At 39.2% G+C, this 576,716-nt stretch overlaps 3 protein-coding genes and 2 pseudogenes across 5 annotated transcripts; 2 read left to right on the top strand and 3 right to left on the bottom strand.

The window, feature by feature from the left end:
• Window positions 1-32,690: 32,690 nt before the first annotated feature.
• Window positions 32,691-34,404, bottom strand: LOC133053569 (heat shock transcription factor, Y-linked-like). The gene is made up of 2 exons (XM_061138122.1): window positions 33,892-34,404; window positions 32,691-33,425 (listed from the first exon to the last, which is right to left on the bottom strand). Exons 1-2 carry the CDS (start codon window positions 34,402-34,404, stop codon window positions 32,691-32,693), a joined length of 1,248 nt encoding a protein of 415 aa, XP_060994105.1.
• A 307,996-nt stretch (window positions 34,405-342,400) lies between these two features.
• Window positions 342,401-344,035, bottom strand: LOC133053581 (chromodomain Y-like protein). 2 transcript variants are annotated; one of them, XM_061138131.1, is made up of 2 exons: window positions 343,347-344,035; window positions 342,401-343,280 (listed from the first exon to the last, which is right to left on the bottom strand). In XM_061138131.1, the coding sequence occupies exons 1-2, from the start codon at window positions 344,033-344,035 to the stop codon at window positions 342,401-342,403; spliced, it is 1,569 nt and encodes a 522-aa protein (XP_060994114.1). The 2 variants fall into 2 exon arrangements, with proteins under 2 accessions (XP_060994114.1, XP_060994113.1); XM_061138130.1 differs by having other exon boundaries at window positions 342,401-344,035.
• A 13,086-nt stretch (window positions 344,036-357,121) lies between these two features.
• LOC133053536 (chromodomain Y-like protein) lies at window positions 357,122-357,947 on the bottom strand (annotated as a pseudogene).
• A 138,538-nt stretch (window positions 357,948-496,485) lies between these two features.
• On the top strand, window positions 496,486-497,687 carry LOC133053535 (chromodomain Y-like protein; annotated as a pseudogene).
• Window positions 497,688-510,396: 12,709 nt separating this feature from the next.
• Window positions 510,397-512,031, top strand: LOC133053586 (chromodomain Y-like protein). 2 transcript variants are annotated; one of them, XM_061138139.1, is made up of 2 exons: window positions 510,397-511,085; window positions 511,152-512,031. In XM_061138139.1, the coding sequence occupies exons 1-2, from the start codon at window positions 510,397-510,399 to the stop codon at window positions 512,029-512,031; spliced, it is 1,569 nt and encodes a 522-aa protein (XP_060994122.1). The 2 variants fall into 2 exon arrangements, with proteins under 2 accessions (XP_060994122.1, XP_060994121.1); XM_061138138.1 differs by having other exon boundaries at window positions 510,397-512,031.
• Window positions 512,032-576,716: the final 64,685 nt, after the last annotated feature.

Here is a 576,716-nt window from a genome sequence, read left to right as displayed (position 1 = left end):
CTCAGCAATTTGTTCTGCATGTTAATGCTTCCTGTGCCCTTTGAGACTTTTGAAAACCTAATCTCTAGAATACCTTGTTGATATAATAAACGGTGCAATAGTTGACTTATTCCTGGAGTCCTGAGGGAAAATCAGTGCCACTAGCTCATGGCCATATTTACTCCAAATACCAGGGCAACACAGGATCTGAGGCTCATTAGAGTTACTAGGAATTCCAGGAGATGAGATGCAGAAAAAGAAAAAGGAAACAAAATAAACAACAGCAACAGAAACACTGAAAACCTAGAAAATTAAAAAACATCTTAAACCTAGATTTATGGTCTTCTCTGGACTCTATGCAATCTACCTACATATTTCTACTGCTTTAGGTGTTGGATGGCAATAAAGAATGGATCTTCTGTTGTTGTATGGTTTAAGAAAATGGATCTCACTGAACTGTGTGAGATAGTTCAGATTTCTAGATGCTTACCTTTTTCTTCAACTTGTCTTTTGTTGATTCATCCCAGTCCACAATATTATAAACATTCTTCATTCACAAGCAAAACTTTTGAATTTCAAAATGACATTCTGGAGCAAAGAGCTTGTACAGTTCGCTTTGCCTTGAAAAAGATGCAAGAAAATTACATGGGTTATGCTTTTCTTCAGGTGTACACATCTAACTTAATGGAGTAGTGTTCATCGGAAGGACTGATGCTGAAGCTGAAACTCCAATACTTTGACCACCTGATGCAAAGAGCTGACTCATTTGAAAAAAAACCCTGACACTGGGAAAGATTGAGAGCAGGAGGAGAACAGGACGACAGATGATGAGATGATTTGATGGCTTCACCGACTCAATGGACATGAGTTTGGGTAAACTCTGGGAGTTCATGATGGACAGAGAGGCTTGGCGTTCTGTGGTTCATGGGGTCACAAATAGTCAGACACGACTGAGTGGCTGAACTGAACGGAACTGAACGAGGAGATGCCGCAATGGATTTTTTAAATAGGGCAAATGTTGACTTTCCAGGGGGAAAAAAAAATCTTCGAATTGTATGAACTTGAATCAGGTTGTAAGGAAAATTGTATGCAAGCAATAAACAATAACAAGCCATAGTGACTATACTAATGGTAGACAAAAACATTATATAAAAATAACATGAAACAAATGAAATCAAATATCATTATATGTAGTAATTATATATTTCATTGTAGTTTTATATTAATGATAAAAGGACATATTCAGTTATACACATATAAGAATTATAGAGATATGCTCACCTCACCAAAGAGGTACAGGTACCTGAATCAAATACTAAAAATGTTTGAATTTTTTCTCAGCCTTTGGCTAACATAAGACCACTGACAGTAGGGATAAACTAACTGAAAATGTAATCCATTTGCATTTATCACAGATGAATAGAAAATTCCATCCAAAGAAAAAAAAATCCACATCCCTCTCAATTGCACATGTAATAATCTCCAGAATATTTTCAATAACAGGGTTTAAATGGTCATAAAGCAAAACTAAATAATTCATATCATACCAAATATGTTATCTGATATCTAAGAAATATAAATTGAAATCAAAAATGGGAGGAAAATACAGCAACTATAATGTGTGGAAAATAAAAAAACAAATTACTAAGGGACCAATGAGTCAAGGAATAAGTCACAGGGGAGGGAAAATAATAAAATGAAAAAAAAAATGAAAAAAAAAAAAATAAAATGAAAAAAAAAAAAAAGCACAATACACCCATATCATCATTCACAGCAAAAGCAGAACCCATATATAAAATTTGCATAAAAAGAAAGCTCTGTAACCCTGAGAAGAGGCTAAAGTCTTCTTCAGAAACTGATATGACAAAAGAAAGAAAGAATGAAAAGCCATACTCACAGTAAGGAGAAACAGAAAAACAATGAAGCTTCATATGACAATAAAATAGTGCAATGAGTGAAAGACTAGAGAAAAATCAACAATAAAGGAAATTAATAAAAATGGAACATACTATGTAAACTGAAGAAGCAAAATGAGGGAAGATTTAGTTACTGAAATGAGAATGAATAAGATGCCATTGCTATAAAATCATACTAAATAAAATGGACTGTTAGCTACTTTGGACAAGTATTTATGCCAACAGAAGTCTTAAGCCATGTAAAACAGCCAAATTTCTAGAAGATCATAGTGATTAAAACAAGTTTAAAAACTGGAAAATCTAAATACAATAATAAAAAGAGGTTAAATTCACAGTCATATTGCTTATAAATAAACATATAGAACCAGATTTTTTTTTTAATGCTGTGTTATACCAATTCTTTTCCTGAGAATGTCAAATGCTATGTATGAAAGAAAAGGTGTGCTAAATATATTAGCATTCAGTTAAAGTGATATTTCATGTATTCCATCACTACATTCCTGTCTGACCCTCTGCACCCCCACAGACTGTTGCCCACCAGGATTGTCTGTCCATGATATTCTAAAGGCCAGGTAACAGGAGTGTGTTGCCCTGTTTTCCTCTAGGAGATGGTCCCAATCTATAGAATGAACCTGTTGACCTTATGACTTCTGCATGAGAAGGCAGGTTGTTTACCATTAATGCCACCTGGGAAAGCAGTACACACACACATACATCAGTTCAATTCAGTTCATTTGCTCAGTCGTGTCTGACTCTTTGCAACCCCATGAATCACAGCACTCCAAGCCTCCGTGTCCATACCAACTCCTAGAGTCTACCGAAACCCATGCCCATCAAGTCCGTGATGCCATCCAGCCATCTCATCCTCTGTCGCCCCCTTCTCCTCCTGCCCCCAATCCCTCCCAGCATCAGGGTCTTTTCCAATGAATTAACTCTTCGCATGAGGTGGCCAAAGTATTTTGCATGTGTGTGTGAACACATAAAGAGATATATATTCAAATACATGTGTATATTGATTTATATATCTGACTGGCCTGGTGGCTCAGACAGTAAAGCATCTGCCTACAATGTGGGAGACCTGGGTTCAATCCCTGGGTTGGGAAGATCCTCTGGAGAAGGAAATGGCAACCCACTCCAGTACTCTTTCCTGGAAAATCCCATGGACAGAGGGTTATGGTAGGCTCCTACAGTCCATGGGATCATAAAGAGTCAGTCACAACTGAGCAACTTCACTCATTCACTTATGTATCTAAATATATGCATAGATATGTTTATGTCTATAAGTATACTTTTGCTGTCAATAGATATCAGTATATATTTGACTGTAGGAATATACTCAGAGGTACATAATTTTGCTGTATCTGATGACCTGCTATGATGCCCTTTCACTTTCATTCACCTTGGAATATCTTCTAATTCCCTTGTGGCTTACCCTTTGAACCATTTGTTCCTTAAGAATGTCTGATTTAATTTTTCCACACATTGACAAATTTATAAAAATTTAACTTATAATTGACTTTTAGCTCCTCTTCTTGGTGGTCAGAGAACATATTTGGTTATGTCATATAACACACACACTCACACACACACACACAAACACTCATACACAATGTGTGTGTGTGTCTTGAAATATGACACCTTTCTCCTTTCTCCTGTTTACCTGTCATATATCTTGTAGAGTTTCTGGATGTGTTCTTGAAAATTACATTTCCCTTCCACTCTCTTCTCTCTTTGGGACTTGAGGTAAACCTCAACACCAGAGGAGACTGTCAACTGAAGAATAAAAAAAAAAAAATCTGATAAAAATGAGAAGACAGCCCCCCACACCTCAGAAGAGCAGAACATCACTGTTAATATAGAAATGCTATCTGGCTGGTAGAAGGCTTTCAAATGAAATGTGCACTTAAACATATGGAGGCTGAAATTACACTCTCTCCACTAATTTCAGGAAGAAAACCAGAGTCATGATCATGCACCTTACCCCTTGCTTCAACATGCTTCATATTGTAATCTCAAACTAATGAAGCCACTGGTAATGTAGAAGCCTCCACCATCAGTCCAAATAACTGCTCTGTAATGGTTCAAAATATGAAAAGGAGTACATCAAGGCTGTATATTGTCACTCTGCTTATTTAACTTATACGCACAGTACATCATGAGAAATGCTGGAGTGGAAGAAGCACACAGTGGAATCAAGATTGCCAGGAAAAATATCAATAACCTCAGATATGCAGATGATACCATCCTTATGCCAGAAAGTGAAGAGGAACTGAAAAGCCTCCTGAGGAAAGTGAAAGAGGAGAGTGAAAAAATTAGCTTAAAACTCAACATTCAGAAAACTAAGATTATGGCATATGGCCCCATCACCTCATGGGAAATAGATGGGTGACAGTGGAAACAGTGTCAGACTTTATTTGTTTGGGCTCCAAAATCAGTGCAGATGGTGACTACAGTCATCAAATTAAAAGACACTTGCTTCTTGGAGGAAAAGCTATGAGAAACCTAGACATTTTATTAAAAAGAAGAGACATCAACTTACTAACAAAGGTCCTTTCAATTGTAAACCCCTATGGTTTATGCAGTGGTCATGTATCAGTTCAGTTCAGTTCAGTAGCTCAGTCATGTTTGACTCTTTGTGACCCCATGAAGTGCAGCATGCCAGGCCTCCCTATCCATCACCAACTCCCAAAGTCCACCCAAACCCATGTCCATTGAGTCGGTGATGCCATCCAGCCATCTCATCCTCTGTCGTCCCCTTCTCCTCCTGCCCTCAACCTTACCAAGTATCAGGGTCTTTTCAAATGAGTCAGCTCTTTGTGTCAGGTGGCCAAAGTATTGGAGTTTCAGCTTCAACATCAGTCCTTCTGGTGAACACCCAGGACTTATCTCCTTTAGGATGGACTGGTTGGATCTCCTTGCAGACCAAAGGACTCTCAAGAGTGTTCCCCAACACCACAGTTCAAAAGCATCAATTCTCTGGTTCTTAGTTTTCTTTATAGTCCACTCTCATATCCATACATGACCAGTGGAAAACCCATAGCCTTGACTAGACGGAACTTTGTTGGCAAAGTAACGTCTCTGCTTCCATATGTTGTCTAGGTTGCTCATAATTTTCCTTTCAAGGAGTAAGCATCTTTTAATTTCATGGTTGCAGTCACCATCTGCAGTGATTTTGGAGCCCAGAAAAATAAAGTCAGCTACTGTTTCCACTGTTTCCCCATCTATTTGCCATGAAGTGATGGGACTGGATGCCATGACCTTCATTTTCTGAATGTTGAGCTTTAACCCAACTTTGTCACTCTCCTCTTTCACTTTCATCAAGAGGCTCTTTACTTTCTGCCATAGGGGTGATGCCATCTGCATATCTGAGGTTATTGTTATTTCTCCTGACGAACTTGATTCCAGCTTGTCCTTCCTCCAGCCCCACATTTGTCATGATGTACTCTGTATATAAGTTAAAAACAAAAACAAAAACACACAGCTCTGATGGCGTGGAAGCATGGCTGAGAGGATCTACCCCACGTGTAAGGTCAGGAGTGGTGGCTGAGAGGAGCTACTCCATGTTCAAGATAAGAAGCAGTGGCTGTAATTTGCTGGAACAGCCATGAAGAGATACCCCATGTCCAATGTAAGAGAAACCCAAGTAAGCCAGTAGGCACTGAAAGAGGGCATCAGAGGGCAGACAGACTAAAACCACAATCACAGTAATATATAGATATGAGAATTAGAACATAAAGAATGCTGAGAGCTAAAGAATTGATGTCTTTGAATTATGATGCTGGAGAAGACTCTTAGAGGTCCCTTGGACTGCAAGGTGATCAAGCCAATCAATCCTTAAGGACCCCAACCCTGAATATTCTTTTGCAGCACTAATGCTGTAGATGAAACTCCAGTATTTTGGAGCCTGATGCAAAGAGCCAACTCTTTGGATAACATTGTGATGCTGGGAACGATTGAGGATGAGAGAAGAAGGTGGTGACAAAAGATGAGATCATTAGATTGCATCACCAGTTCATTTGACATGAGTTTGAGCAAACTCTGGCAGACAGTGAAAGAGAGGGAGTCCTGTCATGCTTCAGTCCAGGGAGTAACACAGAGTTGGACAACAACAATAATCAAAGTCTCTAGAGCTACTTCTTAAATTCACTCTAAGATACATTTATTAAAAGAAATAACAAAAACAACAAAACATTATGGTGGCATACTAGAAGCTGGGATAATGGATTTTTTAAAAAATATGTCAGCTATAGGTCTGTCAAAGAGATGAAGCTTAGATTTGCATAGATGTTCAGAATCAGTGTGAAAGGAAAATTTTATGTAGGAATTCCTGGCTGCTCATGGGAGGGTTTGGGGTCCTGTCAGCCCAATGCCAACCTCCTCCTGTTGCCAACAGATCATTGATGAAGTCCTGTGGGGCAATCCCTTGCAGTAATGTTCCTGGGAGGAAGGACCTGCCATGAGAAGTAGCTGACAGAAACATAGGTTGTGAGGGGATTAGGAAGTGTACCCTGGAGCACAATAGTTTAGAGTGAAGATAATCTCCTTTCCTAAATGGGGAAGCTAACCCTCATATAGGCTAGTTGTGGAGCATGGATTCAGGTATGCAGGTAGAAGGTGACAGGCTGAGACTAGAGGCTTCGGGATGTACTGTGTCCAAGTCTCACTGATAGAGCTGTGGTTACAGGATGAGAATTCTAGATGACTCCAATGGAGGCAGGGAGAACTAAGAACTTTACGAGATTCATCTTTCCCTGGGTCCTGCCACTCCTAGGCCTCCTGTTGTTTGAGATTGCCTTGGCCCTTCACTTCTGCCCATCGTCTTGGGAAGGCCTACCTGTTGGAAGGAGTTTCTTTCTGTTGTCCCATTGCACTTTGGGACTGAATTTTTGGGTCTTTGAATTTCAACATCCACCATTTGACCTTTCACAACCACCACACAGACAAAGCTGGAAACAGTTTAAGGCTTCCTGAGGATAACAGTGAAGAGTTGGGGAGAGGAAATGGACAGGGATTCCAAACTGGCAGGACAAGGTGCCTACTGATGTCATCTCCCCCATGGATTAGCACAGACATCTTCAGCGATTGAATTACCTGTGGTCACTCTCTGTGTCTGTGTCCCTGTGCCTTGCACCTCTCTATTTCCATGTGTGGTCATATATCACCAGTTGTATGTTTTTCTCTCTGTGTGTTCAGTCCACTGTAGATGCAGAGATGAAGCCAACAGGATATGAGACATGGAGCAACAAGAAGAGGAGGCACAAGGCATTTACAGACTTGGAAACACTGGTCAATGTATCTCTGAAGTGCTCACATTCAGGACAGGAATGAGGAAAGGATGGGCAGTGATAACTCGTGACAGTTGGTCCACAAATCTGGAATGACATGACGAGACAAACAAGCTCACAATTTCTGTTGTGTTCGTGAGTGTTCATCCTGGGAAGCAGCTATGAAGGTTTGAGGAGTCACCCAGAGTAAACCACATAGTGTGGGACTTTGAAACTACTCTTGGAGGACCACAAAGTGCCTATTCTCACTGCAACACATTCTTTCAGAGGTGGAAGATCCATCCATTTAGAACACAAAAGCACCATCATTTGGGGAATCCATATTTTCTGGGTCAATGTTGTGGCCCTCATATGGTGCTTGTGGAATTTGTTTTATCTGGGCTATTACAAAAGGAGTTTACAGGTCTGGCAGTTTGTGTACAAAAGGTATTTATTGGATTATGGGTATTGGTTACAGTCCTGCAAATCTGTCCCTGATATAATGGGTCATGTCTTTGCTGTTCTAATTAGCATGTGCTGATACTTGGGCTTTCATTGCAGTGCTTCTAATCAGACTTGTCTTTAGCTCCAGGTACTCCTCAGAGTAAAGGGTTGTTTTTCACACGGAACTTCTCCAAAATGCCGGATGAATTTGGGGTTGAGAATGGGAAATCCAAATGCTTATGTGAGCTGTAGCTCAGAGTGTCCCATTTATTGACCAAAAACTGCACCCTCAGATTCATCTTCAATTTGGGTTTATCTATTGTTCTTCTTGATGCTGTCTTTCCACAAAGTCCAGTGAGTCTCCTTTGTAAAAAGCTGTGCCCCAATATCTATACTTTGTTTCTGTTTTCATCATTCGACTTCTCTTGTAAATTAGTTTATATATCTTTCTCCTCCAGAAATCTTTCTGATGTTACCGACCATTCTGCAATATTATGGTGAATAGTCATTTTATCAATGTATTTATCTAACTAGGAGGATAATAAATTTACAAATTTGTGATGGTTTTTGCCATACATCAAGAAGAATCAGCCCTAGATATACATGTGTCACCCCATCCTGAAACCCACCTCACACTTATTTCTCCACTCTCTCCATGTTGTCCCCAGACTTGACTTTGGTTGTCCTGCTTCATGTATCAATCTCACACCTCTCATTTATTTTACACATGTATATGTATCTCTCATTTATTTTACATATGTAAATCTATATGCTTCAGTGCTTTTTTCTCAACACATACCACTGTCACCTTCTCCCACTGAGACCAGAAGTGTGTTTTTTATGTCTGTCTCTTATTTGCTGCCCTGCATGTAGGATCATCAGTGCCATGTTTCTAAATTCCATATATATGTGTTAATATTCAGTATTTTTCCTTTGCTTTCTCTTTTTGACTTTTCTCTGTGTTAGAATCTCGAAGCTCACCCACCTCATTGGAGCTGACTCAAATGTGTTCCTTTTTATAGCTGAGTATACAACGTCCTTTTCCATTCGTCTACCGATAGACATTTAGGTTAAGTCCATGTAACAGCTATTGTAAATTGTATTACAGTAAAAATTTTTATATGTACTTTTCAATATGTGCTTAAAGGAAGTTGAGAAGATCACAGACTTTTCCAGGAACTGACTTGAAAAATTAAAATTCTTTAGTGTTTTGCAGAGGATAGATTTCTGTGTTTGTCTGTGTCTATTTTCAAAGGAACCCCCTGATTTTGAGAAAATTATGACAGAACATCAACCTTTCCATTAAATAGAGAAGATAAGAAACTGCTTCACATGAAGAACAATTATCAGCATAATTCTCATGAACAGAAAATTAACGAAGAGTGGTCTGCATGTGAGAAGTATAGAGGGGTGACACCAGTAAGCCTGAAATAATACAAAAAGGTAAATAGACAGCAAGAATTCTGTGTGTTTGTGTATTGTTTGGGCAGAAACTCAGGATCCATCTTTCAGCTCCCTATATGCTTCTCAGTTTACTGGGTGCCAATTACCATCCATGTAGTGTAATAGAAGTGGTTAGATCCTCCTTTAGGATTGTGTCAGAGGACACAGTTCATTTTGTGGGGTGAGTGTTGGAGAGGAAGTAGAAACAAGACTAGTGTTCAGTATTTGTTGACCTACCAATTTACAAGAGAATACAGTAGTTCACCAAAAGGCCTGTTGAACAAGGGCCATAAAGTGAAATAATGGATCTCAGTTTTGTTGGATGGTGGTACTCCAAGTGCCCTCTCTGTTGTAAATCGGCATCATCAGACAGTTTAACTGTGTAGAACAAGGAAAAATCAATAGCATTCAATTAAGTATGAATCAGATAGCCTCATTTTGTAAAAGAGTGCATGGTCTTTCTCTGAGACAATCAGTTACCCAGCGCTAGGGTTCCATGAGTCATCAGAGAAAAACGTGCTACAAGGTATATGGACAGACTATGGCCTAGGGAGAGAGAGAAGGGTGGGTATCCTTAACTTCATTAGTTTCTGTCAAAATGAACAGGTGTAAATATGAATTGCCAGAGAATAGGTAAGCAAACCGAAACAGATCCCATTATATATGTTTGTACTCATGTGAACTTCCTTCATTTTTCCATGAACTCAGTTTAGGTACAAGATGTGCAATAGCAGAAGTGAGTGGAATGGCAATGTAAAACAGACAAGGGCCAGGCTACCCAGATATGTGCTCTGTGTCCCATGATGGCTCAATGGCTAATATCCCAATTTCCAGAAAAGCTTACACTCTTTTCTCAAGACCCTCTAGTAGATCAAGGTCCAGAAATGTCAATATTTTCCTCCTGAACACTCTGTAGACAGTGACTCTTCCTTGTTGAGTGGCTCAGCACAGACTGCTTTCAGTCACAATGACACTGGTATTTCTTCTTGCCATCTATCAATACTCTGTGATCCAGTGACCAATGGGAACACCTGGAGCATATAGAGCTCACTCAGGAACTGCTCAGCACTTAGAGTAGCCCTTGTGATTCTCTTTCCCAGAATCGCATCCACCTCTGGACCTGACAAAGTATAGACTGCCACAAATGGAGTATGGGGAGTTCATTTGTCCCACTGCATTCTCTTTTTGAAGATACAATGACCCCAACATGTGCATGCATGCCTGGGGTGATGTTTCTGTCCTACATGGAGTTCTCATTCTATGTCTTTTGGGAGAAGCTGGCAGGATCTCTTTCCAGGATGAACAGGTAAAAAAATCAAAGTTCAAGGGTTTGTGGTTGTCCTCTTCAAGGTACATTGGATTAGATCTCCTTCTCAGTGCCAGTTTCTGAACTTGAATGCATTCACTCTAGCTTTGTTCTGTCTACAGAGATGGTCTAAAACTCTAGCAGACAAGACATGGTCTTCCTTGGGTACTGTCTTAACAATCATCTAAGAAACACTGAAAAATGTCTTCTCAGTTTCTTAATCTGTAAGGCCAAACTCACTTATTAAGAAAATAGTAAAAATAAAAATAAAATTTACCATGCACATATCAGTGTATAAGTGTTTGTCAGAAGACTGAAAGTGTTTCCCCTGAAGAATAATTACTTTAAAAGAGGCTGCAACATAATCATCAATGACCTCCTGTGTTTACTGGGCCCATGTTATGTACCTATGTAATGTATATATTATAACTGTTTTACATTTTTATATATTTGATTCTATTCAATAGCTTCCTTCATATGTCTATTTTTTTATTTGCCACACAATACGCTTTACTCACCTTTTGTGGATGAATGCTAACCTATGTGCTATTTTAAACCTCCTTTATCTATTTGTTTTCAAAATATTAGTTACTCATTCACAATAATTTTAGCTTTCCAAAATCTTTAACCAGTTATATCTATATGTGAATTATACTCCCATGATGGCTGTAGGTATTTGAAACTTTGATTTTTAATAAGGCATCCATTTCAAAAGTATCCCAATCATATCAAGTGTAACACTTGGTAAATAAGCCATTTTACCATACCCTTAAGACCTATTTTAAAAAGTACTGGCTGACCTAGATAAGGAACAGATTGAGTGACTCTGCTCTTTTCTCCCCTCACTTCTAATTCCTGCTTTTATTTTTAATTCAGTAACATAATGGGAGTCACCATATCCTGAGGTACCCCACCTCAGGACATAGTAAAGGCAGCATTCCAGGTCCATGCTATTTCTTTTCTCTCAAATTTGTTTATGGTCCTAGATGTGCTTTGGCACTCTCCAGGACCTGAGAGTATGAAAGCATGATTTTCCAGAGTTCCATGTTGTTTGTTAGAAAGTTACGTCCTGAAATCATAATTAGGATTACAAGGTCTGGCCCACCATCCTGGTGGGAAAATGTCTGTGGAAATTCAGGACAAGGAGTACCAGTCCAGATAAATGCCTCAGAATTCAAGCAAATGGTACCACTGTGGATGGGCTGAGACTGATCCAAAAGAAATGAAAGTCAGGAATACTGCATGGTTGCCCTTGCAATTAACCAGGAGTATGTGCTTTAACTGCAATTGGCATAGAGGTTAGCTAGGTCAGGTGGGAAACAGTGTCTAGGAAGTAAGCATGGCTGATAGAGGTCTGGTGTCACTGCTATGGGTGGCACTAGAATAATAACTATTCATTGTTTTCCAGAGTAGCAGGATCAAAGCCCTGTTGTCTAATGAGATGAATGGACAGCTAATTAAAAAGGCCTGAAATGACTATAAGTATGTGTGTGTGATGTCCCTCCACAATGCAAGGTCAAGAAGATTTATGGAGGGTGGGTCTATAGCCTCACTGCCTAAGGAAAGGTTATAGGCTACAAATATAAGGAAAGTATATATTTATGGTAAGGAAAGCAGAGACATCTCCCAGTAACCACATAGTCAATGTATACTGCCAGGATTATTGTGTTTCTTTTCTTTTCTTTTTTTTTTTATCCAGACCATAATCCCTAACTTGCCCACACCCAGTACTGGTCTCCCTGCATATGTCCCACAATGTCTAGTGTTAGAAATGCCTGCCAGAAAAAGTTCAATATAAGATTGCCTTGCTGATATAATGGAAATGGTACCTTTTTGTTCAGTCGCTTAGTCACACCCAAGTTTTGCGACCCCATGGATGCAGCATGCCAGGTTTCCCTATCCATTACTTACTCCTGTAGCCTACTCAAACTCTTGTCCATCACGTTTGTGAGGCCATCCAACAATGGCATCTTCATTTCATGTCACAGTATCTTTAGGAGAGGCCTAATCTGATATTTTGGGCAAACTCCAGGACATAGTGAAGGACAGGGAAGTGTAGAATGCTGCAAGTCCATGAGGTTGCAAAGAGTCATGACAAAGATTTGACTTGGTGACTGGACCACAACAACCACCTCATTTTTAAAGCATTTCCAAATTTCAGGAGGATATTTTTCTCCCTTCCTCAGACCCTTGTAGGAGAACCTACAGGTAGTGATGCCAGCATATATTTCCCCTTCTTATTTCAATTTGTGGAGTCAGTTCAGGCCAATATATTTAGAATGAGACGTACCAGTATCAATTATGAGTAGCAACAGCATCATTATAAGCAATGCAAACTTACTGGAGATTTGCAGCATTCTACCTGGTGTCAGGCATCACTTCTGCTTAAGGGTCGTACTACAGGCTCAACCCAGATGGCTAAACTTTTAGCTGTTCACCTAGTCCTTAAGGAAGGCGCAGAAATGGGTATTCCAATAATCTATCCATTGACATATTATTAGACTGTAAATTATGGTCCCCCTCGTAGAATGATTTCACCTGCCTGCTTCAACCTTCTCCTGGGCCTTTCAGCTCTGCTGCCATAATCGTTGACATTTACACTAGGTTCCTCTTCAAGACATGGAAACCCTTTCTTTAGTTTATTCTGGTTTTCTTGGGAGCAGTAGGTATTAATGATCTGGTCAGTGAAACTACTTTAACTCTCAGAAAATTCAGCAAGAGACTCTTCAACGAAATAGAATTTATTTCTTTCAATACAAAATACCTTGCTTATTGAACATCAAAATGACGTTTTTAAAGAGAATCTCTTTAAAGAGCTTCCATGTGTGGAGTTCTCAAAATGGATGGGAAACAAGCTCCAGGACCTCACTTGGTTGAATTCTCACACACAGAGTCTTCATCCTCAAATATAAATTATTTTTCTCTGCCAAAGTTCCATGTTGGATCTCTTTGGCAATTCTTAAGCTTTTACACTCAAAGACAATCCTCTTTCTTTTTTCTCCTATGACCTTTTCTGCCAAGTCTGCTATAATTTTAGAATCAATACACTATCTGCTTCCACCTGCTGACATGATCAAGGCATGACAGTCCAGTATGATTTCCTTAATATCTGTTGACCAGGCAACCAAGAGAGTACATGCCAAAATCTCCCCAAGTTAGTGAAAGATCATTTTTAGGAAATCCTGAAAAACAGTGAGTCTTTATAAATGGAGATACATCCACACTGGCTGTTCTCCTGAATATAATAGTTAGTCCAGTTCTGTCCAGTTCAATCACTCAGTCATGTCTGACTCTTTGTGACCCCAAGAACCACAGCACCCCAGGTCTCCCTGTCCATCACCAACTCCTGGAGTCCACCCTAACCCATGTCCATTGAGTCAGTGATGCCATCCAAACATCTCATCCTCTGTCGTACATTTCTCCTCCTGCCCTCAATCTTTCCCAACATCAAGGTCTTTTCAAATGTGTCAGCTCTTCCCATCAGGTGCCAAAGTATTGGAGTTTCAACATCAGTCCTTCCAATGTATACCCAGGACTGATCTCCTTTAGGATGGGCTGGCTGGCACTCTTTGCAGTCCAAGCGACTCTCAAGAATCTTCTCCAACGCCACAGTTGAGAAGTATCATTTTTTCAGAGCTCAGCTTTCTTTATAGTCCAAACCTGACATCCATACATGACCACTGAAAAATCCATAGCCTTGACGAGATGGGCCTTTGTTGGCAAAGTAATATATCTGCTTTTTAATATGCTGTCTAGGTTGGTCATAACTTTCCTTACAAGGAGTAAGTGTCTTTTAAGTTCAGGGCTGCAATCACCATCTGCAGTGATTTTGGAGCCCAGAAAAATAAAGTCAATCACTGTTCTCTGTGTTTCCCAGTCTATTTGCCATGAAGTGATGGTACCGGATGCCATGAAATCAGTTTTCTGAATGTTGAGTTTTACGTCAACTTTTTCACTCTCCTCTTTCACTTTCACTCACAAGAGACTTTTCAGTTCTTCACCACTTTCTGCCGTATGGGTAGTGTCATCTGCATATCTGAGGTTATTGACATTTCTCACAACAATCTTGATTCCAGCCTCTGCTTCATCAAGCCCAACGTTTCTCAAATTGTACATATGAGAATATGTACAAAATACAGGTGACTATATATACAGCCTTGACGTACTCCTTTTCCTATTTGGAACCAGTATGTTGTTCCATGTACTCTTCTAACTGTTGCTTCCTGACCTTCATACGGGTTTCTCAAGAGGCAGGTAAAGTGGTATGATAATCTCATACCTTCAGAATTTTCCATATTTATTGCGATTCACACAGTCAAAGGCTTTGGCATAGTCAGTAAAGCATAAACAGATGATTTTTCTGGAAATCTTTGCTTTTTTGATGATCCAGCATTTGTTAGCAATTTGATCTCTAGTTCCTCTGCCTTTTCTAAAACCAGATTGAACATCTGGATGTTCAAGGTTCATGTATTGCAGAAGCCTGGCTTCGAATATTATGAGCATTATTTACTAGCGTGTGAGAAGAGTGCAACTGTGTGGTAGTTTGAACATTCCTTGCCATTGCCTTTCTTTGGGATTGGAATGAAAATTGACCTTTTTCAGTTCTGTGGCCACTGCTGAGATTTCCAAATTTGCTGACATATTGACTGCAGCACTTTTACAAAATCGTCAGTAGCTGAAGTGGAATCCCATCACCTTCACTAGCTTTGTCCATAGTGATGCTTCCTAAGGTCAAGTTGACTTCACATTCCAGGACCTATGGCTCTAGGTGAGTGTGAGTGATCACACCATCGTGATTATCTGGGTGGTGAAGATCTCTTTTGTACATTTCTGTGTATTCTTGCCACTTCTACTTAATATCTTCTGTTTCTGTTAGGTCCACAAAATTTCTCTTCTTTGTTTAGCCCATCTTTGCAAGAAATGTTCCTTTGGTATCTCTAACTGTTTGCATTGATTGCTGAGGAAGGCTTCCTTATCTCTCCTTGCTGTTCTTTGGAATGCTGCATTCAAATGGGTTTATCTTTCCTTTTCTCCTTTGCTTTTCATGTCTCTTCTTTACACAGCTGTTTGTAAGGCCTCTTCAGACAGTCACTTTGCTTTTTCTGCATGTTTTCCCATGGGGGTGATCTTGATCCCTGTCTCCTGTACAGTGTCATGAACCTCTGTCCATAGTTCATCAGGCACTCTGTCTATCAAATCTAGTCCCATAAATCTATTTCTCACTCCCACTGTATAGTCACAAGGGGTTGGATTTATGACCTTCCTGAAAGGTTTTGCCATTTTCTCGAATTTTAATCTGAATTTGGCCATACGGAGTGCATGATCTGAGCCACAGTTAGTTCCCAGTCTTGTTTTTGCTGACTGTATAGAGCTTCTCCATCTTTGGCTACAAAGAATAAAATCTGATTTCTGTGTTGACCATCTGGAGATGTCCATGCTTAGAGTCTTCTGTTGTGTTTTTGGATGAGGGTGTTTGCTATGACCAGTGTGTTCTCTTGCCAAACTCTTTTAGCCTTTGCCCTGCTTCATTCAGTACTGCAAGGCCATATTTCTCTGTTACTCCATGTTTCTTGGCTTCTTACTTTTGCTTTCCAGTCCCCTAAAATGAAAAGGACATCCTTTTTATGTGTTAGTTCTAAAAGGTCTTGTAGGTCTTCATAAAACTGTTCAGCTTCATCTTCTTCATCATTACTGGTTGGGGCAAAGATTTGGATTAGCATGATATTGAATGGATGACTTGGAAACGAACAGAGATCTTTCTCTGTTTTTGACATTGCTTCCAAGTACTGCATTTCTGATTCTTTCATTCACTGTGTGGCTACTCCATTTCTTCTAAGGGATTCCTGCCCACAATAGTAGATATAATGGTCTTCTGATTTAAATTCACCCATTCCTGTCCATTTTATTTTACTGATTCTCAGAATGTCCATGTTCACTCATGCCATCTCCTGTTTGACCATCTGTTTGCCTTGCTTCATTGATCTAACATTCCAGGTCCCTATGCCATATTGCTCTTTATGGCATCAGACCTTACTTCTATCACCAGTCTCATCCACAGCTGGCTATTGTTTTGCTTTAACTCCATCCCTTCAATCTTTCTGGAGTTAGTTCTCCACTGATCTCCAGTAGCATATTGGGCACCTACAGACCTGGGGAGTTCATTTTTCAATGTCCTCTCTTTTGGCCTTTTCATACTATTCATGGGGCTCTCAAGTCAAGAATATTGAAGTGGCTTGCCATTCCCTTCTCCAGTGGGCCACATTCTTTCTGACCTCTCCACCATGACCTGTACTCTTGGGTGGTCCCACACAGCATGGCTTAGTTTCACTGAGTTACACAAGGCTGTGGCCCATGTCATCAGATTGACTAGTTGTCTGTGATTGTGGTTTCAGTCTGCCCTCTGATGCCCTCTCTCGGTGCCTACCTTCTTACTTGGGTTTCTCTTAACTTGGACATAGGGCATCTCTTCATTACTTTTCCAGCAAAGTGAAACCCCTGCTCTTTACCTTGTATGTGGGGTCACTCCTCAAGGCCATGCTCCTGACATAGCTCCTCTCAGCCACCACTCCTGACATTGAGGGTGGGGTAACTCCTCTTGGCAGCTCCTACGCTGCTCAGCCACTGGAGTTAGTAGTGTTGTCTAATAAAACCAAATTCATGGAAACATAGAGGCTTGTGGAGGAGGAAAATGCACCAATAAGCACATTAAAACTATGAATGCTTTTGGAGCAAATCACTGAAAAAAAATAAAAAAAAGGAAGCTGTCAGAAAGACCCTGTACAATCATTGGTGGAATAAATATGTGCACAGTCATGTAGCAAGGGAGTAGAAGCAATCAGGTTGAGACTTGAACCTCAAGAAAAGGACACAGAAGAGAAGAAGAACATCACGTGTTCAGAAATCCTTTGGGGTGAACAGATTCAGACTGTATAATGGCACCCTATCCATTGGATCCCACACCAGGAAAATGAGTCCACTCAGATGGGATGAAAGCCAGTGTAGATTCCAACTCCACTAGTGAAGAGCATGTCTAGCTTTGTTTACTTCTGAAACAAAGCAGTGGAGTTAGACTGAATCTACTCTAAACTCTGGCCATATGGAAATCTGGTTGCAATGATTCCTACAGAAAATATGATTGCTGTGTATTCCATGTTTAAAAATGTAGACACAGATGTGGACACAGATGCTTGCATATGGTATTCTTTCCACTTTACATTTGAAAACTTTGTAAATGATTTTCCCATATGTAATATAGAATTCTCAATATTTAACATTTGAAATTCTAGACGTACATTTCCCTACAAGAAATATGGATCTCTCTATATTCCACCATGAAAATCTGAGTACATTTTTATCTCTTGAAATATCATTTCCATTGTATTCATGTATTAAAATCTCAATGACTATTGTCTGACACGAAATATGGAATACTTTTCCATAAGGTAATCTGAAGATAGTTATTTACCCATTAAGTATGAAATCTCTGTATTTTTTACTCATGAAAATTTGATTGCTGATTTAATTACATGAAGTATAGAATTTTTTTTTGAAGTGTAGAATTTTCTAAGTGCCATATATTGAATTCTGGGTCTATATATTCTGGTAGGAAAATTAGAATTCTACATTTCACATATGAATGTATGACCTTAAATTTAATTTATGAACTATGCAATACACATATGTCATATATAAAATCCTGGCACAGATTTTCCTATACAACTTTTGTAATTATCTGTAATTCACAAATGAAAATTCCAGTTCTGATACTACTACAGAAATACAGAATTCTCTAGATTTCACATGGGAACATCTGGGCCCTGATTTCCTGAAATGAAATATGGAACTGTCTATACTTGCAAATGAAACTCATTTTTTTCTTCTGCAACATGATATTCCCTTTATAAACTTTGGATACAGATTTTACTCAATATGCTATGATAGCTTCAATAGGCATTCATTACACTGTGACAAAAAAGATTTTGAAATGAAGTATGGTATAGTGTTTATTTCACATTTGGAATCAGGGGATAGATTTTGTCTTACAGAAAATATGAACCCTCAATATTCCAAATATGAGTTTGGGCACAACAGGGAATTTTCTTTGTTTCATTCTTAACATTATGAACATAGGAATATCTGATGCCAGATATTCCTGTATGAAAGATGGATGTATTGATTTTATATAGGAAAATATATGTGCAGATTTTAGGTCATCAAATACTCTTTAATCCACATGTGAAAGTATGGACAGAGATCTTATGGCATGAAATATGACACTTTTATGTTTTATTTTTGAAAATCTGGATTCAGATATTCTATCATGAGACATAAATATTTATTTCTTTCATGTTTCAAAATATGGTTATATATTTTCTAACAGGAGCATGGAGATTTTTATAACTCCATATAATTCCATTTTTATAACTGTCACTTGAAAATCTTTGTCCATTTTCCATCATGAAATATGGAATCCTCTATATGTAACATTTGAGAAAACTTACATCAATTTTCCTACAAGAACGAATGGACTTTTCTATTTCATACAACATTATGTCCTGATGTGGAGTTAAATTCTCCATATTTCACACAAGAAAATTTGAATGGATGTTTTCAACATGAAATATAGAATCCTGTATGTTTCATATTTGGGGATAGATTTTCTTAAGTGAAATAGAAAATCTTGATATTTCACATATAAAAAATTGTGGATAGATTTTCTCATATAAAGGCTTCCTGCATAGCTCAGTTGGTAAAGTATCTGCCTGCAATTGTGGAGATCTGGGTTCAATCTTGGTTAGGGAAGAATTGGCTTTTCCCTTGGTTTCCCCCTTGGAGAAAGAAATGGCAACCCACTCCAGTATTCTTGCCTAGAGAATCCCATGGAGAGAAGAGCCTGGAAGGCCAGAGTTCATAGGATCATGAGAGTTGCACACGATTTAGCACTATCTTTCTTTCTTTTTCACACATGAAATATACACTTCCTATGACTCAGAACTTATATTCTGGATATAAATAAAATTGGATCCAAATTAAACTTAAAAGCATTTTTATAACATTTTTAATGAAGTATCATTGTTTTACAGAATTACAATTTTTCTGTCAAGCCTCAACATGAAACATCCATAGATATACATCTATGTCCTCCTTTTTGAATCTCCCTCCCATCTGCTACCCCATCCAATCCCTCTAGATTGATACAGAGGCCCTGTTTGACTTTCCTGAGCTATACAGCAAATTTCCATTGGCTATCTATTTTACATATGGTAACACAAGTTTCCACTGTACCCATGTTTCCATACATCTCACCCTCTCCTCCCTTCTGCCCTGGTTCATAAGACTATTTTCTACGTCTGCTCCTCCAATTTTTCCCTGTAAATATATTTTTTTAATTCATTCATTCATTTATTTTACCTTAGAGCATTGTATTGGTTTTGCCATACATTGACTTGAATCTGCCATGGGTATATATGTGTGTTTCCCATCCTGAACACCCCTAGCACCTCCCTCCGCATCCCATCCCTCTGGGTCATCCCAGTGTACCAGCCCCGAGCATCCTGTATTGTGCATCGAACCTGTACTGACGATTCGTTTCACATATGATAATTTACATGTTTCAATGCCATTCTCTCATATAATCCCGCCCTCGACCTTTCCCACAGAGTCCAAAAGACTGTTCAATACATCCTTGTCTCTCTTGCTGCCTCACATACAGGGATATCGTTACCATCTTTCTAAATTCCATATATATGTGTTTTGTATACTGTATTGGTGTTTTTCTTTCTGGCTTACTTCACTATGTATAATAGGCTCCAGTTTCATCTGCCTCATTAGAACTGACTCAAATGTATTATTTTTAATGACTGAGTAATATTCCACGGTGTATATGCACCACAGCTTTCTTATCCATTCATCTGCTGATAGACATCTAGGTAGTTTTCATGTGCTGACTATTATAAACAGTGCTGCAATGAACAATGGGGTACACGTGTCTCTTTCAACTCTGATTTCCTCAGTGTGTATGCCCAGCAGTGGGATTGCTGGGTCATATGGCAGTTCTATTTCCAGTTTTTTAAGGAATCTCCACACTGTTCTCCATAGTGGCTGTATTAGTTTGCATACCCACCAACAGTGTAAGAGGGTTCCCTTTTCCCCACACCCTCTCCAGCATTTTTGCTTGTAGACTTTTGGATAGCAGCCATTCTGACTGGCGTGTAATGGTACGTCATTGTGGTTTCGATTTGTATTTCTCTGATAATGAGTGAGGTTGAGCATCTTTTCATGTGTTTGTTAGCCATCTGTATGTCTTCTTTGGACAAATGTCTGTTTAGTTCCTTGGCTCACTTTTTGATTGGGTCTTTTATGTTTCTAAAATTGAGCTGGAGGAGTTGCTTGTATATTTTTAAGATTAATTCTTTGTTGATTCATTTGCTATTATTTTCTCCCATTCTGAAGTCTGTCTTTCACCTTGCTTATAGTTTCCTTTGCTGTGCAAAAGCTTTTAGCTTTAATTAGGTCCCATTTGTTTATTTTTGCTTTCATTTCCAATATTCTGGGAGGTGGGTCATAGAGGATCCTGCTGTGGTTTATGACGGAGAGTGCTTTGCCTATGATTTCCTCTAGGAGGTTTATAGTTTCTGGTCTTACATTTAGCTGTTTAATCCATTTTGAGTTTATTTTTGTGCATGGTGTTAGGAAGTGTTCTAGTTTCATTCTTTTACAACTGGTTGGCCATTTTCCCCAGCACCACTTGTTAAAGATGTTGTCTTTTCTCCATCGTATATTCTTTCCTCCTTTGTCAAAGATAAGGTGTCCATAGGTGTGTGGATTCATCTCTGGGCTTTCTATTCTGTTCCATTGATCTATAGTTCTGTCTTTGTGCCAGTACCACACTGTTTTGATGACTGTGGCTTTGTAGTAGAGACTGAAGTCAGGCAGGTTGATTCCTCCAGTTCCATTCTTCTTTCTCAAGATTGCTTTGGCTATTCGAGGTTTTTTGTATTTCCATACGAATTGTGAACTTATTTGTTCTAGTTCTGTGAAAAATACCGTCGGTAGCGTGATAGGGAGTGCAAGGAATCTATTGATTGCTCTGGATCGTATACTCATTTTCACTATATTGATTGTTCCAATCCATGAACACGGTATATGTATCCATCAATTTGTGTCCTCTTTGATTTCTTTCATGACTGTTTTATAGTTTTCTATATACAGGTCTTTTGTTTCTTTAGGTAGATTTATTCCTAAGTATTTTATTCTTTTTGTTGCGATGGTGAACGGAATTGTTTCCTTAATGTCTCTTTCTGTTTTCTCATTGTTAATGTATAGAAATGCAAGGGATTTCTGTGAGTTAATTTTATATCCTGCAACTTTACTATATTCATTGAGTAGCTCTAGTAATTTTATGGTGGAGTCTTTAGAGTTTTCTATTTAGAGGATCATGTCAGCTGCAAACTGAGACTTTTCAGTTCTTTTCCAATCTGGATTCCTTTTATTTCTTTTTCTACTCTGATTGCTCTGAGCAAAACTTCCAAAACTTCATAGAATAGTAGTTGTAGAGTGGACACCCTTGTCTTGTTCCTAACTTTAGGGGAAATGCTTTCACATTTTCACCATTGAGGATAGTATTTGCTGAGAGCTTTTCATATACACCTTTTATTTTTATTTTATTTATTTATTTATTTCTGCTAATAAAGCAAGACATTTTATTGGGAAAGGGCACCTGGGTGGAGAGCAGGAGGGTGAGGGAACCCAGGAGAACTGCTCTGCTGCGTGGCTCTCAGTCTTCGTTTTATGATGATGGGATTAGTTTCTGGGTGGTCTTTGGCCAATCACTTTAATTCAGAGTCTTTCCTGGTGACGCACGCATCACTCAGCCAAGATGATGCTAGCGAGAGGGATTCTGGGAAGTGGACCGACATGCAGTGTCTCCTTTTGACCTTTCCCAAAATCTTCCGGTTGGTGGTGGCTTATTAGTTCCATATTCCTTATCAGGATCTCCTGTCATAAAACAACTCATTGAAATGGTTACTACGGTTTCTGGCCAGGGTGAGCTGTTTCAATCAGTGTGCTTCCCCTAACTCCTCCCTGAGAGACTTCATACTCAAGATACTTCTAGGGAATTGGGGCAGGGATCTCTTTCTTCTGTAACTTCTTACTGCTGTGCATGGAGATAGGCCTGCCTAGCAGAGCAGAAGTCTCTTTCTCCCTGATCTAAGTTGGGGTGTTTCACATCTGAAACCACCTTTCACTCTTGTAATAACAGCAATTTAGTTTGAAACTGTTGGTGCCTCTCAGAGAGGAAATAGACACGGGCCAAACAGTAGACCTAACAGGATGGTCATCACTGGTCCCCAGAAACAGGGGACATTTGTGGTGAGGGCTGCAAGGTTTGTGACTTTTTCTTTTCTTTCTTTTTTTGATTGGCTGGTGGTGAAGCAACAGAGCTGTCCTCAAGGAATCTTGTGTTTAGTCTGAAGTTACCATCCTCCACCTGGGTGGGGGCCCCAGTTCTATAGAAGAACTCAAAAGACATTATTATGCATATTTCTTTGAGTAGGAACTTGGACCCTGTCTCAAGGCTGTACCGCCATTTGGTTGTTTCTCCAGTGTTTCTGTATTCACCCCCTTCCCTGATTAGCAATCATTTGAACCCACCCTTTGGAACTCAGGGAAGGTCAAGGAGGCGGAATGAAGCCTGTATCCTACAGATAAGAAATGGAGAACACACAGCAGATCTGTACCACAGAGTTGCCACCCCACAGAGTCCTGCTCAGTTTTAGTTTAGGGAACAGGGAAACTATGACTGTGATAACTTCCTGTCAAAATGGGGCATAGGACTGTCTCAGCCTGGAAAAGAGACTGAATTGGAAGTATTCCTGAGTTCCAAGTCCTAGATCTGAGACTTGTATGATTAAAATCTCAATCCCTTGTTCTCCATTTTGTTGTAACAGAGCCAATTAGTAGTAGCTGGAGGAGGGATAACTGGAATTTTAATAGACAAAATAAACCTTTCTTTTTAGAAGAATAGGCCTGAAACCCAGTCTGGACTTGGCATTTCAGGAAGACTTTTAGCCAGGTGGCAAGTTGCCTAGTTTTTTATAAAAAGTAAGGTTGCAGTTACTAGCTTCTGGCAGACATTGTTTTGAGAATGGTGGCATCTTAGCCTGACACGACTCAGAAAATTCAAGTGTTTAGCAATATAACATCTAATCTAAAATTTCACCCATAGTAACACCTGGTTATTTCCCAGGATGTCTGAACCATAGCTGAGTACTCTATTTTACATTAAATTGTAAAATTTTCCTTAATAGCCAAAGCAGATGTCACTATTAATGACATCAGTGTTTCTCCAGGTATGAGAAGATGCAAGAATTGGGACTCATAAAATCTCCTGAAAAGATCTAACTGTCTGAAGGCCTGTTCTGCCAGTTTTTCTCAGAGCACCAAGTGCCTCATTCCCGATTTTCACCCTGAAGACCTTTCAGGGACGTTGAAAGTCAGCAGTTGCAGTGGCAATGATTTAATCTCTGTAGATGCAGATGGTAAGTGTCAATCTTCAGTTGGCAGAGCCCCTTTTGCTCATAAACTTGACCATGATTTTGAGGGGGAAATTTCATGACCATTTTATCTCATGATGCTGAGAATGTCCATTCTCAGGTTTGGCAAAGATTTTGTTGAAGGCCACTCAATGTGCTGTTACTGGACGAGGCCATAAAACAGTATCCAAAATTCTCTGGATCACCTGTCTTACTAGCCTCTTGGTCCAGGAAAACATTCCCTCTTGTTGCTTCTTTCTATTTCCCCTTTAATTCTGTCTTACACATTTTTATCTTGTTTCTTTGCCTGTAACACACTTTACTGTTTTCACTTTTGTTTAGCTTACTATGTTAATGATCTTTTCTTCCCAGGATGCAGCATTGTAGTACTCACTTCCAGTCTATGCTGTGAGTGGATACGTTTGGGCCAGTAACTAGTGTGTCCTTGAAGAGGGAGGGACTGGCAACTATATTCTTGTGACCACAGGTGATGCTTCTGTCTTTTATATGGAACCAAGTCAGTGCAGTCTTTTGCAGGTATGTATGGGTTTAGTCTTACTTTAGCCAGTCCATCTGTGAATGATTTGACTTGTGTTTCTGTCTTGCTTTTTCTGTGGTGTAAGGCATCAGCTTTGCATAGGATAGGGTTTTGGGTAGAACTGGTTTTTAGTTTCAGATGGAGGCCTTTATAGAGACTCTCACCAATTCATATTCACTGGAGCCAGGATTTCTCTGGTGGTCTATGGTTCTTGATACAGTGTTGAAAGCCTAGATGATCAGGCCCAACTTCTGGTCAGAGATTCAAGAACACATAGCAAAAGATTAGACAGAGGAATAAAAAAAGAAGACAGACAAATAGTAAGAAATCAAAATCAAACTACAAGTAAAATAACACAAACAATAATGACGATTGGGAAAAACACAGAATCAACAGTAGGACCAGCCAAATAACTTGGACGACATAAAAGGACACCAGAGCAGAGTGCCCCCTGAAGAATGAAAGGAAAAAAATCTGAAAAAAATGACAAGGGCTGTCCCACAGTACAAGAGAAAGTCACAGTTAGTATAGAAATATATACCTATTAAAACAAAAATGGCAAGAAACAATATCAACAAAAGGCACAGAAATCGGGAACACAAAGTACACAATCAATATATATGTATACACACACACACACACACACACACACACACATATATATATATGATGTAAACAATCTTAAAACACCAAATAAGCAAAAATTTTAAGAAAACTTACATGTGGCAAGAGTGGGAAATTCAATTCTGTCACCACCTGCTCTGTGTGACTGAGCCCTAAGGTCCCGCTTCCTTGTCAGTTTTGGATTTGTTGAAAGGCATTCCTTTCTACACACTTTGTTGTCCCAGATCCATCATTCTATCTCCACATAGTCAAAAGCAGTTCCCTCCCAGGTTGGCTTTCTAAGCCCATGTGTCATCTTTCAGGTTGTATGCACACTAGTTGGCCTGCATTGTAGTTTAGGGCATGCAGGACCACACCACACATTCTCTGACTCTCACTCTAGACAAACTATATTTCCTCACCATATTCACCTTGCTTCCTTTCAGTCAAAAGTAATTTAAGTTTAGTGAGGTTACTTGCCTGAATCCTCAAACTATTCCCTGCTTTTCCATCTCCCCCCTCAAGACACAAGCTTGGTTCTATTCCTCTCATCCTCCATCTCCTATCTTCCCTCCATTCTTCCCAGTTATGCCTAGTTCCCATATAGTCCTTGCTGTTGAGCAAGGTCTTCTGTTGATATTCATTGATGCTCTGGAGGAACTGTTACCTTTGTAGAAGGATTCTTTGTGATACTTCCAGGGAAAGAGTTGCACTCAATGTCCTCTTGTTTTCTGCCAAATCAGAACTTCTGATTTTCTTTCTAGGCAAGCTCTGTAATTCCTTTATGCATGCCAGTGAAATGACAAACTTTAGTTGACATGAATTAATCTGTTTGATGGGAGGTTGCATACATACACACATAATTGGTATATCATTGACTTTGAACATGCAGATAAGCACATTTATTTTTCCTGAAATTTATGCTAATGAGGAATTGTCATTAGCTTGAGGAAACATAGTTCTTTTCCACATAAGAGATGATACAGGAATTGGGCTCAAAAAGTCAGTTCCTGAAAATATCTAGCTATTTGTCAAACTGTCCTGAGATTTTCCCAGAGCACAGATTCCTTATTTCTGCTCTGGAAACTTAACTGCTTTGAGTATCAAAGGTCAGAGGCTGGCATGGGCATGATTTAATTCATATGTAAGAAAATGGAAAGTGTCCAGGAATGTAGCAGTTTGTAGATGATAGCTTGAAAAAGAGAGACAGAGAAAAACAATAGAAACAACAACAACAACAACAAAAAAAAGGCAGGTGTAGTTAGTCATTTAGTTTTAATAGGTAAAACTTAATTGGGGTTTGGATCATAGAAGAAACAAGGGGATTCCATGAAGTCATCAATACCTGCTTTATTGTCTCTGTTAGTGGCTTAGACTGCATGTGTAAATGAGTCATATCTGACTCTTTTGACCCCATGGACTGTAGCCTATCATTTGCTTCTCCAAGGGATCTTCCAGACACAGGGATCGAAACTGCGTCTGCAGATGACTTACCATCCGAGCCACCAGGGAAGCCATTAATCTGTGTCAGTCACAAAAAAATGTGGAAAATTCTTAAAGAGATAAGAATACCAGACAACTGTACCTGTTTCCTCGGAAATGTGCATGCAGGTGAAGACACGACAGTTGGAATTGGAGAAGGAAAAATGAACTAGTACAAAATAGGGAAGGAAATACATCAAGGCTCTATGTTGTCACCCAGCTTATTTGACTTCTATGCAGAAGACATCATGGAAGGTAACTTGCTGAAAGAATCTGAAGTTGGAAACAAAATTACTGTGAGCAGTATGAATAGCCTTAATTATAAAAGGACAACAACAACAACAACAACAAAAAATAAGAGGACAACACACAAATGGCTGAAAAACATTAGAAACTAAAGAGTCTGCTGGTGAAGATTAAAGGGGAGAGTGGAAAAGCTGGATTAAAACTCAATATAAAAACAAACAAATACAAAAAATAAGATCATAGAATTTGGTCCAGTCATTTTGAGATATATCGATGGGGTATAATTGAATCAGTGACAGGTTTCACTTTGTTCACCTCTGATATCACTGTGGGAAGTGACTGCAGCCATGAAACTTAAAGGCACTTTCCCCTTGGATGAAACTATGACCAATCTAGACACCACATAAAGAAGCTGAGAGATTACTGAAAAAGATCCAAACAGTCAAAGTTGATTTTCAGGAGTAACCTATGGAGAAGGGAGCAGGACCACAAGAACTGAGGGCCAAAACATTGATGTTTTGCAACAGTCATGCTGGAGAAGACATATAAGAGTTCTGTGGTGAGCATGGAGTTCAAACTAGTAAAGCAAGAAGGAAATAATCTCTGACTCTTCTCAGAAGGACTGATGCTGAACATGAAGAGCCAATAATATTGGCCCCCTGAGGCCAAGAGCAAAATCACTGGAAAGAAATTTATGCTGGGAATTATTGGGGGCAGGAGAAGAAGGGAACAACAGAGGGCAAGATGGCTACAAAGCATCACTCACTGAAAGGTCATGAGTTTGAAGGGGAGGAGAGCCCAGGTTTCTTGCTGTGCATGGAGTCACAAAGAGTCAGACAAGACTGAGTGACTGAACAACATCAAAAGATTGATATTGGCAGTGCTTGGGAGATGGTTTGGAGAGCATGGTAACTCTGTCAGGGTACCTGTGATGATAAGTGAGATTCAGGACAATTAGAAAGAAAACAGCTCTTGTCAGTTTCCTTCTTTTCCTCCCTCAAGTTGTACTTCTCACAATGTCTTTAGAGAGCTTTCCAGAGAAGGAGAACTCCTGCGGAGTCATGTGGTATCCTGAGATGGAAACCTTACCCACCTGCCACTTGAATCTACAATCTTGGTCTTAGCAGAAGCAGTCATTGTCTCTAGATATCTGCTACAGCTGGCCATCTTCTGATGTGGTAACAGGCATAGTATGTGATCTTTAGGATGAGGTGAGAGTTACACAAACTTATAGCTTCTAAATCAAACTCTGTAATCTTTTGAACTGTGGTGTTGGAGAAGACTCTTGAGAGTCCCTTGGACTGCAAGGGGATCCAACCAGTCCATCCTGAAGGAGACCAGTCCTGGGTGTTCACTGGAAGGACTGATGCTGAAGCTGAAATCCCAATACTTTGGTCACCTAATGTGAAGAGTTGACACTTTGGAAAAGACCCTGAGGCTAGGAGGGATCGGGGGCAGGAGGAGAAGGGGACGACAGAGGACGAGATGGCTGGATGGCATCACTGACTCTATGGACATGAGTTTGTGTAAACTCCGGGAGTTGATGATGAACAAGTAGGCCTGGCATGCTGTGATTCATGGGGTCGCAATGAGTAGGACACGACTGAGCGACTGAACTGAACTGAATCCTGTGAGAAGCGTCTTTGACTTGTTTATCCTGGTCACCTTTAGGAATGCTTTCAAGGTGCTACATTACTGAGGATGGATGTAGGTAGGAGACCGGAGCCATTTTGATTTTGCCACTTGCCTTCTCTGTGAATAGACCATTCCTCTTCTCTTTATGTCACACTTTTTGTCTTCAGATGAAGGTTGAGGATTGTGGACGTATGTGAATGCATGTGAAAGCCCCATAAAACTGAAAACAGGGAGTAAAAAGTTTTCCTCTTTGAATCAGATCTCAAGATTTTTGGTTTTATGGATCTGCATTATCAGAGCATATCAAATATGCATACAATTATTTTATGATGATTGCCACACAGAGTTGAAGCCAGAGGTCCTGTATAGTCATCATATTAGAAGTGTGGTGGGGCTTGGACATTTAAGGTATTATGTAAGAAGCATGTGGGCCATCTTATAAATTCCTTCTATTTTAACTGTTTTTCTGATACACTTGGGAAGGGGGAAGGCAGCTTCTACCCTGTGGGAACAGAATTCCAGATTTCATCCTTAGTTTCTTTGATTCCCAAGAATAGTCTTCATTACTGGTGAGTGTGCATCCTCATATAGGAAGGTAGTATCCTATTACAAGAAGGCCTGTTTCAAACTCCAGGCATCTACTTAGGCTTCTCTGGTACTCCCATATTAGCCTGTGGGTGTTTTGTTATTGCCAGACATAATAGACATCTAAGGTCCCACTCAACTTCTGCTAGGCTGATTGGGAGAGTACCATAGTTTTTAACTATGTTTGGGTGCGGTAGCTTGGTGATTATTGAAATGCTTTCAACCTTTGCAACTCACCCATTTGTCTTGCCCTTTGAAATGTTAAAGCAGGGTTTTAAATAGTCACTTTAATTTGTGCCTCTTTCTGTTTTGGAATTAGCCATTTCATCATCCAAAATCTCTAACATAAATTTCCAAAAGAGAACCCAGACATATACTCACAAACACATTCTTAATCTGATGCACACACACACACACACACACACACACACACACATGAACAGTCACAATCTTATATGCTCAAAACACACTTAGGAAATGAAAAGAAAACTCAGCTCAGTGAAGGACACCTATGAACTGCACAGAGTTTCCTCATTACTTTTTTCTAGGCTTAATGTTGGAAGTTAATTTGTAGATTAATGATTTCACTCTAGTGACATATTAAATCAGAGTGTTTTAAGTAATTAGAGTCCAACTAATAAAAATAAATGAAAAAAAAAGAAAAAATAAGTAAAAATAAAAACGAATAATCTATATTCCCCATTAAAAAAATAAAAGATATACCTTTGTTCTGCATCCCATGTCATCTTAGAATATTTTGCATGTAACAACATTCTGTGATTTGCTAAAATGAAAATAATGGTGTAGGGTAACAAAATTGAAGTCATATTGACCTCTTTAGGCCCTGCAGTTGCACATTGGCTTGTATTATATATATATATATATATAAAACATGTTTTGATGCTGTTCTCTCAAAACATCCCAACCTCACCTTCTCCCACAGAGTCCAAAAGTCTGTTGTGTACATCTGTGTCTCTTTTTCTGTTTTGCATATAGGGTTTTCATTACCATCTTTCTAAATTCCATATATATGTGTTAGTATGCTGTAATGTTCTTTATCTTTCTGGCTTACTTCATTTTGTATAATGGGCTCCAGTTTCATCCATCTCATGAGAACTGATTCAAATGAATTCTTTTCAATGGCTGAGTAATATTCCATGGTGTATATGTACCACAGCTTCCTTATCCTTTCGTCTGCTGATGGGCATCTAAGTTGCTTCCATGTCCTGGCTATTATAAACAGTGCTGCTATGAACATTGGGGTGCACGTGTCTCTTTGAGATCTGGTTTCCTCGGTGTGATATTTTAAGCATCCAATTTCATCCTCTGAACTTCTCCCATCAATTTCTCTACTCCTTGCCCAAATCTTCTATATTTACATTACTTAAATTTTTGTTTTCACTTTTACTATTTTAGGCACCAATTATAAAATAAACACATAAAGGAAATAAAATTGAAATAATGTACAATATTTCCCTAAAGTATTGAGCAGTTTTCTCTATATGCTTTTGAGAATTAAAGGCACTGATATGTTCAAGCCATATGGGAATTGTTCACCAAGGTAATATATCATGTAACCAGGCTTCCCTTGGTAGGACAACTGAAGTACAGGTTAATAATATGCTTTCAGGAGGGAACCAAAACAGTAGCTTTTCAACATGTCCTTATCCATGCTTATCCAAGTTATCACAGAGGACTAAGTGGATTAATCCTGTTCTTTCTGAGAAGGACCTGCCACTCTAAACAGAACATGAAAATAAGGTAGAAGGGACTGAGAAGGAATAGAATATATTTCAAGTATATGGCCTTGAAATAGAAGATGGAATCACCTTTAAGGTGACATTGCTCAAAGCATCACATTTGACTATACAGTAAAACATCTGAAATCTAAACCAAGGCCATTGGATTCTGGGCTTGAAATGATAATGGAGGACACGAATTTCCATAACTCTTCAAAGTGCTATAAAACGATTACCTCTAAAGCATGGTATTCTCACCTACATTTAATGAACATTTTCAGTAAAAGAAAAAGAGTGTGTTTGGTGAACCACTCCCTTACCTACACAAATATTCCACAGATTTCACTGTTAGCTGTAAGAATGAGAACGGTGAACTTAACTTGGTGTTGTCCTATGTGAGTTACCATAACAAAACAGGGACATGGTTTAACGTTGCCACAACTATCTAAAGGAAGGTCCTCAATTCTGAGATTGCCAAGATTTCTAGGTAGTGTTCATGAGAGTCTGGATAGTCCAACAAACAGAAGCTCTGCTCAGAGCATTTTGTTGTAAATCATATTAATGATCAACCATTGATTTTGATCCCTGCTTACTCCATGACTTTTTTAGTTGATTAAAATGAATGATTCCTTTATAAATTTTAGGGAACTGGGGCCTGAAATAACATGCTTAGAATGGGTTCTTATAGACTGTAAACTTCATGAGAACAGCAATCATTTTATAATTTGAATTCCTACATTTGACATTCATGTAAATATAATAAATATTTATCAACTTGGAAAAATTTCTCAGTAAGTAGGAAAGGTCAATTATGATAACAGTGCAGGTTATAGGATGTTGTTGAGTAATGTGTATAGCATTTGGTTGGGTATTATATTTCTCTATTGATAATTCAGCAAGTACTTAAAATGTGTCATTTGCAGGCTCTAAGTTTTAGTTGATGTGAAAGACACATAAAGTAAAGAAGGTAGACCCAAAACGTATGGAAGATCTGATATCTGTGCTCAGCTTGGAGGTCACAGAGAAGTTCCTTCTAACCCCAAGAGGGAGTTGAGGCAAACTTGTGAGAAGGGGCTTAGCATGACAAAGTAGTTTGTGTGATTGTAGCTCCAGAAGCACAGTATAAGAGAAAGATAATGAAATTACTAAGGAAAATATATATCATGTCTTCAAAGAAATTGTTAACCAGGCTGATATGCTACAGTCACCACCAGGAATTTATTCTGTATCTGTGGGAACAGATAAGCAACATGTAAACATGCACTAGGAAATATAGGGTGGAATCTTGGTGTCAGGAAATAAATGCATGCCTTAAGACAGTAGAGCAAAAATGACCCTGTAAAATACCACTTGTAAAATACATATCTTGTGCTGTCTATGGGCTAGTCACTGATTACATCATGCTATCTTTGGTATCACAGTAATGGTTAATGGTGATCATGGTTTTGGACATGCTACAATATCTATATTTTCAAGTACAAAAGGAATTTCTGTAATGAAAACAATCTGCTGTCTAACCTCTTAAGACTTTATCAATAACTTATAGATTACAATGTAAATGTAAATGCACTAAGGTACATACAATGTATTTGCATGTGTTTTTATTTTGTTTGTATCTCTTCCTGCTCCCATGCTATCCTATTTAAGACACCCATTCATTTCAGCAGGGATGATTTCAGAAATCACTTTATATCCATTACCTCTTTTCCCTTTGCTCTCATTTTCTTGCTTACAAACATTAGATCAGGTATCATTTACCCAGGACAGTTAACAAAAGTTTTCCAGAACAGAGGAGTTTATAATACAGTGCAGTGAAATAGCCAGACATCGATCTAAAGCCTCATTTCCACTTCGTTGTTTGAAAATGAAGTTATGAAATGAAAATGAAGCAAATGAAACTATGACGATGAACAAGTAATTTTATTGCTCAGTTACAAGAATTATAGGTATTTGTTGACATCTTTCAAAGTAAATTTTAATCTTCATTAGGCTCCATAATCTGACACTTATTTGATAGGTCAGTTTTAATTAGCATGGTTTTCATATAATGATGACTCTTGATAAGTTGACTTGAAAGAGAGGAGGCAGATGTATAAGTGGTCGTTGGCATTGAGGACCATGAGTTGCCTCTCTGTTGCTGTTTAGGATAAGGACTGTCATGGGCTGACATATCACTATAGGTAACTGGAAATTTAGAAGGCTCCACCATCAGTCCAGAATAACTGCTCTGTGATGGAGAAACGATGGGGTTCTGAGAAGTAGGCGTAGTTGTAGTAGCAATGTCCTCAAGGTGGCCATTTACTTGAGTGTAGCTGCTATACGAGTGCCAATTAAAAATGCTCACCTGATTTAAAACAGCAGGTTGGTCTACCACAATCTGTTCTGTTTGTCTAACTGATATTGATGATGGGGAAGGTAAGTCACACGGAGGTAGGGCACTTGTATTAGCGACTCTCTGGCTGGTATAAGGCTTCTGTATGAAAGGCACACTTAAGCTTGTGGAGGCTGAAAATGCACTCTCTCCACTAGTTTCAGGAAGAAAATCAGAGTTATGATCATCTGTGTTGACCCTGGCTTTAACATGCTTCGTCTTGTAATCTCGAACTAATGAAGATATTGGAGACACATTGTTAATCCCAACTCTTCTTTTCATTCTTACTAACAGTTGGGGATAGCCTCTTTTGAAATTTGGATTATAGTAGATATGTAGCTAAAATCAAAGGATAAAATTATTTAATTTCTTTATAAGCCAAGGTAAAACTGACAAATACATTTAAACCATAACAATGTATACCTTTAATGATACCAATTAAATAGCATCAAATGAAACACAGCCATTAGTAGTTTTAACAGCTAACATGTTAGAAACAATTATGTCCCTCAACTAAAAATGATTGGTACATATACAGTAAATACAGTACATACACACACATGCATCTATGTATATGTATATACATATACATAAATAAGTAGCTTCAGGACTTGTATATGATTTCAAGTTGCTAGGAAAGCTTGTTAAATATCAAATATTTTAGCCGCCAGATGTTCTCAACTTCAAAAAATTAAACTTTTTCAACAATTTTCTATCTCAATTTTTAATTCTGTTTTATGAACATGCTTTCTAATTCACATGGTTTAATCTTACATATTGCCAACGAGTGAATATTTTGGAATACCTTGCTCAAAAGAGAGATGTTGTTTTCTTCTTCCAGAAAGTCAGGTAGTGAAGCAGATCTTTGAAAAGCTGGTCGCTTCTTACTAAATCCATATAGGTTAAGCTGCCGAACTAAGCTTTTCATACTATTGGTTTCAAGTACTCTGAAAGGTGCCTTTCTCTCCAAGACTTCTTTCTTGAAGAGTTCTTCATTGATCACTATACAAGTGCCACTCTCATCCCACCAAATAGATTCAAACTGATCACTTTCAACTATTGCCCACAATTTTTGAGGAAATCCAGGTGGAAGAGGTGCATTCACCTCATCTGTTTCAGAGACAGAAAATGTGTAACGTGGCCTTTTTATCACAACTTCCTCATACAAAGCCTGAAAAGCATATTCTTCAACCATAGATCTCAAAACCTTGTCCCCAGTAAGTGTACAATCATACAAAGAAGATCTAATGGAGGTTTCTGAACCAGTTGATTCATCTTTTGGAGGAACATCTTGAATTTCTGAAGAAATATGTGCCATCTTAGATCAATCTTTCTTCAGATACTTTTCTCATTTGTCTGACTTTACACAGTGCAACTTCAAATTCTGCTTGGCTGGCCTACAGAGATAAACTCTCTAGATCATCACAGTGGTTCTGAAAGTCAAAAGCTGTGACATCACAAAATCACTGGTCTCCTAGCAATTGAAGCGTAGCTGTGACATCACAAAGTCACTGGTATCCTAGCAATTGTTGGGTAGCATTCCACCAGTGTTTACTACAGCATCATGTTAAAATACAGGATGCTTACAGAAATAGTAACCAAACCATGAAGCCTGCAAAATTTCATTCCTCAAGAATTTTTACACAGAAAAATCACATCAAGAAATATACCTGGTTTCTGAAATAAAAGTGATTTATCACACTTCTATACACATACTTAATATTCAGTACTGTTACCCAACCAAACTTGGGTCTACTGGCTTCTGTGTAATGAAGTCAATCAACTGACTGTGGGTTTCAGTGAAACCATGTGTTTATTGTAGGACCAAGCAGGGTATCCTAGCAGATGGTGCTTCAAAGACTCCCACTCCCCAAATAGTTTCAAGAGAAGTATTTTAATGACATATTGAGGTTGGGCCATGGGGTGTGTAATCGGTTTTGGGGCATTCTACTAATGGTCTGCTACTGAGGACATCGGGAGTCAACATAATCAACTGTCTGGTTCCAACTACTCTGTGGTATATGCACTTAAATTTCAGTCTGGTGGGGGCTTTAGCATCTCTAAAACTTCACAGGATATTGCTGAGAATGTTATCTATGGCCATTGAGGAGGAACAAAAGATCATTGATTTTGCTAAATCTTTATAATTCTATATTGCTTGATTATTTTCCTTTGTTTCTGGCTTTTCTAGTTTCTTGATTAAAATGAATCTTGGAACATGAGGAGGTCTACAATCTCCTACCTCTCTCTCTATTTTCATAGTTTTCAATCTTAAGAAGGGACTGCTTAGAAAAAGAAAGGAAATTAAGTGTTGGGCTTAGAGCTCAATTATAAATATGACTGAAAATCTCAGTTGCAGGTTAAATTTTTTTTTTTTCAGGTTGCCCATGTCTTGGAGTGTTTGAGTCAACAAAAAATTTGGCTATTTCCTGTGGAGATGGAGCATGGAGTTGGAAATAATTCTGATATCTAACAGAAATTATTAGATAACAAATTATCTAATAATTAAAAATGTTAGATAACAAATTATCAATATTTTCTGTTATGCAAACGTATCTATTTTATATAGATACTTGTATATCTATATGCATATGTATATATAAGCATATATATTGTCATTAAACCTGGACAGACGTTTGAAAATTGGTCAATATTGATTAAAAGAAATGAGGGGCGTGATATAAAAGATTCCTCATATTTGAGATGTATCCAAGAAAACATATTTTGAAGTATTTCCACTTACATATATATATATATATATATGTATATATACTGAATTCTCCACAATTCAGTCTGTAAAATTTTCTTTCATCACTTTGAACTTCTGGTACCAAATATTTCAAGAGAAATCATTGATGATCAAAATTTCTCTTCCTTCATGCCACAGTGGTTCAGCTTCCTGCCCCCTCCACATCATATCTTTTCTTTCTTGTCCTCCTTTGTATTTTTCTATTTGCCCATTAGAGAAAATCTAACTATATATATTCAATAACCAAGTACATTTTTGAATCATTTTACTTTTAGGTTTTAATTTTTTTTCCATGCTGTTATACCTAAATGCAATTAAAACCATTGAACTTTTTTAACACACACACACACACACATATGTATATATGTCAAAATGTAATTTTAGGCAACTTTATTTAGGTGGCCAAACACTGTGCTTGCCCCCAAGCAAATTTAACTTAATGAACTGTTTGGGAAGCCCAGTATTACTTAATGATTTTCTAGCTGAATATTTCTTATCCTGTTTCTGAAAGTCTCTCCCTTAATCTAGCTCATCTTCCACTATTCTTTCTGTATTAAGAGATGGGGTTCATACTTCTGAGGACACCTTGAGCCCATAAAATTGCAATTATCTTTTACTTAAAGATACTGTTTTAAGAAAGCTATTGTTATCCTCACAATGGATACAGCTTTAAACATCCAGGTCTAGTAACATAGGGACATGTCTCAGCCACATGCACAGTGGTCAACTAGCTGAATTTGGGATAACAGCTACCCACTTCATGGGTAAAACAGATGCACAGGGCACTGTGCAGAGATCATAATCAGACTCTTCTTGCTAGCTGATCATTGAAATTATATGGTATATACATCAAAATCACTTCTCCACAATTCAGTCTGTAAAATTTTCTTTCATCACTTTGAACTTCTGGTACCAAATATTTCAAGAGAAATCATTGATGATCAAAATTTCTCTCCTTCATGCCACAGTGGTTCAGCTTCCTGCCCCCTCCACATCATATCTTTTCTTTCTTGTCCTCCTTTGTATTTTTCTATTTGCCCATTAGAGAAAATCTAACTAGATAACATGAACAGACTCAATATATTATGTTAATGGAGAAATATATTATAGGCTGTGTATTTTGTCAGCATTTTACCCAGTTGTCACAGAAGCATGGCACAAATGCTCCAGCAGGAAACTTAAAACCAGCAGTATTATATATAATAAATAACTATCACCTTAGAGTACGCTTAGAAAATAAGTTCTTATCCAAAACACTGAGGGAAGACAAAGGTACAAGAATACAATAATTATCAGTGTTGACAGGAAAACATAGGGTTAATAGTAGATTTGAATTCTCAGTATTACACAAAGTAAGATCATGGCATCTGGTCCCACTGCTTCATGGGAAATAGAAGTGGAAAAGGCAGAAGCAGTGACCAATGTCCTCTTTTGTGGCTCTAAATTCACTGCAGATGGTGATGGCAGCTATAAAATGAGAAGACAGTTACTTCCTGGAAGAAAACCTCTCACAAATTTAGAAAGCATGTTAAAAAGTGGAGACATGACTTGACCAATGGAGGCACATAGAGTCACATCCATGGTCTTGCCAGTAAACAGGTACAGATGTGAGAACACCAAACTGCTCTTCTGCGAATGACTTGTGAGTGTCCATTGGATTGCAAGATCAAGCCAGTCAAACATAAAGGAAATCAACTCTGAAGATGCATTAAAATCACAGGCGCCAAAGCTGAGTCTCCAAAGCTTTGACCAACTGACCAAAGAACTGACTCACTAGAAAAGACCCTGATTCTAAGAAGCAATGAAATCAGGAGGAGACATGTGTTAGAGAGGAGGAAAAGGTTGTCTACCTTCACCCAATCCATGGACATGATCTCAGGCATAACCTGGAAGATGGTGAGGGACAGAGACACCTTGTGCACTGCAGTCCAAGGGGTCACAAAGAGTCAGACATTGCTTTTTGGCTGAATAACTACAAGATTTTAATAAAATGGATCTTCCAGTGTCGTGGTGGAGTCTCATAATGTTAGAGGAATAGGAGACACAGTCCACTTTCTCCTACACAAATCCATCAAAGGATGTACCACACATGGAACACCTTCCAGAAACCAATTTGTGAAAGATGTTGATGGGCCCTAGAAACTGAGAAAGGAAGACAGTCTCTTAAAAACGAGGTAGGACAAAATAAGAGACATAAGGGAGGAAGTTTTTAGGGGTGGAGACCTGTCTCGGAGAGGGTGTCATAAAGGAGGAGAAATTTTCACAATATAGGAAACCCTCTCTCATAGGTGTCAGTGGGAGAAGAAACAGAACCAGGGGAAAAAAGAAAACACACACACACACACACACACACACACACACACACACACACACACAGATTATGCCAATAAATGCAATTACTAGCCAAGAAGTGGCTCAGATGCTCCACTGTCATCCATGGGGCCTGGGAGGGAGGCCTGGGATGTATCAAACACACTATGATTAGAACCAAGCTTTAGTGCCCTGAGGACAGCTAAGGTGACATAGAAACTTAAACCATGGGAACACTAGAGACAGAAATTTTAGAAAAATCCTTTCCTTCGAGAAGGTTCTAAGGCCACATAGTGAACCATGTCACAATCACAGAACAGAAGACTGTGCACTAGAAAATACAAAAGGAGACCAATCCAGCTTCCATTTAAGACTCTTCTCCCCATGGAGGGAGAGAGGAATTCATATGACTGCCAGAGGCAGAAGGAAATAGGCTACTGGTATCTTGGCCCCAGAGACATCCCCTACCATGCTCTGAGCTGGTTGACAGTTGCTAATGATGAATTCCTGGGTTCATGGACAGTTCACATAGGCCAAGATCATAATAGCCTGGGTTCAGCTACACTGAGGAGACCTGTGGCACACCTGAGACTGTGCCCTCTGGCACAGGAAGTGAATTGAATGGCTGAGACCAGAGAGTGGCATAAGAGGCATGGCCCAACTGGGACTGTGCCTTGCCCACTACACAGTCACCTGAGAGTTTGGACTTGGGAGGAGCACAAAGCACAGAGCCAACCATTGTCAGTTCTCTTGCTGAGCACCTAAGTGCCTGATTGGCTTAGACCTGGGAAATGCAAGAAACACAGGGCCCACTTGGGACAGTGCCCTCATGTAGCAACTGGGAGGCAGAGCAGGGTGGACCCAGAAAGTACATGTCACATTTGTCAGTGGCAAGGCCAACGTGGTTCATTCACCTTGAACAACCCCACATATACCAGTGGTATTTGTTTTCAGTGTCCCACCTCTCACCACCAAAACACTGAGAAAGTAGCGTGAATGAGTGTACCGCACCCTTGTTTCATGTTGAAAGTCAGATATGGAGAGGCTTTCAAATAAAAGAAGGAAATATAAACAAAGAGGTGTAAAACAACACAGAAGTGACAGGTTCAATGGAATAAGTCTGCAATTAATGCCGAGACTGTTCAATTGAGGGACAGCAGCAGCCTCTGACAACAAGAACAATCTTCAACAAGAGACTTATCTGACACTGTACTGACACCACAAAACATGAAACAACTTCTTTGAATATCTGAGCTCGATTTCTATAAGATTTATTTAACTTTTAACAAGTTTCATCCTTTATTATATCCTAAACTCTTATTTCTATTAGCTATAATTACTTTTCCAAACAAGGAAACAAATAAACCTATTTTTTAAAACACTTCTTTTATTTTAAACACTTCTTTTATATATATGAGAATGAATTTGGCCTCCATTTTCTTTATTTACACTATTTATATGAGGCTAAACTTTATTCTCGGTTCTTAACTTTTGCTTTCCAAAAATTGTAATCAGTGTTGTAAATTTAGGAACAAAATCTTTAGGATATGATTTCACTTACATATTTGTTTCCTGAATTGATTTCTCTCTCCTCGTTTAACTCTTCTTTTTTTCCGCCTAGGCACCTCTCTCTCCTTCCTCCCTTTTCTCTGCTGTATGGAACTCTGTGAATCCTTTTGATTCTTTCTGGATGAGAAGAGTTGTGTCACCATTAACCTGGGGTTTTATCTTCTGTATTGTGTGGATGTGGATTTTTGATGCTACTCTAACCTGGTGAGAGAGGGCTTTGATTCCAGAACTGTAGATCAACATTGAACTCCTTACCTCAAGGAACATTAAAGGAGAAACACACATCCCAGAGTTTCCATGTCTACATGGAAAGCAATCTCCACACTCGAGGAAGCAAGTCCAGTACAAGAGAACCCACAGCTATTCTCCAACAAAACAGGAAAACAGCAGTGAATATTATAAAGGGGGGGGGGTGCACAAAGCCATACAAAACTCACAAACACCCCAAAGGACATTGCTGGACAATTCATTTCATTCTAGAGAGAGGAGATACAGATCTGCCTGCCAGTGCACAGACACAAAGTCCCCAAAGCATTAACCTTGACAAGTCACTGGTCTAATCCCATCCACAAAATGCAGGTTCCACCACACAGTGGAGACATAACCCTCTAGCCTGCAGAAAAGGGACCCAAACCATAGCAATCTAAACCAATGAAAAGGGAGAGAAATTTGCAACTGGTGAAGGTATATGAAGACAAACAAACACACTAAAACAAACAAAGGAAGCAGAGACAGGAAGTTTTCCAGAAAAATAATTCAGAATACTGAGAGTAAAGGCAAAAATCTTGAAAGCTAAATAGAGTTACCAGTAAATACACTGGAGGCCCAAACTGAGGAGAGATAACATGCTTGACATGGATCTAAAAGAAATAAAGAAGAGTCAAGCAGTAATAATCAATGCAATTACTGAGATTAACAACACGCTGGAAGGAACCAACAGTAGAATAACTGAGACAGAGAAATAACTAATTAGGTGGAGGTAGAAAGGAGGAAATAGATGAAACAGTGGGGTGTGCAAACAAACAAACAAACAAAGTAAAATAGGAAAAGCTCTGATTGGAGCAAAGATAATTGTCCCACTGTGAGAAACATAGGTGTCTAGATGGAGAACAGCAAAACAAAAAGGGGTTCGGTACATGGAAAATTATTGAGGAAGCAAAAGTTGAAATCACTCTTAAATGAGTCAAGACACAAAAATTGGGACCAGACATGGAAAAATTGACCAGTTAAAAACTGGCAAAGGAGAGTGACAAAGGTCCATATTGTCACTCTGCTTATGTGAATCAACTGCAGAGTATGCTATTAAAATACCAGGTGACTGAATCACAAGCTGCAGCAAGGTTGTTTGGAGAAACATCAACAACCTCAGATATGTAGATGGTAGCACTGAAAATAATATAGAGTGAAGAGGAAATAAAGAGCCTTTAGATGAGGGTGAATGAGAAGGGTGAAAAACCGTACTGAAAACTTGACATTCATAAGATAAGGGAATCTGGTCCCATCACTACTCGGCAAATAGAATGGGTAAACATGTGCAAACAGTGACAGGCTGAATTTTCTTTGGCTCCACAACTACTAAGAATGGTGACTGCAGTCATCAAGTTAAATGTCACTTGCTTCTTGATGTAAAAGCAATGACAAAGCTAGACATTGCATTAAAAAAAAGACATGCCACCTTACAAAATTCTCAGTAATTAAGAATAGTCAATTATGATACAAGTGGAGGCTATGGGATGTGGTTGAGTAATGTATATAGCTTTTGATTGCTAATTTATTTAGCATCTGTTTATTGCTAATTCAGTAAGTATTTAAAGCGCATCATTTGGCAGGCACTATGTCTTAGCCGATGTGCAAGATACATAAGGAAACTTCTATGAAACACATAGAAGAATTGGGTATCTGTGGTTAACTTGGTAGGAAGGCAGACAGGTTCTTTCCAATCCCAAGCAAGTGTTTAGGAAAAGTTGTGAAATGTGGCTTATTAATGACTGAAAATATTTTGCCTGATTGTAGCTCTAGAAGTTCAGTGAAACAGGTAGATAATGAAGTTACCAAGAGAAACAGATGTCATGTCTTCCAAGAACTGATCACCATGCTGAGATGCTGCATTCAAGTCAAGGTTTTAAGTCTGTCTTTGCAGGAACAGGAAAGCAACATCAAAATATACATTAGGAAATATAGGGTGGTGTCTTGGTGGGAGGAAATAAAGGCATGACATAAGGAGAGCAGAGCAAGAATGACCCTCTATAATGCCTCTCTTCCTTGTGTAAAATTTTCCTTTCAATGTAATGTTGAAAATCTGTTCAATTGAAAGCTTTGTCACTGTGCTGAAATCTTTGACTATGTCATGTTATCATTGGTATCCCAGTCATGGTATAATATTGATCATGATTACTCTGTAGATTACATCCATATTTTTAAATAGTAAATATATTTTTATATTTTTTTAATGAAGACAACTTTTGTCTAACCTCTTAGCTTTCTTTCCAATAACTGACATAATACAATAAAACTGAGAAAGTGCTGAAGTATATACTCTTCATTTTGCTTTTTCTAAATTTGATTTGTATTGGTTCCTTCTCCCTTACTACCCTAACATAGATACCCAGTCAGTTCAGCCTGTATGATTTCAGAAATCATTTAAGTTTCATTGTGCCTTTTAAATTCATTCACATTGTCTATTTTGTGAAACAATTCATTGGGTGTAGAGCCTGGTGGGCTGCTGTCTGTGGGGTCGCACAGAGTTGGACACGACTGAAGTGACTTGGCAGCAACTTACGTAGGATGCATGTTGACTGTTTCCTTGAACAGAAGAGTTTATACTAAAGCAGAGTAAAATATTCAGGAACTGAAATATTCATTTTACTCTTTTATTTATTTATTTATTTTTCCAGTGGGTTTTGTCATACATTGACATGAATCAGCAATAGATTTACGTGTATTCCCCATCCCGATCCCCCCTCCCACTTCCCTCTCCACCCGATTCCTCTGGGTCTTCCCAGTGCACCAGGCCTGAGCACTTGTCTCATGCATCCCACCTGGGCTGGTGACCTGTTTCACCATAGATAATATACATGCTGTTCTTTCGCAACATCCCACCCTCACCTTCTCCCACAGAGTTCAAAAGTCTGTTCTGTACTTCTGTGTCTCTTTTTCTGTTTTGCATATAGGGTTGTCGTTACCATCTTTCTAAATTCCATATATATGTGTTAGTATGCTGTAATGTTCTTGATCTTGCTGGCTTACTTCACTCTGTATACTTAATTATTTCAAAATAGATATTGGCGCTATGAAGATAAACATGGAACTTTACTCTTCAAATAAGAGAATTGTAGGAATTTGTTGATATCTTCCCAACATTAATTTTAATTTTCAGCATCCTGCATCATCTGACACCTATTTGGTAGATCAGTTGTATTAGGATGATTTTCAAATAATAAAGATGGCTGGTGTGTTGAACTAGAGAGACAGCAATGTATCAGGGATATTTGGCACTGGAAAACATGAATTGCCTGCCTGTTGTAGTTTAGGAAAACGATCTTCATGTGCTGACATATTATTGTATAAACCTGGAAAGGTAGAAGGCTCCACCCTCAGTCCAAAATAACTATTCTGTAATGGAGATACGATGTGGTTCAGAGAAGTAAAAGTAGACATAGCTGCAAAATTTTCCTTGGAACCATTGATTTAGTGCAGCTGCTATGTGAAAGCCCTTGACAAATGCTCAACTTAGATTATTGGATGGGGTGGGAGATGGGAGGGTGTTCCAAAAGGGAGGGAATATATGTATATCTATGACTGATTAATTTTGAGTTGTGACAGAATACAGCAAAATTCTGTAAAGCAATTACCCTTTGATTAAAAAAACAACAACAGCAACAGGAGGCTGATGTATCACAATATGCTGCTCTGGTCTAATTGATATTGATGATGGAGAAGAGAAATGATTTCAATTTGGGCCACTTGTGTCAGCAACTATGTCGTTGGTAGAATGCTTTTGTAAGAATGGAACACTTAAACTTGTGCAAGCTGAAAATACATTATCTTTTCTAGTTCCATCTCTTTTCAGGATGGAAGTCAGAGTTGTAATTATCCACATTACCCCATACTTTAACATGCTTCTTCTTATAATCTCGGAATAATGAAGATACTGTAGAGACACTTTTATTCCCAACTCTTCTTTTTATTCTTACTAAACTTGGGGATTACCTCGTTCAAAATGTGGTATGATGGAATTGCAACTAGTACAAAAGGATATATATATATATATATATATATATATATATATATATATAAATATATATATGTATATATATATATATATATATTTGTTAACTTTTTCAATGCAGGTAAATCAGAAAAACAGAGAAAAATTGATTTTTTTAATCACAAAAAAGTTAATAAAAGTTAAATAATCCCCCTCCATTAGTAGTTTTAAAAACTTACAAAATAGTAGAAATTTTGCTCCTCAAGTAAAATATGTTGTAAATCTACAGTAAATATCATTTAAATGGCTTCAGGGTTTTTATCTTTTTCCAAGTTTTTTTTTTTTTTTTTTCTTTCAAAATATAATTTAAGTCATCTTTATTAAACTGGCCAAGCAACTGGCACTCCCAAGGGAGGACATCACCAGCTGGTCAACACTGAAATCAGATTGATAATTTCTTTGAAGGCCAAGACAGAGAAGGTATATAGAGTCAGCAAAAACAAGACCAGGAGATGACTGTGTCTCAGATCATGAACTCCTTCCTGCAAAATTCAGATTAAAATTGAAGAAAGTGGGGAAAAACAATAGACCATTTAAGGATGACATAAATCAAATCCCTTATGACTATATAGTGGAAGTGATAAATAGATTTAAGGGACTAGATCTGACAGATAGAATGCCTGAAGGACTATAGACTGAGGTTCATTACATTGTACAGGAGATAGGAATCAAGACTATCCCCAAGAAAAAGAAATGCCAAAAAGCAAAATGGCTGTCTGAATAGGTCTTAGAGATAGCTGTGAAAAGAACAGAAGCAAAAAACAAAGGAGAAAAGGAAAGATATAACCATTTAAATGCAGAGTTCCAAAGACTATCAAGGAGAGATAAGAAAGACTTCCTCAGCAATCAATGCAAAGAAATAGAGGGAAAAAATACAATGGGAAAGACTAGAGATCTCTTCAGGATAATTGCAGATAATGAGGGAACATTTCATGCAAAGATAGGCTCAATAAAGGACAAAAATGGTAGGAACCAAACAGAAGCAGAAGACATTAAGAAGAGGTGGCAAGAATACACAGAAAGATCTTCACGACACAAATAATCACGATGATGTGATCACTCACCTAGAGCCAGACATCCTGGAATGTGAAGTCAAGTGGGCCTTAGGAAGCATCACTCAAAGCAAAGTGAAAGATTGTTGCTGAATGATCAGACACGGGATTCTTGGCCTCTGGAGGAGACAAATTCAATCCGGGGCCAGAGATGAGGCTGGATCGCTCAGAGCTTTTGTGTAATAAAGTTTTATTAAAGTATAAAGGAGATAGAGAAAGCTTCTGACATAGGCATCAGAAGGGGGCAAAAGAGTACCCCCTTTGCTAGTATTAGCAATGGAGTTATATATGCTCCAATGAATTCAAAGAATGTCTGGAGGTTGTAAAGACCTCACCAGACCTACTCCCGTAATTTACATTTTAAGATAACAGAGTTGGCCAGAAGTTTTAATCCAAAGATTGTCCTCAGGCAGGATACATCCTTGTAAAGACCAGACCTACTCCTGTAATTTATGTTTTAAGATAACAGAATTAGCCAGAGGGTTTAATCCAAAGACTGTCCTCAGGCAGGATACATTATTGTTATATGCCACACACAATCTGTTAATTAAAAGAAAGGAATGTCATAAAGCTTAGAATGGCACCAGATAATTCATCCCTGGCCAGAAAACAATTGACTTGAATCTTGTAGAAGGGCAGATTACCAACAAATAGTTTCATTTACATAGATTAGGGGAACGATACCTGAGTAAGTAGGTTGGGCCATTTGGCGGAACCAACTTGAAGATAGAGTCATAGCTTAAGACAACATTTCCATAACCAAAAGAAATGTATTGGTTAACTCAAGGTTTGAGAGTAGTTAGCTTCAGGTGAAACCAGGCATCATGGCAACACAGCATTTTAAGAGAAACCTCCTTTTAAATTTCCATAGAGAAGAAAACATATCACTGGTTTGTTTCCTCCTGCCACTTAAGAGAGATAAAAATGTCTGGCACTTGCAGCCTCTTTCGTCCATTTCGAGACCCCCGGCCTTCCTGCCTGTTACCCTCTCAAAAGCTAGTGGAGATCATGAAATTTCAGTTAAGCTACTTCAAATCCTGGAAGATGATGCTGTGAAAGTGCTGATGTGTCAGTAAATATGTCAGTAAACCTGCAAAACTCAGCAGTGGCCACAGGGCTGGAAAATGTCAGTTTTCATTCCATTCCCAAAGAAAGGCAATGCAAAAGAATGCTAAAACTACCGTACAATTGCACTCATCTCACACATTAATAAAGTGATGCTAGAAAGTTGTTGTTCTTGTGTGTGTGTGTGTGTGTGTGTGTGTGTGTGTGTTTTAACTAAGACATGACTTGGCCAATAGAGGTCCATAGAGTCACATCTATGGTCTTTCCAAACACATGTAGAGATGTGGGAACTCCAAAGAATTGAAGATTTTGAATTGCTTTGCTGTGGAGGACTTCTGAGAGACCCCTGGATGGCAGGAATATCAAACAAGTGAATGCTAAAGTAATGCTAAAATAAATCAACTTTGAAGAATCATTGGAAGGACGGTTGCTGAAAATAAAGCTCAGAAGCTATGTCCATCTGAGGAAAAAAGCTGACTCATTAGAAAATACCCTGATCTTTAAGCAAATGTTGAAAGCAGGAGGATCAATAGGTGAGAGGGGATGAGACATTTGGATAGCATCAGCAATTCAAAAGATGGGGCCTCGGGAGACTATTTGAGATGGTGAGGGACAGAGACGTCTGATGTGCTACAGTCCAAGGGTGCACAAAGAGTCAAACATGGCTTAGTGTCTGAAGAACAACATTTCAGTTAATAAAATGGGTTTTGTAGGTTGACAGTTGGTCCGAAAATATCAGAGGAAAAGAAAGGAAAGATCACTCTCACCCCAACAAATTCATCTAAGGATTAACTACACGTGGAAGAACTCACATTAAACAAATTGTGAACACGGTTGACTGACCTAAGATTTCCAGAAAGTCAAATATGTCTGCAATAGGAGGTAGGGCAAAACAAAAACAAAAACACATAAACAGAGATAAACTATTTAGGGGCTGAGGCAGGTCTTGGAGAGGAAGTTGTAAATGAAGAGAAGCTTGCAGACAATAGTAAACCCTCTCAAATCAGTGACAGTGGAGAACTCTGGGATCGCATAGAGCAACATAACCAAGGGAAAGAAAAACAAAAACAGATGTCCCTAACTGTAATTACCAGCAGAGAAAAAGCACAGATACTCCTGTCCACCATCACTGAAGTGGACATGCGAGGGATGCCTGGGCTCTGTCCACTGCCCTATGGTAAATACCCAGTTTTAATGTTCTGAGGACGATCTGACAGAGCTAAAGTGAATTAGCAACCTAAATCATAAGAACACTGGAGACAAAACTGCCAAAAAGGACCTTTCTTGAGAGAAGTCTTTATGGCCACAAGGTGAAAACTGACACATTCACAGAACAAAAGACTTCACATTACAAAATATCAAAGGTGTGCAAGCTAGTTGCCATTTATGGCCCTCTCCTCCACAGAGGCAGAGAGAAATGTTTGCATCAGACAGAGGCAGAAGGCAAGAGGCTGATGTAAGACCAGCATCTCCCACCAAGCTCTGAGCAGGCTGCCAGTTGCTAATCATATCTTCCTGGGTGCATGCACAGTTCACATAGGCCAGGGGGCATCAAAGCATGAGTTCAGCACCCCTGCAGAGCCACAGGGAATTCTTGCAAATTGCCCCACTGGCAAAGCTGGCAATGAAGGAAATTTTCATGGTTCAAAATAGACTGGAGTTAAAAATCCCCTCCAGGTCTTCCCCACCATTCTATGCAAAACAAAGAACTCTCTCACCTGAAGAAAAAAAAGGGACTTTAAGCCTGATTACACCCAGCTCCCAGCTGGTCCAGCCTCTGGCTAATCTTTAATTCCTTGCCCCAGCCATTTAAGAGATAACTACTCTGAACAACCTTGGTGAGGAAAAAGGCCCCTTAAGACAGTAGCTTTCCCTATATATGGCTATATATATATATATACTTACTCTTTTCTTGGGTTAGTGCAGCAGCTCAGTAATCCAACTGCTGCCCTCTCCTGCCTCATTAACGGTGACCTATTCCCATACAGAGCTGGTCTCATTCTTTTTCTGAACCTTGCTTTCTCTAACTCCCTTACCCTACAAACAAACTGAATGGCTGGGACCTGAGAGGTACATAAATGCATGGCCTACCCTGGACAACACCTTGCCTGCCTGCCAGTTTCCTGAGCAGTTTGGGCCTGGAAAGGAAACAAACCACATAGCCATTTGTGTTCAGTGCCCTTGCAGAGCACTTGAGAGCCTGAGTGGCTTAGAACTGGGAAGTTCATGAAATACAGGTTCCAATCTGGACAGTGTCCTGGCGGATCACCCGGGAGCCTCAGCAGGGTGGACCGAGAAAGTACATGTCACCAGTGGCAAGCCCACTGTGGTCCATTCACCTTAAGCACCCCCATCCACATATCCCACCAGTATTTGTTTTCAGTGTCCTCCCCCTCACCACTGCACCACTGAGCAAGAGAGGTGAAATAAGCCCCTGCTGTCCCCTCATGTTATGGTGTAAGCTAGTCATGTGTAAACTTGTCACTGCAGAGAACTGTAAACTGAAGAAGTAAAAATAAGCAAAGTAGGGTAACATAGCCCAGAAGTGACAGGCGCAACAAATTGAAATTCTGAAGTCAATGCAGAAACTGTGTAATTCAGGGACACCAATAGCCTTTGAAAACAAGCAGAAGCAGGAAAAGGAGACTAACTGACTCTGATCTGACACAACTAAGCTCACAGCAGCTCTAGATTCCTTGCTAGATTATTCTTTACTGTTTTCATTTGTTTTAAATAAACATTTTTCCTCTTATTATTCCCATTATTTTCATTGCTATATACTACATTTTAAGTCTGAAAATTTTTGGCTTCTATCTTTTTGCTAGTGTTTATAGTAGTCTAAATTCTATTCTAGGTTATTGTTTTTGCTTTTTGAAACTTTTTTTTTTATTAATCAATGTTTATACTTTGAGGAATGGTATCATTAGAATCTATTTTCATTTATGGATTTAATTCCTGAGTTGATTGTGCTCTCATCTTTTTACTCTCCCTTTTCTCCTCCTAGAAACCTCTATCTTCCTCCTCACTTTGTTCTGCTCTGTAAAAGTCTGTGAATCCCTTCGACTGTTTTCGGCTATGCAGAATTGCTTCACCACCAAAATTTGGTTTTATCTTCTGTTCTGTGGATGCAGAATTCTTTATGCTACTGTAACTCAGGATCCAAACCCAGAGGCCACGAAGTCAATTCCAGATCTTGAGATCATTGTTGAACTCCTGACACCAAGGAACATAAGAAGAGAAGAACATTCAAAAGTTTCCATGCCTACATGGAAATCGAGCCCCAATCTGAAGCCAGCAATTTCAGTGCAAGACAATCCACACCTATTCTCTAGCAAAGCAGAAACACAAAAATTAATATTATAAAATGCACTTCCTGAAGCCATACCAAACCCACAGACACCACAAAGAATATTACAGGCCAATTCATTGCACTTCATAGAGACATGACCCGGCTCCACCTGACACACCACAGGCACAAGATCCAATAAGGATTAAGCCTTGACTACTTAATGGTCCAACCCCACACACAAAGATCTGGTTCCACAGCAGAGTGGAGCCATAACCCTCCAGCCTGCAGAAAGGTGACCCAAATCACAGCAAACTAAACAAAATGAAAACGGAGAGAAATGTGCAGCTGGTGAACGTTGATGATAAAAACCCATGAAAACAAAGTAAAGAAGAGTAAATAGGAAGTTTCCCTAAACAATTATCCAGAATAATGAGGGTAAAGATGACCAAAATCTTGAAATCCAAGCGGAGTTGCCAGTAATTACACTGGAGGCCCAAACAGGGAAGAAATAAGCATGTTTATCATGGATCTAGAAGAAATAAAGAAGAGTCAAGCCATAATAATCAATGCAATAGCTGAGATTAACAACACCCTGGAAGGAATCCACCGTAGAATAACTGAGAGAGAGAAAGAACTAATTAGGTGGAGGTAGAAAGGAGGAAGGAGAAGGCAATGGCACCCCGCTCTAGTACTCTTGCCTGGAAAATCCCATGGATGGAGGAGCCTGGTAGGCTGCAGTCCATGTGGTCGCTAAGAGTCGGACACGACTGAGCGACTTCACTTTCACTTTTCATTTTCACAGATTGGAGAAGGAAATGGCAACCCACTCCAGTGTTCTTGCCTGGAGAATCCAAGGGATGGGGGAGCCTGGTGGGCTGCCGTCTATGGGATCATACAGAGTCAGACATGACTGAAGTGACTTAGCAGCAGCAGCAGAAAGGAAGAAGCAAACAAAATATAGTGGGGTGTGGTTAAAAAAAAAAAGAAAAAAGAAAAACAAGAAAAGCTGTGAAAGTTCTCGGACAATATCAAATGCCCTATCATGAGAATACTAGTTGTCCAAATGGAGAAGACCGAAGAAGAAGAAGAGGAAGAAGAAGGGGAAGGGGAAGGAGAAGGGGAAGGAGAAGCGGAAGGAGAAGGAGGGGAAGGGGAAGGGGAAGAAGAAAGATATCAGCTGATCTTCCAATAGAAACTCTTCAGGCCAGTAGAGGATGGTAGCAAATTCTTAAAATGATGAGTGAGCTAAACCTAATGCCAATAAGGATCTCATTCAGATATGAAGGAGAAATCATATGGTTTAAGCAAAAACTGCAAGCATTCATTAACATGAAACTGCTAAACTCGTAATGATGCTGTTAAACTGGGGCACTGAGTTCATATGTCATAAGATTTATAAAACTAGTCAGTGGCCATGAGATAGGAAAAGGTCAGTTTTCATTGCAACACCAAAGGAGGGTAAGATCAAGGAATGTTCAAACTAGTGTGCATTTTTACTCCTTTCACATTCTAGCTAGGTAAAACTCACAATTATTCAGCAGTACACAAACCAAGATGTGAAAGCTAGACTTGGAAACAATAGACGAACCAGAGAACAATTAGGAAACAATGGAATTTCAGAAAATCATTTACTTCTGCTTCAGTGACTCCACTAAAGACTTTGGCTGTGTGGATCACAGTAAACTGGGGACAGTTTATTATGTGTCCACAGACCTTCTTACCTACCACCTGAGAAAAGTATATGCATGTCAAGATACAAGAGATGGAACAAGACATGGAACAACTGACCAGTTTAAACCTGGGATTGGCGAGTGACAAGACTGCACATTATCACTCTGCTTATGTGAAATATATGTAAACTATACTATTCCAAATGCCAGGTTGGATGAATAATAAGCTGGAATGAAGATTTCTGGGATAAATGTCAACAACCTTAGATATGCAGATGGGGACACTGCAAAAATAGAAAGTGAATAGGAACTAAATAGTGGCCTTATGAGAATGAATGAGGCGAGTAGAAACCTTGCTGAGAACTCAACATTCAAAAGCCCAAGAGCAGGGTGTCTGGTCCCATTATGTCTTGGCAAATAGAAGGGGAAAACTTGGAACCAGTGACAGACTTAATATTCTTCAACTCCAAAATCACTGTGAATGTTGACTGCAAGTATGAAATTAACAGACACTTGCTTCTTGGAGGAAAAGCTATGACAAACCTACACCTTGTATTAAAAAGAAGAGACATGAGTCTATTAACAAAGGCCCCCTCCAACACAAACGCCTATGGTTTATCCAGTAGTCATGTATAGATGTGAAAATTGGAATGTCAAGAAGGCCGAGAGCTGAAGAATTTATACCTTCAAACTGTGATGGTGGGGACAACTCTTAGGGGTCGCTTGGACTGTTTGGAGATCAAGCAAATCAATCCTCAAGGAAACCAACCTTAAATATACTGTTGAAGCATGAAAGCTGAAGCTGAAACTTGAGGATTTTTCCAACCAGACGCCAAGAGCCAACTTTAGAAACACCATGATGCTGGGAAAGGTTGAGGACAGGAGGAAAAGGAGGTGACAGAGGATGAGACGGTTGGATGATATCACCAATTCAATGGACATGTGTTTGAGCAAACTGTGGGAAACAGTGAAAGAGAGGAAGGCCTAGTGTGGTGCAGTACAGGGAGCCACAAAAGAGTTGGACATGACTGAATGAACAAGAGCAATCAAAATGTCCACAACTACTTCTTAAAATCACTCTAAAATCTATTCAATAAAAGAAATAGCAACAACAAGAACAACAAAACCCAACACATTAAGGTGATATACCAGAAGATGGGATGATGGATTTTTTTTTTTTTTTAAATTGGCAACTATAAACTGTCAAAGAGAGAAATCTTACAAATGAATAGACTTTCACCATATACTGTAAGGAAGATTTTATGCAAGCAATAAGCAATAGAGTGCCATAGTTACTATACTAATAGTAGACAAAACAGACTTTAAATAAACAATGATATGAAACACATGACATTAAATATATTCAGTTCAGTCACACAGTCATATCTTATTCCTTGCCACCCCATAGACTTGAAAGGTTGTTGCTGAACCTCAAAAAGAGGCTAGAATACTTGGCCTCTGGAGCAATAGAATCAAATCCGGGGCCAGAGGAGAGGGATGACCACTCAGAGCTTTTATGTAATAAAGTTTTATTAAGCTATAAAGGAGATAGAGAAAGCTTCTGACATAAACATCAGAAGGAGGTAGAAAGAGTACCCCCTTGCAAGTGACAACAGTGGAGTTATATACTCTTCAATGAATCAAAAGAATGTCTGGGCATTGTAAAGACCTCACCAGACCTACTCCCATAATCTACATTTTAAGATAACAGGATTAGCCAGAAGGTTTAATCCAGAGACTCTCTTCAGGCAAGATACAATAGTGTTATACAATCCTAAGGAAAGTAGAGGAAAGAAAAAAAAAAGGGCGGGGGGGGGGGGGAGAAAAGTTCATCCTCTACCTCCTTGAGAATTCCATATCTCTCTCTCCTTGGGGACACCTAAACTACTTATCAGCCTCCCTAGGAAATGAGTCTCTCATTCCCCTCTTTTCTTATAGAAGAATTATGTTGCCAAGGGAAAGTGGCATCATTTTCATTCAATGATTACTTCCTGCTGTTTAGGGGCATGACCCCTACATTGTTGAGGCCAAATATTCTCCTAAACCTCATATTGAGGGTCTCTGATTAAAGGGGCCCCAAGTGATAGTTGGAGGAGTCTGTGGCACTTGTAGGGCCTTGGACAACCATTTGTAAATTAAAAGCTTTTAGACGCTTAGAAAACCCCATTATACAGTTACAGGCATAAGGCAAAATAGTCATTAAACCAAGTCAAAATCAAAATGAAAAGTCACATTATGCCCATAGCTACTTCAGTCCATCTGAAGTTTGTTAGATGTCATCAGTTTAACAGGCATTACAGGCAATTGTTGTTGAAGGTGTTTGCAAACTTGGAGAACATCTTTTCCTTGAAATGGAGATGTCCACCATGGGAAGCCTTCCACTTATGGAGAGGGGAGTGCTTCACAGACCCAGCAGTTAGACTGATTGTTGAATTCAGTGTAGGATTGAGCCCAGGACAGGAAGGCATTGTCTTGAGGATCAAAGTGCAGACTCAGGATTTTTGGAGTCAGCAGAAGTAGGCTGACATAGATGATCAGACCCACTGCAAAGTACAAAGTGAGAGCACAGAAAGGAAACACATAAAATGAAGTCATTTCATTCTGGTCAGGGTGCTGACTCTTAACTCGAGTGTGATGTACCCATGAATCAATTTCTGGAACTTTGGCAGCTGTGAGAGAAGAAAGAATAACCTGGTAAGGGTCTTCCCAGAGGGGCTCAAGGGATGACCCCCAAATCCCAATGTTTTTATGAGAACCTTGGTTCCTGGCTCAAATAGAGGCTTACATGTGTCAGGAGTCATCTCCTGGAGTTCTGTTAATGCCTGTTGAAGAGCTGAGAGCTGAGTTACATAACTAGTTAATCCCAGGGCTTCAGGGTCTATAACAATGTCTTTTCATAAGAAAGACCTCCCATAAAAACATTCAAAGGGTGACAGTCCCTCCTTTTTGGGGGTAGTTCGAGCACTCATGAAAGATCTGGGTACGACTTTAATCCAGTTGTCCAGCGTCTCTTCAGTTAATTTGTACAGATGTCTTTTGATAAAATCATTAGCTCTTTCAACCTTTCCTGAGAGTGAGGTCTCTAGGAACAGTGCAAGGGATATTCTATTCCAAGAGCTTTAGACACCCCCTTAGTTGCAGCAGCTGTAAAGGCGGAGCCATTGTTACTCTGAAGGCTCCGGTGGCAGCCCAAACCTGGGGATAATTTCATGGATTAAAATCTCTATTACCTCCGTAGCCTGTTCACTATGATAGGAAAAAGCTTTAATCCATCCAGTAAAAGTATCCATTCAAATTTTATGTAAGAATACCCAAAAGCTTTTGGCATATGAATAAAACAAACTTCCCAGTCCTCTCCAGGATACTTTCCATTTCCTTGTAATCCAGATTTTGCTAGCTATTCAGTCTTTGGGTTATGTTTCTAACAAACTTCACATCTTTTGATAATATTCTTTAAAGTTTTCATTACCTTTTTACCTTCAAACAAATGAGAAGCCATCTGGTAAGTACTCTGTGCATCTAATTGTAAACTCTGGTGTAAAGCCTTAAGAAATTTCCATTGTGCATTTTCAGGAATTATTAATCGTCCATCCTCAGACTGTAACCACCCTTTATCAATAATCTTTGCTCCTCTTTTCTCATATATTTCTAATGCTTCCTCAGTATATTGTTTGTTTGTTTTTTCTGTTCCACAGGACCTGTCCAGATGAAAGACATCTGTACTGAAGGGTTTTCATGCATTGCTGCTTTTCTGCTTTGACAGTCAGCCAACTGATTACCTTCGGCTACATTACTCCCATCTCTGCTTTGCCCTTTGCAATGTATCCTGCTAGTTCCTTAGGAAAACATATAGCAGTTAAAAGCCTCTCGATCTCTCTGAAATGTTTAATAGGTTCTCCTATTGCTGTTTCAAACTGTCTTTATTTCCATATTGCAGCATGAGCTGTAAATTGAAATAAGCATACTTAGAATCAACGTATTTATCTGCTGCCCTTTGCTTAACTCAGTAGCTCGGGTCAGAGCCACAAGCTTTTCTAAGTGAGCATTGCTTCTGTGGGGCAGAGATTTTGCTTCTAAAACCTGTTCAGCAGTTACCACATCATAGCCTGCTTTACACTTTCCATCCCAAACAAAAGAACTGCCATCTCTAAATACTTCCATGTCAGGATTATCTAGTGGGGTATCCTTTAGATCTTCCTGAGATGCATAGTTTAAAGTTAGGAATTGGGAACAGCCGTGATCAGCTGTTTCATTTTCCTTTTCAGCAAGAAAAGTGGCAGGATTTAACTTTCCACAAACTTTAAGCTTAGTTACTGGTTCTTCTAACAATAATGACTGATATTTAAGAAGCTGCTGCCCGTCATCAAATACTAGCCTTAGAATTTAAGATTCCACTCATATCATGAGAAGTCAGTAGAGTAAGGTTTCATCCATTGACTACTTTTAAAGCTTCAGGTGCTAATAAAGTCATTGCCCCAATTACTCTTAGGTAGTGGGGCCACCTATGATAAATTCTATATAATTCTCTGCTTAGATAAACAATAGCTTGCTGCTGAGGCCCTTGCAGTTGTGTCAAAACCCCCAAGGTCATACCTTTTCTTTCAGCGACAAACAAATTAAATTCTGAGCATGTGGGCAAGCTCAGAGCAGGAGCTTGCAGGAGAGCAGTCTGAAGATCCTTAAAAGCCTCTTGAGTATCTGGATATTAAAGCAGTGTGTCTCTTCGGGCCTGCTGAGTTTCAGCTGTAAGTTTATTTAAAGGCCAGGCAAGATCCCCATAACCTGAAATCTAAATGCGACAGTAGCCTGTGATTCCCAAAATCCTCTCAATTGTCTTAAAGTTGTAGGAAGGGGATGATTTAGTGTAGGTTTAATTCTCTTGGGCCCTTGCTCCTAGGCCTTTTGATATGATTAGGCCCAGATATCTAACAGATTGTTGACAAACCTGAGCCTGTTCTTTTGATGTCCTGGAACCGAAGCCTGCCAGAAAGTTTAAGAAATCTTCTAAAGCTCAGGAATAGGGTTATTCCATCTCAGCACAGAGCAAAACACTATCTGCATATTTTAACACCCCTGCTTCGGAGCTATTAAAGTTTTGTAGATCCCTTGACAAACTTTGTCCAAATAAGTGAGGACTGTCATGAAATCCCTGGGGCAAAACTGTACAGGTTAACTGAGAAGCTGGCTGCATTAGGCCCTCAAAGGCAAATAGAAATTGACTTTCCTCCATGAAAGCCACTGAATAGAAGCATCTTTTAAATCAATTACAGAGATATTTGGCTCGTTCAGGAATTTCAGACATTAGAGTGTAAGGATTAGGCAATGCGGGGTGTAAAGGAACTATAGCCTCATTTATTTCTTGTAAATCTTGAACTAGTCTGCATTTTACATTTTATTTCTTTATACTCAAATTAGGAGTATTGCAGGGACTGTTACAGGAAATTAATAGTCCCTGCTCCTTTAAATTTTTGGTGATGGGTTTTAACCCTTCCTTAACCTCAGGTTTCAGTGGATACTGCTTCTTATGTGGAAATAAGTGTGGGTCCTTGAGCTTGACAACTACAGGAATAATATGTTGTGCTCAACCCACAGATTTTCCATCAGCCCATACTCTAGGATTTACTTTTTGTTCAATTAAAGGGAGAGAAAGAGAAGGCTCCATGTTCATGAAAACAGTGGCATGGACCTTGCTCAGTACATCCCTCCCCAAAAGAGGTGAGGGAGATTCTGGCATGATCAGAAACTTGAGTGAAAATTGCACAGGATCCCAGTCACAACTTAGAGGAACACTGAAGTAACGCTATTTGGCTCAGCCAGACATTTCCATTATGGAAGGGGATCAGAAAGAAAGTGGATCAGGTGTTTCAGTAAGCACTGATTAAGTTCCCCCAATATCTGAAAGGAAATTGACAGGTTGGCCCATCACAATTATTAATACCTGGGGTTCCTCAGGTGTAATTAGGATGGGAGCTTGTGTGGGGACCCCCAGGCCCTTCCAGTCCTGATTATCTTGAGAGTCTGACCCCTGAAACCTACACCTCTGGGGGCAGTCTCTCTGCCAGTGTGGTCCCTTGCAAACTGGACATGGACCTGGGGGCGGCTTGAAGCCTGAAGAGGTGCCCTTCCTTTCCACAGAAAAAGCAAGCCCATCCTTTTTCACCTGGGTCCCTCAGGGCATTTTTCTCAGGCTGTCGAACAATGGTTTTCATAGCCATTGCGAGGGCTTCCACCTGTTCCTTTATCATTTCCTGCCTTCTTTCTTTTCCTCATATTCCCTACCATAATAGACTGTCTGAGCCAATTGTAACAGATTATCTAAAGGCTGATTTGGTCCATGTGCCTATTTTAATAGCTTACAGCGGATATCTGGAGCCAACTGCATGAGAAATCTATTCATTAATATCACTTTTCCTTCTTCACTTTCAGGATCAATCTCTACAAATCTGTGAAGGGCTTCTCTCAGTCTATTTGGAATTTACCAGGAGCTTCCTTATCCTCCTGCTCTATGTTTGCCAATTTGCCATATATTAAAGGCTTAGTACGTGCTTGTCTGAGTCCTTTAGGAATACATCCGAGGAGAAGAGCTAAGATGGTGGAGGAATAGGATAGGGAGACCACTTTCTCCCTTACAAATTCATCGAAAGAACATTTGAACGCTGAGCAAACTTCACAAAAGAACTTCTGACTGCTAGCAGAAGACATCAGGTGCTCAGAAGAGCAGCCTATTGTCTTTGAAAGGAGGTAGGATGAGATATAAAAGATAAAAAGAGAGGCAAAAGAGCTTGGAAAGGAGACCCATCCCGGGAAGTGAGTCATCATAGAGGAAGTTTCCAAACACCAGGAAACCCCCTCATTGGCGGGTCTGGGGGAAGTTTTTGAATCTCAACCAAACTGGGAGGAAAAATAAATAAAACACACAGATTACATGCCTAAAAGCAACTCCCAGCAGAAAAGTACTCCAGACACCCGGCACCCACCACCCACAATTGGGGACGGAACAGAGAGGATCAGGCGGCATTGCTTAGGGAAAGGACCGGGCCTGAATGCCCTGAGGGCAATTGGAGGGAGTTAACATGAGACAGCAACTTAAACTGTGAGATAGCAAGAGAGATAGAGAAAATTAACCCAAACGGCCCAAACACACAGCTGGCCATTCACAGAACAAAGGGACTGAGCAATTCCAGAGAAGAGCTAACCGGAGGACTGGTCCATCCCCCGCTGGAGGCAGGAGGCAGGGGGGAGGGGAAGGGGCAAACGGGGCCCCAGAGATGGCACCCCCTACCAAACAGGCTCCCAGTTTCTAACCAAACACTTCCTGAGATTCTGGATGGTTGACATCTGCTGTGAGGGTCGTTGTTAGAGGCCAGCTCCCGAGAACAGACACAAGGCTCACACACCTGACTGGCACCCATGGAAACTGAGACTGGGACCGCAGAGGGGAGAAGGCACACCACACCCGGGGAGAGTGCACTCGTCATGCTCCTGGCTGTCTGAGCTGCTCGGGCCTGGGAAGGAACAAAACACAGGCCCAACTGAGTCTGTGCTTTTGTGGAATACCTGAAAACTGGAATCGCACACAATGGAGGGCCCACTCCATATAGAGCAGCCAGGAGCCTGAGCAGTGTAGACGAGGAAAGCACACACACTTGAGCCGGGGCAAACCCAATGTGGCCAGAACACTGTGAGTGCTCCGCACACAGGCCGGTGACAATTGTCTGCAGTGCCCCTCCATCGCTGCAGCACAGATGACCAAACAAACCTAAACAAGAGACCACCTCTGCCCGCTTCTGTCAGGGTGGAAATTAGACACTGAAGAGACCAGCAAAGAGAAGCCAAATAAACAAAGGGAACCGCTTCAGAAGTGACCGGTGCAACGGATTAAAATCCCTGTAGGTAACACCGACTACACAGGAAGGGGCCTATGGATATCAAGAAGTGTAAGCTGGAATGAGGAGCTATCTGAAACTGAACTGAACCCACACTGACCACAACAGCTCCAGGGACATTCCTAGATGTAATTTTATTTTTTTTTAATTATTTTTTCTCTTTTTTTTCCCTTATTTACTTTTAAAGTCGTCTATTACTCCTTAATTTTCATTATCATTTCACTATAGCTTTGAGAAAAAAAAAAAAAAAAAAGAGGCCCTATTTTTGAACCAAACTTCACATATATTTCTAATTTTTTGTGTTTTTGTTTTTAATATTATAGTTTAAGGGTCTAACTTCTACTCTAGATTTTTAATCTTTGTTTTTCAGTATTTGATATCAATTTTGGACATTTAAGAATTCAGTATTCAGTACCCATTTTTACTCAGGAGTGTGTTGATTACACTCTCCCACCTTTGACTTTCTGTTTTCTCCCTCAGATCACCTCTATTTCCTCCCTCCCTCTTCTCTTCCCAGTCCAATTCTGTGAATCTCTGTGGGTGTCTGGGCTACAGAGAACACTTTGGGAACAGAGAACTGCATAGATCTGTCTCTCTCCTCGAGTCCCCCCTTTTCTCCTCCTGCTCATATCTATCTCCATGCTCCTTCTCCTCTTCTTCATGTAACGTGGTGAACCTCTCTGGGTGTCCCTCACGGTGGAGAATCTTTTCACCATTAACCTAGAAGTTTTATTATCAGTCCTATATAGTTGGAGAAGTCTTGAGACTACTGGAAGAATAAGACTGAAATCCAGAGGCTGGAGACTTAAGCCCAAAACCTGAGAACACCAGAAAACTCCTGACTACAGGGAACATTAAGTAATAAGAGACAATCCAAAGGCCTCCATACCTACACTGAAATCAACCACCACTCAAGAGCCAATAAGTTCCAGAGCAAGTCATACCACACAAATTCTGCAGCAATGCAGGAACGTAGCCCTGAGCGTCAACATACAGGCTGCCCAAAGTCAAACCTCACACATAGACCCATCTCAAAACTCACTACTGGACACTCCATTGCACTCCAGAGAGAATAAATCCAGTTCCACACAGCAGAACACCAATGCAAGCTTCCCTAACTATGAAACCTTGACAAGCCAATTGTCCAACCCCACCCACTGGGAGAAACCTCAATAAAAAGGAACCACAGGCCACCAGAATACAGAAAGCCTACTCCAGACACAGCAATCTAAACAATATGAAAAGGCAGAGGAATATCCAGAAGGTAATGGAACATGAAAAATGCCCACCAAGTCAAACAAAAGAGGAGAAGATAGGGATTCTACCTGAAATACAATATAGAATAATGATAATAAAAATGATCCACCATCTTGAAAACAAAATGGAGTTACAGATAAATAGCCTGGAGACAAGGATTGAGAAGATGCAAGAAATGTTTAATAAAGACCTAGAAGAAATTAAAAAGAGTCAATTAAAAATGAATAATGCAATAAATGAGATCAAAAATACTCTGGAGGGTACCAAGTGTAGAATAATGGAGACAGAAGATAGGATAAGTGAGGTAGAAGATAAAATGGTGGAAATAAATGAAGCAGAGAGGAAAAACAGTAAAAAGAATCAAAGGAAATGAGGACACCCTCAGGGACCTCTGGGACAATGTGAAATGCCCCAACGTTTGAATCACAGGAGTCCCAGAAGAAGAAGGCAAAAACAAAGACCATGAGGAAATACTTGAGGAGATAATAGCTGAAAACTTCCCTAAAAATGGGGAAGGAAATAGTTACACAGGTCCAAGAAACCCAGAGTCCCAAACAGGATAAACCTAAGGTGAAACAACCCATGACACATATTAATCAAATTAACAAAGATCAAACACAAAGAACAAATATTAAAGGCAGCAAGGGAGAAACAACAAATAAAACACAGAGGGATTCCCATGAGAATAACAGCTCATCTATCAATAGAAACCCTCCAGGCCAGAAGGGAATGGCAGGACATACTGAAAGTAATGAAAGAGAATAACCTACAACCTAGATTACTGTACCCAGCAAGGATCTCATTTGGATATGAAGGATAATACAAAAGCTTTACAGGCAAGCAAAAGCTGAGAGAATTCAGCACCACCAGCCAGCTCTTCAACAAATGCTAAAGGGTCTTGTCTGGACAGGAAACACAGAAAGGTTGTATAAACATGAACCCAAAACAACAAAGTAAATGGCAACAGGACCACACCTATCAATAATTACCTTAAATGTAAATGGGTTGAATATCCCAACCAAAAGACAATGACTGGCTGAATGGATAGAAAAACAAGAACCCTATATATGCTGTCTACAAGAGACCCAGCTCAACACAAGGGACACATACAGACTAAAAGTGAAGGGCTGGGGGAAAAAAAAATCATGCAAACGGAGACCAAAAGAAAGCAGGACTTGCAATACTCATATCAGATAAAATAGACTTTCAAATAAAGGCTGTGAAAAAAGACAAAGAAGAACACTACACAATGACCAAAGCATCAATCCAAGAAGAATATATAACAATTATAAATATATATGCACCCAACATAAGAGTACCACAATATATAAGGCAAAAGCTTACAAGTATGAAAGAGGAAATTAATAGTAACACAATAATAGTGGAGACTTGAATACCATACTCACAACTATGGATAGATCAACTAAATAGAAAATTAACAAGGAAACACAAACTTTAAATGACACAATGGGCCAGCTAGACCTAATTGATATCTATAGGACATTTCACCCCAAAACATTCAATTTCACCTTTTCCTCAACTGCACACGGAACCTTCTCCAGAATAGATCACATCCTGGGCCGTAAATCCAGCTTTGGTAAATTCAAAATAATTTGAAATCATTCCAGTCACCTTTTCTGACTATAGTGCAGTAAGATTATATCTCAATTACAGGGGAAAAAAAAAGAATTAAAAATTCAAACATATAGAGGTTAAATAACACACTTCTGAATAGCCATTAAATCATAGAAGAAATTAAAAAAGAAATCAAAATATGCCTAGAAACAAATGAAAATGAAAACACAACAACCCAAAACCCATGGGACACTGTAAAAGCAGCACTAAGGGGAAGGTTCATAGCATTACAGGCTTACCTCAAGAAACAAGAAAAAGTCAAATAAATAACCTAACTCTACACCTAAAGCACTAGAGAAGGAAGTAATGAAGAACCCCAGAGTTAATAGAAGGAAACAGATCTTTAAAATTAGGGCAGAAATAAGTGCAAAAGAAACTAAACAGACTATAGCAAAATTCAAGAAAGCAAAAAGCTTTTTTTTTTTTTTTTTTTGTTAATAAACAAAATTGACAAACCGTTAGCAAGACTCATCAAGAAACAAAGGGAGAAGAACCAAATTAACAAAATTAGAAATGAAAATGGAGAAATCATAACAGACAACATTGAAATACAAAGGATCATAAGAGACTACTACCAGCAGCTCTTTGCCAATAAAATGGACAACTTGGAAGAAATGGACAAATTCTTAGAAAAGTATAACTCTCCAAAACGGAACCAGAAAGAAATAGAAGATCTTAACAGACCCATCAAAAGCAAGGAAATCAAAATTGTAATCAGAAATCTTCCAGTAAACAAAAGCCCAGGACCAGATGGCTTCACAGCTGAATTCTACCAAACATTTAGAGAAGAGTTAACACCTATCTTACTCAAACTCTTTCAGAAAATTGCAGAAGGTAAAGCTCCAAACTCATTCCATGAGGCCACCATCACCGTAATTCCAAAACCAGACAAGGATGCCAGGAAAAAAAAAAAAAAAAAAAAAAAGAAAGGAAGAAAGAAAACAAAACTACAGGCCAATATCACTGATGAACATAGATGCAAAAATCCTTAACAAAACTCTAGCAAACAGAATCCAACAACATATTTAAAAAAATCATACATCATGACCAAGTGGGCTTTATCCCAGAAATGCAAGGATTCTTTGCTATTCACAAATCAATCAATGTAATACACCACATTAACAAATTGAAAGATGAAATCCATATGGCTATCTCAATAGCGACAGGAAAAGCCTTTGACGAAATTCAACATCCATTTATGATTAAACTCTGCATAAAGCAGGAACAGAAGGAACATACCTCAACATAATGCAAGCTATAAATGACAAACTCAAAGCAAGCATTACCCTCAATAGAGAAAAGTTGAAAGCATTTCTCCTGAAAGCAGGAACAAGACAAGGGTGCCCACTCTCACCACTACTATTCAACATAGTTTTGGAAGATTTGGCCACAGAAATCAGAGAAGAAAAAGAAGTAACAGAAATCCAGATAGGAAAAGAAGAAGTGAAACTCTCACTGTTTGCGGATGACCTGATCCTCTACATAGAAAACCCTAAAGACTCTGCCAGAAAATTACTAGAGCTAAACAATGAATATAGTAAAGTTGCAGGATATAAAATTAACACACAAAAATCCCTTGCATTCCTATACACTAACAATAAGAAAACAGAAATAGAAATTAAGAAAACAATACCATTCACCATTGCAACAAAAATAATAAAATAGTTAGGAGTATATCTCCCTAAAGAAACAAAAGACCTATACATAGAAAACTATAAAACACTGATGAAAGAAATCAAAAAGGAGACAAACAGATGGAGAAATATACCGTGTTCATAGATTGGAAGAATCAATACTGTCAAAATGACTATAATACCCAAAGCAATCTATAGATTCAATGCAATCCCTATCAAACTACCAATAGTGTTTTTCACAGAACTAGAACCACTAATTTCACAATTTGTATGGAAATACAAAAAAAAAAAAAAAAAAAAAACCTCAAATAGCCAAAGTAATCTTGAGAAAGAAGAATGGAACTGGAGGAATCAACCTGCCTGACTTCAGACTGTACTAAAAAGCCACAGTCATCAAGATAGTATGGTACTCCACAAAGACAGAAATATATATCAATGGAACAGAATAGAAAGCCCAGACATAAATCTATGAACTTATGGACACCTTATCTTCTACAAATGAGGCAAGAATATACAATGGAAAAAAGACAGCATCTTTAACAAGTGGTGCTGGGAAAACTGGTTAACCATTTGTAATAGAATTAAACTAGAACACTTTCTAACATCATACACAAAAATAAACTCAAAATGGATTAAAGATCTAAATATAAGACCAGAAACTATAAAACTCCTAGAGCAGAACATAGGCAAAACACTCTCTGACATAAATCACAGCAGGATCCTCTATGACCCACCTCCCAGAATGTTGGAAATAAAAGCAAAAATAAACAAATGGGACCTAACTAAAGCTAAAAGCATTTGCACAACAAAGGAAACTATAAGTAAGGTGAAAGACAGCCCTCAGAATGGGAGAAAATAAGAGCAAACGAAGCAACAGACAAAGGATTAATCTCAAAAATATACAAACAACACCTGTAGCTCAATTCCAGAAAAATAAATGACCCAATCAAAAAATGGGTCAAAGAAATAAACAGACATTTCTCCAAAGAAGACATACAGATGGCTAGCAAACACATGAAAAGATGCTCAACCTCACTCATTATCAGAGAAATACAAATCAAAACCACAATGAGGTACCATTACACACCAGTCAGGATGGCTGCTATCCAAAAGTCTACAAGCAATAAATGCTGGAGAGGGTGTGGAGAAAAGGGAGCCCTCTTACACTGTTGGATGGAATGCAAACTAGTGCAGCTGCTATGGAGAACAGTGTGGAGATTCCTTCAAAAACTGGAAATAGAACTGCCATATGACCCAGCAATCCCACTTTTGGGCACACCCAACTCAGAAACCAGATCTGAAAGAGACACGTGCACCGCAATGTTCATCGCAGCACTGTATATAATAGCCAGGACATGGAAGCAACCTCGATGTCCATCAGCAGATGAATGGATAACGAAGCTGTGGTGCACATACACCATGGAATATTACTCAGCCATTAAAAATAATTCATTTGAATCAGTTCTTATGAGATGGATAAAACTGGAGCCCATTATACAAACTGAAGTAAGCCAGAAAGATAAAGAACATTACAGCATAGCAACACATATATATGGAATTTAGAAAGATGGTAATGATAACCCTATATGCAAAACAGAAAAAGAGACACAGATGTACAGAACAGACTTTTGGACTCTGTGAGAGAAGGCAAGGTTGGGATGTTTCGAGAGAACAGCATCGAAACATGTGTATTATCAAGGGTGAAACAGATCACCTGCCCAGCTTGGACGCATGAGACAAGTGCCTTGGGCTGGTGCACTGGGAAGTCCCAGAGAGATCGGGTGGAGAGGGAGGTGAGAGAGGGAATCGGGATGGGGAAACATGTAAATCCATGGCTGATTCATGTCACTGTATGGCAAAAAACACTACAATTTACAAATATTGTAAAGTAATTAGCCTCCAACTAATAAAAATAAATGGAAAAAAAAGAATACATGTGACAAAATTGTTCTGATTGGATCTTCCTTTAGCTGTGTTGTATTCCCAGTCTGTTTCTGTAGCTGGTAGCGCCTGATTCCCAGTGGGGAGGGTGGTTATCTCGTTCATCCCCTTCCCTAGTGATTCGTTACGATGACATTCATCTCCATAAGGAACCGCTTTTCCCAGAGCTCAAGATTTTGAGTCAGGTGTCAGTGTTTGTCCCAAGATATACATCACATCCTTCCAAGTAATGTCATAAAGCAGAGTGACACCTTTAAAAGCTCTAATATATTTTTCTGTTTCCTCTAAATAGTCTCTCAAATGCTCCTTGATTCACAGTATTTCTTGATAAGAAAAATGTTTATTAACTCTCATAGGCTGATTATTTCTCCCAGTGGGTGCTCCATGAAGAGGGATCAACTTCTGTGACTGTTCCACAGTTTCCCTGTTTATTCTGTGCTTATGACTTCAGGGATAGATTGGAGAAACCTGCTTTTATTTATCTCTTTGTCTCCTGTCCTCCATCTCATCTAGTAAAGTAGGAGGGCAGGAAGGAGCTGAAGGTGTCACACCCAAATCTATACCCTTAGGACACAAGTCTGGCATATTTCTCAGAGAGAAAAAGAGCAACACATATGCTACCTCTCCCCATTTCCCTTGTTTTCTACATAACCAGTCTAATTGTAAAACAGTATTTTATTTAAGAGACCCTCCAAATGGCCATCGTTCACCATCCTCCAGTGGGTACCACGGCCATGCAGTATCACGTAGGAAGACCAGGTGTGTCTGGTCTTCCTGTGTCTGTGTCTTCTTAAGCGCTGGGGATCAAATCTATCCCAGTTTTTCAGGATACAGTTCAAAGGAGAGAGGCTGGAATTGTTAGCTCCCATCTGTAAGAGAGAAAAAAAAAATTAAAAAAAAAAGAGTGAGAGAGACCAGTGCCTACTTTCTACTGGAAGCATGCCTCCCTGCTCTGGATGGGGGTGTGGACAGACTTTCCACCAAAGCTTTTCTTTCCTGGTCAGACTTAGTCTGTCCCTTAGCCATGCAGGTGACATACTCATCCCTCCCAGTTCGACCACCGAGAGGGGGTGGAAATGCAGCAGGGGTAGACCTGATGGCATCCCTGACTGACATCCCCTCCTCACCATTAAAATCTTCATTGCCTCTGCTGCCACCTGGGGTGTGATTAGAGTAACCTTCCGGAATGCTTCCCAGGCTAAGATCGCTAGGGGAAACATCCATCACCTAAGTGCCTGTGAATGAACCTGAGTTTATTCCTTACCACAATAAAACTGATACAAACATAGAATAGAAATGTTCCTTCCCAGTGTCACCACACCAGCATAAGAGCCTCCTCTGGTCCACTAAGAGCCAGCATTACCAAAGGGGGGGGGGGGGGAATGTGGTTCCAAATGGAGAAACCTTTAACCTCAGAGATGCTCTTGTAGCTAAAGTTCTGTCTAACTTCTGAACTGTCTATTCTTAACGAGGCAAGGTGCTTCTGGACTACCAATCCAAGTTTGGGGTTAAGTAACAGTACACAGTAACAGCATAGATCACAAATCCCTTGAAAGTCTATAAGACAACAGATTAAGTTACTACTTCTAATTTCCAAGGAATTATGAAATGGTCAATGAGACTGAAAAGTTTAACCGAGAAAGGAGGGTTCAGCCCACATACTTTCCCCGTTTCTGGTCTGTCAACTAAGGAGATGTTGGGTGCCTCTTGGAATTGGCAGGTCGGTATAAACCCCTGACAGATTTCTGCCATAAGCTGTATGAGGTCCCAACAGAACCACAGAGCAGGGCTCCAGACTTGCTTCACGCAGGGCATTTCATTCATTCCTGCAAGCACACCATGGAGTTAGTAAAGTACAGCAGAGAACGTGTTCGCTGAGAGAACAAAGAACTAGAGCTCCAAGTTTCATTACCTTGTCCTAAAGAATCCCAGATGAGCCTCCAAGATGAAAGGTTGTTTCTGAACCTCAAGAAAACGCCAGAATTCTTGGCCTCTGGAGGAGAAGAATTCATTCTGGGGCCAGAGATGAGGCTTGATCACTCAGAGTGTTTGTGTAATAAAGTTTTATTAAAGCATAAGGAAGATAGAGAAAGCTTTTGACATTGACATAAGAAGGGGGTAGAAAGATACCCCATTGCTAGTGTTAGCAGTGGAGTTATAAACTCGCCAATGAATCAAAAGGATGTCTGGAGGTTGTAAAGCCCTAAGCAGACCTACTCCCACAATTTTCATTTTAAGATAACAGGATTATCCAGAAGGCTTAATCCAGAGACTGTCCTCAGGCAGGATACATTACTGTTAAATAATCTTAAGGAATGTATAGGAAAGAACAAAGTTTGTCCTTTCTTTCTCCTTGAGAATTCCAGACCCTTCTCTCCTTGGGGACCCCTAGACTTCTTCTCAACCTTCCTAGCAGATGTTTCTCTCAGACTGCAGCATTCCAGACCCCCTGTCCAAAACCAACTCCCGGTGATTTCTCAGACTCCTGTCCATTAAGTTGGTGATGCCATCCAAACACACATCCTCTGTTGTCCCCTTCTCCTCTTGCCTTCAATCTTTCCCAACAACAAAGTCTTCCCAAATTAGTCAGTTCTTCACATCAGGTGACCAAATATTGGAGTTGCAGCTTCAGCACCAGTCATTCCAATCATTATATTAATTATGTAGTTTTTCACCTTATCTCTGTATTAATGATATATGGGTATATCACACACACACTCACACACACACACACACACACACACACACACACACACACGATCACATCATGAAAGAGTTAAAGTTACCTAATACTGGAAATGTTTCTCTGCCTTTAGGCTAACATGAAGTTTAAAGACTGCAAAACATAAGCCAGAATTATAGCCCAAGAATTAATATCCAGCAATAAATATTCCAATAAATCAAGAATAATATAAGACAACTAAGGGAAAAGAAAACCTATATGCCATACAAACCAGTGGACCAAACACAGATGTGCAGAACATTCCACCCAAAAAGAACAGAAGAATATACGTCTGTCTCAACTTCACATGGAATAATCTCCAGATTATTCCTGAGAATTGAGATTATATTAAGCCATGGAATAACCACCAATAATGTAAATCGTACCAAATATGGTCTCTGTCATCCAAACCATGTAAATTGAAATAAAAATGGGAGGAAAATTTGAAAAATGTAATGTGTGAAAAACTAAATAACACATTCTGAAGGGCCTGATGAGGAAAAGAATAACTCACAGGGGAAATGAGAACATACTCTGACGTGAATCAAAATGAAATATATATATATATGAATATATATATGATTATATATTCATATATATATGAATATATATTCCATATATATTGATATATATGAATATTTAATATATATATTCATTCAATATATTTGAATAGAATGAAATATATATGAGAAAGAGGACATCAATAAATGTTAGTATGGGTATAAGATAATATAAATTGTAAAAAAAATACATAGAAAATTGAACAAAAAACTCAATTAGTAAAAAGAATATTAGGTAAACTAAACAAACACAAAGAGAAGATTTAGTTACTGAATTAAGAATGAATATGATGCCATTGCTATTAAAGATACTAAATAAAGAGGAATTTTAGGTATTTAGGACAGGAATTTTTGTCAACAAAAGTCTCAAGCTATATGAAGCAGTCAAATTGCTAAAATAACAGAGTGACTAAAACAATTTTAAAAACTGGAAAAAAATCAATTGATTCATAAAAAAGGAAGTTGAATGGTTATCCCATTGTATGTAAATAACCCCATAGAACCAGATTTTTTTAAAATGCTGTAGTATTTTCAATTTCTTGCTGAACATGCCATTGGTAATATATGAAAGGAACATGTGTACTATATGTGTGTTAAATCACTACACTCCTGTCTGACACTCTGCATCACACAGACTCTCATCCATCATGGATTCTCAATTCATGGTATTCTCAAGATGAAGGAATAGGAGTGGGTTGCCATGTTTTGTTCCAGGAGATCTTCCCAACCCATGGAGTGAACCTGCTGTCTTATGACTTCTGCCTTAGAAGGCAGGTTCCTTAGTATTAGTGCTACCTGGGCAACTATTAGTTTACACACACAAACACACACACACCTACAAATATACATGCACATGTATATGTCAAAACTTTAGGCATATAATTTTGCTGTTTACAGGTAGCAGTATCTATTTTGCAGGAGGGATATAACTGCAGGTATATACTTTTGCAGGATCTGATGATTTGCTAAAAGTACTTTCACTTACATAAGCCTCAGAGAATTATCTTACTTCCCTTGTGACTTACACTTTGAAACATTGGTTCTTCATAAATGTCTTGTTTAATTTTCCACACATTGACAAATTTGCAAACATGTATCTCATTTTTAACTGTTAACTCCACTTCTTGGTGTTCAGAGAACATACTTGGTTATGATTTAAAATCCTGAGACTTGTTTTATGCCTTAAAGTAAAACCTATTTCTGAGAATATTCCAGAGAATGTTCAGATACATATGGACATATATGTTTGTGTGTGTGTATATAGACATGTATAGACACGTATATGAGTAGAGATAAATATATACACAGTATATGTGTATATGCCTATTTGAGCATTTCAGTGTAGGTACATAAATGCAAATATAAATATACAAATGTATGTGCGTGTATATGTATATACATGAATTGAAAATGCAACACCCCCTCCTGTTTACCATTCCTTGACCTTGAAGTGTTTCCAGTCGTGTTCTTCAAATTTATGTTTTGTTTTCAGTCTCATGTCTCTTTGGAACTTGTACTAAACCTGTATTAGGCATTTTCACAATCATTTAGGTCCTCTTTATGTCCTGTTGAGGTAGAAGCCCACAGTCACCTTCTGTTAGAGTATAAGAATCTCTCTACAGATAGTAGCATTTTCTGAGGTTGTAGAGAATAGAGCACACTGTGAAGCAAGAAATTTGCCAGCCATATCAGTAAACCAAGGATGCTGAAATCCTCAAGTCATAAGCCATTTCATCCATCCCTAAATGTGAAACTTGAGGGGACTCTTGACGAAATCAAGTTGCAATCAAGTCCTTAGTTATTGCAGCTGCCACCAGTGTTGCCCAAAGAACTGACTTGAGAGAGAACAGATACTCCACCTAGTTAAGGTGCTTATCAAAGGAATTATTTCAAGGAGCCCAGATTCTTGCATCTTCCCATAGATAGAAAATAGCTCAATCCATTCACTTGAGGTGTCCAGTTCTTCTTTCATTAACCATAATATTCAGACACTCTCCATACCTGATTGTTGTACCAAAATTCTGTGAAACCTGGCTCCTCCTATCCTTCTTCAGAGCAGTCTTTTTACAATACTTGAGAAGTTTCTCCTCGTGATTAAATCTTTCTTAGGATGAAAGTCCTAATGAAGAATTCTCCACTTTTAGGCTATGCATTTTTTCCCAGTCAGTAGCACACATTATATCATTACAAAATAAGGGATTCTTGGGCTGCATCTCAGTTTTAAACTATGTTTACTAATTCCTGCTTAGTATAGTTCTGAAAGTCAAAGTTCTGCTATTGCTTATTAAAACTTGAGGGAATTAATGTTTTCATAAATTGGTGACATCGGTTAATGAAAACATATAATCATAAATGTTTAGTTTACTTTTAGGAATCCCTTCTTTATTTTTAGAAGCAAAAACAAATTAGTGAAGTGAAGGGACACTTAAGTGTAGTGTCTGAAATTTTTCTGGCTAACTTAGCTCTTCATTTTAAGTTTTTTTTTTTTTTTTTTTTTTTTTTCTTGTTTTGTCTATACATACTAAAGCAGTCCTGAGCACACATTTTACTTGAGATGCACTGTGATGCTTTACTTGTCATTTGCACAAGTTGTCCAAGGACTGATTTTCTTTCTTCACTTGAAACAAAATGATTAAAATTTGGAGTATAATTGACTTACAATGTTATGTTAGTTTCTGCTGTCCAGCAAGGTCAATCGTTTATTAGTATATATAGCTGAGCCTCCCTTTTGAGCAGTCCTCCCATCTCCCTCTTGGACCTCCTCTCCTACCCCACAACCCAATCCACTAGAGCCCTCTATAGTTCTAGCTATCTACTACATTCTTCAGTTTTTACATATGTCAGTGCAATTTGTTCAATTTATCCCATTCTCTCCTTCCCACTCTGTGTCCACAAGTCTGTTTTCTATGACTGCATGTCTTCCTACCCTCCAAATGGGTTCTTCAGTACGTGTTTTCTAGATTCCAATTATATGCACTAGTATGCAATATTGGTCTTTCTGTTTTTTTAATTACTTCAGCGTGTAATAGGCTCTAGATTCAGCTGAAACTCTATAGATAACCCAATTTTGTTTATCTTTAAGGGTGAGTCAGTTTCCATCATATATAAAAACCATAGCTTCTTTATCCATTCTCTGCTCAATGGGCACTGAGATCATTTCCCTTTATTAGCTACTCTAAATGGTGTTACAATGGATACTGGTGTACATATGTCTTTTTCATTTAAGGTTTCTTTTGAGTATATGCCAAACAGTGGGGTTGTTGGATTGTATGGTAGTTTTATTCCTGGTTATCTAAAGAACTTCTATACTGTTCAGCATCATGGCAGTATTCATTAACATTCCTAACACAGTTCAGAAAGGCAGAAGGATTCCCTTTTCTCCATGCCATCTCCTTCATATAATATAATACTATGTATATATATATATATATAGATAGATAGATATCAAATTATATATATATGTACCAAATAATATATATATGTACCAAATTATATATATACCAAATAATACTATATATATATATATATATATATATATATATATATACCAAATAATTATATATATGTATTTATTTAAATTGTTATATGTATATATACACAAACACATAAATATTTACTTATTTATTTGTTTGCCACAAACCTCAGTCACTGCATGTGGAATCTAATTCAATGACCAGGGATCAAACCTGGGACCCCTGCTTTGGGATCATGGTGTCATAGCCATTGGACAAGCAGGGAAGCCCCGTTATAGATTTGTTATGATGCTGGCCATTTGGAATGGAGCGAGGTGATACTTCATTGCAATTTTGATTTGTGTGTTTTTGTTAAGTTGAGGTAGTTTGCTATCTGCAGTTTTTGGAGAGTTTCAATCTCAAATGCTTGTCAAATTATGTCAAAGTATTTTCAGGATCTATTGAAGTGATCATATGGTTTTAATCCTTCAGTGTACATTGATATGCAGCTAATGAAGAATGTTTGCATCTCTTGGATAAAGCCCACTTAATAATGGTGTTCAATCCTTTTCAAGTACTGGTGGATTTTTTTTACTCATATTTTGTTAAGGATGTCTGCCTCTGTCCATCTATATGATATTGGTCTCTAACTTTCCTTTTCTATGTTATCTTGGTGTTGGTATCAGTGTGACGGTGACCTTGTAGGATGAGTTTGTGGGTTCTCCTTCTACTCTAGAATTTTGGAAGAGATTCAGATGTGCATGTGTTAGCAGTTCTCTGACTGGTTCATAAAATTTCCCTGTGACACCATCTGCCTTTAATTTTATTAACTGGAAAATTTTCATCACAGTTTCAATATATGTGCTTGTAATTGCTATGTTCATATTTTCCGTTTCTTCTTAGATGACCTTCTGTGCATTTGTCTGTGGATTTCAGATTCTAAATTTTGTTGACTTATAGTTGTTTCCTGTAGTCTCTTATGATTCTTTGTTATTTCCATGGTGTCAGTTATATTGTCTTCTTTTTCATGTCATATTTGATTGATTTAAGTGTTTGCCTTTTTATTTTGTTTTTCTTGATAACTCTAGACCATGATTTAAGTATTTTGTTTATCCTCTCCATGAGACTCCTATCCGTGAAACTGATTTTGCCTATTTTTTAATCATTTTTTTTCTTTAATTTCCGCTCTGATTTTTATCACTTTCCCCCTCTTCTATTACCTTTGGGGAATTTAGTCTGCTTTTTCTTCTTTCTCTAAACGTGTTACATTCAAGCTTAGGTTGATTACTTGGTTTTATCAGTAGTCATGTATGGATGTGAGAGTTGGACTGTGAGGAAAGCTGAGCATGGGAGAATTTATGCTTTTGAACTGTAGTGTTGGAGAAGACTCTTGGACTGAAGGAAGACCCAATGAGTCCATCCTAAAGCCGATCAGCCCTGGGTTTTCACTGGAAGGAGTGATGTTGAAACCGAAACTCTAATAATTTGGCCACCTCTCGTGAAGAGTTAACTCGTTGGAAAAGATCCTAATGCTGGGACCGTTTGAGGGCAGGTGGAGGAGGGGATGACAGAGGATGAGACGACTTGACGGGATCACCGACTCAATGGACATGGGTTTTGGTAGACTCCAGGAGTTGGTGTTGGTCAGGGAGGCCTGGTGTGCTGCAGTTCATGAGGTTACAAAGAGTTGGACAGGACTGAATGACTGAACTAAACTGATTACTTGAGATATGTAGTAGTTATCTTCACTTTTCCACTGCTTTAGCATGCTCCATAAGTTTCAGACTATCATGTTCTTAATATTATTTGCTTCTAAAATTTTTCTTTTCTTTGCTCTCTCATTTCATCAGTGGTCTCTTGGCCGTGTAGAGATGTATTTGTCAGCCTACATGGGTTCATGTTCTTTACAGTCCTCACCCCCAAAGACTGGTATGCAAATCATAGCAATGTGTTTATAAAAAATAATAATCATCAATACAATTTCCATTGTCTTAAATTTACCAAGGCTTGACTTGAGATCTAGTTTGTGATTTATCCTGTAGATATTTCATTTTCACTTTAGAAAAATGTATATTCTACTGTGTTTGCATGAAATGTCCTATAAGTTTCAATAACTTTAGAAGGCCTGTTGTGTGATTGAACACTTGTGTTTCTTTTTAAATTTCATTTTAAAATTGGAGGATAATTGCTTTCCAATACTCTGTTAGCTTCAGCACTACCACAGTCTGTATTAGCCTATAGTATACCAATGTCAGTTTTTGTGTTAATTATTCATTGCTGCTTGTTTATTTTTCTAGGCCCTTCAAAACTGTTTCTCATCTTTTCTCCACTCTATTTCCAGAACGTTTGATAATATTTATTATCATTACTTCCAAGTCTTTTTCAGGGAGCTTGCCCATATTTTCCTTAATTATGTTTTGAGTTTTTACTATATTCCTTTGCCCACAACATATTTATCTGTCTTCACATTTCCCTACTTATTGCGTTAATGGTCATTTCTTCCCAGACAGCTGGGTTATCGTTACTGCTCCTAGTCTCCACTCCAAGTCAATAATTATGTTGGTCGAGTGGCTAGTGTGGTCTTTGGAGTGGGAGAGACTGGCAACTATGTTCTTGAGTCTGCAGCTGAGTTTTTCCTCTCTAATGGTGGGGCCATGTCTGTTCTGTCACTTGCAGGTGTCTGTGGGATTAGTCTGACATTTGGCAATCTATCTGATGAAGATTTGGTTTGTGTTTATATATTGCTTGTTGTATGTTGTGAGGCATCAGTCCTGGGCTGTGCAGGCAGATGGGTGGAGTGTATCTTAGATTAAGAAGGAGGCCTTCGTGGAGACTGTCACCGTTAATATTCACTGTAGACAGGAATTCTCTGGTGTCCCACGATCCTGGTCTCAGTGCTGGCACCCAAGAAGATCAGACCCAACTTATACTCAGAGAACCATGATTCCCATAGTAAGAGGTTGAGGAGATTAAAAACAGTAACATAGATTAGTGGCAAATAAATAAATAAATAAATTAGCACAAGCAATAAACACAACAGAGAAGACAACTGATTCATAAAGAGAACCAATCAAATAAATCTCAAGGCAAAAAAACAGCACAAGAACAGAGTGTCAATTGAAGAATAAAGAAAGCAAATCTGGCAAGAAGATCAGATACAGCCCCTACAGAATAACAGAAAATCACAGTTAATGTGGAAATGCGTATCTATTTAAAAAATGAAGAGATGCAATATCAAAAAAAGGTACAGAAAATAAGAAACCAAAGTGAAAGTAGAAATAGATACATAAAAATTTTAAAAAATGGTTGAAATAATCTTAAAAGACCAAATCAATGTGTAGGATCAAAGAAGTCTACAAATGAAAAAAACTAGTACTCCAAAAACACAACCATTCAAAGCATCAAAAGAGTCATACATTTTTCCTAGTGTCTCATCTATGAGTGTCCTAGTCCCCAGCACGAGCTAAACAACCACAGCTCTTTGGGAAGCTCTACAAAGATGGAGAGAACTGGACTCTGGATCTGTCTAGGACAGCTCAGACTCAAAACTGCTAAAATTCCTATGTGTTCTTACAGCTGCCTGACCCTGGGCATTTTCTTTCGTTTGACTTCTTATCGTCTTTTGATGTATTCCATCGATACAGGGTCTGTGTTATTAATCGTGTGTATTTAACGGCAGCATGCTCAACTTGTTTGATAGATTTCCAATCCTCTCCCTAATGGCTCTGTCCCTGGGCTCTGTCTCAGATGTAATTTTCATGTTTCCTCTACATGTGGTCACCAAAGAAGTCTGCCTTGAGACACATACGCAGCACTGGGGCCTGCCTTGGTGAGCACAGGAGGTTGTACAGCTGCTTGGAGTGCTGTAACCCTGGTGGTGACAATTATGAATAGGAGCCAGCAACCAAGGGCAGAAGAGATTTAGCCTTAATGGGATCATTTTCTAGCCTGTGGTTGTAGGAGCATGAGTGGTACTTCTGGCTGGTGTTTCTCTATTGCCTTGTAGTTGGTGTTAACAGGTGGGAAGAGGAGGGGATACAATGGTATCTTTACCTCCTGAGTGTGACACAGCTGTAAGGTCCTGCCTCTTTGGCAGTTTGGGAATTCTCAAAAGGCATTCCCTGCTACACAACTACTCATACATGCTCCGTCAGGCCGTTTCCACATAGTCAACAGCAGTCCTCTCCCAGGATGGCTCTCTAAACCCCGTGTTCCAGCTTCCAGACCCCATGCACACTGGTTGAGCTGCACTGCAGTTTGGGCCATATAGGGCTACAGCACACATTGTCTGGGTGACTCTCATTCTATAAAAATTATGTTTCATCAGCTCTTCGCTTCCTTTCAGTCCAAAGTAATTTACCCTTTAGTGAAAGGGCTTTCCTCATTCTGGAAATCTCTTCCCTGCTTCTCCATCTCCCACCCCAAGTCTCTGGTTTTATCTTGCTTCCTCATATCCTCCTTCTGCCATCTTAATTCCTTTCCACCTAGGTATGTCTGAACTCCACATGGGACACTCTTGTAACCAGGGTCTTCTGCTAGTATTTATCTGATGCTTTGGGAGAACTATTGTCAGTGTAGAAGTATTATTTGTGATCCATTAATTGAGAGAGTTGCATTTCACATCTGTCTACATTTCTTCCTTCTTGGAACTTCTCAGTTTTTCCTGGCAAGCTCTATAATTTGTTTATCCTTGACAGCAAAGCATAAATCATTAGTTGATGTGAATTAATCTGTTTGAGTGAAGGTTGCATACACACACATGTAACTGGTGCTACTTTGACTTCCAAAATTCAGTCAAGCACATTTTGTTGTTGTTATTTTTCTTCCCCACTTGGAAATTTCTGTTAATGAGGAATTGTCTTCAGCGTGAAGGAATTCAGAACTTTCACATAAAATATAATAGCATAATTGGGCTCAAAGATCAGCACTTTAATATACCTAGCTATTTTTTGGACATTCCCGACATTTCCCCAGAGTACAGATGCCTGATTTTTTAACTCGAAGGTTAACTCCATTCAATGTGTGTCAAAGGTCAGAGACTGCCATGGGCATAATTTAATTCTTGTAGAAGTAAGACAGCAAGTTCATAGGAAATTACCAGTTAGTACTTGACTACTTGAAAGAGAGAGAAAAGAACAACAGCAACAATGACCAAAAAATAAAAAGAAAATGCATGAATGTATAGTTAGTGATTTAATCATAAGAGGTACACATTAATTGATTTTTTGGATCATAGACAAAGCAAGGGGATGCCATAAAATTATCCATATCTGCTTAATTGTCTCTGCTAATGACTTGATCACTGTGAGTCACACACAAACCAAAAAATGAAAGAAAGAAAGAAAATGTAAAAATTCTTAAAGAGATAAGAATACCAGAACTCCTGGGAAATGTGTATGCTAGTCAAGATGCAACAGTTAGTATTGGACATGGGACAATGAACTGGTTCAAACTTGGAAAAGAAATATGTCAAAGCTATATATATTTTACCCTGCTTATTTAACTTCTGTGCAGAGAAGATCATGAAAAATAAAATCCTAGATCAAAGTCAAGCTAGAAACAAAATTTATGCGGGTGATATGAATAACCTTAATTATCCAAATGACAAAAGAATAATTGGAACTAAGGAGCCTCTTGATGAATATATTATCTGTTTCAAGTATAGACAGATGAAACAAGATAGTCTTACATAAAGGATGAAATTCTCAGTTTCACATATGAAAATCTAGGTGCAGATTTCAGGATGTGAAATATAAAATTTTCTATTATTCACACACACAAATCTGGGGAAAGGTATTTCAACTTGAAATATGCAATTCTCTGTACATCACACAGGAAGGTATGGGCAAAGAATTTCTGGCATAAAATGTGGAAATTTTCTTGTGAAAGTTATAAAAATCTGGATGCAAATTCTTTTATAGGAAATATGAAAATGTCTACTTAACATATGGTCACAGGTTTCTAACATGAAATATGGATTATTTTCATATTTCTCATTTGAAAATCTTTGTGTTGTCTTTCCTTCATGAAATACTGGATACTGTTAATTAAACATTTGAAAAACTTGCATTATTTCCCTAGGGGAAATATAGAATTTACTCACAGGTTTTTATGCTTGAGCATGAAAATTCTCTTTATTTCTATCAAGAAAGTTTGAATGAAGGTCTTCTGATATGAAGTATGGAATTCTGTGTATTTCACATTTCAAAATCCAGCAAGAGAAGTTCTCATATGAAATATGAAATCTCAGTTATTCACATATGAAAACTTTTTCCAGATTTGTCCTCATAAAATAGAGAATTTTCAATGATTCAGAAATTAAGATCTGAGCTAAACAGTCAAACGTCAAACAGCTCTATTTTGTGTATTTCCCTAATAATATATAGAGTTATCTGTATTTTTTGATGAAAGTCTGGGTGAAGATGTCCCTACAAAAAATAGGAAATTAATGTAAAATCAAAACCCTTATGATCACACAGTGGAAGTGATAAATAGATTCAGGTGATTATATCTGATAGACAGAGTGCCTGAAGACCGATGGGTGGAGGTTTGTGCCATTGTACAGGAAGCAGTGATCAGGACAATCCCCAAGAAAAAGAAATGCAAAAAGGCAAAATGACAAGGCATTGGCTGAGAAGATTTGAGAAGCTAAATGAAAAGGAAAACTATACATATTTGAATGCAGTCCCAAAGAATAGCAAGGAAAGATAAAACCTTCCTCAGTTATCAATACCAAGAAATAGAGAAAATAAATAGAATAGGAAAGATTACAGATCACTTCAAGAAAATCAGAGATACCGGGGGAAATTTTCATGCAAAGAGGGGCACAATAAAGGACAGAAATGGTACCAATGTAACAGAACTAGAAGAAACTAAGAAGGGGTGCAAGAATATGCAGATGAACTATGCAAAAAAGACCTTCATGATCCAGTTAAGCACGATGGTGTGATCACTCACCTAGAGCCAGATGTCCTGGATTGCAAAGTCAATGTGGGCTTAGGAAGAATAACTACAAACAAAGCTCGTGGAGGTAGTGGAATTCAGTTGACCTATTTCAAGTTCTAAAAGATGATGCTGTGAATGTGCTGCCCTCCATACGCCAGCAAATTTGGAATACTCAGCCGTGGCCAGAGGACTGGAAAATGTCAGTTTTCATTCCAACCCCAAAGAAAGGCAATGCAAAGAATGTTCAAACTACCACTTAATTATACACATCTCACACACTTGTAAAGTACTACTCAAAATTCCCCAAGTCAGGCTTCAGCAGAATGTGAACCATGAGCTTCCAGATGTTCAAGCTGGATTTACAAAGGGCAGAGGAACCCGAGATCAAATTGCCAACACTTGTTGGGTCATCAAAAAAGCAAGAGAACACCAGAAAAGTTATCTACTCCTATTTGACTACATCAATGACTTTGTGTAGATCACATCAAAACTTTGAAAGTTCTTCAAAAGATGGGACTACTAGACCATGTTACTGCCTCCCAATAAATCTGTATGCAGGTCAGGAAACAACAGTTAGCCAGGACATGGAACAACAGACTGGTCCCGAGTTGTGAAAGGAGAACATCAAGGCTATATATTGTCACCCTCTTTATTTAACTTATATGTAGTGTTTATTACACAAAATGCCAGGTTGTATGAAACAGGGTTTTGAGTTAAGGTTACTGGAAGAAATATCAATAACCTCAGATACACAGATGACAAGATCCATATGGGAGAACTTGAGAAAAAAATAAAAAACCTAAAGAGTGTCTTGAGGAAAGAGAAAGAGGAGAGTGGAAAGGGTGACTTAAAACTCAACACTCAAAATGAGAATCATGGCATCCAGCCCCATCATCTCCTGCAAAAATGTGGGGAAACAATGGAAACAGTGAGAAATGTTATGTTGGGGGTTCCAAAATCACCACAGATGGTGACTCTGGTCATGAAATTGAAATATGCTTTCTCCTTAGAAGAAAAGTTATGACCAGGCTAGACAACATATTATAAAGCAGAAAAAGGTCGGTCTAGTCAAAGCTATGTATAGAGTCAAGTACAGAGATGAAAACTGGATTATAAAGACGAACTCCAGAGAATTGATGCTATTGAAATGTGGTGTTGGAGAAAACTCTTGAGAATCCCTTGGACTGCGTGGAGATCAAAGGGGTCAATTCTAAAGGAAATCAGTCCTAAAAATTGGTTGGAAGTGATGATGCTGAAACTGGAACTTAAATACTTTGGCCACCTGATATGAAGAACTGTCTCATTGGAAAGGACCCTGATGCTGAGAAAGATTGAGGGTTGGAGGAGAGGGCGAATACGGAAGATGAAATATTTGGATTGCGTTGCTGACTCAATGGGCATGGGTTTGAGCAGGCTCCATGAGTTGGTGATGGACAGGGAAGCCTGGCATTCTGTAATCCAAGGGTCCAGCAAGAGTCGGATAGGACTGAGTGACTTAATGGAACTCACTGTACTTCCTTGGGTTCTCAGCAAAAGGAAAGTGCTAAAGAACTCTCTTACACATCAACTGGTAATTCCCACAGATTCTTAATGTTCCCTAAGAGTTTTCACTGTTTCCTCAGATTCAGCTGAGATGAATGTTCTTTCTATTATATGGGTAAAGATTCACTAGGAAATAATGGAAGGGACATAATTTACAAAAAGTGATAGAAGATAATCAACACATCAGAAAGGCAGCATGACCTTGTCAAAAAGTTGCAGTACTCTCCTTGAATCCTTCCCACGGATTTTCTTCTAAGTCCAGGAACATTGCCTTTGCTGGCCGAGGGAGGTGTGGACCAGCCCTGACCCCTTCGCCTCTGGGCAAGGCAGAAGGCAGGAGAGACACCCCCTCCAGGGGCCCCCACCCCGCCCTGGCCAGGACAAGGACAGGCCTGGCCAGATCCTGTGACTCTGGAGAAACCACATGGAGCCTGGGGTTTGCAGCGAGAAACCCGGTCGAGTAATGACAGGGTTGGCGTGGGGGTGACCGGCCGAAGGAGCTACTCCACCGTGGGCCAGTCTGCAGCGAGGACCCCCGGGCCCTCCTCTTCCCACGGACAGCGGACGTCAGCAGCCAGGCACCCAGGCCTCGTGCGTCAGCCGCACCCCCTCCTTTGCCCGCTGCGTGCCCACCTCCCCCAGACTCTCACTCAGCCTCACCACCTGCCCCCAGGGGTCAGCCCAGAGCAGGGTCCCCCAGGAACCCTCTGGAACCGCTCTTCTGGGGTACACCCCGGCACTGTCACCTACACCCCTCTTTGGACCAGGGTGGGCCCTCCATCCCAGCCTGAACCTCCTCTAGGCCCCAGGACCCCGAGGTGTGGACCTTGGGCAGCAGGGAACCCCAGGGGAGGTCAAGAGAAACCAAGGTCATGGTGTCCTGCAGCCCCTAGCCCCCTGGGACCCACCCAGCACACACAGGGACCGGCGCGGGCTCAGCCGGGGCTGAGTCTCAGGCTGCGGTGTCCAGCCACCTCGCTGGGCTCTGGGGCAGCTGCTGGGAGGCCCGAGGCAGCGGCAAGCCTGCAGCGGTTCCGGGAGGGCGCTGGAGCGCCGGCAGGTTCACATCGCGCTCAGAAGCCAGACCCCGCCACCCCGTGACGGCCTGTCGGCCGAGCCCCCCGGGGCGGACGCTGGGGCAGGCCCGGCCCCGGGAGCGGGGCGCACACTGCGCTCGGCCGCGCGGGCGCGGGCGGGCGGGCAGCTTTAATTACCGCTGGCTGGGGCCATTGAGCCGCGCTAATCCGGGGCCGCGTCTGCGGGCTGCTGGGGCGGGCGCCCCCTCCCCCCCAGCCCGGCACGGGGTCCCCGGGTTCTCACGTCCCGCCGGCCCCAACTAAAGCGAGCTCGGCGGGGCTGCCGCTGCGCTACTGAGCTCCGTGGCCGCTGGGCTGCGCGCCAGGGGGGCGCGGGGGCGGGGTGGGGGCGGGGCTGGCTTGGGTGGGGCGACTTGGGACCATTCTCGGGGAGAGGCCCGGGACTCCCTGAATGTGCCGATTCATATCAATGTATGACAAAACCCACTGGAAAAAAAAATAATAATAATAATAAAAATAAAAAAAAAATAAAATAAAATAAATCCTTAGGATAAAACCTGACCAGTCCTGAGGACTGGTCGTTGAAAAGGGCAGTGACCAAGGCATTGCTGCTTATTGCTTTAACAATGACACAAAGCAAGCATGACATGGTAATCCTGCCTCCATAAACCTTCCCTAACCAAGTAAATAGGCTGCAGTGGCCATTGGAGAGCTTAGAGGATCACAAGGTTAGGATCATAGGTGGTTGGAGCCACCTGGGACTTTCCCACAGAGAGTTTTCAGGTGGGATGAAGTCACCTTTTCCATAATAAAACTTCTTGTCTATGGCCTCCGCTCTTATTGCCAGCCCTACGGATTTGTGAGAACCAGAAAGATCATGATTCTAGCTTTCAAAGTATACATCTGATTAAAAAAAGAATAAAATCCAGTCCAAACTGAAGGGCCTATGGAGAATCACATGGTTCTCAACCCTAAGAAGGGCCATTAAAACAGCAAAACCACAGCTCCTGGCAAGTTCATTATTCACACCTGCAGCCCTTGAAGAGATAGTTCCCAGTATTGTAAACAGTGTAGATTTTAAGTCCTCTCCCAACTTGAGAAATTGTGCCAACAAGACCTCTGAACCTCCTGTCTTAACCAAGCCTAAAAGGCAGACCCTGTACACATCAGGACCAAGGTATGCTCACCTGGGAATATTTGGAGGTAAAATACCAGGGATAGGACACAATAGAGAAGGTGTACACTCAAAGTGAAGTCATAAAAAAAAAGCCTTTTGTGAAAGTTTCAGAGGGAAAATGTTCCTCCCCCAGATGGCCCAGTTGATAGGTTTCAAGTCACTAATAACATTCAGCATAGCCACGAGTCAGTGTGGATTTCTTCTATGTAACTTCAGATGCTTCTGTTCAGGCCTGTCTGCAGCCTCTGACTCCCATTCCTAAATTGTGTTCATTCGGTCAGCAGGCAGTTTGAAATATAGGCAATGGGTAAACACCAATGGAAGAGGATGAAGACTGCAAGAACAAAGAATCTGTCCAGGGCAAAGGACAGAACAAGCTACAGCTTGGTGATAAGATGGAGGAAGTTGGAGAGGAGAATGAAGGGCAGATTTCAGAGCTAGCACCTGGCCTTTTGGGATGGTGACAGCTGCTCCAGACCTGGCTGCAGGCCTTGGGGAGATATTTCCAAATGTAATAAAAGAATGTGGTCTCTGTCCGCAATGAGCTGATACAATCTTAAAGCCTCAGCCTATAATACTATGCCAAGTACAGGGACTTCACTTAGAAATTCAGGAGAGTTTAATTTAGGGGACAGTGTGTGAGACTTGCAGGAAATATGCTCTATCAGACATTTTCTAACACTTAGCATAATTAATCGGGCTCAAACCAGGACTCACTTATATGCATGTAGACTGTTCTCTTAGGCATATTCCATTTATGAGATCATATAACTTCCTATCTGGGATTTCACTGTCTTGCTGAGTACTTCTCGACTTATGACAAGGGAAGATAACACTAACTTGGAAGTCATATCTTTGTTTTAGGACTCTTCTATCAATTTTCCAACTCTACCAATTGTGCTAGGTAACTTCCTGCCAATTTATAAAGTTGCCATATGGCTAACCTTATAGTGTCTCCTCCTGCCATACCAGAGGTACTACAGTAAGTGTAAAAGCAGATAACATTCAAAAGCACAATTATAGCTCATGATTCTTTGCTAATTTTCTTTCCAGTTGATATAGTCATAGGTGTGAGTGGGGTATTAAGATCCCCCACTATACTTTTGTTATTGTTAATTTCCCCTTTCCTACTTGCTTGCATTGGCCTTACATTTTGAAATACTCCTAAATGATACAATGGATTAGTTGCACCTAATTTTATACATAGACATTACACTCATTAGTAATGGAATCACCCAAGTGTGCACAGAACATCCTCCAGAGAAGATCGAATCCTAGCCCATAAACCTGGCCTTCATAAGTAGAAAAAGAAGAAGAAGAAAGAAAGAATTTCAATTTTGTTTTCCAATCACAATGAAATAAGATTAGGTGTCAACTGAAGAAGAAAAAAAGTTAAAATCCAAACATATTTCACTAAAATGGGCAATGTTGAAGAAATTGAAAAATTCTTAGGAAAGAATAACCATTCATAACTGAACGACAGAGAAATAGAAATTCTTCAAAGACACATCAGAATCATGGAAATTAAACCTGTAATCAAGAATCTTTCAACAATCAAAAGACCATGACCAGATGGTTTCACAGGTGAATCCTGTAATTTCTTTATTTTCTTCTCTTTTTTTTTTTTTTTTTTTCAGAATTTACCAAAAAAATGTTTTATGGAAAAACTAACACCTAACCAACTCAAACTTTTCCAGAAAATTGCAGAGGATGGTAAGCTCCCAGACTCATTTTATGAGGTCACCATCACCCTAATACCAAAACCAGACAAAGATGCAGCAACAAAAGAAAACTATAGGCCAATATCACTAAACAGATTGGGAAGCATAGATGCAGAAATTTCCTGCACCTTCAAGGAAATAAGCAGAACCCAAAAACAAATTGAAAAGGTGATACATCATTACCTTATAAGCACGTGGGCTTCATCCCAAGGATGCAAGGAATCTTCAATATTTGCAAATCAACCAATCAATATGATACACTATAATAAACTGAAAGATTAAAAACCATATGATTATCCCAATAGATGCAGAGAAATTTTGACAAAATTCAACATCTACTTATGATAAGTCTCCAGAAAGCAAGTGTAAAAGGAACATATCTCAACACAATAAAAGCCGCGTATGAGAAACCCAGCAAACAGAATCTTCAATGGTGAAAAATTGAAAGCATTTCCTCTAAAATCAGGAACAGGACAAGGTTTCCCACTCTTACCACAACTATTCAACATTGCTTTGGAAGTCCTAGCCACAATAGTCAGAGAAGAAAATAAATAAATAAATAAATAAAAAGAAATCCAAGTTGGTAAAAATAAAAGAGAGGAAACTCTCACTGTTTGCAGATGACATGGTCCTATACATAGAAAGCCCTAAAGACACCACGAGGATATTACTAGAGCTAATTGAAGAATATGATAATGTTACAGGTATAAATTATTACACAGAAGCCCCTTACGTTGCTCTATGTGAACAGTGAGAAAATAGAAAGAGAAATTAAGGAAACAATCCTGTTCACCATTGCAGTGAAACAAATAGCATACTTAGGTGCAAATATACATATATAGAGAAAAAAAGATGTATATGTGTATATAGAAACCTATAAAACAGTGATGAATGAAATGAAAGATGAGACAAACAGATGGAGAATTATACCAGGTTGATGGACTTAAAGGAGCAATATACATGAGTATATAAAACAAAGCAATCTATACATTTAATGCAACCCTAACTAGTTACCGATGGTATTCTTCAGAGAACTAGAGCAAATAGTTTCACAGCGTGTATAGAAACACAGGAAACCTCTCATAGTAAAAGCAGTCTTGAGAAAGAAGAATGGAGATGGAGGGATCAACCAGCCTGACTTCAGACTATACTACAGAAAAACAGTCATCAAGACAGTAGCACAAAGACAGAAATCTAGATCAATGGAACAAAATAGAAAGTCTAGAGATAAGTCCAAACACCTATGGACATCTTAATTTTGACGAAGGAGGCAAGAATATACGATGGAGAAAACGCTATCTCTTTAACAAGTGGTGCTGGGAAGAAAATGATCAACCAGCTGTAAAAGAATGAAACTACAACCCTTGCTAACACCATATGAAAAACTAAACTCCAAATAGATTAAAGATCTAAATATAAGACTAGAAACTATAAAATCTTTAGAGGATAATGTAGGCAGAACAAACACTCTGACAAAAATCATAGCAAGATGCTCTATGACCCACCACCCAGGGAAATGGAAAGAAAACAAAAATAAACATTTGGGATCAAATGAAACTTAAAAGCTATTGTACAATGAAGAAAACTATAAGCAATGTAAAAAAAGCACCCTTTGAAATATAACAGCAAGAGAAAATATGTTATGGAGAAATAACAGCAAGCAAAGCCACTGACAATAATTAATCCCTAGACTATAAAAGCAGATCATGTAGCTCAATGCCCGAAAATAAACGACTGAATAAAGAAATGAGCCAAAAACCTCAACAGCCATTTATCCAGAGATGACACACAGATGGCTAACGAAGACATGAAAAGGTGCTCAACCTCACGCATTATCAGAGAAATGCAAATCAAACCCACAATGAGGTGCCTACTTGTGCTGGTCAGAATGGTGCCATCAAACAGTCAAGACAATAAATGCTGAAGAGGGTGTGGAGAAAGTGGAAGACTCCTACACTGCAAGTGGGAATCCAAACTAGCATCACCACTATGGAGAAGAGTATGGAGATATTTTAAAGAACTGGAACTAGAACTGCCATATGACCCAGTAGTCCCCTAGTTAGGCACTCACACTGAGGAAAGCAGAATTGAAAGAGACACAAGCATTTCAATGTTCATTGCAGCACAGTTTCAATGGGACAGGAAGGCAACCTAGATGTGTATTGGCAGGCGATTGGATAAGGAAGTCAAGATACACATACACAGTGGGATATTACTCAGCTATTAAAAAGAACATATTTAAGTCAGTTCTAATGAGGTGTATGAAACTGGAGCCTATTATACAGAGTGATGTAAGGCAACAAAGAAACACTGATGAAGTTTATTAATGTGTATATATATATATATATATATATATATATATATATATATGACATTTAGATAGATGGTATGATAACCCTAAAGGCAAGAAAGCAAAAGAGGCACAGATATAAAGAACAGAATTAGGGACTATGTGGAAGAAGTTGAGGGTTGAAAATATGAGAGAAGAATATTGAAACCTGTATATTACCATGTAAAGTAGTTGACCAATGCAATTTTGTTGAGTGAAGCAGGGCACTCTGAACAGGTGCTCTGGAACAACCCAGGAAGAAGGGGTGGGGAGGGAGGTTGAAGGGGGATTTAGAATGCTCTTACACATGTGCAGCCATGACTGATTCATGTCAAAGTATGGCAACATCCACCACAATATTGTAATGCAGTTAGCCTCCAATTAAAGTAAATTAATTAATTAAAAATGCAAAAGCACCAAGAAACCAAGCTTCTGAGGCATGTTGGAAATAAAGAGAGACCAAGCAAAATGGGCCATTAGATGGCTGATTGATATAGTAGTGTGGAAGGAGCTCTGATGAGAAATCAGCAATCCTTGTACATTTGTCATAGACATCAATGTCTGTTTTTCTCCCACTGAGTTCTCATCAAGTCTCTTCCCCTCATCATATACACTGCTTACAGGTGGTGAATGAGCTTCCTCTGATATTTAAACCACACATTTCAACTTCTTCCTTACTCGACTGACAGGGTTACTTATGACCTCATTTGCCATCCCCTCTTTTTTTACTATAGCAATCAGTAGTTTAGATCATTGCTTCTGACACCGTCACATATGCCGTGGTGGAGACCATCCTTCCATCTTCCTGATACTATCTCCATCTTCCCTTGAGCATCCTGATACCTCTATCACTTCTTTTTATGAGTTTCTCATGGGGACAATTGTGACCACCCCCATGACCTCTTATCAATATTATTAAAGTATGATATAGACAAATATCAAAAAATGCAGGGAAGAGTTCACTAATACCTGAGAACTCCTTCAGAAATGGGATTCTCAGCCTTCCTGATGCATTCTTGGTAAAGGTTTTGTAGGTTTGTGGGAAAGGATATGATGGAGATTCACATTACCACTGTACAGCCTCTTTCATGTGTGATGTAAAAATTGGCATGAAAGCATTGAAAGGACAGGAAAAACAGCCATATACACCTGGGGGAATGGTTCTTGGGGTTCTCTAGTTCTATGACAGATCTGTTCAAGTGATAAAGTAGCCTGCTCCTAAATAAGGAAGAGATTTATGTGAGTCTCAAAGTTATCATTTCCTCAGTTCCAGAGTTTTCTATGGTGCATCTTACTGCTCCAGACAAGGAAACATTTAAGAAGGAGGTTATTAATCACAAACAAAAATAAGATCTAAATGGACGAGACTCTCTGGAGTGAAGACAATATGGAAATCCTTATTTCAGGTAACAGGAAAGAAGTTGCAAATTGTGGATGGAGAGAGGGAAGCTCAACACTTTCCACATAGGAGGCAGTCATCTTTAAAAGAGGAATAGAGAAATTAAAAAAAAAAAAAGTGTAGGCCTTCAGGGTGAACAACAAGAAGTAATATCATAAAAGAAAGAACATTTTTCAATCTGACCCTAAGTTAGTACAATCTGACACTCCATGGAGTGTAGACCACCAGGCATCTTTCTCCATGGTATTTCCTGGGCAAGAAAATTGGAGTGGGTTTCAATTTTTTATTCCATTATATTAGATGTTTAGAGCTGAAGAAAGCATTGCCCATGCATTTTCTTGCATCTCTTTCAAGACAAAGCAACCTATAAAAGCTTCCTGCTCCAGAGAGTCTTTCTGAGATTCCAAAATTGCACTTGTGAAAGAGGCAGGTTTATAATATAGTGGATGGGGAAAATTCAAGTCATAGAGAGACAAATTAAGGGGGAAAAGGTCAACTTCTAGAAATCTGATTTATCTCAAAATTCAGTGAGGTCACTTTTCTTTTTTTAATAAACCACCTAAAAACATTCATTCTTTATTGACAACAGAAATAGTTTATATAGATGGAGGAGAGTACAGAGAAGTGGAATATAAATCTGTTTCTCACCCACAAGATTCTATGTTGTTGGTTTTTTTTTTTTTTTTTTTTTTTCTTCTTTCTGGACCTCATCTGCCACAAGTTCCTAGTAACTCTAATGATGCTTCAGATCTTCTGTTGCCTTAATGTTAGCAGTAAACAAATCCACAAGCTAGCGGTACTGATTTTCTATGAGATCTCCAGAAATAAGTCAGAATACCCTATATACAACTTATTTGTACCAGATTGAAGAGAAAAGATATTAACCAGTCCTAAATGGACACAGAACCCACTGACATGCAGAACCAGTTGAAGATTAGAAACTTTGAACCAATGATCCCTGCTGGACATGGTTTGCAACAAGATTAATGAGTATTAAGCACAGTGTTAATCTTTGTACCTAACGTTAATGTATGAAGTTATTTTGGTGCTGATTTGAAGAGACCCTTAGTGTGTATCTAGATTCGTCAGTGCACATGGTTAGTGTCAAATTAGAATAATGTATAGCTGAAGAAAATTAAATATGTTTTGAATCATGCTGTTAGAACTATGTGGAACTCTGGCTGCTGATGCTGTATTTCAACCATAGTTCCAACATATTTGGTCCTACCATCTATTCCACCCTTCATCCTATGTCTATAAGAAATGCTCAGGGAGGTGAAAATGCCACTCATTTATTTCCCTGAAGATAGAGTTACTGGATGTGCTGGAACAGCAATAGGACAAACATCAGTCTCTTCCACTCATACTACTAATCCCAGGCAAGTTGAAAAAAAAAAAAAAAAAAATCCAGGACACTAGGGCAAATGTGGTCCTCAAAAGTCCATTTATTAATATCTTTACTCCACAGAAGAGATATCAGAACTTATCACTCTTTCACGCAAAAATATCCGATGATTTCCCTTACCTATAAAATTGATGTTTTGATCTCTTCTGTCATACCTGCCCACTGCACATGTCCAGACATAATCTGTCATTCAGGAACACTTAAACTTCATGTTTTATTCTGTTCCTATTCTGGGTCTTGTCAGTGTTCCTTTTACCTGAAGTTTCTTTCCTAATGTCTCCTACTGAATCCTAGTCCTTATTGAAGACCTAGATCAGATTTTGATCTTCAAAAACTCCCAGAAACATTGAAAAGCTTCAACAAATATATGAATATCTGTAGTCTGTCCAAAGTCTAGGCATTAGCGTGCATTAATTATAGTCAATGCCATCATTTTTTGCTCTATATTCTACTTAGACTAAGGTTTAAACAGTGTAAATTGCATTTTAGCATATCTATTTGTATGGCTTATGAACTCCTGACATAGTTAAACACTTTCTGATGAAGAGCCACAGATAGGGCGACAAGCATAACAGATAACTTTAATATTGCTCATCATATGTCCTGGGTGTTCATTGGAAGATCTGATGCTGAAGCTGAAACTCCAGTACTTTGGCCACCTCATGCGAAGAGTTGAGTCGTTGGAAAACCCTGACACTCGGAGTGATTGGGGGCAGGATGAGAAGGGGATGACAGAGGATGAGACGGCTGGATGGCATCACCAACTCGACGGGCGTGAGTTTGAGTAAACTCCGGGAGTTTGTGACGGACAGCGAGGCCTGGCGTGCTGCAATTCATGGGGTCACAAAGAGTCGGACATGAGTGTGCCACTGAACTGAACTGAAATGAACTGAAGACATTAATCAAAGAGATTTACAGCTAGATTTTTATAGCTCTAGAATAAGATAAAAAAAAAAAATTCTCTGTCAAACCTGAGTATGATTATAACAATTGTACTACAGATTGCTGCTGCTGCTGCTAAGTCACTTCAGTCGTGCCCCACTTTGTGTGACCACAAAGATGGTAGCCTACCAGGCGCCTCCATCTCTTGGATTCTCCAAGAAACAACACTGGAGTGGGTTGACACTTCCTTTTCCAGTACATGAAACTGAAAAGTGAAAATGAAGTCGCTCAGTCCTGTTGACTCTCTGGGAACGCATGGACAGCAGCCTATCTGGCGCCTCTGTCCATAGGATTTTCCAAGCGCGAGTACTGGAGTGGGTTGCCATTGCCTTCCCCTACTGCTGATGAGAGCAATACAATGGAAATATGGAAAATGATGCTATGGATAATTGTGGCTTGCAAAGAATGTCAGGTTGATTGGTGTAGTCCCTTGTCCAATCTGTGGGAAATGTGAGCCTAACAGTAGCTTGAGAATGTACTACAATTTCATCAATTGGATAGTACCTGAGGAAACATCATACTAATAACTTTCTGGACTTGAACAAGCAACTTCCCTTATATGTCTATGTCTTCTATATACTTAAGATATTTATCAGATTTGCAGCTGCCAAACTCTAAACTTTAACATTTTATCCTTCAGATTACGTTGCATAGAGCAGATAAAATGTATACTGCTTGAGGTGGAACTATGGAATGAATGTGAGTCTGCAAAGCTCTGTTTTCTAATTTTTATTTTTCCCATAATCTTTATCATCAAGTTGTTTCATTGGAACTCCTAAGTCTTTTCATATTTAGACATTTTCAGTACCAACCACTTGGTTATTTTGCTCCTTAGCAAACTTCCTGCCCATATGTGGTGGTCCAAAGATCAGAGGTAGCCTCTATTTCAGGCATACGATAAGTATGAAGACCAAGGGTAAAAGAGAGATGAAGTGTGCCAAGCTGGGAAGACTGTATCCAGACTATTCCTCTTTTACAGTGCACCACCCAGGTCCTTTTCAACTTCTACAAGCGCTGGCCACTGATCTGTTTAAAAAGGTCCCTAGTCTGAAAAGAATTTCCTTTGGTCACATGAGTCTCTCCTAGTGTGAGAGGTGAAGATCCAATTTCCATGAGTAAAATTTTGACAGTGAGTGACTCGGAAGTAAGTGACTTAATTCAATGTGAGATAAACTTTGAAAAGTTTATCTTCAAAGTGGTGCAGTTAGCTCTACACTTGAGATTAGGTTCTGTCTTTCACTGATATATCTTGCTTTCCTCATTCCATTTCACCTTGAAATCCTCACCAATAAGTCCCTTGAAGAGCAATCATGGACCCTGATTTAAGGGATCCTGATGAAAACATTCCCACTACAGAACAGCAACTACCATTCAGCGAGAAAAGGAAAGTGAAAAATATTTTTACTCTAACCACAATTTCTCTAAAGGAGAACTGTCCCTGTCTGATGCTAGTTACTATTCCTGATGCAGACTTCTGAGGTTTTCCTTTTTTTGTTGTTGTTGTTTTTTGGTTTTTGTTTTTTTTATGTTCTTAGCCTAAATAGTCATTTAAAAATATGCTTTTCAAAGAAGCTGATGATATTTTTTTAGCTGATCTTGGGGTGGATATACAAAGTTGGTGGGTTTAACTTCCAAAAATATACTTATTTTTCAAGGGAAGTTTCTACTCAAGTCTAGAATTTATTAAGGTTTATGTGTTTAATATTGTGTTTCTTATTTGTTCCATTATTCAGGTTGTATTTTTCAAATACAGACCTCTAATTCTGAAGACATGTGAGTAAAGTCACAAGCAAAACTGGATACAAGATATGAATACTTATTCCAACTGGAGAACACATCATATCAAAGAACATCAAACAGGTCAATCTAGAATAGTAATCACAAAATGATGTGTAAATCAATGGAAAAAAAAAGCTTCATTAGGAATTAAAGTAAGATCTCATATATATTAACAGAAAAGAAAAATAAAGGGAAGAAGAAGAATGACATATGCACACACAGTGAGACAGAGATGACCAGAACAGAGTGAAACACTAGTGTGACTGAAAAAAGGGGAGTTAAAGGAACAAGTTGAAGATTGTGATTAGGGTAGAACTGAGGATGCTCATAGTCAGTTCTCAAGAGCCTGCTTTTTATCACACAACTTAGCTGGCAAGTGATCATTTTATCTGGCTGCAGCAAGACGAAGACTGTCTGAGGAAAATACGTGGAGGCTGGAGAATGGTTAGGATAGCACTGAATCATGTGCAGTAGAAAAATGACACAAATGCTGGGCCAGGTGGGTGACAATAAAGCCAGCAAACTGTGGCTGAATCTCAACATGATAAGGAGTAGAAGTAACATAACTTAGAATCTAGATAGAATGAGGTGGGATAGAAAATGAAGTAGTCAAAAATAGCTACTCCTGTCAATAACAGAAGGAGAACATTTGTTGTTATACAGCCAACAAGTCAGTTCTGGCTCTGCGCAACCCCATGGACTTTAGTATGCAAGAATTCTCTTCACAATCTGCCAGAATTTGTTCAGATTTCCATCCATAGAATTGGTGATGTAGTCTAACCACCCCATCATCTGCTACCCATTTCTCCTTTACCTTCATTCGTTCCCAGCATCAGCACATTTTCTAATGGGTCAGCTCTTTGTATCATGTGGCCAAAGGAGGAAAAACAAACAAAACAGAAAGGCACCTAAGTATTCAAAGAGAGGTGTTGAATCTGTTTAGGATACGGATGCAGAAAAAGCTTTTGAGAAAATTTAACACCCACTTATGTTGAAACCTGTAGTGGAAGTGGGAACAGTGGGGATCTTCTTTAACCAATAAAGACCATGCATGGATAAACCCACCAGAAGCAGGGTTCTCAATGGTAAAAATCTGAAACTATGACCCCAAATTCGTGAATAAGTGAAAGATGCCCCTCCTCTCACCACTGTTACTCAAAATAGTCTTGGGACACCTAACTGCTGCAATTGGAGAAGAAGAAGGAAAAAAAATAGTTGCAAATAAATGGGAAAATAAGAGGTAAAACTGTCACTGTTTGCAGATGATATGATACTATGCACAGAGAATCCTAATATGCAACCATAAAATTATGAGAGCTACTCAATGACTTTCAGAGAAGTGTCTAGCTGTAAAGGTAACACACAGAAATCACTTGCATCCCTATACACTGATATCAAAAAGAGAAATTAAGATAGCAATCCCATTCACCACTGCAACAAGAGGAATAAAATTCCTGGGGATAATCATGGGTAAAGATTTGTGTGCTGAATTGAATAAGGCATGAAGGAAACAAATCAAAGGTGACAAAATAAATGGAGAGATACACCTTTCTCTTTGACTTGGAGATTCAATACTGTGAAAATGTTTATGATACAAAAAGCAGTTTACAGATTCAAAGCAATTTCTTTGACATTACCAATGTCAGTTTTCACAGAACTAGACGTTTTTTTTTTTAACAACTTGTTGGGAAACATAAAAGACCTTGAATAGCTATGCTATCATGAGAAAGAATAAATAGGCCTGGAGGAATCAGGTTTCCTGATTTCAGTCTGTAATACAAAACTGTAGTAATGCACACAGCATGAAACTGGCAAAAAAAAAAAAAAAAAAAACAAAGAAACAAAAAATGGGGATACAGGCCAATGGAACAGTTAGAAGACCCTGAAAAAAATATGTTGTCCAAATGGTTACCTAATCTATGACAAAGGATGCAATAATATACAATGGAGGGAAGATATTAACCTTTGTAGGTGCTGCTGGAAAATCTTGAGAGATAAAGATAAAAGAGTGAAATTAAGACACTCCCTTTTATTGTTTAGTGGCCAAGTCATACCTGATTGCTTGTGATGTCATAGAGTGCATCAGACAAGCCTCACTATGCACCACCATCTCCCAGAGTTTGCCCAAGTTCATATCCATTGCATTGGCAATGATGCCATCAAACACACTCATTCTTGTCACACCCTTCTCCTTCTGCCTTCAATATTTCCCATCATCAGGGTCTTTTCCAATGAGTTGGTTTTTTTTCATTAGACGGATAAATTAGAGCTTCAGCTTCAGTAGCAGTTCTTCCAATGATTATTTTGGGCTGATTTCCTTGAAGATTGACTAGGTTGATCCCCAAGTTGTCCAAGGACCTCTCAAGAGTCTTCTCCAGCACCACAATTCAAAAGCATCAATTCTTCTGCATTCTGCCACCTTTATGGTCCTGCTCAATCAACCATATTTGAATACCACAAAGACCATAGACTTAACTATACGAACTTTTGTTGGTGAAGTGGTGTCTCTGCTTTTTGACACATGACTAGATTTCACATAGATTTTCTGCCAAGAAATATTTGTTTTCTAATTTGTTGGCCAAAGACACCATCTGGAGTTATTTTAGAGCCCAAGAAGGGAAAATCTGTCACTGCTTTCCATTTTTCCCTTCTATCTGCCATGGGGTGATGTTGGGGGCAGGAGGAGAAGGGGACGACAGAAGATGCCATGGCTGGATGGCATCACCGACTCAATGGGCATGAGTTTGAGTGAACTCCTGGAGTTTGTGATGGAGAGGGAGACCTGGTGCTGCAATTCGTGGGGTCACAAAGAGTCGGACATGACTGAGCGACTGAACTGAACTGACTGAACTGATGGGACCTGATGTTGTGATCTGAGTTTTTATCATATTGAGTTTTCTACCTGCTATTGCACTCTTCTCCTTCACCCACATCAAGAGGCAATTTAATTCCTCTTCTTTTCCTACCATTAGAGCAGTTGTCACACATGTATATGAGGTTGTTTATATTTCAGCCAACAGTCTTGATTCCAGCATATAACTCACCCAGCATGGCATACCTCAGGATGTGCAGTGCTTAGAAGTTAAGCAAACAAAATATCAATAAACAGCCTCACCATACTCCTGTCTCAATCCTGAAAGAGTCATTTGTTCTATACATGGTTGTAACTGTTGCTTCTTGACCTGCATACAGGTTTCTCAGAAGACGGGAAAGATAGTCCTGCATTCCCATCTCTTTATGTGTTTCCCACAATATATTATGATCCACAGAATCAACAACTTAAGAGCTCAGTTCAGTTCAGATGCTCAGTCATGTCCAACTCTTCACAACCCCATGAACCACAGCACGCCAGGCCTCCCCGTCCATAACCAACTCCCGGAGTCTGCCCAAACCCATATCCACTGAGTTGGTGATGCCATCCAACCATCTAACCCTCTGTGATCCCTTTCTCCTCCTGCTCTAAATCTTTCTCATCATCAGGGTCTTTTCCAAAGAGCCAGCTCATCTCATCAGGTGACCAAAGTGTTGAAGTATCAGCTTCAACACCAGTTCTTCCAAGGCACCCAGAACTGATCTCCTTTAGGATGGACTAGTTGGAAATCCTTGCAGTCCAAGTGACTCTCAAGAGTCTTCTCCATCACCACTGTTCAAAAGCATCAATTCTTCTGGGCTCACTTTTCTTTATAGTCTAACTCTCACATTCATACATGACCACTGGAAAAACCATAGCCTTGACTAGACAGACCTTTCTTGATAAAATAATGTCTCTGCTTTTTAATATGCTGTTTAGAATGGTCATAACCTTCCTTCCAAGGAGGAAGCATCTTTTAATTTCATGGCTGCAGGCAATATCTGCAGTGATTTTGGAACCCAGAAAAATAAATCCAGCCACTGTTTCCATTGTGTCTCCATCTATTTGCCATGAAGTGATGGGGCTGGATTCCATGTTTTTAGTTTTCTGAATGTTGAGCTTTAAGCCAAATTTTTCACTCTCCTCTTTCACTTTCATCAAAAGACTCTTTAGTTCTTCTTCACTTTTGCCATAAGTGTTGTGTCATCTGCATATCTGAGGTTATTGACATTTCTCCCAGCAATCTTTTTTCCAGCTTGTGCTCCTTCAACCCAGTGTTTCTCATGAGGTATTCTGCATATAAATTAAATAAGTAGTGTGACAATATCCAGCCTTGACATACTCATTTTCCTATTTGAAACCAGTCTGTTGTTTGTCCTGTTCTAACTGTTGCTTCTTAACCTGCATACCAGTTTCTCAAGAGGCAGGTTTTGGCATAGTCAGTAAAGCAGAAATAGATGCTTTTCTGGAACACTCTTGCTTTTTTGATGATCAAGAAGATATTGTCAATTTGATCTCTGATTCCTCCACCTTTTCTAAAACCATCTTGAAAGATAGTCCTGGAAGTTCATCATTCATGTATTCCTGAAGCCTGGTTTGGAGAATATTAAGCATTACTTTACCAGCCTGTGAGATGAGTGCATTTGTGTGATAATTTGAGCATTATTTGGCATTGCCTTTCTTTGAGATTGGAATGAAAACTGACCTTTTCCAGTCCTGTGGCCAACACCGAGTCTCCAAATTTGCTGACAGTGGTCAATGGAATTTCCTATTTCCATGACTCTAAGAGCCTACATACGGTGACAATTTCAATTCTTGTTCCTCTGATGTGTCTGAACCCAGCTTGAACATCTGGAGTTCCTAAGTTAATGTAATGATGAAGAGAAGCTTAAAGGATTTTTAACATACCTTTACTAGCTTGGAGGATGAGTGAGGTTTTGCAGTTGTTTTAACATTCTTTAGTACTGCCTTTCTTGGGAACTAGGATAAGGATTGCCTTTTTCCAGTCCTATGATCACTGCTAGGTTTTCCACACTCCAAAATGGCTGGTTCTGTGTGAATGATCACAGTCACCTGGTTATCTGGGTCATTAAGATCTGTTGTTGTTGTTGTTGTTCCTACACTCCTTTGCATTCTTTCCATTTCATGTTGATCTCCTCTGCTTTCCTTTGTTTCTTTGTTTGTTTGTTTTTTAGGTCTTTCATGTTTCTGTCCTTTACTGAGCCTATTTTTTGGATGAAATGTATCTATATTTCAAAAATTTTTAAGATACCTAGTTTTCCCCCTTCTCCTGTTTTCTTCTATATATTTGTATTCTGCACTGCAGGATTGCTTTACATCTTTCCTTTCTCTTTTCTGGAATCCTGAACTTAACTGGAGTACCTTTGCCTTTTTCACTTGCTTTCTGGTGCTCTTCTTTACTCTGCTATTTGTACATCCTCCTCCATGATTTTCTTTTTCTTGACATTGCTTCTTCCACTGCTTGCTGCTCAGTATTTTGGACCTCCTTCCCTGGCTTTTGAGGCACTCTGTTTGCTAGAGATAAACTCTGGAATTTCTTTCCAACCTGCACTGCATATTCATAGGGTATTTGATTTTATTAGTCCCTGGCTGGCCTAGTGGTTATGCACCTGACCTTCTGAATTGTGCAATATGTTGCTGTTGGTCTGATCCACAGTGAGCTCCAGATCCCCCACCCGACCCCCCGATGTTATACACTTTTCCCTCTTCATTATATAGACAGGACGATTCCATTAGGAACCATTGGTGATGTCCATGTGTAAAGCCATGTCTTGTGTGGTTGACAAAGGATCTTTGGGATGACCAGTGCATTCTCTTGGCAGAATTTGATTATTTTTTTTTTTTTGTCCTGTTTCATCTTGTATTCCAAGGCCAAACTTGCCTGCTATTCCTCATATCTCTTGACTTTCTCCTTTTGCATTCCAATCCCTTATGGTGATAAGGACATCTTTCACTTGCTGTTAGCTCTAGGAAATCTCCTTGGTCCTCACAGGACTGATCAGTCTGAACTTCTTCAGTATCAGGATTCAGGGCAGAGACTAGCATTACTGTGATGATGAATAGTTTGCCTGGAAGATGAACAAAGTCCATTCTGTAATTTTTAAATTTGCACCCAATGTAGTGCATAGTGAAGTGATTCTAAAATTATAGCAGACTGGGGAAGTAGAGTCAAAGGAAAAAATAGAACATTGTCTTAGATTATGAAAGCTTGATTTTTGCCTAAAGAAGATACAATGTGGAATTTGGGGAGAATATAAGAATTTCTATGTAAGGAAGGAGATTCAGTGTGTGGGGGTTCAGCAAGATGAGGATGAAGAGCTTCTTTTCCATCCATTTTGGTAAATTCATGGCTGGAAGCACTTTTAGGAGTGTCTCTTTAAGAAGGCTGTTGGTTGTTATGACATTCAATAAGCAAGGTCCTTTCCATTGTAAACACCAAAAATATTTTGTTGAAGTGTCCGCTGATGAGTTTTCTGAGAGTTGAAGTGGTTTCACTGACCAGATGCAGTGATATATGTTGATTCCAAAGAAACAAGAATAAATTAATTAAGGTAAGCAATTACCTGTCCTGAATAGGAATCTTGTGTGAATATTCATGATTGTGGCAGCAGAGTCTGAATCCATAGCAGAAGGGAGCAGAGGGCAGGTGAAATCAATCTGCAAGGGGTGGCCGTTAGCAGCAGCATAGGAATCTGTGAATGTGTAGATAATTTCAAGACCCCATTTTGTTGTGGCCTCCAAAAGGGCTAGGTGAACAGATGCAAGTTGAGCCAATTGACTTGAGCCTGGGATACTATCCTTAAGAAGACAGATGCCTGAGAATGGTAGGTAGAATGGCACAAACCTCCAGTGACATTGCATTGTTTATAATGATGGTGTTTCTACTCATAAGCTACACTGATATTTTTAATTCTAAAGCTGTTGGCCCCTGATGGCTCCACAAAACACAAAAAAAGGTGTGTAGTGAGGATACTGGCATCATTGCCTGAAAGCTGTCATGCAAGCTCCTGGTCATGGGTGAAAGCCCATCCTGTTGAAATTTGGAAAGGCTTTGAAAATTAGATGGGTTTTGTGGTTCAGTCACCAAGTCATGTCCTTGGTGTGACTCTGCGACCCCATGGATTGCAGCATGATAGATGTCCCTCTCCTGAACTATCTCTTGGAGTTTGCCCAAAACATCAGTTTAGGCCTCTTCTAAAGTTACCATTTCCATTTTATCAAGAAGGTATTCTAGTTGGGCTGAGCTTTTCCTGACAGACATTTCCAACACCCCACATTAGAGGAACTCTGTACAGAATGTAGTACTGGGTTTCTGCTAGTTAGGAACTCAATGTCTGGAAAAAAGGAGAAATGAGCAGAAGGCCTCTGTTGCCTTTCCCTGTTCATGGAGCCATTGAATTTCTATTGCAGCACTATTTCACATGTCCAGGTTAAGGATAGTCTTGGCACTACACTTTGACTCTGGGTTTACCAGTAGAGATCTCTGTTTTCTTTACCATGGAAGTAGCATCTCCTCACACTTTTAGCCTATAGCCTTTGCTTAGGCAGTGAGGATAGCCTTGGGACACAGCCTACCCACATTAAGATTACTTGGCATTGGTGTTTGGGCTAAGGGTCAATTTATAATCACTAACTGTCAGTTAAAGTCTTTATAATTATCTGTCCGTTCATCTTCTTAGATCAATTATATGGCCTTGATTATGCTACTCTGTGGGAAACGCTGAATTGTTATTGAAGAGTGTCACCCATAGCAGTGACATCAGAACTCCAGTTGCAGTGATCCCCTCCTAGACACTGCTACCCACATGGTTAGCTAGCTAGTAAGAAAATTGCACTTAAAGACATAACCCTGTTATAATTACAAAGGCAATTAACAATAACTCCTAAAGTAAGTGGAGTGAAAAATGTTTTTATCATCATAGTCAAATGGAATACAAAAGTAGGAAGTTAAGAGATACCTGGAGTAACATGTAAGTCTGGTCTTGGAGTACAAAATGAAGCAAGACAAAGAATAATAGAATTCTGTCAACAGTGAGCAGTGGTAATAGCATACATCGTTTTACAACAAGAGATAACTTTACACGTGGACATCTTCAAAGGGACCATACTGAAGAAAGTTTAATTATATAATTGGTAGCAATCAAGAGGGAGTTGTAGTATACAGTCAGAGGAAAGGAAAAAAAAAAAAAAAAACTAGATCTGGGGTTGACTGTGACTTAGATCATTAGTCTCTCATGGCAAAATTCAACCTTAAACCAAAGAAAGGCATGGTGTCAACACCTAGGAAAGCCAGGTATCACTTAAATAAAATCCCTTTTGAATATGAAGTTCAGATGAGTTTTGTTCAGTTGCTCAGTCATGTCCAACTATTTGCGACACATGAACTGCAGAATGCCAGGCCTCCCTGTCCATCACCAGCTCCCACAATCCTCCCAAACCTATGTCCATCGAGTCGATGATATGGTCCAACCATCTTATCCTCTGTTGTCCACTTCTCTTCCTGCCATCATTATTTTCCAGAAGCAGGTTCTTTTCCAATGAATCAGCTCTTCACATCAGGTGGCCAAAGTATTGCAGCCTCAGCTTCAACATCAGTCCTTCCTATTAACATGCAAAACTGATGTCCTTTAGGATGGACTGGTTGGATCTCCTTGCAGTCCAAGGGAATCTCAAGAGTTTTCAACACCACAGTCCTAAAGCATCAATTCATCGGCGTTCAGCTTTCTTTGTAGTCCAACTGTCACATCCACACATGACCACTGGAAAAACCATAGCCTGGACTAAATGGACCTCTGTAGGCAGAGTAATTTATCTGCTTTTAAATATGCTGTCTAAGTTAGTCATAACTGTCCTTCCATTGAGTCAGCGTCTTTTAATTTCACAGCTGCAACCACCACCTGCAGTGATTTTGCATCCCAGAAAAATAAATCCAGCCACTGTTTCCACGGTTTCCAAATCTATCTGCCATGAAGTGATGAGACTGGATACCATGATTTTAGTTTTCTGAATGTTGAGCTATAATGCAGTGGAGGTAGCAAAGAGTTTCAAGGCTTTATGTACAGAGTACATAAAGAGTCATGTGAGGAGTTCAAAATATTCTACAGAAAGCAGTGGAAGAAGCCATACCAAAAAGAAAAAACAAACAACCAAAGCGAAAAAAAAAAAAAATCAAAGACACAAAGGAAACATGTTTGTTTGAAGTGATTTTACAAATATTTATGAAAGAAGAGAAGGAAAATGTAAGCCAAAAAGGGAAAGGTACCCTCAACTAAGTGCAGATTTCCAGAGAATAGCAAGGTGAGACAAGAAAGATTTCTTCAAAACAATGCAAAGAAATATAAGAAAAGAAGAGGAGGGGAAAAACTAGTGCTCTAGTGAAAAACAACAACTGGAAATATCGATACAACATTTCATCCAAAGATGGGCTCAATAAAGGACAGACATATGAAAGACCTAAAAGAAGCAGAAGACATCATGAAAAGATGGAAAGAATGCAAAGGGTGGTAGGGGAAAAAAAAAAAAAAAAGAAAAGAAAAACACAATGACCCAGACAACTAGGATGGAGTTATCATTCCCACAGAGCCAGTTGTTCTGAACTGTAAAGTCACATGGGCCTTAGGAAGCACTTCTATCAGCAAAGCTAATACAGGTGCTGGAATTCCATCTGAACTCTTGAAAATTCCAAAAATGATAAATTCAAAGTGTTGCACTTAATATGTCAGCAAATATGGAAAACCTAACAGTGGCCACAAGACTAGACAAGGCCAATCCTTATCCCAGTTTCCAATTCCAATTCCAAGGCACTACTAAAAATTGTTCAAATCACTGCACAATGAGACACATCTCCCATGCTAGTGAAGTTTTGCTCAAAATCTTTTAAGCTTCACTTCATCATTACATGAACTGAGAACTTCTGGATGTTCAAGCTGGGTTTAGACACATCAGAGGAACCAGACTTCAAACTGTCACCATTTGCTGCATAATGGAATTAGCAAAAGGTTTCCAGGAAAACCTCTACTTCTTCTTCATTGACCACTCTAAAGTCTCTGACCCTATGGATAATAACAAATTGTGGAAAACACTTAAAGGGATAGGAATACAGGCCATCTTACCCGTCTCCTGAGAAAACTGTATGCAGGTTGAGAACCAACAATTAGAAAAATTATTGACTGTTTCTGGATTGAGGAAAGAGTATGGCAAGACTGTTTACTGTCACCTTGTTTATTTAACTTCTACACATAGCACATGATTAGAAATGAAAGTTTGGATGAGTTACAAGCTCATAGGGTGATGTACTAAAGAAACCCTTGATAAGAAAAAACGAAGAAGAGTGCAAAAGCAGGCAGCAAGTTCAATATTATGAAAACTCATATCACAATACCCAGTCCCCAAATGTCATGGCAAATAAAAGGAGTGTAAGGGAAAGCAGTGACAGATTTCCTCTTCTTGGGCTCTAAAGTCCCTGCAGATGGTGACTTCAGCCATGAAATTAAAAGCACACGTTTCTTGGCAGGAAAGCTGTGGCAAACCTGGATAGTGTGTGAAAAAATAGACATCACTCTGTCAGTAAAAGTCCATATAACCAAGACTGCAGAGTCAATCCTCTTCCTGTTATTCACATACAGTTGTGATAGGTGGGCCATCGATGCCTTTGAACTGTGGTGTTGGAGGACACTTTTAGAGTCACATGGATAGCAAGATCAAACCAGTAAATTTCTTGAAATCAACTTGGAATACTCTTTGGAAGGACTCTTGCTGAAGCTGATGAAAAGGGCCAACTCATTGAAAAGACCCCGATCATGGGAAATACCGAAGACAGAAGGAGAAGGTTGCCACAAGGATGAATTTGTTGGATTGCATCACCAGTGCAATGGATATGAACTTGGGCAACCTCTGGGAGATGGTGCAGCATAGGGAGGCTTGCCTGCTGCAGTCGATTGCATCACAAAGAGTCAGAGACAACTTGGACATTGAACAACAGCAAGGAAGTGTCCTAATTTTATTTTTTTATCTTTAGTTGTCCAGATTTTCCAGCATCATATATAAAAGGGCTTATCTTTTCTCCATTGTATATTGTTGCCTCCTTTGTCATAGACTAGGTGTCCTTTTGGGCAAGAGATTTTGTCAGTTTTTCCATCAGTTCCATTGGCCCATATTCCTGCTTGTGGGCCAGTTTCATGCTGTGTGGATTACTAGTGCTTTATTTTATAGACTGAAGCCAGAAAATATGATTCCTCTGGATTTTTTTTTTTCTTTCTAAGATTTCATGACAATTTAAAGTATTTTATGCTTCCATATAAGTTGTATTTTTTTAGTCTACCTTGAAAAATATCATTGATAATTTGACAGGAATTGCATTGAAAGTGTAAACAGCTTTTTTCATTAAGCCATTTCCATAATATTGATTTTTTTTTCCAGTCAAGGAGAATGGTAATGTCTACATTTGTTTGTGTCACCTTTAATTTATTTCTTTCATATCTTATTCTTTTCTGCACACATTTCTTCTCCATGTCTGGGTAGGTTTGTTCTCAATAATTTTATTTTTCTTGTTGCAGTAGTAAATGGAGATGTTTCCTTCATTTCTATTTTAGATTTTTGTTGTTGTTGTTGTTCTCAGTGTGTAGAAATGAAGAGAATTCTGTCTTAACTTTGTATCTCTGCCAACTTCCCTAAACCCATTGCTTAGGTTGAGTGGTTTTCTGGTGGTATCCTTGGCTTACCTGGGCATACTATCATATCATCTGCAAACAGTGACATTTTTACCACTTCTTTTCCTGTTTGTTTCCAATTTTGATTTTCTTATTCTTTTCTGAATGCTGTAGTAGAAGTCCTAACTCCATGTTGGATAAAAATGTTGAGAGTGGGCAATTTTGTCTTGTTCAGGACCTAGTGGTCATGATTTCAGTTCTTCAACATTGAGCTTCATGTTTGCAGTGGATTTATCCATATGTGGCCTTTATTAGGTTGAAAAGTTTCCCTCTGATCACAATTCCTGTACAGGTTTTATCATAGAGTGTTGACTTTTGTGAAAATGTTTTCTGCATCTATAGCCTAAACAGTTCTCCTTGGAGAACTTAGTTGATTTTTAGTGTTCATTCTTCCCTCGGCCCCATGGGTGCCAAGAGCTGACACACTCAAAAATGCTCCGATGCTGGAAATGATTGAAGGTAAAAGGAGAAGTCGGTAGCAGATGATGTGATGATTATATAACATCATCAACTGATGGACATGAATCTGAACAAATTCTGGGAGATCATGAAGGCAAGTTTGGCAGGCTACCATTCATGGGTTGCCATAGAGTGGAGAATGACTTACTAACTGAAGAAGAACAATAAATTTTTGCCTTCCATGTTTGACACTTGTATTTATTCTTGGCTACTTCACTTTCTGTCCCACCTCATCATTTCCATATCTCAGTTATGCTGTTTTACCACTTATTATGCTGAAATTCATCCACATTTTGGTGTCTTTATTGTAACCCACCTGTCCCACCGTTTAAGTGATTTCTCAATGGCACATGACTCAGAGGTCTATTAATCATTTTCTAGCATCCAGTTCTCTTCTCTAGACACTCTACCTTGCTACAGCCAGAGAAGGCTGTCCCTCACCACCTAAGGTGTGTGATAGAGAGCACAATTTTGAGAATAGCATTTGAGGACTGTGAATTCTATATCATTCTCAATCTTCATACTGTTCTTTTAACTCTACCTTCTTCAGTCACACTGAAGTTTCAGCCTGTGCTCTGTTCTTCTCAGTCTCAGCTGTGTGTACATATGCCATTCCCCTGTTTCCCTTGATTGTTATTTTTTGGTAGTGCCTATGAGATCTTATTTTAATTTGCTTATAAAGCTTTTTCTGATTTTGCAGATTGTTCTTAGACTACTATTTTCAACTGATCTGTCTGGTGTGTTTTGATGCATTGTGTTCTCCGATTGGAATAAATAATCACAACCCATGTCTATTTTTGCTTGTCATTTTAATCACCTCTATTTAAGAGTAGAAGTCTCTATTTGAAAAAAAGAAATCACCTAAATACTTGAATCAGTAGAAAAAATAATTAATCTTATTAATCTTAAAAAAAAAAAAAGTCGGAACATGAAGAGACATTATTAGATCCTATCACTCCAAAAAAGAATAATATTTTTTTACAAATTAAAACCACCAACTTTGGGTGTCTATCCAAAGGTCAGCTAACAGATATAATAAATTTCTAAGAAAAGTATATTTTCAATGACTTATGTGGCAAAAGAATATAAAGAATAAAAAACTATGTCTCAGAGGTCTCTATCAGGAACAGTAAATGGCAGCAGGTAGTGACACGTCTTCTTTACAGAAGCTGAGGCTAGAGTTTGACCATCTTTCACTAGCCTTTTCTTGGGGAAGGGTTGTTGCTATTCTGTGTGGGAATGTTTTCATCAGGATCCCTTAAAGTAGGGTCGATGGTTGCTATTCATGGGACTCAATGTGAGGATTTGCAGGAGACATGCAATGAGGGAAACAAGATATATAACAGAGGGAAAACAAAATCTAATCTCAAGCAGAAACTAGATTGTACCACAGTTTATCTCAGTTTGTATTAAGTCATTTGCTTCCATGTCACTCACTGTCAAAATTTTATGAACGGTAATGGGATCTTCACCTCTAGCATGAGGAGGCTGTCGTGTGACCAAAGAGGGGCCTGGTGGGCTGCCGTCTAAGGAGTTGCTCAGAGTCGGACACGACTGAAGGGACTTATCACACATGCATTGGAGAAGGAAATGCCAACCTACTCCAGTATTCTTGCCTGGAGAATCCCAGGGACAGAGGATCCTGGTGGGCTGCCATCTGTGGGGTCGCCCAGAATCAGAAACGACGGACGCAACTTAGCAGCAGCAGCAGCAGTTCCTACTTACTCTATGCCTGAATCAGAGGTTACCTCTGACCTTTGGACCACTAGAATTTTCCATGAAGCAACTCATACCCACATATTATCTACCAGATTAGGGAAGTGTTAGTTGCTCAATGGTGTCCAAGTCTTTGCCATCACATGAAATGTGGCTCACCTGGATACTCTGTCCATGGAATCTTCCAGGCAAAAATGCAGGAGCAGGTAGTCATTTCCTTCTTCAGGTCCTCTTCTGGATCCAGGGATTGAACCCATGTCTTGCACATCGCAGGCAGTTATTTTACCATCTGAGCCGTACACTTCAATGTCAATGAGGATATCACGTACTACACTGACTAACCACCTTGCTCAAATGTCAAAGCCCTGTGGCCAATCACCCTATTGAGGGGCTCCTTAATGGCTGACACAACTAATCCAGGCAGTAAGGTCAATCTTCTCTAAAATGCATGTCCTATTGCAAAGGGAAGTGCACAGAATTAGATACACAGGTGCAGAAAGGCTTCTAAGGAGCAAAACAGCCAAGAGCTTGGTCAGGAATATATCTCAATATGAAAGAACTAGAGGCTGCAGGGAGATGTCTTAATTATGAAGCTTGCAAGAATTAGAATAATTAGAAGACAGAGATTTGCAGGCCCACATTCATTCTATAATTCAACTGGTACAGCTTAAATTTTAACTGTTGTATTCATTGTCATCTGAGGGATAAAATATTAAAGTTTAGAGTTTGGCAGCTGCTAATCTAACCGAATGCTCTACTTATGTAGATCAAGAAATAGACGTATAAGGGAAGTTGCTTGTGCAAGTCCACTAGGAGGTTTCCTCAGATTATATCCACCTGAGAAAATTGTAACAAACTCTCAAGCTACTAGTAGGCTTGCATTTCCCTAAGTCTGGACATATGACTACATTAAGCAGCCTGATACTATGGATAAGACACTATTATCATTGTCATCATTATCTGTTCTTCCTTTGCATTCTGCTCAGTAGTAGTAGAAGTAGCATAACCGCTACTGATCAAACCCGTATGTGGAACGAGTTTCTTATATTATACCAAGATCCTAATATTCTGGAGATAGATCTTTGTGATGAATATATTAATGATAAGTCATATATAGTTTCTGGTCGGATTTGTGACCCTATCTGTGGTTAGTCATCATAAAGAGTCAATCTATGTTTAATATGTCTGGAATTTCACAGCACTATTAATAAATATGCTGAAGTGCTTCATATTATTTTAAGCCTTAATCTATACAGAAAAGATGTTGGAACATGAGTGTAATAAAAATGTGTAATACATATGAATTCATAGACACAGACTATAGATGCTGGTACATTTGTTTTAGCATCTAGACATTTCTGGAAGCTTCTGAAGAGGAAAATATATCTGAGTTAGGCATTTAAAAAATGATCAGGGTTTGGCAGGAGATATTGGGAAATAAGGGAAGGACAATTCAGGAAAAATGAAGAACACTGTCAAGGCACAGAATAGGGAAAGTATAAGACATGTAGTTTAAGGATACCTGAATGACAGTTTATGTGTGGACATGTGCAGTTGGTTGGGAGGACAGATTTAAAACATCATATCATTTAGTTCCATCTAGTCAAGGGTATGGTTTTTCCAGTGGTCATGTGTGGGTGTGAGAGTTGGACTGTGAAGAAGCTGAGCACCGAAAAATTGATGCTTTTGAACTGTGGTGTTGGAGAAGACACTTGAGAGTCCCTTGGACTGCAAGGAGATCCAAACAGTCCATCCTAAAAGAGATCAGGCCGGGGTGTTCATTGGAAGGACTGAGGCTGAAGCTGAAACTCCAATACTTTGGCCAACTCATGGGAAGAACTGACTCATAGGAAAAGACCCTGATGCTGGGAGGGATTTGAGGCAGGAGGAGAAAGGGATGGCAGAGGATGAGATGGCTGGATGGCATCACCGACTCGATGGATATGAGTTTGAGTAATTCCACAAGTTGGTGATGGACAGGGAGGCCTGGCGTGCTGCGATTCATGGGATCGCAAAGAGTCGGACATGACTGAGCGACTGAACGGAACTGAACTGAACATACAAGTAGGGAAAGTAATCAGAAACATTAAGTGGAGGTATGATGGTTTCTGATGTCTCCTCTGTGGAAGAACATTACTAATAAAGAAACCTTAAGGACCCTATCTGCTTTAGAGTCTTGTAATGCCTTATTTGCAAGTTGTCTGGAATTAGCAGTACAAGAGGAAGAAACTGAGGCTTAACCTATTTCCTACTGCTGGAGATAACAGTAGCTCTACCTTCAGGGCAGCAAACAATTGGTATTTACTTCGCCACCCGTCCCCCCAGAATATTTCTTGTAGTGATAGGATAAATAATGGAGTAGGTGATAGGACCTAGTGAGGAAGCCTTCCTTGAAATACAGCATCAGCAGGCAAAGTTTCTCACATATTAGCAGCATGACATAGTATGCTTTTATTTTCTAGAAATTTACATCACTGTAACCTGCCTCTATCAGCCCCTGCATGACTTGCTCATATTTAGTTTTAAGCCAGCTCTAAAACTCTCTTCCTTCACCTATATCAGGCATTCAGTTCAGTTGTTCAGTTTTCTCCTACACGTTAAGGCCCTGTGGACTGCCATATACCAGGCCTCCCTGTACATCACCGATACACAGAGTTTACTCAAACTAATGTCCATTGAGTCAGTGATGCCACCCAACCATCTAATCCTCTGTTGCCCACTTCTCCTCCTGCCTTCAGTCTTTGCCAGCATCAGGGTATATTCAAATGAGTCATTTCTTCGCATTAGGAGACCAAAATATTGGAGTTTCAGCATTAGCATCAGTCTTTCCAATGAATATTCAGGTCTGATCTCCTTTAGGATGGATTGTTTGGATCTCCTTGCAGTCCAAGGGACTCTCAAAAGTCTTCTCCAACACCACAATAGAAAAGCAACAATTTTTTGGTGCCCAGCTTTCTTTATAGCCCAACTCATGCATCCACACTGTCTACTAGAAAAACCATAGCTTTGTATGCATGGACCTTTTTTGGCAACACAATGTCTCTGATTTTGAATAGGCTGTCTATGTTGGTCATGAGTTTTCCTCCAAGGAACAAGGGTCTTTTAATTTCTTGGCTGTAGTCACCATCTGCAGTGAATTTAGAACCTAAGGAAAAATAAAATCTCTTACAGTTTCCAGGTTTTCCTTTTTTTGTCCTGAAATGATGGGAGAAAATGCCATGAGTGCTGAGTTTTAAGCCAAAAGTTTCACTCTCCTCTTTCACTATCATCAAGAGGCTCTTTAGTTCTTCTTCACAGTCTGACTTAAGGGTGGTGTCATCTGCATATCTGAAGTCATTGATATTTCTCCCAGCAATCTCGATTCCAGCTTGTGCTTAATCCAGACCAGAGTTTCTCATGATGCACTCTGCATGAGTCAAATTAGTCAGGTACAATATACAAAATTTGACATACACCTTTCCCTATTTGGAACAAGTCTGCTGCTCCATGTCCAGGAGAAAGTCATTTCTTAGGCAGGTTGACAAGAATTCCAGGGGTCCTCAAGGAGAGAGGGATCCGGGATTCTCAAGGAGAAAGGAAGAACAGACATTTTTTTCCCCTCTACATTCCTTAAGATTGTATAACTATAATGTATCTTGCTTGAGGGTAGTTTCTGGGGAAACAAACAGACAAACAAACAAAAACCTTCTGGCTAATTTTGTTATCTTAAAATGTAAATTATGGGAGTAGGTATAGTGAGGTCTTTACAACCTACAGACATTCTTTTGGTTCATTGTAATACTAAATGGAGAGTGTATAACTTCATTGCTAACACTAGCAAGAGAGACTCTTTCTGCCCGCTTCTGATGTTTATGTCAGAAGCCTTCTCTATCCCTGCTAGATGACTCTCATCTTTGGCCCAAGATTGAATTCTTCTCCTCTGGAGGACTTGAATTTCGGCATCTTTTCATGGTTCAACAACAACGTTTCAGCCAGTTCTGTTTTGTCCTGACATGCATACAGATTTCTCAGGAGTCAGGACAGGTGGTGTGGTATTCCCATCTCTTGAAGAATTTCCCACAGTTTGTTGTGATCCACATAGTCAGAAGCTTTGACATAGTCAATAAAGCAGAAGTGTGTGTTTTATGTCTGGAATGCTCTTGCCTTGTAGATGATCCAGTGGATGTTGACAACTTGATCTCTGGTTCCTCTGCCTTTTCTAAATCCAGCTTGAGCATCTGGAAGTTCACAGTTCATGTACTATTGAAGGCTAGTCTGGAGAATTTTGAACATGACTTTGTTAGGATGTGAGATGAGGGCAATTGCGTGGTAGTTTGAACAGTCTTTGGCTTTGCCTTTACTGGGGAATGGAATAAAAACTGACATTTTCCAGTCCTGTGCCCCCTGATCTGTTTTCCAAATTTGCTGACATACTGAGTGTAACACTCTGACAGCATCATGTTTCTTTAGGACTTGAAAAACCTCAACTGGAATTTCAACACATCCACTAGCTTTGTTCTTAGTGAATCTCCCTAAGGACCCTTGACTTCAGCAGCCATATTCCTTCATATTTCTAGCAGCAAACTAGAGTATGTATATATTTTCTTCAACTGTGCATTGCTGTAATTTGACTCCAACCAACCACTGCATGGTTATTTCATGGACATTGATGCTTCTAGATACACACCCAGCCTCTCTTCCAATTAGCACCAACCTGCACTTCGTACTTTAGGAGTAGGTATAACGATGACCAGTGTGGTTAGCTCTTATTGATCTTGCTGCAGACCATGTTCAGGAGGGTTAGGTAGTAAGAATTCCTACTCAGAAATTTGTTCTGCATGCCAGTGCTTTCTGTGCCCATTTGGGACTTTCCAATAAATAATCTCTAGAATGCCTTGTTGATATCATAAACACTAGAATACTTGACTTATTCCTGGAGTCCTGAGGGAAACTCAGTGCCACTAGCTCATAGGCATGTTTACTCCAAACACTAAGGCAACACAGCATCTGGGGCCTCGTTAGAGTTACTAGATATTTCCAGGAGATGAGATGTAGAAAAAGAAAAAGGAAACAAAACAACAACAGAAATGCTGAAAACCTAGAAAATTAAGAGTCTTACACAGAGATTTATGGTCTTCTCTGCACTCTATGCAATCTGCCTACCTATTTCTCCTGTTTAGGTATTGGATGGCGATAAAGAATGGGTCTTCTGTTGTTGTATGGTTTAAAAAAAAAAAAATGGACTCACTGAACTGTGTGAGGTAGATATTTACATTTTTCTTTAACTTGTCTCTTCTTGAATCATTCCAGTCCACAATATTATAAACCTTCCTCATTCACAAGCACAACTTTTAAATTTCAAAATGACATTCTGGAGCAAAGAGCTTGTACAGTTTGCTTTGCCTTGAAAAAGATGCAAGAAAATACATGGATTATGTTTTTCTTCAGATGTACACATCTAACTGAATGGAGTATCAAATGGCAAACCACTCCAGTTTCCTTGCCTGAAAAATCCCATGGACAGAGAAGTCAGGCCCTCTATACTCCTTGGGGTTGCTTAAAGTCTGACAAGACTTTGAACACATAAACACATCTAACTTCTGTTCAGATTTAAAAATCTTCTCTTTCTTTTCTGATAAGATTGCCTGTGGTTGAAACTAAGGTCTAATCCTTTTTCTAAACTATCTCCATGCCTCCATTTAGAATATTGTATGCCTCTTCCCCTTCAGACAAAAAAATAAAAAAGCTTTTCCTTTGAGGAAAGTGTTGTCATCCTTTTCTCCATTCATGTTTTGAAACTTATTTCCAGTTACCTGAAATAAGGATTTCTATCTTGTCTTGGCTTTAGAGGGTCTGGTCCACTAGGATATTTCCTTTACTATTTGGGAATAATGACCTTTAACTTAACATTTCCCTTGTCTAGAGCAATAAGGAGTGCAGTGGAAAGATCTGCAACTGAGAGGAAATTATACCCCCGAGACACACATGTATCTCTTCCTTATCCACACACACATACACACACATATATATATATATATATTATATAAATATATCTATATTTAAAAATAAAATATATATATATTTAAAATAAAAATATAATATTTTATAATTCTATTTTTAATAACATTAATTATATATTAATATAATATATTATATATAATATATAAATAATATAAATAATATAATATAAATAAAATAAATATAAATAATATAATATAAATAAATATAAATATATATAATATGATATATATAATTATTATATATAATAATAAAAAGAATTATATATTTTTATAATTTTTATATTTATAAAAATAAAAATATATTTAAATATAAAAATATATATTTTATATAAATATATATATATTTATAATATAATATATATATTATGTATGCATGTATGTATCTGTCTATCTATTATCTATCTATCTATCTATCAATCATCTATATATCCACATATATATCTTCCTTAGAAGTTTGCTGTTTTATGATAGGATCAGCTCTGGCATAGAACTAGAGAACCCCAAGAATTTTTCTCTTGCATGTTCGTGGCACGTCTACCTATCTTTGAAGTGAGGCCATGCCTGATAAAATGTCACAAGTGAAAGAGATTATGTATTCCATTGGATTCCTCGATTCTTTCCATAGCAAGCCTGTTAATCATCTTCACATTTATTTCTATGAAGGTACTAGTCCTTCCCCAAGAATGTATCAGGAAGAATGAGTATCCCTTTTCTGAAGGAGTTCTAGGGAATTAGTGAAATTTTTCCTGAATTTTTTCCTGGATCCTACCACATTTCCTGAAATTTTTCCAGGATCCTACCACATTTGCTTATTTCATACTTTAATACATTGATAGAAGTCCTGATGGTGACAAAGGTCTTCATGAGAACTGCATAAGATGTACTAATGGAGGCACCTGAATGCTCATGGGAAGATGGAGATGATGTTAGGAAGATGAAAGGGTAGCCTGTACAGTGACATACCTGAAGGTGTCAGAAGCAGTGTGCTAGAATTCTGATCACTATAGTAATACAAAATGGGGTGTCCATAGAAAATATATGTAATCCTATCATGAGACTAAGGAAGAAGCTGAAATGTGTGGTTTTGCTATGAGATTAAGCTGGATCATCACCTGGAGGCTGTTGTGTATGCAATGAAGGGAGATGCTTAATTAGAGCTACCTGGAAGGGAAATGGACTTATTGGTATCATGACAAAAGGAATCATATACAGGCTTTTTTGGTTTCTCATCAAAGCTTGCCCCACACTATTATGTCAGTCATCCATTTCATGGCCTACTTTCCCACGGCCTTTTGTACTTCCCATACTCCTGAAAACTTGGTTTATCTGTGCCTTTGATTTGTATCTTCGCTTACATTTACTGAAGCGTCTCTGGTATTGCAAAGATGTGACTTCTAAGTTAGTGCTATCTTCCTTTTGTATAAGTAGAGAAATATTCTAAGAGTAAGAAAGTAAAACCGCAGATATTTAACCACATATGATCTCATAATTGAAATATGTCTAAGAGTACAGTCTATACATTGCTGAGTCCTGACTCCAGCTCTATTAAGTATGCTAAGTGTTGTAACAAGCTTGAAGGAGCCAATCTCCTGCAAGTCACACAACCCCTCCACGATAATATCTCCTGTATTACAGTGGCACTGCATTTGTTGGTTTTTTTTTTTGTTTGTTTGTTTGTTTCTATTATTTTTCTATTTGCATTTGGTCTCATCTAGTATATCAAGGCATTAAGATTGTAAAAGTTCATTGAGGTCAGAGACCACATTAGCTTATTATATTTTGAACTATGGCCAACCCCTATAGCAAGGTCTGGAGCACTTCCCATGATCCCAGATTTCCAGATTCTATCCCTGAAATATGTCCATCATTCTCCTCACCATCTCCCTCCATCTTACCACCAACCTGTAGCATGCTCTGTCCATTTCCCTGGAAAGATTCTTTGTTCCTACACTCTTCATCACCTTCCACCAAAGCCTGTCCATTGTCCATAGATTTAACTCTCTGCTGATTGAATGGATACATTTGAGAAATGCAGTTTAGGGGCTGCAGGCAGCCTTCATTGAAGCTTCTTAAGTGCCATAGAAGGAATCTGCACTGCTTTATCTCTAAACTGAATTTAAATTGATTTAAATTTAAACTGATTTAAATCCTGTCAACTGGGTTATCTGCAAGATGAGCATTCTCTCTCTGAAACTGCACAAAAGCGTTTTAGATGACTTTGCTTTTGTTGTACATTTCCTCAACAGTATCCTCTACCTGGAAGCAACTGATAGTCCAATAGTCCAAATATTCTCAGTTGAACCTGTGTTGAGCCTTTTGTGCTGCAGTTCAGAATTTGTCTGTTAGGCTTGGCTAAGAACAAAGCTTGAACGGTCTTCATGGCAAAATTTGTGGAGTTGCAAGAGGACTTAAAGTCTACTCTCTATCAATAATTGGGATGTGTCCCTGGTATGTCTGAAAATGTTAACAATGAGATAGCTTGGAGCTGTGATTTTTGTTGGTCATAATGGTCTTTCTTGGAGTTGAGGAACGTGTGCATCTGTTTGGGTCAGAGCCCTTCAGTTTGATAAGGGTTGCATTCCCCCCACCCCTTCCCCGGTTATATAGTTTGGAGGTTAAAATGGTGGTCTCTTGGGCTTCAGAGCAATCCAGAGGACTGGTGATAGGAGTGGTGGCCATAGACTACAAATTCTTCCATTCTTCTTGAGAAGGTGTCACAAATACACCTGGAAAACTTTTTTGGCCCAAGTGGCTCCAACAGTTTGGAGGACTTGTGATGTTGTCCCTAGGTGGCCACATGGCTATTTTAGCCTAGTGTGTTGCTTAGGAATGGTTTATTGAGGCATGGTTGCCCTGACATCCCAACTTTGTAGCATCACTAAAGCAACAGGCAGCAATGCTTTGGTCACTACCCTTTTCCTCCTATGTATTTCAAAAGAGATCTGTGGGAAGGATCAATGGAGAATGCTGTATGTTTTTGATAAGGTCATGCTGCCTTCCTGGTGAGCTTCTTTTCTTCTACCACTTTCTGCAAACTATCCTCCTTATATTTCCTAGGTCAATTTTACCCATGAAATCATGGGTAAATATGTTTTTATGAGGCTGAATTGCTAAAGAAAGACTGAAAACTCTTAGCAAACTTTAGGAATCTGTGAGGGTTGTCAGTTGACAGGAAAGAGAGTTCTGTATCAGTTTCCTTTCCTTGATAACCTAGGTAAGAAAAGGAGGCCTCTTTTGAAACTGAAAGCCTCTTCAACAGAAAGTGCATATATTTATTTGCTAGGTTTGCCATAACAATATGCCCCATGCCAGGTGACTTCAATAAATGTACTCTCAAACTTCTGGGAATCAGGTATGTAATCAAAGGGTCTGCAGCTTTATGTTCTTCTGAGACCTCTTTTGGATTATGACTGGTCATCACCTGGCTTCACATAGTAATGTCTTCACATAGTAATGTCTCCGTGTTGTCTCTTTTGATCTCCTTAAAAAGAACCCATTCTATTGACCAAACTTCCTGTTGTGAGGCTCAATTTCCAAATAGTGTCCGAAACAGATTGTACCTTATTCACACTTTGACTACATACAAAATTCAGAGGGTTAGGGCTTCCACATATACATTTTAATAGGATGAACTGTATTTTCTTCTTTCCACTTGGTACTGCTATATATTCATCTGTCTTTCAGAGTTCACCCCACTAATCAGGTCTTCCCCATCCAGCAAGTACTGGTTAAGAAAAACAGTGAGTCATTCTGAAGTAATACAGATGTAAAAAAATTCAAAATTTTGCAAAGACATAAAGAAAGTAAATCATTTACATAATTTGGTAAATAGTAAAGCATTATGTGAAGCACATGATGAACTATGAAAAGGTTGCAAAGAAAAAAGTTATATTTCATATACACACTATATATATATACATATATATATATATACACACACACACATATAGTATATATATATATACTAGCAAATTAGCTCATAACAAATTTTCAAAATAATAAGTGGTCCTCAAATAGACCTAATGACAACACTTGTAACAACAATTTTGTCTTAAATTGAATTGCTAATAAGTATAGCTATTTGTTGGAGAAGGCAATAGCACCCCACTCCAGTACTTGCTTGGAAAATCCCATGGATGGAGGAGCCTGGTAGGCTGTGGCCCATGGGGTCGTGAAGAGTCGAACACGACCGAAGCGACTTAGCAGCAGCAGCAGCAGCAGCAGCAGCAACATAGCTATTTGTTTATGCTAAATTGATTTTTAAAGAAAATGATAAACTTCTCATATTTGTATGAGAGAATGTAGTTTTTGAATGAGGCATTCTCTCATACACAGAATTGAGAGATCAGATACTACTTTAACGAATACCCATGTATCCAAGATGTTCAGGCCAAGCAACTTGAAAACAGTAGATTTTAAAGCTGAGAGATTTGTATTGCAGGGCCATGCAAGGATGTGTGTGGCTTATGCCTTTTAATATCCCAAACTCCCCCAAAGCTTTCAGTAGAATCATATATGAGTCAGACCCTCTGGTCCTGAGGTAGGGCCATGGTCAGGTCACTGTCTTCCTGTAAACAACTATGGAAATAAATATGATTCCATATTCTGAACAGAAAGGTCTGAATTTGATTTTCACTCTTCAAGGTCCTGGTTGGGAGGGGGCTTTCCTGTACAGGCTGCTTATCCTATCTGGGAGCCTTCTAGTGCCCAACATGCAGTCTTAGTCCTCCAATCAGTGCCCTGTCCTAGCAGGAGAAGCAGCTCTCAGTTCTCAATTCCCTGGTGTTACCATTATCCCTATACCATGCCCAGCCATCTTCAAAGAGGAGCCAGGTGTCCAACACACAGCTGGCTCTCAACCTCCTCAGTCCACCCAAATGGGGGGCTGGGTCCCATAGACTATGACCCATGTAGGTCGCTACAACAATTAATTCAAGGATGGTGGGCAGTTTTATATTTCTCTGAACCTTGGGCCAGGCCGGTGAGTGGAGTGAGTGATTCTAGTAAGGGCTCTTGACCTCTTTAGCCTCCCTCATGTTCTGAAGCTCACTAACCAGCCCAAGGCCAGAGAGAGAGCCTGGAGTGCCCTGGACAAAATTTGCAATATTATTTTAGCTACACTCTGCTGAGAGTCTGACTTTTGATGTAGCTGCTTTGTGATGGCTTTTGACATACGTCAACATTAATGAGCCATAGGAACACGTGTCCCTCCCATCCTCAAGCCCCTCCCACATCTTCCTCTATCTTTTTTCTTCTAGAACATCTGGAATACTCAAGGGCACTCGCTTTTGATACCCTGGTTCATGCATATGAAATCCTGAATGATGACTTTTTACAAGAGTTATGGACTTCTGTAAATTTAACATGTGAAAATATGGGTGCAGATTTTTGTATGTGAAATATGAAATGTTTTATGTTCAATAATCTCCCTGTACATTTTTCTTCATGATATATGGAATCTTGGTTATTTTCCATAGGGATATCTGTGCACACTTTTCCTACATGAATGTGCAAGTCTGTGTATTTTACATATGAAAATTTGGCATACATTTTCCTGCTTGAAGTATAAAATTTATGCAGTTCTTATTTAATAATCTCAAAGGAAGAGGGGAGGAGAGGTTGAGATATATGGAGAGAGTAACATGGAAATTTATATTACTATATGTACATGAGATAGCCAATGGGAACTTTCTGTATGCCTCAGGGAACTCAAACAGGGGCTCTCTATCAATCTAGATGGGTGGGATGGGGAAGGAGATGCAGGGAGCTTCAAGAGAAATATGACATATGTATACCTACAGCTGACTCAGGTTGAAGTTTGAGGGAGCACAACAAAATTCTGTAAAGCAATTATCCTTCAATTATAAATGGATAAATTCATAAAAATATTTTCTAACATGAAATATATCTGTTGTTCTTATATGGAAATCTGGGGGCAAATTATTATCCATGAAACATCAAGTCTGTACATTTTGCAGACAAATTTCAAGGTACAGATTATCCTACAGGAAATTTGGTGTTTTTTATATTTCACATACAAAATTCTGGGCACAGATTTCCTTGAGTTAACTATGGAATACTCTATATTTCACACAGGAAAACATGGGTGTCATCATTTCCACATTAAATATGTAATTTTTGATATTTCACACTTGAAACTAGAGGCACAGATTTTCCTGCATGCAATATGGATCACATTGTATGAAATTCTGAGAAAATATCTTCTATATTCACAGCAGAGTTATTTACACTACATCTATGAATATATGTGTGCACATTTTCCTACATGATAGATCAAATGCTTTGTGCTTGACATTTGAAAATATGGATTCATCATCCTATATTAATTATTAAATAACTGATATTTCACATATTAAAATATAAGTGCAGGTTTTATAGGAATACTCTCTCCAATGTGAAATAACATTTTATTATGCTTCACGTGTGCAGATTACCAAAATAAAATATGGAATGATATATATTTTACAGATAATAATTTGAGAGCATATTTTTCTGCCATACTAATGTATGAAACTTTCTATATTTCACATACAAAGATCTTAATGAAGATTTTCTACATAAAATATGTAATTTTCCATGTTTCACATATAGTAATCTGGGAACAGATATTCCTACACAGAACATGAGCTGTGTAAATTTCATATGTGAAAGTACATGAGCCAGTTTTCCAACTTGAAATATTACATACTCTATATGTCACACTTGAAATCTGTCTACTCATTTTCTACATGAAATATGAAATACTTTATACAGTACACTTGAAAATCTCTGCTCAAGTTTTCCTATGTGAAGTAATGAACATCATGTATATCACATATGAAGAATTGGGTGCTAACTTTCCCACATGACATCTGGATATTTTGTATATTTCAGATACCAAAATCTGTGTGCCAGTTTTACTACCTAAAACATGGAATTCTGTATATTTCAAATATCAATATGGGTGATCATCTTACTCAATTAAAGATCAAATGAACATGGCTAGGGCAGGACCCAAGATTTGGAAGAGGCCAAGGTCCTTTGGACAAGGGCACTGTCTTGCAGGCAGAAGCACAGAGAGAGTCTGCTGCCCTAGAGAATTTTTCTACACATGAGTAGGTGATAGGGGAAGGTGCTGGGCTAGTGTTGCCTAGGATCATCCCATCAGCCGACACACACCCTCCCCGAGTGTGGCACTCATTGGCACCATATGAGAGAAATAACTGGCTAAGGTAGAGTCTCGGCATGAGATTCCATGTATCCTGGGAGACGGTGTGTGAGCATCGTATCAGTCCGGGCACTTCCAGACCTCATAACAGTGCAGAAAAGTGAGGAAAGCATAGGAGATGGGTATATGTGTGTGTGCCTCTGCCAAAATTTGCCTGTGAGGGAGAGAATCGGGAGGAAGCAAGGGTGGTGGACACTTTGCACACCAGGACACAGGGACAGTTAGAGACAAGAATGTCCCTGGGAGTATTTCAGAGTCTGCTGCTTTTCAGGTTCCAGGGACTAGGGAGTAGCTGTCCTATCTATTAGTCCTCTACATGTGCCAGAAGTTCTGCCATGAATTTCTTCCATTCTCTGAAGCCTTGATCTTCACGGTGGAGGGCAGAGGGGCAAAGGTGTGTGTCTACAACTGACAGAACATTCTGACACTGGAGAAGAATCTCTGAATTTTGTCATGGTGGTCCTGAAGGAAATCGACACTATGAGACTCAGGGTCCCTTGATTTTAAGTGGGCATCTTGGATGTCTCCTGGGCCAACCTTCAACTGGGGTCCATGGACTGTGGGTTCTGTATCCTGGCAGGGATGCGTGAGCTGTAGGCCAAGCTATCACAGTATAGAGACAGCAGCAGAAAGACAGCCTTGGCGTTTAACATATCAGTGAGGTCTGGGCTATAATCAAGCCCTGTTGAAGCATTTGGCAGGGAAATGCTGCTTTCTGCACAAGGGAGGCATGAGCTGTGAGCCCTAGGTAGGCAGGATTATCAGAGTGTCGTCTATGGTGGGACTCCATGTGTATGGGTTAGTAAACTATAAAGCCGATGGGAAGGTAATCTCCCTTCCCTTCTTGACCTCATCATATTCAGTGCCTTCTTTCAGCAGAGACTCTTTGGATCCATGCATATCTTCTCAGGATACTGTATCAAACACAGGCCTGTCACACTCTCTTTGGCCATCTGGCTACCCAGTGTCTATCTGGCCTTTTCTTGATGTAGGAGATAAACCTCAGGGGAAATGGAAACATTTACAAATAGAAAACTTCCCTTAGGATGAGCAAGAGAACATGGGTCAGAAGGTCATGGGCCCAGTATGGGAGTGGGGATGGGTTGCTGAGCCTGTGAAGAGGGCACAAAGCTCACAAGGAATGATCTTGAGAGGTGCAGGCCCAGAAAGCGGTGCTTCAAGTCAACAGAGTCCAAGGCCCCTTGCTATTTCTGTTTGGCTCCTGGAAAGAAAGCACAGGGAATGGAATCATGACAATATGTTTGGCACTATGAACCTGTCCAAGGTGACAGTACAATACAGAACGCAGGTACATATCACTCAGCTATCCTCAGTAAGTACTCCCAACCCTTCCCATGTCTTTCCAGGACAGTCCCCATCATGAGCAAACCCCAAGTTTTTCCAACTTTCCATGATAATTGTAAAAGTAGAAGACACGGACTTCATCAACAGGGTGACAGGAAATAACGCATTAAAAAAAAAGAAAAGAAAAGAAAAAAGAAAGAAAGAAAAGAGAGGTGCTTAACAAAGCCTATTATCCTGGACGAATATGCCTCTAGTTCTGCATATGTACAAATTTTTTTTTCAGGGTTTCATGTGTATGTGTATATGTTCATGTGGCAGCACAAATGTGTGTGTGAGCTCTAGGATCTGACCTGGATGGGAATGGAAGAATGGATGTGGAAAATTTGAAAAAGCCTGTGTAATCCACATACACCATGGGGTAGCAGAAGCACTAACACTAGGATAACAAGCCCAAGGAAGTTACCAAAGGAACAAGGTGTAAGTAAAAGCATGCTGCTCCAACCTGGATCCATGGGCAGAAAGAAGAGGCAGGGAGGAAGCACCTGGGTGTATGCTTGCTTCATGGAAGACTTAAAGGAGCTGGGAATCAGAATGAGCATTATCATCAGGCACATTAGGGAAGGTATGCACAGTCCCTTGGACACCCAGCAATAAAGAACTTTCTGTCCTTCTCAAGTGCAGGAGCATTCTTTCCCCTACATGACCAGCGCATGAACACACATTGCCTCTTCTGTAAGGTTTGGCAGAGACTGATGACACTGTAGTAGCATAAGCAGCTGCTACCTGAAGAGACTGCCAGTTTGAAACATCATTCTTTAAACTCTTCACAGAATGCTTGGATCTGGAAATGATGTCTTCAGTTGATTCCCTCGCTGCTCCTGAACCCACAGGGTTGGGGTTACAGGGCAGGCTGGGATGTGTTCTCACATGGAGGCTGGAAGAAAACAGAAACACTTTGAAAGGTCCTCTGTACAGTCAATGGCAGTCTTCAATTCTTCTGGCATCAGTGAGTTACAGCCTTTATTGGGATGCTGTCCCTTCATTTATCTCTGTTTAGTGATGCTTCATCTTTGAGAGAAATCCATTTCTTAGAGAGAATTCCATTTCTAAAAAGATTTCTCTGTGTGTCACATACTGGCATGTGGGCAAATTTTTTCTACATGAAACATAGAACTCAATAATTCACATATGAACATATGCATGCAAATTTTCTCTATGAAATGTGAAATTCTCTATAGTTCACCTGTGAAAATGACAGCACAAACTTTCCAAAACAGAATTGGAATTCTCTGTATTTCATATAAAAATTTATGTGCAGGTTTTCCCACATGAGATTGTGAATTTTATGTTTTACACACGTGAAAAACTAGGTGTTACCTTTTCTCCATGAACTGTGTAATTCTGCGTATTTCCCTTATAAGCATCTGCCCATTGATCTTAGCAACAAAAGATGGAATTTTTATTTTTTTTCACATATGTAAATTGGGGCACTGATTTTCCTCTATTAAATACAGAATATCTGATTATTCTGTGCTGATTATAGCCATGAAAAGAAAAGACTCTCACCCCTGGGAAGAAAAGATATGACCAACCTAGACATAATGTGCTGAGAAACAGAGATATCACTTTGTCAAAAGAAGCCCATATAGGCAAAACTATTTTATTGTTTTCCACTGAATATGTATGGATGTCCATCTTGGGTGACCCTACATGGCATGGCTTAGTTTCATTGAATTAGAGAAAGCTATGGTCCATGGGATTCGATTGCTTACTTTTCTGCCATTGCAGTTTCAGTCTGTCTGCCCTCTGATGTTCTTTCTCAGCACCTACCATCTTACTGGGGTTTATCTTACCTTGGATGTGGGTTATCCCTTCTCACCCACTGGCCACTCCAGCATTGTGCAGCTGCTGCTCACTGCTCCAGTGAATTTACTAAACTCAGCAGTGGCCACAAAACTTGACAAGATCAGTTTTCATTAAAATCCCAATGAAAGGTAATGCCAAAGAATGCCTGAAGTACCACACAGGTGCACTCATCTCACATGCTAGTAAATTAATGCTCAAAATTCTCCATGCCAGGATTCAGCAATACCTGAACCATGAAATTCCAGATATTCAAGCTGGTTTTAGAAAAAAACATAGGGATGAGGGGTCAAATTTCCAGCATCCATTGGATTATTGAAAAACCAGGAGAGTTCCAGGAAAAACAAAACAAAAAACTACTTCTGCTTTATTGACAAAGTCAAAGAATTTGACTGTGTGGATCACAATAAACTGTGGAATATTCTTAGATGTGAATACTAGATCACCTGACCCACCTCTTGAGAAATCTGTATGCAGGTCAGGAAGAAACAGTTAGAACAGGACATGGAACAACATACTGGTTCCAAATAGGCAAAGGAGAACATCAAGGCTGTAAATTGTCTTCCTCCTTATTTATCTAATATGCAGAGTATATCATGAGCCATGCCATCCTAGGTGAGACAAAGCTGGAATCAAGACTGCTCAGAGAATTATCAGTAACCTCAGATATACAGATAACACCACCCTTATGGCAGAAAGTGCAGAACTAAAGAGCCTCTTGATAAAAGTGAAAGAAGGGAGTGAAAATACTAGCTTAAAACTCAACATTCAGAAAACTAAGATCATCACTTCATGACAGATAGATGGGGAAACTAGAAACAGTGGCAGACTTTATATTTTTGGGCTATAAAATCACTGCATATGGTGACTGCAGCCATGAAATTAAAAGACACATACTCCTTGGAAGGAAAGTTATGACCAACCTAGACAGCATGTTAAAAAGCAGAGACATTGCTTTGCCAGAAAAACGTCTGTCTAGTAAAGCACATGGTTTTTACAGTCATCAGGTATGGATATAAGAGTTGGACTATAAGAAAGCTTAGTGCTGAAGAACTGATGCTTTCAAACTGTGGTGTTGGAGAAGACCCTTGGAATGCAAATGGATCCAACAAGTCCATCCTAAAGGAGATCAATCCTGAGAGTTCATTGGAAGGACTAATGTTGAAGCTGAAACTCCAGTCCTTTGGCCACCTGATGCGAAGAGCTGACTCATTTGAAACTACCCTGATGCTGGAAAAGATTGAGGGCAGGGGGAGAAGGGTATAACAGAGGATGAGATGGTTGGATGGCATCACAGATTCAATGGACATGTCTTTGTAACCTCTGGGAATTGGTGATGGACAGGGAGCCCTGGCATGCTGCGTTCCATGGGTTCCCAAAAAGGCGAACACGACTCAGCGATTGAACTGAATTGATTTATGGATGTGCGAGTCTGACTATAAACAAGGTTGAGTGCCAAAGAACTGAGGGTTTGGAACTGTTTTGCTGAAAGTGAGTCTTGAGAGTCTCTTGGACAGCCAGGAGATCAACCCAGTCAATCCTAAAGTAACTACACCTAAATATTCATTGGAAGGACTGATGCTGAAGCTCCTATACATTGGCTACCCGGTGTAAAGGACTCATGGGAAAAGACTGAGGCTCTACCTTGTCATAGAATATTGTTGTCTCTGATATGGGAAAGACTGAGTGCAGGAGAAGAAGTGGGCAATGGAAGTTGAGATGGTTGGACATGCTGGAATCACAAGACTCAACAATCATGAGTCTGAGCAAAGTGTTGGAGACACTTTGGGTGGGGAAGGGTAGGGAAACCTGGAGTGCTGCAGTCCAAGGTATTGCAATGAGCTGGACTTGGCTGAGTAACTGAAAAACAGTAACTTTTTATCACATATGTCAATCAGGAGGAGATATTCCAACTTGAAATACAGAATTCTCTATACCCCCAAAGGAAAATTAGACGCTACTTTTTGAAATATGGACATCTCTCTATTTCATTTATGAATTTCTGGATGCCAGTTTTACTTCTTAAACTATGAGAGTTTGAATAATTCACTGTTTCAGCTGTTTACATGTAATAAGGAATATTGTATATTTCAAATATGAAAATTTGAAATGTAATAAGGAATATTGTATATTTCAAACATGAAAATTTGAAGTATGCGAAGTATTCCATGTGTGAGAATGGGCACACAGTCGAATTTTCTCTTTCTTGTTTTAAAGTCTGACACCAGATAGTCCTTCAGCTAAGATGAACTTCTCAATTTCACATATGAAATTCTAGGTGTAGATTTTAGAACATGAAATATGAAATTTTCTGTAATTCACTTATGAAAACCTGGTGACAGATTTTCCAACTTGAGATATGGAATTCATGGTATATCACATATGAAAAGGTTTTATTGCCTGAAATATGCAATTCTTTATAATACAGTTATGAAACTCTGAATGCAGATTTGTATGCAGGGAATATAAATATCTCTATTTCACATATCAAAACACACTCACCGGTTTTCAAGGTGAGTAGTGGATTTTTTTTTTTTTTTTTTCCTCATTGGAACATCTGTGTGCTGACATTCCTTCAAAGAATATAGAATACTGTGTATTTAACATTTGAAGAACAGGCATCAATTTCCCTACAATAAACATGGAATTTTCTATTTTATATATGAAAATGGCTTCAGCTGTGAAATTCTCTATATGTCAGCAAAGAGAATTTGAAGGAAGATCTGACATAACATGTAAAATCCTCTATATTTTGCATTTGAAACTCTGAAGACAATTTTCTTATATTGAATTTGAAATCTCAGTTAGTCACATAGGAAAATTTGTGTCAGATTTCATACATAAAGTAAGTAATTTTCCATGATTCAGAAATTAAGATCTGGGCCAAATGGGACAATATACATTCACCTATGTTTCATGTATGAAAATTTGGTCCCAGAGTTCCCTATTGAAATGTAGTATTCTCTATATTGTATTTATGAAAGTCTGGGTGAAGATTTCACTACATGTTATATGACAAACTCTATATTTACATTTGAAACTCTGCATGCCAATATTTTTACATGAAAAAGGTAAATCATTAGCAACTTTTCAATTTATAGGTTCTGATGTTCCCACGTGATATAAGAAGATCTGTTTATTTCACATATGAAATTCTGGATGTCATTTTTACCTGTGTGAAATCTGAAGTTCAGTAAAACTGCGTGCAGAAAATTTGTGTGCAGGTTTTGATACATGATACTGTGAAATTCTGCAAATATGTCATTAGAAAATCTGGGTATCCATTTTCCTTCATTAAATATGAAATTTTCAGTATTTCCTTGATCTAAATCAGAGCACAGTTTTAGTTACATAAAATAGTTAATTATTTTTATTTCCCACTTGAAAACCTGGGTTCAGACTTCCCAGTGTGATTGATGGAATTTTTCGAATTCATTCTTGAAAATGTGGGTATAGATAACCTTACATGAATTTTGGTATTCTCTTTATTTCAGGTATAAAAATCAAGGCAAATAGTTTCTTGCATGAAATATGATATTCTCAAATGAATATTAAGGTTAGACAGGAAACAAAATTCTGAGAAAAAAATATCCTTCAGTTAAAAATAAATAAATTAGAAAAAGGAAATTGCTGAAAAAAATATGGTATTCCATTTATTTCATATTTCACCATCTAGGTGTAGATGTTTCTAACTGAAAAATGGAACTCTCTGTATTGCTCATATTTAAATCTGTAAGCAGAGTCTACCACAAGCAATAGTGAATTCTCTATATTTGACATAAGAAAACCTGCTAAGGAATTATTCACAATGGAAAATTGGGATTTTATTATTTCACATATGAAAACCAGGGTACAGATTGACTTATAATATATGAACTGTATGTATTTCAGATTAAAAATTTCAGTGCAACAGCTTTACATGAAAAGTGCCTCCAGTCAAACATGTGGTTTTTCCAGCAGTCATGCATGGATATGAGAGTTGAGCTATAAACAAAGCTGAGTGCTGAAGAATTGATACTTTTGAACTGTGGTGTTGGAGAAGACACTTGAGAGACCCTTGGACTGCAAGGAGATCCAACCAGTCCATCGTAAATGACATCAGTCCTGAATATTCATTGGAAGGACTGATGCTGAAACTCCAATACTTTGGCCACCTCATGTGAAGAATCGACACACTGGAAAAGATCCTGATGCTGTGAAAGGTTGAAGGCAGGAGGAGAAAGTGATGACAGAGAATGAGTTGGTTGTATAGCATCCCTGACTCTATAAACATGAGTTTGAGTAAGCTCTGGGAGTGGTGAATGGATAGGGAGGCCTAGTGTGCTGGAGTCCAGGGTCTCAAAGAGTCAGACGTGACTGAGTGAATGAACTGAACTGAACTCATGTTTCAAATTGGAAATCTTACCTCCAGTTCCTCCCTGTCCATCACGAACTCCCGGAGTCCACCCAAACCTATGTCTACTGTGTCAGTGACGCCATCCAACCATCTCATCCTCTGTTGTCCCCTTCTCCTGCTGTCCTCAATCCCTCCCAGCATCAGGGTCTTTACAAATGAGTCAGTTCTCCGCATCAGGTGGCCAAACTATTGGGGTTTCAGCTTCAACATCAGTCCCTACAATGAACACCCAGGACTGATCTCCTTTAGGATGAATTGGTCGGATCTCCTTGCAGCCCAAGGGACTCTCAAGAGTCTTCTCCAACACCACAGTTCAAAAGCTTACATTCTTTGACACTCAGCTTTCTTTACAGTCCAACTGTTACTTCCATACATGACCACTGGAGAAACCATAGCTTTGACGAGACGGACCTTTGTTGGAAAAGTAATGTATCTGCTTTTTAATATACAGTCTAGGTTGGTCATAACTTTCCTTCCAAGGAGCGAGTGTCTTTTAATTTCATGGTGGCAATCACCATTCACAGTGATTTTGGAGCCCAGAAAAATAAAGTTAGCCACTGTTTCCACTGTTTCCCCATCTACTTGCGTTGAGGTGATGGGACCGGAGGCCATGCTCTTAGTTTTCTGAATGTTGAGCATTACCTCAGGTATTATTAAATGAATTAGCAAAATCCTGTATTCCATATATGAAAATTGGACACTGATTTTGAGCCATCATGCATGCAATTTGCTACATGTCAGCTACGAAGAGCTGGGTGTAGACTGTCCTACATGAAACATGGAATTCTCTATATTTCCCTTATCGAGATAGAAGCACAGGGTGTTCTTACTGAAATATGGAATTCTTTAGATTTTACACTTGAAAATACAAGTCCTAGTATTTCTACCTTAAACATTTATTGAGATGGAATTCTCTACATTTCTCATTTGAAAGTCTAGCCACAGATTTTTTTTTGCATTAAATATGGAATTCAGTGCCTAATGGAATGAAACATTCATTCTGTATATTACACTTATGAATATATGTGTGCACATTTTTCTTCATGATATATGGAATTCTCTGTGTTTAACCTCTCAAAATATGGACATTCATTTTTCCTACATGCATATTAAATTCTCTACACTCTTCATATTAAGGTAATAGCAAGTGTTTTCTAGGCATAGGTTTTTGAATGTCAAATATTGAATATTGTATGTTTCATGTGTGAAATTCAAAGTACAAATTGTCATAGTCAAATATGGAATGATGTTTACTTTACAGATGATAATATACACATATCTTTTTCTGCTTGCTATATGAAATTCTGGATATGTAATATTCAAAATCTGTATTAAGATTTAATGACAGAAATATGTAACTTTCTGTCATTCACATGGTGAAATTTGTGAACAGATTTTTCCCGTGTGAATCATGAAAAGTCTACATTTCTCACATAGAAACGTGTGATCAGATTTTCACACATAAAATATGAAATTTTTCAAGTTTCATATATGGAAAAATGGGCCTAGATATTCCTCATAAATGTATGGAGTTTTTTCTGTGTTTCATATATAGATATACTGTTGTGTATTTTACCATATGAAATATGAATTCTCTACATTTCACATTTGAAATTTGGACATCCATTTTCAACATGAAAGAAGAAATACTCCATATATCACATATGAAAATCTCTCTTTAAGTTTTAACACATGAAACTGAGTATTATGTATATCACATATGAAAAGTTGTCTCCACCAAGATTTAGAACTTCTATATTTCAGACGACAAAATCTATGCAGCAATGTGACTAACAAAAGCCTGAAAATCTGTATATTTTACATATGAAATTAAGGGTGATGATGTTAAGAAATTAAATGTAGAATTCTCTACATTTTTCATATGAAAATAATATTGATGAGTTTATCCCATGATATATTGAATGTTCTGTATTTCACTTAACAAAATCTGTATGCTGATTTTTTACATGAAATGTGGAGTTCTTTATTTGCTGTATGTGAAAATCTGGCTGTGATTTTTTTTTACATTAAATACAGAATTCTCTGTTTTTTACATTGTAAAATGATGGCATTGGTTTGGTTTTCTTAAGATGCAGAGAACTTGGTTGAGTCTTGTAAGACTGAGTGTTTCTAAGAATCTGTCCATTTCTCCCAGATTATTTATTTTATTGCCATTTAGTTGTTCACAATAGTCTCTTTTACTCCCTTGTATTCCTGAATTTTCTGTTGTAACCTCTCCTTTTTCATTTCTAAGTTTGTTTATTGTTCTCTCCTTTTACCTCGATGAGTCTGACTAAAGGTTTCTCAATTGTGTTAGTCTTCTCAAAGAACCGGCTTTTAGTTGTTTTTTTTTTTTTTTTAATATTTACTATTATTTCTTTCATTACTTTTTGATTAATTTCTGCTAAGATCTTTATGGTTTGCTTTCTCTTATACTAATATCAGAAGTGTTGTTGTTGTTGTTTTTCTTCTTATTATTTTTTCCAGCTGTTTTAGGTGTATAATTAGCTGTCTATTCAATGTTTTTATTTTTTCTTGAGGTAGGACTGTAGTGCTGTAAACTTTCCTCTTAGAACTGCCTTTGCAGCATCTCGTAGATTTTGGGTTGTCATGTTTTCATTGCTGTTTGTTTCCAGAAATTTTTGGGTTTCCTTTTTGAATTCTTCAGTAACCTGATGGTTATTTAGAAATGAGTTGGTTCATCTCCACATGCTTGTGCTTCTCACAATTTTCTTTCTTGTAGTTGACATCCAGTCTCATAGGTTTGTGGTTGGAGAAGATGTTTGATGTGGTCTATCCCAGAGAATGTTCCATTGCAAATGAGCAGAAGATGTATTCTTCTGCATTTGAATAGAATGTCATGAATATATCAATGAGATCCATCGAATCTAACATATCATTGAAGACTTCTGCTTCCTAATTAATTTTCTGTTTTAATGATCCCCCCATTGGTGTGAATGGAGTGTTAAAATCTCCTACTGCTATTGTGTTACTGTCAATTTCTCCTTTTACATCTGTTAGTGTCTGTGATATGTGTAGGGGTGCTCCTGTATAGAGTGTATAGATATGTACAATTGTTATGTCTTCCTCTTGGATTGATCCAGGAAGAAATGGAAATTATGAACAATCCAATTACAAGCAATAAAATCAAAGCTGTGACCAAAAATCTTGAAAAACAAAAACCCAGGAAACAGAAAGCTTCACAGGAGAATTCTATCAAACATTTAGAGAACAGCTAATGTCTACCATTTGAAACTTCTTTCAAAAATTTCAAGGAAGTAACACTTCCAGACTCATTACACAGGCTGCCATCACCCTCACACCAAAACCAGAAAAAGACAAGGCCACAAAAGGAAGAAGAAAAAACAAAAGTAAGAAAGAAAACTACAGCCCAATAACACTGAAGAACATAGATGGAAAAGTTTTTAACAAAGCTTTATCAAACAGAATTCAGCAGCACAACAAAAATCTCATGCACCATGATCAAGTTGGGTTTATTCCAGGGATGCAAGAATTTGTCAATATATGCATATCAAACAATGTGATACACCATTTAAAAATTGAAAGATAAAAACCATATGAGAATCTCAATAGAAGAGGGAATATGCTTTGCCAAAATTCAGCATCCATTTATGATTAAAATTCTTCATAAATGGGAATATAAGGAATCCAACTAAACAATGAAAAGGCCATATATCATAAGCCTACAGCAAACATTCTCAATGGTGAAAAACTGAAAGCTTTCCTCCTAAGATCAGGAACAAGACAAGGATTTTCACTCTCACCCCTATGACTCAGCGCATCTCTGAAAGTTCTACCTACAATAATCAAAGAAGTTAAAGTAATTAAAGCAATCCAGATAAGAAAAGAAGAAGCAAATGTCTCACTGTGTGCAGATGATCTGATACTGTACATAGAAAACCCTGAAGATAGTATCAGAAAATGACTAGAGGTAATCAGTAAACTTAGCAAAATTGTAGGACAGAAAATGAATAGAGAGAGATCTCTCTCATTTCTATATTCTAACAATGGCAAATCAGAAAGAAAAATTGGGGAATTGATCCCATTCACCTTTACATAAAAAGAATTAAATATCCAGGAATAAACTTACCTAAGGAGACTAAAGAAGTGAACACAGAAAATTATAACACTTTAAGGAAAGAAATGAAAGATGACAGAAACAGACGTAAATTCCATGTTCCTGAGTAGGAAGAAGCAATATTATGAAAATGATTAGCTATAGAAATGGCTATATATAGAAAGTGCAATCTATAGATTCAATGCGATCCCATTAAATTTTCAATGGCATTTTCACAGAACTAGAACAACAACAAAATATCACAATTCGTATTGAAATCAAAAAGACCCCCGAATAACCAAAGCAGTCTTGAGAAACTACAATGAAGTCAGGTGAAGCAACCTTCCTTACTTCAGCTTAAACTACAAAGCTACAATCTGCAAAAGAGAATGGTACTGGTACAAAACAGAAATATAGATCAATGGAACAACATATAAAGCACAGAAATATACCCATACACCTATGCAACATTATTTTTGACAAAGGTGAAATTAATACACATTGGGGCAAAGACAGCCTCTTCAATAAATGGAGTGGTGAGAAGAGGACAACTACTTATAAAACAATGACATTAGAATACCTCCTAACACCATAAACAACATAAACTGAAAATGGATTAAAACCTCAAATATAAGACCAGAAACTATAAAACTCTTACAGGAAAACATGGGCTGAACACTTGATGACATAAATCAAGGCAAGAACATATATGACCCACCTCCAAGAGTAAGGTAAATTAAAAACAAAAGTAAACAAGTGGGACCTGATCAAATTTACAAGCTTTTGCACAGCAAAGGAAACTATAAGTATGGTGAAAAGAAACCCTGTTATAGAGAATATAACAGCAAATGAAACAACTGACAAAGGATTAATTTCCAAAATTTACAAGCAGCTCATAAAACTCAGTACCAGAAAAACAAAGAACCCCATCAAAAAGTGGGATAAAGACCTAGACAATTCACCAAGAATATATACAGATGGCTAAAAAACACATGAAAAGCTCTTCAACAATGGTCATTACTAGAAAAATGCAAATGAAAATTAACAATGAGATAGCACCTTACACTTCCAATTTTGCTGTGAATGTAAATTGATACAACTCCCATGGAAGATAGTATGGGGATTCCTTAGAAACTGGTAGTAAACAAGCATATGACACAGCAGCCCCACTCCTAGACATCTACCATGAAGAAATGACAACTGAAGTAGACACATATATATCATTGGTCCCTGCAGCACTATTTACAAGAGCTAGAACATGGTTACAACCTGGATGTCTATCGACAGATAAATGGATAGGGAAGTTGTGCTGTATATACACAAAGGAATATTACTCAGCCATAAATAGGAACATATTTGAATCAGACCTAATGAGGTGAATGAAGCGTGAAACTATTACACAAACTGAAATGAGTCAAAAATAGAAAGATAAATACTGTATTCAAATGCATATATATGGAAACTTGAAAAATGGTACTGAAGCACTTACTTACAGGGCAACAGTAGAGAAAAAGACAGACAATATACTAAAAGAAAGGATGGAAGGGGAGAGAGGGTGAGATATATGAAAAGAGTAACATGGAAACTTGCCTTACTATTTGTAAAATAGTTAGCCAGTGAGAATTTACAGTATGGATCAGAAAACTCAAACAGGGCCTCTGCATCAACTTTGAGGATGGGATTGGGATGGTAAACGATGGGAGGTTCAAAAGGGAGTGAATATACAATAAACCTATGGCCAATTCATGTTGAAGTTTGACAGAAAACAGAAACATTCTGTAGAGCAATTATATCTATTTCAAAAATGAAAATCGGGACACCACAGTTTTTTAATGAAATATGGGATTCTTTGAATATATATATATATATGTAAACGTAGTGTACACATGGGTACTGCATTGCCTGTGTTTGTGTGTGAGTTTCTCAAGTGCAGAGATGAAGACGATAGAACATGAGATGTGTTGCAACCAGAAGAGGAGGCAGGACACATCTATAGACTGGGGTAGACCGGTCTATATATCTCCACTCTACCCCTATCCAGGAAAAGAATGGAGACGATGGAAAATGACAGCTCAGGACATTGAGTCTACAATTCTGGAATTGCATCAAGAGACGTAAATAAGCTTACATGTTCTGTTGTGTTGTTGTGTTTATTTGTACCAGGAAGCAGAGGTGAGGGCTTGAAGCATCACCCAGTGTAAATCAAGTGGTGTGGGGCTTTTACCAACTGCCTTTGGAACCTTCCATCTGTGGCTGGACCACAGATGGACCTTCCATCTATGAGCTGACCTATGGAAATGGGAAGGACGGGAATCACAATTGTGGCATGACTGGTTCTTTGACCTAAAACAGATCATTAACCACCCCCATATGTCTGACATGACCAAGATGAAGACTTGCTTAGCTCCATGATTCTTTGGGAGTTCAGTAAGGTAGACTGAGGATATGTGGACCAGGAAGTTGTGCAGGCAAGGAGGGAATCATATTACCCAGGTGCATCCTGTGTGAGCCTTTGGAGAGAATAAGAAGAAGCTGTGGATGCCTGCCTGGCATGCATGCTGAGGACCCTAGAAGCTTGCACCTTAACCTTTTCCATCCTAGTTCTGACAGATGCAGGAACTAGGCCATCCACAGTCCCGTTGTAAACTGGCATTTCCCTTTGGGGACAACCCTGCTTCTGGAACAGAGTGATTGTTAAGTAGTATCACCTTGGCATCACAACGAGGCTCCCAGTGCAGTGTGGGTAGGTGGTAGAGAGAATGAATGCTCCTTCTGTATGATCCTTCCACCCCAGTCTTCCTCCAGGGAACATGACATGAATTTCCTTTCCATTCCAGCAGTTTTACTATTATGAAAAGGGAGCTTCAGCATCAGGATGGACACCAGGGGCCTTCAATTTCTCAACTAATTGCTGGACCAGAACTGCCCAGGTTCAAACAAGATTGTTGAGGTGGTGTCTCTCTCGGCATCCTCAAAACTGGCAATCAATGCTGGAGTTCCTGGCTGCTTGTGGGAGGTTTTGGGTCTCCTCTGAGTCCCAATGTCAACATCCTAGTGTTGCCAGGAGATCATTGGAGAAGTCCTGTGGGTAAATCCCCTGCAGTACTGCCCCTGGGAGGAAGGACCTGCCATGAGATGTCGCTGACATAAACACAGTTTGTGAGGGGATCAGGAAGTGTGTCCTGAAGCACAATCATTGTTAGTCAGGATAAATTCCTTTCCTAAACGGGGAAGATCACCCTCACGTAAGCTGGTTGCAGAGCATGGATTCAGGTCACTCAGGTAGAAGGTGGTTAGCTGAGACTGGAGGCTTGGGGCTTAATGTGTCCAAGTCTCCCTGATAGAGCTATGGTTACAGGATGAGAATCCTCACTGATTCTAAAGGAAGCAGGGCAAACTAAGAACTTTGAGGGATTCGTCTTTCCCTGAGTCCTGCCACACCCAGGCATCCTGTTATTTAAGATTGCCTGGGCCCTTCACTTCTGCCAGTCATCTTGGGAAGGCCTACCTGTTGGAATGAGTTTTTCTCTGTTGTCCCATTACCCTTTGAGGCTGAATTTTTGGGCGTTTGAATTTGACATTCACCACACAGGCAATGACAGAAGCAACTCAAGGCTCCCTGGGGATAATGGTGCAGAGTTGCAGTGGGGGGCGGAAATGGACAGGTATCCCAAACTGTCAGGACAAGGTACAGGCATCTTCAGCTACTGAATTATTATCTGTGTTCACTCTCTGTGTTTGTGTCCCTGTGTCTTGAACCTCTGTAGGTACATGTGTGGTTGTGTGTCACTTGTGATTGTGTTTCTGTATGTGTGTGTGTGTGTGTGTTTCCAGTCCACTGCAGATGTAGAGATGAAGGCAACAGGATATGAGACATGAGGCAACAAGAAGAGGCATCTACAAGGCATCTACAGACTGGGAGAGACCACTCAATGTATCTCTGAAGTGCTCGAATTCAGGACAGAAATGAGGAAGGGATGGGCTGTGATAATTCAGAACAGTTGCCTCACAAATTTGGATTTACATCAAGAGACATAAAAGCTCACAATTTCTGCTCTGTTCATGAGTGTTTATCCCAGGAAGCAGTTATGAAAGGTTTTACGAGTCACGCAGAGTAAACCAAGTGGTGTGGGACATTGAAACCTCTCTTGGAGGACCTCACAGGACCTATTCTCAGCTGAAACACATATTCTTTCAGACGTGGAAGATCCATCCATCTAGAACACACAAAGTTCCATCATCCTGGGAATCCACGTTTTCTGGGTCAATGTCGTGGCCCTCATGTGCTGCTTGTGGAATTTGTTCCATCTGGGACATTACAAAATGAGTTTACAGGTCTGGCAGTTTGAGTACAAAATGTATTTATTGGATTATGGGTATTGGCCAGAGTCCTGCAAATCTATTCCTTATATAATGAGTGATGTCTTTGCTGTTCTAATTAGCATGTATTGATACTTGGGCTTTCTTTGCAGTGCTTCTAATCAGAATTGGCTTTAGCTCCAGGGACTCCTCAGAAAAAAGGGTTGATTTCTTCACATTACTTCTCCAAAATGCTGGGTGAATTTGGGGTTGAGGATGGGAATTCCAAGCGCTTATGTGAGCTGTGGCTCAGAGAGTATTTTTTCCAGAAATAAGCTAATTTTTAGGAGGCTGAGTTAAATGTTAGGACCTTTCTGTTAGGAACAACACCTCCTCATGTTAGTGCATTGATATGTGCTGCCTTGGGACTTGTTGGGACTTCATACATTCTTCACTGATGGACGGTGACTGGTTACTAGTAGAAAACTGAAGTCGGACAATGATGGGCTACACGTCAGGCCAGTGTTTTCTTCCAGCCCTTTCACTTCTAGCATCTAGAGGCTCTATGACCTAAGACAGTTTGTGAACCACCCCCAGGTATCAGCCATGATGAGTGACCAAGATGAAGTCGTTTAGCTACATGACCAAATTCAAGGTTAATCTGGGGACACTGATATTGTGAAGGGGAGGTGACTGTGAAGAGGAGGGGAAATTATTTATCCCTGAAAATATGAAAAATGAGTTCTCTGATGAAGAGATTTCCTTCCCCACCTTACCTCTGCTTTGTGCTTGAACATGGTGGAGCTCAGGCATCCCATTGATTGTTGCAAGATCACTTTGTTCTTTGGGAAGAACAGCTATTTGCAATGATGAAATGATTGTTAAGGAGTGTCTCATTTGCATCACTGGTAAGAGTCAGCTCCCTGAATGTGAAGGGGCAGGGACAGAAAGGGGTACGTTGAATTTGGAATGTGATTTACATCCTTCTCCCATACTCTTTTTCTTGAAAGAGACTGAGCAACTCATTCCAATCCAATTCACTGATACCAGGGATTTCAACATAAGGCATGCACCTGTAGGCACCACAATAGCAGCATTAACTTCTTAACTGTTTCTATGACCACAACTTTGGAGGATCTAGCAGGATTGCTGAGTTGTGGAGCTATTGAGTCTCTGCAAACTGGACGATTGATTTGGGGATTCTTGGCAGGTGCAGTGAGGACTATTCTGACCTTGCTCATTTCCCAGGCAGATCATCATTAGGGATCTGGGTCCCAATCCTTTGCAGTACTTCACGAGGAAGGAAACTTCACTAAAGAAGAAAAAAATGTAACTTGGAGGAAAACAGTGAGGAGACTTGGGACTGGGCACAGACACGAGTTTTTCCAGGGAGCTGGGTCATTTGTTTCAATTTTTGAGAAATTAAGACTTTGTGGAATACAGGTCTACCTGTGAACACCAGGGCATGAGGGCATCAGGATGAGCAAGCAAGTACGGAAAACTAATGAAAAGTAGGTCCTTAGTAGGGAAGCTTGAGGTAGATGAAGCTTTGCACAGCCTAATGTGTCCAACGCCACTCAGATTTATATCTTTCTCCATTGCACTGAGTCTCTGAACTGTTGTTCAATGACCAACAACCCCATCCTCTTGTTTATTTTCAATTAGGGTTCTACTATTCTACTATTTTTCTTCTTGAAGTTGCCTTTCCACAATGTCCAGTGAATCTCTTTTATACAAAGCTGTGTCCCAATATCCATGTTTTGTTTCTGCATTCATCATTATACTTATCTTGTAAACTATTTTATATATCATCCTTCTCCAGCGATCATTGTGATACTACAAGACATTCTGAAATATTATCGTGACTAGTCATTTTGTCAAAGTATTTATTTTACTTGAAGGATAATTACTTTACAGATGTGTGATGGTTTTGGCCATACATCAAGAAGACTCAGCCCTAGATATACATGTGTCACCCCTATCTTAAAACCCACCTCACTCCTATTTCTCCATTCTCTCCCTCTGGGTCATCCCCAAAACATGACTTAGCTTGTCCTGTTCATGTATCAATCTCACCCCTTTCATTTATTTTGCGTATGTTAATGTGAATGTTTCAGTGCTATTTTCTCATCATATGCCACTGTTGCCTTCTCCTACTGAGTCCAAAAGTCTGTTCTTTATGCCTGTCTTATTTGCTGCCCTGCATGTAGGATCATCATTACCATCTTTCTAAAGTTCGTATATGCTAATATTCAGTATTTTTCTTTTGCTGTCTCTCTCTGACTTAGTATTAGAATCTCAAATGGAGAAGGCAATTGCAACTCAATCCAGTACTCTGGCCTGGAAAATCCCATGGGTGGAGGAGCCTGAAAGGCTGCAGCCCATGGGGTCGCAACGATTCGGACACGACTGAGTGACTTCACTTTCACTTTTCACTTTCATGCATTGAAGAAATGGCAACCCACTGGAGTGGCAACCCACTCCAGTCTTCTTGCCTAGAGAATCCCAGGGATGGTGGAGTCTGGTGGGTTACTGTCTATGGGGTACTACAGAGTCAAACACGACTGAAGTGACTTAGCAGCAGCAGCAGAATCTCAAAGCTCATCCAATCTCATTGGAACTGACTCAAAGGCTATGGTTTTTCCAGTGGTCATGTATGGATGTGAGAGTTGCACTGTGAAGAAAGCTGAGCACTGAAAAATTGATGCTTTTGAACGGTGGTGTTGGGGTAGACTCTTGAGAGTCCCTTGGATTGCAAGTGGATCCAGCCAGTCCATCCTAAAGAAGATCAGTCCTCAGTGTTCATTGGAAGGACTGATTATGAAGCTGAAACTCCAATTCTTTGGCCACCTCATGCAAAGAGTTGACTGATTGGAAAAGACCCTGATGCTGGGAGGGAATGGGGGTGGGAGTAGAAGGGGACGACAGAGGATGCAATGGCTGTATGGCATCACCTACTCAATGGACGTGAGTTTGAGTGAACTCCCGATGTTGGTGATGGACAGGGAGGCGTGGTGTGCTGCGATTCACGGGGTTGCAAAGAGTCAGACACGACTGAGCGACTGAACTGAATACACCATTGCATATGTATATTCCACAACGTCCTTATGCATTCATCTACCAATAGACATCTAGGTTAAGTGCATGTCACAGCTCTTGTAAATAGTATTACAGTGAAGATTAGCATACATACTTTTCAGTATATGCTTAAAAGGTATTTAAAAGATCACAGCAACTGACGTGAAAATTAAAAGTCTTTAGTGTTGTGCAGAGAGGATGGATCTTTGTGCCTGTCTGTGTCTATTTTCAAAGGAACCCCCCGATTTTGAGACAATTATGAAGGAGCATCATCTTTTACATAAAATAGACAAGTTAAGAAGCTGTTTCATATGAAGAACAGCGATCAGCATTTTTCTCATGCACAGGAAATTAACGAAGAGTGGTGTGCAGGTGGGAAGTATAGAGGGGAGACACCAGTAAATCTGGCATAATACGGAAAGATAAACAGTAAGAATTCTATGTGTCTGTGCATTGTTTGTGCAGGAATTCAGGAAAAAACTTTCAGCTCCCTCTATGCTTCTCAATCTACCGGGTGCCAATTACAGTCCATGTAGTGTAATAGAGGGCGTTAGATCCTCCTTTTGGATTGGGTCAGAGTATACAGTTCCTTTTGTGGGGTGTATCTTCAGGAGGAAGTAGAAATAAAACAAGTGTTCATTAATTGTTGACTTACCACTTTTACATGGGAAATGCCGTTGTCCACCGAAAGGGTTTGTTGAACAAGGGTCATACGTTGAAATAATGCATCTCAGTTCTGTTAGACGGTGGTATTCCAAGTGTCCTCTCTGGTGTATATCAATATCATCAGACTGTTTAACAGTATAAAACAATGAAAATTCATTAGCATTCAATGAAGTATGAATCAGATAGCCGTGTTTTGTATAAGAGTGCATGGTCTTTTGCTGAGACAATCAATTTCCCAGAGCTATGGTGACAGAATTCATCCCAGGAAACTTGGTACAATGCATATGGAGGAATTACGGCCTAGGGAGAGACAGATGGGTGGGAATCCTTAAGTACATTAGTTTCTGGCAAAATGAAGAGGTGTAAAGATGAATTGCCAGAGAACAGGTAAGTAAACAGAAAGATATTTCATCATATATGTTTGTGCTCATGTGAGCCTCCTTCATTTCCCATGAACTCAGTTGAGGTACAAGATGTGTTGTAGCAGAAGTGAGTAGAATGGGGATGTAAAACAGACAAGGGCCAGCCTACTCAGACAAGTTATCTGTGTCCCATGATGGCTCAATGGCTTAAAGCCCTTTTTCCAGAAAGCCTTACACTCTTATACTCTTTTCCTAAGATGATCTAGTAGGTCAAGGTGCAGAAATATCGATATTTTTCTCCTGAGCCCTCTGTTGATGGTGATTCTTCCTTGCTGAATAGCTCAGCACAGACTGTTTTCAATCACAGTGACACTGATGTTTCTTCTGGGGATCTGTCAATATTCTGTCAGGAGCATATGAAACTCACCCATCTATTGCTGAGCACTTAGGGTGGCCCTTGCCAAGCAGATGACTGTTTTCCAGAAACAATGTCCAACTCCTTCTGGACATGGCAAAGTATAGAATACCACAAATGCAGTATGGGGAGTTCATTTGTCCCACTGTATTCTCTTTTTTGCAGATACAAAGACTCCACCTGAGGGAATGCACATTGCCTGAGGGTCATGATTCTTTCCTGCGTGGAGTTCTCACTCCATGTCTTTTGGGAGAAGTCAGCAGAATCTCTTTCCAGGAAAAGGGGTAAATATAAAAATCAAGGGTGTATAGCTGTCCTCTTCAAGGTGCATTGAATTAGATCCCCTGCTTAGTGCCAGCTTTTGCATTTGAATGTGTTCACCCTAGATTTGCCCCATCTAAGGAGAGTGTCTAAAACTCTAGAAGTCAAGGTGTGGTCTTCTCCGAGTGCTGTTACAACAATCAGCTCAGAAATACTGATAAATGTCTTCTCAGTTTCTTAATGTAAAGGTCAAACTCACTTATGAAGAAAATAGTAAGAATAAAAGTAAATGGGAACATGCATATATCAGTGTATATGGGTTTATCAGAAGACATAATCCCACCCCCCACCCCCTTGGAAGAAAAATTAATTTAAAGTAGGTGGCACCATACAGCAAAGTGAAATCAACTCTACATGTACATATATCCCTTCTTTTGGGGGGATTTCCTTCCCACTTAGGTGACCACAGAGCACAGTTCCTTGAGCTATATAGTAGATTTTCATTAATAATACATAGCATCCATATGTATACACGTCAATCCCAATCTCCCAATTCAATCCACCCTCCATCCCTTTTTTTTTGTTGTTGTTGTTTGTTTGTTTGTTTTTTTTTAAATGCATCTTCTTAAAAAATTATATACCTAAGTATTGGGTTAAATATTGTTCCACCAAAACTCACATCCACTCAGAACCTCAGAACTGGTCACTTTAGAAATAGAATCTTGGCATATGTGGTTAGATATAATTAGTTAAATTAAGATGAAGTCTTAGAGGATTAGGGTGGACCTTACTGGAAGGCCTTACAGGATAGTGTACTTAAAGGAAGAAGAGAGACATAGAAACCCACCCAGGGGAGAAGTCCATATAAACATGGAAGCAGAAATAATAGGTATGCACATACAAACCAGAGATGGCTAGGAGCCTCTAGAAGCTAAGAAGCAAGACTTCCCCCCTAGAGCCTTCAGAAGAAGTGAGCCTTTCTGACACTTTGAGTTAGTTGCTAGAAAGATGCCTACTATGTAACAATTGGTAATACTAGCTTTAGGAAACTAATACAGTGAGATATACAAAAGAGTATACATAAGTAAATTGGCAGTTCAAAATCAGTAACAATAGCAGAAACATCCATTTATCCATAGTTTGACCTAAGAAAGAAGGTTACAAGTAATTTTGAAACCCCCTAGAGCACTCTTCCTCAAGCATATCAGTGACCCTTGTCTTTACAATCTGTATTTTGTATTAAGCATTTTTTTACCCTTTCTTTGTAATTTCTTCATACAGGCATATGAATAAATCCCCCAAAAACAACAACAACAAAAATAAAGTAGGTGGCAACAGAACCATCAATGATACTCTGCATTTAGTGAATCCATGTTATGTACCTATGTACTGTATATATTCTATTATTTATTTTTTAATATATTTGATTCTATTCAATAGCTTCTTTAATATTCCCTTATTTGGCACACAACATCTACTCACCAGATATGGATGAATGCTAACTAATGTGCTCTTTTAAACCTCTTTGATTTATTCACTTTCAAAATATTGGTTATTCATTCTCAATAATTTAGCTTTTGAAAATCTTTAACCAGTTACATCTATACATTGAATTACACTCCCATGATGGCTGTAGGTACTTGAAATTCTGATTTTGATTAAGACATCCAGTTCAAAAATATCCCACTCATATCAGTTAATTAACTTGGTAAAGAAGCTATTTCACCCCACCTGTAAAGTACCTGGTTGACCTAGATAAGGAACACTTTGAATGAATATTCACTTTTCTCTCCTCACTTTTAACTCCTGCTTCTATTTTTGTTTTTAATTCAGTAACGGAATAGGAATCATGATAATATAAGGTCCCCCACCTCAGGACACAGAAAAGGCAGAACCCCTGGTCCATGTTACTTCTTTTCTGTCAACTCTACTTGTGGTCCTTCATGTGCTGTGGTACTCTCCAGGACCTGAGATGAAGAAAGCTTAATTTTCCAGAGTTCCAGGTTGTTCGTTATCAAGGTATGTCCTGAAATCATAGTAAAGATTCCAAGGGTTGGCCCTCTGTCTATGGTTGGAAAAATGTCTGTGGAATCTTAGGGCAGGGAGAAGAGGCCAATGTAAATGCTTCAAATTCGACCCAACGGTACCACTGTGGATGAGCTAAGACTGATCCAAAACAAGTGTCAGTCAGGAATACTGCATGACTGCACTTGCAATTAACCCAGGGGGATATCCCTAAATGCAAATGGCTTAGTAGTTAGCTAACCCAGGTGGGTAATGCTGTCTAGGAAGTGAGCACTGCTGATGTAGGTCTGATGTTATTGCTATAGGTGGCACTAGGATAATAAGTATTCATTTTTTTCCCCCTAGAATATCATGATCAAGGCCATGTTGTCTAATGAGATAACTGGAAAACTAATTGAAAAGGCCTAAATTGACTATAACTCTGTGTGTGTGTGTGTGTGTGTGTGTGTGTGTGTGTGTGTGTGTGATGTCCTTCCACACATCTAGGCCAGGGAGATTTTTGGAGGGTGGGTTGAGTCCCAAGGCTATCCTCAATGCCTAAAGAAAAGCTGTAGGCTAAAAATATAAGGAAAATATATTCTCATTGTAAGGAAAGCAGAGACTTCTAATGGAAACCACCAAGTCAATGGGTAGTGACAAGACTGTTCTGTTTGTTTCTCTTTTTTATCCAGACATTAAGTCTCTAACCTGTGTGTGAGGCTGCCAGGGTTAACGCCATGACAGGCAGCCTAGTTTAGGAGTAGGCCTGGTTTTCCAGGGTAACATGATTATCAAGCCACCTGGAGCCAGCCAATCAACATGTGCCTAGTAAGAAAAAGGGAACATATCAGGGGAAAGCTGAAAAGCCCATGAATGCCCAAGTTTGAAAAAAAGCCCGTGAAGGTTTGGGCCAATAAGATTGCTTTGCAAACAGGTAACCAATCCGCTTAAGCTGGCTACCAACTGCTCATGCACACCCTATAAATTTGGGTAACAGCTTGGGCTCAGCGCTCTCTGACCCTGCACCACTGCGTTGGTTGCAGCAGGAGCCCTGGCTCAAGTCAGTAATAAACTTCCCTTTTTTTTGCGAGTTGCATTGTCTTGGAAGCCACCTTTCTTCCCGTTTGGGGATTTGGACATCGGACAAAACATTTGGGGGCTCGTCCGGGATACTTGACCTGGAGAAGAGAACACTTACAGGACAGAGAGGAAAGATAAATAATAGAACCGGTGCTCAGGCAGGACAGGAAAGTCCAGTGTAAATCCGAGGCCATGCTGAGAAGCAGGAAGGTATCTGGCATGGAAAAAGCTTTCTATAAAAGGGGGAACAGATTGAACGTTCCATCCAGCACAAGACCGAGGCCAGTGAGTGCACTGAAAAGCAGCCGGCTCTGTGGAAAGGAGAGTTCCTCTCCTGATTCCAAGTCTGGTGAACAGTGGACGCCATTCGGTAAGGTAAACCTTGTACCGGGAGGCAAGAGGACTCAGGGGGCCCAAAAACCCAGTGCTGTGTTGTCGGCTGACATTTGTCTATCCGTGTGTTTGTCTATGACTCTCCGTGTTTGTGTGTGTGCCGGCATTGTCTCTGGTCTCTTTCTCTTCTGGTGCATCGTTCTCTTCTCTCTCTTCTGACTTACTCTCCTTTCGTCTTCTTCTCTGATCTGCCCTCAACTCCTTTTATTTTCAGGTGTTTCAGTGAACAGGCAAATGGTTGTGGGGGCAATTGATGAGTGCCGGCCAGGGCTACACTCTGGAGGACTCTGAAGGCCCTACAATAAGTGAGCCTCAGTAACGGGAGCCTGATCGGGTGAAACTCTCCTTTAACATCCCTAACTGAGGACGTGGCCTAAAATTCTTCGTATGGGCATGGGTCAGGCACTTAAAGGCCATTAGGGCGCCTGCCACTTGAAGGCACCCATGAGAGGATAAGGGGGTCTGGAATGGGCTAGAAACCCGTTTCTTGCTGCCCCCAGCAAGGAAACTTCCGTGCAATGACGCAGGCACATAAACAGTTCCAAAAGCATACCATAAGCCCAACCTCTTGGCCACCATCACTGCCGGTAGGAATTTTTGGTGGTAGTTCTCAGTGACTTCTTCTCTCTCTCTCTTCCCTACCATTTATTCTTTGATCATGGGTCAGGGGGAATCTACCCCACTTTCTCTCATGAGTGACCATTTTTTGGATGTCAGGGCCAGGGCCCATAACTTGTCTTTGCTAGTCAAGAAAAGTAAATTAATAACCTTTTGTTCTGCAGAGTGGGCCGCCTTCCAGGTTGGATGGCCTCCGGAAGGCACCTTTCAACCGTACATCATACAGGCTGTGAAGGAGAAGACTACGGCTCCTGATCCCTGGGGCCATCCGGGTCAGATCCCCTATGTCATGGTCTGGCAGGATCTAGTGGAAAATCTGCCTAAGTGGTTAAAACCTTTCATTCACAAACCTCCTAGTTCTTCCAATTCGCAGGTCCTGGTGGTGGAGACCCCGCCCAGAAGAAACAAAAAAAAAAAAAGAGGACCCAAAACCAGTCCTTCAGAAATCATCTTATCCAAACCTGATAGATCTAAAAACGGAGATAAGGCCTCCACCATATGTGCCCCCCTTGCAATTCCCTCCGAGGAGAGAAGCTCCCACGGGTGAACCGAGAGGTTTAAGAGGGCCAAAGGGAGCCGACCATGGGGGGGGGGCAGCATTAGGGACCCGGGGGAGAACTAGGAGTGACAGGGGTGGACAAGACCCTGGGGACCCGGAGTTACCTTCATCCACTATTCAGGCGCTCCCCGTCTGAGTAGGACCAGCTAACCCAGACAGAGAGCAAACCTATCAGTACTGGCCCTTTTCCACGAGTGACCTGTATAATTGGAAAACCCAGAACCCTCCTTTCTCAGAGAAACCCCAAGGCCTCATTGACCTCTTAGATTCCATTTTGTTCACCCACAACCCCACCTGGGACGATTGTCAGCAGCTGTTGCAGGTGCTCTTCACCACAGAAGAATGGGAGCGAATTTTGGCAGAGGCACAGAAATGGGTCCGGGGGGGGCGACAGGAGACCAACCGCCCAGCCTCATCTCGTGGACGAGGGGTTTCCTCTGTTGTGGCCTAACTGAGATTTTGAGCGAGCGGAAGGTAGGGAGCATCTCCGAGTGTACCGCCAGACTCTAATGGCTGGCCTGCGGGCTGCAGCTAGAAAGCCAACAAATTTGTCAAAGGTAAATCTAGTAAAGCAGGAGCCCGCTGAGAGCCCGGCAGCCTTCCTAGAGAGGCTGATGGAAGCTTTCAGGCAATATACACCTATGGACCCCCAGGCTGAGGAGTCACACGCTGCAGTTCAGTTAGCATTTGTAAATCAGGCAGCCCCAGATATTAGGAGGAAATTACAAAAGATAGAGGGATTGGGAGAACAGACAATACAAGATTTACTGAAAGCAGCTGAAAAGGTATTTAATAGTCGAGAGACCCCAGAAGAAAAGAAAGAGCGAATTCAATGGGAGGAAAGGGAATTAGCTGAGAAGATCAGGAAGGAAGATAGAGAACACAGGGTGAGGGAAAACCAGAAGAACCAGAGGGAGCTAGTCCAGATTCTTTTTGCGGGGATGAAGGCCAGAACAGAATTGAGGGAACCTCAAGACCCCCAGATTGGAGGGAAAGAGAGACCAAAAAGGCAGGCCCTAAAGAAAGATAAGTGCACTTACTGCAAAGAAAAGGGGCACTGGAAAAACGAGTGCCCTAAGAGGGACCCGAAGAGAGGAACAACCCAGAGAGAGAGAATCTCTCCTGGAACTCAAGTTCTATATGCGGGGGAAGACAGTGACTAGGGGAATCAAGACTCGGCACCCCTCCCCGAGTCCTGGGTGGAGGGGAAACCCGTTGGCTTCATGGTAGATACTGGCGCCCAACACTCTGTTTGAAATAAAAAACTGGGGCCAATGTCTAAAAAAACCAGCTTGGTGCAGGGAGCCATGGGGACATAAAGATATTGTTGGACCACAGAATGGAAAGTAAATCTGGGGACCTACCAGGTGTCCCATTCGTTTTTGGTGATACCAGAATGCCCAGCCCCTCTACTTAGAAGAGACTTGTTGACTAAAGTTAATGCTCAGATCCATTTTGACCCTGGGGGAATGCCAGTCATGTATGGATTTGGACAGCCGTTACATGTCTTATCCCTAGCCTTAAGAGATGAATACAGACTTTTTGCACCTAAGCCCTCAGAGATCATAGCACCAGATGTACAACCGTGGGTCCATAAATACCCATTGGCCTGGGCAGAAACAGCAGGAATGGGACTGGCCAAAGAGAGACATCCAGTCGTCATCGAGCTAAAGGCTGAGGCAATTCCTGTGAGGCTGAGACAGTATCCTATGAGCCAGGAAGCTCGGTGGTGGATCACTCCCCACATTTGATGGCTCATGGAGGCTGGAATTCTCAAGCGGTGCCAATCCCCTTGGAACACCCTCTTATTGCTGGTGAAGAAGCCAGGGGGGACAGATTACAGACCTGTCCAAGACCTGCGAGAAGTCAACAAACAGGTGAGTGACATACACCCTACTGTCCCTAACCCATATACCCTCCTGAGCAGTTTACTGCATGACTACACTTGGTAGACTGTGTTAGACTCGAAAGATGCTTTTTTCAGCCTACCCCTGGTGGCCCAGAGCCAGGAGATATTTGCCTTTGAGTGGACTGAGGGGGAAGGCCAACCGGTAGTACAATTAAATTGAACCCGCCTCCCACAGGGGTTCAAAAACTCTCCTACCTTGTTTAATGAGGCTTTGAGTGAGGACCTCTATGAATATCGGACTCGCCACCCAGAGGTTATCCTGCTGCAATATGTAGATGAGCTTATGTTGGCTGGAACCACAGAGGAGACATGCAGCCGTGCCACTGGGGACCTCTTACAGACTCTAGGCACTTTGGGGTATTGCGCTAGCGCAAAGAAGGCGCAAATAGCCCGACAAGAGGTCACCTATTTGGGGTATAAGATCAGGCAGGGGCAAAGGCTGTTAGCCCAGGCCATAAAAGAAACAATATTGCAGATACCAGAGCCCAAGACCCCCCGCCAGGTGAGAGAGTTTCTGGGGACTGTTGGATATTGCAGACTGTAGATCATGGGGTTTGCTGAGAAGGCACGGCCCTTGTATGAAGGAAGTAAAGAGACCCCAAATTGGACTTGGACTGAGCCAATGAAACAGGCTTTCCAGACCCTCAGACAAGCCCTACTAGAAGCCCCAGGCCTTGACCTGCCTAACCCAAGTAAGCCATTCCAGCTGTTTGTAGATTAAAAAGCAAGGAATAAAAAAGGGGGTCTTGACACAACAATGGGGACCATGGAAGCGGCCGGTGGCATACCTTTCAAAGGGATTAGACCCGGTGGCCACTGGGTGGCCCCCTTGCCTTCGCATCATTGCAGCCATTGCCCTCCTCGTCTGCGATGCTGACAAGTTGACATATGGACAGCAACTCTTGGTTTACATCCCCCACACCATCAAAGGGGTTTTAAAGCAGCCGCCAGGTAAGTGGATCGCCAATGCCCACTTGGCACATTACCAGGCCTTTCTGCTTGATGTCCCATGGGTGCGTTTTCAGACCCCTTGCTTCCTGAATCCAGCCACGCTCCTACCTAACCCAGAGAAAGACCGCCCTCTCCATGATTGCAGTGAGATACTGGCTGAGGCCTTGGTGGCACGAAAAGACTTAGCTGATGTAACCCTAAACAACAGTGAGCTAATATGGTTCACCGATGGAGCAGCTATGTAAAAGACGGGCAAAGGAAGGCGGGACAGACGATATGGGCTGAGACACTTCCCCCAAACACTTCTGCACAAAAAGCAGAATTTATTGCCCTAATACAGGCTCTGGAGCAAGCCAAAGGGAAGAGAGTCACCATTTTTACTGACAGCCAATATGCCTTCAGCACTGCCCATATTCAAGGTCCAATATACCAAGAAAGGGGATTTTGGACAGCTGAGGAAAAGGAGGTCAAAAATTTGCCTGAGATTCGCAGGCTTCTGGAAGCTGTCCAACTGCCCCAGGCAGTAGCAATAGTACATGTCCCCGGTCACCAGAAAGGAGAAACCCTAAAGCGCGGGGCAATTGTGCCGCTGATGCGGCCACTCAAGAAGCGGCTAGCTGGGACTACACCGCCCCCATATTAGCCATGGGACTTCCACCTCCTGGTATGGGGACTTTGCCACCAGTTCCAGAATATTCCCTCCCTGATCTCGCCTGGATCAACGAGGATACCACCCTCCAGAAGGATGACAAAGATGGATGGTACCGAGATCAAAACAACAACCTGATATTGGCTGCCATCGTGGGTCATTACCTATGTGAACACCTGCACAGAACTATACACTTAGGAGAGAAAACGGCCTTAACACTTCTCCAGACGGCCTGCCTGAGGTTCCCTCAACAAAATGCAACTGTACGAGAGATAATCCAGGCTTGCAAAGCATGCCAGCTGATGAAGACAGTGAAAACGCACACTGGAACGAGGTACCGAGGGGAAGAGCCCGGGCAACACTGGGAGATAGATTTCACTGAGGTAAGGCCAGGGAAGTATGGGTATCGCTATCTGTTGGTTCTGGTAGATACCTTCTCGGGGTGGGTAGAAGCCTTCCCCACTAAGGGAGAGACAGCAATAGTGATTGCTAAAAAGATCTTAGAGGAGATAGTGCCTAGGTATGGGCTGCCAGTGACTATGGGCTCTGATAACGGACCTGCCTTTGTGAGCCAGATTGTACAAGGGCTGGCCCAAGCTCTGGGGACAAAATGGAAGTTACATTGTGACTATAATCCCCAGAGCTCAGGACAGGTTGAAAGAATGAATCGGACCCTAAAAGAAACTTTGACAAAGTTGACAATAGAGAGTGGCGGGGACTGGGTGACCCCTTCGCACTCTTTCGGGCACGTAACACCCCTTATAAGCTGAATCTTACCCCTTTTGAGATTCTGTATGTAAGACCCCCTCCTGTGTGTCCTATTTTCGAGGGAAAATGCCTGCCACCCCCTACTTTGGGACAGTTCCAGCAAACTCTGATGACATTAGGTAAGGTGCATAACCATGTCTGGAAATTGATTGGAGAGATACACGAGGGTCAAAGTAAGGGGCCATCCCCGCACATAATATTGGCCCAGGTGATTGGGTTTGGGTAAAACGGCACCAATCTGAAGTATTAAAACCTAGATGAAAAGGCCCTTATGTTGTTCTCCTTACTGCTCCTACCGCTGTCAAGGTCGACAGGATTGAACCCTGGGTTCACTACAATCACGTGCTGCAAGCCACCCCAGAAGAACAGGAAAAAGCGTGAGCAGAATGGAAGGCGAGTCCTCACCCGTCAAATCCTTTGAAACTGAAACTCGTCCGACGGGAGGCCTCCTAATTCTCCTGCTGATGGCAGCTCTCATCGACCCAGGAACGACAAGTCACAACCCCCATCATCCGGTTAACATGACTTGGGTGGTATACAACCCTGACACCTGAGAACTACTTAATTCGAGTTCCAATGTAGCCCCCAAAGGGATATGGTGTCCTGAATAGACCTTTGACTTATGCGTCCTGGCAGCCAACATTAATGGCCTCCACAGTCCCAGTCAACTGAGTGACTTCATTGGGAGCCCTCAGTTTGGAACCCTCGGCCTTTTTGACTGGGCCTTCCAGGGAGACCACACCATGCACAAAACCAACACCCATATATGTCTGTCCAGGGGGAGGAAGGGATCAAAACCAAATTGCAAAATGTGGGGGAGTTGATTCTTCTTATTGTGCCACTTGGGGATGTGAAACTACAAGAAAGGTCCATTGGCTCACCAATCCCGTCAAAGACCTCATTCAAGTAAAATTACCCCAAGACTTCCCACCATGTAAGATGTTGTCTTCTAAACCTGGACAATGTTTTCCATTACAGATTAAGTTCACTGATGAGGGAAAAAAGTTTACCAGGTGGGACGTAGGCAGAGCCTGGGACCTACGTCTTTATCAGACTGGATTCAATAATGGATTCTGGTTTGAGCTCAAATTACAGCTGGGACCACTCTATTTGGCCCCCAAGGTAGCTTTGGGACCAAACCAGGTGACAGCCCCAAACGTTCTTCCCAGAGGAAAACCCCAAAACCTCCCTCCCAGAACCAAAGTTGGGATACTGGATCTACTCCACACCCATAGCTCCCCCCATAGTTGACATGCAGACCCCCTTATAAAAATGATCTCCTCAGCTTACCTTACCCTTAATTCCTCTTGTTCAGACTTAACAAATGGTTGCTGGCTCTGCTATAATATTAGGCCTCCTTATTATGAGGCAGTTGCTTTTTCTTCAAGATTCAATATGACAGCCGATGTCTCAGCCTGTAGATGGCAGCAAAAACCTGGTATGGGCCTCCTGACAGTAAGCTCCATTACGGGTATAGGCACCTGCATAGGAGCTATCCCTGAGACTTATCAACACCTATGTAATCACACAGCCTCTATGACTAACCTCACTAATTCCACTCACCAGTGGATCATCCCACCAGAAAATGGGTGGTGGGCTTGCTCCACCGGACTAACTCCGTGTGCCCATCAGGCAGCACTAAAAACCTCCCAAGATTTCTGTGTCCTAGTCCATTTAATCCCCTGGCTGAACTATTACTCAGAAGAAGGCCTGCAGCCAAAGTTAGAGACACCAGGTCAGTATAGGGTAAAAAGAGAACACGTCACTGCCCTAACTTTAACTGTCCTGTTGGGATTGGGGGCTATAAGAACTGGAAGTGGAATTGCAGCCTTAACGCTCCAAGATAAACAGTATAACCAGCTAAGGGCTGCAATAGATGAAGATATTGAACAGCTCGAAAAATCCATTTACCACCTCCAAGAATCCTTAAGTTCTCTGGCTGAGGTAGTGTTACAAAATAGAAGGGGTGTAGATCTGCTGTTCTTACAAGGGAGACTATGTGCAGCCCTAGGAGAAGAATGCTGTTTTTATATTGACCATTCAGGAGTAGTACAGAAATCTCTTCAAAAAGTTAGAGAAGGCCTAAACAGGCGAAAACAAGAGAGAGAAAATGAACAATCATGGTTTGAGTCTTGGTTTCAAGGCTCCCCCTGGCTGACCACCTTAGTTTCCACCCTCCTGGGTCCACTTATAGTACTGTTATTGACACTAACGTTTGGCCCTTGTATTTTAAGCCGGCTAATGTCTTTTATTAAAGAACGTCTAAATACCATTCAGATTATGGTATTAAGGCAACAATATCAGATGGTAGCCCAGGATGAAGAGAAATATTCCTCTACAGCAACAACAAGACAGGGGGGAATGTGAGGCTTCCAGGGCTAATGCCATGACAGGCAGCCTAGCTTAGGAGTAGGCCTGGTTTTCCAGGGTAACATGATTATCAAGCCACCTGGAGCCAGCCAATCAACATGTGCCTAGTAAGAAAAACGGAACATATCAGGGGAAAGCTGAAAAGCCCGCGAACGCCCAAGTCTGATAAAACAGCCCATGAAGGTTTGGGCCAATAAGATTGCTTTGCAAACATGTAACCAATTCACTTAAGCCAGCTACCAACTGCTCATGCACACCCTATAAATTTGGGTAACAGCTTGGGCTCAGCGCTCTCTGATCTGCACCACTGCGTTGGTTGCGGCAGGAGCCCTGGCTCAAGTCAGTAATAATCTTCCCTTCTTTTGCAAGTTGCATTGTCTTGAAAGCTGTCTCTCTTCCCTCTCGGGGATTTGGACATCGGGCAAAACACTGCGCACACCCAGGACTGTTCTCCATGCACTGTTCCCGCAATGTCTAGTGTTGGAGGTGCCTGCCAGAAAAAGTTCAGTACAAAAATGTCTTGTTGATAAAATGGAAATGGTAGCTTTCTGTTCACTCAGTCATTCCCGACTTTTGTGACCCAGTGAACTGCAGTCCTTCACCTACTCTCAGAGCCTACCCAACTCATGTCCATCGTGTCAGTAATGTCATCCAGGCATCTCATCCTCATCTCCTGTCATGGTAGCTTTAGGAGAGGCCTAATATGAAATTTTGGACAAACTCTAGGAGATCGTGAAGGATATGGAAGTGTAGTGTGCTGCAGTCCACAGGGTTTCAAAGAGTGATGACAAGGACATGACTTAGTGACTGGACCACAACAACCACCTGATGTTATAAGCCTTTCTGAATTTCAGCAGGATGTGTTTTTTCCATGCTCAGACCCTTGTACAATAACCTATAGGCTTTATGCCAGTACCTCTATCTCCCCTCTTCTTTCAATTTGTCGAGTCATTTGGGACAACAGATTTGTAATGACAAGTACCAGTATCTACTCTATGTAGGAGAACTATGATTATAAGCAATGAAAACTTACCTTAGATTTTCAGTGTTCTACCTGGCCTCAAGCATCTCTTCTGCTTAAGGAGCATACTCCAGGCTCAACCCAGTTGGCTGAAGTTTTAGCTCTTCATGCAATATTTAATGATGTCAAAGAAAGGGATATTCCAATTATCTGTCCATTGACAGATTCCTAGGTTGGAACTTACGGTCCCCCTTGTAGAATAATGTAACCTGTCTCCTGCACCCTTCTGCTGGGCCTTCTAGCTCTGCTTGCCATAATCATTGGCATTCACACTAGGTTCCTCTTCAAGACAAGAAATCTCTTTCCTTATTTTTTCTTGCTTTCTTGGAAGCAGTAGATATCAATGGCTCTCATCAGAGAAAGTGCTTTAACTCTCAGAAATTCATAGGAGACTCTTCAACAAAATATCCTGTGGTTCTTTAAACACAAAGCACCCAGCTTATTGAGTTACATGAAGAAGAGGAGAGGGAGGAGGGAGATAGAGATGAGCAGGAGGAGAAAAATGGGGACTCGAGAGAGAAAGATCTACACAGTTGTCTGTTCCCAGAGTGTTCTCCGTAGCTCAGACACCCACAAAGATTTACAGAATTGGATTGGGAAGAGACGGGGGAGGGAGGAAATAGAGGTGATCTGAGGTAGAGAATGGAGAGTCAAAAGTGGGAGAGAGTAATCAACACACTCCTGAGTAAAAATGGGTTGAGAATATTGGATTCTTAAATGTCAAAAATTGATATCAAATACTGATAAACAAAGATCAAAAATCTAGAGTAGAGGTTAGACTCTTAAAAATACAATATTAAAAACAAAAAAAACCACACAAAAATTTAAAAATATATATGAAGTTCAGTTTAACAATAAGGCTTTTCCTTTTTTTCATGGTTATAGTGAAATAAAAATGAAAATTAAGGAGTAATAGAGGAGTAATAGAGGACTTTAAAAGAAAATAAGAGAAAAGCAATAAAACAAGAAAAAAATTCCTAATTAAAAAGAAATAGTAAAAATATATGAAAATTAAAGTTAAGGAGTAATGGAGGAGTAATAGGGAATTTTAAAACAAAATAAAGGAGAAAAATTAGAAAAGTAAAGAAGAAAAAAAAATTTTTAATTAAGAAAAATAAAGTAAAAATATATCTAGGAATTTCTCTGGAGCAGTTGTGGTCAGTGTGGGTTCAGTTCAGTTTCAGATAGCTCCTCGTTCCAGCTTACACTTCTGGATATCTATAGGTCCCTTCTGGTGTAGTTGGTCTTACCTACAGGGATTTTAATCTGTTGCACTGGTCACTTCTGAAGTGGTTCCCTTTGTTTATTTTGGTTTCTGTTTGGCAGTCTCTTGATTGTCTAATTTCCGCCCTGATCCAGGCAGGTGGAGTCGATCTCTTGTTTAGGTTCACTGGTTCAGTTTTGCTGCGGGAGGGAGGAGCGCTGTAAACAAATGTCACTGGCCTGTGTGGGAGGACCCACAGTGTTCTGGCCACATTGGATTTGCCCCTGCTCATGGGTGTGTGCTTTCCCCGTCTACACTGCTCAGGCTCCCGGATGCTCTATATGGAGTGGGCCCTGTGTTGCATTGCGGTTCCAGTTTATGGGGTATTCTGTAAAAACACGGACTCGGTTGGGCTTGCATTTTGTGCCTTCCCCGGCCCAAGCAGCTCAGGCAGTCATGAGCTTGATGGGCACACTCTCCCTGGGTGTGGTGTGCCTTATCCCCTCCGTGGTCTCAGCCTGTTTCTGCCCATGCCAGTCGGGTGCATGCACCTTGTGTCTGGTCTCTGGAACTGGCCTCTGGCCACAACCCTCCCGGCGGATGTCAACCATCCAGAATCTCAGGAAGTCTTTGCTTAGAAACTGGAGGCCTGTTTGCAGTTTGGTAACGGGTGCCATCTCTGGGGCTGAGTTTGCCCCTTTCTCCTCCCCCCTGCCTCCTGCCTCTGGTGGGGGATGGGCTGGTCTGCTGCTGGCTAGCTCTTCTCTGGAATTGCTTAGTCCCTTTGTTCTGCAAATGGCCTGCAGTGTGTTCGGGTCGGTTAATTCTCTCTCTCTCTCTCTCTTGCTACCCCACGGTTTAAGCTGTTGTCTCATGTTAGCTCCCTCCAATTGCCCTCAGGTCATTTGGGCCTGGTCCTTACCGGAAGTAATGCTGCCCGCTCCTCTCTGTTCCGCCCCCACTTGCTTGTGGTGGATGTGGGTGTCTGGGGTACTTTTCTGCTGGGAGTTGCTTTTAGCCATGTAATCTGTGGGTTTTATTCATTTTTCCTCCCAGTTACGTTGCCTTCCGAGATTCAAAAACTTCCCCCAGACCCACCAGTGAGAGGGTTTCCTGGTGTTTGGAAACTTCCTCTATTACAACTCCCTTCCTGGAATGGGTCTCCGTCCCTTGCTCTTTTGTCTCTCTTTTTATCTTTTATATTTTCTTCTACCTCCTTTTGAAGATGATGGGCTGATTTTCTGGGTGCCTGATGTCTTCTGCTAGTGGCCAGAAGTTGTTTTGTGAAGTTTGCTCAGCGTTCAATTGTTCTTTCGATGAATTTGTAGGAGAGAAAGTGGTCTCCCCATCCTATTCCTCCGCCATCTTAACACATGTAAATCCATGGCTGATTCATGTCAATGTATGGCAAAAACTACTACAATATTGTAAAGTAATTAGCCTCCAACTAATAAAAATAAATGAAAAAAAAAAAAAATGAAATAGCTCAACTGGAATTCCATCCCTCCACTAGCTTTGTTTGTAGAGATTATTCCTAAGGCCCACTTCACTTCACTTTCCAGGATATTTGGCACTAGATGAGTTTGAGTGATCACTCCATCCGGATTATCTTGGTCGTGAAGATATTTTTGTATAGTTCTTCTACGTACTCTTGCCACCTCTTCTTAATAGCTTCTGCTTCTTTTAGGTCCATACGATTTCTATCCTTTCCTGAGCCCATCTTTGCATTAAATGTTCCCTTGTTATCTCTAATTTTCTCGAGGAGATCTCTAGTCATTACCATTCTATTGTTTTCTTCTATTTCTTTGCATTGGTCACTGAGGAGGGCTTTTTTTTTTTTTTTTTTCTTCTCTCCTTGTATTCTTTGGAACTCTGCATTCAAATGGGTATATATTTCCTTTTCTACATTGCTTTTCACTTCTCTTCTTTTCACACCTATTTATAAGGCCTCCTCAGACAGGCACTTTGCTTTCTTGCAATTCTTTTTCTTGGGGTGGTCTTGATTCTTGTCTCCTGTACAATGTCACAAACCTCTGACCATAATTCATCAGGCACCCTGTCTATCAGATCTATTTTTAAATACAAATCTATCCTAAATCTATTTCTCCCTCCCACTGTAGAGTCATAAGGGATTGACATAGGTCATACCTGAACGGTCTAGTGGTTTCCACCTCTTCCTTCTACTAAAGTGTGAATTTGGCAATAAGAAGTTCATGATCTGAGCCACAGTCAGCTCCTGGTCTTTTTTTGCTGATTGTATAGAACTTCTCCATCTTTGGCTGTAAAGAATATAATCAATCTGATTTCCGTGTTGTCCATCTGGAGATGTCCATGTGTAGAGTCTTCTCTTGCATTGTTGAAAGAGAGTGTTTGCTATGACCACTGCATTCTCTTGGCAGAACTATATTAGCCTTTCCCCATCTTCATTCTGTACTCCAAGGCCAAATTTACCTATTACTCCAGGTGTTTTTTTGACTTCCTGCTTTTGTATTCCAGTGCCCTATAATGAAAAGGACATCTTTTGGAGGTGTTAGTTTCAGAAGGTCTTGTAGGCTTTCAAAGAATCACTCAGCTTCCACTTCTTCAGCATTGCTGGCCAGGGCATAGACTTGGATTACCATGATATTGATTGATTTGTCTTGGAAACGAACAGAGATCTGTCCTGATGCATATTTTCATACATGTAAAAATCTGCACCCAAATTCTCATACATGACATTGGGAAAATTCAATACTGCACATATATGCAATATATGTGTGCAGATATTCATTCATATGAAACATGGAATTTTCTAAATGTAACATAAGAGATTCTGGGTGCATATTTTTCAGTGTTAAATATGAATTTTATTGATGTTATATATGGAAACCTGGGTTCAAATTTTTATAATATATTTATATGAAATGAGATTTTCTCTATCATCCAGAGAAATTTAGGTGAAGATTTTCATGTCTAAGAAATATGGAATTTTCTATTTATGATATTTGAGGACATGGGTTTTTACATATTTCACATATAGAATTTTCTCTGTTCTGTATATTAAGGGCAGAATGCAGATTTTCACGTATATTAATTATGGAAATTTATCTATGTCCCATAAGAGAATCAGTGTGCAGCTTTTCATGATTAAAAACATTGAGTTTTCTCTATATAAGAATCTGGGTGCACTGTTTCATGTATACGAAACATGGAATTTTCTTTATATCCCATATGAGAATCTGCATCCATATTTTAAGATTTATGGTATAGAGAGTTTTCTTTGTGTAATATATGATATGCAATCTCCTCTATGTCACATTTGAAAATCTGGGGACAGATTTTTAAAAACACAATTCATACTGTTTATTCCCTCCTGGATACAAGAATCAGGTTGTGGGCTCTTATATGGATGAAATATAGAAATATCTCTATCTTACATATGAAAATCTATTTTCATACATTTGAAACAGGCAAGTTTCTCTGGGTCGGATATGAGACTGTGAGTGCAGATTCCCAATATATACTATAATAAAATTTTTCTATGTCACAAACAAACTTGAACAAAGATTTTTCAGATGTACAAAATATGAACTTTTCTCGTCATTCAGGTGAATCTTGGCATGTGTGTGTGTGTGTGTGTGTGTATGTTTATATATAATTTTCTCTATGTCACATATGCAAATCTGAAGGCAGATTTAGAAATATTTGAAAGATGCCATTCTTGTTATACTATATATGAGAATCTGGATGGAGATTATCTTATATCCAGAGAAAATAAAAGAAAATAAACAATTTTCTTTCTCTAAGTCATATATAATAATCTGACTACAGGTCTTCATATACGTAAAATATGGACTTTTCTCTATGTCATATATGAAAAACTGGACACAGATTATAATATATATATATATGTATATGATCTAGAACTTCAAGTGTGTCATTATTGATATCTGGTTGCATATATTTAATGTATATGAAAAATTAATTGTCCCTATGTCACATATGAGAATCTTGCTGCAGGTATTAAATATATTAACTATGGTATTTTCCTGGTAATTGAAATAGGGATTTTGTACAGATGTAAAAGTTGGACCATAAAGAGGGCTGAGAAATGAAGAACTGATGCTTTCAGATGTGATGCTAGAGAAGACTCAGGAGTCCCTTAGACTGCTAAGAGATTGAGCCAGTCTATTCTAAAGGAAATCGACCCTGAATATTCACTGGAAAGACAGATGTATATGCTGGATGGTTGAATGGCATCACTGAGTCAATTAACATAAGTTTGAGCAAACTGTGGGAGGTAGTGAAGGACTGGGAAGCCTGGGGAGCTGAAGACCACAGGGACACTAAGAGTCAAATGTGATTTACTGACTGAACCACAACAAGTAAATCTTGATGAAGATTTTCATATATGTGAACTATGAACATTTCTATATGTAACATATGTTACATATAAAAACCTGGGCTCACATTTTCATGTACATAAAATCAGGAATTTTCTTAGCTTGTATATAGAAATCTCAGTGCTGATACTAGTGTATATGAGATACAGTATTTTCTCCTACCAGGTATGGACATTTGAACACAGATTCTGATATAAATGCAATATACAATTTATTCTATGTCATAGATGAAGATTTGGAATTAAATCTTTATATATATGAAATATGGATGTTTCTCAGTGTGTCATGTGAAAATCTGAGTGCAGATTTTCATATATATGAAATCTGCAATTTTTTATATATCTTATGTGAGACTCTAGGTGCAGATTTACCAATATATAGTGTATATGGACTATTTTCTGTATCACATACCAATCTGGCCAAAGATTTTCAGGTATATAATGTAATTTTTTCTCAAATTCAGGTAAGTAAATCTGTATATATATATATATATATATATATATATATATGTTTGTGTGTGTGTGTGTGTGTGTGTGTGGAATAGGGAATTTTTCTATGTCACATAATTTTTTCTATGTCACATGTGAAAACTGTTTCAGATTGACATATATATAAAATGAAATTTTCTCTATTTCGCAAGGTATATCTGGTCAAAGATATTTCTATATATAAATGTGTTGTTCTCCCCATTACATATATGTCAATCTATATCTGGATTTAAACACATATGAAATATGTAATTTTCTCTAAATGAAATATAAGTATTTGTGTGCATATGAACATTAGAGAAAATACTGAATTTTCTCTATATCATACATAATAACCTGTATGATGACCTTAATATATATGAAATACAAAATTTTATTAATTCTGATATGAGAATCTGGATGTTAATTTTCATATGTATTAAATATAGATATTCCCTCTGTCAATATGAGAACCTAGGGCCATATCTTCATACATGTGAAATAGGGAACCTTCCCTATGTCTGCTGAGGGTCTTTGTGTTTACTTTCATGACATATGCAATTTTCTCTGTCATATATGAAATTCTGGCAGCATATATTTATACTATAATATTCATGTATATATGCTTGTTTCAAATTTCACATGCATAATTTTTGTATAGATATCACATGTTAGAAAGTTCAGTCATTCAGTTTTGTTCAACTCTTTGCAACACGGTGGAGTGCAGCACGCCAGGCTTTCCCATCCATCACCAACTCTCAGGGGTTGCTCAAACTCAACTCCTTGTAAGTTGACGATGATATCCAATATTCTGGTCCTCCATCATAACCTTCTCTCCCAGTCTCCAACCTTCCCCAGCATCAGGATATTTTCTAAGGAGTCAGTTTCTCTCATCAGGTGGCCAAAGGATTGGAGCTTCAGCTTCAGCATCAGTCCTTGCAGTGAACGTTCAGATCTGATTTCCATTAGGATAGACTGGTTGGATCCCCCGGCAGTCCAAGGGACTCTCAAGAATCTTCTCCTACACCATTGTTCAAAAGCATCAACTCTTTGGGGAACAGCCTTCATTATAGTCCAGTTTTCACATCCATACATAACTTCTGGAAAAACAATAGCTGTGACTAGATGGACATCTGTCATAAAGTAATGTCACTGCTCTTTAATATCCTGTCTCAGTTCAGTTCAGTTCAGTTGAATCCCTCAGTTATGTCCGACTCTTTGCAACCCCATGGACTGTAGCACACCAGGCCTCCCTGTCCATCACCAACTCCCACAGTTTACTAAAACTCATGTCCATTGAGTCAGTGATGCCATCCAACCATCTCATCCTCTATTGCCCCCTTTACCTCCTGCCTTCAATCCCTTCAGTCTAAGGGACTCTCAAGAGTCTTCTCCAACAACACAGTTCAAAAGCATCCCTTCTTCAGCACTCAGCTTTCTTTATAGTCCAACTCTCACATCCATACGTGATTACTAGAAAATACACATCCCTGACGAGATGGACCTTTGTTGACAAAGTAATGTCTCTGCTTTTAAATACTCTGTGAGGTTGGTCATTAACGTTCCTTCCAAGGAGTAAGTGTCTTTTGATTTCATGGCTGCAGTCACCATCTGCCGGGATTTTGCAGCCCCCCAAATATGAAGTCCGCCACTGTTTTCACTGTTTCTCCATCTATTTGCCATGAAGTGATGGGAACGGCTGCCATGATCTTTGTTTTCTGAATGTTGAGCTTTAAGCCAGTTTTTTTTTTTTTTTCACTCTCCTCTTGTACTTTCATCAAGAGGCTCTAGTTCTTCACTTTCTGCCATAAGGGTGGTGTCATCTGAGGTTGTTGATATTTCTCCAGGCAGTCTTGATTCCAGATTATGCTTCATCCAGCTCAGTGTTTCTCATGCATATAAGTTAAATAAGCAAGGTGACAATATACAGACTTGACATCTACGTTGGTCAGAACTTTTCTTTCAAGGAGCGAGCGTTTTTTTAACTTCACTAGTGCAATCACAATCTGCCCTGATTTTGGAGCCCTCCAAAATAAGAGTATGCCACTGTTTCCATTGTTTCACCATCTAGTTCCCATGAAATGATGGAACTGGATGCCATGATCTCAGTTTTCTGAATGTTCAGCTTTAAGCCAGGGTTTTCACTCTCTTTCAGCTTCATCAAGAGGCTATTTAGTTCCTTTTGGCTTTTTGCCATAAGGGCATTGTTATTGCATATCTGACGTTACTGGTATCTTTTCCAACCATCTTGATTTCAGCTTGAGCTTCATCCAGCCTGGCGGGTCAGGATGCATTGTATATAAGTTAAATCTACAGAGGGACAATATACATCCTGGTTGTTCTCCCTTCCCAAATCTGACACAGTCCATTTTCCCATGTCCGGTTCTAACCATTGTTGCTTCTTGACCTGCATACAGATTTCTCAGGAGGCAGGTAAGACGGTCTGGTATTCCCACCTCTTTAAGAATTTTCCACTGTTTTTTGTGATATTGCTTATATGAAATGTGAAATTCTATATCATATATGGGATCTGACTGAGGATTTTTGTATATAAAAATGTAAAAGATTTTCTGTGTTATATATGAGGCTCTGGGTGCAGGTTTTCACGTACATTAAATATGGAATTTTCATTTTATCACATGAAAGCATCTGGGTTAGTGTCATATATATGAAACATGGAATTTTATATATTAACATGAGATCAAGGTTCAGATTTTCATTTATAATGCAGCATTAATAACACAGCACTTTCTATTCATTATATGTGAGAATCTGATCTTTATATCATATACAGCCATTGGAGTACAGAATTTAGGAAATAAGAAAAGTGAAACTTTCTCTATGTGATATATAAAAATCTCAGCAGAGTGTTACATATAACATGGAATTTTCCCATGTCATATATTAAATTCTGGATGCAAATTTTCATATGTATGAAATATGGAATCTTCACTATATCATATATGATTGTCTGGATTCAGATATACAAAATCTGGATTTTTCTTTTTCTCACATATCAAAATCACTGCCCAAATTTTTGAATGTCTTAAATAAGAAATTTGTTCTATGATGGGTATTAGGACATGTTGTAGATTTTTAAATATATTAACATATATTACATATAAATATGTATTTATAAACATATGTTAAAGTATAACATTAAGTTACAGTATATTTCTATAATGTAAACATATATTTTCAAATATAAATATATAAAATGTATATAACAGGTAAAATATATAAATATATGTTTAAATATATGAAATATATGGTATTTTATAGATGTCAAATATGAAAGTCTGGGTACAAATCTGTATATATATATGAACGAAGGATTTCTTTTGTCACACATGTAAAACTTAAATCAGATTTTAATATAAATGTGTGAAACATGTAACTTTCTCTGTGTCCCAGATGATAATCTGGGCTCAAATTTTCATATATATGAAATATGTAAATTTCTCTCTGCATATATGAAAATCTAAGTGTACATTTTAATATATATGAGATATGACTTTTTCTCTCTCACATACGGATATCTGAATGCAGATTTTGACATGTGTGAAATATTGAATTTTCTATTTGACTTGTATGTGTTTCTGGGTTCAGATTTTCTGTATGAAATACAGAGCTTTCTTTATTTCCCTGGGTCACCTGTGAGAATCTAGATGCAGATTACCATAAATGTGAAATATAAGTTTTTCTATATCATACGCAGCAATCAGAGTGCAGATTTCCATATATATTAAATATAAAATTGTGAGTATGCCACATGATAATATAGGCACAATTTTTCTTTTGTAGTAAAGATGGACTTTTATCTGTGTCACTTATGAGAATCTTTTTCAGGTATATACATGTAAGATATAGAGTGTTCTCCTCTCACCTCTGAGAATTTGGACCAAAATATTCTTTTGTATATAATATGGAATATTCTCCATGTCATATCATGATAGCTTACAGTGAATGTTGTCTGATTTGTGATCTCTGAGAAGAAGATTTAGCTTTGGGAACAGTGACCAGGCTTGATTACTCAAGAGCTTTTGTGTAGCAGAGGTTTATTAAAGAATAAAAAGGGACAGGCAAAGCCATCAGAAGGGGATCAGAGAGTGCACCCCTTGCTAGTCTTAGCGAGAGCTATATATACTTTTTCAGTTTGTTATTGCACCATATCAGAAGACTGTCTCAAGGTTGTAAAAGTCTTACCAGACTCAGTCCCACAATTTACACTTTAAAATAATGAGATTCGAACTAACAATAGAAAGATCTTACCAGACCCATTCCCGTAATATACATTTAAAGATGACAGGAATAGTCAGAAGGTTTTCAAGAAGGAGAAACATGTCCTCAAGAAGGATACATTGTTGTTACATAATCATTGGTTCAGACTTTAAGGAGAAACATTTCCTTGAGCAAGATCAGACGTTCCCTGTGCAACCATCAACTCTCACTTAAAGAAAAGCAAGTTTGTTCTTTTCACTTTGTTGAGAACTCTAAACCCCTCTCTCCTCCTGGAGGGACCCAGATTCCTTTCTCTTCCTGAAGGCTCTGGACCCCTTCCTCTTTGAGAGCACAGACTCCTTATCAACCTACCTATAAATTGACTCTCTCAATAGGATAGCTTTTGTGTAAATTTTCAGAAATATGAATTTTAGATTTGTCATATATGAGATTTTAAGTATCTATATGCAGATATTCATTCATAGGAAATATGGAAATTTGCCTATGTCACGTATAAGGATCTGGATGTAGAGTCTCAGGTGTATTAAATAAGAAATGTTCTCCTTATCATATATTGAAATCTAGGTACAGATCATCATATATGTGAAATAAGGAAATTTCTGTATTTCATACTCAAAAATCTGTGCACAATTTCCTATATTGAAGTATGGAATTTTGTCTATGTCATATTTGAAATTCTGGGCACACATATTACATATGAAATACATATCTTTGTTTATGCCATAATATTAAAACTACAGAGGTATTCATATCAAATGTGAAACTTTTCATGTATCTCAAACTAATGTCAAAGCAATGAATGGGTTTTATATGAGATGTGAAATTTTACTATATATTAAATATAAAATTTTCTCTAAATCACATATGCAAAATTAATGCAGATTCATATATCACACACACACACACACACACACACACACATAAAACATGAATTGCTAAGATGATAGAGTTGAAGGATATATGTTCATCTTTCTCTATTAGAACTCCAAAATTTCAACTCGCTGCTGAACGACCATCAACAGGAGAATGTTGGATCCCGCCATATAAAGATACCCCAGGTCCACGAGGAAAGGAAAAACCTCATCAAGGTGGTGGTATGAGGGGTAAAAATCACATTTAGAGTCAAACCATACCCACCAGAGATGTTCAGAGAGCTCAAACAAAACCTTGTGTGCACCAGGACCTAGAAAACCCACAGAGACTGAACCAGAACTGCCTTTGAGTGTCTGTCTCTTGCAAAGGCACAGGTGGCAGTGGCCTGCCATGGAGACCAGAGCTCTGGTTGTAGAACACATGGGGTCATGCAGTGTGTGGCATAAGCCCTCTTTCAGGAGGTCACTGTTAGCCCAACTACTGAGGCACAGAGCAGACGATCCACAAACTGTAGAGCAATTATACCAAGGAAACTCTCACACCATTAAGAAAGCTCAAGGACCAAAAACAGATTTCCCAACCTGGGGATCCAGGAAAGGGATGGAACACCACCAGGGAATTTGACTTTGGAGGCCAGTGGAATTTAAAAGATTATGGAACTTTTCTGTAATCACCAGGATTATAGAACTTCCACAGGACAGGGGAAACAAACTCTTGGAGAGCACAAACAAAAGCTTATGTCCCCCAGAAACCACGAGAAAGGAGCAGACAACCCACAAAAAACTGACCCAAACTTGTCTGTGAGTGTCCAGAAGTCTCTGGCAGAGGTGTGAGTTGACAGTGGCCTGCTGCAGGGTCAGGGAAACTGAATACAACAATGTATTCAATGATACATATATTCAAGGCTTTCTGAAGGAGGTCACTATTATAGTAGTGATTTCTACCATAGTTCAACCTCAGGCCAAACAACAGGAAGAGAGCACAGCCCTGCCCATCAACAGAAAATTGGACTAAAGATTTACTGAGGTTGGCCACACCCATTGGAACAAGACTGTTTCCCCCAAGTCAGTATTTCCCATAAGGAAGCTTCCAGGAGCCTATCCCTACCCATCAGAAGGCAGACAGAATGAAAACCACAATACAGAAAACTAACCAAATGGATCACTTGGACCACAGCCTTGTTTACATCAATGAAAGTATGAGCCATGCCATACACGGATATCTTAGATGGACGGGTCACAATAGAGAGATTTGACAAAGTGTTCACTGCAGTAAAGGATGGCAAACCACTTCAGTATTCTTGCCTTGAGAACCCCATGAACAGTATGAAAAGGCAAAAAGATATGACACTGAAAGATGAGTGCCCCAGGGCAGTAGGTGCCCAATATACTGCTGGGTAACAGTGGGGAAGTAACTCCATAAAGAATGAAATTAGTTTGGTCGCTCAGTCGTGTCTGACTCTTTGAGACCCCATGAACTGCAGCACGCCATGCCTCCCTGTCCATCACCAACTCCTGGAGTTTACCCAAACTCACGTCCATTGAGTTGATGATGCCACCTAACCATCTCATCCTCTGTTGCCCCCTTCTACTCCTGCCTTCAATCTTCCCCAACATCTCGGTCTTTTCAAATGAGTCATCTCTTTGCATCAGGTGAACAAATTATTGGAGTTTAACCCTCAACATCAGTCCTCATCCATGGATCAAGGTAAATTGTAAGTGGTCAAACAAGAGATGTCAAGAGTGAACACTGACATTTTAGGAATCAGTGAACTAAAATGGGCTGGAATGGGCAAATTTAATTCAGATGATCATTAAATCTACTACTGTGGGCAAGAATCCCTTAGAAGAAATGGAGTATCCCTCTTAGTCAACGAAAGGAGTCCAAAATGCAGTACTTGGGTGTAATCTCAAAAATGACAGGATGATCTATCATTACCAAGGCAAACAATTTAATATCACAACAATACAAGTCTATGTCCCAATCCCTAATGCTGAAGAAGCAGAAGATGAATTGTTCTATGATGACTTACAAATCCTTCTTCAACTAACAATGAAAACTGTCCATTTTATCATAGGGGACTAGAATGCAAAAGCGGAAGGCAAGAAATACCTGGAGTAGCTGACAACTTTGGCCTTGGAGTACAAAATGAAGCAGAGCAAATGCTAACAGAGTTTTACCATGAGAAAACACTTGTCATAGCAAATCCCACCTTCCAACAACACAAGAGACGACTTTACACATGGTTGTCAGCAGATGACCAATACTGAAATTAGATTAATCACTTCTTTGTAGCCGGAAGAATACACCCTTAAAACACGCTGTTGCTTCTTAGTGAACTTGAATTTTATTTGGGACATCACACCCTCCTTTTTAGCTCTCTAGAAATTAGAATCTTAGAGTACCCTTTTCAGTCCCTCAAAGTCAGGCCCACATGACATAACCCCCCCCCCCCCAAAAGAAAAGTGTGCAAGGTACTCCTCTAGCTTTGTTTGTTCCCCTCGAATCTTGTTCTTTTACAAAGAATTCTATCATGTGCAGTTTGGGTTTCTTCTCTTTCTTTGAGATGTAACTAAAGTTTTTGCTCCTTCCCATCCTACCCAGGCCAACAAGACATTGTAATACTCTCATTTGAGCACTGAAGAATTGATGCTTTCCAGCTGATGTGCTGGAAAAGGCTCTTGAGAGTTCTTTGGACTGCAAACCAATTGCACCAGTCAATTCTCAAATAAATCAGTCCTGCGTATTCATTGAAATGACTGATTCTGAAGTTGAAGCTCCATTATTTTGGCCACCTAATGCAAAGAACTGACTCACTGGAAAAAGTCCCTGGTGTTTGGCAAGGTTGAAGGCAGTAGAAGAAGGGGACGGCAGAGGATGAGACGGTTGGATGGCAACATGAACGCAATGAGCATGAGTTGAGCAAGCTTCAGGAATTGATGATAGCAAGGAGGAATGACGTGTGGAGTCCATGGAGGTGCCAAGTGTCAGACACAACTGAGCAACTGAACAGGGTTGAAATTAAAACATGAATCTTCTCAGTGTCTCATATTTAATCATGGTCCAACACTCACATCCATACATGATTACTGGAAAAACCGTAGCCTTGAATAGAAAGACCTTCATTGGCAAACAAATGTCTCTGCTTTTTAATATGCTTCCTCAGTTCAGTTCAGTCACTCAGTCATGTCCGACTCTTTGCCATCCCATGAACTGCAGCACTACAGGCCTCCTTATCCATCACCAACTCCTGGAGTCCACCCAAACCCATGTCCATCGAGTCAGTGACGCCATCCAACCGTCTCATCCTCTGCCATCCCCTTTTCCACCTGCCCTCATCCCTGCCAGCATTGGGGACTTTTTAATGAGTCAGCTCATCACATCAGGTGACCAAAGCATCAGGGTTTCAACTTCAAATAAAGTCAATGAACACTCAGGACTGATCTCCTTTAGGATGGACTGGTTGGATCTCCTTGCAGTCCAAGGGACTCTCGAGTATCTTCTCCAACACCACAGTTCAAAAGCTTCAGTTATTCGGCACTCAACTTTCTTTATAGTCCAACTCTCACATTCATACATGACCACAGGAAAAACGAAACCCTTGACTAGGTGAACCTTTGTGGTCAAAGCAATGTCTCTGCTTTTTAATATGCTGTCTAGATTGGTGATTAAGTCCTTCCCAGGAGTAACTGTCTTTTAATTGCATGGCTGCAATCACCATCCGCAGTGATTTTTGGAGCCCTTGAAAATAAAATCTGCCACTGTTTCCTCTTTCCCCTTATCTATTTGATATAAAATAATGGGATTGGATGTCATGATCTTAGTTTTTGAATGTTGAGATTTAAGCAAGCTTTTCCATGCTCCTTTTTCAATTTCATCAAGAAGCTTTTTAGTTTCTCTTCACAATCTCTTCACTATGGTGATTCCAACTTGTGTTTCATCAAGTCTGACTTTCACATGATGTGCTCTGCATATGTATTAAATAAACAGGGTACCTACATACAGCCTTTACATACTCCTTTCCCTATATTGAATAGGTTATTAATACCTTTTCTTACTATGGTGAATGGGATCTTTTCCTTAATTTCTGTATCTAATTTTTCATTATTTGTGCATAGGAATGAAGGAACATTCTGTACATCAATTTCTTATCCCCAACTTTACTCATTGATTATATTCATTAATTATTGATGGTAATTTTCTGCTGGTAAATACAGGATTTTCTATGTATGGTGTCAAGTCATTTGCAAAGAGTAAAAATTTTACTTCTTTTCCAATCTGGAATCATCTTATTTACTTTTCTTCTTTGGTTGCTGAGGCTAGGATTTGCAAAACTCTGTTGAATAATAGCAGCAAGAGTGGCCCCCCATGTCTTATTCCTGATATTAGAGGAAATGTTTTCAGTTTCTCACCATAGAGAATAATGCTTGCCATATGTCACATATGGCCTTCATTATGTTGAGGTATGTTCCATCTCTGGCTACTTTCTGGAGAAAGTAACATAAATGGTTTTGTTAAAAACTTTCTCTGCATCTATTGAGATAATGATACGGTTTTTATCTTTCAGTTTGTTAGCATGATGTTATCACATAGTTTGATTTGCATTTATTTAAGAATTCTTTCACCCTCGGTTTAAAGCCCACCTGACCATGATATAAGATCCATTTCCTGTGTTGTTAGATTCTGTTTGCTAGAATTGTGTTGAGGATTTTTGCATCTATGTTAATCAGTGATATTGGCCTTTAGATTTATTTCTCATGGCACCTTTGGTTTTAGTATCAGTGTGATTGTGGTCTCATAAAATGAGTTTAGGGGTTTTCCTTCCTCAGCAATTTTCTGGAAGAGTTTGAGTAAGATAGGTGCTAGCTGTCCTCTAAGTTTTTGGTAACATTCACTTGTCAAGGCATCTAGACCTGGGATTTTGTTTGTTGGGAAATTTTTATAATTTCCCCCCAGTAGTTGGTATGTAATCTTTTAGCATGGTGGTGATAAAGATGCTTGACATGATTTCAATTTCTCTCAAACTTACCAAGGTTTGATATGTAAATCAAGCTACAACCTATTCTGTAGAATGTCCTATGTGCACTTGAGAAAAAAGTGAGATCTACAATTTTTGATGGAATGCCTTGTAGATATCAGTTAAGCCCAACTGGTGCAGTGAATCATTTAAAGCTTGTATTTCCTTATTAACTTTCTGTCTGGACAGGTCCATTGATGTGAGAGGGGGTAATAAAACTCACACTATTATTGTGTCATTGTCAATTTCTCCTTTAATTGTTGTTAGCCTTATGTATTGAGGTGTTCATATTTTGGGTACATATATATTTATCATTGTTAAATCCACTTCTAAGATTGATCCCTTGGTCACTAGGTAGTGTCCTTCCACGTCCCTGTGGCAGTCTTTATTTTAAACTCTAACATAACTGGTATAGGTATTGCTGCTCTTGCCTTCTTTGGATTTTGGTTTGAATGAAATACCTTTCTCTAGACCCTAATTTTCTGTCTGCATGTGTCCCTAGGTCTGAGGCAAGTCTCTTTTAGACAGCATATATAGTAGTCTTGCTTTTGTATCCATTCAACCAATCTGGGTGTTTTGGTTGGAGCATTGAATACATGTATATTTACATGTAATATGTATATGTATGTATAGTTACATGTAATATGAATACATGTAACTATTGATATGTATAATTCTATTTTTTACCTTATTGTCTTGTTTTCGTTTTGCTTGTTTCCAGACTTTCTCTTTTGGTTGTGTGTCCTATCTAGAGGAGTTCCTTTAGTTTTTGTTGCAAAGCTTGCTTTGTCATGCTGAATTCACTTAAATTTTACTTATGTGTAAAATTTTTGATTTCTGCAGTAAATCTCTTTGAGATCCTTGCTGAATAGAGTAATCTTAGTTGCATTTTTGAAAATTCTCATTTCATCAATTTCAGTATATTCTGCAATTCCCTTTGGGGTGGCAGTTTCTGTTGAAAGTTCATCTGTTAACCTTAGTACTGTAATCTACTCAGATATTTTCACATACTCTTCTTCTTTTGTTCTTCTGGGATCTCTATAATTTTAAAGTTGGTATAATGTTGGTATATTTAATGTTGTCGCAAAGGTCTTTGAGATTGTTCTGATTTATTTTTTCTTTATTCTGCTTTGCCTCAGTATTTCCACCATTCTATCTTCCAGCTCACTTATTTGTTTTTCTGCCTAAGTATGTTATTGGTCCATTTAGGGTTTTTTTTTTTTTCTTTTAAATCTCAGTTATTGTGTTTTTCTTTGATTATTGTCTATTCTTTAATTCTTATAGGTCCTTGTTAAATATTTCTTGTATTTTCTAAATCCATGTCTCCAGTCTGTTGATATGTGCCTCTGTTTTATTTCCATGACTTTGGGTCATCTTTACTAACATTACTCTGAAATATTTTTCAGGTAGACTTTTTATTTCCTCTTCATTTGATTCACATTGTTTGTTTCACATTTCACATTTCATTTGTTCCACATTCATTTGTTTCACATTTCACTTTAACCATGTTCCTTCATCTGCTCTAGGTATCTCAGAATTTCCCCAGTTTAATTTACAGTGTTTGGCTCTCCTATCTACAGGTTGAAGTGTCATAGTTACTCTTAATTGTGGAGTCTTCTCCCCCAAATGTGGGGTTGGACTTGTAAAAGTGTCCTGGCTGGTGGATTGCTGCCTGTATTCTAGTGTACAGAGCTAAATTTGCCTCTGAATGGCAGTGCCATGTCCATTATTGTGTTTAGGGGTGTCTATGAGCTTGGCATAACTTTGGACATCACTTCTAGTCAGCAGGGTTGTATTCCTGTTTTCCCAAAGGTTTGGCTTTTGAGTGAGGCTTGGCCTTCATTTTGACATGGGAGCCTTTGGGAGAGCTCTCACTGATTAACGTTTGTTGGGGTTTTAAATTCTCTAGTGGCCCAAAGTTCTGGCCTCAGATTTCCCACTTCAGGGGTTCACACCCAGCTCCTTACTGTGGCACCAAGTTTTCACAGACTGTGTAGCATAGAAGACAATACTCCAAGATGAGTGGCAAAAGCAATAATGAATAGCTAAGAATACACAAAGGCTGACATACAAATAAAAAAAAAAAAAAAAAAAAGAAAAGAAAACCATGGATAAAACAGGAGTTTTTTTTTTTTTTTAATAAAACAATTAATAAAGAAACTGCTAATTGGAAATGAATACCAAAAATTAGACTAGCAAAAATACAAAATCAAAAACATGGGGGAAATGCAGAATAACTATTTCTGTAAAAATAGGGAAAATAATATGAATTTATTTAAAAATATTTTAGAAATGCAAAAAACTGGTTATGAAAATAAATTTTAAAGGAATAATAAGAAAAGAACAACATGAGAGTGAAAAAGAAAGAAAATTAAAAGAAAGAAAAGATAAGGCAGGTTTAAGAAGTCAAGAAACTAGTCCCTAAGATGGGTCAGATGGTTAAGAATCCACCTGCTAATGCCAGACTCAAGAGATGCAGATTTGATATCTGGGTTGGAAAGACCTTCTGGAGAAAGAAATGGCTATCTTCTTCAGTGCTTCTTAAGTCTTGCCTAAATTCCTTAGACCGAAGAACCTGGTGGGCTACAGTCAGTGGAGTTACAATGAGTCAGACACAGCTGAGCACAAACGCATGCACGCAAATGAAAATGAATACTAAAGACAGAGGATGAGATGGCTGGATGGCATCACCAATTCAATGAACATGCGTCTGAGCAAGCTCCAGGAGTTGGTGATGGAAAACAGAGAAGTGTGGTAAGCTGAAGCCTGTGGGGTCACAAAGAGGCACGACTGGGCACGACTGAGTGACTGAACTGACCTGAAACACTACAAACTACTGTTTCAGCTGAACTGAAACATCAAAACTGCAAAATAAAGAAAACATGGCGAAATGCAATATGACTAACTGTTTAAAAAAAGTTAATTAATTTAAAGTAAGGTGTTTTTAAAATGGAAAAAGTTTGTTATAAAAATAATAAAGAATAGCATGACAGAAGTGGATGGTAGAGGAATAGGTTCACATGGAGTGTGTCTCTCTTCACAGATACTTCAGGAATACATCTCAGGCACGGAAGATCTCACAGAAAACCAGCTGAGAGGGGGCAAGAGTTCCCGGCCGCTGGAAAGTATATACAGATCCACACGAATGTCAGTAGGATGAAGGAAGGAGGGGAAAAAAGCAAAGTGAACAGAACTGAAACAAAGGGGTGGGGGAACAAAGGCAGGGCCCATAAACCCATATCAGTGTAACTGTTTGGGAAAAAAAGGGGTAGTGGTTGGGGAGGTGGGAGAGTGAGACAACTGATCAGTTACAGTCTGAAGAGAGTGAGAAACACACAGACAATTCCTGCCACAGCTATACATATCCTGCACAGGGACGATAGTCCCCCAGAAAGCACAGCAGTTGCAAGCTGGAGCATAGGGACTGGAGAGTAATTCCAGGGCAAGGTCCAGTGCTGACAGCAGGGAGATGGCCCAAGAGGTTGCGAGGGAGGATGTTGTGGTGGGAAATGATGCGGAGGAACCCCAGGTAGTCATGGAGACAAGACAATACTGACAAGTCAGGCATAGGGAGAGGAGCCATCACCTTAGTTTCCCTCTCGCCAAGTGCCAGCACCTGGCAGCTGAACAATAGAGAAGGACCCCAGTCAGGGGAGACTTTTAAGTGTCTGATGCACTGAGCAACAGAGAAGGATCCTAGGCAAAGTGACCACTTAAGTACGTGAATGGGTTGAGCAATCAAGAAGGTCCAGCCAAAGAAACCCTGTCATTGCCAGATACCAGAGTCTAGAAAAAGCCCTAAAAGCACAATAGACACTGTAGGCACCCCTGTGTACACTTCATTGCCATGGTCTCTGTGATCCAAACAACCAGATCCCGTGCGTGCTTGATCCTTACTGGGGAGGAACAGCCAGAAAACATTTAGAAATACTTCCCTAGCCACTGGCTCCCTTGAGTACCTGGTGCTGTTGGCACCTGTGTAATCCAAGCAACTGTGACACATCCACACTTGGTCCTCACTGGGTCAGACCTAAGTCTTCCAGGACAACCTTGGGAGCAACCCCCTGTGGACAACTCACATGCAGATGTGGAGAAAAAAGTCACAGTTGAAACACAGGAGCAGAGCATCTAAGGGAAAGGACCCCAAACCTTCCCACCAGCTGTACATGTTGCAGATTAAATCCACACAATCAACTAGGCAAACTCTGTGTCTATGGAATGAATCAAAAAACAATGAGAAATCCCACAAAGGAAAATAAAATATCTCTGGAAACTGTGAACACTGGAGAAAAGAATACACAGATAAGAGCAGATTAGAGTTTGAGATGCCCCCACAGTTGGTCCAGAGACCACCCCAGTGTTGAAGGGAATTCTAGGAAGACCAGGTGTGCTGTGATTCCCAGTAAGGGGGAGGACACTGACAGCAGAGACTCAAGAAAAACACTATTCTTAAATTTTGAATTGTTCAGTAGTTCCTTCTTGACAATTTTTTCTTTTTTTTCCTCTTTGTTCATTTTCCCCATGTTGCTGTATTTGTTGATTTTATTAGTACTATTGGATCTAAAGCTTTTGAAAAATTCTTAATCACACTTTTAATTTCCTTTATATACACCCACCTGTACATTGCCCTTTAGTGGTTATGTGGGTTTTTTTAATTTAAATATATATATATTTATATTTATTCTTTGGTTTGCTGTTCTTATTGTGATTTCCCTGCTGTAGTTATTCTTTAACACATATAGATCTTTTTTTTTTCTACCTCTGTTTAACATTGTCTTTCTATTCTTTTTTCTCTACCTTTTTCTCATCATGTCTGTTAGTTTCGTTTTTGGCGCTTTATTCCCTGGCTGTCATCTTGCTTTGGGATTTTTATTTTTCTTCAGTTTTTAGTTAGCTCTGTTTTTGACTGGAATTCATACTATTGTAAGTTTCCTTTGTTCACTGGGTAAATCTATTGTACATTCTTTTTTTCAATCTTTTGGTTTGGTTTATCTGTGTATATGTGTTTTTCTGTGTGTATTCTTTTATTTTTGCTATTATTTGCCTGATTTTGTATTTACCATTTTCTGGGACTCATCATTTGTTTCTTGTTTTGATCTTTGTGCTTTTCATGTTTTCTTAAATCCCATTTAGTACCATAATAGACCATGGGTGAAACCTCCATTCCCCAGCTAGATATTGGGCCCTGAGCCTTTGGAGTGGGAGCCTTGACTCCAAGACGCTAAACTGCCAGAAAATTTCAAATCCTATGAATATTAATTAGTGATAATTCCCACAAAGGCCTCCACCTGTATACAAGGCCTGGCATGACCCAAATGTCAGCAGCACCCATTAGAGGCTGCCTCAGCCAAACAACAAACAAGACAAAAATACACACTCAATCATCAGCAGAAATGACTACCAGTTCAAACAGTACTGACCATCAGAGGGGGAAAAGCTCACTTCCTATCACCAGAACACAAGCACAAGTCACAGCCAGCATGAAGTCTACAGAGGCCATTGGATAAACCTTTCACACTGAAACCAAGGAAAAAACGAATTTGACCTTCAAGTATGAGAAAAAAGAAACATAATAATTTAAAAGGAATGAAATGCCACAGAAATATTGCACAATGAAGGAATATGCTAGAATCGCAGAAGACCAAATAACCAAAGAGGAAATAGGCAAACTAACTGAGAAACAATTCAGAGTAATGATAGTAAAGATAATGCAAAACCTCAAAAATGGAAAGGAGAAAATACAAGAATCAATTAACACATTTAACAAGTACCTAGGTGAAATAAAGACAAAAGAGAGATGAACAACATGACTACTGAAATTAAAAATACTCTAGAAGGAATAAACAGCAGAAAATTTGAGGCAGAATGGACAAGTGAGCTGGAAGATAGAATAGTGGCGATAAGTGCAGACCTCTGACACAGTATTAAACACACCAGCATTTGAATTATAAGGGTCTCAAAGAAGAAAAGAACAAAAAAGTGTCTGAGAAATTTTGAAGAGATTTTAGTCAAAATTTCCACAGTATAGGAAAGGAAACAGTCAAACAGGTTCAAGAAGAACAGAGAATCTTATATAGGATAAACACAAGTAGAAACATGTCCAGAGGCCTACTAATCAGACTAAAACAGATTAAGCACAAAGAAATAATACTAAAACCAGCAAGGGAAAACCAGCAAGTAACATACAAGGGAAAACCCATGTGATTAACAGCTGATCTTTCAGCAGAAACTCTGCAGGCCTGAAGGGAATGGCAGGATATATTTAAAGTACTGAAAGGGAAAAATCTACCACCAAGATTATTCTACTCAGCAAGGATCTCATTCAAAATTGATGGAAAATTAAAAACTTTTACAAGCAAAGTTAAGATATTTAGTGCCACTAAACCAGCTTTGCAACACACGTTAAAGGGACTTATATAGACAAGAAACACAAGAGAATGAAAAGACCTATAATGACAAACCCCTGAAAATTAAGGAATATTTATATTAATAATTACTTTAAATGTAAATGGATTAAATGACCCAACCAAATGACCCAAAACCAAGACCCATATTATGCTGTCTGCAGGGATACCCACTTCAGAGCTAAAGACACATATAGACTGAAAGTGTGGATGGAAAATGATATTCCATGCAAAGGAAAATCAAAAGAATTCCAGAGTGGCAATACTCACAGAAGAAAAATCAGACCTTAAAATAAAGATATTAGAAGAGATCAGGAAAGATGTTATATAATTATCAAGGGATCAATTCAGGACTGAGACATAATAATTGTAAATAGTTATGTACCCAACATAGGAACACCTTGATACATCAGAAAAACACTAACAGACCTAAAAGGAGAAATTCACAGAAACACAATAATAGTAGGAGAAACTAACACCCCAGTGACACCAATTGACTGGTCATCAAAACAAAAAATTAATAATGAAGCATAGACCTTAAATGTCACATTAGATAAGATTGGCCTAACTGATATCTTCAGGACACTTCATCAAAATGCAGAAAAAAAATTTTTTTTTCTCAAGTGTACATGCAATTTTCTCCAGAGTAGACCACATCTTGGATCACAAATCAAACCTCAGTAAATTTAAGAAAACTGAAATCATATCAAACACATTCTCTGACCATACCATGAGACTAGATTTAATTTCAGGAAAATATATACAAACAAACACATGGAAATTAAACAAAACATCCCTAAATAATAGGGATGCTACTGAAGAAGTAAAAAGGGCAATCAGAGGATTCCTAGAAACAAATGAAAATGAAAACACAATGTCCCCAGAATATGTGATGCAGCAGAAACAGCTGGAAGAGAGTTTATAACAATACAACCCTGCCTCAAGAAACAAGAAAAACATCAAATAGGCAACACAACTCTACACCTAAAGAAACTGGAAAAAGAAAAAGAACAACAAACAAAATTAGCAGAATAAAGTAATCAGAAAGAGCCAAACAGAAATAAATGAAGAAGAAATGAAGGAAAGGATAGTAAAGATTAATAAAGCTTCAAGCTGGTTATTTGAGAAGATAAACAATATTAACAAACAACTAGTCAGATTCATCAAGGAAAAAAAGAGAGTGAGAAGAATCAAATTAAAAAACAAACAAACAACAACAAAACAAACCTAGGCTTGAAAATGTAGAAGTAACAAAAGACAAAACAGAAATACAAGGGATCATAAGAGACTATTATGGGCAACTATACAGCAAAAAAAAAAAAAAAGGACAAATGAGGAAATGAACACATTCTTAGAAAAGTTAAATTCTCTGACTGAATTGGGAATAAATAAAATACAATCACATCAACTACAAGCACCAAAATAGAAACTATTATCAAAAATCTCCCCCCAAAACAAAAAGCCCAGGGCCAGATGGCTTCACAGGTGAATTATATCAAACAGAAAGAGAAGAGCTAATACCAATCCTACTGAAACTCTTTCCAAAAAATTGCACAAAGGGAACACTTTCAAAGTCATTCTACAAGACTATCATGACTGTGATACCAAAATTAGACAAACACAACTCAAAAAATAAAAATTACAGGTTCATCACTGATGAACATTGACGAAAAATTCCTCAACAAAATTCTAGCAAATGGAATTCAACAACACGTAAACAGTTCATACAGCATGATCAAGTCAAATTGGTCTGAGTTATGCAATAATTCTTCAATTTATGCAAATTAACCAATGTAAGACACCACATTAATAAATTGAAGATAAAAACCATTTGATCATATGAGAATCTCAATAGATGCAGAAAAAGCCTTTGGCCAAGTTCAGTACGTGTTTATGGTACTCTTCAAAAGAAAATGGGCATAGAAGGAACCTTATCTCAACATCATAAAGGCCATGAATCATAAACCCATAGCAAACGTTATTCTCAAAGGGGAAAAACTGAAAGCATTCTTTTTTTTTTTTTTTTGCATTCATTCTTAAGAACAGGAATAAGAAAAGGATTTCCACTTTCATGACTATTATTCAACACAGTAGTGGAAGTCCTAGCTATGGCAATCAGAGAAGAAAAAGAAATTAAAGGAATCCAGATTTGGAAAGAAGAAATAAATTCTCACTGTTTGTAGATGACATGATACTATACATAGAAAACTCTAAAGGTACTATCAGAAAATTACTAGAACTAATTAATGAATACAGTAAAGTTGCATGATAAAAAAACCAGTGCACAGAATCACTTGCATTCCTATATACTAACAATGAAAGGCAAGCTAAGGAATCCACCCCATTTACCACTGCAGCAGAAAGAAAACATTTTGCAATAAACTTACCTAAGTAGACAAACAAAAAGAGCTGTATATTGAAAACAATAAGACATTGCTGAAGGAAATAGAAAAATGATATATAAAATGGATGTTTATACAGATGGAGTGGTATTCCATGTTCCTCAGTTGGAAGGATCAATATGGGGGAAATGACTATACTACAAAATGCAATCTACAGATTCATTGAAATTCCTATTGTATTACCAGTGGTATTTTTCACATAATTAGAAGGGGAAAAAAATCTTACATTTCATATGGAAACACAAAAGACCCAGAAAAGCCAAAATCATCTTGAGAAAGAAGAATGGGGCTGGAGGAATCAACCTTCCTGACTTCAGATTATACTACAAAGCTACAGATCTTTAGATAGTATAGTACTTAGACAAAAAGAAACATAGAAACATAGACCAATGGAACAAAATAGAAACCTAGAGACAAACCCACACACCTATTGGTACCTTATTTTTGACAAAGGAGGCAAACATGTACAAAGAGGTAAAGACAGCATCTTCAATAAGTGCTGCTGGGGGAAATGGGTAGCTACTTCTAAGAAGAATGAAATTAGAACACTTTCTAATGCCACACACAAAAATGAATTTAAAGTGGATTGAAGGTGTAAATATAAGGCCAGAAACTATAAAACTCTTAGAGGAAAATATAGACAGAACCCTTGATGATATAAGTCACAGCAAGATCCTCCATGACCCACCTGCTAAAGTGAAGGAAATAAAAACAAAAATAAATAAGGACATAATTTAACTTAAAAAGGTTTTGCACAGCAAAGGAAACTATAAGCAATGTGAAAAGAAAACCCTTAGAGTGGGAAAAATTGTAGTAATGGAAACAACTGACAAAGGATTAATTTCCAAAATATACAAGCAGCTCATACAACTGAATACTAGATAAACAAACAAACCAATCAAAAAGTGGGCAGAAGACCTAAACAGATATTTCTCGAAAACAAAAACAAAAACATGCAGATGGCTAATAAAACATGATAAGATGCTAAGATCACTAATTATTGTAGTTTTCCAAATCAAAACTAAAATGACATATCACCTCACATCAGTCTGAATGGCCATCAACTGTAAATCTACAAAAAAAAAAAAAAAAAAAAATGCTGGTGTGGAGAAAAGGGAACCCTCTTGTCCTATTGGTGGAAATGTAAATTGATATTACCATTATGGAAAAGAGTATGGATATTCCTTTGAAAAGTAGGAATAAAACCTCCATACGACTCAGCAATCCCACTGCAAGGCATATACCCTGAGAAAACTAAAATTGAAAAAGACGTCTGTACCGCAATGTTCTTTGCAGCACTATTTGCAATAGTTAGGACATGGAAGCACCCTAGCTGTCCATCGACAGATGAATGGATAAAGAAGCTATGGGTACATATATACAATGTAATATTGCTCAGTCATAAAAAGGAGCACATTTATTTGAATCTGTTCTAATGATCTGGATGAACCTGGAGCCTGTTATACAGAGTGCAGTAAGTCAGAAAGAAAAAAATACATACTGATGTGTGTGTGTGTGTGTGTGTGTGTGTGTGTGTGTGTGTGTGTGTGTGTGTGTATATATATATATATATATATATATATATATATATATGGAATCTAGAAAGACAGTACTGATGAATTTATATGCCGGGCAGCAATGGAGACACAGACATTGAGAACAAATTTATGGACTCTGAGGGTGGGGTAAAGGAGAGTGTGGAAGGTATGGAGAGAGTAACATGAAAGCTAATATTACCATATGTAAAATATATAGCCAAGGGGAATTTGCTGTGTGACTCAGGGAATAGAAACCAGGGCTCTGTTACAAGCTGGAGGGATGGGATGGGGAGGGAGTTGGGAGTGAGGTTCAAGAGGGAGGGGACACCGATGGCTAATTCATGTTGATGTTTGGCAGAAAAAAATACAATATTGTAACACAATTATCTTTCAATTAAGAAATAAATGCATTTAATTATTAAAATGAACATTCACATATTAATAATCCAAATGAGAGGAGAACAATGCTATAACAGTGAATGATGGAAAACCATCAGTTATAAACTTAAGCTTGAATTAAAATCTGAAGGATGAGTAAAAATCAAGCAACAAAATACAAGAAATTAGTTTCTACTCTTGAAATAGCATATTTTGAGGAAAAAGAGTATGTTGTAACCAAAGTAATCAAGTCAAAGAACGTAAAGATAACTAGAGTGAGAGAAGAAATGTGCATGTGGAGAAGAGATAGCTACTCAAATAACCCTGTGAGAAATGCACAGCACCCACCTCTTCTTTTAACAGTGATCCTGGATTATTGGGTTTTCACTTATTCTAAAAAGTGACTGAGAGAAATACTCAAGGACTGAGGTGATGATTCAAGACAGTAGACTGGGAAGTTTAAGGATCTCATCCTATATTCTGACACCAATTAAACAACAGTATATTGTTTACCATACATTTGGTGGAGCTCTAGAAATCAGTTAGGATCTACAACAACCAAACAAGTGCACAGTCAGCAAAATTCACAGCCAGAATAATTTTAAAAATTCACAGCAATTTAAATATTTGCTCTTGTTCCAGCCCCTGCTAGTCTCAAGACCCTGTCATTATAAATACATACTCCACTCCTCATTCTTCCTACAGGATGGGAGAGAAAAATGCATGTTGGGGGCCACTTTATACCTGAGGGTTGCCAAAAGATTGGTTTCTTTCCTGATTGACTCAAAAAGCTCAGAAAGGTTTGAAAACATAGTTTGGATATATATTGGAGTCCACTGAACAATGACAGGGGCACAATATGTGAAAACTTCAGGAAGAATAGAGACCTGCAAATGCCTGGTTACAAGAGATTATTGGAAGTGGAAAATGGAAAATCTAAGAAAATTAAGGGAAAAACAACTATGTATGAGAAAAATAAGACATGTAAAGCCACATGGGTAGTGTGAACAAAAAGATAAAGAACATTACAGCATACTAACACATATATATAGAATTTAGAAAGGTGATAACGATAACCCTATATGCAAAACAGAAAAAGAGACACAGAAATACAGAACAGACTTTTGAACTTTGTGGGAGAATGTGAGGGTGGGATATTTCAAAAGAACAGCATGTATACTATCTATGGTGAAACAGATCACCAGCCCAGGTGGGATGCATGAGACAAGTGCTCCAGCCTGGTGCACTGGGAAGACCCAGAGGAATCGGGTGGAGAGGGAGGTGGGAGGGGGGATCGGGATTGGGAATACATGTAAATCCATGGCTGATTCATATCAATGTATGACAAAACCCACTGGAAAAAAAAAATTAAAAAAAAAAGAACAAAATAAGTCTCCAGAAACCTAATCATACTGAAATAAACTTTCAGACTGATTTTGCAAACACTTGCATTTTTCAACATAATTGGGTTTGGTATATAACAACAGGTTCAAGTGTACTGTATGCTGAGTTAATAAACATGTACTGGAGTTGATTTCCACCAAAGTGTTACATAACACGTTCATCATGTGACATTGCTTTTTGTGGTGAGAACAGCTGTGATCTACTGTTTTAGAAAGTTTCAAATACACTATATTAATTACAGGAACCATGCTGCATTGCATCTTAATCCTGCCATAAGTAATTCCTGCTTTCACTAGAAGTTTCCCCCACTCCCTCAACCTGGCAACTGCACCTTTACTACCTGTTACTATGAAATCACCTTTTCTAGTTTCCACATTTAAGTAATTATGTGATTTTCTTTCTCTGCCTGACTTAGTATCACTCTCATGGCTCATTTTTGTTGCCTGACCAAACTGACAGAATGTCTTTCCCCATCATGGCTGAATAGCCCTGGATAGGTTGATAGACAGATAGATGGTACACGTATAGATATAGAGAGATAGACAGACACACAGACAGATAGATAGACAGATACAATGGATGGACAGACAGGCACATAGATGGGATAGGAAGACAGACAGATAAACTGATAGATAACAAGGGTGAATGAATACAGACATGACATATCATTCATCCCATAAGCAGGCATAAAGTTGTTTCTGTATCTCTCTGTCTCTTTTCTGGCAGCTCCATGCAACAAGCAAGATCCTAGTTCCCAAAGCAGAGAGAGAACCTGTGCACCATGCATTGGAAATGCAGAGTCCTAGTCCCTGGACTACCAGGTAAGCCCCTGTTTTCATATCTCTATTATTAGTGATGCTGTCTTGTATTTTCTGTTGTATATCCACACAAGCTATTTCTAGATTTTATGTTAGTGTTATTTATATTTTTCTGAGGAACCTCCATATTGTTCTGCATAGTAACTGTACCAATTTACAGTCCCACCAAGCATGTAGGCAGATTCTCTGCTATACATCCTCTCTAGCACTTGATATCTTGCCTTTTTATTGGAGGATAATTGTTTTACAGTATTCTGTTGGTTCTGCATATGGTAGCCATCCTAAAATTTATGAGATAATAATTATCTTTATTGAGCATTTCTAGTTTGCATTTCTATAATGACTACCAATGTTATCTTGTCATGTTCCTGTTGGCCATTTTCTATCCTCTAGGTAAAATTTCTATTTAGTTTTTCCACCCAACGTTTAATCACAAAATTTAATTTTTTGGTATTGGGTTGTATGAGTTCTTCACATATCTTGTATGCTAACGCCTATTAGACATATGACTGATAAATATCAGCATCTTCTCCCATTTCATAGATGACCATTTCATTTGTTGTTTATTTCTCTTTCTCTTACTTTAATTTAGTTATAGTTGATTTACATTGTTGATTGGTTTCTACATCAATCAGCCATAAATATACATTCTCTCCATCCTCTTGAGCCTCTCTCCCATGTCCTCATCTCACTCTCTAGGTCATCACAAGCACTGAGCTGAGTTCTCTGTGCTGTAGAGCAGTTTCCAACTAGCTATCTATTTTGCATGTAATGGTGTATACATGTCAACCCAACTCCCTCAATTCTTCCCACACTTTCCTTCCCCTGTTGGGTTCACAAGTCAGTTCTTTACATATGCATCTCTATTCCTGCCCTGCAGGAACATATGCAAATATGTTCATCCATATCATTTTTCTAGATTCCCTATACATATGTATACATATGGATATGTATGTGTGTGTAGTATTTGTATGTGATGTGTGTGTTAATATATAATGTTTCATTTCTCTTTCTGAGTTTTGTCACCCTGAAAAACAGGCTCTAGGTTCATCCACCTCAATCCAACTGTCTCACATTAAATCCTTTTAATGGCTGAATAATATTGCATTGTATATTTGTACCATATATTATTTCTTCATCCTCTGTCTAATAACATCTAGGCTGCTTCCATGTACTAGCTATTGTAAACAGTGCTGCAATGAACACGTGTCTTTTTGAGTTATTGTTTTCTTAGGGTATATGTCTAGAAGTGGGGTTGCTGGGTCATATGGTTGTTCTATCTTTAGATTTTTAAAGAATCGCCAAACTGTTTTACATAGTGGCTGCATCAATTTGCATTCCCACCAACAGTGTAAGAGGATTTACTTTACTCCATACCTTCTCCACGTTTATTGCTTATAGGCTTTCAAAAATTTTAACTGATTTACTGGTTTCTTCTATACCATATGAGTCAGCCATAAGTATAAATATATCCCCACCAGTCCATGCTGGTGTCAGGAAGATTCTGCCTTACATTCACCTAACACAAAAATCTGGATTCCTGATTCTTCAGAGAGAAGGGAGCAAAAGATTTCTGATTACAGATTCAATTTCCATGCTTGTGATGGGTCTGTTAAAATTTTTTATTTCTTCCTGATTCAGTTTTGTTAAGTTATATTTCTCTATGAATTGTCCATTTCTTTCAAGTTGTCCACTTTATTGGCATATAGTTGCTGATAGTAATCTTTTATGATCCTTTGTATTTCTGTGTTGTCTGTTGTGATTTCTTCATTTTCATTTCTAATTTTATTGATTTGATTCTTCTATCTTTTCTTTCTTTCTGAACCTAGTTCATTATTTTATTTATCTTCTCAAAGAACCAGCTTCTACCTTTCTTGATATTTGCTATGGTCTCCTTTGTTTACTTTTCATTTATTTTTGCCCTAATTTTTATGATTTCTTTCCTTCTGCTCACCCTGAGCTTCATGGTTTTCTTTTCCTAGTTGCTTTAGGTGTAGAGTTAAGTTATTTATTTGATTTTTCTCCTGTTTCTTGCTGTAAACTTGTATTGGTACAAACCTTCCCCATAGTACTGCTTCTACTGAATCCCATAGGTTTTGGGATGTTGTGTTTTCATTTTCATTCATTTCTATGCATACTTTGACTTCTTTTTGAAAAATTTCTTCTGTGATTTTCAGATTCTGTGATTATTCAGAAGGGTGCTTTTAAGCCTCGACATATTTGTGTTTTTAATAGTTTTTTTTTTTTCCTGTAGTTGACATCTTATCTTACCACATTGTGATCAGAAAAGATGATTGGAATGATTAAAAAATTGTTATTGTACTAAGGCTAGATTTATGGCCCAGGATGTGATCTATCCTGGAGAGTGTTCCATGTGCACTTGAGAAAAAGATGAAATTAATTGTTTTGTGGTGAAATGTCCTCTAGATATCAATTAGGTCTAGTTAGTCCATTGTATCATTTAAAGTTTGTGCTTCCTTGTTAATTTTCTGTTAAGTTGATCTATCCATAGGTGTGAGTGGGGTATTAAAGTACCCCATTATTTTTGTATTACTGTTAATTTCCCCTTTCATACTCGTAGCATTTACCTTACATATTGCAGTGCTCCTACGTTAAATGCATATATATTTATAATTGTTATATCTTCTTCTTGGATTGATCATTTGGTTATTATGTAGTGTTGGCTTTTGTCTCTTTTCATAGCCTTTATTTCAACGTGTATTTTTTCTGATACGAGTTTTGCTACTCCTGCTTTCTTTTGGTCTTCATTTGCATGAAATATCTTTTTACAGCCCTTCACTTTCAGTCTTTATAGGGGTCTTGTCCTTGTATCTATTCAGCCAGTCTTGTCTTTTGTTTCAGACAAACTTATATTTAAGGGAATTATTGATACATAGGATCCCATTGCCATTTACTTTGTTGTTTTGGGTTCAAGTTTATACACATTTTCTGTGTTTCCTCCCTAGAGAAGACTCTTTAGCATCTGTTGAAGTGTTGGTTTGATGGTGCTGAATTCTCTCAGCCTTTGCTTGTTTGTTAAGATGTTAATTTCTACTTCATATTTGAATGAGATTCTTGCTGGGTATAGTAATCTAGGTGGTAGGTATTTCCTCTTTCACTGCTTAAGTACATCCTGGCATTCCCTTCTGGCCTGAAGAGTTTCCATTGAAAAAGCAGCAGTTATCCTTATGGGAATCCCCTTGGGTGTTATTTGTTGTTTATCCCTTGCTGCTTTTAATAATTGTTTTTGTGTTTGATCCTTGTTGATTTGATTAATACGTGTCTTGGGGTGTTTTGCCTTGGTTTTATCCTGTTTGGTAGGTACTCCCTGGATTTCTTGGACTTGGGTGGTTATTTCTTTCCCCATTTTAGGGAAGTTCTCAACTATTATCTCCTCAAGTGTTTTCTCAGAGCCTTACTTTTTGTCTTCTGGGACTCTTGTATTTCCAATGTTGGGGCGTTTGACATTGTCCCAGAGGTCTCTGAGGTTGTGGTCATTACTTTTAATTATCTTTTTCTTTTTTCATCTCTGATTCATATATTTCCACTATTCTCTCTTCCACCTCAGTTATGCTATCTTCTGCCTCAGGTACTCATTTTACTGTTGTTTCACTCCAGAGTGCTTCTGTTCTCAGATATTGCATTTTCATTATTGATTGAGTCTTTTTATTTCTTCTAGGTCCTTGCTAAACATATCTTGCATCTTCTCAATCCTTGTCACCAGCTATTTATCTATAACTCCATTTTGTTTTCAAGATTTTGGATCATTTTTACTATAATTATTATGAATTCTTTTTCAGGTAGATTTCCCATCTCCTCCTCTATTGTTTGGTTTGGTGGGCACTTGTCATGTTCCTTTATCTGCTGAATATTTCTCTGCCTTTTCATCTTGTTTAGATTGCTGTGTTGAGGGTGACCTTTCTTTTTTCTAGCAGTTTGCGGTTCCTCTTTATTGTGGAGGTTTCTCCCTGTGGGTGGGGTTGGACAAGTGACTTATCAAGGTTGGTTAGGGAAGCTGGTGTCAGTGTTCTCTTTGGTGGAACTGGATCTCTTCTCTCTGGAGTGCAATGAAGTGTCTTGCAGTGAGTTCTGAGTTCTCCATGGGTTTGGTTTGACCTTTGGCTGCCTGTACTTTAATGCTCAAGTTATGTCCCTGCATTGTTTGAGAATTAGCTTGCTCTGAAACTTGTTGACTCTTGGGTGGAGTTTGGTTTCAGTGTAGGTATGGAGGCTCTTGGATGAGCTCTTGTTGATTAATGTACCCTGCAACCAGGAGTTTACTGGCATTCTCAAGTTTTAGATTTAAGACTCCTGCCTCTGGTTTTCTGTCTTATTCTTACAGTAGCCTCAAGACTTCTCCATCCATACAGCACCAATGATAATACATCTATGTTAATGGTGAAAAGATCCTCCACAATGAACGACACCCAGAGAGGGTCACAGAGTTACACAGAGAAGAGAAGAGGGAGGAAGGAAATAGAGGTGACCAGGAGAAGTGGGGGAAATCAAAAGGGGAAAGAGAAATCTAGCCAGTAATCAATGCCTGATGTGCTCTCCTCAGTCTGGAACACTCAGAGAGGTTCACAGAGTTACATAGTGAAGAGAAGTGGGAGGATGGAATATCGAGGTGACCAGGAGGAGAGGAGGAGAAGTCAAAGGATAGAGACAGATCTAGCCAATAATCAGGTTCCTAAGCGTTCTGAATATCCCATAACGCCCAAAGAGATTCACAGATTTGGATAGAGAACAGAAAGGGGAGGGAGAAGATCGAGGTGACCTGAGAGAGAAAAAAGAGAGTCAAAAGGGGAAGAGGGCAATCAAGTCAGTAATCACACTCCCAAGTAAAAATGGGTACTGAAGATTGTATTCTTAAAGGTTCAAAATTGATAACAAATACCAAAAAGCAAAGAGTAAAAATCTAGAGTAGAGATTAGACTCTCAGAAATACAATATTAAAGAAAAAAAAAAAAAAAACACGCAAAAAATCACAAAAATATTAAAATATATACATAAAATTTGCTTTATAAATAGGGTCTTTTGGGGTACAAGATAATAGTAGGTTATAAAAGTGAAAATTAAAGTAGTAATAAAGAACTTAAATTTTTTTTAAAAAATTAAAATTTAAAAATGATAATTGGAAAGTGTATCTAGGAATTTCTCTGGAGTTGTTGAGGGCAGTATGGGGTCAGTTCAGTTCGATGGTTCCTTGTTCCAGCTTATACTTCCTCTTAAGGTCTATAGGCCCATTCCAATGTAGTCCGTGATAACTACAGGGTTTTAATCTGTTGTGCCTGTCACTTCCAAAGTGGCCCCCTCTTGTTTGTTTACTTTGGCTTCCTCTGATTGCAAGTCTCTTCAATATCATTTTTTTCCCCCCTGACACAAAGAGCCAAAGGTGGTCACTTATTTTGGCTCTCTTGTTCAGTTGTGCTGTGGGGAGAGAGGAACACTGGAAACAAACATCACTGGCATGTGTGGGGAATGCTTATAGTGTTTGGACCACACTGGGATTGCCCCAGCTCACAGCACTTATGCTTTCTCAGTCTACGATGCTCAGGAACCCAGTAGCTCTGCAGGGTAACTGTCTAAAGAGGGCCCTGGGCTACATGCACTTCCCAAGTCTAAGCTGCTCAGGTTCAGGTTCTCAGATACTCCATAAAGTCAAAGATTCAGTTGGGCCTGCATTTTTGTGCCCTTCCCTGAGCAGCTGAGGTGACCAGGTTCATGGCAAGCACACTCTCCCAGGGGCCCATTGTGTCTTATCACCACCCTGGCCCCAGCCGCTCAGTTTCCTGGGTCTGCAGTGAGAGCATCATTCCAAGTGTTCTGTGTGTCTCCTCTGGGGAAGTAATCTCTGACTGTGACCCTCCTGGCAGATGTCAACCACTCAGGATCCCAGGAAGACTTGGTTAGCAACTGGAGGTCTGCTCACAGTTTGGTGGTGGATGCCGTCTCTGGAGCTGAGATTGCCACTTGCCTTCTGTCTCTGGCTCATCCCCCTCCCTCTCTGTCTCCAGTGGGGGGAGGGGCCAGTCCGCAGCCAACTAGCTCTCCTCTGGTATTTGCTCCACCCTTTGTTCTGTGAGCAGGCCAGGGTGTGCCTCAGAACTTTTCGTGGAACTGTTCTCTCTCTCTCTCTCTCTCTCTCTCTCTCTCTCTCTCTCTCTCTCTCTCTCTCTCTCTCTCTCTCTCTCTCTCTCTCTCTCTCTCTTTTTCCCTCTCTCTGGCTATCCCATAGTTTGGGTTGCTATTTCATGTCCCTCCCTCAGATTGTCCTCTGGGCATTCAGGCATGTTTCTTACACTAAGCATGTGGCACAAACCTCTCTGTTCAGCCGCTACTGGCTGCTGGTGGACATGAGTGTTTGGGCAACATCTCTGCTGAGAGTTGTGGTTAGGCATGTAGTCTGTGGAATTTCCCCTCCCCCCCCCTCCTAATCACTACGTGTGAAGAAAGACGAGCACCAAAGAATTGATGCTTTTAAACTGTGGTGTTGGAAAAGACTCTTGAGAGGCCCTTGGGCTGCAAGGAGATCCAAACAGTCCATCCTAACGGAGATCAGTCCTGGGTGTTCATTGGAAGGACTGTTGCTGAAGCTGAGACTCCAATACTTTGGCTACCTCATGTGGAGAGTTGACTCATTGGAAAAGACCCTGATGAGAAGGGGACGACAGAGGATGAGATGGTTGGATGGCATCACCGACTGGATGGACAGAAGTTTGAATAGACTCCGGGAGTTGGTGATGGACAGAGACGGCTTCTGTGCTGTGGTTCACGGTGGTCACAAAGAATCAGACATGACTGAGTGACTGAACCGAACTGAATTATGGTGCCCTCTGTGATTGTACAACTCCCATACAGACCCGCCCCCCCCCCCCACCCCCCCAGTGCAAGGACTTCCTGGAGTTTGGAAACTTCTTCACGACTCCTTCCCTGAGATGGTTCTCTGTCCCTAACCCTTTTACCTCCCTTTTTATCTTTTATATTTTATTCCACCTTCTTTTGAATAGAATGGGCTTCCTTTCTGGATGCCTGTTGTACTCCGCCAGCACATTAAAGTTGTTCTCTGTAATCTGCTCAGCATTCAGATGATCTTTCAATGAATTTGTGGGAGAGAAAGTGGTCTCCCTGTCCCATTCTTAAGCCATCTTGAACCACATCCTGGGATATTTAAAGGCATAAGCCAAACATCTCCTTGCATGGCCCCATGATAAGAACCTCTCTGCTTTAAACTCCAATGCTTGGTCTCAGTATACTGGATCCTTGGGTATCTGTTAACACGTGCTCCTTATCTCTCAATTCTGTGGAGGGGAGAATGCCTCATTCTAAAGACACATTCTCTCATGAGTATGAAAGCTTATCCTTCTTCATAAGGCAAATGAACAAACACTGATGGTTCCCCCAATTACCAGGTGAATTGAGGACAAGAATGACTGTGACAAATGTCATCAAGTCTATTTGAGTACTACTTATAATCCTGAAAATTTTGGTATGCACTGATTTTCTTGTGTCTAATCTCCTTTTCTTATAAAGTCCCAGCCCTATTAACCCAGCTACTTATTTAGACGCCCTATTTTCAAATGTGGCCAGAAAGAAATTATCCATTACTCACATCTGACTAAATAAAAAGGACAGAGAGTTAGGGCTTCAACATACATATTTTGAGAGGATATAATTCATTCCATAATATTGATTTTCCTCTTTTCACCTAGTACCACTGTATATTCAACTCTCTCCCCGAGTTCACACCACTAACCAGGTCTACCCACCCCAGAAAACCCCTTGTTAGGAAAAAAATGGGTTGTGAGGGAGTAGTACATATGAAAACAAAATTCAAAATTTCTTACCAGTCTAGAACTTTTCTCTACAAAGACATAAAGGAAGGAAAATATTTCTATTATTGAATAAGTATCAAACAATAATTGGAAGCACGAGAAGCAAACTACTAAAAGACTGCAAAAACTATATATATATATATATATATATATATATATATATATATATATATATGTATGTATGTATGTATATATATAGGGCCTCTAAATAAGTAGCTGGGTTAATAGGACTGGGGCTTTATAAGGAAAGGAGATCAAACACAGACAACCCAGAGATGTTACTATCTGAAGACGAAGCCAGAAGATGACTGGTAAAAATCCAAAGGAGGCCTCAGAAGAAAACAAATCTGCTAATGACACACTTGATCCCCAGAAGTTTGAGAAAATATTTATTGAAGCTACCTGGTGTGGGGCACATTGTTATCAAAACCCTAGCCAACTAATACACCCACTTCCTCTTGAGGAAAGGCTTTTAATTTCAAAATTAAAAGAGGCCTCCTTTCTCTTATCAAGGTTTGCTAGGTTAGAAAACTGGTAAATTGCTCTCTTAACCACCAACTGAAAATATTCACAGATTCTTAATGTTCCCTAAGGATTTTCACTGTTTCTTTAGAGATTCAGTGGGCTAGAGCTTATTCTTAAAAAAAAAAGAAAAAGGAATTATTTTAATTGGGGCTAATTACTTTAAATATTGTAGTGGTTTTTCTCATATATTGATATGAATCAGCTGTGGGTTTACATGTTTCCCATCCTGAACCACCGTCCCGCACCCCTCCCCATCCCATCCCTCCGTGTCATCCCAGTGCACCAGTGCTGAGCACCCTGTCTCACGCATCAAACCTGGACTGGTGATGTGTTTCACAGATGTTAATATACATGTTTCAATGCTATTCTCTCAGATAAACTCACCTTCGCCTTCTTATACAGAATCCAAAAGACTGTTCCATACAGCTGTGTCTTTTTTGCTATCTCACATATAGGGTTATCATTACCATCTTTCTAAATTCCATTTATATGCAGTAGTATACTGTATTGGTGCTTTTATTTCTGGCTTATTTCACTCTTTACAATAGGCTCCAGTTTCATCCACCTCATTAGAACTGATTAAAATGTATTGTTGTTAATGGCTGCATAATATTCCATTGTGTGCGTGTACCACAACTTTCTCCTCCATTCATCTGCGGATGGACATCTAGGTTGCTTCCATGTCGTGGCTATTATAAACAGTGATGTGATGAACATTGGGATACACATATCTTTTTCAATTCTGGTTTCTGCAGTGTTTATGGGCAGCAGTGGGATTGCTAGGTCATATGGCAACTCTATTTCCAGTTTTTAAAGGAATCTCCACACTATTCTCCACAGTGGCTGTACTAATTTGCATTCCCACCGACAGTGTAAGAGGGTTCCCTTTTCTCCACACCCTCTCCAGCATTTTTGCTTGTAGACTTTTAGATAGCAGCCATTCTGACCAGTGTGAGATGGTACCTCATGGCAGTTTTGATTTGCATTTCTCTGATAATGAGTGATGTTGAGCATCTTTTCATGAGTTTGTTAGACATCTGTATGTCTTCTTTGGAGAAATGTCTGTTTAGTTCTTTGGCCCATTTTCTGACTGGGTCATTTATTTTTCTGGAATTGAGTTGCAGGAGTTTCTTGTATATTTTTGAGATTAATTCTCTCTCGGTTTCCTCATTTGCTATTATTTTCTCTCATTTTGAATGCTATCTTTTCACTTTCTTATTTCTTTCATTGTGTAAAAGCTTGTAAGTTGAATTAGGTCCCATTTGGACATTTTTGATTTTATTCCCAGTACTCTGGGAAGTGGGTCAGAGAGGATCCTGCTGTGATTTATGTCAGAGAAAGTTTTGCCTATGTTTTCCTCTAGGAGTTTTATAGTTTCTGGTCTTATGAGATATTTAATCCATTTTGAGTTTATTTTTGTATTTGGTGTTAGAAAGTGTTCTAGTTTCATTCTTTTACAAGTGGTTGACCAGTTTTACCAGCATCACTTCTTAAAGAGATTGTCTGTTCTCTATTGTATATTCTTGCCTCCTTTGTTAAAGATAAAGTGTCCTTATCTTTGCCTGTGGATTTATCTCTTGGCTGTCTATTTTGTTCCTCTGATCTATATTTCAGTATTTGTGCCAATGCCCTACTTTCTTGATGACTGTAGCTAAGTAGTAGAGCCTGAAGTCAGGCTGGTTGATTCCTCCTGTTCCATTCTTCTTTCTCAAGATTGTTTTGCTTATTTGAGGTTTTTTGTGTTTTCATACAAATTGTGAAATTATTTCTTCTAGTTCTGTGAAAAATACTGTTGGTAGCTTGATAGGGATTGCATTGACTCTATAGACTGCTTTGGGTCGTATACTCATTTTTACTGTATTGATTCTTTCAATCCATGAACATGTTATATTTCTCAATCTTTTTGTGTCCTGTTTGATTTCTTTCATTAGCTTTTTATAGTTTTATATATATATAAGTTTTCTGTTTCTTTAGGTGGATATATTCTCAAGTATTTTATTCTTTTTGTTTTAATGTTGAATGGAATTGTTTCCTAATTTCTCTTTCTGTTCTCTCATTGTTAGTATATAGGAATGCAAGGGATCTCTGTGTGTTAATTTTATATCCTGCAAATTTACTATATTCGTTGATAAGCTCTAGTAACTTTCTGGTTGAGTCTTTAGGGTTTTCTATGTAGAGAATCATCTCATCTGCAAACAGTGAGAGTTTTACTTCTTCTCCAACTTGGATTCCTTTTATTGCTTTTTCTTCTCTGATTGCTGTGCCCAAAACTTCTAAAACTATGTTGAAGAGTAGTGGTGAGAGTGGACACCCTTGTCGTGTTCCTGGCCTTAGGGGAAATGCTTTCAGTTTTTCACCTTTGAGGATAATGTTTGCTGTAGAGTTGTCATATATAGCTTTTATTATGTCGAGTTATGTTCATTCTTTCTGGAGGTTTGTTTTTTTAATCATAAATGGATGCTGAATTTTGTCAAAGGCTTTCTCTGTATCTATTGATATAATCATAGGGTTTATCTTTCAGTTTGTTAATTTGTTAATAAATCACAAATAAATGTTGATTTATTTATGGATATTAAAGAATCCTTGCATTACCAGGATGAAGTCAACTTGTTCATGATGCATGATCTTCTAAATATGTTGTTTGATTCTGTTTGCTATAATTTTTAAGGATTTTTGCATATATGTTCATCAGTGATACTGGCCTGTAGTTTCCTTGTTTTGTGGCATCTTTTTCTCATTTTGGTGTTAGGGTGACAGTAGCTTCAAAGAATGAGTTTGGAAGTTAATCTTCCTATGCAATTTTCTAAAAGAGTTTGAGAAGGATAGGTATTAGGTCTTCTGTAAATTTTTGGTGGAATTCAGCTGTGAAGCCATCTGGTCTTGGGTTTTTTTTTTTTTTTTTTTTTTTTTGCTGGAAGAGTTCAGATTACAGTTTCAATTTCCATGCTTGTGATGGGTATGATAAGTTTTCTATTTCTTCCTGGTTCAGTTTTGGAAAGTTATACTTTTCTAATAATTGGTCCATTTCCTCCAAGTTGTCCATTTTATTGGCATATAGTTACTGATAGTAATCTCTTATGATCATTTTTATTTCTGTTTTGTCTGTTGTGATTTCTCCATTTTCATTTTTAATTATGTTGATTTATTCTTCTCCTTTTGTTTCTTCATGTGTCTGGATATTGGTTGGTCAATTTTATTTATCTCCCCAAAAAAACAGCTTTTAGTTTAGTTTAACTTTTTAGTTTTTTTTTTTTTTTTTTTGCTATGGTTTCTTTTGTTCCTTTTGAATTTATTTCTGCCCTAATGTTAAATATTTGTTTTTCCTTCAACTAATCTTGGGATTCATTTCTTTCTTTTCTAGTTGCTTTAGGTTTAGAGTTAATTTATTTAACTTTTTTTCTGTTACTTGATGTAAGCCTGTACTGCTACAAAACTTCTTCTTAGGACTGCCTTTACAGTCATCCATAGGATTTTGGTTTTTCTCCTTTAAATTCATTCATTTCTATGCATATTATGATTTCTTTTTTTATTTCTTCTATGATTTGTTGTTTATTTAGAAGCATGTTGTTTAGCTTCCATTCAGTTCAGTGGTACAGTAATGTCTGACTCTTTGCAACCGCATGAACTGCAGCACGCCAGGCCTCCCTGTCTAACACCAATTTCCAGAGCCTACCCAAAGTCATGTCCATTGACTTGGTGATGCCATACAAACACCTCATCCTCTGTCGTCCCCTTTTCCTCCTGCCCTCAATCTTTCCCAGCATCAGGGTCTTTTTAAATGAACCAGCCTGCCAAATGAGTCAGCTTTCAAATGAGTCAGGTTATCAAAGTACTGGAGTTTCAGTTTCAACATCAGTCCTAACAATGAACACCCAGGACTGATCTCCTTTAGGATGGACTGGCTTGATCTCCTTGTAGTACAAGCAACTCTGAAGAGTCTTTTCCAACACCACAGTTCAAAAGCATCAATTTTCGGTGCTCAGCTTTCTTTATTGTCAAACTCGCTCATCCATAACTGAGTACTGGAAAAAACATAGCCTTGCCTAGATGGACCTTTGTTGACAAAGTAATGTACCTGCTTTTTACTGTTCTGTCTAGGTTGGTCATAACTTTCCTTCCAAGGAGTAAGCATCTTTTAATTTCATGCTTGCAATCACCATCTGGGTGATTTTGGAGCCCCCCAAAAATAAAGTCACATTGTTTCCACTGTTTCCCCTCATATTTGTCATGAAGTGATGGGATCAGATGCAATGATCTTAGTTTTCTGAATGTTGAATTTTAAGTTAACATTTACTCTCCTCTTGCACTTTCATCAAAAGGCTCTTTATTTCTTCTTCACTTTCTACCATGAGGACAGTATCATCTGCATATCTGAGGTTATTGATATTTCTCCCAGCAATCTTGATTGCAGCTTGTGCTTCCTTCAGCTCAGAATTTTTCATAATAATAAATAATTAACAACAATAAATAATTGAATAACAATTAGTTAATAATATTAACTAGCAATAATTAAAATAAATTATTAACTTATTTAGTTAATTTAATTTAGTTAAACAGTTTAAGTCATTAAACTAACAGATGTTAAATAAGTTAAATAAGCAGGGTGACAACATACAGCATTGACATACTTTTTTCCTATTTTTAAAAGTCTGTTGTTTCATTACCAGTTCTAACTGTTGCTTCCTGACCTGCATACAGGTTTCTCAAGAGGGAGGTCAGATGATCTGGTATTCCCATCTCTCAGAATCTTCCACAGATTTTTGTGATCAACACATTCAAAAGCTTTGACATAGCCAATAAAGCAGAAATAAATGTTTTTCTGGAACTCCCCAGTGGGAACATTTCGTGCAAAACTGGGTTCAATAAAAGACAGAAACGGTAAGAACCTAAAAGAAGAAGGGGATATTAAGAGGTGGCAAGAATACACAGAAGAACTGTATGAAAAAGATGACCCAGGTAATCACGATGGTGTGATCACTCACCTAGAGCCAGGCATCCTGGAATGTGAAGTCAAGTGGGCCTTAGAAAACATCACTATGAACAAAGCTGGTAGAGGTGATGGAATTCCAGTTGATTTATTTCAAATCCTGAAAGATGATGCTATGAGAGTGCTGCGCTCAATATGCCAGCAAATTTGGAAAACTCAGCAGTGGCCAAAGAACTGGAAAATGTCAGTTTTCATTCCAATCCCAAAGAAAGGCAATCCCAAAGAATGCTGAACTTACTGCACAATTGCAGTCATCTCATGCTAGTCAAGTACTGCTCAAAATTCTCCAAGCCAGATTTCATTAATACTGGTTTTAGAAAAGGCAGAGGAACCATAGATCAGATTGCCAGCATCTGCCAGCTCATTGAAAAAGCAAGACAGTTCCAGAAAAACATCTATTTCTGCTTTATTGACTTTGCCAAACCTTTTGACTGTGTGTATCACAATCAACTGTGGAAAATTCTGAAAGAGATGGGAATACCAGACCACCTGACCTGCCTCTTGAGAAGCTTATATGCAGTTCAGGAAGAAACAGTAAGAACTGGACATGGAACAACTGACTGGTTCCAAATGGGAAAAGGAGTATGTCAAGGATGTATATTGTTCACCCTGCTTATTAAACTTATATGCGGAGTACATCATGAGAAACACTGGGCTGGAAGAAGCACAAGCCGGAATCAAGTTTGCCGGGAAAAAATCAATAACCTCAGATATGCAGATGATACCACCCTTATGGCAGAAAGCATAGAGGAACTAAAAAGTCTCTTCATGAAAATGCAAGAGTGAAAATGTTGGCTTACAGCTCAACAATCAGAAAACTAAGATCTTGACACCTGGTCCCATCACTTCATGGGAAATAGATGGGGAAACAGTGGAAAGAATGTCAGGCTATTTTTGATGGCTCAAACATCACTGCAGATGGTGATTGCAGCCATGAAATTAAAAGATGCTTACTCCTTGGAAGGAAAGTTATGACCAAACCAGATAGCATATTAAGAAGCAGAGACATTACTTTACCAACAAAGGTCCGTCTAGTCAAGGCTATGGTTTTTCCAGTGGTCATGTATGGATGTGAGAGTTGGACTGTGAAGACAGCTGAGTACCGAAAAATTGATTCTTTTGAACTGTGGTGTTGGAGAAGATTCTTGAGAGAGAATCTGCAAGGAGATCCAACCAGTCCATCATAAAGGAGCTCACTCCTGAGTGTTCATTGGAAGGACTGATGGTGAAGCTGAAACCCAATATTTTGGCCACCTCATGTGAAGAGCTGACTCATTGTAAAAGACCCTGTTGTTGGGAGTGATTGCAGTCAAGAGGAGAAGGGGACCTCAGAGGATGAGATGGCTAGATGGCATCACCAACTCAGTTGACATGAGTTTCCATACATTTTGGCAGTTGATGATGGACAGGAAGGTCTGGGGTGCTACAATTCATGGGGTCACAAAGAGTCAGACAGAGCAGAGCAACTGAACTGAACTGATGCGGATTTGATTAAGAGAAGACTCTTTTAACCAGTTTTTGCCATCATAGGCTGTCATGGTTATCCCTGCTCCACTCTGTGGAATATCCATAATGGTTTTGAAGGCCTTGAAGTCACTTCCTGCACACCCTGCAGTCCCTGAGGGAATGTACTAATACACAACCCATCTTCAATTGATTCTAAATACACAGTGATAGCACAAAGTTTGTCAGAGTACAGAATTAACATAATGTGCTTTTATTTATGTCTAAATCAGTGAAATGAAATATTCACTGCAAGGTTCAAACTTGAACCTTGAAAAGTATAAAATATCATTTTATTTGAACATACAATATCTTGATAAATTTGAAAATTACATTTTAAAATGAAATTCATTCTTAATTGTCAGTTATTTTGAGACTATGGATAAATGAAAATGAAATTGTGCAGCTAATACTGCAAAGCACATTTTGAAAATGTGTTTTTCTTAAAAGTTCCCTTACAGTTTTACAATCTTAATTAGATATAAAATGATCAATAGATTTTATATCATGTTTAATTTCTGTTTTTTTTTCCTTTAAGAATGTAATCAGAAAATTGTTCTATTGAATAATTATTAAAAATTGTCTCTCTGTATTGTGTGGAACACACTGTTTACACAATTGTTGGGGGATATTTTATTTCCTAAAATCTTTCATAATTCAGATATAGTGTCTAGGTTTTTTATAATTCAGCTCTACTGTCTAGGCGTTTTGTTTTGCTTTGCTTTGGCTGACAATTTTCTCATCTATTTCTAGTATCTTCAGAGTTTCTGTTAGGAATGTGTATCTGTTGTTATTTAGTTGTTCAGTTGTATCCAACTCTTTGCCACTCCATGGATTGTAAGCCCACCAGTCTCTTCTGTCCACAGGGATTCCCCTGGCAAGAATACTGGGTTGCCATGCTCTCCTGCAGGGGATCTTCCTGACCCAGAGATGGAATTCGAGTCTGCTACAGTTCCTGCATTGCAGGTGGATTCTTTACCGCTGAGCCAAAATATATTTGTATAGACGAAACCCAGATTAATTATGAAGATTCATAATCAGTGAAAAGTAAAGATGCAGAAGCCCAAACAAGCATTTGTCTTTTACCACTTACTAATAAGTAAAATCCTTCATTTCAATTTGCCTTCATTTATTTATTTTTTAATTTTTCACTGAAGGATAACTGCTTTTTAGAATTTTGTGGTTTTCTGTTGAACTTCAACATGACACTCTGTCTTACCTCATAGTTCCTCTTCAATATCATCTCATTCTGTGTAAACAACATCTTTTAACATTTCTTACAGACCAGATCTCTGCTGAGAATATCTTCCCTAATTTTTGGTTCATAGGAGAATAAACAACTTCTTTACTTTTAAGGATAATATCCTGAACATAGAAGTTATGTTCAGTGTGGAGGAGCCAAGATGCTGGAGGAATAGGACAGGGAGACCACTTTCTCCCCCACAAATTCATTGAAAGAACAATTGAACGCTGAACAAACTTCACAAAACAACTTCTGATCGCTAGCGGAGGACATCAGGCGCCCAGAAAAGCAGCCCATTGTCTTCAAAAGGAGGTAGGACAAAATATAAAAGAGAAAAAGAGAGATAAAAGAGCTAGGGATGGAGACCCATTCTGGGAAGGGAGTCTTAATAGAGGAAGTTTCCAAACACCAGGGAACCCTCAGCACTGGTGGGTCTGGAGGAAGTTTTTGAACCTCGGAGGGCAACCTAACTGGGAGGAAAAATAAAGAAAACCCACAGATTACATGCCTAAAAGCAACTCCCAGCAGAAAAGTACCCCAGACGCCCGCATCCACCACCAGCAAGTGGGGGTGGAACAGAGAGGAGCAGGCGGCATTGCTTTCGGTAAGGACTGGGCCTGAATGCCCTGAGGGCAATTGGAGGGAGCTTTGTGAGATAGCAGCTTAAACTGTGGGATGGCAAGAGAGAGAGAGAGAAAATTAACTCACCCGAACACACTGCCAGCCGTTCTCAGAACAAAGGAAGTGAGCAACTGCAGAGAAGAGCTAGCTGGTGGCAGACCCGACCCATCCCTGCCAGAGGTAGGAGGCAGGGGGGAGGGGAAAGAGGCAAACTCGGCCCCAGAGACAGCACCCCCTACCACACTGCAAACAGGCCTCCAGTTTCCAACCAAAGACTTTCTGAGATTCTGGGTGGTCAACATCCGCTGGGAGGGTCATGATAAACACAAGGTGCACGCACCCAACTGGCGCAGGCGTACTGAGGCTGGGACCGCAGAGGGGAGAAGGTGCACTGCACTTGGGGAGAGTGCATCCATCAAGCTCCTGGCCGCCTGAGCTGCTTGGGCCAGGGAAGGCACAAAATGCAGCCACAACCGAGTCCGCGCTTTTGTGGAATACCCAGAAACTGTAAGTGCACGCACGCAGGGCACGCTCCATACAGAGCAGCCAGGAGCCTGAGCAGTGTAGATGGGGAAAGCACACACACCCATGAGCGGGGTAAACCCAGTGTGGCCGGAACACTGTGTGTGCTACCCACACACAGTGATATCTCTCTGCAGCGCCTCTCCCTCCCCGCAGCAGGACTGAACTAGCAAATCTGAACAAGGGACCACCTCAACCCGCCTGTGTCACGGTGGAAATTAAACACTGAAGAGACCAGCAAATAGAAGCCAAATAAACAAAGGGATCCGCTTCAGAAGGGAACGGTGCAACAAATTAAAATCCCTGTAGATAACACCGACTACACAAGAAGGGGCCTATAGATATCAAGAAGTGTAAGCTACAATGAGGAGCTATTTGAAACTGAACTGATCCCACACTGACCTCAACAGCTGCAGAGAAATTCAGAGATCTATATTCACCTTTTTCTTTTTTTAATTAATTTTTGTTTCTTTTCTTTTTTATTTTTTCTTTTATTTTCTTTTAAAATTCCCAATTATTCCCCCATTACTCCTTAACTTTCATTTTCATATATTTTTACGATGTATTTAATTAGGAAAAAATTTTTTTCTTGTTTTTCTTTTCTTGTTTTTTCTCTTATTTTCTTTTAAAGTCCTGTATTACTCCTCTATTACTCCTTAATTTTCATTTTCATTTCACTATAAACTTGCAAGAAAAAAGAGAGAAGCCCTATTTTTAAATCAAACTTCATATATATTTCTAAAATATTTTGTTTTGATTTTGTTTTTAATATTGTATTTTTAGGAGTCTAACCTCTACTCTCGATTTTTAATATTTGTTTTTCAGTATGTGATATAAGTTTTGGACATTTAAGAATCCAATATTCAGTACCCATTTTTATTCAGGAGTGTGTTGATTACTGTCTCCCACTTTGACTCTCTATTTTCTACCTCAGAACACCTCTATTTCCTCCCTTCCCCTTCTCTTCCCAATCCAATTCTGTGAATCTTTGTGGGTGTCTGGGCTACGGAGAACACTTTGGGAACAGAGAACTGCGTAGATCTGTCTCTCTCCTTATGAGTCCCCCTTTTTCTCCACCTGCTCATCTCTATCTCCCTCCACCCTCTTCTCTTTTTCATGTAACACTGTGAAGAGTATCCCATAAGGATAACAGCTGATCTATCAATAGAAACCCTTCAGGCCAGAACAGAATGGCAGGACATACTTAAAGTAATGAAAGAGAATAACCTACAACCTAGATTACTGTACCCAACAAGGATCTCATTCAGATATGTAGGAGAATTCAATTCTCTCTCATGGTGGAGAATCTTTTCACCATTAACCTAGAAATTTTATTATCAGTGCTGTATAGTTGGAGAAGTCTTAAGACTACTGGAAGAATAAAACTGAAATCCAGAGGCAGGAGAGTTAAGCCCCAAACCTGAGAACACCAGAGAACTCCTGACTACATGGAACATTAAGTAATAAGAGACCATCCAAAAGCCTCCATACCTACACTGAAACCAACCACCACCCAAGGGCCAATAAGTTCCAGAGAAAGACATACCATGCAAATTCTCCAGCAACACAGGAACATAGCCCTGCATGTCAACATAAAGGCTGCCCAAAGTCACACCCAACATAGACCCAACTCAAAACTCATTACTGGACACTCCTTTGCACTCCAGAGAGAAGAAATCCAGTTCCATGAACCAGAACACTGACACAAGCTTCCCTAACCAGGAAACCTTGGCAAACCAATCATCCAACCCCACCCACTGGGTGAAACCTCCACAATAAAAAGGAACCACAGACCACTAGAATACAGAAAGCCCACTCCAGGCACAGCAATCTAAACAATATGAAAAGGCAGAGAAATATCCAATAGGTAAAAGAACATGAAAAAGGCCCACCAAGTCAAACAAAAGAGGAGGAGATAGGGAATCTACCTGAAAAAGAATTTAGAACAGTGATAATAAAAATGATCCAAAATCTTGAAAACAAAATGGAGTTACAGACAAATAGCCTGGAGACAAAGATTGAGAAGATGCAAGAAATGTTCAATAAGGACCTAGAAGAAATAAAAAAAGAGTCAATGAAAAATAAATAATGCAATAAATGAGATTAAAAACACTCTGGAGGGAACCAACAGTAGAATAAAGGACACAGAAGATAGGATAAGTGAGGTAGAAGATAAAATAGTGGAAATAAAAGAAGCAGAGAGAAGGAAAAGAAAAAAGAATTAAAAGAAATGAGGACAACCTCAGGGACCTCTGGCACAATGTGAAACACCCCAACATTCGAATCATAGGAGTCCCAGAAGAAGAAGACAAAAAGAAAGACCATGAGAAGACACTCGAGGACATAATAGCTGAAAACTTCCCCCAAATGGGGAACGAAATAGCCACCGAAGTCCAAGAAACCCAGAGAGTCCCAAACAGGATAAACCCAAGGTGAAACAACCCATGACACATATTAATCAAATTAACAAAGATCAAACACAAAGAACAAATATTAAAGACAGCAAGGGAGTAACAACAAATAACACACAGAGGGATTCCCATGAGGATAACAGCTGATCTATCAATAGAAACCCTCCAGGCCAGAAGGGAATGGCAGGACATACTTAAAGTAATGAAAGAGAATAACCTACAACCTAGATTACTGTACCCAGCAAAGATCTCATTCAGATACGAAGGAGAATTCAAAAGCTTTCCAGACAAGCAAAAGCTGAGAGAATTCAGCACCACCAAACCAGCTCTTCAACAAATGCTAAAAGATCTTCTCTAGACAGGAAACACAGAAAGGTTGTATAAACATGAACCCAAAACAACAAAGTAAATGGCAACGGGACCACACCTATCAATAATTACCTTAAATGTAAATGGGTTGAATGCCCCAACCAAAAGACAAAGACTGGCTGAATGGATACACAAACTGACCCCTATATATGCTGTCTACAAGAGACCCACCTCAAAACAAGGGACACATACAGACTAAAAGTGAAGGGCTGGAAAAAATTATTACATGCAAATGGAGACCAAAAGAAAGCAGGAGTCACAATACTCATATGAGATAAAATAGACTTTCAAATAAAGGCTGTGAAAAGAGACAAAGAAGGACACTACACAATGATCAAAGGATCAATCCAAGAAGAAGATATAACAATTATAAGTATATATGCACCCAACATAGGAGCACCACAATATGTAAGGCAAACGCTAATGAGTATGAAAGGGGAAATTAATCATAACACAATAATAGTGGGAGACTTTAATACCCCACTCACAACTATGGATAGATCAACTAAACAGGAAATTAACAAGGAAACACAAAATTTAAATGACACAATGGACCAGCTAGACCTAATGGATATCTATAGGACATTTCACCCCAAAACAATCAACTTCACCTTTTTCTCAAGTGCACACAGAACCATCTCCAGAATAGATCACATCCTGGGCCATAAATCTAGTCTTGGTAAATAAAAAAAAAAAAATTGAAATCATTCCATTCATCTTTTCTGACAACAGTGCAGTAAGATTAGATCTCAACTATAGGAAAAAAAATTATTAAAAATTCAAACATATGGAGGCTAAATAACATGCTCCTGAATAACCAACAAATCATAGAAGAAATCAGAAAAGAAATCAAAATATGCATAGAAATGAATGAAAATGAAAACACAACAACCCAAAACCCATGGGACACTGTAAAAGCAGTGCTAAGGGGAAGGTTCATATCATTACAGGCTTACCTCAAGAAACAAGAAAAAAGTCAAATAAATAACCTAACTCTACACCTAAAGTAACTAGAAAAGGAAGAAATGAAGAACCCCAGGGTTAGTAGAAGGAAAGAAATCTTAAAAATTAGGGCAGAAATAAATGCAAAAGAAACTAAAGAGACCATAGCAAAAATCAACCAAGCTAAAAGCTGGTTTTTTGAAAAAATAAACAAAATTGACAAACCATTAGCAAGACTCATTAAGAAACAAAGGGAGAAGAACCAAATTAACAAAATTAGAAATGAAAATGGAGAGATCACAACAAACACTGAAATACAAAGGATCATAAGAGACTACTACCAGCCAAAAAGATGGACAACTTGGAAGAAATGGACAAGTTCTTAGAAAAGTATAACTTTCCAAAACTGAGCCAGAAAGAAATAGAAGATCTTAACAGTCCCATCACAAGCATGGAAATCGAAACTGTAGTCAGAAATCTTCCAGGAAACAAAAGCCCAGGACCAGATGGCTTCACAGCTGAATTCTACCAAAATTTTAGAGAAGAGCTAAAACCGATCTTACTCAAACTCTTCCAGAAAATTGCAGAAGAAGGTAAAGCTCCAAACTCATTCTATGTGGCCACCATAACCGTAATTCCAAAACCAGACAAAGATGCCACAAAAAAAGAAAACTACAGGCCAATATCACTGATGAACATAGATGCAAAAATCCTTAACAAACTTCTAGCAAACAGAATCCAACAACATATTTTAAAAAATCATAAACCATGACCAAGTGGCTTTATCCCAGGATTGAAAGAATTCTTTAATATCCACAAATTAATAAATGTAATACACCACATTAACAAATTGAAAGATAAAAATCATATGATTATCTCAATAGAAGCAGAGAAAAACCTTTGACAAAATTTAACACCCATTTATGATTAAAACTCTCCAGAAAGCAGGAATAGAAGGAACACACCTCAACATAGTAAAAGCTATATATGACAAACCCTCAGCAAGCGTTACCCTCGATGGTGAAAAATTGAAAGCATTTCCCCTGAAATCAGGAACAAGACAAGGGTGCCCACTCTCACCACTACTATTCAGCATAGTTTTGGAAGTTTTTGGCTCCAGCAATCAGAGCAGAAAAAGAAGTAAAACGAATCCAGATAAGAAAAGAAGAAATGAAACTCTTGCTGTTTGCAGATGACATGATCCTCTACATAGAAAACCCTAAAGACTCTACCATAAAACTACTAGCGCTAATCAACGAATATAGTAAACTTACAGGATATAAAATTTACACACAGAAATCCCTTGCATTCCTATACACTAACAATGAGAAAACAGAAAGAGAAATTAAGGAAACAATACCATGCACCACTGCAACAAAAAGAATAAAATACTTAGGAGTATATCTACCTAAAGAAACAAAAGACCTATACATAGAAAATTATAAAACCCTGATGAAAGAAATCAAAGAGGACACAAACTGATGGAGAAATATACCGTGTTCATGGGTTGGAAGAATCGATATTGTCGAAATGGCCATACTACCCAAAGCAAGTTATAGATTAAATGCAATCCTTATCAAGCAACCAACGGTATTTTTCACAGAACTAGAACAAATAATTTCACAGTTTGTATACAAATTCAAAAAAAAAAACCTCGAATAGCCAAAGTAATCTTGAGAAAGAAGAATGGAACTGAAGGAATCAACCTGCCTGACTTCAGACTATACTACAAAGCCAGTCATCAAGACAGTATGGTACTGGCACAAAGACAGAAATGTAGCTCAATGGAACAGAATAGAAAGCCCAGAGATAAATCCATGAACCTATGGACACCTTATCTTCAACAAAGGAGGCAAGGATATACAATGGAAAAAAGACAACCTCTTTAACAAGTGGTGCTGGGAAAACTGGTCAACCACTTGTAAAAGAATGAAACTAGAACACTTTCTAACACCATACACAGAAATAAACTCAAAATGGATTAAAGATCTAATGTAAGACCAGAAACTATAAAACTCCTAGAGGAGAACATAGGTAAAACACTCTCCTACATAAATCACAGCAGGATCCCCTATGACCCACCTCACAGAATATTGGAAATAAAAACAAAACTAAACAAATGGGACCTAATGAAACTTAAAAGCTTTTGCACTACAAAGGAAACTATAAGCAAAGTGAAAAGAGAGCCCTTAGATTGGGAGAAAATAATAGCAAATGAAGCAACAAAGGATTAATCTCAAAAGTATACAAGCAACTTCTGCAACTCAATTCCAGGAAAATAAATGACCCAATCAAAAAATGGGCCAAAGAACTAAACAGACCTTTCTCCAAAGAAGATATACAGATGGCTAACAAACACATGAAAAGATGCTCAACATCACTCATTATCAGAGAAATGCAAATCAAAACCACAATGAGGTACCGTTACACGCCAGTCAGGATGGCTGCTATCCAAAAGTCTATAAGCGATAAATGCTGGAGCGGGTGTGGAGAAAAGGGAACCCTCTTACACTGTTGGTGGGAATGCAAACTAGTACAGCCGCTATGGAAAACAGTGTGGAGATTTCTTGAAAAACTGGAAATAGAACTGCCATATGACCCAGTAATCCCACTTCTGGGCATACACACCAAGGAAACCAAATCTGAAAGAGACACATGCACCCCAATGATCATCACAGCACTGTTTCTAATAGCCAGGACATGGACGCAACCTAGATGCCCATCCACAGATGAATGAATAAGGAAGCTGTGGTACATATACACGTGGAATATTACTCAGCCATTATAAAGAATTCATTTGAATCAGTTCTAATGAGATGGATGAAACTGGAGCCCATTATACAGAGTGAAGTAAGCCAGAAAGATAAAGACCATTACAGTATACTAACACATATATATGGAATTTAGAAAGATATTAATGATAACCCTATATGCAAAACAGAAAAAGAGACACAGATGTACAGAACAGACTTTTCAACTCTGTGGGAGAAGGCGAGGGTGGATGTTTCGAGAGATAAGTATTGAAACATGTATAATATCTATGGTGAAACAGATCACCAACCCAGGTTGGATGCATGAGACAAGTGCTCGGGCCTGTTCACTGGGAAAACCCAGAATGATCGGATAGAGAGGGAGGTGGGTAGGGGGATAGGGGTGGGGAATACATGTAAATCCATGGCTGATTCATGTCAATGTATGACAAAAACCACTACAATATTGTAAAGTAATTAGGCTCCAACTAATAAAAAAAAAAAAGAAGTTATGTTCAGTTTTGTTTTAAAAGGCACTTGTTAATTTATTGACATGTTGCTCATGTACCATGAATTTACCAGTTTACATGTATAATTCATTGATTGTAATTTATTCCCAGGTTGCATAACCATAACCACTGCCACATTCTAGAATATTTTCATGACTCCAATGGGACATTGGACATTTTCCATTTCCCCCTTCATCTGGGCCTTGGCATAGACTTCTCTGTTTTTTGTCTTCAGAGAATTACCTGATCTTGGACATGAATGAAATAATGCAACAGGCAATCTTTTGTTTCTTGCTTCTTTTAATTAACATAGTCATTTCAGTGCTATATCATGTTATAACATGTAGCAGAAATCCATTCATTTGATGGCTTATTAATATTGCTTTGCCTGTTTTATTTATTTGATCACCAGTTGATAGACATTTGAGTCATTTTATTTTCTCTTTTATAATTAATTTCTTTTTAAATTTTATTTTTAAATTTAATAATTAAAAAAAATTAATGGCTATTAAATAAAATGGAAATATAATTTTAATGTAATGACTTTACAGAATTTTGTTTTCTGTCAAACCTCAATATGAATCAGTCATAGGTATACATCTATCCCTTCCCTGTTGATCCTTCCTTGCATCTCCCTGTTTATACCTCCCCTCAATGTTGATACAGAGCCCCTGTTTGTGTTTCCTGAGATATACACCACATTTCTGTTTGCTATCTATTTTATATATGGTAATATATAAAATTGGGTCAATTTTCATGTTACTCCCTCCATACATCTTACCCTCCTTCTGTCTCCCCATTCCCATTATTCTGTTCTCTATGTCCTTTGCTTATTTACAGCTCTGCAAGTAAATTCTTCGGTATCATTTTTCTAGATTCCGTATATATGCATTCGTATATAAAGTATTTAACTTTTGCTTTCTGACATACTTCACTCTGTAATAGACTCTAAATTCACCCACCTCATTACAACTGACTCAAATTTGTCCCTTTTTATGAATGAGTAATATTCCATTGAAAACTAATCTTTTCCAGTCCCATGGTCAGTTTTCATTCCAGTCGCAAAGAAGGGCAATGCCAAAGAATGTTCAAACCATTGCACAACCACATTCATCTCACACATTACCAAAGTAATGTTCAAAATAAGCGAGGTGGTAAAATACAGCCTTGACATACTCCTTTCCCTATTTACAACCAATCTGTTGTTCCATGTTCAGTTCTAACCGTTGCTTCTTGACCTTCATACAGATTTTTCAGGAGGCAGGTCATGTGGTCTGTTATTCCCAAGTCTTGAAAAAATTTTTCACAGTTTGTTGCATTTCACACAAAGCCTTTCACATAGTCAATACAGCAGAAATAGATGTTTTTCTTTAACTCTCTTGCTTTTTTGATGCTCCAGGAGATGTTGGTAATTTCATTTCTGGTTCCTACGCTTTACTAAACCCAGCTTGTACGTGAGGAGTTTCCAGTTTATGTACTGTGGAAGTCTGACTTGGAGAATTTTGAGACTCTCTTTGCTAGCTTGTGATATGAGTACAATTGTGCAGTATTTTGAACATTCTTTGGCATTGCCTTTATTTGGGATTGGAATGAAAATTTAGCAGTCCTGTGGCCTCTGTTGTTTTCCAAGTTTGCTGGCATAGTGAATATAGCAATTTCACAACATATTCTCTTAGAATTTGAAATAGCTCAACTGGAATTCCATCATGTCCACTAGCTTTGTTCACAGTGATGCTTCCTAATGCCCACTTGACTTTGCACTCCAGGATGCCTGACACTAGGTGAGTGATCACACCATCGTGGTTATCTGGGCCATGAAGATCGGTTTTGTATAGTTCTGTGTATTGTTGCCACCACTTCTTAATGTTTGCTTCCCTTGGGTACATACCTTTTCTATCATTTATTGTGCCCATCTGTACGTGAAATGTTGTTTTGATATCTCTAATTTTCTTGAAGAGCTCTCTAGTCTTTCCCATTGTAATAGTTTCCTCTGTTTCTTTGCACTGATCACTGAGGAACTCTTTCTTATCTCTCTTTGCTCTTCTTTGGAACCCTGGATTCAAATGTTTATATCTTTCCTTTTCTCCTTTGCCTTTTGCTTCTCTTTTATTCCCAACTATTTGTAAGTCCTCCCAACACAACCATTTTACATTTTTGCATTTATTTTTCTTGGAGATGGCTTGATCACTCTCACCTGCTCAATGTGATGAATCTATGTCCATAGTTCATCAGGCACTTTACCAGATCTCTTCCCTTGAATCTGTATAACCATAAGGGATTTGATTTAGTTCATCCCTGAAAGATATTGTGGTTTTCCCTACATTCATCAACTTAAGTGTGAATTTCACAATAAGGTGTTCAGTGCACAGGTATTTACAATTGTTATATCTTCCTTTTGGATTGATCAGTTGATCATTATGTCGTGTCTCCCTTATCTCCTGTGGTATTCTTATCTTCGGCTCCCCAGAAGAGACACACCTGAGATGCAGCTGCACAACCAGAAAACAAGCAGCTGGGACCAGGGAAGTGATAAGACACACTTCACCTGGGAAGTGTGAGCTTTCCAAGCACCTGGTTGCCTGAGCGACTCAGACCTGGGAAGGGCACAAAACGCAGGCTCAACTGAGTCTGTGCCTTTGTGGAGTACCTGAGAACCTGAACCTGAGCAACATAGTTCTGGGAAGTGGACACAAGCCAGGGTCCGTCTCAGACAGTTTCCTGGAAGAGCAGAGCAACCTGGAGCCTGAGCAGAGTAGACCGGGAAAGCACACACACCATGAGCAGGGGCAAACCCAGTGTGGCTGAGACACTGTGAGCACTCCCCACACCCGCCAGTGATATCTTTTTGCAGTGTTCCTCCCTCCCTGCAGCACAATTGAACAAATGAACCTAAATAAATGACCGCCTTTGCCTCCTTGTGTTGAGGTGGAAGTTAAATACTGAAGAGACTTGCAAACAGAGGAAGCCAAAACCAAGAAATAAACAAAGAAGAGGGAGTGACTCTGGAAGGGTTGCGTGCAACAGAGTAAAATCCTGTAGTTAACACTGACTACATTGGAAGGGACCTATAGAACTTAAGAAGTATAAGGTGGAACAAGAACTCTCTGAAACTGAACTGACCACATATTACCCTCAACAGCTCCAGAGAAAATCCTAGATATATTATACTATTATTATTTTTAAATGTAATTTTAATTTTTAAAAATTTTAAGTTCTTTATTAATACTTCTTGCTTTTAAAACCTACTATTACCTTGAAAAAAGACCCTATTTTTAAAGCAAATTTCATATTTTTTAAAATATAACTTTTTGGATTTGTTTTTAATATTGTATTTTTGAGAGTCTAAACTCTACTGTAAATTTTTAATCTTTTCTTTTTGATATTTGTTATCAATTTTGAACCTAAAAGAATCCAATCTTCAGTACCCATTTTTACTTAGGAGTGTGATTACGAGCTTGATTGTTCTCTCACCTTTTGACTCTCATTCTTCTCCCTCCGGTCACCTGTGACTCCTCCCTCCGCCTTCTCTTCTCTACTTAAATCTGTGAATCTCTTTGGATGTTCTGGGCTGTGGAGACAATTTAGGGAACTGATCAGAGGCTAGAGTGGTCTCTTTCCTTTTGACTCCCAGTCCTCTCCTCCTGGTCACCTCTGTCTCCTTCCTCCCTTTTCTCTTCTCTATGAAACTCCATGAACCTCTCTGAGTATTCCAGACTGTGGACAGTAAATAGGGAACTGGTTACTGGCTAGAGGGCTTGCTCCCATTTTGATTCCCCCTCTTCTCTTCCTGGTCACCTCCATCTCACTCCTCTCTCTTCTCTTCTTCATGTAACTCTGTGAACCTCTCTGGGTGTCACTCACTTTGGAGAATCTTTTCACCATTAACCTAGATGTTTTGTCATTGGTGCTGTATGGATGGAGAAATCTTCAGACTACTGCAAGAATAAGATTGAAAGCCAAAGGTAGGAGGCCTAAATCCAAAACTTGAGATCACCAGAAATCTCCTGACTACAAGGACCATTAATTGACAAAAGCTCATCCAAAAGCCTCCATATCTACAATGACACCATGCTACACCGAAGAGCCAAAAAGTTTCAGGGCAAGACATACCAAGTTAATTCTCCAACAAAGCAGGAACATAAACCTGAGCACAAAAATACAGGCAGCCAAAGTAACACCAAACCCCTAAACATCTCAAAACACACTACTGGACACTTTATTGCAGTTCAGAGAGAAGACATCCAGGTTCACCCACCAGAACACCTATGAAAGCTTCCCGAACCAGGAAACCTTGAGAAGCCACTCGTCTAACACCACCCAAAGGGAGGAACCCCCACAATAAAGAGGAAAAACAAACTTCCAGCATACAGAAAGGCCAGCTCAAACACAGCAAACTAAACAAGATGAAAAGGCAGAGAAATATTCAGCAGGTAAAGGAACATAATAAAAGCCAACCAAACCAAACAAAAAAAGAGGAGATAGGGAGTCTAACTGAAAAAAGAATTCAGAATAATGATAATAAAAATGATCCAAAATCTTGAAAACAAAATGGAGTTACAGATAGTCTGGAGACAAGAGTTGAGAAGAGGCAAGAAATGTTTAACAAGGACCTAGAAGAAATATAAAAGAGGCAATCAATAATGAAGAATGCAATAGCTGAAATCAAAAGCACTCGGGAGGGAAGCAACAATAGAATAACTAAGACACAAGGTAGGATAAGTGAGATGGAAGATAAAATGGTGGAAATTAACGAAGCTGAGAGGAAAAAAGAAAAAAAAAAAAAAAAGAGAAACGAGGACAACTCAGAGACCTTTGGGACAATGTTTAATGCCCAACATTCAAATCATAGAAGTCCCAGAAGAAGAAGACAAAAAGAAAGACCATGAGAAAATACTTGAGGAGATAATAGTTGAAAACTTCCCTAAAATGGGAAAGGAAATAACCACCCAAGTCCAAGAAGTGCAGAAAGTCCCAAACAGGATAAACCCAAGGTGAAACACCCCAAGACACATATTTATCAAATTAACGAAGATCAAACACAAAGAACAAATATTAAAACCAGCAAGGGTAAAATAACAATTAACCCACAAGGGGATCCCCATAAGCATAACAGCTGATATTTCAGTAGAAACTCTTCAGACCAGAAGAGAAGGGCAGGACATCCTTAAAACAATGAAAGAGAAAAACCTACGCCCAAATTCCTGCACTCAGCAAGGATCTCATTCAAATATTTAGGAGAAATCAAAAGCTTTACAGACAAGAAAAAGCTGAGAGAATTCAGAACCAGCAAAGCAGCTCTTCAACAAATGCTAGAGATTCTGCTCTAGACAGGAAATGGTTTATAAACTTGAAAGCAAAACAACAAAGTAAATGACATTGGGATCATACTTATCAATAATCATCTTAAATGTAAATGAGTTGATTGCCCCACCCAAAATACAAAGAGTGGCCGATGTATACAAAAATCAAGACCCCATATATATATATGCTGTCTACAAGAGACCCACCTCAAGCTTAGGGACATATACAAACTGAAAGTGAAGGGTTGGAGAAAGATATTTCACACAAATGGAGACCAAAGAAAGAAGGAATAGCAACACTCATATCAGATAAAATAGACTTTGAAATAAAGGCCATGGAAAGAGGCAGAAGACAAAACTACATAATGATCAAAGGATCAATCCAAGAGGATATAACAATTATAAATATATATCCACCCAACATGGGAACACCGAAATATTTAAGGCAAATGCTAACAAGTATGAATGGGGAAATTAACAGTAACACAAAAAATAGTGGGAGAGTTGTGTGGACCAGAACTTGATGGTCCAGAGTTGACAATAAGAAAGTAAAAGCGAGAGTGAAAGAGGCTGGTATTCCTTGGTTTATGCAGAAAATCAATAAAGTTCCTGATACAGAGCTTGAACTGCTTCATGTAGGCACCAGGTGCCTTCTCGAGGGGATGAAGACACATTGTGCCTTCTTGAGAGGGGCTTAGAAGCCTGGGTAAGATGGTGAGCTCAGCAGGCTTCTGGGCTTCAAAGAATTAGCCTGAGAGAGAGAGAGAGAGAGAAGGAAGAAAGACATGGGGACACAAGCTCTGATGGAGCAAAGTGTTTATTCAAAATAGTGTGGGTACATATGTCTTACAAGGTAGCTATTTTCAGCAAAGATACAAATCAAAAGTCAGACTTAAAAATTATCAAGGAGACATAAGACAATCCATATCAAAGAGAGAGGGTTGTAAATAATCACTTTTACCGTATGGTTCATAAAAAGGAAGAGAGTCTTAAATAGCTACTTCTCACCGTATGGCGAAACTAATTAAGGAAATGCATGCATTTCTCAGTCTAGGGAGCAGCATGCCACTCCTCTGAATTCCTGAATATTCAGGAATTAATAAGGAACAAAAGACTCATGACAGATCCAGAATAGCACACAGGAAGCCTCCTGTTAAATGCTTCCTGACAGAATTTAATACCCCATTTTCACCTATGTACAGATCAACTAAATAGAAAACTAGCAAGAAAACACAAACTTTAAATGATACAATGAACCAGCTAGATCTAATTAATATTGATAGGACATTTCACCTTAAAACAACGAATTTCACCTTTTTCTCAAAGTCACACGAAAACTTCTCCAGGATAGATTACAACATAGGCCATAAATCTAGCCTTGGTAAATTCCAAAAATTTAAGATCATCTCAGCATCTTTTCTGATCACAATGCGGTAAAATTAGAAGCCAACTGCAGGAATAAAAAGATCTGAAAAATACAAACATATGGAGTCTAAACTACATACATCTGAATAACCAACAAATCACAGAAGAAATTTTAAAAAGAAATCAAAATACGCACAGAAATGAATGAAAAGGAAAGTACAACAACCCACAAGATTCATCGAAAGCAGTGTTAAAAGGAAGGTTCATAGCAATATAAGCCTACCTCAAGAAAGAAGAGATAAATCAGATAAATAACCTAACTGTACAGCTAAAGCAACTAGAAAAGGAAGAAATAAGGAACCTCAGAGTTAGTAGAAGGAAAGAAATCACATAAATTAGGGCAGATATAAATGCAAAAGAAACGAGATCATAGTAAAACTCAACAAAGCTAAAAGCTGGTTCTTCGAGAAGATAAACAAAATAGAGAAACCATTAGCCAGACTGATTAAGAAACAAAAGAAGAATCAAATCAATAAAATTAGAAATGAAAATGGAGAAATCACAACAAACAACACAGAAATGCAAAGAATCATAAGAGATTACTCTCAGCAACTATATGCCAATAAAATGGACAACCTAGAAGAAATGGAAAAATCCTTAGAGGAGCATAACTTTCCGAATCTGAACCCAGAAGAAACAGAAAATGTTAACAGAACCATCGCAACCACAGAAATAAAAACCGTAATCAGAAATCTTCCAACAAACAAAAGCCTGGGACCACATGGCTTCACAGCTGAATTCTACCAAAAATTTAGTGAAGAGCTAACACTTATCTAACTCAAACTCTTACAGAAAATTGCAGAGGAAGGTAAATTTCCAAAGTCATTCTATGAGGCTACCATCACCCTAATACCAAAGCCAAACAAAGATGCCACAGAAAAATAAAACTACAGGGCAAATCACAGATGAACATAAATGCAAAAATCCTTAACAAAATTCTAGCAAACAGAACTCAACAACATATTAAAAAGATCATGCATCATGACCAAGTGGGCTTTATCCTAGGAATTCAAGGATTCTTCAATATTTGCCAATAAATGTGATATGCTGCATAAACAAATTGAAAGATAAAAACCATGTGATTATCTCAATAGATGCAGAAAAAGCCTGTGACAAAATTCAACATCTATTTATGATAAAAATTGTCCAGAAAGGAGGCGTAGAAGGAACATACCTCAACATAATAAAAGGCATGTATGATAAACCCACAGCAAACATTACCCTCAATGGTGAAAAATTTAAAGCATTTCCTCTAAGAACAAGACAAGGATGCCCACTCTCACCACTACTATTCAACATAGTTTTGGAAGTTTTGGCCACAGCAATCAGAGCAGAAAAAGAAATAAAAGGAATCCAGATTGGAAAATAAGTAAAACTCTCACTGTTGGCACACGACATGATCCTTTATGTAGAAAACCTTAAAGAATCCATCAGATAATTATTAGAACTAATGAATGAATGCAGTAAAATTGCCATATATAAGATTAACACACCAAAATCCCTTGCAACTGTATTCACGAACAATGAGAAAACAGAAAGAGAAATTAAGGAAATAATTCCATTCACTATTGCAATGAAAAGTATAAAATATTTAGAAATAAATCTACCTAAAGAAACAAAAGACCTATATGTAGAAAACTAAAAAACACTGATAAAAAAAAAAAAAAAAAGATGGCACAAATCGATTGGGAAATATATCAGGTTTATGGATTTGAAGAATAAATATACTGAAAATGAGTATATTATTCAAAATAATCTACAGATTCCATGCAATCTCTATCAAGCTACCAATTGTATTTTTCAGAGAATTAGAATAAATAATTTCAAAATTTGTATGGAATTACAAAAAGCCTTGAATAGTCAAAACAAGCTTGAGGAAGAAGAATGGAACTGGGGAAATTAACCTGCTTGACTTCAGGCTATAGTACATAGCAACGGTCATCAAGACAGTTTGGTACTGGCACAAAGACAGAAATATACATCAATAGAACAGAATAGAAAAACCAGAGATAAATTGACACACCTATGGACACCTTATTTTTGACAAAGGATGCAAGAATAAACAATGAAGGAAAGACAATCTCTTTAACAAGTGGTGCTGGGAAAACTGGTCATCTACGTGTAAAAGAATGAAACTAGAACACTTTCAAACACCATACACGAAAATAAACTCAAAATGGATTAAAGATCAAAATGTAAGACCAGAGACCATGAAATTCCTCAAGGAAAACATAGGCAAAATATCTCTGACATAATTCATAGCAGGATCCTTATGACAGAACCCCTAGAGTAATGTAAATAAAAGCAAGACTAAATAAATGGAACCCAACTAAACTTAAAATCATTTGTACAATGAAGCACATTATAAAACAAGGTGAAAAGACAGCCTTCAGAATGAGAGCAACAAATGCAAATGAAGCAACCAACAAAGAATTAATCTCTAAAATATACTAGCAGCTCCTGCAGCTCAATTCCAGAAAAATAAGTGGCCCAATTCAAAAATAGGTCAAAGAACTAAACAGACATTTCTCCAAAGAAGTCCTACAAGTGAATAACCAACATATGCAAAGACGCTCAACATCACTCATTATCATTGACATGCAAATCAAAACCACAATGAGGTACCATTTCACACCGGTCAGAATGGCTGCTATCAAAAAGTTGACACATAACAAATGCTGGAGAGGGTGCAGAGAAAAAGGAAACCTCTTAAACTGTTCGTGGGAATGCAAACTAGTACAACCTCTTTAGAGAATTGTGTGAAGATTCCTTAAAAAGCTGAAAATAGAACAGCCATCTGACCCAGCAATCCCACTGCTGGGCATACACACGAAGAAAACCAGATTTGAAAGAGACCCGTGTATACCAATGTTCATCACAACACTGTTTACAATAACCAGGACATGGAAGCAACCTAGATGTCCATTGGCAGGTGAATGGATTAGAAAGCTATGGTACATTTAAATCTTTAATCCATTTTGAGTTTATTTTTGTGTATGGTTTTAGAAAGTGTTCTAGAATGCATTTGAATCAGTTCTAATGAGTTGGATGAAACTTGAGCCTATTATATAGAGTGAACTGAGTCAGAAAGAAAAACACCAATAGAATATATTAACACATATATTTGGAAATATGAAAGATGGCAATGATGACTCTATATGTGAAACAGCAAAAGAGACATCAATGTAAAAACAGATGTTTGGAGTCTATGGGAGAAGGCGATGGTGGCATGATTTGAGAGAATAGTATTGAAACATGTATATTATCATACGTGGAATTTATCACCAGTCCAGATCTGACACATGAGGCTGGTACACTGGGATTACCCTGAGAGATGATGGGGAAGAAGGTGGGAGTGAGACTCTGGATGGGGCACACATGTACACCCACAGCTGATTCATAGGAATGTATGGCAAAAAATACCATAATATCGTAACTAGCCTGCAATTAAAATCCTAAAAAAAGAATACAATCAATCTGAAAAAAAAAAATTGGTAAAAGATAAAGGCTTGTTTGGGCTTCTGTAGCTTTATGTTTCACTGATTATGAATCTTTATTATTATAGTGAGTTTCATGTACACAAGATATAGTTTGGTTTGGAAGTAAAGAATTCAATTGCAATGCAGGATCCATTCAGTTCAATTCATTTCAGCCGCTCAGTCGTGGCTGACTCCTTGTGACCACATGAATCACAGCTCGCCAGGCCTCCCTGTCCATCACCAACTCCTGGAGTTTACCCAGACTTATGTCCATCGAGTCACTGATGCCATCCAGCCATCTCATCCTCTGTCATCCCATTCTCCTGCTACCCCCACCCTCCCGGAATCAGGGTCTTTTCCAATGAGTCAACACTTTGCACGAGTCTCACACCCATACATGACCACTGGAAAAACCATAGCCTTGACTAGATGGACCTTTGTTGGCAAAGTAATGTCTCGGCTTTTTAATATGCTATCTAGGTTGGTCATAACTTTCCTCCCAAGGAATGAGCGTCTTTTAATTTCAAGGCTGCAATCACCATCTGCAGTGACTTTGGAGCTCCCCAAAGTAAAGTCTGACACTGTTTACAGTGTTTACCCATCTATTTCCCATAAAGTGATGGGACTAGATGCCATGATCTTAGTTTTCTGAATGTTGAGCTTTAAGGCAACCTTTTCACTTTCCTCTTTCACTTTCATCAAGAGGCTTTTTGGTTCCTCTTCATTTTCCGCCATAAGGGTGGTGTCATCTGCATATCTGAGGTTATTGATATACCTCCCAGCAATCTTGATTCCAGTTTGTGCTTCTTCCAGCCCAACATTTACCATGATATACTCTGCATACGAGTTAAGTAAATAGGGTGACAACATACACCCTTGACATACTTCTTTTCCTGTTTGGAGTCACTCTGTTGTTCCAGGTGCAGTTCTAGCTGTTGCTTCCAGACCTGCATACAGGTTTCTCAAGAGACAAGTCAGGAGGTCTGGTATTTCCATCTCTTTCAGAATTTTCCATAGTTTATTGTGATAACAAGATGCAAAATCCATCTCTGTCTCAGAAAGATCCCCTCAGGAGACCATGGCAACCCACTCCATTATTCTTGCCTGAAAAATCCCAAAGACAGAGGAGACTGGTGTGCTTACACCCAATGGGGTGGCAAAGAGTTGGATAGGACTGAGCAACTAAACAACAGGCACACATTCCTAACAGAAACTCTGAAGATCCTACAAATAGATGTGAAAAGCCTCAACCTAAACAAAGCAAAACAAAATGCCTAGACAGTAGAGCTGAATTATAAAAAGCTAAATACTAGAGCTGAATAATACATGATTTTAGGCAATACAAATGTCCCTTACAGTATTGTAAACATTGTGTTCCACATAAGAGAGAGGACTAATATAATAACTTACTAGATATGTTCATAAATTAAAGGAAATAAAATCGTCCAGAAGTCAACATAGTATAAAATGTTTTCTGTATTTTATATCTAATTAAGATGAAAACTGGAAAAGAATTTTAAAACAAAGCAGCTACAAAAGATATAGTTTTAGGCTCCCAATTAATGTAATTTTATTTTTATTTTTCCATAGTTCCAAAAATCATTTACAAATAAGAATGAATTTCACTTTAAAACATATTTTTCAAGTTTATCAGGATATTTTATGTTCAAATATAAGAAGATTTTGTATTTTTCAAGCTAAAAATATTTGTACCTTGCAGTGAATTCTTTGTTTCACTGATTTAGTCATAAATAAAAGCACATTGTATGTCTTTACCTTGATAACCTTGTGGTATCACTGTGTATTCAGAATCAACTGTGTGAACATGGGATATGTATTAGTGGGTTCCCCCAGGGACTGTAGGTTGTGCAAAAAGTGTTTTCAAGGCCTTCCAAGCAATTAAAGAAACTCTATGGAATGGAGCAGTGATATCCATGGCAGCCTGTGTTGGTGACAACTGTTTAAGAGGTTCTTCTCTTAATTAAATTCTTCATGGAAGACAATCTTTAAGGATAAGTAGTAAAACTGTGGCCCTATGAAATTATATGTATAGGTTGACTCCTATATACACATCAGTTCAGTTCAGTCACTCAGTCTTGTCCGACTCCTTGTGATCATATGATTCGCATCATGCCAGGCCTCCCTGTCCATCACCAACTCCCGGTGTTTACTGAAACTCATGTGCATCGAGTCGGTGACGTCATCCAGCCATCTCATCCTCTGTCATCCCCTTCTCCTTCTGCCTCCAATCCCTCCCAGCATCAGGGTCTTTTCCAATGAGTCAACTCTTCACTTGAGGTGGCCAAAGTATTGGAGTTTCAGCTTCTTCATCAGTTCTTCCAGTGAACATCCAGGACTGACCTCCTTTATGGATGGTCTGGTTGAATCTCCTTGCAGTCCAAGGGACTCTCAACAGTCTTCTCCAACACCACAGTTCAAAAGCATCAATTCTTCAGCGCTTTCTTCACAGTCCAATTTCCACATCCATACACAACCCCTGGAAAAATCATATACACATAGGTACATGCCTATATATATCTATATATATAGCAAAAATTTGTACCTTGTGAATAATAAATTATTAAAACCTGACCTAAATGACAAGAAATTTTTAGAAATTAAACCAACAACATTTGGATTTACAGGGAAAATATATTCGATTTCTGACATTATTTTAGAATACTGGAGTATGGAGATGGTAATAAAAACAGAACCAGCTTTAACTTGGTTTTATTTTTGTAAAAACCTCTTCGTGGGCAATGCCCCAGTATTTCCTGCACTGGATGTGGGCCACTTCTTCTGCCCCTCATGTGATAGGCATACTGCTCTATTCTAAATTCCTTAGCTAAAAAGTGCTTAATCAATATTGCTTTTGTGACCTCCCAAAACCGTCATTCTTTCCCTTCCTTTCTTTCTCCCTCGTTCTTTCCTTTTTTTTTCTTATTATACAATTGCTTAAGTTTGCTTTACATTTATACTTATTATAAAATACTGGTTCTATTCCCCATTTTGAACAATACATCCTTGAGTTCATGGTACAGTTAATATTTTGTACCTCCCACTCCCCAACCTCTGTATTGCCCCACCCCCTTCTCCCTCCCCAGTAGTAACCAGTAGGTGGTTCTCCAAATCTGTGAGCCTCTCTCTTTCTCATGTTCTCTACTTTGTGGTATTTTAAGATTCTATATGTGACATCATACAGTATTTTTTCTTTCTTGTTATACTTAGTATTTTACCTTCCATGTTACTGCAAACGGCAATATTGCATTCTTTTTATGGCTGAGTATCATCCTATAGATCTTCCTTGGTGACTCAGTGGCAAAGAATCTGCCTGTGAAGCAAGAGATGTGGGTTTAATACCTATATAAGGAAGATACCTTGGAAAAGGAAATGGTAACGCACTGAATTATTCTTGCCTGGAAAATTCCATGGACAGAGGAGCTTGGAGGGATAGAGTCTATAGGGTTGCAAAGAGTGGGATATTACTTAGTGACTGAACAATTACAAGTGTCCCATTGTAGATACAATGCCATCTTTATCCATTCATCTACTTTCTGATGGACTTTTAGGTTGATTCCATGTCTTGGAGAATGGTGTGCTTCAAGGACATTGCGGCATGTGTGCCTTTTTAAATAACATTGTATTGAGTATATATATATATATATAGAGAGAGAGACTGTTGTTCCATGTATATATATGTATGTTCCATGTGTATATATATATGTATATATATATATATATATATATATATATATATATATATATATATACATATATACATACCAGAAACACACTGATGGTTCATATGTATTTCTTTGTTTGGTTTTCTGAGAAATTTCCATACTGAAAACCACCATTATTTTACAGTATAACAAGGGCTCCCTTTTAGTAAGCAAGTTTGAGTATTTGATGCTGTTGGTGGCTAACATCATATCTTGAAGTGTAATAAACACTACTATGAGGTAGGAGCCCTAGGGTCAACTATTTTTTAAGCCTTCTAACTAATGGCACTGCCACCACACACATGACACAGCTCCACAGCTATGTTCCCACCTCCGCACTCACACACAGAAACACCAAGTCCTCTTCCTCTTCTCCCATGGGAAGGGTATCTTTGGGGCTCGGTTTGGAACCATTTCTTCTCCCTGTTTTCTTTCATCCATACTTGAGTGCTTTAAAAAAAAACATACCTTTATCTAGATGTACCTTTGTTGCCAAAGAAATGTCTCTGCTTTTTAATATGCTGTCTAAGTTGGTTATAGTTTTTCTTCCAAGGAGCAATGGCTTTTAATTTCATGGCTGCATTCATCATTTGCAGTGATATTGGAGCCGATGAAAATTAAGTCTGTCACTGTTTCCGCTATTTCCCCATCTATCTGCCCTGAGGTTGTGGGACCAGATTCCTTGAATTTAGTTTTCAAATATTGAGGTTTAAGCCAGCTTTTTCACTCTCTTAGGTTCTTTATTTCCTTATCATTTTTTCCAATACTGGCGGTGTCAACTGAATTTCTCAGGTTATTGATATTTCTACCAAAAATCTTGATTCCAGTTTGTACTTCATCCAGCCTGGCATTTCATATGATGTGCTCTGCCTATAAGATAAATAAGCAGGGTGAAAATATACATCCTTGACGTACTCCTTTCCCAATTTGGAAACAGACTGTTGTTCCATGTCTGGTTCTAACAGCTGCTTCTTGATCTGCATACAGATTTCTCAGAAGGCAGGTAAGGTGGCCTGGTCTTCCCATCTCTTGAAGAACTTTCCACAGCTTGCATTGATTCTGGTGTGCTTCAGTCCATGGAGTCAAGAAGAATTGGACATGACTGAGCAACTGAACTGAACTGAACTGAAAACAGTCAAGGCATTGGCATAATCAATAAAGCAGAAGTAGATGTTTTCCTGGAATTCCCTTGCTTTTTCTATGATCCAACAGACGTTGACAATTTGATCTCTGGTTTCTCTGCCTTTTCTAAATCCAGCTTGAACATCTGGAGTTTCTCTGTTCACATATTGTTAAATCCTCACTTGGAAAACTTTGAACATTACTTCACTAGCGTGTGAGGTGAGTGAAGTTATGCAGTAGTTTGTACATTCTTTGGTATTGCCTTTCTTTGGGAGTGGAGGGAATACTAAAGACAGGATTGGAAAAGTTTTAAATGGAAAGTTTAAAGTGGAAAGTTAAAATGAAGTTGCTCAGTCATGATCAACTCTTTGGTACCCCATGGACTCTAGCCTACTATGCTTCTCTGTCCATGGGATTTTCCAGGTGAGAGTACTGGAGTGGGTTGCCTTTCCTTCTCCAAGGGATATTCCTGGCCTAGGGATTGAACCCATGTCTCCCTCATTGCAGACAGACACTTTACCATCTGAACCACAAGGGAAGTCAATGGAATATTAGTCATAAAAAGGGAAATATTTGAGTCATTTCTAATGAGATGAATGAATCTAGCGCCTATATAGCAGAGTGAAGTACATCAGAAAGCATAACATACAAATTGTATTGCAATGCATATATACAGAATCTGGAAATATGGTACAGAAGAATTTATTTGCAGGAATATTAATGAGAAGGACATAGAGAACAGAAAAATGGACTTGTGGCAAGGGAAGGGGAGGGTGAGTTGTATGGAGAGAGTAGCATGGAAACTTACATTACCATATGTAAAATAGATATCCAGCAGAAACTTATTGTATGTCTCAGGAAACTCAAACAGGGGCTCTTTATCAACCTAAGGGATCAGGGACATGTGAGGATTATGTAAGAGGGAGGGGATGTATGTATACCTGTATCTGATTCTTATTGAGGTTTGACAGAAAACAACAAAGTTTTGTAAAGCCAGTACATTAAATTTTTATTTACAGTTTATTTAATAGCCATACATTAAAAAATTTAAAATTATTAAATAAAAAGTAAATAAAGTGAACATGATATTAAAACAAGAAAAAAGTTGAAATGATTCAAATGTCAATCAACTGGTGATAGAAAAAATAAAACGTGCAGTGTAATATTATTCATCAAATGAATGTAGTTCTGATACATGCTATAACATGCTATAGCTCTGGAATGATTATGTTAATTAAAATAAATCAGGCCCCAAATGCTGCATATTGCATTACTCTGTTCATATGAATGAATATGCCCCAGATTAGGTAATTATCTTAAGACAGAAAATAGAGATGTGGATGCCAAGTCCCAGATGAAGGGGGAAATGAAAAATGTATGCCAACTGGACAGTGTTTCCCATTGTAGTCATGAAAATATTATAGAATGAAGAAGTGGTTGTGGTTATGCAACCTATGAATCCAAACAATGAATTATACACATTAGCTAGTAAATTCATGGTACATGAACAACATGACAATAAATAAAAAGCTTTTTTTGAAGATAACTACTAACTTATCTTCTATGTCCAGGAAAATAATCTTTCAAACACAAAGCAGAAGGAGATATTCTCAAACAAACAAAAATTTGGGGAACTCATTCTCAGCAGATATCTGGTCTGTAAGAAATGTAAGAAGTAGTTATTTACACAGACTAAGATGATGATAAAGATAAACTATGAGCTAAGAAAGAGTGTCATAAAAATTAAAAGAAACCAAAATAAAATGAAAGTTTCCCTCTTATTAATTGGTGTATGTTTGTTTGGACTTCTCCATCTTTATTTTTCACTGATTATCAATCTTAATAATTAAAGTCGGTTTACTCTGCAAATATATATTTGGCTAAATGGTAAAGAACCAGCCAGCAATGCTAGAGCTATAGCAGACACAAGTTCCATCCCTGGGTCAGGAAGATCCCCTGGAGGAGCGCGTGACAACCCACTCCAGTATTCTTTCCAGGAAAACTCCCATGGACAGAGGAGCCTGGTAGGCTTATAATCCATGGAGAAGTAAAGAGTTGGGCAAGACTTAGCAACTAAACATCAACATAGAAACATTCCTACAAAGATTCTTAAGATACTAGAAATAGATGAGAAAATTCTGAGCCTAAACAAAGTGAAACAAAATCCTAGACAGTAGAGCTGAATCATGAGAGCTTTTAGGCAATGAAAGTCTCCAACTGTAGTGTAAACAGTATGCTTCACAGAATAGAGAGGAATCATTTTTAATAGCCATTCCATAGAACATCTTTCTAGTTACACTCATAAATTAAAGGAAATAAAAATGTGCAGCAAATAAACATAGTATAAAATTGATTGATCATTTTATATCTAATTATGACTGTAAAAGTGTAAGGGACATTTTAAGAAAAAATAATCTGTGAAAGATACAGTTCAAGCAACCCAAATTAACCGAATTTTATTTTCTTTGGGCCACTGTTTCAAAATAACTGACAATTAAGAGTGAACTTCACTTTAAGACATTTTCAAGTTAAGCAAGATACTTTATCTTCCAATATAAGAAGATTTTGTATTGTTCAGCTAAAAAATCTTGTACTTTGCATGAATACTTTATTTCACTTATCTAGACATAAATAAAGGCACATTGTTTGGTAGTTTATGTCTAAGAATGCTAAAAAATACTCACAGAAAAACATGTTTGTGCTTTATTGACTATGCCAAAGCTTTTGGCTGTGCGGATCACAATAAACTGTGGAAAATTTTGAAAGAGATGGGAATACCAGACGACATGACCTGCCTCTTGAGAAACCTGTATGCAGGTCAGGAAGCAACAGTGAGACCTGGACATGGAACAGCAGACTGGTTCCAAATAGGAAAAGAAGTACATCAAGGTTGTATATTGTCAGCCTGCTTATTTAGCTTACTTGCAGAGTACATCATGAGAAAGGCTGGACTGGAAGAAGCACAAGCTGAAATCAAGATTGCCACGAGAAATATCAGTAACCTCAGATATGCAGATGACACCAATCTTATGGCAGAAAGTGAAGAAGAACTAAGAGGACTAAAGGCGATGACAGAGTGGATGGATGGATGCCATCACTGACTCGATGGACATGAGTTTGAGTAAACTCCAGGAGTTGGTGATGGACAGGGAGGCCTGGCATGCTGCGATTCATGGGGTCGCAGAGTTGGACACTACAGAGCAACTGAACTGAACTGAACTTGCTATTGTGTAAGATGAATGCAATTGTGTGGTAGTTTGAACATTCTTTAGCATTGGCTTTTTTTGTATTGAAATGATAACTGACCTTTTCCAATCCTGTGGGCACTGCTGAGACTTCCAGATTTCCTGGCATATTGAGTGCAGCAGCATTTTAACAGCATCATCTTTTAGGATTTGAAATAGCTCAACTGGAATTCCATCACCTCCACTAGCTTTGCTCAAGGCCCACTTGACTTCACATTCCAGGATGTTTGGATCTAGGCGAGTGATCTGGTCCATGAAGATCTCTCTTTTAGTTCTGTGTATTCTTGCCACTTCTTCTTAATATATTCTGCTTCTGTTAGGTCCATACCATTTCTGTCCTTCATTGTGCTCATCTTTGCATGAAAGTTCCTTGTGATCTCTCATTTTCTTGAAGAGATTGCTAGTCTTTCCCACTCTCTTGTATTCCTCTAATTCTTTGCACTAATCACTGAGGAAAGTTTTCTTATCTCCCCTTGCTATTCTTTGAAACTCTGCATTCAAATGGGTTAATTTGTCTTTTTGTATACACTTTTCATGTTGATGTGCTTAATCACTGCCTCCTATACAATGTCACAGACCTCATTAGTTATCAAGGCATTATTCTCCAAAATGTACAAATAGCTCATGCAGGCCAGTGTTAAAAAAAAAGAAAGAAACGCAACTCAATAAAAAATGAGCAGATCTAAATAGACACTTTTCCAAAGAAGACATACAGATGATCATAAAACACATGAAAATATGCTCATCATCATTAATTATTAGCGAAAGGCACATCAGAACTACAATGAGGTAGTTCTGACTTCACTCCAGTCAGAACAGCCAACACCAAAAATTCTACAAACAATATTTTCTGGAGACTGTGTGGAGAAAAGGGAATCCTTTTGCACCATCAGTGGGTATGTGAACCAGTAGAACCACTATTGTGAACAGTAGGTCAGCTCCTTAAAAAAAAAAAAAAACAAAACAAAACAAAACAACAAAAAACTAAAAACAGAAATACCATATGATTCAGCAACCCCACTTGGGCATATTCCTGGAGAAAACCTTTACATCAAACTGCATGCACTCCAATCTTCATTGCTGCACTATCTGTTGTAGCCAAACTATTCAACATTTTTTAATCATAACAAAAATGGGAAAAAAAAAGAAAATCAAAACCTTGAAGAAAACAAACTCTAAACCAGGGATCAAATTACTAAGTATTTGTAAATGTAAAGACTTAAAGAGAAGCAAAGCAATAAGCAAATTTCAAAACCAAGTTTCATATTAACATTTAATTTGCAGAAAAGATTATTTTATACTAAAAGAGTTAGCATACCCTCATCTCCCCATCCTGGGGACTCAGAATTCTGAGCCAATGGTAAATTGAGATCATGGGTAATTTTTTTTTTCTTTGTACTTTTCTAAGAACTTAAATTTTCTGTTATGAGCATGTATCAATTTTTAACACAGCTATACAATATGTTTTCCAACATGAGTAGAATACATTTGGATTTTATAAATTACATTCATAAGCATTCTTCTATTTCACCATGAGAGGACAGCAAAAGCACAGTAAATATTTACTCATACATGTATATTCATTTGAGAGAATATATCTGGATTTTCTAGTCACTAAGTCATATCCGACTCTTGCGACCCCATGGACTGTAGCCTGCCAGGCTCCTCTGTCCATGGGATTCTCCAGGCAAGAATACTGGAGTGGGTTACCATTTCCTCTCCACATATACTCTGAAGAGTACCTTGGACTGCAAGCAGCTCAAACCAGTCAATTCTAAAGGAAATCAGTCCTGAATAGTCATTGGAAGGACTGATGCTGAAACTGAAACTCCAATACTTTGGCCAATTGATGTGAACAACTGATTCATTAGAAAGACTGGGAAAGACTGTAGGCAGGAGGAGAAGGGGATGGCAGAGGATGAGATGGTTGAATGGCATCACCCAATTGATGGACCTGAGTTTGAGCAAGCTCCAGGTGTTGTTGATGGATAGGGAGGTCTGGCTAAAGCCCATGGGGTTGCAGAGTCAGACAGGACTGAACGACTGAACTGGACTGACATACACATAAAATCATAACACAGCCTCAAAATGGATGTACTATACCAAGAGTACTATACTAAACACATTTTTTCCTTTACAAAACACATTTTAATATATTCACAAAAATTACCACAGATCAATACCTCTGTGTATGGCTAAAAGAATCCTAAAATCTGTACAGCTATAACAATAAGGCCTTTTGAGGCAACGTGCTTTGACAGAGAGATGATCATACTAAATTAAATGAGTCACACAGAGAAAGACAAACACCAAATAACACTTAAATGTGGAATTTAAGATATGACACAAATGAACATCTGTGTGAAACAGAAACAAACTCTTTGGCATAGAGAAGAGTTGTGGCTTCCAAGGCAGAGAGAATTCGTGGAGTAAGAAATTGGGGTTAAGAGATATAAACCAGAGTATCTAGCATGGATAAACTAGATCCTACTGTAGACCACAGAGAAACATATTCAGCATGAAATGATAAATTATAATGAAATATATATATATATATAATTATATGTATATAATTTTATGTATATGTATATATGTATATCATGTAATTACATATATATAATTTCCCTGGCAGTCCAGTGGTTAAGACTCCACATTTCCAGTTGAAGGGATGCAGGTTCAATAACTGATCAGGGAACTAATCTCACATGCTGCACTGGGTCGCAAAAAAAAAAAAAAAAAAAAAAAAAAAAACTGAATGAAATAACATATACCTGTACACAATGTATATATACACATGTATTTGTATAACTGAATCACTTTGCTGTAAATCAGAAATTAACATAACATTGTAAATGAACTCTACTTCAGATAAAAATAACATGATTGGGGAAAAAAGATGGGTATGTTTCATTTTATGTAAAGTTTATCTTGAAAGAAAATTGCTATAAATAAACACGGCTCACTACTTCATGACAACATTGCTGAAATACTTAAGGAGACACATACTGAAGTTTGCAATTTGCCACAAAATTCACCAAGGAAAAAGATCAATTGATGATAAAGGGATCGACAGGTGACAAAGGAAGAATTGTAAAATGATTACAAAAACAAGACCTCTACATAGGATGTCTACAAGAGACACACCTCAAACCAAGGAATAGTGAAAGTGAAGGACTGGAGAAGGCCTTCATATTTCATGCAAATGAAGACCAAAAGAAAGCAGGAGTAACAATGCTCATATCAAATAAAATAGACTTTGAAATAAACGCCAAGAAAAGAGACAAAGAAGGACACTGTAAAACATTCAAAGGATCAATCCACGAAGAAGATATAACAATTATATATCTATATGCACCCAACATAGGAGCACCTCAACATATAAGGCAAATGTTAACAAGTATGAAATCGGAAACAGTGGGAAAAGTGGCTGATTTAATTTTGGGGGGGTTCCAAAATCATGGCAGATAGTGATTGCAGCCATGACCTTCACTCCCAACCCCCACCAGTCACATTTTAAATTGTTGTTATAAATCACTGCTTCTACTTTGGTTTTGCACTTCTTTGGATTTTGTTTTCTCTCTCTCTCTCTCTCTCTCTCTCTCTTTTTTTTTTTTTTGGTCTTTTTCTAATTTAAAATTTTTAAACCTATTGTTATTTTTTCTACATTTATTACTTCGTTTGCTTTTCTTACTGTTCTTTACCACTTGCAGTTCATCTTTAATGTAGATAAATCTTTATCTACCTTGGTTTAACTTTGTGCATCTATTATTTCTCTCTTTACTTTCTTTCCTTTCCTCTGAACATATTTGTTAGTTTTATTTTCATTGCTTTATTCCCCAGTTACAACTTTGCTCTAGTTTTGTTTTCCAGTTTGTGGTTTAGTTAGTTGTGTTCTGGTTGACATAATTTTGGTTTTCTTCATTTGCCGGATCAATTCTTTGAACTTTATTTTTGTTGGACTGTTGACTTTTCTTATGGGTGTATATGTATAAGTGTATATTTCATTACAGTTTTTATTGCCGCTATAAACTTCTGCCTCTATGTTGGTCTTTTGCCATTCTGTAGAGTGTTCTTTCTTTCTTTTTTACTTTTTTCTTCCATTTTATTTCTCTTTCTTATAAATTTAATTTTTAATTTTTTAAACTTATTGTATTTTTCCACATTTATTCCTTTGTTTGCCTTTCTTACTCTTCTTTTCCCCTTGCAGGTATATATTTCCTCATCTCCTTCTTTTACCATTCCATATCTATTCTTTCTTTTCTTTCTTTCCTTTCCATTCAACATATTTGTAAGGTTTGTTTTCATTGCGTTATTCCCGTTTTAAAAACATGCTCTAACTTTCTTTTCCAGTTTGTGCTTTAGTTATTTTAGTTCTGGTACACATACTCTTAACTGGTTAATATAATTTTTATTTATTTTGTTTGCTGGCTCAATCGACAGTTCTTTATTTTTGCTGGAATCTTTTCATTTTGCTCATGGGTGTATATTCATTTATTTTCATTATTATTTGCCCAATTGTGCAAATGCCACTTGTCTGGGCTTCATCTCTGGTTTATATTTTTTTTTATACTTCTTATAATCTCATTTAATGCCGTTAAAATGCCTCTTGTGGAATCTTCTTTCCTGACCAGAGATCAAGCCTTGAACCATTGGTGTGAGAGCATAGATTGCAAGATCCTAGACTACCAGAGAATGAACACCAGGCACTATCAAATAGTGAGAACTCACACAATGGAGACCACTTGAATACATGACCTGGCATCACCCAACCACCAGTAGCACTCTGTGCAGGACAACTCATCCAAAAAACAGACAAAACAAAAATAAAATCCCAATCATGCGCAGACATGATTACCACCTCACTCAGCTTTGCCTGAAAAAGGAAAAACAACAAAAAAAACTCAGTACAAATCCTACCCTATATGAAACCCCACTGGACCAACATTAGGACAGCAGAAACCAAAAGGAACAAACAGTTCAAACTTGAATTCAACCTTCAACCTGGGAAAAGAGACCCCAAACACAATAAGTTAAAAAAAAAAAAAAAAGACAATGAAAAGGCAGAGAAATACTACACAAATGAAGTAACAAGTTAGAAACACAAAATCCAAATAAATGAAGAGGAAATGAAGAGGTAGTTTACAAAAACTACCTGAAAAAGAATTCAGAATAGTGAAAATAAAGATGATCAAATAGCTTGAAAACAAAATGGAGAAAATGCAACAATCATTGATTAGAAAGCTACACAAATTAAAGAATAAACATACAGGGACAAACAACATAATTACTGAAATTAAAAATACTCTAAAAGAAATCAATAGCATAGAATATCTGAAGCAGAGAACCAAACAGTGAGCTTGAAGATAAAATGGTGGAACTAACTGCTGAAGATCTGAATAAAGGAAACAGAACGACAAGAACAGAGGAAAGTCTCAGAGATCACAGGGACAATATCAAACACACCAACACTCAATTTACTGGGGTCCCAGAAGAAGAGAAGAAGAAAGGCTATGAGAAAAATTTGGAAGATATTATAGTTGAAAATTTCCTGAACAAGGAAAATAAATAGTCATCAAGTTCAAGAGGCACAAAGAGGACAAACCAAGGAGAAACAAGGCAAGACACATGCAAATCAAATTAACAAATACAAAGCACAGAGAAAAAATACTAAAAGCAGCAAAGGTGAAGCACAAAGGAACATAGACGGGAAACGCCATACACTTAACAGCTGTTCTTTCAGCAGAAACTCTGAAGGTCAGAAGTGAAAGCAGAATGTTTTAAAACTTCTGAAAGGAAAAAAATATATATACATCCAAGATTACTGTACCCAGGAAGGATCTCATTCAAAATTAATGGAGAAACAAAAGCTGTTCAGAAAAGCATAAGTTAAGACAATTCACTATCACCAAATCTGCTCTACAACAAAGGTTAAAGTGACTTATAAAGTCAAGAAATAGGAAAGAAGAAAAAAGATCTACAAAGTCAACCTCAAACAGTTAAGAAAATGGCAATAGGAACATATATATCAGTAATTACCTTAAATATAAATGGATTAAGTGCTCCAACCAAAAAACACAGACTGGCTGAGTGGATGCAAAAGCAAGACCCATATATATGTTGTTTACAAGAACCAATTTCAAACCTGAAGGCACATGTAGACTGAAAGTGAGAGGATGGAAAAATATATTACATGTAAAAGGGAAGCAAAGAGAGGTGCAGTTGCAATCTTCATATCAGACAATAGAGACCTTAAATTTAAGATTGTAAGATATAAGGTAGGACACTACATAATGATCAAGGGATCTATCCAAGATGAAGCGATAACAATTGTAAATATCTTTGAACCCTACATTGGAGCCCCTGAATCCATAAGACAAACCATTAACAGATATAAAAGGAGAAACTGACAACAAATTCCCAGTAGGAAACTTTAACACCCCATTCACACTAATGGACGCATAATGAAAACAAAATTAGTAAGGAGACACATGTCTTCCATGATATATTAGATGAGTTGGATCTCATTGATATCTTCAGGACATCCCATCCAAATGAAAAAGAACACACCTTCTCAAGAGCATACGGAACATTCTCTAGGATAAACCACACATTGGCCACTAATCAAACCTCAGTAAATTGAAAAAATTGAAATCATATCAAGCATCTTTTCTGACTACAATCCTATGAAACTACATATCAATTACAAGAAACACACTGTAAGAAACAGAAACGTATTCAGGTTAGACAACATGTTTCTAAATAACCACAGGTTACTTTGGAAATAAAAAAAAAAATCATAGAAACAAATGACAATAAAAACACAACTCAAAACCTATGGGATGCAGCAAAAGCATTTCTAAGTGCAAAGTTTATAGCAATATAAGTCTACCTAGGAAACAATAAAAACTATCTATTGAATAGATAACCTAACTTGACACTTAAAACAACTGGAAAACCAACAACAACAACAACAACAAAAAAGCACCAAAATAAGTAGAAGGAAATAAATCATAAAGATCCAAGCAGAAATAGAAGAAAAAGAAACAAAAGAAATAACTGTAAAGAATAATAAAATGAAAGCTGGTTCCTTGAGAAGATAAGCAAAATTGACAAACCATTAACCAGAGTCATCAAGATAAAAAGAGAGAAGAATCACACCAACAAAATTAGAAACAAAAAGGTAGACGTTACAACAGACGGTTCAAAAATACAAAGGATTTTAAGAGATTATTATGAACAATGTTATGGAAATAAAATGGTTAATCTGGAAGAAATGGACAGGTTCTTAGAAAAGCTTGATCTTCCAAGGCTGAACCAGGAAGAAGTCGAAATTAAGAAAAATCCAGTTACAAGCTCTAAATAGACGTTGCGACCAAAAAAAAAAAAAAAAAAAAAAAAAAAATCTCCCAAAATACAAAAGCTCAGGAGCAGATGATTTCACATATGAATTCTGAAAAACATTTAGAGATGAACTAATGCCTATACTTCTAAAACTCTATCAGAAAATTGAAGAGGAAGAAACACTTCCAAACTCATTCTCCAAGGCCACCGTCACCCTGATAACAAAATGTAACATACAACACCACAAAAGAAAGCTACAGGCCAATATCACTGATGAATGTAGATGCAAAAATCCTCAAAAAATTTGTATCAAGCAGAATTCAACAACACATCTAAAAGCTCACACACCATGATCAAGATGGGTTTATTCCAAGAATGAAAGGATTCTTCGACATAGGCAAATCAATCAATGTGATACACAATATTAACCAATGGAAAGATAAAAACCATATGATCATCTCAATAGATGCAGAAAAAGCCTTTGGCAGAATTCAACAGCCATTTATGATGAAAACTCTTAAAAAAAAAAAAGGTGGGGGCTTAGAAGGAATCTACCTTCACATAGTAAAGGCTATATGTGAAAAGATCACAACGAGCATTATTCTTAGTGGTGAAACACAGAAAGCTTTCCCCCTATAATTGTGAACAAGACAAGGGTGTCTGCTTTCACCACTATTATTCCAGATAGTTTTTGAAGTCCTTCCTCAGCAATCAGAGAAGAAAAAGAAATCAGAGAGAGATCGGAAAAGAAGAAGTAAAGCTCTCACTGTTTGTAGATGACACAATACTGGAGATGACACAGAAAGCCCTAAATATACTATCAGAGAATTACTAGAGCTAATCAGTGAATTCTGCTAAGTCACAGGATACAAATTCATAACACAGAAATCACTTGCATTCCCATATGCTAACCATGAAAAAATCAGAAATAGAAATTAAGGAATCAATCCCATTCACCATTACAATAAAAAGAATAAAACATCCAGGAAAAACTTACTTAAGAGTTTGGGAGGGGAAAGAACTGCATACAGAAAACTATAAGAAACTGAAGAAAGAAATCAAAGATGACATAAACAGATGGACAGAAATTCCATGTTCCTGTGTAGGAAGAATCAATATCATGAAAACTGACTATACTACAAAATGCAGAGTCACTGCGAACTATACCAAATTACCAATGATTTTTTAACAGCACCAGAACAAAACATTTCACAATTCATATGGAAACACAAAACACCCCAAATAACCAAAGCAATCCTGAGACAGAGGAATGGAGCTGGGGGAATCAACCTTCCTGACTTCAGATTATACTACAAAACTGCAGTCATCAAAAAGTATGTTACTGGATGCATGAGACAAGTGCTCGGGCCAGTTGCACTGGGAAGACCCAGAGGAATCGGGTGGAGAGGGAGGTGGGAGGGGGGATCAGGAAGGGGAATACATGTAGCTCCTCGGCTGATTCATGTCAGTGTATGATATAACCCACTGAAATGTTGTGAAGTAATTAGCCTACAACTAATAAAAAAAAAGCACATAAAAAAATAAATAAATAAACAAAAAAGTATGTTACTGGAACAGAAATAGAAATCTATGGAACAAGATAGAAAGCATAGAAATAAACCCATGCACCTATGGGTACCTTATTTTTGACAAAGGAGGTTAAGAATATACAATGGGGAAAATACAGCCTTTCAATAAGTGGTTCCAGCAAAACTGGACAGCTACATGTAAAAGAATGAAATTAGAACACTTCCTAACACAGTATATGAAGATCAACTCAAAATAGGCTAAAGACCTAAATGTTAGACCAGAAACTGTAAAACACTTAGAGGAAAACATAAGAAGAAGAGTCAAAGACATAAATAAAAGCAAGATCTACTATGACCCACCTCCTGAAGTAATGGAAATATAAACAAAAGTAAATAAGTGGGACCTAATTAAACTTAAATCCTGCAAGAGAAACCATAAGCAATGTGAAAATACAATCCTCAGAATGGGAGAAAATAATAGCAATGAAACAACTGACAAAGGATTAATTTCCAAAATATAAAAGCAGCTTATACAACTTAATACCAGGAAAAGAAACAATGCAATCAAATAGTGGGAAAATTAAAAAGTGGGGGAAAAGACATAAAAAGACATTTTTCCAAAGAATACATGTGGATGGCTAATAAAAACATGAAAAGATGCTCAATATCACTCATTATTAGAGAAATACAAATCAAAACTACAATGAGATATCATCCAACACCAGTCAGAATATTCATTATCAAAAAGTCTGCAAACAGTAAGTTCTGGAGAGGTTGTGAAGCAAAGGGAAACCTCTTGAACTATTGGTGTCAACGTAAACTGATACAGCCACTATGGAAGATGTTATAGAGATTCCTTAAAAAGCTAGAAATAAATATATGAGCCAGAAATCCCACTCCTAGGCATATACCCTGAGGAAACCAAACAGAGAAAGGCACAGGTATGTCATTGTTCATTGCAGTACTACTTATAATTGGTAGAACATGGAAACAACCTAGATGTCTATGGACAGATGAATGGATAAAGAAGTTGTGGTATGTATATACATAATGGAATACTAAGTTCAGGCGCTTAGTCGTGTCTGATTTTGGTGATCCCGTGGACTGCTGTCCCTCAGACTTCCCTGTTCCTGTCCCTCGCCAACTTCTAGAGCTTGCTAAAACTGATATCCATCGAGCCGATGGCGCTAACCAACCATCTCATCCTCTCGTCCCCTTTTACTCTTGCTTTCAGTCTTTTCCAACATCATCAGACTTTTTACCAGTGAGTCAGTTCTTTGCATAAGGTAGCTAAATTACTGGAGTTTCATCTTCAGCATCAGTCCTTTCGATGCATATTCAGATTTTCTATAGGATTGCCTGGTTTACTCTACTTGCAGTCCAAGGTACTATCCAGAGTATATGTGGGTATAAAAAAATATTAATTGTACTTATGCTCCCCTCTCATAGAGAAAGAAAGAATGCTTATGAATGAAATTTATTAAATCCAGATGTAGTCTTTACATGTTGAAAAAGATACTATATAACTTTATTAAAAATTAATATGTGCTCAGAACAGAAAATGTAAATTTGCCAGAAAAATACAAAGAAAAAAATACTACCCATGATTTCATTTTACCTTTAGCTCAGAATTCTTAGTTGCTGAATGGGGAGATAAAAAGATTACAGTGCACTAGTTCTTTTAGTAGAAATCATCTTTTCTGCTGTTAGAATGGTAACAAAGAACTTAGTTTTGATACTTGCTTTGTTTACTTATCTTTAAGCCTCTACTTTTACAAATACCTAGGAGTTTGACACCCTGTTTAGAGACTGCTTGCTTCAAGTTGATTTTTTTTTTCTTTTTGATATTTTCTATGATTAAAAAAAAAGTTAACATGTCTTGGCTATGGTAAATTGTGATACAGTGAACATTGGGTTGCATGAATCATTTGGAATTAAGGTTTTCTCCAGAAATATGCCCAGGCTGTTAGAATGGTAACAAAGAACTTAGTTTTGATACTTGCTTTGTTTACTTATCTTTAAGCCTCTACTTTTACAAATACCTAGGAGTTTGACACCCTGTTTAGAGACTGCTTACTTCAAGATGATTTTTTTTTTCTTTTTGATATTTTCTATGATTAAAAAAAAGTTAACATGTCTTAGCTATGGTAAATTGTGCTACAGTGAACATTGGGTTGCATGAATCATTTGGAATTAAGGTTTTCTCCAGAAATATGCCCAGGAGTAGGATTGCTGGGACATATGGTAATTCCAGTTTTAGTTTTCAAAAGAGCTGCCATAGTGACTGTACCAATGTAGATGCCCCCAGACAGTACAGAGGGTCCCCTTTTCTCCACACCCTATACAGGAATTACTGTTTATAGAATTTTTGATGATGACTGTTTGGACTGGTGTGAAGTGATACATCACTGTAGTTTTGCATTGCATTTCTCTAATAATTAGTGATGTTGAGTTTCTTTTCATGTGTTTGTTGGTGATCATTATGTCATCTTTGGAGAAGAGTCTATTTAGATGTGCCCATTGTTTTATTTATTTATTTATTCATTTTTATATTGGGCTACATGAGCTGTTTGTATATTTTGGAGAATAGCTTGATAACTATGAAAACCATCTGTGTAGCACAAGGAACTATCCTCAACATTGCAAAAAGGAAAGCTCAGAGATAAATCTATACACCTATGGTCACTTAATCAATAATAAAGAGGGCTAAAATATACAATTGAGAGAAGACTGTCTCTTCAATAAGGTGCCAGGAAAAGTGGACAGCTACATGCCAAAGAATTAAATTAGAACGCTGCTGCTCCTGCTGCTGCTGCTAAGTCACTTCAGTTGGGTCTGACTCTGTGCGACCCCATAGATGGCAGCGCACCAGGCTCCCGTGTCCCTGGGATTCTCCAGGCACGATCACTGGAGTGGCTTGCCATGTCCTTCTCCGAAGCATGAAAGTGAAAAGTGAAAGTGAAGTCCCTCAGTCATGTGTGACTCTTAGTGACCCCATGGACTGCGGCCTAACAAGCTCCTCCATAAAATTAGAACACTACCTGATATCAATACCAAAAAACAAACAAACAAAAAAACCTCAAAAAACAAAAACAAAATCAAAACCTCAAAATGGATCAAAGACCTAATGTAAGACCAGACACTTTATAAAAGACTTAGGGAAAAACAGGGAAAACGCTATTTGACCTAAACCACAGATCTTTCTTGAGCCATCTCACAGATCTTTTCTGAGCCATCCCATAGAGAAATGAAAATAAAAGCAAACAAATGGGACATAATTAAACTTCAAAGCTTTGCACAAAGAAGCAAACCATAAACAAAATTACAACACAACCCTCAGAATGGAAGAAATTATTTACATAGTAACAAAGGATTCATCTTCAAAGTATACAAAGAGCTCATGTAGCTCAATATCAAAAAACAAACAAACCAACCAATGAAAAAATGGGTAAGGACACCACTGGTGGTCCAATGGTTAAGAATCCCATTGACAATGCAGGAAACAAGGGTTTGATTCCTGCTTTTTGAAGATTCCACATGCCAAGGATCAGTTAAACCAATGCACCACAACTACTGAGCCCTCACTGTTCAACAACTGAAACCTGTATACCCTAGATCCCTTGCTCTTCAAGAAGAGAAGCCACAACAATGAGAACTCCTCGTACTCAACTAGAAAGTAACCCCCACTCACCACAACTACAGAAAAGCTCATGCATGGCAGGGAGACACAGTGCAGCAAAAAACAAATAAATTTTTTTAAATGGACAGAAGATCTAAATATACATTTCTCCAAAGAAGACATACAGATGGCCAAGAAGTATATGTAAAGATGCTTGGCATCCCTAATTATTAAAGAAATGCAAATCAACACCACAATGAGGTATCATGTCACACCAGTCATAATGGTCACCATCAAAATGTCTGCAAATAACAAAGGCTGGAGAGGATATGGATAAAAGAGAGCCCTCCTACACATTTGGTGGGAACGTAAGTTGGGGCAGCCACTATAGAAAACAGTATGGAAGTTCCTCAGAAAAGTAATACATAGAATTATCATATGATCCATTTGTGGGCATAAACCCTGACAGAACTGTAATCTCAGAGAATACAAGCACTCTGATGTTCCTAGAAGCACCACTATTCACAAAATCCAAAATATAAACACATCCTAAATATCCACTGACAAATGAATGAATAAAGAAGAAGAGTTGCATATATAAAATGGAATAGTTGTCAGCCATGAAAATTGAAATGATGTTACAAGCAGCAATATGCATGGACTGAGAGTTTATCAAATGAAGTGAAATAAGTCAAGGAAAAATACCAAATTATATTACTTATATGTGAAATCTAAGGATGACACATGAACATATCTATGAAACAGAAACAGATTCATGGAAACAGAAAACAGACCTATGGTTTCCAAGAAGGAGGGGTTGATGGTTAGGAGGAATGGAAGTTTGGGATTAACAGATGTATACTATTACATATGGAATGCATAAACAACAAGGTCCAACTGTAGAGCACAGAGAATTACATTCAGTATCCTATGATAAACTATATTGGAAGAGAATATTAAAAATTATATATATGGGTCTTCCTTGGTGATCCAGTGATTAAGGCTACAGAGGTTCACTCTCTGGTCAGGGAACCAACTCCACATACTCTTTGCAGAATAGCCAAAACAAAAAAAAACTGTAAAGAAAGAAAGAAAAAAAAGATTTAAATATATACATATATGTATACATATATATGTGTATATTTATATATGTATATACACACCCAAATAATGTATATATACACATATATGTGTATAGATTAATCACTTTGCTGTAAATCAGAAATTACCACAATATTTTATACTTCAATTAAAAATAACATACATGGGAAAAACTGATTAGTATTTTTCATTATATGTAAAGTTTATATCTAAAGAAAAGTGTTGTGAACAAATACAGCTCACTACTTCATGGCAGGCTTGCTGAAATAATTGTGGAGATGCATACTGGTATGTTCAATTTACCACAAAATAGACAAAGGAATAAGATAGATTTATGGATGGATAGAGGGATTGACAATGGATAGACACATGAGAGAAAAAAGTATTGTGAGCTGGTTACAGTAGAATCTAGGTTGTAAGTCTTTGTGTATTAGTTAGAAAAAATTTTCAACTTTGTTCAGTGTTTGAAAAATTTTATCACAAAATGTTCAGGAATGTACAGAGCAAAGAACAATGAAAACTAAAATGCACATGAAATATAATTTCAATTTAAAAACATGAGCTGAAAAAAGATGTGGATCAGATAGGCTAAAATACTGTGTGCTTAGTCAGTCAGGTATGATTCTTTTGCAACCCTATAGACTGTACCCATGTGTCTCCTCTCTCCAGACAAGAATACTGGAGTGGATTACCAATCCCTTCTCCAAGGTATCTTCCTGACCCCGGGATGTGACCCCTGTATTGGCAGGTGGGTTCTTTACCACTGAGTCACCAAGGAAGCCACAAAATATGAACGGTAGTGAAATTGAACCCGGTTTTTATTTACTTTCTCTCCATGCAGTTAGTTCTTTTCACAATATCCAAAGACTACATTTCCCATAATAAGAGTAGCATAATTTTTCCTCTGGCCCAAGGGAGACAGGCCTAATGGGTAGCCTCATCACTCTGCTTGTGCTCCCCCCTCCTGGTGATCTTGGTTTTGAGTACCTACTAGGGCTCCCAGTGTCCTCCAATCACAGCTGTAGAGACGTGTCCCCATTGGCTTTCCAGGGCTGACAAAGCCTATGGCTGACTCCTTTCTTTGGAGTCCCAGGGACAGCTCCACCGGTCTTGGCTTCATCATGTCCCTTTGGGGTGCTACCCAACACCACTTCCTTTCTTCTCTCTCTATATATATTTCAGGGTATATTAAACAGTTTATTGAAAAGTACATGTGGAAAGGCACACAGATGAATTCAGAGAGAGTTGTGCTCTCCCAACAATCTTTCAACCTACACCCTCTATCTCCCTGGAGTTTTCATGGTTATTTAAATTTCTTAATTTAAATGATCTTTGTCAAGTAGCTAAAATGAGAAAACTTTTACTTTGTAGAAAAAGTCCTGCATGGGTAAATACATAATAAACAAGGAATTATAAAATGACAATTGAGAAATATTTTGAAGATAGCTGACAAAGCACACATTTATCTAAATTATGCAGAATTCAAAAGTGAAAATAAGAAAAGAACACGAAAAACATAAAGGGCATAAAGGAAACAAAGAAATGCAACTTACTCAGAAGAAAAAGAAGAAAAGTGGCTAGAAAGCAGGAGGGAATGTCAAATGTAATTGGTTATAAAACAAATGCAAACAAAAACAATAAAGAAATATGATTTCTCACAATGCAAATTGCCAAAAGTTCAATGAAACCGTTGAGTGATAAAAAAAATATTTCCTCCAAATTGAGGATAAAAGGTTGGAAAATGCGTGCTCATGCATTGTTTTGAAAGAATAAGTTGATGCAACTTTCTGAAGGACAGTTTGACTGTTTCTCATAAATTTATAAATGCATGGATCTACTTAGGCTTATTTGCAGTTTACATTGCAGAACTATTTATGCAATTTCACCAAAATTATATATATGATGCTCACTGTAATCTTTCTTTCCTATTATCCTAGAAAATCTCTTGGGTCCCTTTCCAACACTGCTCTTCCCCCATGCAAACCCTTTTCTCAGTTTTATCAGTATAGATTAGTTTTGCCTCTCCTAGAACTTTCTATAAATGGAGCATACATTATGTAAACATGTAATTGCTTTAGAATGTTGTGTTATTTCCTGTTCTACAGCAAAGTAATTCGGGTGTGCATCCTTTTTATGTTTACTTCCATTTAGGTCACCAAAGAGCATTGAGGATAGTTACCTGTGCTATATAGATAGTTCTCATTAGTTATCAAGGCATTAGTCTCCAAAATTTGCAAACAGCACGTGTCTCCCAATTTAAGCAAACAAACAAAAATCCTCAATCAATAAATGGGCATATCTAAGTAGGCATTTTTTCCGCAAAGAATTCATACATATGGCCAACAGACACAGGAAAAGATGCTCAACACCACTAGCTATTAGAGAAATTCAAATCAAAACTACAACAAGGTACTACTTCACACCACTCAAAAGAAGCCATCATCAAACATTCTACAAACAATAATTTGGAGACATTGTGGCAAAAAGGGGACCCTCTTGCACTGTCAGTGGGCATGAAAATTGGTACTACCATGATGGTGAACCATATTGAAGCTACTTAAAAAAAGTAAAAATGTAGTCACCATATGACCTACTCCTAGGCATATGACCTACTCCATTCAGTTTTACTTATTTTGTTGCTATGTATTCCATTAAATATTCTCCATAGAGAATTTGTCACTGACAAATGAAAACAGTTTAATTCTTCTTTCACAAACTGCATAACTTCTCTATCATTTTCTAAAATTTCATGGAGAGAAATTCAACATAATGAGACTGGACATCTTTTTGTTAATTCTGATCTTAGAAGTAAAATTCTCATTGTTTTTCCCTAAAGTGTGATGTTAACTATATTGTTTATTACCTTCATCAGGTTGAGGAAGTTTTCTGTTTCTAATTTGTTAAGAGTTTTCTTTTCATTTTTTCCTTTCCTTTCCTTTTTTTTTTTTTTTTTTCTATTTTTACAGAATATGCTCAGTCACTCAGTTGTGTACAGCTGTTTGTGACCTCATGGGGAATAAGCCTAACAGGCTCCTCTGGCCTTGGGGATTCTCCAGTCAAGAATACTTCGGTGGGATGTCATGCCCTTCTCCAGGGGATATTCCCAACAAAGGAACATAAATTAGATTTCATGAAATTATTTTTTAGCATTTATCGAGATAAGTCTACTGTGTTTCATTTTTAGTTTTTAGTAAGTTGAATTATGCTGTTTGAGTTTCAAATGCTTAATCAATGCTGGATTCTTCAGGAGACAAAGATCAATAGATTATGCTGTGTCATACTTTGTGTGTACTGGTGTAGTCTGTGCTTCATTCTGAACACTTTCTCTTGCTACCTGTGCAAGTGCACAATTTTTTCCTGCTGCCCTGTATAATTTGTTATTTATTGTATGCATTGTGTTTGTCATCTGATTCTGTAGTTTTCATATCTACAAAATGAAAGTGTGTCCTTTTGATGATTTTCTTGTCTCTACTTAACTTTACAACATAACAAACTCAGTTATTTGAAGTTTTTTAATGTTCCTGTTTGCAATTTCTGAAATCTATGCCACTTCTGGATTAGTTTGATTTCTCAAGGGAATTTTAATATGATTTTTCTTACTTTAGTGAGATTAAATATATTTTCAATATTGTTAGTGTCTAGTTCCATATCTCTCTTGTCAATTGGCTGATCATGTCTTTTGAACATCGCTTAACAAAGTGAGCAGCCAATTGTGAAGATGTAGCACTGTTGACTCATGTCTTTTTCACATTTTTCTGTCATGTTTTAGGTTCTTTGTTATAAAAATTTTAAGAGTTATCCTTTGTGTTAATTTATGGTGTGCTTTGTTCTAGCTCATAAACTTTTAAGCAGTGTGATACATCCTGGATGAATAAGCAACCAGTGGACACCAGGATGTAAGCATTTCACAGGAAACCCAGGAAGTCCCACTAAGACAAAAAACTGAGTCCCCAGGGGGCACACCTCAGTCTGGCGGACCCTGCTTATCAATTAGGAACACAAGAACTCTGGTGAAGCAAGCAGCTCATTCCCTTTTCCTCCAGAGCAAACACAACTATGAGAGGATTTGGGAACTACATGGATACGACATGAATACTTAGTGTTTCCTCCAAGAAGCAGGAAGTTTGTGGTATTTATTCATGGAAATGAATTCTGTCATGGCCTCCACTTCCAGTTGAGGTGCCAGCAGGAAAACAAGATGAGAAAGGAGGTTTGTAAGGGCACGTGTTGAGAAGACCTTTGCAAATGAGGCTCACACACCTCTGCGCAAATTTCAACCCTTCTTGTGGATACAAATGTGTTGCAGGTGGTCATTTGCTTCTTGGAATCACCCAGCACAATTTGAATCATGTATTTATCTGCCTCAACCACATCACTATGTTAAAACACAAGCCTGTGTACTACACCATGAGTCATAGACTTGAACCAAGGCAACTCCAAGTGGAGCAAAGGCAAGTGTATTTAGTGCAGCCTCACAGCCTGAAGACAGGGGTTTCAGACGGGAAAGTAGAAAACTGAGGAGAGTTATGTGAACACTGAGCAAAGGAGGTGGGATGGAAAAAGTTTTTGGTAGATGGCCCCAAATTAGGTGGTCTTTAACGTGCTTTAATAGCACCTTACGGGAAAAAAGTGGAATGATTCTCATTTCCACAGACACTTCAACACAACCAAATTATCATGGATGTATTTTCAGTTCAGTCACTCAGTCTCAGTCGTGTCTGACTCTGTGACCCCATGAATCGCAGCATGCCAGGCCTCCCTATCCATCACAAACTCCCGGAGTTTCCTCAAACTCATGCCCATCGAGTCGGTGATGCCAACCAGCCATCTCATCCTCTGTCATCCCCTTCTCCTCCTGCTCCTAGTTCCTCTCAGCAACAGGGTCTTTTCCAGTGAGTCAACTCTTCACATGAGGTGGCCAAAGTATTGGAGTTTCAACTTCAGGATCAGTCCTTCCAATGAACACCCAGGACTGATCTCCTTTGGGATGGACTGGTTGGATCTCCTTGCAGTCCAAGGGACACTCAAGAGTCTTCTCCAACACCACAGTTCAAAAGCATCAATGTTTCAGTGCTCAGCTTTCTTCACAGTACAACTCTCACATCCATACATGACCACTGGGAAAACCATAGCCTTGACCAAATGGAACTTGGCTGGCAAAGTAATGTCTGCTTTTTAATGTGCCATATAGGTTGGTCATAACTTTCCTCCCAAGGAGTAAGTGTCTTATAATTTCATGGCTGCAGTCACCATCTGCAGTGATTTTGGAGCCCCCCAAAATAAAGTCTGACACTGTTTCTAGTGCTTCCCCATCTATTTCCCATGAAGTGATGGGACTAGATGTCATGATCTTACTTTTCTGAATGTTAAGCTTTAAGCCAACTTTTTCACTCTCTTCTTTCACTTTCATCAAGAGGCTTTTTAGTTCCTCTTCACTTTCTGCCATATGGGTGGTGTCATCTGCATATATGAAGTTATTGATATTTCTCCTGGTAATCTTGATTCCAGCTTGTGCTTCTTCCAGCCCAGCATTTCTCATGAGGTACTCTGCATGTAAGCTAAATAAGCAGGATGACAATATACAGCCTTGAGTACTCTTCGTCCTATTTGGAACCAGTCTGTTGTTCCATGTCCAGTTCTAACTGTTGCTTCCTGACCTGAATACAGGTTTTTCAAGAGGCAGGTCAGGTATTCTGGTATTCCCATCTCTTTCAGAATGTTCCACAGTTTATTGTGATCCACAGAGTTGAAGGCTTTGGCATAGTCAATAAAGCAGAAATAGGTGTTTTTCTGGAATTCTCTTGCTTTTTTGATGATCCAGCAGATGTTGACAATTTGATCTCTGGTTCCTCTGCCTTTTCTAAAACCAGCTTGAACATCTGGAAGTTCTTGGTTCGCGTATTGCTGAAGCCTGTCTTGGAGAATTTTGAGCATTACTTTACTAGCGTGTGACATGAGTGCAACTGTGCAGTAGTTTGAGCCATGTTTGGGATTGCCTTTCTTAGGGACTGGAATGAAAACTGACCTTTTTCCAGCCCTATGGCCACTGCTGAGGTTTCCAAGTTTACTGGCATATTGAGTGTAGCACTTTCACAGCATCATCTTTTAGGATTTGAAATAGCTCAACTGGAATTACATCACATCCACTATCTTTGTTCATAGTGATGCTTTCTAAGGCCCACCCGACTTCACATTCCAGGCTATCTGGCTCTAGGTGAGTGATCACACCATCATGATTATCTGGGTCATGAAGATCTTTTTTGGAGAGTTCTTTTGTGTATTCTTGCCACCTCTTCTTAATATGTTCTGCTTCTGTTAGGTCCATACCATTTCTCTCCTTTATTGAGCCCATTTTTGCATGAAATATTCCCTTGGTATCTCTAATTTTCCTGAAGAGATCTCTAGTCTTTCCCATTCTACTGGTTTCCTCTATTTTGCATTGTGAAATCTTTTGCATTCATCACAGAGGAAGTCTTTCTTATCTCTCTGTGCTATTCTTTGGGACCCTGCATTCAAATGGGAATATCTTTCTTTTCTCCTTTGTTTTTTGCTTCTCTTCATTTCAGAGCTATTTGTAAGGGTCTGCTCAGACAACCATTTTGCCTTTTTGCATTTCTTTTCCATGGGGATGGCCTTGATCCCTGTCGCCTCTACAATGTCATGAACCTCCGTCCATAGTTGATCAGGCTCTCTGTCTATCAGATGTAGTCCCTTAAATCTATTTCTCACTTTCCCTGTATAGTCATAAAGGATTTGATTTCAGTCACATCTGAACGGTCTAGTGGTATTTTAGGCAAGATATTAAAAACTAGGTAATGGTGAAAGGTGAGATATAACAGAATGCAAGCCTGAATACTGTGAATGTGAGGCTATATATTGTCACCCTGATTATCTAACTTATATGCAGAGTGCATAGCTTTTAGAACTTTCAGACAGAGACATTAAAATACTTGGAAGAGTTGTGTTTTGTATGTTCTTTAATAAAGCAGAGACATAGAAATCATAAAAATAGACTCAATTTCATCTTATAGGTATGAAACATATAGTGTCAGATGATGAACACTGCAATATAAATGCCTTATTTCTCTCACCGAATCAAGCGAGCTGCTTTGCATCCTCCCCTAGAGGGGTCAGGATGAGGCTTTGTGGTGTCAAGGCCCGCTTATAGGTATGTGGATTATCTCTGGGCTTTCTATTTTGTTCCATTGATGTACATTTCTGTCTTTGTGCAAGTACCATACTGTCTTGATGACCGTGGCTTGAAGCCAGGCAGGTTGATTCCTCCACTTCTATTCTTCTTTCTCAAGATCTCTTTGGCTATTTGAGGTTTTTTGTATTTCCATACAAATTGTGAAATTATTTGTTCTAGTTCTGTGAAAAATATTCTTGGTAGCTTGAATGAGATTGCATTGAATCTATAGATTGCTTTGGGTAGTATACTCATTTTAACTATATTGATTCTTTTGATCCATGAACATGGTATATTTCTCCATCTATTTGTGTCCTCTTTGATTTCTTTCATCAGTTTTTCATAGATTTCTATATATAGGTCTTTTGTTTCTTTAGGTAGATATATTCCTAAGTATTTCACTCTTTCCGCTGCAATGGTGAATGGAATTGTTTCCTTAATTTCTCTTTCTGTTTTCTCATTGTTGATGATGTATAGGAATGCAAGGGATTTCTGTGCGTTAATTTGCCTGCATCATTTGAATTAGTTTTATCCTGGAAAATGCCCAGGAGTAGGTCATATGGTGATTTTATATTTAGGTTTTTAAGGAGCTGCCATACCGTTCACTATAGATATGGTACCGATTTATATGCCCACTGACAGTTCGAGGGTTCCCGTTCCCCACACCCTCTCTCGATTAATGTTTGTAGAGGTTTTGTTGATGGCTATCCATGTTGACATGAAGTGATTGTAGTTTTGATTTGTGTTTCCTTAATAATTAGATATTTTGAGCTTCTTTTCACATTCTTGTTGGTCACCTGTATGTCTTCTTTGAAAATAAATCTATTTAGATCTGCCTGTTTTTACTGACTTTTCTTTTTATTGATAACTGGCTATATATGCTCTTTGTGTATTTTGGAGAATAATGCCTTGATAACTAATGAGAACTATCAGTGTAGCACAGGTAGCTGTCCTCAATGCTTTTCGGTGAGTGAAGTGGGAAGGAAACTTACTCACAATTGATTTACTTTGCTGTACAGAAGAAAGTCACACAACATTTTAAAGCAACAAGAGGTGAACATCCTCTATGATCCAACTATAGGAAATTCTAGATGAGTCAAAACTAATCTATACTGATAGAACTGAAAACTGGTGTTTCGTGGGTGAAGGGCTGTGTGAGGAAGGGGCCCAAGAGATTTTCTAGGATGATGGGAAAAAAATATTGCCATGAACATCATGTATATAATCTTGGTGAAATTGCATATATGCATCTGCAATGAAAATTCCAAACAAGGTCTTGCTAAGTGGCTCCATAAATGTATAAATTTGCTAGATACTGTCACATTGTCTTTCAGAAAGTTGTATCACTTTATGCTTTCACAACAATGCATGAACACTCATTTCCTCACCTCTCATCCTCAATTTGTAGGAAAAAGTTGGTATCACTCAATGCTTTATTTGAACTTCTGGCAACTTGCATGGTAAGAAATTGTCTTCCATTATTGTTTTGGTTTCCACTTGTTTTTATTACCAATTAGGTTCAAATTTTCCTCGTGTTTTTTGTTAATTTTGCTTATTTTTCTTCTGAGTAATTTGTATTTCTTTGTTCCTTTTTTTTACTGCTTGTTTATCTTCTATCAGGTGTTTCATCTTCTTATTTTTAATTTTGAACTCTGTATAAATTGGGCAAATATGCCCTTTGTCAGCTACCTTCCAAATATTTTTCAATTGTCATTTTATAATTCTTTGTTTATTATTAATTTACCCATGAATGAATTTTTCTACAAAGTGTAAATTTCCCCTTTTTAGCTACTGGAAAAAGATTACTGAAATTAAGAAATTTAAATAACTGAGAAAATCTCCAGGGAACTAGAGGGTATAGGCAAAAAGATTGCAAGGAGGGAGGGTCAACTCTCCCAATTGCAAGAGTCAACTCTCTCTGAGTTCACCTGTGTGCCTTTTCATATGTACTTTTCAACAAACTATTTACCCTGAAATACATAAAATGAAAACACAGACATAGACTTATGAAAACATTCTTATTCTGATGGACACATACAAGCACAGAGACAATCTTATATGCTTGAAATGCAATTAAGGAAAGGAAAAGAAAACGTAGGGACTCATTGACGAACACCTATGAAGTGCACAGAAGTTCTCTGCTACTTTTCTCTAGGCCTAATGTTGGAAGTTATTTTGTGGTTGAATGATTTCTCTCTAATGACATTTTAAATCAGAACGCTTTATTTTTTTTATTTTTTTTAAATTTAGTAATTTTTTTTTTTATTAGTTGAGGCCAATCACTTCACATTTCAGTGGGTTTTGTCATACATTGATATGAATCAGCCATGGATTTACACGTATTCCCCATCCCGATCCCCGCTCCCACCTCCCTCTCCACCCGATTCCCCTGGGTCCTCCCAGTGCACCAGGCTGGAGCACTTGTCTCATGCATCCCACCTGGGCTGGTGATCTGTTTCACCATAGATAGTATACATGCTGTTCTTTTGAATATCCCACCCTCACATTCTCCCACAGAGTTCCAAAGTCTGTTCTGTACTTCTGTGTCTCTTTTTCTGTTTTGCATATAGGGTAATCGTTATCACCTTTCTAAATTCCATATATATATGTGTTAGTATGCTGTAATGTTCTTTATCTTTCTGGCTTACTTCACTCTGTATAATGGGCTCCAGCTTCATCCATCTCATTAGGACTGGTTCAAATGAATTCTTTTTAATGGCTGAGTAATATTCCATGGTGTATATGTACCACAGATTCCTTATCCATTCATCTGTGGATGGGCATCTAGGTTGCTTCCATGTCCTGGCCTTTATAAACAGTGCTGCAATGAACATTGGGGTGCATGTGTCTCTTTCAGATCTGGTTTCCTCAGTGTGTATGCCCAGAAGTGGGATTGCTGGGTCATATGGCAGTTCTATTTCCAGTTTTTTAAGAAATCTCCACACTGTTTTCCATAGCGGCTGTACTAGTTTGCATTCCCACCAACAGTGTAAGAGGGTTCCCTTTTCTCCACACCCGCTCCAGCATTTATTGCTTGTAGACTTTTGGATAGCAGCCATCCTGACTGGGGTGTAATGGTACCTCATTGTGGTTTTGATTTGCATTTCTCTGATAATGAGTGATGTTGAGCATCTTTTCATGTGTTTGTTAGCCATCTGTATGTCTTCTTTGGAGAAATGTCTGTTTAGTTCTTTGGCCCATTTTTTGATTGGGTCATTTATTTTTCTGGAATTGAGCTGCAGGAGTTGCTTGTATATTTTTGAGATTAATCCTTTGTCTGTTTCTTCATTTGCTATTATTTTCTCCCAGTCTGAGGGCTGTCTTTTCACCTTACTTATAGTTTCCTTTGTTGTGCAAAAGCTTTTAAGTTTCATTAGGTCCCATTTGTTTAGTTTTGCTTTTATTTCCAATATTCTGTGAGGTGGGTCTTAGAGGATCTTGCTGTGATTTATGTCGGAGAGTGTTTTGCCTATGTTCTCCTCTAGGATTTTTATAGTTTCTGGTCTTACATTTAGATCTTTAATCCATTTTGAGTTTATTTTTGTGTATGGTGTTAGGAAGTCTTCTAGTTTCATTCTTTTACAAGTGGTTGACCAGTTTTCCCAGCACCACTTGTTAAAGAGGTTGTCTTTTTTCCATTGTATATCCTTGCCTCCTTTGTCAAAGATAAGGTGTCCATAGGTTTGTGGATTTATCTCTGGGCTTTATATTCTGTTCCATTGATCTATATTTCTGTCTTTGTGCCAGTACCATACTGTCTTAATGACTGTGGCTTTGTAATCGAGTCTGAAGTCAGGCAGGTTGATTCCTCCAGTTCCATTCTTCTTTCTCAAGATTACTTTGGCTATTCGAGGTTTTTTGTATTTTCGTACAAACTGTGAAATTCTTTGGTCTAGTTCTGTGAAAAATACCGTTGGTAGCTTGATAGGGATTGCATTGAATCTATAGGCTGCTTTGGGTAGAATATCCATTTTGACAATATTGATTCTTCCAATCCATGAACACGGTATGTTTCTCCATCTGTTTGTGTCCTCTTTGATTTCTTTCATCAATGATTTATAGTTTTCTATGTGTAGGTCTTTTGTTTCTTTAGGTAGATATACTCCTAAGTATTTTATTCTTTTTGTTGCAATGGTGAATGGTATTGTTTCCTTAATTAATCTTTCTGTTTTTTCATTGTTAGTATATAGGAATGCAAGGGATTTCTGTATGTTAATTTTATATCCTGCAACTTTACTATATTCATTGATTAGCTCTAGTAATTTTCTGGTAGAGTCTTTAGGGTTTTCTATGTGAGGATCATGTCATCTGCAAACAGTGAGAGTTTCATTTCTTCTTTTCCTATCTGGATTCCTTTTACTTCTTTTTCTGCTCTGATTGCTGTGGCCAGAACTTCCAACACTATGTTGAATAGTAGTGGTGAGAGTGGGCACCCTTTTCTTGTTCCTGATTTCAGGGGAAATGCTTTCCATTTTTCACCATTGAGGGTGATGCTTGCTGTGGGTTTGTCATATATAGCTTTTATTATGTTGAGGTATGTTCCTTCTATTCCTGATTTTTGGAGAGTTTTAATTAAATGAGTGTTGAATTTTGTCAAAGGCTTTCTCTGCATCTATTGTGATAATCATATGGTTTTTATCTTTCAATTTGTTAATTTGGTGTATTACATTGATTGATTTGTGTATATTAAAGAATCCTTGCATTCCTGGGATAAAGCCCACTTGGTCATGGTGTATGATTTTTTTAATATGTTGTTGGATTCTGTTTGCTAGAATTTTGTTAAGGATTTTTGCATCTATGTTCATCAGTGATATTGGCCTGTAGTTTTCTTTTTTTGTGGCATCTTTGTCTGGTTTTGGAATTAGGGTGATCGTGGCCTCATAGAATCAGTTTGGAAGCTTACCTTCATCTGCAATTTTCTGGAAGAGTTTGAGTAAGATAGGTGTTAGCTCTTCTCTAAATTTTTGGTAGAATTCAGCTGTGAAGCCATCTGGTCCTGGGCTTTTGTTTGCTGGAAGATTTTTGATGACAGTTTCGATTTCCTTGCTTGTGATGGGTCTGTTAAGATCTTCTATTTCTTCCTGGTTCAGTTTTGGAAAGTTATACTTTTCTAAGAATTTGTTCATTTCATCAAAGTTGTCCATTTTATTGGCATAGAACTGCTGATAGTAGTCTCTTATGATCCTTTGTATTTCAGTGTTTGTTGTGATCTCTCCATTTTCATTTCTAATTTTGTTAATTTGGTTCTTCTCTCTTTGTTTCTTCATGAGTCTTGCTAATGGTTTGTCAATTTTGTTTATTTTTTCAAAAAACCAGCTTTTAGCTTTGTTGATTTTTGCTATGGTCTCTTTAGTTTCTTTTGCATTTATTTCTGCCCTAATTTTTAAGATATCTTTCCTTCTGCTAACCCTGGGGTTCTTCATTTCTTCCTTCTCTAATTGCTTTAGGTGTAGAGTTAGGTTATTTATTTGGTAATTTTCTTGTTTCTTGATGTAAGCCTGTAATACTATGAACCTTGATGGCGGAGGAGTAGGATGGGGAGACCACTTTCTCTCCTACAAATTCATCAAAAGAATAACTGAACACAGAGCAAACTTCACAAAACAACTTCTGACCGCTAGCTGAGGTCATCAGGTGCCCAGAAAAGCAGCCCATTGACTTCGAAAGGAGGTAGGACAAAATATAAAAGATAAAAAGTGAGACAAAAGAGCTAAGGATGGAGATCCGTCCCGGGAAGTCTTAGGCGGCATTGCTTGGGGTAGGGTCCGGGCCTGAGTGCCCTGAGGACAATCGGAGGGAGCTTCTGTGAGTTGCCAACTTGAACTGTGGGAGACCAAAAGAGAGAGAGTAAATTAACCGGCCCGAACACACTTCCGGCCATTCGCAGAACAAAGAGACGGAGCAATTCCAGAGAAGAGCTCACAGGCTGTGGACCGGCCCAGCCCCGAAAGAGGCAGATGGCAGTGGGGAGGGGAAGGTCGCGGCGAGACACAGGGTACAGGCACCCGACCGGCGCGGGCTGGGACTGGGGCTGGGGACACGGAGGGCAGAAGGCGCAAGCACCCGACTGGCGCCAGCGGAAACTGAGACTGGGTCCGTGGAAGGGAGTGGGCACACCACACCTGGGGAGAGTGCGCCCACCAAGCCCGTGGCTGCCTGGACCGCTCTGACGGGGAAGGCACAGAGAGCAGGCGCAGCTTTTCGTTCCGCGCTTTTGTGGAACACCCGGGGGCTGGATCCTTGCGCAGTGCAGGGCGCGCTCCATATAGAACAGCCAGGAGCCTGAGCAGCGCAGACGGAGAAAGCAGCATCAGCCCCTCCCGGCAGCGCCAGCCCCTCCCGGCAGCGCCAGCCCCTCCCGGCAGCGCAAGCCCCTCCCCGAAGCGCCAGCCCCTCCCCGCAGAGCGTCGGAACTAGCTACTTGAATAAGAGTCCACCTCTGCCCGCCTGTGTCAGGGCGGAAATGAGGATTTGAAGAGACCGGCAAACAGAAGCCAAATAAACAAAGGGAACCGCTTCAGAAGGGACTGGTGCAACAGATTAAAATCCCTCTAGAAAACACTGACTACACCGGAAGGGGCCTGTAGATATTGAGAAAAGTAAGCTGGAACGAGGAGCTATCTGAAACTGAGCCTAAACCACACTGACCGCAACAGCTCCAGAGAAACTCCTAGATATAATTTTACTTTTTTCTCTCTCTTTTTTTTTTCTTTTTTTTATTTTTTATTTTTTTTTTCTCTTTTATTTTCCTTTAAAATCCCCTATTACTCCCCCATTACTCCTTAACTTTCATTTCCATAGATTTTTACAGTTTTTTTAATTAGGGAAAAAAAATGTTTTTTCTTTTTTTTTTCTTTTTCTTTCTTTTTTTTCCTTCTTTTTTCTTCGTTTTTTTCTTTCCTTTTTCTCTTCTTTTTTCTATTTTTCTTTTTCTCTTATTTCTTTTAAAGTCCTCTAGTACTCCTCTACTACTCCATAATTTTCATTTTCAATACACTATAACCTTACAAAAAAAAAAAAAAAAAAGAAGAAGAAGAAGAGAAGCCCTATTTTTAAACCAAAGATTATTCTCTCCCAATCTTGACTCTGTTTTCTACCCCAGAACACCTCTATTTCCTCCTCTCCCCTTCTCTTCCCAATCCAATTCTGTGAATCTTTGTAGGTGACTGGGCTACAGAGAACACTCTGGGAACAGACAGCTGTGTAGATCAGTCTCTCTCCTCTTGAGTCCCCTTTTTTCTCCTCCTGCTCATCTCTATCTCCCTCCTCCCTCTCCTCTTCTTCATGTAACTCTGTGAACCTCTCTGGTTGTCCCTAACGGGAGAGAATCTTTTAGCCATTAACCTAGAAGTTTTCTTATCAGGGCTGTATAGTTGGAGAAGTCCTGAGACTACAGGAAGAATAAAACTGAAATTCAGAGGCAGGAGACTTAAGCCCAAAACAGGAAAACACCAGAAAACTCCTGACTACATGGAACTTTAAGTAATAAGTGACTGTCCAAAAGCCTTCATACATACACTGAAACCAACCACCACCCAAGAGCCAATAAGTTTTAGAGCAAGGCATACCATGCAAATTCTCCAGCAATGCAGGAACATAGCCCTGAACATCAACATACAGGCTGCCCAAGGTTACACCTAACACATAGACCCATCTCAAAACTCATTACTGGGCACTCCATTGCTCTCCAAAGAGAAGAAATCAAGTTCCACGCACCAGAACATTGACGCAAGCTTCCCTAACCAGGAAACCTTGACAAGCCAATCGTCTAACCCCACCCACTGGGTTAATCCTCCACAATAAAAAGGAACCACATACCTCCAGAATACAGAAAGCCCACTCCAGACACAGCAATCTAAACAAGATGAAAAGGCAGAGAAATACCCAACAGGTAAAGGAACATGAAAAATGCCCACCAAGTCAAACAAAAGAGGAGGAGATAGGGAATCTACCTGAAAAAGAATTTAGAATAATGATAATAAAAATGATCCAAAATCTTGAAAACAAAATGGAGTTACAGATAAATAGCCTGGAAACAAAGATTGAAAAGATTCAAGAAATGTTCAATAAAGACCTAGAAGAAATAAAAAAGAGCCAATTAAAAATGAATAATGCAATGAATGAGATCAAACACACTTTGGAGGGAACCAAGAGTAGAATAACAGAGACAGAAGATAGGATAAGTGAGGTAGAAGATAAAATGGTGGAAATAAATGAAGCAGAGAGGAAAAAAGAAAAAAGGATCAAAAGAAATGAAGACAACCTCAGGGACCTCTGGGACACTGTGAAATGCCCCAACATTCGAATCATAGGAGTTCCAGAAGAAGAAGACAAAAAGAAAGGCCATGAGAAAATACTCGAGGAGATAATAGCTGAAAACTTCCCTAAAATGGGGAAGTAAATAGCCACCCAAGTCCAAGAAACCCAGAGAGTCCCAAACAGGATAAACCCAAGGTGAAACACCCCAAGACACATATTAATCAAATTAACAAAGATCAAACACAAATAACAATTATTAAAAGCAGCAAGGGAAAAATAACAAATAACACACAAAGGGATTCCCATAAGGATAACAGCTGATCTATCAATAGAAACCCTCCAGGCCAGAAGGGAATGGCAGGACGTACTGAAAGTAATGAAAGAGAATAACCTACAGCCTAGATTACTGTATCCAGCAAGGATCTCATTCAGATATGAAGGAGAATTCAAAAGCTTTACAGATAAGCAAAAGCTGAGAGAATTCAGCACCACCAAACCAGCTCTTCAACAAATGCTAAAGGATCTTCTCTAGACAGGAAATGCAGAAAGGTTGTATAAACGTGAACCCAAAACAACAAAGTAAATGGCAACGGGACCACACCTATCAATAATTACCCTAAATGTAAATGGGTTGAATGCCCCAACCAAAAGACAAAGATTGGCTGAATGGATACAAAAACAAGACCCCTATATATGCTGTCTACAAGAGACCCACCTCAAAACAAGAGACACATACAGACTAAAAGTGAAGGGCTGGAAAAAAATATTTCATGCAAACGGAGACCAAAAGAAAGCAGGAGTCGCAATACTCATATCAGATAAAATACACTTTCAAATAAAGGAGGTGAAAAGAGACAAAGTAGGACACTACATAATCATCAAAGGATCAATCAAAGAAGAAGATATAACATTTATAAATATAATGCACCCAACATAGGAACACCGCAATATGTGCAGCAAACACTAAAGAGTATGAAAGAGGAAATTAATAGTAACACAATAATAGTGGGAGACTTTAATACCCCACTCACAACTATGGATAGATCAACTAAACAGAAAATTAACAAGGAAACACAAACCTTAAATGACACAATGGACCAGCTAGACCTAATTGATATCTATAGGACATTTCACCCCAAAACAATCAACTTCACCTTTTTCTCAAGTGCACACGGAACCTTCTCCAGAATAGATCACATCCTGGGCCATAAATCTGGTCTTGGAAAATTCAAAAAAATTGAAATCATTCCAGTCATCTTTTCTGACCACAGTGCAGTAAGATTAGATCTCAATTACAGGAAAAAAATTGTTAAAACTTCAAACATATGGATGCTAAATAACACACTTCTGAATAACCAACAAATCATAGAAGAAATCAAAAAAGAAATAAAAATATGTATAGAAATGAATGAAAATGAAAACACAACAACCCAAAACCTATGGGACACTGTAAATCAGAATGCTTTAAAGATATTCCTTTGTTTGGCATCTCAGGAGATCTTATATATTTTGTATGGAAGACTATTCTGTGATTTGCTAAAATAAAAACAATGTTGTATGGTAACAATATTGAAGTCATATTGACCTCTTTAGGCTCTGCAGTTACACATTTCCTTGCTAAGCTTTAAACATCTAATCCCATCCTCTGACCTTCTCCCATCAATTTTTCTACCTTTTGCCCCAATCTTCTCCATTTACCTCACTTAAATTTTTGTTTTAACTTTTACTATTTAGGCACCAATTATAAGATAAATAAGTAAAGGAAAGAAAATTGAATTCATGTACAATGATTACTAATGTACTGAGCTATATTCTGTACAAATTTTTGAGAATTAAAGATATTGATTTATTAAAACCATATGGGAATTAATCACCAAGGTAATATATCATGTAACCAGGCGTCCCTTGGTAAGGCAATGAGGTGCAGTTTAATAATGTGTGTGTGTGTGTTTTTTTTTTTTTTTTTTTTTGCATTAAAACAGTAGTTTTTCAGCATGATATACTGGATGTCCATAACCATACCTTTTCCCAGATATCTCAAAGGAGAAGGGGATTAATCTTGTTCTTTTTGAGAAGTACCTGCCACTTAAAGCAGAATATGAAAATAAGTTAAAAGGGAGTGGGAAAGAATAATCAGTACCTGGCACTTTCAGTTTTCCCTTTCATGTATTGGAGAAGGAAATGGAAACCCACTCCAGTGTTCTTGCCTGGAGAATCTCAGTGACGGTGGAGCCTGTTGGGCAGCCGTCTATGGGGTTGCACAGAGTCAGACACGACTGAAGCGACTTAGAAGTAGCAGCAGCAGCAGCAGCAGCAGCAGTGAAATAGAAGATGTAGTTGCCTTTAAGTTGATATTGCTCGAAGCATGCAAATTTGACTACATAGAAAGTAGCAAATTTGACTACATATAAAATGAGGCCATTGAACTTTGGGTTTGAAATTATAGCTAAGGGCAACAATTACTTTTTTTTTCTTCTATTTTTATTTGATTAATTAATTTGTTTTAATTGGAGGCTATTTACTTTACAATATTATGTTGGGTTTTTCTTTTCTTTTTTTTTTGCCATACATTAACATGAATCAGCCATGGGTGTACATGTGGTTCCCATCCTGAACCCCTCTTCCACCTCTCTCCCCATTCCATCCCTCAGCATCATCCCAGTGCACCAGCCCTGAGCACCCTCTTTCATACATGGAACCTGGACTGGTAATCTGTTTCGCATATGATAATATACATGTTTCAATGCTGTTCTCTCAATCATCCCACCCTTGCTTTCTCCCACAGAGCTCAAAAGACTGTTATGCATCTCTGTATCTTTTTCTGTCTCCATATAGGGTCATCATTACTGTCTTTCTAAATTCCGTATATATACATGTATTACTCTACTGTATTGGTGTCTTTCTCTCTGACTTACTTCACTCTGTATAATAGGCTCCAGTTTCATCCACCTCATTAGGCTGGATTCAAATGTATTCTTTTTAATAGCTGAGTAATATTACATTGTGTATATGTACCCAAGTTTTCTTATCCATTTGTCTGTCTATGGACATCTAGGTTGCTTCCCTGTCCTGGTTATTGTAAACAGTGCTGTGATGAACATTGGGGTACAGGTGTCTCTTGCAGTTCTGTTTTCCTCTGTGTGTATGTCCTTGGGCATTCCACAAAGGCACAAACTCAGTTGGGCCTGCGTTTTGTGCCCTTCCCAGGTCTGCACATCTCAGGCTACAAGGTGCTTAGCAAGCACACTCTTCCCAGCTGAGTAGTGCATCTTATTACCTCCCCCATCCCAGCCACTCAATTTCCTGGGTGTCAGTGGGACTGCCATCTCAGGTGTGCTGTGTGTCTCTCCTGGGGCAATAATCTCTGGCTGAAACCCTCTTGATGGATTTCAATCATCCAGGATCCCAGGAGGACTTGGTGAGCAACGGGGAGCCTGCTCATTTTTGGTAGGGGATGCCATCTCTGGGGCTGAATTTGCCCCTTACTTTTATGCCCTGGCTATCGCCTGCCTACCTCCCTGCCTCCAGTGGGGGATGGGCTGGTCCACAGCTGGATAACTCTCCTCTGGTATTCGTTCAGTCCTTTGTTCTGTGAGTGCACCTGGAAGTGACTTAGGTTAGAGGTTTTTGTGGGAAAGTTCTCTCACTCTCTCTTTCCTCCTTTTTAGTTTTTCCTCTCTGGCTATCTCACAGTTTGAGCTAATTCATGTTAGCTCCCTCATATTGCCATCAGGGCATTCAAGCCTGGTCCTTACCATAAGCAATGCAGCCCGTGCTTCCCTGTTCAGCTCCCTCTTGCTGGTAGCAGATGCAAACGTCTGTGCTACTTCTCCAGTGGGAGTTGCAGTTTAGGCACGTAATCTGTGGGTGTTATTTATTTATTGTTTCCTCCCGTTTATGTTGCCCTCTGAGATTCCAAAACTCCCCACAGACCCGCTGGTGACAAGGTTTCCTGGTGTTTGGAAATTTCTCTTTTAAGACTCCCTTCTCAGGATGGGTCTCCATCCCTACTCGTTGTATCTCTTTTTATCTTATATATTTTGTCCTACCTCCTTTTGAATAAAATGGGCTGCCTTTCTGGGTACATGGTGTCCTCTCCCAGTGTTCAGAAGTCATTTTGTGGTATTTGCTCAGTGTTCAAATGATCTTTTGATAAATTTGTGGGGGAGCAAGTAGCCTCCCTGTCCTTTTTCTCTGCTATCTTAGGACCCTAATCATCATTAATTCAATTGACATGCATTTGAGCAAATTCTGGGAGACAGTGAAAGAGAGGGAGGTCTGTGCTGCAGTCCAGGAAGTCACAAGAGTTGAACATCACTAGATGACTGAACTATAACAATCAAAGTCTCTAGAGCTACTTCTTAAAATCACTCCAAAATATATTTACTAAAAGAAATAACAACAACAATAACAAAAGTATTATAGTGGTATTCTAGAATTTGGGATAATGGATTTAAAAAATATATGGCAGCTATAAGCTGTCAAAGAGACAAAGCTTAGATTTGAATAGATTTTCAGAATTAGGTTGTAATGAAAATTTTATGCAAGCAATAAACAGCTATAGTGACTATACGACTAGTAGACAAAATGACTTTAAATAAAAAATGGTATGAAACAAATGACATTAAGTATCATTTAGTTCAGTCTCACAATCTTATCTAATTCTTTGCAACCACAAGGACTGCAGCACACCAGGCCTCCCTATCCATCACCAACTCCTGGAGTTTACTCAAACTCCTCTCCGTTGAGTTGGTGAGGCCATCCAACCATTCTTCCTCTGTCGTCCCCTTCTCCTCTTGCCTTCAATCTTTCCCAGCAGCAGAATCTTCCCAAATGAGTCAGTTCTTCACATCACGTGACCAAAATATTGGAGTTGTGGCTTCAGCATCAGTCATTCCAATTGTTATATTAATTACATATTTTGTCATATTATTTTTATATTAATGATATAAGGGTATCTCTCTCTTTCTTTCTCTCTCTCTCTCTCACACACATAAGTTCACATCATCAAAGAGTTACAGTTACCTAATATTTGAATTGTTTCTCTGCCTTCAGGCTAATATGACATGTAAAAACTGCAAAACATGAGCAAGAAGTCTAGTCCAACAGTAAATATCGAAATAATTCAAGAAGATAAGACCATTGAGGGAAGAGAAAACCTAAACGACAATAAAAACCAGTGGGCCAAACACAAATGTGCAGAACATTCCACCCAAAAGGAACAGAGGAATACACATTTTTGTCAACTACACTTGGAATATTCCCTAATATATTCTCACGAATTGGGTTTATATGAAGCCATGAAAAAACCATAGGTAATTTAAATTATACCAAATATGGTCTCTGGCATCCAAAACATGTAAATTGGAACCAACAACAGGAGAAAAACTTGACACATAATAATGTGTAGAAAATTAAACAACATATTCCAAAGGGATCAATGAGTCAAAGAGTAACTCACAGGGGAAATGAAAATATATTCCAAGGTGAATCAAAATGGAAACATAATGAATCAGGTCATCAGATACAGCAAAAGCAGAATCCTTTTATATTTAAGCTTACATAAAAAGGAAGCCCTCCAATCCTGTGAAGAAGCTAATGACGTCTTCAAAAGTTGGAAAAAAAAAAAAATCTAAATTCACAGCAAGGACAAACAGGAAATCAATAAATATTGATATGGGAATAAAATAATATAAATAGTATAAAAATAGAGAAAACTGAACAAAAGAGCAAAAGAATATTGGGTAAACGGAACAAATAAAAAGAGATTCAGTTACAGAAATGAGAATGAATAAGATGTCATTGCTATGAAACATACTAAATAAGGAGGAATGTTAGGTTTTTAGGACAGGAATTTCTCTCAATGAAAGTTTCAATCTATGTGAAGCAATCAAATTGGTAGAATAAGAGTGACTAAAACAATTTGAAAAATCGGAAAAAAAAATGAGAAGACTCATAAAAAAGAGGTTGAATTGGCAATCAGTTCAGTTCAGTCGCTCAGATGTGTCCGAATCTTTGTGACCCCATGAACAGCATCAATCCATGCCGCCCTGTCCACCACCAACTCCCAGAGTCCACATAAACTGATATTCATTGAATCAGTGATGTCATCCAACCATCTCATCCTCTGTTGTCCCCTTCTCCTCCTGTACTCAATCTTTCCTAGCATCAGGGTCTTTTCCAATGAGTCAGTTCTTCACATCAAGTGGCCAAAATATTGGAGTTTCAGCCTTGACATCAGTCCTTCCAATGATCACCCAGGAGTGATCTTCTTTAGGATGGACTGGTTGTATCTCCTTGCAGCCCAAGGGAATCTCAGGAGTCTTCTCCAACACCATAGTTTAAAAGAATTGATTCATCCATGCTCAGCTTTTTTTATAGTCCAAATCTCACATCCATACATGACCACTGAAAAAACTTTAGCCTTGGCTAGAAGGATTTTTGTTGACAAAGTTATGTCTCTGCTTTTTTAATATGCTGTCTACATTGGTCATAACTTTCATTCCAAGGAGTAATCATCTTTTAATTTCATGGCTGCATTCACCATCTGCAGTGATTGTGGAGTCCCTCCAAATAAAGCCATCCACTGTTTCCCCATCTATTTCCCGTGAAGCAATGGGACCATATGCCATGATCTTAGTTTTCTGAATGTTGAGCTTTAAGCCTACTTTCTCACTCTCCTCTTTCACTTGCACCAAAAGGCTCTTTAGTTATTCTTCACTTTCTTCTTCACTTTCTTGACATTTCTCCCAGCAACGTTGATTCCAGCTTGTGTTTCCTCCAGTCCAGCATTTCTCATGATGTACTTGGCATTTAAGTTAAATAAGCAGGGTGACAATATACAGTCTTGATGTACTCCTTTTCCTATTTGTAATCAGTCTGTTGTTCCATGTCCAGTTCAAACTGTTGCTTCCTGACCTGCATACAGGTTTCTCAAGAGGCACAACAGGTGATCTGGTATTCCCATCTCTTTCAGAATTTTCTGTAGTTTATTGTGAGCCACACAAAGGCTTTGGTATAGTTAATAAAGCAGAAATTAATGTTTTTCTGTAACTCTCTTGCTTTTTCAATGATCCAATGGATGCTGCCAATTTGATCTCTGGTTCCTCTGCCTTTTCTAAAGCCAGCTTGAACATTTCAAATTTCATGATTTCACGTATTTCTGAACTCTGGCTTGGAGAATTTTGAGCATTACTTTACTAGTGAGTGAGATGAGTATAATTGTGCAGTAGTTTGAGCACTCTTTGGCTTTGCCTTTCTTTAGGGTTGGAAGTAGAAACTGACCTTTTCCAGCCCTGTGGCCACTGCTGAGTTTTCCACATTTGCAAACAGATTGTGTGCAGCACTTTCACAGCATCATCTTTTAGGATTTGAAATAGCTCAACTGGAATTCCAACACCTCCACTAGCTTTGTTCATAGTGATGCTTCTGAGGCTCATTTGACTTCACATTCCTGAACGCCTGGTTCTAGGTGACTGTGAGCGATCACACCATCATGATTATCTTGGTCGTGAAAATCTTTTATGTGTAGTTCTTCTGTGTATTATTGCCACCTCTTCTTAATATGTTCTGCTTTTATTAGGTCCATATCTTTTCTGTCCTTTATTGAGCCCATCTTTGCATGAAATATTACCTTGCTTTCACTAATTTTCTTGAAGAGATCTCTAGTCTTTCCCATTCTTATGTTTTCATCTATTTCTTCGCATTGATTGCTGGGGAAGGCTTTCTTATCTCTCCGTGTTATTCTTTGGAACTCTGCATTCAAATGGGAATATCTTTCCTTTTCTCCTTTGCTTTTCACTTCTCTTCTTTTCAGTTATTTGTAAGACCTCCTCAGACAGCCATTTTGCTTATGCATATATATGCATACATCTATATTTATACATGCCTATGTATATGTCTAATGTATGGGTACATACTTTTCTTGTGTTTGGGTAGTGATATACATCTCATAGTGGGTATATAATTGCAGGTATATACTTTTGCAGTATCAGGCTGTTTGCTAAAATATGCTTGCACTTACTTTCACCTCAGAGTATATTTTTTTACTCTCCCTATGACTTACACTTTGATTCATTGGTTCTTTAGAAATGTCATGTTTAATTTTCCGTACATTGACAAATTTGCAAACATGTATCCCGTTTTTAACTTTTAGCTCCATTTCTTAGTTTTCAGAGAACTTGGTATGATTTAAAATACTAAGTCTTGTGTTATGTCTTAATCTAAGGTCTATTTTAGAGAATATTTCAGAGAATATTCAGATATATATGGATATATATGTGTTTGTGTATATATATATATATGTGTGTGTGTGTGTGTGTGTGTGTGTGTATGTGTGTGTGTGTGTGTGTGTGTGTGTGTGTGTGGAGATAAATATATACACAGTGTATGTATACATGTCTATTTGAATATATCAATGTAGGTATATAAATGTAAATATTAATATACGAATGTTGAAAATGCAACACTATCCATCCTCATGTTTACCTTCCTTGATCTTGAAGTGTTTCTGGTCATGTTTTTCAAATTCATATTTTGCTTCCAGTCTCCTCTCTCTTTGGGAACTGTAGTAAACAGTATCAGGGATTTTCGCATTACTTTAGGGCCACTTTAAGTCCTGTTGATGTAGAAGCCTGTAATCAGTTTCTGTTAGGATACAAGAATCTGGCTAGAGACAGTAACATTTTCTGAGGTTTTAGAGAATAGAGCACACTTTGTACCAAGAATGTTACCAGCCATATCAGTAAACAAAAGATGCTAAAGTCATCAAGTCATAAGCCATTGCAGCCATCACTGAAGGCGAATCAACATTCATCCAGGGGACTCTGGATGAAATCAGGTTGCCCGTTATCAAGTCTTCAGTTATCACAGCTGCTGCCAGTGTTGCCCAAATCTGGCTTGAGAAAGAAAGAAGAGATGATAGCTGCAGTTAATGTTCTTTTCAAAGGTATCATTTCAAGGAATCTAGATTCTTGCATCTTCCCATAGGTAGAAAATATCTAAATCCATTCACTTGAGGTATCCAGTTTTTCTTTAATTAACCATAATATTTGGACATTCTGCATATTTGATCATTTTCCCAAAACTTCTGTAAAACCTGGCTCCCCCTATCCTTCTTCACTGCAGTCTTTTTGCAATACTTGAGAAGTTGCTCTGCATGATTAAATCCTTCTTAGGATGAAAACCCCGATGAATAAATCATAATTCTCCACTTTTAGCCTATGTATTTTTCCCAGTCAGTAGCACACATTCTAGAATTGCAAAATAAGGGATTCTTGTGCAGCATCTCAGTTTTAACCTATACTAATTCCTACTTAGCATAGTTCTGAAAGTGAAAAGTTTGTTTTACTTATTAAAACTTGAGGGAATTAATGTTTTCATAAATTGGTGACATCAATTGTTACAGCTTCTTTACTTTTACGAACAATGAAAAATGAGTGACGTGAAAAAACATTTAAGTCTGAATGTATTCTGGCCAACTCAGCTCTGCATTTTAAGTTGTTGCTTTGTCTGTACACACACAAGCAGTCCTTGGTACACATTTTACTGGACACATGCACTATGATGCTTTTCTTGTCACTTGCACAAGTTGACCATGGACTGATTTTCTTTCTTCTCTTGGAAAAAATGATTAAAATTTGGAGTATAATTGATTGACAATGTTGTGTTAGTTTCTGCTGCATAGCAAGGTAAATCAGTTATTAGTATATATAGCTGAGCCTCCCTTTTGAGCAGTCCTCCCATTTCCCTCTAGAGTCTCCGATCCCACCCCACAACCCACTCTGCCAGATCAACCCATAGCACTGACCAGGAACTTCTCACTAGCTATCTACTACATACTTAACATCTTACATATGTCAGTGGATCTTGTTCAATTCTTTCCATCTGTCCTTCCCACTCTATGTCCACAAGTCTGTTTTCTATGACTTCATCTCTTCCCTGCCTCCAAATGAGTCCTTCAGTACCTGTTTTCTAGATTCCAGTTATACGCATTAATGTGCAACATTGGTCTTTCCCTTGTTTAATTACTTCACTCTGTATATAATAGGCTCTAGAATGATCTGTAACTGTACAAATAATCCAATTGTTTTCCTTTTAACGGGTGAGTAATTGTCCACTTTATATGTGTACCACAGCTTCTTTATCCATTCTTCATTTGATGGACACTGAGATTTCTTCCTTCTATTGGCTACTGTAAATGGTGTTGCAATGGATAATGGGGTACATATGTCCTTTTCAATTATGGTCTCCTTTTTGTACATGCCAAATAGTGGGATTGTTGGGTTATATGGTAGTTTTATTCCTAGTTATCTAAAGAACTTCAATACTGTTCTGTATCATGGCAGTATTCATTTACATTCCTGACAATAGTGCCAGAGGGCAGGAGGATTCCCTTTTCTCTGCACCATCTCCTTCATATATCATTTTATAATGATATGTATGTGTCTATATATATGCATATATATAATATATAGTATATATATATATATATATATTAATGTAATATGTAGTAATAGTATACTATATAGTACAGTTATATATAACTTCTTTATTTGGTTGCCACAGGCCTCAGTTCTTGCATGTTGAATCTAGTTCCATGACCAGGGATAAAACCTGAGACCCCTGCATGGGGATCATGGTGTTAGCCAGTGGACCACCATGGAAGTCCCCTCTTGTAGATGTTTTTTAATAATGGCCATTTGGAATGGGTGAAGTGATACTTCATTGTAGTTTTGATTTGTATGCCTTTGCTAAGTTGAGGTAGTTTTTACTATGCTCAGTATCTAGAAAGTTATTATCAAAGTAAATGTTGAATTATATCAAAGTGTTTTTTTTTTGGCATCTATTGATGTGATCACATGGTTTTAACCCTTCAATTTGTTACAGTGTATCTGATGGATTGATTTTCAACTACTGAAGAATGTTTGCATATCTGGGATAAACCCCATGTAATAATGACATTTGATCGTTTTAAGGTATTGATGGATTTTTTTGCTTGTATTTTGTTAAGGATGTTTACCTCTGTTCATCTATGTGATATTGGTCTCTACCTTTCATTTTCTCTGTTATCTTGGTGTTGGTATCATGGTGATGATGATCTTATAGGATGAGTTTGTGGATTTCCTGTCTACTGTGGTATATTGGAAGAGTTTCAGAACTGCATGTGTTAGCAGTTCTCTGAATGATTCATAAAATTTCCCGATGAAGCCATTTGGCCCTTGAATTCTATTAACTGGAAATTTTTCATCACAGTTACAATATTAGTGCCTGTAATTTCTGTGCTTATATTTTCTGTTTCTTCTTAGTTGAGTTTTGGTGCATTTGTCCTTGGATTTCAAATTTTAAATTTGATTGTCATATAGTTTTTTGTTGTAGTCTCTTATGATTCTTTATTGCTATGGTATCAGTTATATTGTCTCCTTTTCATGTCTAGTTTTATTGATGAGTGTTTTCTCTTTTTAAACTAAATCTGGTGCATGATTTACCTCTTGTTTATGCTCTCCAAGAGCTCCCTTTTAGTGTTATTGATGTTGGCTATTGTTTTCATCACTTCTTTTTTCTTTTATTTCTGCTCTGTTCTTTATCATTTTCCCCCCTTATCTTCACTTTGGGGAATTATGTTTGCTTTCTCTTTCTCTAAATGCTTTAGATTTAAGGTTAGGTTGATTACTTGAGAGTGCAATGGTGAAATCAGATTGGTTATATTCTTTGTAATCAAAGATGGAGAAGCTCTATGCAGTCAGCAAAAACAAGACTGGGACCTGAAACTGTGGCTCAGATCATGAACTCTTTATTGCCAAATTCAGACTGAAATTGAAGAAAGTGGGGAAAACTACTAGAGAATTCAGGTATGACCTATATCAAATTCCTTATGATTATGCAGTTGAAATGAGAAATAGCTTTAAGGGACTAGATCTCATAGAGTGTCTGATGATCTATGGAAGAAGTTTCGTGACATTGTACAGGAGACAGGTGTCAAGACCATCCCCAAGAAAAAGAAATTCAGAAAGCAAAATGGCTGTCTGAGAATGCCTTACAAATAGCTGTGAAAAGAAGAGAAGCAAAAAGCAAGGAGAAAAGGAAAGATATACCCATTTGAAAGCAGAGTTCCAAAGAATAGCACAGAGAGATAAGAAAGCCTTCCTCAGAGATAAATGAAAAGAAATAAAGGAAAATAATAGAATGGGAAAGACTAGAGATCTCTTCAAGCCAATTAGAGACAGCAACATTGCATGTAGGAACTTTTCAAGCAATGATGGGCACAATAAAGGACAGAAACAGCATGGATCTAACAGAATCAGAGGATATTAAGATGAGTTGGAAAAGGTGCACAGAAAAACTGTACAAATAGGATTTTCATGATTCACATAATCACGATGGTGTGGTCACTCAACTAGAGCCAGACATTCTGGAATGTGAAGTCAAGTGGGCCTTAGGAAGCATCACTATGAACAAAGCTAGTGGATGTGATGGTATACCAGTTGAACTGTTTCAAATCCTAAAAGATGATTTTGTGACAGTGCTGCAGTCAGTATGTCTACAAATATGGAAAATTCAGCAGTGGCCACAGGACTAGAAAACGTCAGTTTTCATTCTAATCCCAAAGAAAGGCAATGCCAAAGAGTGATCAAATTACCTCACAACTGCACTCATTTCACACGCTAGTAAAGTAATGCTCAAAATTCTCCAAGCCAGAGTTCAGAAATACGTGAATCAAGAACTTCCAGATGATCAAATGGTTTTAGAAAAGGCAGATTAACCAGAGATCAAATTGCCAACAACCGCTGGATCATCAAAAAAGCTCAACACTGGGAAGCCCCAGAGGGATGGGATGGACAGAGAGGCAGGAGAGGGGATCGGGATGGGGAACCCATGTAAATCCATGGCTGATTCAGATCAATGTATGGCAAAAACCACTACAATATTGTAAAGTAATTAGCCTCCAAAACAAAACAAACAAACAAACAAATTGCCAACATCCGCTGGATCATCAAAAAAGCAAAAGCACTCCAGAAAAATGTCCAATTCTGCTTTATTGATTATGCTAAAGCCTTTGACTGTGGGTTCACAATAAACTGTGGAAAATTCTGAAAGAGATGGGGAAACCAGACCGCTTGACCTGCGTCTTGAGAAACCTGTATGCATGTCAGGAAGCAAAAGTTAGAACTGGACATGAAACAGCAGACTCGTTCCAAATAGGAAACGGAGTATGCCAAGGCTGCATATTGTCACCCTGCTTATTTAACTTATGTTCAGAGGACATCATGAGAAATGCTAGGCTGGAAGAGGCACAAGCTGGGATCAAGATTGCTGGGAGAAATATCAATAACCTCAGATATGCAGATGACACCACATTTCTGGCAAAAAGTGAAGAACTAAAGAGCCTCTTGATGAAAGTGAAAGTGGAGAGTGAAAAAGTTGGCTTAAAGCTCAACATTCAGAAAACTCAACATTCATGGCATCCTATCCTATCACTTCATGGCAAATAGATGGGGAAACAGTGGCTGAGTTTATTTCCTTGGTTTCCACAATCACTGCAGATGGTGATTTCTGCCATGAAATTTAAAGATTTTACTTTCCTTGGAAGGAAATTTATGACTAACCTAGACAGCATATTGAAAAGCAGAGACATTACTCTGCCAACAAATGTCCATTACTCAAGGCTATGGTTTTTCCAGTTGTCATGCATGACTGTGAGAATTGGACTATAAAGAAAGCTGATTGCTGAAGAATGGATGCTTTTGAACTGTGGTGTTGGAGAAGAATCTTGAGAGTCCCTTGGACTTCAAGGAGATCCAACCAGTCCATCCTGAAGGAGATCAGTCTTGGACGTTCATTGGAAAGACTGATGTTGAAGCTGAAGTTCCAATACTTTGGCCACCTGATGCAAAAAGCTGACTCATTTGAACAGACCCTGATGCTGGAAAAGATTGAGGGCAGGAGAAGGGGATGACAGAGGATGAGACGGTTGGATGGCATCATCTATTCAATGGACATGGGTGGGTTTGGGTGGGCTTTGGGAATTGGTTTTAGACAGGGAGGCCCAGTGCCCTGCAGTTCATGGGGTTGCAAAGAGTCGGACATGACTGAGTGACTGAACTGAACTTGCTCAATTCATTCCATTCTCTATACCTCAGTGTCCACAAGTCTGTTTTCTACCTCTGCATTTCTTTTCCCCCTTTCCAAATGCATCTTCAGTACTAGTTTTCTAGATTCCACTTATGTACATTAATGTAGAATATTGACCTTTGTCTTTTTAAATTACTTCCCTGTATTACAGGGTCTAGGTGTAGCTGTGTCTCTACAAATCATCCAATTTTGTTACTACTATGGGTGGGAAATTTCCCATCTTATGCTGCTGCTGCTGCTAAGTTGCTTCAGTCATGTCCGACTCTGTGCGACCCCATAGATGGCAGCCCATGAGGCTCCCCCATCCCTGGAATTCTTCAGGCAAGAACACCAGAGTGGGTTGCCATTCCCTTCTCCAATGCAAGAATGTGTAAAGTGAAAGTGAAAACGCTTGGTCGTGTCTGACTCTTAGTGACCTCATGAACTGCAGCCTACCAGGCTCCTCAATCCATGGGATTTTCCAGGCAAGAGTACTGGAGTAGGTTGCCATTACCTTCTCCGTTCCTATCCTATACATGTACTACAAATTCTTCATCCATTCCATGGTTGATGGACACCTAGGTTGCCTCCATATCTTTGCTACCAGTAAATGGCATTTCAATGTACCCTGGGGGTACATATGTCTTTCAATTGTGGTTTCCTTTGGCTATATTCCAAATAGTGGTTTTCTTGTGTCATGTGGTAGTTTTATTCCTAAGTTTCCAAAGAACTTGCTTAGTGTTCTGCATCCTGTAGCATTTATTTACATTCCTAACAACAGTGCAGATGATTACGTTTTCTCCACACCATCTACTTCATTTATGGATGTAAGATTATACATTTCTTTGCCTGGTTGCACCAGGACTCTTTTGTCACATGTGGTATCCAGTTCACTGATTGGGAATCAAACCTGGGATCCATGCATTGGGATCATGGGGTCTTAGACACTGGATCAGCAGGGAAGACACTCTTGTTGATTTTTATAATGGTGGCCATTCAGAAAGGTGTGAGGTGATACTTCATTGTATTTTTGATTTGTGTACCTTTATTACAATGAGGTAGTTTTAGCTATGCTGTTTCAGAGAGTGTTTTTTTTTTTTTTTTTTTCTTAAAACCAAAAATGCTTGCTGAATTTTATAAAAGGCTTTTTTTTTTTTTTTTTTTTTTTTTAGCATCTATTGAGGTGAATATATTTTGGTACTCCTTCAATATGTATTGATTATGCAGCTACTGAAGAATGTTTGTAAATCTGGAATAAACCCAACTTAATAATGATGTTTGATCCTTTTAATGTGTTGTTGAATTGCTCTTGCTAGCATTTTGTTGAGGATTTTTGCATCTATGTTCATTCATGTGATATTGATCTGCGATTTTAATTTTCTCTGCTATCTGTGGTTTTGGTACCAAGTGATGGTGATGTTGTAGGATGAGTTTAGGTTTTCCCTCCACTGCAATGTTTTCAAAGTGCTTCAGATGTAGAGGTGTTAACACTTCTTTGATTTGCAAAACTTGCCTGTGAAGCCAGCTGGCCCTTTAGTTTTGTTACCTAAACATTTTCCAACACAGTTTCAGTATTACTGTTTATAATTTCTGTCTTCAAATTTTCTCTTTCTTCTTAGTTGAGTTTCTAAGAATTTGTCCATGGATTCCAGGTTCTACATTTTTTTTTTGGATTATAGTTTTTGTTTGTTTTTTTAATCTGCTAAGTTCCTTTGATATTTCTGTGGTATCAGTTATCCATTTTCATACCTAATTTTATTGATACAGGTGTTCTCCCTTTTTTCTTGATGAGTCTGGCTCATGATTTATCTGTTTTGTTTATGATCTCCAAATGTTCCCCTTTAGTGTTACTGAACTTTGCTGTTGTTTTCATCATTTTTTTTCCTTTTATTTCTGCTCTATACTTTGTGATTTTTTTCTCATGTGAATATTGGGGAATTTGTTTGTTTTTCTTTCTCTAATTGATTTAGCTCTAAGGTTAGGATGATTACTTCAGACATTTCTTATTTATAAACTTATCTCTTACTGCTTTAGCCCTCTTCCATATGTTTTGGGTAACGTGTTTCAATTGTCATTTATTTTAAATTTTCTGTCTAATATCTTCAGTGATTTCTTGGACGTGTAGAAATGTATCCATTATCCTCCACTTCTTCAAGTTTTCTACAGTTTTATTTTTTTTCTCCCCCAATTATTGCATGGTAATCAGAGGACCATGGTCAGAAAAAACAAAACAAAATAAAACAAAATGTTTGATATAATTTCCATTATCCTAAATTTGCCAACTTGCTTGTGATCCAGATTTATCCTTGAGATATTTCATTTGCCCTTAAGAAGAAAGTGTATTCCCCTGGTTTTGGATGGAAAATCCTAAAAATATCAATTAAGTTCTTCAGGCTTGATGTGTCATTTAAGGCCTGTGCATCCTTTTAAGATTCATTTTAAACTGGAGGGCAATCAAATTTTAATGTTGTTTTGGCTTCTACTGTACATGAACATGAATCAGTCTACAGTATACATATGACAGCTATTGTGTTGTTAATAATTTGTTGTTGCTCCAGGCCCTTCTAAATCATTTCTTGTATGTTCTCCATTCTATTTTTGAGTTATTTGATCATCTTTAGTAAGTATATCTCTTTTTTTTTTTTTTTTTTCAGGGGCAGTACCTATTTCCTCTTTCATTTTGTTTTGTGGATTTTTACCTTGTTCCTTTGCCTGAAACATATTTCTCTATCTGAAAAAACAAACAAACAAACAACAACAACAACAACAAAAAAAAAAAAACAGTGAACTGACAACAGAATAAATCAAAATATCATAAGAATAATTAATGTTTCCTAGGATCTCAGCTGTCAGTTCCCTGGCCCCCGAAATGAGCCACAACACAACTCCACCTCTTCAGATAGTTCATCCATGCTGGGGAGAACTGGCTTCTGGATCTGCTGTAGGGATGGCTAAGATTCTTATCTGGTATAACTCCTCTGTCTTCTTACACATGCCTCCCCAAGGGTATTTTCTTTCATGATAACACTGAATGTGATTTTATATATTCCATAAACACAGAGTCTGCATAGTTGACCATGCAGATTTAATCTTCAGCTTTCTCAGCTGTTGGGAAAGTTTTCCATCCTCTTCATTATTGGTTCTGCTCCTTGACCCAAATGTATTTTTATCACTACCTCTCCAAGTGGTCACAAGAGGAGTCTGCCCCAAGACTCTTGTGGAACACTTGGGTCTGCTTTGGTGAACACAAGAGGTGATACCGCTACTTGGACTTTAGGAAACTCAGTGGTTCCAGTTATGTAGAGGAGCCAGCAGCCATGGGTGGAAAAGTTCTGGCCCTAATGGTATCCTTTTCTACCCTGTGGTGGTAGGAGTGTGAATACTAGTTCTGGCAAGTCTTTTTCTATGGCCTGGTATAAGGTGTTAGCATGTGGGAAGAGGGGGGCTGTAATGGTGTCTCCACCTCCTGTGTGTGACTCACCACTAAGGTCCTGATTGTTTTCCAGTTTGGGATACCTCAAAAGGAATTCCCTTCTACACACTCTCTCCTCTCTGCCTCATCAGGCCATCTCCATGGCCATCCCCACATAGCCAATCTCAGTGTTCTCTCAGAATAGCTCTCTGAATGCTATATTCCAGCTTCCAGGCCCCATGCACACTGATTACTCTGAATTGCAGGTAGGGGAATGTAGGGCTACTGACATATTCTCTGTGTGATTCCTACTCTATAAAAACTATATTTAACCAGCTTCTTTCCTTGCTTCCATTCTGTCAAAGTATTTCACACTGTAGTGAGGGGGCTTACCTATATCCTAAATTCTTCCCTGTTTCTCCATCTCCCACCCCAGGGCCCAGTTTTGGCCTTACTTCCTCTTTGCCTTTTTCCCCCATATAACTTCCATTGTACCCAGTTATACCTGTAATCCACATAGGACTCTTTGATGACCAAGATCTTCTGAGAGTTTTCTACTGAAACTCTGGGAGAACTGTTGCCAGTTCTAACTGTTGTAGAAGTATTTGTGATGCATTCATGTAGAGAGATAAACTCCATATACTCCTGCTATTCAGCCATCTCAGAACTTCTGATTTTTTTCAGGCAAGCTCGATATTTCCCTTTTGCATGACAGTGAAGTATCAGGCATTAGCTGATATGAATTAATCTGCTTGTTGGGAGGCTCCATACATACACACATAACTAGTACTTCTTTGACTTCCAACATACAATTAAGCATATATTGTATTTCACCCAAAATTATGCTAATGAGAAATTATCAACAGCGTGAAGTAATGCAGTTCTTTTCAAGATAAGTGGTCATACAGGAATTGGGCTCAAAATGTCATTCTTGAAAATATCTAGATATTTGTAAAACTGTTCTAACATTTTCCCAGAGCACAGATACCTCATTTCAACTCTCAAAAATTGTATCTTTTCAGTGGGTGTCAAAGGTCAAGGAATGGCATGGAAATAACTTAATTCTTTTAGAAGTAGATGGCAAATGCCCAGGAAAGTACCAGTCTGTAGTTGATTACTTGAAAAAGAGAGAAATAGAAAAATAAAGAATATATACAGGTCTGTGTAGTTTGTGAACTAATCTTAGTAGGTAAGCCTTAATTGGTGCTGGGACTCATAGAAGAAGTAAGAGGATTCCATAAAACAAAGCTATATCTGCTTCATTTTGTATGCAAATGTCTTGGACTCTGAGGATCACAAAACAAGTGGAAAGCTCTTAAAGAGATAGGAATACCAGACCACATCACCTGTCTCCTGGGAAACGTATATGCAGGCCAAGATACAGCAGTTAGAACTGGAGACAGAACAATGAAGTGGTTCAAAGTTGTAAACAAATACAATAAGATATATGTTGTCACCCAGCTTACTTAACTTCTTTGCAAAGTGCATCATGGAAAGTAACATGCTGGATTAATGTAAAGTTAGAAAGAAAATTAATGTGAGAAATGCGAAACAACTTAGTTTTACTGATGACACCACAAAATGGCAAAAAGACAATACGAGATAAAGAGCTTATTGATAAAGGTGATAGAGGGGGTAGGAAAAACTGGATTAAATCTTAATATTCAGAAAAAATAAGATCATTAGGCTCCATAATTTCCAAGCATATTGATAGAGATAAAACGGAATCAGTGACAGATTTTACTTCCTTGACCTCTGATAACACTGTGGGTGGTGACTGCAGCCATGAAATTAAAAGACACTTGCTCCTTGGAGAAAAAGCTATGGCCAATCTAGTCACTTTATTCAAAAGCAGGGACATGACTAGTAAAGATACAAATTATTAAAGCTATGGATTTTCCAGGAGTCATGTCTGAATGTGAGAGAGAGACCGTAAGAACTGAGTACCACAGCACTGATGCTTTCCTGAAGGAAATCAATCCTGAATATCCACAAAACTTGTCCTGAACCTCAAGACCCAACAATTTGACAAGCTGAGGCCCAAAGACAAATCACTGGAAATACACTGATGCTGGGAAAGAATTAGTGCAGGAGGAGAAGGGAAGGACTGAGGATGAGACAGTTGCAAAACATCACAGACTCATTTGATATGTGTCTGAGGAAACTCTGGGTGATTTGAAGCACAGTGCTGCCCAGTGAGTCCTGCTCTACATGGAGCTGCAGAGTCAGACAAATGTGAGTGAATGAACATTAGAAATTGGTGTTGGCATGGCTTGGGAGATGGTTCAGATTGCATGTTAAATCTGTTACTGTACATGGGATGATAAGTGAGATTGAGGACAACTTGAAAGCATACAGCTCTTGTCTGTTTCCTTCGTTTCTTCCCCCAAAATGTCAAAATGTGTTTTGAGAGCTTTCCAGTGAGGGAGAACTTCTGAGGAGTCATGTGGTATCCTAAGATATAAACCTTACCCCACATACCACTTGGATCTTAAATCTTGGTCTGATGCAGCAGCAGGCAGGAGCAGTCACTGTCTTTAAATGTCTGATAGACCTGCCCATCTTCTGAGCTATTAACAAGCCTGGTATGTGATTTTAGGAAGAGGGTGAGAGGTAATACAAAATTAAAGCTTCTCCATCAAGCTCTGTAATCCTGGGAACATCATCTTTGACTTGCGCATCATAGTAGCTCTTAGGAATACTTACAAGGGGTTTAAAATACTGAGTACAAAATGAGGTAGTCTACTGGCTCCATTTTGACTTTGACAGTTGCCTTCTCTTTGAATAGGTCATTTTCTCCTGTTAATGTCTTAATGTCACAGTTTTTATCTTCAGATGAAGGTTGATGATTGGGGAAATGTGAGTTAGTGCCCATGAAAATTCTATAAAACTGAAGACATGGTGTACACGTTGTACATTTTAAGTCATGTCTCAAGACTAGTGGACATTTTAGATATGCACTGTCAATGTGTCTCAGAATATTATACTCATAAAGTTCCTATTGGCTGCTTGCCACACAGAGCTAAAGCCAGCTGTCCTGGATAGTCAACAGTAACATTAGCAGTGGAATGAGGCATGGACACTGAAGTTATTAGGTAAGAAGAATGTGGACCATGTTATAACTTCCTTCTATTTTAATTGCCTATCTGATACACTTTCACAAGTGGGAGGTGTATTCCATACATGTGGGAATAAAATTCCTAATTTCATCCTTAGTTTCATTTGGTTCTCAAGATTCTTTTTAATTGTTTTTGTTAGTGCAGCCTCCCTGGTCCCCATTATTTCTTACATGTACCTTATTGTTTAGGATGGTAGGAAGTATCTCATTTCAGGAAGGCCTGGTTGAAACTCCAGGCATCTATGTAGGCTTATCTGGAACTGCCGTATTAGAGGGTAGATGTTTTGTTATTTTTGGATATAATAGAGATCTGAGGTCCCACTTAACTTTTGCTGGGCTGACTGGGAGTGCACCACAGTTTTAAGCTGTGTTTGGCTGAAATAGCTTGGTTAATATCTAAATGATTACAATCTTTGTAACTCACCACTTTATCTTTCACTTTGAATAGAGAAAGTAGACTTTTGTAAGGACATTTTAATTAGTACCTATTTATATTTGTGCTTAACCATTTCATCAGGCTGAACTCTTTAATATGCAAGGCAAAACAAAAGCCCAGAAATACACTTCACAAGCACATACTTACTCCAATGACACACACAAGCACAGTCACAATCTTACATGCCCAAATCACAAATAACAAAAGGAAAAGATAAGCCAAGAGACTTTTATTAACTCCATAGTAGTACTCTAGTTCTTGTTTCTGGGCCAAATGTTGGAAGCTATTTTTTGCAGTTGAATCATTTCACCCTCGTGACATCCTAAATAAGAATGCTTTAAATGATATACCTTTGACCTACGTCTCAGAGGGTCTTAGAATATTTTGCATGTAAGACTATTCTGTGAATTGTTTAAATTTAAACCATGTTGTAGGGAAACAGTCTTGAAGTCATACTGGCCTCTTCTTGTCCTGCATTTAGCCATTGGCCTGTTACACTTTAAACATCTGATTTCATCCTCTGAACTTCTCCCTTCATTTTTTATATCTTTTTGCTCCAATCTTCTGCATTTTTCTCACTTAAATTTTTTATATCACTGTTACTATCTTAGGCACCAATGTTAAAAAAATGAAATTGAACTCATTAAAAATGTTTAACTATTGTGTTGAGCTACATTCTTCATATAATTTTGAGAATTTAAAGTACTGATATGTTAAAATCATATGGGAATAAATCACCATTGTAACTTGTCATGTAACCAGGGTTCTCTGCACAGAGAAAGTGAGCCATAATTTGATAATATGTTAATAGGAAGGAACAAAAGAGTAGTTTGGCAAAATGAGATATCTGCAAGTCCATATTCACACACTTTACAGGTTATCTTAGAATGAACTGGATTAATTATGTTCTATTTGGGAAAATCTTGCCACTAAAGGCAGAACATGAAAAGGTGTTAAAAGGGAGTCAGAAGGAATAAAAAGCACATGGCAATAAAATAGAAGGTGTAAGCACCTTTAAGGTGTTATTGCTCCAAGCATGAAAAATTGCCTACATAGAAAGACGGCTGAAATCTAGAATGAAGCCATTGAACTTAGTGCTTGAAGTGATAAATAAGGACACCAATTTCAGTAACTCTCAAAATTGCTGCAAATGCTTATCTCTTATTTAAAATACATCCTTTGGCAAGCACTAAGTCTTGGCTGTTGTAAAAGTTACACAAGAAAAAGTGGTTAGACCCAAAACATCTAGAAGACCTGATATCTGTGCTTAAGTCGGCAAACAGAGTTTCGTTCGAACTCTATGAGAGAACTGAGTGAAACTTGTGAGATGGAGCTGACCATGACTGAAAGAAATTTGCCTGGTTGTAGCTCCAGAAGAAGAGTGAAACATGAAGATAATGAAGCTACTATGAGAATTAGATATCATGTCTTTCAAGAGCATGTTAGCCATGCTGAGGTGCTGCGTTCCCCACTAGGATTTATGTCTGTCATGGTTAGAATAGGAAAAGAACATCAGAATATGCAAGAGGAAATATAGGATGGAGTCAGGAAGCATTAAACAGGAGGCTTCCTGTGTGCTGTTTTGGATCTGTCAGGAATCCTCTGGTCCTGATTGATTCCTGAATATTCAGGAATTAAGACGAGAGGCACACCTTTCCCCGGGCTGAGGAATCCAGGCATTTTCTTCATTTGTTTTTCAATAGAGTGATACATATCCTCTTCCTTCTTATGAAGCATATGGTAAAAAGTGATTATTTACAACTCTCTGTCTTTAATAGGGATCGCCTTATGTTTTGTAAGTCTGGAATTTCAATCTTTGTCTTTGTTGAGAATAACTACCTTGTAAGACAGTAAATATGCCCACACCATGCTGATTAAAACACCTTTGCTCCATCAGAGCTTTAGTCCCCATGTCTTTCTTTCTTCTCTCTCTTTATATCTCTATTTCTGGCTGATTCCCTGGCACGTGAAAGCCGGCTGTGTAACTCAGGGAATATTAGCCTCTTTCCTTCATTCACTTTCTCATCCTCAAATCCGGACCACCAGGTTCTGGCCCATTAAAGGATCAACAGAATGGAATCTGGGTGGGAGGAAATAATGGCATGCCTTAAGAACAGCAGAGCAAAAGTGACCTTTAATAATACCACTTGCAAAATACCTATCTTGTGGTGACTGTGGTACAATATTTAATTATGTCTTTGATTATATATATTTAATCTTTGACTATATCATGTTACTATATATCATATAGTGTCCCAGTGATGGTGTGATGATCATCATGATTACTGGGCAGGTTACAACACCTATATTTTCAAGTATGAAACAGTTTTTAATGGAGTCAACCTGCTGTCTAACCTCTTAGATTCTCTCTGATAACTGATTGAATAGGAAGCAAGTGAGAAAGTGCTAAAGTACACATTGTGCATTTGATTTTTTTTTTTTTTTATTTGATTTGGGTCTGTTCCTTTTCCCATACCATCCTTATTTAGACATCCATTCAACTCAGCTTTCATGATTTCCGATGTCTATTTACTTCCACCTTTTTTATTTTTGTTCTCATTTTCTTTTCTTTTAGTTTACCTAGGGTACTTACCAAATGTTTCCTTGAACTGAAGAGTTTTACAAAAGTACAATATAAGATCCAGGAATAGAAAGAAAGCCTCAATTTACTCTTAATTATTTCAGAATAGAAAATGAAACTATGAAGATGAACATGAAATTTTATTGCTCAAATGAGAGAAATATAGGAATTTGTTGACATCAGCCAATATAAATTTTAATCTTCATTATCCTGCATAATCTGGCACCTGTTTGGTACATCAGTTGTAATTAGGATGATTTTCATATAATGAAGATAGCTGATGAGTTAACCTTAAAAGAGAAGTAGCAGATGCATCACTGATCACTTTCACTTATAATCACGTATTGCCTACCTGTTGCAGGTTAGAGAAAGTAATTTCATGGGCTGACATACCGCCGTACCTAACTGGGAAGGTAGAAGACTTGACCATCAGTCTAAAATAACTTCTCTGTAATGGAGATACTATGTGGTACTGAGAAATAGAAGTAACCATAGTAGCAAAATTCTCAATGTGGCCATTTGCTTGAGTGTAGCTGCTCTGTGAGTGCCAATGAAAAAAGGTCAATTGTGTAAACATAGGGTTGATCTATCACAATTTTCTCTTTCGGTCTAACTGACATTGACAATTAAGAAAAAAATACCCTCGAGTTGGGGTTCATGTATTAGCAACTATGTGACTAGTAGAAGACTTTCATATGAAAAGCACACTTAAACTTGTAGAGTGGAAATACACTCTATTCTCTAGATTCAGGAAGAAACCCAGGATTCAGGAAGAAATCCACATTACCCCTTGCTTAACACACTTATTCTTGTAATCTCAGACGAATGAAGATAATAGAAAATTTTAATTCCAACTCTTATTTTCATTCTTGCTCAAAGTAGAGGATAGCATCAATTAAAATTTGGATTATGATAGAACTGCAACTAAAACCAAGGAAGAAAATTATTTAGTGCCTTTTAAATAAAGGGAAAATAGAAAACCAAAACTCTAAATATTGACTCCTTTAAGCATACAAAGTTAATAGCATTAAATAGTACACCTGCATTAGTAGTTTTAAATATTTACCTATTAGAATAAAATATGCTCCTCATAGGAAAATCTATTGTATATGTACACTAAATACCCCTTTAAGGAGATTCAGGACTTGTATCTGGTTCAAAGTAGCTAGGAAAATATGTTAAACCTCAAATGTTTTAATATCCAGCTGTTCTCAACTTGAAAAATAGAAATTTTTTTTCAGTAGTGTGTTATCTGAAGTTTAAAGTCAGTTTTAACTACCTATGTTAAGATACTTAATGTTCACAGGATTAAAACATATATTCCCTAAAATAAGTGAAAATTTTGGAATACCTTGCTCAAAACAGACACTTCTTTTTCTTCTGTTGGGAAAACAGTTAGTGAAGCAGATCTTTGAAACTTTTGTCACATTTAACTAAACACATAAATGTTAAGCTATCAAACTAAACTTTTTATACTTTAGTTTAAAAAAAAATACTAAATGGGGCCTTTTGTCCCAAGACTACTTTCCTGAGGAGTTCTTCCTTAATCACTGTAGAAGTGCCACTTTCATACCACCAAATAGATTTAAGCTGATACTTTCAAATATATTCCTGTTTCTGAGGAAAAGTAAGTGAAAGAAAATCATTCAATTCTTCTGGTTTAAAGACAGAAAATGTGTAACATGGTCTTTTGATCACAGATTCTGCATACAAAGCCTGAAAAGTATCATCTTGAGTCATACCTTTCAAGACCGAGTCCCCAGTAAGTGTGTAATCACACGAAGGAGGTCTAATGGGGGTTTCTGAACCAACTGACTCATCTTTAGGATATACACCTTGGATTTCTGAAGAAATATGTGCCATATCAAATAAATCTTTCTTCAGCGACTTCCCCCATTTGTCAGATTTTACACACTGCAACTTCAACTCCTGCTTGGCTCACCTACACAAATAAACTGTATAGACCATCACAGTGGTTTTCAAACTGAGTGATATCACAAAATCACTGGTTTCATTGAAATTAAATGGTAACATTCAGCCAGTTTTTATTTCTCAATGAAGAAAGCTGTATCGATTTAAAATATAGGTTACTCACTCTATTATAACCAGACATGAAACATGCAAAATCTCATTCCTAAAGAATATTTTACACAAACAAATCACATCAGTAAATATACTTGTTTCCTGAAATAAAAGTGATTTTTCTCCCTTAAACACACACACTTATACACACCCTCTTAGTTGTCAGTACTGATACCAAACCAAATTTGGGTCTGCTCACTTTTGTGCAATAAAGTCAATCAACTGATTGTGGGTTGTGGTGAAGACAGGTGAAGTCTTTATTGCAGGATTAAGTAAGGAGTCCAAGCAGCTAATGCTTAAAAGGTCCAGACACCTTAAAGGCTTTCAGGGAAAGGCTTTTAAAGGTAGAGTGGCAATGGGCCATTGTGTCTGTGTGTGATCAGTTTTAGAACATGCTTCTAATGGGCTGTTACTGAGGAAATTGAGAGACAACATCATCAGCCATCTGGCTCCAACTACCTTGGTGTCTGTGTACTTAATGTTTTCAGCATGGCTGGGGTTTCAACATCTATAAGACTGCTCACAGGATATGGCTCAGAATATTATCCATAGCCCTTGAGGAGGAACTAAGAGTCCTTGACTTTGCATGATAGCTAAACCATTATTATTTTGCATTGCTTGACAATTTTCCTTTGTTTCTGTCTTTTTTCCCTTCTCTGATTAAAGCTACTCTTGGAATTTGGTGAAGTCTGAAATCCCACCCCCCTCTCACTTTTCATCTTTGCCAATCTGATGCAGGGACTGCTTTGAACAAGAAAGGGAATGAAGTTTGAAATGAGAGGTTGATAACAAATGTGGCATAAAATCTCACTTGCAGGATTAATTTATGTTTCACATGTCTCTAGGTCCTGGAGGGATTGAGTCAACAAAAACTTTGGATATTCCCTGTTGAAAAGAGTTGGAAATAATCCTGTGATCTGAGCTTGGCATCACTATTTTGTGTTAAGCCAACATTATAGCTCTCTTTGTTTTGTCGTGAAACCTGGACAAACATTAGAAAGTTAATAGACAGAAGGAGGAGAGTGATACAAAAGAGTCCTCATGTTTTAGATGCAATCAAGAAAATAAAATGTCAAGCATTACCTCTTTTCATATACTCAACAACCAAGCAGGTTTTGAATCATTCTATTCTGTCTTAAATTTTTCCATTGATGTTAAAGATAACAGGAATTGAACACCAGTATACATGCCTCTCTATATATAGCCAACATATAAATTAAGCAACTTTTTTGACTTGGCCAAACAGTTTGCACACTTTCAAGAGAGTAAGTGAGCTATTTGGGCAAACCTATATTGGTTAATCACTTTCTTTCTGAATAATTTAGCTCCTTTTCCTGAAAGGCTATAATTTAATCTGGCTCATCCTCTACTATTCTTTCTACAACTAGAGATGAGTTTCATCTCTACTTATGATGGGACCTTGAGCCCATAAAGCTGAAACTATCAGTTGTTTAAATGTATTGAACTATGAAAGCTGTTGCTCTCCTGACATTGGATAAATTTTTAATCATTCAATGGGTAAGAAAGCTATGGTACTTATACACAGTGGAATATTACTCAGCCATTAAAAAGAATTCATTTGATTCAGTTCTAATGAGATGGATGAAACTGGAGCCCATTATACAGAGTGAAGTAAGCCAGGAAGATAAAGATCAATACAATATACTAATGCATATATATGGAATTTTAAAAGATGGTAATGATAACCCAATATGCAAAACAGAAAAAGAGACACAGATGTACAGAACAGACTTTGGGACTCTGTGGGAGAAGGCAAGGGTGGGATGTTCTGAGAGAATAGCATTGAAACAAGTATACTATCAAGGGTGAAACATACCACCAGCCCAGGTTGGATGCATGGTGCACTGGGAAGACCCAGAAGGATGGGATGGGGAGGGAGGTGGGAGGGGGGGATCGGGATGGGGTACACATGTAAATCCATGGCTGATTCATGTCAATGTATGGCAAAAACCACTACAATATTGTAAAGTAATTAGCCTCTAACAAATTAAAATAACTAAATAAATAAAGACTGTAAAAAATAAATAAATAAAAATTTTAAAAAAATTATTAACCATTCAAGTTCACAGTAAGATAGAGACATACCTCAACCACATCTATAATGGTCACTTAGCTGAAATCAAAATAACAGCTACCCCATTTCTCTTTTAAATGTATTCCATTTTAATGGGTGGAATACAGTGCATAGATCTTAATAAGGCTCTTCTGGTTAGCCTACCATTCAAATTAACTGATGTATAAAAAATAATCAGTTCCCCATAACCCAGGAAGTAAAATTTTACTTCATCACTTTAAAGTTTTTGGTTCCAACTATTTCAGTAGAAAGCGCTGATTGTCAATATTCCTATCCCTTCATGCCACGGTGGTTTATCTGTCACCTCCTCTCCACATCGTACCTCTTGATGCTTGTTCAGTTCAGCCCTTCAGTCGTGTCTGACTCTTTGCAGCCCCATGAACCACAGCCTGCCAGGGCCCCCTGTCCATCACCAACTCCTGGAGTCTACCTAAATTCATGTCCACTGAGTTGGTGATGACATCCGACCATCTCATCCTCTTTCGTCCCCTTCTCCTCCTGCCCTCAATCTTTCCTCAACATGAGGGCCTTTTCAAATGAGTCAGTGCTTCACATCAGATGGCCAAAGCATTGGAGTTTCAGCTTCAACATCAGTGCTTCCAATGAACACCCAGGACTGATCTCCTTTAGGACAGACTGGTTGGATCTCCTTGCAGTCCAAGCTTGTACTCTTTTGTAATTGCCTAGTTTCCACACTAGGGAAGATTAACTAGATATGCATTGCCTCAATACATTGTGCTAATGGGGAAATGTTTCATAGGCTGGGTATTTTATAAAAATTTCACCCAGTTGTCACAGAAGTACAGCACAAATGCTTCCAGTAGGAAATTTACACCAACAGTACTATATATAATGAATCACTGAAGTCTTTGAAAAAATTGAGAGCATAATTTCTTATGCTAAAGACGGAGAGAAAACAAAGTATAAGAAAACAATAATTGCCAATTATGATATGGAAACATTTGGTAAACAGCATGTTGCATTCTCAAAATTGCAAAAAGTAAGATCATGGAATCTGGTCCCACCACTGCGTGGAAAATAGAAGGGAAAAAGGCAGAAGCAGTGACAGATTTCCTCTTCTGTGTCTCTAAGTTCACTGCAGATGTTGACAGCAACCATAGATTTTGAATATGATTTCTTCTCAACAGAAAAGCTATGACAAATCTAGAAATTGTTTTAGAAAACAAAGACATGACTTGGCCAATAGAAGTCCATAGTGTCTCAACTATGGTCTTTCCCAAAGACACAGACAGGTGTGGAAAGACCAAATAATTGGTCGGTTTGGATTGCTATGCAGCGGATGATTTGTGAGAGTGCCATGGACTACAGAAAGATAAAACCACTCAATCTTAAGGAAATCAACCCTGAAAATTCATTGGAAGGTCTGATGCTGAAGCTGAGGCCCCAAACCTTTGGTCACCTGAGGTTCCAAAGCTATGACCATGATGAGCTGGCTCATTAGAGAAGAGCCTGATCCTTAGGAAAACTATAAGAGACATAGAGAGAGATAAAGTATTTAGGGATTGAGAACCGTCTTGGAGAGGGTATCATAAAGGAGAAGTTTACACAACATAGGAAACCCTCTCTCATCAGGGTCAGTGGGGACCTCTGGGATTGTTGAGAGCAACATAACTAGGGAATAGGAAAAAAAAAAAAAAAAGCAAAAACACATATGCCTAACTGAAATTACTAGTAGCAAAGGAGTTCAGACGCTCCTGTCCTCCATGACTGAGTGGAGCCTCGAAGGGAAGCCCAGGCTGTATCATCCACTCTGTGCTAAAGACCAGCCATTAATGCCCTGAGGACAATCAGGGAAAGCTAAGGTGACAAAGTTGCCTAAAACATGGGAGCATCATAGACAAAAATTTACAAAAGGAACTTGCCTGAGAAATGGCTCTAAGCCTACATAGTGAACCCTGGGATGCTCACAGAACAAAAGATTGCACACTAGAAAATAACAAAGTAGACCAGCCAGCTACCATTTATGGCCCTTTCCTCTATGGAGGCAGAGAGAATGTGTGTGACAGCCTGAGGTAGAAGGGAAGGGGCTACTCTTATCTCAGCAAAAGAGATGACATCTCCCACCAAGCTCTAAGCATGCTGCCAGTTTCTAACCATGACATCCTGAGTTCATGAAGAGTTCACATAGGCCAGGAGAGTCACAGCCTGAGATCAACTCTCCTGAGGAGACACAAGGCACACGTGAGACAGTGCCCTCTGGTGCAGCCAGCAAACCAAGTTGCTGGGATAAGAGAGGTACGTAAGATGCGTGGCTCATCTGGGATAGTGCCTTGCCCACTGAGGCAAACGGAGTTGTTTTTACCTGGAAAGGGCACAAAGTGATAGCCAATAATTGCCAGTGCTCTTGCAGAGCAGCTGAGATCCTGAGTGGCTTACACATGGGAAGAGCATGAAACACAAGGCCCACTTGGGATTGTACATCACAGAACAAGCAGCAGGGAGGGTTAACAGGGTGAACCCAGAAAGTACATGCCACTTTTGTCAGTATCAAGCCCACTGCGGTCCATCCTGCTCAAGAACCCCCATGTTTCCCCACTTTCAGTGTTCCCACCCTTCCAATGGCACCACTAAGCAGTTGAGCTTGAATAAGAGGCTGCCACACACTTACTTCAGAATGAAAACTGGACATGGAAGAAACTTGCATACAGAGAAATTAACAATAAGTCAAGAAGAGTGAACTGCCCCAGAAGGGACATAGGCAGAACAATAAAACCCTGCAGTTAATGGGGACACTGTGCAATCGATGAACAATATTAGCCTTTGACAACAAGATCAAATTTGAACAAGAGATTATCTGACACTTGACTGACACCACAAAGCACACAACTTCAGAGAAATTCCTAGATCTATTTCCTAATTCTGACTTAAAATATTTAAAAAAAATTTTTGTTCCTTATTAATCACGTAATTTAATTTCTATACATTACTGTTACCTTTCTGAAAAAAAAGAAATGAAAATCTATTTTTAAAACAAATTACTTTATAAGTATATTTGGATTCTATTTTTGCTTGTTTGTTTTATAGTATTGAGAGGCGTCTAAACTCTGTTCTAGGTTTTTAACCCTTGATTTTGGAAACTTGTTTTCAATGATACAGCATTAGGAATCTAATCTTTGGGATGTATTTTCACTAAGCGATTTGATTCCTGTGTTTTTTGTCTCTTCCCTTTTGAACTCTTCTTTTTCTTCTTCTAGGCACCTCTATCTCCTTCCTCCATTTTTTTCTGTCCTTTATAGCTCTTTGAATACCTGTGGCTGTTTCTGGCTGTGAAGAGTTCTTTAACTATTAATCTTGGGGTTTGATCTTTTATGCTGTGAGGATGTGGAATTCTTGGAGCTACTGTAACAGGGGGCTGAAATCCAGAGTCCAGGAAGCCAACATCAGAACTATGGATCATCCTCATAGTCCTGACTCCAGGGAATATTAAAACACAAGCAAACACCCAAAATGTTAATGTCTACACAGAAACCAAGCTCCACGTGTGAGCCAGCAAGTTCAGTGCAAGACAACCCACACCTATTGCCCAGCAAAAGAGGAACACAATATTGAACATTAAAAACTGCTGCCCAAAGCCAAACCAAATCCATAGACACCCCAGAGTGCATTATGGACACTTCATTGCTCTCCAGAGAGAAGAGATACAGCTCCAGCTGCCAAAACATAGACAAAAGTTCCCCAAATCATTCAATCTTGACAAGTCACTGTTCCAAACCCACCTACAAAAGCAAACCCCACAATGAAGAGAAGACAAGACCCTCCAGACTGCAGAATAGGGAACATAACCACAGCAATCTAAGCAAAATGAAAGACAGAAAATACGCAGTAGGTGAAAGTACATAAGAGGCACTGAGAGAGGGCATCAGATGGTAGACAGAATGAAACCAGAATCACAGACAGCTAGTCAATCTGATCACACGGACAACAGCTTGTCTAACGCAATGAAACTAAGCCATGCCGTGTGGGGCCACCCAAGACAGTCGGGTCATGGTGGAGAGGTCTGACAGAATGTGGTCCACTGGAGAAGGGAATGGCAAACCACTTCAGTATTCTTGCCTTGAGAACCCCATGAACAGTATGAGAAGGCAAAAACATAGGACACTGAAACATGAACTCCCCAGGTCGGTAGGTGCCCAATTATGCTACTGGAGATCAGTGGAGAAATTACTCCAGAAAGAATGAAGGGATGGGGCCAAAGCAAAAACAAAACCCAGTTGTGGATTATAATGGTGATAGAGGCAAGGTTCAATGCTGTAAGAGCAATATTGCATAGGAACCTGAAATGTTAGATCCATGAATCAAAGCAAATGGGAAGTGGTCAAACGGGAGATGAGAAGAGTGAACATCGATGTTATAGGAATCAGTGAACTAAGATGGACTGGAATGTATTAATTTAACTCAGATGACCACTATATCTACTCCTGTGGGCAGGACTCCCTTGGGAGACATCGAGTAGCCATCATGGTCAACAAAAGAGCCTGAAATGCAGTACTTGGATGCAGTCTCCAAAACAACAGAATGATCTCTGTCCGTTTCTAAGGTAAACCATTCAATATCACAGTAATCCAAGTCTATGCCCTGACCAGTAACGCTGAAGAAGCTGAAGTTAAACAGTTCTATGAAGACCTACATAACCTTCGAAAATCAACACCCAGAAAAGATGTCCTTTTCATTATAAGGGACTGGAATGCAAAAGTAGGAAGTCAAGAAACACCTGGAGTAAAAGGCAAATTTGGTCTTGCGATACAGAATGAAACATGGCAAAGGCTAATAGAGTTCTGCCAAGAGAATGCACTGGTCATAGCAAACACCCTCTTCCAACAACACAAGAGAAAACCCTACACATGGACATCACCAGGTGGTCAACCCTGAAATTAGATTGATTATATTCTTTGCAGCCAAAGATGGAGAAGCTCTATACAGTCAACAACAACAACAACAAAAAAAGACAGGGAGCTGATTGCGGCTCATATCATGAACTCATTGCCACATTCAGACTGAAATTGAAGAAAGTCGAGAAAACCACTAGATCATTCAGGTATGAGCTAAAGCAAATTCCTCATGACTATGCAGTTTAAGTAAGAAATAGATTTAAGGAACTAGATCTGATGGACAGAGTGCCTGAGGAACTATGGGTGGAGTTTTGTGACACTGTACATCAGACAGGAATCAAGACCATCCCCAAGAAAAACAAATGCAAAAAACACAATGTCCGTCAGAGGAAGCCTTACAAATAGCTGTGAAAAGAAGGGAAGTGAAGAGCAAAGGAGAAAAGGAAAGATATACCCATTTGAATGCAGAGTTTCAAAGAAGAGCAAGAGATAAGAAAGCTTTCCTCAGTGATCACTGCACAGAAATAAAGGAAAACAATGGAGTGGGAAGGACTAGAGATCTCTTCAAGAAAATTAGAGATACCAAGGGAATATTTCATGCAAAGACAGGCTCAATAAAAGACAGAAATCGTATGGACCTAACAGAAGCAGAAGATAAGAAGAGGTGGCAAGCATACACAGATAAATTGTACAAAAAAGATCTTCACAACCCAGATAATCACAATGGTGTGATCACTCAGCTAGAGCCAGACATCCTGGAATGTGAAGTCAAGTGGGCCTTAGGCAACATCACTATGAACAAAGCTGCTGCTACTGCTGCTGCTAAGTCGCTTCCATTGTGTCCAAATCTGTGCGATCACATAGACTGCAGGCCTCCAGGCTCTGCTGTCCCCAGGACTCCCCAGGCAGGAAAACAGGAGTGGGATGTCATATCCATCTCCAATGCATGGAAGTAAAAAATGAAAGTGAAGTTGCTCAGTCATGTCCGACTCTTCACGAGCCCATGGACTGCAGACTACCAGGCTCCTCTGACCATGGGATTTTCCAGGCAAAAGTATTGGAGTGGGTTGCAATTGCCTTCTCCAATGAACAAAACTAGAGAGGTGATGGAATCCCAGGTGAAGTATTTCAAATTCTGAAAGGTGATGCTGTGAAAATGCTGCACTCAAAATGCCAGCAAATTTGGAAAACTCAGCAGTGGCCACAGGACTGGAAAAGGTCAGTTTTCATTCCAATTCCAAAGAAATGCAATGCCAAAGCATGCTCAAACTACTGAACAATTGCACTCATCTCACAAGCTAGTAAAGTACTACTTAAAATTCTCCAAGCCAGGTTTCAGCAACATGTGAACAAGAAACTTCCAGATTTTCAAGCTTGTTTAAGAAAAGGCCAGAGGAACCAGAGATCAAATTGCCAACATCTGCTGGATCATTCAAAAAGCAAGAGAGTTCCAGAAAAACATCTATTTCTGCTTTATTGACTATGTCAAAACCATTGACTCTGTGGATCACCATAAACTGTGAAAAATTTTGAAAGAGATGGGCATACCAGACCACCTGATCTGCCTCTTGAGATATCTGTTTGCAGGTCAGGAAGCAGCAGTTAGAACTGGACATGGAACAGCAGACTGGTTCCACATAGCTAAAGGAGTACATCAAGGCTATATATTGTCTTTCTGCTTATTTAGCTTACATGCAGAGTACGTCATGAGAAACAGTGGGCTGGAGGAAGTCCAAGCTGGAATCAAGATTGCTGGGAGAAATATCAATAACCTCAGATATGCAGATAGATACCACCCTTATGGCAGAAAGTAAAGAACTAAAGAGTCTCAATGAAAGTGAAAGAGAGAGTGAAAAAAATGGCTTAAAGCTCAACATTCAGAAAGCTAAGATCATGGCATCTGGTCCCATTACTTCATGGGAAATAGAAGGGAAAAAGGCAGAAGCAGTGACAGATGTTGATTGCAGCCATGAAATTAAAAGATACACCTTGGAAGGAAAGTTATGATCAAACTAAACAGCATATTAAAAAGCAGAGACATTATTTTGTCAACACAGGTCTTCTAGTGTACCTATGGTTTTTCCAGTGGTCATGTATGGATGTGAGGGTTGGACTATAAAGCAAGCTGATCACCAAAGAATTGATGCTTTTGAACTGTGGTGTTGGAGAAAACTCTTGAGAGTCTCTTGGACTGCAAAGAAATCCAACCAGTCCATCCTAAAGGAGATCTGTCCCGGGTGTTCATTGAAAGGACTGATGTTGAAGCTGAAACTCCAATACCTTGGCCTCCTGATGCCAAAGCTGACTCATTTGAAAAGACCCTGATGCTGGGAAAGATTGAGGGCAGGAGGAGAAGGGGATGACAGAGGATGGGATGGTTGGATGGCATCACCGACATAGGTTTGGGTGGACTCCCGGAGTTGGTGATGGACAGGGTGGCCTGGAGTACTGAGATTGAGTGACTTAACTGAAATGAACTTTCTTCCTTGCTAAAAGTTTGAGATAGCCTCATTTAAAGTAAGGAATATGACGAAAGTGAAACTAAAATCAAAGGAGAGAATTATTTAGTGACATTTTAAAACCAGGTAAATTAGAAAAACAAAGCTAAACCATAAAAAAATTATTTTAGTCATATGATTTTAATAGCATCAAATAATCCATTTCCATTAGTAGCTTTAAAAACTTACATATTAATAAAAATTATGCCTTGCAAGTAAAGATATGAATATAAAAATAAAACAGAATATAATAAAATATAATGAATATGATATTTAACACATTAATACAATATGTTATATTTTATATTATATGCTATGACTAGATAATAAAATAAAATATAATAAAATATAAAATATTGTAATTTTCTAAAGAAAATAAAAAATAATATAGAAGATACGACTTTAAGAGACTTATGGACTTGCATCGGTATCCAAGTTTTTTTTTTTTTTTAAACAAAATATATTTTAAAGAATCTTTAGTATGCTGGCCAAACAATCTGCACTCCCCAAGAGCATAAATGAACATTCGGACAACTCAAAATTTGTTAATAGCTTTCTGGCTTAACAATATAGGTACTTTTGCGTAAAGTCTATACCATTATCTGGCTCATCTTGCACTATTCTTTCTCTAGTAAGAGACAGTTTCCTACTTCTGCAGAGAACTCGAGCACATAAAGTTGCAACTGCCAGTTACTTAAAGATGTTCTTCAAAGAAATCTATTCTTAGATTGCATATAATTTTAAACACTCAAGTTACACTAACATGGGAACATATCTGATCCACATCCCCAATTGTCACCTAGTTGCATTGGGATAACAACTACACCATTTTTAGAAAATATATTTCCCTTTAATGGGTAAAACAAATGCACAGTGCACAATGCATAGAACATGATCACAGTCTTATGGATAACCTAACAGTGAAATGAAATGATATATAAATCAGAATCACTTCTCCATATCTCAGTATGTAAAATTTACTTTCATCAATAACTTTTTGTTCCAAATATTACAATAGAAAGCATTGATGAACCAAATCTTTCTATCCCTTCATGCCACGGTGGTTCAGCTGCCTGCCGCCTCTCCACATGTTTTACAAGGTGTTCCTCAAAGCAATACGAAAAACCACAGACACCACAAAGTGCATTACAGGACAATTCATTGCACTCCAGAGAGAAGTGATCCAGCTCCACACAATAGAGCACAGACACAAGTTCCCTCAAGCATTCAACCTTGACAAGTTATTTGTCAAACCCCACAAACAAAGAGCAAACTCCACAATGAAGAATATCCATATCACTCCAGCCTGCAGAAATTAGACCCTAACTACAGCAATCTAAACGAAATGAAAAGGAAGACAAACATGCAGCAGGTGAAGGTAGATTGTCAGGGAGTGTTTAACAGGAAGATTCCTACGTGCTGTCTCTCATGATTCCTTTGTCCCTCTTCAAGAGGAACAGCACGCTGCTCCTAGGAATTGAGGCCATTGTGTGAGACAGGCTTGCGTCTCCTTTAGTAAACATTCTCTTTACGACAAAACTGCTTAGACTCACTCCCCTTTCTTGAGATATGGATTGTCTCCTGATCTTGTGTCCATTATTATCCCTTGTTCCCTTGGTAACGGTTGCTGTACATTTGGTTTTCTGATCTCTATCATTGTAGAAAGAAATTTCGTGTACCACAGCCTATATATACTCACAGAAAAATCATTAAAGCACCTTTGCTCCATCATAGCTTAGGTCCCCGTGTCTTTTCTGTTTCTCTCGCTCTCTTTCACTCTCTCTCTCTGGCTGATTCTCTGGAGTGTGGAGACCCGTTGGCTCACTTTCCTGCCCTAGCTTCTAAGACCTTCCAGAGAAGGCACTCTGTGACTTCACTCCCTTGAGGGGGCGCCTGGTGCCTTCATGAGCAATGCAAGTCCTGTGTCAGGGGCTTTATTGGTTTTCGTCATAAACCAGGGAATATCAGCCTCTTTCTCTCTTTTACTTTCTTATCATCGACTCCAGACCACCATGTTCTGATCCATTAAAGGACCCCAAGAGTAAATGATAAAAACCCACTCAACCAAACAAAAGAGGAAATGATAAGAAGTTTTCCTGAAAAAGAATTCAGAGTAATGATGGAAAAGGGGACCCAAAATCTTTCAAACAAATTTGAGTCACCAATAAATACAGTGAAGACACAGATTAAGAAGGTGCGAAAACGTTAATAAGATCAAGGAGATTAAAGAAGAGTCAATCAGTAATAATCAATATCTGAAAGGAAAAGTTATACTATATATATACTAGTGATCCATTAAAGTGATATTTTGTGTGTTAAGTCACTACACTCCTTTATGACAGTCTGCACCCCACAGACAGTCATCTGCTTGGCTCCTCAGTGCAGGGAATTCTCAAGGCTACCAAATAGGACTGGGTTGCCATGCCTAGCTCCAAGAGATCTTCCTGACCTATGGAACAAAGCTGCATCTCTTATGACTTCTGCATTAGAAGGCGGATTCTTTACTACTAGTGCTACCTGGTAAATCATTATTGAGATTATATAAATCTATATATTGAGAATATACACACACACACACACACATACATACCTATTCATATGCATGCATATGTTTATGTCTAAAGTATAGGTATATACTTTTCCTGCCTATAGATATTGGCATATATTCACTGTAGGTATGTAACAAAAGGTTGTAATTTTGCTGTATTCAATGATTTGCTAAAATGTGCTTTCACATTCATTCACTACAGAGTATATTCTAATTTGCCTTGTGGTTTACTCTTTGACTTATTGGTACTTTAGGAATGTCTTGTTTAATTCTCCACACATTGACAAATTTGCACACATGTATCCCATGTTTAATTTTTAACTCCACTTCTTGGTGGTCAGAGAACATACTTGGTATGATTTAAAATATTAAGACTAATTTTACTATTTAACATAAAGCATATTTTAGGACAATGTAAGAGAATATTCAGATATATGTGGATACATTTATGTGTGTGTTTATATATATTATATATACATATATCTCTACACATATGATATATATACACATATGTGAAGAGACAAATATGTACACAGTATATGTATACATGCCTATGTGTATATAGCAGTGTGGGCACACAGATATATATATATATACAAATATATATACATACACACATATGTTCGTACATATGTAACCTCAGATATGCAGATCACACCACCCTTATGGTAGAAAGTGAAGAGGAACTAAGAAACCTCTTGATGAAAGTGAAAGAGGAGAGTGAAAAAGTTGGCTTAAAGAAAACTAAGAGAAACCTTCAGAAAACTAAGATCATGGCATTTGGTCCATCTCTTCATGGGAAATAGATGGGGAAACAGTGGGGACAGTGTCAGACTAATTTTGGGGGCTCCAAAATCACTGCAGATGGTGATTGCAGCCACGAAATTAAAAGACGCTTACTCCTTGGAAGGAAAGTTATGACCAACCTAGATAACATATTAAAAGGCAGAAACATGACTTTCCAACAAAGGTCCGTCTAGTCAAGGCTATGGTTTTTCGAGTGGTCATGTATGGATGTGAGAGTTGGACTGTGAAGAAAGCTGAGTCCCAAAGAATTGATGCTTTTGAACTGTGTTGTTGGAAAATACTCTTGAGAGTCCCTTGGACTGCAAGGAGATCCAACCAGTCCATCCTAAAAGAGATCAGTCTTAAGAGATCAGTCTTTGGTGTTCACTGGAAGGACTGACACTGAAGCAGAAACTGCAATACTTTGGCCACCTCATGCGAAGAGTTGACTCATTGGAAAAGACCCTGATGCTGGGAGGGATTGGGGGCAGGAGGAGAAGGGGACGATCGAGGATGAGATGGCTGGAGGGCATCGCTGACCCGATGGACATGGGTTTGAGTAAACTCAGGTATTTGGTGATGGACAGGGAGGCCTGGCGTGCTGTGATTCATGGGGTCGCAAAGACTCAGAAACGACTGAGCAACTGAACTGATGTATACATACGTATATACGTACATATATATCAGTTCAGTTCAGTTCAGTCACTCAGTCGTGTACATATATATACGTATATACAAATATGTATATATATATATATATATGACTTGAAAACACCACGTTACCTCCTATGTACCCGTTCTTGTTCTTGAAGTGGCCATGTTCATCAAATTTATATTTTGCTTTCAGTCTCTCTCTTTGAGACTTGTAGTAAGTCTGCATTAGGTATTTTCACATTACTTTAGGGCCACTTTATGTCCTGTTGACTCAGTTGTGTCCAACTCTTAGCGCCCCATGGACTGCAGCCTACCAGGCTCCTCCAGATCCATGGGATTTTTTAGGCAAGAGTACTGGAGTGGGGTCCATTGCATTCTCCCTAGCCTGAGACATTTGTGGAGCACTTGGGTTTGCCTTGATGAGAGCAGGACAAGGTGGTACAGTTTCTTGGACTGCAGGAATCCTGGTGGTACCTGTTAGGCAGCCAATCCGGCAGCCATGGGCCTAGCTTGTGTTTGCAAGAGCATGAGTGGTACTTCTTTCTGGTCTTTCTCTATTGCCTGGTAGTAGGTGTTAACATGTGGGAAGAGGGGGATTCCAATGGTGCCTCCACTTCCTGTGTGTGATACAGCAGTAAGGTCCTGCCTCTTTGGCAGTTTGGGAATTCTCAAAAGGAATTCTCTGCTACACAACTACTCCTTCATGCACCATCAGGCCATCTCCACATATTCAATGGCAGTCCTCTACCAGGAGTGCTCTCTACACCCCATGTTCCAACTTCCAGACCTTATGCACACTGGTTGATCTGCATTGCAGTTTGGGTCATGTATGGCTACACCACACATTGTGTGACTCTCAAACTATACAAATTATATTTTATCATATCTTTCACTTTGCTTCCTTTCTATCCAAAATACATTGCATTTTAGTGAGGGGGCTTGCCTTAATCTGGAAGTCTCTTCTGTGCTTCTCATTCCCTCATCTCAAGGCACAGGTTTTGTCCTGCTTCCTCTCATCCTCCTTCTTCCTTTTTATACCCATTCTACCCAGCTATGTTGGGAATCCACACAGGCCACTCTGATGAACACAGTGTTCGGCTAGTGTTCAGTTGATGCTCTGGGAGAACTGTTAACAGTGTAGAAATATTATTTGTGATCCTTTCATTGAGAGAGATGCACTGCATGTCCTTCTACACTTCATCCTTCTTGGAACTTATGATTTTCTTTCCTTGCAAGCTGTTATTTGTTTGTGCATGACAGTAAAGCAACAAATATTAGTTGACATGAATTAATCTGTTTGAAATTAGATTCTATACATACGCACATAACTGGTAATTTTTTGGCTTTCAACATGCAATGAAGCACATATTTGGGTGTGTGGGTGTGTGTTTTCCCAGAAATTTCTGTTAATGAGTGATTGCCATCAGCATGAAAAAATGCAGTTCTCTTCCTGATAAGAGATGATACAAGAATTGTGCTCAAAAAGTCAGCTCCTGAATATATGTAGCCATTTTTTGAAATATCCTAACCTCTTCCCCGAGCATAGATGCTCCATTTTGGCTCTCAAAGCTTAACTCCATTCAGTTGGTGTCAAAGGTCAGAGACTGCCATGGGCATAATTCAATTCTTGTAGAAGTAGGATGGCAAATTCACTGGAAATTACCAGTTGGTAGTTGACTACTTGAAAAAGAGAGAAACAACAAGAAATAACAATTAAAAAAAAGAGGCATGTGTAGTTCATGATTTAATCTTAATAGGTACATTTTAATTGATGTTTGGATCATAGAAAAGCAAGGGAATTCAATAAAATCATTTACATCTGCTTAATTTCTCTGCTAATGACTTGGACAGTGTGGATCACAAAAAAAAAAAAAAAAAAAAAAAAAGCTGTGGAAAATTCTTAAAGAGATAAGAACACCAGAACATCTTACCAGTCTCCTGGGAAACATGTATGCAGATCATGTTGTAAGAGTGGGAAAGAAATATGTCAAGGCTATATACTGTTACTCTGCTAATTTAACTTCTGTGCAGAATACATCATGAAAAATAGCATCTTAGATGAATCTCAAGCTGGAAAAACTTTATGTAGAAGATATGAATAACCTTAGTTATCCAGATGACATCACCCAAATGGCAGAAGGACGTTAGAAACTAAAAAGTCCCTTGATGAAGGAGAAAGAGGAGAGTGGAAAAGCTGGATTAAAACCCAATATTAAAACAACTAAAATGATGGCATTTAATTCCATCGTTTCAAGGCATATCAATGAAGATAAAACGGAATCAGTGACAGACTTTATTTTCTTGACCTCTGACATCACCGTGGACATTGACTACAGCCATGAAACTAAAGACTCTTGTTCCTTGGACAAAAAGCTTTGCCTAATCTATTCAATATATTAAAATGTAAAGACATCACTGGCGAAATCCAAAAGACAAAGCTCTTGTTAATCCATTAGTCATGTATCAAGGTGAGAGAGGGACCATAAGAACTGTCAAAGCATCAGTGCTTCACAACTGTGGAGCTGGAGAAGTATCTTGAGAGTTCTATGAAGAGCAGAGAGACGGAAACAAGTCAACCGTGAAGACCCTCAAACTGACAATTCATGGAAAGACTGAAGAGCCAATAATTGGTTCTTGGCCCAAGACCAAGAGCCAAATCACTGGAAAGAACCTGATGCTGTGAAAGATTGAGTGCAGGAGAAGGGAACAACAGAAGATGAAATAATTGCAATTCATCAACGCCATGAGATTCAGCGAACTCTGGGCGATTTAAAGGACAGGGAAACCTGGAGTTCTTGCTGTATACGGAATTGCAAAGTGTTGACAAAACTGAGTGACTTAACTACATTAAAAAAATGGTGTTGGCAGGGCCTGGGGGATGTTTCACAAAGCATCTTAATCTGTCCTTATACATGGGATGATAAGTGAGACTGAGGACAGTTAGAAAGTACACAGACCTTGTGAGTTTCCTTCCTATCTTTCCTCAAAGTATACTTGCCACAATGTCTCTTGAGAGCTTCATGGGGATGGAGAACTTCTGCAGAGTCAAGTAGAATGTTATGATAGAAACCTTAAACCGCATGCCACTTTAACCCACATGCCACTGTAATGTACAACTTTGGTCTTATGCAGCAGTAGGCATTGTCTCTAAATACCTCCTAGACATTCCCATTTTTGATGTATTAGCATGCCTTACATGTGAACTGAGAAAAGAGATGAGAGGTAAAACAAAACTAAGGCTTCTCAATCAAGCTCTGTAATCCTGGGAGAAGCATCTTTGACCTTGCATGCCTAGTAGCTGTTAAACATACTTACATAGGTTACATTACTGAGCATGGAGCGAGGTAGGCTACTCACTCCATTTTTACTTTCCAACTTACCATCTCTGTGAAAAGCCATTCTTCTCCGCGTAATATCTCAGTTTTTGTCTACAGATGAAGGGTGAGGATTTGGGAAGTAGTGAATGCATTTGGAAGCCCTATAAAACGAAGGCTGGAAGCACAAATTTTTCACTTTATCTCCCAAGACATGTGGCCTTTTAAAGGCATGCATTGTCAGTGTATCTCAAAAAAATACACTCATAAATTTCTTATTGCCTAGTGGACACAGAGAGCTGAAGCCAGAAGTTATGTATATTTGGCAACTTGGCAGTGGGGTGAGGCTTGGACATTGAAGGTATTATGTAATAAGAATGTGGACCATGTTATATGTTCTGTCTGTTTTAACTGTCTGTCTGATACACTTCGGCAATGGGAAGGCATGTTCCACCATGCGGGAAGAGAATTCCAGATGTCATTCTTTGTTTCATTTCTTTTTTAAAAATTTTTAATTGGAGGCTCACTACTTTACAGTATTGTACTGGTTTTTGCCATACATAGACATGAATCAGCCATAGGTGTATATGTGTTTCCCATCCTGACCCTCCCTTCCACATCCCTCTCCATCCCATCCTTCAGGGTCATCCCAGTGCTCCAGTCCTGAGCAACCTGTCTCATGCTTAGATCCTGGGCTGGCAATCTGTTTCACATATGAAAATATACATGTTTCAGTGATATTTTTTCAAATCCCCCACACTCGGCTTCTCCCTCAGAGTCCAAAATTCTGTTCTTTACATGTATATCTCTTTTGCCTTCTCGCACATAGGGTCGTTGTTATCATCTTTTTAATTGAATATAAATGCATTAATAGACTGTATTGGTGTTCTTCTTTCTGACTTATAATAGGCCCCAGTTTCGTCCACCCTACTAGAATTGATTCAAAGGAACTCTTTTAAAGGCCAGGTAATATTACATTGTGTATGTGTACCACAGCTTTCTTATCAATTCATCTGTCAATGGACATGTAGGTTGCTTCCATATCCTGGCAACTATGAACAATGCTGCGGTGAACATCGGGGTAAATGTGTCTCTTTCAATTCTGGCTTCTTTGGTGTGTATGCTCAGCAATGGAATTGCTGGGTCATATAGCAGTTCTATGTCCAGGTTTTTTTTTTTTTTTTTAAGGAATCTCCACACTCTTCTCCATAGTGGCTGTACTAGATTGCCTTTCCACGAATGGTGTAAGAGGGTTCCCTTTTCTCCACACACTCTTCAGCATTTATTGTTTGTAGAATTTTGGATAGCAGCCATTCTGACCAACATGAGATGGTACCACTTTGTGGTTTTGATTTGTATTTCTCTGATAATGATTGATGTTGAGCATCTTTTCCTGTGTTTGCTACCCTTCTGTATGTCTTCTTTGGAGAAATATCTGTTTAGTTCTTTGGGCCGTTTTTGGATTGGGTCGTTTATTTTTCTGGGATTGAGCTTCAAGTGTGGTTTGTATATTTTTGAGATTGAGATTTAGTTCTTTGGCCCACTTTTGGATTGGGCCGTTTATTTTTCTGGGATTGAGCTTCAATGGTGGTTTGCACATTTTTGAGATTAATTCTTATCAGTTGCTTCATTTGCTATTATTTTCTCCAATTCTGAATGCTGTCTTTCCCTGCTACTTATAGTTTCCTTCATTGTGCAATAGTTTTTAAGATTAATCAGGTCCCAGTTGTTTATTTTTGCTTTTATTTCCATTACTATAGGAGGTGGGTCAAAGAAGAACCTGCTGTGATTTCTGCCAGAGAGCAGTTTGCCTATGTTTTCCTCAAGAGTTCTGTAGTTTCTGCTCTTATGTTTAGACTTTTAATCCATTTTGAATTTATTTTTGTGTATGGTGTTAGAAAGTGTTCTAATTTCATTCTTCAACAAGTGGTTGACCAGTTTTCCCAGCACCACTTATTAAAGAGATTCTCTTTTCTCCATTGTATATTCTTGTCTCCTTTGTCAAAGATAAGGTGTCCACAGGTGCGTGAATTTATCTCTAGGCTTTCTATTTTGTTCCATTGAACTATATTTCTGTTTTCTGTGCCAGTACAACACTGTCTTGATGACTGTAGCTTTGTAGTATAACCTGAAGTCAGGCAGGTTGATTCCTTCAGTTCCATTCTTTCTCAAGATTGCTTTGGCTATTTGAGTTTTTTATATTTCTATACAAATTGTGAAATTATTTGTTCTAGTTCTCTGAAAAATACCATTGGTAGCTTGATAGGGATTTCACTGAATTTAACACATTGCTAATATACTCATTTTCTTTATATTGACTCTTCCAATCCAAGAGCATGGTATATTTCTCCCTCTATTTGTTTCCTCTTTGATTTCTTTCCTCAATGTTCTATAATTTTCTATATATAGATCTTTTGTTTCTTTCAGTAGAGTTATTCATAAATATTTTATTCTTTTTGTTGCAATGGTGAATGGGATTGTTTCCTTAATTTCAATTTCTGTTTTCTAATTGTTAGTATATGCAAGGGATTTCTGTGTGCTGATTTTATACCCTGCAACTTTACTATATTCATTGATTAGCTCTAGTAATTTTCTGGTGATGTTTTTAAGGTTTTCTATGTCATCTGCACACATGGAGAGCTTTACCACTTTTCAAATCTGGGTTCTTGTTATTGCTTTTTCTTCTCTGATTCCTATGGATAAAACCTCCAAAACTATGTTGAATAGTAGTGGTGAGAGTGAGCACACTTGTTCCTGACTTTATGGGAAATGCTTTCAAATTTTCATGGAAACATTGAGGATTATGTTTGCTGTGAGTTTATCATATATACTTTTTTATTTGTGAGGTATGTTCCTTCTATTCCTGCTTTCTACAGTGTTTTTTTTTTTTTTTTATCCATTTATCATAAATGGATGTTGAATTTTGTCAAAGGCTTTCTCTGCATCTATTGAGATAATCTTATGTTTTTTATCTTTCAATTTGTTACTGTGGAGTATTACATTGATTGATTTGCAGATATTAAAGAATATTTGCATTCCTGCCCACTTGGTCATGATGTATGATCTTTTAAATATGTTGTTGGATTCTGTTTGCTAGGATTTTGCTAAGGATTTTTGCATCTATACATCAGTGATATTGGCCAGTCGTTTTCCTGTTCTGTGGCATCTTTGTATGGTTTTGATATTAGAGTGATACTAGTTTAGCCTCATAGAATGAGTTTGGAAATTTACCTTCCTCTGCAATTTTCTGGAAGAGTTTGAGAAGAATAAGTGTTAGCTCTTCTGTAAATTTTTGGTAGAATTCAGCTGTGAAGCCGTTTGGTCCTGGGATTTTGCTTGCTGAAATATTTCTAATTACAGTCTTGATTTCCCTGTTTGTGATAGATCTGTTAAGATTTTCTCTTTCTTCCTGGTTCAGTTTTGGAAAGTTGTACATTTCTAGGAGTTGGTCCATTTCCTCCAAGTTGCCCATTATATTGGCATATATTTGCTGATGATGCTTACGATGCTTTGTATTTCTGTGTTGTCAATTGCAATTTCTCCATTTTCATTCTAATTTTGTTGATTTGATTCTTCTTTGTTCCATGATGAGTATTGCTAATGGTTTGTCTATTTTATTTACCTTCTCAAAGAACCAACTTTTAGCTTTGTTGATTTTTGCTATGGTCTCTTTTGTTTCTTTTACATTTATTTCTACACTAATTTTTATGATTTCTTCCCTTCTACTAACCATGCTGTTCTTCATTTTCTAGTTGCTTGAGGTGTACAGTTATGCTATTTATTTGATTTCTCTCCTGTTTCTTGAGGTAGGCTTGTATTGCTATGAACTTTCCCTTTAAAACTGCTTTTACTGTGTCCCATAGGTTTTGGGTTGTTGTGCTTTCATTTTCACTCATTTCTATGCATTCTTTGATTTATTTGTTTATTTCTTCTCTTATTTGTTCGTTATCCTGAAGCGTGTTGTTTAGCCTCCATATGTTGAAAGTTTTAATAGTTTTTTTTTTTTTTTTCCCTGCAGTTGATATCTAATCTTACTGCATTGACATCAGAAAAGAAGTTTGGAATGGTTTCAAATTTTCTGAATTTACAAAGGCTAGATTTATGGCCCAGGATATGATATGTCCTGGAGAAGGTTCCGTGCACAATGAGAAAAAGGTGAAATTCATTGTTTGTGGTGGAATGTCCCATAGATATCAATTAGGTCTAACTGATCCATTGTCAACAAAGGTCCATCTAGTCAAGGCTATGGTTTTTCTAGTAGTCATGTATGGATGTGAGAGTTGGACTATAAGGAAAGCTGAGCACCGAAGAACTCATGCTTTTGAACTTTGGTGTTGGAGGAGATTCTTGAGAGTCCCTTGGCCTGAAAGGAGATCCAACCAGTCCATCCTAAAAGAGATCAGTCCTGGGTGTTCATTGGAGGGACTGATGTTGAAGCTGAAACTCCAATAATTTGGCCACCTCATACAAAGAGCTGACTCATTGGAAAAGACCCTGATGCAGGAGGAGGGGACCACAGAGAATAAGTTGGTTGGATGGTATCACCGACTCAATGGACGTGAGTTTGGGTAAACTCCAGGAGTTGGTGATAGACAGGGAGGCCTAGCATGCTGCGGTTCATAAGGCCACAAAGAGTCAAATATGACTGAGTGACTGAACTGACCTGATCCTTTGTACCATTTAAAGTTTGAGTTTCCTTGCTAATATTCTGTTTAGTTGATCTATCTATTGCTGTTAGTAGGGTATTAAAGTCTCTCACTATTATTGTGTTACTGTTAATTTCCCATTTCATACTAGTTAGCATTTGCCTTACATATTTGGTGCTAGGTATGTTGGTTGCATACTTATTTATAATTGTTATATCTTCTTCTTGGATTGATCTTTGGATCATTATTTAGTGTCCTTCTTTGTCTCTTTTCACAGCCTTTATTTCAAAGTCTATTTTATTAAATATGAGTATTGCTACTCCTGCTTCCTTTTTTTCTCCATTTGCATGAAATATCTTTTTCCAACTCTTCACGTTTAGTTTGTATGCAGCCCTTATTTTGAGGTGGGTCTCTTGTAGACAGACTATATAATGGGCCTTATTTTTATATCCATTCAGCCAGGCTTTGTCTTTTGGTTTGGGGATTCAACCCATTTACCTTTAAGGTAATTATTGATAAGTATGATCCTGTTGCCAGTTACTTTGTTATTTTGGGCTTGAGTTTATATGCCTTTTCTGTGTTTCTTGTATAGAGAGGATTCTTTAGCATTTGTTGAAAAGCTGGTTTGCTGGTGTTGTATTCTCTGAGCTTTTTCTTGTCTATAAAGTTTTGAATTCTCTTTCATTTTTGAATGACATCATTGTTGGGTACAGTAATCTGGTTTGTAGACTTTTCTCTTTCATCACGTTAAGTCTATCCTTCCATTCCCTTCTGGCCTGGAGTTTCTATTGAAAAGTCAGCTGTTATCCATATGGGCATCCCCTTGGGTGTTATATGTTGTTTTTTTGCTTGCAGCTTTAAATATTTGTTCTTCATGTTTGATTTTCATTAATTGATTAATATGTGTCTTGTTTATTCTGTTTGGGACTCTGGTTTCTTGGACTTAGGTGGCTATTTCTTTCTCAATTTTAGGGAAGTTTTCAGCTATTATCTCAAGTATCCTCTCATGACCTTTCTTTTTGTCTTCTTCTGGGACTCCTATGATTCGAATGTTGGGGCATTTGACATTGTCCCAGAGGTCTCTGAGTTAGTCCTCATTTCTTTTAATTCGTTTTTTCTTTTTTCTTCTCTGCTTAATTTGTTTCCACCATTCTATCTTCCACCTCACTTACCCTATCTTCTGCCTCATTTATTCTACTGTTCATTGCCTTCAGAGTGTTTTTGACCTCAGTTATTGCATTATTCATTATTGATTAGCTCTTTTGTTTCTTCTAGGTCCTTGTTAAGCATTTCTTGCATATTCTCAATCCTTGTCTCCAGACTATTTATCTGTTACTCGATTTTCTTATCAGTATTTTGGATCATTCTTACCATCATTATTCTGTATTATTTTTCAGGTAGACTTCCTATATCCTCCTCTTTTGTTTGGTTGGGTGGACATTTATCATATTCCTTTACCTGCTGAATATTTATCTGCCTTTTAATCTCATTTAGGTTGCTGTGTTTGGGGTGGCCTTTCTGTATCCTAAAACTTGTGGTTCCTCTTTATTGTGGAGTTTCCTCCCCATGGATGCATTTAGAAGAGTTACTTGTTAAGGTTTCCTGGTTAGGGAAGCTTGTGTCTGTGTTCCGACGGGTGGAAGTGGATCTCGTCTCTCTGGAGCACAGTGAACATCCCAGTAGTGAGTTTTGAGTTGTCTATGGGTTTGGTGTGACTTTTGACCACCTGCCTGTTAATGCTCAGGTTTATGTCCCTGCATTGTTGGATAATTTTCTTGGTATGTCTTGCTCTGAAACTTGTTGGCTCTTGAGTGGAGCTTGGTTTCAGTGTAGGTATGGAGGCTTTTGGATGAGCTCTTTTTGATTAATATTCCCCAGAGTCAGGAGTTTTATGGTCTTCTCAAGTTTTGGATTTAAGCCTCCTACCTCTGGCTTTCTGTTTTATTGTTTCTGTAGTCTCAAGATTTCATGCATACAGCACTGATGATAAAACGCCTAGGTTCATGGTGAGAAGATACTCCACAATGAGGAACACCCAGAGAGGTTCATGGAGTTACATAGAGAAGAGAAGAGGGAGGAAGGAGATAGAGGTGACCAGGAGGAGAAAAGGAGAAGTCAAAAATAGAGAGACAGATCTAGCCAGTAATCAGTTTTCTAAGTGTTCTCCACTGCATGGAACACCCAAATAGATTCACAGAGTTGGGTAGAGAAGAGCGGGGGAAAGAAGAGATACAGGTGACCTGGGGGAGAAAAAGGAGAGTCAAAAGGGGCAGAGAGTGATGAAGCCAGCAATCACACTCCTAAGTAAAAATGGATACTGAAGTTTGAATTCTTAAAGGGACAAAATTGTTAACAAATACCAAAAAGCATAGTTTAAAAAATCTGGAGGTTAGACTCTCAAAAATGAAGTATTTTTAAAAATCACAGAAATTTGTGATTATGAAATTTGTTTTAAAATAGGGTTTTTTGCCAGTAATGGCAGTTTATAAATGTGAAAATTAAATCAGTAATAACTTAAAATATTAAGAATGTAAAATATATTTAGGAATTTCTCTGGAGTTGTTGATGGCAGTGTGGGGTCAGTTGTTTCGGATAGTGTTTTGTTCCAGCTTTTACTTCTTCTCAAGGTTTATAGGCCCCTTCCAATGTAGTCAGTGCTAACTTCAGGGTTTTAATCTCTTGCACCTGTTACATCCAAAGTGATTCCCTCTTCATTGTTTATTTTGGCATTTGCTGTTTGCAAGTGTCTAATTTCTCTCCTGATACAATGGGGGCAAAGGTAGTCACTTATTTAGGCTCACTTGTTCAGTTGTGTTGTGGGGAGGGAGGGCCACTGCAAATAAATATCATTGGCTTTTGTGGGGAGTGCTTACAGTGTCTGGGCCACATTGGATTTGCCCCCACTCACGACATGTGTGCCTTTCCGGTCTACACTGCTCAGACTCCAGGTTGCTCTGCTGGGGAACTGTCTAATGCGGGTCCTGCATTGCATGCACTTCCTGGACTGAGCTGCTCAGGCTTAGGTTTTCAGGTACTCCACAAAAGCAAAGACTCAGTTGGCCTGCCTTTTGTGCCCTTCTCAGTCTCAAGCAGCTCAGGAGACCGTATGCTTGGCAAGCACACTCTCCCTGGTGTATGGTGCATCTTATCACCTCCCCAGTCCCATCCGCTCAGTTTCTGGATTTACAGTGAGAACGCTATCTCAGGTGTGCTGTGTGTCTCCTCTGGGGAGCTGATCTCTGACTGTGACCCTCCTGGCAGATGTCAAGTACCCAGGATCCCAGGAAGACTTGGTTAGCAACTGGGATCCTGCTTACTGTTTGGTAAAGGATGCCTTCTCTGGGGCCAAGATTGTCCCTTGCCATCTGGCTCTTGCTGTCACCCCCCTGCGTCTCTGCCTCTGTTGGGGGAGGGGCCGGTTCACAATCGGCTAGCTCTCCTCTGATATTCACTCAATCCTTTGCTCTGTGAGCAGTCCAGGCTGTGCCTTAGAGCTTTCCATGGGAAAGTTCTCTCTCTCTCTCTCTGGCTATCCCACAGTGTGGGATGCTATCCCAAGTTAGCTCCCTCAGACTTTCCTCAGGGCATTCAGGCCCGGTCCATACCTTAAGCATGAAACCCATGACTTCCTGTTCAACCCTGACTCACTGGTGGTGTTCGTGATGTTCCGCACTACTTCTCCACTGAGGGCTGTTGTTCGGTGCGTATTCGGTGGGGTTTTTTGTTTCTGTTTTTCCTCCTTTCTGTTCCCCTCTGAAATTCCAAAACTCCCCATAGACTCACCAGTGAGAAGATTTCCTGGTGTTTGGAAACTTCTCCTCCTTCATGACTCTCTCCCCAGGATGGGTCTCTTTCCCTAACTCTTTTGTCTCTCTTTTTATCTTTTATATTTTGTCATACCTCCTTTCAGAGAGAATGGGCTGCGTTTCTGGGTGTATGGTGTCCTCTGACAGTGTTCAGAAGTTGTTTTGTGGAATTCTCTCAGTGTGCAAATGATCTTTCAATGAATTCCTAGGGGAGAAAGTGGTCTTCCTGTCCTATTCCTCCACCAACTTATGACCGCCCCTTACCCTTGGTTTTTATCTTCTGTGCTGTATGCATGTGGAATTCTTGATAATACTGTAACAAAGGAATCAAAGCCCAGCGGCCAGGAAGTCAATTCCAGAACTTTGAATCGTCATCAAACTCGTGACACCAGGAACATTAAAAGAGAAGTACACAGACAAAGTCTCCATACCTACAAGGAAATAAAGCTCCACACAAAATCCAGCAAGTTCAGTGTAAGATAACCCACAACTCTTCTCTAGCAAAATAGGAAAACAACAATGAATACCATAAAAAATGGACTGCCCACAGCCATACCAAACCCACAATCAAAAATGCATAACTGGACACTTCATTGCACTCCAGAGTGAAGAGATCCAGATCCACCTGCAGAGCCCAGACAGAAGTTCCCCAAAGCACTAAACATTGACAAGTCACTGCTCCAACCCCATCCACAAAGAGCAGACTCCACAACAAAATGAAGCCATAACTGTCCAGCCTGCAGAAAGGTGACCCAAACCACAGCAATGTAAACAAAAAAAAAAAAAAAAAGAGAAATATGCAACTGGTGAAGGTACATGATAAAAATCCACCAAACCAAACAAAGATGACATAGGGGGTCTGCCTGAAAAATAATTCAAAATAAAGACAGTGATGGTGATCTATAATCTTAAAAATAATGTGGAGTCCCTGATAAATACACTGGAGACATGGATTGAGAAGATGAAAAAAAAAAAAAAAAATTAACAAGATCTAGAAGAACTAAAAAAGAGTCTATCAGTAATAATGTGATAACTGAGATTAAAAACACTCTGGAGGGAAGCAACAGTAGCGTAACCAAGGCAGCAGAAAGGACAAATTATATGGAAACATATTAAAGAGAATTGGAAAAAAGGAAAGCAGTGTGGAAAACCCCTGAGACTTTTGGGGACAATGTTAAATGCTATGCCACACCAGAAAGAAAAAAGAAAACAAAAAAACAGAGAGAGAGAGAGAGAGAGAGAGAGAGAGAGAGAGAGAGAGAGAGAGAGAGAGAGAGAGAGAGAAAAGAAAGAAAGAAAATGGGATCATGAGAAAATTCTTGAGGAGATAAATGTTGAAAATCTCCATTAAATGTGGAAGGAAATACTTCTCCAAGGCCCAGAGCCCCAGAACGTCTCGAAGATGATAAATTCAGAGTGAAACATTACACAACACATATTAATCAGATAAAGAAATATTAAACACAAAAATCAAACATTAGGAGCAGCAAGGGGAAAGAGATATATAACAAACAAGTGAATCCCCATAAGGATAGCAGTTGGTCTTTCAATAGAAATTTTTCGGGTCAGAAGAGAATGATAGCATATACTCGAACTGATGAATGAGTCAAATCTACAACCAACAAGGAACTTATAGAGATATAAAGGAGAAACCAAAATTTTAAGCAATAACTGAGAGAATTCATCACCATGAATATGTTATACTGTTAACAACGCTTTAAAACTGTGGCACTTCATATGTTATCATAATTGAAAAACACATCAGTGGCCAAGAGTTTGGAAAAGGTCAAATTTCATTTCTGATATCAAAAAAGATGGATGCCAAAGAACACTTAAACTGGACAATTGTGCTCCTTTCATCTGCTAGCAAGATAATAATCAAAATTTTTCAGCAATATGTGAACAAAAAATTTGAAGATGTGCAGCCTAGTTTTGGAAAAGATAGAGGAATCAGAGAACAATTGCCAATAAAATTTGGATCCCGAGAAAACAAGGAATTCCAGAAAAAAAAAAAAAAATTACACCTGCTTTCTTGACTCCACTAAAGCCATTTACTGTTGTGGATAACAATAACTGTGGGCAATTCAAAAAGAGATGGAAGTATCAGACTTTCTAATCTGTCTCCTGAGAAATAGGTATGCAGGTCAAGATGCAAGAGTTGAAAGTAGACATAGAAATGTTGACTAGTTCAAAACATGGAAAGGAGTGTGACAAGGCTATATACTGTCACTTTGCTTATATGAAATATGTTCAGGGTATAGTAAGCAAAATGCCAAGGTGGATGACAAGTCTGATTCCAATGACAGCTGGAAAGTGTTTGCAGGAGAAACATCAACAACTTCAGAATATGGATGGTAACACTCTAAAAAACGATAAAATGAAACAGAACTAACGAGCCTCTTGATGAGGGCAAATGAGGAAAGAGAAAAATCTCGCTGAAAGCACAAGTTTTAAAAAACAAAAATCATGGCATCTAGTCTCATCACTACTTGGCAAATTAAACGAGAAAACTTGGAATCACAGAAAGACTTAATTTTCTTGGGCTCCAAACTCACTGTAAACGATGACTGCAGTCATGGAACAAAAAAAAAAAAAAAAAAACTTTGTATAAAAAGCTATGACAATCCTACCTATTGTATTAAAAAGAAGAGGCATCACTTTACTAGAAAGCCCCCCACAGTCACAAGCACATACAGTTTATCCAGAAGTCTCGTACAGATGTTCAGATGTACAGTTCAGTTCAGTTCAGTTCAGTTCAGCTGCTCAGTTGTGTCTGACTCTGCAGCCCCATGATCTGCAGCACGCCAGGCCTCCCTGTCCATCACCAACTCCGGGAGTCCACCTAAACCCATGTCCATTGACTCGGTGATGCCATCCAACCATCTCATCGTCTGTCGTCCCCTTGTCCCCTGCCCTCAATCTTTCCCAGCATCAGAGTCTTTTCAAATGAGTCAGTTCTTCACATCAGGTGGCCAAAATATTGGAGTTTCAGCTTCAACATCAATCCTTCCAATGAACAACCAGGACTGATCTCCTTTAGGATAGACTGGTTGGATCTCCTTGCAGTGCAAGGGACTCTCAAGAGTCTTCTCCAACACCACAGTTCAAAAGCACCAATTCTTCTGCACTCAGCTTTCTTCATAGTCCAACTCTCACATCCATACATGATCACTGGGAAAAACCGTAGCTAAAGTAGACTGACCTGTGTTGACAAAGTAATGTCTCTCTTTTTTAATATGCTGTCTAGGTTGGTCATAAATTTCCTTTCAAGGCGTAAGCATCTTTTAATTTCATGGCTGCTATCACCATCAGCAGTTATTTTGGAACCCAGAAAAATAAAGTCAGCCACTCTTTCCCCACCTATTTCCCAAGAAGTGGCAACTGTGTGGTCGCAGGGGGGTCAAGAGGGCTACTCCACGTTGAAGGTCAGGAGGGGAGCCGTGAGGAGATACCATCTGTCCAAGGTAAGGAGCAGTGGCTGCACTTTCCTGGAGCAGACATAAAGAAATACCCCACATCTAAGGTAAGAGAAACCTAAGTAAGACGGTAGGTGTGGCTAGAGGGCATCAGAGGGCAGACACAGAAACCATAATCACAGAAAACTAGTCAATCTGGTCACACGGACCACAGCCTTGTCTAACTCAGCGAAACTAAGCCATGCCATGTGGGGGCTTTCAAGACGTCGGGTCATGGTGGAGAGATCTGACAGAATGTGGCCCACTGGAGAAGGGAATGGCAAACCACTTCCGTGTTCTTGCCTTGCGGTCCCCAGGTTGGTAGGTGCCCAATATGCTACCAGTGATCAGTGGAGAAATAACCTCAGAAAGAATGATGGGATGGAGCCAAAGCAAAAACAATATGCAGTTGTGGATGTGACTGGTGAAAGAAGCAAGTTCTGATGCTATAAAGAGCAATATTGCATAGGAATATGGAATATTAGGTCCATGAATCAAGGCAAAAGGGAACTGGTCAAACAGGTGATGGCAAGTGTGAATTTTGACATTCTAGGAATCAGCGAGCTAAATAATGGACTGGAAAGTGTGAATTTAACTCAGATGACCATTATATCTACTACTGGGGGCAGGAATCCCTTGGAAGAAATGGAGTAGCCATCATGGTCAACAAAAGAGTCCGAAATGCAGTTCTTGGATGCAATTTCAAAAAAGACAGAATGATCTCTGTTCATTTCCAAGCAAACATTCAATATCACGGTAATCCAAGCCTATGCCCCAACCAGTAATGCTGAAGAAGCTGAAGTTGAATGGTTCTATGAAGACCTACAAGACCTTTTAGAACTAACATCCCCAAAAGGTGTCCTTTTCATTAGAGGGGCCTGGAATTCAAAAGTGAGAAGTCAAGAAACACCTGGAGTAACAGGCAAATTTGGTCTTGGAGTATGGAATGAAGCATGGAAAATGCTAATAGAGTTTTGCCAAGAGAACACAACTCAGCTAACACCCTCTTCCAACAACATAAGAGAAGATTTTACACATGGACATCACCAAATGGTCAACACCGAAATCAGATTGACTGTATTCTTTGCAGCCAAAAAGGGAGAAGCTCTATACAGTCAGCAAAAACAAGACTGGGAGTTGACTGTAGCTCAGATCAACTCCTTATTGCCAAATTCAGACTTAAATTGAAGAAAGTAGGGAAAAACACTAGACTATTCAGGGATGACCTAAATCAAATCCCCTATGACTATACAGTGGAAACGAGAAATAAATTTAAGGGACTAGATCTGATAGACAGACTGCATTATGAACTATGGATGGAGGTTCATGACATTGTACAGGAGACAGAGATTAAGACCATCCCCATGGGAAAGAAATGCAAAAAGGCAAAATGGTTGTCAGAGGAGACCTTACAAATAGCTGAAAAGAAGAGAAGCGAAAAACAAAGGAATTAAAAGAAAGCTATTCCCATTTGAATGCAGGGTCCCAAGGAAAAGCACGGAGAGATAAGAAAGACTTCCTTAGTGATCAATGCAAATAAATAGAGGAAAACAACAAAATGGGAAAGACTAGAGATCTCTTCAAGAAAATTAGAGATACCAAGGGAACATTTCATGAAGAGAAGTATTCGATAAAGGACAGAAATGGTATGGACCTAAAAGAAGCAGAAGATATTTAGAAGAGGTGGCAAAAGTACACAGAAGGTCGGTACAAAAGAAGATCTTCACGACCCAGATAATCACGATGGTGTGATCACTCACCTAGAGCCAGACATCCTGGAATGTGAAGTGAAGAGGGCCTTAGAAAGCATCCGTATGAACAAGACTAGTGTGTGTGATGGAATTCCACTTGAGCTATTACAAATCCTGAAAGATGATGCTGTCAAAGTGCTGCACTCAAAATGCCAGCAAATTTGGAAAACTCAGCAGTGGCCACAGGACTGGAAAAGGTCAGTTTTCATTCCAATTTCAAAGAAAGGCAATAACAAAAAATGCTGAAACTACCACACAATTGCCCTCATCTCATGCTAGTAAAGTAATACTCAAAATTCTCCAAGCCAGACTTCAGCAACACATGAAATGTAAACTTCCAGATGTTCAAACTGGTTTTAGAAAAGACAGAGGAACCAGAGATCAAATTGCCAACATCCTCCGGATCATGAAAAAGCAAGAGCGTTCCAGAAAATCATCTAGTTCTGCTTTATTGACGATGCCAAAGACTTTGACTGAGTGGATCACGACAAACTGTAGAAAATTCTGAAAGATAGGAGAACCAGACAACCTGACCTACCTCTTGAGAGACCTAAATGCAGGCCAGGAGGCAACAGCTAGAACTGGACATGGAACAACAGGTTGGTTCCAAATAGGAAAAGGAGTACATCAAAGCTGTATATTGGCACCCTGCTATTTAGCTTACATGCAGAATACATCATGAGAAACGCTGGGCTGGACGCACAAGCTGGAATCAAGGTTGCTGGGAGAAATATCAATAACCTCAGATATGCAGATGACACCACCCTTATGGTAGAAAGTGAAGAGGAACTAAAAAGCCTCTTGATGAAGGTGAAAGAGGAGAGTGAAAAAGTTGGCTTAAAGCTCAACATTCAGAAAACTAAGATCATGGCACCTGGTCCCATCACTTCATGTGAAATAGATGGGGAAACAGTGGGGACAGTGTCAGAATTCATTTTTTGGGGCGCTCTAAAATCACTGCAGATGTTGACTGCGGCCATGAAATTAAAAGACGCTTACTCCTTGGAAGGAAGGTTATGAGCAAACTGGGTAGCATACTAAAAAGCAGAGACATTACTTTGTCAACAAAGTTAATCTTGTCAAGGCTATAGTTTTTCACGTGGTCATGTATGAATGTGAGCGTTGGACTGTGAAGAAACCTGAGCACCGAAAATTTGATGCTTTTGAACTGTGTTGTTGGAAAATACTCTTGAGAGTCGCTTGGACTGCAAGGAGATCCAACCAGTCCATCCTAAAGGAGATCATCCCTGGGTGTCCATTGGAAGGACTGATGCTGAAGCTGAAACTCCAATATTTTGGCCACCTGATGTGAAGAGTTGACTCACTGGAAAAGACCCTGATGCTGGGAGGGATTGGGGGCAGGAGGAGAAGGGGAAGACAGAGGATGAGATGGCTGGGTTGGCATCACCAACCCAATGGACATGGGTTTGAGTAAACTCCAGGAGTTGGTGATGGACAGGGAGGCCTGGCCTGCTGCAATTCATGGGGTCACAAAGAGTCAGTCATGACTGAACATGAACTGTACTGAACTGAACTGATGGATCCAGATGCCACCATCTTAGTCTTCTGAATGTTGACCTTTAAGCCCACATTTTCAATCTCCTCTTTCACTTTCATCAAGAGGTTTTTTAGTTCTTCTTCACTTTCTGCCATAAGGGTGGTGTCGTCTACATATCTGAGGTTATTGATATTTCTCCTGGCAATCTTGATCCAGGTTTTGCAACCTCCAGTCCAGCGTTTCTTATGATGTACTCTGCATATAAGTTAAATAAGTAGGGTGACAATATACAGCCTTGATGTACTCCTTTTCCTATTTGGAACCAATCGATTGTTTCTTGTCCAGTTCTAACTCTTGCTTCCTGACCTGCATACATTTTTCTCAAGAGGGAGATCAGGTATTCCAGACCTTTCAAGATTTTCCACAGTTCATTTTGATCCACACAGTCAAAGGCTTGACATAGTCAATATAGCAGAAATAGATGATTTTTCTGGAACTCTCTTGCTTTTTTGATGATCCAATGGATGTTGGCAATTTGATATCGGGTTGCTTTTTGGACCATAAAGAAGGCTGAGTTGAAGAATTGATGCCTTCAACTGTGATGTTGCAGAAGATTCTTAAGGGTCCCTTGGACTGCAAAGAGATCAATTCATCAGTCCTAAATGAAATCAAACCTAAATATTCATTTGAAGCACTAACTCTGAAGCTGAAACTCCAGCATTTTGGCCACCCAATACCAAGAGTGAAATCATTGGAAAAAACCAAGATGCTGTGAATGATTGAGGACTGGAGGAGAAGGGGGTGACAGAGGTTGAGACAGTTGGATGGCATCACAAATTCAGGATATGAATTTGAGCAAACTCTGGGAGAGTATGAAGTAGAGGGAGACCTGTCCTGTTGCAGTCCATGAAGTCACAAAAGAGTTGCACACAACTGACCGACTGACAGCAATATTCAAAGTCTCTAGAGCTACTTCTTAAAATCATACTAAAATATATTGACTAAAAAGATAACAAATAACAAGTAATGCAGTACACTAAAAGATGCCATCATGTCAAAGAGACAAATCTTAGAACTGAATAGATTTTAAGAATTAGGTTGCAAGGAAATTTTTATGCAAACAATAAAAAAAAGTCATAGTGACTATACTTCTGGGATACAAAAGAGATATGAAATTTAAAATTATATTAGAGAAATGACAGTCAGTTCAGGTCATTTCAGTCACTCAGTCATGTCTGACTCTTTGCGACCCCATGAACTGCAACACACCAGGCCTCTCTTTCCAACACCAACTCCCAGCAAACCCATGTCCATTGAGTCAGTGATACCAACCAACCATCTCATCCTCTGCTGTCCCCTACTCCTCCTGCCTTCAATCTTTCCCAAAATCATGGTCTTTTCAGATGAGTCACCTCTTTGCATCAGGTATTGTATTGTAGTTTCTTCTTCAGTATCAGACCTTCCAATGAACACCCAGGACATTATATATCATTATATTATGTTAGTTATATATTTTGTCATATTATTTTACATATTAGTGATAAAATCACAAAGAGTTCCAGGTACCTGAATCCAAAACTCAAAAATGTTGAATTGTTTCTCAGCCTTTTGACAAACATGAAGTATAAAAACTACAAAACTTGAACACGAAGTATGGCCCAATAATCGATATCAAAATGATGCTAGAAGAAAATAAGTCCTCTGAATTAAAAGAAAACATAAATGACAATACAAACCAAGTGGACTTAACACACATGGACAGAATATTCCGTATAGCAGGAACTGAAGATTACACATCCCTCTCAAGTGCACTAGGTATTGTCTGAGTTTCCTGAGCTATACAGCAAATTCCTTTTGGCTATCTATTTGACATATGGTAATGGAAGTTTCCCGGAGAAGGCAATGGCACCCCACTCCAGTACTCTTGCCTGGAAAATCCCATGGATGGAGGAGCCTGACTGAATGACTTCACTTTCACTTTTCAGCTTTGGAGAAGGAAATGGCAACCCACTCCAGTGTTCTTGCCTGGAGAATCCCAGGGATGGTGTCACACAGAGTCAGACACGACTGAAGTGACTTAGCAGTAGCAATAGCAGCAATGGAAGTTTCCATGTTACTCTTTTCATACAATTCACCTTCTTCTTCCCTCTCCCCAGGACCACAGTCTATTCTCTATGTCTGTTGCTCTGCAAATAAATTCTTCACTATCACTTTTCTAGATTCTATATATATGTGTTCAGTTCAGTCGCTCAGTCATGCCCGACTCTGTGACCCCATGAATCACCAGGGCTCCCTGTCCATCACCAACTCGCGGAGTTTACTCAAACCCATGTCCATCAGGTCAGTGATGCCATCCAACCATCTCATCCTCTGTCATCCCCTTCTCCTCCTGCCCCCAATCCCTCCCAGCATCAGGGTCTTTTCCAATGAGTCAACTCTTCACATCAGGTGGCCAAAGTATTGGAGTTTCAGCTTCAGGATCAGTCCTTCCAGTGAACACCCAGGACTAATCTCCTCTAGGATGGACTAGTTGGATCTCCTTGCAGGGACTCTCAAGAGTCTTCTGCAGCACCGTAGTTCAAAAGCATCAATTTTTTGGCGCTCAGCTTTCTTCACAGTCCAACTGTCACTTCCATACACGACCACTGAAAAAACCGTAGCCTTGACTAGATGGGCCTTTGTTGGCAAAGTAATGTCTTTGCTTTTTAATATGTTATCTATGTGTTAGAACACCATATTTATCTTTCTCTTTCTGACTCACTTCACTCTGTATAATAAGTTCTAGGTCCATCCACTTCGTTAGAACTGACTCAAATGTTTTCCTTTTTATGGCTGAGTAATATTAATATTCCATTGTGTGTATAATTAATATTCCATTGTGTGTATATACATCAACTACTTTATCCATTCATCTGTCAATGGACATCTAGGTTGCTTCCATACAATGGGATACATGCGTCTCTTTCAATTTTGGTTTCCTTGGGATATTTGCCTAGGAGAGGGATTGCTGGGTCAAGTGGTGGTTTTTACTCCTAGTTTTTTTTTAAGGAATCTCCATACCATCTTCCATAGTGGTTGTATCAATTTACATTCTCATCAAGAGTGCAGGAAGATTCACTTTTTTTCCACACCCTTTCCAGCATTTATTATTTGTAAACATTTTGATGAGGTTCATTCTGACCAGTGTGAGGTGATATGTCGGCGTAGGTTTGATGTACATTTCTCAAATAAATGAGGGATGTTGATCATCTTATCATGTGTGGTTAGCCATCTGTATGTCTTCTTTGAGATATGTCTTTTTAGGTCTTTTCCCCACTTTTTGATTGGGCTGTTTGTTTTTCTGGGATTGATTGTATTTGTATACTTCGGGAATTAATCCTTAGTCAGTTGTATCAGTTGCTATTAATTTCTCCCATTCTGTGGGGTGCATTTTCATCTTACTTATAGTTTCCTTTGCTGCACAAAAGTTTTGTTTTTTTTTTTTTTTTTTTTTTTTTTTTTTTTTTTTTTTTTTTGTTTAATCAGGTCTCACTGGTTTACTTTTGTTTTTATTTCCATTACTCTACGAGGTGGTTCATAGAGTATCTTGTTTTGATTTATGCCAAGTGTTCTGACTATATTTTCCTTTAAGATATTGATGGTTTCTGGTCTTACGTTTAGTTCTTTCATCCACTTTGGGTGTATCTTTGTGTATGGTGTTAGGAAATGTTCTAATTTTATTCTTTTATATGTAACTGTCCAGTTTTCCCAGTACCATTTATTGAATAGGCTGTCTTTCCTGCATTGTATATTTTTGCCTCCTTTGTCAAAAATAAAGTGCCCATAGGTGCATGGGTTTATTTTTGGACTTTCTATCTTGTTCCACTGGTCTATATTTCTGTTTTTGTGCCAGTTTCCATACTGTCTTGATGACTATAGCTTTGTAGTTATAACGGGAAATCAGGAAGCTTGATTTCTGCAGCTCCATTCTTCTCTCAAAACTGCTTTGTCTGTTAGGGGTCTTTTGTGTTTCCATATGAATTGTGAATTTTTCTTCTTGCTCTCTGAAAAATGTCACTGGTAATATGATAGGGATTGCATTGATCTGTAGATGGCATTTGATTTTATAGTCATTTTCAAAATATTGTTTCTTCCTATCCAGCAACATGGAATATCTCTCCATCTGTTTATGTCACTTTTTATTTCTTTCATAGTGTCTTGTAATATTCTGTGTACAGCTGTTTCATCTCCTTAGTTTATTCCTAGATGCTTAATTATTTTTTTGTTGCAATAGTGAACGGGATTGATTTCTTAATTGCTCTTTCTGATTTTTCATTGTTAGTATGTAGAAATGCAAGTGATTTCTGTGTATTGATGTTCTATCCTGCAACTTTGCTAAATGCACTGTCTAGCTCTAGTAATTTTCTGATACTATCTTTGGGGTTTTCTATGTACAGTATTATGCCATTTGCAAACAGTGACAGTGTTATTTCTTCTTTTCTAATCTGGATTACTTTAATTTCTTTTTCTTCTCCAATTAATACAGCTAGGACTTCCGTAACTATGTTGAGTAATAGTGGTGAAAGTGGATACCCTTATCTTGTGCCTGATCTTAGGGGCAAACATTTCAGTTTTTCACCATTGAGAGTAATGTTTGCTGTAGGTTTATCATATATGGCCTTTACTATGTTGAGGCAAGTTTCTTCTATGCCCAGTTTTCAGAGAGTTTTAATCATAAATAGGTACTGAATTTTGTCAAAGCCTTTTCCTGCATCTATTGAGATGGTCATATGGATTTTATCTTTCAATTTGTTAATATGGACACCATATTGCTTGATTTCCATATATTGAAGAATCATTGCATCCCTTAAATGAAGTTCATTTGATCATGGTGTATGAGCATTTTGATGTGTTGCTGAATTCTGTTTGCTAAAACAGAGGATTTTTGCTTCTATGTTCATTAGTGATATTGGACTGTAGTTTTCTGTTTTTAGGTTGTCTTTGGCTCCTTTTGGTATGAGGTTGATGGTGGCCTTGTAGAATGAATTTAGAAGTGTTCTCTCCTCTCCAGTTTTTTGAAAGAGCTTTAGAAGGATAGGCATTACCCTTTCTCTAAATTTTTGAAAGAATTCACCTGTGAAGTCATCTGGTCCTGGGCTTTTCTTTTCTGGGGAGATTTTTTATCACAACTTCAATTTTAAGTGTTTGTAATTGGGCTGTTCATAATTTCTATTTCTTTCTGGTTCAGTCTTGGAAGATTGAAATTTTTAAGAATCTGCCCATTCCTTCTAGGTTATCTATTTTATTGCCATAGAGTTGTTCATAATAGTTTCTTATAATCATTTGCATTTCTGCATTGTCTGTTGTAACCTCTAATTTTTCATTTCTAATTTTCTTGAGTTGATTCTTCTCTCTCTCTCTCTCTTTTTTTTTTTTTTTTCTTTTTCTCAATGAGTCTGGCTAAGGGTTTGCCAATGTTATTTATCTCCTCAAAGAACCAGCTTTTAGTTTTATTCACCTTTATTATTGCTTCTTTCTTTTCCATTTATTTCTGCTCAGAACTTTATAAATTCATTCCTTCTACTACTTTTTTTAAATTTATTTTTCTTTTTCCAATTGCTTTAGGTGTAAAGTTAGGTTGTCTAGTCAATGTTTTTCTCATTTCTTGAGGTAGGATTGTATTGCTATAAACTTCTCTCTTAGAACAGCTTTTGCTGCATCCCGCTGGTTTTGAGTTGTCATGTTTTTATTGTCAGTTGTTTCTAGACATCTTTTGCTCTCCCATTTGATTTCTTCTGTAACTTTTCAGGTATTTAGGAGCATGTTGTTTAATCTCCACATGTTTGTGTTGCTTACAGGTTTTGTTTTTTGTAAGTGATATCTATTCTCATACCATTGTGGTTGGAGAAGATGCTTGATATGATTTCAATTTTCTTAAATTCACTGAGGATTTATTTGTGACACAAGATGTGATCTATCATGGATAGTGTTCCATGTGCCCTTGAGAAGAAGGTGTATTCTTCTGTATTTGGATGGGATGTCCTGAAGATATCAAAGAAATCCATCTCATCTAATGTGTCATTTAAGACTTGCACTTCCTTATTTCTTTTCTGTTTTGATGATTTGCCCATTTGTGTGAATGGGGTTTTAAAGTCTCCTACTATTAGTGGGTAACTGTAAATTTCTCCTTTTATGTCTGTTAGTGTTTGCCTTATGTATTGTGGCGCTCCTATCTTGGTTGCGTAGATATTAACAATTGTTATATCCTCTTGTTGAATTGATCCCTTGATCATGATGCAGAATTCTTCCATATTTCTTGTAATCTTCTTTATTTTAAGGTCTATTTTGTTTTGTATGAGGATAGCTACTCCAGCTTTCTTTTGCTTCCCATTTGTGTGAAACATATTTTTCTTTCACCTCACTTTTAGTCACATGTGTCTTGAGGCTTGAAGTGGGTTTCTTGTAGACAGCATATATATTGGTCTTGTTTTTGTACCCAATCAGCAGTCTGTGTCCTTTGGTTGGAGCATTTAATCCGTTTATATTTAAAGTAATTATTGATACATACATACATACATATATGTTCCTATTGCCATTTGCTAACATTTGGGGTAGATTCTGTATTTTTTTCTTCTGTTGTATTTCTTGACAATAAAACTCCATTATTCATTTGCTATAGAGCTGGTTTGGTGGTACTGAATTCTCTTACCTTGTTCTCATCTGAAAAGTGTTTGAATTCTTCATCAATTTTGAGTGACATCCTTGCTGGGTACAGTAATCTTGGTTGTATATTTTTCCCTTTTAGTACTTGAAATAAATCTTTCCCTTCTGGCCTGCAGATTTTCTGCTGAATGATCAGCTGTTAAGCGTTTGGGCTTTCCCTTGTATGTTACTTGCTGCTTCTCCCTTCCTGCTATTAATATCCTCTCTTTGGGTTTAGCCTTTGTTAGTTTGATTAATATGTGTCTTGATGTGTTTCTCCTTGGATTCATCATGAATGGTCTCTTGGTGCCTCTTGGACTTGATTGGCTACTTCCTTTTCCATGTTGGGAAATTTTTTTACTATAATCTTTTTAAAAAAATGTTCTCATACAGTTTCTTTATCTCATCTTCTTCTGGGACCCCTATAATTCTAATGTTGGTGCATATCATACATTCCCAAAGGACTCTGAGACTGTCCACAGTTCTTTTCTTTATTCTGCTCTTCAGAATTTATTTTCAACTTTTTAATCTTCCAGCTCACTAATTCATAATTCTGCTTCAGATATTCTGCTACTGATTCTTTCTAGAGTATTATTTTTTATTTCAGTGATTATGTGTTTGTCTTTGTATGCTTATTCTTTAATTCTTCTAGGTCTCTGTAAACTGATTCTTACTTTTTCTCCATTTTCTTTTCAAGGTTTTTTTTTAAATCATCTTTTCTATCATTTTTCTGAATTATTTTTCAGGTTACTTTTTGATTTCATATTCATTTATTTGGACTTCTGAGTTTCTAATTTTTTTTTCTCTTTTATTTTTGCATTATTCCTCTGCTTTTTTTTTTTTTTTTTGAGTTATTGTGTTTGAGGTCCCCATTTCCCAGGAAGGCTGAATTCTTTCTTCCATTTGATTTTTGCCCTCCTGAAGTTGGCACAGCTGTTTCTGATGAGCATTGTATAAAGTGAGACACATGCTGAGTTTGTGTGTGTGTGTTTGTTTGTTTGTTTTCCTGCGATGGGCAAGGCTGAATGAGATAGTACTCCTTTCTGCTGATGATTAGCTTGTTGTTTTTTTGTTTGTTTGCTCTTTAAATGAGGTGTCCTGCACAGGATGTTATTGATGGTTGAGTTATGCCAGGTCTTATATTCAAGTGGTTTCCTTTGTGTGAGTTCTCACTACCTGATACCCCCTAGGGTCACTTCTCTGGTATTCTAGGGTCTTGGAGTCAGTGCTCTCATTCCAAAGGCTCAGGTATGATCTCTGGTCAGGAACGAGGATTCCACAAATGGTTTGTTATGGCATTAAGGGAGAGTAAAACACATATCCAAAAATGAGAAACCAATGATGAACCTCAGAGAAATGGCAGGTACAAAATCAGACAAATAATAATTAAAATAATAAAATGTACACATATCCATATACAGATATGAACACAGTCAAAGCATTCCAACAAAAATAAAGTAGATCCGGGGAACAAAGGAAATAAAAAATTATATTTACCAGTTAAGAACAAAATGTAGCTAAGCATAAAATGGAAAAAAAAACTAAATAAAGGTGCCAAGTGAGGAATAAAGAAATGCAAACCAAGGTAAGAAATATGTTGAGAGAAACAAAAAGAAAGGAAGAAATAATAAACATTCAAAAATTTCAAGACGTAGATGGAGATTTATATACATTACAGTTTAACTGAAAGGGGAAAAGAAAAATAGGAAAGGGAAATGAAGGAATAAATGTAGAAAAATAAAATATGTCTTAAAATTTTAAATTACAAAAGAGATTTTAAAAAATCAAGGAAAAATAAAGAAAAAAAGGTGGAGGGGGGATAGTTTCACAGAACAGCAAAACACCAATGTAGAGGCATAGGTTTATAACAATGATATGAAGTGTGATTCAATATACACATATACATATTCACCCATAGTGAAAGAGGTGGGAGGGGTTTCAGGATGGGGAACACATGTACATTCATGGCTGATTCATGTCAATGTATGGCAAAATAAACTACAGTATTGTAAAGTGATTAGCCTCCAACTAATAAAAATAATTGGGGAAAAAGGGACTGAGAGAAAGAGCAAGACATCAAAGAAGAAGAAGACTGAAGGGACCAGAAGAAATGCTGAAAACTATAATTCAGGAAATTAAAAAAAAAAAAAGGATTTGAAGTTACTTATTATATACTTAAAAATATTGATCCACAATGACTAACACCAAGGTATTGTAGTGTACTGGGTTTAAAGAAAAATAAAATATTTGACTATCTAGAAAGAAGAAAGGAACACATGATTTGCAAGTCATTTTAATTAGATAATTATCAGACTTCAAGAGCAACACTTTATGCTCAAAGAAAATAAGCTTATCTTAGTTATACTCTCAAGGAAAGAAAATGAGTCAAGCATTTTGTACCTAACAAAACTGACTTACAAGTAAAAAGGGCACAGGTACTCATTAGCCCTTTCTGAAGAAATCTACTAAAGAATCAGCTTCAGGTAATCATATGACCAGAAAGACATACAGTTTGTAAAATTGAGACTGGAAAACTATCCAGAAAAACCCTTAGGTTTTCAACAGATAACTTGTAGCAAAAATAAGCTTTGGATTAAAGGAGGCTTAAAAGACATACAAATATATATATATATATATATATATATATACAGGAGCAAGACTAGCATTATACGGTGCATATTTGACTGGTGAAACTGGAAAACGCAAGGAAATAATTACTGTAAACAAATAATGATTCCTTATAGAAGGAAGAATGGGATTGCAATCAGGGTGGAGTATTTAGAAGTGTTTTGCCTTGTGGAGGGGAAGTTCAGGGACACTTTTACTTCTTGTAAAAGTGGTTAGATTGTTCACCTTTGAGTAATTCATTAAGCTGAGCATTTCTTTTCTGTACTTTTATATATTTGTACTTTCTTTCACAATAAAAATATTATTTTGAAAAAAAATCAAAATAGCCCAAAAAATTTAAGATTTGATTGACCTGGTGAACAAAGAAACAAAAATTATACCTACCAGAACAAAACTAATTAAAGCACACATTGGATAACTAAAGTAAAGCAGCTTATACAGCTTGTACAGCTTTGGTCAATTGGGAATAAAACAGTGAAAATGAAACTAACAAATATGTTGAGACAAAAGGAGAAAGAGTAAAGAAAGAAACAATATATATGTGAAATAAAATAAAGGTAAATAAGGATGATTTATATACAATAAAAAAGAACAGTAGGGAAAGAAAACAAAGTATAGATATTAAAAAAAAATAATAGATTTACAAAACTAAAATTTAAAAAGAAAAAAGAAAAGAAAGAACAAAAAACTCCACGGTACTGCAAAAGCTCAATGTGGATGAAAATGTGGACAACAATAAAATGTGGGGCTGAGCAAAAAAAAAAAACAAAAAACAAAAAAAGAAATCTCTAAAGCTTAATTTGATTTCCTAGTGCCAATAAGATCAAATCCTACAACAGGGGGCAGGGGAAGGAAAAAAAAATTCAAAAGAAGCTACAGAACAAGTTAGAAATTAGAACAATAAATGTTTTTCTTGAGGCATTACTCTCAGAATCCTTTCCCCTTCTGGGGATGTTACCTCCCTAGGATGATTTCCAACACTATATTGATCTCAGAACCTGCTGTGGAGGCTGCTCAGATCTAATCTGGTCCCATTCCTGTGCATTCTTGCCTCCAATGTCCCCAGTTATCAGAACCAGTGCACTTTCTTTTGTGGGTGCTCTCAATTGCCTTTTATATATTCCATAGACACAGAGTCTGCTTAGTTGATCATTTGGATTTAATCTATCGCTTTTACAGCTTGTGGGGAGGTTCTGGGTCTTCTTAGCCACACTGCCCTGGGTTTCATTTGTGATTTTATTTCCCCCTTTACATGTGGGTTGTCCACTGGAGTTTAGCTCCTGAGGTTGCTCTGGAGGGCTTGAGTTTGCCCCTATGAGAGCCAGGTGTGGAAGTGGTGCAGTGGCTTGTGTCTCAGGAGTTCTGTCAGCACCAGGTATTCAGGGGTGTTATTGGTTAGGGCAAGAGGAAATACAGTTATCCAGAAGGGTATGGCCACCAGTATTGGCCAATATGCTCCAGTGTTCTTGCCTGGAAAATCCACTTTCTGACAGAGAAGACTGACAGCCTATAGTCTACAGGGTCGCAAAGAGTCAGACGGGACCAAAGTAACCCTGCACACATAAACACAAGACTTCTTTTTCGTGACAGCTCTGATCCAGTAAGAGTTGAGCATGAAGGTGGTTCAGCTGCTTGTCTTGTGGGGATCCTGGCGGCACCAGTTGTTTAGGTACACCAGTGCCTCCACAGCAGAAGTTATGGCCCTATTAGAGTCTTTTTTTGAGCCTCATGTAGCTGGAGATCAGAAAGCCTTTGTCCAGTTTTTCTCCATTACTCCTCTGATTCAGGCACTTAGAGGGATCCCTTGCCTGGGGTCCTCTCTGTTTCATGTGTCAGGCACACAGACAGGCCCCCCTGACTAGGGTCGTACTCTGTACATCAGCACATCAGGCACATCCCACTTTATGTGGGATCTTACGCTGTAGTTCAGTGTGTCAGGGGGTTGATGGGTCAATCTATCTATTGTTAAGCTGCCGATGCTAGTGTGTGGAGACAGAAAGGCTATGGCGATGGCTCCATATATATATACATGACTCAGCCGTATTGCCTTGCTTCCATGGCTTCCTGGCTTTCCTCCACAGGCGTTTCCCACCACAATCTTCTCCCTCTCATCCCCTCAATCTGTCTCCCTGCAGTCAACAGCAGCCCTCACAGTGGGCTCCACAATTGCTCCACAATCTTTAAACTTCAGCTTCCAGGTGCTACCCCTTCCAGGAGACCTATATCTCTGCCTGGCTTATGTATGGCTGCAGCAAAGACTGTCTGAGTCTCATTCCATTTAGGTTGCTCTAGATCAGCTATTCCACTCTCAGCCTTTAATAGTTCTCCTCTGACTCAGAAAATTGTCCTGCTGTGGGGATCATGCCCCTGCTTCATTTCCCCCACCCCACAAGGGCAGGTCCAGTCATACTAACACTCCTGGTTAACCCTTATTTCCTTCATCCTACCAAGTTTTGTGCGGTTCTCTATATTGTTCTGCACCTGTCAGGTACTCCTCTTTGCTCTCAGCTGGTGTTCTGCATGCACTTCTGTGTCGGAAGGTGTATTCCTAATGTATTCATGGACAAAGATATACTGAACATCCACCTACTCCTCCATCATCTTGTTCTCTACCATGTCTCTACTTTTTAATATGGTGTGTAGATTAGTCATATATTTTCATCCAAGAAACAAGGGCCTTTTATTATCATGTCTACAGTCAGATACACAGTGATGTTGGAGGTTAAGAAAATATAACCTGTCAGTGATTCCATTTTATCTCCATTGATATGTCTTGAAATGATGGTACCAAATGGCATGATCTTAGCTCTGGAATACTGAGTTTTAATCCAGCTTTTCAACTCTGCTCTTTCACCTTCATAAAATCGCTCTTTAGTTCATGTTTTCTTTTTGCCTTTTGGGTGGTGTCACCTGGATAAATAAAACCATTGATGTTTCCCACAGAAATTGTTTTTCCAGCCTTCAAATAAGCAGGGTGAAAATATATAGTCTTGATATAACCCTTTGCCAATTTATCAAACAATTTACTGTTCCATGTTTGAGTCTAACTGTATTGAACTGCACACACATATCTCAGGAGACAGGTAAGGTGGTCTGATTTTCATATCTCATTAATTTTTTTTTGTGATCCACAATATCAAAACTATTAGCAGAGACAACGAGGCAGATATAGATTATTTTAATTAATTTCCTTTCTCTTCTATCCAAACACCCATTAGTGCTAAGTCGCTTCAGTCATATCCAACTCTTTGTGACCCTATGGGCTGTAGCCCGCCAGGATCCTCATCCATGGGATTTTCAGGGCAAGAATACTAGAGTGGGTTGCCATTTCCTTCTCCAGGGGATGTTCCCAACCCAGGGATCAATCATGCTTCTTCTACATTGACAGGTAGGTTCTTTACCACTAGCGCCATCTGGGAAGCCCAAACATCCATTCAGTCTAGTACAGTTCAGTTCTCAGTCATGTGCAACTCTTTGTGACCCCATGAATGGCAGCACGCCAGGCCTCCCGGTCCATCACAAACTCCCGGAGTTTACTCAAACCCATGTCCATCAAGTTGGTGTTGCCATCCAGCCATCTCATCCTCTGTCGTCCCCTTCTCCTCCTGCCCCCATGTCCTCCCAGCATCAGGGTCTTTTCCAATGAGTCAACTCTTCACATGAGGTGACAAAATTATTGGAGTTTCAGCTTCAGCATCAGTCCTTCCAATGAACACCCAGGGCTGATCTCCCTTAGGATGCACTGGTTGGATCTCCTTGCAATCCAAGAGACTCTCAGAGCCTTCTCCAACATCACAGTTCAAAAGCATCAATTCTTTGGCCCTCAGCTTTCTTCCCTGTCCAACTCTCACATCCATACATGACCCCTGGAGAAACCATAGCCTTGACTAGATGGACCTTTGTTGACAAAGTAATGTCTCTGCTTTTTAATATGCTCTCTAGGTTGGTCATAACTTCCCTTCCAAGTGTAAGCATCTTTTAGTTGCATCACTGCAATCACCATCTGCAATGATTTTGGAGCCCAGAAAAACAGTCTGACAGTTTCCACTGTTTCCCCATCTATGTCTTATGAAGTGATGGGACCAGATGCCATGATCTTAGTTTTCTGAAATGTGAGGTGTAAGCCAACTTTTTCACTCTCCACTTTCACTTTCATCAAGAGGCCTTTTAGTTCCTCTTCACTTTCTGACATAAGGTTGGTGTCATCTGCATATCTGATGTTATTGATATTTCTCTCAGCAATCTTGATCCCAGCTTGTGCTTCTTCAAGCCCAACATTGCTCATGATGTACTCTGCATATAAGTTAAATAAGTAGGGTGACAATATACAGCCTTGACATACTCCTTTTCCTATTTAGAACCAGTCTGTTGTTCCATGTCCAGTTCTAACTGTTGCTTCCTGACCTGCATACAGGTTTCTCAAGAGGGAGGTCAGGTGGTCTGGTATTTCCATCTCGTTCAGAATTTTCCACAGTTTACTGTAATCCACACAGTTGAAGGCTGCAGAAGCACGCTGGCTGCAAAGGACCACACAGAAGCGTGGCTGTGAGGAGATACTCCTCGCCCGAGGTCAGAGGCAGCAACTGAGAGTGCCAGGCTGTGAGACCACAGGAGCAGCCCAGAGGAGCTACCTCACGTTGGATGTCAGGGGCAGCCACCGAGAGGAGAAACCCAACCTCCAAGGAGCAGCAGCTGTGCTGGCCCAGGAGGGTCGAGAGGAGCAGCTCCCTGTTCAAGGTCAGGAAGGGTGGCTGTGAGGAGATACCCCTCGTACAAGGTAAGAAGAAGCCATAAAGAGATATCCCACCTCCAAGGTAAGAGAAACCCAAGTAAGATGGTAGGTGTTGCGAGAGGGCATCAGAGGGCAGACAACTAAAACCATAATTACAGGGAACTAGCCAATCTGATCACACAGATCACAGTCTTGTCTAACTCAATGAAATTAAGCCATGTCATGTGGGGTCACCCAAGATGGATGGGTCATGGTGGAGAGGTCTGACAGAATGTGTTTCACTGGAGAAGGGACTGGCAAACCACTTTGGTATTCTTGCCTTGAGAACCCCATGAACAGTACGAAACACCCATTAACATGCACCTATTAAGATTAAATCATTACATACACATGCCTAGTCTTTTTGGCTGTTGTTTTGTTTTGTTTTTCTATTTCAAGTAGTCAGCTATCAACTGGTACTTTCCTTGGAACTTGCCCCAGAAATGGAAAATCATTTTGTTCTCATTTTCTTTTTTTTCAAACAATTAGGCGTAATTTACCTAGTATGCATATAGAAAGTTTCCTTGACCTGAAGTTTATCTTGAAGCACTATAAAATAGCCATTCATTGAAAGAAAGCCTCATTCTACTCTTAATTATTTCAAAATAGAAATAATCATCTTCATAGATGACATGTAACTGTATTGTTCAAACTAGACAATTGTAGGAATTTTTTGACATTAGCCAACATAAATTTATCTTTGTTATCCTACATAGTCTAACACTTATTTGGTAGATCAGTTGCAACTAGGATTATTTTCATATAATGAAGATGGTTGGTGAGTTGACCTTTAAGGAGAGGCAGAATAAATATCAGGCATCATTGGCCCTGGGAACCATGAATTACCTGCCTGTTGCAGGTTAGGAAAAGAACTATGATGGAGTGACATATGGCCATACCTAAATTGAAAGGTAGAAATCTCTACCATCAGTCCAAAATAACTATTCTGTACTGGAGACACGATATGGTATGCAGAAGTAGTCAGCAGGAAAATTTTCAATGCAGCCATTTGCTTGAATGCAGCTGCAAGAGGAGAGTGGAATAGCCGCATAAAAACTCAATATTCAAAAAACTAAGGTCATAGCATGTGTTCCATTATTTCAAGGCATATCAATGGAGAGAGAATGGAATCATTGACAGATTTTATTTTCTTGACCTCCTATAACTTTGCAAGCAGTGAGTGCAGCCACGAAACTAAAAGACATTTGCTCCTTGGACAAATAGCTCTGACAAATCTTGACACCATATTAGAAAGCAGAGAGATTGCTGACAAATATGCAATAGTCAAAGATATGACTTTTCCAGTAGTCATGTATGAAGGTTAGAGCTGGAAAGGACCCCAAGACCTGAATAAAAAGTGTTACTGTTTTTCAACTATGGGCCTGGAGAAGACTCTTGAGTGTCCTGTGGACAGCAAGGAGATTAAACCAGTCAATCCTGAAGGAAATCAGCCATGACTAATCGGGGAAAGAGTGATGACAAGACTGAAGTGCAAACACTCTGGCTAACTGAGGCCAAGAGCTAAATAATTGGGAAAGAACCCTGATACCTGGAAAGATTGGGGGCAGGCTTAGGGTTAGGGGTAGGAGAAGGGAATGACAGAGGATGAGATATCTGCAAAGCATCACGAACTCAAAGGATATGAGTTTGAGCAAACTCTGGGCGATCTGAAGGACAAGGGAGCATGGCGTGCTGCAGTACATGGAGTCCGAAAAAAGAGTCCGAAAAAAATGAGCAACTGAAAAACATCAAAAAATTGGTATTGGCAGGGATTGGGGGATGGATCATAAAGCATGTTAACTCTCTCATTGTAAGTGAAATTGAGGACTATTAGAAATCGCAAAGCTCTTATCAGCTTACTACTTCCTTTTCTCCCTCAAAATGTACTGTCAGAAGGTGATTTGAGAGCTTTCCAGTGAGAGAGAACCTCTGTGGAGTCGTGCTGTATCCTGAAGTGAAAACCTTACCCCACATGCCACTTGGATCTACAAGCTTGGTCTTATGCAGTGGCAGGATTGCCTCTAAATGTCTGTTAGACTGTTCCATCTTCTGAGGTGTTAACTGGTCTGGTATGTGATCTTAGAAAGGGGATTGAAGGTTAAGAAAAATAAAAAAAAAAACACATTAAAGCTTCTCAATCAAGCTTTGTAGTACTGGGAGCAGCTTCTTTGACTTGGGCATCCTAGTAACCTTAAGAAATACTTAGGTGGAATTACATTACTGAGCATGGAAGGAGGTCGGCCACTGGCTCCATTTTGACTTTCCACTTGCATTCTCTGTGAATAGGCCATTCTTCTCTTAATGCTGCAGTTCTGTCTTCAGATGATGACTGAGAATTGGGACATTGAGTGAATGCATATGAAAGCCCCATAATACTGAGGACAGTGATTACAATGTTCTCCACTTCAATAGAGTCAGCTCTCAAGATTTGTAGCATTTTAATATAAGGAGTATCAATAAGTCTGCAAAAAATTATACTCATAAAACTCTTATTGACTGCTGCCCACATAGAATTGAATTGAAGCCAGCAGTCCTGTATAGTCAGCATATTATCAGTGGGTTGACATGTCGACATTGAAGGTATTAGGTAAGAAGTATGTGGACCACGTTATAACTCCTTCTATTTTAACTGTCTTTCTGATACTCTTGGGCAAGGTTATGCATGTTTCACTTGTGGGAACAGAATTCCAGATTTCATCCTTAGTTTCATTTGATTCTCGAGTGTTCTTCATTATTGGTGAGTGTCAGCTTCCCTGTTCCCTATTATGTCTTAACAGTACCTTGTTATCCAGGAAGAGAGAGAGTATCCCATTACAGGTGGCCTGGTTGAAACTCCAGGTGTCTACTTAGCCTTCCCTGGTACTGCCACAGTAGAGGATGGGTATTTGGTTATTGCCAGATAGAATAAAGTCTAAGGTCATCTACTCAACTTTTGCTGAGCTGACTGGGAGAGTACCACAGTTTTTACCTGTGCGTGGATGAAATGTCTTGGTTATTATCTAAATGTTTTGCATTTTGTAACTCATCCTTTTGTCTTGAACTTTGAATACAGACTTTTGTAAGAGAATTTTAAATTGTGCCTATTTGTATTTGTGTTAACCATTTCTACATGCATAAATCTATAATTTTTCAAGGCAAAAATAAATTCCAGATAGACATTAACAAACACATTCTTACTCCAATATACACATAAGGCATGGTCACAATTTTATATGCCAGAATAACAAATAAAAAAAGAAAATAAAAGCCAGGATACAAACTAGGGATTGCTGTGGATCCCACAGAATTTCTCTGGTACTTGTTTCTAGACAAAGTGATGGAAATTATTTTTGTAGTTGAATGATTTCACACTAGTGACACCCTAAATAAGAATACTTTAAAAGATAATCCTTTGTTCGGAATCTCAGGCTATCTTATAATAGCTTGTATGTAAGATTATTCTCTGACTTGGTTAAATTAAAACCATGCTGTAGGGAATCAAAGTTGAAGTCATACGGATCGCTCCTGCATACCAGAGTCCAAACATGAAAAGCCCAAAGTGAAACACCCTACAACATATATTAATGAAACACTGAAAAATTAAACACAAAAAGAAAACATTAAGATTCAGCAAGGGCAAAGACATAAATAACATATAGGTGGATCCCCCTAAGGATAGCAGCTGATTTTTCAGTAGAAACTCTTCAGGCAAAAAGAGAATATTTGCACATTTCCAACTGATGGAAGAGTCAAATCGGCAACCGGTAATCTCATTCATATATGAAGGAGAAATTAAAAGCTTTAGGAAAACTGAGAGAATCCATCACATCGAAACTGTTGAACTGTTAACATACTGTTAAACTGAGGCTGTGAGTTCATATGCCATTAGATGTGGAAAACTCATCAGTAGCTATGAAATTGGAAAGGACAATTTTCATTCCAACACCAAAGAAGGGCAATGCCAAAGAATGTTCAAACTAACATGCAATTGTGCTCCTTTCACATGCTATCAAGGTAATCTTCAAAATCCTTCAGCTGTATATGAACCAAGAACTTCCAGATGTGCAAGCTAGACTTGGAAAAGACAGAGGAAACAGAGGATAAATTGCCAACATTCGTTGGATCCTAGAGAAAAAGGGAATTCCGGGGGGGGGGGGGGGGGGGTGGGGATTAATTCTGCTCATTGACTCCACTAAAGCCATTGACTAAAGATCATGAAAAAGATCATGTGGGCAATTCCTAAACAGACAGGAGTATCAGACCTGTCTCCTGGTAAATGTGTATGTGGGTCAAGATGCAGTAGTTAGAACCAGACATGGAACAATTGACTAGTTCAAAACTGGAAAGCGAAGTGACAAAGCTATATATGGTCACTATTCTTATGCTAAATATATAGAGAGTTTATTAGGCAAAACACCAGGCTGGATAAATCACAAAGCTGGAATGAAAGTTGCTGGGAAAACCACAGAACAGTCTCAGATAAACAGATGGTATCTCTCTAAAAATAGAAAATGAAGAGGAACTGAAAAACCTTTTGATAAGGGTGAATAAAGAGAATAAAAAACCTTGCTGAAAACTCAACATTCAAAAAGCAAAGATTTTGGCATCTGGTCCCATCACTACTTGGCAAATAGAAAACATGGGAAATATAAAAGCAGTGCCAGAGTTAATTTTCTTGGTCTCCAAAATCCCAGCGAATGGTGACTGCAGTCATCAAATTAAAAGACACTTGTTTCTTGGAGGAAAATCTATGACAAATTTAGACATTGTATAAATAAGAAGACACATCTCCTTACAACAAAGGTTCCCACAGTCACAAACCCCTATGGTTTATCCAGTAATCATGTACAGATGTGAGAGTTGAAACATATAGAAGGCTGAGAGCTGAAGAATTGGTGTCTTCGAACTGTGATCCTAGAGAAGATACTCAAGGGTCGCTTTACTGTAAGGAGATCAAAGCAGTCATTCCTAAATGAAATCAAGGCTGAATAATCATTCGTAGGACTGATGATGTTTAGCCCACCTGAGGTAAAGGCCAACTCATTGGTAAATGCTGGGGAAGATTGAGAACAGTCAGGGAAAGGAATAAGAAAGGATGAGCTGGATGGATGTCATCACCAATTCAATGGACATGCATTTGAGAAAACACTGGGAGAGGAAGAAGAGGGAGTCCTGTCATGCTGCAGTCCATGGAGTCACAAAACAGTTGGACAAAACTGAGTGAATAAACAACAAAACCAGAGTCTCTAGAGCTATTTAAAATCACTCTAAAATGCATTTAGTAAAAGAAATAACAAATAACCATTAATGTGTTATATTAAAAGGTGGCAAATGGATTTTTTTTTTTGTATATGGCAACTAGAGTCTGTCAAGGAGATAATACTTAGAATTGAATAGATTTTAAGAATTAGGTTGCAAGCAAAATTTTATGGAGTCAATAAGCAATATAGTGACATGGTTACCATATAAAGTAGACAAAGCAGACTTTAAATCCAAACTGATATGAGGGATAAGACATAATATTTCATTATGTTTTATCAGTTATATATTTTGCCATATTATTTTTACCTTGATACAAGGGCATATTACCTGAAATATGCATATAGGATTTATAAACATATATTCACCTCCCCAAAGAGTTCCAGGTACCTGAATCAAAAATTGAAAACTTTTCAATTATTTCTCTGCCTTTTGGCTAATATGAAGTGTAAAAACTAAAAAAAAAAAAAAATTGAGCGAGAAGTACAGCCCAAAATTACATATCCAAATAATGGTGCAATAATCTAAGACCACGGTGGGAAGAGAAAACTTAAGTGATAAGATTAACCTTGTGGACTTAACACACATAGACAGAACATTCCACACAACAAGGACAGATTATCCATCCCTCTCGAGTGTACTTGGAATATTCTCCAGAATATTCTTGAGGGTTGAGTTTATATTAAGCCATAAAAGAAGCCTTTTAAAGTAAATCATAACAAATATGTTTCTGACATCCTAGAAATGTACGTTTAAATCACTAATTGGAGGACTATTTGGAAAATGTAATCTGTGGAAAATTAAACAACACATTCCTAAGGAACCAATGAGTCAAAAAAGAAGTCACAGGGGAAATTAGAAAATATTCTGAGGTGAATGAAAATGAAAACACAACATACCCAAATCATCACATACAGGAAAAGCAGAACTCATATGTATTTAAGTTTACATTAAAGGGAAGCTCTCCAATCCTGAGGATAAGCTTGTGTCTTCTACAGAAAAGGGAAAAAGAAGAAAAAAAAAAAAAAAATCTAACCTCATAGCAAGAAAACAGAGGGAAACAATAAAGTTTAACATGGGAATAAAATAATATAAATACTAAAATATTATAAATACTTGACCATCTTGTCAAGGCTATGGTTTTTCCAGTAGTCATGTATGGATGTGAGAGTTGGACTCTAAAGAAAGCTGAGCATGGAAGAATTGATGCTTTTGAATTGTCATGTTGGAGAAGACTCTTGAGAGTCCCCTGGACTTCGAGGAGACCCAACCAGTCCATCCTAAAGGAGATCAGTCCTGAATGTTCATTGGAAGGACTAATGTTGAAGCTGAAACTCCAATACTTTGGCCACCTGATGCAAAAAACTGACTCTTTTGAAAAGACCCTGATGCTGGGAAAGATCAAGGGCAGGAGGAGAAAGGGACAACAGAAGATGAGATGGTAGGATGGCGTGACAGACTTAATGAGCATGAGTTTGGTTGGGCTCCGCGAGTTGGTGATGTACAGGGAGGCCTGTTGTGCTGCATTTCATGGGGTCACAAAGAGTCAGACACAACTGAGCTACTGAACTGAACTGATCTGAAATACTAATCGAATAGAGAAACAACAAAAAGTAGCAACAACAACAATAATATAAGTGGAAAATATTAGGTAAACTGAACAAACAAGATGAGAGAAGATTTAGTTACAGAAATGAGAATGAATTAGATGCTATTGCTATGAAATCATACTAAACAAAGAGGACTGTTGGGTACTTGGATAAGGCTTTATGCTAGCAAAAGACTTAAGTTATGTGAAACAGTAAAATTGCTGGGAGAACAGAGTGACTAAAGCAATTTTAAAAACTGGAAAATCTGAAAAGACTCATAATAAAGCATTGTAACAAAAGTTCTATCCATCCTGATTCCTCCTTTCACTCTTCAGAGTGGTCTTACAGAAATACTTGGGAAGTTGATCCTCAGGATTAAATCCTCCTCAGGATAAAACTCTTGCTGAATAAAACACAATTTCTCAACCTTTAGGCTATGAATTTTTCCCAGTCAGTAGCACACATTTTAGAATTTCCAAATAAGTGATTCTTGTGTTGAACCGCAGCTTTCAACGTACGTTTACGAATTCCTACTTAACATGGTTTTTATTGTCAAAGTTTACCATTATTTATTAAAACTTGAATGAATTCATGTTTCCATAAACTGGTGACATCAATTGGCAGCACTTTTAGAAACAATGACAAACAAATCAAATGAAGGTACCCTTATGTCTACAGTTTAAATTTATTCTGGCTAATTTAACTCTGCATTTAAATTTTTTGCTTTTTGTTTTGTTGATACCTAATAAAGAGGTCTTTGGTATATATTTTACATGACATGTGCACTGTGATGCCTTTCTTGTCAGTTGCTCAAGTTGGCCAAGGACTGATTTTCTTTTTCAATTTAAAAAATAATTTCAAATTGGAATATAATTGATTTACAATATTGTGTTAGTTTCTGCTATTCTACAATGTAGGTCAGCTATTGGTATATAGAGATGAGCCCCCCATTTAATCACCCACATCCTTCTTGAACCTCCTCTCCTACCCCACAACCAACTTCTCTAGGGCATCCCAGAGCACTGAACATCTTTTCACTAGCTGTCTACTTCATACTTGATATTATACATTTGTCAGTGCATCTTGCTCAATTCATTCACTCTCTCCTTTGCCCTCTGTGTCCAGAAGTTTGTTCTCTACCTCTGCATTTCTTTCCCACCCTCCAAATGGGTTCTTCCTTGTCATTTTCCTAGATTTCACTTATGTGCATTAATAAAGAATATTGATCCTTCTCTTTCTGAATTACTTCATTCTGTATAATAGGCTCTAGTTCTATCCATATCTCTACAAGTCATCCAGTTGTGCTCCTTTTATGAATGAGTAACTTCCTATCCAATATATGTGCCCCAAATTCTTTATCCATTCCATGATATTTGAACACCTAGCTTGCCTCCCTATCTCAGCTACTGTTAAAGTTGTTGAAATGGATGCTGGGGTACATATGTCTTTTTCAATTGTGGTTTCGTCTGGGTATATTCCAAATAGTGGGTTTGTTGGGTCGTATGGTAATTTTATTTCTAAGTTTCTAAAGAACTTGCTATGGTTATGCATCACAGTGCTATTTATTTACACTGCTAACAACAGTGGATTCCCATTTCTCCACACCATCTCTTTCATTTATTATTTTAAGATTATATAATTTTTTATTTCTTTACTTGGTTGCATCAGGCCTTATTTGTCACATGTGGTGTCTGGTTCCCTGACCAGACAGAACCCAGAACCCAGGGTTCAAACCTGGGACCCCTGCATTGGGACCATTCTGTCTCAGTCACTGGACCTCCAGGGAAATCCTCTCTTGTAGAATTTTATACTGATGGCCATTCAGAATGATATGTATTGTAATTTTGACTTGTGTGCCTTTATTACTTTGAAGTAGCTATTGCTCTGCTCAGTTTCTGGGAAGATTTTTTTTTTTTTTTAATCACAAATGCATGTTGAATTATATAAAAGGGTTTTTCAACATCTTTTGAGGTGATCCTATGGTGTTAATCCTTCAATATATATTGATATCCAGCTCCTGAAGAATGTTGGCATTTCTGGGATAAACACCACTTAATAATGGTGCTTAATAATTTTAAAGTGTTGTTGGGTTCTTTTACTAGTATTTTGTTGAGGAGGTTTGCATCTACTTTCATCCATGTGATATCGGTCAGTAATTGTAATTTTCTGTATTAACTTTGATTTTGTTATCAGGATGATGGTGACCTTGTAGGATGAGTTTGGGGGTTTTACTTCCACTGCAGTATCTCAGAAGAGTTTCAGAAATGCAGGTGTTAACACTTCTCTGAATGGTTCATAAATCTTACCTCTGAAGCCATCTGGCCCTTATAGTTAACTATAAAATTTTCAACACAATTTCACTATTAGTGTTTGTAATCACTGTGTTCATATTTTCTGTTTCATCTTAGTTGATTTTCCAAGAAGTTTCTGTGGCTTTCTGGTTCTACATTTTATTGGCTTATAGTTGTTTGTCATAGTCTATAAGATTCTTTGTTACTTCTGTGGAATCAGTTATAGCCTCTCGTTTTTCACATCTAATTTTATTGATTTGTGTGTTCTCCCTTTTTTCCTTCATGAGTCTGACTCGTGATGTATCTATTTTGTTTGTGCTCTTCTACTGCCCCTTTTTACTGTGGAAAATTCTAAGAGAGATGGGAATACCAGACCACCTGACTTGCCTCTTGAGAAACCTATACACAGGTCAGGAAGCAACAGTTAGAACTGGAAATGGAACAACAGACTGTTTCCAAATAGGAGAGGGAGTATGTCAAGGATGTATATTGTCACCCTGCTTATTTAATTTATATGTAGAATACATAATGAGAAATGCTGGACTGGAAGAAGCACAAGCTGGAATCAAGATTGCTGGGAGAAATATCAATAACCTCAGATATGTAGATGACACCACCGTTATGGCAGAAAGTGAAAAGAAACTAAAGAGCCTCTTGATGAAAGTGAAAGAGGACAGTGAAAAAGTTGGCTTAAATCTCAACATTCAGAAAACTAAGATCATGGCATCTGGTCCCATTTCTTCACGGGACATAGATAGGGAAACAGTGGAAACTGTCAGACTTTGCTTTTTGGGGGCTCCAAAATCACTGCAGATGGTGATTGCAGTGATGCAATTAAAAGACGCTTACTCTTGGAAGGAAAGTTATGGCCAACCTAGAGAGCATATTAAAAAGCAGAGACATTACTTTGCCAACAAAGGTTCGTCTAGTCAAGACTATGGTTTTTCCAGTGGTCATGTATGGATATGAAAGTTGCATTCCTTCCAAGGAGTAAGCATCTTTTAATTTCATGGCTGCAGTCAACATCTGCAGTGATTTTGGAACCCCAAAAAATAAAGTCTGACACTGTCCCCACTGTTTCCCCATCTATTTCCATGAAGTGATGGGACCAGATGCCATGATCTTAGTTTTCTGAATGTTGAGCTTTAAGCCAACTTTTTCACTCTCCTCTTTCACCTTCATCAAGAGGCTTTTTAGTTCCTCTTCACTTTCTACCATAAGGGTAGTGTCATCTGCAAATCTGAGATTATTGATATTTCTCCCAGCAACCTTGATTTCAGCTTGTGCGTCCAGCCCAGCGTTTCTCATGATGTACTCTGCATGTAAGCTAAATAGCAGGGTGACAATATACAGCTTTGATATACTTCTTTTCCTATTTGGAACCAGCCTGTTGTTCCATGTCCAGTTCTAACTGTTGCCTCCTGGCCTGCATATAGGTCTCTCAAGAGGTGGGTCAGGTGGTCTGGTTTTCCCATCTTTCAGAATTTTCCACAGTTTGTCGTGATCCACTCAGTCAAAGGCTCTGGGATCGTCAATAAAGCAGAACTAGATGTTTTTCTGGAACGCTCTTGCTTTTTCATGATCCAGAGGATGTTGGCAATTTGATCTCTGGTTCCTCTGCCTTTTCTAAAATCAGCTTGAACATCTGGAATTTCACGGTGCACATATTTCTGAAGCCTAGCTTCCAGAATTTTGAGCGTTACTTTACTAGCGTGTGACATGAAGGCAATTGTGCTATAGTTTGAACATTATTTTGGAATGCCTTTCTTAGAGATTGGAATGAAAACTGACCTTTTCCAGTCCTGTGGCCACTGCTGAGTTTTCCAAATTTGCTGGCATTTTGAGTGCAGCACTTTGACAGCATCATCTTTCAGGATTTGTAATAGCTCAACTGGAATTCCATCACCTCCCCTAGTTTTGTTCATAGTGATGCTTTCTAAGGCTTACCTGACTTCACATTCCAGGATGTCTGACTCTAGGTGAGTGATCACACCATCATGATTATCTGGGTTGTGAAGATACTTTTTGTACAGTTCTTCTGTGTATTCTTGCCACCTTTCTTAATATCTTCTGCTTCTGTTAGGTCCATACCATTTCTGTCCTTTATCAAACCCATCTTTGCCTGAAATGTTCCCTTGGTATCTCTAATTTTCTTGAGGAGATCTCTAGTCTTTCCCATTCGGTTGTTTTCCTCTATTTCTTTGTATTGATCGCTGAGGAAGGCTTGCTTTTCTCTCCTGGCTATTCTTTGGAACTCTGCATTCATATGGAAATATCTTTCCTTTTCTCCTTTGCTTTTCAGTTCTCTTCTTTTCACAGCTATTTGTAAGGCCTTCTCAGACAATCATTTTGCCTTTTCGCATGTCTTCTCCATGGGGATGGTCTTGATCCCTTTCTCCTGTACAATGTCAGGAACCTCTGTCCACAGTTCATGAGGCTCTCTGTCTATCAGATCTAGTCCCTTAACTCTATTTCTCACTTCCACTGTATATTCACAAGGGATTTGATTTAGGTCATACCTGAATGGTCTAGTGTTTTTTGCTACTTTCCCCAGTTTAAGTCTGAATTTGGTAATAAACAGTTCATGATCTGAGCCACAGTCAGCTCCCAGTCTTGTTTTTGCTATTAGGTCCATCTAATTTATGTCGTTTATTGAGCCCATCTTTGTTTGAACTATTCCCTTGGTATCTCTAATTTTCTTGAAGAGATCTCTAGTCTTTCCCATTCTATTGTTTTCCTAATTTTTATTTTATTTATTTATTTTTTTATTTTATTTTTTTTTTTGTACTGATCACCGAGGAAGTCTTTCTTATCTCTCCTTACTGTTCTTTGGAACTCTGTATTCAAATGGGTATATCTTCCCTTTTCTCCTTTTTTTCACTCCTCCCCTCCCCCCTGGCTATTTGTAAGGCCTCCTCAGACAGCCATTTTACTTTTTTGCATTTTCTCTTGTGGGGATGTTCTTGATCCCTGTCTCTGTAAAATGTCATGAAACTTCATCCATAGTCCATCAGGGACTCTAATATCTAGTCCCTTAAATCTGTTTCTCCCTTCCACTGTATAGTCATAAGGGATTTTATTTAGGTCCTATCTTAATGGCCTAATGGTTTTCCCCACTTTCTTCAATTTCAGTCTGAATTTGCCAATAAAGTGTTCATGATCTGAGCCATAGTCAGGTGCCATTCTTGTTTTTGTTTATGGTGTAGAGCTTCTCCATCTTTGACTGCTAAGAATATAATCGATCTAATTTTGGTGTTGGCCATCTGGCCATGTGTAGACTCTTCTCTTCTGTTATTGAAAGAGAGTGTTTGCTATGATCAGTGCATCTGTTGGCAAAATCTATTAGCATTTGCCCTGCTCCATTATGTACTCCAAGGGCAAATTTTCCTATTACCCAAGGTGTTTCTTGACTTCCTACTTTGCATTCCAGTCCCCTATAAAGAAAAGGACATCTTTTATGTGTGTTAGTTCTAAAAAAGATCTTGTAAAACTTTTCAATTTCAGTTTTTTTCTGCATTATTTGTCAGGGCATAAACCTGGATTCTGGTTATAGTGAATGGTTTGCCTTCAAAAGGAATAGGGACCATTCTGTGATTTTTGAGATCACATCCAACTAGTGAAAGGTTGTTGCTGAATCATGAAAAGATACCAGGATTCTTGGCCTCCAGAGGAGAAGAATTCAATCCAGGGCCAGAGATGAGGCTTGATTGCTCAGAGCTTCTGTGTAATAAAGTTTTGTTAAAGTATAAAGGAGATAGAAAAAGTTTCTGACATAAGCATCAGAAGGGGGCAGAAAGAGTATGCCCTTCCTAATGTTTGCAGTGGAGTTATATACTCTCTAATTAGTTATTACAAAATCAAAAGAATCAAAAGATTGTCTAGGGGTTATAAAGATCTCACTAGACCTACTCCCATAATTTACATTTTAAGATAACAGAATTAGCCAGAAGATTTTTTTCCAGAGACTGTCCTCAATCATGATACATTATTGCTATATAATCCTAAGCAATGTAGAGGGGGAAATGTTTGTCCTTTCTTCCTCCTTGAGAACTCCAGACCCCTCTCTCCTTGGGGACCCCTGGACTTTTTATCAATCTGCCTTGGAATTGACTCTATCACTACTGCATTTTGGACTCTCTTGTTGACTATGATGGCTACTCCATTTCTTCTAAGGGATTCTTGCCCACAGTAGTAGATATAATGGTCATCTGAGTTAAATTCACCCATTCCAGTACATTTTAATTCACTGATTTCTAAAATATAGAGGGCCATCTCCTTTTGACCACTTCCAATTTGCCTTGGTTCATGGACCTAACTTTCCAGATTCCTATGCAATATTGCTCTTTACAGCATCAGACCCTGCTTCTATCACCAGTAACATCCACAACTGGGTATTGTTTTTGCTTTGGGTCCTTTTCTTCATTCTTTCTGCAGTTATTTCTCCGCTGATCTCCAGTAGCATAATGGGGACCTCCTGATCTGAAGAGTTCATCTTTAAGTGTTATATCTTTTTGCCTTTTCATGCTGTTCATGGGGTTTTCCAGGGAAGAATACTGAAGTGGTTTGCCATTCCTTTCTCCAGTGGATCACATTTTGTCAGAACTCTCCATCAAAATTTGTCTGCCTTGGGTGACCGTTCACTTCATGGCTTAGTTTCATTGAGTTGTAAAAAGCTGTGGCCCATGTGATTAGATTGGTTAGGTCACAGTGATTGTGGTTTCAGTCTACTTGTCCTCTGATGCCCTCTCTCAGAACCTACTTAATGCAGTTTCTTAACTGCAGTCTTAATGCAGTTTCTCTTAACTTGGATGTAGAGTATCTTCACAGCTACTCCAGCAAAGTGTAGCCACTGATCCTTACCTTGGACATAAGGTATCTCCTCATGGCTGCAACTACTGACCTTGGCCGTACATATCGCCTCTCGGTTGCTCACCACTCCAGTTCCATGCAGCCACTGCTCACCACTCCAGCACAATGCAGCCACCACTCGCCGCTAAATCTCTATCCAGATCAGTAAGCAACAGTTAGAACTGGATAGGGAACAACAGACTCATTCCAAGTAGGAAAAGGAGTACAGTCAAGGCTGTATATTGTCACCCTGCTTACATAACTTATATGCAGGGTGCATCATGAGAAACGTTGGGCTGGATGTACTAAGGCAATTTCCAGTCTCCGTTAAACTGCAGGAAAGCATTTAATTGTTATTTTATTGTATGACATTATAATCTAGGGACGATTGTTACCAAACAAATATATCCTCCTTTTTTTGTGTTTTAAAATTAGAGCTACTATTAAAGCAGTGTTGTCAGCCACTATCTTTTGGTCTGTAGCTGGAAGATGTATCCATTCTAGGGGTCCTGATTTCATTAATACACCAGTCGGAGCTGTAGGAGTAGGCAAGCACAAAAGCTGCCACACTTTACTTGTATCAATCCTATTTACATGACTATAGATACGGAAGCTGTTTCTTTATCAAGGGCTTGTCGAGCTTCAGGGGTCAGGCTCCTTTCGAAAGCTGGGTCAGAGTTACCGTGTAAGACATTAAACAAGGGCTTTAATTCAGCAGTAATGAATTTTACCTAAGGCGTAATCCAGTTAATATCTCCAAGCAAATTTTGATAATCACTTAATGTCACCAAATGAACTATTTTTTTCATTGTAAGGGAACATGAGTCACCATTTTAGAGTACAGAACTTGCCCTAAATAAGTAACTGGGGGTTTTATTTGGGGGCAATTTGAAGGCTACAATATTGTAAAGCCTCTGCTAGATCATGCAACACTGATTGTAAGCAGTCCTGATCAGGATGTGCTATTAGGATATCATCCATATAATGAATTAAATATATCTGTCTATCTTTTATATGAAACCATGTACAAAAGACTTGAAAAGATTTAGAAGCGTATGCAGGGGCATTGTCAGGTATTAGACATTAGGATAACACAAGTCTAACAGTGAGTGGTTATTTTGGATAGAAGCAGAATGAGCTTTTACATGTACATATTTTTAAATAGCACTTATTTATTTTACTAAAATAACAAAGTTAAAACAAATATAAAAAACTTAAAGGCAAAGAAATGCATAATCTGTTGTTGATAGATTTATTCTAAGAAAACTTTGTTCACTTCACAGAGAGAGTAGACTAAATTTCAGTCTGTTACCAATTTAGCAGACAGCAAACAAAGAACAATTTTTTTTTTTTTTTTAGTTAATCTTAGAGAATTTTTTTTTTCTTATATATCTTGAACTAGAGGTATTTTTCTAAAGCTATGAGTCAAACCATACAGGATAATTGACAAAATAGCCTGGTCATTGTTGTGACCTGTAACACTTGAACATGATAATTAAAACTATAACTGACAACATGTTACCAGGACATATCAATTTTCATGAATTTTCCATAATTTTTAGGATATCTACATAAGTAACAACAACTGTACAGTACAAACTGAGAAGATTTAGCACCATTCCAACAATCATTGCCATGCCATTTAACATGTCAAATGAACTCAGATAGTATAATAGCCCTTTGGGAGACCTCAGGGGCCCTCTGAAGCATCCCAAGCTTAGCTAGACGTCTAAAGAATTTTAAAAGAATGTGTTTAAAGATGTTTTAGCATAAGGATCAATTAAAAGCCTTTCAAACATTGGGTCAGATTTAGTCAATGTTGATGGCTGTATCCTTCAGCTTGTTGATATGTCACAATGCACATAAATGCCAAGGCTCAAGTTGTAGTGAAAGTGAGCTCCACCCCCTTTGGACCAAATGGACTCTACCCAGTTTTTTGTTTTGGCCATGTCCTTCCTAAAAAAGTCTATTTATCTAAGTAATTTTAATGCAATTTTAGAAAATCCTGATCATGCCAAACTCTTTTTTAATAATTCTAATAACTTTGGTAATTTACTGAAAGTATACTTCCTGCTTTCCATTCGCAACTAAGAGCTAACATTTATATGAGCATTTTATAGACTGGTGAGCATAAATACCACTGATAATGTTTAAAACACTTGGTTTTTCTTTTTTTATTTATTTATTTTGTAACATTTTAGGATGGCATCAAGCACTATTTACTTGTAGTCCCACATCTCTTTAGTTATTCTGTAAAAGGAAATCAGTGTTTAGTAGGAAATGTTTTAAACATCTAATATATTTGGAAATGACCTAATTATTTAATAGACTTAATACTTAGTTTAGCACATCCCTTAGAAATTTAAGTTACGTCAATCTGGAGAGGCAATTGTAGACGGGTATTCCTAAAGAAAAATGATTTGTTAGAGTTTATATAACAACTCATATCTCTTTTCCATTTTTTAGAAAAATGTTTCACTCCAGGTAATCGCCTTTTGACAAAGTGGTAACAGATATAATATTTAAATTATATTAAACCTAGGTACAAAAAATATTTTACTTGATGTTAATTACTCTAAGACATGTCTATATCAGATAGTTCTCTTTAAAAGGAGTTTCTGCATTGAATAGTGTGCCAAAAGAATTTTAACTTGTTCAATAAAGTACATTCTAAGTGAACCTAAAAAGCACAGTTTATAAGCATGCAAATGCTTTTCATTTTTGGTGTAATACATCAATCACATCTGCAAAGAGAAAACCAAAACTCTATATAAAGTAGTAGAGCTCACCTAGCCACAAGAAGCACTCATGTATTTATTTTTCAAAAGGGTCAGAAAACCTAATTATAAACCTGCTAAGATTAACTTATAACTTAAGCTACCATACTGAAGCTAGTCAGTGATTCACTAATACTGCAAAAGATGCTTTCTGTTAGCGAGAGTGGTTTCTTCCTGTTAACTGGGTAAGAATCAGACTTTGAACAACAGGGAACAATCAATTGATATTTCAGCATGAATCTGAGGCATATTTTATTTTGGGGTATGTCCATCAGTGGGTTTTTAGCCAGAAGTACTCATCCTAAAAGACAAGTCTTCCATTTGATTTAGAATTTTCTATCTCGCAGGCTTTGGACCTTTTAGAGATAAGGCACATCTCAGATCTTTCCATATTTCGATTTGCAGCAGGGATGGCGAGGCTTGCTATCACCCCTTTCTTTTCATTTAAAAGGAAAAAACAAACAAACAAAAAGATTAACACACATTGTTTCAGACTTTTCTGACACCTAATCCTAGAAAATATCTTTATATATACACATTCCTAGCTGAAGATGACAAGAATGAGAGCCTCAAGGAGCAGGCCAGAGCTCACCATTATACTTTTATACTCGTGTGTATTAAGTATAAACCAATGACGTTTCAACAAAGGAGTTTTTTTAGTTATTTATTTTAAAGCTACAGTACCTCAGAACTCCTTGGCAATAAATAGCTTGTCTGTCTCAAGTCCTGCTTCCCAGAGGGAGCTCGGTAGGAGCCTGGCCCAGGTCGTGAGGTCTGGCACCGCATGCCCTGGTGAGGTCGGGCGGCTGGACAGTCAGAAATCGTCGGTCTTGCACTTCAGGTACTTGCGCATGGAGTCAATGCCCTGCGCGGAGCCCCATAACTTCTTGAGCACCTCACACTCCCGCTCATTGGCCCGCTCCAGCTCCAGCCTCATGTTGCAGCGCACAAGGGCCTTGGATTCCTCCAGCACGACACGGTTGCAAGAGGCGAGCTCCTGGATGCGAACCATGACTTCCTGGGTGAAGGTCCCAGGCCAGAACACCTGGGAGACCAGCCCTTTGCTGCACGCCTCCTGTGCTGTTAGCTTCCGCCCTCTGAACAGCATTTCGTTGGCAGAAGCTCCTCCCATAATCTTGGGGAACATGACGGTGGAACAGCCGTCTGGACTCTGTCCGAAGGTGGTATAGGGCGTCTGGAACCATGCCTTTTCGTTGGCCCAGACCACATCACAGAGAGGCAGGATGGATGCTCCTAGCCCAATGGCCGGGCCATTCACAGCTACGACAATAGGCTTCTTGAACTGGATGAAGGTGTTCACGAAGTTTCTGATGGCCTCAGCCATTCTGGCGCTCTCCCTCTTGCGGTTATCTGGCAGGCGCCGGATGAAGTAGAGGAAGTCCAGGCCGCAGCAGAAGACACTGCCCACGGCGCTGAGCAACACCAGCTTGCTGTCGTCGGCGTTGGCCATGCTCAGCGCTCTCTGCAGCTCCTTCATCACCTCCGGGTTCAGCGAGTTGTTCTCGGATGACTTGGTGGACAGCAGGATGTGGGTGAAGCCGTCCTGCTTCCGGACAACAATGTCCCGGTACCTGTAGGTGCTCTCCCTCTGCCGCACGCTGAAGCGCAGCTGCTTGTTAAAGGGCTGATCTTGCCTGTCCTTCATGAACTTCTTCTTCCCAGCTTTCATGCCCATGACTGACGTCTGCAGGGGACTTGTGCAGTTGACTGGAAGTGCGTCCACCAAATCGGACGTGCCATTCCCTTTCATGGCCAGCCCTGTGGCCATGGCGGCCTTCACGGGGCCCGACGCCCGTGGCAACAATGGGTGTATCCAGGGCCGGCTCCCCATCATCACCGGCTCTGCCCCCGGGCTCAGTAGGTCCCCGATCTGCTTCTCGGCTGCCGCCTCTGGGGCTGCTGTGTCTTCCGGCCCCTGCTTCATGGGGTCCGGATTCTCGGGGCTCTCGTCCTGAAAGCTGTCCAGCACAGTCCCACTCTTTATGGGGCTCTTGGGCACGAGAATCCTGTTGCCCAACTGGGCCAGGTCCATGTACTTGTAGGTGGCCAGGCCCCGTGCGGAGCTCTCCTGGAACTTCTGGCTGGCAGTAAACGGCGGGCTGCTCTTGGCCTCGTGCTCCTTGTCCACCACTAGGGCCTTGGGGGCGGCCTTGGAGAAGCTGCTGTTGATGGATCTGGAGATCTGATTCTGGCCATTGTTTGGGGAGGTCCGCTTGGCTCTAGTGAGGGTGCCCTCCTTCTGCTTCCCGGTGTGCTGCCGGTTAAAGTCGTGGATGCACTCCTCGCAGTTCACCAGGTGCTGCTCTGGCTCCCATGTGGCATCCTCCCTGCCATAGCCTTTCCACTGTACCACATACTCCGTCTTCCCTTTCTTGTTTTGCCTCTTGTCAATGACCCTTTCAACGTCATACAGCTCCTCGGAGGCCATGGCTGCCCCCTCTGGGCTGGGCCAGTGAGGCAACCCTGGTCATTTTGAAGACTCCCAGTGGTCTGCTCCAGAGCCCCTGAACACCCCTATATGTAGGGGACCACACCCTTATGATTATGACGTCAGTAAGTCCATTCCCCAGCCAATGGCAGCCTTCCCCCAGCCTTAGCATCACAAAGCCTCATCCTGAAACCTGTGATGTTGGATGCAGAGCAGTTCAGTTGATTTGCTGGCAGAAATGAGGCATTTTTCATCATCCCAAAGAGCCCCCCAAACTCACCTGCCATCCTCATCTCTCTACACCAACACAGATGGGCCACATGTCAGGGAGAGTGTGTCTCCTCCAAACCTTGCCCCACAACCGGGTTTCAGCCTTTCCTTCGAGGCTGTCTCACGTTACATTATTAACTACTTTTCGTTTTCTTGCCTCAAATCCATCCATGATAATTAGGCTGTGGAACTGAGAATAATTTCCCTTTCATCCTACAACTGGTAGGAGGAAATGAACCTTGAAGGCCATTCAATTCTGGGCCACTTATGAGAAACCTTTTCCATCCCACCTCCTTTTCTCAGTCTTCATCTAGCTCTCCTCAGTTTTCTAGTCTCCAGTCTAAAAGCCCCGTCCTCAACTGTGAGAATACACAATATTCAGTATGCACTGAATACATACACTTGCTCTGGCGCTACTTGGCACTGTCTTGTTTCAATTCGAGGACTAATTGTCACCTCCCCAGATGTAATACCCAGGCTTCAGTTTTAACATGGTAATGTGGATGAGGCAGACAAATGCACGCTTTGGGTTGTGCTGGATGACCCCAAGAAGGAAATCACCACCTGCGACTGACTAGTATTCCCAGGAAGGAAGGGGTGCAGCTTGCCCAGTGGTGTGTGAGCCTCATGTGCACAGTGCTTCTCAACATGCACCCTCACAAATTTCTTCTTATCCTGTTTTCCTGGCAGAAGCTCCTTTGGGTGTCTCCTCACTGTTGAGACCATGGTGGAATTCATTTCCATGAATAGCTGCCACAAGCTTCCAGCCTCTTGGAGGAAACCCTGTGTAATCATGCCTACCCATCTAGTTCCCAAGGTCTCTCATTGAGGTTGTTGGTGCTGGAGGATAGGGGAATAAGTTGTGTGCTTCAGCACAGTCCCTTTGTTCCTAATGGGGTAGCATGGTCAGCCAGCCTTAGATGTACCCTTGGGGGACAGTCTTTGTTGACATAGTGGGATTCCCTGTGGTTTCCATGAGGTGCTGTCTTCCTGGTGTGCACTGGCTGCTTAGTCACCTAGGACAAGCCTCAATGTTCAGAGCAGTCTTATTTCTACCAGTCAAAAAGTTGAGAAGCACAAGATGGTGGAGGGGGAGGGGTACAGGGAGTACATCTCTCTCCACGGATCCATCAGGAATAGACCTTCAGACACAAGTGCTTGCAGAACCTCAGCTGAGAGTAGACAGGACTGCCTGAACAGAGGAAAATAGTAGATGGAACCGCAAACAATCAGGAGGATGCAATAACTAGGGGGTGGGGGGAGGAGACATGCGTGTTAGTAGGATTGGGCCTGCCCTCAGGGGGTGGGAGACCTGAAGTAGGTGTCCGATCTCCACATGGGAGCAACTGTCTGCATCAGAGGAGAAACACTTAAGGCTGAGAGTGAAACAGCACATCTGTGGCAGCCTAGAAGGGATGAGAATGAGACAGTCCTTTCCACAGTCATTCACACCCCAGAGAGGGACACAGGTCCTGTAGAAGGTGCAGCAGGAAGCAGATGGTTCCTAGAGATTGTGAAGAAATCCCTGGCCATGGTCTGCTGCCTACTGGTTAGAGACAAATTGAGGGGATGCTCAAATGAGGAGATCGTGTGGGAAAAGCCTGTGCAGGTAAGCCAGGTGGCCATGGGAGGAAGGTGACACTGCTGAGTCATGTGTAGGGGGTGGAGCCATCGGGACAGCCTCTGTCTCCCCACACGCCTGCATCACAGCTGAATAAAAGAGAGGTTGGTCCCATGAAGCACTTGAATCACTGAACTACAGAGTAAGACTCCACCCAGGGAGCGCCTTTAAGTACCTGATGCTCCAAATGACAGAGTAGGACCCCAGCGTGGGGGGTCCCACTATGTGCCTGACACGCTGAACAACAGTGACGGACCCCAGACAGAAAAGCCCTCGAAGGGCCTGAATGCATGTGTCTATGGAGAAAGACTAGCCAAAGAGGCCTTCAGATTGCCAGCTACAATAGGCTCAAAGAAAAATTCAGACAGGGCCTTAATTCCTGCAGTGGAGGTAGTCCAAGTCTCTGTACACTTGGCACTGCCAGGGTCCCTGAAAGCCAAGCAACTGTGTTGCCTTCATGCTCAACTCTCACTCAGGCAGAGCTGCCACGGTCCAAGTACTCGTCCGTCTTTGCTCTCAGTTTCGCTTCAGGATTGTCAGATTCCTTTCTACCCTGGAGACTGTGGCAGGATTCTCTGCCAGGGAGGGGATTCTCCATGCAAGAATCCTGGAGCGTATTGGCCAATACGGATTGCCATGCCCTTCTAGAGCACTATATTAGCCGCTGTCCTTATTGCCAAGCCCCTGAGCACGCGGCGCTTGCCAGAACCTCTGTGACCCAATCTGCTGCACCACCTCCACACCTGGTCCTCAAAGGGGCAAACCCAAGGACTCCAAGGCAACCTCAGGAGCAAACCCCAGTGGACAAACCACATGCAGAAATGGACGTGAAACCCCCATGAAACTCAGCAGCAGTGTAGCTAAGGAAGAAGGCCCAGAACCTCCCTACCAGGTGTACAAACTGCAGATTAAACCCACACGATCACCTAGGAAGACTCTGTGTCTAAGCAATAGATAAACAAGTCATTGAGAGATCCCTCCTGCAAACCAACCAATCAACCAACAACAACCACAACGAAACAAAACGCAGCAGTTCTGATGGCTGTGGACTTTGCAGGCAAGAACACATAGGAGTGGGACCAGATTAGAATGTAAGGTGCCCCCACACCAGGTCCAGAGATCAGCACACCGATGACGGGTAGCCGAGGGAGGTGAGGTGGCCTGTGAATACAAGTGAAGGAAAGGACTCTGACAGCAGTGACTCAAGATAAACGTATGTTCTTCCTCTCTTTTGATTTGCTCTGTAGATTCTTTGGGATTTATTTGTTTTCTTTCTTTCCGCCCTCACCACAACTGCAGTAGTTGTCATTGTTAATTTCACTACGGAATCAAATGAAGCTTTGGAGCTTTTTTCCTGTGTGTGTGTGTTTCATCTTCTTCACTCCTGCTATAAAACGTTTCTTGTACGTTCAGCTTTTGCAGTTCTGTAGAACTTTTTTTCTTTTATTTTCCTCAGTCTTCTTCTAAGTTTAACTTGACAATTTTTAATCCTCCTAATTTTGTTATCTACATTTACTCCTTTGTTTATTTTTCGTACTGTATTTCCCGCCCCTTTGTAGTTAAACTTTACCTGTATAAATGATTTTATCTCCCACTGTTTAAGACTGTATATCTGTTCATTTTTTTCCTCTCAACATATTTGTTAGATTTATTTTAACTGCCTTACTGCCCACCTAGAACCTAGGACTAGTTTTGTATTCCGGTTAGTGCTTTAGTTAGTTTTATACTTGTAGATAAACACTCGGGTTCCTTTGTTCACTGTGCCAACTTAATGACGTTTATTTCACTTTATTTTTGTTTTAGAACTTTGTCTCTAAGTTGGTCTTTTGCTGCTCTGTAGAGTTTTATTTTCTACTTTTTATTGTCTTCTTCCATTTCCCCCGCTTATTATACATTTATTTACTTATTTATTAAAACTAGTGCATTTTTTCTATATCGATTCTTTTCTTTGCCTTTCCTACACTTATTTTCCCCTTAGGGTGAATCTTTAATATATATAAATGTTCATCTTCCTCTTTACCATTGCATATCTATGCTTTGTTTTCTGTATTTCCTTTCTTATCAGCTTCGGGGACGCAGGCCTGGTGAAGTCCAGATGTTCCTTTAGGATAAGCAGTGTCTGCAAAGTATAGAAAACCGAGTCGAGTCTTGGTTGAGTGCAGAATCAAGACTATTTTATTCTTTTACATCAGTGCTTATGTACCCTAAAATCAATAATCCTTTAAAGACCTTTAAGGAAGGGGCAATGATAAGATTGTACCAGGTGCATAATCCTGGGTGACATCAGAAATAACTTTCCAGATCAGTCCATACCTACACGTAACTTTTCAACAATTCAAGGGCAGCAGCTAGTCAACTGTGAAAAGCCATCTACAAACATTATCTTGTGAAGCTGATCCCCGGGCTGACTTAGCTCTGGTATGTAATGCTAAAGGTCAAAGTTCTCATGAATTCCCTCCTGATCACACCCTAAGCATTCTTCCCAATCTCATAATGGACTCTATTGACTTTTGCTTATGGGGTAGATAGACCTGTTTATTAGAACCCGTGGGCCCCCATGGACTGTGTTGCTGCCATGCAAAGGTTTCGAAGAGGAATTTTAGGTAAGAGTCAGACTCGTGTTTTGGGAACCTCAAAGAACGCCAAGCATCAGAAGATGAAAGGCCGAAGGCCTGGGCGTGGGTTGTGGGGCAATCCCGAGAAACCCCCAGAGGTCGGGATGATTTGCGTGTGGAGTGGTCCTGGGGGTCCCCACAACTGTGCGTGCCAGCTCCTTGAGCCCAGACCGTGTCACGGGCTGCGTTTCTCTCGCCGGCTCCTGACATCTCCCCGTTTATTTCCTAGGACAGCAAGATGAAGTTCAGTCGCAACACTTTGAATGCTGTGCAGTAGACTTTGAAAAAGACAAGGAAGAAAAAGTATTACTAGTAAGGCCATGGCATCCATATCAACACAGCTTATTAGCCCGGAGACAAAGTTTTGCCTGTCACCAAGCTTGAGAGGATATTGAAATGATTAGTTGCTGTTCCGGCAGCAGTGAAGTCTAGTCTGGAATGCTCTAGGGCTTGGATTTGTCTACATACGTTTTCTAAATCTAAGCTTATGCTGGAGCTATTCCAAATTCCTGTGATATGACTTTTAATCCATTCCCAATTATAGTCTGTTTCATTAACTTGCTAGGGAGTGATACAGATCCATCGACAATCAGCGTGGCAAGACAGAGCTAATTTTACTATTAATGCTTGCAATTCAGCTCCTATGTGCATTACAGCTTCTTCCAAAGTATCTACTTCCATCTCTAGTTTACTATCTATGATTTCTTGAGATGCTAAAGTCAGGGACACATTTCTGGAGATGTTATTAACAAATTGAGCTGTATGCACTTGTTGGGTTAGAGCTACTACTGCCACTGTAATGGAGGCAATTGCGGCTATCAAGGCAGAGGTTGCCAAGATAAGTACATCTACTAAATGCTTAGCCCTCATAAGATCTTGTCATTGTTGAAGCACAGCTAAACCAGAATTGTCACACCAAGGAATAGTAACATTACCAGCAACCATAAGATATGGAGGGTGTTGCAAAACCACAAACAAGCCAACCTTAAATCGGGGGCTGAGGCAAGAGGATAGCATACATTCTTTACAAGTAACTATGGTTGGACCTCCAGTATAATCAGCAAATATCTGTGCATCATTAGAATTATTAGTGAAAAGGAAAACAGGGAGAGGGCAAACAAGCTAATGCAGAAAAGGTACTAGCAATTTTAGGTCTAATTACTGTGATCTCGGAGGTGGCGGCAAGTGCTTTCCATAGTTCAGGCTGCCAATGTGTCTGGTTGTTTAAAGGAAAAGATAACATGGCAGGGACAAACTGATTGTGATGCCCAAACTAGTCGTTTTGAATTTTGTTTGGTAAATTTTAGTGGCGACTCAGTGATAATTCCCTTTTTAGAAGCTCCTAAAGGATGTACCTTCCTTTAGGGGCATGATTAGACTTCTATTATATGGGAAATGAAAACATAAAGGGAGATCATCAGTGAGTCCCCAGAAAGTGTAATTGAGTTTGATAGGATACTTATCCTAAAAATATGAAGTGTACCATCCGCCCAAAGGATGGGGTCGAGTTGTGTGGATCTGCATGGCCTATTGGTGCAAGTAACGACCTGGAATGGAAGGGGGTTAGTGAAGTTGGCCTAATATACCCCAGGTGTGGCTGAAGAGGCATTTACCTGACAAGCAAGCAGAGCAAGGATAGCTATGAAAACCTTTTCAGGAGTAGGAGCATGTCTTGTCGACACAGATATGTCTTGAGCTGGGTGACAGACGTCCATGATTTGTCCCCAGGTCGGGAGAGCAGCCTGTCAGGTGGTTCGTGTTGGGCATTTTCTATGGGGCACGGGGATAGATCGTGTGTGGTCTCTCAAGGACAGCCGTGATATCTGCATAGTGGGAGGTTCATGTGGATATTCATCTGGAGCTTCTGGTGCTGTCTGTGCTTGATTTTTTGGAGTTTCCATGCTGGAGGAGGGGGAGGCCCCCTTTTTCCTTTTTGGCCGAGAAAGCAGAGGCATCGGGTCCTCGGGGAATTGAGACACACTGGATCAGCCTGTCAGAAATCGGAATGGTTGACTCTGCATCTTGAGGAATGATAAAAGCATACCATCGGCCGCTGGTTATCAGTGGGTCAGGCCCCTTCCATTGTCCTGAAAGGACATCCTTCCACCTGACTAAAGGTTTCATGACCCTTTGTTCTGGGGTCCAATGCCAAAACATGGCAGTGTGACCCAACAAATCAGCATTAAGATTATGTAGTACAAAGACGGCACGCTCTAACACCTGGTGAGGGGAACTCTACTTGTATAGTTATATCTTGAAAGACTTCACCCGTCCTGGCTGTAGTTATAATCACATGAGAGAAAGTGTCCACGGTTACAGGAACAAAGGATCGCCTCCAAAGGCGATCAAAGGATGGAACATGGGCTAAATCTACCTGCCAGAGCATATTTGGCAATAGTCCTGGAGAATATAATCTGAATGCTAAGGTAGGTAGAAAAGTAGGGCAGTGTGTACAGGAGTGAACTATTTCTCGAGCTGACTCTCGGGGAATGTGAAACTGATATTTGAAAGCAGTTGCGTTTTGATGATGTAGGGCGTGTGAGGCTCGATCATCAATAACAGTGTCAGTTGCAATCGATTTAGTAAGAGCATCAGCTAAATCCTTTACACGACTTAAGGGCCCTTGTAGACTCAAGTGAGCTCGAATATGCCTGATATCAAAGGTTTTATTTGGAATCTATATTGGTTGTTGCAACTTAGACAGTAAGTGAAAGATGGTGGTTTTATTTTTAGGCAGCACAGCTGTCTCAATATGAGAAAATAGTGTGATAACATACTGTGAGTCAGAGTATATGATAAACTCTTCTTTGGGGAACATAACAAAGGCCACTACGACGGCAGTCAGTTGAGGCTTTGGGGCTGAGGTTTCCTGGGCATATAACACTTTTAGTTTGAGTTTCTGTAACTATGGAAGCTTTTCCATTGGAAGACTCATCTGTAAAATTATTGACAGCCTTTGGTATAGGAGAGGCTTGACATCTTTTTTTTTTTTGGAAAAAGACTGGGTCATCAGCCATGAAATTTAATGAAGAGTGAGAGGGCAAATGATGTGGGCAAGGAAACTTGCCCTACATAATGTCCTAAGGCAATTTGCCAGTCTTTGTTAAACTGCAGGAAAACATTTAATTGTTATTTTATTGTATGAAATTATAATCTCAGGAGGATTGTTACCAAACGAATGTATCATCCTTTTTCTGCATTTTACAATTAGTGTTGCTACTAAAGCTGGGTCATAAGCCACTATCTTCTTGTCTGTAGCTGGAAGATGTATCCATTCCAGGGGTCCTGATTGCATTAATACACCAGTCGGAGCTGTAGGAGTAGGCAAGCACAAAAGCTGCCACACTTTACTTGTATCAATCCTATTTACATGACTATAGACACAGCAGCTGTTACTTTATCAAGGGCTTTTCGAGCTCCAGGGATCAGGTTCTTTTCGGAAGCTGGGTCAGAGGTACCTTGTAAGACATTAAACAAGGGCTTTAATTCAGCAGTAATGAATTTTACCTAAAGCCTAATCCAGTTAATATCTCCTAGCAAATTTTGATAATCACTTAATGTCACCACATGAACTTTTTTTTAATTGTAAGGGAACATGAGTCGCCATTTTAGAATATAGACCTTGCCCTAGATAAGTAACCTGGGGGTTTACTTGTGGGCAATTTGTAGGCCTCTATACTGTAACGCCTCTGTTAGATCATGCAGCACTGATTGTAGGTATGCCTGATTGGGATGTACTATTTGGATATCATCCATACAATGAATTAAATATACCTGTCTATGTTTGATATGAACCCTGTGCAAAAGACTTGAAAAGATTTAGAAGTGTGTGCAGGGGCACTGTCAGGTTTAAAACATTAGGATAACACAAGTCTAACAGTGAGGGGTTATTTTGGATAGAAGAAGAATGAGCTTTGACATGTACAATAACTTTAAATAACACTTATTTATTTTACTAAAATAACAAAGTTAAAACCAATATAAACCACTTAAAGGCAAAGAAATGTATAATCTGTTATTGATAGATTTATTCTAAGAAAACATTTTTCGCTTCACAAAGAGAGCAGACTATATTTCAGTCTGTTACCAATTTAGCCGAGAGCAAACAAACAGCATTTTATTTCGTTAATCTTAGATAAGTTTTTTGCTTTTTTTTTCTTATAAATCTTGAACTAGAGGTATTTTTCTAAAGGTATGAGAGTCAAACCATACAGGGTAATTGACAAAGTAGCCTGGTCATTATTGTGAGCTGTAACACTTGAACATGATAATTAAAACTGTAACTGACAGCATGTTACCAGGACATATCAATTTTCATGAATTTTCCATAATTTTTAGGTTATCTATGTAAGTAATAACAACCATACAGTACAAACTGAGAAGATTTAGCGCCCTTCCAACAATCATTCCCATGCCATTTAACATGTCAAATGAACTCAGATAGTATAATAGCCTTTTGGGAGGCTTCAGGGGCCCTCTGAAGCATCCCAAACTTAGCTAGTGGTTCAAAGAATTTTAAAAGAATATGTTTTAAAATGTTTTATCATAAGGGTCAATTAAAAGCATTTCAAACGTTGGGTCAGATTTAGTCAATGTTGATGGGTGTATCCTTTAGCTTGCTGATATATCACAATCAAGTTCTAGTGAACGTGAGCTCCGCCCCCTTTGGACCAAATGGACTCTACCCAGTTTTTTGTTTTGGCCATGTCCTTCCTAACAAAATCTATTTATCTAACTAGTTTTAATCCAATTTTAGAAAATCCCGATCATGCCAAACTCTTTTTTAATATTCTTGATACCTCTGTTAAATTTACTGAAAGTATACTTCCTGCTTTCCTTTACCAACAAAGAGCTAACATTTGTAAGAGCATTTTAGAGACTGGTGAGCATAAATACCAGTGATAATGTTTAAATCCCTTGTTTTTTCTTTGTTTTATTTATTCACTTTGTAACATTTTAGGATGGCATCAAGCACTATTTACTTGTAGTCCCACATCTCTTTAGTTGTTCTGTAAAAGGAAATCAGTGTTTAGTGGGAAATGTTTTAAACATTTAATATATTTGGAAATGTCCTAATTAATAGACTTTTAATACTTAGTTTAGCACATCCCTTAGAAATCTGACTTATGTCAATCTGGAGAGACAATTGTAAACGGGTATTCCTAAAGAAAAATTATTTGTTAGAGTTTATATAAAAACTCGTATCTTTTTTCCAATTTTTAGAAAATTTTTTCACTCGAGGTAATTGCCTTGTTGACAAAGTGGAAACAGATATAATATTTAACTTATATTAAACCTAGGTAGAAAAAATATTTTAGTTGATGTTAATTACTCTAAGACATGTCTGTATCAGATAGGTGACTGAACAAACATTCTTATCAGGTATTCAATACTGAATATAACTCAGTTCACCTGAACCTGGAATTTATTGTTTCATTTAGAATTATTTGATTTGTAAGCGCTTATTCTTCTTTAAAGCAAATAAATAGAGCTCATTTACAAATTAACCTAAACAATATTATGCAGAGACAAGGACATACCAACACATCTTTAGACAAATGCAGTGCAAAATCTAGCTTCATGTTTTAAGCTGGGTCATGAATTAGATATTACACAATAAAACTTACTAGCTTCTACAAATAGAAGAAATACATTAAAAATTTTAAAGGCTTTTTTTCTTTCCTTTTTGTCTCAGTGTCAGGAGTTAGAGATTGTCTAGGGGCAAATACTTTGGTGCTTTTTTGATACCAGCATTGCATACCATGCCCACCCCCTCCTGCCCAACCGTCCTTGACAGAGCTCCCCAGCTAAATTCCCAGCCTTGCACTCACATACAGAAACACCACATCCTCCTCCTCTTCCCCCATGGGAAGGGTATCATTGGGGCTCAGTCTGAGCACAGGACAGCCCCATGCTTTCAAGCTAACTGGACCTTCTCTTCCCATCTCCAACTGCACAGGAACCATGCCCCTCCCTCTGCACATACTTTTCCTTTCTCTGCCCTTTCTGCCCCACACAGAAAGCTCAGAGAGCTCAGAGACACACATAATTTCACACCGGGTTGATTTTATTTAAATGTCATTATTAATGTTGGTGGGTGCTATTGGTAGAAGACTCAATGACTGTACTGTTGGCCACTTTGAAGCAGTGAGACCCTGGAAGAATTCTCATGTCTCTAGCCATGTTCTGAAGTCACTGGCTATGCAGTTGTCCAGCAGGAATGGCAGGGGTCTCCATGATCTCTTGGGCCTCTTCCATTTGGTTCTGATTCAGCTCTTGATTCGCCTTGGAACACTGGCTCCAGAGGTTTGAACCTCTGATATTGTTAGGGTTCTCTGAGGTGGGAGCTATTTGAAAAGCCTTCTTGCTCAGCTTTGGTTGAATGTGCTTATTTGCCCTCACAGGTACCCTGGCAACCTGGAGAAAACAAGAGAAGGAGCAAAGAATGGCATTAACTTGGGGAAGAGTGTATTGCTGTTTGGGACTGATGGTTTCAGTAGAAGGAGTGTGACCAAGAGGTGGCATGTGCAAGACAAGGAAAGGGGAAGGTGTCTTAGGGGCCCTGTCAATGGGCAGGGTGAGCTTGGGTGGGTTCACTCACCTTGACACTTCTTTTCGACCTCAGTTGATAAGACGTCTTCATCTTGTCGTACTGCATAAGGAGCCGGTTGTTTCTGAATTGTGCTAGAGTCTTTTGGCTTCCCAGTCACTTTAGTCATTTGGTCTTGTGTCTGTGTGTGTGTGTGAGTGTGTGAGTGTGTGTGTGTGTTAAGAAATATTCAATTGATTTAACTAGTTTTCACAGGTGAATGTGTATTCTATAGAAACTTGATTGATTGTACAGTTTATATATACTTCAAACTACAGAACGCAAAAAGTAGGTCATATGGATGCAAAACTACTGCACCAACCCGTCCAAGTAAAGGCAGATTTACATTCTGTAAGCTCTCAGCAAGGCCAGGCTGTGGTCGGTTCCAAGTAGAAACTTCAAAACTGTACTGAAATAACGTTTTGATTTTATTTCACTCTTCATCCATTCCATATGATTGCAAGCTCAGAAACCTGCCAGGAGACAGGCTTCTGGAAACGTCCCCAGCACTGGCAGGAATGCAGACATCTATGTCCACAAGGCACTCTCACATAGGATCCTCTCCTTGTTATGGTGTGTAGATGTGAAAGCAGAGACTGAGAACATGAAATGTCGAAATAATAAGGTAGTTCTCTTTAAAAGGAGTTTCTGAATTGAATAGTATGCCAAAAGAATTTTAACTTGTTCAATAAAGTACATTCTAAGTGAACCTAAAAAGCACAGTTTATAAGCATGCAAATTCTTTCCATTTTTGGTGTAATACATCAATCACATCTGCAAAGAGAAAACCAAAACTCTATATAAAGTAGTAGAGCTCACCTAGCCACAAGAAGCACTCATGTATTTATTTTTCAAAAGGGTCAGAAAACCTAATTATAAACCTGCTAAGATTAACTTATAACTTAAGCTACCATACTGAAGCTAGTCAGTGATTCACTAATACTGCAAAAGATGCTTTCTGTTAGCGAGAGTGGTTTCTTCCTGTTAACTGGGTAAGAATCAGACTTTGAACAACAGGGAACAATCAATTGATATTTCAGCATGAATCCGAGGCATATTTTACTTTTGGGTATGTCCATCAGAGGGTGTTTAGCCAGAAGTACTCATCCTAAAAGATAAGTCTTCCATTTGATTTAGAATTTTCTACCTTGGAGGCTTTGGACCTTTTAGAGATAAGGCACATCTCAGATCTTTCCATATTTCGATTTGCAGCAGGGATGGCGAGGCTTGCTATCACCCCTTTCTTTTCTTTTAGAAGGAAAAGAAAAAGATAAACACACATTGTTTCAGACTTTTCTGACACCTAATCCTAGAAAATATCTTTATATATACACATTCCTAGCCGACGATGACAAGAATGAGAGCCTCAAGGAGCAGGCCAGAGCTCACCATTATACTTTTATACTCGTGTATATTAAGTATAAACCAATGACGTTTCAACAAAGGAGTTTTGTAGTTATTTATTTTAAAGCTACAGTACCTCAGAACTCCTTGGCAATAAATAGCTTGTCTGTCTCAAGTCCTGCTTCCCAGAGGGAGCTCAGTAGGAGCCTGGCCCAGGCCGTGAGGTCCGGCACGGCGCGCCCTGGTGAGGTCGGGTGGCCGGACAGTCAGAAATCGTCGACCTTGCTCTTCCTGTACTTGAGCCTGTAGTCCATGCCCTGCGCGGAGTCCTATATCTTCTTCTTCTTCTTTTTTTTTTTTTTTAACTTATTTTTTTTTTTATTATTATTATTTGGAGGCTAATTACTTCAAAACATTTCAGTGGGTTTTGTCATACATTGATATGAATCAGCCATAGATTTACACATATTCCCCATCCCAATCCCCCCTCCCACCTCCCTTTCCACCCGATTCCTCTGGGTCTTCCCAGTGCACCCGGCCCGAGCACTTGTCTCATGCATCCCACCTGGGCTGGTGATCTGTTTCACCATAGATAGTATACGTGCAGTTCTTTTGAAATATCCCACCCTCACATTCTCCCACAGAGTTCAAAAGTCCCATATCTTCTTGAGCACCTCACACTCCCGCTCATTGGCCCGCTCCAGCTCCAGCCTCATGTTGCAGCGCACAAGGGCCTTGGATTCCTCCAGCACGACGCGGTTGCAAGAGGCGAGCTCCTTGATGCGAACCATGACTTCCTGGGTGAAGGTCCCAGGCCAGAACACCTGGGAGACCAGCCTTTTGCCGCATGCCTCCTGTGCTGTTAGCTTCCGCCCTCTGAACAGCATTTCGTTGGCAGAAGCTCCTCCCATAATCTTGGGGAACATGACGGTGGAAGAGCCGTCTGGACTCTGTCCGAAGGTGGTAAAGGGTGTCTGGAACCATGCCTTCGTTGGCCCAGACCACATCACAGAGAGGCAGGATGGATGCTCCTAGCCCAATGGCTGGGCCATTCACAGCTACGACAATAGGCTTCTTGAACTGGATGAAGCTGTTCATGAAGTTTCTGATGGCCTCAGCCATTCTGGCGCTCTCCCTCTTGCGGTCATCAGGCAGGCGCTGGATGAAGTAGAGGAAGTCCAGGCCGCAGCAGAAGACACTGCCCATGGCGCTGGGCAACACCAGGTTGCTGTCGTCGGCGTTGGCCATGCTCAGCGCGCTCTGCAGCTCCTTCATCACCTCCGGGTTCAGCGAGTTATTCTCGGATTACTTGGTGGACAGCAGGATGTGGGTGAAGCCATCCTGCTTCTGGACCACGATGTCCTGGTACCAGTAGGTGCTCTCCCTCTGCCGCACACTGAAGCGCAGCTGCTTGTCAAAGGGCTGGTCTCGCCTGTCCTTCATGAACTTCTTCTTCCCAGCTTTCACGCCCATGACTTAACGTCTGCAGGGGGCTCATGCAATTGGCCATCAGCGCGTCCACCAAATTGGACGTGCCATTCCCTTTCATGGCCAGCCGTGTGGCCATGGCGGCCTTCACGGGGCCCGACGCCCGTGGCAACAATTGGTGTATCCAGGCCGGCTCCCCATCATCACCGGCTCTCCCCCCGGGCTCAATAGGTCCCTGATCCGCTTCTCGGCCGCCGCCTCTGGGGCCGCTGTGTCTTCTGGCCCCTGCTCCATGGGGTCTGCATTCTTGGGGCTCTCGTCCTGAAAGCTGTCCAGCACAGTCCCACTCTTTATGGGGCTCTTGGGCACGAGAATCCTGTTGCCCAACCAGGCCAGGTCCATGTTCTTGTAGGTGGCCTGGCCCTGCATGGAGCTCTTCTGGAAATTCTGGCTGGTGGTAAACAGTGGTGTGCTCTTGGCCTCATGCTCCTTGTCCACCACTAGGGCCTTGGGGGCGGCCTTGGAGAAGCTGCTGTTGGTGGATCTGGAGATCTGATTCTGGCCGTTGTTTGGGGTGGTCTGCTTGGCTCTAGTGAGGTTGCCCTCCTTCTGCTTCCCGGTGTGGTGCTGATTGAAGTCTTGGATGCACTCCTCGCAGCTCACTAGGTGCTGATCTGGCTCCCATGTGGCATCCTCCCTGCCGTAGCCTTTCCACCAAACCAAATACTCCATCTTCCTTTTCTTGTTTTACCTCTTGTCAATGATCCTTTCAACCTCATACATATCCACGGAGACCATGGCTCCCCGCTCTTGGCAGGGCCAGTGAGGCAACCCTGGTCATTTTGAAGACTCCCAGTGGTCTGCTCCAGAGTCCCTGAATACCACTATATGTAGGGGACCACACCCTTATGATTATGAGGTCAGTAAGTCCATTCCCCAGCATTTATTGTTTGTAGACTTTTGGATAGCAGCCATTCTGACTGGCATGGTTTTGATTTGCATTTCTCTGATAATGAGTGAGGTTGAGCATCTTTTCATGTGTTTGTTAGCCATCTGTATGTCTTCTTTGGACAAATGTCTGTTTAGTTCTTTGGCTCAGTGTTTGATTGGGTCTTTTATGTTTCTAAAATTGAGCTGGAGGCGTTCCTGGTATATTTTTAAGATTAATTCTTTGTTGATTCATTTGCTATTATTTTCTCCCATTCTGAAGTCTTTCTTTCACCTTGCTTATAGTTGCCTTTGTTGTGCAAAAGCTTTTAGCTTTAATTAGGTCTCACTTGTTTATTTTTGCTTTCATTTCCAATATGCTGGGAGGTGGGTCATAGAGGATCCTGCTGTGGTTATGATGGAGAGTGCTTTGCCTATGTTTTCCTCTAGGAGGTTTATAGCTTCTAGTCTTACATTTAGCTCTTTAATCCGTTTTGAGTTTATCTTTGTGTATGGTGTTAGAAAGTGTTCTAGTTTCATTCTTTTCTAAGTGATTGACCAATTTTCCCAGCACCACTTGTTAAAGAGGTTGTCTTTTCTCCATTGTATGTTATTTCCTCCTTTGTCAAAGATAAAGTGTCCATAGGTGTGTGGATTTATTTCTGGGCTTTCTATTTTGTTCCATTGATCTATATTTCTGTGTTTGTGCCAGCACCACACTCTCTTGATGACTGTGGCTTTGTAGTAGAGACTGAAGTCAGGCAGGTTGACTCCCCCAGTTTCTTTCTTCTTTCTCAAGATTGCTTTGGCGATTCAAAGTTTTTTGTATTTCCATACGAATTGTGAACATATTTGTTCTAGTTCCATTTGTGTCATCTTTCATTTGTTTTATCCATACCTGGTTCTTTTCTGTGCACAAGTTTTTTCTCTGCTTAGGCAGGTTCATTCCCAGAGATTGCATTTTTCTTGTTACAATGGTGAATTAAATTGTTTCCTTAATTTTTGTTTTTGGTTTTCTGTTGTTATGTGTAGGAGATTTCTTTGTGTTTATTTTGTATCCAGAAACTTCCCTAAAGTCATTGACTATGTCTATTAATTTTCTGGTCGCGTCTTATGATCCTCTGGCAGAGTAATATATGTTTGCAAACAGTAACAGTTTTACCCCTTCTTTTCCAGTTTTCTGGTAGTTACTTTCTTCTTCTTCTTCACTGATTACTGTAGCTAGAAGTCACAAGATTATGTTGATTAACAGAGGTAAGAGTTGGCAACTTTGTTTTTTTTTCATGAACTTAGGCAGCATGTTTAAGTTTTTACCTATGAGAAGCATGAAAACAGTGGTTTTATCCATACATGGCCTTTATTAAGTTGAAGAAGATTCTCTCTGTTCCCACTTCTTCTACAGCTTTTATCATAAACGGGTGCTGAATTTTGCCAAAGGCGTTTTCTGCACCTATATCTTAGACGGTTTCGAGAGATTTCCTTGGAAACACCTTTGTTATCTTTCAGTGTTCTTTCCTCCTTTGGCCACCTGATGCAAAGTGCTGTCTCATTAGAGAATGCCCTGATACTGGGAAAGATTGAAGGTAAAAGGAGAAGTGGGTAGCAGATGCTGAAAGGGTTATAGTATCACCAACTCTATGGATATGAGTCTGAACAAATTCTGGGAGATAGGGAAGCTAAGACTGATGGGACACAGGCCATGGGGTGGCAAAGGGATGGACATGAATAAGTGATTGAACAACATTAGCAACACATTCTCTCCTGTTATTGACAGTAGTAGTCATTCTTGACTATTTCATTTTCTATCCCAACATACCCTATCTGCATCTCAGTTACACTAATTTTACCACTTACATGCATAGATTCAGCCACATTTGTTGTCATAATTGCCCCCCACTGGCCAAAAATCTATGTGATTTCTCAACTACACATGAGCCAGTATTCTAAACTTTCTCCAGCAGTCATTTATATTCCTCATGCACCCTCTACTTTGCTCTAGCCAGAGAAAATTGTCATTCGCCAGCTAAGCCATGCGACAGGAAGCAAGTTCTTCAGGATAAATAAACTTTTAGGATTCTGTATTCTATCATTTTCTCAACCTTCACATTGTTCCTTTAAGTTTCATTTCTCCAATCACACTGAAATTTCAGTCTGTGCTCTGTTCATCTCAGTCTCACTGTCTGTGAAGATACTGTTCTTCTGTTTTCCTTGATTTTTCTTTTTTAGAAATGTCTATGAGAGTTTATTTTAAATTCTTCTGGGAGTTTTTTTTTTTTTTTTTTTTTTTCAGTTTACAAATCGTTTTGAGATTTTAATTTTAGATTGACCTGTTTGATGAGCTTTGATAGATGCTCCTTTCCAAATGGAAAAAATTATGACAACTCACATCTACTTTAGCTTCTGATTCTACTCACTTGCATTCAGTAGTAAAGGATTGTTTCTGAATAATACAACCTGCATGGGTGTACATCTTAGTCACCGAATCATGCTTGACTCTTTGCAACCTCATGGACTACAGCCCACCAGGCTCCTCTGTCCATGGGCTTTTCTAGGCTAGGATATTGGGTTGGGTACCCATTTCCTTCTCCAGGACAACCTGAATAGTGGAACCAAGAAGAAACATAATTTTTAAGGTTTTAAATCTTAATAAATTCTGGACTTGCAGAAACAATTCCCTCAAAAAAAAAAAAAAAGAAAAGAAAGAAAATCTTGATTGCAAGTTAAAGTCAACATCTTTGGTTGCCTATCCCAAGATCATCTAAAAATAAAATAATCATTGGCTTCTATGAAAAGCATATTTTTCAGTTACTCATATAGGTAAGGAATATAAAAAAGCAAAATGAAATCTCAGAGATCTATATCATAAATAGAAGAAAATAATGGAATTTCTCCTTAAGAGAAATTGAAGCTAAGGTATGAATCTTTCTGATTTTTTTCTTGGTGAGTGGTAGTTGGCATTCTTGCTGGTAATTTTTTTTCCCATCAGGATTCCTTAAATCAGGGTCCATACTTGCTATTCAACCCAAGCAAGATGGTAGGCGCTGAGAGGGCGTCAGAAGGCAGACAGACTGAAACCGCAATCACAGACAACTAGCCAATCAGATCACATGAACCACAGTATTGTCTAATTCAATGAAAGTAAGCCATGCCGTCTGGAGCCACCCAAGATGCTTGGGTCATAGTGGAAACGTCTGACAGAACGTGGCCCACTGGAAAAGGGAATGGCAAACCATTTCAGTGTTTTTTTTTTTTTTTTTTTTTGCCTTGAGAACTCCATGAACAGTTTGAAAAGGCAAAAAGTTAAGACTCTGAGAGGTGAACTCCCCCGGTCGGTAGGTGCCCAACATGCTACTGGAGATCAGTGGAGAAATAACTCCAGAAAGAATGAAGGGATGGTGCCAAAGAAAAACCAACATCCAGTTTTTGATGGGACTGGAGATAGAAGCAAGGTCCAACACTGTAAAGAGCAATATTGCATAGGAACCTGGAATGTTAGGTCCATGAATCAAGGCAAATTGGAAGTGGTCAAAGAACAGATGGCAAGAGTGAACAGTAGAGTCTGAAGTCAGACAGGTTGATTCCTCCAGTTCCATTTTTTCTTTCTCAAGATCAATCTGGCTATTCGAGGTTTCTGTATTTCCATGCAAATTATGAAATTATTTGTTTTAGTTTTGTGAAAAATACCGTTGGTAATTTGATAGGGATTGCATTGAATCTATAGATTGCTTTGGGTAGTATAGTCATTTTGACACTGTTGATTCTTCCAATCCATGAACACGGTTTATTTCTCCATCTGTTTATGTCCTCTTTGATTTCTTTCTTCAGTGTTTTGCAGTTTTCTATATATAGGTCTTTCGTTTCTTTAGGTAGATAGACTCCTAAGTATTTTATTCTTTTTTTTTTTTGCCATGGTGAGTGATATTGTTTCCTTAATTTCTCTTTCTGTTTTCTCATTGTTAGTGTAGATGAGTGCAAGGGATTTCTTTGTGTTAATTTTATATCCTGCAACTTTACTATATTCGTTGATTAGCTCTGGTAATTTTCTAGTAGAGTCTTTAGGGTTTTCTATGTAGACATCATGTCATCTGCAAACAGCGAGAGATTCACTTCTTCTTTTCCTATCTGGATTCCTTTTACTTCTTTTTCTGCTCTGATTGCTGTGCCCAGCACTTCCAAACCTATGTTGAATAGTAGTGGTGAGAATGGGCTCCCTTGTCTTGTTCCTGATTTTAGGGGAAATGCTTTCAATATTGAGGGTAATGTTTGCTGTGGGTTTGTCATATATACCTTTTATTATGTTGAGGTGTGTTCCTTCTATTCCTGCTTTCTGGAGAGTTTTTATCATAAACAGATGTTGAATTTTGTCAAAGGCTTTTTCTGCCTCTATTGAGATAGTCATATTATTTTTTTATCTTTCAATTTGTTAATGTGGTATATTACAGTGATTGATTTGCAGATGTTAAAGAATCCTTGCATTCCTTGGATAAAGCCCACTTGTTCATGATGTATGATTTTTTTGATATGTTGATGGATTTTGTTTGCTAAAATTTTGTAAAGGATTTTTCAATCTATGTTCATCAGTGATATTGGCCTATAGTTTTCTTTTTTTGGTGGCATCTTTTTCTGGTTTTGGAATTAGGGTGATTTTGGCCTCATGGAATGAGTTTTGAAGTTTACATTCTTCTGCAATTTTCCGGAAGAGTTTGAGTAAGATAGGTATTAGCTCTTCTCTAAACTTTTGGTAGAATTCAGCTGTGAAGCCATCTGGTCCTGGGCTTTTGTTTGTTGGAAGATTTCTGATTACAGTTTCGATTTTTGTCCTTGTGATGGGACGGTTAAGATCTTCTATTTCTTTCTGGTTCAGTTTTGGAAAGTTATACTTTTCTAAGAATTTGTCTGTTTCTTCCAAGTTGCCCATTTTATTGGCATATAGCTGCTGGCAGTAGTCTCTTATGATCCATTGTATTTCAGTGTTGTCTGTTGTGGTCTCTCCATTTTCATTTCTAATTTTGTTATTTGGTTCTTCTCACTTTGTTTCTTAATGAGTCTTGCTAATGGTTTGCCAATTTTGTTTATTTTTTTCAAGATACCAGCTTTTACCTTTGTTGATTTTTCTATGGTCTCTTTAGTTAGTTTTTTTTTTTTTTTTTTTTTTTTTTTTTTATGCCCTATTTTTAAGATTTCTTTCCTTCTACTAACCCTGGGGTTCTTCATTTCTTCCTTCTCTAGTTGCTTTAGGTGTAGAGTTAGGTTATTTATTTGACTTTTTTCTTGTTTCTTCAGGTAAGCCTGTAATGCTATGAACCTTCCTGTTAGCATTGCTTTTACAGGGTCCCATAGGTTTTGGGTTGTTGTGTTTTCATTTTCGTTCATCTCTATGCACAGTTTGATTTCTTTTTTGATTCCTTCTATGATTTGTTGGTTATTCAGAAGTTTGTTATTTAGCCTTCATATGCTTGAATTTTTAATAATTTTTTTTCCTGTAATTGAGATCTAAGCTTACTGCACTGTGGTCAGAAGAGATGAATGGAATGATTTCAATTTTTTTTTAATTTACCCAGGCTAGATTTATGGTCAATGATTTGATCTATTCTGGAGAAGGTTCCGTGTGCACTTGAGTAAAAATGTGAAGCTGATTATTTTGGGGTGAAATGTCCTATAGATATCAATTAGGTCTAGCTGGTCCATTGTGTCATTTAAAGTTTGTGTTTCCTTGTTAATTTTCTGTTTAATTGATCTATCCATAGTTGTGAGTGGGGTATTAAATTCTCCCTCTATTACTGTGTTACTATTAATTTCCTCTTTCATACTCATTAGCGTTTGCCTTACATATTGTAGTGCTCCTATGTTGGGTGCATATATATTTATAATTGTTATATCTTGTTCTCAGATTGATCCTTTGATCATTATGTAGTGTCTGTCTCTGTCTCTTTTCACAGCCTTTATTTTAAAGTCTATTCTATCTGTTATGAGTATTGTGACTCCTGCTTTCTTTTGGTCTCCATTTTCATGAAATATTTTTTTCCAGTCCTTCACTTTTAGTCTGTGTGGGTCCCTTGTTTTGATGTGGGTCTCTTGCAGATGGCATATATATATATATATATATATATATATATATATAATTTTTCCATTTATTTTTATTAGTTGGAGGCTAATTACTGTATAATATTGTTGTTAGGGGCCTTGTTTTGTATCCATTCAGCCAGTCTTTGTCTTTTGCTTACAGCATTCAACCCATTTACATTTAAGTTAATTATTGATAGGTATGGTCCCATTGCCATTTACTTTGTTGTTTTGGGTTCATGATTATACAACCTTTCTGTGTTTCTTGTCTAGAGAAGATCCGTTGGCATTTGTTGAAGAGCTGGTTTGGTGGTGCTGAATTCTCTTAGCATTTGCTTGCCTGTAAAGCTATTGAATTCTCTGTCATATCTGAAGGAGATCATTGCTGGGTACAGTAATCTAGGTTGTAGGTTATTCTCTTTCATTACTTGAAGTATGTCCTGCAATTCCCTTCTGGCCTGAAGGGTTTCTACTGATACATCAGCTGTTATCCTTATGAGAATCACTTTGTGTGCTATTTGTTGTTTCTCCCTTGCTGCTTTTAATATTTGTTCTTTATGTTTGATCTTTGTTAGTTTGTTTAATATATGTCTTGAGGTGTTTCACCTTGGGTATATCCTGTTTGCAACTCTCTGGGTTTCTTGGGCCTGTGTAATTATTTCCTTCCCCGTTTTTGGAAAGTTTTCAGCTATTATCTCCTCGAGTATTTTCTCATGGCCTTTCTTTTTGTCTTTTTCTTCTGAGACTCCTATGATTCGAATGTTGGGGGCATTTCACATTGTGCCAGAGGCCCCTGAGGTTATCCTCATTTCTTTTGATTCTTTTTTTTTTTTTTTTTTCTTTTTTCTTCTCTGCTTCATTTATTTCCACCATTTTTTCTTCTACCTCACTTAGCCTTTCTTCTGTCTCTGTTATTCTACTGTTGGTTCCCTCCAGAGTGTTTTTGATCTCATTTATTGCATTATTCATTTTCAACTGACTCTTTGTTCTTTCTTCTAGGTTCTTATTAAACATTTCTTGCATCTTCTCAATCTTTGTCTCCAGGCTATTTATCTGTAACTCCATTTTGTTTTCAAGATTTTGGATCATTTTTATTATCACTATTCTAAATTCTTTTTCAGGTAGATTCCCTATCTCCTCCTCTTTTGTTTGACTTGGTGGGCCTTTTTCATGTTTTTTTTTTTTTTTTTTTTACCTATTAGGTATTTCTCTGCCTTTTCATCTTGTTTAGATTGCTGTGTCTGGAGTGGGCTTTCTGTATTCTGGTGGTCTGTGGTTCCTTTTTATTGTGGAGTTTTCACCCAGTGGGTGGGGTTGGATGATTCGTTTGCCAAGGTTTCTCATTAGGAAGCTAGTGTCAGTGTTCTAGTTCATGGAACTGGAATTCTTCTCTCTGGAGTGCAATGGAGTGCCCAGTAATGAGGTTTGAGATGGGTCTATGTGTTAGGTGTGACTTTGGGCAGCCTGTATGTTGACGCTCAGGGATGTTCCTGTGTTGCTGGAGAATTTGCATGGTATGTCTTGCTCTGGGACTTATTGGCTCTTGGGTGGTGGTTGGTTTCAGTGTAGGTATGGAGACTTTTGGATGTTCTCTTATTACTTAATGTTCCGTGCAGTCTGAGTTTTCTGGTGTTCTCAGGTTTTGAGCTTAAGTCTCCTGCCTCTGGGTTTCAGTCTTATTCTGGCAGTAGTCTCAAGACTTCTCCAACTATACAGCACTGGTAATAAAACTTCTAGGTTAATGGTGAAAAGATTTTCCTCTGTGAGGGACACACAGAGAGGTTCACAGAGTTACATGAAGAAGATGAGAGGGAGGAGGGAGCTAGAGATGAGCAGGAAGAGACAAAAGGGGGACTCAAGAGGAGAGAGACAGATCTATGCAGTTCTCTGTTCCCAAAGTATTCTCCATAGCCCAGACACCCACAGAGATTCACAGATTTGGATTGGGAAGAGAAGGGGGAGGGAGGAAATAGAGGTGTTCTGAGGTAGAAAACGGAGAGTCAAAAGTGGGAGAGAGTAATCAACACACTCCTGAGTAAAAATGGGTACTGAATATTGGATTCTTAAATGTCCAAAATGGATATTAGATACACCTTTCAAAGATGATGGGCTGCTTTTCTGGGCATCTGATTTCTTCTGCTAGCGGTCAGAAGTTGTTTTGTGAAGTTTGCTCAGCATTCACATGTTCTTTCAATGAATTTGTAGGGGAGAGAGTGGTCTCCCCATCCTATTCCTCCGCCATCTTGGCTCCTTCCCCTAGCATGTTTTAAGTGGAGACATGCTGCTGCACCATGTATCCCTAAGCAGAAAGAAGCAGCAGGAAGAAATAACTTGGGGCCATTCAGGGAGATACAAAGCAGACAAGAAACAGAATGGGACAGATTACCAGGTAAAGATATGGGGTATGTACAGCCCCTACAAAGAGCTTTCTGTCTTCTCAAGTGCAGTAGAATTATTTCCCCATAGGACCAGGCACATCTCACTTTCTTATGTAACGTTTGGGAGGCTGATGGCACTGTAGCATAAACAGTTGCTACCTGCAGAGTAACATTGCCCAAAGAAAGCCAATGCCAAAGAATGCGCAAACTACCACGCAATTGCACTCATCTCACATGCTAGTAAAGTAATGCTAAAAATTCTCCAAGCCAGGCTTCAGCAATACATGAACCATGAGCTTCCAGATGTTCAAGCTGCTTTTGGAAAAGGCAGAGGAACCAGAGATCAATTTGCCAACATCCTCTGAATCATCAAAAAAGCAAGAGAGCTCAAGAAAACCATCTATTTCTGCTTTATTGGCTATGCCAAAGCCTTTGAGTGTGATCACAGTATACTGTAGGACATTCTGAAAAAGATGGGAATACCAAGCCACCTGACCTGTCTCCTGAGAAATCTCCCTGCAGTTCAGGAAGCAACAGTGAAAACTGGACATGGAACAACAGACTGGTTCCAAATAGGAAATGGAGTCTGTCAAGGCTGTATATTGTCACCCTGCTTATTTAACTTATATGCAGAATACATCTTGAGAATCACTGGGCTGGATGAACCACAAGCTGGAAACAAGATTGCCGGAGAAATAGCGATAACCTCAGATATGAAGATGGCACCACACCTATAGCAGAAAGTGAAAAAGAACTAAACAGGCTTTTGATGAAATTGAAAGAGGAGAGTGAAAAACTTGGCTTAAAGCTCAACATTCAGAAAACAGATCATGGCATCTGGTCCTATCATTTCATGACAAATAGATGGGGAAACAGTGGCTGCTGCTTCATTTGTTTTGCTCCAAGGTCATTGCAGATGGTGACTACTGTCATGTAGTTAAAAGACACTCACTCCTTGGAAGGAAAGTTACGACCAACCTAGGCAGGATATTAAAAAGCAGAGACATTATTTTTCCAAAGAGATTCCAACTCACCAATGCTATGGTTTTTTCTAGTAGTCATGTATGGATGTGAGAGTTGGACTATAAAGAAAACTGACCACTGAAGAATTGATGCTTTTGAACTGTGGTGTTGACAAAGACTCCTGAGAGTCCCTTGGACTGCAATGAGATCCAACCAGTCCACCCTAAAGGACATCAGTCCTGGACTCATGTTGAAGCTGCAACTCCTGTACTCTGGTCACCTGAGGTGAAGAACTGACTCACTGTATAAGACCCTGATGTTGGAAAGATTTAAGGCAGGAGGAGGAGGGGACAACAGAGGATGAGATTGTTTGATGTCATCACTGACTCAATGGAGATGAGTTTGAGGACACTCCAGTAGTTCGTGATGGACAGAGAGGCCTGGTGTAATGAAGACCATGGCGTCCTAGACATTAGAACTTGAGTGAGCAACTGAACTGAACTGAACTGAACCTGCAGAGTTTGCCAGTTTCAAACATCACTCTTTGAAGTCTTCACAGAATGCTTAAGCATCAGCGTTCTGCAGTGGATTGCTTAGGATCATCCTCTAGCTGCTCCTGGCCCCACAGGAATGGGGCGATGGGGTAAGCTGGCATGTGTTCTCTCCTGGAGGCGGGATGAGAACAGAACCACTTGGAAAGGGCCTTTGTACAGTAAATGAGCAGACTTCAATTCCCCTGGCACTGATGAGTATGTCCCTTAGTGGGATGCTGACCTTAGTATCTCTTACTTAGAGATGTTTCACCTATAAATCTCTCTATATAGAGAGAATTCCATCTCTAAATATGGTATTCTCTTTATGTCCTAAATTGACATATGGACAAAATGTTTCTATGTGAAGCACAGAACTTGTTTCACATATGAATGCATGCATGTAGGTTCCCTGTATGAAATATGGAATTCTCTATATTGCATATGTGAATTTCTCAACACTCAACTTCCAGAATGAAAATAGCATTTTCTATATTTCATGTGAAAATCTGTATGCACATTTTTCTACATGAAAATGGGAATTTAATATATTTCACCTATGCATAACTGGGTGCTAGATTTACTACATGATATCTGAAATTTTGTGTATTTCACTTATGAACAAGTAGCCATTGATTTTCGTACACAAAATATGGAATTTTGATTCTACACATAAATAAATCAGGGCACTAATTTTCTCCCTTAAATGTGGAATTCTTTATAATTCACATATGAAACTCCTATCGCAGATTGAATCCATGAAAAAATGACTTTTCTATATTGATTTAGCAAAATATGGGTCATGATTTTCAATTCTCTATATTTCACAAATGAAAATCTGGCCCTCATTTTCCTACATGACGTATGGATTTCTTTATTTTCAATACTTGAAACTTTAGGCACGGCACTTTTTTCCATGAAGTATGGAATTCTTTGGTTTCACATCATCTATGGTGCCAAATTTACTACTTGAAATAAGGAATTCCTATATTTTTCATAGGCAAATCAATACTAATATTCTTATATGAAATATCAATACTCTACAGCTGACTATGAATATTTGATGAAGATTCTTTTCCTACATAACATATAGAATTCTCTGTATTTCACAGCTGAAAATCAGAATGGTTATTTTTCCTGCAAGGAATGCAGAGTTCTCTTTCTTAAACATGAACATCTAGGTGCAGATATTCCTACATGAAAAATGAAAGGCTCTGCTTCTCAATTCTTTATCATCTATGCCACCAGGGAACTTGAACAGTTTTAGGAAGACCTCCAAGACTTTCTAGAACTAATACTGAGAAAAGATGTCCATTTCACCATAGGGTTCTGGCATGTATAAGCAGGACGTCAAGAGACATCTGGTGTAATGGGCAAGTTTTCATGGTGTAGGAAATGAGGCAGGACAAAGTCTAGTAATGTTTTGTCAGATAGAAAGGGTAAAAATTAAAATAGTGACACAGTTTTCTTGAGCTCCAAAATCATTGGGGACAGTGATTACAAGCATGAAAATAAAAGACCTGTGCTCTTGGAAAGAAAAGCTATCACAACCCCAGACACAATGTATTGAAAAGCACAGACATCGCTTTGGCAAAAATTGTCCATATAGCCAGAGCTATGGTTTTATCAGTAGACATGTACGGGTGTGATAATTTGTCTACAAAGAAGGCTGAGTGCCAAAAAGTTGAGACTTTGTAACTGTGGTGCTGGAGGTGGCTCTTGAGATATCCTTGGACAGTAGGGAGATCAACCCCATCAATCCTAAATGAAACTAACACTAAATATCCATTGGAAGGTCTGATGCTGAAGCTGAAGTTTCAATATTTTGTGAAATCTCTATATTTCACATAAAAAACTTTGGATGTCATTTTCCCTGCAGGAAATATAGAATCATCCCTATTTCTCATTTTTAAAATCCGACTGAAAATTTTCCCACATGAAAAGTGGAATCTCAATAATTCATTCATGAAAATATGGGTGTAGATATTCTCACGTGCGTTTTGGAATCCTCTAAATGTCACATATAAAATCGAGGCACACACATTCTTACATGAAATATGGTAATATTTACATGTCATATTTCACCATCAAGGTGTAGCTGTTTCTAGTTGAAATATGGAATTCTCTGTATCTCACTATTTATATCTGCAGGCAATATGGAATTCTCTATATTTCACATATAATATCTGATGATGAAGTTTTGACATGGAAATACAGATTTTTGTCCATTTCACTTATGTAAAACCAGGGTGAAGATTTTCTGACAAGACATATGAGCTTTATATAATTCAGATATGAAAAGTTGAGTGCAGCTTTTGTACATGTATGGGATTTTCTATGTTTCAAATATGGAAATCTTAGCTCAGCTATTCTTATATGAAATAAAGTCCCTAAATTTTATTTATAAAACCTGGACACTGATTTATCTTGACAATTTGCTACATGACACATATGAAAAGATGGGTGTAGATTTTCCTACCTGAGAAAAGGAACTATATGTACTACCCTTATCAAAATATGAGCACAGGTTTACTTTCTAAAATATGTGGTTCTTTATAGTTCACATCTGAAAATATGAGTGCTGTTATTTCTATGCTAAATATGTAATGAGATGGAATTCTCTAAACATCTCATTTGAAAATCCAGGCACAGATTTTCCTGCATGAAATATGGAATTAGGTATATAGTGGAATGAAACACTGAATTCTTTACATTACATTTATGAATATCTGTGTGTATATTTTCTTACATGATATATAGAATTCTTTGTGTTTAACCGTTGGAAATATGGGCTTTCATATTTCTTGCGTTCAACATTGAATTCTCTATACTTCACATAATTAAATATTAGCAAGTGTTTTCTAAGCAGATATTTTCAAATGTTAAATATGGAATGCGATATGTTTCACATGTGGAAATCAAAGTTCAGGTTTTCCTAAAGGAAACATGGAATGAGGTATATTTTACAGATGACAGTCAGAATATATATACATATATTTGCTTGCTATATGAAATTCTGAATATTTCATAATAAAAATATGTATTAAGGTTTTCTGACATAAATATGTGATTTTCTATAATTCACATAGAGAAATCTGGGAACAGATTTTCCTAATGAAATATAAAAAGTCTCCATGTCTCATATAGAAATCTGTGAATTTATTTTCAGATGAAATGTGAAAATTTTCATGTATCATATATGGAAATCATGGTCCAGATATTACCAAAAAATTTGGGAATTTTTCTCTATGTTTTATATGTGTGAAATATCCACCTGAAATATGGAATTCTCTATATTTCTCATTTGAAATCTGTCCACACGTTATCACATGAGATATAACATACTCTCTATATCACATACAAAATCCCTGCTGAAATTTGCCTACATGAAGGACTGAAATTTATGTACATCACATATGAAAAACCATCCCCACACGAAATCTGTGATTCTGTATATTTCAGACACCAAGATCTGTGCAGTGATATTACTACATAAAATATAGAATTCTGTATATTTCACATCTGAAAAATCATGGTGACTATTTTTCTCAAATAAATATCAAATCTGTATATGTTACAAATGAAAATCTCAATGCTGATTTTAGTCCACGATACATTGAATTTTTTCGTATTTCATTTTATAACAATCTGGATGCTATTATTCTTACCTGAAATGTGAAATTCTCTATACATCATATGTGAAAATCTAGGTGGAGATTTTCCTAGATGAAATATGGAATTCTCTATATTCCACATATGAAAACCTTGGCATTGGTTTTCTTAAGATACAGAGAATCATTATGGAACTGAAATCATCTCTATTTTACAAATGAAAATCTGGCCACAACTCTCTCAAGAAATATGGAATTCTTTGTATTTCTCAAACATATATCAAAAGAACCAATCTCCACCATAAAATATGGAATTTTCTATATTCCTGAATGAAATCTTGGTCCTAATCCTCCTTCATGGAAGTAGCTGCTGCTGCTGCTGCTTCTGCTGCTGCTGCTGCTAAGTCACTTCAGTCATGTCCGATTCTGTGCGACCCCATAGACGACAGCCCACCAGTTTCTGCCGTCCCTGGAATTCTCCAGGCAAGAACTCTGCAGTGGGTTGCCATTTCCTTCTCCAATGCATGAAAGTGAAAAGTGAAAGTGAAGTCCCTCACTAGTGTCTTCGCTACCCCCATGGATTGCAGCCTACCAGGCTCCTCCGTCCATGAGATTTTCCAAGCAAAAGTACTGGAGTTGGCTCCCATTGCCTTCTCCACATGGAAGTAGAGCTTCTCTCTATATTTTACATTTGAAGATCAGAATGGAGATTTTTCCTGTAAGAAATATGGAAATCACTTATATTTCATAAGAACCACTGGTTCTTCAGTTACTGAAACACCTGCCTCCCCTATTTGCCCTTTGGCACTGTTGCTCATGAAAATAGTTTCCATTCAGGGCATGCTTTGCTTTGATCAGAAATTGGCAGCTACTGCCAGAGTGCCCAAATCCCAAGGGGCATGCCTCTGAGGAAATGCTTTTAGCCTACACTTGATTGGTTCCTGATGTGCTCTGAAGGTCAGCATGTAAAGGTCTGGCCCCACCCACCAATGTACTACTCATGTGTGGTGACCCACGGATCCACATGCATGTCTACCTTTCCCTCTGCTAGACTATAGGCAAGTAACCAATTGGTGGGGAGTGACTGAAACCTGTGGGTCTGCTGAGCCAGGCAGCTGCTGCACTTTGGGGTCCACATCCTTCACAACTTGGGCCATGGCCAGGGCCACAAGGATAGAGAAATCGGAGGAAGGCTAGACTGCCCCTGGCACCCTGAATCCCCTTCATTGTGATACTGGTCTTCAGGACACAGGGACCCTGCAACCTGCCAGCACGCTGGGGCGATCAGGGACGTTACAGACAGCGGGGTGAGGGGGGGGGGCAGGGGGGCGGGAGGAGGGCACCAGGCAAGGAGGGCACCCTCTTCAGGATGGAGGCAGTGGAGGAAGGCGTGGCTCTGCAGGAAGGAGAAGTGGCGGGGTTCTGGCAAGACCTCCAGCCGCTGGTGGAAGACATCATGAAGGAGGTAGAGGTGGCGATGGTGGTGGAGTAGCTGCAGGCACAGGTATCCGCAAGAGTGGGAGGAGAACTCAGAGGAACAGGACCAGGGACACCCACAGCCAGGAGCCCTGAGTGAATGGTCCCCACTTCGGGCGCTGGAGGCATTGGCTGTCCTGCTGCTAGACCTGACTTGTGCCAGTGAAAAATAACACAGGGCCTACTTTCAGCTCAGGTGGAAGAACCATCAGAGGGGAGGGTGTCCCTTGTCTCGGTGAAGCCCAATGATCCAGGGCATTCCTGGCTTCTGGGACAAAATCATATCCTTACTAACACTTCCTGGGGTCGGTTGTTTAGAAGGAGAGAAGGAGCAGGAACAGGAGGAGGCGTGTGGGTGAGGGCACAGGCAAGCCAAGGGGGCCGAGGGAAGTGGGGGCTGGGAGGAGGGGCGAGCTCCAAAGGAAGCTCCTGGGCATGGCTCCATTTGTGTGTGTCTGAGCCATGACTCTTCGTGACACCTTTTGGCCTGCATCTGAACAGAAGCCGTATCCTGGGGCTGGAGTTCTATGTGACCAGAGACAGTAGGCCAGAATAGCATTCTCAAAGAGTTATTATTGCAATTGTGGATTATCTGGGAAAGCAACAGAGACATTGGGAGTCCCAGAGCCCATACCAGTCAGTCAGAGTCCCAGTAGTTGTTCTCACTAGTGCAGTGGAGAAGCAGGACGTTGTCCTCTCACCTAGGTAGAGCTTGAAGGGGCGGTTCTTTTTGCCCAGAGTTAGGGCCAGACCACTTCACCCTTTGGTGAAGACAGGGAGCAGATCAGAGTCCCGGGGATTTGCTAAACACACAAGCACACACACACACATAGCGACACACAGCAGACATTTGCCTACAGAGAAGACATGCCACTGGGACTTCAGATCATGACGTTTTAAGCAGTGACATGCCACTACCCTGCACACACAGATGAGGCAGAAATCAGGAGCTGGAAGAAACTGACACTCCCTCAGTGGATGCAGAGAGGGGACCTAGAGGACCATTGGAGACCAAGAGCCATGAGCATGTTTGATGGTATAGCAGGGGCTGGGGATGTCAGTGCGGCGCCCAGCAAGCAGGAATGCAACGTACCTTGAAGATGCCTGTTCCAGGGTACTTGTTCTTGTCCTTGACCTAAAGTAGATAATGAACCACTCCAAAATGTGTTTCATGATCAGTGATGAAGGTAAAGTCTTGCTTATGTACATGATTGATTTGGAGGTGAGTGAGGAGGACTAAGGACAAGTGGATGGGGGAAATGGGCAGGGAATTTTTTTTTTTTTTGGGGGGGGGTGGGGGAGGGCATGTATTATATCCATGCATGTGCAGTGTAAGTGTTTGGAGAAGAGAAAGGTGTTGATGCCTGCCTAGCATGCAAGCTGAGGACCCTAAAAGCTTGTACCTTTTCCCTCCTCCTGGTTCTGGCAGGTGCAGGAACTAGGCCATCCCCAGTCCAAATGCAAGCTGATGTTTTCCTTTTGTGACAACCCCTACTTCTGGAATACAGTCATCATGGAGGAGTACTACCATGCCATAACTGGTGTGATGTGGCTCCCAGTCACTGTGGGTGGATGATGGAGGGAGTGGATGCTCCTCCTGTGTGATCCTTCCCCCTTGTCTTCCTCAAGGGTATAGGGCATATTGTTCCACTCCAGTCTACTGGTTCTGGGATTATGGATGGGGAGCTCCCATCCTCAGTCTGGACACCAGCAGCCTTAACTTCCTCAACTGGTTGCCAACCCACAACTTCCCAGCATCAATCAGGACTGCAGAGGTAGTGCCATTCTGGGCCTACCCCAGAATTGGAGATGGATGCTGGAGTTCTTGGCCACACATGGGAAGTTTTGGGGCCTCATCAGGCATGTTCTGACCTTCCTCATGTTGCCAGCAGATCATCTCCAAAGACCTGTAGTTCGATCCTCTGCAGTACTACCCCTGGGAGGAAGGTCCTGCCCTGAGAGGTACCTACAGGAAGACAGCTTTTGAGGGGAACAGGAGGTGGACCCTGAAGTCACCAGTGTGGAGAGTCTGGGGCACTCTTCTTTCCCAAATGGGGAAGCTAGGCTCATGTAGGATGGCTGCAGAGCCTGGATTCAGATCATGAAGGTAGACAGTGACAGTTAGGGAGCTTGGGGAATTCATGTGTCGAAATCTCACTCAGAGCAGCTATAGTTACAGCATAAGAGTCCTCGGTGATTCTGATGCAGGCAGAGTGAATTAAGCACCGTTTGCAGAATCAGGATTCCCTGCGTTCTGCCAACCTATGGCCTCTTGCTACTCTTTGTGATTGAGATTACCATGGCCCTTCTCTCACACCCATCCTCCTGGGAAAGCCGACCTGTCAGAAGGGGTTCATCACTGGTATCCCATTAATTTATTATTATTTTTTTTTTGTAAATTAATTTATTTACTTTAAGTGGAGGCTAATTAGTTGACAATATTGTAGTGGTTTCTGCCATGCATTCACATGAATCAGCCATGGGTGTATATGTGTCGCAATCCAGACACCAATCCTGTCCCAACCCCCTCCCATCTCCCTCCTTAGTCCATCCCACAGGGTTGTCCCAGTGCCACCCTGTCTCATACATCAAACCTGTACTGGTGTTCTGTTCCATATTTCAATGTACGTGTTTCAATGTTATCCTCTCAAATCACCCCACCCTTGACTTCTCCCACAGAGTCCAAAAGTCAGTTCTTTAAATCTGTGTCTCTTTTGCTGCCTCTCTTATAGAGTCATCATTACCATCTTCCTCAATTCCATATATATGTGTTATTATACTGTATTGGTGTTTGTCTTTCTGACTTACTTCACTCTGTATAATAGGCTCCAGTTTCATTCACTTCATTAGACCTGATTTAAATGCATTGTTTTAATAGCTGTGTAATGTTCCATTGTGAATATGTACCACAGCTTTCTTATCCATTCATCTGCTGAAGGACATCTAGGTTGCTTCCATGTCCCAGCTATCGTAAACAGTGCAGTGACGAACATTGGGGTACAAGTGTCTCTTTCAATTCTGGTTTCCTCACTGTGTCTGTGCAGCAGTGGGATTGCTGGGTCATATGGCAGTCCTATTTTCAGTTTTTTTAAGGAATCTCCACACCATTCTCCATAGTGTCTGCACTAGTTTGCATTCCCACCAACAGTGTAAGAGGGTTCCCTGTTCTCTGCACTGACTCCAGTGTTTCCTGTGTGTAGACTTTTTGAGAGCCGCTATTCTGAATGGTATGAGATGGTACCTCATTGTGGTTTTGATTTGCATTTATCTGATAATGAGTGATGTTGAGCATCTTTTCATGTGTTTGTTAGCTATTGTATGTCTTCTTTGGCTCAATATGCCAGCAAATTTGGAAAACTCAACATTGGCCACAGGACTGGAAAAGGCCAGTTTTCATTCCAATCCCAAAGAAAGGTAATGCCAAAGCATGCTGAAACTACTGCACAATTGCACTCATCTCACACGCTGGTAAAGTAATATGCAAAATTATCCAAGCCTGGCTTCAGCAACACATGAACCATGAACTTCCAGATGTTCAAGCTGGTTTTAGAAAAGGCAGAGGAACCAGAGACCAAATTGCCAACATCCAATGGATCATTGAAAAAGCAAGAGACTTCCAGAAAAACATCTATTTCTGCTTTATTGACTACACCAAAGCCTTCAACTGTGTGTATCATAATAAACTGTGGAAAATTCTGAAAGAGATGGGAGTACCAGACCACCTGACCTGCCCCTTGAGAAACCTGTATGCAGGTCAGGAAGCAACAGTGAGAACTGGACATGGAAAAACAGACTGGTTCCAAATAGGAAAAGGAGTATGTCAAGGCTGTATATTGTCACCCTGTTTATTTAACTTGTTTGCAGATTACTTCATGAGAAATGCTGGGCTGAAAAGAGTACAAACGGGGATCAACATTGCCAGGAGAAATATCAATAACCTTAGATATGCAGGTGACACTACCCTATTGGCAGAAAGTGAAGAGGAACCAGAAAGCCTCTTGACGAAAGTGAAAGAGGAGAGTGAAAAAGTTAGCTTAAAGCTTAACATTAAGAAAACTAAGATCATGGCACCTGGTCCCATCACTTCCTGGCAAATTAGATGGGGAGACAGTGGAAACAGTGGCTGAATTTATTTTGGGGGGCTCCAAAATCACTGCAGATGGTGATTGCAGCTGTGAAATTAAAAGATGCTTACTCCTTGGAGGGAAAGTGATGACCAACCTATATAGCATATTTAAAAACAGAGACATGGATTTAGCTTCCAACTAATAAAAATAAATTGAGAACAAACAAACAAACAAACAGAGACATTATTTTGCCAACAAAGGTCCGTCTAGTTAAGGCTATGGTTTTTCCAGTGATCATGTATGGATGTGAGAGTTGAAATGTGAAAAAAGCTGAGCCCCGAAAAACTGATGCTTTTGAACTGTGGTGTTGGAGAAGACCCTTGAGAGTCCCTTGGACTGCAAGAAGATCTCACCAGTCCATCCTAAAGGCGATCAGTCCTGGGTGTACATTGGAAGGGCAGATGCTGAAGCTGAAACTCCAATACTTTGGCCACCTCATGTGAAGAGTTGACTCATTAGAAAAGACCCTGATGCTGGGAGGGACTGGGGGCAGAGGAGAAGGGGAGGACAGAGGATGAGATGGCTGGATGGCATCACTGACTCGATGGACATGAGTTTGAGTAAACTCTGGGAGTGGTGGTGGACAGGGAGGTCTGGAGTGCTGCGATTCATGGGTTCACAAAGGGTCAGACACAACTGAGCGACTGAACTGAACTGACTTGGAGAAATGTCTGTTTAGTTCTTTGGCCCAATTTTTGATTGGGCTGTTTCTTTTTCTAGAATTGAGCTGCATGAGCTTCTTGTATATTTCTTAGATTAATTATTTGTCAGTTGTTTCATTTGTTATTATTTTCTTCCACTCTGACAGATGTCTTTGCACATTTCTTATAGTTTCTGTCATTGTGCAAAAGCTTTTAAGTTTAATTAGGTCCATTTGTTTATTTTTGCTTTTATTTCAATTACTCTGTAGGGTGGGTCATAGATGATCCTGCTGTTATATTTGTCAGACAATGTTTTGCCTATGTTTTCCTCTAGGGGTTTTGTAGTTTCTGGCCTTACATTTAGGTCTTTAATCCATTTTGAGTTCACTTTTGTGTATGGTTTTAGAAAGTGTTTGAGTTTCATTCTTATCCAAGTCGTTGACCAGGTTTCCCAGGTTTGTTAAAGAGATTGTCTCTTCATCATTGTATATTCTTGCCTCCTTTGTCAATGATAAGGTGCCCATATGTGTGTGGATTTATCTCCAGGCTTTTGATCTTGTCCCATTGATTTATATTTCTTTCTTTGTGTCAGTACCATACTGTCTTGATGGCTGTAGCTTTGTAGTATACTCTGAAGTCAGGCAGGTTTCTACCTGCATTTTGGCTTCTCTTTCTGAAGATTGCTTTGGCTATTTGAGGTTTTTTGTATTACCATACAAATTTTGAAATAATTTGTCCCAGTTCTCTGAAAAATACCATTGGTAGCTTGATACAGATTTCATTGAATCCATAGATTGCTTTGTGTAGTATATTTATTTTCACTATATTCATTCTTCTGATGCAGGAACACGGTATATTTCTCCATCTGTTTGTGTCATCTGTGATTTCTTTTATCAGGGTTTTATAGTTTTCTATATATGGGCCTTTTGTTTCTTTCGGTAGATACATTCCAAAGTATTTTATTCTTTTTGTTGCAACGACGAATGTAATTGTTTCCTTAATTTCTCTTCATATTTTCTCATTGCTGGTGTATAGGAATCCAAGGGACTTCTTTCCGGGTGTTAATTTTATATCCTGCAGCTTTGCAATATTCATTGATTAATTCTAGTAATTTTTTGGTGGTGTCTTTATGGTTTTCTATGTAGAGGATCATGTCATCTGCAAAGAGTGAGACTTTGACCTCTTCTTTCCAATCTGGATTCCTTTTTGCTTCTGTGGTTGCAATGGCTAAGACTTCCAAAATTATGTTGACGGGTAGTGATGAGAGTTGACACCCTTGTCTTGCTCCTGATTTTTTGGGAAATGTTTTCAATTTTTCACCATTAAGGATAATGTTTGCTGTAGGTTTATCATATATGGCTTTTCTTATGTCCGGGTATGTGCTTTCTTTGCCTGCCTTCTGTGTGGTTTATATCATAAATGGATGTTGAATTTTGTCAAAGGCTTCCTTTGCATCTATTGAGAAAATCATCCGGTTTTTATATTTCAATTTGTTAATGTGGTGTATCCCATCGATTAATTTGTGAATTTTGAAGAATTCTTGCAGTACTGGGATAAAGCCCAATTGGTCATGATGTGTATTTTTACAATGTTGCTGAGTTCTTTTTGCTAGAATTTTATTGAGGATTTTTGTATCTATGCTCGTCAATGATATTGGCCTGTAGTTTTCTTTTTTGTGGCATCTTTGTCTGGTTTTAGTATTAAGGTGTACCATTGAATTTTTGTGCTGATGTTGGGTTCTTCTCTGAATTTCCACACTCACCACGTGGCCTTTCACCACCACTGCACAGACAAAGCTGGAAATGATTTAAGGCTGGCTCAGGATAGTACTGAAGGGCTGGGGGCAGAAATGGAAAGGAATACCAAAAGGGCAGAATGTGGTGCCTAGGGATTCCATCTCCCTCATAGCTGGGCACAGGCATTTTCAACTACTGAAACACCTGTTCCATGTTTGTGTTGTGCCCCCTGTGCCTTGCATGTGTGCATGTCCATGCACGTGATTATGTTGCCCGTGTGTGTGTGTGTGTGTGTGTGTGTGTGTGTGTGTGTGTTTCTTCACCATTATAGGTGCTGACATGAAGGCAGCAGGATGAGATTTGGAGCAACCAGAAGAGGAGGCAAAAGGCATCCACAGACAGAGGGAGACTGGTCAATATATTTCTGCAGTGCCCCTTTCCAGGACTGTAAATTAGAAAGAATGGCCGATGATAACTCAGGATACTTGTTCCACGAACCTGGAATGACCTTAAGATACATAAACAAGCTCAAAATTTCTGCTGTGTTGTTTTGTGTGTTTGTACTGGGAAGAAGGTGTGGAGGATCTGAGGTCTCACCCAAAACAAATCAAGTGACATGGGGCTTTTTAGCTACAACCTGTGGACCCGGTAAAGGGCCTACTGTGAACTGAAACATAAGATATTTCAGAAGCGGAATCTCCAACTGGACAAAGAAGCTCCGTCATCTGGGGAATCCCTAGCTTTCGGGTAAAATTTGCAACCCTTGGGTGCTGCTTGTGGAATTCACGTTATCTGGGCAGTTATGAAAGCAGTGTACAGATCTGGCAGATAGGGTAGAAAATGTGTTTATTGGATTATGACTATTCTCTGCTGCTGCTGCTAAGTCGCTTCAGTCGTGTCCGAATCTGTGCGACTCCATAGACCTCCTGCAAATCCTTTTCTGAGACTATGGGTGCTTCTTGATGTTCTAATTGGCACAAATTGACACTTGAAGTTTAGGTGCAGCAGATCAACTCGTAACTGCCATTAACACAAGAGACTCTTCAAGGAAAGAGTTGTCTGCTACACAGGTCTTCTCCAAAAAACTGAATGAACTTGGGGTTAAATTGGGATTTGTAAGTGTCCATGCTAGTCTGTAGCTAGGAGTGTTTGTTTTCCAGAAATTAGCTATGCTTTAGGAGGCTGAGATGGAGTTTGGTGCCTTGCTGTTAGAAACAAAAGGAAGGATTTTTGGGCCTTCAACCTGTCTGTGTTGAAGGAAGGTGACTAGTTACTAGTAAGAAGTTGAACTGAGATACTGCTGGGCTACCTTTTAGGCTAGGTTTCTTCTTCCAGCACTTTCACGTCTAGCCTCTAGAAACTCCTTGACATAAAGAGGTTTGTGAACCACCCTCAGATGTCAGCCGAATGACCAAGATGAAGACACGCTTAGCTACCTGTCCAAGTTGAATATCAGGCTGGGGACACTGATATTGTGCAGGGGAGGTGACCACAGAGGAGAGGGAAAGTGATTTATCCTGGACAAGCAGGAAGTACAGCTCTTCTGTAGAGAGATTTTGTACCTCACCTTCCCGGTAGATGGAATAAATCAGATATCCCAGTCAATGCTGTATGAATGAATCTGTGACCTTGGCATTATTAATCAAGGTAGCTAAACAGCCACCTGAATTCACCTAAGCTAACCTAACTTTACATTTTCTGATTCTTCTGTGGGCTCAAACCTTCCTTTGAAACGTCCCTTTGTGGATTCAGTCCACATGGTGCAGTTTACTTAAGTAATTGATTTTCTTATTGAAGGATGATTGCTTTACAAAATTTTGCTGTTTTCTGTCAAATCACAACATGAATCAGACATAGGTATACATATATCCCCTCCCTTTTGAAACTCCCTCCCATCTCCCTCCTGAACTCACCCTTCTAGGTTGATACAGATACCCTGTTTGAGTTTCCTGAGCCATAGACAAAATTCCCAATGACTATTTTACCCATGGTAATGTAAGTTTCCATGTTAGTCTTTCTGTGCACCTCTCCTTCTCCTCCCCTCTTCCCATATCCATAGGTCTATTCTTCATGTCTGTTTGTCCATTTGCCCTGTAAAATAAATTCTTCAGTATCATTTTTCTAGAGTCTATATGTGACAAACTATGGTATTTATCTTTCTCTTGAAGTCCCATAAACTTAATTGTATATATAAATATACATCTTTCTATTTGGTTACACCTTGTTGTCCTGGTTCTTGTAGTTGCTGGTCTAAGACTTCCTTTGTCATGTTAGCATAAGGATGACCTTTGATTTAACATTTGCCTGCAAAGTTAATATAATTGGTTTCCTCATGCAAAGCTTCTATTAATTTGCTTATCTAACCTGCAAATGGCAAATTCACAATTGTTTCACTTCATGCCCTTTAATTTTCGTTGACAATTAGAGGTTTTGAATTTTAGAATTCAGTAAATGGAGAGGAAGCTTCTACCCTCATATTCATTTGTGACTGCTGGTTTTACTGGATTATTTTGGTTACTTTGCCCAAACAATTTTTGTATAGACTATTTTCTTTGTAATGTAGTGTGTAGTCAGTGACATCTGTGTTCCAGTACATAGGTGGCAAAAAGATATTCTTCTTAATCTTTGGGATGGAGAGACAAGGAGTAGAGGAGAGCAGTAAAAGATGAGGTTTGTTTGCTCATTTTTTTTGTTTATTTTAAACCACAGTCCTAGTCTTTGCAGATAATATAGGGGTTTGGGTACACACCAACATCACTGTATACACACTCATTTTCCCAAATTTTCCCATCCAGTTCACTTGGAGAGTACAGATTAACCAGAGGTAGAAACTTAGGACCTTCTCAACTCCTTTCTGAGTCTGTGAATGTGTGAGACCTTGTCTATCTAGAGGCAGAATGGGCAAGTTCCTCCCTTACCCTCTCTGAGGTCGTGTTGGGTCTCCTGATAATTATGTGAGCTCAAGAGAGATTTAGAAAAATAAACTAATTTAGTTCATGCACACAGAGGGCTCACAGAAATAGGATGTCTGAAGTGACTGAAGTAGGCTGAATGAATGTGATTTTGGACAAATACTTATTTATAGGTTTAGTCCAACAAAGAAATCTATGTTTGGAAAAGTATGTTAATAAAGAACAGTCAGTTATTTTATATTGCTTTCTTACCCTTCAACTCCCTAATTCTGGGACCAAGGATTATTTCTAGCCTCCTGTCATAGGGAGAGTAACATCACATGAATTTAATTTTCACTTTCAGAGAGAGAGGAGGGGAGTGTAATATTGTAGTTTTTTAATCATTTCCCCTCACGGACCATTTGCCAGGCTAGCTTAAACAGCCAACATGCCATCAAGGTATGTTTTGAGAATCCTGATCTGGGTTCCAAGAGTTCCCACCTCTTCAACTTCCCTGGCAGCTTTGCAAATTCAAAGCTAAGTTGGTGGCTTAAGAGAGCACACGTGGGTCACTAGCTCAGTGTTAAGAAATCTACAAGAGAGAAAAGAACATAGGTTAGAATGAAGATGAAGGAACTAAACAGAACAAATCAAAGTACATTTCCAGTCTATTTGGTCTTTTCCTTCTACAGGAAGATAATCCTTGGGAGAACAGGCAAACAGTTGCAAAGAGAAAAGTACCCAGTTAGGTAGAGCAGGGGTACCTTGCTCTGGAGGTTTTGGGTCTCAAGGCAGTGCTGGACCTGTGATGAGGGCAGGAGATTGACAAAGAATGATCATGAGAGGTGAAGGCTGAGAAGGAGATGCTCCAAGTCAGCTCAGGCCAAGGCCCTGTGCCATGTGTGTGTGGTTCCTGGAAGGGAAACTCAAGGAATGGAGTTATGCTAAAATGATTGATACTGCGAACCTGTCCAAGGCGATGCAAGAACAAAGAGCACACAGTGCATAGCACTCAGCTGTCCATGGAAAGCACTTTCAGACCCTCAAATCTCTTTGCAGATCTGTCCCACACACAAGAAAATCTCAAGATTTTGTAACCTTCCAGGAAAACATGCGAAGGTGAAATAAGGCACTGACTTGATCGACAAGGGAATGAAAGCAATCAACTGGTACCAAAAAACAACAACCACAACAAGGGAGTGATTACATGAACAAGTGAACTTTGTATAATTCACATATGAAAATCTGGGGGAAATATTTTCCTCTATTAATATGAAACCTCTGCATTTCACATATGAAAATGAGGATGAAGCTCTTCACACATGAAATAAAGAAACTTATGTTTTCCACATGAAGATCAGTTCCTGATATTTTGCATGAAATATAGAATTTTCTACATAAAATATAAATCTGTATATTTCATGTATGAAAATATTCTTGATTTTTTCAATCAAATATGGATTTTTTTCCCATTTATTTTTATTAGTTGGAGGCTAATTACTTTACAATATTGTAGTGGTTTTTGCCATACATTGACATGAATCAGCCATGGATTTATATGTATTCCCCATCACGATCCCCCCTCCCACCTCGCTGTCCCCCACCCCCGATCCCTCTGGGTCTTCCTAGTACACCAGGCCTGAGCACTTGTCTCATGCATCCAACCTGGGCTGGTGATCTGTTTCACCCTTGATAATATAAATATAATGCTGTTCTCTCAAAACATCCCACCCTCGCCTTCTCCCACAGAGTCCCTAAGACTATTCTGTACATCTGTGTCTCTTTTTCTGTTTTGCATATAGGGATATCGTTGCCATCTTTCTAAATACCATATATATGCATTAGTGTACTGTATTGGTCTTTATCTTTCTGGCTTAATGGGTTCTGATTGAAATGAATTATTTTCAATGGCTGAATAATATTCCACGGTGTATATGTACCACATTTTCCTTATCCATTCGTCTGTTGATGGACATATAGGTTGCTTCCATGTCCTGGCAATAGTAAACAGTGCTGCGATGAATATTGGGGTTCATGTGTCTCTTTCAGATCTGGTTTCCTTGGTGTGTATACCCACAAGTGGGGTTGCTGGGTCATATGGCAGTTCTATTTCGAGGTTTTTAAAAAATCTCCACACTGTTCTCCGTAGCGGTTGTACTAGTTTTCATTCCCACCAACAGTGTAAGAGGGTTCCCTTTTCTCCACACCCTCTCCAGCATTTATTGCTTATAAACTTTTGGATAGCAGCCATCCTGACTGGCATGTAATGGTACCTCATTGTGGTTTTGATTAGCATTTCTCTGATAATGAGTGATGTTGAACATCTTTTCATGTGTTTGTTAGTCATCTGTATGTCTTCTTTGGACAAATGTCTGTTTAGTTCTTTGATCCATTTTTTGACTGGGTCATTTATTTTTCTGGAATTGAGCTGCAGGAGTTGCTTGTATATTTTTGGAATCCAGATAGGAAAAGAAGAAGTGAAACTCTCACTGTTTGCAGATGGCATGATCCTCTACATGGAAAACCCTAAAGACTCTACCAGAAAATTACTAGAGCTAATCAACGAATATAGTAAAGTTGCAGGATATAAAATTAACGCACAGAAATCCCTGTGCGTTTTACACTAACAATGAGAAAACAGAAAGAGAAATTAAGGAAACAATACCATGCACCATTGCAACAAAAATAATAAAATACTTAGGAGTACATCTACCTAAAGAAACGAAAGACCTATACATAGAAAACTATAAAACACTGATGAAAGAAATCAAAGAGGACACAAACAGATGGAGAAACATACCGTGTTCATAGATTGCAAGAATCAATGTTGTCAAAATGACTATACTACCCAAAGCAATCTATAGATTCAATGCACTCTCTATCAAGCTACCAATGGTATTTTTCACAGAAATATGGATTTCTTTTATGTTTCAGACAAAACAGAAATCAGCATCAGGATATTTCTCCATGAAACGTGGAACTCTTTTTTTTTTTTTTTTTATTAGTTGGAGGCTAATTACTTCACAACATTTCAGTGAGTTTTCTCATACATTGATATAAATCAGCCATAGATTTACACGTATTCCCCATCCCGATCCCCACTCCCACCTCCCTCTCCACCCTATTCTTCTGGGTCTTCCCAGTGCACCAGGCCCGAGCACTTGTCTCATGCATCCCACCTGAGCTGGTGATCTGTTTCACCATAGATAATATACATGCTGTTCTTTCAAAATATCCCACCCTCACCTTCTCCCACAGAGTTCCAAAGTCTGTTCTGTATTTCTGTGTCTCTTTTTCTGTTTTGCATATAGGGTTATCGTTACCATCTTTCTAAATTCCATATATATGTGTTAGTATGCTGTAATGTTCTTTATCTTTCTGGCTTACTTCACTCTGTATAAGGGGCTCCAGGTTCTTCCATCTCATTAGGACTGATTCAAATGAATTATTTTTAAAGGCTGAGTAATATTCCATGGTGTATATGTACCACAGCTTCCTTATCCATTCATCGGCTGATGGGCATCTAGGTTGCTTCCATGTCCTGGCTATTATAAACAGTGCTGCGATGAACATTGGGGTGCACATGTCTCTTTCAGATCTGATTTCCTCAGTGTGTATGCCCAGAAGTGGGATTGCTGGGTCATATAACAGTTCTATTTCCAGTTGTTTAAGAAATCTCCACACTGTTTTCCATAGCGGCTGTATTAGTTTGCATTCGTGGAACTCTTTTTTGCACACATGAAGATCTGTGCTCCTATTTTCCTACCCGAAAATAAACAGTTCCCTATATTTCCTATGTGAGAGTCTTATGCTGATTTGAAACATCGAATTTTCAAGTGAAATATAGAATTTCCTTTATTGTATATTTTAAAATCTGGATGGATGTATTTCTACATAGCAATTGGAATTTTCATGAATTTTTGATAAAATCTGTGCAGTGACTTTCCTCAAAGAATAAGGAAAAATCATCTGTAAAATTTGATTTTTGATCATCAAGCCTGAAACAGGAAATGTCATCTACTTTTCATTATGAAAAGATGAACACAGCTTCTCCTTTGTGGATATTGGAATTATCTCTTTATTTCATGTAATAATATGTGTGCAGGTTTCCTACATAAAATATTCTCCACTTTTTATGTGAATATCAGTCTTCTGGATGTCTTCCATACAATATAGACTTCCTAATAAATATGTATCTAACATTTGCACCAATTTTACTACATTAAAATATGAAATCTCCATGTTTCACATATGAAAATCTATGTGCAGATTTCTAACGTGGAATCTTGAGTTCTCTGGAATTTACATATGGAAATTCACTTGATGATTTTTCCTACATGGACAATAGGATGATCTATTTTTTCCATTATCCTGTAGGTGCTGATATATGGATTTCTGCATACTGTACATATCAAGTTTTGAGTGTGGAATTTTCTATTTGAAAATATGAGCCCAGATTTTCATAAGCACAATAGATTAGTCCATACTCTGTTCAGTGAATCTGAGATTATTTTTATTTGTGAAATACAGAAAATTCTGAATTTCATGTAGGGAAATCTGTATCTACTTCTTTATGTGAAATATGGAGAATTTCATGTAGAATATCATATAGAATTCCATATAGAAAATCCTCCTGTGCACAAATTTGCATTGAAATATCGAGAATATCATATTTCATCGAGGAACACATTGCTTAGGTTTTCAGATGCTAAATAGAGAGAACTCCATAATTCATTTAGTTTCATCAGCACCCGAATCTGCTCAAGTTCAGTAGAGAGTGTTTCATATTTTAGATAATAAAATAGACACCAATATTTACTTATGACAACTATAGAGGATTTTGTGTTTCATTTAGAAAATTAGTACCTTCTGTTTGGATATGAAATATAGGAAACTCCAATTTCAAGTGGGAACGACTGCATGTCCATTTCAAAAATTGACATTCAGAGTCTTCCACGTATTTCAAAAGTAATAACATTGTTCAGATTTTCATATACAAATTATCTTTTAGTTCCATATTTTATGTTTGAAATCTGAAGCCATTTTCACATATGAAATGTCAGAGTTTTTATGTTTCATCTATGAAGAGATGTAAGTAGAATTTTTCACATAAAGTTAAGAAAATTACAAATATTATATATGAAAATCTCTGACCAGATAGGACTATTAAACAAGGAAAGAAAAGGATGTCCATATTCTTTTTTATTTAGAATTACCCACAAATTCTCAATAAGACCAAAGAAACATTTCAAATTCTTCTCAGTAAAGTGCTCTTGGATTGCCCCATGTATAATATTGAGAAATCCACCTTGTACCTAGGACAATTTTCACCCATATATTTTAATATAGAAGATTCCAAATTTCTCTAAGAAAATCTGCACACTGATTTTCAATTATGAAATGCAGTGTAGTCCATATTCTTGGATTTTCACACATGTAGTAATGCAAAATCCAAATTTCACGTTGGAAAATCAGTGCCAAGATGTTTGCATATGAAATATAGAGAATTCCACATTACTTGTTGGAATATCAGCAAACAGATGTGCATATGTGAAATACAGAGGATTCCATGCTTCATTATGGATATTGTGGGAATACATTTTCAATGCAAAATGAAAATGATCCCCAATTTCATTTAAGAAAATCTGTGATTACATTGTCATATGTGATGTGTAGAGAAATCCATATTTCATAACTTTCGGCACCAAAGATTTTCATATGTGTAGCAGAGAGAATTGTGTTTCATGTAGGAATTTCTGGACCTAGATTAACGCATGAAAACATGGAAGATTCCATTATTCAGGGACCACTAGTCACACCCAGGTTTCCAACTGTGAAATATAGGGATTCAACCATTCATGTTGGATTTTCTTTTTTATGTGGAATGAACAAAATTATGTGGAATTACAAAGTTCCACATTTCATGATGGAACATCTTCACATAGACGTTCATCTGTGAATTACAAAGAATTCAATATTCTATGTAGGTAATCTGCATCCAGGTTTCTATATAAGAAATACATAGAAGACCAACTTTCATACAGGAAAACCGGTTACTTGCTTTTCTTATATGAATACCTGCATCCCATTTTGCATGTAAAATTATAGAAAAAATTCATAATATAAGTAAAATATCCAAAGTTGCATTTTGGATGACTGATTTCAGAATTTAGTCTGTGAAATGAGAATTCCAAATTTCCTGTAAAAAAAATTTTGCTTAAATTTTCATATGTGAAATGCAGAGAATTTTATAGGTCATCGAGGAAAAAAGAATATCTAACCCAGTTTTTAACTGAGAAAGAATATTTCATTTTTCATGTAGGATAAGGTATGTCCAGATTCTCACATGTTATACAGACTGCTATATTTCTTGTTCACCAAAAACACTATGCCCAGATTTTCATAAATTTTATGTAGAAAGTGTCATGTTCCAGTAGAGAATCTGTGCCCAGGTTTCCTAATGCAAAACATATAGAAGTCAATATTTCTTATAAGATAATTTGTCTCCAGGTTTTCCTATGCTAAACACAGAGAATTCCATATTCATGTAGGAAAATCAGAGTGCAGCTTTTCATGTGTGATGTTGAAAGCTTTGAATATTTCATACTGGATAAGATGTGTCCAAAATGTCATATGTGAAATATACAGTATTCCACACTTCAGGGAGTATGGTTGATATCCTGTTATTCATATATGAAAAGTAGAGAATTCAATATTCCTAACATTGCAACTCATATGTTCATATGTCACATATAAAAAATTTCAAATTTCTTGTATAAAGTGTTGTGTTCAGATTTTCTTTTTTTAAGTATAAATATATTTATTTTAACTGGAGGCTAATTATTTTACAATATTGTAGTAGTCTTGCCATACATTGACATGAATCTGCCACAGGTGTATATGTGTTCCCCATCCTGAACCCCCCTTGCACCTCCCTCCCTATCCCATCCCTCTGGGTCATCCCAGTGCACCATCACTTGAGCCGTGAGCTGTGAGCTTTGTGATTCTTTTCACATATGATAATATGCATGTTTCAATGCCATTCTCCGAAATCATCCCACCCTCTCCCTCTCACACAGAGACCAAAAGACTGTTCTATACATCTGTGTCTCTTTTCTGCTGTCTCCCTTATAGGGTTACCATAACCATCTTTCTACATTCCATATATATATGCATTAGTGTACTGTACTGGTGTTTTTATTTCTGGCTTACTTCACTCTGTATAATAGGCTCCAGTTGTATCCACCTCATTAGAACTGATTCAAATGTACATTTTTTTAATGGCTGAGTAATATTCCATTGTGTATATGTACCACAGCTTTCTTATCCATTCACCTGCTGATGGACATCTAGGTTGTTTTCATGGCCTTCCTATTATAAACAATGCCACAATGTACATTGGGGTGCACGTGTCTCTTTTAATACTGGTTTCCTCAGTGTGTATGCCCAGTAGTGGGATTGCTGAGTCAAATGGCAGTTATATTTTCAGTTTTTGTAAGGGATGTTCTTCACAATGTTCTCCACAGTGGCTGTACTAGTTTGCATTCCCACCAACAGTGTAAGACTGTTCCCTTTTCTCCACACCCTCTCCAGCATTTATTGCTTATAGACTTTTGGATAGCAGCCATTCTGCCTGATGTGAAATGACTTTTCAAATGTGAAATAGAGTTTACTTCATAGTTAATTAGGATAACATGAACTCTGCACAGATTAGCGTATTAAAATATAGGAAATATCATACTGCTTGTTTGAAAAGCTAAGGTGATATTTTCATATACAAAGTATCAGAAGTCCATATCTCATGTATGGATTACTTTATGCAGTCCTGCTTATCAATGTTCAGATTTTCTAATTACATGCACAAAAATGCATCCACATGTTTTCATATTAAAATATGTATATATGTATATTTCATCTGTCAAAACTGAACCCATATTTTTATATGTGAAATACAGAGTTCATATTTCAGGTTTAAAAAAACCTTTACCAGGCTTTTCTTATTCCAAACATGCAAAGTTTCAAGTGTCAGAAAACATTCATTCAGATTTTAACATATGATAAATCGAGAATTCCATATATGAGATGGAAATCTGAATGAGGATCTTCATATGAAAAATATACACAATTACAGATTTGATGTAGAAAATTCTACACCCAGTGCAATATCATCTCCACTTGAGATTAGATTTAGCTTCACTCTGCTGTATGTGGGTTTTTTCATTCCATTTCTTCTGAAAATCCTCACAAATAACTCACTTTAACAGCAAGTTCACTTCAGTTCAGCTCAACTGCTCAGGGGTATTCACCTATTTGTGATCCCATGTGCCGCATCATGGCAGGGCTCCCTGTCCATCAGCAACTGCCAGAGTCCAACCAAACCATGTTCATTGAGTCAGTGATGCCATCCAACCACCTCATCCTCTGCCGTCTCCTTCTCCTCCTGCCGTACATCTTTCCCAGCATCAAGGTCTTATCAAATGAGTCAGCTCTTCTCTCAGATGGCCAAAGTATTGGACTTTCAGCATCAACATCAGTCCTTCCAATGAACACCCAGGACTGATCTCCTTTAGGATGGACTGACTGGACCTCCTTGCAGTCCAAGGCACTCTCAAGAGCTTTCTCCAACACCACAGTTCAAAAGCATGAATTCTCCTGCACTCAGCTTCCTTTATACTCCAAATCTCATATCCATACCCAACTACTGGAAAAACAGTAGCCTTGGGTACATGGACCTTTGTTAACAAAGTAATGTCTCTGCTTTTAAATATGCTGTCTAGGTTGGTCAGAAATTTCCTTTCAAAGAAGAAGAGGTTTTTTTTTTTTTTTTTTTTTCCTTTCTTTCTTTCCTTTTTTTTTTTTTCTATTTTTTTTAAATTCCATGGCTGCAATCACCACCTGTGGTGATTTTGGAGCCCAGAAAAATAAAGTCAGCCACTGTTTCCACTCTTTCCCCATCTATTTGCCATGAAGTGTTGGGACCAGATGCCATGATCCTAGTATTATGAATGTTGAGCTTTCAGCCAACTTTTTCACTCTCTTCTTTCACTTTTATCAGGAAGCTCTTTAGTTCTTTTTCACTTTCTCCCTTATGGGCGGTGGATTCTTCATATCTGAGGTTATTGATATTTCCCCCAGCAATCTTCAGTCCAGCTTGTGCATCTGACAGCCTAGCATTCCTCATGATGTACTCTGCATATAAGTGTGATAAGCAGTGTGACAATACACAGGCTTGATGTACTCCTTTCCCTACTTGGAACCAGTCTGTTGCTCCATGTCCAGTTCTAACTGTTGCTTCCTGACCTGCATACACATTTCTCAAGAGGCAGGTCAGGTGGCCTGGTATTCCCATCTCCTTTAGAATTTCCCACAGTTTATTGTGATCCACACAGTGAAATGTTTTAGCACAGTCAATAAAGCAGAAATATATGTTTTTTTTTTCTTATTTGTTTGGTCCCAAAACAGTCTTGCGTTTTCAATGATCCATTGGATGTTGGCAATTTGATCTCTGGTTCCTCTGCTTTTTCTAAAACCAACTTGAACTTTTGGAAGTTCACTGTTCACATATTGCTGAAGCCTGGCTTGGACAATTTTGAGCATTACTTTACTAGCGTGTAAGATGAGTGCAATTGTGTGGTAGTTTGAGCATTCCATGGCATTGTCTTTCTTTGGGATTGGAATGAAAACTGATCTTTTCCAGTCCTGTGGACACTGCTGAGTTTTCCAAATTTGCTAACATATTGAGTGCAGCACTTTCACAGCATCATCTTTTAGGATTTATAATGGCTCAACTAGGAGTAAACTAAGAAGCCTCTTGGCCTGAGGGTGAGTGGCTAGAAGAGCCCCATTGGCAGACCCCTTAAGGAAACTGATTAAAAGGTAGAGATCAGCTGTCTCAGACTGAGCCACGAGGCAGTGAGGCAACACATCAGGACTCAGTCTCCTGCTTTCCTTTGTGGAAGTCCTCCTTTACTTTGGAATTCCTGGAATCTCTTAGAATTTTCTTTTAAACTGGCTCCAAAGAGGGCAGAGGAATAGGACGAGGAGACCACTTTCACCCCCGCAAATTCATTGAAAGAGCATTTGAACACTGAGCAAACTCCACAAAACAACTTCTCATCACTAGCAGAGGACATCAGACACCCAGAAAAGCAGCCCATTATCTTCAAAAGGACGTAGGACAAAATACAAAAGATAAAAAGAGAGACAATAGGTTTAGGGACAGAGATCCATCCCAGGAAGGGAGTCTTAATAGAGGAAGCTTCCAAACACCAGGAAACCCTTTCACTGGCGGGTCTGGGGGAAGTTTTTGAATCTCGGAGGGCAACCTAACTGGGAGGGAAAATAAATAAAACCCACAGATTACATGCCTAAAATCAACTCCCAGCAGAAAAGTACCCCAGACGCTCTCATCTGCCACCAGCAAGTGGGGGCTAAACGGAGAGCCACCAGCATTGCTTAGGGTAAGGACGGGGCCTGAATACCCTGAGGGCAATCAGAGGGAGCTAACGCGAGATAGCAACTTAAACTGTGGGATAGAAAGAGAGGGATAATTAACTTGGGAAAAGCCTTAAATTTACACACTACTCCCCACTCCCAGAACGAAGGACTGCACAAATACCAGACAAGAGCTAGCTGGCTACTGACTGGCCCATCCCCCACTGGAGGCAGGAGGCAGGTGGGAGGGGAAAGGGGCAAACTCCGCCCCAGAGACAGCACCCCCTACCAAACGGCAAACAGGCCTCCACCTTCTAACCAAAGACTTCCTGAGATTCTGGATGGTTAACATCTGACGAGAGGGTCACAGCCAGAAATCAGCTTCCCAGAAGGGGCACAAGGCTCACCCGACCATCGTGTGCAGAAACTGAGGCTGGGGCCACGGAGGGGATAAGGTGCACTGCACCAGGGGAGAGTGTGCTAGTCAAGCTCCTGGCTGCCTGGGCTGCTCCAACAAGGGAAGGCACAAAACTCAGGCCCGACTGAGTCTGCGTCTTTCTGGACTACCTGAAAACCAGAATCTGAGCGGCTTAGGCCTGGGGAGTGCACACAGCTCAGGGCCCACTCCCTGTAAAGCAGCCTGGAGCCTGAGCAGTGTAGATGGGGAAAGCACATGTGCTGTGAGCAGGGGCAAACCCAGTATGGCTGGAACACTGTGAGTGCTCCCCACACATGCCAGTGATATTTATCTGCAGTGCCCCTCCCTCCCCACAGCACGACTGAACAAGCGAGCCTAAGCAAGAGACCACTTCCACCCACTTGTGTCAGGGTGGAAATTAGACACTGAAGAGACCTGCAAACAGAAGCCAAATAAACAAACTGCTTTAGAAGTGACAGGTGCAACAGATTAAAATCCCTGTAGTAAACACCAACTACACTGGAAGGGGTCTATAGATATTGAGAAGTAAGCTGGAACAAGGAGCTATCTGAAACTGAACCAAACCCACACTGCCCGCAACAGCTCCAGAGAAATTCCTAGATATAATTTTTACTATTATTTTTATTTTTATAATTAAATTTTTTTCTCTTTCTTTTTTTTAAAAACTCCTCTATTAGTCGTTAATTTTCATTTTTATAACCCACTATAAACTGGCAAAAAAAAAAAAAAAAAGGATCCTATTTTTAAAGAGAACTTCATATATATGTCTTAAAGTTTTTCTGTTTTTGTGATATTTTTCACATTGTATTTTTAAGAGTCCAACCTCTACTCTAGATTTTTAATCTTTGTTTTTCAGTATTTGACATCAAGTTTGAACATTCATTTAGGAATCCAAACTTTAGTACCCATTTTTACTCAGGAGTGTGATTACTGGTTTGATCACTCTTTCCCCCTTTTGACTCTCCTTTTTCTCCCCCAGATCACTTCTATTTCCTCCCTCCATCTTCTCTTCTCAATCCAATTCTGTGAATCTCTGTGGGTGTTCTGGGCTGCAGAGAACACTTCGTGAGCAGAGTACAACCTAGATCTGTCTCTCCTCTATTGAATCCCCCTTTTCCTCCTCCTGCTCACCTCTATCTCCTTCCTCCCTCTCCTCTTCTTCATGTAACTCTGTGAACCTCTCTGGAGGTCCCTCACTGTAGAGAATCCTTTCAGCATTAATCTAGACGTTTTATTATTAGTGCTGTATGGATGGAGAAGTCTTGAGTCTACTGGAAGAATAAGACTGAAATCCAGAGGCAAGAGGTTTAAGCCCCCAAACTGAGAACACTGGAGAACTCCTAACGACAGGGAACATTAATTAATAAGAGATCATCCAAAAGCCTCCATACCTACACTGAAACCAACCACCACCCAAGAGCCAACAAGTTCCAGAGCAAGACATACCATGCAAATTCTCCAGCAATGCAGGAACATAGCACTGAGCATCAATATACAGGCTGCCCAAAGACACAACAAACCCATAGACCCGTCTCAAAACTCACTGCTGGACATTCCATTGCACTCCAGAGAGAAGAAATCCAGCTCCACCCAACAGAACACCAACACAAGCTTCCCTAACCAGCAAACCTCGACAAGACAAACATCCAGCCCCACCCACTCGGAGAAACCTCCACAATAAAATGGAACCAAAGACTACCAGAATACAAAAAGGTCACCCCAGACACAGCAACCTAAATGAGATGAAAAGGCAGAGGAATACCCAGCAGGAAAAGGAACATGAAAAATGTCCACCAAGCCAAACAAAAGAGGAGGAGATAGGGAATATACCTGAAAAGGAATTTAGAATAATGATAATAAAAATGATCCAAAATCTTGAACACAAAATAGCATTACAGATAAATAACCTGGAGACAAGGATTGAGATGATGCAAATGATGTTTAACAAAGACCTAGAAGAAATAAAAGAAGAGTCAATTAAAAATGAATAATGCAGTAAATGAGATCAAAAACACTCTGGAGGGAACCAACAGTAGAATAATGGAGGCAGGAGATGGGATAAGTGAGGTAGAAGATAAAATGGTGGAAATAAATGAAGCAGAGAGGAAGAAAGAAAAAAGAATTAAAAGAAATGAGGACCCCAGAGGGACCTCTGGAACAATGTGAAGTGCCCCAACATTCAAATCATAGGAGTCCCAGAAGAAGAAGACAAAAAGAAAGGCCATGAGAAGATACTCGAGGAGACAATAGTTGAAAACTTCCCCAAAATGGGGAAAGAAATAGTGACACAAGTCCAAGAAACCCAGAGAGTCTCAAACAGGATAAACCCAAGGCAAAACACCCCAAGACAAATATTAGTCAAATTAACAAAGATCAAACACAAAGAACAAATATTAAAAGCAGCAAGGAAGAAACAACAAATAACACACAAGGGGATTCCCATAAGGATAACAGTTGATCTTTCAATAGAAACTCTTCAGTGTCGGGCCTGCCGGCAAACGAACAGGTCGAGGACGCAATCACCAGAGCACCTGAGAAATAAAAGACTCGGAAAGATGGGGTTGAGAGGGACGGAGTCAGCTTGTGACTGATTCTGACGACTTTATTGAGGGGTAGCATCCATATATATGCTAACAAGACTCACTAAATTTTAGATCAAAGACAGGCATACGTGCAGAACTGCAGACACTAGTTTTAGCTCAGGAATTTTATCTCAACTCTTTAAGACTAGCAGAGCATGGCACTGGCGTCTTACAATCAGTTAAAGATTGCCTAGACATAAACCATTCACAGGAGCCTGACAACCTTATCAGAGTCAGGAGAATGGGCAAAAGGTGGCTGCACCAATTTCCTTGAGGGAGGTGAGAAAGGCCAATTTGCACTTTAATAAATCAGGGGTGGCGGGGCAGAGAGGGACCTCTTGATCTCGCTCAGGGCCAAGAAAGAGCCTGAGCAGTCAGGCTGGCTCCCCACATCTCCCCTTTTCCTTTTGACTAATGGCCATTATATCTCTCTCAAGGGAAATGGCCACGTTTGCAAACAGGAAAATATCAGCAATCTTTTATTTATCATCTCAGATATGCATTGACAAATACAAGGGCCAAAACACAGCAAGAATAATATGCATATAATGATAAAAATTATAGATTTCCACCAACCACCATGAAATCAGGCAGATATCTGACTCCAAATGCTGGAGTCAGAAAAATATAGCGGCCCCTTGTTGTTTCATATCTTCTAAAGCATCAGAAACATTTCAGGAATAATCAGGAATATATACACAACACTCCATTTTTGTTAAGGCACATGTTCCCCCTTGAGAGGCTGTTGGAATATCCAGAGCCATACGGTTCTGTAGAACGGCTTTTCTCATCTGTTTTTGTTCTTCATTAAGAGTCTCTAAAGCTCTTCTAGTATCTGTCAAAGCTTGTTTTATAAAATTGTTCAAAGCCTCTACCCTGAGCATAATATCAGTGGCTCCTAAAGAGGGCACAAAAATTGAGGCTAAATAATCATACCAATGAAAAACAGAGCGTGACCACCAGGCTTTAACATAAGGTAAATTAACAGGATGACTAATTTTTTGCTTATGAATTCTCCCAGGGGCAAACACAAATCCTAGGGTACATCTCCCCACCCATTCTAGAGGGAGCCAGGGCTAAAGGTTGTATCCACAAATGCATCGAGTGTTATTTGGGGCTACCCTTCTTATACCAGGGCTATTTTCCCAATCTGTCCCTGGCCATATAACAGACTTGTTGACAATAAACGTTACTTCCATTACAGTCTTACATTTGTGGGTAGGCAATAGTCCCATATGTTTCATGTGATATCCTGGAAATTCCCGGCCTCCAAATGTTGGTACATGAGTCTTTTGCTCTCAGCAAATGTCAGCAGGGGTCAGTAGCTGTCCTTTTTTTCAGGGGTCATCCAGACATATTAATCCCAAACTTGGTAGTAGTCACCCTCAAATCAATTAAAATCATTAGGAGAAGAGACAGATCTATTTTTGTAATATAAGTACGCATTAACAATTTCCTGATAACTTTGTGTTACATTAAAATAAAAAGAAGAAGCGTGTAAAGGATCAGAGCATCGAGAATCTATATCAAAATTAACTGTAATTAAGCTTCAATGTTTCTTCTGATATTCTTTTAAAAAATCACCTAAAGCCAAAGTTTCATTTTTTGGAAAGGGAAGCACCCACCAAGGCAATCCTTCGGTAACCGATAATGGCAGGTTTGTGCAGACCCAACAGGCTGTTTCATTGTAAAAATCAGCATAAGAATGAGCCCAGGAAACGAAAGCATTGGCTTCAGCCTGAGGGAAGGCTTGATTCATTACCGCGCATGCCAAAGCGAGGGCAATGTAAGCCAGCGCATATTGAGGTTGAGTAGTGTCGGCAGCCATCCTTCGTGCTTGTAAGATGAACTCATGCATCTGCTGTGCCGTTGGGAATGTAGTTCTCTGCTGTAAAGTCAGCCGACCTAATTGCTGGTTCAGTGATCTCCTCTGTCTGGCGTACCAGCCTTTCCGGGAGCCAGCGCGGTGCTTCAGAATCCTGTGGGAAAACACATACATGACACCTCCCCCAAATTAACATGGGATCTGGGCCATGCCAGTTATTATCTAGCGGGTCCTTCCACAAGACCATCGGCCTTTTGCTGGAAATCTGAGGGTCCCAAAATCTCTGCACGGCTGAATGTCCTTCTTTTTCTAAAATTAAAAAAATTAAAATATATAAAGCGTGATTAAGGTAATTTCTGGAGAGAAGGGGGTAGAGCTCCCCCCTCTGTATTTTGTGAAGCTGTAGTTTCAAAGTTTGATTAGCACGTTCCACGATGCCTTGACCCTGTGGATTATAATGAATGCCTGTTTTTAAGGTGATAGAAGAAGAGGAACAAAAATTTTTGAAGGCAGAGGAAACATAGCCGGGGCCATTATCAGTTTTATAATCTTTGGCGTGCCTAAAATGGAAAAAGCATAAAGACAATGCGAGATAGAATGTTTTGCGGCTTCACCAGTCTGTAAGGATGCCACAATATATCCTGAAAAGGTGTCAATAGATACAGGAACGTACTTTATTATTATTATTTTTTGAGATGTTATTTTTTTTAATTATTTTTTTCCAGTGGGTTTCATCATACATTGATATGAATCAGCCATGGATTTACATGTATTCCCAATCCCGATCCCCCCTCCCACCTCCCTCTCCACCCGATTCCTCTGGGTCTTCCCAGTGCACCAGGCCGGAGCACTTGTCTCATGCATCCCACCTGGGCTGGTGATCTGTTTCACCATAGATAGTATACATGCTGTTCTTTTGAAATATCCCACCCTCACATTCTCCCACAAAGTTCAAAAGTCTGTTCTGTATTTCTGTGTCTCTTTTTCTGTTTTGCATATAGGGTTATCACTATCACCTTTCTAAATTCCATATATATGTGTTAGTATGCTGTAATGTTCTTTATCTTTCTGGCTTACTTCACTCTGTATAAGGGGCTCCAGCTTCATCCATCTCATTAGGACTGGTTCAAATGAATTCTTTTTAATGGCTGAGTAATATTCCATGGTGTATATGTACCACAGCTTCCTTATCCATTCATCTGCTGATGGGCATCTAGGTTGCTTCCATGTCCTGGCTATTATAAACAGTGCTGCGATGAACATTGGGGTGCACGTGTCTCTTTCAGATCTGGTTTCCTCAGTGTGTATGCCCAGAAGTGTACTTTAAATGACCAAAGGAAGGGACATGAGTGACATCCATTTGCCAAAGATGATTCGGTAGAAGCCCACGAGGATTAACGCCAAGGTATGGAACTGGGAGAAACTTAGGGCAAACAGAACAAGATTTAACAATTTGTCGTTCAGTCTCTCGAGGGATTTGAAATTGCAAATGAAGAGTATTACTATTTTGGTGATGTAGCGCATGTGATCGTTGTGCTGCTTCCACCTGTGAAAGAAAACCTCTAGTGTGAGAATCAGCCATTTGATTTCCCATAGATAGAGGTCCAGGAAGTCCAGTGTGGGCACATAAATGCCCAAAGAAGCAGGGTAAGGTGCGCTGTTGCAGCAGAGACTGAATTGAACGTAACAAATGTTGAATGTTAGAATTCACAGTAGAAATAAAGGGAACGGTTTCTATATATTGCAAAGCATGAGCAATGTATTTGCTATCAGTAAACAAATTAAAAGACTGTGAGGGATATCGTGAACATACTTTATGAACGGCTGAAAGCTCTACTTCTTGAGCCGATGCATAGTTTGTCTGACAGGAGAAAGGGGTATCATTAACCACAAAGGCAGCAGTTCCATTGGAGGATCCGTCAGTAAAGATCGTAAGAGCATCTTGAATAGGAACATTAGAAACATTCTTTGGAAAAATAAATGAATGCTGGCTGGCAAAATGCAAAAATTTATCAGAAGGTAAATGATTAATAATTTGACCTGTAAAGGAGGAAAAAGCCAAAGCCCACGAGTCATTAAACTGAAAAAGCCATCCCTGCTGTTCTTTGGTATAGGGCACATAAATGTAAGCAGGATCGACTCCCAACATTTCTCTGGAAAGACGCCTTCCTTTGGCAACGAGGAGGCTAATGAAATCAAAAAAGGAGTAAGAACTTTTGAAGGCGATACAGGTAAATGGATCCACTGTAAGGGAGCATTTTGGTATAACACTGCCATCGGGGTATGTTTAGAGGGAAACACATATAGTCCCCACGGTTGAGAAAAATCACAGTAGGTAGCAAAATGCTGAGAGAGGGCCTGTTCAACTAGGGCCAGAGCAGCTCTCCCCTCATCGTTTAGTATTCTAGGGGAGGAAGGGTCAGTGGATCCTTTCAAAATATCAAACAAAGGCTTCAATTCTCCAGTAGTCAATTTTAGATAGGAACGGATCCAATTTATGTCCCCTAATAATTTCTGAAAGTCATTTAAAGTCTTCAGATTGTCTTCTCGAACCTGAAGTTTCTGCACTCGAAAGGTCTCTCTCTCTAGCCTAAACCCCAAATAAGAAAATGGCGGGGATCGTTGTATTTTTTCAGAAGCAATTTGCAATCCAAATTTAGTTAATTGAAGCAATAGCAGGTCATACGCTTGCAAAAGAATACCCTCTATACAATGAGCAAGTAAAATGTCATCCATATAATGAACTAAATAAACTTCAGGATAAGCCTTTCGAACGGGGTCAATCGCCTGATCAACAAGTTTTTGACAAAGTGTGGGGCTGTTAGCCATACCCTGCGGAAGAACTTTCCAATGATATCTTCGTGCAGGCTGTTTAAAATTTGTGGAGGGGATGCTAAAAGCAAAGTGATGACAATCATTAGGTTGCAGGGGTATGGTGTAAAAACAATCTTTTAAATCTATAATTATTTTATAGGTTGCACGTGGCATCCCAGCAGGTGAGGGCAAACCAGGCTGGAGTGGTCCCATAACCACCATGGTCTCATTAACTTTTCAAAGATCTTGAAGCAATCTCCATCTGCCAGATTTCTTTTTAATAACAAATATAGGGGAATTCCAAGGTGAATTAGAAGGCTCAATATGTCCTAAATGCAATTGCTCCTGTACCAACTGCTCAGCTGCAGCAATCTTTTGTTTGGTCAGGGGCCACTGATCAACCCAGACAGGCTCATCAGTTTTCCAACTGTTTGAGTCTGCATGGATTACAGGAGAATCAGTAACCCCCATTAAAAACATCCTAGCCCAGATCTGAACGGTTTTGAGTAGGGCAATATGGGTTGATTAATTACCTTGATTATCTTTTCCTTGCCCCTGTTGAGGGAGGAGTCCTTGGTTTAACATCATGTTAGAAACAGCTTTATTTTGGGGCAAACATATAAACTCCCATTTGTTGCATAACTTCTCTTCCCCATAAATTGACTGGGAGATGAGGGAGAATAAAGGGCTGGAAATCTCCTTCATGTCCTTCAGAGTCCCTCCAGTGCAGGATGCGGCTGCTCTGCTGTGGACTTTGAGACTGTCCTATTCCCCTCAAAGTGGAGTAAGCTTCTTGTTTGAGCCTCAGTATGGCTGAGGCCAATGCTCCTCAGCTATAACTGATACATATGCACCAGTATCTAAAATTCCTGAAAATGGTTTATTCTCAATAAAAAGGCCTAATTTAGGCCATTCAGCAGAAATAGACTGCGCCCAGTATACATCAGATGAACCAAAACTATCAGTATTGTGCTCTCGTTTAGAGACAACTTTCCCCTCCATGTGAAGAGGCAACAGAACTAACTGGGCTATTCGTTGATTTGTGGGAATACTGATTATCTTTAAAGGTGCGTGGGCCATAATTTTGAGTTCTCCCATATAATCTGCATCAACTACTCCAGGGGATATTGATAAGCCTTTCATGGTCCAACTACTTCTGCCAATAATTAAGCCTACAGTTCCTTTTGGTAAAGGCCCGAAAACTCCAGTGGGAATGGCTTGCCTCCCCATATCAGGTGTTAGTACTGTGTGGGCGGCAGCACACAAGTCCAATCCTGTGCTGCCTGAGGTAGCTCGGAGGAGGCTCTTAATATCAGGCCGGTTAGGTTGGGCTGAAGTTCGTTCTGAAGTGCCCCATAACACTGTTTCGGGGCCTGGGGCTGGCCCCTCACTCAGTTTCCCGACTGCGGCGGAAGAGGTTTGCCATCCACATCTGTCTTAGATCTGCAGTCTCTAGCCCAGTGTTTTCCTTTCTTACATCTAAGGCATACCTTAGGATTCTTGGTGCTATCTACGTTGTTTTTCTTAGAGCATTGTGCCATGCGGTGTCCCAATTGTCCGCATGAGAAACAACTGCCAGGAGGCCCTCCCTTCTTTACACTACCCTTGTTCTTAGTTTGTTGATATAAAACTTCCTTGATAGTTTTTCCCTGGATAGCAGCAGCCATAGACAATCCCTAAAGATAGGAAGGGCCAATGTCAGCACAAATTCTTACATAATCCGCTAAACCTCCTTTTTTCCTCTAAGGTCTTAAAACAGCCTGGCAAGCAGTACTAGCATTCTCATATGCCATCTGTTTAGTTACAATAGTGCCGGCTTCTTCATCTCCTATAATTTTTGACACTGCCTCGAGAAGTCGAGTGACAAAGTCCTGATAAGGCTTGTCAGGCCCCTGTCAAAACTTTGATAAGTCTTCAGCCTTCCTATTTGAGGCAGGGAGCCTTTTCCATGCTTTTAAGGCTGCCTCATTAATTTGTGGATAAGCTTGTTCAGGGTAGGTCAGTTGTTGATTAAGGTCTCGAAATTGTCCTTCTCCCATTAGCATGTCAAAAGTAACCTACAGCCCGTTACGGTGGTTACATCTTCAGTGATGCCACAGACCTCGGTGTATTCTGAGCGCCGCAAGAGATAATCACCTCCTGAGAGAAAGGCTCGCGCAACACCCTTCCAATCATTAGGAGGCAAGTATTGAGATGAAAGACTTTCAATTATGGCTAGAGTAAACGGCACAGTAGGCCCGTATTGGGTGCAAGCCCGTTTTAGGTCTTTCAGCTGTTTAAAAGGCAGGGGCTCATGATACCTGCAATGATTAGCATCTTGAAAGACAGGGAAAATCATAGAATATCCCTCAAGATTTTCAACCTGTTCTCGGGCTGTTTTCACAGCCATTTGAAGTGGTGAAAGGACTGGCTTTTTTAGGCTAGATGGGACGTATACAGGCGCTGTTGGAATCAAAGGCGCTTCTGCGAGAGGAGGGGGAGGGAGCGGGACGGGGAGAGGAAGGGGAGGGAGTGGGACGGGCGGCAGCAGCGGGTCAGGATCTAAACCGGCTACAACAGATGGCGTTTTAGAGTGCAACGGCTTAGTTGTATTCATGGGCAATAAGTCTAGTTCTTCCATTCTCTGAGATATGGATGTTAGCATCTCTCTAAGTTCAGAAAAAGGGGGGCCTTGGTCTTTATTCTTTTGTTGAGTTACTATAAAGGCATCCCATCCTTCTTTGTTATGCTCAAAAGCCTGCTCTTTTTTTTTTTTAATTTTTATTATTATTTTTTTTTTCCCCAGTGGGTTTTGTCATACATTGATATGAATCAGCCATGGATTTACATGTATTCCCAATCCCGATCACCCCTCCCACCTCCCTCTCCACCCGATTCCTCTGGGTCTTCCCAGTGCACCAGGCCCGAGCACTTGTCTCGTGCATCCCACCTGGGCTGGTGATCTGTTTCACCATAGATAGTATACATGCTGTTCTTTTCAAATATCCCACCCTCACATTCTCCCACAAAGTTCAAAAGTCTGTTCTGTGTTTCTGTGTCTCTTTTTCTGTTCTGCATATAGGGTTATCGTTATCACCTTTCTAAATTCCATATACATGTGTCAGTATGCTGTAATGTTCTTTATCTTTCTGGCTTACTTCACTCTCTATAATGGGCTCCAGCTTCATCCATCTCATTAGGACTGGTTCAAATGAATTCTTTTTAATGGCTGAGTAATATTCCATGGTGTATATGTACCACAGCTTCCTTATCCATTCATCTGCTGATGGGCATCTAGGTTGCTTCCATGTCCTGGCTATTATAAACAGTGCTGCGATGAACATTGGGGTGCATGTGTCTCTTTCAGATCTGGTTTCCTCAGTGTGTATGCCCAGAAGTGGGATTGCTGGGTCATATGGCAGTTCTATTTCCAGTTTTTTAAGAAATCTCCACACTGTTTTCCATAGCGGCTGTACTAGTTTGCATTCCCACCAACAGTGTAAGAGGGTTCCCTTTTCTCCACACCCTCTCCAGCATTTATTGCTTGTAGACTTTTGGATAGCAGCCATCCTGACTGGCGTGTAATGGTACCTCATTGTGGTTTTGATTTGCATTTCTCTGATAATGAGTGATGTTGAGCATCTTTTCATGTGTTTGTTAGCCATCTGTATGTCTTCTTTGGAGAAATGTCTGTTTAGTTCTTTGGCCCATTTTTTGATTGGGTCATTTATTTTTCTGGAATTGAGCTGCAGGAGTTGCTTGTATATTTTTGAGATTAATCCTTTGTCTGTTTCTTCATTTGCTATTATTTTCTCCCAATCTGAGGGCTGTCTTTTCACCTTACTTATAGTTTTCTTTGTAGTGCAAAAGCTTTTAAGTTTCATTAGGTCCCATTTGTTTAGTTTTGCTTTTATTTCCAATATTCTGGGAGGTGGGTCATAGAGGATCTTGCTTTGATTTATGTCGGAGAGTGTTTTGCCTATGTTCTCCTCTAGGAGTTTTATAGTTTCTGGTCTTACATTTAGATCTTTAATCCATTTTGAGTTCATTCTATGAGGCCACCATCACCCTAATTCCAAAACCAGACAAAGATGCCACAAAAAAAGAAAACTACAGGCCAATATCACTGATGAACATAGATGCAAAAATCCTTAACAAACTTCTAGCAAACAGAATCCAACAACATATTAAAAAAATCATACACCATGACCAAGTGGGCTTTATCCCAGGAATGCAAGGATTCTTTAATATCCGCAAATCAATCAATGTAATACACCACATTAACAAATTGAAAGATAAAAACCATATGATTATCTCAATAGATGCAGAGAAAGCCTTTGACAAAATTCAACACTCATTTATGATTAAAACTCTCCAAAAAGCAGGAATAGAAGGAACATACCTCAACATAATAAAAGCTATATATGACAAACCCACAGCAAGCATCACCCTCAATGGTGAAAAATTGAAGGCATTTCCCCTGAAATCAGGAACAAGACAAGGGTGCCCACTCTCACCACTACTATTCAACATAGTGTTGGAAGTGCTGGCCACAGCAATCAGAGCAGAAAAAGAAGTAAAATGAATCCAGATAGGAAAAGAAGAAGTAAAACTCTCACTGTTTGCAGATGACATGATCCTCTACATAGAAAACCCTAAAGACTCTACCAGAAAATTACTAGAGCTAATCAATGAATATAGTAAAGTTGCAGGATATAAAATTAACACAGAGAAATCCCTTGCATTCCTATATACTAACAATGAAAAAACAGACAGAGAAATTAAGGAAACAATACCATTCACCATTGCAACAAAAAGAATAAAATACTTAGGAGTATATCTACCTAAAGAAACAAAGGACCTATACATAGAAAACTATAAAACACTGATGAAAGAAATCAAAGAGGACACAAACAGATGGAGAAACATACCGTGTTCATGGATTGGAAGAATTAATATTGTCAAAATGGCTATTCTACCCAAAGCAGTCTATAGATTCAATGCAATCCCTATCAAGCTACCAACGGTATTTTTCACAGAACTAGACCAAAGAATTTCACAATTTGTATGGAAATACAAAAAACCTCGAATAGCCAAAGTAATCTTGAGAAAGAAGAATGGAACTGGAGGAATCAACCTGCCTGACTTCAGACTCTACTACAAAGCCACAGTCATCAAGACAGTATGGTACTGGCACAAAGACAGAAATATAGATCAATGGAACAGAATAGAAAGCCCAGAGATAAATCCACGAACCTATGGACACCTTATTTTTGACAAAGGAGGCAAGGATATACAATGGAAAAAAGACAACCTCTTTAACAAGTGGTGCTGGGAAAACTGGTCAACCACTTGTAAAAGAATGAAACTAGAACACTTTCTAACACCATACACAAAAAGCCTGCTCTTTTAAATCGTCTTCCTCATCAGGAGAAAGGTCCGAATCTGAGCCTTGTTCGAGAGCAGTAGTCTCATTATCATTTTTTCTGGAACCTGGAACAATTGGGGAGTCATATATGTGCTCTGCTACCTGTTGTGGGGCACCTGAACACTTGGGTGTTATAAGTTTCAAGGCTGTTTCAAGTTTCCTACTCTCGTGTTCTGGGTTTAAACAATCCCTTATTAGAGTCCATAGAGAATAAGCATCAAGAGAAACTTTGTCCAGTCCACGGAGGGTATAGACCATTTGAATTTGTTCTCCTAACTTTGCCCAAGTTTCGAGGCTAACAGTTCCTTCCTCCAGGAACCAGGGACAAGTTTCCTCCACAAAGGCAAGAAATCTTTCTAGTTTCTGTTTAGACACAGAAATTTCTCTAGCTTTTAGCATAGTTTTTAACATAGAAACAAAGAACTGCCTACTCTTACTTTGCCCCATAATTTTTACTCTCAACTATACCCTCTCCACCCACAGTTTTCCAACGAAACCTGAATAGGTGAGGTTTCCTTCCGGGATCACTTTCAATATTTCAGGTGGCTGGGCGCTGGGATCCGCTCACGTCCCTAAGTTCAGACGCCACTTGCCGGGCCTGCCAGCAAATGAACAGGTCGAGGACGCAATCACCAGAGCACCTGAGAAAGAAAAGACTCGGAAAGATGGGGTTGAGAGGGGCGGAGTCAGCTTGTGACTGATTCCGACGACTTTATTGAGGGGTAACATCCATATATATGCTAACAGGACTCACTAAATTTTAGATCAAAGACATGCATACGTGCAGAACTGCAGACAGGAATTTTATCTCGACTCTAAGACTAGCAGAGCATGGCACTGGCGTCTTACAATCAGTTAAAGATTGCCTAGACATAAACCATTCGCAGAAGCCTGACAACCTTATCAGAGTCAGGAGAATGGGCAAAAGGTGGCTGCACCAATTTCCTTGAGGGAGATGAGAAAGGCCAATTTGCACTTTAATAAATCAGGGGTGGCAGGACAGAGAGGGACTTCTTGATCTGTCTCAGGGCCAAGAAAGAGCCTGAGCAGTCAGGCTGGCTCCCTGCACTTCAGGCCACAAGGGAATGGCAGGACATACTTAAAGTAATGAAAGAGAATAACCCACAACCCAGATTACTGTACTGATCAAGGATCTCATTCAGATATGAAGGACAATTCAAAAGCTTTACAGACATGCAAAAGTTGAGAGAATTCAGCAACACCAAACCAGCTCTTCAACAAATGCTAAAGGATCTTCTCTAGACAGGAAACACAGAAAGGTTGTATGAAAGTGAACCCAAAACAACAAAGCAAATGGCAATGGGCCCATTCTTATCAATAGTTACCTTAAATCTAAATGGGTTGAATGCCCCAACGAAAATACAAAGACTGACTGAATGGATACAAAACCAAGACCCCTATATATACTGTCTACAAGAGACCCACCTCAAAGCAAGGGACACTTACGGACTGAAAGTGAAGGTCTGGAAAAAAATATTTCGCGGAAACGGAGACCAAAAGAAAGCAGGAGTCGCAATATTTATATCAGATAAATTGACTTCAAAATAAAGGCTGTGAAAAGAGACAAAGAAAGACACTGCATAATGATCAAAGGATCAATCCAAGAAGAAGATATAACAATTATAAATATTGTGCTGTTATATTATATATTTAATATAGAAATTATGTATTGTATATTTATAATATATTATTTTCAAAAATTATCAAATTTTAAAATTAAATATATTAAAAATTCCAACATATGGAGGCTAAATAACATGCTTCTGAATAACCAACAAATCATAGAAGAAATAAAAATATAAATCAAAACATGCATAGAAACGAATGAAAATGAAAACACAACCCAAAACCTATGTGACACTGGAAAAGCAGTGCTAAGGGGAAGGTTTTTAACAATACAGGCTTACCTCAAGAAACAAGATGAAAGTCAAACAAATAACCTGACTTTACACCTAAAGCAACCAGAAGAGGAAGAAATGAAGAACCCCAGTGCTAGTGGAAGGAAAAAAGTCTTTAAAATTAGATCAGAAAAAAATGTAAAAGAAATAAAAGAGACCATAGCAAAAATCAACAAATCTAAACGCTGGTTTTTTGAAAAGGTAAGTAAAATTGACAAACCGTTAGCCAGACTCATCAAGAAACAAAGGGAGAAGAACCAAATCTACAAAATTAGAACTGAAAATGGAGAGATCACAACAGACAACTCTGAAATACAAAGGATCATAAGAGACTACTACCAGCAGCTGTATGCCAATAAAATGGACAACTTGGAAGAAATAGACAAATTCTTAGAAAAGTATAACTTTCCAAAACTGAACCAGGAAGAATTCAAAGATCGTAATAGACCCATCACAAGCACGGAAATCGAAACTGTACTCAGAAATCTTCCAGAAAACAAAAGCCCAGGACCAGATGGCTTCACAGTTGAATTCTACCAAAAATTTAGAGAAGAGCTAACACCTATCTAAGAATGCTCAAACTACCATACAATTGCACTCATCTCACACGCTAGTAAGGTAATGTTCACCATTCTCCAAGCCAGGCTTCAGCAATACATGAATCAAGAACTTCCAGATGTTCAAGCTGGTTTTAGAAAAGGCCAAGGAACCAGAGATCAAATTGCCAATATCCGGTGGATCATCAAAAAAACAAGAGAGTTCCAGAAAAACATCTATTTCTGCATTACTGACTACACCAAAGCCTTCAACTGTGTGGACCACAATAAACTGTGGGAAACTCTGAAGGAGATGGGAATACCGACCACCTGACCTGCCTCTTGAGAAAGCTGTATGCAGATCAGGACGCAACAGTGAGAACTAGACATGGAACAACAGACTGGTTCCAAATAGGAAAAGGAGTACATCAAGGCTGTATATTGTCACACTGCTTATCACACTTATATGCAGAGTACATCATGAGAAATGCTGGGCTGGAAGAAGCACAAGCTGGAATCAAGATTGCCGGGGGAAATATCAATAACCTCAGATATGCAGATGACACCACCATTATGGCAGAGAGTGAAGAGGAACTAAAAAGCCTCTTGATGAAAGTGAAAGAGGAGAATGAAAATTTTGGCTTAAACCTTAACATTCAGAAAACTAAGATCATGACATCTGGTTCCATCACCTCATGGGAAATAGATGGGGAGACAGTGGAAACAGCGTCAGACTTTGTTCTTTGGGGCTCCAAAGTCACTGCAGATGGTGACTGCAGCCATGAAATTAAAAGACGCTTACTACTTGGGAGTTAAGTTATGACCAACCTAGATAGCATATTACAAAGCAGAGACATTACTTTGCCAACAAAGGTCCGTCTGGTCAAGGCTACGGTTTTTCCAGTGGTCATGTATGGATGTGAGAGTTGGACTGTGAAGAAAGCTGAGTGCCGAAAAATTAATGCTTTTGAACTACGGTCTTGGAGAAGACTCTTGAGAGTCCCTTGGACTGCAAGGAGGTCCAATCAGGCCATCCTAAAGGAGATCAGTCCTGGGTGTTCATTGGAAGGACTGACACTGAAGCTGAAACTCCAATACTTTGGCCACCTCATGCGAAGAGTTGACTCGTTGGAGAAGACCCTGATGCTGGGAGGGATTGGGGGCAGGAGGAAAAGGGGATGACAGAGGATGAGATGGCTTGATGGCATCACTGACTCGATGGGCGTGAGTTTGAGTGAACTCCGGTAGTTTGTGATGGCCAGGGAGGCCTGGAGTGCTGCGATTCATGGGGTCTCAAAGAGTCAGACACACCTGAGTGACTGAACTAAACTGAACTGAACAGCTATCTTACTCAAACTCTTCCAGAAAATTGCAGAAGAAGGCAAACTTCCAAACACATTCTATGAGGCCACCATCACCCCAATACCAAAACCAGGCAAAGATGTCACACACAAAAAGGAAACTACAGGCCAATATCACTGATGAACATAGATGCAAAAATCCTTAGCACAATTCTAGCAAACAGAATCCAACAACATATTAAAAAGATCATACATCATGACCAGGTGGGCTTTATCTCAGGAATGCAAGGATTGTTTAATATCCACAAATCAATCAATGTAATACACCACATTAACAAATTGAAAAATAAAATCCATATGATTATCTCAATGGAGGCAGAAAAAGCCTTTGGCAAAATTCAACATCTGTTTATAATAAAAACTCTCCAGAAAGCAGGCATAGAAGGAACATACCTCAACATCATAAAAGCTATATATGACAAACCCACAGCAAACATTTTCCTCAATGGTGAAATATTGAAAGCATTTCCCTTAATGTCAGGAAAAAGACAAGGGTGCCCACTCTCACCACTACTATTCAACATAGTTTTGGAAATGTTGGCCGCAGCAATCACAGCAGAAAAAGAAATAAAAGGAATCCAGATGGGAAAAGAAGAAGTAAAACTCTCACTGTTTGCAGATGACATGATCCTCTACATAGAAAACGCTAAAGACTCTACTAGAAAATTACTAGAGCTAATCAGTAATGTTGCAGGATACAAAATTAACACACAGAAATCCCTTGCATTCCTATACACTAACAATGAGAAAACAGAAAGAGAAATTAAGGAAACAATACCATTCACCATGGCAACAAAAAGAATGCAATACTTAGGAGTATATCTACCTAAAGAAACGAAAGACCTATATATAGAAAATTATAGTACACTGATAAAAGAAATCAAAGAGGACACAAATACACGGAGAAATATAACGTGTTTGAGGAATGGAAGAATCAATATTGTTATCTATAGATTAGATTAAGTGCAATCCCTATCAAGCTACCAATGGTATTTTTCACAGAACTAGAAGAAATGATTTCACAGTTTGTATGGAAATACAAAAAAACTCAAATAGACAAAGCAATCTTGAGAAAGAAGAATGGAACTGGAGGAGTCAACCTGCCTGACTTCAGGCTCTACTACAAATTCACAGTCATCAGGACAGTATGGTACTGGCACAAAGACACAAATGTAGATCAATGGAACAGAATAGAAAGCCCGGAGATAAGTCCACAAACCTATGGACAACTTATTTTAGACAAAGGAGGCAAGGATATACAATGGAAAAAAGACAACCTCTTTAACAAGTGGTGCTGGGAAAGCTGGTCAACCACTTGTAAGAAAATGAAACTGGAACACTTTCTAACACCATACACAAAGATAAACTCAAAATGGGTCATAGATCTAAATGTAAGACCAGAAACTATAAAACTCCTAGAGGAGAACATAGGCAAACCACTCTTTGACATAAATCACAGCAGGCTCCTCTATGACCCACCTCCCAGAATATTGGAAATAAAAGCAGAAATACATGGGACCTAATGAAACTTAAAATCTTTTGCACAACAAAGGAAACTATAAGCAAGGTGAAAAGACAGCCCTCAAAATGGGAGGAAATAATAGGAAATGAAGCAACAGACAAAGGTTTAATCTCAAAAATATACAAGCAAGTCCTGCAGCTCAATTCCAAAAAAATAAATGACCCATTCAAAAAATGGGCCAAAGAACTAAACAGACATTTCTCCAAAGAAGACATACAGATGACCAACAAACACATGAAAAGATGCTCAACATTACTCATTATCAGAGAAACGCAAATCAAAACCACAGAGAGGTACCATTACACACCATTACACACCAGTCAGGATGGCTGCTATCCAAAAGTCTACAAGCAATAAATGCTGGAGAGGGTGTGGAGAAAAGGGAACACTCTTACACTGTTGGTGGGAGTGCAAACTAGTACAACCGCTATGGAGAACAGTGTGGAGATTCCTTACACAACTGGAAATAAACTGCCATATGACCCAGCAATCCCACTCCTGGGCATACACACCGAGGAATTTAGATCTGAAAGAGACACGTGCACCCCAATGTTCATCGCAGCACTGTTTGCAATTGCCAGGACATGGAAGCAACCTAGATGCCCATCAGCAGACGAATGGATAAGGAAACAAGTGGTACATATACACCATGGAATATTACTCTGCCATTAAAAAGAATTTATTTGAATCAGTTCTAATGAGATGGGTGAAACTGGAGCCCATTATACAGAGTGAAAAGCCAGAAAGATAAAGACCAATACAGTATACTAATGCATATATATGGTATTTAGAAAGATGGTACTGATAACCCTATATGCAAAACAGAAAAAGAGACACAGATGTACAGAACAGACTTTGGGACTCTGTGGGAAAAGGTGAGGGTGGGATGTTCTGTGAGAATAGCATTGAAACAACTATACTATTAAGGGTGAAACAGATCTCCAGCTCAAGTTGGATGTATGAGACAAGTGCTCAGGGCTGGTGCACTGGGAAGACCTAAAGGGATGTGATGGGGAGGGAGGTGGGAGGGGAGATCGGGATGGGGAACACATGTAAATCCATGGCTGATTCATGTCAATGTATGGCACAAACCACTATAATATTGTAAAGTAATTAGCCTCCACCTAATAAAAATAAATGAAAAAAAAAATAAATAAAATAGCTCAACTGGAGGGAATGCTATCCCTCCACTAGGTTTGTTTGCAGTGATTATTCCTAAGGCCCACTTGACGTCGCTCTCCAGAATGTTTGGCACTAGGTGAGTTTGAGTGATCTCTCCATCGGATTATCTTGGTCGTGAAGATATTTTTTGTATAGTTCTTCTATGTACTCTTGCCACCTCTTCCTAATAGCTTCTGCTTCTTAAAAGAAAGCAAGGTCCATATGATTTCTATCCTTTCTTGAACCCATCTTTGCATTAAATGTTCCCTTGTTATCTCTAATTTTCTCGAGGAGATCTCTAGTCTTTACCATTCTATTGCTTTCTTCTATTTCTGAGGAGGGCTTTCTTTGCGCTCCTTGTATTCTTTGGAACTCTGCATTCAAACAGGTATATCTTTCCGTATCTACATTGCTTTTCACTTCTCTTCTTTTTACACCTATTTAAAAGGTCACCTCAGAGAGGCATTTTGCTTTCTTGCATTTCTTTTCCTTGGGGTGGTCTTGAGTCCTGTCTCCTGTACAATGTCACCAACCTCCGACCATAGATCATCAGGCACACTGTCTATCAGATCTATTCTTAAATCTAAATCTATCTTAAATCTATTTCTCCCTCCCACTCTAGAGTCACAAGGGATTGACATAGGTCACACCTGAATGGTTTCCCCCTCTTTCTTCTATTAAAGTGTGAATTTGGCAATAAGAAGTTCATGATCTGAGCCAGAGTCAGCTGCTGGTTGTGTTCCTTTTTTTTTTTTTTTTTTTTTGCTGATTGTATAGAGCTTCTCCATTTTGGCCGTAAAGAATATAATCAACCTGATTTTGATGTTGTCCATCTGGAGATGTCCATGTGTAGAGTCTTCTCGTGTTGTTGAAAGAGGGTGTTTGCTATGACCACTGCATTCTCTTGGCAGAACTATATTAGCCTTTTCCCAGCTTCATTCTCTACTCCAAGGCCAAAGTTACCTATTACTCCTGGTGTTTTTTGACTTCCTACTTTTTCATTCCAGTGCCCTATAATGAAAAGGACATCTTTTGGGGGTGTTAGTTCGAGAAGGTCTGGTAGGCTTTCATAGAATCACTCAGCTTCCATTTCTTCAGCATTACTGGCCAGGGCATAGATTTGGATTACCATGATATTGATTGATTTATCTTGGAAACGAACAGAGATCACTCTGTCACTTTTGAGATTGCATTCAAGTATTTCATTTCAGACTCTTCTTTTGACTCTGATGGCTACTCCATTTCTTCTAAGGGATTCTTTCCCACAGTCATTGATATAATGGTCATCTGAGTTAAATTCACCCATTCCAGTCCATCTTAGTTCGCTGATTCCTAGATTATCGATGTTCACTCTTGCCATCTGTTATTTGACCACTTCCAATTTGCCTTGATTCATGGACCTAACATTCCAGGTTCCTATGCAATATTGCTCTTTACAGTGTTGGACCTTGCTTCTATCTCCAGTCCCATCAAAAACTGGATGTTGGTTTTGCTTTGGCACCATCCCTTCATTCTTTCTGGAGTTATTTCTCCACTGATCTCCAGTAGCATGTTGGGCACCTACCAACTGGGGGAGTTCACCTCTCAGTGTCCTATCTTTTCGCATTTTCAAACTGTTCATGGAGTTCTCAAAGCAAAAAAAAAAAAAAAAATAAATCCGAAATGGTTTGCCATTCCCTTCTCCAGTGGACCACGTTCTGTCAGACCTTTCCACTATGACCCAAGCATCTTGGGTGGCCCCAGACGGCATGGCTTACTTTCATTGAGTTAGACAATTCTGTGGTTCATGTGATCTGATTGGCTAGTTGTCTGTGATTGCAGTTTCAGTCTGTCTGCCTTCTGACGCCCTCTCAGTGCCTACCATCTTGCTTGGGTTGAATAGCAAGTATGGACCCTGATTTAAGGAATCCTGATGGGAAAAAAAATTACCAGCAAGAATGCAAACTACCACTCACCAAGAAAAAAATGAGAAAGATTCATACCTTAGCTTCAATTTCTCTTTCAGTTTCAAATTTCATTATTTTCCTCTATTTATGATATAGATCTCTGAGATTTCATTTTGCTTTTTTATATTCCTCAGCTATATGAGTAACTGAAAAATATGCTTTTCATAGAAGCCAATGATTATTTTATTTTTAGATGATCTTGGGATAGGCAACCAAAGTTGTTGACTTTAACTTGCAATCATTTTTTTTTTTGTTTGAGGGAATTGTTTCTGCAAGTCCAGAATTTATTCAGATTTAAAACCTTAAAAATTATGTTTCTTCTTGGTTCCACTATTCAGGTTGTCCTGGAGAAGGAAATGGGTACCCAACCCAATATCCTAGCCTAGAAAAGCCCATGGACAGAGGAGCCTGGTGGGCTGCAGTCCATGAGGTTGCAAAGAGTCGGGCATGATTCAGTGACTAAGATGTACACCCATGCAGGTTGTATTATTCAGAAACAATCCTTTACTCCTGAATGCAGGCGAGTAGAATCAGAAGTTAAAATAGACGTGGGTTGTCATATTTTTTTCCATTTGGAATGGAGAATCTATCAAAGCTCATCAAGCAGGTCAATCTAAAATTAAAATCTCAAAACGACTTGTAGACTGAAAAAAAAAAAAAAGAAAAAAAAAAAAAAAAAACCCTTCTGGAAGAATTTAAAATAAACTCTCATAGACATTTCTAAAAAAGAAAAATCAAGGAAAACAGAAGAACAGTGTCTTCAGAGACAGTGAGACTGAGATGAGCAGAGCACAGACTGACATTTCAGCATGATTGAAGACATGAAACTTAAAGGAACAATGTGAAGATTGAGAAAATGATAGAATACAGAATCCTAAAAGTTTATTTATCCTCAAGAACTTGCTTCCTGTCACATGGATTAGCTGGCGAATGACAATTTTCTCTGGCTAGAGCAAAGTAGAGGGTGCCTGAGGAACATAAATGGCTGCTGGAGAAAGGTTAGAACACTGGGTCATGTGTAGTTGGGAAATCACATAGATTTTTGGCCAGTGGGGGACAATTATGACAGCAAATGTGGCTGAATCTATGCATGTAAGTGGTAAAATTAGTGTAACTGATATCTACATAGGGTATGTGGGTATCTACATACCATAGGGTATGGTGGGATAGAAAATGAAGTAGTCAAGAATGACTACTACTGTCAATAACAGGAGAGAATGTGTTGCTAATGTTGTTCAGTCACTTATTTATGTTCATCCCTTTGCAACCCCATGGCCTGTGTCCCATCAGTCTTAGCTTCCCTATCTCCCAGAATTTGTTCAGACTCATGTCCATAGAGTTGGTGATACTATAACCCTTTCAGCATCTGCTACCCACTTCTCCTTTTACCTTCAATATTTCCCAGTATCAGGGCATTCTCTAATGAGACAGCACTCTGCATCAGGTGGCCAAAGGGGGAAAGAACACTGAAAGATAACAAAGGTGTTTCCAAGGAAATCTCTCGAAACCATCTAAGATATAGATGCAGAAAACGCCTTTGGCAAAATTCAGCACCCGTTTATGATAAAAGCTGTAGAAGAAGTGGGAACAGAGAGAATCTTCTTCAACTTAATAAAGGCCATGTATGGATAAAACCACTGTTTGCATGCTTCTCATAGGTAAAATCTGAAACATGCTGCCTAAGTTCATGAAAAAAACAAAGTTGCCAACTCTTTCCTCTGTTAATCAACATAATCTTGTGACTTCTAGCTACAGAAATCAGTGAAGAAGGAGAAGACAATGATTACCAGAAAACTGGAAAAGAAGGGGTAAAACTGTTACTGTTTGCAAACATATATTATTATGCCAGTGGATCATAAGATGAGACCAGAAAATTAGTAAACATAGTCAATGACTTTAGGGAAGTTTCTGGATACAAAATAAACACAAAGAAATCTACACATAACAACAGTAAACCAAAAACAAAAATTAAGGAAACAATTTAATTCACCATTGTAACAAGAAAAATACAATCTCTGGGAATGAACCTGCCTAAGCAGAGAAAAAACTTGTGCACAGAAAAGAACCAGGTATGGATAAAATAAATGAAAGATGACACAAATGGAATGAGAGATATACTATTCTTTGGACTGGAAGAATCAATGCTGTGGAAATGGCTACACTACAAAAATGAGCTTACAGATTCAGTGCAACCCCTATTAATTTATGAATGACATTTTTTCACAGAATTGGAACAAAAAATCTTTACAACTTGATTGAAACACGAAGGCTTTGAATAACGAAACAAATTGGAGAAAGAAAAACTGAGCTGGAGGAGGCAGGTTTCCCCACTTCAGTCTATGCAAAAAAAAAAAAAAAAAAAAAAAAAAAACCCATAGTAATCAGCATGGCATACAATTGGCACAAAATTGGGGTTAAAGCCAATGGACCAGACAGAAAACCCTAAGCTAATCTCTTGCCCACATGATCACCTGACCTATGATAAAGGAGGCAACAATATGCAATGTATAGAAGATAATATAATTGATAAGATATGCTGGAAAATCTGGACATGTTCCCCTGCAATACTTTTCTTTACATCACTTGATTTTACTTTCATCACCAGACACATCTACAATGAGGTTTATTTCCACTTTGGGGCAACCAGCTAATGATTTTGTAACCATTAGTTATTACCCTCTGCTTCTCCCCAGTAGTATGTTATACTCCTACCATTCTGGAAGACACATCTTTTGGTGTCATAACTTCTTGCCTTTTTGTACAGTTCATTGAGGTCCCATAGCAAGTGTAATGGGGTGGTTTGCCATTCCCTCCTCTAGTGTATCACAGTTAGTCACTCCTTACCACCATAGAAAAAGACAAATTCAAGATGGTATTTAGACATACATATAAGGCCAGAAATGTAAATCAATAATATTTGAGGAAAGCATAGGTAGAACACAATGTGACATGAAATGCAGTAGCAACTTTACTTTTTCTTCTATCTACCTCCTTGGGAAATGAAAATAAAACCAAAAATAAATAATGAGACCAAAATCAAATTAAAAATTTTGCCCAACAAACCCATAAGCAAGACAGAAATGTAGTCTCATTATGGGAAAAATATTTGCAACTGAAGATGACAATAACAGAGCAATCTCCAAAATATGGAAGCAGCTTATGTGGCCCAATATCAGAAGAATGAGCAACCCAATTAAAACAAATGAACAGATGATGAAATAGACATTTCTCCTAAGAAATTATATGGATTTCCAATAATATATGAAAAGATACTCAGGATCGCTAACTGTGGGAGAAAAGGAAATAAAACTTTCAGTGGGGTATCAACTCACATTTGTCCCATTATCAAAAATATCTACACAAAATAAAGACCAGAGAGGGTTTGGAGTAAAGGGGACAATCGTGTACTGTAGCTGGGACTGTACATTGATAGACTACAATGGAGAATAGTATGGGTGAATCCTTTAAAAGTAAGAATGAAGCTACAATAGTATCAAAAAGTCCCAATACTTGTCATTTAACTGAGAAAAACAATAATTCCAAAAGATGCACAACCCCAATATTGATGGCAGCAAATGTTCACAATAGCAGGACATGGAAGCAACAGAAATATCCATCTGCAGAGGAATGGATAAAACGAGTTGGTACATGCATGCAACAATCTTAAGATGGAATGAAATCAGGTAAACTGGATAGATGTAGGTGTACTGGAACAGTGTCATATATAATGAAGCTAAGTCAAAAGAAGAAAAGAAATATCACATTTTTAACACAAATATATGAGATCTAGGTAAAACTGGTATATATGATTGTCTATGATAAACATAGGTAGGGGCACAGCCAAGGAGAAAGAATATATGGTTATCAAGGATGAAAAGCCGAGTTGTGATAGAAATTGGGAGATTACAACTGATGCATATATACTTTTGATGAATGTGTACAACACAGGGAAGTCTACTTAATACACTGTGGTGACTAGAATCAGAAAGAAGTTAAAAAGTTAAGGGATAGATGTATGGTTGCTGCTAACCTTGTATACTAGTTTTTGTGACCCAAAGGTCTGCAGCATTCCATAATTTTGCTTTAGGGGAGAAACTAACCAAATAATGTAAAACAAGTATACTCCAAATGGACAAAGGGACCTGGTGGGCTGCAGTTCATGGGGTCGCATAGAGTTGGACATGACTGGAGCAACTTAACACACACACATGGAAAGAAATTCAAGTTTTAAGACAGAAATAATACTGTATCTGAGAGAAGTCTATCATATAAAGAAAATAATATCATATTCCCAAGATTTCAGACATATATGAAGCTCTGAGTATAGTATTTGATATTATTTTTACTATTTTAAATTAAAGTATAATTGCTTTACAAAAAAAAAAAAAGAATTTACGTTTTAAAAGTATATTAACTTTTTTATAAGCATTGTTATTCTTAATGAATCTCACATTAACTTGGAAGTAAAAAGTGGAACTTGAAATATGTACACCTTAATTACAAATGCAATGCAAATCCTGGAAAAGTGTATCCAATTTCATAACACACTTATTAAGAAAACAGCAATAAAAATAATAGTGAGTGTGTATCATAAACTGGTGTATAAGTGCATGTAGAAAGATTGAAAGTTTTTCCCCAAAAGAAAAATCACTTTTAAAAAAGTGGGACAGAACCATAAAGAATCAACTCTGTCTAGTTTACCCATGCTATGTACCTGTGTATTTTATACATTCTAGTGTCTCAATTTTTTATGTATTTATTCTATTCCACTTTTTCTTTAAAATGCCCATTGTATTTGCCACACAATGTCTTTTACCTATTTGTTATGGATGAATGGCAATCTGTGTGCTCTCTTAAATCTTTATTTATTCATTTTAAAAACATTAGTTCATTCACAGAAATTTTAGCTTTCCAAAATCTTTAACCGGTTATACAGATATGCTGAATTATATTCCCAAGATGGCTATAGGTACAAGAAAATATGAATTTTATTAAGGCATCCTGTTCAAAGGTATCCTGAAATCAACTATACAATTTGGTAAAACAGCCATGTCACCTCACCCATAATGTACCCATTTTAGAAATTCCTGACTGATCTAGATAAGTAACATTTTGAAGGAACGTGTTCCTTTCCCCCCTCACTTTAATTCCTGCTTTTATTTTATTATGATTATTTTGAGTTCAGTAACAGAATGGGAACCATCGTAACCTGAGGTACCCCACATCAGGACACAGAAAATGCAGACTCCATGGCCATATTATTTCTTTTCTGTCAACTTTTTTCATGCTTATAGATGTGCTGTGGTACTCTTCGGGACCTGAGAGTAAGAAAGTTTGATTTTGAAGTGGTTCTGAATGTTTGATAGTAAGGAATGTCCTGAAATCATAATAAAAATGACAAGGGCTGGCCCACCATCTCTGGTTGGGAAAACGTCTGTGAAATCTGAGGGCAAGGAGTAGAGGCAAGGTAAATGTCTCAGAATTTGAGCCAATAGTACTCTGTGGATGGGCTAAGACTAATAAAAAATAATTGATAATCAATAAGACTGCATGGTTGCCCTTGAAATTAACCCAGGAGAATTTCCTTTAAGTGAAGTTGGCTAAGTCCTTAGCCTGCCCATGTGGGTAGAAACGACCAGGAAGTGAGCGTGGTGCTTGAGGTCTGGTGTCACTGCTATGGGTGACACTAGGGCAATAACAAGTCGATGTGTCCCACACAGTAGCAGATTGAAGGCCATTATCTTCTAATAAGATAGTTTTGCAGATAGTTATAAAGGCCTGAAGGGCCTATTAGTGTGTGTGTGCGTGATGTCTCTCCACACTTCAAGGTGAAGTAGATGTAAGGAGAGTGGGTTGGGTCCCAATGCTAACACTACTGCCAAAGGCTATCACTTCCATTCAGTTCAGTTCAGTCACTCAGTTATGTCTGACTTTTTGTGATCCCATGGACTTCAGTGCACCAGGACTCCCTGGCCCTCACCAACTCCCGGAGGTTACTCCAATTCATGTCCATTGACTTTGTGATGCCATCCAACCATTTCATCCTCTGTCGTCCCCTTCTTCTCCTGCCTTAAATCATTTTCAGAATCAGGGTCTTTTCAAAAGAGTCAGTTCTTCGCATCAGGTTCCCAAAGTAATGAAATTTCAGCTTCACCATTAGTCCTTCCAATGTACACTCAGGACTAATGGAGTGTTTGGATATCGTTGCAGTCCAAAGGACTCTGAAGTCTTTGTGAACACCACAGTTCAAAAGCATCAATTCTTCTGCACTCAGCTTTCTTTATTCCGCAACTCTCACATCCATACATGACTACTGGAAAAACCATAGCGTTGACTAGACAGACTTTGTTGGCAAAGTAATATCTCTGCTTTGTAATATGCTGTCTATGTTGGTCATAATCTTCCTCCCAAAGAGCGTCTTTTAATCTCATGGCTTCACACTTCTTATAATGGCCAGGACATGGAAGAAACCTAGATGTCAATCAGCAGATGAATGGATAAGACAGCAGTGGTACATATACACAATGGGGTATTACTCAGCCATTAAAAAGAATACATTTGAATCCAGTCTAATGAGGTGGATAAAATTGGTGTCTATTTTACAGACTGAAGTAAGTCAGAAAGAAAAACCCCAATACAGTATACTAGAGCATATATATGGAATTTAGAAAGATGGTAATGATGACCCTATATGTGAGACAGCAGAAGAGACACAGATGTATAGAACAGTCCTTTGAAATTTGTGGGAGGAGGAGAGGGTGGGATGATTTGAGAGAATAGCACTGAAACATGTATATTATCATATATGGAACAGATCACCAGTCTAGGTTTGATTCATGAGAGAGTATGCTCCAGGCTGGTGCACTGGGATGACCCTGAGGGATGGGCTGAGCAGGGAGGTAGGAGGGGGCTTCAGGATATGAAACACATGTACACCCATGGTAGATTCATGTCAATGTATGGCAAGAAAAAAACAAAAAACACTATGGTATCATAAAGTAATTAGCCTCCAATTAGAATAAATAAATTGAAAAAAAGTGAATAAATAATTTCATTATGGCAGTCACAATCTGCAGTGAATTTGGAGCCCCACCCCCCCCCCCCAAACCAAAGTCAGCTACTGTTTCCACTGTTTCCACATCTATTTGCCATTTAGATATGGAATTGTATGCTACGGTCTTAGTTTTCTGAATGTTGAGCTTTAAGCCAGATTTCTACTCTCCTCTATCATTTTCATCAAGAAACTCTTTAGATCTTCTTCACTTTCTGCCATAAGGTGGTGTCATCTGCATCTCTGAGGTTATTGATATTTCTCTCAGCAATCTTGATTCCAGCTTGTTCTTCATCCAGCCTAGGGTATTTCTTGATGCATTCTGCATATAAGTTAAATAATCAGGGTGGCAATATATAGCCTTGATGTACTCCTTTCCCTATTTGGAACCAGCCTGTTGTTCCATGTCCAGTTCTAACTTGCTTCTCCTGACCTGCATACAGGTTTCTCAAGAAGCAGGTCAGGTGGTCTGGTATTCCAATCTCTTGAAAGATTTTCCACAGTTCCTTGTGATCCACACATCAAAGCCTTTGGCATAGTCAATACAACAGAAATAGATGTTTTTTCTGAATGATCCAGAGGATGTTGGAAATTTTATTTCGGGTTCTTCTGCCTTTTCTAAAATCAGCCTGAACATCTAGAAGTTCACAGCTCATGTATTGCTGAAGCCTGACTTGGGGAATTTTGAGCATTACTTTACTAGCATGTAAGATGAGTGCAATTGTGTGGTAGTTTGAGCATTATTTGACATTGCCTTTCTTTGGGATTGGAATGAAAACTGGCCTTTTCCAGTCCTGTGGCCCCTGTTGAGTTTTCCTAATTTGCTTTCATATTCAGTGCAGCACTTTCTCAGCATCATCCTTTAGAATTTGAAATAGCTCAACTGGAATTCCGTCATGTCCACTAGCTTTGTGACTACAGTGGCTTCCTGAGGCCCATTTGATTTCACATTGCAGAACATCAGTCTCTAGGTCAGTGATCACACTGTCGTGATTATCTGGGTCACGATGGTCTTTTTTGTACAGTTCTCCTGTGTATTCTTACAACCTCTTCTTAATATCTTCTGCAAGGCTATAAGCTGTAAATATGAAGAAAATATATTCTCATGGTAAGGAAAACTGAGATCTCTACTGTTAAAGACAGTGTCAATGTGTAGTGCCATGACTTAAACAAGACAAGATAAATAGCATTGAATTAGGAATACGAGGGATCCATGCAAAGAGAAAGGCACCAGAGGCATTCTGTTTGTTTCTCATTTTTATCCAGACTACAAGTCCCTAACTAGTCCACATCCAGTACTATTTCTCTGTACACAGTTCCTACAATGTCAAGTGGTATAGATGCCCAGACCAACTAGAATACTTTGCTGATAAAATGGAAATGGTAGCTTTAGGAAAGGCCTAAGACTGATATTTTGGACAAACTCCAGGAGATAGGGAAGGAAAGAGAAATGTATAATGCTGCAGTCCCTAGGGATGCAAAGTGTGATGACACGGACATGACTTTGCAACTGAGGCACAACAACCACCTGATGGTATAGGCCTTGGAAAAATTCAGCTGACATGTTTTCCTGCATGCTCAGATTGTTGCAAGAGGGCCTTTAGGTTCCCCCACTTAGGAAGGAAGATCAACCTACTTCCCCTTTTCTTGTGCTTTGTGTAGGCATTTGGTGCCTACAGTTTCAGAATGGTAAGTGCCAGTGTCATTTGCAAGTAGCAACATCATCATGATAAACAATGCAATCTTGCTGGAGATTTGTGGTATTCTTCCTGTCTTCAGGCATCTCTGTAGTAAAGGATAGTACAACCCAATTGGTTAGGTTTGTAGTTGTTCACCTTAAGAAGTCCTTAGTCCTTAAGAAGGTCACAAAAAGGGGTCTTGCAAATATCTGCACATTGACAGATTCCTAGGCTGTTGCTAATGGTCCCCCGTGTAGAATGACTTCATCTGCCACTCCTCCCTTTTGCTGGGCCTTTCGGCTCTGATGCCATAATCATTGACATTTACAATTCCTCTTCAAGACACATAAACACATTCTTTACTAAATGTATTCTGGTTTCCCTGCAATCAATAGATATACATGACTCTGATCAAAGAAAGCACTTTAACTCTCAGAAAATGCAACAGTGGACTCTTTAACAAAATGTTCTTTGGAGATTTCAACCCAACACAGCTAGATTACATGAGTATTTTGACAAGATTCTTATAGAGACACTGCTTAAAGTGCTTTCATCCAAGGAGTCTGCAAAATGGATGGAAAAAAATAGTGCCATACCCTCACCTGGCTAAACTCTCACACACTGAGTCTTCATCTTCATGTAAAAAGTATTCTCTCCCAAACATCCTTGTTGGATTTCTTTGGCAGTCCTCAAGTTTATACACTGTAAGACAGTGTTCTTTCTATTTTCTCTTATGAATCATTTCATTATCTACTTCCACCTGCTCACCTAATCAAGAAATGACAGTCCAATATGATTCCCTCATTTCTTTTGACCTAGCAAACACATAGAATGATTGGCCAAAAGCTTACCATTTTAATGCGAGATCATTCTTTCAAAACCCTAAGAAAGAGTGAGGCATTATAATGGGCAAACCTCTACAATGGCTGCTCTACCTGAATATAATTCTTAGAAGTGCTGGCTAGTACAACCACATTTCTGAGAAAGTAGAAGCTGGTGGAGTATGAGAAGGCCCCAATCAGCATCATTAAAAATGTCTCTACATTTAGAGCAACTCACTGAAAACTAACAGTACATAACTAGCGTTATGGGCAAAAGACAGCATACAGCCAATGCTGTAATAAAGATGTGCATAGAGTCAGGAAACAAGGGAGGATAAGTAATCAGGTTGGGAGCTGGGCCCCAAGAAAAGGACACACATGAGGAGATATATATTACAGCCTTGGAGAATTACCACAGCATGACAGGTTCAGGGTGTATGATGTGATCCTAGACCTGGGATCTGACATCAGGAAGGTGAGCCCACTAGCTGGCTTGAAAGCCAGTACAATGAACAGTAAGGCTCCTAAAAGCTTGGACTCCACTAGTGAAGAGCATGTACACATGTATTTATCTCTGAAACAATGCAGAAAAATCGGACGGAATCTGTGCAGAATGCTGGCCAGCTTCCCAGGACCACCACACTGTGTACCGCATATCCCAAACCACATTCAACACCTACTCTAGCTCTTCTTGCTCCATAGCTGCTTCCATCTGGGGTGAATTTGCCATTCCTGAGGCAGGAAAGAGAATGAACTCAGGAGAAGCAGAATCAGTTCAGACTCAACCCTCAAGAGTTCTGTTCCTGAAAACTGGGAGAAATTCCCAACCTCAAGTCATGTTATTGGGCACTGAGCAGAGCAACAGCCCCGTGATACCTGTCAGTGGCATTAAGCCCTCTGTCTCCAACACCATCTCCTGCCAGTGTGAACACTGCCAGGACACACTGATGTGTCACAAGACGCACACTATTGTCATGTGCAGCTCTCCAAGCAAAACCACTGGGCAAATGTAGACTACACAGGACTGTTCCCACATAAGACCACCCCCTTTACCATGACAGTCATTGTTTCATTTCACCTTATTTCACAAACAAACATAAAAATTAAAAAAAAAAAAAAATGAGAAGCCATGTATATTTGTTTCCAATGAAAGAGAAAGGAAAAAAGGAACATAAACAAAAATTGTAATAGAGAAATCACTTATCAGATTGAATTGAAGAATAACAATAAGAAGAATGCAAAATCAGATAGGGAAAAACATAGATGGACACACTAAATATTTTAACAAGAAATGAGAAGAAAAAAATCCACTCAGATGAAGAATAAAATAATGAAATAGAAACCACTCTACAAAGAAATAACAGAGATGAGGTGATGAAAACTACCCAATCAGAATATCAAATGGATGAACAAATTTCAAAATAAAGGCCAATTTAAAGACTCTCTGGGATAGCATCAAGAGTAGCAGCACCCAAATATTTGGGGTCTCAGAGAGGAAGACATAGAAAGCTGTTGAAATTTTATAGATAAATAAACAGTTCTAATACCTAAAGAAAGAAAGAAACTTAGAAATTCAGGAAGAGAAAGAGCAGAGAGTTCTAGAAATATGAACGCAGACCCACATGAAAACACATCAAAGTTAAATGATCAGTTAACAAGAAAGAGAAATGTAACAATGGAAAAGAAAGTACACGAGATATCTGCAAGGTTATAAGCTGACTTGCTATTTGTGCGGTGGCGTTGCACTGGGCCTCCTCAGAACTGGCAATTTGTTGGAGTTCTTGACTGCTCACAGGAGGTTTTGGGGCCTGATTAGGCCCATGATCGCCTTGTTTGTGTTGCCAACAGATCATTCATGAAGATCTGTGGTTCAATCCCCTGCAGTACTACCTCAAGAAAAGTGACAGAAACACGGGTTTTGTGGGGATCAGGTGGTAGGACCTGAAGTGTGGAGGTCAGGACTCTCTCCTTTCCTAAATGGGGAAACACAGGCTCATTCAAGCTGACTACAAAGCCTGGAGTTGGGTCATGCAGGTTGCAGCTGACAGGCTGTGACAGGAGGCTTGGGGGTTTAATATGACGAAATTTCACTTAAAGAAACTCTGGTTACAGCATGAGAGTCCTAGGTGCCTCTGATGGAGGCAGGGTGAATGAAGAATCACTGTCAGAATGATCCATCCCAATGGGTCCTGCCACCCGCAAACATCCTGCTGCTCAATGAGTTTGAAATTGCATGAGCTCTTCAATCCTGCCCCTCACCCTGGGAAGGCCTATCAGTTGGAAGGGATTTACCTCTGCTTCCCACTTCACTTTTATGCTGACTTTGGCATATTCTGTGAGTTTCCACATCCACTCTTTGGCCATTCTCCACCACCATACAGACAATGTTGGAAGTGGCTTTGGGCTGGTTGGGGACATAACTGAAGAACTGTTGGAGGAAATGAACAGGTATCCCAAAATGGCAAGACGCGGTGCCTGCTGAAGTTATCTCCCGCATTGCTGGACACAGCATCTTCAGCTACTGAAACACATGTTCCCTGTTTGCATCCGGGTCCCTGGGCCTTGCATATATGTGTATATGCATTGCATGTGTTTGTGTCAACTGTATTTGTGTATGCTTCTGTGTGTGTGTGTGTCCAGTCTACTGCAGACACAGAGGTGAAGCACAAAGACGTGAGATGGGGAGCAACTAGAAAAGGACGCACACAGCGTGTACAGACTGGTGGAGAATAGTCGATGTATATCTGTATCTCACAGTCCAGGAGAAGAATGAGGAAATGATGGTCATTGACAATTCAGGAAGGTGGCTCCACAAATGTGGAATTACCTCAAGAGACATAAAAAACCTCAAAATCTCTGCTCTGTTGTTGTGTGTGTTTGTACCGGGAAATGGTAGTGTAGTTTAAGTAGTCACCCGGAGTAAGACAAGTAGAGTAGGGCTTTCAAAACACTGTCTGTAGACCTTTAAGTCTGTGGGATATGAACTGCCCCGTGGAAATGGATGACATGGTAGGGTAGAACCCCGTATTTAGAAGAGACCTAGGTCCTTTGGAAAAGTGCAGAGCCTGGGAGGAGGAGGCCCAGAAAGTGAGCGTACTACACTCGAGACACATTCTACACAAGTGAGAAGGAGAACACCCTGGGCTAGTGTTGCCTAGTATAAGCCAGGACTCTTGCAGAGTGTGTCATACGTTGGCACCATGTGAGAGAAATGACCGCCTAAAATATTTGCTGTAGTTAACCACTGGAGCTTGCTTATGCTCAGGTGGACTGATTTTTTTTTTTCTTTCTTTTCTCCTTGATGACCCAATGTGCCAGAAATCAGTTTTATTCAGTATATGTTACTTGTCTAGCATCATGTATAAATTTGAAATATACATTATTTTCTTCCTTTTTTTGATTTAATTAATTTTATTTAATTGGAGGCTTCCTACTTTACAATTGTGTGGGGTTTTTTGAAATACATTGACATGGATCAACCTTGGATGTACATATGTCTGAAACCCCTTTAACCTACTCTCACCTCCATCATCAACCCATTCCTCTGGTCTTTTGCAAAGCTTTGAGTACCCTGCTTATTGCAATGAATTTGCACTTGTCATCTACTTGAGATAGGGTAACATACCTGTTTCAATGTAGTTCCCTAATATTGGCTCACCTTCCCCCTTAGATTCCAAAAGACTGTTTTAACATCCATGTCTCCTTCACTGTCTTGCATATAGGGTCGTCAATCAGTTCAGTTCAATCCAGTCCAGTCACTCAGTCATGTCCAACTCTTTGCAACCCCATGAATCTCACAAGCAAGGGCTCCCTATCCATCATCAACATCCGGAGTCCACTCAAACACATATCCATTGAGTCGATGATGCCATCCAATCATCTCATCCTCTGCCGTCCCCTTCTCCTCCCGCTCTCAACCTTTCCGAACAACAGGGTCTTTTCCAAAGAGTCAGGTCTTCTCATCGGGAGGCCAAAGTATTGGAGTTTCAGCTTCAACATAAGTCCAATGAACAGCCAGGACTGGTCTCCTTTAGGATGGACTCCTTTAAAGGAGTCCCCCTTTAGGTTGGGTCTCCTTGCATTCAAGGGACTCACAAGAGTCTTCTCCAACACCATAGTTCAAAAGCATCAATTCTTCTGCGCTCAGCTTTCTCTATAGTTCAACTTTCACATCCATACATGACTACTGGAAAAACCATAGCCTTGAGTAAATGCACATTTGTTTACAAAGTAATGTCTCTGCATTTTAATGTGTTGTCTAGGTTTGTCACAACTTTCCTTCCAAGGAGCAAGCGTCTTTTATTTCATGGCCAAGGTCACCATCTGCAGTGATTTTGGAGCCCCCCAAAATAAAGAAAGCCACTGTTTCCACTGTTTTACCATATATTTGCCATGATATCTGCCATATTAGTTTACAGGCCCACAAAAAGTGGGCAAGAGTGTTCCCTTTTCTCCACACCCTCTCCAAAAAATCCTTTACTGCTTTTAGACATTTTGATAATGGCATTCTGACTGCTGTGAGGTGGTATGTCATTGTAGTTTTAATTTCTATTTCTCTAATAATTTAGAATGGGTTCCACTGGAAAAGGTAATGGCAAACCACTTCAATATTCTTGCCTTGAGAACTCCATGAAACCACTTCGATATTCTTGCCTCAAGAACCCCATGAACAGTATGAAAAGGCAAGAAGCTAGGACACTGAAAGATTAATTCCTCAGGTCGGTAGGTGCCCTATATGTTGCTAGAGGGCAGTGGAGAAATAACTCCAGAAAGAATGAAGGGATGGAGCCAAAGAAAAAAACAACACCCAATTGTGGATGGGTCTGGTGATAGAAGCAAGGTTTGATGTTGTAGAGAGCAATATTGCGTAGGAACCTGAAATGTTAGTTCCATGAATCAAGGCAAATTGGACCTGGTGAAACAGGAGATAGGAAGAGTTAACGTAGACATTTTAGGAATCAGTGAACTAAAATGGAATTGAATGGATGAGTTTAACTCAGATATCTACTACTGTGGACAGGAATCCCTTAGAAGAAATGGAGTAGCTATTATAGTCAACAAAAGAGTCCAAAGCGCATTACTTGGATACAATCTCAAAAATGACAGAATGATTTCCATTCATTTCCAAGGCAAAACATTCAATATCTCAGTAATCCAACTCTATGGCCCGTCCAGTAATGCTGAAAAAACTGAAGTAGAACTCTTCTATGAAGACATATAAGACTTTTTTGAACTAACACCAAAAAGAAAAAAAAAGAAAAAAGAAAGAAAGAAAAAGTAAAAAATCCTTTTCATTAAAGGGGACTGGAATGCAAAAGTAGGAACTTAAGTTGGAGTAACAGGCCAATTTGACCTTGGAGTACAGAATGAAGCAGGGTAAATGTTAACAGAGAGAGAGGGTAAATGTTGCCAAGAGAATGCACTGGTCATAGCATACACTCTCTTCCAACAACAGAAGAGAAGACTCTACAAATAGACATCACCAGACAGCCAACACCAAAATCAGACTGATTACATTCTTTGCAACCAAAGGTGGAGAAGCTCTATACAGTCAGCAAATACAAGACCAGGATCTGATTGTGGCTAAGATCATGAACTCCTTATTGCCAAATTCAGACTAAAATTGAAGAAACTGTAGAAAACCACTAGACCATTGAGGTATGACCTAAATCAAATCCCTTATGTCTATACACTGTAAGTGAGAAATAGATTTAGGAGATTAGATCTGATAGACAGAGTGCCTGATGAACAATGGATGGAGGTCCGTGACACTGTACAGGAGATAGGGTGCAAGACCGCCCCCAAGAAAAAGATATGCAAAAATGCAAAATGGCTGCCTGAGGATGTTATAAATAGCTGTGAAAAGAAAAGAGGCAGAAAGGAGAAATATACCCATTTGAATGCAGAAATCCAAAGAATAGCAAGGAGAGATAAGAAAGCCTTCCTCAGCAATCAATGCAAAGAAAGAGAGGGAAACAACAGAATGAGAAAGACTAGAGATATCTTCCAGAAATTAGAGATACCAAGGGAGTATTTCATGGAAATATGGGCTCAATAAAGGATAGAAATTATATGGACCTAGCAGAAGCAGAAGATATTAAGAAGAAGTGGCAAAAATACACAGAATAAATGTACAAAAGGGATCTTCATGACCCAGAAAATCATGAAGATACGATCACTCACACTCACCTAGAGCTGGCATCCTGGAATGTGAAGTCAAGGGAATACCTTGGGAAGCATCACTGTGAATCAAGCTAGTGAAAGTGATAGAGTACAAATGAGCTATTTCAAATCCTAAAAGATGATGCGGTGAAAGTGCTACACTCAATATGTCAGCAAATTGGGAAAACTTATCAGTGGCTACAGGACTGGAAAAGATCAGTTTTCATTCCATTCCCAAAGAAAGGCAATGCCAAAGAATGTTCAAAATTGCACTCATCTCACACACTAGTAAATAATGCTCAAAATTCCCCAAGCTAGGTTTCAACAATACGTGAATTGTGAACTTCCAGATATTCAACCTGGATTTAGAAAAGGCAGAGGAACCAGGGATCAAATTGCCAACATTCACTGGATCATCGAAAAAGCAAGAGAGTTTCAGAAAAAAGACATCTATTTTTACTTTGGTGTGTGGATCACAATAAACTGTGGAATATTCTGAAAGAGATGGGAATACCAGCTAACCTGACCTGCCTCTTGAGAAACCTGTATGCAGGTCAGGAAGCAACAGTTAGAACTGAACATGGAACAACAGACTGTTCCAAATAGGTAAAGGAGTATGTCAAAACTGTATATTGTCACTCTGCTTATTTAACTTACATGCAGAGTACATCATGAGAAACTCTGGGCTGGCTGAATCACAAGCTGGAATCAAGATTGCCAGGAGTAATATTAATAACCTCAGATATGAAGATGACACTACACTTCTGGCAGAAATTGAAAGAGAAGAGTGAAAAAAGTTGGCTGAAATCTCAAAATTCAGAAAACTAAGAAGATGGAATCTGGTCCCATCACTTCATGGCAAATAGATGAAGAAACAGTGGACACAGGGGCTGACTGTATTTTACTAGTCTCCAAAATCAGTGCAGATGGTGATTGCAGCCCTGAAATTAAAAGTTGCTTACTCCTTGGAAGGAAAGTTATGACTAACCTGACAGCATATTAAAAAGCAGAGACATTACTTTGCCAACAAAGGTTGATCTAGTCAAGGCTATGGTTTTTCCAGTAGTCATGTATGGATGTGATAGTTGGGAGTATAAAGAAAGCTGAGTGCCGAAGAATTGATGCTTCTGAACTGTGGTTTTGGAGAAGACTCTTGAGAATCCCCTGGACTGCAAGGAGATCCAATGAGTCATTCCTAAAAGAGATCAGTCCTGGGTGTTCATTTAGGGACTGATGCTGAAGCTGAAACTCCAATACTTTGGCCACCTGATCCGGTTAGCTGACTCATTTGAGAAGATCCTAATGTTGGGATAGATTGAGGGCACAGAAGATGAGATGGCTGGATTACATCACCAACACAATAGACATAGGTTTGGGTGGATTGTGGGAGTTGGTGATTGAGATGGAGGCCCCAAGTACTGTGATTCATTGGGTAGCAAAGACTCAGGCATGACTGAGCAACTGAACTGGAACTGGAACTGAATAATTTAGTGATGTTGAGTGACGTTAAATGATGTTGAACATCTTTTCATGTGTTTGTCAGTTATCTGTATGTTTCCTATGGAAAAATATCTATTTGAATCTTTTCCTCACTTTTTGTTTGGGTTGTTTGTTTTACTAGCATTGAATTGGATGAGTTGCTTCTCTTTTTGAAATTAATCCTCTGTTAGATGTTTCAGTTGTTCTTATTTTCTCACATTCTGAAGGTTGTCTTTCCACCTTACTTATAGTTTTCTTTATTGTCTGTAAACTTATGCTTAATCAGTTTACACTTTAGTTTTTGTGTTTTTTTTTTTTTTTTTCCATTACTTTAGGAATTGGTTCATAGAGAATTTATGTTATCTAGGGCTTGGCCTATGTTTTCCTCTAAGAGTTTAATAGTTTTTGGTCTTACCTTAGGTCTTTAATCCATTTGGAATTTATCTTTGTGTATGGTTTTAGGAGTATTCTAACTTCATTCTTTTACATATAGCTTTCCAGTTTTTCCAGCACCATTTATTGAAGAGGCTGTCTTTGCCCCATTGCATATTCTTCCCTCCTCTGTCAAAACAAGGTGGCCATAGATGCACAGGTTTATTTCTGGGCTTTCTATCCTGTGCCATTGGACTACATTTCTGGTTTTGTGCCAGTAGCATATTGTCTTGATGACTGTAACTTTGTAGTATTATCTGAAGTCAGGAAGGTTGATTCCTCCAGTTGTATTCTTCTTTCTCAAGACTGTTTTGGCTATTTGGGATCCTTTGCATTTCCATAAGAATTGTCAAATGTGTTTGCTCTAGTTGTGTGAAAAATGCATTGGTAATTTGGAAAGATCATATTGAATCTGTAAATCACATTTGATAGTATTGGCATTTTAGCAATATTGATTTTTTCCTTCCCAAGAACATGAAATATCTCATCATCTATTCATGTCGCCTTTGATTTCTTTCTTTAAGGCTAGTTACTCTGTTACTCAGTTCTGACTCTTTGTTACTCTATAGACTGTAGCCCTCCAGGCTCCTCTGTCCATAGAATTCTCCAGGCAAGGATAGCATGGTGGGTTGCCATTTCCTTCTCTAGGGGATCTTCCCAACCCAGGGGCCAATCCCAGGTCTCTCACATTGCAGGTACACTTTTTACAGACTGAGCCACAAGTGAAGCCTTTTATTTCATTTGTTCCTTATGATTTTCTGTGTACAGTTATTTTGACTCATTAGGTAAGTTTATTTCTAGATATTTAATTCTTTTTACTGCAATGGTGGCTGGGATGTATGTCTTAATTTCCCTCTCTGATTTTTCATTGTTAGTATATAGAAATGCAAGTGATTTCCATGCATTAAAATTGCATGCTGCATCTTTTCCATATCGAATGATTACCTCTAGTAATTCCCTCTGATACTATCTTTAGGGTTTTCTATGTACACTTATTATGTCGTCTGCAACCAGTGAGAACTATATTTCTCATTTTCTCATCAGGATTATGTTCATTTGTTTTTCATCTCTGATTGTTGCAGCTAAGGCTTTCAGAAATATGTTGAATAGTAGTGGTGAGAGTAGACACCCGTGCCTTGTTCCTGATCTTAGGGTGAATGCTTTCAATTTTTCACCACCAAGAATGTTTGTGGTAAGCCTATCATATGTGGCCTATAATATGTTGAAGTAGGCTCATTCTAGACCCATTTTTTGAAGAGTTTCAATCATAAATGGGTGCTGAATTTTGTTAAAGCTTTTTCTGCATCTATTGAGGTGATCTTGTGGTTTTCATCTTTCAGTTTGTTAATATAGTATATCACATTGTTTGATTTGTGTGTAGTGAAGAATCCTTGCATTTCTGGAATAAACCAGATTTGGTCATGGTGTATGTGTTTTTTGATGTGTTGTTGACTTTTGTTCGCTAAAATTTTGTTGAGGATTGTTGCATCTGTGTTCATCAGTGATATTGGCCCATACTCTTCCTCTTTTGTGTTTTCTTTCTCTTGTTGGTATCATGGTGATGTTCGCCTTCTAGAATGAGTTTGGAATTGTTCCTTCCCTGCTATATTTTGAAAGAGTTTTACAAGGATAGATATTAACTCTTCTCTAAATGTTTGATAGAATTCTCCTGTGAACTCATTTTGGCCTGGACTTTTGTTTTTCTTGGGGATTCTTGATCACAGCTTCAATTTCAGTGCTTGTAATTTCTATTTCTTCCTGGTTCAGTCTTGGATGTTTGAACTTTTCTAAAAGTGTCTATTTCTTCCTGTTTATTCAATTTATGACCATAGAGTTGTTCATAATAGTCTTTTATAATACTTTATGTTTCTGCATTCTCTGTTTTAACCTCCCCTTTTTCATTTCCAGTTTTCTTGACTTTATTTTCTCATTTCTCCTGATGAGTTTGGTTAAAGGTATGTCTTTATCTTTAGAAAGAACCAGTTTTCAGTTTTATTAATCTTTACTATTGTTTCTTTCATTTGTTTTTCATTTGTTTCTGCTGAAATTTATGGTATCTTTACTTCTACTAATTTTTTCGGTTTTTTGTTCTTCTTTTTCCAGCAGTTGTAGGTGTAAAGTTAGATTTTCTGTTCAATGGTTTTCCTGTTTCTTGAAGTAGAATTTTATTGCTATAAACTTCACTCTTAGACCTGCTTTTCTGCATCCCATAGATTTTGACTTGTCGTGTGTTCATTGTTATTTGTTTCTAGAAGTATTTTTTTTTTTTTAATTTCTCTTTTGATTTCCTCAGTAACCTTTTGGTTATTTAAAAGCATGTTTAATCTCCATGTGTTAGTGCTTCTTAAAGTTTTGTTTTTGTTTTGTATATGATATCTAATCTCATAAACATAGTTGTAGAAGAGGATACTTGATATGATTTCAATTGTCTTAAATTTACTGAGTTTTGATTTGTGACCCAAGATGTGATCTATCCTGGAGAATGTTCCATGTGCACTTGGAAAGAAGGTATATTCTTCTGCATTTGGATGGAAGGTCCTGAAGGTACAAATGAAACCCATGCCATCTTCTTTATCATTTAAACCTTGTGTGTTCTTACTAATTTTCTGTTTTGATAATCTGTCTATTATGAGTGGGGTAATAAAGTTTCCTACTATTGTGCTCCTGTCAATTTCTCCTTTTTATCTGTTAGTGTTTGTGTTATGTTTTGAGGTGCTCCTATGTGTGTGTGTGGGGGGGGGGGCGTAGATGTTTACAGGTGCTTTGTCTTCCTCTTTGATTGATTCCTTGATCATTATATAATGTCCTTCCTATCTCTTGTAATCTTTATATTCAGGGCTATTTTTACTGATATGCAGTTTGCTACTCCAGAACACTTTGGTTACAATTTACAAGGAATATTTTTTTTTTCCTCCATTCACTTTCAGTCTCTATGTGTTTTGATGTCTCGAGGGGGTTTCTTGCTGAGAGCAAAAATAGGGGTCTTCTTTTTGTATCCATTCAGCCAGGCTGTGTCTTTTGAGTATGTAATCTATTTACTTTTAAAGTAATTATTGATATATATGTTCCTATTGATATTTTCTCAATCGTTTGGGGTTGATTTTGTAGATCTTTTTTTCTTCTCTTGTATTTCTTGACTATATAAGACCCTTTAACGTTTGTTGTAAAGCTGCTTTGGTGGCACTGAGTTCTCTTAAATTTTGCTTGTCTGAAAAGCTTTTTGCTTCTTCATCAGTTTTGAATGAGATCCTTGCTGGGGACTAAAATCTTGGTTGTAGATTTTTCTCTTTCAATACTTTAGATATAACCTGTCATCCCCTTCTGTCCTGCAGAGTTTCTGCTGAAAGTTCAGTGGTTATGTGTTTGGGGTTCCCTTGTATGTTACTTGTGTCCTCTTCCTTGATGCTTTTAACTTTCCTTCTCTGTGTTTAATATGTGTTACTTTGATTACTATGTGTCTTGCCATGTTTCTCCTTGGGCTTCTCCTGTATGGAACTCTTTGTGCCTCTTGGTCGTGATTGACTATTTCCTTTTCCATGTTAGGGAAATTTCCAACAATAATCCCTTGAAAAATATTCTCATACACTTTCTTTCAATCTTGTTATCTGGGACCTGTATAATTCAAATGCTGGTGAATTTGCTATTGTCCCTGAGGCCGCTGAGATTATCCCCAGTTCTTTTCCTTCTTTTTACTTTATTCTGCTCTTCAGAGGTTACTTCCACAATTTTACATTCCAGATCATTGATGCCTTCATCTATTTCAGATATGCTGTCATTGATTCCTTCTAGAGTATTCTTCATTTCAGTAATTGTGTTGTTTGTTGCCGTCTGTTTCTTTTTTAATTCTTATTGGTCTTTGTTATAGGATCTTTACATGTTCTCTATTTAGTTTACAAGGTTTCTGATCATCTTTACTATTTTTTCCCCCAGGTCATTTGTCTATTTCCACTTCATTTATTTGAACTCCTGTGTTTATAGTTTGTTCCTCCATTCGTGGAGTACTTCTCTGCATTTTCTTTCTTTCTTTTTTTTTAGTAAACTTTCTGTGTCTGAGTTCTCCTTTGCCTAGGCTTCAAGTTTGAATTATTTCTTTCATTTGATTTCCACACTCTGAAGATTGTTTTAGTGGCTTCTGTGAGCTTCCTATAGGGTGAGATTTGTGCTGAGTTCTTGGTTTTTTGTTTGTTTTTCCTCTTAAGGGCTAGCTTAAATGAGTTAGTAATCCTGTCTGCTGATGATTGGGTTTGTATTTTTGTTTTTTTGTTGTTAAATGAGGCGTCCTGCACAGGGTGCTATCATTGGTTGCTCTCAGGTGATGCTGGGTCTTGTATTCACGTGGTTTAGTTTATGTAAGTTCTCTCTATTTGATACTCAGTAGGGTGAATTATCTGACCATATAGGGTTTTGGAATCAGTGCTCCCATTCCAATGGCTCAGGGCTTGATCTCTGGTCAGAAATAAAGATTCCACCACTGGTTTTCTATGACATTATGTGAGCTCAAACAAGTGTCCAAAAGTGAGAAACCAAAGATGAATCCCAGACAAAAGACAGTTATAAGATAAGACACATAATAACTAAATAAAATGGAATATCCACATTTACTTACGCATGTAAAGGCAAAGTCAAAACAGCTCAAGAAAATGAAGTACAGTAGATTGAACTGGTAAAACTGTAAAACAAAATTTATGTCAAAATGTTAAGAAGAAAACTAATTAAAGCCAAACTGAAAATAAACTAAAGCAAGGTGTTGAGTGGGTATAAAGCAATGAAATAAAATTTTACATATGTTTAGAGGAAAGAAAAAAAAAGCGAAGAAAGAAAAAATATAAAGAAGTTATATAGCATTAGAGGAAGCAATTTTATATACACTGAAGATTAAATGCATGCAGCAAAGAGCTATAGAAAAGAAAACAACTGAACCAACGTGAGAAAATATGATAGGTTTTAAAAAATTAAAATTATAATTAGAAAAAATGAAAACAAGAAGAAGATGAAAGAAAAGAGGAAAACTCCACAGAACTGCCAAAGTTCAATGTAGAGGCAGAGGTTTATAGTAACAATAAAAAATGTGACTAAATATATACATATACATATGGACCCATAAACAAAATCAAAACATTCCAACAAAAATAAAAGGAAAGAAAAAATTATATACACTGGTACAAAATTAAGCAAATACAGCACAAACTGGAAAACAAAGCTAAAGCAAAGGGCCAATTAAGGAATAGCGTAATGAAAATGAAGCTAACAGATACATTGAGAGGAAAGAGAAGTAAAGAATGAAAGAATAGTTTTGCGAAGCTAAATAGAGGCTGATAAGGAAGATTTATACACATTAAAGATTAACTGCAAGGGGGAAAGAACAGTAGGAAAAGCAAGTAAAGGAATAAATGTAGAAAATGATAATAGGGTTAAAAATTAAAATTTAATGAGAGAGGGAGAGAAAGCAAACTCTACAAAACTACAAAGGCACACGTAGAGGAAGCGGTATATAACAACAACAACAACAAAGAGTGACTGGGAAAAGAAAAACTCAAAAGCTTAATTAGATTCCATATTGCCAAAAAAAGGTGACAACTACAACACAGGGGGTGGGCTGGGGAAGGGGGAGAAGAAAGAAAGAAATTCTGAAAGATCTACAGAACAAGTCAAAACGTAAGAAAGAGAAATGTTTCTCTTGAGTGAATGCTGTCAGAGTCCTTTCCCTCACTGGGAGTCATAGTTCACCTCCCCTCCCTAGGATGCCCTCCAACACTCTGCTGATCTCTGGATCTGCTGTGGAGGCAGCTCAGATTCCAATGTGGACCTACTCCTGCGTGTTCTTGGCTCAAACGCCCACAGCTATCAGAACCAGTATGATTTCTTTTGTGGGAGATATCAATTACCTTTTATATATTCCATAGACACAGAGTCTGACTAGTTGATCATGTGGATTTAACCTGCAGCTTGTACAGCTGGTGGGAGGTTTTTGTCTATTCTTCCAAAGACTCTTCCCATGGGTTTCAATTGTGATTTATTTTTTCCAACTCAGCATGTGGGTTGGCCATTAGGGTTTGCTTCTGGGGCTGACCTGGAGGACTTGTGTTTGTCCCATTAGGGCTAGGTGTGGAGGTGGTACAGCTGCTTGAGTTGCAGGGATCCTGGCAGCACCAGTTTCTCAGGGGGGAGTTATCAGTTAGCGCAGAAGGAAATAAAGTGCTCTAGAAAGGTATGGCAACCATTATTGATAAATATGCTCCAGTATTCTTGCCTGGAGACCACTCCCCCATCTGACAGAAAAAGCCTGACAGGGCACAGTCTACTGGGCCTAAAAGAGTGGGAAACTGCCCGAATGATCCTGAGTGCATAGATGCAAGATATGTGTTGCCCGTGGCAGCTTTGTCCTAGTGAGTATTGAGAATGAAGGTGGCATAGCTGATTGGCTTGAGGACACTCTGGTGGTTCCAAGTGTTGCAGGGACATGGACTGCCTCCACCACAGGAATTATGGGCCTATCAAGTCTTTCTTTGAGCCTCTTGTAGCTGGCGATCAGACGGCCTCTTTGACCAGTCTTTTTCTGGGACTCTGCCCACTCAGGCAAGTAGAGGGCTCCCTTGCCTGGGTTTCACTCTGCTACACCATGTGGTTAGGCACATAGAGGGGCCTCCACTGGGATACAAGTCAGTAGATCTGCGGATCAGACGGGTTTTCTGTCTGTTCCATTGGCTTTAATCCCGATTTTGTGCCAATTGCATGCCATGCTGATTACTATAGGTTTTTTTTTTTTTTTTTTCTGCATAGACTGAAGAGGGGAAACCTGCCTCCCCCAGCTCAGTTTTTCTTTCTCCAGTTTGTTTCATTATTCAAAGTCTTCGTGTTTCCATCAAGTTGTAAAGATTTTTTGTTCCAATTCGGTGAGAAAATGTCATTCATAAATTAATAGGGGTTGCACTGAATCTGTAAGCTCCTTTTTGTAGTGTAGCCATTTCCACAGCATTGATTCTTCCAGTCCAAAGAATAGTATATCTCTCATTCCATTTGTGTCATCTTTCATTTGTTTTATCCATAGCTGGTTCTTTTCTGTGCACAAGTTTTTTCTCTGCTTAGGCAGGTTCATTCCCAGAGATTGTATTTTTCTTGTTACAATGGTGAATTAAACTCTTTCCTTAATTTTTGTTTTTGGTTTATTGTTGTTATGTGTAGATTTCTTTGTGTTTATTTTGCATTCAGAAACTTCTCTAAAGTCATTGACTATGTTTACTAATTTTCTGGTCTCATCTTATGATCCTCTGGCATAGTAATATATGTTTGCAAACAGTAACAGTTTTACCCCTTCTTTTCCAGTTTTCTGGAAATTATTTTCTTCTCCTTCTTTGCTGATTGCTGTAGCTAAAACTCACAAGATTATGTTGATTAACAGAGGTAAGAGTTGGCAACTTTGTTTTTTTCATGAACTTAGGCAGCATGTTTCAGATTTTACCTATGAGAAGCATGCAAACAGTGGTTTTATCCATACATGGCCTTTATTAAGTTGAAGAAGATTCTCTCTGTTCCCACTTCTTCTACAGCTTTTATCATAAACGGGTGCTGAATTTTGCCAAAGGCGTTTTCTGCATCTATATCTTAGATGGTTTCGAGAGATTTCCTTGGAAACACCCTTGTTATCTTTCAGTGTTCTTTCCCCCTTTGGCCACCTGATGCAGAGTGCTGTCTCATTAGAGAATGCCCTGATACTGGGAAAGATTGAAGGTAAAAGGAGAAGTGGGTAGCAGATGCTGAAAGGGTTATAGTATCACCAACTCTATGGATATGAGTCTGAACAAATTCTGGGAGATAGGGAAGCTAAGACTGATGGGACACAGGCCATGGGGTTGCAAAGGGATGAACATAAATAAGTGACTGAACAACATTAGCAACACATTCTCTCCTGTTATTGACAGTAGTAGTCATTCTTGACTACTTCATTTTCTATCCCACCATACCCTATCTACATCTCAGTTACACTAATTTTACCACTTACATGCATAGATGCAGCCACATTTGCTGTCATAAATGTCCCCCACTGGCCAAAAATGTATGTGATTTCCCAACTACACATGACCCAGTGTTCTAACCTTTCTCCAGCAGCCATTTATGTTCCTCAGGCACCCTCTACTTTGCTCTAGCCAGAGAAAATTGTCATTCGCCAGCTAAGCCATGCGACAGGAAGCAAGTTCTTGAGGATAAATAAACTTTTAGGATTCTGTATTCTATCATTTTCTCAATCTTCACATTGTTCCTTTAAGTTTCATTTCTTCAATCACACTGAAATTTCAGTCTGTGCTCTGTTCATCTCAGTCTCACTGTCTGTGAAGACACTGTTCTTCTGTTTTCCTTGATTTCCTCTTTTAGAAATGTCTATGAGAGATTATTTTAAATTCTTCTGGGAGTTTTTTTTTTTTTTTTTTTTTTTCAGTCTACAAGTCGTTTTGAGATTTTAATTTTAGATTGACCTGCTTGATGAGCTTTGATAGATTCTCCTTTCCAAATGGAAAAAAAATATGACAACCCACGTCTATTTTAGCTTCTGATTCGACTCGCCTGCATTCAGGAGTAAAGGATTGTTTCTGAATAATACAACCTGCATGGGTGTACTTCTTAGTCACTGAATCATGCCCGACTCTTTGCAACCTCATGGACTGCAGCCCACCAGGCTCCTCTGTCCATGGGCTTTTCTAGGCAAGGATATTGGGTTGGGTACCCATTTCCTTCTCCAGGACAACCTGAATAGTGGAACTAAGAAGAAACATAATTTTTAAGGTTTTAAATCTTAATAAATTCTGGACTTGCAGAAACAATTCCCTAAAAAAAAAAAAAAAATGATTGCAAGTTAAAGTCAACAACTTTGGTTGCCTATCCCAAGATCATCTAAAAATAAAATAATCATTGGCTTCTATGAAAAGCATATTTTTCAGTTACTCATATAGCTGAGGAATATAAAAAAGCAAAATGAAATCTCAGAGATCTATATCATAAATAGAGGAAAATAATGAAATTTGAAACTGAAAGAGAAATTGAAGCTAAGGTATGAATCTTTCTCATTTTTTTCTTGGTGAGTGGTAGTTTGCATTCTTGCTGGTAATTTTTTTTCCCATCAGGATTCCTTAAATCAGGGTCCATACTTGCTATTCAACCCAAGCAAGATGGTAGGCACTGAGAGGGCGTCAGAAGGCAGACAGACTGAAACTGCAATCACAGACAACTAGCCAATCAGATCACATGAACCACAGAATTGTCTAACTCAATGAAAGTAAGCCATGCCGTCTGGGGCCACCCAAGATGCTTGGGTCATAGTGGAAAGGTCTGACAGAACGTGGTCCACTGGAGAAGGGAATGGCAAACCATTTCGGATTTTTTTTTTTTTTTTTTTTTTTTTTTTTGCCTTGAGAACTCCATGAACAGTTTGAAAAGGCGAAAACATAGGACACTGAGAGGTGAACTCCCCCGGTCGGTAGGTGCCCAACATGCTACTGGAGATCAGTGGAGAAATAACTCCAGAAAGAATGAAGGGATTGTGCCAAAGCAAAACCAACATCCAGTTTTTGATGGGACTGGAGATAGAAGCAAGGTCCAACACTGTAAAGAGCAATATTGCATAGGAACCTGGAATGTTAGGTCCATGAATCAAGGCAAATTGGAAGTGGTCAAATAACAGATGGCAAGAGTGAACATCGATAATCTAGGAATCAGCGAACTAAGATGGACTGGAATGGGTGAATTTAACTCAGATGACCATTATATCAATGACTGTGGGAAAGAATCCCTTAGAAGAAATGGAGTAGCCATCAGAGTCAAAAGAAGAGTCTGAAATGAAATACTTGAATGCAATCTCAAAAGTGACAGAGTGATCTCTGTTCATTTCCAAGATAAATCAATCAATATCACGGTAATCCAAATCTATGCCCTGGCCAGTAATGCTGAAGAAATGGAAGCTGAGTGATTCTATTAAAGCCTACCAGACCTTCTCGAACTAACACCCCCAAAAGATGTCCTTTTCGTTATAGGGCACTGGAATGCAAAAGTAGGAAGTCAAAAAACACCAGGAGTAATAGGTAACTTTGGCCTTGGAGTAGAGAATGAAGCTGGGAAAAGGCTAATATAGTTCTGCCAAGAGAATGCAGTGGTCATAGCAAACACCCTCTTTCAACAACACGAGAAGACTCTACACATGGACATCTCCAGATGGACAACATCAAAATCAGATTGATTATATTCTTTACGGCCAAAATGGAGAAGCTCTATACAATCAGCGAAAAAAAAAAAAAAAAGGAACACAACCAGCAGCTGACTCTGGCTCAGATCATGAACTTCTTATTGCCAAATTCACACTTTAATAGAAGAAAGAGGGGGAATCCATTCAGGTGTGACCTATGTCAATCCCTTATGACTCTACAGTGGGAGGGAGACATAGATTTAAGATAGATTTAGATTTAAGAATAGATCTGATAGACAGGGTGCCTGATGAACTATGGTCGGAGGTTGGTGACATTGTACAGGAGACAGGACTCAAGACCACCCCCAAGAAAAAGAAATGCAAGAAAGCAAAATGCCTCTCTGAGGTGACCTTTTAAATAGGTGTAAAAAGAAGAGAAGTGAAAAGCAATGTAGATACATAAAGATATACCTGTTTGAATGCAGAGTTCCAAAGAATACAAGGAGAGCAAAGAAAGCCCTCCTCAGAAATAGAAGAAAGCAGTAGAATGGTAAAGACTAGAGATCTCCTCGAGAAAATTAGAGATAACAAGGGAACATTTAATGCAAAGATGGGTTCAAGAAAGGATAGAAATCATATGGACCTTGCTTTCTTTTAAGAAGCAGAAGCTATTAGGAAGAGGTGGCAAGAGTACCTAGAAGAACTATACAAAAAATATCTTCAAGACCAAGATAATCCGATGGAGAGATCACTCAAACTCACCTAGTGCCAAACATTCTGGAGAGCGACGTCAAGTGGGCCTTAGGAATAATCACTGCAAACAAACCTAGTGGAGGGATAGCATTCCCTCCAGTTGAGCTATTTTATTTATTTATTTTTTCATTTATTTTTATTAGGTGGAGGCTAATTACTTTACAATATTATAGTGGTTTGTGCCATACATTGACATGAATCAGCCATGGATTTACATGTGTTCCCCATCCCGATCTCCCCTCCCACCTCCCTCCCCATCACATCCCTTTAGGTCTTCCCAGTGCACCAGCCCTGAGCACTTGTCTCATGCATCCAACTTGAGCTGGAGATCTGTTTCACCCTTAATAGTATAGTTGTTTCAATGCTATTCTCGCAGAACATCCCACCCTCGCCTTTTCCCACAGAGTCCCAAAGTCTGTTCTGTACATCTGTGTCTCTTTTTCTGTTTTGCATATAGGGTTATCAGTACCATCTTTCTAAATACCATATATATGCATTAGTATACTGTATTGGTCTTTATCTTTCTGGCTTTTCACTCTGTATAATGGGCTCCAGTTTCACCCATCTCATTAGAACTGATTCAAATAAATTCTTTTTAATGGCAGAGTAATATTCCATGGTGTATATGTACCACTTGTTTCCTTATCCATTCGTCTGCTGATGGGCATCTAGGTTGCTTCCATGTCCTGGCAATTGCAAACAGTGCTGCGATGAACATTGGGGTGCACGTGTCTCTTTCAGATCTAAATTCCTCGGTGTGTATGCCCAGGAGTGGGATTGCTGGGTCATATGGCAGTTTATTTCCAGTTGTGTAAGGAATCTCCACACCTTTCTCCATAGCGGTTGTACTAGTTTGCACTCCCACCAACAGTGTAAGAGCGTTCCCTTTTCTCCACACCCTCTCCAGCATTTATTGCTTGTAGACTTTTGGATAGCAGGCATCCTGACTGGTGTGTAATGGTACCTCTCTGTGGTTTTGATTTGCGTTTCTCTGATAATGAGTAATGTTGAGCATCTTTTCATGTGTTTGTTGGTCATCTGTATGTCTTCTTTGGAGAAATGTCTGTTTAGTTCTTTGGCCCGTTTTTTGAATGGGTCATTTATTTTTTTGGAATTGAGCTGCAGGACTTGCTTGTATATTTTTGAGATTAAACCTTTGTCTGTTGCTTCATTTCCTATTATTTCCTCCCATTTTGAGGGCTGTCTTTTCACCTTGCTTATAGTTTCCTTTGTTGTGCAAAAGATTTTAAGTTTCATTAGGTCCCATGTATTTCTGCTTTTATTTCCAATATTCTGGGAGGTGGGTCATAGAGGAGCCTGCTGTGATTTATGTCAAAGAGTGGTTTGCCTATGTTCTCCTCTAGGAGTTTTATAGTTTCTGGTCTTACATTTAGATCTATGACCCATTTTGAGTTTATCTTTGTGTATGGTGTTAGAAAGTGTTCCAGTTTCATTTTCTTACAAGTGGTTGACCAGCTTTCCCAGCACCACTTGTTAAAGAGGTTGTCTTTTTTCCATTGTATATCCTTGCCTCCTGTGTCTAAAATAAGTTGTCCATAGGTTTGTGAACTTATCTCCGGGCTTTCTATTCTGTTCCATTGATCTACATTTGTGTCTTTGTGCCAGTACCATACTATCCTGATGACTGTGAATTTGTAGTAGAGCCTGAAGTCAGGCAGGTTGACTCCTCCAGTTCCATTCTTCTTTCTCAACATTGCTTTGTCTATTTGAGTTTTTTTGTATTTCCATACAAACTGTGAAATCATTTCTTCTAGTTCTGTGAAAAATACCATTGGTAGCTTGATAGGGATTGCACTGAATCTAATCTATAGATAACAATATTGATTCTTCCATTCCTCAAACACGTTATATTTCTCCGTGTATTTGTGTCCTCTTTGATTTCTTTTATCAGTGTACTATAATTTTCTATATATAGGTCTTTCGTTTCTTTAGGTAGATCTACTCCTAAGTATTGCATTCTTTTTGTTGCCATGGTGAATGGTATTGTTTCCTTAATTTCTCTGTCTGTTTTCTCATTGTTAGTGTATAGGAATGCAAGGGATTTCTGTGTGTTAATTTTGTATCCTGCAACATTACTGATTAGCTCTAGTAATTTTCTAGTAGAGTCTTTAGCGTTTTCTATGTAGAGGATCATGTCATCTGCAAACAGTGAGAGTTTTACTTCTTCTTTTCCCATCTGGATTCCTTTTATTACTTTTTCTGCTGTGATTGCTGCGGCCAACATTTCCAAAACTATGTTGAATAGTAGTGGTGAGAGTGGGCACCCTTGTCTTTTTCCTGACATTAAGGGAAATGCTTTCAATATTTCACCGTTGAGGAAAATGTTTGCTGTGGGTTTGTCATATATAGCTTTTATGATGTTGAGGTATGTTCCTTCTATGCCTGCTTTCTGGAGAGTTTTTATTATAAACAGATGTTGAATTTTGCCAAAGGCTTTTTCTGCCTCCATTGAGATAATCATATGGATTTTATTTTTCAATTTGTTAATGTGGTGTATTACATTGATTGATTTGTGGATATTAAACAATCCTTGCATTCCTGAGATAAAGCCCACCTGGTCATGATGTATGATCTTTTTAATATGTTGTTGGATTCTGTTTGCTAGAATTGTGCTAAGGATTTTTGCATCTATGTTCATCAGTGATATTGGCCTGTAGTTTCCTTTCTGTGTGTGACATCTTTGCCTGGTTTTGGTATTGGGGTGATGGTGGCCTCATAGAATGTGTTTGGAAGTTTGCCTTCTTCTGCAATTTTCTGGAAGAGTTTGAGTAAGATAGCTGTTCAGTTCAGTTTAGTTCCGTCACTCAGGTGTGTCTGACTCTTTGAGACCCCATGAATCGCAGCACTCCAGGCCTCCCTGGCCATCACAAACTACCGGAGTTCACTCAAACTCACGCCCATCGAGTCAGTGATGCCATCAAGCCATCTCATCCTCTGTCATCCCCTTTTCCTCTTGCCCCCAATCCCTCCCAGCATCAGGGTCTTCTCCAACGAGTCAACTCTTCGCATGAGGTGGCCAAAGTATTGGAGTTTCAGCTTCAGTGTCAGTCCTCCCAATGAACACCCAGGACTGATCTCCTTTAGGATGGCCTGATTGGACCTCCTTGCAGTCCAAGGGACTCTCAAGAGTCTTCTCCAAGACCGTAGTTCAAAAGCATTAATTTTTCGGCACTCAGCTTTCTTCACAGTCCAACTCTCACATCCATACATGACCACTGGAAAAACCGTAGCCTTGACCAGACGGACCTTTGTTGGCAAAGTAATGTCTCTGCTTTGTAATATGCTATCTAGGTTGGTCATAACTTAACTCCCAAGTAGTAAGCGTCTTTTAATTTCATGGCTACAGTCACCATCTGCAGTGACTTTGGAGCCCCAAAGAACAAAGTCTGACGCTGTTTCCACTGTCTCCCCATCTATTTCCCATGAGGTGATGGAACCAGATGCCATGATCTTAGTTTTCTGAATGTTAAGGTTTAAGCCAAAATTTTCATTCTCCTCTTTCACTTTCATCAAGAGGCTTTTTAGTTCCTCTTCACTCTCTGCCATAATGGTGGTGTCATCTGCATATCTGAGGTTATTGATATTTCCCCCGGCAATCTTGATTCCAGCTTGTGCTTCTTCCAGCCCAGCATTTCTCATGATGTACTCTGCATATAAGTGTGATAAGCAGTGTGACAATATACAGCCTTGATGTACTCCTTTTCCTATTTGGAACCAGTCTGTTGTTCCATGTCTAGTTCTCACTGTTGCGTCCTGATCTGCATACAGCTTTCTCAAGAGGCAGGTCAGGTGGTCGGTATTCCCATCTCCTTCAGAGTTTCCCACAGTTTATTGTGATCCACACAGTCGAAGGCTTTGGTGTAGTCAGTAATGCAGAAATAGATGTTTTTCTGGAACTCTCTTGTTTTTTTGATGATCCACCGGATATTGGCAATTTGATCTCTGGTTCCTTGGCCTTTTCTAAAACCAGCTTGAACATCTGGAAGTTCTTGATTCATGTATTGCTGAAGCCTGGCTTGGAGAATGGTGAACATTACCTTACTAGCGTGTGAGATGAGTGCAATTGTATGGTAGTTTGAGCATTCTTAGATAGGTGTTAGCTCTTCTCTAAATTTTTGGTAGAATTCAACTGTGAAGCCATCTGGTCCTGGGCTTTTGTTTTCTGGAAGATTTCTGAGTACAGTTTCGATTTCCGTGCTTGTGATGGGTCTATTACGATCTTTGAATTCTTCCTGGTTCAGTTTTGGAAAGTTATACTTTTCTAAGAATTTGTCTATTTCTTCCAAGTTGTCCATTTTATTGGCATACAGCTGCTGGTAGTAGTCTCTTATGATCCTTTGTATTTCAGAGTTGTCTGTTGTGATCTCTCCATTTTCAGTTCTAATTTTGTAGATTTGGTTCTTCTCCCTTTGTTTCTTGATGAGTCTGGCTAACGGTTTGTCAATTTTACTTACCTTTTCAAAAAACCAGCGTTTAGATTTGTTGATTTTTGCTATGGTCTCTTTTATTTCTTTTACATTTTTTTCTGATCTAATTTTAAAGACTTTTTTTCCTTCCACTAGCACAGGGGTTCTTCATTTCTTCCTCTTCTGGTTGCTTTAGGTGTAAAGTCAGGTTATTTGTTTGACTTTCATCTTGTTTCTTGAGGTAAGCCTGTATTGTTAAAAACCTTCCCCTTAGCACTGCTTTTCCAGTGTCACATAGGTTTTGGGTTGTGTTTTCATTTTCATTCGTTTCTATGCATGTTTTGATTTATATTTTTATTTCTTCTATGATTTGTTGGTTATTCAGAAGCATGTTATTTAGCCTCCATATGTTGGAATTTTTAATATATTTAATTTTAAAATTTGATAATTTTTGAAAATAATATATTATAAATATACAATACATAATTTCTATATTAAATATATAATATAACAGCACAATATTTATAATTGTTATATCTTCTTCTTGGATTGATCCTTTGATCATTATGCAGTGTCTTTCTTTGTCTCTTTTCACAGCCTTTATTTTGAAGTCAATTTATCTGATATAAATATTGCGACTCCTGCTTTCTTTTGGTCTCCGTTTCCGTGAAATATTTTTTTCCAGACCTTCACTTTCAGTCCGTAAGTGTCCCTTGCTTTGAGGTGGGTCCCTTGTAGACAGTATATATAGGGGTCTTGGTTTTGTATCCATTCAGTCAGTCTTTGTATTTTCGTTGGGGCATTCAACCCATTTAGATTTAAGGTAACTATTGATAAGAATGGGCCCATTGCCATTTGCTTTGTTGTTTTGGGTTCACTTTCATACAACCTTTCTGTGTTTCCTGTCTAGAGAAGATCCTTTAGCATTTGTTGAAGAGCTGGTTTGGTGTTGCTGAATTCTCTCAACTTTTGCATGTCTGGAAAGCTTTTGATTTGTCCTTCATATCTGAATGAGATCCTTGATCAGTACAGTAATCTGGGTTGTGGGTTATTCTCTTTCATTACTTTAAGTATGTCCTGCCATTCCCTTGTGGCCTGAAGTGCGGGGAGCCAGCCTGACTGCTCAGGCTCTTTCTTGGCCCTGAGACAGATCAAGAAGTCCCTCTCTGTCCTGCCACCCCTGATTTATTAAAGTGCAAATTGGCCTTTCTCATCTCCCTCAAGGAAATTGGTGCAGCCACCTTTTGCCCATTCTCCTGACTCTGATAAGGTTGTCAGGCTTCTGCGAATGGTTTATGTCTAGGCAATCTTTAACTGATTGTAAGACGCCAGTGCCATGCTCTGCTAGTCTTAGAGTCGAGATAAAATTCCTGTCTGCAGTTCTGCACGTATGCATGTCTTTGATCTAAAATTTAGTGAGTCCTGTTAGCATATATATGGATGTTACCCCTCAATAAAGTCGTCGGAATCAGTCACAAGCTGACTCCGCCCTTCTCAACCCCATCTTTCCGAGTCTTTTCTTTCTCAGGTGCTCTGGTGATTGCGTCCTCGACCTGTTCATTTGCTGGCAGGCCCGGCAAGTGGCGCCTGAACTTAGGGACGTGAGCGGATCCCAGCGCCCAGCCACCTGAAATATTGAAAGTGATCCCGGAAGGAAACCTCACCTATTCAGGTTTCGTTGGAAAACTGTGGGTGGAGAGGGTATAGTTGAGAGTAAAAATTATGGGGCAAAGTAATAGTAGGCAGTTCTTTGTTTCTATGTTAAAAACTATGCTAAAAGCTAGAGAAATTTCTGTGTCTAAACAGAAACTAGAAAGATTTCTTGCCTTTGTGGAGGAAACTTGTCCCTGGTTCCCGGAGGAAGGAACTGTTAGCCTCGAAACTTGGGCAAAGTTAGGAGAACAAATTCAAATGGTCTATACCCTCCGTAGACTGGACAAAGTTTCTCTTGATGCTTATTCTCTATGGACTCTAATAAGGGATTGTTTAAACCCAGAACACGAGAGTAGGAAACTTGAAACAGCCTTGAAACTTATAACACCCAAGTGTTCAGGTGTCCCCCAACAGGTAGCAGAGCACATATATGACTCCCCAATTGTTCCAGGTTCCAGAAAAAAGGATAATGAGACTACTGCTGTCGAACAAGACTCAGATTCGGACCTTTCTCCTGATGAGGAAGACGATTTAAAAGAGCAGGCTTTTGAGCATAACGAAGAAGGATGGGATGCCTTTATAGTAACTCAGCAAAAGAATAAAGACCAAGGCCCCCCTTTTTCTGAACTTAGAGAGATGCTAACATCCATATCTCAGAGAATGGAACAACTAGACTTATTGCCCATGAATACAACTAAGCCGTTGCACTCTAAAACGCCATCTGTTGTAGCCGGTTTAGATCCTGACCCGCTGCTGCCGCCCGTCCCGCTCCCTCCCCCTCCTCTCCCCGTCCCGCTCCCTCCCCCTCCTCTCGCAGAAGCGCCTTTGATTCCAACAGCGCCTGTATACGTCCCATCTAGCCTAAAAAAGCCAGTCCTTTCACCACTTCAAATGGCTGTGAAAACAGCCCGAGAACAGGTTGAAAATCTTGAGGGATATTCTATGATTTTCCCTGTCTTTCAAGATGCTAATCATTGCAGGTGTCATGAGCCCCTGCCTTTTAAACAGCTGAAAGACCTAAAACAGGCTTGCACCCAATACGGGCCTACTGTGCCATTTACTCTAGCCATAATTGAAAGTCTTTCATCTCAATACTTGCCTCCTAATGATTGGAAGGGTGTTGCGCGAGCCTTTCTCTCAGGAGGTGATTATCTCTTGCGGCGCTCAGAATACACCGAGGTCTGTGGCATCACTGAAGATGTAACCACCGTAACGGGCTGTAGGTTACTTTTGACATGCTAATGGGAGAAGGACAATTTCGAGACCTTAATCAACAACTGACCTACCCTGAACAAGCTTATCCACAAATTAATGAGGCAGCCTTAAAAGCATGGAAAAGGCTCCCTGCCTCAAATAGGAAGGCTGAAGACTTATCAAAGTTTTGACAGGGGCCTGACGAGCCTTATCAGGACTTTGTCACTCGACTTCTCGAGGCAGTGTCAAAAATTATAGGAGATGAAGAAGCCGGCACTATTGTAACTAAACAGATGGCATATGAGAATGCTAGTACTGCTTGCCAGGCTGCTTTAAGACCTTAGAGGAAAAAGGGAGGTTTAGCGGATTATGTAAGAATTTGTGCTGACATTGGCCCTTCCTATCTTTAGGGATTGTCTATGGCTGCTGCTATCCAGGGAAAAACTATCAAGGAAGTTTTATATCAACAAACTAAGAACAAGGGTAGTGTAAAGAAGGGAGGGCCTCCTGGCAGTTGTTTCTCATGTGGACAATTGGGACACCGCATGGCACAATGCTCTAAGAGAAACAACGTAGATAGCACCAAGAATCCTAAGGTATGCCTTAGATGTAAGAAAGGAAAACACTGGGCTAGAGACTGCAGATCTAAGACAGATGTGGATGGCAAACCTCTTCCGCCGCAGTCGGGAAACTGAGTGAGGGGCCAGCCCCAGGCCCCGAAACAGTGTTATGGGGCACTTCAGAACGAACTTCAGCCCAACCTAACCGGCCCGATATTAAGAGCCTCCTCCGAGCTACCTCAGGCAGCACAGGATTGGACTTGTGTGCCGCCGCCCACACAGTACTAACACCTGATATGGGGATGCAAGCCATTCCCACTGGAGTTTTCGGGCCTTTACCAAAAGGAACTGTAGGCTTAATTATTGGCAGAAGTAGTTGGACCATGAAAGGCTTATCGGTATCCCCTGGAGTAGTTGATGCAGATTATACGGGAGAACTCAAAATTATGGCCCACGCACCTTTAAAGATAATCAGTATTCCCACAAATCAACGAATAGCCCAGTTAGTTCTGTTGCCTCTTCACATGGAGGGGAAAGTTGCCTCTAAACGAGAGCACAATACTGATAGTTTTGGTTCATCTGATGTATACTGGGCGCAGTCTATTTCTGCTGAATGGCCTAAATTAGGCCTTTTTATTGAGAATAAACCATTTTCAGGAATTTTAGATACTGGTGCATATGTATCAGTTATAGCTGAGGAGCATTGGCCTCAGCCATACTGAGGCTCAAACAAGAAGCTTACTCCACTTTGAGGGGAATAGGACAGTCTCAAAGTCCACAGCAGAGCAGCCGCATCCTGCACTGGAGGGACTCTGAAGGACATGAAGGAGATTTCCAGCCCTTTATTCTCCCTCATCTCCCAGTCAATTTATGGGGAAGAGAAGTTATGCAACAAATGGGAGTTTATATGTTTGCCCCAAAATAAAGCTGTTTCTAACATGATGTTAAACCAAGGACTCCTCCCTCAACAGGGGCAAGGAAAAGATAATCAAGGTAATTACTCAACCCATATTGCCCTACTCAAAACCGTTCAGATCTGGGCTAGGATGTTTTCAATGGGGGTTACTGATTCTCCTGTAATCCATGCAGACTCAAACAGTTGGAAAACTGATGAGCCTGTCTGGGTTGATCAGTGGCCCCTGACCAAACAAAAGATTGCTGCAGCCGAGCAGTTGGTACAGGAGCAATTGCATTTAGGACATATTGAGCCTTCTAATTCACCTTAGAATTCCCCTATATTTGTTATTAAAAAGAAATCTGGCAGATGGAGATTGCTTCAAGATCTTTGAAAAGTTAATGAGACCATGGTGGTTATGGGACCACTCCAGCCTGGTTTGCCCTCACCTGCTGGGATGCCACGTGCAACCTATAAAATAATTATAGATTTAAAAGATTGTTTTTACACCATACCCCTGCAACCTAATGATTGTCATCGCTTTGCTTTTAGCATCCCCTCCACAAATTTTAAACAGCCTGCACGAAGATATCATTGGAAAGTTCTTCCGCAGGGTATGGCTAACAGCCCCACACTTTGTCAAAAACTTGTTGATCAGGCGATTGACCCCGTTCGAAAGGCTTATCCTGAAGTTTATTTAGTTCATTATATGGATGACATTTTACTTGCTCATTGTATAGAGGGTATTCTTTTGCAAGCGTATGACCTGCTATTGCTTCAATTAACTAAATTTGGATTGCAAATTGCTTCTGAAAAAATACAACGATCCCCGCCATTTTCTTATTTGGGGTTTAGGCTAGAGAGATAGACCTTTCGAGTGCAGAAACTTCAGATTCGAAAAGACAATCTGAAGACTTTAAATGACTTTCAGAAATTATTAGGGGACATAAATTGGATCCGTTCCTATCTAAAATTGACTACTGGAGAATTGAAGCCTTTGTTTGATATTTTGAAAGGATCCACTGACCCTTCCTCCCCTAGAATACTAAACGATGAGGGGAGAGCTGCTCTGGCCCTAGTTGAACAGGCCCTCTCTCAGCATTTTGCTACCTACTGTGATTTTTCTCAACCGTGGGGACTATATGTGTTTCCCTCTAAACATACCCCGATGGCAGTGTTATACCAAAATGCTCCCTTACAGTGGATCCATTTACCTGTATCGCCTTCAAAAGTTCTTACTCCTTTTTTGATTTCATTAGCCTCCTCGTTGCCAAAGGAAGGCGTCTTTCCAGAGAAATGTTGGGAGTCGATCCTGCTTACATTTATGTGCCCTATACCAAAGAACAGCAGGGATGGCTTTTTCAGTTTAATGACTCGTGGGCTTTGGCTTTTTCCTCCTTTACAGGTCAAATTATTAATCATTTACCTTCTGATAAATTTTTTTCATTTTGCCAGCCAGCATTCATTTATTTTTCCAAAGAATGTTTCTAATGTTCCTATTCAAGATGCTCTTACGATCTTTACTGACGGATCCTCCAATGGAACTGCTGCCTTTGTGGTTAATGATACCCCTTTCTCCTGTCAGACAAACTATGCATCGGCTCAAGAAGTAGAGCTTTCAGCCGTTCACAAAGTATGTTCACGATATCCCTCACAGTCTTTTAATTTGTTTACTGATAGCAAATACATTGCTCATGCTTTGCAATATATAGAAACCGTTCCCTTTATTTCTACTGTGAATTCTAACATTCAACATTTGTTACGTTCAATTCAGTCTCTGCTGCAACAGCGCACTTTACCCTGCTTCTTTGGGCATTTATGTGCCCACACTGGACTTCCTGGACCTCTATCTATGGGAAATCAAATGGCTGATTCTCACACTAGAGGTTTTCTTTCATAGGTGGAAGCAGCACAACGATCACATGTGCTACATCACCAAAATAGTAATACTCTTCATTTGCAATTTCAAATCCCTCGAGAGACTGAACGACAAATTGTTAAATCTTGTTCTGTTTGCCCTAAGTTTCTCCCAGTTCCATACCTTGGCATTAATCCTCGCGGGCTTCTACCGAATCATCTTTGGCAAATGGATGTCACTCATGTCCCTTCCTTTGGTCATTTAAAGTACACTTCTGGGCACACACACTGAGGAAACCAGATCTTAAAGAGACACGTGCACCCCAATGTTCATCGCAGCACTGTTTATAATAGCCAGGACATGGAAGCAACCTAGATGCCCATCAGCAGATGAATGGATAAGGAAGCTGTGGTACATATACACCATGGAATATTACTCAGCCATTAAAAAGAATTCATTTGAACCAGTCCTAATGAGATGGATGAAGCTGGAGCCCCTTATACAGAGTGAAGTAAGCCAGAAAGATAAAGAACATTACAGCATACTAACACATATATATGGAATTTAGAAAGGTGATAGTGATAACCCTATATGCAAAACAGAAAAAGAGACACAGAAATACAGAACAGACTTTTGAACTTTGTGGGAGAATGTGAGGGTGGGATATTTCAAAAGAACAGCATGTATACTATCTATGGTGAAACAGATCACCAGCCCAGGTGGGATGCATGAGACAAGTGCTCCGGCCTGGTGCACTGGGAAGACCCAGAGGAATCGGGTGGAGAGGGAGGTGGGAGGGGGGATCGGGATTGGGAATACATGTAAATCCATGGCTGATTCATATCAATGTATGACGAAACCCACTGGAAAAAAATAATAATAATAAAAAATAACATCTCAAAAAATAATAATAATAAAGTACGTTCCTGTATCTATTGACACCTTTTCAGGATATATTGTGGCATCCTTACAGACTGGTGAAGCCGCAAAACATTCTATCTCGCATTGTCTTTATGCTTTTTCCATTTTAGGCACGCCAAAGATTATAAAACTGATAATGGCCCCGGCTATGTTTCCTCTGCCTTCAAAAATTTTTGTTCCTCTTCTTCTATCACCTTAAAAACAGGCATTCATTATAATCCACAGGGTCAAGGCATCATGGAACGTGCTAATCAAACTTTGAAACTACAGCTTCACAAAATACAGAGGGGGGAGCTCTACCCCCTTCTATCCAGAAATTACCTTAATCAAGCTTTATATATTTTAATTTTTTTTTAATTTTAGAAAAAGAAGGACATTCAGCCGTGCAGAGATTTTGGGACCCTCAGATTTCCAGCAAAAGGCCGATGGTCTTGTGGAAGGACCCGCTAGATAATAACTGGCATGGCCCAGATCCCATGTTAATTTGGGGGAGGTGTCATGTATGTGTTTTCCCACAGGATTCTGAAGCACCGCGCTGGCTCCCGGAAAGGCTGGTACGCCAGACAGAGGAGATCACTGAACCAGCAATTAGGTCGGCTGACTTTACAGCAGAGAACTACATTCCCAACGGCACAGCAGATGCATGAGTTCATCTTACAAGCACGAAGGATGGCTGCCGACACTACTCAACCTCAATATGCGCTGGCTTACATTGCCCTCGCTTTGGCATGCGCGGTAATGAATCAAGCCTTCCCTCAGGCTGAAGCCAATGCTTTCGTTTCCTGGGCTCATTCTTATGCTGATTTTTACAATGAAACAGCCTGTTGGGTCTGCACAAACCTGCCATTATCGGTTACCGAAGGATTGCCTTGGTGGGTGCTTCCCTTTCCAAAAAATGAAACTTTGGCTTTAGGTGATTTTTTAAAAGAATGTCAGAAGAAACATTGAAGCTTAATTACAGTTAATTTTGATATAGATTCTCGATGCTCTGATCCTTTACACGCTTCTTCTTTTTATTTTAATGTAACACAAAGTTATCAGGAAATTGTTAATGCGTACTTATATTACAAAGATAGATCTGTCTCTTCTCCTAATGATTTTAATCGATTTGAGGGTGACTACTACCAAGTTTGGGATTAATATGTCTGGATGACCCCTGAAAAAAAGGACAGCTACTGACCCCTGCCGACATTTGCTGAGAGCAAAAGACTCATGTACCAACATTTGGAGGCCGGGAATTTCCAGGATATCACATGAAACATATGGGACTATTGCCTACCCACAAATGTAAGACTGTAATGGATGTAACGTTTATTGTCAACAAGTCTGTTATATGGCCAGGGACAGATTGGGAAAATAGCCCTGGTATAAGATGGGTAGCCCCAAATAACACTCGATGGATTTGTGGATACAACCTTTAGCCCTGGCTCCCTGTAGAATGGGTGGGGAGATGTACCCTAGGATTTGTGTTTGCCCCTGGGAGAATTCATAAGCAAAAAATTAGTCATCCTGTTAATTTACCTTATGTTAAAGCCTGGTGGTCACGCTCTGTTTTTCATTGGTATGATTATTTAGCCTCAATTTTTGTGCCCTCTTTAGGAGCCACTGATATTATGCTCAGGGTAGAGGCTTTGAACAATTTTATAAAACAAGCTTTGACAGATACTAGAAGAGCTTTAGAGGCTCTTAATGAAGAACAAAAACAGATGAGAAAAGCCGTTCTACAGAATCGTATGGCTCTGGATATTCCAACAGCCTCTCAAGGGGGAACATGTGCCTTAACAAAAATGGAGTGTTGTGTATATATTCCTGATTATTCCTGAAATGTTTCTGATGCTTTAGAAGATATGAAACAACAAGGGGCCGCTATATTTTTCTGACTCCAGCATTTGGAGTCAGATATCTGCCTGATTTCATGGTGGTTGGTGGAAATCTATAATTTTTATCATTATATGCATATTATTCTTGCTGTGTTTTGGCCCTTGTATTTGTCAATGCATATCTGAGATGATAAATAAAAGATTGCTGATATTTTCCTGTTTGCAAACGTGGCCATTTCCCTTGAGAGAGATATAATGGCCATTAGTCAAAAGGAAAAGGGGAGATGCGGGGAGCCAGCCTGACTGCTCAGGCTCTTTCTTGGCCCTGAGCGAGATCAAGAGGTCCCTCTCTGCCCCGCCACCCCTGATTTATTAAAGTGCAAATTGGCCTTTCTCACCTCCCTCAAGGAAATTGGTGCAGCCACCTTTTGCCCATTCTCCTGACTCTGATAAGGTTGTCAGGCTCCTGTGAATGGTTTATGTCTAGGCAATCTTTAACTGATTGTAAGACGCCAGTGCCATGCTCTGCTAGTCTTAAAGAGTTGAGATAAAATTCCTGAGCTAAAACTAGTGTCTGCAGTTCTGCACGTATGCCTGTCTTTGATCTAAAATTTAGTGAGTCTTGTTAGCATATATATGGATGCTACCCCTCAATAAAGTCGTCGGAATCAGTCACAAGCTGACTCCGTCCCTCTCAACCCCATCTTTCCGAGTCTTTTATTTCTCAGGTGCTCTGGTGATTGCGTCCTCGACCTGTTCGTTTGCCGGCAGGCCCGACACTGAAGAGTTTCTATTGAAAGATCAACTGTTATCCTTATGGGAATCCCCTTGTGTGTTATTTGTTGTTTCTTCCTTGCTGCTTTTAATATTTGTTCTTTGTGTTTGATCTTTGTTAATTTGACTAATATTTGTCTTGGGGTGTTTTGCCTTGGGTTTATCCTGTTTGAGACTCTCTGGGTTTCTTGGACTTGTGTCACTATTTCTTTCCCCATTTTGGGGAAGTTTTCAACTATTGTCTCCTCGAGTATCTTCTCATGGCCTTTCTTTTTGTCTTCTTCTTCTGGGACTCCTATGATTTGAATGTTGGGGCACTTCACATTGTTCCAGAGGTCCCTCTGGGGTCCTCATTTCTTTTAATTCTTTTTTCTTTCTTCCTCTCTGCTTCATTTATTTCCACCATTTTATCTTCTACCTCACTTATCCCATCTCCTGCCTCCATTATTCTACTGTTGGTTCCCTCCAGAGTGTTTTTGATCTCATTTACTGCATTATTCATTTTTAATTGACTCTTCTTTTATTTCTTCTAGGTCTTTGTTAAACATCATTTGCATCATCTCAATCCTTGTCTCCAGGTTATTTATCTGTAATGCTATTTTGTGTTCAAGATTTTGGATCATTTTTATTATCATTATTCTAAATTCCTTTTCAGGTATATTCCCTATCTCCTCCTCTTTTGTTTGGCTTGGTGGACATTTTTCATGTTCCTTTTCCTGCTGGGTATTCCTCTGCCTTTTCATCTCATTTAGGTTGCTGTGTCTGGGGTGACCTTTTTGTATTCTGGTAGTCTTTGGTTCCATTTTATTGTGGAGGTTTCTCCGAGTGGGTGGGGCTGGATGTTTGTCTTGTCGAGGTTTGCTGGTTAGGGAAGCTTGTGTTGGTGTTCTGTTGGGTGGAGCTGGATTTCTTCTCTCTGGAGTGCAATGGAATGTCCAGCAGTGAGTTTTGAGACGGGTCTATGGGTTTGTTGTGTCTTTGGGCAGCCTGTATATTGATGCTCAGTGCTATGTTCCTGCATTGCTGGAGAATTTGCATGGTATGTCTTGCTCTGGAACTTGTTGGCTCTTGGGTGGTGGTTGGTTTCAGTGTAGGTATGGAGGCTTTTGGATGATCTCTTATTAATTAATGTTCCCTGTCATTTAGGAGTTCTCCAGTGTTCTCAGTTTGGGGGCTTAAACCCCTTGCCTCTGGATTTCAGTCTTATTCTTCCAGTAGACTCAAGACTTCTCCATCCATACAGCACTAATAATAAAACGTCTAGATTAATGCTGAAAGGATTCTCTACAGTGAGGGACCTCCAGAGAGGTTCACAGAGTTACATGAAGAAGAGGAGAGGGAGGAAGGAGATAGAGGTGAGCAGGAGGAGGAAAAGGGGGATTCAATAGAGGAGAGACAGATCTAGGTTGTACTCTGCTCACGAAGTGTTCTCTGCAGCCCAGAACACCCACAGAGATTCACAGAATTGGATTGAGAAGAGAAGATGGAGGGAGGAAATAGAAGTGATCTGGGGGAGAAAAAGGAGAGTCAAAAGGGGGAAAGAGTGATCAAACCAGTAATCACACTCCTGAGTAACAATGGGTACTAAAGTTTGGATTCCTAAATGAATGTTCAAACTTGATATCAAATACTGAAAAACAAAGATTAAAAATCTAGAGTAGAGGTTGGACTCTTAAAAATACAATGTGAAAAATATCACAAAAACAGAAAAACTTTAAGACATATATATGAAGTTCTCTTTAAAAATAGGATCCTTTTTTTTTTTTTTTTTGCCAGGTTATAAAAATGAAAATTAACGACTAATAGAGGAGTTTTTAAAAAAAGAAAGAGAAAAAAATTTAATTATAAAAATAAAAATAATAGTAAAAATTATATCTAGGAATTTCTCTGGAGCTGTTGTGGGCAGTGTGGGTTTGGTTCAGTTTCAGATAGCTCCTTGTTCCAGCTTACTTCTCAATATCTATAGACCCCTTCCAGTGTAGTTGGTGTTTACTACAGGGATTTTAATCTGTTGCACCTGTCACTTCTAAAGCAGTTTGTTTATTTGGCTTCTGTTTGCAGGTCTCTTCAGTGTCTAATTTCCACCCTGACACAAGCGGGTGGAAGTGGTCTCTTGCTTAGGCTCGCTTGTTCAGTCGTGCTGTGGGGAGGGAGGGGCACTGCAGATAAATATCACTGGCATGTGTGGGGAGCACTCACAGTGTTCCAGCCATACTGGGTTTGCCCCTGCTCACAGCACATGTGCTTTCCCCATCTACACTGCTCAGGCTCCAGGCTGCTTTACAGGGAGCGGGCCCTGAGCTGTGTGCACTCCCCAGGCCTAAGCCGCTCAGATTCTGGTTTTCAGGTAGTCCAGAAAGACGCAGACTCAGTCGGGCCTGCGTTTTGTGCCTTCCCTTGTCGGAGCAGCCCAGGCAGCCAGGAGCTTGACTAGCACACTCTCCCCTGGTGCAGTGCACCTTATCCCCTCCGTGGCCCCAGCCTCAGTTTCTGCACACGATGGTCGGGTGAGCCTTGTGCCCCTTCTGGGAAGCTGATTTCTGGCTGTGACCCTCTCGTCAGATGTTAACCATCCAGAATCTCAGGAAGTCTTTGGTTAGAAGGTGGAGGCCTGTTTGCCGTTTGGTAGGGGGTGCTGTCTCTGGGGCGGAGTTTGCCCCTTTCCCCTCCCACCTGCCTCCTGCCTCCAGTGGGGGATGGGCCAGTCAGTAGCCAGCTGGCTCTTGTCTGGTATTTGTGCAGTCCTTCGTTCTGGGAGTGGGGAGTAGTGTGTAAATTTAAGGCTTTTCCCAAGTTAATTATCTCTCTCTTTCTATCCCACAGTTTAAGTTGCTATCTCGCGTTAGCTCCCTCTGATTGCCCTCAGGGTATTCAGGCCCCGTCCTTACCCTAAGCAATGCTGGTGGCTCTCCGTTTAGCCCCCACTTGCTGGTGGCAGATGAGAGCGTCTGGGGTACTTTTCTGCTGGGAGTTGATTTTAGGCATGTAATCTGTGGGTTTTATTTATTTTCCCTCCCAGTTAGGTTGCCCTCCGAGATTCAAAAACTTCCCCCAGACCCGCCAGTGAAAGGGTTTCCTGGTGTTTGGAAGCTTCCTCTATTAAGACTCCCTTCCTGGGACGGATCTCTGTCCCTAAACCTATTGTCTCTCTTTTTATCTTTTGTATTTTGTCCTACGTCCTTTTGAAGATAATGGGCTGCTTTTCTGGGTGTCTGATGTCCTCTGCTAGTGATGAGAAGTTGTTTTGTGGAGTTTGCTCAGTGTTCAAATGCTCTTTCAATGAATTTGCGGGGGTGAAAGTGGTCTCCTCGTCCTATTCCTCTGCCCTCTTTGGAGCCAGTTTAAAAGAAAATTCTAAGAGATTCCAGGAATTCCAAAGTAAAGGAGGACTTCCACAAAGGAAAGCAGGAGACTGAGTCCTGATGTGTTGCCTCACTGCCTCGTGGCTCAGTCTGAGACAGCTGATCTCTACCTTTTAATCAGTTTCCTTAAGGGGTCTGCCAATGGGGCTCTTCTAGCCACTCACCCTCAGGCCAAGAGGCTTCTTAGTTTACTCCTAGTTGAGCCATTATAAATCCTAAAAGATGATGCTGTGAAAGTGCTGCACTCAATATGTTAGCAAATTTGGAAAACTCAGCAGTGTCCACAGGAATGGAAAAGATTAGTTTTCATTCCAATCCCAAAGAAAGACAATGCCATGGAATGCTCAAACTACCACACAATTGCACTCATCTTACACGCTAGTAAAGTAATGCTCAAAATTGTCCAAGCCAGGCTTCAGCAATATGTGAACAGTGAACTTCCAAAAGTTCAAGTTGGTTTTAGAAAAAGCAGAGGAACCAGAGATCAAATTGCCAACATCCAATGGATCATTGAAAACGCAAGACTGTTTTGGGACCAAACAAATAAGAAAAAACATATATTTCTGCTTTATTGACTGTGCTGAAACATTTCACTGTGTGGATCACAATAAACTGTGGGAAATTCTAAAGGAGATGGGAATACCAGGCCACCTGACCTGCCTCTTGAGAAATGTGTATGCAGGTCAGGAAGCAACAGTTAGAACTGGACATGGAGCAACAGACTGGTTCCAAGTAGGGAAAGGAGTACATCAAGCCTGTGTATTGTCACACTGCTTATCACACTTATATGCAGAGTACATCATGAGGAATGCTAGGCTGTCAGATGCACAAGCTGGACTGAAGATTGCTGGGGGAAATATCAATAACCTCAGATATGAAGAATCCACCGCCCATAAGGGAGAAAGTGAAAAAGAACTAAAGAGCTTCCTGATAAAAGTGAAAGAAGAGAGTGAAAAAGTTGGCTGAAAGCTCAACATTCATAATACTAGGATCATGGCATCTGGTCCCAACACTTCATGGCAAATAGATGGGGAAAGAGTGGAAACAGTGGCTGACTTTATTTTTCTGGGCTCCAAAATCACCACAGGTGGTGATTGCAGCCATGGAATTTAAAAAAAAAAAAAAAAAGAAAGAAAAGAAAGAAAGAAAGGAAAAAAAAAAAACCAAAAACTCTTCCTCTTTGAAAGGAAATTTATGACCAACCTAGACAGCATATTTAAAAGCAGAGACATTACTTTGTTAACAAAGGTCCATGTACCCAAGGCTACTGTTTTTCCAGTAGTTGGGTATGGATATGAGATTTGGAGTATAAAGGAAGCTGAGTGCAGGAGAATTCATTCTTTTGAACTGTGGTGTTGGAGAAAGCTCTTGAGAGTGCCTTGGAGTGCAAGGAGGTCCAGTCAGTCCATCCTAAAGGAGATCAGTCCTGGGTGTTCATTGGAAGGACTGATGTTGATGCTGAAAGTCCAATACTTTGGCCATCTGAGAGAAGAGCTGACTCATTTGATAAGACCTTGATGCTGGGAAAGATGTACGGCAGGAGGAGAAGGAGACGGCAGAGGATGAGGTGGTTGGATGGCATCACTGACTCATTGAACATGGTTTGGTTGGACTCTGGCAGTTGCTGATGGACAGGGAGCCCTGCCATGATGCGGCACATGGGATCACAAATAGGTGAATACCCCTGAGCAGTTGAGCTGAACTGAAGTGAACTTGCTGTTAAAGTGAGTTATTTGTGAGGATTTTCAGAAGAAATGGAATGAAAAAACCCACATACAGCAGAGTGAAGCTAAATCTAATCTCAAGTGGAGATGATATTGCACTGGGTGTAGAATTTTCTACATCAAATCTGTAATTGTGTATATTTTTCATATGAAGATCCTCATTCAGATTTCCATCTCATATATGGAATTCTCGATTTATCATATGTTAAAATCTGAATGAATGTTTTCTGACACTTGAAACTTTGCATGTTTGGAATAAGAAAAGCCTGGTAAAGGTTTTTTTAAACCTGAAATATGAACTCTGTATTTCACATATAAAAATATGGGTTCAGTTTTGACAGATGAAATATACATATATACATATTTTAATATGAAAACATGTGGATGCATTTTTGTGCATGTAATTAGAAAATCTGAATATTGATAAGCAGGACTGCATAAAGTAATCCATACATGAGATATGGACTTCTGATACTTTGTATATGAAAATATCACCTTAGGTTTTCAAACAAGCAGTATGATATTTCCTATATTTTAATACGCTAATCTGTGCAGAGTTCATGTTATCCTAATTAACTATGAAGTAAACTCTATTTCACATTTGAAAAGTCATTTCACATCAGGCAGAATGGCTGCTATCCAAAAGTCTATAAGCAATAAATGCTGGAGAGGGTGTGGAGAAAAGGGAACAGTCTTACACTGTTGGTGGGAATGCAAACTAGTGCAGCCACTGTGGAGAACATTGTGAAGAACATCCCTTACAAAAACTGAAAATATAACTGCCATTTGACTCAGCAATCCCACTACTGGGCATACACACTGAGGAAACCAGTATTAAAAGAGACACGTGCACCCCAATGTACATTGTGGCATTGTTTATAATAGGAAGGCCATGGAAACAACCTAGATGTCCATCAGCAGGTGAATGGATAAGAAAGCTGTGGTACATATACACAATGGAATATTACTCAGCCATTAAAAAAATGTACATTTGAATCAGTTCTAATGAGGTGGATACAACTGGAGCCTATTATACAGAGTGAAGTAAGCCAGAAATAAAAACACCAGTACAGTACACTAATGCATATATGTATGGAATTTAGAAGGATGGTTATGGTAACCCTATAAGGGAGACAGCAAAAAAGAGACACAGATGTATAGAACAGTCTTTTGGTCTCTGTGTGAGAGGGAGAGGGTGGGATGATTTCGGAGAATGGCATTGAAACATGCATATTATCATATGTGAAAAGAATCATAAAGCTCACAGCTCACGGCTCAAGTGATGGTGCACTGGGATGACCCAGAGGGATGGGATAGGGAGGGAGGTGCAAGGGGGGTTCAGGATGGGGAACACATATACACCTGTGGCAGATTCATGTCAATGTATGGCAAGACTACTACAATATTGTAAAATAATTAGCCTCCAGTTAAAATAAATATATTTATATTTAAAAAAAGAAAATCTGAACACAACACTTTATACAAGAAATTTGAAATTTTCTATATATGACATATGAACATGTGAGTTGCAATGTTAGGAATATTGAATTCTCTACTTTTCATATATGAATAACAGGATATCAACCATACTCCCTGAAGTGTGGAATACTGTATATTTCACATATGACATTTTGGACACATCTTATCCAGTATGAAATATTCAAAGCTTTCAACATCACACATGAAAAGCTGCACTCTGATTTTCCTACATGAATATGGAATTCTCTGTGTTTAGCATAGGAAAACCTGGAGACAAATTATCTTATAAGAAATATTGACTTCTATATGCTTTGCATTAGAAAACCTGGGCACAGATTCCCTACTGAAACATGACACTTTCTACATACAATTTATGAAAATCTGGGCATAGTGTTTTTGGTGAACAAGAAATATAGCAGTCTGTATAACATGTGAGAATCTGGACATACCTTATCCTACATGAAAAATGAAATATTCTTTCTCAGTTAAAAACTGGGTTAGATATTCTTTTTTCCTCGATGACCTATAAAATTCTCTGCATTTCACATATGAAAATTTAGGCAAAATTTTTTTACAGGAAATTTGGAATTCTCATTTCACAGACTAAATTCTGAAATCAGTCATCCAAAATGCAACTTTGGATATTTTACTTATATTATGAATTTTTTCTATAATTTTACATGCAAAATGGGATGCAGGTATTCATATAAGAAAAGCAAGTAACCGGTTTTCCTGTATGAAAGTTGGTCTTCTATGTATTTCTTATATAGAAACCTGGATGCAGATTACCTACATAGAATATTGAATTCTTTGTAATTCACAGATGAACGTCTATGTGAAGATGTTCCATCATGAAATGTGGAACTTTGTAATTCCACATAATTTTGTTCATTCCACATAAAAAAGAAAATCCAACATGAATGGTTGAATCCCTATATTTCACAGTTGGAAACCTGGGTGTGACTAGTGGTCCCTGAATAATGGAATCTTCCATGTTTTCATGCGTTAATCTAGGTCCAGAAATTCCTACATGAAACACGATTCTCTCTGCTACACATATGAAAATCTTTGGTGCCGAAAGTTATGAAATATGGATTTCTCTACACATCACATATGACAATGTAATCACAGATTTTCTTAAATGAAATTGGGGATCATTTTCATTTTGCATTGAAAATGTATTCCCACAATATCCATAATGAAGCATGGAATCCTCTGTATTTCACATATGCACATCTGTTTGCTGATATTCCAACAAGTAATGTGGAATTCTCTATATTTCATATGCAAACATCTTGGCACTGATTTTCCAACGTGAAATTTGGATTTTGCATTACTACATGTGTGAAAATCCAAGAATATGGACTACACTGCATTTCATAATTGAAAATCAGTGTGCAGATTTTCTTAGAGAAATTTGGAATCTTCTATATTAAAATATATGGGTGAAAATTGTCCTGGGTACAAGGTGGATTTCTCAATATTATACATGGGACAATCCAAGAGCACTTTACTGAGAAGAAATTTGAAATGTTTTTTTGGTCTTATTGAGAATTTGTGGGTAATTCTAAATAAAAAAGAATATGGACATCCCTTTCTTTCCTTGTTTAATAGTCCTATCTGGTCAGAGATTTTCATATATAATATTTGTAATTTTCTTAACTTTATGTGAAAAATTCTACTTACATCTCTTCATAGATGAAACATAAAAACTCTGACATTTCATATGTGAAAATGGCTTCAGATTTCAAACATGAAATATGGAACTAAAAGATAATTTGTATATGAAAATCTGAACAATGTTATTACTTATGAAATACGTGGAAGACTCTGAATGTCAATTTTTGAAATGGACATGCAGTCGTTCCCACTTGAAATTGGAGTTTCCTATATTTCATATCCAAACAGAAGGTACTAATTTTCTAAATGAAACACAAAATCCTCTATAGTTGTCATAAGTAAATATTGGTGTCTATTTTATTATCTAAAATATGAAACACTCTCTACTGAACTTGAGCAGATTCGGGTGCTGATGAAACTAAATGAATTATGGAGTTCTCTCTATTTAGCATCTGAAAACCTAAGCAATGTGTTCCTCGATGAAATATGATATTCTCGATATTTCAATGCAAATTTGTGCACAGGAGGATTTTCTATATGGAATTCTATATGATATTCTACATGAAATTCTCCATATTTCACATAAAGAAGTAGATACAGATTTCCCTACATGAAATTCAGAATTTTCTGTATTTCACAAATAAAAATAATCTCAGATTCACTGAACAGAGTATGGACTAATCTATTGTGCTTATGAAAATCTGGGCTCATATTTTCAAATAGAAAATTCCACACTCAAAACTTGATATGTACAGTATGCAGAAATCCATATATCAGCACCTACAGGATAATGGAAAATATAGATCATCCTATTGTCCATGTAGGAAAAATCATCAAGTGAATTTCCGCATGTAAATTCCAGAGAACTCAAGATTCCACGTTAGAAATCTGCACATAGATTTTCATATGTGAAACATGGAGATTTCATATTTTAATGTAGTAAAATTGGTGCAAATGTTAGATACATATTTATTAGGAAGTCTATATTGTATGGAAGACATCCAGAAGACTGATATTCACATAAAAAGTGGAGAATATTTTATGTAGGAAACCTGCACACATATTATTACATGAAATAAAGAGAGAATTCCAATATCCACAAAGGAGAAGCTGTGCTCATCTTTTCATAATGAAAAGTAGATGACTTTTCCTGTTTCAGGCTTGATGATCAAAAATCAAATTTTACAGATGATTTTTCCTTATTCTTTGAGGAAAGTCACTGCACAGATTTTATCAAAAATTCATGAAAATTCCAATTGCTATGTAGAAATACATCCATCCAGATTTTAAAATATACAATAAAGGAAATTCTATATTTCACTTGAAAATTCGATGTTTCAAATCAGCATAAGACTCTCACATAGGAAATATAGGGAACTGTTTATTTTCGGGTAGGAAAATAGGAGCACAGATCTTCATGTGTGCAAAAAAGAGTTCCACGAATGCAAACTAATACAGCCGCTATGGAAAACAGTGTGGAGATTTCTTAAAAAACTGGAAATAGAACTGTCATATGACCCAGCAATCCCACTTCTGGGCATACACACTGAGGAAATCAGATCTGAAAGAGACATGTGCACCCCAATGTTCATCGCAGCACTGTTTATAATAGCCAGGACATGGAAGCAACCTAGATGCCCATCAGCCGATGAATGGATAAGGAAGCTGTGGTACATATACACCATGGAATATTACTCAGCCTTTAAAAATAATTCATTTGAATCAGTCCTAATGAGATGGAAGAACCTGGAGCCCCTTATACAGAGTGAAGTAAGCCAGAAAGATAAAGAACATTACAGCATACTAACACATATATATGGAATTTAGAAAGGTGGTAACGATAACCCTATATGCAAAACAGAAAAAGAGACACAGAAATACAGAACAGACTTTGGAACTCTGTGGGAGAAGGTGAGGGTGGGATGTTTTGAAAGAACAGCATGTATATTATCTATGGTGAAACAGATCACCAGCCCAGGTGGGATGCATGAGACAAGTACTCGGGCCTGGTGCACTGGGAAGACCCAGAGGAATAGGGTGGAGAGGGAGGTGGGAGTGGGGATCGGGATGGGGAATACGTGTAAATCTATGGCTGATTTATATCAATGTATGACAAAACTCACTGAAATGTTGTGAAGTAATTAGCCTCCAACTAATTAGAAAAAAAAAAAAAAAAGAGTTCCACGTTTCATGGAGAAATATCCTGATGCTGATTTCTGTTTTGTCTGAAACATAAAAGAAATCCATATTTCTGTGAAAAATACCATTGGTAGCTTGATAGAGATTGCATTGAATCTATAGATTGCTTTGGGTAGTATAGTCATTTTGACAACATTGATTCTTGCAATCTATGAACACGGTATGTTTCTCCATCTGTTTGTGTCCTCTTTGATTTCTTTCATCAGTGTTTTATAGTTTTCTCTGTATAGGTCTTTCGTTTCTTTAGGTAGATGTACTCCTAAGTATTTTATTACTTTTGTTGCAATGGTGCATGGTATTGTTTCCTTAATTTCTCTTTCTGTTTTCTCATTGTTAGTGTAAAACGCACAGGGATTTCTGTGCGTTAATTTTATATCCTGCAACTTTACTATATTCGTTGATTAGCTCTAGTAATTTTCTGGTAGAGTCTTTAGGGTTTTCCATGTAGAGGATCATGCCATCTGCAAACAGTGAGAGTTTCACTTCTTCTTTTCCTATCTGGATTCCAAAAATATACAAGCAACTCCTGCAGCTCAATTCCAGAAAAATAAATGACCCAGTCAAAAAATGGATCAAAGAACTAAACAGACATTTGTCCAAAGAAGACATACAGATGACTAACAAACACATGAAAAGATGCTCAACATCACTCATTATCAGAGAAATGCTAATCAAAACCACAATGAGGTACCATTACATGCCAGTCAGGATGGCTGCTATCCAAAAGTTTATAAGCAATAAATGCTGGAGAGGGTGTGGAGAAAAGTGAAGCCTCTTACACTGTTGGTGGGAATGAAAACTAGTACAACCGCTACGGAGAACAGTGTGGAGATTTTTTAAAAACCTCGAAATAGAACTGCCATATGACCCAGCAACCCCACTTGTGGGCATACACACCAAGGAAACCAGATCTGAAAGAGACACATGAACCCCAATATTCATTGCAGCACTGTTTACTATTGCCAGGACATGGAAGCAACCTATATGTCCATCAACAGACGAATGGATAAGGAAAATGTGGTACATATACACCGTGGAATATTATTCAGCCATTGAAAATAATTCATTTCAATCAGAACCCATTAAGCCAGAAAGATAAAGACCAATACAGTACACTAATGCATATATATGTTATTTAGAAAGATGGCAACGATATCCCTATATGCAAAACAGAAAAAGAGACACAGATGTACAGAATAGTCTTAGGGACTCTGTGGGAGAAGGCGAGGATGGGATGTTTTGAGAGAACAGCATTATATTTATATTATCAAGGGTGAAACAGATCACCAACCCAGGTTGGATGCATGAGACAAGTGCTCAGGCCTGGTGTACTAGGAAGACCCAGAGGGATCAGGGGTGGGGGACAGCGAGGTGGGAGGGGGGGATCGTGATGGGGAATACATATAAATCCATGGCTGATTCATGTCAATGTATGGCAAAAACCACTACAATATTGTAAAGTAATTAGCCTCCAACTAATAAAAATAAATGGGAAAAAAATCCATATTTGATTGAAAAAATCAAGAATATTTTCATACATGAAATATACAGATTTATATTTTATGTAGAAAATTCTATATTTCATGCAAAATATCAGGAACTGATCTTCATATGGAAAAGATAAGTTTCTTTATTTCATGGGTGAAGAGCTTCATCCTCATTTTCATATGTGAAATGCAGAGGTTTCATATTAATAGAGGAAAATATTTCCCCCAGATTTTCATATGTGAATTATACAAAGTTCACTTGTTCATGTAATCACTCCCTTGTTGTGGTTGTTGTTTTTTGGTACCAGTTGATTGCTTTCATTCCCTTGTTGATCAAGTCAGTGCCTTATTTCACCTTCGCATGTTTTCCTGGAAGGTTACAAAATCTTGAGATTTTCTTGTGTGTGCGACTGATCTCCAAAGAGATTTGAGGGCCTGGAAGTGCTTTTCATGGACAGCTGAGTGCTATGCACTGTGTGTTCTTTGTTCTTGCATCGCCTTGGACAGGTTCACAGTATCAATCATTTTAGCATAACTCCATTCCTTGAGTTTCCCTTCCAGGAACCACACACACATGGCACAGGGCCTTGGGCTGAGCTGACTTGGAGCATCTCCTTCTCAGCCTTCACCTCTCATGATCATTCTTTGTCAATCTCCTGCCCTCATCACAGGTCCAGCACTGCCTTGAGACCCAAAACCTCCAGAGCAAGGTACCCCTGCTCTACCTAACTGGGTACTTTTCTCTTTGCAACTGTTTGCCTGTTCTCCCAAGGATTATCTTCCTGTAGAAGGAAAAGACCAAATAGACTGGAAATGTACTTTGATTTGTTCTGTTGAGTTCCTTCATCTTCATTCTAACCTATGTTCTTTTCTCTCTTGTAGATTTCTTAACACTGAGCTAGTGACCCACGTGTGCTCTCTTAAGCCACCAACTTAGCTTTGAATTTGCAAAGCTGCCAGGGAAGTTGCAGAGGTGGGAACTCTTGGAACCCAGTCCCACACACAAGAAAATCTCAAGATTTTGTAACCTTCCATACCTTGATGGCATGTTGGCTGTTTAAGCTAGCCTGGCAAATGGTCAGTGAGGGGAAATGATTAAAAAACTACAATATTACACTCCCCTCCTCTCTCTCTGAAAGTGAAAATTAAATTCATGTGATGTTACTCTCCCTATGACAGGAGGCCAGAAATAATCCTTGGTCCCAGAATTAGGGAGTTGAAGGGTAAGAAAGCAATATAAAATAACTGACTGTTCTTTATTAACATACTTTTCCAAACATAGATTTCTTTGTTGGACTAAACCTATAAATAAGTATTTGTCCAAAATCACATTCATTCAGCCTACTTAAGTCACTTCAGACATCCTATTTCTGTGAGCCCTCTGTGTGCATGAACTAAATTAGTTTATTTTTCTAAATCTCTCTTGAGCTCACATAATTATCAGGAGACCCAACACGACCTCAGAGAGGGTAAGGGAGGAACTTGCCCATTCTGCCTCTAGATAGACAAGGTCTCACACATTCACAGACTCAGAAAGGAGTTGAGAAGGTCCTAAGTTTCTACCTCTGGTTAATCTGTACTCTCCAAGTGAACTGGATGGGAAAATTTGGGAAAATGAGTGTGTATACAGTGATGTTGGTGTGTACCCAAACCCCTATATTATCTGCAAAGACTAGGACTGTGGTTTAAAATAAACAAAAAAATGAGCAAACAAACCTCATCTTTTACTGCTCTCCTCTACTCCTTGTCTCTCCATCCCAAAGATTAAGAAGAATATCTTTTTGCCACCTATGTACTGGAACACAGATGTCACTGACTACACACTACATTACAAAGAAAATAGTCTATACAAAAATTGTTTGGGCAAAGTAACCAAAATAATCCAGTAAAACCAGCAGTCACAAATGAATATGAGGGTAGAAGCTTCCTCTCCATTTACTGAATTCCAAAATTCAAAACCTCTAATTTTCAACGAAAATTAAAGGGCATGAAGTGAAACAATTGTGAATTTGCCATTTGCAGGTTAGATAAGCAAATTAATAGAAGCTTTGCATGAGGAAACCAATTATATTAACTTTGCAGGCAAATGTTAAATCAAAGGTCATCCTTATGCTAACATGACAAAGGAAGTCTTAGACCAGCAACTACAAGAACCAGGACAACAAGGTGTAACCAAATAGAAAGATGTATATTTATATATACAATTAAGTTTATGGGACTTCAAGAGAAAGATAAATACCATAGTTTGTCACATATAGACTCTAGAAAAATGATACTGAAGAATTTATTTTACAGGGCAAATGGACAAACAGACATGAAGAATAGACCTATGGATATGGGAAGAGGGGAGGAGAAGGAGAGGTGCACAGAAAGACTAACATGGAAACTTACATTACCATGGGTAAAATAGTCATTGGGAATTTTGTCTATGGCTCAGGAAACTCAAACAGGGTATCTGTATCAACCTAGAAGGGTGAGTTCAGGAGGGAGATGGGAGGGAGTTTCAAAAGGGAGGGGATATATGTATACCTATGTCTGATTCATGTTGTGATTTGACAGAAAACAGCAAAATTTTGTAAAGCAATCATCCTTCAATAAGAAAATCAATTACTTAAGTAAACTGCACCATGTGGACTGAATCCACAAAGGGACGTTTCAAAGGAAGGTTTGAGCCCACAGAAGAATCAGAAAATGTAAAGTTAGGTTAGCTTAGGTGAATTCAGGTGGCTGTTTAGCTACCTTGATTAATAATGCCAAGGTCACAGATTCATTCATACAGCATTGACTGGGATATCTGATTTATTCCATCTACCGGGAAGGTGAGGTACAAAATCTCTCTACAGAAGAGCTGTACTTCCTGCTTGTCCAGGATAAATCACTTTCCCTCTCCTCTGTGGTCACCTCCCCTGCACAATATCAGTGTCCCCAGCCTGATATTCAACTTGGACAGGTAGCTAAGCGTGTCTTCATCTTGGTCATTCGGCTGACATCTGAGGGTGGTTCACAAACCTCTTTATGTCAAGGAGTTTCTAGAGGCTAGACGTGAAAGTGCTGGAAGAAGAAACCTAGCCTAAAAGGTAGCCCAGCAGTATCTCAGTTCAACTTCTTACTAGTAACTAGTCACCTTCCTTCAACACAGACAGGTTGAAGGCCCAAAAATCCTTCCTTTTGTTTCTAACAGCAAGGCACCAAACTCCATCTCAGCCTCCTAAAGCATAGCTAATTTCTGGAAAACAAACACTCCTAGCTACAAACTAGCATGGACACTTACAAATCCCAATTTAACCCCAAGTTCATTCAGTTTTTTGGAGAAGACCTGTGTAGCAGACAACTCTTTCCTTGAAGAGTCTCTTGTGTTAATGGCAGTTACGAGTTGATCTGCTGCACCTAAACTTCAAGTGTCAATTTGTGCCAATTAGAACATCAAGAAGCACCCATAGTCTCAGAAAAGGATTTGCAGGAGGTCTATGGGGTCGCACAGATTCGGACACGACTGAAGCGACTTAGCAGCAGCAGCAGAGAATAGTCATAATCCAATAAACACATTTTCTACCCTATCTGCCAGATCTGTACACTGCTTTCATAACTGCCCAGATAACGTGAATTCCACAAGCAACACCCAAGGGTTCCAAATTTTACCCGAAAGCTAGGGATTCCCCAGATGACGGAGCTTCTTTGTCCAGTTGGAGATTCCGCTTCTGAAATATCTTATGTTTCAGTTCACAGTAGGCCCTTTACCGGGTCCACAGGTTGTAGCTAAAAAGCCCCATGTGACTTGATTTGTTTTGGGTGAGACCTCAGATCCTCCACACCTTCTTCCCAGTACAAACACACAAAACAACACAGCAGAAATTTTGAGCTTGTTTATGTATCTTAAGGTCATTCCAGGTTCGTGGAACAAGTATCCTGAGTTATCATCGGCCATTCTTTCTAATTTACAGTCCTGGAAAGGGGCACTGCAGAAATATATTGACCAGTCTCCCTCTGTCTGTGGATGCCTTTTGCCTCCTCTTCTGGTTGCTCCAAATCTCATCCTGCTGCCTTCATGTCAGCACCTATAATGGTGAAGAAACACACACACACACACACACACACACACACACACACACACAGACACGGGCAACATAATCACGTGCATGGACATGCACACATGCAAGGCACAGGGGGCACAACACAAACATGGATCAGGTGTTTCAGTAGTTGAAAATGCCTGTGCCCAGCTATGTGGGAGATGGAATCCCTAGGCACCACATTCTGCCCTTTTGGTATTCCTTTTCATTTCTGCCCCCAACCCTTCAGTATTATCCTGAGCCAGCCTTAAATCATTTCCAGCTTTGTCTGTGCAGTGGTGGTGAAAGGCCACGTGGTGAGTGTGGAACTTCAGAGAAGAACCCAACATCAGCACAAAAATTCAATGGTACACCTTAATACTAAAACCAGACAAAGATGCCACAAAAAAGAAAACTACAGGCCAATATCATTGACGAGCATAGATACAAAAATCCTCAATAAAATTCTAGCAAAAAGAACTCAACAACATTGTAAAAATACACATCATGACCAATTGGGCTTTATCCCAGTACTGCAAGAATTCTTCAAAATTCACAAATTAATCGATGGGATACACCACCTTAACAAATTGAAATATAAAAACCGTATGATTTTCTCAATAGATGCAAAGGAAGCCTTTGACAAAATCCAACATCCATTTACGATATAAACCACACAGAAGGCAGGCAAAGAAAGCACATACCCGGACATAAGAAAAGCCATATATGATAAACCTACAGCAAACATTATCCTTAATGGTGAAAAATTGAAAACATTTCCCAAAAAATCAGGAGCAATCAAGGGTGTCAACTCTCATCACTACCCGTCAACATAATTTTGGAAGTCTTAGCCATTGCAACCACAGAAGCAAAAAGGAATCCAGATTGGAAAGAAGAGGTCAAAGTCTCACTCTTTGCAGATGACATGATCCTCTACATAGAAAACCATAAAGACACCACCAAAAAATTACTAGAATTAATCAATGAATATTGCAAAGCTGCAGGATATAAAATTAACACCCAGAAAGAAGTCCCTTGGATTCCTATACACCAGCAATGAGAAAATATGAAGAGAAATTAAGGAAACAATTACACTCATCGTTGCAACAAAAAGAATAAAATACTTTGGAATGTATCTACCGAAAGAAACAAAAGGCCCATATATAGAAAACTATAAAACCCTGATAAAAGAAATCAAAAATGACACAAACAGATGGAGAAATATACCGTGTACCTGCATCAGAAGAATGAATATAGTGAAAATAAATATACTACACAAAGCAATCTATGGATTCAATGAAATCTGTATCAAGCTACCAACGGTATTTTTCAGAGAACTGGGACAAATTATTTCAAAATTTGTATGGTAATACAAAAAACCTCAAATAGCCAAAGCAATCTTCAGAAAGAGAAGTCAAAATGCAGGTAGAAACCTGCCTGACTTCAGAGTATACTACAAAGCTACAGCCATCAAGACAGTATGGTACTGACACAAAGAAAGAAATATAAGTCAATGGGACAAGATCAAAAGCCTGGAGATAAATCCACACACATATGGGCACCTTATCATTGACAAAGGAGGCAAGAATATACAATGATGAAGAGACAATCTCTTTAACAAACCTGGGAAACCTGGTCAACGACTTGGATAAGAATGAAACTCGAACACTTTCTAAAACCATACACAAAAGTGAACTCAAAATGGATTAAAGACCTAAATGTAAGGCCAGAAACTACAAAACCCCTAGAGGAAAACATAGGCAAAACATTGTCTGACAAATATCACAGCAGGATCATCTATGACCCACCCTACAGAGTAATTGAATTAAAAGCAAAAATAAACAAATGGACCTAATTAAACTTAAAAGCTTTTGCACAATGACAGAAACTATAAGAAATGTGCAAAGACATCTGTCAGAGTGGAAGAAAATAATAACAAATGAAACAACTGACAAATAATTAATCTAAGAAATATACAAGAAGCTCATGCAGCTCAATTCTAGAAAAAGAAACAGCCCAATCAAAAATTGGGCCAAAGAACTAAACAGACATTTCTCCAAGTCAGTTCAGTTCAGTCGCTCAGTTGTGTCTGACTCTTTGTGAACCCATGAATCGCAGCACTCCAGACCTCCCTGTCCATCACCACTCCCAGAGTTTACTCAAACTCATGTCCATCGAGTCAGTGATGCCATCCAGCCATCTCATCCTCTGTCCTCCCCTTCTCCTCTGCCCCCAGTCCCTCCCAGCATCAGGGTCTTTTCTAATGAGTCAACTCTTCACATGAGGTGGCCAAAGTATTGGAGTTTCAGCTTCAGCATCTGCCCTTCCAATGTACACCCAGGACTGATTGCCTTTAGGATGGACTGGTGAGATCTTCTTGCAGTCCAAGGGAGTCTCAAGGGTCTTCTCCAACACCACAGTTCAAAAGCATCAGTTTTTCGGGGCTCAGCTTTTTTCACATTTCAACTCTCACATCCATACATGATCACTGGAAAAACCATAGCCTTAACTAGACGGACCTTTGTTGGCAAAATAATGTCTCTGTTTGTTTGTTTGTTTGTTTGTTTGTTCTCAATTTATTTTTATTAGTTGGAAGCTAAATCCATGTCTCTGTTTTTAAATATGCTATATAGGTTGGTCATCACTTTCCCTCCAAGGAGTAAGCATCTTTTAATTTCACAGCTGCAATCACCATCTGCAGTGATTTTGGAGCCCCCCAAAATAAATTCAGCCACTGTTTCCACTGTCTCCCCATCTAATTTGCCAGGAAGTGATGGGACCAGGTGCCATGATCTTAGTTTTCTTAATGTTAAGCTTTAAGCTAACTTTTTCACTCTCCTCTTTCACTTTCGTCAAGAGGCTTTCTGGTTCCTCTTCACTTTCTGCCAATAGGGTAGTGTCACCTGCATATCTAAGGTTATTGATATTTCTCCTGGCAATGTTGATCCCCGTTTGTACTCTTTTCAGCCCAGCATTTCTCATGAAGTAATCTGCAAACAAGTTAAATAAACAGGGTGACAATATACAGCCTTGACATACTCCTTTTCCTATTTGGAACCAGTCTGTTTTTCCATGTCCAGTTCTCACTGTTGCTTCCTGACCTGCATACAGGTTTCTCAAGAGGCAGGTCAGGTGGTCTGGTACTCCCATCTCTTTCAGAATTTTCCACAGTTTATTATGATACACACAGTTGAAGGCTTTGGTGTAGTCAATAAAGCAGAAATAGATGTTTTTCTGGAAGTCTCTTGCTTTTTCAATGATCCATTGGATGTTGGCAATTTGGTCTCTGGTTCCTCTGCCTTTTCTAAAACCAGCTTGAACATCTGGAAGTTCATGGTTCATGTGTTGCTGAAGCCAGGCTTGGAGAATTTTGCATATTACTTTACCAGCGTGTGAGATGAGTACAATTGTGCAGTAGTTTCAGCATGCTTTGGCATTACCTTTCTTTGGGATTGGAATGAAAACTGGCCTTTCCCAGTCCTGTGGCCAATGTTGAGTTTTCCAAATTTGCTGGCATATTGAGCCAAAGAAGACATACAATAGCTAACAAACACATGAAAAGATGCTCAACATCACTCAGTATCAGAGAAATGCAAATCAAAACCACAATGAGGTACCATCTCATACCATTCAGAATAGCGGCTCTCAAAAAGTCTACACACAGGAAACACTGGAGTCAGTGCAGAGAACAGGGAACCCTCTTACACTGTTGGTGGGAATGCAAACTAGTGCAGACACTATGGAGAATGGTGTGGAGATTCCTTAAAAAAACTGAAAATAGGACTGCCATATGACCCAGCAATCCCACTGCTGCACAGACACAGTGAGGAAACCAGAATTGAAAGAGACACTTGTACCCCAATGTTCGTCACTGCACTGTTTACGATAGCTGGGACATGGAAGCAACCTAGATGTCCCTCAGCAGATGAATGGATAAGAAAGCTGTGGTACATATTCACAATGGAACATTACACAGCTATTAAAACAATGCATTTAAATCAGGTCTAATGAAGTGAATGAAACTGGAGCCTATTATACAGAGTGAAGTAAGTCAGAAAGACAAACACCAATACAGTATAATAACACATATATATGGAATTGAGGAAGATGGTAATGATGACTCTATAAGAGAGGCAGCAAAAGAGACACAGATTTAAAGAACTGACTTTTGGACTCTGTGGGAGAAGTCAAGGGTGGGGTGATTTGAGAGGATAACATTGAAACACGTACATTGAAATATGGAACAGAACACCAGTACAGGTTTGATGTATGAGACAGGGTGGCACTGGGACAACCCTGTGGGATGGACTGAGGAGGGAGATGGGAGGGGGTTGGGACAGGATTGGTGTCTGGATTGCGACACATATACACCCATGGCTGATTCATGTGAATGCATGGCAGAAACCACTACAATATTGTCGACTAATTAGCCTCCACTTAAAGTAAATAAATTAATTTACAAAAAAAAATAATAATAATAAATTAATGGGATACCAGTGATGAACCCCTTCTGACAGGTCGGCTTTCCCAGGAGGATGGGTGTGAGAGAAGGGCCATGGTAATCTCAATCACAAAGAGTAGGAAGAGGCCATAGGTTGGCAGAACGCAGGGAATCCTGATTCTGCAAACGGTGCTTAATTCACTCTGCCTGCATCAGAATCACCGAGGACTCTTATGCTGTAACTATAGCTGCTCTGAGTGAGATTTCGACACATGAATTCCCCAAGCTCCCTAACTGTCACTATCTACCTTCATGATCTGAATCCAGGCTCTGCAGCCATCCTACATGAGCCTAGCTTCCCCATTTGGGAAAGAAGAGTGCCCCAGACTCTCCACACTGGTGACTTCAGGGTCCACCTCCTGTTCCCCTCAAAAGCTGTCTTCCTGTAGGTACCTCTCAGGGCAGGACCTTCCTCCCAGGGGTAGTACTGCAGAGGATCGAACTACAGGTCTTTGGAGATGATCTGCTGGCAACATGAGGAAGGTCAGAACATGCCTGATGAGGCCCCAAAACTTCCCATGTGTGGCCAAGAACTCCAGCATCCATCTCCAATTCTGGGGTAGGCCCAGAATGGCACTACCTCTGCAGTCCTGATTGATGCTGGGAAGTTGTGGGTTGGCAACCAGTTGAGGAAGTTAAGGCTGCTGGTGTCCAGACTGAGGATGGGAGCTCCCCATCCATAATCCCAGAACCAGTAGACTGGAGTGGAACAATATGCCCTATACCCTTGAGGAAGACAAGGGGGAAGGATCACACAGGAGGAGCATCCACTCCCTCCATCATCCACCCACAGTGACTGGGAGCCACATCACACCAGTTATGGCATGGTAGTACTCCTCCATGATGACTGTATTCCAGAAGTAGGGGTTGTCACAAAAGGAAAACATCAGCTTGCATTTGGACTGGGGATGGCCTAGTTCCTGCACCTGCCAGAACCAGGAGGAGGGAAAAGGTACAAGCTTTTAGGGTCCTCAGCTTGAATGCTAGGCAGGCATCAACACCTTTCTCTTCTCCAAACACTTACACTGCACATGCATGGATATAATACATGCCCTCCCCCTCCCCCCCCCAAAAAAAAATTCCCTGCCCTTTTCCCCCATCCACTTGTCCTTAGTCTTCCTCACTCACCTCCAAATCAATCATGTACATAAGCAAGACTTTACCTTCATCACTGATCATGAAACACATTTTGGGGTGGTTCATTATCTACTTTAGGTCAAGGACAAGAACAAGTACCCTGGAACAGGCATCTTCAAGGTACGTTGCATTCCTGCTTGCTGGGCGCCGCACTGACATCCCCAGCCCCTGCTATACCATCAAACATGCTCATGGCTCTTGGTCTCCCATGGTCCTCTAGGTCCCCTCTCTGCATCCACTGAGGTAGTGTCAGTTTCTTCCAGCTCCTGATTTCTGCCTCATCTGTGTGTGCAGGGTAGTGGCATGTCACTGCTTAAAACGTCATGATCTGAAGTCCCAGTGGCATGTCTTCTCTGTAGGCAAATGTCTGCTGTGTGTCGCTATGTGTGTGCGTGTGCTTGTGTGTTTAGCAAATCCCCGGGACTCTGATCTGCTCCCTGTTTTCACCAAAGGGTGAAGTGGTCTGGCCCTAACTCTGGGCAAAAAGAACCGCCCCTTCAAGCTCCACCTAGGTGAGAGGACAACGTCCTGCTTCTCCACTGCACTAGTGAGAACAACTACTGGGACTCTGACTGACTGGTATGGGCTCTGGGACTCCCAATGTCTCTGTTGCTTTCCCAGATAATCCACAATTGCAATAATAACTCTTTGAGAATGCTATTCTGGCCTACTGTCTCTGGTCACATAGAACTCCAGCCCCAGGATATGGCTTCTGTTCAGATGCAGGCCAAAAGGTGTCACGAAGAGTCATGGCTCAGACACACACAAATGGAGCCATGCCCAGGAGCTTCCTTTGGAGCTCACCCCTCCTCCCAGCCCCCACTTCCCTCGGCCCACTTGGCTTGCCTGTGCCCTCATCCACACGCCTCCTCCTGTTCCTGCTCCTTCTCTCCTTCTAAACAACCGACCCCAGGAAGTGTTAGTAAGGATACGATTTTGTCCCAGAAGCCAGGAATGCCCTGGATCATTGGGCTTCACCGAGACAAGAGACACTTTCCCCTCTGATGGTTCTTCCACCTGAGCTGAAAGTAGGCCCTGTGGTATTTTTCACTGGCACAAGTCAGGTCTACCAGCAGGACAGCCAATGCCTCCAGCGCCCGAAGTCGGGACCATTCACTCGGGGCTCCCGGCTTTGGGTGTCCCTGGTCCTGTTCCTCTGAGTTCTCCTCCCACTCTTGCGGATACCTGTGCCTGCAGCTACTCCACCACCATCACCACCTCTACCTCCTTCATGATGTCTTCCACCAGCAGCTGGAGGTCTTGCCAGAACCCCGCCACTTCTCCTTCCTGCAGAGCCACGCTTTCCTCCACTGCCTCCATCCTGAAGAGGGTGCCCTCCTTGCCTGGTGCCCTCCTCCCGCCCCCCTGCCCCCCCCCCCCCTCGCCCCGCTGTCTGTAACGTCCCTGATCGCCCCAGCGTGCTGCCAGGTTGCAGGGTCCCTGTGTCCTGAAGACCAGTATCACAATGAAGGGGATTCAGGGTGCCAGGGGCAGTCTAGCCTTCCTCCGATTTCTCTATCCTTGTGGCCCTGGCCATGGCCCAAGTTGTGAAGGATGTGGACCCCAAAGTGCAGCAGCTGCCTGGCTCAACAGACCCACAGGTTTCAGTCACTCCCCACCAATTGGTTACTTGCCTATAGTCTAGCAGAGGGAAAGGTAGACATGCATGTGGATCCGTGGGTCACCACACATGAGTAGTACATTGGTGGGTGGGGCCAGACCTTTACATGCTGACCTTCAGAGCACATCAGGAACCAATCAAGTGTAGGCTAAAAGCATTTCCTCAGAGGCATGCCCCTTGGGATTTGGGCACTCTGGCAGTAGCTGCCAATTTCTGATCAAAGCAAAGCATGCCCTGAATGGAAACTATTTTCATGAGCAACAGTGCCAAAGGGCAAATAGGGGAGGCAGGTGTTTCAGTAACTGAAGAACCAGTGGTTCTTATGAAATATAAGTGATTTCCATATTTCTTACAGGAAAAATCTCCATTCTGATCTTCAAATGTGAAATATAGAGAGAAGCTCTACTTCCATGTGGAGAAGGCAATGGGAGCCAACTCCAGTACTTTTGCTTGGAAAATCTCATGGGCGGAGGAGCCTGGTAGGCTGCAATCCATGGGGGTAGCGAAGACACTAGTGAGGGACTTCACTTTCACTTTTCACTTTCATGCATTGGAGAAGGAAATGGCAACCCACTGCAGAGTTCTTGCCTGGAGAATTCCAGGGACGGCAGAAACTGGTGGGCTGTCGTCTATGGGGTCGCACAGAATCGGACATGACTGAAGTGACTTAGCAGCAGCAGCAGCAGAAGCAGCAGCAGCAGCAGCTACTTCCATGAAGGAGGATTAGGACCAAGATTTCATTCAGGAATATAGAAAATTCCATATTTTATGGTGGAGATTGGTTCTTTTGATATATGTTTGAGAAATACAAAGAATTCCATATTTCTTGAGAGAGTTGTGGCCAGATTTTCATTTGTAAAATAGAGATGATTTCAGTTCCATAATGATTCTCTGTATCTTAAGAAAACCAATGCCAAGGTTTTCATATGTGGAATATAGAGAATTCCATATTTCATCTAGGAAAATCTCCACCTAGATTTTCACATATGATGTATAGAGAATTTCACATTTCAGGTAAGAATAATAGCATCCAGATTGTTATAAAATGAAATACGAAAAAATTCAATGTATCGTGGACTAAAATCAGCATTGAGATTTTCATTTGTAACATATACAGATTTGATATTTATTTGAGAAAAATAGTCACCATGATTTTTCAGATGTGAAATATACAGAATTCTATATTTTATGTAGTAATATCACTGCACAGATCTTGGTGTCTGAAATATACAGAATCACAGATTTCGTGTGGGGATGGTTTTTCATATGTGATGTACATAAATTTCAGTCCTTCATGTAGGCAAATTTCAGCAGGGATTTTGTATGTGATATAGAGAGTATGTTATATCTCATGTGATAACGTGTGGACAGATTTCAAATGAGAAATATAGAGAATTCCATATTTCAGGTGGATATTTCACACATATAAAACATAGAGAAAAATTCCCAAATTTTTTGGTAATATCTGGACCATGATTTCCATATATGATACATGAAAATTTTCACATTTCATCTGAAAATAAATTCACAGATTTCTATATGAGACATGGAGACTTTTTATATTTCATTAGGAAAATCTGTTCCCAGATTTCTCTATGTGAATTATAGAAAATCACATATTTATGTCAGAAAACCTTAATACATATTTTTATTATGAAATATTCAGAATTTCATATAGCAAGCAAATATATGTATATATATTCTGACTGTCATCTGTAAAATATACCTCATTCCATGTTTCCTTTAGGAAAACCTGAACTTTGATTTCCACATGTGAAACATATCGCATTCCATATTTAACATTTGAAAATATCTGCTTAGAAAACACTTGCTAATATTTAATTATGTGAAGTATAGAGAATTCAATGTTGAATGCAAGAAATATGAAAGCCCATATTTCCAACGGTTAAACACAAAGAATTCTATATATCATGTAAGAAAATATACACACAGATATTCATAAATGTAATGTAAAGAATTCAGTGTTTCATTCCACTATATACCTAATTCCATATTTCATGCAGGAAAATCTGTGCCTGGATTTTCAAATGAGATGTTTAGAGAATTCTATCTCATTACATATTTAGCATAGAAATAACAGCACTCATATTTTCAGATGTGAACTATAAAGAACCACATATTTTAGAAAGTAAACCTGTGCTCATATTTTGATAAGGGTAGTACATATAGTTCCTTTTCTCAGGTAGGAAAATCTACACCCATCTTTTCATATGTGTCATGTAGCAAATTGTCAAGATAAATCAGTGTCCAGGTTTTATAAATAAAATTTAGGGACTTTATTTCATATAAGAATAGCTGAGCTAAGATTTCCATATTTGAAACATAGAAAATCCCATACATGTACAAAAGCTGCACTCAACTTTTCATATCTGAATTATATAAAGCTCATATGTCTTGTCAGAAAATCTTCACCCTGGTTTTACATAAGTGAAATGGACAAAAATCTGTATTTCCATGTCAAAACTTCATCATCAGATATTATATGTGAAATATAGAGAATTCCATATTGCCTGCAGATATAAATAGTGAGATACAGAGAATTCCATATTTCAACTAGAAACAGCTACACCTTGATGGTGAAATATGACATGTAAATATTACCATATTTCATGTAAGAATGTGTGTGCCTCGATTTTATATGTGACATTTAGAGGATTCCAAATCGCACGTGAGAATATCTACACCCATATTTTCATGAATGAATTATTGAGATTCCATTTTTCATGTGGGAAAATTTTCAGTCGGATTTTAAAAATGAGAAATAGGGATGATTCTATATTTCCTGCAGGGAAAATGACATCCAAAGTTTTTTTATGTGAAATATAGAGATTTCACAAAATATTGAAACTTCAGCTTCAGCATCAGACCTTCCAATGGATATTTAGTGTTAGTTTCATTTAGGATTGATGGGGTTGATCCCCCTACTGTCCAAGGATATCTCAAGAGCCACCTCCAGCACCACAGTTACAAAGTCTCAACTTTTTGGCACTCAGCCTTCTTTATAGACAAATTATCACACCCGTACATGTCTACTGATAAAACCATAGCTCTGGCTATATGGACAATTTTTGCCAAAGCGATGTCTGTGCTTTTCAATACATTGTGTCTGGGGTTGTGATAGCTTTTCTTTCCAAGAGCACAGGTCTTTTATTTTCATGCTTGTAATCACTGTCCCCAATGATTTTGGAGCTCAAGAAAACTGTGTCACTATTTTAATTTTTACCCTTTCTATCTGACAAAACATTACTAGACTTTGTCCTGCCTCATTTCCTACACCATGAAAACTTGCCCATTACACCAGATGTCTCTTGACGTCCTGCTTATACATGCCAGAACCCTATGGTGAAATGGACATCTTTTCTCAGTATTAGTTCTAGAAAGTCTTGGAGGTCTTCCTAAAACTGTTCAAGTTCCCTGGTGGCATAGATGATAAAGAATTGAGAAGCAGAGCCTTTCATTTTTCATGTAGGAATATCTGCACCTAGATGTTCATGTTTAAGAAAGAGAACTCTGCATTCCTTGCAGGAAAGATAACCATTCTGATTTTCAGCTGTGAAATGCAGAGAATTCTATATGTTATGTAGGGAAAGAATCTTCATCAAATATTCATAGTCAGCTGGAGAGTATTGATATTTCATATAAGAATATTAGTATTGATTTGCCTATGAAAAATATAGGAATTCCTTATTTCAAGTAGTAAATTTGGCACCATAGATGATGTGAAACCAAAGAATTCCATACTTCATGGAAAAAAGTGCCGTACCTAAAGTTTCAAGTATTGAAAATAAAGAAATCCATACGTCATGTAGGAAAATGAGGGCCAGATTTTCATTTGTGAAATATAGAGAATTGAAAATCATGACCCATATTTTGCTAAATCAATATAGAAAAGTCATTTTTTCATGGAATCAATCTGCGATAGGAGTTTCATATGTGAATTATAAAGAATTCCACATTTAAGGGAGAAATTAGTGCCCTGATTTATTTATGTGTAGAATCAAAATTCCATATTTTGTGTACGAAAATCAATGGCTACTTGTTCATAAGTGAAATACACAAAATTTCAGATATCATGTAGTAAATCTAGCACCCAGTTATGCATAGGTGAAATACATTAAATTCCCATTTTCATGTAGAAAAATGTGCATACAGATTTTCACATGAAATATAGAAAATGCTATTTTCATTCTGGAAGTTGAGTGTTGAGAAATTCACATATGCAATATAGAGAATTCCATATTTCATACAGGGAACCTACATGCATGCATTCATATGTGAAACAAGTTCTGTGCTTCACACAGAAACATTTTGTCCATATGTCAATTTAGGACATAAAGAGAATACCATATTTAGAGATGGAATTCTCTCTATATAGAGAGATTTATAGGTGAAACATCTCTAAGTAAGAGATATTAAGGTCAGCATCCCACTAAGGGACATACTCATCAGTGCCAGGGGAATTGAAGTCTGCTCATTTACTGTACAAAGGCCCTTTCCAAGTGGTTTTGTTCTCATCCCACCTCCAGGAGAGAACACATGCCAGCTTACCCCATCGCCCCAGTCCTGTGGGGCCAGGAGCAGCTAGAGGATGATCCTAAGCAATCCACTGCAGAACGCTGATGCTTAAGCATTCTGTGAAGACTTCAAAGAGTGATGTTTGAAACTGGCAAACTCTGCAGGTTCAGTTCAGTTCAGTTCAGTTGCTCACTCAAGTTCTAATGTCTAGGACGCCATGGTCTTCATTACACCAGGCCTCTCTGTCCATCACGAACTACTGGAGTGTCCTCAAACTCATCTCCATTGAGTCAGTGGTGACATCAAACAATCTCATCCTCTGTTGTCCCCTCCTCCTCCTGCCTTAAATCTTTCCAACATCAGGGTCTTATACAGTGAGTCAGTTCTTCACCTCAGGTGACCAGAGTACAGGAGTTGCAGCTTCAACATGAGTCCAGGACTGATGTCCTTTAGGGTGGACTGGTTGGATCTCATTGCAGTCCAAGGGACTCTCAGGAGTCTTTGTCAACACTACAGTTCAAAAGCATCAATTCTTCAGTGGTCAGTTTTCTTTATAGTCCAACTCTCACATCCATACATGACTACTAGAAAAAACCATAGCATTGGTGAGTTGGAATCTCTTTGGAAAAATAATGTCTCTGCTTTTTAATATCCTGTCTAGGTTGGTCATAACTTTCCTTCCAAGGAGTGAGTGTCTTTTAACTACATGACAGTAGTCACCATCTGCAATGACCTTGGAGCAAAACAAATGAAGCAGCAGCCACTGTTTCCCCATCTATTTGTCATGAAATGATAGGACCAGATGCCATGATCTGTTTTCTGAATGTTGAGCTTTAAGCCAAGTTTTTCACTCTCCTCTTTCAATTTCATCAAAAGCCTGTTTTGTTCTTTTTCACTTTCTGCTATAAGTGTGGTGCCATCTTCATATCTGAGGTTATCGCTATTTCTCCGGCAATCTTGTTTCCAGCTTGTGGTTCATCCAGCCCAGTGATTCTCAAGATGTATTCTGCATATAAGTTAAATAAGCAGGGTGACAATATACAGCCTTGACAGACTCCATTTCTTATTTGGAACCAGTCTGTTGTTCCATGTCCAGTTTTCACTGTTGCTTCCTGACCTGCAGGGAGATTTCTCAGGAGACAGGTCAGGTGGCTTGGTATTCCCATCTTTTTCAGAATGTCCTACAGTATAGTGTGATCACACTCAAAGGCTTTGGCATAGTCAATAAAGCAGAAATAGATGGTTTTCTTGAGCTCTCTTGCTTTTTTGATGATTCAGAGGATGTTAGCAAATTGATCTCTGGTTCCTCTGCCTTTTCCAAAAGCAGCTTGAACATCTGGAAGCTCATGGTTCATGTATTGCTGAAGCCTGGCTTGGAGAATTTTTAGCATTACTTTACTAGCATGTGAGATGAGTGCAATTGCGTGGTAGTTTGCGCATTCTTTGGCATTGGCTTTCTTTGGGCAATGTTACTCTGCAGGTAGCAACTGTTTATGCTACAGTGCCATCAGCCTCCCAAACGTTACATAAGAAAGTGAGATGTGCCTGGTCCTATGGGGAAATAATTCTACTGCACTTGAGAAGACAGAAAGCTCTTTGTAGGGGCTGTACATACCCCATCTCTTTACCTGGTAATCTGTCCCATTCTGTTTCTTGTCTGCTTTGTATCTCCCTGAATGGCCCCAAGTTATTTCTTCCTGCTGCTTCTTTCTGCTTAGGGATACATGGTGCAGCAGCATGTCTCCACTTAAAACACGCTAGGGGAAGGAGCCAAGATGGCGGAGGAATAGGATGGGGAGACCACTCTCTCCCCTACAAATTCATTGAAAGAACATGTGAATGCTGAGCAAACTTCACAAAACAACTTCTGACCGCTAGCAGAAGAAATCAGATGCCCAGAAAAGCAGCCCATCATCTTTGAAAGGTGTATCTAATATCCATTTTGGACATTTAAGAATCCAATATTCAGTACCCATTTTTACTCAGGAGTGTGTTGATTACTCTCTCCCACTTTTGACTCTCCGTTTTCTACCTCAGAACACCTCTATTTCCTCCCTCCCCTTCTCTTCCCAATCCAAATCTGTGAATCTCTGTGGGTGTCTGGGCTATGGAGAACACTTTGGGAACAGAGAACTGCATAGATCTGTCTCTCTCCTCTTGAGTCCCCCTTTTGTCTCTTCCTGCTCATCTCTAGCTCCCTCCTCCCTCTCATCTTCTTCATGTAACTCTGTGAACCTCTCTGTGTGTCCCTCACAGAGGAAAATCTTTTCACCATTAACCTAGAAGTTTTATTACCAGTGCTGTATAGTTGGAGAAGTCTTGAGACTACTGCCAGAATAAGACTGAAACCCAGAGGCAGGAGACTTAAGCTCAAAACCTTAGAACACCAGAAAACTCAGACTACACGGAACATTAAGTAATAAGAGAACATCCAAAAGTCTCCATACCTACACTGAAACCAACCACCACCCAAGAGCCAATAAGTCCCAGAGCAAGACATACCATGCAAATTCTCCAGCAACACAGGAACATCCCTGAGCGTCAACATACAGGCTGCCCAAAGTCACACCTAACACATAGACCCATCTCAAACCTCATTACTGGGCACTCCATTGCACTCCAGAGAGAAGAAATCCAGTTCCACGAACTAGAACACTGACACAAGCTTCCTAATGAGAAACCTTGGCAAACGAATCATCCAACCCCACCCACTGGGTGAAAACTCCACAATAAAAAGGAACCACAGACCACCAGAATACAGAAAGCCCACTCCAGACACAGCAATCTAAACAAGATGAAAAGGCAGAGAAATACCTAATAGGTAAAAAAAAAAAAAACATGAAAAAGGCCCACCAAGTCAAACAAAAGAGGAGGAGATAGGGAATCTACCTGAAAAAGAATTTAGAATAGTGATAATAAAAATGATCCAAAATCTTGAAAACAAAATGGAGTTACAGATAAATAGCCTGGAGACAAAGATTGAGAAGATGCAAGAAATGTTTAATAAGAACCTAGAAGAAAGAACAAAGAGTCAGTTGAAAATGAATAATGCAATAAATGAGATCAAAAACACTCTGGAGGGAACCAACAGTAGAATAACAGAGACAGAAGAAAGGCTAAGTGAGGTAGAAGAAAAAATGGTGGAAATAAATGAAGCAGAGAAGAAAAAAGAAAAAAAAAATAAGAATCAAAAGAAATGAGGATAACCTCAGGGGCCTCTGGCACAATGTGAAATGCCCCCAACATTCGAATCATAGGAGTGTCAGAAGAAAAAGACAAAAAGAAAGGCCATGAGAAAATACTCGAAGAGATAATAGCTGAAAACTTTCCAAAAACGGGGAAGGAAATAATTACACAGGCCCAAGAAACCCAGAAAGTTGCAAACAGGATATACCCAAGGTGAAACACCTCAAGACATATATTAAACAAACTAACAAAGATCAAACATAAAGAACAAATATTAAAAGCAGCAAGGGAGAAACAACAAATAGCACACAAAGTGATTCCCATAAGGATAACAGCTGATGTATCAGTAGAAACCCTTCAGGCCAGAAGGGAATTGCAGGACATACTTCAAGTAATGAAAGAGAATAACCTACAACCTAGATTACTGTACCCAGCAATGATCTCCTTCAGATATGACAGAGAATTCAATAGCTTTACAGGCAAGCAAATGCTAAGAGAATTCAGCACCACCAAACCAGCTCTTCAACAAATGCCAACGGATCTTCTCTAGACAAGAAACACAGAAAGGTTGTATAAACATGAACCCAAAACAACAAAGTAAATGGCAATGGGACCATACCTATCAATAATTAACTTAAATGTAAATGGGTTGAATGCTGTAAACAAAAGACAAAGACTGGCTGAATGGATACAAAACAAGGCCCCTAACAACAATATTATACAGTAATTAACCTCCAACTAATAAAAATAAATGGAAAAATTATATATATATATATGCCATCTGCAAGAGACCCACATCAAAACAAGGGACCCACACAGACTAAAAGTGAAGGACTGGAAAAAAATATTTCATGAAAATGGAGACCAAAAGAAAGCAGAAGTCACAATACTCATAACAGATAGAATAGACTTTAAAATAAAGGCTGTGAAAAGAGACAGAGACAGACACTACATAATGATCAAAGGATCAATCTGAGAACAAGATATAACAATTATAAATATATATGCACCCAACATAGGCGCACTACAATATGTAAGGCAAACGCTAATGAGTATGAAAGAGGAAATTAATAGTAACACAGTAATAGAGGGAGAATTTAATACCCCACTCACAACTATGGATAGATCAATTAAACAGAAAATTAACAAGGAAACACAAACTTTAAATGACACAATGGACCAGCTAGGCCTAATTGATATCTATAGGACATTTCACCCCAAAATAATCAGCTTCACCTTTTTACTCAAGTGCACACGGAACCTTCTCCAGAATAGATCAAATCATTGACCATAAATCTAGCCTGGGTAAATTAAAAAAAAAAATTGAAATCATTCCATTCATCTCTTCTGACCACAGTGCAGTAAGCTTAGATCTCAATTACAGGAAAAAAAATTATTAAAAATTCAAACATATGAAGGCTAAATAACACACTTCTGAATAACCAACAAATCATAGAAGGAATCAAAAAAGAAATCAAAATGTGCATAGAGATGAACGAAAATGAAAACACAACAACCCAAAACCTATGGGACCCTGTAAAAGCAATGCTAACAGGAAGGTTCATAGCATTACAGGCTTACCTGAAGAAACAAGAAAAAAGTCAAATAAATAACCTAACTCTACACCTAAAGCAACTAGAGAAGGAAGAAATGAAGAACCCCAGGGTTAGTAGAAGGAAAGAAATCTTAAAAATAGGGCAGAAAAAAAAAAAAAAAAAGAACTAACTAAAGAGACCATAGAAAAATCAACAAAGGTAAAAGCTGGTTTCTTGAAAAAAATAAACAAAATTGGCAAACCATTAGCAAGACTCATTAAGAAACAAAGGGAGAAGAACCAAATAACAAAATTAGAAATGAAAATGGAGAGACCACAACAGACAACACTGAAATACAATGGATCATAAGAGACTACTGCCAGCAGCTATATGCCAATAAAATGGGCAACTTGGAAGAAACAGACAAATTCTTAGAAAAGTATAACTTTCCAAAACTGAACCAGAAAGAAATAGAAGATCTTAACCGTCCCATCACAAGCACAAAAATCGAAACTGTAATCAGAAATCTTCCAACAAACAAAAGCCCAGGACCAGATGGCTTCACAGCTGAATTCTACCAAAAGTTTAGAGAAGAGCTAATACCTATCTTACTCAAACTCTTCCGGAAAATTGCAGAAGAATGTAAACTTCAAAACTCATTCCATGAGGCCAAAATCACCCTAATTCCAAGACCAGAAAAAGATGCCACCAAAAAAAGAAAACTATAGGCCAATATCACTGATGAACATAGATTGAAAAATCCTTTACAAAATTCTAGCAAACAGAATCCATCAACATATCAAAAAAATCATACATCATGAACAAGTGGGCTTTATCCAAGGAATGCAAGGATTCTTTAACATCTGCAAATCAATCACTGTAATATACCACATTAACAAATTGAAAGATAAAAAAATAATATGACTATCTCAATAGAGGCAGAAAAAGCCTTTGACAAAATTCAACATCTGTTTATGATAAAAACTCTCCAGAAAGCAGGAATAGAAGGAACACACCTCAACATAATAAAAGGTATATATGACAAACCCACAGCAAGCATTACCCTCAATATTGAAAGCATTTCCCCTAAAATCAGGAACAAGACAAGGGAGCCCATTCTCACCACTACTATTCAACATAGGTTTGGAAGTGCTGGGCACAGCAATCAGAGCAGAAAAAGAAGTAAAAGGAATCCAGATAGGAAAAGAAGAAGTGAATCTCTCGCTGTTTGCAGATGACATGATGTCTACATAGAAAACCCTAAAGACTCTACTAGAAAATTACCAGAGCTAATCAACGAATATAGTAAAGTTGCAGGATATAAAATTAACACAAAGAAATCCCTTGCACTCATCTACACTAACAATGAGAAAACAGAAAGAGAAATTAAGGAAACAATATCACTCACTATGGCAAAAAAAAGAATGAAATACTTAGGAGTCTATCTACCTAAAGAAACGAAAGACCTATATATAGAAAACTGCAAAACACTGAAGAAAGAAATCAAAGAGGACATAAACAGATGGAGAAATAAACCGTGTTCATGGATTGGAAGAATCAACAGTGTCAAAATGACTATACTACCCAAAGCAATCTATAGATTCAATGCAATCCCTATCAAACTACCAACGGTATTTTTCACAAAACTAAAACAAATAATTTCATAATTTGCATGGAAATACAGAAACCTCGAATAGCCAGATTGATCTTGAGAAAGAAAAAATGGAACTGGAGGAATCAACCTGTCTGACTTCAGACTCTACTGTTCACTCTTGCCATCTGTTCTTTGACCACTTCCAATTTGCCTTGATTCATGGACCTAACATTCCAGGTTCCTATGCAATATTGCTCTTTACAGTTTTGGACCTTGCTTCTCTCTCCAGTCCCATCAAAAACTGGATGTTGGTTTTGCTTTGGCACCATCCCTTCATTCTTTCTGGAGTTATTTCTCCACTGATCTCCAGTAGCATGTTGGGCACCTACCGACCTGGGGAGTTCACCTCTCAGAGTCCTAACTTTTTGCCTTTTCAAACTGTTCATGGAGTTCTCAAGGCAAAAAAAACAACAACAACAACAACAAAAAAAAACTGAAATGGTTTGCCATTCCCTTTTCCAGTGGGCCACGTTCTGTCAGACGTTTCCACTATGACCCAAGCATCTTGGGTGGCTCCAGACGGCATGGCTTACTTTCATTGAATTAGACAATACTGTGGTTCATGTGATCTGATTGGCTAGTTGTCTGTGATTGCGGTTTCAGTCTGTCTGCCTTCTGATGCCCTCTCAGCGCCTACCATCTTGCTTGGGTTGAATAGCAAGTATGGACCCTGATTTAAGGAATCCTGATGGGAAAAAAAATTACCAGCAAGAATGCCAACTACCACTCACCAAGGAAAAAATCAGAAAGATTCATACCTTAGCTTCAATTTCTCTTAAGGAGAAATTCCATTATTTTCCTCTATTTATGATATAGATCTCTGAGATTTCATTTTGTTTTTTTTTATATTCCTTACCTATATGAGTAACTGAAAAATATGCTTTTCATAGAAGCCAATGATTATTTTATTTTTAGATGATCTTGGGATAGGCAACCAAAGATGTTGACTTTAACTTGCAATCAAGATTTTCTTTTTCTTTTTTTCTTTTGTTTTTTTTTTGAGGGAATTGTTTCTGCAAGTCCAGAATTTATTAAGATTTAAAACCTTAAAAATTATGTTTCTTCTTGGTTCCACTATTCAGGTTGTCCTGGAGAAGGAAATGGGTACCCAACCCAATATCCTAGCCTAGAAAAGCCCATGGACAGAGGAGCCTGGTGGGCTGTAGTCCATGAGGTTGCAAAGAGTCAAGCATGATTCGGTGACTAAGATGTACACCCATGCAGGTTGTATTATTCAGAAACAATCCTTTACTCCTGAATGCAAGTGAGTAGAATCAGAAGCTAAAGTAGATGTGAGTTGTCATATTTTTTCCATTTGGAAAGGAGCATCTATCAAAGCTCATCAAACAGGTCAATCTAAAATTAAAATCTCAAAACGATTTGTAAACTGAAAAAAAAAAAAAAAAAAAACTCCCAGAAGAATTTAAAATAAACTCTCATAGACATTTCTAAAAAAGAAAAATCAAGGAAAACAGAAGAACAGTGTCTTCACAGACAGTGAGACTGAGATGAACAGAGCACAGACTGAAATTTCAGTGTGATTGGAGAAATGAAACTTAAAGGAACAATGTGAAGGTTGAGAAAATGATAGAATACAGAATCCTAAAAGTTTATTTATCCTCAAGAACTTGCTTCCTGTCGCATGGCTTAGCTGGCGAATGACAATTTTCTCTGGCTAGAGCAAAGTAGAGGGTGCATGAGGAATATAAATGACTGCTGGAGAAAGTTTAGAATACTGGCTCATGTGTAGTTGAGAAATCACATAGATTTTTGGCCAGTGGGGGGCAATTATGACAGCAAATGTGGCTGAATCTATGCATGTAAGTGGTAAAATTAGTGTAACTTAGATGCAGATAGGGTATGTTGGGATAGAAAATGAAATAGTCAAGAATGACTACTACTGTCAATAACAGGAGAGAATGTGTTGCTAATGTTGTTCAATCACTTATTCATGTCCATCCCTTTGCCACCCCATGGCCTGTGTCCCATCAGTCTTAGCTTCCCTATCTCCCAGAATTTGTTCAGACTCATGTCCATAGAGTTGGTGATACTAAAACCCTTTCAGCATCTGCTACCCACTTCTCCTTTTACCTTCAATCTTTCCCAGTATCAGGGCATTCTCTAATGAGACAGCACTTTGCATCAGGTGGCCAAAGGAGGAAAGAACACTGAAAGATAACAAAGGTGTTTCCAAGGAAATCTCTCGAAACCGTCTAAGATATAGGTGCAGAAAACGCCTTTGGCAAAATTCAGCACCCGTTTATGATAAAAGCTGTAGAAGAAGTGGGAACAGAGAGAATCTTCTTCAACTTAATAAAGGCCATGTATGGATAAAACCACTGTTTGCATGCTTCTCATAGGTAAAATCTTAAACATGCTGCCTAAGTTCATGAAAAAAACAAAGTTGCCAACTCTTACCTCTGTTAATCAACATAATCTTGTGACTTCTAGCTACAGTAATCAGTGAGGAAGAAGAAGAAAATAACTACCAGAAAACTGGAAAAGAAGGGGTAAAACTGTTACTGTTTGCAAACATGTATTACTATGCCAGAGGATCATAAGACGCGACCAGAAAATTAATAGACATAGTCAATGACTTTAGGGAAGTTTCTGGATACAAAATAAACACAAAGAAATCTCCTACACATAACAACAGAAAACCAAAAACAAAAATTAAGGAAACAATTTAATTCACCATTGTAACAAGAAAAATGCAATCTCTGGGAATGAACCTGCCTAAGCAAAGAAAAAACTTGTGCACAGAAAAGAACCAGGTATGGATAAAACAAATGAAAGATGACACAAATGGAACTAGAACAAATACGTTCACAATTCGTATGGAAATACAAAAAACTTTGAATCGCCAAAGCAATCTTGAGAAAGAAGAATGAAACTGGGGGAGTCAACCTGCCTGACTTCAGTCTCTACTACAAAGCCACAGTCATCAAGAGAGTGTGGTGCTGGCACAAACACAGAAATATAGATCAATGGAACAAAATAGAAAGCCCAGAAATAAATCCACACACCTATGGACACTTTATCTTTGACAAAGGAGGAAATAACATACAATGGAGAAAAGACAACCTCTTTAACAAGTGGTGCTGGGAAAATTGGTCAACCACTTAGAAAAGAATGAAACTAGAACACTTTCTAACACCATACACAAAGATAAACTCAAAACGGATTAAAGAGCTAAATGTAAGACTAGAAACTATAAACCTCCTAGAGGAAAACATAGGCAAAGCACTCTCCATCATAACCACAGCAGGATCCTCTATGACCCACCTCCCAGCATATTGGAAATGAAAGCAAAAATAAACAAGTGAGACCTAATTAAAGCTAAAATCTTTTGCACAACAAAGGCAACTATAAGCAAGGTGAAAGAAAGACTTCAGAATGGGAGAAAATAATAGCAAATGAATCAACAAAGAATTAATCTTAAAAATATACCAGGAATGCCTCCAGCTCAATTTTAGAAACATAAAAGACCCAATCAAAAACTGAGCCAAAGAACTAAACAGACATTTGTCCAAAGAAGACATACAGATGGCTAACAAACACATGAAAAGATGCTCAACCTCACTCATTATCAGAGAAATGCAAATCAAAACCATGCCAGTCAGAATGGCTGCTATCCAAAAGTCTACAAACAATAAATGCTGGGGAATGGACTTACTGACCTCATAATCATAAGGGTGTGGTCCCCTACATATAGTGGTATTCAGGGACTCTGGAGCAGACCACTGGGAGTCTTCAAAATGACCAGGGTTGCCTCACTGGCCCTGCCAAGAGTGGGGAGCCATGGTCTCCGTGGATATGTATGAGGTTGAAAGGATCATTGACAAGAGGTAAAACAAGAAAAGGAAGATGGAGTATTTGGTTTGGTGGAAAGGCTACGGCAGGGAGGATGCCACATGGGAGCCAGATCAGCACCTAGTGAGCTGCGAGGAGTGCATCCAAGACTTCAATCAGCACCACACCGGGAAGCAGAAGGAGGGCAACCTCAATAGAGCCAAGCAGACCACCCCAAACAACGGCCAGAATCAGATCTCCAGATCCACCAACAGCAGCTTCTCCAAGGCCGCCCCCAAGGCCCTAGTGGTGGGCAAGGAGCACGAGGCCAAGAGCACACCACTGTTTACCACCAGCCAGAATTTCCAGAAGAGCTCCACGCAGGGCCAGGCCACCTACAAGAACATGGACCTGGCCTGGTTGGGCAACAGGATTCTCGTGCCCAAGAGCCCCATAAAGAGTGGGACTGTGCTGGACAGCTTTCAGGACGAGAGCCCCAAGAATGCAGACCCCATGGAGCAGGGGCCAGAAGACACAGCGGCCCCAGAGGCGGCGGCCGTGAAGCGGATCGGGGACCTATTGAGCCCGGGGGGAGAGCTGGTGATGATGGGGAGCCGGCCTGGATACACCAATTGTTGCCACGGGCGTCGGGCCCCGTGAAGGCCGCCATGGCCACAGTGCTGGCCATGAAAGGGAATGGCACGTCTGATTTGGTGGACGCGCTGATGGCCAATTGCATGAGCCCCCTGCAGACGTTAAGTCATGGGCATGAAAGCTGGGAAGAAGAAGTTCATGAAGGACAGGCGAGACCAGCCCTTTAACAAGCAGCTGCGCTTCAGTGTGCGGCAGAGGGAGAGCGCCTACTGGTACCAGGACATCGTGGTCCAGAAGCAGGATGGCTTCACCCACATCCTGCTGTCCACCAAGTAATCCGAGAATAACTCGCTGAACCCGGAGGTGACGAAGGAGCTGGAGAGCGCGCTGAGCATGGCCAACGCCGACGACAGCAACCTGGTGTTGCTCAGCGCCATGGGCAGTGTCTTCTGCTGCGGCCTGGACTTCCTCTACTTCATCCAGCGCCTGCCTGATGACCGCAAGAGGGAGAGCGCCAGAATGGCTGAGGCCATCAGAAACTTCATGAACAGCTTCATCCAGTTCAAGAAGCCTATTGTCGTAGCTGTGAATGGCCCAGCCATTGGGCTAGGAGCATCCATCCTGCCTCTCTGTGATGTGGTCTGGGCCAACGAAGGCATGGTTCCAGACACCCTATACCACCTTCGGACAGAGTCCAGACGGCTGTTCCACCGTCATGTTCCCCAAGATTATGGGAGGAGCATCTGCCAACGAAATGCTGTTCAGAGGGTGGAAGCTAACAGCACAGGAGGCATGCGGCAAAGGGCTGGTTTCCCAGGTGTTCTGGCCTGGGACCTTCACCCAGGAAGTCATGGTTCGCATCAAGGAGTTCGTCTCTTGCAACCGTGTCGTGCTGGAGGAATCCAAGGCCCTTGTGCACTGCAACATGAGGCTGGAGCTGGAGCGGGCCAATGAGCGGGAGTGTGAGGTGCTCAAGAGGATATGGGACTTTTGAACTCTGTGGGAGAATGTGAGGGTGGGATATTTCAAAAGAACTGCACGTATACGATCTATGCTGAAACAGATCACCAGCCCAGGTGGGATGCATGAGACAAGTGCTCGGGCCGGGTGCACTGGGAAGACCCAGAGGAATCGGGTGGAAACGGAGGTGGGAGGGGGGATTGAGATGGGGAATATGTGTAAATCTATGGCTGATTCATATCAATGTATGACAAAACCCACTGAAATGTTGTGAAGTAATTAGCCTCCAAATAATAATAAAAAAAAAATAAGTTAAAAAAAAAAAAAAGAAGAAGAAGAAGATATGGGACTCCGCGCAGGGCATGGACTACATGCTCAAGTACAGGAAGAGCAAGGTCGACGATTTCTGACTGTCCGGCCGCCCGACCTCACCAGGGCGCGCCGTGCCGGACCTCACGGCCTGGGCCAGGCTCCTACCGAGCTCCCTCTGGGAAGCAGGACTTGAGACAGACAAGCTATTTATTGCCAAGGAGTTCTGAGGTACTGTAGCTTTAAAATAAATAACTACAAAACTCCTTTGTTGAAACGTCATTGGTTTATACTTAATATACACGAGTATAAAAGTATAATGGTGAGCTCTGGCCTGCTCCTTGAGGCTCTCATTCTTGTCATCTTCGGCTAGGAATGTGTATATATAAAGATATTTTCTAGGATTAGGTGTCAGAAAAGTCTGAAATAATGTGTGTTTATCTTTTTCTTTTCCTTCTAAAAGAAAAGAAAGGGGTGATAGCAAGCCTCGCCATCCCTGCTGCAAATCGAAATATGGAAAGATCTGAGATGTGCCTTATCTCTAAAAGGTCCAAAGCCTCCGAGGTAGAAAATTCTAAATCAAATGGAAGACTTATCTTTTAGGATGAGTACTTCTGGCTAAACACCCTCTGATGGACATACCCAAAAGTAAAATATGCCTCGGATTCATGCTGAAATATCAATTGATTGTTCCCTGTTGTTCAAAGTCTGATTCTTACCCAGTTAACAGGAAGAAACCACTCTCGCTAACAGAAAGCATCTTTTGCAGTATTAGTGAATCACTGACTAGCTTCAGTATGGTAGCTTAAGTTATAAGTTAATCTTAGCAGGTTTATAATTAGGTTTTCTGACCCTTTTGAAAAATAAATACATGAGTGCTTCTTGTGGCTAGGTGAGCTCTACTACTTTATATAGAGTTTTGGTTTTCTCTTTGCAGATGTGATTGATGTATTACACCAAAAATGGAAAGAATTTGCATGCTTATAAACTGTGCTTTTTAGGTTCACTTAGAATGTACTTTATTGAACAAGTTAAAATTCTTTTGGCATACTATTCAATTCAGAAACTCCTTTTAAAGAGAACTACCTTATTATTTCGACATTTCATGTTCTCAGTCTCTGCTTTCACATCTACACACCATAACAAGGAGAGGATCCTATGTGAGAGTGCCTTGTGGACATAGATGTCTGCATTCCTGCCAGTGCTGGGGACGTTTCCAGAAGCCTGTCTCCTGGCAGGTTTCTGAGCTTGCAATCATATGGAATGGATGAAGAGTGAAATAAAATCAAAACGTTATTTCAGTACAGTTTTGAAGTTTCTACTTGGAACCGACCACCGCCTGGCCTTGCGGAGAGCTTACAGAATGTAAATCTGCCTTTACTTGGATGGGTTGGTGCAGTAGTTTTGCATCCATATGACCTACTTTTTGCGTTCTGTAGTTTGAAGTATATATAAACTGTACAATCAATCAAGTTTCTATAGAATACACATTCACCTGTGAAAACTAGTTAAATCAATTGAATATTTCTTAACACACACACACACTAACACACACACACACACACACAGACACAAGACCAAATGACTAAAGTGACTGGGAAGCCAAAAGACTCTAGCACAATTCAGAAACAACCGGCTCCTTATGCAGTATGACAAGATGAAGACGTCTTATCAACCGAGGTCGAAAAGAAGTGTCAAGGTGAGTGAACCCACCCAAGCTCACCCTGCCCATTGACAGGGCCCCTAAGACACCTTCCCCTTTCCTTGTCTTGCACATGCCACCTCTTGGTCACACTCCTTCTACTGAAACCATCAGTCCCAAACAGCAATACACTCTTCCCCAAGTTAATGCCATTCTTTGCTCCTTCTCTTGTTTTCTCCAGGTTGCCAGGGTACCTGTGAGGGCAAATAAGCACATTCAACCAAAGCTGAGCAAGAAGGCTTTTCAAATAGCTCCCACCTCAGAGAATCCTAACAATATCAGAGGTTCAAACCTCTGGAGCCAGTGTTCCAAGGCGAATCAAGAGCTGAATCAGAACCAACTGGAAGAGGCCCCAGAGATCATGGAGACCCCTGCCATTCCTGCTGGACAACTGCATAGCCAGTGACTTCAGAACATGGCTAGAGACATGAGAATTCTTCCAGGGTCTCACTGCTTCAAAGTGGCCAACAGTACAGTCATTGAGTCTTCTACCAATAGCACCCACCAACATTAATAATGACATTTAAATAAAATCAACCTGGTGTGAAATTATGTGTGTCTCTGAGCTCTCTGAGCTTTCTGTGTGAGGCAGAAAGGGCAGAGAAAGGAAAAGTGTGTGCAGAGGGAGGGGCATGGTTCCTGTGCAGTTGGAGATGGGAAGAGAAGGTCCAGTTAGCTTGAAAGCATGGGGCTGTCCTGTGCTCAGACTGAGCCCCAATGATACCCTTCCCATGGGGGAAGAGGAGGAGGATGTGGTGTTTCTGTATGTGAGTGCAAGGCTGGGAATTTAGCTGGGGAGCTCTGTCAAGGACGGTTGGGCAGGAGGGGGTGGGCATGGTATGCAATGCTGGTATCAAAAAAGCACCAAAGTATTTGCCCCTAGACAATCTCTAACTCCTGACACTGAGACAAAAAGGAAAGAAAAAAAGCCTTTAAAATTTTTATTGTATTTCTTCTATTTGTAGAAGCTAGTAAGTTTTATTGTGTAATATCTAATTCATGACCCAGCTTAAAACATGAAGCTAGATTTTGCACTGCATTTGTCTAAAGATGTGTTGGTATGTCCTTGTCTCTGCATAATATTGTTTAGGTTAATTTGTAAATGAGCTCTATTTATTTGCTTTAAAGAAGAATAAGCACTTACAAATCAAATAATTCTAAATGAAACAATAAATTCCAGGTTCAGGTGAACTGAGTTATATTCAGTATTGAATACCTGATAAGAATGTTTGTTCAGTCACCTATCTGATATAGACATGTCTTAGAGTAATTAACATCAAGTAAAATATTTTTTCTACCTAGGTTTAATATAAGTTAAATATTATATCTGTTTCCACTTTGTCAACAAGGCAATTACCTCGAGTGAAAAAATTTTCTAAAAATTGGAAAAAAGATACGAGTTTTTATATAAACTCTAACAAATAATTTTTCTTTAGGAATACCCGTTTACAATTGTCTCTCCAGATTGACATAAGTCAGATTTCTAAGGGATGTGCTAAACTAAGTATTAAAAGTCTATTAATTAGGACATTTCCAAATATATTAAATGTTTAAAACATTTCCCACTAAACACTGATTTCCTTTTACAGAACAACTAAAGAGATGTGGGACTACAAGTAAATAGTGCTTGATGCCATCCTAAAATGTTACAAAGTGAATAAATAAAACAAAGAGAAAACAAGGGATTTAAACATTATCACTGGTATTTATGCTCACCAGTCTCTAAAATGCTCATACAAATGTTAGCTCTTTGTTGCTAAAGGAAAGCAGGAAGTATACTTTCAGTAAATTTAACAGAGGTATCAAGAATATTAAAAAAGATTTTGGCATGATTGGGATTTTCTAAAATTGGATTAAAACTAGTTAGATAAATAGATTTTGTTAGGAAGGACATGGCCAAAACAAAAAACTGGGTGGAGTCCATTTGGTCCAAAGGGGGCGGAGCTCACGTTCACTAGAACTTGATTGTGATATATCAGCAAGCTAAAGGATACACCCATCAACATTAACTAAATCTGACACAACGTTCGAAATGCTTTTAATTGACCCTTATGATAAAACATTTTAAAACATATTCTTTTAAAATTCTTTGGACCACTAGCTAAGTTTGGGATGCTTCAGAGGGCCCCTGAAGCCTCCCAAAATGCTATTATACTATCTGAGTTCATTTGACATGTTAAATGGCATGGGAATGATTTTTGGAAGGGCGCTAAATCTTCTCAGTTTGTACTGTATGGTTGTTATTACTTATATAGATAACCTAAAAATTATGGAAAATTCATGAAAATTGATATGTCCTGGTAACATGTTGTCAGTTACAGTTTTAATTATCATGTTCAAGTGTTACAGCTCACAATAATGACCAGGCTACTTTGTCAATTACCCTGTATGGTTTGACTCTCATACCTTTAGAAAAATACCTCTAGTTCAAGATTTATAAGAAAAAAAAGCAAAAAACTTATCTAAGATTAACGAAATAAAATGCTGTTTGTTTGCTCTCGGCTAAATTGGTAACAGACTGAAATATAGTCTGCTCTCTTTGTGAAGTGAAAAATGTTTTCTTAGAATAAATCTATCAATAACAGATTATACATTTCTTTGCCTTTAAGTGGTTTATATTGGTTTTAATTTTGTTATTTTAGTAAAATAAATAAGTGTTATTTAAAGTTATTGTACATGTCAAAGCTCATTCTTCTTCTATCCAAAATAACCCCTCACTGTTAGACTTGTGTTATCCTAATGTTTTAAACCTGACAGTGCCCCTGCATACACTTCTAAATCTTTTCAAGTCTTTTGCACATGGTTCATATCAAACATAGACAGGTATGTTTAATTCATTATATGGATGATATCCAAATAGTACATCCCGATCAGGCATACCTACAATCAGTGCTGCATGATCTAACAGAGGCGTTACAGTATAGAGGCCTACAAATTGCCCCCAAATAAACCCCCTGGTTACTTATCTAGGGCAAGGTCTATATTCTAAAATGGCGACTCATGTTCCCTTACAATTAAAAAAAAGTTCATGTGGTGACATTAAGTGATTATCAAAATTTGCTAGGAGATATTAACTGGATTAGGCTTTAGGTAAAATTCATTACCGCTGAATTAAAGCCCTTGTTTAATGTCTTACAAGGTACCTCTGACCCAGCTTCCGAAAAGAGCCTGATCCCTGAAGCTTGAAAAGCCCTTGATAAAGTAACAGCTGCTGTGTCTATAGTCATGTAAATAGGATTGATGCAAGTAAAGTGTGGCAGCTTTTGTGCTTGCCTACTCCTACAGCTCCGACTGGTGTATTAATGCAATCAGGACCCCTGGAATGGATACATCTTCCAGCTACAGACAAGAAGATAGTGGCTTATGACACAGCTTTAATAGCAACACTAATTGTAAAATGCAGAAAAAGGATGATACATTCGTTTGGTAACAATCCTCCTGAGATTATAATTTCATACAATAAAATAACAATTAAATGTTTTCCTGCTGTTTAACAAAGACTGGCATATTGCCTTAGGACATTATGTAGGGCAAGTTTCCTTGCCCACATCATTTGCCCTCTCACTCTTCATTAAATTTCATGGCTGATGACCCAGTCTTTTTCCAAAAAAAAAAAAAAAAGATGTCAAGCCTCTCCTATGCCAAAGGCTGTAAATAATTTTACAGATGAGTCTTCCAATGGAAAAGCTTCCATAGTTACAGAAACTCAAACTAAAAGTGTTATATGCCCAAGAAACCTCAGCCCCAAAGCCTCAACTGACTGCCGTCATAGTGGCCTTTGTTATGTTCCCCAAAGAAGAGTTTATCATATACTCTGACTCACAGTATGTTATCAGACTATTTTCTCATATTGAGACAGCTGTGCTGCCTAAAAATAAAACCACCATCTTTCACTTACTGTCTAAGTTGCGACAACCAATATAGATTCCAAATAAAACCTTTGATATCAGGCATATTCGAGCTCACTTGAGTCTACAAGGGCCCTTAAGTCGTGTAAAGGATTTAGCTGATGCTCTTACTAAATCGATTGCAACTGACACTGTTATTGATGATCGAGCCTCACACGCCCTACATCATCAAAACGCAACTGCTTTCAAATATCAGTTTCACATTCCCCGAGAGTCAGCTCGAGAAATAGTTCACTCCTGTACACACTGCCCTACTTTTCTACCTACCTTAGCATTCAGATTATATTCTCCAGGACTATTGCCAAATATGCTCTGGCAGGTAGATGTAGCCCATGTTCCATCCTTTGATCGCCTTTGGAGGCGATCCTTTGTTCATGTAACCGTGGACACTTTCTCTCATGTGATTATAACTACAGCCAGGACGGGTGAAGTCTTTCAAGATATAACTATACAAGTAGAGTTCCCCTCACCAGGTGTTAGAGCATGCCGTCTTTGTACTACATAATCTTAATGCTGATTTGTTGGGTCACACTGCCATGTTTTGGCATTGGACCCCAGAACAAAGGGTCATGAAACCTTTAGTCAGGTGGAAGGATGTCCTTTCAGGACAATGGAAGGGGCCTGACCCACTGATAACCAGCGGCCGATGGTATGCTTTTATCATTCCTCAAGATGCAGAGTCAACCATTCCGATTTCTGACAGGCTGATCCGGTGTGTCTCAATTCCCCGAGGACCCGATGCCTCTGCTTTCTCGGCCAAAAAGGAAAAAGGGGGCCTCCCCCTCCTCCAGCATGGAAACTCCAAAAAATCAAGCACAGACAGCACCAGAAGCTCCAGATGAATATCCACATGAACCTCCCACTATGCAGATATCACGGCTGTCCTTGAGAGACCACACACGATCTGTCCCCGTGTCCCATAGAAAATGCCCAACACGAGCCACCCGACAGGCTGCTCTCCCGAACTGGGGACAAATCATGGATGTCTGTCACCCAGCTCAAGACATAGCTGTGTCGACAAGACATGCTCCTACTCCTGAAAAGGTTTTCATAGCTATCCTTGCTCTGCTTGCTTGTCAGGTAAATGCCTCTTCAGCCACACCTGGGGTATATTAGGCCAACTTCACTAACCCCCTTCCATTCCAGGTCGTTACTTGCACCAATAGGCCATGCAGATCCACACAACTCGACCCCATCCTTTGGGCGGATGGTACACTTCATATTTTTAGGATAAGTATCCTATCAAACTCAATTACACTTTCTGGGGACTCACTCATGATCTCCCTTTATGTTTTCATTTCCCATATAATAGAAGTCTAATCATGCCCCTAAAGGAAGGTACATTCTTTAGGAGCTTCTAAAAAGGGAATTATCACTGAGTCGCCACTAAAATTTACCAAACAAAATTCAAAACGACTAGTTTGGGCATCACAATCAGTTTGTCCCTGCCATGTTATCTTTTCCTTTAAACAACCAGACACATTGGCAGCCTGAACTATGGAAAGCACTTGCCGCCACCTCCGAGATCACAGTAATTAGACCTAAAATTGCTAGTACCTTTTCTGCATTAGCTTGTTTGCTCTCTCCCTGTTTTCCTTTTCACTAATAATTCTAATGACGCACAGATATTTGCTGATTATACTGGAGGTCCAACCATAGTTACTTGTAAAGAATGTATGCTATCCTCTTGCCTCAGCCCCCGATTTAAGGTTGGCTTGTTTGTGGTTTTGCAACACCCTCCATATCTTATGGTTGCTGGTAATGTTACTATTCCTTGGTGTGACAATTCTGGTTTAGCTGTGCTTCAACAATGACAAGATCTTATGAGGGCTAAGCATTTAGTAGATGTACTTATCTTGGCAACCTCTGCCTTGATAGCCGCAATTGCCTCCATTACAGTGGCAGCAGTAGCTCTAACCCAACAAGTGCATACAGCTCAATTTGTTAATAACATCTGCAGAAATGTGTCCCTGACTTTAGCATCTCAAGAAATCATAGATAGTAAACTAGAGATGGAAGTAGATACTTTGGAAGAAGCTGTAATGCACATAGGAGCTGAATTGCAAGCATTAATAGTAAAATTAGCTCTGTCTTGCCACGCTGATTGTCAATGGATCTGTATCACTCCCTAGCAAGTTAATGAAACAGACTATAACTGGGAATGGATTAAAAGTCATATCACAGGAATTTGGAATAGCTCCAGCATAAGCTTAGATTTAGAAAATGTATGTAAACAAATCCAAGCCCTAGAGCATTCCAGACTAGACTTCACCGCTGCCGGAACAGCAACTAATCATTTCAATATCCTCTCAAGCTTGGTGACAGGCAAAACTTTGTCTCCGGGCTAATAAGCTGTGTTGATATGGATGCCATGGCCTTACTAGTAATACTTTTCCTTCCTTGTCTTTTTCAAAGTCTACTGCACAGCATTCAAAGTGTTGCGACTGAACTTCATCTTGCTGTCCTAGGAAATAAACGGGGAGATGTCGGGAGCCGGCGAGAGAAACGCAGCCCATGACACGGTCTGGGCTCAAGGAGCTGGCACGCAAAGTTGTAGGGACCTCCAGGACCACTCCACACGCAAATCATCCCGACCTCTGGGGGTTTCTCGGGATTGCCCCACAACCCACGCCCAGGCCTTCGGCCTTTCATCTTCTGATGCTTGGCGTTCTTTGAGGTTCCCAAAACACGAGTCTGACTCTTACCTAAAATTCCTCTTCGAAACCTTTGCATGGCAGCAACACAGTCCATGGGGGCCCACGGGTTCTAATAAACAGGTCTATCTACCCCATAAGCAAAAGTCGATAGAGTCCATTATGAGATTGGGAAGATTGCTTAGGGTGTGATCAGGAGGGAATTCATGAGAACTTTGACCTTTAGCATTACATACCAGAGCTAAGTCAGCCCGGGGATCAGCTTCACAAGATAATGTTTGTAGATGGCTTTTCACAGTTGACTAGCTGCTGCCCTTGAATTGTTGAAAAGTTATGTGTAGGTATGGACTGATCTGGAAAGTTATTTCTGATGTCACCCAGGATTATGCACCTGGTACAATCTTATCATTGCCCCTTCCTTAAAGGTCTTTAAAGGATTATTGATTTTAGGGTACATAAGCACTGATGTAAAAGAATAAAATAGTCTTGATTCTGCACTCAACCAAGACTCGACTCGGTTTTCTATACTTTGCAGACACTGCTTATCCTAAAGGAACACCTGGACTTCACCAGGCCTGCGTCCCCGAAGCTGATAAGAAAGGAAATACAGAAAACAAAGCATAGATATGCAATGGTAAAGAGGAAGATGAACATTTATATATATTAAAGATTCACCCTAAGGGGAAAATAAGTGTAGGAAAGGCAAAGAAAAGAATCGATATAGAAAAAATGCACTAGTTCTAATAAATAAGTAAATAAATGTATAATAAGCGGGGGAAATGGAAGAAGACAATAAAAAGTAGAAAATAAAACTCTACAGAGCAGCAAAAGACCAACTTAGAGACAAAGTTCTAAAACAAAAATAAAGTGAAATAAACGTCATTAAATTGGCACAGTGAACAAAGGAACCCGAGTGTTTATCCACAAGTATAAAACTAACTAAAGCACTAACCGGAATACAAAACTAGTCCTAGGTTCTAGGTGGGCAATAAGGCAGTTAAAATAAATCTAACAAATATGTTGAGAGGGAAAAAAATGAACAGATATACATTCTTAAACAGTGGGAGATAAAATCATTTATACAGGTAAAGTTTAACTACAAAGGGGCGGGAAATACAGTACGAAAAATAAACAAAGGAGTAAATGTAGATAACAAAATTAGGAGGATTAAAAATTGTCAAGTTAAACTTAGAAGAAGACTGAGGAAAATAAAAGAAAAGAAGTTCTACAGAACTGCAAAAGCTGAACGTACAAGAAACGTTTTATAGCAGGAGTGAAGAAGATGTCACACACACACACAGGAAAAAAGCTCCAAAGCTTCATTTGATTCCGTAGTGAAATTAACAATGACAACTACTGCAGTTGTGGTGAGGGCGGAAAGAAAGAAAACAAATAAATCCCAAAGAATCTACAGAGCAAATCAAAAGAGAGGAAGAACATACGTTTATCTTGAGTCACTGCTGTCAGAGTCCTTTCCTTCACTTGTATTCACAGGCCACCTCACCTCCCTCGGCTACCCGTCATTGGTGTGCTGATCTCTGGACCTGGCGTGGGGGCACCTTACATTCTAATCTGGTCCCACTCCTATGTGTTCTTGCCTGCAAAGTCCACAGCCATCAGAACTGGTGCGTTTTCTTTCGTTGTGGTTGTTGTTGGTTGATTGGTTGGTTTGCAGGAGGGATCTCTCAATGACTTGTTTATCTATTGCTTAGACACAGAGTCTTCCTAGGTGATCGTGTGGGTTTAATCTGCAGTTTGTACACCTCGTAGGGAGGTTCTGGGCCTTCTTCCTTAGCTACACTGCTGCTGACTTTCATGGGGGTTCCCCGTCCATTTCTGCATGTGGTTTGTCCACTGGAATTTGCTCCTGAGGTTGCCTTGGAGTCCTTGGGTTTGCCCCTTTGAGGACCAGGTGTGGAGGTGGTGCAGCAGATTGGGTCACAGAGGTTCTGGCAAGCGCCGCGTGCTCAGGGGTTTGGCAATAAGGACAGCGGCTAATATAATGCTCTAGAAGGGCATGGCAATCCGTATTGGCCAATACGCTCCAGGATTCTTGCATGGAGAATCCCCTCCCTGGCAGAGAATCCTGCCACAGTCTCCAGGGTAGAAAGGGATCTGACAATCCTGAAGCGAAACTGAGAGCAAAGACGGACGAGTACTTGGACCTCGGCAGCTCTGCCTGAGTGAGAGTTGAGCATGAAGGCAACACAGTTGCTTGGCTTGCAGGGACCCTGGCAGTGCCAAGTGTACAGAGACTTGGACTACCTCCACTGCAGGAATTAAGGCCCTGTCTGAATTTTTCTTTGAGCCTATTGTAGCTGGCAATCTGAAGGCCTCTTTGGCTAGTCTTTCTCCATAGACACATGCATTCAGGCCCTTCGAGGGCTTTCCTGTCTGGGGTCCATCACTGTTGTTCAGCGTGTCAGGCACATAGTGGGAGCCCCCACGCTGGGGTCCTACTCTGTCGTTTGGAGCATCAGGTACTTAAAGGCGCTCCCTGGGTGGAGTCTTACTCTGTAGTTCAGTGATTCAAGTGCTTCATGGGACCAACCTCTCTTTTATTCAGCTGTGATGCAGGCGTGTGGGGAGACAGAGGCTGTCCCGATGGCTCCACCCCCTACACATGACTCAGCAGTGTCACCTTCCTCCCATGGCCACCTGGCTTACCTGCACAGGCTTTTCCCACACGATCTCCTCATTTGAGCATCCCCTCAATTTGTCTCTAACCAGTAGGCAGCAGACCATGGCCAGGGATTTCTCCACAATCTCTAGGAACCATCTGCTTCCTGCTGCACCTTCTACAGGACCTGTGTCCCTCTCTGGGGTGTGAATGACTGTGGAAAGGACTGTCTCATTCTCATCCCTTCTAGGCTGCCACAGATGTGCTGTTTCACTCTCAGCCTTAAGTGTTTCTCCTCTGATGCAGACAGTTGCTCCCATGTGGAGATCGGACACCTACTTCAGGTCTCCCACCCCCTGAGGGCAGGCCCAATCCTACTAACACGCATGTCTCCTCCCCCCACCCCCTAGTTATTTCATCCTCCTGATTGTTTGCGGTTCCATCTACTATTTTCCTCTGTTCAGGCAGTCCTGTCTGCTCTCAGCTGAGGTTCTGCAAGCACTTGTGTCTGAAGGTCTATTCCTGATGGATCCGTGGAGAGAGATGTACTCCCTGTACCCCTCCCCCTCCACCATCTTGTGCTTCTCAACTTTTTGACTGGTAGAAGTAAGACTGCTCTGAACATTGAGGCTTGTCCTAGGTGACTAAGCAGCCAGTGCACACCAGGAAGACAGCACCTCATGGAAACCACAGGGAATCCCACTATGTCAACAAAGACTGTCCCCCAAGGGTACATCTAAGGCTGGCTGACCATGCTACCCCATTAGGAACAAAGGGACTGTGCTGAAGCACACAACTTATTCCCCGATCCTCCAGCACCAACAACCTCAATGAGAGACCTTGGGAACTAGATGGGTAGGCATGATTACACAGGGTTTCCTCCAAGAGGCTGGAAGCTTGTGGCAGCTATTCATGGAAATGAATTCCACCATGGTCTCAACTGTGAGGAGACACCCAAAGGAGCTTCTGCCAGGAAAACAGGATAAGAAGAAATTTGTGAGGGTGCATGTTGAGAAGCACTGTGCACATGAGGCTCACACACCACTGGGCAAGCTGCATCCCTTCCTTCCTGGGAATACTAGTCAGTCACAGGTGGTGATTTCCTTCTTGGGGTCATCCAGCACAACCCAAAGCGTGCATTTGTCTGCCTCATCCACATTACCATGTTAAAACTGAAGCCTGGGTATTACATCTGGGGAGGTGACAATTAGTCCTCGAATTGAAATAAGACAGTGCCAAGTAGCGCCAGAGCAAGTGTATGTATTCAGTGCATACTGAATATTGTGTATTCTCACAGTTGAGGACGGGGCTTTTAGACTGGAGACTAGAAAACTGAGGAGAGCTCGATGAAGACTGAGAAAAGGAGGTGGGATGGAAAAGGTTTCTCATAAGTGACCCAGAATTGAATGGCCTTCAAGGTGCATTTCCTCCTACCAGTTGTAGGATGAAAGGGAAATTATTCTCAGTTCCACAGCCTAATTATCATGGATGGATTTGAGGCAAGAAAACGAAAAGTAGTTAATAATGTAACGTGAGACAGACTCGAAGGAAAGGCTGAAACCCGGTTGTGGGGCAAGGTTTGGAGGAGACACACTCTCCCTGACATGTGGCCCATCTGTGTTGGTGTAGAGAGATGAGGATGGCAGGTGAGTTTGGGGGGCTCTTTGGGATGATGAAAAATGCCTCATTTCTGCCAGCAAATCAACTGAGCTGCTCTGCATCCAACATCACAGGTTTCAGGATGAGGCTTTGTGATGCTAAGGCTGGGGGAAGGCTGCCATTGGCTGGGGAATGGACTTACTGACGTCATAATCATAAGGGTGTGGTCCCCTACATATAGGGGTGTTCAGGGGCTCTGGATCAGACGACTGGGAGTCTTCAAAATGACCAGGGTTGCCTCACTCGCCCAGCCCAGAGGGGGCAGCCATGGCCTCCGAGGAGCTGTATGACGTTGAAAGGGTCATTGACAAGAGGCAAAACAAGAAAGGGAAGACGGAGTATGTGGTTCAGTGGAAAGGCTATGGCAGGGAGGATGCCACATGGGAGCCAGAGCAGCACCTGGTGAACTGCGAGGAGTGCATCCACGACTTTAACCGGCAGCACACCGGGAAGCAGAAGGAGGGCACCCTCACTAGAGCCAAGCGGACCTCCCCAAACAATGGCCAGAATCAGATCTCCAGATCCACCAACAGCAGCTTCTCCAAGGCCGCCCCCAAGACCCTAGTGGTGGGCAAGGAGCACGAGGCCAAGAGCAGCCCACCGTTTACTGCCAGCCAGAAGTTCCAGGAGAGCTCCGCACGGGGCCTGGCCACCTACAAGTACATGGACCTGGCCCGGTTGGGCAACAGGATTCTCGTGCCCAAGAGCCCCATAAAGAGTGGGACTGTGCTGGACAGCTTTCAGGACGAGAGCCCCGAGAATCCGGACCCCATGAAGCAGGGGCCGGAAGACACAGCGGCCCCAGAGGCGGCAGCCGAGAAGCGGATCGGGGGCCTACTGAGCCCGGGGGCGGAGCCGGTGATGATGGGGAGCCGGCCCTGGATACACCCATTGTTGCCACGGGCGTTGGGCCCCGTGAAGGCCACCATGGCCACAGGGCTGGCCATGAAAGGGAATGGCACGTCCGATTTGGTGGACGCACTTCCAGTCAACTGCACAAGTCCCCTGCAGACGTCAGTCGTGGGCATGAAAGCTGGGAGGAAGAAGTTCATGAAGGACAGGCAACACCAGCCCTTTAACAAGCAGCTGCGCTTCAGCGTGCGGCAGAGGGAGAGCGCCTACAGGTACCGGGACATTGTGGTCCGGAAGCAGGACGGCTTCACCCACATCCTGCTGTCCACCAAGTCATCCGAGAACAACTCGCTGAACCCGGAGGTGATGAAGGAGCTGCAGAGAGCGCTGAGCATGGCCAACGCTGACGACAGCAAGCTGGTGTTGCTCAGCGCCGTGGGCAGTGTCTTCTGCTGCGGCCTGGACTTCCTCTACTTCATCCGGCGCCTGCCAGATAACCACAAGAGGGAGAGCGCCAGAATGGCTGAGGCCATCAGAAACTTCGTGAACACCTTCATCCAGTTCAAGAAGCCTATTGTCGTAGCTGTGAATGGCCCGGCCATTGGGCTAGGAGCATCCATCCTGCCTCTCTGTGATGTGGTCTGGGCCAACGAAAAGGCATGGTTCCAGACGCCCTATACCACCTTCGGACAGAGTCCAGACGGCTGTTCCACCGTCATGTTCCCCAAGATTATGGGAGGAGCATCTGCCAACGAAATGCTGTTCAGAGGGCGGAAGCTAACAGCACAGGAGGCGTGCAGCAAAGGGCTGGTCTCCCAGGTGTTCTGGCCTGGGACCTTCACCCAGGAAGTCATGGTTCGCATCAAGGAGCTCGCCTCTTGCAATCGTGTCGTGCTGGAGGAATCCAAGGCCCTTGTGCACTGCAACATGAGGCTGGAGCTGGAGCGGGCCAATGAGCGGGAGTGTGAGGTGCTCAAGAAGATATGGGGCTCCGCGCAGGGCATCGACTCCATGCGCAAGTACCTGAAGAGCAAGACCGACGATTTCTGACTGTCCAGCCGCCCGACCTCACCAGGGCGTGCGGTGCCAGACCTCACGGCCTGGGCCAGGCTCCTACCGAGCTCCCTCTGGGAAGCAGGACTTGAGACAGACAAGCTATTTATTGCCAAGGAGTTCTGAGGTACTGTAGCTTTAAAATAAATAACTAAAAAAAACTCCTTTGTTGAAACGTCATTGGTTTATACTTAATACACACGAGTATAAAAGTATAATGGTGAGCTCTGGCCTGCTCCTTGAGGCTCTCATTCTTGTCATCTTCAGCTAGGAATGTGTATATATAAAGATATTTTCTAGGTTTAGGTGTCAGAAAAGTCTGAAACAATGTGTGTTAATCTTTTTTTTTGTTTTTTCCTTTTAAATGAAAAGAAAGGGGTGATAGCAAGCCTCGCCATCCCTGCTGCAAATTGAAATATGGAAAGATCTGAGATGTGCCTTATCTCTAAAAGGTCCAAAGCCTCCGAGATAGAAAATTCTAAATCAAATGGAAGACTTATCTTTTAGGATGAGTACTTCTGGCTAAAAACCCACTGATGGACATACCCCAAAATAAAATATGCCTCAGATTCATGCTGAAATATCAATTGATTGTTCCCTGTTGTTCAAAGTCTGATTCTTACCCAGTTAACAGGAAGAAACCACTCTCACTAACAGAAAGCATCTTTTGCAGTATTAGTGAATCACTGACTAGCTTCAGTATGGTAGCTTAAGTTATAAGTTAATCTTAGCAGGTTTATAATTAGGTTTTCTGACCCTTTTGAAAAATAAATACATGAGTGCTTCTTGTGGCTAGGTGAGCTCTACTACTTTATATAGAGTTTTGGTTTTCTCTTTGCAGATGTGATTAATGTATTACACCAAAAATGAAAAGCATTTGCATGCTTATAAACTGTGCTTTTTAGGTTCACTTAGAATGTACTTTATTGAACAAGTTAAAATTCTTTTGGCACACTATTCAATGCAGAAACTCCTTTTAAAGAGAACTATCTGATATAGACATGTCTTAGAGTAATTAACATCAAGTAAAATATTTTTTGTACCTAGGTTTAATATAATTTAAATATTATATCTGTTACCACTTTGTCAAAAGGCGATTACCTGGAGTGAAACAGTTTTCTAAAAAATGGAAAAGAGATATGAGTTGTTATATAAACTCTAACAAATCATTTTTCTTTAGGAATACCCGTCTACAATTGCCTCTCCAGATTGACGTAACTTAAATTTCTAAGGGATGTGCTAAACTAAGTATTAAGTCTATTAAATAATTAGGTCATTTCCAAGTATATTAGATGTTTAAAACATTTCCTACTAAACACTGATTTCCTTTTACAGAATAACTAAAGAGATGTGGGACTACAAGTAAATAGTGCTTGATTCCATCCTAAAATGTTACAAAATAAATAAAAAAAAAGAAAAAGAAAAACCAAGTGTTTTAAACATTATCAGTGGTATTTATGCTCACCAGTCTATAAAATGCTCATATAAATGTTAGCTCTTAGTTGTGAATGGAAAGCAGGAAGTATACTTTCCGTAAATTACCAAAGTTATTAGAATTATTAAAAAAGAGTTTAGCATGATCAGGATTTTCTAAAATTGCATTAAAATTACTTAGATAAATAGACTTTTTTAGGAAGGACATGGCCAAAACAAAAAACTGGGTAGAGTCCATTTGGTCCAAAGGGGGTGGAGCTCACTTTCACTACAACTTGAGCCTTGGCATTTATGTGCATTGTGACATATCAACAAGCTGAAGGATACAGCCATCAACATTGACTAAATCTGACCCAATGTTTGAAAGGCTTTTAATTGATCCTTATGCTAAAACATCTTTAAACACATTCTTTTAAAATTCTTTAGACGTCTAGCTAAGCTTGGGATGCTTCAGAGGGCCCCTGAGGTCTCCCAAAGGGCTATTATACTATCTGAGTTCATTTGACATGTTAAATGGCATGGCAATGATTGTTGGAATGGTGCTAAATCTTCTCAGTTTGTAGTGTACAGTTGTTGTTACTTATGTAGATATCCTAAAAATTATGGAAAATTCATGAAAATTGATATGTCCTGGTAACATGTTGTCAGTTATAGTTTTAATTATCATGTTCAAGTGTTACAGGTCACAACAATGACCAGGCTATTTTGTCAATTATCCTGTATGGTTTGACTCATAGCTTTAGAAAAATACCTCTAGTTCAAGATTTATAAGAAAAAAAAAATTCTCTAAGATTAACTAAAAAAAAAAAAAATGTTCTTTGTTTGCTGTCTGCTAAATTGGTAACAGACTGAAATTTAGTCTACTCTCTCTGTGAAGCGAACAAAGTTTTCTTAGAATAAATCTATCAACAACAGATTATGCATTTCTTTGCCTTTAAGTTTTTTATATTTGTTTTAACTTTGTTATTTTAGTAAAATAAATAAGTGCTATTTAAAAATATGTACATGTAAAAGCTCATTCTGCTTCTATCCAAAATAACCACTCACTGTTAGACTTGTGTTATCCTAATGTCTAATACCTGACAATGCCCCTGCATACACTTCTAAATCTTTTCAAGTCTTTTGTACATGGTTTCATATAAAAGATAGACAGATATATTTAATTCATTATATGGATGATATCCTAATAGCACATCCTGATCAGGACTGCTTACAATCAGTGTTGCATGATCTAGCAGAGGCTTTACAATACTGTAGCCTTCAAATTGCCCCCAAATAAACCCCCCAGTTACTTATTTAGGGCAAGTTCTGTACTCTAAAATGGTGACTCATGTTCCCTTACAATGAAAAAAATAGTTCATTTGGTGACATTAAGTGATTATCAAAATTTGCTTGGAGATATTAACTGGATTACGCCTTAGGTAAAATTCATTACTGCTGAATTAAAGCCCTTGTTTAATGTCTTACACGGTAACTCTGACCCAGCTTTCGAAAGGAGCCTGACCCCTGAAGCTCGACAAGCCCTTGATAAAGAAACAGCTTCCGTATCTATAGTCATGTAAATAGGATTGATACAAGTAAAGTGTGGCAGCTTTTGTGCTTGCCTACTCCTACAGCTCCGACTGGTGTATTAATGAAATCAGGACCCCTAGAATGGATACATCTTCCAGCTACAGACCAAAAGATAGTGGCTGACAACACTGCTTTAATAGCAGCTCTAATTTTAAAACACAAAAAAAGGAGGATAAATTTGTTTGGTAACAATCGTCCCTAGATTATAATGTCATACAATAAAATAACAATTAAATGCTTTCCTGCAGTTTAACGGAGACTGGAAATTGCCTTAGTACATCCAGCCCAACTTTTCTCATGATGCACCCTGCATATAAGTTATGTAAGCAGGGTGACAATATACAGCCTTGACTGTACTCCTTTTCCTACTTGGAATGAGTCTGTTGTTCCCTATCCAGTTCTAACTGTTGCTTACTGATCTGGATAGAGATTTAGCGGCGAGTGGTGGCTGCATTGTGCTGGAGTGGTGAGCAGTGGCTGCATGGAACTGGAGTGGTGAGCAACCGAGAGGCGATATCTATGGCCAAGGTCAGTAGTTGCAGCCATGAGGAGATACCTTATGTCCAAGGTAAGGATCAGCGGCTACACTTTGCTGGAGTAGCTGTGAAGATACTCTACATCCAAGTTAAGAGAAACTGCATTAAGACTGCAGTTAAGAAACTGCATTAAGTAGGTTCTGAGAGAGGGCATCAGAGGACAAGTAGACTGAAACCACAATCACTGTGACCTAACCAATCTAATCACATGGGCCACAGCTTTTTACAACTCAATGAAACTAAGCCATGAAGTGAACGGTCACCCAAGGCAGACAAATTTTGGTGGAGAGTTCTGACAAAATGTGATCCACTGGAGAAAGGAATGGCAAACCACTTCAGTATTCTTCCCTGGAAAACCCCATGAACAGCATGAAAAGGCAAAAAGATATGACACTTAAAGATGAACTCTTCAGATCAGGAGGTCCCCATTATGCTACTGGAGATCAGCGGAGAAATAACTGCAGAAAAAATGAAGAAAAGGACCCAAAGCAAAAACAATACCCAGTTGTGGATGTTACTGGTGATAGAAGCAGGGTCTGATGCTGTAAAGAGCAATATTGCATAGGAATCTGGAAAGTTAGGTCCATGAACCAAGGCAAATTGGAAGTGGTCAAAAGGAGATGGCCCTCTATATTTTAGAAATCAGTGAATTAAAATGTACTGGAATGGGTGAATTTAACTCAGATGACCATTATATCTACTACTGTGGGCAAGAATCCCTTAGAAGAAATGGAGTAGCCATCATAGTCAACAAGAGAGTCCAAAATGCAGTAGTGATAGAGTCAATTCCAAGGCAGATTGATAAAAAGTCCAGGGGTCCCCAAGGAGAGAGGGGTCTGGAGTTCTCAAGGAGGAAGAAAGGACAAACATTTCCCCCTCTACATTGCTTAGGATTATATAGCAATAATGTATCATGATTGAGGACAGTCTCTGGAAAAAAATCTTCTGGCTAATTCTGTTATCTTAAAATGTAAATTATGGGAGTAGGTCTAGTGAGATCTTTATAACCCCTAGACAATCTTTTGATTCTTTTGATTTTGTAATAACTAATTAGAGAGTATATAACTCCACTGCAAACATTAGGAAGGGCATACTCTTTCTGCCCCCTTCTGATGCTTATGTCAGAAACTTTTTTATCTCCTTTATACTTTAACAAAACTTTATTACACAGAAGCTCTGAGCAATCAAGCCTCATCTCTGGCCCTGGATTGAATTCTTCTCCTCTGGAGGCCAAGAATCCTGGTATCTTTTCATGATTCAGCAACAACCTTTCACTAGTTGGATGTGATCTCAAAAATCACAGAATGGTCTCTATTCCTTTTGAAGGCAAACCATTCACTATAACCAGAATCCAGGTTTATGCCCTGACAAATAATGCAGAAAAAAACTGAAATTGAAAAGTTTTACAAGATCTTTTTTAGAACTAACACACATAAAAGATGTCCTTTTCTTTATAGGGGACTGGAATGCAAAGTAGGAAGTCAAGAAACACCTTGGGTAATAGGAAAATTTGCCCTTGGAGTACATAATGGAGCAGGGCAAATGCTAATAGAATTTTGCCAACAGATGCACCGATCATAGCAAACACTCTCTTTCAATAACAGAAGAGAAGAGTCTACACATGGCCATCAGCAGATGGCCAACACCAAAATTAGATCGATTATATTCTTAGCAGTCAAAGATGGAGAAGCTCTATACCATAAACAAAAACAAGAATGGCACCTGACTATGGCTCAGATCATGAACACTTTATTGGCAAATTCAGACTGAAATTGAAGAAAGTGGGGAAAACCATTAGGCCATTAAGATAGGACCTAAATAAAATCCCTTATGACTATACAGTGGAAGGGAGAAACAGATTTAAGGGACTAGATGTTAGAGTCCCTGATGGACTATGGACGAAGTTTCATGACATTTTACAGAGACAGGGATCAAGAACATCCCCACAAGAGAAAATGCAAAAAAGTAAAATGGCTGTCTGAGGAGGCCTTACAAATAGCCAGGGGGGAGGGGAGGAGTGAAAAAAAGGAGAAAAGGGAAGATATACCCATTTGAATACAGAGTTCCAAAGAACAGTAAGGAGAGATAAGGAAGACTTCCTCGGTGATCAGTACAAATAAATAAATAAATAAATAAATAAAATAAAAATTAGGAAAACAATAGAATGGGAAAGACTAGAGATCTCTTCAAGAAAATTAGAGATACCAAGGGAATAGTTCAAACAAAGATGGGCTCAATAAACGACATAAATTAGATGGACCTAATAGCAAAAACAAGACCGGGAGCTGACTGTGGCTCAGATCATGAACCGTTTATTACCAAATGCAGACTTAAACTGGGGAAAGTAGCAAAAAACACTAGACCATTCAGGTATGACCTAAATCAAATCCCTTGTGAATATACAGTGGAAGTGAGAAATAGTTAAGGGACTAGATCTCATAGACAGAGAGCCTCATGAACTGTGGACAGAGGTTCCTGACATTGTACAGGAGAAAGGGATCAAGACCATCCCCATGGAGAAGACATGCAAAAAGGCAAAATGATTGTCTGAGAAGGCCTTACAAATAGCTGTGAAAAGAAGAGAACTGAAAAGCAAAGGAGAAAAGGAAAGACATTTCCATATGAATGCAGAGTTCCAAAGAATAGCCAGGAGAGAAAAGAAAGCCTTCCTCAGCGATCAATACAAAGAAATAGAGGAAAACAACCGAATGGGAAAGACTAGAGATCTCCTCAAGAAAATTAGAGATACCAAGGGAACATTTCAGGCAAAGATGGGTTTGATAAAGGACAGAAATGGTATGGACCTAACAGAAGCAGAAGATATTAAGAAAGGTGGCAAGAATACACAGAAGAACTGTACAAAAAGTATCTTCACAACCCAGATAATCATGATGGTGTGATCACACACCTAGAGTCAGACATCCTGGAATGTGAAGTCAGGTAAGCCTTAGAAAGCATCACTATGAACAAAACTAGTGGAGGTGATGGAATTCCAGTTGAGCTATTACAAATCCTGAAAGATGATGCTGTCAAAGTGCTGCACTCAAAATGCCAGCAAATTTGGAAAACTCAGCAGTGGCCACAGGACTGGAAAAGGTCAGTTTTCATTCCAATCTCTAAGAAAGGCAATCCCAAATAATGTTCAAACTATAGCACAATTGCCTTCATGTCACACGCTAGTAAAGTAACGCTCAAAATTCTGGAAGCTAGGCTTCAGAAATATGTGCACCGTGAAATTCCAGATGTTCAAGCTGGTTTTAGAAAAGGCAGAGGAACCAGAGATCAAATTGCCAACATCCTCTGGATCATGAAAAAGCAAGAGCGTTCCAGAAAAACATCTAGTTCTGCTTTATTGACGATCCCAGAGCCTTTGACTGAGTGGATCACGAAAAACTGTGGAAAATTCTGAAAGATGGGAAAACCAGACCACCTGACCCACCTCTTGAGAGACCTATATGCAGGTCAGGAGGCAACAGTTAGAACTGGACATGGAACAACAGGCTGGTTCCAAATAGGAAAAGAAGTATATCAAAGCTGTATATTGTCACCCTGCTATTTAGCTTACATGCAGAGTACATCATGAGAAACGCTGGGCTGGACGCACAAGCTGAAATCAAGGTTGCTGGGAGAAATATCAATAATCTCAGATTTGCAGATGACACCACCCTTATGGTAGAAAGTGAAGAGGAACTAAAAAGCCTCTTGATGAAGGTGAAAGAGGAGAGTGAAAAAGTTGGCTTAAAGCTCAACATTCAGAAAACTAAGATCATGGCACCTGGTCCCATCACTTCATGGGAAATAGATGGGGAAACAGTGGGGACAGTGTCAGACTTTATTTTTTGGGGTTCCAAAATCACTGCAGATGTTGACTGCAGCCATGAAATTAAAAGATGCTTACTCCTTGGAAGGAATGCAACTCTCATATCCATACATGACCACTGGAAAAACCATAGTCTTGACTAGAGGAACCTTTGTTGGCAAAGTAATGTCTCTGCTTTTTAATATGCTCTCTAGGTTGGCCATAACTTTCCTTCCAAGAGTAAGCGTCTTTTAATTGCATCACTGCAATCACCATCTGCAGTGATTTTGGAGCCCCCAAAAAGTAAAGTCTGACAGTTTCCACTGTTTCCCTATCTATGTCCCGTGAAGAAATGGGACCAGATGCCATGATCTTAGTTTTCTGAATGTTGAGATTTAAGCCAACTTTTTCACTGTCCTCTTTCACTTTCATCAAGAGGCTCTTTAGTTTCTTTTCACTTTCTGCCATAACGGTGGTGTCATCTGCATATCTGAGGTTATTGATATTTCTCCCAGCAATCTTGATTCCAGCTTGTGCTTCTTCCAATCCAGCATTTCTCATTATGTATTCTACATATAAATTAAATAAGCAGGGTGACAATATACATCCTTGACATAATCCCTCTCCTATTTGGAAACAGTCTGTTGTTCCATTTCCAGTTCTAACTGTTGCTTCCTGACCTGTGTATAGGTTTCTCAAGAGGCAAGTCAGGTGGTCTGGTATTCCCATCTCTCTTAGAATTTTCCACAGTAAAAAGGGGCAGTAGAAGAGCACAAACAAAATAGATACATCACGAGTCAGACTCATGAAGGAAAAAAGGGAGAACACACAAATCAATAAAATTAGATGTGAAAAACGAGAGGCTATAACTGATTCCACAGAAGTAACAAAGAATCTTATAGACTATGACAAACAACTATAAGCCAATAAAATGTAGAACCAGAAAGCCACAGAAACTTCTTGGAAAATCAACTAAGATGAAACAGAAAATATGAACACAGTGATTACAAACACTAATAGTGAAATTGTGTTGAAAATTTTATAGTTAACTATAAGGGCCAGATGGCTTCAGAGGTAAGATTTATGAACCATTCAGAGAAGTGTTAACACCTGCATTTCTGAAACTCTTCTGAGATACTGCAGTGGCAGTAAACCCCCAAACTCATCCTACAAGGTCACCATCATCCTGATAACAAAATCAAAGTTAATACAGAAAATTACAATTACTGACCGATATCACATGGATGAAAATAGATGCAAAAATCCTCAACAAAATACTAGTAAAAGAACCCAACAACACTTTAAAATTATTAAACACCATTATTAAGTGGTGTTTATCCCAGAAATGCCAACATTCTTCAGGAGCTGGATATCAATATATATTGAAGGATTAACACCATAGGATCACCTCAAAAGATATTGAAAAACCCTTTTATATAATTCAACATGCATTTGTGATTAAAAAAAAAAAATCTTCCCAGAAACTGAGCAGAGCAATAGCTACTTCAAAGTAATAAAGGCACACAAGTCAAAATTACAATACATATCATTCTGAATGGCCATCAGTATAAAATTCTACAAGAGAGGATTTCCCTGGAGGTCCAGTGACTGAGACAGAATGGTCCCAATGCAGGGGTCCCAGGTTTGAACCCTGGGTTCTGGGTTCTGTCTGGTCAGGGAACCAGACACCACATGTGACAAATAAGGCCTGATGCAACCAAGTAAAGAAATAAAAAATTATATAATCTTAAAATAATAAATGAAAGAGATGGTGTGGAGAAATGGGAATCCACTGTTGTTAGCAGTGTAAATAAATAGCACTGTGATGCATAACCATAGCAAGTTCTTTAGAAACTTAGAAATAAAATTACCATACGACCCAACAAACCCACTATTTGGAATATACCCAGACGAAACCACAATTGAAAAAGACATATGTACCCCAGTATCCATTTCAACAACTTTAACAGTAGCCGAGATAGGGAGGCAAGCTAGGTGTTCAAATATCATGGAATGGATAAAGAATTTGAGGCACATATATTGGATAGGAAGTTACTCATTCATAAAAGGAACACAACTGGATGACTTGTAGAGATATGGATAGAACTAGAGCCTATTATACAGAATGAAGTAATTCAGAAAGAGAAGGATCAATATTCTTTATTAATGCACATAAGTGAAATCTAGGAAAATGATAATGAAGAACCCATTTAGAGGGTGGGAAAAGAAATGCAGAGGTAGAGAACAAACTTCTGGACACAGAGGGCAAAGGAGAGAGTGAATGAATTGAGCAAGATGCACTGACAAATGTATAATATCAAGTATGAAGTAGACAGCTAGTGAAAAGATGTTCAGTGCTCTGGGATGCCCTAGAGAAGTTGGTTGTGGGGTAGGAGAGGAGGTTCAAGAAGGATGTGGGTGATTAAATGGGGGGCTCATCTCTATATACCAATAGCTGACCTACATTGTAGAATAGCAGAAACTAACACAATATTGTAAATCAATTATATTCCAATTTGAAATTATTTTTTAAATTGAAAAAGAAAATCAGTCCTTGGCCAACTTGAGCAACTGACAAGAAAGGCATCACAGTGCACATGTCATGTAAAATATATACCAAAGACCTCTTTATTAGGTATCGACAAAACAAAAAGCAAAAAATTTAAATGCAGAGTTAAATTAGCCAGAATAAATTTAAACTGTAGACATAAGGGTACCTTCATTTGATTTGTTTGTCATTGTTTCTAAAAGTGCTGCCAATTGATGTCACCAGTTTATGGAAACATGAATTCATTCAAGTTTTAATAAATAATGGTAAACTTTGACAATAAAAACCATGTTAAGTAGGAATTCGTAAACGTACGTTGAAAGCTGCGGTTCAACACAAGAATCACTTATTTGGAAATTCTAAAATGTGTGCTACTGACTGGGAAAAATTCATAGCCTAAAGGTTGAGAAATTGTGTTTTATTCAGCAAGAGTTTTATCCTGAGGAGGATTTAATCCTAAGGATCAACTTCCCAAGTATTTCTGTAAGACCACTCTGAAGAGTGAAAGGAGGAATCAGGATGGATAGAACTTTTGTTACAATGCTTTATTATGAGTCTTTTCAGATTTTCCAGTTTTTAAAATTGCTTTAGTCACTCTGTTCTCCCAGCAATTTTACTGTTTCACATAACTTAAGTATTTTGCTAGCATAAAGCCTTATCCAAGTACCCAACACTCCTCTTTGTTTAGTATGATTTCATAGCAATAGCATCTAATTCATTCTCATTTCTGTAACTAAATCTTCTCTCATCTTGTTTGTTCAGTTTACCTAATATTTTCCACTTATATTATTGTTGTTGTTGCTACTTTTTGTTGTTTCTCTATTCGTTTAGTATTTCAGATCAGTTCAGTTCAGTAGCTCAGTTGTGTCTGACTCTTTGTGACCCCATGAAATGCAGCACAACAGGCCACCCTGTACATCACCAACTCGCGGAGCCCAACCAAACTCATGCTCATTAAGTCAGTCATGCCATCCTACCATCTCATCTTCTGTTGTCCCTTTCTCCTCCTGCCCTTGATCTTTCCCAGCATCAGGGTCTTTTCAAAAGAGTCAGTTTTTTGCATCAGGTGGCCAAAGTATTGGAGTTTCAGCTTCAAAATTAGTCCTTCCAATGAACATTCAGGACTGATCTCCTTTAGGATGGACTGGTTGGGTCTCCTTGAAGTCCAGGGGACTCTCAAGAGTCTTCTCCAACATGACTATTCAAAAGCATCAATTCTTCCATGCTCAGCTTTCTTTAGAGTCCAACTCTCACATCCATACATGACTACTGGAAAAACCATAGCCTTGACAAGATGGTCAAGTATTTATAATATTTTAGTATTTATATTATTTTATTCCCATGTTAAACTTTATTGTTTCCCTCTGTTTTCTTGCTATGAGGTTAGATTTTTTTTTTTCTTCTTTTTCCCTTTTCTGTAGAAGACACAAGCTTATCCTCAGGATTGGAGAGCTTCCCTTTAATGTAAACTTAAATACATATGAGTTCTGCTTTTCCTGTATGTGATGATTTGGGTATGTTGTGTTTTCATTTTCATTCACCTCAGAATATTTTCTAATTTCCCCTGTGACTTCTTTTTTGACTCATTGGTTCCTTAGGAATGTGTTGTTTAATTTTCCACAGATTACATTTTCCAAATAGTCCTCCAATTAGTGATTTAAATGTACATTTCTAGGATGTCAGAAACATATTTGTTATGATTTACTTTAAAAGGCTTGTTTTATGGCTTAATATAAACTCAACCCTCAAGAATATTCTGGAGAATATTCCAAGTACACTCGAGAGGGATGGATAATCTGTCCTTGTTGGGTGGAATGTTCTGTCTATGTGTGTTAAGTCCACAAGGTTAATCTTATCACTTAAGTTTTCTCTTCCCACCGTGGTCTTAAATTATTGCACCATTATTTGGATATGTAATTTTGGGCTGTACTTCTCACTCAATTTTTTTTTTTTTTTTTTTTAGTTTTTACACTTCATATTAGCCAAAAGGCAGAGAAATAATTGAAAAGTTTTCAATTTTTGATTCAGGTACCTGGAACTCTTTGGGGAGGTGAATATATGTTTATAAATCCTATATGCATATTTCAGTTAATATGCCCTTGTATCAAGGTAAAAATAATATGGCAAAATATATAACTGATAAAACATAATGAAATATTATGTCTTATCCCTCATATCAGTTTGGATTTAAAGTCTGCTTTGTCTACTTTATATGGTAACCATGTCACTATATTGCTTATTGACTCCATAAAATTTTGCTTGCAACCTAATTCTTAAAATCTATTCAATTCTAAGTATTATCTCCTTGACAGACTCTAGTTGCCATATATATAAAAAAAAAAATCCATTTGCCACCTTTTAATATAACACATTAATGGTTATTTGTTATTTCTTTTACTAAATGCATTTTAGAGTGATTTTAAATAGCTCTAGAGACTCTGGTTTTGTTGTTTATTCACTCAGTTTTGTCCAACTGTTTTGTGACTCCATGGACTGCAGCATGACAGGACTCCCTCTTCTTCCTCTCCCAGTGTTTTCTCAAATGCATGTCCATTGAATTGGTGATGACATCCATCCAGCTCATCCTTTCTTATTCCTTTCCCTGACTGTTCTCAATCTTCCCCAGCATTTACCAATGAGTTGGCCTTTACCTCAGGTGGGCTAAACATCATCAGTCCTACGAATGATTATTCAGCCTTGATTTCATTTAGGAATGACTGCTTTGATCTCCTTACAGTAAAGCGACCCTTGAGTATCTTCTCTAGGATCACAGTTCGAAGACACCAATTCTTCAGCTCTCAGCCTTCTATATGTTTCAACTCTCACATCTGTACATGATTACTGGATAAACCATAGGGGTTTGTGACTGTGGGAACCTTTGTTGTAAGGAGATGTGTCTTCTTATTTATACAATGTCTAGATTTGTCATAGATTTTCCTCCAAGAAACAAGTGTCTTTTAATTTGATGACTGCAGTCACCATTCGCTGGGATTTTGGAGACCAAGAAAATTAACTCTGGCACTGCTTTTATATTTCCCATGTTTTCTATTTGCCAAGTAGTGATGGGACCAGATGCCAAAATCTTTGCTTTTTGAATGTTGAGTTTTCGGCAAGGTTTTTTATTCTCTTTATTCACCCTTATCAAAAGGTTTTTCAGTTCCTCTTCATTTTCTATTTTTAGAGAGATACCATCTGTTTATCTGAGACTGTTCTGTGATTTTCCCAGCAACTTTCATTCCAGCTTTGTGATTTATCCAGCCTGGTGTTTTGCCTAATAAACTCTCTATATATTTAGCATAAGAATAGTGACCATATATAGCTTTGTCACTTTGCTTTCCAGTTTTGAACTAGTCAATTGTTCCATGTCTGGTTCTAACTACTGCATCTTGACCCACATACACATTTACCAGGAGACAGGTCTGATACTCCTGTCTGTTTAGGAATTGCCCACATGATCTTTTTCATGATCTTTAGTCAATGGCTTTAGTGGAGTCAATGAGCAGAATTAATCCCCCCCCCCCCCCCCCCCCCCGGAATTCCCTTTTTCTCTAGGATCCAACAAATGTTGGCAATTTATCCTCTGTTTCCTCTGTCTTTTCCAAGTCTAGCTTGCACATCTGGAAGTTCTTGGTTCATATACAGCTGAAGGATTTTGAAGATTACCTTGATAGCATGTGAAAGGAGCACAATTGCATGTTAGTTTGAACATTCTTTGGCATTGCCCTTCTTTGGTGTTGGAATGAAAATTGTCCTTTCCAATTTCATAGCTACTGATGAGTTTTCCACATCTAATGGCATATGAACTCACAGCCTCAGTTTAACAGTATGTTAACAGTTCAACAGTTTCGATGTGATGGATTCTCTCAGTTTTCCTAAAGCTTTTAATTTCTCCTTCATATATGAATGAGATTACCGGTTGCCGATTTGACTCTTCCATCAGTTGGAAATGTGCAAATATTCTCTTTTTGCCTGAAGAGTTTCTACTGAAAAATCAGCTGCTATCCTTAGGGGGAATCCACCTATATGTTATTTGTGTCTTTTCCCTTGCTGAATCTTAATATTTTCTTTTTGTGTTTAATTTTTCAGTGTTTCATTAATATATGTTGTAGGGTGTTTCACTTTGGGCTTTTCATGTTTGGACTCTGGTATGCAGGAGCGATCCGTATGACTTCAACTTTGATTCCCTACAGCATGGTTTTAATTTAACCAAGTCAGAGAATAATCTTACATACAAGCTATTATAAGATAGCCTGAGATTCTGAACAAAGGATTATCTTTTAAAGTATTCTTATTTAGGGTGTCACTAGTGTGAAATCATTCAACTACAAAAATAATTTCCATCACTTTGTCTAGAAACAAGTACCAGAGAAATTCTGTGGGATCCACAGCAATCCCTAGTTTGTATCCTGGCTTTTATTTTCTTTTTTTATTTGTTATTCTGGCATATAAAATTGTGACCGTGCCTTATGTGTATATTGGAGTAAGAATGTGTTTGTTAATGTCTATCTGGAATTTATTTTTGCCTTGATAAATTATAGATTTATGCATGTAGAAATGGTTAACACAAATACAAATAGGCACAATTTAAAATTCTCTTACAAAAGTCTGTATTCAAAGTTCAAGACAAAAGGATGAGTTACAAAATGCAAAACATTTAGATAATAACCAAGACATTTCATCCACGCACAGGTAAAAACTGTGGTACTCTCCCAGTCAGCTCAGCAAAAGTTGAGTAGACGACCTTAGACTTTATTCTATCTGGCAATAACCAAATACCCATCCTCTACTGTGGCAGTACCAGGGAAGGCTAAGTAGACACCTGGAGTTTCAACCAGGCCACCTGTAATGGGATACTCTCTCTCTTCCTGGATAACAAGGTACTGTTAAGACATAATAGGGAACAGGGAAACTGACACTCACCAATAATGAAGAACACTCGAGAATCAAATGAAACTAAGGATGAAATCTGGAATTCTGTTCCCACAAGTGAAACATGCATAACCTTGCCCAAGAGTATCAGAAAGACAGTTAAAATAGAAGGAGTTATAACGTGGTCCACATACTTCTTACCTAATACCTTCAATGTTGACATGTCAACCCACTGATAATATGCTGACTATACAGGACTGCTGGCTTCAATTCAATTCTATGTGGGCAGCAGTCAATAAGAGTTTTATGAGTATAATTTTTTGCAGACTTATTGATACTCCTTATATTAAAATGCTACAAATCTTGAGAGCTGACTCTATTGAAGTGGAGAACATTGTAATCACTGTCCTCAGTATTATGGGGCTTTCATATGCATTCACTCATTTTCCCAATTCTCAGTCATCATCTGAAGACAAAACTGCAGCATTAAGAGAAGAATGGCCTATTCACAGAGAATACAAGTGGAAAGTCAAAATGGAGCCAGTGGCCGACCTCCTTCCATGCTCAGTAATGTAATTCCACCTAAGTATTTCTTAAGGTTACTAGGATGCCCAAGTCAAAGAAGCTGCTCCCAGTACTACAAAGCTTGATTGAGAAGCTTTAATGTGTTTTTTTATTTTTCTTAACCTTCAATCCCCTTTCTAAGATCACATACCAGAGCAGTTAACACCTCAGAAGATGGAACAGTCTAACAGACATTTAGAGGCAATCCTGCCACTGCATAAGACCAAGCTTGTAGATCCAAGTGGCATGTGGGGTAAGGTTTTGACCTCAGGATACAGCACGACTCCACAGAGGTTCTCTCTCACTGGAAAGCTCTCAAATCACCTTCTGACAGTACATTTTGAGGGAGAAAAGGAAGTAGTAAGCTGATAAGATCTTTGCGATTTCTAATGGTCCTCAATTTCACTTACAATGAGAGAGTTAACATGCTTTATGATCCATCCCCCAATCCCTGTCAATACGAATTTTTTGATGTTTTTCAGTTGCTCATTTTTTTCGGACTCTTTTTTCGGACTCCATGTACTGCAGCACGCCATGCTCCCTTGTCCTTCAAATCGCCCAGAGTTTGCTCAAACTCATATCCTTTGAGTTGGTGATGCTTTGCAGATATCTCATCCTCTGTCATTCCCTTCTCCTAACCCTAACCCTAAGCCTGCCCCCAATCTTTCCAGGTATCAGGGTTCTTTCCCAATTATTTAGCTCTTGGCCTCAGTTGGCCAGAGTGTTTGCACTTCAGTCTCGTCATCACTCTTTCCCCGATTAGTCACTGCTGATTTCCTTCAGGATTGACTGGTTTAATCTCCTTGCTGTCCATGGGACACTCAAGAGTCTTCTCCAGGCCCATAGTTGAAAAACAGTAACACTTTTTATTCAGGTCTTGGGGTCCTTTCCAGCTCTAACCTTCAAACATGACTACTGGAAAAGTCATATCTTTGACTATTGTATATTTGTCAGCAATCTCTCTGCTTTCTAATATGGTGTCAAGATTTGTCAGAGCTATTTGTCCAAGGAGCAAATGTCTTTTAGTTTCGTGGCTGCACTCACTGCTTGCAAAGTTATAGGAGGTCAAGAAAATAAAATCTGTCAATGATTCCATTCTCTCTCCATTGATATGCCTTGAAATAATGGAACACATGTTATGACCTTAGTTTTTTGAATATTGAGTTTTTATGCGGCTATTCCACTCTCCTCTTGCAGCTGCATTCAAGCAAATGGCTGCATTGAAAATTTTCCTGCTGACTACTTCTGCATACCATATCGTGTCTCCAGTACAGAATAGTTATTTTGGACTGATGGTAGAGATTTCTACCTTTCCATTTAGGTATGGCCATATGTCACTCCATCATAGTTCTTTTCCTAACCTGCAACAGGCAGGTAATTCATGGTTCCCAGGGCCGATGATGCCTGATATTTATTCTGCCTCTCCTTAAAGGTCAACTCACCAACCATCTTCATTATATGAAAATAATCCTAGTTGCAACTGATCTACCAAATAAGTGTTAGACTATGTAGGATAACAAAGATAAATTTATGTTGGCTAATGTCAAAAAATTCCTACAATTGTCTAGTTTGAACAATACAGTTACATGTCATCTATGAAGATGATTATTTCTATTTTGAAATAATTAAGAGTAGAATGAGGCTTTCTTTCAATGAATGGCTATTTTATAGTGCTTCAAGATAAACTTCAGGTCAAGGAAACTTTCTATATGCATACTAGGTAAATTACGCCTAATTGTTTGAAAAAAAGAAAATGAGAACAAAATGATTTTCCATTTCTGGGGCAAGTTCCAAGGAAAGTACCAGTTGATAGCTGACTACTTGAAATAGAAAAACAAAACAAAACAACAGCCAAAAAGACTAGGCATGTGTAGGTAATGATTTAATCTTAATAGGTGCATGTTAGTGGGTGTTTCGTACTGTTCATGGGGTTCTCAAGGCAAGAATACCAAAGTGGTTTGCCAGTCCCTTCTCCAGTGAAACACATTCTGTCATACCTCTCCACCATGACCCATCCATTTGGGTGGCCCCACATGACATGGCTTAATTTCATTGAGTTAGACAAGACTGTGATCTGTGTGATCAGATTGGCTAGTTCCCTGTAATTATGGTTTTAGTGTGTCTGCCCTCTGATGCCCTCTCGCAACACCTACCATCTTACTTGGGTTTCTCTTACCTTGGAGGTGGGATATCTCTTTATGGCTTCTTCTTACCTTGTACGAGGGGTATCTCCTCACAGCCACCCTTCCTGACCTTGAACAGGGAGCTGCTCCTCTCGACCCTCCTGGGCCAGCACAGCTGCTGCTCCTTGGAGGTTGGGTTTCTCCTCTCGGTGGCTGCCCCTGACATCCAACGTGAGGTAGCTCCTCTGGGCTGCTCCTGTGCTCTCACAGCCTGGCACTCTCAGTTGCTGCCTCTGACCTCGGGCGAGGGGTATCTCCTCACAGCCACGCTTCTGTGTGGTCCTTTGCAGCCAGCGTGCTTCTGCAGCCTTCAACTGTGTGGATTACAGTAAACTGTGGAAAATTCTGAACGAGATGGAAATACCAGACCATCTGACCTCCCTCTTGAGAAACCTGTATGCAGGTCAGGAAGCAACAGTTAGAACTGGACATGGAACAACAGACTGGTTCTAAATAGGAAAAGGAGTATGTCAAGGCTGTATATTGTCACCCTACTTATTTAACTTATATGCAGAGTACATCATGAGCAATGTTGGGCTTGAAGAAGCACAAGCTGGGATCAAGATTGCTGAGAGAAATATCAATAACTTCAGATATGCAGATGACACCAACCTTATGTCAGAAAGTGAAGAGGAACTAAAAGTCCTCTTGATGAAAGTGAAAGTGGAGAGTGAAAAAGTTGGCTTACACCTCAAATTTCAGAAAACTAAGATCATGGCATCTGGTCCCATCACTTCATAAGACATAGATGGGGAAACAGTGGAAACTGTCAGCCTGTTTTTCTGGGCTCCAAAATCATTGCAGATGGTGATTGCAGTGATGCAACTAAAAGATGCTTACACTTGGAAGGGAAGTTATGACCAACCTAGAGAGCATATTAAAAAGCAGAGACATTACTTTGTCAACAAAGGTCCGTCTAGTTAAGGCTATGGTTTTTCCAGGGGTCATGTATGGATGTGAGAGTTGGACAGGGAAGAAAGCTGAGGGCCAAAGAATTGCTGCTTTTGAACTGTGATGTTGGAGAAGGCTCTGAGAGTCTCTTGGATTGCAAGGAGATCCAACCAGTGCATCCTAAGGGAGATCAGCCCTGGGTGTTCATCGGAAGGACTGATGCTGAAGCTGAAACTCCAATAATTTTGTCACCTCATGTGAAGAGTTGACTCATTGGAAAAGACCCTGATGCTGGGAGGAGATGGGGGCAGGAGGAGAAGGGGACGACAGAGGATGAGATGGCTGGATGGCAACACCAACTTGATGGACATGGGTTTGAGTAAACTCCGGGAGTTTGTGATGGACAGGGAGGCCTGGCGTGCTGCCATTCATGGGGTCACAAAGAGTTGCACATGACTGAGAACTGAACTGTACTAGACTGAATGGATGTTTGGGCTTCCCAGATGGCGCTAGTGGTAAAGAACCTACCTGCCAATGTAGAAGAAGCATGATTGATCCCTGGGTTGGGAACATCCCCTGGAGAAGGAAATGGCAACCCACTCTAGTATTCTTGCCCTGAAAATCCCATGGATGAGGATCCTGGCGGGCTACAGCCCATAGGGTCACAAAGAGTTGGATATGACTGAAGCGACTTAGCACTAATGGGTGTTTGGATAGAAGAGAAAGGAAATTAATTAAAATAATCTATATCTGCCTCGTTGTCTCTGCTAATAGTTTTGATATTGTGGATCACAAAAAAAAAAAATTAATGAGATATGAAAATCAGACCACCTTACCTGTCTCCTGAGATATGTGTGTGCAGTTCAATACAGTTAGACTCAAACATGGAACAGTAAATTGTTTGATAAATTGGCAAAGGGTTATATCAAGACTATATATTTTCACCCTGCTTATTTGAAGGCTGGAAAAACAATTTCTGTGGGAAACATCAATAGTTTTATTTATCCAGATGACACCACCCAAAAGGCAAAAAGAAAACATGAACTAAAGAGCGATTTTATGAAGGTGAAAGAGCAGAGTTGAAAAGCTGGATTAAAACTCAGTATTCCAAAGCTAAGATCATGCCATTTGGTACCATCATTTCAAGGCATATCAATGGAGATAAAATGGAATCACTGACAGGTTATATTTTCTTAACCTCCAACATCACTGTGCATCTGACTGTAGACATGATAATAAAAGGCCCTTGTTTCTTGGATGAAAATATATGACTAATCTACACACCATATTAAAAAGTAGAGACATGGTAGAGAACAAGATGATGGAGGAGTAGGTGGATGTTCAGTATATCTTTGTCCATGAATACATTAGGAATACACCTTCCGACACAGAAGTGCATGCAGAACACCAGCTGAGAGCAAAGAGGAGTACCTGACAGGTGCAGAACAATATAGAGAACCGCACAAAACTTGGTAGGATGAAGGAAATAAGGGTTAACCAGGAGTGTTAGTATGACTGGACCTGCCCTTGTGAGGTGGGGGAAATGAAGCAGGGGCATGATCCCCACAGCAGGACAATTTTCTGAGTCAGAGGAGAACTATTAAAGGCTGAGAGTGGAATAGCTGATCTAGAGCAACCTAAATGGAATGAGACTCAGACAGTCTTTGCTGCAGCCATACATAAGCCAGGCAGAGATATAGGTCTCCTGGAAGGGGTAGCACCTGGAAGCTGAAGTTTAAAGATTGTGGAGCAATTGTGGAGCCCACTGTGAGGGCTGCTGTTGACTGCAGGGAGACAGATTGAGGGGATGGGAGGGAGAAGATTGTGGTGGGAAACGCCTGTGGAGGAAAGCCAGGAAGCCATGGAAGCAAGGCAATACGGCTGAGTCATGTATATATATATGGAGCCATCGCCATAGCCTTTCTGTCTCCACACACTAGCATCGGCAGCTTAACAATAGATAGATTGACCCATCAACCCCCTGACACACTGAACTACAGCGTAAGATCCCACATAAAGTGGGATGTGCCTGATGTGCTGATGTACAGAGTACGACCCTAGTCAGGGGGGCCTGTCTGTGTGCCTGACACATGAAACAGAGAGGACCCCAGGCAAGGGATCCCTCTAAGTGCCTGAATCAGAGGAGTAATGGAGAAAAACTGGACAAAGGCTTTCTGATCTCCAGCTACATGAGGCTCAAAAAAAGACTCTAATAGGGCCATAACTTCTGCTGTGGAGGCACTGGTGTACCTAAACAACTGGTGCCGCCAGGATCCCCACAAGACAAGCAGCTGAACCACCTTCATGCTCAACTCTTACTGGATCATAGCTGTCACCAAAAAGAAGTCTTGTGTTTATGTGTGCAAGGTTACTTTGGTCCCGTCTGACTCTTTGCGACCCTGTAGACTATAGGCTGTCAGTCTTCTCTGTCCGAAAGGGGATTTTCCAGGCAAGAACACTGGAGCATATTGGCCAATACTGGTGGCCATACCCTTCTGGATAACTGTATTTCCTCTTGCCCTAACCAATAACACCCCTGAATACCTGGTGCTGACAGAACTCCTGAGACACAAGCCACTGCACCACTTCCACACCTGGCTCTCATAGGGGCAAACTCAAGACCTCCAGAGCAACCTCAGGAGCTAAACTCCAGTGGACAACCCACATGTAAAGGGGGAAATAAAATCACAAATGAAACCCAGGGCAGTGTGGCTAAGAAGACCCAGAACCTCCCCACAAGCTGTAAAAGCGATAGATTAAATCCAAATGATCAACTAAGCAGACTCTGTGTCTATGGAATATATAAAAGGCAATTGAGAGCACCCACAAAAGAAAGTGCACTGGTTCTGATAACTGGGGACATTGGAGGCAAGAATGCACAGGAATGGGACCAGATTAGATCTGAGCAGCCTCCACAGCAGGTTCTGAGATCAATATAGTGTTGGAAATCATCCTAGGGAGGTAACATTCCCAGAAGGGGAAAGGTTTCTGAGAGTAATACCTCAAGAAAAACATTTATTGTTCTAATTTCTAACTTGTTCTGTAGCTTCTTTTGAATTTTTTTTTTTCCTTCCCCTGCCCCCTGTTGTAGGATTTGATCTTATTGGCACTAGGAAATCAAATTAAGCTTTAGAGTTTTTTTTTTGTTTTTTTTTTTTTTTTTTTTTTTTTTGCTCAGCCCCGCATTTTATTGTTGTCCACATTTTCATCCACATTGAGCTTTTGCAGTACCGTGGAGTTTTTTGTTCTTTCTTTTCTTTTTTCTTTTTAAATTTTAGTTTTGTAAATCTATTATTTTTTTTTAATATCTATACTTTGTTTTCTTTCCCTACTGTTCTTTTTTATTGTATATAAATCATCCTTATTTACCTTTATTTTATTTCACATATATATTGTTTCTTTCTTTACTCTTTCTCCTTTTGTCTCAACATATTTGTTAGTTTTATTTTCACTGTTTTATTCCCAATTGACCAAAGCTGTACAAGCTGTATAAGCTGCTTTACTTTAGTTATCCAATGTGTGCTTTAATTAGTTTTGTTCTGGTAGGTATAATTTTTGTTTCTTTGTTCACCAGGTCAATCAAATCTTAAATTTTTTGGGCTATTTTGATTTTTTTTCAAAATAATATTTTTATTGTGAAAGAAAGTACAAATATATAAAAGTACAGAAAACAAATGCACAGCTTAATGAATTACTCAAAGGTGAACAATCTAACCACTTTTACAAGAAGTAAAAGTGTCCCTGAACTTCCCCTCCACAAGGCAAAACACTTCTAAATACTCCACCCTGATTGCAATCCCATTCTTCCTTCTATAAGGAATCATTATTTGTTTACAGTAATTATTTCCTTGCGTTTTCCAGTTTCACCAGTCAAATATGCACCGTATAATGCTAGTCTTGCTCCTGTATATATATATACATTTTGTATGTCTTTTAAGCCTCCTTTAATCCAAAGCTTATTTTTGCTACAAGTTATCTGTTGAAAACCTAAGGGTTTTTCTGGATAGTTTTCCAGTCTCAATTTTACAAACTGTATGTCTTTCTGGTCATATGATTACCTGAAGCTGATTCTTTAGTAGATTTCTTCAGAAAGGGCTAATGAGTACCTGTGCCCTTTTTACTTGTAAGTCAGTTTTGTTAGGTACAAAATGCTTGACTCATTTTCTTTCCTTGAGAGTATAACTAAGATAATCTTATTTTCTTTGAGCATAAAGTGTTGCTCTTGAAGTCTGATAATTATCTAATTAAAATGACTTGCAAATCATGTGTTCCTTTCTTCTTTCTAGATAGTCAAATATTTTATTTTTCTTTAAACCCAGTACACTACAATACCTTGGTGTTAGTCATTGTGGATCAATATTTTTAAGTATATAATAAGTAACTTCAAATCCTTTTTTTTTTTTTTAATTTCCTGAATTATAGTTTTCAGCATTTCTTCTGGTCCCTTCAGTCTTCTTCTTCTTTGATGTCTTGCTCTTTCTCTCAGTCCCTTTTTCCCCAATTATTTTTATTAGTTGGAGGCTAATCACTTTACAATACTGTAGTTTATTTTGCCATACATTGACATGAATCAGCCATGAATGTACATGTGTTCCCCATCCTGAAACCACTCCCACCTCTTTCACTATGGGTAAATATGTATATGTGTATATTGAATCACACTTCATATCATTGTTATAAACCTATGCCTCTACATTGGTGTTTTGCTGTTCTGTGAAACTATCCCCCCTCCACCTTTTTTTCTTTCTTTTTCCTTGATTTTTTTAAATCTCTCTTTTGTAATTTAAAATTTTAAGACATATTTTATTTTTCTACATTTATTCCTTCATTTCCCTTTCCTATTTTTCTTTTCCCCTTTCAGTTAAACTGTAATGTATATAAATCTCCATCTACGTCTTGAAATTTTTGAATGTTTATTATTTCTTCCTTTCTTTTTGTTTCTCTCAACATATTTCTTACCTTGGTTTGCATTTCTTTATTCCTCACTTGGCACCTTTATTTAGTTTTGTTTTCCATTTCATGCTTAGCTACATTTTGTTCTTAACTGGTAAATATAATTTTTTATTTCCTTTGTTCCCCAGATCTACTTTATTTTTGTTGGAATGCTTTGACTGTGTTCATATCTGTATATGGATATGTGTACATTTTATTATTTTAATTATTATTTGTCTGATTTTGTACCTGCCATTTCTCTGAGGTTCATCATTGGTTTCTCATTTTTGGATATGTGTTTTACTCTCCCTTAATGCCATAACAAACCATTTGTGGAATCCTCGTTCCTGACCAGAGATCATACCCTGAGCCTTTGGAATGAGAGCACTGACTCCAAGACCCTAGAATACCAGAGAAGTGACCCTAGGGGGTATCAGGTAGTGAGAACTCACACAAAGGAAACCACTTGAATATAAGACCTGGCATAACTCAACCATCAATAACACCCTGTGCAGGACACCTCATTTAAAGAGCAAACAAACAAAAAAACAACAAGCTAATCATCAGCAGAAAGGAGTACTATCTCATTCAGCCTTGCCCATCGCAGGAAAACCAACAAACAAACACACACACACACAAACTCAGCATGTGTCTCACTTTATACAATGCTCATCAGAAACAGCTGTGCCAACTTCAGGAGGGCAAAAATCAAATGGAAGAAAGAATTCAGCCTTCCTGGGAAATGGGGACCTCAAACACAATAACTCAAAAAAAAAAAAAAAAAAAAAAAAAAAAAGCAGAGGAATAATGCAAAAATAAAAGAGAAAAAAAAATTAGAAACTCAGAAGTCCAAATAAATGAATATGAAATCAAAAAGTAACCTGAAAAATAATTCAGAAAAATGATAGAAAAGATGATTAAAAAAAAACCTTGAAAAGAAAATGGAGAAAAAGTAAGAATCAGTTTACAGAGACCTAGAAGAATTAAAGAATAAGCATACAAAGACAAACACATAATCACTGAAATAAAAAATAATACTCTAGAAAGAATCAGTAACAGAATATCTGAAGCAGAATTATGAATTAGTGAGTTGGAAGATTAAAAAGTTGAAAATAAATTCTGAAGAGCAGAATAAAGAAAAGAACTGTGGACAGTCTCAGAGTCCTTTGGGAATGTATGATATGCACCAACATTAGAATTATAGGGGTCCCAGAAGAAGATGAGATAAAGAAACTGTATGAGAACATTTTTTTAAAAAGATTATAGTAAAAAAATTTCCCAACATGGAAAAGGAAGTAGCCAATCAAGTCCAAGAGGCACCAAGAGACCATTCATGATGAATCCAAGGAGAAACACATCAAGACACATATTAATCAAACTAACAAAGGCTAAACCCAAAGAGAGGATATTAATAGCAGGAAGAGAGAAGCAACAAGTAACATACAAGGGAAAGCCCAAACGCTTAACAGCTGATCATTCAGCAGAAAATCTGCAGGCCAGAAGGGAAAGATTTATTTCAAGTACTAAAAGGGAAAAATATACAACCAAGATTACTGTACCCAGCAAGGATGTCACTCAAAATTGATGAAGAATTCAAACACTTTTCAGATGAGAACAAGGTAAGAGAATTCAGTACCACCAAACCAGCTCTATAGCAAATGAATAATGGAGTTTTATTGTCAAGAAATACAACAGAAGAAAAAAATACAGAATCTACCCCAAATGTTAGCAAATGGCAATAGGAACATATATGTATGTATGTATGTATCAATAATTACTTTAAATATAAACGGATTAAATGCTCCAACCAAAGGACACAGACTGCTGATTGGGTACAAAAACAAGACCAATATATATGCTGTCTACAAGAAACCCACTTCAAGCCTCAAGACACATGTGACTAAAAGTGAGGTGAAAGAAAAATATGTTTCACACAAATGGGAAGCAAAAGAAAGCTGGAGTAGCTATCCTCATACAAAACAAAATAGACCTTAAAATAAAGAAGATTACAAGAAATATGGAAGAATTCTGCATCATGATCAAGGGATCAATTCAACAAGAGGATATAACAATTGTTAATATCTACGCAACCAAGATAGGAGCGCCACAATACATAAGGCAAACACTAACAGACATAAAAGGAGAAATTTACAGTAACCCACTAATAGTAGGAGACTTTAAAACCCCATTCACACAAATGGGCAAATCATCAAAACAGAAAAGAAATAAGGAAGTGCAAGTCTTAAATGACACATTAGATGAGATGGATTTCTTTGATATCTTCAGGACATCCCATCCAAATACAGAAGAATACACCTTCTTCTCAAGGGCACATGGAACACTATCCATGATAGATCACATCTTGTGTCACAAATAAACCCTCAGTGAATTTAAGAAAATTGAAATCATATCAAGCATCTTCTCCAACCACAATGGTATGAGAATAGATATCACTTACAAAAAACAAAAACTGTAAGCAACACAAACATGTGGAGATTAAACAACATGCTTCTAAATACCTGAAAAGTTACAGAAGAAATCAAAAGGGAGAGCAAAAGATGTCTAGAAACAACTGACAATAAAAACATGACAACTCAAAACCAGCGGGATGCAGCAAAAGCTGTTCTAAGAGAGAAGTTTATAGCAATACAATCCTACCTCAAGAAATGAGAAAAACATTGAATAGACAACCTAACTTTACACCTAAAGCAATTGGAAAAAGAAAAATAAATTTAAAAAAAGTAGTAGAAGGAATGAATTTATAAAGTTCTGAGCAGAAATAAATGGAAAAGAAAGAAGCAATAAGCAATAATAAAGGTGAATAAAACTAAAAGCTGGTTCTTTGAGGAGATAAACAACATTGGCAAACCCTTAGCCAGACTCATTGAGAAAAAGAAAAAAAAAAAAAAAAGAGAGAGAGAAGAATCAACTCAAGAAAATTAGAAATGAAAAATTAGAGGTTACAACAGACAATGCAGAAATGCAAATGATTATAAGAAACTATTATGAACAACTCTATGGCAATAAAATAGATAACCTAGAAGGAATGGGCAGATTCTTAGAAAATTTCAATCTTCCAAGACTGAACCAGAAAGAAATAGAAATTATGAACAGCCCAATTACAAACACTTAAAATTGAAGTTGTGATAAAAAAATCTCCCCAGAAAAGAAAATCCCAGGACCAGATGACTTCACAGGTGAATTCTTTCAAAAATTTAGAGAAAGGGTAATGCCTATCCTTCTAAAGCTCTTTCAAAAAATTGGAGAGGAGAGAACACTTCTAAATTCATTCTACAAGGCCACCATCAACCTCATACCAAAAGGAGCCAAAGACAACCTAAAAACAGAAAACTACAGTCCGATATCACTAATGAACATAGAAGCAAAAATCCTCTGTTTTAGCAAACAGAATTCAGCAACACATCAAAATGCTCATACACCATGATCAAATGAACTTCATTTCAGGGATGCAATGATTCTTCAATATATGGAAATCAAGCAATATGGTGCCCATATTAACAAACTGAAAGATAAAATCCATATGACCATCTCAATAGATGCAGGAAAAGGCTTTGACAAAATTCAGTACCTATTTATGATTAAAACTCTCTGAAAACTGGGCATAGAAGAAACTTGCCTCAACATAGTAAAGGCCATATATGATAAACCTACAGCAAACATTACTCTCAATGGTGAAAAACTGAAATGTTTGCCCCTAAGATCAGGCACAAGATAAGGGTATCCACTTTCACCACTATTACTCAACATAGTTACGGAAGTCCTAGCTGTATTAATTGGAGAAGAAAAAGAAATTAAAGTAATCCAGATTAGAAAAGAAGAAATAACACTGTCACTGTTTGCAAATGGCATAATACTGTACATAGAAAACCCCAAAGATAGTATCAGAAAATTACTAGAGCTAGACAGTGCATTTAGCAAAGTTGCAGGATAGAACATCAATACACAGAAATCACTTGCATTTCTACATACTAACAATGAAAAATCAGAAAGAGCAATTAAGAAATCAATCCCGTTCACTATCGCAACAAAAAATAATTAAGCATCTAGGAATAAACTAAGGAGATGAAACAGCTGTACACAGAATATTACAAGACACTATGAAAGAAATAAAAAGTGACATAAACAGATGGAGAGATATTCCATGTTGCTGGATAGGAAGAAACAATATTTTGAAAATGACTATAAAATCAAATGCCATCTACAGATCAATGCAATCCCTATCATATTACCAGTGACATTTTTCAGAGAGCAAGAAGAAAAATTCACAATTCATATGGAAACACAAAAGACCCCTAACAGACAAAGCAGTTTTGAGAGAAGAATGGAGCTGCAGAAATCAAGCTTCCTGATTTCCCGTTATAACTACAAAGCTGTAGTCATCAAGACAGTATGGAAACTGGCACAAAAACAGAAATATAGACCAGTGGAACAAGATAGAAAGTCCAAAAATAAACCCATGCACCTATGGGCACTTTGTTTTTGACAAAGGAGGCAAAAATATACAATGCAGGAAAGACAGCCTATTCAATAAATGGTACTGGGAAAACTGGACAGTTACATATAAAAGAATAAAATTAGAACATTTCCTAACACCATACACAAAGATACACCCAAAGTGGATGAAAGAACGTAAGACCAGAAACCATCAATATCTTAAAGGAAAATATAGTCAGAACACTTGGCATAAATCAAAACAAGATACTCTATGAACCACCTCATAGAGTAATGGAAATAAAAACAAAAGTAAACCAGTGAGACCTGATTAAACAACAACAACAAAAAAAAACTTTTGTGCAGCAAAGGAAACTATAAGTAAGATGAAAATGCACCCCACAGAATGGGAGAAAATAATAGCAACTGATACAACTGACTAAGGATTAATTCCCGAAGTATACAAATACAATCAATCCCAGAAAAACAAACAGCCCAATCAAAAAGTGGGGAAAAGACCTAAAAAGACATATCTCAAAGAAGACATACAGATGGCTAACCACACATGATAAGATGATCAACATCCCTCATTTATTTGAGAAATGTACATCAAACCTACGCCGACATATCACCTCACACTGGTCAGAATGAACCTCATCAAAATGTTTACAAATAATAAATGCTGGAAAGGGTTTGGAAAAAAAGTGAATCTTCCTGCACTCTTGATGAGAATGTAAATTGATACAACCACTATGGAAGATGGTATGGAGATTCCTTAAAAAAAAACTAGGAGTGAAAACCACCACTTGACCCAGCAATCCCTCTCCTAGGCAAATATCCCAAGGAAACCAAAATTGAAAGAGATGCATGTATCCCATTGTATGGAAGCAACCTAGATGTCCATTGACAGATGAATGGATAAAGTAGTTGATGTATATACACACAATGGAATATTAATTATACACACAATGGAATATTAATATTACTCAGCCATAAAAAGGAAAACATTTGAGTCAGTTCTAATGAAGTGGATGGACCTAGAACTTATTATACAGAGTGAAGTGAGTCAGAAAGAGAAAGATAAATATGGTGTTCTAACACATAGATAACATATTAAAAATCAAAGACATTACTTTGCCAACAAAGGCCCATCTAGTCAAGGCTACGGTTTTTTCAGTGGTCGTGTATGGAAGTGACAGTTGGACTGTGAAGAAAGCTGAGCGCCAAAAAATTGATGCTTTTGAACTATGGTGCTGCAGAAGACTCTTGAGAGTCCCTGCAAGGAGATCCAACTAGTCCATCCTAGAGGAGATTAGTCCTGGGTGTTCACTGGAAGGACTGATCCTGAAGCTGAAACTCCAATACTTTGGCCACCTGATGTGAAGAGTTGACTCATTGGAAAAGACCCTGATGCTGGGAGGGATTGGGGGCAGGAGGAGAAGGGGATGACAGAGGATGAGATGGTTGGATGGCATCACTGACCTGATGGACATGGGTTTGAGTAAACTCCGCGAGTTGGTGATGGACAGGGAGCCCTGGTGATTCATGGGGTCACAGAGTCGGGCATGACTGAGCGACTGAACTGAACACATATATATAGAATCTAGAAAAGTGATAGTGAAGAATTTATTTGCAGAACAACAGACATAGAGAATAGACTGTGGTCCTGGGGAGAGGGAAGAAGAAGGTGAATTGTATGAAAAGAGTAACATGGAAACTTCCATTGCTGCTATTGCTACTGCTAAGTCACTTCAGTCGTGTCTGACTCTGTGTGACACCATCCCTGGGATTCTCCAGGCAAGAACACTGGAGTGGGTTGCCATTTCCTTCTCCAAAGCTGAAAAGTGAAAGTGAAGTCATTCAGTCAGGCTCCTCCATCCATGGGATTTTCCAGGCAAGAGTACTGGAGTGGGGTGCCATTGCCTTCTCCGGGAGACTTCCATTACCATATGTCAAATAGATAGCCAAAAGGAATTTGCTGTATAGCTCAGGAAACTCAGACAATACCTAGTGCACTTGAGAGGGATGTGTAATCTTCAGTTCCTGCTATACGGAATATTCTGTCCATGTGTGTTAAGTCCACTTGGTTTGTATTGTCATTTATGTTTTCTTTTAATTCAGAGGACTTATTTTCTTCTAGCATCATTTGGATATCGATTATTGGGCCATACTTCGTGTTCAAGTTTTGTAGTTTTTATACTTCATGTTTGTCAAAAGGCTGAGAAACAATTCAACATTTTTGAGTTTTGGATTCAGGTACCTGGAACTCTTTGTGATTTTATCACTAATATGTAAAATAATATGACAAAATATATAACTAACATAATATAATGATATATAATGTCCTGGGTGTTCATTGGAAGGTCTGATGCTGAAGATGAAACTACAATACTTTGGCCACCTGATGCAAAGAAGTGACTCATCTGAAAAGACCATGATTTTGGGAAAGATTGAAGGCAGGAGGAGTAGGGGACGGCAGAGGATGAGATGGTTGGTTGGTATCACTGACTCAATGGACATGGGTTTGCTGGGAGTTGGTGTTGGAAAGAGAGGCCTGGTGTGTTGCAGTTCATGGGGTCGCAAAGAGTCAGACATGACTGAGTGACTGAAATGACCTGAACTGACTGTCATTTCTCTAATATAATTTTAAATTTCATATCTCTTTTGTATCCCAGAAGTATAGTCACTATGACTTTTTTTTATTGTTTGCATAAAAATTTCCTTGCAACCTAATTCTTAAAATCTATTCAGTTCTAAGATTTGTCTCTTTGACATGATGGCATCTTTTAGTGTACTGCATTACTTGTTATTTGTTATCTTTTTAGTCAATATATTTTAGTATGATTTTAAGAAGTCGCTCTAGAGACTTTGAATATTGCTGTCAGTCGGTCAGTTGTGTGCAACTCTTTTGTGACTTCATGGACTGCAACAGGACAGGTCTCCCTCTACTTCATACTCTCCCAGAGTTTGCTCAAATTCATATCCTGAATTTGTGATGCCATCCAACTGTCTCAACCTCTGTCACCCCCTTCTCCTCCAGTCCTCAATCATTCACAGCATCTTGGTTTTTTCCAATGATTTCACTCTTGGTATTGGGTGGCCAAAATGCTGGAGTTTCAGCTTCAGAGTTAGTGCTTCAAATGAATATTTAGGGTTGATTTCATTTAGGACTGATGAATTGATCTCTTTGCAGTCCAAGGGACCCTTAAGAATCTTCTGCAACATCACAGTTGAAGGCATCAATTCTTCAACTCAGCCTTCTTTATGGTCCAAAAAAGCAACCAGATATCAAATTGCCAACATCCATTGGATCATCAAAAAAGCAAGAGAGTTCCAGAAAAATCATCTATTTCTGCTATATTGACTATGTCAAACCTTTGACTGTGTGGATCAAAATGAACTGTGGAAAATCTTGAAAGGTCTGGAATACCTGATCTCCCTCTTGAGAAAAATGTATGCAGGTCAGGAAGCAAGAGTTAGAACTGGACAAGAAACAATCAATTGGTTCCAAATAGGAAAAGGAGTACATCAAGGCTGTATATTGTCACCCTACTTATTTAACTTATATGCAGAGTACATCATAAGAAACGCTGGACTGGAGGTTGCAAAACCTGGATCAAGATTGCCAGGAGAAATATCAATAACCTCAGATATGTAGACGACACCACCCTTATGGCAGAAAGTGAAGAAGAACTAAAAAACCTCTTGATGAAAGTGAAAGAGGAGATTGAAAATGTGGGCTTAAAGGTCAACATTCAGAAGACTAAGATGGTGGCATCTGGATCCATCAGTTCAGTTCAGTACAGTTCATGTTCAGTCATGACTGACTCTTTGTGACCCCATGAATTGCAGCAGGCCAGGCCTCCCTGTCCATCACCAACTCCTGGAGTTTACTCAAACCCATGTCCATTGGGTTGGTGATGCCAACCCAGCCATCTCATCCTCTGTCTTCCCCTTCTCCTCCTGCCCCCAATCCCTCCCAGCATCAGGGTCTTTTCCAGTGAGTCAACTCTTCACATCAGGTGGCCAAAATATTGGAGTTTCAGCTTCAGCATCAGTCCTTCCAATGGACACCCAGGGATGACCTCCTTTAGGATGGACTGGTTGGATCTCCTTGCAGTCCAAGCGACTCTCAAGAGTATTTTCCAACAACACAGTTCAAAAGCATCAAATTTTTGGTGCTCAGGTTTCTTCACAGTCCAACGCTCACATTCATACATGACCACGTGAAAAACTATAGCCTTGACAAGATTAACTTTGTTGACAAAGTAATGTCTCTGCTTTTTAATATGCTACCCAGTTTGCTCATAACCTTCCTTCCAAGGAGTAAGCGTCTTTTAATTTCATGGCCGCAGTCAACATCTGCAGTGATTTTAGAGCACCCCAAAAAATAAATTCTGACACTGTCCCCACTGTTTCCCCATCTATTTCACATGAAGTGATGGGACCAGGTGCCGTGATCTTAGTTTTCTGAATGTTGAGCTTTAAGCCAACTTTTTCACTCTCCTCTTTCACCTTCATCAAGAGGCTTTTTAGTTCCTCTTCACTTTCTACCATAAGGGTGGTGTCATCTGCATATCTGAGGTTATTGATATTTCTCCCAGCAATCTTGATTCCAGCTTGTGCGTCCAGCCCAGCGTTTCTCATGATGTATTCTGCATGTAAGCTAAATAGCAGGGTGCCAATATACAGCTTTGATGTACTCCTTTTCCTATTTGGAACCAACCTGTTGTTCCATGTCCAGTTCTAGCTGCTGCCTCCTGGCCTGCATTTAGGTCTCTCAAGAGGTAGGTCAGGTTGTCTGGTTCTCCTATCTTTCAGAATTTTCCACAGTTTGTCATGATCCGCTCAGTCAAAGTCTTTGGCATCGTCAATAAAGCAGAACTAGATGTTTTTCTGGAACGCTCTTGCTTTTTCATGATCCAGAGGATGTTTGCAATTTGATCTCTGGTTCCTCTGTCTTTTCTAAAACCAGTTTGAACATCTGGAAGTTTACATTTCATGTGTTGCTGAAGTCTGGCTTGGAGAATTTTGAGCATTACTTTACTAGCATGAGATGAGGGCAATTGTGTGGTAGTTTCAGCATTTTTTGTTATTGCCTTTCTTTGAAATTGGAATGAAAACTGACCTTTTCCAGTCCTGTGACCACTGCTGAGTTTTCCAAATTTGCTGGCATTTTGAGTCCAGCACTTTGACAGCATCATCTTTCAGGATTTGTAATAGCTCAAGTGGAATTCCATCACACACACTAGCCTTGTTCATACGGATGCTTTCTAAGGCCCTCTTCACTTCACATTCCAGGATGTCTGGCTCTAGGTGAGTGATCACACCATCGTGATTATCTGGGTCGTGAAGATCTTCTTTTGTACCGACCTTCTGTGTACTTTTGCCACCTCTTCTAAATATCTTCTGCTTCTTTTAGGTCCATACCATTTCTGTCCTTTATCGAATACTTCTCTTCATGAAATGTTCCCTTGGTATCTCTAATTTTCTTGAAGAGATCTCTAGTCTTTCCCATTTTGTTGTTTTCCTCTATTTCTTTGCATTGATCACTAAGGAAGTCTTTCTTATCTCTCCATGCTTTTCCTTGGGACCCTGCATTCAAATGGGAATAGCTTTCTTTTAATTCCTTTGTTTTTCGCTTCTCTTCTTTTCAGCTATTTGTAAGGTCTCCTCTGACAACCATTTTGCCTTTTTGCATTTCTTTCCCATGGGGATGGTCTTAATCTCTGTCTCCTGTACAATGTCATGAACCTCCATCCATAGTTCATAATGCACTCTGTCTATCAGATCTAGTCCCTTAAATCTATTTCTCGTTTCCTCTGTATAGTCATAGGGGATTTGATTTAGGTCATCCCTGAATAGTCTAGTGTTTTTCCCTACTTTCTTCAATTTAAGTCTGAATTTGGCAATAAGGAGTTGATCTCAACTACAGTCAACTCCCAGTCTTGTTTTTGCTGACTTTATATAGCTTCTCCCTTTTTGGCTGCAAAGAATACAGTCAATCTGATTTCGGTGTTGACCATTTGGTGATGTCCATGTGTAAAATCTTCTCTTATGTTGTTGGAAGAGGGTGTTAGCTGAGTTGTGTTCTCTTGGCAAAACTCTATTAGCATTTCCCATGCTTCATTCCATACTCCAAGGCCAAATTTGCCTGTTACTCCAGGTGTTTCTTGACTTCTCACTTTTGAATTCCAGGCCCCTCTAATGAAAAGGACACCTTTTGGGGATGTTAGTTCTAAAAGGTCTTGTAGGTCTTCATAGAACCATTCAACTTCAGCTTCTTCAGCATTACTGGTTGGGGCATAGGCTTGGATTACCGTGATATTGAATGTTTGCTTGGAAATGAACAGAGATCATTCTGTCTTTTTTGAAATTGCATCCAAGAACTGCATTTCGGACTCTTTTGTTGACCATGATGGCTACTCCATTTCTTCCAAGGGATTCCTGCCCCCAGTAGTAGATATAATGGTCATCTGAGTTAAATTCACCCTTTCCAGTCCATTATTTAGCTCGCTGATTCCTAGAATGTCAAAATTCACACTTGCCATCACCTGTTTGACCAGTTCCCTTTTGCCTTGATTCATGGACCTAATATTCCATATTCCTATGCAATATTGCTCTTTATAGCATCAGAACTTGCTTCTTTCACCAGTCACATCCACAACTGCATATTGTTTTTGCTTTGGCTCCATCCCATCATTCTTTCTGAGGTTATTTCTCCACTGATCACTGGTAGCATATTGGGCACCTACCAACCTGGGGACCTCAAGGCAAGAACACGGAAGTGGTTTGCCATTCCCTTCTCCAGTGGGCCACATTCTGTCAGATCTCTCCACCATGACCCGACGTCTTGAATGCCCCCACATGGCACGGCTTAGTTTCACTGAGTTAGACAAGGCTGTGGTCCGTGTGACCAGATTGACTAGTTTTCTGTGATTATGGTTTCTGTGTCTGCCCTCTGATGCCCTCTAGCCACACCTACCGTCTTACTTAGGTTTCTCTTACCTTAGATGTGGGGTATTTCTTTATGTCTGCTCCAGGAAAGTGCAGCCACTGCTCCTTACCTTGGACAGATGGTATCTCCTCACGGCTCCCCTCCTGACCTTCAACGTGGAGTAGCCCTCTTGACCCCCCTGCGACCACACAGTTGCCACTTCTTGGGAAATAGGTGGGGAAAGAGTGGCTGACTTTATTTTTCTGGGTTCCAAAATAACTGCTGATGGTGATAGCAGCCATGAAATTAAAAGATGCTTACACCTTGAAAGGAAATTTATGACCAACCTAGACAGCATATTAAAAAAGAGAGACATTACTTTGTCAACACAGGTCAGTCTACTTTAGCTACGGTTTTTCCCAGTGATCATGTATGGATGTGAGAGTTGGACTATGAAGAAAGCTGAGTGCAGAACAATTGGTGCTTTTGAACTGTGGTGTTGGAGAAGACTCTTGAGAGTCCCTTGCACTGCAAGGAGATCCAACCAGTCTATCCTAAAGGAGATCAGTCCTGGGTGTTCATTGGAAGGATTGATGTTGAAGCTGAAACTCCAATATTTTGGCCACCTGATGTGAAGAACTGACTCATTTGAAAAGACTCTGATGCTGGGAAAGATTGAGGGCAGGGGACAAGGGGACGACAGAGGATGAGATGGTTGGATGGCATCACCGAGTCAATGGACATGGGTTTAGGTGGACTCCCGGAGTTGGTGATGGACAGGGAGGTCTGGCGTGCTGCAGATCATGGGGCTGCAGAGTCAGACACAACTGAGCAGCTGAACTGAACTGAACTGAACTGTACATCTGAACATCTGTACGAGACTTCTGGATAAACTGTATGTGCTTGTGACTGTGGGGGGCTTTCTAGTAAAGTGATGCCTCTTCTTTTTAATACAATAGGTAGGATTGTCATAGCTTTTTATACAAAGATTTTTTTTTGTTGTTGTTCCATGACTGCAGTCATCGTTTACAGTGAGTTTGGAGCCCAAGAAAATTAAGTCTTTCTGTGATTCCAAGTTTTCTCGTTTAATTTGCCAAGTAGTGATGAGACTAGATGCCATGATTTTTGTTTTTTAAAACTTGTGCTTTCAGCGAGATTTTTCTCTTTCCTCATTTGCCCTCATCAAGAGGCTCTTTAGTTCTGTTTCATTTTATCGTTTTTTAGAGTGTTACCATCCATATTCTGAAGTTGTTGATGTTCCTCCTGCAAACACTTTCCAGCTGTCATTGGAATCAGACTTGTCATCCACCTTGGCATTTTGCTTACTATACCCTGAACATATTTCATATAAGCAAAGTGACAGTATATAGCCTTGTCACACTCCTTTCCATGTTTTGAACTAGTCAACATTTCTATGTCTACTTTCAACTCTTGCATCTTGACCTGCATACCTATTTCTCAGGAGACAGATTAGAAAGTCTGATACTTCCATCTCTTTTTGAATTGCCCACAGTTATTGTTATCCACAACAGTAAATGGCTTTAGTGGAGTCAAGAAAGCAGGTGTAATTTTTTTTTTTTTTTCTGGAATTCCTTGTTTTCTCGGGATCCAAATTTTATTGGCAATTGTTCTCTGATTCCTCTATCTTTTCCAAAACTAGGCTGCACATCTTCAAATTTTTTGTTCACATATTGCTGAAAAATTTTTATTATTATCTTGCTAGCAGATGAAAGGAGCACAATTGTCCAGTTTAAGTGTTCTTTGGCATCCATCTTTTTTGATATCAGAAATGAAATTTGACCTTTTCCAAACTCTTGGCCACTGATGTGTTTTTCAATTATGATAACATATGAAGTGCCACAGTTTTAAAGCGTTGTTAACAGTATAACATATTCATGGTGATGAATTCTCTCAGTTATTGCTTAAAATTTTGGTTTCTCCTTTATATCTCTATAAGTTCCTTGTTGGTTGTAGATTTGACTCATTCATCAGTTCGAGTATATGCTATCGTTCTCTTCTGACCCGAAAAATTTCTATTGAAAGACCAACTGCTATCCTTATGGGGATTCACTTGTTTGTTATATATCTCTTTCCCCTTGCTGCTCCTAATGTTTGATTTTTGTGTTTAATATTTCTTTATCTGATTAATATGTGTTGTGTAATGTTTCACTCTGAATTTATCATCTTCGAGACGTCTGGGGCTCTGGGCCTTGGAGAAGTATTTCCTTCCACATTTAATGGAGATTTTCAACATTTATCTCCTCAAGAATTTTCTCATGATCCCGTTTTCTTTCTTTCTTTTCTCTCTCTCTCTCTCTCTGTTTTTTTTTTTTTTTTCTTTCTGGTGTGGCATGGCATTTAACATTGTCCCCAAAAGTCTCAGGGGTTTTCCACACTGCTTTCCTTTTTTCCAATTCTCTTTAATATGTTTCCATATAATTTGTCCTTTCTGCTGCCTTGGTTACGCTACTGTTGCTTCCCTCCAGAGTGTTTTTAATCTCAGTTATCACATTATTACTGATAGACTCTTTTTTAGTTCTTCTAGATCTTGTTAATTTTTTTTTTTTTCATCTTCTCAATCCATGTCTCCAGTGTATTTATCAGGGACTCCACATTATTTTTAAGATTATAGATCACCATCACTGTCTTTATTTTGAATTATTTTTCAGGCAGACCCCCTATGTCGTCTTTGTTTGGTTTGGTGGATTTTTATCATGTACCTTCACCAGTTGCATATTTCTCTTTCTTTTCTTTTTTTTTTTTTTTGTTTACATTGCTGTGGTTTGGGTCACCTTTCTGCAGGCTGGACAGTTATGGCTTCATTTTGTTGTGGAGTCTGCTCTTTGTGGATGGGGTTGGAGCAGTGACTTGTCAATGTTTAGTGCTTTGGGGAACTTCTGTCTGGGCTCTGCAGGTGGATCTGGATCTCTTCACTCTGGAGTGCAATGAAGTGTCCAGTTATGCACTTTTGATTGTGGGTTTGGTATGGCTGTGGGCAGTCCATTTTTTATGGTATTCATTGTTGTTTTCCTATTTTGCTGGAGAAGAGTTGTGGGTTATCTTACACTGAACTTGCTGGATTTTGTGTGGAGCTTTATTTCCTTGTAGGTATGGAGACTTTGTCTGTGTACTTCTCTTTTAATGTTCCTGGTGTCACGAGTTTGATGACGATTCAAAGTTCTGGAATTGACTTCCTAGCCGCTGGGCTTTCATTCCTTTGTTACAGTATTATCAAGAATTCCACATGCATACAGCACAGAAGATAAAAACCAAGGGTAAGGGGCGGTCATAAGTTGGTGGAGGAATAGGACAGGAAGACCACTTTCTCCCCTAGGAATTCATTGAAAGATCATTTGCACACTGAGAGAATTCCACAAAACAACTTCTGAACACTGTCAGAGGACACCAGACATCCAGAAAGGCAGCCCATTCTCTCTGAAAGGAGGTATGACAAAATATAAAAGATAAAAAGAGAGACAAAAGAGTTAGGGAAAGAGACCCATCCTGGGGAGGGAGTCATGAAGGAGGAGAAGTTTCCAAACACCAGGAAATCTCACTGGTGAGTCTATGGGGAGTTTTGGAATTTCAGAGGGGAACAGAAAGGAGGAAAAACAGAAACAAAAAACCCCACAGAATACGCACTGAACAACAGCCCTCAGTGGAGAAGTAGTGTGGAACATCACGAACACCACCAGTGAGTCAGGGTTGAACAGGAAGTCATGGGTTTCATGCTTAAGGTATGGACCGGGCCTGAATGCCCTGAGGAAAGTCTGAGGGAGCTAACTTGGGATAGCATCCCACACTGTGGGATAGCCAGAGAGAGAGAGAGAGAGAGAGAACTTTCCCATGGAAAGCTCTAAGGCACAGCCTGGACTGCTCACAGAGCAAAGGATTGAGTGAATATCAGAGGAGAGCTAGCCGATTGTGAACCGGCCCCTCCCCCAACAGAGGCAGAGATGCAGGGGGGTGACAGCAAGAGCCAGATGGCAAGGGACAATCTTGGCCCCAGAGAAGGCATCCTTTACCAAACAGTAAGCAGGATCCCAGTTGCTAACCAAGTCTTCCTGGGATCCTGGGTACTTGACATCTGCCAGGAGGGTCACAGTCAGAGATCAGCTCCCCAGAGGAGACACACAGCACACCTGAGATAGCGTTCTCACTGTAAATCCAGAAACTGAGCGGATGGGACTGGGGAGGTGATAAGATGCACCATACACCAGGGAGAGTGTGCTTGCCAAGCATACGGTCGCCTGAGCTGCTTGGGACTGAGAAGGGCACAAAAGGCAGGCCAACTGAGTCTTTGCTTTTGTGGAGTACCTGAAAACCTAAGCCTGAGCAGCTCAGTCCAGGAAGTGCATGCAATGCAGGACCCGCATTAGACAGTTCCCCAGCAGAGCAACCTGGAGTCTGAGCAGTGTAGACCGGAAAGGCACACATGTCGTAAGTGGGGGCAAATCCAATGTGGCCCAGACACTGTAAGCACTCCCCACAAAAGCCAATGATATTTATTTGCAGTGGCCCTCCCTCCCCACAGCACAACTGAACAAGTGAGCCTAAATAAGTGACTACCTTTGCCCCCATTGTATCAGGAGAGAAATTAGACACTTGCAAACAGCAAATGCCAAAATAAACAATGAAGAGGGAATCACTTTGGATGTAACAGGTGCAAGAGATTAAAACTCTGAAGTTAGCACTGACTACATTGGAAGGGGCCTATAAACCTTGAGAAGAAGTAAAAGCTGGAACAAAACACTATCCAAAACAACTGACCCCACACTGCCATCAACAACTCCAGAGAAATTCCTAAATATATTTTACATTCTTAATTTTTTAAGTTATTACTGATTTAATTTTCACATTTATAAACTGCCATTACTGGCAAAAAAAACCCTATTTTAAAACAAATTTCATATATATATTATATATATATATATATATATATATATATATATATATATATATATATATATATATATAATTTCTGTGATTTTTAAAAATACTTCATTTTTGAGAGTCTAACCTCTAGATTTTTTAAACTATGCTTTTTGGTATTTGTTAACAATTTTGTCCCTTTAAGAATTCAAACTTCAGTATCCATTTTTACTTAGGAGTGTGATTGCTGGCTTCATCACTCTCTGCCCCTTTTGACTCTCCTTTTTCTCCCCCAGGTCACCTGTATCTCTTCTTTCCCCCGCTCTTCTCTACCCAACTCTGTGAATCTATTTGGGTGTTCCATGCAGTGGAGAACACTTAGAGAACTGATTACTGGCTAGATCTGTCTCTCTATTTTTGACTTCTCCTTTTCTCCTCCTGGTCACCTCTATCTCCTTCCTCCCTCTTCTCTTCTCTATGTAACTCCATGAACCTCTCTGGGTGTTCCTCATTGTGGAGTATCTTCTCACCATGAACCTAGATGTTTTATCATCAGTGCTGTATGCATGAAGTCTTGAGACTACAGAAACAATAAAACAGAAAGCCAGAGGTAGGAGGCTTAAATCCAAAACTTGAGAAGACCATAAAACTCCTGACTCTGGGGAACATTAATCAACAAGAGCTCATCCAAAAGCCTCCATACCTACACTGAAACCAAGCTCCACTCAAGAGCCAACAAGTTTCAGAGCAAGACATACCAAGAAAATTATCCAACAATGCAGGGACATAAACCTGAGCATTAACAGGCAGGTGGTCAAAAGTCACACCAAACCCATAGACAACTCAAAACTCACTACTGGGATGTTCACTGTGCTCCAGAGAGACGAGACCCACTTCCACCCGTCGGAACACAGACACAAGCTTCCCTAACCAGGAAACCTTAACAAGTAACTCTTCTAAATGCATCCATGGGGAGGAAACTCCACAATAAAGAGGAACCACAAGTTTTAGGATACCCCAAACACAGCAACCTAAATGAGATTAAAAGGCAGATAAATATTCAGCAGGTAAAGGAATATGATAAATGTCCACCCAACCAAACAAAAGAGGAGGATATAGGAAGTCTACCTAAAAAATAATACAGAATAATGATGGTAAGAATGATCCAAAATACTGATAAGAAAATCGAGTAACAGATAAATAGTCTGGAGACAAGGATTGAGAATATGCAAGAAATGCTTAACAAGGACCTAGAAGAAACAAAAGAGCTAATCAATAATGAATAATGCAAAAACTGAGGTCAAAAACACTCTGAAGGCAATGAACAGTAGAATAAATGAGGCAGAAGATAGGGTAAGTGAGGTGGAAGATAGAATGGTGGAAACAAATTAAGCAGAGAAGAAAAAAGAAAAACGAATTAAAAGAAATGAGAACTAACTCAGAGACCTCTGGGACAATGTCAAATGCCACAACATTCGAATCATAGGAGTCCCAGAAGAAGACAAAAAGAAAGGTCATGAGAGGATACTTGAGATAATAGCTGAAAACTTCCCTAAAATTGAGAAAGAAATAGCCACCTAAGTCCAAGAAACCAGAGTCCCAAACAGAATAAACAAGACACATATTAATCAATTAATGAAAATCAAACATGAAGAACAAATATTTAAAGCTGCAAGCAAAAAAACAACATATAACACCCAAGGGGATGCTCATATGGATAACAGCTGACTTTTCAATAGAAACTCCAGGCCAGAAGGGAATGGAAGGATAGACTTAACGTGATGAAAGAGAAAAGTCTACAAACCAGATTACTGTACCCAACAATGATGTCATTCAAAAATGAAAGAGAATTCAAAACTTTATAGACAAGAAAAAGCTCAGAGAATACAACACCAGCAAACCAGCTTTTCAACAAATGCTAAAGAATCCTCTCTATACAAGAAACACAGAAAAGGCATATAAACTCAAGCCCAAAATAACAAAGTAACTGGCAACAGGATCATACTTATCAATAATTACCTTAAAGGTAAATGGGTTGAATCCCCAAACCAAAAGACAAAGCCTGGCTGAATGGATATAAAAATAAGGCCCATTATATATTCTGTCTACAAGAGACCCACCTCAAAATAAGGGATGCATACAAACTAAACGTGAAGAGTTGGAAAAAGATATTTCATGCAAATGGAGAAAAAAAGGAAGCAGGAGTAGCAATACTCATATTTAATAAAATAGACTTTGAAATAAAGGCTGTGAAGAGACAAAGAAGGACACTAAATAATGATCCAAGGATCAATCCAAGAAGAAGATATAACAATTATAAATAAGTATGCAACCAACATACCTAGCACCAAATATGTAAGGCAAATACTAACTAGTATGAAATGGGAAATTAACAGTAACACAATAATAGTGAGAGACTTTAATACCCTACTAACAGCAATAGATAGATCAACTAAACAGAATACCAGCAAGGAAACTCAAACTTTAAATGGTACAATGGATCAGGTCAGTTCAGTCACTCAGTCATATTTGACTCTTTGTGGCCTTATGAACGGCAGCATGCTAGGCCTCCCTGTCTATCACCAACTCCTGGAGTTTACCCAAACTCACGTCCATTGAGTCGGTGATACCATCCAACCAACTTATTCTCTGTGGTCCCCTCCTCCTGCATCAGGGTCTTTTCCAATGAGTCAGCTCTTTGTATGAGGTGGCCAAATTATTGGAGTTTCAGCTTCAACATCAGTCCCTCCAATGAACACCCAGGACTGATCTCTTTTAGGATGGACTGGTTGGATCTCCTTTCAGGCCAAGGGACTCTCAAGAATCTCCTCCAACACCAAAGTTCAAAAGCATGAGTTCTTCGGTGCTCAGCTTTCCTTATAGTCCAACTCTCACATCCATACATGACTACTAGAAAAACCATAGCCTTGACTAGATGGACCTTTGTTGACAATGGATCAGTTAGACCTAATTGATATCTATGGGACATTCCACCACAAACAATGAATTTCATCTTTTTCTCATTGTGCACGGAACCTTCTCCAGGACATATCATATCCTGGGCCATAAATCTAGCCTTTGTAAATTCAGAAAATTTGAAACCATTCCACACTTCTTTTCTGATGTCAATGCAGTAAGATTAGATATCAACTACAGGGAAAAAAAAAAAAAAAAACTATTAAAACTTTCAACATATGGAGGCTAAACAACACGCTTCAGGATAACGAACAAATAAGAGAAGAAATAAACAAATAAATCAAAGAATGCATAGAAATGAGTGAAAATGAAAGCACAACAACCCAAAACCTATGGGACACAGTAAAAGCAGTTTTAAAGGGAAAGTTCATAGCAATACAAGCCTACTTCAAGAAACAGGAGAGAAATCAAATAAATAGCATAACTGTACACCTCAAGCAACTAGAAAATGAAGAACAGCATGGTTAGTAGAAGGGAAGAAATCATAAAAATTAGTGTAGAAATAAATGTAAAAGAAACAAAAGAGACCATAGCAAAAATCAACAAAGCTAAAAGTTGGTTCTTTGAGAAGGTAAATAAAATAGACAAACCATTAGCAATACTCATCATGGAACAAAGAAGAATCAAATCAACAAAATTAGAATGAAAATGGAGAAATTGCAATTGACAACACAGAAATACAAAGCATCGTAAGCATCATTAGCAAATATATGCCAATATAATGGACAACTTGGAGGAAATGCACCAACTCCTAGAAATGTACAACTTTCCAAAACTGAACCAGGAAGAAATAGAAAATCTTAACAGATCTATCACAAACAGGGAAATCAAGACTGTAATTAGAAATATTTCAGCAAGCAAAAGCCCAGGACCAAACGGCTTCACAGCTGAATTCTACCAAAAATTTACAGAAGAGCTAACACCTATTCTTCTCAAACTCTTCCAGAAAATTGCAGAGGAAGGTAAATTTCCAAACTCATTCTATGAGGCTAAACTAGTATCACTCTAATATCAAAACCATACAAAGATGCCACAGAACAGGAAAACGACTGGCCAATATCACTGATGTATAGATGCAAAAATCCTTAGCAAAATCCTAGCAAACAGAATCCAACAACATATTTAAAAGATCATACATCATGACCAAGTGGGCAGGAATGCAAATATTCTTTAATATCTGCAAATCAATCAATGTAATACTCCACAGTAACAAATTGAAAGATAAAAAACATAAGATTATCTCAATAGATGCAGAGAAAGCCTTTGACAAAATTCAACATCCATTTATGATAAATGGATAAAAAAAAAACCAAACACTGTAGAAAGCAGGAATAGAAGGAAAATACCTCACAAATAAAAAAGTATATATGATAAACTCACAGCAAACATAATCCTCAATGTTTCCATGAAAATTTGAAAGCATTTCCCATAAAGTCAGGAACAAGTGTGCTCACTCTCACCACTACTATTCAACATAGTTTTGGAGGTTTTATCCATAGGAATCAGAGAAGAAAAAGCAATAACAAGAACCCAGATTTGAAAAGTGGTAAAGCTCTCCATGTGTGCAGATGACATAGAAAACCTTAAAAACATCACCAGAAAATTACTAGAGCTAATCAATGAATATAGTAAAGTTGCAGGGTATAAAATCAGCACACAGAAATCCCTTGCATATACTAACAATTAGAAAACAGAAATTGAAATTAAGGAAACAATCCCATTCACCATTGCAACAAAAAGAATAAAATATTTATGAATAACTCTACTGAAAGAAACAAAAGATCTATATATAGAAAATTATAGAACATTGAGGAAAGAAATCAAAGAGGAAACAAATAGAGGGAGAAATATACCATGCTCTTGGATTGGAAGAGTCAATATAAAGAAAATGAGTATATTAGCAATGTGTTAAATTCAGTGAAATCCCTATCAAGCTACCAATGGTATTTTTCAGAGAACTAGAACAAATAATTTCACAATTTGTATAGAAATATAAAAAACTCAAATAGCCAAAGCAATCTTGAGAAATAATGGAACTGAAGGAATCAACCTGCCTGACTTCAGGTTATACTACAAAGCTACAGTCATCAAGACAGTGTTGTACTGGCACAGAAAACAGAAATATAGTTCAATGGAACAAAATAGAAAGCCTAGAGATAAATTCACGCACCTGTGGACACCTTATCTTTGACAAAGGAGACAAGAATATACAATGGAGGAAAGAGAATCTCTTTAATAAGTGGTGCTGGGAAAACTGGTCAACCACTTGTTGAAGAATGAAATTAGAACACTTTCTAACACCATACACAAAAATAAATTCAAAATGGATTAAAAGTCTAAACATAAGAGCAGAAACTACAGAACTCTTGAGGAAAACATAGGCAAACTGCTCTCTAGCAGAAATCACAGCAGGTTCTTCTTTGACCCACCTCCTATAGTAATGGAAATAAAAGCAAAAATAAACAAATTGGACCTGATTAATCCTAAAAACTATTGCACAATGAAGGAAACTATAAGTAGCAGGGAAAGACAGCATTCAGAATTGGAGGAAATAATAGCAAATGAAGCAACTGATAAGAATTAATCTCAAAAATGTGCAAACCACTCTTGAAGCTCAATCCCAGAAAAATAAACGGCCCAATCCAAAAGTGGGCCAAAGAACTACATCTCAATCTCAAAAATATACAAACCACACTTGAAGCTCAATCCCAGAAAAATAAACGACCCAATCCAAAAGCGGCCCAAAGAACTAAACAGATATTTCTCCAAAGAAGACATACAGAAGGGTAGCAAACACAGGAAAAGATGCTCAACATCAATCATTATCAGAGAAATACAAATCAAAACCACAAAGTGGTACCATCTCATGTTGGTCAGAATGGCTGCTATCCAAAATTCTACAAACAATAAATGCTGAAGAGCGTGTGGAGAAAAGGGAACCCTCTTACACCATTCGTGGAAAGGCAATCTAGTACAGCCACTATGGAGAAGAGTGTGGAGATTCCTTAAAAAAAAAACAACCTGGACATAGAACTGCTATATGACCCAGCAATTCCATTGCTGAGCATACACACCAAAGAAGCCAGAATTGAAAGAGACACATTTACCCCAATGTTCACCGCAGCATTGTTCATAGTAGCCAGGATATGGAAGCAACCTACATGTCCATTGACAGATGAATTGATAAGAAAGCTGTGGTACACATACACAATGTAATATTACCTGGCCTTTAAAAGAGTTCCTTTGAATCAATTCTAGTAGGGTGGACGAAACTGGGGCCTATTATAAGTCAGAAAGAAGAACACCAATACAGTCTATTAATGCATTTATATTCAATTAAAAAGATGATAACAACGACCCTATGTGCGAGAAGGCAAAAGAGATATACATGTAAAGAACAGAATTTTGGACTCTGAGGGAGAAGCCGAGTGTGGGGGATTTGAAAAAATATCACTGAAATATGTATATTTTCATATGTGAAACAGATTGCCAGCCCAGGATCTAAGCATGAGACAGGTTGCTCAGGACTGGAGCACTGGGGTGACCCTGAAGGATGGGATGGAGAGGGATGTGGAAGGGAGGGTCAGGATGGGAAACACATATACACCTATGGCTGATTCATGTCTATGTATGGCAAAAACCAGTACAATATTGTAAAGTAGTGAGCCTCCAATTAAAAATTTTTAAAAAAGAAATGAAACAAAGTATGACATCTGGAATTCTCTTCCCGCATGGTGGAACATGCCTTCCCATTGCCGAAGTGTATCAGACAGACAGTTAAAACAGACAGAACATATAACATGGTCCACATTCTTATTACATAATACCTTCAATGTCCAAGCCTCACCCCACTGCCAAGTTGCCAAATATACATAACTTCTGGCTTCAGCTCTCTGTGTCCACTAGGCAATAAGAAATTTATGAGTGTATTTTTTTGAGATACACTGACAATGCATGCCTTTAAAAGGCCACATGTCTTGGGAGATAACAAAGTGAAAAATTTGTGCTTCCAGCCTTCATTTTATAGGGCTTCCAAATGCATTCACTACTTCCCAAATCCTCACCCTTCATCTGTAGACAAAAACTGAGATATTAAGCGGAGAAGAATGGCTTTACACAGAGATGGTAAGTTGGAAAGTAAAAATGGAGTGAGTAGCCTACCTCGCTCCATGCTCAGTAATGTAACCTATGTAAGTATGTTTAACAGCTACTAGGCATGCAAGGTCAAAGATGCTTCTCCCAGGATTACAGAGCTTGATTGAGAAGCCTTAGTTTTGTTTTACCTCTCATCTCTTTTCTCAGTTCACATGTAAGGCATGCTAATACATCAAAAAATGGGAATGTCTAGGAGGTATTTAGAGACAATGCCTACTGCTGCATAAGACCAAAGTTGTACATTACAGTGGCATGTGGGTTAAAGTGGCATGCGGTTTAAGGGTTCTATCATAACATTCTACTTGACTCTGCAGAAGTTCTCCATCCCCATGAAGCTCTCAAGAGACATTGTGGCAAGTATACTTTGAGGAAAGATAGGAAGGAAACTCACAAGGTCTGTGTACTTTCTAACTGTCCTCAGTCTCACTTATCATCCCATGTATAAGGACAGATTAAGATGCTTTGTGAACCATCCCCCAGGCCCTGCCAACACCATTTTTTTAATGTAGTTAAGTCACTCAGTTTTGTCAACACTTTGCAATTCCGTGTACAGCAACAACTCCAGGCTTCCCTGTCCTTTAAATCGCCCAGAGTTCGCGAAATCTCATGGCGTTGATGAATTGCAATTATTTCGTCTTCTGTTGTTCCCTTCTCCTGCACTCAATCTTTCACAGCATCAGGTTCTTTCCAGTGATTTGGCTCTTGGTCTTGGGCCAAGAACCAATTATTGGCTCTTCAGTCTTTCCATGAATTGTCAGTTTGAGGGTCTTCACGGTTGACTTGTTTCCGTCTCTCTGCTCTTCATAGAACTCTCAAGATACTTCTCCAGCTCCACAGTTGTGAAGCACTGATGCTTTGACAGTTCTTATGGTCCCTCTCTCACCTTGATACATGACTAATGGATTAACAAGAGCTTTGTCTTTTGGATTTCGCCAGTGATGTCTTTACATTTTAATATATTGAATAGATTAGGCAAAGCTTTTTGTCCAAGGAACAAGAGTCTTTAGTTTCATGGCTGTAGTCAATGTCCACAGTGATGTCAGAGGTCAAGAAAATAAAGTCTGTCACTGATTCCGTTTTATCTTCATTGATATGCCTTGAAACGATGGAATTAAATGCCATCATTTTAGTTGTTTTAATATTGGGTTTTAATCCAGCTTTTCCACTCTCCTCTTTCTCCTTCATCAAGGGACTTTTTAGTTTCTAACGTCCTTCTGCCATTTGGGTGATGTCATCTGGATAACTAAGGTTATTCATAACTTCTACATAAAGTTTTTCCAGCTTGAGATTCATCTAAGATGCTATTTTTCATGATGTATTCTGCACAGAAGTTAAATTAGCAGAGTAACAGTATATAGCCTTGACATATTTCTTTCCCACTCTTACAACATGATCTGCATACATGTTTCCCAGGAGACTGGTAAGATGTTCTGGTGTTCTTATCTCTTTAAGAATTTTCCACAGTTTTTTTTTTTTTTTTTTTTTTTTTTGTGATCCACACTGTCCAAGTCATTAGCAGAGAAATTAAGCAGATGTAAATGATTTTATTGAATTCCCTTGCTTTTCTATGATCCAAACATCAATTAAAATGTACCTATTAAGATTAAATCATGAACTACACATGCCTCTTTTTTTTAATTGTTATTTCTTGTTGTTTCTCTCTTTTTCAAGTAGTCAACTACCAACTGGTAATTTCCAGTGAATTTGCCATCCTACTTCCACAAGAATTGAATTATGCCCATGGCAGTCTCTGACCTTTGACACCAACTGAATGGAGTTAAGCTTTGAGAGCCAAAATGGAGCATCTATGCTCAGGGAAGAGGTTAGGATATTTCAACAAATGGCTACATATATTCAGAAGCTGACTTTTTGAGCACAATTCTTGTATCATCTCTTATCAGGAAGAGAACTGCATTTTTTCATGCTGATGGCAATCACTCATTAACAGAAATTTCTGGGAAAACACACACCCACACACCCAAATATGTGCTTCATTGCATGTTGAAAGCCAAAAAATTACCAGTTATGTGTGTATGTATAGAATCTAATTTCAAACAGATTAATTCATGTCAACTAATATTTGTTGCTTTACTGTCATGCACAAACAAATAACAGCTTGCAAGGAAAGAAAATCATAAGTTCCAAGAAGGATGAAGTGTAGAAGGACATGCAGTGCATCTCTCTCAATGAAAGGATCACAAATAATATTTCTACACTGTTAACAGTTCTCCCAGAGCATCAACTGAACACTAGCTGAACACTGTGTCCATCAGAGTGGCCTGTGTGGATTCCCAACATAGCTGGGTAGAATGGGTATAAAAACGGAGAAGGAGGATGAGAGGAAGCAGGACAAAACCTGTGCCTTGAGATGAGGGAATGAGAAGAACAGAAGAGACTTCCAGATTAAGGCAAGCCCCCTCACTAAAATGTAATGTATTTTGGATAGAAAGGAAGCAAAGTGAAAGATATGATAAAATATAATTTGTATAGCTTGAGAGTCACACAATGTGTTGTGTAGCCATACATGACCCAAACTGCAATGCAGATCAACCAGTGTGCATAAGGTCTGGAAGTTGGAACATGGGGTGTAGAGAGCACTCCTGGGAGAGGACTGCCATTGAATATGTGGAGATGGCCTGATGGTGCATGAAGGAGTAGTTGTGTAGCAGAGAATTCCTTTTGAGAATTCCCAAACTGCCAAAGAGACAGGGCCTTACTGCTGTATCACACGCAGGAAGTGGAGACACCATTGGAATCCCCCTCTTCCCACATGTTAACACCTACTACCAGTCAATAGAGAAAGACCAGAAAGAAGTACCACTCATGCTCTTGCAAACACAAGCTAGGCCCATGGCTGCCAGATTGGCTGCCTAACAGGTACCACCAGGATTCCTGCAGTCCAAGAAACTGTACCACCTTGTCCTGCTCTCATCAAGGCAAACCCAAGTGCTCCACAAATGTCTCAGGCTAGGGAGAATGCAATGGACCCCACTCCAGTACTCTTGCCTAAAAAATCCCATGGATGGAGGAGCCTGGTAGGCTGCAGTCCATGGGGCGCTAAGAGTTGGACACAACTGAGTCAACAGGACATAAAGTGGCCCTAAAGTAATGTGAAAATACCTAATGCAGACTTACTACAAGTCTCAAAGAGAGAGACTGGAAGCAAAATATAAATTTGATGAACATGGCCACTTCAAGAACAAGAACGGGTACATAGGAGGTAACGTGGTGTTTTCAAGTCATATATATATATACATATTTGTATATACGTATATATATGTACACGACTGAGTGACTGAACTGAACTGAACTGATATATATGTACGTATATACGTATGTATACATCAGTTCAGTTGCTCAGTCGTTTCTGAGTCTTTGCGACCCCATGAATCACAGCACGCCAGGCCTCCCTGTCCATCACCAAATACCTGAGTTTACTCAAACCCATGTCCATCGGGTCAGCGATGCCCTCCAGCCATCTCATCCTCGATCATCCCCTTCTCCTCCTGCCCCCAATCCCTCCCAGCATCAGGGTCTTTTCCAATGAGTCAACTCTTCGCATGAGGTGGCCAAAGTATTGCAGTTTCAGCTTCAGTGTCAGTCCTTCCAGTGAACACCAAAGACTGATCTCTTAAGACTGATCTCTTTTAGGATGGACTGGTTGGATCTCCTTGCAGTCCAAGGGACTCTCAAGAGTATTTTCCAACAACACAGTTCAAAAGCATCAATTCTTTGGGGCTCAGCTTTCTTCACAGTCCAACTCTCACATCCATACATGACCACTCGGAAAACCATAGCCTTGACTAGACGGACCTTTGTTGGAAAGTCATGTTTCTGCCTTTTAATATGTTATCTAGGTTGGTCATAACTTTCTTTCCAAGGAGTAAGCGTCTTTTAATTTCGTGGCTGCAATCACCATCTGCAGTGATTTTGGAGCCCCCAAAATTAGTCTGACACTGTCCCCACTGTTTCCCCATCTATTTCCCATGAAGAGATGGACCAAATGCCATGATCTTAGTTTTCTGAATGTTTCTCTTAGTTTTCTTTAAGCCAACTTTTTCACTCTCCTCTTTCACTTTCATCAAGAGGTTTCTTAGTTCCTCTTCAGTTTCTACCATAAGGGTGGTGTGATCTGCATATCTGAGGTTACATATGTATGAACATATGTATGTATGTATATATATTTGTATATATATATATATTTGTGTGCCCACACTGCTATATACACATAGGCATGTATACATATACTGTGTACATATTTGTCTCTTCACATATGTGTATATATGTCATATGTGTAGAGATATATGTATATGTATATATAATATATATAAACACACACATAAATGTATCCACATATATCTGAATATTCTCTTACATTGTCCTAAAATATGCTTTATGTTAAATAGTAAAATTAGTCTTAATATTTTAAATCATACCAAGTATGTTCTCTGACCACCAAGAAGTGGAGTTAAAAATTAAACATGGGATACATGTGTGCAAATTTGTCAATGTGTGGAAAATTAAACAAGACATTCCTAAAGTACCAATAAGTCAAAGAGTAAACCACAAGGCAAATTAGAATATACTCTGTAATGAATGAATGTGAAAGCACATTTTAGCAAATCATTGAATACAGCAAAATTACAACCTTTTGTTACATACCTACAGTGAATATATGCCAATACCTATAGGCAGGAAAAGTATATACCTATACTTTAGACATAAACATATGCATGCATATGAATAGGTATGTATATGTGTGTGTGTGTGTGTGTGTGTATTCTCAATATATAGGTTTATATAATCTCAATAATGATTTACCAGGTAGCACTAGTAGTAAAGAATCCGCCTTCTAATGCAGAAGTCATAAGAGATGCAGCTTTGTTCCATAGGTCAGGAAGATCTCTTGGAGCTAGGCATGGCAACCCAGTCCTATTTGGTAGCCTTGAGAATTCCCTGCACTTAGGAGCCAAGCAGATGACTGTCTGTGGGGTGCAGACTGTCATAAAGGAGTGTAGTGACTTAACACACAAAATATCACTTTAATGGATCACTAGTATATATATAGTATAACTTTTCCTTTCAGATATTGATTATTACTGATTGACTCTTCTTTAATCTCCTTGATCTTATTAACGTTTTCACACCTTCTTAATCTGTGTCTTCACTGTATTTATTGGTGACTCAAATTTGTTTGGAAGATTTTGGGTCCCCTTTTCCATCATTACTCTGAATTCTTTTTCAGGAAAACTTCTTATCATTTCCTCTTTTGTTTGGTTGAGTGGGTTTTTATCATTTACTCTTGGGGTCCTTTAATGGATCAGAACATGGTGGTCTGGAGTCGATGATAAGAAAGTAAAAGAGAGAAAGAGGCTGATATTCCCTGGTTTATGACGAAAACCAATAAAGCCCCTGACACAGGACTTGCATTGCTCATGAAGGCACCAGGCGCCCCCTCAAGGGAGTGAAGTCACAGAGTGCCTTCTCTGGAAGGTCTTAGAAGCTAGGGCAGGAAAGTGAGCCAACGGGTCTCCACACTCCAGAGAATCAGCCAGAGAGAGAGAGTGAAAGAGAGCGAGAGAAACAGAAAAGACACGGGGACCTAAGCTATGATGGAGCAAAGGTGCTTTAATGATTTTTCTGTGAGTATATATAGGCTGTGGTACACGAAATTTCCTTCTACAATGATAGAGATCAGAAAACCAAATGTACAGCAACCGTTACCAAGGGAACAAGGGATAATAATGGACACAAGATCAGGAGACAATCCATATCTCAAGAAAGGGGAGTGAGTCTAAGCAGTTTTGTCGTAAAGAGAATGTTTACTAAAGGAGACGCAAGCCTGTCTCACACAATGGCCTCAGTTCCTAGGAGGAGCGTGCTGTTCCTCTTGAAGAGGGACAAAGGAATCATGAGAGACAGCACGTAGGAATCTTCCTGTTAAACACTCCCTGACAATCTACCTTCACCTGCTGCATGTTTGTCTTCCTTTTCATTTCGTTTAGATTGCTGTAGTTAGGGTCTACTTTCTGCAGGCTGGAGTGATATGGATATTCTTCATTGTGGAGTTTGCTCTTTGTTTGTGGGGTTTGACAAATAACTTGTCAAGGTTGAATGCTTGAGGGAACTTGTGTCTGTGCTCTATTGTGTGGAGCTGGATCACTTCTCTCTGGAGTGCAATGAATTGTCCTGTAATGCACTTTGTGGTGTCTGTGGTTTTTCGTATTGCTTTGAGGAACACCTTGTAAAACATGTGGAGAGGCGGCAGGCAGCTGAACCACCGTGGCATGAAGGGATAGAAAGGTTTGGTTCATCAATGCTTTCTATTGTAATATTTGGAACAAAAAGTTATTGATGAAAGTAAATTTTACATACTGAGATATGGAGAAGTGATTCTGATTTATATATCATTTCATTTCACTGTTAGGTTATCCATAAGAGCCTGATCATGTTCTATGCATTGTGCACTGTGCATTTGTTTTACCCATTAAAGGGAAATATATTTTCTAAAAATGGTGTAGTTGTTATCCCAATGCAACTAGGTGACAATTGGGGATGTGGATCAGATATGTTCCCATGTTAGTGTAACTTGAGTGTTTAAAATTATATGCAATCTAAGAATAGATTTCTTTGAAGAACATCTTTAAGTAACTGGCAGTTGCAACTTTATGTGCTCGAGTTCTCTGCAGAAGTAGGAAACTGTCTCTTATTAGAGAAAGAATAGTGGAAGATGAGCCAGATAATGGTATAGACTTTACGCAAAAGTACCTATATTGTTAAGCCAGAAAGCTATTAACAAATTTTGAGTTGTCCGAATGTTCATTTATGCTCTTGGGGAGTGCAGATTGTTTGGCCAGCATACTAAAGATTCCTTAAAATATATTTTGTTTAAAAAAAAAAAAAAAAAAAACTTGGATACCGATGCAAGTCCAGAAGTCCCTTAAAGTCGTATCTTCTATATTATTTTTTTTTTCTTTAGAAAATTACAATATTTTATATTTTATTATATTTTATTTTATTATCTAGTCATAGCATATAATATAAAATATAACATATTGTATTAATGTGTTAAATATCATATTCATTATATTTTATTATATTCTGTTTTATTTTTATATTCATATCTTTACTTGCAAGGCATAAATTTTATTAATATGTAAGTTTTTAAAGCTACTAATGGAAATGGATTATTTGATGCTATTAAAATCATATGACTAAAATATTTTTTTTATGGTTTAGCTTTGTTTTTCTAATTTACCTGGTTTTAAAATGTCACTAAATAATTCTCTCCTTTGAATTTAGTTTCACTTCCGTCATATTCCTTACTTTCAATGAGGCTATCTCAAACTTTTAGCAAGGAAGAAAGTTCATTTCAGTTAAGTCACTCAATCTCAGTACTCCAGGCCACCCTGTCCATCACCAACTCCGGGAGTCCACCCAAACCTATGTCGGTGATGCCATCCAACCATCCCATCCTCTGTCATCCCCTTCTCCTCCTGCCCTCAATCTTTCCCAGCATCAGGGTCTTTTCAAATGAGTCAGCTTTGGCACCAGGAGGCCAAGGTATTGGAGTTTCAGCTTCAACATCAGTCCTTTCAATGAACACCCGGGACAGATCTCCTTTAGGATGGACTGGTTGGATTTCCTTGCAGTCCAAGAGACTCTCAAGAGTTTTCTCCAACACCACAGTTCAAAAGCATCAATTCTTTGGTGATCAGCTTGCTTTATAGTCCAACCCTCACATCCATACATGACCACTGGAAAAACCATAGGTACACTAGAAGACCTGTGTTGACAAAATAATGTCTCTGCTTTTTAATATGCTGTTTAGTTTGATCATAACTTTCCTTCCAAGGTGTATCTTTTAATTTCATGGCTGCAATCAACATCTGTCACTGCTTCTGCCTTTTTCCCTTCTATTTCCCACGAAGTGATGGGACCAGATGCCATGATCTTAGCTTTCTGAATGTTGAGCTTTAAGCCATTTTTTTTCACTCTCTCTTTCACTTTCATTGAGACTCTTTAGTTCTTTACTTTCTGCCATAAGGGTGGTATCTATCTGCATATCTGAGGTTATTGATATTTCTCCCAGCAATCTTGATTCCAGCTTGGACTTCCTCCAGCCCACTGTTTCTCATGACGTACTCTGCATGTAAGCTAAATAAGCAGAAAGACAATATATAGCCTTGATGTACTCCTTTAGCTATGTGGAACCAGTCTGCTGTTCCATGTCCAGTTCTAACTGCTGCTTCCTGACCTGCAAACAGATATCTCAAGAGGCAGATCAGGTGGTCTGGTATGCCCATCTCTTTCAAAATTTTTCACAGTTTATGGTGATCCACAGAGTCAATGGTTTTGACATAGTCAATAAAGCAGAAATAGATGTTTTTCTGGAACTCTCTTGCTTTTTGAATGATCCAGCAGATGTTGGCAGTTTGACCTCTGGTTCCTCTGGCCTTTTCTTAAACAAGCTTGAAAATCTGGAAGTTTATTGTTCACATGTTGCTGAAACCTGGCTTGGAGAATTTTAAGTAGTACTTTACTAGCTTGTGAGATGAGTGCAATTGTTCAGTAGTTTGAGCATGCTTTGGCATTGCATTTCTTTGGAATTGGAATGAAAACTGACCTTTTCCAGTCCTGTGGCCACTGCTGAGTTTTCCAAATTTGCTGGCATTTTGAGTGCAGCATTTTCACAGCATCACCTTTCAGAATTTGAAATACTTCAACTGGGATTCCATCACCTCTCTAGTTTTGTTCATTGGAGAAGGCAATTGCAACCCACTCCAATACTTTTGCCTGGAAAATCCCATGGTCAGAGGAGCCTGGTAGTCTGCAGTCCATGGGCTCGTGAAGAGTCGGACATGACTGAGCAACTTCACTTTCATTTTTTACTTCCATGCATTGGAGATGGATATGACATCCCACTCCTGTTTTCCTGCCTGGGGAGTCCTGGGGACAGCAGAGCCTGGAGGCCTGCAGTCTATGTGATCGCACAGATTTGGACACAATGGAAGCGACTTAGCAGCAGCAGTAGCAGCAGCTTTGTTCATAGTGATGTTGCCTAAGGCCCACTTGACTTCACATTCCAGGATGTCTGGCTCTAGCTGAGTGATCACACCATTGTGATTATCTGGGTTGTGAAGATCTTTTTTGTACAATTTATCTGTGTATGCTTGCCACCTCTTCTTATCTTCTGCTTCTGTTAGGTCCATATGATTTCTGTCTTTTATTGAGCCCGTCTTTGCATGAAATATTCCCTTGGTATCTCTAATTTTCTTGAAGAGATCTCTAGTCCTTCCCACTCCATTGTTTTCCTTTATTTCTGTGCAGTGATCACTGAGGAAAGCTTTCTTATCTCTTGCTCTTCTTTGAAACTCTGCATTCAAATGGGTATATCTTTCCTTTTCTCCTTTGCTCTTCACTTCCCTTCTTTTCACAGCTATTTGTAAGGCTTCCTCTGACGGACATTGTGTTTTTTGCATTTGTTTTTCTTGGGGATGGTCTTGATTCCTGTCTGATGTACAATGTCACAAAACTCCACCCATAGTTCCTCAGGCACTCTGTCCATCAGATCTAGTTCCTTAAATCTATTTCTTACTTAAACTGCATAGTCATGAGGAATTTGCTTTAGCTCATACCTGAGTGATCTAGTGGTTTTCTCGACTTTCTTCAATTTCAGTCTGAATGTGGCAATGAGTTCATGATATGAGCCACAATCAGCTCCCTGTCTTTTTTTGTTGTTGTTGTTGTTGACTGTATAGAGCTTCTCCATCTTTGGCTGCAAAGAATATAATCAATCTAATTTCAGGGTTGACCACCTGGTGATGTCCATGTGTAGGGTTTTCTCTTGTGTTGTTGGAAGAGGGTGTTTGCTATGACCAGTGCATTCTCTTGGCAGAACTCTATTAGCCTTTGCCATGTTTCATTCTGTATCACAAGACCAAATTTGCCTTTTACTCCAGGTGTTTCTTGACTTCCTACTTTTGCATTCCAGTCCCTTATAATGAAAAGGACATCTTTTCTGGGTGTTGATTTTCGAAGGTTATGTAGGTCTTCATAGAACTGTTCAACTTCAGCTTCTTCAGCGTTACTGGTCAGGGCATAGACTTGGATTACTGTGATATTGAATGGTTTACCTTAGAAACGGACAGAGATCATTCTGTTGTTTTGGAGACTGCATCCAAGTACTGCATTTCAGGCTCTTTTGTTGACCATGATGGCTACTCCATGTCTCCCAAGGGAGTCCTGCCCACAGGAGTAGATATAGTGGTCATCTGAGTTAAATTAATACATTCCAGTCCATCTTAGTTCACTGATTCCTATAACATTGATGTTCACTCTTCTCTTCTCCCGTTTGACCACTTCCCATTTGCTTTGATTCATGGATCTAACATTTCAGGTTCCTATGCAATATTGCTCTTACAGCATTGAACCTTGCCTCTATCACCATTACAATCCACAACTGGGTTTTGTTTTTGCGTTGGCCCCATCCCTTCATTCTTTCTGGAGTAATTTCTCCACTGATCTCCAGTAGCATAATTGGGCACCTACCGACCTGGGGAGTTCATCTTTCAGTGTCCTATGTTTTTGCCTTCTCATACTGTTCCTGGGGTTCTCAAGGCAAGAATACTGAAGTGGTTTGCCATTCCCTTCTCCAGTGGACCACATTCTGTCAGACCTCTCCACCATGACCCGACTGTCTTGGGTGGCCCCACACGGCATGGCTTAGTTTCATTGCGTTAGACAAGCTGTTGTCCGTGTGATCAGATTGACTAGCTGTCTGTGATTCTGGTTTCATTCTGTCTACCATCTGATGCCCTCTCTCAGTGCCTCTTATGTACTTTCACCTACTGCGTATTTTCTGTCTTTCATTTTGCTTAGATTGCTGTGGTTATGTTCCCTATTCTGCAGTCTGGAGGGTCTTGTCTTCTCTTCATTGTGGGGTTTGCTTTTGTAGGTGGGTTTGGAACAGTGACTTGTCAAGATTGAATGATTTGGGGAACTTTTGTCTATGTTTTGGCAGCTGGAGCTGTATCTCTTCTCTCTGGAGAGCAATGAAGTGTCCATAATGCACTCTGGGGTGTCTATGGATTTGGTTTGGCTTTGGGCAGCAGTTTTTAATGTTCAATATTGTGTTCCTCTTTTGCTGGGCAATAGGTGTGGGTTGTCTTGCACTGAACTTGCTGGCTCACACGTGGAGCTTGGTTTCTGTGTAGACATTAACATTTTGGGTGTTTGCTTGTGTTTTAATATTCCCTGGAGTCAGGACTATGAGGATGATCCATAGTTCTGATGTTGGCTTCCTGGACTCTGGATTTCAGCCCCCCTGTTACAGTAGCTCCAAGAATTCCACATCCTCACAGCATAAAAGATCAAACCCCAAGATTAATAGTTAAAGAACTCTTCACAGCCAGAAACAGCCACAGGTATTCAAAGAGCTATAAAGGACAGAAAAAAATGGAGGAAGGAGATAGAGGTGCCTAGAAGAAGAAAAAGAAGAGTTCAAAAGGGAAGAGACAAAAAACACAGGAATCAAATCGCTAAGTGAAAATACATCCCAAAGATTAGATTCCTAATGCTGTATCATTGAAAACAAGCTTCCAAAATCAAGGGTTAAAAACCTAGAACAGAGTTTAGACGCCTCTCAATACTATAAAACAAACAAACAAAAATAGAATCCAAATATACTTATAAAGTAATTTGTTTTAAAAATAGATTTTCATTTCTTTTTTTTCAGAAAGGTAACAGTAATGTATAGAAATTAAATTACGTGATTAATAAGGAACAAAAATTTTTTTGAAAATATTTTAAATCAGAATTAGGAAATAGATCTAGGAATTTCTCTGAAGTTGTGTGCTTTGTGGTGTCAGTCAAGTGTCAGATAATCTCTTGTTCAAATTTGATCTTGTTGTCAAAGGCTAATATTGTTCATCAATTGCACAGTGTCCCCATTAACTGCAGGGTTTTATTGTTCTGCCTATGTCACTTCTGGCGCAGTTCACTCTTCTTGACTTATTGTTAATTTCTCTGTATGCAAGTTTCTTCCGTGTCCAGTTTTCATTCTGAAGTAAGTGTGTGGCAGCCTCTTATTCAAGCTCAACTGCTTAGTGGTGCCATTGGAAGGGTGGGAACACTGAAAGTGGGGAAACATGGGCGTTCTTGAGCAGGATGGACCGCAGTGCGCTTGGCACTGACAAAAGTGGCATGTACTTTCTGGGTTCACCCTGTTAACCCTCCCTGCTGCTTGCTCTGTGATGTACAATCCCAAGTGGGCCTTGTGTTTCATGCTCTTCCCATGTGTAAGCCACTCAGGATCTCAGCTGCTCTGCAAGAGCACTGGCAATTATTGGCTATCACTTTGTGCCCTTTCCAGGTAAAAACAACTCCGTTTGCCTCAGTGGGCAAGGCACTATCCCAGATGAGCCACGCATCTTACGTACCTCTCTTATCCCAGCAACTTGGTTTGCTGGCTGCACCAGAGGGCACTGTCTCACGTGTGCCTTGTGTCTCCTCAGGAGAGTTGATCTCAGGCTGTGACTCTCCTGGCCTATGTGAACTCTTCATGAACTCAGGATGTCATGGTTAGAAACTGGCAGCATGCTTAGAGCTTGGTGGGAGATGTCATCTCTTTTGCTGAGATAACAGTAGCCCCTTGCCTTCTACCTCAGGCTGTCACACACATTCTCTCTGCCTCCATAGAGGAAAAGGCCATAAATGGTAGCTGGCTGGTCTACTTTGTTATTTTCTAGTGTGCAATCTTTTGTTCTTTGAGCATCCCAGGGTTCACTATGTAGGCTTAGAGCCATTTCTCAGGCAAGTTCCTTTTGTAAATTTTTGTCTATGATGCTCCCATGTTTTAGGCAACTTTGTCACCTTAGCTTTCCCTGATTGTCCTCAGGGCATTAATGGCTGGTCTTTAGCACAGAGTGGATGATACAGCCTGGGCTTCCCTTCGAGGCTCCACTCAGTCATGGAGGACAGGAGCGTCTGAACTCCTTTGCTACTAGTAATTTCAGTTAGGCATATGTGTTTTTGCTTTTTTTTTTTTTTTTTCCTATTCCCTAGTTATGTTGCTCTCAACAATCCCAGAGGTCCCCACTGACCCTGATGAGAGAGGGTTTCCTATGTTGTGTAAACTTCTCCTTTATGATACCCTCTCCAAGATGGTTCTCAATCCCTAAATACTTTATCTCTCTTTATGTCTCTTATAGTTTTCCTAAGGATCAGGCTCTTCTCTAATGAGCCAGCTCATCATGGTCATAGCTTTGGAACCTCAGGTGACCAAAGGTTTGGGGCCTCAGCTTCAGCATCAGACCTTCCAATGAATTTTCAGGGTTGATTTCCTTAAGATTGAGTGGTTTTATCTTTCTGTAGTCCATGGCACTCTCACAAATCATCCCCTGCATAGCAATCCAAACCGACCAATTATTTGGTCTTTCCACACCTGTCTGTGTCTTTGGGAATGACCATAGTTGAGACACTATGGACTTCTATTGGCCAAGTCATGTCTTTGTTTTCTAAAACAATTTCTAGATTTGTCATAGCTTTTCTGTTGAGAAGAAATCATATTCAAAATCTATGGTTGCTGTCAACATCTGCAGTGAACTTAGAGACACAGAAGAGGAAATCTGTCACTGCTTCTGCCTTTTTCCCTTCTATTTTCCACGCAGTGGTGGGACCAGATTCCATGATCTTACTTTTTGCAATTTTGAGAATGCAACATGCTGTTTACCAAATGTTTCCATATCATAATTGGCAATTATTGTTTTCTTATACTTTGTTTTCTCTCCGTCTTTAGCATAAGAAATTATGCTCTCAATTTTTTCAAAGACTTCAGTGATTCATTATATATAGTACTGTTGGTTGTAAATTTCCTACTGGAAGCATTTGTGCTGTACTTCTGTGACAACTGGATGAAATTTTTATAAAATACCCAGCCTATGAAACATTTCCCCATTAGCACAATGTATTGAGGCAATGCATATCTAGTTAATCTTCCCTAGTGTGGAAACTAGGCAATTACAAAACAGTACAAGCTTGGACTGCAAGGAGATCCAACCAGTCTGTCCTAAAGGAGATCAGTCCTGGGTGTTCATTGGAAGCACTGATGTTGAAGCTGAAACTCCAATGCTTTGGCCATCTGATGTGAAGCACTGACTCATTTGAAAAGGCCCTCATGTTGAGGAAAGATTGAGGGCAGGAGGAGAAGGGGACGAAAGAGGATGAGATGGTCGGATGTCATCACCAACTCAGTGGACATGAATTTAGGTAGACTCCAGGAGTTGGTGATGGACAGGGGGCCCTGGCAGGCTGTGGTTCATGGGGCTGCAAAGAGTCAGACACGACTGAAGGGCTGAACTGAACAAGCATCCAGAGGTACGATGTGGAGAGGAGGTGACAGATAAACCACCGTGGCATGAAGGGATAGGAATATTGACAATCAGCGCTTTCTACTGAAATAGTTGGAACCAAAAACTTTAAAGTGATGAAGTAAAATTTTACTTCCTGGGTTATGCGGAACTGATTATTTTTTATACATCAGTTAATTTGAATGGTAGGCTAACCAGAAGAGCCTTATTAAGATCTATGCACTGTATTCCACCCATTAAAGTGGAATACATTTAAAAGAGAAATGGGGTAGCTGTTATTTTGATTTCAGCTAAGTGACCGTTATAGATGTGGTTGAGGTATGTCTCTATGTTACTGTGAACTTGAATGGTTAATATTTTTTTTTTAATTTTTATTTATTTTTTACAGTCTTTATTTATTTAGTTATTTTAATTTGTTAGAGGCTAATTACTTTACAATATTGTAGTGGTTTTTGCCATACATTGACATGAATCAGCCATGGATTTACATGTGTACCCCATCCCGATCCCCCCCTCCCACCTCCCTCCCCATCCCATCCTTCTGGGTCTTCCCAGTGCACCAGCCCTGACCACTTGTCTCATGCATCCAACCTGGGCTGGTGGTCTGTTTCACCCTTGAAAGTATACTTGTTTCAATGCTATTCTCTCAGAACATCCCACCCTTGCCTTCTCCCACAGAGTCCCAAAGTCTGTTCTGTACATCTGTGTCTCTTTTTCTGTTTTGCATATTGGGTTATCATTACCATCTTTTGAAATTCCATATATATGCATTAGTATATTGTATTGATCTTTATCTTCCTGGCTTACTTCACTCTGTATAATGGGCTCCAGTTTCATCCATCTCATTAGAACTGATTCAAATGAATTCTTTTTAATGGCTGAGTAATATTCCACTGTGTATAAGTACCATAGCTTTCTTACCCATTGAATGGTTAAAAATTTATCCAATGTCAGAAGAGCAACAGCTTTCATAGTTCAATACATTTAAACAACTGATAGTTTCAGCTTTATGGGCTCAAGGTCCCATCATAAGTAGAGATGAAACTCATCTCTAGTTGTAGAAAGAATAGTAGAGGATGAGCCAGATTAAATTATAGCCTTTCAGGAAAAGGAGCTAAATTATTCAGAAAGAAAGTGATTAACCAATATAGGTTTGCCCAAATAGCTCACTTACTCTCTTGAAAGTGTGCAAACTGTTTGGCCAAGTCAAAAAAGTTGCTTAATTTATATGTTGGCTATATATAGAGAGGCATGTATACTGGTGTTCAATTCCTGTTATCTTTAACATCAATGGAAAAATTTAAGACAGAATAGAATGATTCAAAACCTGCTTGGTTGTTGAGTATATGAAAAGAGGTAATGCTTGACATTTTATTTTCTTGATTGCATCTAAAACATGAGGACTCTTTTGTATCACTCTCCTCCTTCTGTCTATTAACTTTCTAATGTTTGTCCAGGTTTCATGACAAAACAAAGAGAGCTATAATGTTGGCTTAACACAAAATAGTGATGCCAAGCTCAGATCACAGGATTATTTCCAACTCTTTTCAACAGGGAATATCCAAAGTTTTTGTTGACTCAATCCCTCCAGGACCTAGAGACATGTGAAACATAAATTAATCCTGCAAGTGAGATTTTATGCCACATTTGTTATCAACCTCTCATTTCAAACTTCATTCCCTTTCTTGTTCAAAGCAGTCCCTGCATCAGATTGGCAAAGATGAAAAGTGAGAGGGGGGTGGGATTTCAGACTTCACCAAATTCCAAGAGTAGCTTTAATCAGAGAAGGGAAAAAAGACAGAAACAAAGGAAAATTGTCAAGCAATGCAAAATAATAATGGTTTAGCTATCATGCAAAGTCAAGGACTCTTAGTTCCTCCTCAAGGGCTATGGATAATATTCTGAGCCATATCCTGTGAGCAGTCTTATAGATGTTGAAACCCCAGCCATGCTGAAAACATTAAGTACACAGACACCAAGGTAGTTGGAGCCAGATGGCTGATGATGTTGTCTCTCAATTTCCTCAGTAACAGCCCATTAGAAGCATGTTCTAAAACTGATCACACACAGACACAATGGCCCATCGCCACTCTACCTTTAAAAGCCTTTCCCTGAAAGCCTTTAAGGTGTCTGGACCTTTGAAGCATTAGCTGCTTGGACTCCTTACTTAATCCTGCAATAAAGACTTCACCTGTCTTCACCACAACCCACAATCAGTTGATTGACTTTATTGCACAAAAGTGAGCAGACCCAAATTTGGTTTGGTATCAGTACTGACAACTAAGAGGGTGTGTATAAGTGTGTGTATTTAAGGGAGAAAAATCACTTTTATTTCAGGAAACAAGTATATTTACTGATGTGATTTGTTTGTGTAAAATATTCTTTAGGAATGAGATTTTGCATGTTTCATGTCTGGTTATTATAGAGTGAGTAACCTATATTTTAAATCGATACAGCTTTCTTCATTGAGAAATAAAAACTGGCTGAATGTTACCATTTGATTTCAATGAAACCAGTGATTTTGTGATATCACTCAGTTTGAAAACCACTGTGATGGTCTATACAGTTTATTTGTGTAGGTGAGCCAAGCAGGAGTTGAAGTTGCAGTGTGTAAAATCTGACAAATGGGGGAAGTCGCTGAAGAAAGATTTATTTGATATGGCACATATTTCTTCAGAAATCCAAGGTGTATATCCTAAAGATGAGTCAGTTGGTTCAGAAACCCCCATTAGACCTCCTTCGTGTGATTACACACTTATTGGGGACTTGGTCTTGAAAGATATGACTCAAGATGATGCTTTTCAGGCTTTGTATGCAGAATCTGTGATCAAAAGACCATGTTACACATTTTCTGTCTTTAAACCAGAAGAATTGAATGATTTTCTTTCACTTACTTTTCCTCAGAAACAGGAATATATTTGAAAGTATCAGCTTAAATCTATTTGGTGGTATGAAAGTGGCACTTCTACAGTGATTAAGGAAGAACTCCTCAGGAAAGTAGTCTTGGGACAAAAGGCCCCATTTAGTATTTTTTTTTAAACTAAAGTATAAAAAGTTTAGTTTGATAGCTTAACATTTATGTGTTTAGTTAAATGTGACAAAAGTTTCAAAGATCTGCTTCACTAACTGTTTTCCCAACAGAAGAAAAAGAAGTGTCTGTTTTGAGCAAGGTATTCCAAAATTTTCACTTATTTTAGGGAATATATGTTTTAATCCTGTGAACATTAAGTATCTTAACATAGGTAGTTAAAACTGACTTTAAACTTCAGATAACACACTACTGAAAAAAAATTTCTATTTTTCAAGTTGAGAACAGCTGGATATTAAAACATTTGAGGTTTAACATATTTTCCTAGCTACTTTGAACCAGATACAAGTCCTGAATCTCCTTAAAGGGGTATTTAGTGTACATATACAATAGATTTTCCTATGAGGAGCATACTTTATTCTAATAGGCAAATATTTAAAACTACTAATGCAGGTGTACTATTTAATGCTATTAACTTTGTATGCTTAAAGGAGTCAATATTTAGAGTTTTGGTTTTCTATTTTCCCTTTATTTAAAAGGCACTAAATAATTTTCTTCCTTGGTT

The sequence above is a fragment of the Dama dama genome, chromosome Y (genome assembly GCF_033118175.1).
Source record: "Dama dama isolate Ldn47 chromosome Y, ASM3311817v1, whole genome shotgun sequence".
Classification (NCBI taxonomy): Eukaryota; Metazoa; Chordata; class Mammalia; order Artiodactyla; family Cervidae; genus Dama; species Dama dama.
The sequence above is the reverse complement of the archived record's forward strand: the minus strand, read 5'-3'. Positions and strand labels throughout refer to the sequence as shown.

Bases quoted from the DNA above. Each gene is read 5' to 3' on its own strand.
- LOC133053569 (XM_061138122.1), bottom strand. From the start codon at position 34,404: ATGGCACATATTTCTTCAGAAATTCAAGATGTTCCTCCAAAAGATGAA. The intron at 33,426-33,891 runs GTATTCCAAAAT...CTTTGATTTTAG, and splicing joins ACATCTCTCTTTTGAGCAAG to CTACATATCTACTATAATCC.
- LOC133053581 (XM_061138130.1), bottom strand. From the start codon at position 344,035: ATGGCCTCCGAGGAGCTGTATGACGTTGAAAGGGTCATTGACAAGAGG.
- LOC133053586 (XM_061138138.1), top strand. From the start codon at position 510,397: ATGGCCTCCGAGGAGCTGTATGACGTTGAAAGGGTCATTGACAAGAGG.